The 532,049-nt window shown below is 37.5% G+C and overlaps 1 protein-coding gene across 4 annotated transcripts; it reads left to right on the top strand.

Annotated features, from left to right (window-relative positions):
- Nucleotides 1-125,854: 125,854 nt before the first annotated feature.
- Nucleotides 125,855-487,597, top strand: LOC134527243 (ribosome quality control complex subunit TCF25). 4 transcript variants are annotated; one of them, XM_063359741.1, is made up of 10 exons: nt 125,855-126,184; nt 139,116-139,304; nt 209,691-209,863; nt 214,055-214,137; nt 260,376-260,509; nt 302,638-302,831; nt 304,837-305,247; nt 329,792-330,035; nt 449,023-449,237; nt 482,559-487,597. In XM_063359741.1, the coding sequence occupies exons 1-10, from the start codon at nt 126,038-126,040 to the stop codon at nt 482,785-482,787; spliced, it is 2,019 nt and encodes a 672-aa protein (XP_063215811.1). In that variant the 5' UTR covers nt 125,855-126,037; the 3' UTR covers nt 482,788-487,597. The 4 variants fall into 4 exon arrangements, 3 of the variants coding, with proteins under 3 accessions (XP_063215811.1, XP_063215813.1, XP_063215812.1); XR_010074132.1 differs by lacking the exons at nt 449,023-449,237; nt 482,559-487,597 and adding exons at nt 371,846-372,093; nt 380,756-380,835 and having other exon boundaries at nt 125,889-126,184; XM_063359743.1 differs by lacking the exons at nt 449,023-449,237; nt 482,559-487,597 and adding an exon at nt 380,756-383,497 and having other exon boundaries at nt 125,889-126,184.
- Nucleotides 487,598-532,049: the final 44,452 nt, after the last annotated feature.

The raw sequence follows: 532,049 nt of genomic DNA, 5'->3' as shown, positions 1-532,049 counted from the left end.
TTATATTTATTTTTTCTTCCGCATCCAGAATCGTACCAAGGACCTAAGTCGATCTAATTAATCATTTTATTGGTTGCAAAATTTATTTAATGAATTTTGAACTTTTTCCTGAATTTCTAGCATTGAAATTATGAATTTCCAAGATGGCGGACATGATGGCTTATAGGATGATGGTAGTAGAGGATTTTAAGCCTCATAAGAATTTTTGAACATGGTTTATTGAAATTATTATTTTTTACATAAAATTAAACATTATTGCATCGATCGAGTATCGAACCAAGGACAGGAACTGATCGAATCAATATGTAAATTAATGAGTGATTTATTTAATGAATTATGGATTTTTTCCCGAATTTCTAGCTAAATAATTACACGATTCCAAGATAGCTGCCATAACGAAAAATGCAACAGTAATAGGATTAGGTTAGGTTATGTTAGGTTAGGTTAGCATAGATTTGCATATGGATTAGGTTAGGTTAGGTTAGGTTAGGTTAGGTTAGGTTAGTTTAGGTAAGGTTAGGTTATGATAGGTTAGGTTAGCATAGATTAGCATATGGATTAGGTTAGGTTAGGTTAGGTTAGGTTAGGTTAGCATAGATTAGCATATGGATTAGGTTAGGTTAGGTTAGGTTAAGTTATGTTAGCATAGATTAGCATATGGATTAGGTTAGGTTAGGTTAGGTTAGGTTAGGTTAGCATAGATTAGCATATGGATTAGGTTAGGTTAGGTTAGGTTAGGTTAGGTTAGCATAGATTAGCATATGGATTAGGTTAGGTTAGGTTAGGTTAGGTTAGCATAGATTAGCATATGGATTAGGTTAGGTTAGGTTAGGTTAGGTTAGCATAGATTAGCATATGGATTAGGTTAGGTTAGGCTAGGTTAGGTTAGGTTAGCATAGATTAGCATATGGATTAGGTTAGGTTAGGTTAGGTAAGGTTAGCATATATTAGCATATGGATTAGGTTAGGTTAGGTTAGCATAGATTAGCATATGGATTAGGTTAGGTTAGGTTAGGTTAGGCTAGGTTAGGTTAGGTTAGGTTAGCATAGATTGGCATATGGATTAGGTTAGGTTAGGTTAGGTTAGCATAGATTAGCATATGGATTAGGTTAGGTTAGGTTAGGTTAGGTTAGCATATGGATTAGCATATGGATTAGATGACGTCATCAGGTTGGCAACATCGAGGGTCGCAAGGCTAAAGGTCAGGGTCGAATTTCAATGTCAGGGTCAAATTTCAAGGTCAAGGTCAAATTTCAAGGTCAAGGTCAAAGTTAAAGGTCAAGGTCAAGGTCAAAGGTCAAGGACTCGGTTCAAGGTCTAGGTCAAAGTTCAGGGTTCAAGGTCAAAGTCAAAGGTCAAGGTCGGATCCTGGATCCTGCGCCTGTCCCAGAAACGGCTATATCCTACTACTGTAACGGGACATTTTTTCGTGCGTACATGGCTAATGAACGTAACGGGACACTTTTTCGTGTGTGCATGGTCGAAGGAAGTGACATAATCCCCGAAATCCCCCTCCCTCCTCCCCTGTCCCAGGATGAACTATATTCATTTACTACCGTGAAAAGTGAGAATACATTCAAGCCTATATTCAGTAGATCCTCCATTCTTTGTAAAAACGATAGACTCCTAAAAAGGAAGCATGAAGACGATAAAGACGCTTCGACATCATTGATAGCGAATTCATACGGTAATCTGGGTGAAGAGGATGTCTTCTACAGTGATTGTTACAGTGACTCTGAGGCTGTTGACAAAGGCATAGACTGTGATGAAGCACCTAAAGCTGACAAGATCGAAGAATGTGGAGGTGTCCTGAGACCGAAACGATGGAAACGACGTGTTATAATAAATAAATCTGATAATGCTTATTATGATCACTGGGACGAATGTGATATTAAAAGTATGTATAATAAACAAGCAAGAAGATGATGGTAGAAGAGATTGATTACACATCATGGAAAGATCCAAACATATTGGTTGACCGGCTAAGACTTCTACATGGCTCGCTTTGTGCAGGAAAAAATTCGTGCATCAATGAAATATCCGTCATACTCAAAGAACTGAGGAAAGCTGGCTACATACAGTAATGGCTTCTTTTACTTGTATTTGTGTAATGTTGAGAAATAAATTAAATATTAAAAGTAAAAAAATTTAATGTTTTTATTTCTTGTATTCTGATTTCCAACTAAGCCTGTGTTTCCGCTACTGTATGTGTGTACATTCCGTTTCCTGTGTGTACTGTGTGTACGTTCAGTTTCCTGTGTGTGTATGCTGTGTGTACGTTCAGTTTCCTGTGTGTACTGTGTGTACGTTCCATTTCCTGTGTGTACTGTGTGTACGTTCAGTTTCCTGTGTGTACTGTATGTACATTGCGTGTTGGAGCCGAGTAGACTTGTATCCATGTAGCTTCATAGACATGTAGTTTCGTAGCCATGCGCTCGTTTAGTAATGCAGTCTCGCGGCCATGAATAACTCGTAACCAGCTAGATTTTTTAAGACTCGTAGCCTTGTGGCTTCATAGTCTCTTAGACTCGTAGAATTCTAGCCGAATATATTTTGAGTTGATGATACAAAAGACAGTTGGAGCCTATGACTGTAGGAGCCAATGGCTGATGGAGTCACTAGACTGATGGAATCAATAGACTGATGGAACCAATGAATATTGGAGCCAATGAATATTGGTGATAATGACAAATGTGCTGCCTTTTCGTTGTCGGTGCTTCCAAATGTGCTGTCTTTTCGTTGTCGGTGCTTCCAAATGTGCTGCCTTTTCGTTGTCGGTGCTTCCAAATGTGCTGCCTTTTCGTTGTCGGTGCTTCCAAATGTGCTGCCTTTTCGTTGTCGGTGCTTCCAAATGTGCTGCCTTTTCGTTGTCGGTGCTTCCAAATGTGCTGCCTTTTCGTTGTCGGTGCTCCCAAATGTGCTGCCTTTTCGTTGTCGGTGCTTCTATTTTTTTAATGATTTTTTGACTCTCGTATTTTGGTAAATTGTTCTTGATTTGACTAGCGTATTATTCCAACCGGTTCATGCATATAAACGAGTCCTAGACAGCAGGACGCTCAGTTTGTTACTGCCGTCGACGGTGTACGGATCACCTAGTTTGTTTAATCTGGTGCATAAGTCGTGTAATTGCCTGTTCTTTAGACTTCGATGGCATCGTTACCGACTTTAACGTCGAACTCGGAGGTTGTACCATCGTCTACGGGAACCTTTACGACAGCTACGACGGAGAAGGTGCAGATTCCGTTGGCAACGCCGATGACAACACTGGAGGAGACTTCGATATGTGCTGTTCCACCATCAGCTGAAGTTTCATCAGCATTGAATACTTCAATTAATGAAGAGCGTACTTCGCATCAGTGCAAATACTGTGGCGCATCATTTACTATCACCTCAAATGCTCGCAGACATGAAAGAAGCGGATGTTCTAATAATGTTCAAAGAATACAATTTAAGTGTAATAAGTGCAATAAACTAATTGCACGTCTCGATAGCTTACATCGTCATAATAAAAAATGCTCCGAGAAGTATAATGAACATGGTTATTGATTTGACTCATGTGTTGTACCGGCTAATGAGACTATATAAGTGATATGAACTTCAGTCCGTCTCTGGCTGCGGTGATGAACGGATCGGATAGACATTTAAAGTCATGTAAAAGGCTTAGTCCGTACAATAAGAAGACTGTTTGAATCGAGGAATCCAAAAGGCTTTAGTAATTTGTCAGTGTTTTTTTGTACTTGTAGTAGTGTAGTATGTATGTAATAAAATGTTTTTTTTAAAAGAATTTGTAGTGTTTTTATTTTCTCAAACCTAACACTTTAGTGGTACTTTTTTTAATTAAAGTTGTTTTTTTTATCGGCCAGGGATCTAACCAAGGACCTTAGTCGATCCAATCAATCATTATATGGATTACAGATTTATTTAATGAATTTTGAACGTTTTCCCGAATCTCTAGCATTAAAATTACGCATTTCCAATATGGTGGTCTTGACGTCTGATAGGATGATGGTAGTAGTGGATTTAGAGTCTCTTTACGAATGTTGAACATGGTTTATTGAAATTATTATTTTTTACATAAAATTAAACATATTGCATCGTTCGGGTATCGAACCGAGGACAGGAATCCATCGAATCAATATGTAAATTAATGGGTGATTTATTTTATGAATTTTGGAACTTTTCCCGAATTTCTAGCTAAATAATTAGGGATTTTCAAGATGGCGTCCAAATTTCAAGATGGCGGATGTAACAGTAATAAATGATTACTGCACTCTAGCGGATACGAACTAAACTAACATGGCGTCGGCGCACTCTAGCCGACGATACAATGATGATGATGGCTTCCAGCATCGAAGACAAGATGGCGGTCATGACGTCATACTAGGTAACGATATATATGCTTTTGAAAAAAAGTGGTGGGAGTCAGTATGCCAGCAGCCACCGCGGGGGGAAGGATCGGTCATCATTTTTTTTTGCACTCGTCGGGTTCGAACCGAGGACTCCGAACTCCGTGTCGTAAAAGTACAATTTTTATAAATATTTTTATTAAAATTTTATTAAGTGAATTTTTTTATGAATTGTAAAATTTTTTTCATTAAAATCGGATAATAAAAAAGTTAAAGATGGCGACCGAAACGGAAACTGCAACGGTTTCGTCATCATTCAAAATGGCGGATAACACAATGCCGGAATGTTCGAGAAAACAAAATTACGTCATCCGAAATGGCGGATCCAAAATGGCCGCCGGGGTCAAGGTCAAGGTCAACGGTCAAGGTCAAGTCCTGATAGAGGCTTAACTGAGGCTTGAGTTAAGGATGCTTAAGCCTCTTTAAGGACATTTCTAGCCGCTGGGATTTTTACGGACTAAAACGGGAAATTTTTTCTTAAAACGGGAATTTTTGAGTCATTTTGAGTCATTTTTGAGGAATTTTGAGGAATTTTTGCCGCCGTGACGTCACAAATCCAAGATGGCGGTCGGCACCACAGGCACCGCCGCCTGGCGCCTGATCTAGTAGCCCCTATTATATACTACTCAACTCTGATTGCATTATTTCGTGATATTTCAGACCAAAGGCGTGAAAAACTGTTGAACCAAGTTTAAAAATAAATGTTTTTAGTTTTTAATTGTTACAATTCCAAATCAATTTGAACTAGAAGAAATATAATAAAAAACTTGCATTTAAATTTAGAAAGCTTATTTTAGATATTTTAAAATTCGTCTTTTAATGGGTTTCAAATGGGGCAGTTGATGCTTTAATTTTTTAAAAAATTAATCTATGAAACTACATAAATAAGATTTAAATTTATAGAAATAATAAACTAAAATTTTTTATTTCAGTTTATTTTAAGATTCACCCCTAAAGAATATTAGACCTAAGGTTTAGTGTAAAAATATGTATAATTTATAATCTTCTCTATTTAAGGAAAAAAGTTAAGAATGAAAACAAGCACTTAGAATTACAAATTTTATTTCATTTATTTTCTGGATCGTCTTTTAAGCGTAAAAAAAAAAAGTTTTTTTTTTTCATCATGAACGTAATGTCTCTATAGCAAATAATGTTAGATGTAAGTTTTTTAAAGGCAAGATTTTATTAATAGTCAGAAAATGCGCGAGCGAAGTCGCGGGTTATTAGATAGTTATTAATAGATGCGTCTATTATATTTATTTAAACACAGTTAAACTGTAACTTACTACTGAAAATCACCAACAACAAAAGAAAATAAATATTATATTACATTATAACAATAATTACTTAAATATTAAATTACTTCTAAGGACTTATTTTGAAGTGATCTCAATAAGCAATGTTTTCGGAACAAGTATTACACCACATAAAAGCTTCACGAGCACCATCTGTGTGTGACAAAACGAACAAGGCAACCAAACTTGATTGCCTTTGTTTCAATTCCAAGCACCCAACAGGAATTATATCGAACACTTGTAAAATATCTCGTTGGAAAAATGTCTTAACTCTGGCGACAAGCACTATACCGAAAGGCACTAGACCGAAAGGCACAAGACCGAAAAATAGAATATTTCTCTCGCTAAGAATATGTATTAACTCTGGCGTCAGGCACTACACCGAAAGGCACAAGACCGAAAGGCACAAGACCGAAAAATGTAATATTTCTCTCGCTAAGAATATGTCTTAAATCTGGCGTCAGGCACTAGACCAAAAGGCACTAGACCGAAAGGCACAGGACCGAAAGGCACAAGACCGAAAGGCACAAGACCGAAAGGCATAAGATCGAAATTTCGGTCTTATGACTTTCGGTCTTGTGCCTGGTACCCGCTACGCCTACTTCCAGTTCGCAACACGTGATTGCTAACACTGCGACCGGACAACCTGTAATAGTAGTAGATACATCATCTTTAAATCACCCTGCTAGGCATTGGTCAGATTAAATGCCTGTATTTTCCTCAAAATCGACGGAAAATCCACGTAAATTTATAAAATTATTTGAAGAGTACGCAGAGAGATTTAATCTTTCGGACGCAGAAAAATTGAGGTGGTTGAACAACTGTTTGAAAAGTATCGCGTATTATTGGTGGGAAGTTCACCAAACTTCTGTATCGTCATTTGGACAGTTTAAAGCAGCTTTCCTACAACAACACTGGAGCTTAAAAATTCAGGGGAATTTACGCGCTCAGTTACACGGCGAAAAATACGATCCGAAGAAAAACAAAACGCTTGAGGCCCATTTAAGCGACATGTTCGAGCGTACACGTTATCTAGACGTTGTCATGAGCGACGATGAATTAGTGGCAATGATTCTAGGCCAACTTCCAATGTGTTATCAATTAAATTTGACAGGTAGAATCTTTGACGGCATAGCATATTTCAGGGAACAGCTACTCGCATACGACAGGCTCGACCGTCAGAATAGAAATAGCCAGCGAGAGGAATCGGAAAAATCGCTGGTAAACAGACAACCACTGCTGTATCAGCCCTGGAATCAGCGGCGTAATGACAATTATGGGGACAACAACCAACGTAAACAGCCGCACGTGAACAGTCTAATTTGGGGCAAGAATAAGCCGGCTCATAGACGAAACACTTGGTATTCAGGCCGTAACAACAACGATGTTTACCATAGAGGTTCGAAGTCGCGCGAGTTTGAACACCCAAAACACATAGTCCATTGGAATGTTACATTTTGTAGGCCTTACCTTGCGTTTTTTAGAGGACGCAATTTTATTTTTTTGATGTGTAGGGGGGGTCAGTGTAAAGCTAAAACCAAGTTTGTGGGGTCGCCACCCTTGTCCCACGGCCGCCATCTTGAAAATAGGGGTTGAAATGGTTTTTACGATATATCTCTTAAACTATTTATTTGATAAAAAAATTTGTTAACATTTTTTATTGCAAATTAAATTCTCTACAACTTTAGTCCAGTAACTTTTTGTCGTTGAACTATAAATAAAAAAGTTATAAGCAAAAATCTTCAGAAATTCGAGAAAAAAATTTATATTTTTCGATATAACTTCTTTTTTTTATCATTTTACGAAAACATGATATCTGACCATTTTTGTAGATCGTTTTTTGAGGAACAACGTTTATTCGCATCATTTTTTTATTAAGTCAATAGCTAAGGTTTTACAGCGCTCCGAAGTGAGTACTATTTTTCAGTACTCTTAAATATACCTATATTATACGTGTGTACTAATAATATGTCATCAGATATTGTATCATTTTTTTTATTTTGTTATTATAACTTTTTTTAATTACAAATTTTGCAATATTATTAATAATTAATTATCGACTCTTTTCCCCACCACCCACGAGGTAGAGTCTAGAGGCGCGTTTTTTTTTTACGTGGTATCCCCAATAGGCATAATCCACGGTGATTTTCTAAATTAGAACTACTCCGTCCTCAGTCGTTTCGATGGACCAGGCTGCGGCTCAGCATCTGATCGGCTTTCTGAATCAAATACCAGTGGGAGAACTGGAAAAGGAAGGGGTGTTAATATCGGCGGTTCATCATCAAAGTCATTTTCATTTATTAATTCTGAGAGTTCCATTAAGTTGCTGCAAGTCTCTCCAGAACAATGGAAGCACACTGCAGAACATTTCAGCCCTGCTTTTCGACATCCACACATCGCTCCACAGTTTCCTTTGCATTTGCAAAAGATCAATTTTAGAAGCTCAGGGGGTGCTGGAGGTTTAGAGTTCTGCACTGGCATCAATAATTTTCCACATTTTTTACAGCCCCAGTCTTCAGGATCATTATAATTACCAAGCCTCGACTGGACCTGATAGTAGACTCGGAAAGTATGAAAGCGAGCTGTGTCTTGTGTTGGAGGAAGTGAAGATAAGTTAAATGTACTTTTTGTCACTGCCTTGGCGAATTGTTTGTATCTTAGCCTGTCAAGAGAATTATCATCTTTATTACCACCGTATAAAGAGATAAAAAAACGTTCACCAATTACAGTGAGCAAAGCAGGGTCAACTCTCTTGTTGAGAAACAAAGCCGTTCCACTTGCAAACTCTAAATGTTTTTCCAGGTTTTCACAAATTTCATTTTACCGATATTGTAAGGAGCTGAAGTTGTGTCACATCCGGAAAAAGCATGAAGAAACAGCAAGTTATCCGCAATGACATTTCCGTACATAAAACCTGACGCACAATATAATTGTTCTGCTGTTCGTCTTTTTGATGGTTAAAAAAAAATACATTTGCTTGTTCTCTGCCAAGTGATGTGAGCAATATCAGTATGTCAATATCTTCAGCTACAATAGTAACGGTATTAAATAATGGAGATGCAGCAAGAGCAGTGCGAACGATAAGAGCGTCTGCGTCTGATTCTGCTTGGTCAACAGTGAAACCCATTTCCGAGAATACAGTTTTAAGAAGTATAATAAAGTTAGATTTGTTCTTCTCATTACCCAGAAATTTCTCTTGTGATAATGTCGGTATGGTGTTCTTGTCAAATTTTACTTCTGTCGACTGGTGTTTTTTCGTGCGGCGCAAACGTTCCCAAGACTTTGTTCCTGCGACATCAGGGTCGTCTGAGTAACCGTCAAACAAAATGCTTGCAGAGAGCCCGAAGTGTTCTTGTACATATTTGACGTATTTTGTAGTTATATCCTTGGTCACTTGTGTATTTTCTACCTGAACAGTATTCTCGGTAACGGCCATCAGATTTAAAATTATTTTAAAAATCAATAATTGTTAAATCCTGTTATGGAGTGAAAAATAGTCAATAATTAATGATTAATAATATTGCAAAATTTGTAATTAAAAAAGTTGTAATAACAAAATAAAAAAATAATACAATAACTGATGACATATTATTAGTACACACGTATAATATAGGTATATTTAAGAGTACTGAAAAATAGTACTCACTTCGGAGTGCTGTAAAACCTTAGCTATTGACTTAATGAAAAAATGATGCGAATAAACGTTGTTCCTCAAAAAACGATCTACAAAAATGGTCAGATATCATTTTTTCGTAAAATGATAAAAAAAAAGTTATATCGAAAAATATAAATTTTTTTCTCGAATTTCTGAAGATTTTTGCTTATAACTTTTTTATTTATAGTTCAACGACAAAAAGTTACTGGACCAAAGTTGTAGAGAATTTAATTTGCAATAAAAAATGTTAACAAATTTTTTTATCAAATAAATAGTTTAAGAGATATATCGTAAAAACCATTTCAACCCCTATTTTCAAGATGGCGGCCGTGGGACAAGGGTGGCGACCCCACAAACTTGGTTTTAGCTTTACACTGACCCCCCCTACACATCAAAAAAATAAAATTGCGTCCTCTAAAAAACGCAAGGTAAGGCCTACAAAATGTAACATTCCAATGGACTATGTGTTTTGGGTGTTCAAACTCGCGCGACTTCGAACCTCTATGGTAAACATCGTTGTTGTTACGGCCTGAATACCAAGTGTTTCGTCTATGAGCCGGCTTATTCTTGCCCCAAATTAGACTGTTCACGTGCGGCTGTTTACGTTGGTTGTTGTCCCCATAATTGTCATTACGCCGCTGATTCCAGGGCTGATACAGCAGTGGTTGTCTGTTTACCAGCGATTTTTCCGATTCCTCTCGCTGGCTATTTCTATTCTGACGGTCGAGCCTGTCGTATGCGAGTAGCTGTTCCCTGAAATATGCTATGCCGTCAAAGATTCTACCTGTCAAATTTAATTGATAACGCATTGGAAGTTGGCCTAGAATCATTGCCACTAATTCATCGTCGCTCATGACAACGTCTAGATAACGTGTACGCTCGAACATGTCGCTTAAATGGGCCTCAAGCGTTTTGTTTTTCTTCGGATCGTATTTTTCGCCGTGTAACTGAGCGCGTAAATTCCCCTGAATTTTTAAGCTCCAGTGTTGTTGTAGGAAAGCTGCTTTAAACTGTCCAAATGACGATACAGAAGTTTGGTGAACTTCCCACCAATAATACGCGATACTTTTCAAACAGTTGTTCAACCACCTCAATTTTTCTGCGTCCGAAAGATTAAATCTCTCTGCGTACTCTTCAAATAATTTTATAAATTTACGTGGATTTTCCGTCGATTTTGAGGAAAATACAGGCATTTAATCTGACCAATGCCTAGCAGGGTGATTTAAAGATGATGTATCTACTACTATTACAGGTTGTCCGGTCGCAGTGTTAGCAATCACGTGTTGCGAACTGGAAGTAGGCGTAGCGGGTACCAGGCACAAGACCGAAAGTCATAAGACCGAAATTTCGATCTTATGCCTTTCGGTCTTGTGCCTTTCGGTCTTGTGCCTTTCGGTCCTGTGCCTTTCGGTCTAGTGCCTTTTGGTCTAGTGCCTGACGCCAGATTTAAGACATATTCTTAGCGAGAGAAATATTACATTTTTCGGTCTTGTGCCTTTCGGTCTTGTGCCTTTCGGTGTAGTGCCTGACGCCAGAGTTAATACATATTCTTAGCGAGAGAAATATTCTATTTTTCGGTCTTGTGCCTTTCGGTCTAGTGCCTTTCGGTATAGTGCTTGTCGCCAGAGTTAAGACATTTTTCCAACGAGATATTTTACAAGTGTTCGATATAATTCCTGTTGGGTGCTTGGAATTGAAACAAAGGCAATCAAGTTTGGTTGCCTTGTTCGTTTTGTCACACACAGATGGTGCTCGTGAAGCTTTTATGTGGTGTAATACTTGTTCCGAAAACATTGCTTATTGAGATCACTTCAAAATAAGTCCTTAGAAGTAATTTAATATTTAAGTAATTATTGTTATAATGTAATATAATATTTATTTTCTTTTGTTGTTGGTGATTTTCAGTAGTAAGTTACAGTTTAACTGTGTTTAAATAAATATAATAGACGCATCTATTTATAACTATCTAATAACCCGCGACTTCGCTCGCGCATTTTCTGACTATTAATAAAATCTTGCCTTTAAAAAACTTACATCTAACATTATTTGCTATAGAGACATTACGTTCATGATGAAAAAAAAAAAAACTTTTTTTTTTACGCTTAAAAGACGATCCAGAAAATAAATGAAATAAAATTTGTAATTCTAAGTGCTTGTTTTCATTCTTAACTTTTTTCCTTAAATAGAGAAGATTATAAATTATACATATTTTTACACTAAACCTTAGGTCTAATATTCTTTAGGGGTGAATCTTAAAATAAACTGAAATAAAAAATTTTAGTTTATTATTTCTATAAATTTAAATCTTATTTATGTAGTTTCATAGATTAATTTTTTAAAAAATTAAAGCATCAACTGCCCCATTTGAAACCCATTAAAAGACGAATTTTAAAATATCTAAAATAAGCTTTCTAAATTTAAATGCAAGTTTTTTATTATATTTCTTCTAGTTCAAATTGATTTGGAATTGTAACAATTAAAAACTAAAAACATTTATTTTTAAACTTGGTTCAACAGTTTTTCACGCCTTTGGTCTGAAATATCACGAAATAATGCAATCAGAGTTGAGTAGTATATAATAGGGGCTACTAGATCAGGCGCCAGGCGGCGGTGCCTGTGGTGCCGACCGCCATCTTGGATTTGTGACGTCACGGCGGCAAAAATTCCTCAAAATTCCTCAAAAATGACTCAAAATGACTCAAAAATTCCCGTTTTAAGAAAAAATTTCCCGTTTTAGTCCGTAAAAATCCCAGCGGCTAGAAATGTCCTTAAAGAGGCTTAAGCATCCTTAACTCAAGCCTCAGTTAAGCCTCTATCAGGACTTGACCTTGACCGTTGACCTTGACCTTGACCCCGGCGGCCATTTTGGATCCGCCATTTCGGATGACGTAATTTTGTTTTCTCGAACATTCCGGCATTGTGTTATCCGCCATTTTGAATGATGACGAAACCGTTGCAGTTTCCGTTTCGGTCGCCATCTTTAACTTTTTTATTATCCGATTTTAATGAAAAAAATTTTAAAATTCATAAAAAAATTCACTTAATAAAATTTTAATAAAAATATTTATAAAAATTGTACTTTTACGACACGGAGTTCGGAGTCCTCGGTTCGAACCCGACGAGTGCAAAAAAAAATGATGACCGATCCTTCCCCCCGCGGTGGCTGCTGGCATACTGACTCCCACCACTTTTTTTCAAAAGCATATATATCGTTACCTAGTATGACGTCATGACCGACATCTTGTCTTCGATGCTGGAAGCCATCATCATCATTGTATCGTCGGCTAGAGTGCGCCGACGCCATGTTAGTTTAGTTCGTATCCGCTAGAGTGCAGTAATCATTTATTACTGTTACATCCGCCATCTTGAAATTTGGACGCCATCTTGAAAATCCCTAATTATTTAGCTAGAAATTCGGGAAAAGTTCCAAAATTCATAAAATAAATCACCCATTAATTTACATATTGATTCGATGGATTCCTGTCCTCGGTTCGATACCCGAACGATGCAATATGTTTAATTTTATGTAAAAAATAATAATTTCAATAAACCATGTTCAACATTCGTAAAGAGACTCTAAATCCACTACTACCATCATCCTATCAGACGTCAAGACCACCATATTGGAAATGCGTAATTTTAATGCTAGAGATTCGGGAAAACGTTCAAAATTCATTAAATAAATCTGTAATCCATATAATGATTGATTGGATCGACTAAGGTCCTTGGTTAGATCCCTGGCCGATAAAAAAAACAACTTTAATTAAAAAAAGTACCACTAAAGTGTTAGGTTTGAGAAAATAAAAACACTACAAATTCTTTTAAAAAAAACATTTTATTACATACATACTACACTACTACAAGTACAAAAAAACACTGACAAATTACTAAAGCCTTTTGGATTCCTCGATTCAAACAGTCTTCTTATTGTACGGACTAAGCCTTTTACATGACTTTAAATGTCTATCCGATCCGTTCATCACCGCAGCCAGAGACGGACTGAAGTTCATATCACTTATATAGTCTCATTAGCCGGTACAACACATGAGTCAAATCAATAACCATGTTCATTATACTTCTCGGAGCATTTTTTATTATGACGATGTAAGCTATCGAGACGTGCATTATTAGAACATCCGCTTCTTTCATGTCTGCGAGCATTTGAGGTGATAGTAAATGATGCGCCACAGTATTTGCACTGATGCGAAGTACGCTCTTCATTAATTGAAGTATTCAATGCTGATGAAACTTCAGCTGATGGTGGAACAGCACATATCGAAGTCTCCTCCAGTGTTGTCATCGGCGTTGCCAACGGAATCTGCACCTTCTCCGTCGTAGCTGTCGTAAAGGTTCCCGTAGACGATGGTACAACCTCCGAGTTCGACGTTAAAGTCGGTAACGATGCCATCGAAGTCTAAAGAACAGGCAATTACACGACTTATGCACCAGATTAAACAAACTAGGTGATCCGTACACCGTCGACGGCAGTAACAAACTGAGCGTCCTGCTGTCTAGGACTCGTTTATATGCATGAACCGGTTGGAATAATACGCTAGTCAAATCAAGAACAATTTACCAAAATACGAGAGTCAAAAAATCATTAAAAAAATAGAAGCACCGACAACGAAAAGGCAGCACATTTGGGAGCACCGACAACGAAAAGGCAGCACATTTGGAAGCACCGACAACGAAAAGGCAGCACATTTGGAAGCACCGACAACGAAAAGGCAGCACATTTGGAAGCACCGACAACGAAAAGGCAGCACATTTGGAAGCACCGACAACGAAAAGGCAGCACATTTGGAAGCACCGACAACGAAAAGACAGCACATTTGGAAGCACCGACAACGAAAAGGCAGCACATTTGTCATTATCACCAATATTCATTGGCTCCAATATTCATTGGTTCCATCAGTCTATTGATTCCATCAGTCTAGTGACTCCATCAGCCATTGGCTCCTACAGTCATAGGCTCCAACTGTCTTTTGTATCATCAACTCAAAATATATTCGGCTAGAATTCTACGAGTCTAAGAGACTATGAAGCCACAAGGCTACGAGTCTTAAAAAATCTAGCTGGTTACGAGTTATTCATGGCCGCGAGACTGCATTACTAAACGAGCGCATGGCTACGAAACTACATGTCTATGAAGCTACATGGATACAAGTCTACTCGGCTCCAACACGCAATGTACATACAGTACACACAGGAAACTGAACGTACACACAGTACACACAGGAAATGGAACGTACACACAGTACACACAGGAAACTGAACGTACACACAGCATACACACACAGGAAACTGAACGTACACACAGTACACACAGGAAACGGAATGTACACACATACAGTAGCGGAAACACAGGCTTAGTTGGAAATCAGAATACAAGAAATAAAAACATTAAATTTTTTTACTTTTAATATTTAATTTATTTCTCAACATTACACAAATACAAGTAAAAGAAGCCATTACTGTATGTAGCCAGCTTTCCTCAGTTCTTTGAGTATGACGGATATTTCATTGATGCACGAATTTTTTCCTGCACAAAGCGAGCCATGTAGAAGTCTTAGCCGGTCAACCAATATGTTTGGATCTTTCCATGATGTGTAATCAATCTCTTCTACCATCATCTTCTTGCTTGTTTATTATACATACTTTTAATATCACATTCGTCCCAGTGATCATAATAAGCATTATCAGATTTATTTATTATAACACGTCGTTTCCATCGTTTCGGTCTCAGGACACCTCCACATTCTTCGATCTTGTCAGCTTTAGGTGCTTCATCACAGTCTATGCCTTTGTCAACAGCCTCAGAGTCACTGTAACAATCACTGTAGAAGACATCCTCTTCACCCAGATTACCGTATGAATTCGCTATCAATGATGTCGAAGCGTCTTTATCGTCTTCATGCTTCCTTTTTAGGAGTCTATCGTTTTTACAAAGAATGGAGGATCTACTGAATATAGGCTTGAATGTATTCTCACTTTTCACGGTAGTAAATGAATATAGTTCATCCTGGGACAGGGGAGGAGGGAGGGGGATTTCGGGGATTATGTCACTTCCTTCGACCATGCACACACGAAAAAGTGTCCCGTTACGTTCATTAGCCATGTACGCACGAAAAAATGTCCCGTTACAGTAGTAGGATATAGCCGTTTCTGGGACAGGCGCAGGATCCAGGATCCGACCTTGACCTTTGACTTTGACCTTGAACCCTGAACTTTGACCTAGACCTTGAACCGAGTCCTTGACCTTTGACCTTGACCTTGACCTTTAACTTTGACCTTGACCTTGAAATTTGACCCTGACATTGAAATTCGACCCTGACCTTTAGCCTTGCGACCCTCGATGTTGCCAACCTGATGACGTCATCTAATCCGTATGCTAATCCATATGCTAACCTAACCTAACCTAACCTAACCTAATCCATATGCTAATCTATGCTAACCTAACCTAACCTAACCTAATCCATATGCCAATCTATGCTAACCTAACCTAACCTAACCTAGCCTAACCTAACCTAACCTAACCTAATCCATATGCTAATCTATGCTAACCTAACCTAACCTAATCCATATGCTAATATATGCTAACCTAACCTAACCTAACCTAACCTAATCCATATGCTAATCTATGCTAACCTAACCTAACCTAACCTAGCCTAACCTAACCTAATCCATATGCTAATCTATGCTAACCTAACCTAACCTAACCTAACCTAATCCATATGCTAATCTATGCTAACCTAACCTAACCTAACCTAACCTAATCCATATGCTAATCTATGCTAACCTAACCTAACCTAACCTAACCTAACCTAATCCATATGCTAATCTATGCTAACCTAACCTAACCTAACCTAACCTAACCTAATCCATATGCTAATCTATGCTAACCTAACTTAACCTAACCTAACCTAACCTAATCCATATGCTAATCTATGCTAACCTAACCTAACCTAACCTAACCTAATCCATATGCTAATCTATGCTAACCTAACCTATCATAACCTAACCTTACCTAAACTAACCTAACCTAACCTAACCTAACCTAACCTAACCTAACCTAACCTAATCCATATGCAAATCTATGCTAACCTAACCTAACATAACCTAACCTAATCCTATTACTGTTGCATTTTTCGTTATGGCAGCTATCTTGGAATCGTGTAATTATTTAGCTAGAAATTCGGGAAAAAATCCATAATTCATTAAATAAATCACTCATTAATTTACATATTGATTCGATCAGTTCCTGTCCTTGGTTCGATACTCGATCGATGCAATAATGTTTAATTTTATGTAAAAAATAATAATTTGAATAAACCATGTTCAAAAATTCTTATGAGGCTTAAAATCCTCTACTACCATCATCCTATAAGCCATCATGTCCGCCATCTTGGAAATTCATAATTTCAATGCTAGAAATTCAGGAAAAAGTTCAAAATTCATTAAATAAATTTTGCAACCAATAAAATGATTAATTAGATCGACTTAGGTCCTTGGTACGATTCTGGATGCGGAAGAAAAAATAAATATAACAACAATTTAACATAATAGTGACAGGTTCGTAAATGAAACATCGCAAATTCTTTTACAAAATAAATTTTATTACAAAATCTATATTTTACTACAGGATCACTTGCGAAAGCCCTACATAGGCGTGAAATGACTAATTCTTAGCTCCAATCGGTTTATACTAGACAGAGACCAACCAGAATTTTTACAGACATAGTCCTCCTCTTCTTGACAGAGTTTCTGGATACCGTTTTTAACAGTTTGCTTCACATCGTCAGAACTGTAAATTACTGCAGCCGATGTCTTGAATGCACACTTCCTCACTTCGTCTTCGAATGGATACGGCTTTCCATATATACAGTCCAACCACAAGTTCTATTTTGATGGACCGTTTGTTGCTACATCATCAGTAAGCTGATTGATTATGTCCTCTCTGATATCAGCAAGAAAATTACAAATGTCTTTTGACTCACCTAACGTATTTAGATAATAGTAATCTTTCAATTTTCCACGAAATGCAGACTGCGCCAAGTAGAACCCATTATCATTCACTTGTAATGCACCGAGCACAGTATTAGGTTTATTTTCATGTCCAGACGTTGTAGCAATCGGTTGCTGCACATTGGTTTTCTTGCTTGTACGCTTACGAGTCTCCAATCTAAAGCGAGGAGTCGAAATTTCTACAGGTAGTTCTTCAGTAGACACACGGACTTTACCGTTGCATTTTTTCACATGCCGTCGCAAACTATCAATACGTGTAAACCATTCATGACACTCATCACAGCGGAACTTTATGCGAGATGGATTCTTCTTGCATTTACTCCTCTCATGTCTTCGTGCTACATGAGAAAAAGTGAACGACATATCGCAGTAGCTGCAAGGATACCTTGCTGATGAAGACAAGCCTTTCAGACCCGATCCAGATACTGACGTTGTCGCAGTTGCGCCATCTCCAGGCATACTCTTATGAACATCAATGCATCGTTGTTGAATAGAAACCTTTACTTTCTACCGAACAGCAGAACCTTTGCATGTCTTCATGTGCGTTTTCATATTATCTTTTCTGGCAAACTGCTTATGGCATTTCTCACAAACAATCATTTTACGATAAAGGTTCTTGACACATTCTCTCTTTTCGTGTCGTCGAGCATTGCTGTTGTTTGTGAAAATCTTGTCACAGTAACAACACCGATGTCCGTTAGTTGTTGAATCACCAGCCATTGAAGTGTCCATCGAGGCTGAAACGAAGTTCGTCGTGTTTTCCTGTGAAGCCAGCACCACCGGCATTAAATTCTCTTCTGCTGGTGGTACCACGACTGTTGAAGTCTCCTCCAGTGTTGTCAGAGGCGTTGCCGTCGGGATCTGCTCCAACATCGTCGGCGCTGACGTTAGAGTTCCTATAGACGATGGTACATCCTCCATCAAGTTCGACGTTAAAGTCGGTAAAGATGCCATCGAGTTCACAAGAACAGGTAATTACGCGACTTATGCACCAGAAGAAACAAACTAGGTGATCCTTACACCGATAATGTCAGTAACAAACTGAGCATCCTGCTGTCAAGGACTCGCTTATATACATGCACAGGATGGAATAATACGCTAGTCAAATCAAGAACCATCAACAATAATACTCGAGTCAAAACTACTTTAAAAATAGAAGCCCACTCAACGAAAAAGGCAGCATATTTGGAAGCAAATTCGACATATGAAATGGACACGCAATGCACGCACCTGCAGATTTCATCACAAAGTTAACATTTAAATTTCATTCAAGCGAAATAGCAAGCCAATGTCACATCATCATATTAACATCCTATTGGTCATACTATCCTCAAAATTTCACAGTATTATAAATCACACCAGTTATAGACGGACTTATGGTTTCTAACACACAACAAATCAGTAATTTTTCTTTAATAAATTCATATTTTAAAATGCAAAATATACATGGTAAACGAAGAACCAGGTACGTAAATATTTTATATACTTTATGCACACTGTAGACGCCAAGAGCTTGAAAGTACATATGTAAGAAAGATATTTAATAAAACTCATATTAAATTGTATATTTATTCCCATTAATACACATCAGATCAAAAAAAGTAGGTTTTATTATATAAACCTCGCATTTCTTAGTTCATGTTTCTTTGAGGACGTATAAATTTTCAGCATTTCGCGAACCAAGTAGAAGTTTTAGCCTGTTCTTCAATCATTTGGATTGTCTCTCGATGAACAATTGGTCTCATGTGCTACGGCTTCCATCTTCTTTACATATTTGTTATTATTAGTCTTAAAATCCACGCATCCGTGTCACTATCACAGACGCAAAGTTATGGGCTACAAGGCTTCATATAGAGGTTCCAAATATATAAAGGATTTCCTGAACTTTTCGGAGAGTGGCCATGGCAAGGTTGCCGCAGATGGTATTGGAGCTACGTGAAAGAGGACCGCAGATTCCATCGTTGCTGCAGGAGGTGACATTGACACATTCCTGCCCGAGCCTCTGGACGATGCGGACCTGTCCTGCATACACCAGAGCCATGCCTAGGCGCATCACTTACAATGAACGATACGAGCGCGGAATCGCCCTTGAGGTCAAGACCCCGTTTTTCGCAGCGGAGTTGCACTCTGTGAGGGCACTCCCTGCGGACCTAGGCGAGCGAATCGAGGCGGACCAATCGTTGTGCGGGGCGCACTTGCGGCCATGTCCGGAGGACCGGAACAGGGCCACAATTTACGTGTGGTCCGCGCAGCAGATGTGGGATCTGAAAGATTTCGCACAAGAGCAGCAGCCTCAGCTGCACCTAGAAGAGCAGGCTGTTCGCTTGCGCGCATCGTGCAGCGAATCGCCTGCAAAATACACCTCGTGGGCCATCTACGAAATGATGCTGCTGGTAGAGGAGGCAAATGAAAGTGGGCGAACAACATCAGAGCCCGCCCCAGCAGCACCAGCACCACCAGAGACACGGGACGTCTGGACGCAGTCTGCGCCCCCGCAGCCTGCCCCAGAGCTGCGCCACAGCAGCTGCCAGACTGTCCCAGCTGTGCGGAGTCGGCACAAGTGGAGCCAGACGCCCGCCCCAGCCAAGTGCCGGGAATCTGGCACCCAAGCAGCTGTTGTCACAGCTCAGAAGAGCACCACTGCAGCTCTTCATGTGGCACAAGGATTCTCTCCACTGCTGCCACCGCCGGTAGCCTCTACAGCCACACAGACCGCCCCCAAGGCGGCCTCGGCTGCGGAGAAAACGGCGCGGCAGCCAGCACAGGAGCAGCCCAGTCAGCGCACACAAGATCGCCGCGCGCCCTGGCACTTTGTCGTCCTCAGGGGCGGCAGGGTGGCCGGGGCACCTGCCGAAGAAATCGACGCAGCCTTGCGCTCGGCCGGCCACAAGCCGACCAGGTGCTGGCGCGTCTGCAGCAGGGCAACAGGGCGCCTCACTGGCCTCTACAGAGTGGCCTTCGCCACTGTTCAGGAGGCCACTCGCCTGCTAGAGGCCGGCCTCACCATCAGAGGCGCCCACTGCGCAGCTGAACCAGCCCACACCAGACAGCAGCTCCCCAGGGCCTGGGGTCCCACCGAGCTGCAGTCTACTCCGCGCGGCGCAGTGCTGCAGTTGGCAGAAATGCTAACTGCGGTGCTGAGCCGCGCTAGGTACACACCGAGCCAGCCGTGGGCAGAGGGGACTCATCCCCTCCGCCGGCCTAGCCCCTCTTCCCGTTAAAGGGAGGGGGTCAGCAGCCCACGGTCTAGGAACCTCGCCACACACACAACACACTAGCTAACACAGTAAATCAGTCCAGCCTTTGCCCACACGCAAATAAATAAATCAACACTTTTTCAAACTAAATAAAATCAAAACAAACTGAGCAGCCAAGGCCAACTGCTCAGCTTAAATTAATATTCACCCCCCTTCCCCCCCTTTGAATTTAAATTTTAAACTTAAAGGGAGGGCTGGACAACACACGAGTTTAAAGTAGAGTCACCACACGAAATTAAAGTAGATTATACCAGGCCATTTGCAACAAAACACAGCTTCGCAGCTTATTTAGAAAGTAATTTACAAAAGTCAAAACTGAACTCACATAGGTCAAAACAGGAGGTTAGGGGTGGCAGGACGCCACCTGGTACTCCTAAAGGGTCGCGGAGTTCGATGCCAAGTTGCGGCATTCGGGCCCCGCGGCCCTCACTGGCGATGATGTTATCCCTTTATCAGTCAGACGAGAGTCTGCTGGGGGGGTGCTTCATTAAGCACTGATACTGAGCCGAGGTGACATTGACAGTTTGGAATCTTTTATTGAATCTGTGCAACAAATATGTCCTGCAATTAGAATGTTTGCGATTGACGATGATGCAAATAATAATATGTCTAACTGTATTCAGAAATACGCTAATAATTGGAAAAATTTCAATGGTGCCCTCAAAATACATCAGATTTAAGGCTCTTTGGGATTACCGAAAGGTGCTGAGAAGCTTTTAATAAAAAGTCTAAGCTGCTCTTGTGAAGAAGTGTCACATTTTAATCTAGGGGTTATGAACTACCAAGTGACGAAACTTCACTTAACGACGTTTATACAGACTCACAATCCGAAAGCGAAACCAGGCTAGCCCATAACCCGCCGGATAGTAACATTATTACAGAAACTGAAATTTCACGACCCTGTGACAATATTAATACTGATTTTGAGAATAGTGCAGGGCCCAGTACAATCAACCAACAGCAGTGCAACAGTTGTGATTACGTTCTAGTCATGTTTAACGTTAGAAACACAGAATATTGTTGTGCTGCTGTTATCACTCAAGTTTATAATGAGGAAGGCGAACTTACATTATCTTTTATGAAAATTTGTGATAATAAAGGTCGCAAGTTAAGAATGGACAAAAATGATATTTCTGATGTCAGTTTTGACCAAATTTTTCAGAAGTTACCAGATCAAGATCTACGTCTGAAAGGGAGAACATTATTTTATTTTTTCCCTGTATCCGTACCGGTCTTAGAGAAAAATAAGTAGATTTAAATATTTTTCACGTAAGTACAACGTTAAGACTGATTTGTTTGTAAGGGGCTGTACAATGAATGTTAAGTATCTTAGTTAATTTAAAAGTACAAATGTTTCAAATTATTATGTCAACCTAAAATATCGGTTTTGATAATTAATTAGCAGTAGTAATTTTTTTTTCTGTTCGCAGGATACCATATTTTCATTATTATAAAGACTCACTTTAGTGTCATACAATTTAGTCTTAAAAATACTGTTAAAGTAAGAAATTGATTTTGTTAAGTTCAATGCAACTGTTATTAGGCATAAGAAAAGTCACTATTATAATAAGCTAAATTTGTTTTAATACTGTTGATTTGTTTCAAAAAATTAAATATTTTAAGAATGGTAAAGAAAATTAGATACTTAAAATACATTAAATATTTAAAATTAAATAATTAAAATTAAATACTTAAGTACTTAAAAGCACTAATTGTTTTTGTACATAAAACCTTCCCTTGGATGGCTACAACAGTCCCCTGTCACGGCTTTGCAAATAACTAACAGTTTAAAATAAATTAAAAACACGCTTTTTATAGAAATCCGAACTAAAAAATTTTTTATAAATTTAAATTCAGAGTAAGGTTTAAAATCATGATAAATATAAATTAATAATAGTGTAAATAAGAATATATATATTATTTTAAAAAAAGCGCGGGGTGCATGGTCTCAATAGTTACAAATACAATTCACACCTAGGACAGTAAAGTAAGAAATGTCTCAGATCACAGGTAATTGTTGGCCGAGGCGAAACCGATGTCAACAAGCATGTGATCTGTGGCTTTATTATTTACTGCCCATGGTGGTTATACTAATTTTCTCCTCGACGGAGACGGAAAGCGGCAACTTTGTTTAATTTATATTAATCAAAATTTGTAACACTATTCTTAATTTAAATTTATTGAAATTTACTTTCTATTTTTATTTCGGTTTTCTATAAAAAGCGTGTTTTTAAGTTTTTTAAACTATTATTTATTTTCTATTTTTTAGTTCGGCTAGCTACAAATGCGTCTTTTTATTTAATTTAAACTATTATTTATTATACTATCATTTATTTGTTAAAGGTTTCTTAGGCTCTCTCTCTCTGGACTATTGAGACCATGGAGTGTATAGTCTCTATACTCGGGACTAAACAAAGTCGATACATTCGTAATATATATTACCGATCTTCATGTTTTGGTATCCTGCCGATCCTGACCAGTATCTTGGCACGGATTTATGAAATTATTGCATTGTCATCGGTTCTTGATAAGTCTACAAAATTTCAAATTAATCCGACGTTTTACAGTGAATAAAAAGGATATGTAAGAAAATCATTAATTCTGACGATCCTAATTAAGATAATGAGATGATATTATCAAATTATTTGAATTGTCATCGGTCCTCCATAAGTCTAAAAAGTTAAAAAGAAATCTGACCGTTTAAAGTGGGTCAAAATCAAGTCCAAGTATCTGTGAGAAAATCATTAATCCGGACGATCCTTATTAGGATAATGAGATAATCTTATTGAAATATTGTATTGTCATCGGTCCTCGATAAGTCTACAAATTTTAAATGAAATCTAACTGTTTGGATTGGTTAAAATCAAGTCCAAGGATCTGTGAGAAAATCATTAATCCTGACGATCCTTATTAAGATAATGAGATGATCTTACAAAATTATTGTATTGTCATCGGTCCATGATAAGTCTGCAAAGTTTAAATATAATCCGACCATTTGAAGTGGGTCAAAATCAAGTCCAAGGATCTGTGAGGAAATCATTAATCCTGACGATTCTTATTAGGATGAGATGATCTTATCAAATTATTATATTGTCATCGGTCCTTGATAAGTCTACTAAGTTTAAATTAATTTTGACCGTTTGAAGTGGGTCAATATCTAGTCCAAGGATTTGTGAGAAAATCATTAATCCTGACGATCATAATTCGGAAAAAGAGATGATATGATCAAATTAGTGTATTTTCATCAGTCCTCGATAAATCTACAAAGTTTGAACAAAATCTGGCCGTTTAAAGTGGTTCAAAATCGCGCTCAAAGGAGTCGGTTACAAACATACAAACAAACAAACAAACAGGTGAAGCTAATAAAAAGCGTGTAAAAAAAGCAACCCACCCTTTTCTAATGAAATTATTATTTTTTATATTTACACTATTATTAATTTATATTTATTAAAAATTTTTACACAATTCTTAATTCAAATTTATTAATTTTTTCTATTTTTTAGTTTGGTTTTCTTTAAAAGCATTTTTTTTTTAATTTTTGCATGTTATGTTGAATTAAAATGCTCTTGGTATTGAAAAATTTGTTAATATAAGATAAATCAGGTTAAAGACAATGATTAGAAATTATTATTAGAATCGATTCCTGCCTTATCAACTATAGATGAAATTTATATAAAAAAATAAATTTCATTTCGAAAATTGAAAAATGGAATAATAAATCCACTACACACTTATCGCTGCCTAGCAGCCACGGTACGTCTTTTCTCTGCGAGAATCTGAACATGACTGCCACTTTGTCCGGTCTCAAGCGTGTAAAAAAACATACAGGTGAAGCTAATAATAATATAAAAAGCATGTATAAAATCATTATTCTTGACGATCCTTTTTAGGATAATGACTTTCTTCCCATCATTTTCAATTGATCATTCTCTAAAAGTTATAACTAAGACATGCAAAATTTAAACAAAAAATTGTAACTTAAAAGAGTAAGTATAAATATTTTTATCATAGTGACATAAATGCATAAACGTTTTCTAAAGAGATACCAATATTTTCAAATATGTTTTATAAAAATTGCGGTGTCAAACTGAACCTTGAGAAATCATTCATCACTTAGAACAAGAAATAAACTGCACAATGTTATTGACTTGGTTAAAGTAGATCGAGAAAACACGGCTGCCATCTCTCCTTAAATAAAATCAACAATTCTCAATATCGATTTTTCAGTCGACTGCCTGTTTCCAGAGTGAGGAGATATTCCATTCGAGATAATTTTTCGGTCTAGTGCCTTTCGGTCTTGTGCCTTTCGGTCTTGTGCCTTTCGGTCTAGTGCCTTTCGGTGTAGTGCCTGACGCCAGAGTTAAGATATATTCCTAGCTAGAGAAATATTCCATTTTTCGGTCTTGTGCCTTTCGGTCTTGTGCCTTACGGTCTTGTGCCTTTCGGTCTTGTGACTTTCGGTCTTGTGCCTTTCGGTCTAGTAATTTTCGGTCTACTGCCGCGTTCCCGGCGTAGCCTGGTGAGACGGCGCGGACGTGTCTCGCTGCGCTGACGTCATCGTTTCCGCTGTAGACGCGCTCGTTGTTTCAATGTTTATCGGTGTATGCGCTGCCGCTCCAGACAATGACAAGCGCTGCAAGCAGTTCTCGAGCTGGATTAATTTTCTGTTCACGGTCCGGAAATCGTCTGCACTATTCGCTTCATGTTGTTGTAGCACGGTATTTATGTTCGTGAATTGTGTCTCGCTAATCTGAACGTAATTGTTGACCTGCTCTTCTGCAGTACGTTTCGCAACCTCTATGCACGTAGTTTCTGTGTAAATGACGTGTTGTTGTAGCTCGGTTACTTGTGCATCAATCTCCTCAAATCTATTCATTACCGTTTCACGAATGTTATGAACTTCCTCCTGTGTGTCGCGAATTTGTGTAGCTAGTTGTCTGGTTACGTCACCAATTTTAGCTTCAAATCTGTCTACCAATTCAAGGTGTTGTTGCGCTAGCTCTTCAGACAAATTTTTAGACTGTGCCGCCGCTTCGGTACGTAACAAATCTGTAACTTCCATACGCTGATATTCTAACGCAGTATTAATTTGCCTAGTAACCACGTTCAAGGCTTGCATCAAATCCTCCATGGAAATATTTTTCGTGTTTTCTTTAGCTGCATGTACAACTGGTTCGGAAGCGTTGCTTTCCTCTATGTGCGCGGTTTCGGGAACAAAGCTAATTTCCTGACCTGCCTCAATGCTTAGTGCGGGTGTGTACTCTTTGTTTTCGTTTTCAACAACGCCTAGCATTTCTTTCTGGCCCTCACCGGCCGTTTTCTCCTTGTCAGAGCTGGTCTTTTTGTGCCTCAGGAAATACATACCTTCGTCGGCCATCTTGTTGTGCTTCCGACGTACTGATATGCTACGCTACAGCAAACTACACAAATTCACTTTAGGTAGACTGTCCAGTGCACCGAGTGCGCGTAGACCCTCGTCGAGGCCCCAGAGTTGGATCGCCACTCTGAGTTTTTTTATATATGTGTTCAATTGTAACTAATTGGTGTTATTGCGGGGTTTTGGCGCCTATTCTCTCCGCAGTAGATCTCAGGAACGCTGCTGCTGTGTTGATTACCCAGACTGCTAATTCAGCTAGCACGTCACTGCATTGTATTACTGTAAAGAGAGTAATTATTAAAAAGAAATTTGGTAGTGTTGTGTGACTAGTGGAAATTTGCATTACCTATGACCAGGTCTGTTTGACATAATTGACATTTACTGTAAATGAAATAGTAATAGCTGGAAAACATACGATTTTAATGGGTTCTTAGATATTGACGTGAAGTTACTGATAACATGCAATTCAGCGAGAGGAACAACCAAAATAATTTACTATGTATGTTAGCATTTGGTTCAGAACTATGTGTCAGTAAGTAGATGTAAATGACGTCACAGGAACACATCGACTACCATGCCGGGTCTAGCTATAAGCTGTCGGAGGCTTGAGGCTCTCTTCTTAGGACCTCCAGGTGGTCTGCTGCGACGCTGGAACACTGGACGCTGGAAGCTGTAATTGGCGAACTACTGAAGATCTGATGTAGCCGAGTGTCTGGCTGAAGAATCGACTTCTCTCTCGTCCTAAAAAGTCTGTTTTAATTTGGATCGGTCTCACCAAACGTCGTGGCCGATCGTAGCTGGCGCCGACATCAGTCGTCCGGAACCACTACGGGGACGAACGGGACCGACGCGGAAGTTGGTACTAGATGTCGCCGATACTCCCTATCTGAGACTTATTCAGTCTAGACTTATTCTCACAAATCGTAGTATGGAGAATTATGTATAGCACACGACCGCGGTTGACGCGAATCTTCAATTCCTCGGGCGGCAACCAAGGCTTTGGTTCGCCCCAGCCCGAGAAACGTCTTCCCGCTGCAAGATGGCGATGGCGTCTCCCCTTTTCTTCCTCCTTCTAACTATTTATTTTCCGTCCCTAGCAACCAAGGAGCTATAAGACCATCAGCAAACCAAATTAACTGCATAGTGAAATAAGGATATTAGCGTGTAAGAGTGCTGAACTAAGGCAAATGAATAAAGTTTCCAAAGAATAATGCTTAGATGACCCTGAAGTTAAAAAGTGTGTTGTCTCTGGCAATTAGATGTGTTATATAGGTTAACTTTGGTTGTCCTCTTTACAATAAAATAATTAAATATATAAGATCGGCTCATGAAATATACAATTAATGTTACAATAATAATCAAAATAATAATAATATAACTGTAAACAGTTGTACTGGTTACAGGACTTATTTTCCCTTATCTTTATTTCAAATAAAAACCTAATTTTTCAATTTGTTAATTGGAGTTAGTCTAATATTTGTAAGCTAACTTTTCATTATTTGTACATTTTATAGGAAAATACAAATGATGTAATGAGTATTGTGTGTTAAAACTTATTATTTTCCTCCTAACAATGTGCACTGAAACCATGTATATATTATAGAATGCAAGTATGAAAACTACGTATTACAAATTAACAATGAAAACCACTTATATAATTCTCGTGCAGTATGCAGATGAAGAAATAAAACCTTGTATGTCGTAATTAGCAGGAATGACATTACATTAACATGAAAACCCCTCTTCAGGCATCCAAAATATTTTATTAGTAATCACATAAAAGAATTGTACAACCATTAATTGAGGGGGTGAAAGAAATGGTTTTTTGTCTCTGCTGTAAAATTTGCATTTTTCTGAGATACAAGGTTTACATTCTAAGCCATTGATATATATAAAATCAGAAAATATTTTAATTTGCACAATATTAAAGAAATTGATCTTTTAAATTATTGTCATTGTTTCCTCAGGACACATTTTCATTATACGAAAATGTTTGTGTTCAGACAGGCCACGAGGTGAGGAACCCGCCTTCATGTAAAGTGGACTAGCCACAAAGCTTTTTAGTATCTCATGCACAGAGTTGCATACTGGCTAACAGTGTAAACCAATTTCATAATGCATTATTTATCTGGGATTTTTTTAGTGGGTCTTGTAGCGACTACAAGGGACACCGGGGACCTCTGCCCAGACTTCAATTATGAAATTATACTTCCTCATTGGCAAAATCGTGCCAAAAATTCAGCATTCTGCATTACTGTAAAAATGTACACTAAACCGAAACCACGGGAACTGTAACGTAAGATGTAACTTTGTAGAACCACGAACACCCCGCTAGAGCTCGTAGTTTGTGTCTTTAGCATCGCTTCTTAAACGATAAACTGTATTCTAACTGCAGACACTGGTTACCCAATGTCATATATTTAGTGTCTTGTTCTCTTTGTGTCACATCACAGTGTGGCTCCACTTCAAGAGATGTTTCACATTTGTCTGTTGTCTCATTATGCATGTAAGATGTCGGGCAGTGAGGCGAGTAGCCGCGCGGACAGCTAGGAATCGTTGTGCTGGGATAAGCCTAGAGCTAAAGGTCAGGACAACACCATGTAAAGGCATATTAATATTTAATAAATCGAACGGCATTCTAGTCCATATTTACTATGTTTAGAAAGCGTCCCAAGTGACCTACAAATTGGAGGACTTCAGCTGAAAAGAATCTGCTGTTTCCAGTCACGAGGGCAAAAAAAAACCTAGCCCTGAGATCCAGGCACAAATCAGCATCAAATAAACCAGGCAGAGAGCCTGATGCTGGTTCATGGAATCCCTCTATCATTACTGGTTTTAACAGATAATATATCCATTGACATACATACCTTTTTAAGGCTTGTTATGTTATTATATCTGGGACTATGTAAAGACCTCGTCATGAATTTTTTAGTAAGGGCTTCTTAATTTGCCCTCCCATCCTACAGTTAACCACCACAATTTTTCAGGCAACAACTTATGATACTGGCCAATTCATGTGTTTTTAAAAGGTAATATCCGGAACATTCGCATGCCGGCCACAGCATTTTGGAATGTTTGTAAGTCCTTGTAACTTATCTAATTTACCATTTTGTTGAGGAGTGTTTGTACAACTGAATGCATTTGGGTGCTATATTAAAACAGGATGTAACTGCTACAAGATATGTGAATTATACTTTAACCTTTCGTTATCATGTCCCAGTGAGTGTCCACATGAAAGTTTGCCCAGTATAAAGAGGAACATGTCCATAGACGCAGAACATATGGGCCAACTAGTTTAGGCTATCCTGAATACTACCTTTATTCTCCAGTGCTGGTAATGTTTACCAGTAAGTCACATGGGCTGAATGGTCTACGACTCACCTTCTCCTTTAAAAAATAAAGCTAACTTCGTTTTTAAGCCTATAAAAAATCGCAAAGGAGTTACGAAGGCCTTCTTACAAATGTGCATGGCAATAAAAATTAGCAGCCAAAATGACTAAACAAGTTTGGGCGAAATTTATGTGATAGATAATTAAAAGAAAACTAAAGCAATACTTAGTCTTGAATTATAAACATATTATAGACATGTAATAAACACATTATGTTTATAGGTACATTAAAACTAAAGTGAATAAACCAAAATGTACACTAAAAAGGTTATGTTTACATGACTCAAAAAATATTCTTAAAGTGGACGATAACTATCGGTACTCACAAGGTCTATTATGATCCATGTCTATTCCTCCAAGGTGTGTCCATGGAGGGTGGGCGCGAATAGGTCAAATCAGCAAAATGCAGCGAAGTGAATATGTCGCCAACATAAGGATGGCCTACGCATGCTGCTATCGATCATAATGTTTATGTATCCTCTAGTTAACTACTTATTCGTCAAATTAATAACAAGCTAATTATAAAACACTTTTAAATAATTGTTAAATGTATTTAAGTAAATGACTTGGGTTGAACGTGCAGGACTGCCAGCGTTGATGCTGGACACATCACATCGGGGCCTCTCACTGAGTCAATGGAGTGGTCTCTCAGCTAGCATTTGAACTGGATGCGCTCGCGCGCATGGTGTCCATCACCGCCTTTAACCACTAGCCATCATCTGTCACCCTTGTAAGAACATCAACCTCAACACCAGATCCATTGCCAAAACCTCTACCATTAAAATTCAGTTTTGTGTACCATGTATTTCTTTCCGTTCTTTGCGTGTCTGACCACAAGTTGTGGTTTAGTCGCTTAATCTAGGGCTTTGCGGCTGGTTGTATAACTATATAAAATATTGTGTTGTAACTTTTGTATGATTCTTCAAGCAACCATGCCCTGAGACTGGGCTCCATGCCAACAAACACATTCCATTCCATGCAACTATGTGGCGAACAGTCCGCGAATAGGCTCGTAGCATAAATCTGTGTGTATGAGTTCGTATGTGTAATTGTGCCAATCGCACCTGTGGCTACATAACTGAACAAGTGCTTATGCATAACATGACCAATCATTAGTGCAACCACTAGTTTCGAATCTTCATCTGCAAAACCTATGTCAGTGCATCAGGACGAGCCCCTCGGCTCCCGAACAAGGCAGGCTAGGTACACAGACAGCCCCATTTAAAGGGCAGTGTTACTATTACTAAACACAAGTCCAGAACCTCAATCTTTCATTTTAAATCTAACAGCATCCCGATGGGCCAACATTTTGGGAATCCCTGTTGAGAATTACATCTGCCACCTTCTGCCATGTGACCAGTAACCAACCACCGAGAACACATGTGTACTAGTGCACAGTTATCTGTGTGTTGGCTCTCCGGGCACAACAACGTTTCACAACGAAGGAGGCAGGCTAGATGATAAGTACAATACTCCACCCTCGTGAAAGGATTATAACTATACATATTAATTTATCTTGAATAAAAATGAATTGAGGGTCTTCCAAATTTAAGACTCGCTTGTTTAAATAGTTAAAAAAAATAGATGTTCCACAGCGAGAAGTAGCAAAATGTGAAAATTAATATTTATTAATAGTTTATATCTACCAATAAAATTAATATGCTTGTTACAATATAACAATTCGCCGAAGACACTCAATATTCTTCTAAAGCTATTCAATATAGACTTGCAGTGCTGTAAGTCAGCATAAAGTTAGACATCGTTGTAAGAATGAATGTGCACAATGGCCGCCGAAGACACCAAAACATATATAACTTTCTGGCATAAAATACTGCCGAAGTAATTGTTCGTTTTAGTTAGTTGTTGTGCTCTAGTCTGTCGTAAAGTTTGAATGCATACAAAGTTCGTGCAAATATTACCCACACATGTGTCTCTGTTTCTCCAGAGATGACACGAACTAGCACTTTCGAGCAGGGCTAAACCTAAAGTCGATGTGCCCTTAAGCGCCCCATACACTAGCGGATATACTCGCGAGCATATCCACTAGTGTATGGGCTGGCCCGGCCTCTGTCAGACCGAGCATGCTCGGCTCACTGTCGGATAGCAATTCCCTCCGAGACGAGCTCTGGACCGAGCATATCAGCCAGTGTGTGGCAGGTTCCAACATGCTCGCCCCGAGCCCACAATGAATGTGCTGTGTGTTATCGCATCATCATGTCTTGTAATTACAATACAGTTCTATGGAGGAGTTCATAAATTTATGTCGCACTCTTCGACCAGTGGGGGATATAAGGAGTATGAAATATGTCAATAGGCATATAAAACGAGAGTGCTACGAACAGCTTGTGAAAAAAGCCAGAGAAATGTTCCCAAATGCCGACGTCGTCTTTGTGAAGAAACAAATTGACAATTTACATGCAAGCTTTCGTCGTGAAATGCGAAAAATTAAAATATCTAAAACAACAGAAAGTGGAAGTGATGATCTTTACCAGCCGACATTGTGGTATTTTAATTTAATACATTTCAATGTTCACCAAGAATGTGTGCGCAAAGGAATTTCTTAATTCTAAATAAAGAGTGCTGAAGGCTATGTTGCAGAGACAGATGATGATGGAGAGCTTAGCTCCCGAAACCGCACACATAGAGGAAAGCAACGCTTCCGAACCAGTTGTACACATAGAGGTAATATGGGTAGAGAGAGCGTGACGTCACAAATGCGTGTTCAACATGGTTGGCTCGAAAAACACGTGACTTAAGGACGATTGCTGTTGTTGACATATCGCATCGGGGCGAAAATACGTGTTATGTGCTAATTTTTGAAAATGGTTCTGTATTGCTGTGCGTTTGGATGCAAGTCAATACACCATAAAGGAATCCCGCTAAGTTTTCACAGGTAAATATGCTTATTTACGTGAATATTAGCATTAAAAGTACGCTGGTGTTTGGTACTTGAGAGCTATAATTGGCTTTTTATCTCTCAATTTTAATCTTTTTCAGTTTTCCGAAGGACGAAACCCGTAGAAGGTTGTGGGAAATCAAAGTAAGACGACAAGATTTCAAAGTAACTTCGGCGACAAAAATATGTTCCAAACATTTCGAAGAGGAGTGCTTCGATAGAGTGAAGTTTGGTGGTACATGGCTAAAGAACACTGCAGTTCCCACAATTTTCGATTTCCCTCCGCATTTGCTTACCACTCCAAACCCGAGGAAACCAGTCAAACGGTTGTGTTGTAGAGGAATGTCACGACACTAATGGAAAGAGAAGTAAACAAGGTTATGTCCGAGATACGACAAAGGCGATATACTCGTCCGAAACGTATGTGTCAACAGAGGCAGAAGGTAAAGAAATACATCTCTTAAAAAAGTTATAATCATATTTCACCTAAATGTGCAACAAAGTATTGCATCCACTTGGTGTGTAATTCATTTCGGCTAGTGATCTCCGGATAGTTAATTGAATGCAGCATTGTTATACATTGATATAATAATGCAACACAATGTTGTAACCTAGCTATTCTATTTTAGTAAGTTCTAGGCCTACACAAAGCAATATTTTTTAATTTATTTTTATTAAATTCCTAAATAAATTTGGAGTACAAGTCTTATTGGATGTAAAATAAGTCAATTATAATAATAAAATTTTATATATATATAACATCAAATAGGTAAGACAGATAAGTAAGATACAACATACAAAACAATATAAGAGTATACCTAAAGATGTATAAGATAAATTAGTACAAATGTACAAAAAGAGTAATAATTATATAAATAAACAGACACGAACAGATCCTTTGAGAACTCCATGGTAAATGATCCCAGTATTAGAAGTTGAATTTGTTCCTGTCATGTTATCTTTTGAAATTACACTTTGTATTCTAGAATTAAGGTAAGATTTAAGTAAATTATTAAAATTATTTCTTATTCTATAGTATTCCAGTTTTTCAATAAGGATTTCATGATTTACACAATAAAGCCTTGGGTAGGTCATAAAAATGCTAATAACATGTTAATGATTATTTAGAGCTAAGATTTCCGTGGTTAGTTTAAATATTGCATTATCAGTAGATTTATTCTTTGAAAGCCTAATTAAGACACAGTTAAAGTATTATAATGCATTATATGTTTTAAAAGTCTGGTGGACTCAAGGAACAAAATATGTGTTACAATTTAAAAACAAAGAACATACATTTACAAGTTTTTGGAACATTAATTAAATTATCCTTAAAATAAAGAGCATCTTTCTTCTTAAGTAACTGTTTAACTACTTTGCAGATTTTTTCGATTAACAAGTTTTTTCCAGCCATGTTTGGTAATGTATTTTCTCTCAAATTCCAATACATCCACCAAACCAACGTTACTATAACTAGGTACCACAAATTAATTGGACTTACTGTTTTTGTTTAACTTCCTTATTGACATGTGACTCAAATTTCAGTTGGTGCTGATGTAGGATACCCACTACTACTACAACCTTAGTTTGAGTGAGTCTTGGAAGTTGCAGTTGTAAATTTCTGAGGGCATTTTAACTTTCATTATGACTTTACACCTAGAGTAAATAATATACTATGCTTATCAATTAGTATTACATCCACAATTGATACAGTGAAATTGTTTAACAAAACTGGTGCACTATTGATATTTTATTGATGACTTTCTTTATGAGTAGGCTTATGATAGTAGTGTTTTAATGCACACACGTTAGCCTATACTGATTTCATAGAGTGTGACTTGATATGTTTTGTAGAATTATGCATAAAAAACTATCTATCTGTGGCACGCAATTGGGTTGTGGACTGACTGGTTGCCATCCCCTCTTCTTCCACTCTATCCTCCTTCGCAGTACATTATCCTTTATTATGTCCACTAATGGCGTTCTAAACTTGTGTGCTAAATTCATGATTATCATTATATAATAAATTCTATTTTCTCACTGTCCTTGCTACAATGAATGAAAATTAGTCCATTTAACCTCTGTAATGTTTTACCAGATGGTGTCAACTATCATATAAAAAAAATTATTTAATTTATGTCACTTCTGTGTAGTGTCTGTTTTGTGTTATTTGATCGAGATGTGAGTTTTGTGTTCAAATTGTGTGTTGAATATTTTTTCATTAGTTTTTGTGCTCTCAACAGGTGGCACCAGTTATGTTTCTCCAAGATACCATTACATTGGTGACTTTAATGAACAGGATATTCAGTCTTCGAGGAAGGCCAAGAAGTTTCTTGCTAATGTGAAAAATGGACTAAAGAACCACAGAAATAAGTGTAATGCACTGAGGATGAGAAAAAAAGACTTGTGAAGAAGTTTACAACAAAACCACTACGAAATTGCAATGCATTAAGCACTAGCCTTTACATTAATCAGTAAGTTCGGTCTAAAGTCATAATATAACTTTTGCATCACAGTAATGCAACAGTTACACAAAGCAATATTATTTTAATTATTTGTATTACTTTCCATAAATATATTTGTAGTACAAGTCTCACTGGATGTAGAATAAATCAATTATAAAAATGTGCACAATTCATACAAAACTAATTCACAGATTCACACACACAATACAAGGCATAAATAAAACGTACACGTGGAAATGGTGAACTGCGCCATCACATCTATTCAAGGGCGCCCATAGGATAGAGGAGGGGGGGGGGGGGTTAGACCTTCAAAAAGTGCCAAAAATTACTAAAATTTGCCAAAAATCCTCAAAAACACATAAAATTTTTTTTTCCTGAAAGCTAGGGTGAGGGGGGCATGGCCCTTCCCTGACCATGGGTAAGGGCGCCCTTGTATTTATTACAGTGCATTTTAAAGGAGCACAATTATTCAATAATCTACCGCAGAACATTAAGGAAATAAATTTTTTTCAACAATTAAAAAAAAAATGTTTTTAACTTGCTACTTCAAGAATGCTAATACTCCACAGCAGACTATCTAAATAGAACAACCTTAACTTCCACTTTATACCTACTTTTATTTTTTATTATTTATAAATACAATTTCAATGTTTACGAGATACAGTACACTCCCGATTATCCGCGAAATTAAGTGGCAGGGCCACAGCGGATAGTGAAAATCGCGGATAATCCGCAAAAGAGCCGAAAAAGGGAAACAAAAAAGGAAATATTAATTTCAACTTAATATTCTAAAAATTTATTTACAGTAAAAGTTACAATTTACAGAAAAAAATATTAAATAATGCTAAAATTGTAGTATTTTACTGAATAATTCACATACAATACATTTCACTGATGTAAACATAAAAGTGCTCGGTACTTACTTTGTAACAAGGATACAGTACATACTGTACGTACTCAGACACTTCATTAGACATTAAAAAGCACAACTCTTAAAATTTACAACTTTTTGAAGAAAAAAAAAATCAGTCACTTGCTTTTGTTTCTTACTTTGGAAACATATTTTCTAAATTCTTGATTGAATTTCCGTAACATAAGTTTTTCAGCCAACTGCGCATCGTCGTCTTGTTCCTCTAAATAGTGAAGCAGTCCAACGATGTGTTGCAAAGCTGCTTCGTGAGTCATCTGCGCCTTCGCACTGGGCTCGCCTGTGGCGTTTTACTGTATACTGCACACAATACACTCGTCAGTAGAGTTCAAATTTGCTCACTTGTAATAAAATACAGATTTACATATGTACTGTATTTTTTTCGTAGCATGCGCGGATAATAGGGAGTTTACTGTAATTCGTAATTCATATCTTGTACAATATTTGTCTTTACTGTATTACTGCTTTAACTTTATGCATGTAGTTATGTTAATATATGTTTTAATTGTATTGTAAAATATATAATTGTAACTGTACTACTACTGTTTAAATTGTAGGGCCTAACTGTATACAATTGTATTATTGTATCAAGCCTATACTTCTACTTGTATTAATGTTTCTGCAACCATTTTGTGTTAAACTTGTGTCAACTGTCAAATTTAAAATTTTATCTTTAGAAGCTGTATATGTACCTGTAACACCAGTTTTATTATTTTTTTCCCATGTCTGGATTTTTGGTATATTTAACTTTTACTGTTTGTATGTTAAATTATATTTCTTGATGTGTCCTATACCATTTGTGCAAATGTCTGTATGTTCAGATGGACGAAAATAAATAAATAAATTAACAATTATTTTTATATATACACACACACATATGAGGTAAGACAGAGTTTCATTTGTATATGAAGTAGATTTTTTAAATCTTACTATATTCCACAAAGTCTTGATTTTATTTGAAGAGTTGTTAATGTTTTTAGTTTTTCATTTTAATTTATATATTTAATTTTTTAAATTTTTACTATATTTTTTATAATAAATTTTATCTTCAAGGAGACCCATATTTATAGATTTTAGATATGTCTCTTTTAACTTGACAAGATTTAATTATACCCTTTGTTAATCATGGACAGTGATGTAGCCGGGGGGGGGGGGTTACAGAACCCCCCCCCCCCCACTTTTGCCCTTCAGGGTTTTAAAACAGTAAGAACCAGTGAAATCAAAATAAGAAAATTATAAGCAATACATAAGGTTACATACACAGGGATTAATTTGAAAGTATTATTGTAATCCTCATAGTGGCCTACAACAATGCATCCCTCCCCCTCTTCCCACACAAATTCAAAATATAAAATGTTTAGCTGTCTTTTCTCTAGCAAAATCACTACTTTAATTTATGTGTGTAAGTAATGGACTTCTATACGTGAATTGTTTCCTAAGATGTTAGTGTGACAGAGTTTTATTTAACTAAATGAAAAATATGTAAACAAAACTTAACCCACCCACCCCCCTTTTCATGAAAAACTGGACCCTCCTCCCATTTCACAAAACGGAACCCCCCCCCCCCCCCCCCTTCACAAAATTCTGGCTACGGCCCTGCCATGTATTTTGATATATAGATTTTTTGGGAGTACTACAGTATTTTATGGGGCAACAAGCATTGAAATGAAATAATACAATCTTTTGAAAATTGTTATAAAGTGTGTAAGAATCAGATTCAAACATTAAAGGCTACCAAGATTTTGACTAAAGAAAATTATAGTAGTTTAAGAGAGCTGTCATATATTTGTTTATATCTAACTTTTGTTATAGACTTATTTACATTACTTAAATTATAATTTATGCTCAAAACCTGTGGATCATGTTCAGACTGACCATTTAAAATAAATGAATGATAATTTTTAGTTATTATTAAATATATTACCAATAGCTTTTGCTGTTGAGAATGTTATTATATTTGGAAAATTACCACATTGATCATACTGTACGTTAAGAAAAGAAAATTTAGCAATTTTTTGTGAGTACTTTCCACCATATAATTCACATTAAATCACCTCACAAAATAAAATAAAATTTAACTGGAAAAAAAAAATATATTACATCTATTTGCCAGTAACCCTGCTAGGTGCTCCCTGCTATCCATCACAGAGAGGTGGGTGACAGCACCTCTAACATTTTGATTAATTAAATTAAGATTAATATTATTTAACTTATCTTAGGAACTATTTATTTTACTCATAATTTCAAAATTATAATCAAAAGTGGTTTCTATTTGATTTTTTTTTGTAGAATCAACCCAGTTACTCACTAACCTATTTAAAAGTTATAATATTTTTGTATAGTAAGTATTACAATTTAAAAACAAAGATCACATGTACGTTTACAAGTTTTTTGGAACAATCATTAAATTATCATTAAAATAAAGAGGAACATCATCTTCCTTCTTAAGTAACTGTTTAACTACTTTGCTGAATTTTTCACTCAAGTCTTTTCCAGCCTTATTTAGATAAAATCCATGCTTGGTAAAATATTTTCTCTGAATAGCACATCTTACACTCCCAAAGGTATAAATACTCTCATTTGATGATCAGCGAACGCCTACAGAATCGTTACGTTCATGCTTTTGTAATTACGAATCTGAAACAAACTTTGAATTCCCGCTCAAATTATCCTTAATTCACGTGATATGTGTTGACCACACAGTTATACATGTCATGGCATAGCCAACGCTCCCTCTACCTATTATACCTCTATGGTTGTACATGCAGCTAAAGAAAACACGAAAAATATTTCCATGGAAGATTTGATGCAAGCTATAAATATACTATAAATATTGCGGAGCAGGTCTACGGAATAGTTCGTCCAAGCAACTGAGGGAAAACAGCACAGCTAAACTTAAAATCTCCGTAACTTCTGCCAGTAGCTAGGAAGCGCAGGGTAGCAATTAGATGTTCTTCTAGGCTTACTGATTCTCGTAGCTTAGGCTGGTATTAATAGTCGTGTCTTGAGCAATCTCTTGAGTCCATATTGGCGAAGACTGTCTTGTTTCTCGAGGCAGCGATTTCAATGCCCATGTTTGATAGTCCGTGAACAAGATAAGCTTCATGAAGTCTCCTTGCTCAAGCATCAGCTTGTTTGACGTACTTCCGGCTTGACGAAGCGATTGTTTAAGTTAGCCGAAAAGAAACGAGCATATACGAACCTTGCCTACTTGACTCGTTCGTTAAATATTATGCTACTTTTCACACAGAGCACTGAAACCCCAGAATTTGTGGCATGTTTGTACGTTGAGGTGAGGAAGATTTTTTATTATTTCAAAACTCTTGAATCACACATGGAAAAACAGGTGTTTTGCAACCACAAAGATGCACACCTTCTATTAAGAACTAGCTATACTTTTGTCTTTCCTGTGCAAGTTGAATGTTATAATGTATCTAACGATTTAATAATATACTATTTTCAAAATAATACGAAAAATAGGTTAAACTGTTTTTAAAATATCTCTGATACATTTCTAAAGTTATTTTTGCTAAAACGACATAAGAAACCATTTTACATATTTTACCATATCATTTACATTGCTAACCTAAATGTATCAATCATTTTCACTATAGTTTTAATGTAGCCATCCTAACTTAATTAACCATTAACTTGGTATTACCATTTTTCAAGCATAACTACCTTAAACTAGCATCTCCATAACTGTTATTACTGAATAACTACCATAGTACCTACCGGTACTTTCTTTAACTGCTACGAGCCTTAAAAAAATTATTTTAAAAAAACCATTTCAGATGATGAAAAACTGAAAAACTGCACTTTGTATTTTTTTTGTAGAAATGTCACTCTGCTTCAGCTTCAGGATAAGGTACCGTAAATATTAGTTTAATAAAAATATAATATTTAACTACACAGCAAAATAAATTTTAATATTAAATAAGAAAAATTTATGTTTAGAAATTTAAATATAAGTTTGAACGAATATAATTTTAAATTTTTAAAACCCCTTTTGTTATTACAACCTCCAACAGTAATATTTTGTCTTATCAAAAATTGTTCAGACAAATATTTTCAATTGTGTTTGAGTACTTTCGCACCCCTTGCGGTAATAATTACTTTTATCAAAATTTATCTTTAACAAAGTTCAACATAATATTAAAAGGTTAAAAATAAATAAGAATGTATTTGATAGTATACAGAGTACAGAAGTTATATTTTTTCATTTCGAACTTTTTTTCTTCTATTTTTTGCAGTAATGGTTCGTCTTATCAAACATTGTTTCAGAAGAAAATTTTAATTAGTAGGTGGGAGGGTGGGGCACAGTGAAACAGAAATTATGTTTTTCATTACATGAATTTTTATTGAAGACTGTAAGTAACATGTATATACAGATCATACCAGACTATAGGTACAAAAATTTAAAAATCAATTTTTATAGTCCAAAATTTAATTTAAATTATCTTTAACGTTTGTTTCATTGTGCCCCAGGTATGGCACACAGTGAAACACACTATGGGGCACTCTGAAACATACTCTCTTTGCAGCGACATTTTACCAGCTGATGCTTTAAACTATTTCGAAATGTTGTCCACAATTACTATGTTTTTGAAATAGGATAACAGACCAATATTAATAAAACAGTGTTTCACTAGTAATCAAAACAGACAAAATGATTAACATAAATCGTGAATAAATGTACTATCTTCATAATTGTCCACAACAATGGCTTATTACTAACTTAGCCCATATTAAGTGAAGTAAAATCAATTCCAAAAGTTATATAACCTTGCTGTCACTTCGTTTTACCACCACAAATTGGTGCAGGGAGAAGCATCTTTATTTGCCTGTGCTGCACTGTTGCCACATCTTCAACTTGTTGTTTCATGAATGTGTTTGCCTTCTTAGAACTTGCTCTAAAGAAACTCACTTTGTATTCATTATCAATATCCTGGGGCCCGTTTTTTGAACGTACTTTTCAGCTTTTTACTCCATACTTTACACTTTTCAGGTAATTTACTGTTTTATGAAATAGGAGTTGTGAAAAGTAAAAGTAAATACTTCAAAAGTGAAAAGTGCAAAGTGAAAAGTTGGCACCATTGCAAATTTTTTGAAAAGCTCTTCACTATTCACTTTTCAGTTTCACAGAAATAAGAAAAGTGAAAAGGTGGTTTTTTTTATGAAATTTTTGCAAGACTTTTCAATTTGTTCTGACATTTTGAAAAGTTAAGTACAGAAAGTTAGGTTACATAAGGGTTTTATTTGTTGTTGTATTTGTGTGTTTAGGTTATGGCAAATAAAGTTTAAATGCTTTCTCTAAAGAAACAAGAAACTGCTGCCATGAAAATGGCAGTTCTTGATGTAATAAGTGAAGAAAAGCACATTATGTTTGCGAAGTTGGATCCACTTATAACACAACAGATAAAAATTAAAATCGTGGCAAAGAATACTAAGCCGTGCTAAGTCTGTTGGGATGGTGAGTGACAACAGAGACTGGGAATTCATGAGAGATAAGAAGTTTGTAGTATGGAAGTCACGAACTCTGGTGCATAGCCATTTTTAAATTGCTAAGAAATGTCTTGGTCCAGTAATTTAATTGATTATTATTTTTTATATTTTTTGTTTGCAGAGTAAGAAGGACAATGCACACACCACAGGTTCTGCTGGAGGAAGAGGGAATGTGCTAGATGCAGTTGATCTGAAGATTCTTGAGATCATCGAAAAAGACAGCCCCATTGTAGATGAACTTGGGCTTCCAGAATGTGGTGGTGATGATGAGGCATCTGCAATGCCACATTCACTTGTTCAAGATGAGCTAAATATACCAATACGCCTAGTAAATGATACCGACATGAGTTTCCACAAAGATAGAAGTGAAAACGAAGATCAACCAAGCCATTCTGGTGGAGTGTATAAATACCCAAACATTCATCTTGGGAAGAAGTGTAGTGGCCGGATCAACAAACAAAAGTACCATCAGGGCACAGGTGGTAAAGTTTCAAAACAACACTTTCTGAGAAAGATATGTCGACAGTCGAGTTATTAAAAGTAGAAATTCATTTATGGAAGATGCAGGCTTTGAAACTTAAAAGGGAACTTGGGTTGTCTGCCTCAGCCATCACACAGAGTGTGGCAGAACAACTGGAAGTAAAAAATGACAATGTAGAAAAAAATCAAAATGTAAGTGGCACTGAACACTTACAGGACATTACTCCAGAATGTATGTCTGTTGACATTAGTGAAGCCACAGCTGTTTCGGGTGAGGGGGAAACATCCCGACAGTTAAACTGTGGGAATTATGTTTTCAATGTGGACAATGATGGTAACTTGTTTCAGTGCATTTATCAACCAGTATCGCAAGACGGAAAGGAGAAATAATTGCATTTTTGCGAATGTATAATGAAAATAAACGTAAAGATTGTTGAAGAAACATGTAAAAATCATTGTCAGGTAATTTATGATACTTTCTTTTTATTATGTTTTGAAATGTTTTCATTAATAAATCAAATATTTCCAAAATAAGTTTGCATATAAATTTTATTTGAGTTTATTGTTAATTCACTGGTTTATCAATATAACATAGAAACAAACATAATTACGTATAGGACTAATTTAAACAAGATATAAGCATAACATTTATTATTTTACAGTAAAGGTTTGATACAAAATGGTAAATTAAGTACATAATATGCCTCAAAGTGTAAAATAACAACTGATGCCGTCCCCGCTACCTCCTATGATTTTTACGTTATTTTTGCTTGGGTTCGAGATCTCGGGGAGGGTTCAGCCTTGTGGCTAGAGGTAGGGGTTAATGCAGTAGGGCCCCCCGAGCTGTTATGGCCACTCGGGACGCCTGAAGAATAACACAAAGATTCTGGAAGATATTTGATGAATTTATTACGGCACAGCCCTATACAGGGTGCTGCCCGTTCTGGCCTTAACGGTTTTCCCGACGCGACTTGTCACACGCGCAGCTCACTTCCTCAGTGGCGGCTCACGATTTTAATGCGCGTGAGGGGCGGACTTGTACACGTGATACGACAGTTACAAAAATACACTCTAACATGACGAGCGATATCTTGACGAACATCCCAGGAACTGATTCGTTAGTACGTTCGGTGTCACGTGTCGCCTTCTGGCTGCCCCGTGCGGGCCAAAACTAAGTAGCTGGTAAGCTAGGTTGGGGCGTGAAGCACCGACGTAAAGTCTCATAGACTCCCCACAGTACTTACGTATTATGTAGAACACTCATCTTGGAGCACTGATTTAATTAAGTGAAATACCTCATGGTAGATTGAGGCCGGCCGCGGAACTGTACGTAAACGATTATGAAAATACATACTATTGAAACTACATGTCGGTGAAAGCAAAGGTTGATGGTTCCGCGTTGCGCGCAGGCTGCCGGCCTGTCGGAGCTCCTGAAGGACACTGACTATGTCGCCACACGCGACCCCCCTCCTCCGCCAGCCCTCCCGCGGAACCGTGTGAATTTCGCGGGAAACTGAACCGGCCAGGTTCGGGACAAAACGCACAATGAGACATAATTTTGACAGGACTGAATATTAATTGATGAAAAATAATGTTTAATAAAAACCTTTGGAAAAATATACATAAATTAATTTGTTGTAGTGCGGCGGAGGGATATGCCACACCCGGCCGGATCCTTCCGCTGGCGTAGCACTCGTTGCATGGCGTTCGCCTCGTTGCACGAACTACACTTTGCTGCGCGCACGAGCGCGTTCGGTGCACACGCCTTTGCGAGACGTTGATGAGGCATAGCGGTCTATGCGACATAGAGGAGCATTGGTGGTCGGCATCACAACATTATGTGAATAAGAGGCTTAGCAATTTGTTTTTGAACTGTTGTACTTAAAAAAAATTTACACCCACCTCTAAATTATCAATTGTTAGCTTTAAAGTTTGCTTGTGCGATGAAAAATGCAAAAATGATATTCTACGATTAAAGGTGTATGTAACTTTATTTTTAGGAACATCCTGCATACTTTTATGTTGATGAGCTGAAATTTTTTAGTATAAGACCTACAATTTAGCTGTTTACAAAATACTTATTTCACCATAAACTACACAGAAAATAAAATGTGCAATTTTTAGTTGTAAAAAAACACTTTCAAACTTGTATTTGTTTATTGCTGGTAGTACTGAAGTACAAAATTCAGTCTGTTCATTGCACCAGCTGGTATCTTATTGTTGTCAATTGCTGGATGTAATTCTTCTGGAGCATTGTCATCTTCATTTACTACTTCCTCCAACTGCTGTTCGACCACTCTATTGACTCTACCCACTGTGCATGCAACATTATGAAGAACTGTGAATGCTAATACTATTTTGCCTGCATGTTCAGGATCAATTCTCATGTGATTCAGCACTGGAAACTTCTCCTTCATGATTCCAATGCTACACTCAATCATATGCCGAGTTCTCTTGTGTGCTGTGTTGAACCTTCTCTCTGTGAGATCATCAGGGTTGCGATGAATAGGTGGAATTAACCATTCTTTCAAACCATATGCAGAGTCACTTAGGGCGGTATTCCAAGACATTTGAGTAAGGTAGCAAATATGCACTGCCTTGTTGGGCAACTGCTGTACCCTAACTCTCGGGTCATATTCCAAAACGTGTCCTAACTGAACCCCTGTAGGGTATCAGATTGGCAGCCGTTTTAATAAACGAGGACTTTTGCGAGGCTATAAATAGTTGTACTTCGTGGAATCCATCTTAAATTTAGCTTATTTTTTAAAACTAGGGAATTATAATGTGAAATAAAATATTTAATTTCGGTTGTACAAGAATAAACGATGAATTTTTTGCCGTATTTATATTTGCTGTTTTTTAAGATATTATGGGGGGAAATTGTAATCGTAAAAGTTCCGTTAAAGTTCATTAAAAAGGAATATATATATACAGTTATGGATCAAATCGGCAACAGATAGGACATAAAAAATTAGTGCCCTAAAAATAAGCGACTGGCCGTGTCCTATCGTGCACTTGGAATATGGTTAGGGTACAGGTATTGCATATTCAACACCTAAACCCTTATTTTTGTGTCTTGGAATATGGCCCTTAGAATTACTGCTCCGGGAAATGGCCTCAATCCACTTTCAAAACGTCGATGAACAGCACTGTTGCATAAAACTCTTGCATCATGACAGATTCCCGGCCAGTTTGCATTTGCAGCATAAAAAGTGTAGTTAGGTCCACAAATTAAAGCAACATTTAATGAATGTTTCCCGTGTCTATCAACATAAGTATCTTCAAATTCACTTGGTCGATCAATATTTATTAATGTTCCATCAACACATCCTGCAACACATGGAAAACCACCAATTTCAAAAAAAATTTGGGCTATATCGGGTACATTTTCTGGCCACTTCACCACTATTCGAAACATTTCATCGACAACTACGTTAACTACCTCTTTTACAATGTTAGAGACTATTGATTTGACAACATTGTGGGCAGTGGCAATTCCATGCATTTGAGCCCCATTGCCCAGCCAATGTAGTGCTAGCATTAAATATTTGTTTTGGTGATAAAGGCATGCTCCTGCTGTCTCAGGCTGGTCGACTAGTCCCTGACAATGCTGCTGTTCTGCCGGCTACTCAGGGTTCGGTAGAGGGGGGTCCGGGCTGCGTACCGAGGGACTTAGTCTCCAGAGATGAAATGAGAACAACTCGAATAAAGTTTGATGGTCCTTTATACTCAAGACGCTGAACACTTTACATGGGGCTGCCGCGTTTCCGCCTGTGACTATTTCTATGTGGGTCGAAACCCGGTTCCGCGCACTAATATGGTAACGAAAGTACGGGACGTCCCGCCCGTAATGAGTATTACCACACTGTAAGGAATATAAGTCTTTGCGAATCGCGCGCAATAGGATGTCTTCCCGACTGTATACCACAATGACCGCGGAGAAAAGACCCGTCCTGTCCTCCCTGTCTTCGTCGTTAACCCGTCTCAGGTCGTCACGGTTTATTTTAGATGGCCGTCCACAAGGTGTCTTGATGTAGTAGGATGTCTCGCCTGCACGACGCAGCACCACACGAGGCCCGTCCCACTTCGGGGCCAGCCCCGCGCTGAACTTGTTGGCGCCCGATGACAGATGGTGCTGTCGTACGTACACTAGGTCGCCTGGCTCAAGAGGTTTGGGAGGGCGATTTGTCAGTGGAGTGTTATGTTGCAGGTACTGATCCTGCCGCTGACATGCCTGCTCTCTCATTTCAGAGAGTTCGACGCGGGGGTTCTCCCCCCATCCCCCCTCTGTTGCCGCCGCAGCCACACTGCACTCTCCCGGGAGGGCCAACTTTTGTCCCTGCACGAGCTCCGCGGGGGAGTAACCGGTGACGGCGCTCTTCCACCGCCGCAGGCATTACAACAGATTAGGAATGTGGACGTCCCATTTTGAATGGTCCTCTCCCAACCGGAGGCGGAGCTGAGCCTTGATCTCCTGGTTCCGCCTCTCGGTTGGGTTGGCCCATGGGTGGTAAGTGGGGGTCGTATGATGTTCGACACCCCACTTCCGGCAAGCCGTCTTCCACCTGGCTCCCTTGAACTGCCTGCCATTGTCACTCAGTAGCAATGCTGGGTAACCGAAGCGCGGGAACACCTCCCCTTCCAACAGTGCCACCACAGTTCCTAAACGTACGTTGGACACTCGGTATGCCTCAACCCACCTTGTGAACAGATCTGTTACCACGACCAAGAACCGCTTCCCTCTTTTGCTACGTGGATATGGCCCCATTATGTCTACTGCCACAGTGTGGAAAAGCTGCTGGGGCCGACGGGGCCGTTGCTATTCCTCTCCGTCTGATCTCCGCACCTTCCTATGCTGACAGGTTGGACAACGGCGGACATACTCCCGGACGTCCCTTGTGATGCCCGGCCAACAGAAAGTCTTCCTCGCGGCTCTCAGCGTTTGTTCCGCTCCCGGGTGTCCTGCAAGAGAGTGGTCATGGAAGAAGGACATGACTGCCGTCCGCGCCCCCTCCGACATGTAGATACTCCAGGACTCCATGTCCCCTGGGAATTGGACCTGCAGTACTCCCCCTCTGCCGCGCCTGAAAGGTAGGTCTCCCACGCAGCACTCCTCCATCTGCGCCACTGTCGCCGCATCTCCCAGTTGCTCCTGCTGCACAGCCTGTACCAAGTCTGAGAGTGTATTTACGTAGCTTGAGTGAGTGTCAGGGCCGGTCTGCGTTGTCAAGTACAGGGCCGCGGGTGACGGCCCCCCTATCGTGGACGAGACACCCCCTTGGGGTGGCACCAAGTCATCCCAGCTGCCCTCGTCCTCGATCACCATGGCTGGATCAGGATGCCTGGAAAACTCGTCTGCCAATTTATTTGTCTTCCCTGGAACATTTTCGACCTGGAAATCTAAGTTTTGAAGCGTCATGGCCCAGCAGGTGAATTTAGACTTCCTCCCTTGCATCGAGTTCAATCATTTCAGACATTGATAGTCTGTACGAAGCACAAACGACCTCCCCTCTAAGTGGTGACGGTACTTGCCTACCATCCACAACACTGCCAGACACTCCTGTTTGTTGACATCATACTTGCGAGCAGCAGGCCCGAACTTAGCGCTTGCATACTCCAGGACCCGCCGATCGCCCTCGGGCCCAAGCTGGTAGATCACGGCCCCCATGCCCACCTGGCTGGCATCCGTCTGGAAGTACAGGGGCTCCTCCAGCCTCAGCCTGGCCAGCGTATGACACTCACGAAACAGGGCCTTCACAGTAGTCAGCGCCTGGTCCGCAGCTTCTGTCCAACGGTACTTAGTTTTAGGGGACAAGAGATCAGTCAGAGGTGCAGTTACTGTTGCAAAATCTGGAATAAATGTCCTGAGCCAATTTAAGAGCCCCATCAATCGCTGAAGCTGCTTCCTCTTCCGGGGTACTGGCTTGGCCTCGATGAGATCTAGGTGTTCGGGGAGAGGGCGGCACCCATCTCCGTCAACGATGTGGCCGAGGAACTGAATTTCCTCCGCCCCGATGTGGCATTTATTTGGCGTGCAGGTCAGACCATGTCTGGCCAGTCGACCGAGAACCATGGTGAGGTGTTGCGCATGGTCCTCCCACGTGTCCGACCAGATGATGACATCGTCCAAGTAGGCAGTCACAAACTTTCCCACATACCCGTCAAGGACTCTGACCATCATCGTCTGGAACATCGCGGGGGCGTCCATAAGCCTGAATGGCATGGTGCAGAACTGAAATATGCGGCCATCGGGGGCAGTAAAGGCAGTCTTTGGTCGATCCTCCTGGCGCACCAGCACCTGCCAGTACCCGGACTTCAGATCTAAGGAGGAGAAAATTTTGGCCTTGCCCAGGCCTGCCAAAGCGTCCGTGATGTTTATCAAGGGCGGTGGGGCAGGAATTGTGACCGAATTCACCGGTTGAAAGTTCACACAAAACCTCAGGGTCCCGTCTTTTTTCATTGCCAACACCACCCGACTGTTGTAGGGTGAGTTACTGGGTTCAATTACCCCGTTCCTTTACATTTCACTGATCTGTTCCTCAATTACCTGCCGTGCCCCGTGCTCAGTGTCATGTGGCTTCACGGAGATGGGTGTGTAGGGCCTGGTGTGTATGGTGTGTTCGGCATAGATGGTGTGGCGCAGCATGTCCATTGCCGCAAACATCCGTGGTTGCTGCGCGAGCACGTCCTCAAACAGCGACACAAACTCCGGAGGCACGCTATTACGAATGTCCCCTAGACTAATGGGCGGGGAGGACTGGGGTGGAGCTCGTAGGCCGATCCGGTACAGAGTACGCCTTCCCTGCCGACCCACATGCACCTTACCTTCGCTGACGTCTATTGCCGCGTCTTCCTGTATCAACCAAGGTAGGCCGAGTATCAGGTCCTCTCTCAGTCCCGGAATCACCAAGGCTGTTGTCTGACTCAATTTATCATTAACGCCGATGATTACCTTGGCGCACCCAGACGTGGGTGCGCAAACTCCCTGCGTTGCCAGCTGGACGTTCCCCTCGTACGGCTCCACGTCCCCCTCAGGCACCAGGTGAGCGGCAACAAAGGTCTGGCTGGCCGCCATGTCCACCAGAGCTCGAACAGGGCGCCCGTTGAGGTGGACTGGCACCCGGAGAAGCTCGGCTGCATCGTCCCCCAGCTGTCCGAGACGCGGAGACGCGGCCCCACGTCTGCCAGGAACAGCAGGGACGTCCAGTTGACCGGGCCGCTCGTCGGCGACATCAGCTGTTCCAGCGTTGACGGCTGGTACCCTTGGTGTGCTGGTAGCTCCAGGTGTGATGATCGGCGTCGTCTCCTCGGAGAATCTCGTGGTGGTGTCCAGGTCCTCCCTCGGCGATTCCTCATGCTTAGGGGCCTGTTCTTTTCGCGATCGCGATTAAACGACGATAAACGCGAAATCACCGTTAAATACAGTTTTTACGCGAAATCGCCATAACACAGCGTTTTTACACGGAATTTTGTATTAAAACGCGAAATCGCAGTGTTTTTACGCGAAATTTAAATACTGGTTAAAGACTTGTCTCGTCAATGGTAAACAAACACCGCAACATGGCCGCCAAACATTAATCATAAATGAACTAAAGCAAACAAAAGCTTACACACGCTCACGTTATAATGTTAAACCCAAAAATATACTGTAAAAATACGCAAAACTACGGCGTTTATTTTCCTTTCCGGCATAATGTTTGGATAGATAAGACAAACAGGCGAAGTTTTAAAGCGTACACACACCGCTCGGGGCACTGAAATCAGCTTAGAACAGCGACACCGGATAAATACAAAAGCAAGCAGATGATTGGGCGAACGGTGTTTGGAACAGCCTTACGTGAGTGGCCATATCATGTCCGCCGGGGGCGCTGGCATATAGTTGGAACAGCGTCGTAGTATCAAGCTGATTATCGGGCGAACCAGGCACAAGCATTTTAAATCGCGGAAAAATGTAAACAAATATTAATTTTCGAATGGTGTGACGATGATGATTAGTTGGCCAACAGTTTTTATAGATTTTGTTGGGTCGTTACCACAACACGGAAATACTATAACGCCGAATGTCAAAATTGACCACAAAGCCGAAATACCATAACGCCGAATGTCAAAATTGACCACAATGCCTAAATAACAACTGAATGAATTTGTGTGCGTTTCTAATGTACCTTTACGCCGAAATACCACAATCAAACCTTACCTTATCTTACCTTACCTTACCTTACCCAACCCAACCCAACCCACCCCAACCCAACCCAACCCAACCTTTGTGGCAGCCCTGTAATGACATTTTTCGGCGTTGTGGTACACAGCAGTTTTCTAGCTGTCGTCGTTGTGATCAATTTGGCATTTCGGAGTTGTGATGCGTCCTCGATTTTGTTAAAGGAATTAATAGTTTTCCAGATTAGTTTATGGGAACAAACTAATAATCAGTGTCTAAATCAAAAGTATTGTCATATAAATATATGTAACCTATTTGTTTAGGGTATTCAGTAATGAGTAGGTTCAAGTAAAATTATTTAACTTAAATAATTTCAGATATATTTACGGTAACACACACTTTTTTTTTTAGTTTTTAGCACCGCTTTTGTGTTTTAAAAGTGAATTTTAACACCGCTTTTGGTAATTTTTAATGACGAAAACTGAAAATTTTATTTACCACTTTCAGGGGGCCCTACTCATGCTGATTGGTCCGCGTCAGCTTAGTCCTGTCCTGCTGCTTCCGCCTGCCCGGTTGTGCTGAGTTGTCCGGGCCCTCTGGTGTCGATGTGACAGCTGTCCGGGGCCTAAACGTCCGTGCGCCTCTTCCCCGCACTTCGGTACAGTCCTTCTGCCATTCGCATTCCCCGCACCGCCGTGCCGGTGTTTCCTGTGGCGACTCACGTGATTCAGTCAAGCTGAAACTCCAGGAACAGTGGTTGACTGTATCACTGTTCCCTACTAGTAGTTTCCGGGCTGGCGTCTCTCGTCTGCCATTTTCTTCCACACACGGTTTCTGGTCGGGCATTCTGCGTGCCAATGATACTCTTCTGCGGCACAGTACAGGCACCTAGGTGGTCGGCTGCCAGTTGTGCGCCTGTCTATGCGGCGCTCCTCCTGACGTGTCACCGGGTCGTGTCTAGCCACCGATCTTGCTTGTGATTGACACGGAGGGGGTGGGGCCACATAAGGGACAACTGCCCAGGTCTCTTCCCGATTCTCCTGTTCCGCGACACAAGATCTCTGCGCACTGTTCTTCGAAGCATTCCCGCACCTAATCACCTCTAAATCCCCTTCTACACTGCACTCGAGCTCCACAAACTTCCACAAGTCTTGTCCGATAGCACTGCGCAAAAACGGCCTCAAAGTCGGATGCAACTGTTCGCAGATCATTGGCAACACTGCACTCAATGGTCCATTGGTGCCTAAACATCGGTACAGGCACACTTTCCTATGAATAAATGCCTTCGCACTTTCCTCTTCCGCCTGCGGCGTACAGTAAAGCTGTCGTTCACAACTGGAGCGCGCCATTGGTCCGTCGTAACGTCTCAACAATGTACGTTCGAACTCATCCCATTCCGCGAGAAAATGCCCGACCTCCGCCCACCATGTCTGTGCGTGTCCCCTTAACTGTTCACTCACTATGGACACCCATCTGTCCCGCGATACACCCTTCAATCTGTCCTTGCAAGTTTGGAGAAATGTCCACGGATCCTCATATGCCTCCCCTGAAAAACTTGGTAACAGTTCCGGCACCTCCACTACACGCATGACTACCGGTAATTGTCCGTGCCCGCATTGCTCGCACTCAGTCACTTGTCCGCATGCTCCGCGCCGCACTTCCCCATGGATAGCCGCGTCTGACTCTGCCGGTTGCTGCCCGCGACTGTTTTCCGCACTGTCTGTGTACGTGTTTCCGTGATGCACTGTCATTTTTTCCGACTTTACCGTGCTACCCAAATGACACAAGCAAGTTACCGCGCCGATCAGTCCCATCTGCGGTAATCCGCACCACTCGCACTGCTCGTAGTTATCTGCCATTATCCGTTACACGTCTTCCCGACGTATTCGATCTCCGCCTTATCTCGTATCTTCCCGCGATGTTATCTCCCGCTGGTCAGCGATCTCTTCCCGTCGCGCGATACGTGATCCCGTGCGGCCAGCGATAAGCCGCGCTGCTCCGCCGCGCGAAATACGATGCCGGCGTGAGACACTCCGCGTTATCTCGCTCCCGCGCCGCTGTGTCGCCCCCCGTTTCCTGTGCAGCTGCTCCCATGTCTCACAACTGTCTCCGCATCTCAATTCGCCCCGCACGCAATGTCCGAAAAAAAAACTAAGTCCGCTGTCCCACGCACTATGCCTCTTGCCACGATTTAAGGTTAGACAAAGTTTGAAATCGTACTTTGGCTAGGCCCCACGTTGGGCGCCACATGTCGCAGGCTGGTCGACTAGTCCCTGACAATGCTGGTGTTCTGCCGGCTACTCAGGGTTCGGTAGAGGGGGTCCGGGCCGCTTGGCTGAGGGACTTAGTCTCCAGAGATGAAATGAGAACAACTCGAATAAAGTTTGATGGTCCTTTATACTCAAGACGCTGAACACTTTACATGGGGCTGCCGCGTTTCCGCCTGTGACGATTTCTATGTGGGTCGAAACCCGGTTCCGCGCACTAATATGGTAACGAAAATATGGGACGTCCCGCCCGTGACGAGTATTACCACACTGTAAGAAATATAAGTCTTTACGACTCGCGCGCAATAGGATGTCTGCCTGACTGTATACCACAATGACCGCGGAGAAAAGTAAAAAAGTACAAAACATACAACTGCGAATGACCAATTTGCAAAAATAAACCGCGACTCGCAAAAACTAGCAGAAGACAACACGTGAGACAAAAGACAGGATAAAAGCACGCGACTGAATGACAAAGTCACAAACTCGACTGCAAAGCTGAAATCGCTTCCGCACGGCAAAGCCTAGAGCTACTGCAATACCGCGCCCGTTCAATCTCACAGTCCCGGAGCGACGTCACGAACACATCCGCCGGGTCCACGACTGCCTCCCACTCCCCTCGCGTGCCTGAGCGTCCGCGTCTCCTCCCCTCCCCGCGAGCCCGCGGAACACGCTGATTGGTCACAGGCAGAAGCCACGGCCTTGGCGCCCGGTGATTAATTAAAACTTACACAAATACACAACCCTTCAATACAAAATTAATTATAATAAAAATATAAGCAAAATATATACAAAAAACATAAAACAAAATATATTTACAATAAAATAATATGTCAAATCCTGTAAAGAAACAAACATCGCACGTCACCGTCACTTGCGTCAAACAACACACGCAAGAGATGGCGCTGGCGAGGCATAACGGCCTGAAGGAGCCGGGGAGACACTTGGGTCGACGTCACTGCTAGTAGCTTTTTGCAGTCTGTGTTCAATAAAAGTGAGTACATAGTCTGCCTGAATACGAGTCAGCCTATATTTTTCTTTAAAACTGAAATCACTCCTATGTTCAAAATTAATTCTCTCCTTCACAATTCTTTCCCTTACAACCTCTTCTTGCTCATCTCCATCTTGCACTACATCGTTGTTCACTAAACCCAAAATGTTTCTACGTATCTTTTTGAATTAGGAAATAACCCCATACATGCAAAATAAAGAGTCAAATATTTAAACTAATGACTTGCAAATAGAAAATACACTTTGGCAAATATTATGCAGAGTTGAAGAGTAAACATTAACACTTTACAAAAGGTATTCTTTTAAAAAACGGGTTTGGCAAATTTTTTACGGAGTCCACCAACTTTTCACTTACTACTCCAATACTTTTCACTTTTCTAAAATTGTGTTCAAAAAACAGATGTTAATATTCCAGTGTGCAAAGTAAAAGTGAAAGGTAAAATTGTCAAAATGTAACATTTTTTCAAGAAACAGAACTACTCTTCACTTTACATATTTCGTAGAGTGAAAAGTGCAAAGTGAAAAGATGCAAAGTACATTCAAAAGACGGGACTGGTCTTTGGTAACGATTCCTATGCAGAACTTTTTTCTTCCTGAAGTGTCAAATTCCACTAAAACATAATCATCTGCTACTGCATCTCGCTCTAATTCTTCGAAAGCATCTGGCTTTAGTGATGATATAATTTTCTCTACAAATTCTTTTTCATTGTCTGAATCAACTAGCACCATAGCGTCAGTACCATCATCGCTAGATTCAGAATCCTCCTTTTTCTCCTTCGCAAATAATTTCCTCTTTACTATTTTAGGCTTGGCAATGATTTTTTTTCCCGTGCCTTAAGTTCTGGTGTGCTAGTAGCAATAATATTTTTTTTTCCTTTCTTGCGGCCCTTCTTCGCATTTTTCCTTTTACTAGCTTTAGGATAACCACGTATAAGCTCAGAGCTGAAGTTATATGTTGTCCTCGTGTCTTGGATAGGATGTGATTCAGTCGACACGTCTTCATGTGCATTGATAGAGCGTGGTTCAGACAGGTCTTCAACTGCTTCGATAGGATTTGATTCATTGGCATGCCTACTAGTCGACTGCCCTTGTTCAACTGCTTGGATAAGATGTGATTCTTTATCAGGCCTACTAGTCGACACTCCTTGTCCTTCGATTATTTGCTGTGGGTCTTGTTCCAGGTGTGCTTCATCAGGTCGGTCAGTATTAAAACTGCAAGCAAAGTGTTACAGGTTTAATCTCTGATTACCATTTTTGTTACAGCATTGTTCATTTATCAAAACAAAGCAGATAAAAGTTAATCACGCTAAATAATACCATTTCTGTTACTTTGTGGCAGTGTATTAAACCAGATTAAATACATAAATAATACCATTAACATTATACACTGCTGTAACGGTGGATCTTTTAGTTTCACAAGGACATGAGGAATGAACAGAAACAAGGTGTGATTCTGTCTGAATATAATTACTCCATATTTATTCAAGGAAACTTATAACATATATTAAAATGTGTTAAAATACAATTTCAATTACATAATTAAAGAGCTCTCGGATATGTTAAAAATAATATAGGCCGGCCCTAAATTAGGTTATTAAAGGTTTCCATTAAACATAAATAAACAAATAAAGAAATACGAGTCTCAAACAATCCCACTTTAAATTCTTGAAGTTCAGAATGCAAGTTTTATATAATTCTTATTTCTTAGAATGTAGTAATTTAAAGGTGATTCCAAAAAGTTCAAAAATACTGTAGGACCGAAGTTCGGTGGCTCGCTGCCCGGAGTTCAGTAGTTATCATGTTGCCAGGATGCCTGTTTGTTGAAGAGGAAGAGTGTGAAAATGCTAAGACTGCATCCGGCTCTTGGACCCTGTCTGTAAACAGTCCGAATCAAACATGATCAGAACTAGTACACAGACAGTTAGCAAACTGGGCATAAAATGCCTGCAAAAAGAAGAGGGGAGGTCGGGGAATAAAGCTGATAGTAACTCACCAGACAGGGAAGTGGCCATCTAGCTTCTGAAGCGTAGCATGTCCGGATCTGAAGATCGCTGATATGTGGCAGGCGCGGATGTTTCCATCATTTCAAAAAAATTATTTCAAATTAATAACTACCATACTGTGTACTGTACAGTCGGACTAAAATACTTAATGAAATAATAGGGATAGCATCCCTTGTCTAATCGACTATATTTTCGGTTACAGCCGGACAGAAGTCTAGTTGGGTGTCTCGCTGATCCGCCGATAATCTCAAACAGTCCGTCTGGAATCGAGACGCGAAGTGTCCGCAGAAGGGCCACATCTCGTAATTAAAAGGTAAAGCTCAAACAAAACTTGGCGGGGGAGCCTAGGGCATCCGGACCGAAAGGTTCCGAAGTTCTCCGAGTGGGAATCACAAAAAAAAAAACTCTGACTTCGATATCTCGGAGTTGGTAGCACTGGCCGATTTTAGCACTACCTGTTGAGGGGTGTCTGAAACAAATAGGGATCGATTCGCCCGAGACGTTTGCTCCAGCCTGGGACTAATGGCGCAGTCGGTGCTGCTCTCTGGCAGGCTACAGGGGAAAGAAAGAATAAAGTTGGAAATGTCGCCACCAGGTGTCACGGGCGTTAGCTCCACAAGCTGGTGACAAGAGAAGAGGTTACTATTTCTGCCGCTAGATGTCGTGTGTGGTCCATATTTGCACATATTTTTTTTTGTGGCAAATCGTCCTTGAAGTCTGCCACTGCCTGGCGGGGTTCACTTCAGGGCAATGATCCTGAGCTAAATTCTGAGAACTAAGGTGGCTGGAAGGGGTGAGGGTGGACAAGAAACGCAACGAGGCTGGGAACGAGCGTCCTAACGTGACTTTCTAAGAGTTAACCTAAGACGTATGCGTGCCGGTAAGGGCTGTTCTAAGCTCATCTCTGAGAGGGGGTAACAACTCGTCCAGAGCTGTTGCGCGCAAATGTGGTCATGCAGGGAAATAATGTTACAGGCCGGGAACGTGACTGCAAGCAGGAGAAATGTCAACCACCTGCTAACGACGTCTTAGACTTGCAAAAGATCAGATTCGCCCCTGAAAAAAGGTGCCTCGTGCTACTGGCGCAAAGTTTAACTACGTAGAGTACACCAGCCTAACAATGTGTAAATCTCCCAATTGTAACCGAATTATATAGAAAATAAAATTTCTAAAAATAATTTTTAATTATAATAAAAATTTTAAAAAAACGAGCCGAAATAGCTAATTTGCGGCACATACTCCCCCACTGAATGGCTGAGCCAGGCTAAGCAACCAACACTGAGCATGAAATGTTTGAAACCCTGCATACTTACCCGGTACCAGAAATGACTTAGTTGACTTACTTGATGAACTTACTAGTTAACATGGCCATACAAAACAACTTTAAAAACTAAGTGACATGATTATTCATTGTTTACACATAAGTTTATGAACTAGGTATCGTGATTCTCTTATGGACTAAGTGGCGCCACTTAAAAATAATATCTTACCCTAAAACATTCTTAATACTAAACATCTTAAATGTATGCACTCTTACAAACTAGTACCATGGATTTTTATTACTTATAATTAGAACCTAGGTTTTTTGTATATTACAACACTGCGTGTTGCAAATGGCATGCCGAAGATTTGTTTAAAACTCCTCGAATAGAAGTAGGGGGCTGCACCTAATTTAAGTTGGGCTGCGCCTTCTTGAGGTGCGAAATATGAGCGCGCGTTATGTACGCACCAGAACTTGGGTCGGCTAGGTCGACCGTTACTGGGGTTAAAAAGCGCTTGATTTGCCTTAGGCCATTCCAACGATAAGCAAGTTTGGCTGATCGCTTTACTTTGTGGGTGTGATCTGCACAACACCATATCACCTACCCTGTATGGGTTAGGCGAACGTTTCTTATTATATTTCTGCCTGCTTGCCGCATGGGCTAAGTTCAGGTTATGCTGAGCTCTTCTCCAGACCTCTTTTATCTTGCGAGGGTTATCTGGGAGAAGCTCATGTAGTGATCAGAGATTAGAAATTGGGTTGTTGGGTTTATACGTGATCATGATTTCAAATGGTGTGGTTTTGTGTCCCTCATGTCGGGCATAGTTGAAAGCCATTTGCAACCAGACCAAATTAGTGCCCCATTTATCCTGCGAGTTCGCATGATAAGCTATTAAAGCGGATCGGAGGTCCCTATTAAAACGCTCCGCATTTGAAGGCTGTGGATAATAGGGAGAAGTGGTTACATGCTGAATGCCATGAGAAAAGCACATATTCTTGAAACGTCTGGATGTAAATAGTGATGCGTTATCTGACACGATTATTGAAGGTAAGGCTGATATTTTAAAGATGTTATTTTGCAATGATTGTATTGTGGTTTCTACGGTGGCTCGCCGGAGGGGAATGAGCCATACAAATTTATAAAATGCATCAATAGCTACGAGAAGCATGGTGTGTCCAGTTTTAGAACGGGGGAAGGGTCCAACAAAATCTATAAATAATTTTTGCATAGGCCTTTCGGCCACATCTGATGTTAAAAATCCAAATTGTGTTTTCTGTGCTGGTTTACTCAGGGCGCATAATTTACATAATTTTACCTTCTCAGCAATGTCTTTGTGCATTCCATCCCAAATAAAATGGCGGCGTATGCCATCAATTGTTTTGTATGTGCTACAATGAGTGAGCTGGGATAATATTTAAATACCATGTCTCTTAAATTCCGAGGAAGGGTTATTCTGTAAGTTTCACATTGTGCTGTTCGTCGATACAGGAGACCTTTTGAAATCTTGCAATATTTTGGTGGTGTACCTGATTTTTTTTGCTGAATAATATCTTAAATGTAATGATCTGAATTTTGGTGACACTGTAAGTCTGAAAAAGCTAAAGGAAAATCTGTGAGTAGAGCATGGCATGAAACCGGGGGTTCCTCACAAGGGCGCCCATACCCGGGGACAGGGGGGCCATGCCCACCTGCCCCCCCCCCCCCTAGCTGTCAGGGAAGGAAAAAATATATAGTGTAGTCAGGTGTTTTACTTTAAAGAAAATTATTTAAATTCGGTATTATGTAGAAGTGGTTCAACACGAAGATATTATTGTTTATCGTTTTTTACATGTCTACTTCATTTTTTATGTTATATCAAGCATTAGTTTCTGCTGCTGCGATATAAGGTGTTGTGTACAGGGAGAAAACGCTGTTCAAGCGCAACGCCCGTAGCGAGTCATTCCCCTTCGTAATGCTACCCAAGCTCACGCGATAACACAACACAACAGATTTAGACCAGTCAGAGTTAGACGACGGACAGTTGACATGTGCTTGTAGACGGCGAAATGTTTTGCTACTTTTTCGTCATAATAATGTGTATGTTCACAAATAACATCTCAAAACAGAGATTTTTCAATAGTCTTTAGGTCTACAGTTTTATGCATCTGGTCTAGATTTAGTTTAGTGTATTCAGTCAGTATAAATAACTTAAGTGTAAATAAGTCTGTGAAAAGTGTAAAGATAAAAACCATTATTTCTTAGTTTTTCTCATTCGTTACATCCGCTCAGAATATTCACAATTTATTTTTAAGGTAAGCTTACACCTTTAAAGTTACTCAAATAAGAACTATTGCTCAGAAAATTCTATAACGTACAATTTATGTTGGAATTTTGAATTTAGAGGAAAACCACTTTTTCCCTTCAAAAGTGTTTAAAGGTATAAGAATTCCGCTACCTTCAGTAGACTCGGAAGCAATTTACACTGGAAACCCCATTTTACGTAAGTAGTATAGAAATGACGGAGCTGGCACAGGGTCCAGGGGGTGGATTGAAGATTGTTTACATTGTGACGTCAAGGCGGCCATCTTGTATGAGTGTAACGGGACACAGCGTAACGGGACAAGTAGGACATTGACCTTTGACCCTCAAAATTTGCCAAAATTGGGCAAAAATTGCCCAAAATTCCTCAAAAATCGCCAAAATTTACATTTCTGTGAAAAAAAATTCCGCCAAAAAATCTCAAAAAATTCCTCAATTCAAAAATTAGAATTTCGAAATCCTCAAAAGTCGTTTTGCCCTAGAAAGAACCCAAATTCCTAAAAACGGCTTAAGCATCCATGTCTACAGCCTCCAGGAAGCCATTTCTAGGAATAAGGATACCATGACCGCCATATTGGATTATGACATCACCGTTGCAATTTCCGTTACGGTCGCCATCTTTAAAATCTTTATTTATTATCCGATTTTAACGAAAAAATTTTTAAAAATTATAAAAAAATTCAAATAATAAAATTTAATAAAGTTTTTATAAAAAAACAAACATTTACGACACGGAGCTCGGAGTCCTCGGTTCGAACCCGGTGAGGGCAAAATAAATTAAAACTGACGACCGATCCTTCCCCCGCGGTGGCTGCTGGCATACTGACTCCCACCACTTTTTACCATTCATATATACCACCAGGTACTATGACGTCATGTCCGCCATCTTGTCTTTGTTTGCTGGTAGCCATCATTACGTTATCGTTGACTAGAGTGCGCTGACGCCATGTTAGTTTAATTCTTATCCGCTAGAGTGCAGTAATCATTTATTATTATTGTTGTGACACCCGCCATCTTTTCATTTGCCCGCCATCTTGAAAATCCGTTATTATTTAGCTAGAAATTCGGGAAAAGTTCCAAAATTCATTATATAAAACACTCATTAATTTACATATTGTTTCGATCGATTCCCGTCCTCGGTTCGATACCCGATCGATGCAATAACGTTTAATTGTATGTAAAAAATAATAATTTCAATAAACCATGTTCAACATTCGTAAAGAGACTTTAAATCATCTACTACCATCATCCTATCAGACATCAAGACCACCATCTTGAAATCATGTAATAATGTAGCTAGAAAAGAGGGAAAAAATCCAAAATTCATTAAATAAATTTGTAATCCATATAATGATTAATTAGATCGACTAAGGTCCTTGGTTCGATCCCTGGCCGATACAAAACAACTTTAATTTAAAAAAAATACTAAAAAAGTGTTAGGTTTGAGAAGATAAAAACACCACAAGTTCTTTTAAAAAATTTTATTACATAAATTCAATACACTACTACAAGTACAAAAAAAAACACTGACAAATTACCAAAGCCTTTTGGATTCCTCGATTCAAACAGTCTTCTTATTGTACGGACTAAGCCTTTTACATGACTTTAAATGTCTATCCGATCCGTTCATCACCACAGCCAGAGACGGACTGAAGTTCATAGCACTTATATAGTCTCATTAGCCGGTACAACACATGAGTCAAATCAATAACCATGTTCATTATACGTCTCGGAGCATTTTTTATAATGACGATGTAAGCTATCGAGACGTGAAATTAGTTTATTGCACTTATTGCACTGAAATGGTATTCTTTGAACATTAAAAGAACAACCGCTTCTTTCATGTCTGCGAGCATTTGAGGTGATAGTAAATGAAGCACCACAGTATTTGCACTGATGCGAAGTACGCTCTTCATTAATTGAAGTATTCAATGCTGATGAAACTTCAGCTGATGGTGGAACAGCACATATCGAAGTCTCCTCCAGTGTTGTCATCGGCGTTGCCAACGGGATCTGCACCTTCTCCGTCGTAGCTGTCGTAAAGGTTCCCGTAGACGATGGTACAACCTCCAAATTCGACGTTAAAGTCGGTAACGATGCCATCGAAGTCTAAAGAACAGGCAATTACACGACTTATGCACCAGATTAAACAAACTAGGTGATCCGTACACCGTCGACGGCAGTAACAAACTAAGCGTCCTGCTGTCTAGGACTCGTTTATATACATTAACCGGTTTGAATAATACGCTAGTCAAATCAAGAACAATTTACCAAAATACTAGAGTCAAAACAACATTAAAAAAATAGAAGCACCATCAACAAAAAAGGAAGCACATTTGGAAGCACCTTCAAAAAATGAAAAACAATAGGAAGTACCGACAACGAAAAGGCAGCACATATGGAAGCACCGACAACGAAGAGGCAGCACATTTGGCAGCACCGACAACGAAAAGGCAGCACATTTGGAAGCACCGACTACGAAAAGGCAGCACATTTGACACCACCAACAACGAAAAGGCAGCACATTTGGAAGCACCGACTACGAAAAGGCAGCACATTTGACAGCACCCACAACGAAAAGGCAGCACATTTGGAAGCACCGACAAAGAAATGTCAGCACATTTGGAAGCACCGACTACGAAAAGGCAGCACATTAGGAAGCACCGTCATCGAAAAGGCAGCACATTTGGAAGCACCGACTACGAAAAGGCAGCACATTTGACACCACCAACAACGAAAAGGCAGCACATTTGGAAGCACCGACAACGAAATGTCAGCACATTTGGAAGCACCGACTACGAAAAGGCAGCACATTAGGAAGCACCGTCATCGAATAGGCAGCACATTTGGAAGCACCGACTACGAAAAGGCAGCACATTTGGAAGCACCAACAACGAAAAGGCAGCACATTTGGAAGCACTGACAACGAAATGGCAGCACATTTGGAAGCACCGACAACGAAAAGGCAGCACATTTGGAAGCACCATCATCGAAAAGGCAGCACATTTGGAAGCACCGACTACGAAAAGGCAGCACATTTGGAAGCACCGACAACGAAAAGGCAGCACATTTGGCAGCACCGACAACGAAAAGGCAGCACATTTCGAAGCACCGACTACGAAAACACAGCACATTTGGCAGCACCGACAACGAAAAGGCAGCACATTTGGAAGCACCAACTACGAAAAGGCAGCACATTTGGAAGCACCGACAACGAAAAGGCAGCACATTTGGAAGCACCGACTACGAAAAGGCAGCACATTTGGAAGCACCGACAACGAAAAGGCAGCACATTTGGAAGCACCATCATCGAAAAGGCAGCACATTTGGAAGCTCCATCAACAAAAAAAAAAAAAAGCAAAAAGGAAGCACAAGTTACGAGATCTAAGTCTTAGTTAGAAATCAGAATACAAGAAATAAAAACATTAAATTCCCATAATTTAAATTATTTATTTTATAGCTTTACATTATACAAATGCAAGTTAAACAAGCCATTATTGTATGTAGCCAGCATTCCTCAGTTCCTTGAGTATGAAGGATATTTCTTTGATGCACGAATAGTTTCCTGCACAAAGCGAACCATGTAGAAGTCTTAGACGGTCAACCAATATGTTTGGATCTTTCCATGATGTGTAATCATTCTCTTCTACCACCATCTTCCTTGCACCTTTATAATAAATACTATGATATCTGGTTTCTTCCGTTTTACCACCAACTTCAGGGTAACTTTCATGTTTGAGACGGTGATCATCACAAGCTTAATCAGATTTATTTAATATATCACGTCGTTTCCACCGTTTCGGTCTCAGGACACCGCCACATTCTTCGATCTTGGCAGCTTTAGGTGCTTCATCATAGTCTATGTCTTTGTCAACAGCCTCAGAGTCACTGTAACAATCACCGTAGAAGGAATCGTCTTCACCCAATTTACCGTAATAATTCGATGTTGATGATGTTGAAGTGTCTTCATCGTCTTCATGCTTCCTTTTAAGGAGTCCATCATTTTTACAAAGTAGGAAAGATCTACTTGAATTCGGCTGAAATATGTTCTCACTTTTCACGTTAAGGATTCTTCCATTGTCTTCATTCTTCCGTAAATCATCAACCTCCTTCAATTTAAGTTCTTTGTCGAGATCGGAAGAGCCAAGAAAATTATTGACGTAATGCAGATCACTCTTCCTTAGGCTAGTAGATTCATCGTTGTCCTCTAGCTTATATGCAGGCTTGGCGCTACAAGTTCTGCCATGTCTTTTTAGGCTCTCTCTCCGCGTAAACGACTTGCTACATCGAACACAAGTAGTATATAATAGGGGCTCCGGCGGCAGGCTTCAGGCTGTGGATTGTGTGGATTGTTTTTGTCGGCCCGCCATCTTGGATTGTGACGTCACGGCGGCCATCTTGGATGACCTTGACCTTGACCTTTGACCTTGACCTTTGACCTTGACCTTGACCCCGGCGGCCATTTTGTATCCGCCATCTTGGATGATGTCATTTTGTTTTCTCGAACTTTCCTCCATTTTGTTTTCCGCCATTTTGAATTATGACGTCACCGTTGCAATTTCCGTTACGTCCGCCATCTTTAACTTTTTTATTTATTATCCGATTGTAATGAAATTTTTTTTTAAAATTATAAAAAAATTAAATAAATAAAATTTTAATATATATTTTTTAAAAAACGTACTTTTTAGACACGGAGTTCGGAGTCCTCGGTTCGAACCCGTCGAGTGCAAAAAAAATTAAAAATGGCTACCGATCCTTCCCTCACAGTGGACGCAGGCAGACTGACTTACCCCCACCACTTTTTTTCATAGCACATATATCTTCTAACCTCTACCGCCCCCCCTCCCCCCCAATCCAAACACCGCTCCCTCCCCCCCAATATTTTTAAAAATTTTTGTTTAAATCATAAAAAGTAGTAATAATCATCCCCACCCCGCAACCATATTGAATTTGTAACTCCCCCCCCCACCCCAATATGTTTTAAACACTATAAATACCACCTTCAGTGCCCAGGGTACCCTTCAGTTTGACGCAGCTCACCAACCAGTACCGACCCTGGGAGGAGAGTGACACGAGTTTGTATCTTACGAGTCGAAAAAAATAAATCATGTGCAAGTCTCCGGAAATCCTGGAAGCCACGGATCGGTTCGGGGAGACACCAGTTTTACAAATTAATCCTCAAGATGCAATCAACGAGATCGTGGTAGGATACGACGGCTTCGAAATGGACAGTGTTCGACATAGCGTGGCAGTAATCAACGCCGAGGTAAATGCATTGTTCCCGGACCCGATAGATGTACTTGTTTGCAACTTTATATCCGCAACAATAATTTCATTATGCGAGGAAAGAAGAGCGCTGTACTAGCATACAAAAAATTAAATCATCTCTGCTACTGCTGAAGGTGGACCGCCGGAACCGACTACGGTCGACCATCGAGTGCTGCAGACGACAGGGACGTCGCTGGTCGCGAGACGAGCCATGGGGTCGATCCCCCGATCGTGATGACTCACCAGTAGAGTCTGCCCGTCAAGTGTTTGGAGAGGCGGGCTCTCGTCAGTTCGTGAACCATGGACCATCACGTGAGGCGTCATTGTCCCACACAACCATTGCTGGTGCTGCCCGAGAGCCTGATACATCTCGTGACGGATCTCCATCTTTGTCATCTCCCACACCGTCGAGACCATTAACGCCACTATCGTCAATTGCATCACGCCGAATGTCAAGTTCTGCAATGTCTACACCGTCGTCATCGCTACCTCATCATCATCCCGTGTCGAAGTGTACGGATAGTCATCGCTCCATACCAGAGTCCACAGAAGAACAGTGATCTGCGTGACGACAAGTATAGCGTGAAATATTTACAGTGTTAAAGTTTTGTCACTCCTGTTGCGTCAGTTATTGTTCCGTAGCTATATCAAAACTATTATTTGAATCAAGTGTGAACTAACTAACCATAATCATCAGTGACTCAAAATTACGTGTTATATTTTTTATCGCCCATAAAAATTTATATGGGATGTGTAAGACTATAAAGAAAATATACAATCAGAACTATATGTAATGAACTACACTTCAACATTGTAATGCGTCCTCTGTAATCGTCTGGTACCGGACGGGGAATTTTTGGAAATAAAATAAATCCAATTTATGTGTGTATGTTATATTAATCCGCCATCACTATACTAAATTAAAGTTTTAAAAAATATTAAATATTCTTGTTTCACGTTAAATACTATTAGTTATAAAAAAAGTAGCAGGGAAAAAATTTACAATTTAAAAGTGATTTACATTTATAAAAAAAGCTGATACTTGAAATAACAATAATGTGTTACATTTATAAAAAAGTTGATAATTAAAATAATAATGCCTTACATGTATAAAAAGTGATATTTAAAATAAAAATTGTCTACATTTATAAAAAAAATTCAATATTTCAAGTTTAATGTAAAATCTTTCAGATTAGATACTGAATAATTTTTCAATAAGCCAGCACAGAGGCGGCGAGAGATCGCTCGACCGTGACGAGGTACCAGCACGAGGTGGGAGTGGAGCAGGGGAGGAGGGAAAAATTTGCAAGCGAGCATGTCCGCTCACCGGCGGAAGCGCTAGCCCCGCCTCCACCAGGGCCCCATGGAGGGGGAAATCTACCTTCATTCCTCCGCTGGACGCGGCAGAGAGCGGCGCGCAGAGGACAAACGGAATTTACACACAGTACACACAGGAAAATGGAATGTACACACAGGAAAACGAAATGTACACACAGGTAAACGGAATTTACACACAGGAAAACGAAAAGTACACACAGGAGACGGAACGTACACACAGGAAACGGAACGTACACACAGTACACACAGGAAACGGAACGTACACACAAGAAAACGGAACGTACACACAGTACACACAGGAAACGGGGCGTACACACAGGAAAACGAAATGTACACACAGGAAAACTAAATGTACACACAGGAAAACGAAATGTACAAACAGGAAAACGAAATGTACAAACAGGAAAACGAAATGTACAAACAGGAAAACGAAATGTACAAACAGGAGAACGAAATGTACACACAGGAAAACGAAATGTACACACAGGAAAACGAAATGTACAAACAGGAAAACGAAATGTACAAACATGAAAACGAAATGTACAAACAGGAAAACAAAATGTACACACAGGAAATCGGAACGTACACACAGTACACACAGGAAACGGAATGATCACACATACAGTAGCGGAAACACAGGCTTATTTGGAAATCAGGATACAAGAAATAAATCATACTTTATTAAAATATAAATAATACATTTTATTTTTCATTAGTACACACATGACAGTTAATCAAATGATTATTGTATGTAGCCAGCGTTCCGAAGTTCTTTAAGTATGGTCGATACTTCCACGATATGCGAGTAGTTCCCTCTACGAACAGATGCCACCATCAGTCTTAGCCGGTCAACCAATATTTTTGGATCTATCCATGATGTGGAATCAATCTCTTCTGCCACCATCTTCATTGCTTGTTTATTATAAATATTATGATCTCTGGTGTCTTCCGTTTTAACACCAACCTCAGGGTTACTTTCATCATCTAGCCAGCGATCATCACAAGCTTGATCAGATTTATTTATTATAACACGACGTTTCCATCGCTTCGGTCTCATGACACCACCACATTCTTCGATCTTGTCAGCTTTAGGTTCTGCATCACAGTCTTCGATCACGACGACAGTTTCAGAGTCACTGTAGCAATCACCGTAGAAGACAACGTCTTCACCCAGATTACTGCAAGAACTCGATATCGTTGATGTCGAAGTGTCTTCATCACCTGTATGCTTCCTTTTCGGGAGTCCACCATTTATACAAAGTATGGAGGATCTGCTAAATATAGGCTTGAATGTATTCTCACTTTTCACGGTGTTGATACCTTCATTAGTTTCAGTCTTCCCGAAACCATCAACATCCTTCAATATTTGTTTCTCGTCACGATCGGCGTGCTAAGGCTTCCATCTTTTCTATAATAATAATATTATTTGTCTTAAAATCTCCGCGTCCGTGTCACTATCACAGATGTAAATCATCATAGCTGTCACCAATATTGTCATGAGCTGCATCAATATCACTCATTTTATGATATCGTTTCCACATTTCAGTTGTCAGAGATTAACCACAATCTATGATCTTGTGAGCTCCATTCTCATTTTCTGTAAAAGCCTATGAGTCCCAGTTTTATTATTTAATCTGTCAACCCATCATCACAAACACAATTAAATCATCTTAGTATATAGAAAAAAAAAACATCACAGTTCCTTTCATTTAATCTTCGGAACCGCATCATCCTTTCCACCTATAATATAGTTTCTTGAGCCCAAGAGCCTTTCATTATATATACCATGCACAGTTCTTCAAGAGATCTGGTATACCACCATTTCTACATACAAATCCATCCTATCAATAATTTGTTTACACATAAAAAAACCTTCACGCTATTTTAACATGTTTTATTAAATTATCACTTCGACTAAAATAATTACCACACATAGTAATTTCTACAAAGGACACTTTGTCCAAGACATTTTAACCATCATCCGTCTGAAAACAACCATGTCCCATCTATATCTCAAAGTAAACGAGGGTTAGTGGAGATAGGTCAAACAAGTGCTAGTCACTCATAGGGTAAGAACCATGTTTTCGATACCTATCTCAGTCATTGTAGCATCTATGTATTTTTCTTACTTCAAATAGAAAAATATGTTCCAATGCATACGAATTTAAACTTATTCACGTGAGACTAGTCAAAAGTACATAAATTCAAGCACGTCAACCACAAAAAAAAAAAAATCTCAAGGATAGAGACAGAGACTACACGATCGAGACACACCTACCATCACCTGCAAATGAACATTGACCCCTCGCGCAGGAGTTGCAAGCTTGCAGAATGCTGCGACACTCATATGTTTTGTTCAAGACATGCATACATCACATCGCTAGCCTTCCAACTCAGTAGGCCTACACGTAAAACTCCAGTGAAATCGTAATCCAGCATACGTAAAGTACTTGCTGGAACCACTTCAAAGTATACATCACTGAACCAGAGCAGAAAATCAGCCTACGAATGTATATCTTGCTACCTACAAAAATAAATGTATAGTAAATATACGAGAGGAGTCGATTCCTACATACCATACTGTGAAAGTCGATACTCCGATAATTATAAGCAGCAAAATATTTTAAATCAAGACCCCGGCCAGTAAATATTATTTTTTTTCATGTTTTAAAAATTCCTGTTAGTAATCAGCAACGAAGGAGTGAGTAACTTGGACGAAGAACCGTTTACCAAGTATCCGGAATCTTACTGATACAGCCCATCCAATGCACCAGCATACCCCGAAGTGTGGTCAATTGATAAACATTCTTTAATTTTTTAATATCACCTCCGTAGTGTACACCAATATATGACAGGTTACGATTTAAGACCATAAATTTCCCACTAGTCTGTTAGTTTTATTTCGGGAAGTAATAAATTATTTCTCAGAAATAATAAATCAAGTTCCTATCAGATTTTCTCTCATGTTACGGCATTACATGTACCTGCACATTACCAAAACACCTCCCATAAAAATCTTAAGAATGCAGATGACATACTCAGACAAAAATAATTTTAACAAAAAAAAACAGTCCAGCATTATTGATAAAAAAATAATACACACAAACAAGCCAAAACGGACATTACAAATTCGACCTAAATTTCGTGTCAAATTTAGTTTATTACATTAAGATAAACGATGTAGGTTAGGGAAAAATATATAAAAAATTCTTTAATTCTATAATTTATTTAAAATTGTACATTTATACACATTAAAATCTGACACTGTATATATATTTTTTACATTTCTCAGTTCATGCGACATTTAATATTATTAAAATAAATTATTATAGTTCGTAGTAAGAGTGACAAAATAAAAATAATTCATACAGATCACGATACATCAGTTCAGGAGTATAACACCTTAGAGGGCCAGAAATTATGCTAGAAACCCGTCTTTACAAAATTTATGTTTTTTCAAGTAAAATCTTCGTGTAACCTGTATACCGCACTTCTCACACAGAAATTGTACACGGTCAAGATTTCTTCTGCAGCCATGCTTTTCATGGATGCGTGTACTTCGTAGTCGTTCAAATCGTTTACCACAGTAGCAGCACTGATACAGATATTCATCGAAATTACCATCGCTTCCCCGCTGTACAACCTGCAAATGAACTTTGCTTTTACAATGCCTAATCAAATTACTTTTGTTTGTGAAATGTACACCACACGGGTCACACGGAAATGTCACACGATCAGCGTTTCTTCTACAGACATGATTTTCATGTCTTCTTGCATGTTGTCGGTATTTAAAACTTTTGTCACAGTACGTACACAGATGTCTTGTCGTTAGACCTTGAGTCACCGACGGCTCGGAAAGTATCTTACTTTCAATGCACACTGCTGTTGTAGACGACGAAGTCCCGTATGTTGCATGAGCTGGAGATTTCCCAGTCGACATTGACAGATCATCTGTACTGGATGCCAAAGAATCTGAAGTATACACGACTGATGCAGAAGCTGGGAATTGCTCACAAAATGTTTTATTTATGAAATGCGGTGTATTTGCAGGTATCGGAGTCTCCTCTGCGTTCGATAATGAACACATTGAAGTCTCTTGGAGTGAAGAGACAGTAGATACAGCCATACATCGGGATCTCTGGAGATGGTAGCTTCGTTACCATCGGAATCTCTGGAGCTTCCCTCATCGTTGTCATAGGGATCTGCTTCGTCATCATCGCCTCCGTCGTCAGGGACCCCGGTGAAGACGTGAGACCCTCCGTCAAGATCTCTGCAGTCGTTGACCCCGCCACCATTGGGATTTGTACCGATTTCAACGTTTCTACCGTTGAGTTCGGATACACATCAATATTCATATACCAGACTTATATGCAGCCAAAGACTCGCTTAAAACTCCAAACAAAATTTAAATTACCAAATGTAAATTTTATTATGTACAGCTACACATAACCTCCAACTGACTACAAATTTCTACAACACATGACTAAATTATTTTATCCGATACCAGGCTAGGTCCAAAGTCAATTATTTTTTGTACCTCTCATCTACAGTTCAGGGGAGCTTCAGTGCTGATATAGCTACAGCCAAGACATGCTCAGTACCACACATCTTCAAAATCCTAACCCTTCAAAGTCGATCCTTGTTAAGCCTTACGACAAAAGTCTCCGAAACAAGAGACCTACTCTATAATTTTACTAGACATTTTTAAGCTTTTCATAGCACACATCGATAAATATCTTCGTAAATAACCTAATTATTACAAGACCACCAGCATTTGATTTATGCACATACTGTGGGTCACCAGCGTATTCATCAACACATGACCATTCTACATTAAGCTCCCCACTTACTTCCATCGGTCTACTAGGCTCCACGCAGCACACATAAACTAAAAGAAGTCAATTAACAACCTATTATTTATTTACATTCGAATATTTAACAGCATACCGTCGACTAGTAAAATAATCCTGTCAGTGAACATGTCAGCAAAGTCTACATTTATATAGAACCAGGAATCCATTGAACATTCAGAACCTAGCTACACATACTCAGTGCTGGATGCAAGTTAATTATACACTTATTTATCATCACTGTCACTCATATTACATCATAGGCACTTGAGTCAACACTCATTTTCCATCATTAACATGCACACAAATGCAAATTAACCACCATCGACACTCAATGCAAACATCCACTTTCCATAATATAATCTCAATTCGGCACTCATTTTCCAACATCGACATTCAATTCAACACTCACTTTCCATCATCAGCACTCAGTTTCCATCATCGACACTCAATTCAACACTCATTTTCCATAGTCGACACTCAATTCGACACTCATTTTCCATAATCGACACTCAATTCGACACTCATTTTCCTTAATCGACACTCAATTCAACACTCATTTTCCATAATCGACACTCAATTCGACACTCAATTTCCATCATCGTCACCCAATTCGACACTCATTTTCCATCATCGACACTCAATTCAACACTCATTTTCCATTAACTACACTCAATTCAACATTCATTTTCCATCATAGACACTCAATTCGACACTCAATTTCCATCATCGACACTAAATTTCCATCATCGACACTCAATTTCCATCATCGACACTCAATTTGACACTCAATTTCCATCATCGACACTCAATTCGACACTCATTTTCCATCGATGATACTCAATTCAACACTCATTTTCCGTCATCGATACTTAATTCTACATACTCCTTCCTTCTTCGACACTCATTTTCCATCATCTACATACAGTAAAATGGAAACTTTACACACACACACACACACACAGATATATATGTAAATATATTCATACTCAACTCAATTCTTTAAAGTAGCATACACATGAACTTTATTAGGGCATGAATAACGACACATTTTAATAACAATTTTTAAAATTATATTTATATCAAAAATACAAAAGCATAAAAATTCATCAGTCAATAAACATTACTAACTTATTATATATATATATATATCCTGAAATTCTAAGTTCATCAAGAATAGTCCATGTTTCTTTGATAACTGATACAATTTCGTCATCTTGCGAAACAAGTAAAAGTCGCAACCTGTTCACCAACACGTTCGGGTCTTTCAACGATATATAATCAATTTCACTTGATGACACCATCTTCTTCGAATGTTTGCTGAACATATTCTGAAAATCGTTGTAATAATGATTATGATAATTTGTATCATCATCATCATCATCGATGCTGTCCACATCTTTATCAAACACACTGACATCTTCATCTTGCATATCCCAGTATTTCGAATTTTTTGACATTGGAGTACCATCATTGGCAACAAGCTTACTTGCTAATTTTCCAAAAAAATATTCCAAAGTCCGTGGAAGTCTACTATAAGACGCCTTGTCACTTTTTCTGGAGATGTTACTTTCATTATCTTCTACCTTACTTATATCTCCAACACCTTTTAAGCTATACCCTTTCTCAAGACCTGGAGAGATTTTAACACAATCGCTTTTAAGACTAGGTCGATCAATTTCATTGTAAGACATACTGTCCCCGAGCATATCGTCTCCATCTTCGTACTTTATCTCCTGAACGAGCTTGGCTTTACAAGTTTTATAGTGTCTTTTTAAATTCTCTCTTCGTGTCATCCGCCTACCACACATGTCACAACTTAGTATTTGACGGAATGGACTTTTAACACAATCGGTCTTTTCATGTCTACGAGCATTATAGCTTTTATCAAAGTATTTGCTACAGTATGTACAATGTCCTTCAGATCGAGATCTATATTTGAGTATCGTACCTTCACTAGACTGTATGTACTCCATAATGGTTGAATAGCCACTAAAAGTATTATTTAGGTACTTCGTATTTTTATGTATGAACATTCATCAATTATTTACGAAAAAAGGTTTTTTTTTTCTCATTTTGACTAAAAAACTCATGTTCCACGTAGTTTTACTACCCACCTTCATATTTCCTCATATGTTATGTTGTAAAAGCATCCAAAGTTGGTTGTAGGTTACGGAATGCTCACTCACGATCTCTTGAAAAAGGTGTGCCTCCCTAGATCTCAAGAGGAAGAACATTGACCTTATTTAAAAATTATTGAATAATATCATGGCCTAGCAAGAATCACAAGATAATCTATTCACATATTAGCAACCATCATGTATCAGTTGTCTGTATATGCAGTCTCTGTTGTCTGTATAAGTAGTCAATGTTTTGTGTGGGATGCGGGATGCTCCCTAACGATCGCAACAGAAGGAGGTTTCGCTAGAACTCAAGGGGAAGGGAAATCTTCGTGTGTGATAGCTTTTTCCATTTGTTTCAAGGCATAGTAATCGTCTGATTAATGAACTTTGGTTTTTGTGTGATTTCCACCTGTTAAAATTATTTTTTAAGTGTTGATTTGATAATATGACTTCGGAAATTTATACGAAACTCTGAATAAAATTACCTGTCTTAGACACCAAGAACAATACAGTTTGTCTTTCATTTTAATGCTTCTCAGATGTCTCAAAACATATTATTTGTCTGAGTAAAGTTATTATTTTTTTAAATCCACCTGATGACAATATTGTAAGTGCTGATTTATTGACAGAATTTCACTGATTAAATGTAACTCTGAATAGAATTAACATGACTCAGTAAGTAAAAAAATTCTTCATGCAGAGATAGATCTCTAACAAATAATCAGGAGCACTCGGCGAAAACCATCAGATGTCTAGCCAGGAATAATCAGAAACACTTAGAGAAAGCCATCAATATAATATCAAGATTAATCAGAAGCACTCGGAGAAATCCATCTGATGTCTCGTTAGGTATAATCAGAAGCACACGGAGAAAACAACCATAATATTGTCAAGAATAATCGGAAGCTCACGGAGAAAACCACCAGGGAGGATGTGGTTTATAAACATCATAAATTACCAATTTTTTAAAAAAGTCCAAATTTAATCTTGCTTAAGCAAAGAGTTCACAAGTCTGCTTGTGAACTCTTTGCTTAAGCAACATGAGAGTTCTAGCACAAGCCCGCTTGTGAACTCTTTGCTTAAGCAACATGAGAGTTCTAGCACAAGTCTGCTTGTAAACTCTTTGCTTAAGCAACATGAGAGTTCTAGCACAAGCCCGCTTGTGAACTCTTCGCTTAAGCAACATGAGAGTTCTAGCACAAGTCTGCTTGTGAACTCTTTGCTTAAGCAACATGAGAGTTCTAGCACAAGTCTGCTTGTGAACTCTTTGCTTAAGCAAGATTAAATTTGGACTTTTTTAAAAAATTGGTAATTTATGATGTTTATAAACGACATCCTCCCTGGTGGTTTTCTCCGTGAGCTTCCGATTATTCTTGACAATATTATGGTTGTTTTCTCCGTGTGCTTCTGATTATACCTAACGAGACATCAGATGGATTTCTCCGAGTGCTTCTGATTAATCTTGATATTATATTGATGGCTTTCTCCAAGTGTTTCTGATTATTCCTGGCTAGACATCTGATGGTTTTCGCCGAGTGCTCCTGATTATTTGTGAGAGATCTATCTCTGCATGAAGAATTTTTTTACTTACTGAGTCATGTTAATTCTATTCAGAGTTACATTTAATCAGTGAAATTCTGTCAATAAATCAGCACTTACAATATTGTTATCAGGTGGATTTAAAAAAATAATAACTTTACTCAGACAAATAATATGCTTTGAGACATCTGAGAAGCATTAACATGAAAGACAAACTGTATTGTTCTTGGTGTCTAAGACAGGTAATTTTATTCAGAGTTTCGTATAAATTTCCGAAGTCATATTATCAAATCAACACTTAAAAAATAATTTTAACAGGTGGAAATCACACAAAAACCAAAGTTCATTAATCAGACGATTACTATGCCTTGAAACAAATGGAAAAAGCTATCACACACGAAGATTTCCCTTCCCCTTGAGTTCTAGCGAAGCCCTCCTTCTGTTGCGATCGTTAGGGAGCATCCCGCATCCCACACAAAACATTGACTACTTCTACAGACAACAGAGACTGCATATACAGACAACTGATACATGATGGTTGCTAATATGTGAATAGATTATCTTGTGATTCTTGCTAGGCCATGATATTATTCACTAATTTTTAAATAAGGTCAATGTTCTTCCTCTTGAGATCTAGGGAGGCACACCTTTTTCAAGAGATCGTGAGTGAGCATTCCGTAACCTACAACCAACTTTGGATGCTTTTACAACATAACATATGAGGAAATATGAAGGTGGGTAGTAAAACTACGTGGAACATGAGTTTTTTAGTCAAAATGAGAAAAAAAAAATCTTTTTTCGTAAATAATTGATGAATGTTCATACATAAAAATACGAAGTACCTAAATAATACTTTTAGTGGCTATTCAACCATTATGGAGTACATACAGTCTAGTGAAGGTACGATACTCAAATATCGATCTCGATCTGAAGGACATTGTACATACTGTAGAAAATACTTTGATAAAAGTTATAATGCTCGTAGACATGAAAAGACCGATTGTGTTAAAAGTCCATTCCGTCAAATACTAAGTTGTGACATGTGTGGTAGGCGGATGACACGAAGAGAGAATTTAAAAAGACACTATAAAACTTGTAAAGCCAAGCTCGTTCAGGAGATAAAGTACGAAGATGGAGACGATATGCTCGGGGACAGTATGTCTTACAATGAAATTGATCGACCTAGTCTTAAAAGCGATTGTGTTAAAATCTCTCCAGGTCTTGAGAAAGGATATAGCTTAAAAGGTGTTGGAGATATAAGTAAGGTAGAAGATAATGAAAGTAACATCTCCAGAAAAAGTGACAAGGCGACTTATAGTAGACTTCCACGGACTTTGGAAATTTTTTTTGGAAAATTAGCAAGTAAGCTTGTTGCCAATGATGATACTCCAATGTCAAAAAATTCGAAATACTGGGATATGCAAGATGAAGATGTCAGTGTGTTTGATAAAGATGTGGACAGCATCGATGATGATGATGATACAAATTATCATAATCATTATTACAACGATTTTCAGAATATGTTCAGCAAACATTCGAAGAAGATGGTGTCATCAAGTGAAATTGATTATATATCGTTGAAAGACCCGAACGTGTTGGTGAACAGGTTGCGACTTTTACTTGTTTCGCAAGATGAAGAAATTGTATCAGTTATCAAAGAAACGTGGACTATTCTTGATGAACTTAGAATTTCAGGATATATATATATAAGTTAGTAATGTTTATTGACTGATGAATTTTTATGCTTTTGTATTTTTGATATAAATATAATTTTAAAAATTGTTATTAAAATGTGTCGTTATTCATGCCCTAATAAAGTTCATGTGTATGCTACTTTAAAGAATTGAGTTGAGTATGAATATATTTACATATATATCTGTGTGTGTGTGTGTGTGTGTGTAAAGTTTCCATTTTACTGTATGTAGATGATGGAAAATGAGTGTCGAAGAAGGAAGGAGTATGTAGAATTAAGTATCGATGATGGAAAATGAGTGTTGAATTGAGTATCATCGATGGAAAATGAGTGTCGAATTGAGTGTCGATGATGGAAATTGAGTGTCAAATTGAGTGTCGATGATGGAAATTGAGTGTCGAATTGAGTGTCTATGATGGAAAATGAGTGTTGAATTGAGTGTAGTTGTTGGAAAATGAGTGTTGAATTGAGTGTCGATGATGGAAAATGAGTGTCGAATTGGTTGACGATGATGGAAATTGAGTGTCGAATTGAGTGTCGATTATGGAAAATGAGTGTCGAATTGAGTGTCGATTATGGAAAATGAGTGTCGAATTGAGTGTCGACTATGGAAAATGAGTGTTGAATTGAGTGTCGATGATGGAAACTGAGTGCTGATGATGGAAAGTGAGTGTTGAATTGAATGTCGATGTTGGAAAATGAGTGCCGAATTGAGATTATATTATGGAAAGTGGATGGTTGCATTGAGTGTCGATGGTGGTTAATTTGCATTTGTGTGCATGTTAATGATGGAAAATGAGTGTTGACTCAAGTGCCTATGATGTAATATGAGTGACAGTGATGATAAATAAGTGTATAATTAACTTGCATCCAGCACTGAGTATGTGTAGCTAGGTTCTGAATGTTCAATGGATTCCTGGTTCTATATAAATGTAGACTTTGCTGACATGTTCACTGACAGGATTATTTTACTAGTCGACGGTATGCTGTTAAATATTCGAATGTAAATAAATAATAGGTTGTTAATTGACTTCTTTTAGTTTATGTGTGCTGCGTGGAGCCTAGTAGACCGATGGAAGTAAGTGGGGAGCTTAATGTAGAATGGTCATGTGTTGATGAATACGCTGGTGACCCACAGTATGTGCATAAATCAAATGCTGGTGGTCTTGTAATAATTAGGTTATTTACGAAGATATTTATCGATGTGTGCTATGAAAAGCTTAAAAATGTCTAGTAAAATTATAGAGTAGGTCTCTTGTTTCGGAGACTTTTGTCGTAAGGCTTAACAAGGATCGACTTTGAAGGGTTAGGATTTTGAAGATGTGTGGTACTGAGCATGTCTTGGCTGTAGCTATATCAGCACTGAAGCTCCCCTGAACTGTAGATGAGAGGTACAAAAAATAATTGACTTTGGACCTAGCCTGGTATCGGATAAAATAATTTAGTCATGTGTTGTAGAAATTTGTAGTCAGTTGGAGGTTATGTGTAGCTGTACATAATAAAATTTACATTTGAGTAGTTTAAATTTTGTTTGGATTCTGAAAGTTCCATTGATTACAGACTCTTGCTCCTTTTGTAGGTCTAAATGACCCTTGTATGTATGATGTGTGATTAGTTGATTGAATATATAATTTAAATTCTTATTCCTTGAAATTCCTAATTTTTTTAAAGTAATAACAATGGATGATGTATTGCCTTGTGTATTATACAAGCGAACACTGTTATTTAAGCGAGTCTTTGGCTGCATATAAGTCTGGTATATGAATATTGATGTGTATCCGAACTCAATTGTAGAAACGTTGAAATCGGTACAAATCCCAATGGTGGCGGGGTCAACGACTGCAGAGATCTTGACGGAGGGTCTCACGTCTTCACCGGGGTCCCTGACGACGGAGGCGATGATGACGAGGCAGATCCCTATGACAACGATGAGGGAAGCTCCAGAGATTCCGATGGTAACGAAGCTACCATCTCCAGAGATCCCGATGTATGGCTGTATCTACTGTCTCTTCACTCCAAGAGACTTCAATGTGTTCATTATCGAACGCAGAGGAGACTCCGATACCTGCAAATACACCGCATTTCGTAAATAAAACATTTTGTGAGCAATTCCCAGCTTCTGCATCAGTCGTGTATACTTCAGATTCTTTGGCATCCAGTACAGATGATCTGTCAATGTGGACTGGGAAATCTCCAGCTCATGCAACAAACGGGACTTCGTCGTCTACAACAGCAGTGTGCATTGAAAGTAAGATACTTTCCGAGCCGTCGGTGACTCAAGGTCTAACGACAAGACATCTGTGTACGTACTGTGACAAAAGTTTTAAATACCGAAAACATGCAAGAAGACATGAAAATCATGTCTGTAGAAGAAACGCTGATCGTGTGACATTTCCGTGTGACCCGTGTGGTGTACATTTCACAAACAAAAGTAATTTGATTAGGCATTGTAAAAGCAAAGTTCATTTGCAGGTTGTACAGCGGGGAAGCGATGGTAATTGCGATGAATATCTGTATCAGTGCTGCTACTGTGGTAAACGATTTGAACGACTACGAAGTACACGCATTCATGAAAAGCATGGCTGCAGAATAAATCTTGACCGTGTACAATTTCTGTGTGAGAAGTGCGGTATACAGGTTACACGAAGATTTTACTTGAAAAAACATAAATTTTGTAAAGACGGGTTTCTAGTATAATTTCTGGCCCTCTAAGGTGTTACACTCCTGAACTGATGTATCGTGATCTGTATGAATTATTTTTATTTTGTCACTCTTACTACGAACTATAATAATTTATTTTAATAATATTGAATGTCGCATGAACTGAGAAATGTAAAAAATATATATACAGTGTCAGATTTTAATGTGTATAAATGTACAATTTTAAATAAATTATAGAATTAAAGAATTTTTTATATATTTTTCCCTAACCTACATCGTTTATCTTAATGTAATAAACTAAATTTGACACGAAATTTAGGTCGAATTTGTAATGTCCGTTTTGGCTTGTTTGTGAGTATTATTTTTTTATCAATAATGCTGAAGACTGTTTTTTTTTGTTAAAATTATTTTTGTCTGAGTATGTCATCTGCATTCTTAAGATTTTTATGGGAGATGTTTTGGTAATGTGCAGGTACATGTTATGCCGTAACATGAGAGAAAATCTGATAGGAACTTGATTTATTATTTCTGAGAAATAATTTATTACTTCCCGAAATAAAACTAACAGACTTGTGGGAAATTTATGGTCTTAAATCGTAACCTGTTATATATTGGTGTACACTACGGAGGTGATATTAAAAAATTAAAGAATGTTTATCAATTGACCACACTTCGGGGTATGCTGGTGCATTGGATGGGCTGTATCAGTAAGATTCCGGATACTTGGTAAACGGTTCTTCGTCCAAGTTACTCACTCCTTCGTTGCTGATTACTAACAGGAATTTTTAAAACATGAAAAAAAATAATATTTACTGGCCGGGGTCTTGATTTAAAATATTTTGCTGCTTATAATTATCGGAGTATCGACTTTCACAGTATGGTATGTAGGAATCGACTCCTCTCGTATATTTACTATACATTTATTTTTGTAGGTAGCAAGATATACATTCGTAGGCTGATTTTCTGCTCTGGTTCAGTGATGTATACTTTGAAGTGGTTCCAGCAAGTACTTTACGTATGCTGGATTACGATTTCACTGGAGTTTTACGTGTAGGCCTACTGAGTTGGAAGGCTAGCGATGTGATGTATGCATGTCTTGAACAAAACATATGAGTGTCGCAGCATTCTGCAAGCTTGCAACTCCTGCGCGAGGGGTCAATGTTCATTTGCAGGTGATGGTAGGTGTGTCTCGATCGTGTAGTCTCTGTCTCTATCCTTGAGATTTTATTTTTTTTTTGTGGTTGACGTGCTTGAATTTATGTACTTTTGACTAGTCTCGCGTGAATAAGTTTAAATTCGTATGCATTGGAACATATTTTTCTATTTGAAGTAAGAAAAATACATAGATGCTACAATGACTGAGATAGGTATCGAAAACATGGTTCTTACCCTATGAGTGACTAGCACTTGTTTGACCTATCTCCACTAACCCTCGTTTACTTTGAGATATAGATGGGACATGGTTGTTTTCAGACGGATGATGGTTAAAATGTCTTGGACAAAGTGTCCTTTGTAGAAATTACTATGTGTGGTAATTATTTTAGTCGAATTGATAATTTAATAAAACATGTAAAAATAGCGTGAAGGTTTTTTTTATGTGTGAACAAATTATTGATAGGATGGATTTGTATGTAGAAATGGTGGTATACCAGATCTCTTGAAGAACTGTGCATGGTATATATAATGAAAGGCTCTTGGGCTCAAGAAACTACATTATAGGTGGAAAGGATGATGCGGTTCCGAAGATTAAATGAAAGGAACTTTGATGATTTTTTTTTCTATATACTAAGATGATTTAATTGTGTTTGTGATGATGGGTTGACAGATTAAATAATAAAACTGGGACTCATAGGCTTTTACAGAAAATGAGAATGGAGCTCACAAGATCATAGATTGTGGTTAATCTCTGACAACTGAAATGTGGAAACGATATCATAAAATGAGTGATATTGATGCAGCTCATGACAATATTGATGACAGCTATGATGATTTACATCTGTGATAGTGACACGGACGCGGAGATTTTAAGACAAATAATATTATTATTATAGAAAAGATGGAAGCCTTAGCACGCCGATCGTGACGAGAAACAAATATTGAAGGATGTTGATGGTTTCGGGAAGACTGAAACTAATGAAGGTATCAACACCGTGAAAAGTGAGAATACATTCAAGCCTATATTTAGCAGATCCTCCATACTTTGTATAAATGGTGGACTCCCGAAAAGGAAGCATACAGGTGATGAAGACACTTCGACATCAACGATATCGAGTTCTTGCAGTAATCTGGGTGAAGACGTTGTCTTCTACGGTGATTGCTACAGTGACTCTGAAACTGTCGTCGTGATCGAAGACTGTGATGCAGAACCTAAAGCTGACAAGATCGAAGAATGTGGTGGTGTCCTGAGACCGAAGCGATGGAAACGTCGTGTTATAATAAATAAATCTGATCAAGCTTGTGATGATCGCTGGCTAGATGATGAAAGTAACCCTGAGGTTGGTGTTAAAACGGAAGACACCAGAGATCATAATATTTATAATAAACAAGCAATGAAGATGGTGGCAGAAGAGATTGATTCCACATCATTTAAAGATCCAAAAATAATGGTTGACCGGCTAAGACTGATGGTGGCATCTGTTCGTAGAGGGAACTACTTGCATATCGTGGAAGTATCGACCATACTTAAAGAACTTCGGAACGCTGGCTACCTACAATAATCATTTGATTAATTGTCATGTGTGTACTACTGAAAAATAAAATGAATTATTTATATTTTAAAAAAGTATGATTTATTTCTTGTATCCTGATTTCCAAATAAGCCTATGTTTCCGCTACTGTATGTGTGATCATTCCGTTTCCTGTGTGTACTGTGTGTACGTTCCGATTTCCTGTGTGTACATTTCGTTTTCCTGTTTGTACATTTCGTTTTCATGTTTGTACATTTCGTTTTCCTGTTTGTACATTTCGTTTTCCTGTGTGTACATTTCGTTTTCCTGTGTGTACATTTCGTTTTCCTGTTTGTACATTTTGTTTTCCTGTTTGTACATTTCGTTTTCCTGTTTGTACATTTCGTTTTCCTGTTTGTACATTTCGTTTTCCTGTGTGTACATTTAGTTTTCCTGTGTGTGCATTTCGTTTTCCTGTGTGTACGCCCCGTTTCCTGTGTGTACTGTGTGTACGTTCCGTTTTCCTTTGTGTACGTTCCGTTTCCTGTGTGTACTGTGTGTACGTTCCGTTTCCTGTGTGTACGTTCCGTCTCCTGTGTGTACTTTTCATTTTCCTGTGTGTAAATTCCGTTTTCCTGTGTGTACATTTCGTTTTCCTGTGTGTACATTCCATTTTCCTGTGTGTACTGTGTGTAAATTCCGTTTGTCCTCTGCGCGCCGCTCTCTGCCGCGTCCAGCGGAGGAATGAAGGTAGATTTCCCCCTCCATGCGGCCCTGGTGAAGGCGGGGCTAGCGCTTCCGCCGGTGAGCGGACATGCTCGCTTGCAAATTTTTCCCTCCTCCCCTGCTCCACTCCCACCTCGTGCTGGTACCTCGTCACGGTCGAGCGATCTCTCGCCGCCTCTGTGCTGGCTTTTTGAAAAATTATTCAGTATCTAATCTGAAAGATTTTACATTAAACTTGAAATATTGAATTTTTTTTTATAAATGTAGACAATTTTTATTTTAAATATCACTTTTTATACATGTAAGGCATTATTATTTTAATTATCAACTTTTTTATAAATGTAACACATTATTGTTATTTCAAGTATCAGCTTTTTTTATAAATGTAAATAACTTTTAAATTGTAAATTTTTTCCCTGCTACTTTTTTTATAACTAATAGTATTTAACGTGAAACAAGAATATTTAATATTTTTTAAAACTTTAATTTAGTATAGTGATGGCGGATTAATATAACATACACACATAAATTGGATTTATTTTATTTCCAAAAATTCCCCGTCCGGTACCAGACGATTACAGAGGACGCATTACAATGTTGAAGTGTAGTTCATTACATATAGTTCTGATTGTATATTTTCATTATAGTCTTACACATCCCATATAAATTTTTATGGGCGATAAAAAATATAACACGTAATTTTGAGTCACTGATGATTATGGTTAGTTAGTTCACACTTGATTCAAATAATAGTTTTGATATAGCTACGGAACAATAACTGACGCAACAGGAGTGACAAAACTTTAACACTGTAAATATTTCACGCTATACTTGTCGTCACGCAGATCACTGTTCTTCTGTGGACTCTGGTATGGAGCGATGACTATCCGTACACTTCGACACGGGATGATGATGAGGTAGCGATGACGACGGTGTAGACATTGCAGAACTTGACATTCGGCGTGATGCAATTGACGATAGTGGCGTTAATGGTCTCGACGGTGTGGGAGATGACAAAGATGGAGATCCGTCACGAGATGTATCAGGCTCTCGGGCAGCACCAGCAATGGTTGTGTGGGACAATGACGCCTCACGTGATGGTCCATGGTTCACGAACTGACGAGAGCCCGCCTCTCCAAACACTTGACGGGCAGACTCTACTGGTGAGTCATCACGATCGGGGGATCGACCCCATGGCTCGTCTCGCGACCAGCGACGTCCCTGTCGTCTGCAGCACTCGATGGTCGACCGTAGTCGGTTCCGGCGGTCCACCTTCAGCAGTAGCAGAGATGATTTAATTTTTTGTATGCTAGTACAGCGCTCTTCTTTCCTCGCATAATGAAATTATTGTTGCGGATATAAAGTTGCAAACAAGTACATCTATCGGGTCCGGGAACAATGCATTTACCTCGGCGTTGATTACTGCCACGCTATGTCGAACACTGTCCATTTCGAAGTCGTCGTATCCTACCACGATCTCGTTGATTGCATCTTGAGGATTAATTTGTAAAACTGGTGTCTCCCCGAACCGATCCGTGGCTTCCAGGATTTCCGGAGACTTGCACATGATTTATTTTTTTCGACTCGTAAGATACAAACTCGTGTCACTCTCCTCCCAGGGTCGGTACTGGTTGGTGAGCTGCGTCAAACTGAAGGGTATCCTGGGCACTGAAGGTGGTATTTATAGTGTTTATAACATATTGGGGAGGGGGGGGGGGGGGAGTTACAAATTCAATATGGCTGCGGGGTGGGGATGATTATTATTACTTTTTATGATTAAAAAAAAAATTAAAAAAAAATTGAGCGGTGGGGGGGCGGTGTTTGTATGGAGGGGGGCGGTAGAGGTTAGAAGATATATGTGCTATGAAAAAAAGTGGTGGGGGTAAGTCAGTCTGCCTGCGTCCACTGTGAGGGAAGGATCGGTAGCCATTTTTAATTTTTTTTGCACTCGACGGGTTCGAACCGAGGACTCCGAACTCCGTGTCTAAAAAGTACGTTTTTTAAAAAATATATATTAAAATTTTATTTATTTAATTTTTTTATAATTTTTAAAAAAAATTTCATTACAATCGGATAATAAATAAAAAAGTTAAAGTTATTTGGTGTTACATTTAATTCGATAATTTCTGCTACCAAATCAAAACTTGCAATATTTTTATCAGGTGGAATTAAAAAATATCATTTCTTAGTCAAATTAATATTACGCCATGAGACATCTGTGGAGCACCAACATGCAAGACGAACTTCCTTTTCCTTGGAGTCTAGCGAAGTCATCCTTCTTTTGCGATCGTTAGTGAGCATCCCGCATCCCGCATAAAAGAACTAAATATTATTTACCTGCAAGCAACATGTGGTGACATCTGTTGTTGAAAAGCAGAACTACATGCATAAAGTACTTTTGCATGAGATATATTAATTCTCGCTGATGAAATATGAAAAAATTTCTATTTAAGTATTGGATCTAATTTAAAACACTCAATTGGTATCTGGCATTAGTCTCAGTAACTAATATGCTTTCCGATTTGGGATCTGACGCTGTATCGAAAGAACATAGGTGTAAGTTTTGCAGTAAAGAGTTTATCTTGAGAAAGAATAAAAGACAACACGAGAAGAATGACTGTGTTAAAAATCCACTGCGCAATATGATAAGTTGTGTTCGATGTAGCAAGTCGTTTACGCGGAGAGAGAGCCTAAAAAGACATGGCAGAACTTGTAGCGCCAAGCCTGCATACAAGCTAGAGGACAACGATGAATCTACTAGCCTAAGGAAGAGTGATCTGCATTACGTCAATAATTTTCTTGGCTCTTCCGATCTCGACAAAGAACTTAAATTGAAGGAGGTTGATGATTTACGGAAGAATGAAGACAATGGAAGAATCCTTAACGTGAAAAGTGAGAACATATTCCAGCCGAATTCAAGTAGATCTTTCCTACTTTGTAAAAATGATGGACTCCTAAAAAGGAAGCATGAAGACGATGAAGACACTTCAACATCATCAACATCGAATTATTACGGTAAATTGGGTGAAGACGATTCCTTCTACGGTGATTGTTACAGTGACTCTGAGGCTGTTGACAAAGACATAGACTATGATGAAGCACCTAAAGCTGCCAAGAACTAAGAATGTGGCGGTGTCCTGAGACCGAAACGGTGGAAACGACGTGATATATTAAATAAATCTGATCAAGCTTGTGATGATCACCGTCTCAAACATGAAAGTTACCCTGAAGTTGGTGGTAAAACGGAAGACACCAGAGATCATAGTATTTATTATAAAGGTGCAAGGAAGATGGTGGTAGAAGAGAATGATTACACATCATGGAAAGATCCAAACATATTGGTTGACCGTCTAAGACTTCTACATGGTTCGCTTTGTGCAGGAAACTATTCGTGCATCAAAGAAATATCCTTCATACTCAAGGAACTGAGGAATGCTGGCTACATACAATAATGGCTTGTTTTACTTGAATTTGTGTAATGTAAAGCTATAAAATAAATAATTTAAATTATAAGAATTTAATGTTTTTATTTCTTGTATTCTGATTTCTAACTAAGACTTAGAACTCGTAACTTGTGCTTCCTTTTTGCCTTTTTTTTTTTTTGTTGATGGAGCTTCCAAATGTGCTGCCTTTTCGATGATGGTGCTTCCAAATGTGCTGCCTTTTCGTTGTCGGTGCTTCCAAATGTGCTGCCTTTTCGTAGTCGGTGCTTCCAAATGTGCTGCCTTTTCGTTGTCGGTGCTTCCAAATGTGCTGCCTTTTCGTAGTTGGTGCTTCCAAATGTGCTGCCTTTTCGTTGTCGGTGCTGCCAAATGTGCTGCCTTTTCGTAGTCGGTGCTTCCAAATGTGCTGCCTTTTCGTTGTCGGTGCTGCCAAATGTGCTGCCTTTTCGTAGTCGGTGCTTCCAAATGTGCTGCCATTTCGTTGTCAGTGCTTCCAAATGTGCTGCCTTTTCGTTGTCGGTGCTTCCTTATGTGCTGCATTTTCGTAGTCGGTGCTTCCAAATGTGCTGCCTTTTAGTTGTCGGTGCTGTCAAATGTGCTGCGTTTTCGTAGTCGGTGCTTCCAAATGTGCTGCCTTTTCGTTGACGGTGCTGCCAAATGTGCTGCCTTTTCGTTGTGGGTGCTGTCAAATGTGCTGCCTTTTCGTAGTCGGTGCTTCCAAATGTGCTGCCTTTTCGATGACGGTGCTTCCTAATGTGCTGCCTTTTCGTAGTCGGTGCTTCCAAATGTGCTGACATTTCTTTGTCGGTGCTTCCAAAAGTGCTGCCTTTTCGTTGTCTGTGCTGTCAAATGTGCTGCCTTTTCGTAGTCGGTGCTTCCAAATGTGCTGCCTTTTCGTAGTCGGTGCTGCCAAATGTGCTGCCATTTCGTTGTCGGTGCTTCCAAATGTGCTGCCTTTTCGTAGTCGGTGCTTCCTATTGTTTTTCATTTTTTGAAGGTGCTTCCAAATGTGCTTCCTTTTTTGTTGATGGTGCTTCTATTTTTTTAATGTTGTTTTGACTCTAGTATTTTGGTAAATTGTTCTTGATTTGACTAGCGTATTATTCAAACCGGTTAATGTATATAAACGAGTCCTAGACCGCAGGACGCTCAGTTTGTTACTGCCGTCGACGGTGTACGGATCACCTAGTTTGTTTAATCTGGTGCATAAGTCGTGTAATTGCCTGTTCTTAGACTTCGATGGCATCGTTACCGACTTTAACGTCGAATTTGGAGGTTGTACCATCGTCTACGGGAACCTTTACGACAGCTACGACGGAGAAGGTGCAGATCCCGTTGGCAACGCCGATGACAACACTGGAGGAGACTTCGATATGTGCTGTTCCACCATCAGCTGAAGTTTCATCAGCATTGAATACTTCAATTAATGAAGAGCGTACTTCGCATCAGTGCAAATACTGTGGTGCTTCATTTACTATCACCTCAAATGCTCGCAGACATGAAAGAAGCGGTTGTTCTTTTAATGTTCAAAGAATACAATTTCAGTGCAATAAGTGCAATAAACTAATTTCACGTCTCGATAGCTTACATCGTCATTATAAAACATGCTCCGAGACGTATAATGAACATGGTTATTGATTTGACTCATGTGTTGTACCGGCTAATGAGACTATATAAGTGCTATGAACTTCAGTCCGTCTCTGGCTGTGGTGATGAACGGATCGGATAGACATTTAAAGTCATGTAAAAGGCTTAGTCCGTACAATAAGAAGACTGTTTGAATCGAGGAATCCAAAAGGCTTTGGTAATTTGTCAGTGTTTTTTTTTTGTACTTGTAGTAGTGTATTGAATTTATGTAATAAAATTTTTTAAAAGATCTTGTGGTGTTTTTATCTTCTCAAACCTAACACTTTTTTAGTATTTTTTTTAAATTAAAGTTGTTTTGTATCGGCCAGGGATCGAACCAAGGACCTTAGTCGATCTAATTAATCATTATATGGATTACAAATTTATTTAATGAATTTTGGATTTTTTCCCTCTTTTCTAGCTACATTATTACATGATTTCAAGATGGTGGTCTTGATGTCTGATAGGATGATGGTAGTAGATGATTTAAAGTCTCTTTACGAATGTTGAACATGGTTTATTGAAATTATTATTTTTTACATACAATTAAACGTTATTGCATCGATCGGGTATCGAACCGAGGACGGGAATCGATCGAAACAATATGTAAATTAATGAGTGATTTATTTAATGAATTTTGGAACTTTTCCCGAATTTCTAGCTAAATAATAACGGATTTTCAAGATGGCGGCCAAATGACAAGATGGCGGGTGTCACAACAATAATAATAACTGATTATTGCACTCTAGCGGATAAGAATTAAACTAACATGGCGTTAGCGCACTCTAGCCAACGATAACGTAATGATGGCTACCAGCAAACAAAGACAAGATGGCGGACATGATGTCATACTACCTGATGGTATATATGAATGATAAAAAGTGGTGGGAGTCAGTATGCCAGCAGCCACCGCGGGGGAAGGATCGGTCGTCAGTTTTAATTTATTTTGCCCTCACCGGGTTCGAACCGAGGACTCCGAGCTCCGTGTCGTAAATGTTTGTTTTTTATTAAAACTTTATTAAATTTTATTATTTGAATTTTTTTATATTTTTAAAAAAAATTTCGTTAAAATCGGATAATAAATAAAGATTTTAAAGATGGCGACCGTAACGGAAATTACAACGGTGACGTCATAATCCAAGATGGCGTTCATGGTATCCTTATTCCTAGAAATGGCTTACCGGAGGCTGTAGACATGGATGCTTAAGGCGTTTTTAGGAATTTGGGTTCTTTCTAGGGCAAAACGACTTTTGAGGATTTCGAAATTCTAATTTTTGAATTGAGGAATTTTTTGAGATTTTTTGGCGGAATTTTTTTTCACAGAAATGTAAGTTTTGGCGATTTTTGAGGAATTTTGGGCAATTTTTGCCCAATTTTGGCAAATTTTGAGGGTCAAAGGTCAATGTCCTACTTGTCCCGTTACGCTGTGTCCCGTTACACTCATCCAAGATGGCCGCCGTGACGTCACAATGTAAACAATCTTCAATCCACCCCCTGGACCCTGTGCCAGCTCCGTCATTCCTATACTACTTACGTACGCTCACGGTCGCTTGGATTGCATTCGTAAAATCGTTATCTTCATTAAATTTTAAACACCCCACCCCCTGAAGATACATGTTATAATTTATTGAACGGAATATATATAATATTAAATAGTAAAAACAAGACTGCCGTCTGCCCTCTGCCCTCCCCTGCGTTCCCCTTATTTTTTTTAACATTCCACAACTTGCCTCATTGCACGAGTGATATAAAAATGACATCACAGCGACTAAACACAGTTGCACCACGCATTGCATTATGTTAACTTTTGTGTGGTGACAGTAGGTTGTCCGACATGCATTTCTTGGATATCTTTCCTTTTCGTAAGACGCGTGCTACTAAAATAAATTTATATTTGAGTTTGCAAACTTGTCCACTCCTTGCCAGAGACGACTGAACACAGACGAAACTTTCCAGGATCAGGTTGATGAGCTGGAAGAATTCCTTGTCTTGCATTTTTATAGACTTCACCTTATCATATTTATCAGTTAATCTTTAACAGATCGGCTTGAAAAATATTAGGAACGCACTTTTAGTAACATAATCGAGGAGAACAAGCACACAGTTCAGTGTACACCTGTACTGTTTCATAAAAGTGATCATAGCATCATAGGCTTATTTGGTGAAGAAAAACGCTGCTCTGTAACGACAGACATTCATTAAAAACACAGTACATTTTAGTGCGAGAAGCCCTTGAATTTGTGATAGCCATAGGGAATTATTTGTTTGTATAGTAAGTTAAAAATCCGCTCGTCACGTCTACTTGCTGCGTCACTTATACCATTTTTGAGCGTTGTTTACTGGGAAACCGATGCAGCGAAGGTAATGAATGCGACACATGTCAAGATAATGGCATGGGTTGCTGGAGATTAGCGGAAAGGAGAGGAAGTAGCTACTCAATATCGTTTCTTTCTCTCTCGCTTCACAAGGTTTCAAGCTCAGTTGCTATGCTCACGAGCTGGAAATGTTAGAATGGGTAAGGAATGTTGAGTATAGTTCATTTGCGGTAAAATAAATATTTGTACGGCCTTGACATAATTTTTCAATCGAAGAAATTTCGAACTTTGTGACAAATAAAGTGTACCTAGTCCATTTTTTCTTTTCGATTTTGTGTTTGATGCCGCAATAACTTATACAATATTTACTAACGGTAAATGGCTGTTGTATTAGCTTTAAAATATGAATACGCTGTGCATTAAAAATTAATATTTTTATATGTATTCATTGTGTTTTTTTTTTTTAATTTTTGATTAAATATATTTTGGTGTCAAATTTTCCGAATTTTAGATGGTTCCTGAAAAATGTATTCGTAAAATCGCGGCATCGTTGAGTCCGGGCTCCGTAAAATCGAAATTCTAGTGTACTATTTATTCTGAAGTTAAGTACTGAACATGTTATTTAAGGGTTTATCAGGGCCGTATTTACGCGCAGGCTATCTAGGCTGTAGCCTATGGGCCAGCACCACAAATGGGGGCCCGCACCACACGACACGAAAAAAAAAATTATGCTGCGATTTGGATCTTCTTATATTCTTAAAATACGCGTCGACATAGTGTCCAGTTGTTGTGGAAAGCTGATATATGAGTTGTGTCAGCATTTAGTAATTTTCGATTATTTTCATTGGTTTTGGTGTCACTTAATTCCTTAACATCTAAATACTGTTTGGTTAAATTGTCTAGTTTAATAATAAACTATTTTTTTCTGCGCCTTACTATCACTAAATAAACTTATAGTCCTGGACTACTGAATCCATCTGTGCTAATTCTAAATGATAAGCAATTATGATTTATATCGAAACATAGTAATATTCATTTAATTGTGAAACAATTTTTGACTATATTATAAGGGTAGTTCAGGTGTTACATTTAAAAACAACTCTTTTCTGACTGTGATAACATATTTAAATCGTTTCTCTCCCAAAGTTAAAACTTTTGACCAACACGTTTTAAACTTTGTAATTATTTTAATTTAATATGTACGCGCCATTTATTTAGGGGTAAAGAGAGCAATTAGTTGAAAGACTGTATTCTTGATATTCGTGTACCCGAGACGCTGCAAAAATATAAGGACTGTATTCCTGCATTTGTGTTGCTAAAAATTCATTTGTTTCAATAAAATAGTTAATATTTAATTAATAAAGTAGCCAATAAAGTTTTTTTTTTGGCGAATGATTACTGTGGTGAGTAGTATGTAAATGACGGTCCGGGCGCAGGGTCCAGGGTGAGGATTGAGGATTGTGCCGACGGCCATCTTGGATTGCGACGTCACGGCGGCCATCTTGGATGGTTGTGACCTTGACCTTTGACCTTGACCTTGACCCCGGCGGCCATTTTGGATCCTCTATCTTGAATCCGCCATATTGGATGACGTCATTGTGTTCTCAAAAATTCCGGCATTGTGTTTTCCGCTTTATTGGATGATGACGTCACCGTTGCAATTTTCGTTACGGTCGCCATCTTTAACTTTTTTATTTATTATCCGATTTTAATTAAATTTTTTTTAAAAACTATAAAAAAATTCAAATAATAAAATTTTAATAAATTATTTATAAAAAAATATACTTTTACGACACGGAGTTCGGAGTCCTCGGTTCGACCCTGGTGAGGGCAAGAAAAATAAAAAAATGGCGACCGATCCTTTCCCCGCGGTGGGTGCTGACATCCTGACCCCCACCACATTTACCAATGCACATACGAACTTAAAAACCCCCCGCCACACCCCCCTCCCCCGCCACCGCCCCCACCTACCTAAAAAAATTATTTTTTTCGCACACGACGATCCACCCCTCCCCCACCACCTCTTTTTTATTTTATTATTATTTTTCATCGTAATAACCACCCTCCACCACCACTACTCTAGTTTTTTCCCCCTCCCTCCCTCACTTTACCGTCATTCCCACCCCTACCCTCCTCCTCACCCCTATTCTACCTTTTAAAGTATAAATACCGGCTGCAGGACCCGGGAGCCTTCAGTTTTTGCCTCAGTTCCTCCTCCTCCGCTGACGCCGAGTACTTACTTCGTGCCGCGGAGACGGATTTTTTGTTTTTTTCACGTAATAAATATAATCATGGTTTCGCTTGCCGAAATGCATGAATTCATCGCTGAAATAATCACAGGATATGAAGGGATGTCGTTCGATCAAATTCGCCAATCGCTAACTGCAACCATCATAAGTACCCTCGAAGCATTTCCCGGATGCGAGGAATTCATCCCGTATCTACACCACCGCATCCTGTGTACGGTGGAGGCGACCATAGAGCTCCAGCAGCAGCAGCAGCAGCAAGATGCACAAGACTCCGGCATCGAAGAGTGAGGCACCATCGTCGCGGCATCCTCGTAACAATTCCAGCAATATTAACATGTCGACGACGGGTGACAGCGTCGACGAGGGTCATCGTCGAAGCCCATCGTTGTCGCCATCGTCCGACACGTTTTGGACATCTTTCGCAGAGGGGCCGTGGCAGCCGCACGTCCCAAACGAGGACGTCTCAGCCGTCGTGACGCGACAGCTGCCCCGGAGATCGTCAACGTGGTTCGCCCAGAGGACATCTTCTATCAGGTACCCAGACTTTGTCGACCACGTCGGCGACGTCGACGACGTCGTCGACGACGATGACGAAGATGTCATCACGTGGTGCTGGGACCTCTGTCCGGACCCACGCCCTCACGAGACTGAAAAGTGTGCCTTGTTCGACATCAGCCAAGAAAACTATTCTTTCGTACGATCAGGACAGCAGTGCGTTCAATATCAAATGTTTTATCACGGTACCACTACCGACGTGTTCGCCACGAACATTACGTATTTTGAATCGTGTCGTGAAGACACGCACTTTAGGCTTAAATGGGATTCCAAGGATCCCTTCGGTACCGTGAAACCTATAATTGCATATGACTGTACGAACCCAAATTGTGTAATCAAACTATGCCATCCGCAAGCGTATTTTCCGTGTTCGATTGATGAACTAGAGACATCGAAAATCGGTAATCGTAAATATCGCTACAGTGAACAGTGCGGTGGACTAAAACATTGTAGGTACATGTACCACGATGATTTAGGTTATTGTTCAAAGTTTGAGACACCTTGCTGTCGTGAACTGTGTCCCGTGGCCAGATCAAAACTATTGTGTGACGCTAACTTTAACGCGGCAATGCATATTCATAGGCAATGCAAAAATTAACCGTCATATACTTTATAAATATTATTATTTTGATGTTGTATATTTGATGCAGTGTAACTATTAATCAAAACGTGAACGAAAAAAAATAGCCATGTACTTACAATTATTTTGTTTTTTGTATCTTTGTAAAAACCATTTTAATCAAAACTAAATAAAAAAAACTTATAATGTTTTTGATGTTAAAGTATGTATTAAAAAAACTTGTTAAACAAATGAATGTAAAAAATAAAAAACAAATTTACGTTTACTCGACACGAAGAAGGTTTCCTTAAGGGGGGAGGGGGAATTGGGGCAAAAACTAATGTATGAGCGATGTATATATATATATATATATATATATATATATGTGTGTGTGTGTGTGTATGTATATATATATATATATATGTATGTATGAAACGCAGAGAAAATAAAATGGAAAAATATTTTTAATGTTTGTGTTTTATCATAATAATAAATCCCCAAGTCACTATACACACTTTGTTTTTAAAAACAAAAAAATATCTCTTCATGTTTATACTTGAAAAAAATATACTTAAAAAAAATTATGCATCGTTATACTTGGAAATTTATAACAGTACATCTTTAACTCTGAAAAAAAAATATTCATCTTTATACTTGGAAAAAAAAGTATACATCTTTATACTTGTAAAATAAAATTATACATCTTTATACTTGTAAAGAAAATTAATTCTTTATAACTTTATACCTCTAAAGAAAATTAAATGTAATTCTTTATAAAATAATTTTGTAATATATCGTTAGCACGTGGCGACCAGCACACGTGTCCTTGAAGAGGACATTAGGTCTCTGCCCTCAGCGCCGTGTCCCACGCTCCGGCGAGCCACATGGAGGGGGAAGATGCACCTGCATGGTCCAGGGGAGAGGAGGGAAATTTTTGCAAACTAAGATCTCCACCACCCCCACCCCGCTGCCACCGCCGCGGCCAGGGGGCGCCAGCCCCCCCCCCCCCCCCCCCCCACGCGGGTGCTGTGGAGGGGGTAAAAGCCACGACAGTCGTCCAACGTCTTTCGGCCGGAGCGGTCGCGCTTCTCGCACGCTCCCCGCATGACGCATATATACACGTACAGAAATTTAAAAAAAAAAATACAATTTATTACATATAAAGTTTTATTTACACACAAAATATGTTTTACACACACAAGTTTTCATTTAAAAAAAAAACTCATTGTTTTAAAATATCCTTTTCATCAATCCACGAGTCAAACTCTGGTCCATGATGCAACCATCGTATTAATGCCTTACCCTTCTTACGCCGCAACACTTTTTCAACGAGAAAAGTACCTGGAAATTTAGTTTTCATAATCTCTTCTCCATAAAACGCCCCTGTTATACGTTTTCCTTTCATATCCTCGAGAAAATAAGTACGCGGATACGTATTTTTTATTCTACATACACGAAAAAGTTCACCAGTCCAATTCCCCTTGTAAGGCCTGTGAAAAATTCCGCGATTTTTCGAAATCCGCACAATGTCGCCGATATTCCCTTTTTTCTTTCGCGGATCTAGTATATTCGTCTTGGAGTACACAGTTCGAAGCAGTCGATTGTCCTTTACGTCCTTCGGCCTGAGTTTCGTTGTAGAATGCACAGTAGAATTGTATTCTCGCACGAGTTTAGGAAGTAAACTCAGCCACTTGTAATTACCGTTCGCTATAAAATTCCTATACAGTTTATTCTTCATCGTACGAATCACACGTTCTGCGATTGACGCTTTGACACCGCTAAACGTAGAGTAGTGATTGATGTTGTACTTTTTCATCAATGCCTTGAATGATGCATTGTAGAATTCTTTCCCGTCGTCCGTCTGCAGTAACAAAGGTCTTCGTTTATGTTTCAAAATATTCGCCATGGCACTCGTAACTTCCTCAGCGGTTTTCCGTTTTAAGGGTCTAGCCCACAGGTACTTTGAATAAGTGTCTATGACTATGAGAATGTACCTGTAGCCCTTGTTCACACGCGAATATTCGCACATTTCGATCAGGTCAGACTGCCAATTGTCGTTCAATCCTTTGATTTTGATTTTTCGACGTGGATAATTACGTCTTGCGGGTTTATGCAACTCGCCCGCAATAGCAAACTTTGACATGATAACTATTCAATATATCCCGCTTCCCGTAATTCTTCAAGTATGGAAGCGATTTCGTTGGTGTGTGAATTATTTCCCACGCTCTGAGATGCCTGAAGCAGTCTAAGACGATCAACTATTTCATTGGGGTCGTCATAATATACATAGTCCAATTTTCTACCAGTGTCGAGTTTATAAAGTCCGGCCCCCTCGATGTCCAAGAAAAGACTAGCTATCAAAGGATATTTCTCATGTTCATAATCTTTGAATCGACCCGTTTTCGGGTCATTTTTCGCGTAAACGGCGTTGGAAGCATCTAGCAATCTTCTATATTTTCGCAAATCCACCTCTGAATATCGCCGCGGTTTTTTACGAAACAAAAGTTCGCATAATCCGCGAGTAAGTTTTATCACCTCTTTTCCACATTCAATATTATCGCCGGACTCAAAATGTACTTCCTTCGAACCAAGGACCCATTTAATACCTCGTTTATGCACGCCATACGTCGCGTCGCTGTTTCGAGGCACAGAGGAGGCCAGGTACTCGCTAGCGAGAGGACCGACTTCGAAACCTTTTTTATTTCGAGGTTTCTTCCTAAGAGTTCGACCGACACGAACTTCGTCTTCGCTAGTAGATACGTTGGTATCGTCTGTTAATTGTGGACTCCGCTTGCGTTTGCCCGTGGACGTAGTTTGCGGCTCTTCTTTTACTTCGATTTTAGTCGGTTTCTCGTTTTCGACGCCCCCTCGCCTGGCTATGAAACTATCCAGACGCGCACTCAAGGGCCTCAATTTTTCCTCTCTTCGAACCTCGTCGCTTAATCTATGTTGCTTGGCGAGCAAGTACTTTGTTCGTATGGCCTCGATGACATTGTGCAGTTGCTTAGCCAAATCGGTGTTAACATCCATAATTTTGTTTTTATCTCGAAGCACCTTTAGACACCAGACGTGAATTAAGTTTTGACAGAAGAGACTTTAGGTCGTCACGTCTTTGTGCATTCGATACTTCGATCATGTCGCGAATGCGAGAATCCGAGGCTTCCACGCGCTTGACAATGGCTACGAGGTACACTATTATTTCATCTTTTGCGCGTTTTATTTCTTGGCCAAGTAGCGAAATGTATTTACGTATTTCATCATCGTGTTTCACGGTGCATAGTTCGGTACGCGGAGCTCGACTGCTACGTCCAAATTTAGAAATGCTATGATTCATGTTTGACGATAAACTGATCGAAACCCTGTCTGTACCTGCCCTTATATAGAGGCCAGTCCTTTACGATGACTATAAATCCGTGTTCGTCTTTCCAACACAAGGAACACATGTCTTTAAATTCCTAAAACGACATGTCGGTGTTTACGTGATCGTCATAAGCGTGGCGTAAATTAAGTTCGTCCATGCGAAACAAAACTATGACATTCGCATTATCTCGCAGCAAATGTTTGGGTATTCTACCGTACGTCTGACACAGGTATACGCAGTCTACCTTGGCGTGTCTACCCATGGAAAAGTACTCTTGTATTACGCCTTGTTTCTCACAAGCCACATCATCGAACACAAACACGGAATTAGGCTTTGCTTCGTCGGTAGACACCACATCGGTATTATCGCTAAACGGAAAATACTCCAGACCATCCACCGAGCGAAGAACAGCGGCCAAGCGCTGGTACTTTGGCTGTTGCAACGACTTGGAATACAAGTAAACGTTCTCGAACCGAAGACCGTTTGGCTCCTCCAGTAAACTCAGTAAAACACACGTCTTGCCACAGTTTGACGGCCCCGCTATGATGCAACGTACGGTGGACGGTAATAATATACCATGTCGTGATTCACGACCGACAGTTTCATCGTCCTGCGTAATGCACACTGGCAAACAAACATCCTGCTTGACGACCTCCATCGTACTGCCGTGAATTCTATAAGAGCAATCGTATTTATTGATTTTAGGTCAGTTGCATGTAATGTCTCGAAGAGGCAGGAACAAACAACACATTGGCGCGGGACTCGTAAACTGTCTGATAAACAAACTACCATTCGAGCTACACATTCCCGGCTACAGATTTTGCGGCCCCGGCACGAAACTAGCTAAAAGGTTAGCTCGTGGTGACGTGGGCATTAATTCTCTCGACGAAAAGTGCAAGCAGCACTATATCGCATATTCATTAAGCAAGTATCTGGAATCCAGGCACAGAGCAGATCAGATATTGGCACAGGAAGCCGAGGTAATAAGCAAATCGCCGGACGCGGGACTAGGAGAGAAAATCGCAGCGTGGGGCGTATCTAAAATCATGAAGGCAAAGACGAAATTAGGAATGGGTGCTCGTCGCCGGACCAAGTCTCGCAAGACCAAGAAGCGCAAGACACAAAGATCCAATAAGAAAAAGGGTGGATTTTTACAGCTGCTGGTGCCTGCTATAGGTGCACTAGACGGGATCGCAGCAGCCGCGGCAAATATCGCTAGAGCAGTCAACACCAGCAAGAACCAGCGAAAGCAGTTAAAAGAAGCACGTAGACATAATTCAAGCATGGAAGCTATTGCCATCGGTAAAAAAAACGGCGCAGGACTGTACTTACGGCCTCACAAGGCAGGCCGAGGCATGAAAAAGAAACGTGTAAAGAGAAAATCCTAAGTTCCCTACCAAAACGACCGCTCACCAACGTAGATTTAATAAAGTACGCACGCAAACTGAAAATACCAAACTTCCGTGGCGTGTTTATGCGAGAAACTTTGCCCAGCAAGCCAAACACACGTGAGTGCGCCATAATTAATTTAGACACGTCGGCGGGTCGCGGCACGCACTGGGTGGCCTATGTAAAGACTGGGGAAAAAGCAACTTACTACGACAGTTTCGGTAATTTACGCCCTCCGCTCGAACTGCGACAGTACCTGGGCCGGACCACTACGTTGTTTTACAATTACGAAACGGAAAAGAGGCCTAATCAAACAAATTGCGGACACTTGTGCTTGAGATTTCTGACCAAATATGAAGTATGAAAAAACAAGTATATTTTTTTTCGTATATAAAATAAATGTACAGTAGCGAAAATCAATCAGTCATGTCCGTAACACTCATATTGACAGGTCGTAGCTCGCAGCTACGAGCCACATTCTACCCGCCTCTGGATTTAGTTGGAGAATGGTGTATCGGGCTCGTAGATTTTCAAACGTATAATGCCATACCTAATATCGACGAGGAAAACTGCAAAATGTGCTTCTTGAAAAGTGATGGAACAACAGCTCGGGAAGTTGCCATACCTACCGGCGCATACGAGTTGAGCGATATTACAAATTACATCAAGCAAGCCCTGTCTCCAAACACAATTTTCGAATTGCGAGATAATCCAAACACGCTACAGTGCGAACTTTACTGTAGTGAAAATGTCGACTTTACGAAACCTGGCACCATAGGTACCATGCTCGGATTCGAACCGAAAATATACGCAGCCAAGACCTTTCACGTCTCCACGCGACCTGTAAATATCATGTCGACAAATGTAATACGAATAAACTGTAATTTGGCAAGTGGAACGTACCTCGACGGAAAACTAAACAACATGGTACACGAGTTTTCGCCAACGGTTTCGCCCGGATATAAACTGGTCGAAGTACCGCAAAGTATCATTTACGCCCCTGTGCTCGCCAAAACAGTACACGAAGAGGTAGTTGACATTGTCGATCAAAACGATAAACTAGTAAATTTTAGAAACGAAGAAATTACACTACGTTTACACTTGAAGCGATGGGACTGATTTTCAAGACCTATAAATCAAATAAGCGACACGAACCCAGGACCAGTCTGTTGCGAGGTCGCGGCGCGTTAACACCTCTTAACGTTAAGTATCTCCGCAGTTTAGGCTACAAAGTGCACAAGCATGGAAGATTATTTAAGCGTGTCAGAAAAAGCTCAGTTTAGCAACGATGTAAATAAATTTGAATATCACTGCTACGCTCCCTACCTCCAAGGGCCGTGTATGCCCGGTAGGGAAATACGCATCCCGGTACAGAAACAAGACGTTTACACTCTACCCTGCCAATCGTTTATTCGTATAAGAGGCACGTTGACAAAGGCGGACGGAACACATCCCACAACTGCGTATTTCGGACGAAACGGAATATTGCATTTATTCGAACGAGTTATTTTCGAATTGAATAATATTGCGATCGATGAATCGTGGGACTTGGGCATTACCGCCACGATGAAAAATTACCTGTCTCTAACACCGAACGACCTGAGCGCGACCAAAATCGCGGGTTTTGGAATGGAACCCGATTTCAAAATTCCCATCTACGAATCTGGAAAATTCGAAGTTAGCATACCGCTTTCGATGCTTCTCGGCTTCGCGGAGGATTACAAGAAAATATTAATTCAAGCTGACGGTTATGTGCGGAACAAACCACTCGGTGCTCGTGACGGTGACTGCAACCGGCTGGGGGTCGTTTCCGGGTGCTCCCACGACAGCATTCAGGTGCGATGTCGCTAGAATTAACACGAGTTCTTGGCGGGCTTGAATTAATATTTTCTTGTAATCCTCCGCGAAGCCGAGAAGCATCGAAAGCGGTATGCTAACTTCGAATTTTCCAGATTCGTAGATGGGAATTTTGAAATCGGGTTCCATTCCAAAACCCGCGATTTTGGTCGCGCTCAGGTCGTTCGGTGTTAGAGACAGGTAATTTTTCATCGTGGCGGTAATGCCCAAGTCCCACGATTCATCAATCGCAATATTATTCAATTCGAAAATAACTCGTTCGAATAAATGCAATATTCCGTTTCGTCCGAAATACGCAGTTGTGGGATGTGTTCCGTCCGCCTTTGTCAACTTGCCTCTTATACGAATAAACGATTGGCAGGGTAGAGTGTAAACGTCTTGTTTCTGTACCGGGATGCGTATTTCCCTACCGGGCATACACGGCCCTTGGAGGTAGGGAGCGTAGCAGTGATATTCAAAATAATTTACATCGTCGCTAAACTGAGCTTTTTCTGACACGCTTAAATAATCTTCCATGCTTGTGCACTTTGTAGCCTAAACTGCGGAGATACTTAACGTTAAGAGGTGTTAACGCGCCGCGACCTCGCAACAGACTGGTCCTGGGTTCGTGTCGCTTATTTGATTTATAGGTCTTGAAAATCAGTCCCATCGCTTCAAGTGTAAATGTAGTGTAATTTCTTCGTTTCTAAAATTTACTAGTTTATCGTTTTGATCGACAATGTCAACTACCTCTTCGTGTACTGTTTTGGCGAGCACAGGGGCGTAAATGATACTTTGCGGTACTTCGACCAGTTTATATCCGGGCGAAACCGTTGGCGAAAACTCGTGTACCATGTTGTTTAGTTTTCCGTCGAGGTACGTTCCACTTGCCAAATTACAGTTTATTCGTATTACATTTGTCGACATGATATTTACAGGTCGCGTGGAGACGTGAAAGGTCTTGGCTGCGTATATTTTCGGTTCGAATCCGAGCATGGTACCTATGGTGCCAGGTTTCGTAAAGTCGACATTTTCACTACAGTAAAGTTCGCACTGTAGCGTGTTTGGATTATCTCGCAATTCGAAAATTGTGTTTGGAGACAGGGCTTGCTTGATGTAATTTGTAATATCGCTCAACTCGTATGCGCCGGTAGGTATGGCAACTTCCCGAGCTGTTGTTCCATCACTTTTCAAGAAGCACATTTTGCAGTTTTCCTCGTCGATATTAGGTATGGCATTATACGTTTGAAAATCTACGAGCCCGATACACCATTCTCCAACTAAATCCAGAGGCGGGTAGAATGTGGCTCGTAGCTGCGAGCTACGACCTGTCAATATGAGTGTTACGGACATGACTGATTGATTTTCGCTACTGTACATTTATTTTATATACGAAAAAAAATATACTTGTTTTTTCATACTTCATATTTGGTCAGAAATCTCAAGCACAAGTGTCCGCAATTTGTTTGATTAGGCCTCTTTTCCGTTTCGTAATTGTAAAACAACGTAGTGGTCCGGCCCAGGTACTGTCGCAGTTCGAGCGGAGGGCGTAAATTACCGAAACTGTCGTAGTAAGTTGCTTTTTCCCCAGTCTTTACATAGGCCACCCAGTGCGTGCCGCGACCCGCCGACGTGTCTAAATTAATTATGGCGCACTCACGTGTGTTTGGCTTGCTGGGCAAAGTTTCTCGCATAAACACGCCACGGAAGTTTGGTATTTTCAGTTTGCGTGCGTACTTTATTAAATCTACGTTGGTGAGCGGTCGTTTCGGTAGGGAACTTAGGATTTTCTCTTTACACGTTTCTTTTTCATGCCTCGGCCTGCCTTGTGAGGCCGTAAGTACAGTCCTGCGCCGTTTTTTTTACCGATGGCAATGGCTTCCATGCTTGAATTATGTCTACGTGCTTCTTTTAACTGCTTTCGCTGGTTCTTGCTGGTGTTGACTGCTCTAGCGATATTTGCCGTGGCTGCTGCGATCCCGCCTAGTGCACCTATAGCAGGCACCAGCAGCGGTAAAAATCCACCCTTTTTCTTATTGGATCTTTGTGTCTTGCGCTTCTTGGTCTTGCGAGACCTGGTCCGGCGACGAGCACCCATTCCTAATTTCGTCTTTGCCTTCATGATTTTAGATACGCCCCACGCTGCGATTTTCTCTCCTAGTCCCGCGTCCGGCGATTTGCTTATTACCTCGGCTTCCTGTGCCAATATCTGATCTGCTCTGTGCCTGGATTCCAGATACTTGCTTAATGAATATGCGATATAGTGCTGCTTGCACTTTTCGTCGAGAGAATTAATGCCCACGTCACCACGAGCTAACCTTTTAGCTAGTTTCGTGCCGGGGCCGCAAAATCTGTAGCCGGGAATGTGTAGCTCGAATGGTAGTTTGTTTATCAGACAGTTTACGAGTCCCGCGCCAATGTGTTGTTTGTTCCTGCCTCTTCGAGACATTACATGCAACTGACCTAAAATCAATAAATACGATTGCTCTTATAGAATTCACGGCAGTACGATGGAGGTCGTCAAGCAGGATGTTTGTTTGCCAGTGTGCATTACGCAGGACGATGAAACTGTCGGTCGTGAATCACGACATGGTATATTATTACCGTCCACCGTACGTTGCATCATAGCGGGGCCGTCAAACTGTGGCAAGACGTGTGTTTTACTGAGTTTACTGGAGGAGCCAAACGGTCTTCGGTTCGAGAACGTTTACTTGTATTCCAAGTCGTTGCAACAGCCAAAGTACCAGCGCTTGGCCGCTGTTCTTCGCTCGGTGGATGGTCTGGAGTATTTTCCGTTTAGCGATAATACCGATGTGGTGTCTACCGACGAAGCAAAGCCTAATTCCGTGTTTGTGTTCGATGATGTGGCTTGTGAGAAACAAGGCGTAATACAAGAGTACTTTTCCATGGGTAGACACGCCAAGGTAGACTGCGTATACCTGTGTCAGACGTACGGTAGAATACCCAAACATTTGCTGCGAGATAATGCGAATGTCATAGTTTTGTTTCGCATGGACGAACTTAATTTACGCCACGCTTATGACGATCACGTAAACACCGACATGTCGTTTTAGGAATTTAAAGACATGTGTTCCTTGTGTTGGAAAGACGAACACGGATTTATAGTCATCGTAAAGGACTGGCCTCTATATAAGGGCAGGTACAGACAGGGTTTCGATCAGTTTATCGTCAAACATGAATCATAGCATTTCTAAATTTGGACGTAGCAGTCGAGCTCCGCGTACCGAACTATGCACCGTGAAACACGATGATGAAATACGTAAATACATTTCGCTACTTGGCCAAGATATAAAACGCGCAAAAGATGAAATAATAGTGTACCTCGTAGCCATTGACCAGCGCGTGGAAGCCTCGGATTCTCGCATTCGCGACATGATCGAAGTATCGAATGCACAAAGACGTGACGACCTAAAGTCTCTTCTGTCAAAACTTAATTCACGTCTGGTGTCTAAAGGTGCTTCGAGATAAAAACAAAATTATGGATGTTAACACCGATTTGGCTAATCAACTGCACGATGTCATCGAGGCCATACGAACAAAGTACTTGCTCGCCAAGCAACATAGATTAAGCGACGAGGTTCGAAGAGAGGAAAAATTGAGGCCCTTGAGTGCGCGTCTGGATAGTTTCATAGCCAGGCGAGGGGGCGTCGAAAACGAGAAACCGACTAAAATCGAAGTAAAAGAAGAGCCGCAAACTACGTCCACGGGCAAACGCAAGCGGAGTCCACAATTAACAGACGATACCAACGTATCTACTAGCGAAGACGAAGTTCGTGTCGGTCGAACTCTTAGGAAGAAACCTCGAAATAAAAAAGGTTTCGAAGTCGGTCCTCTCGCTAGCGAGTACCTGGCCTCCTCTGTGCCTCGAAACAGCGACGCGACGTATGGCGTGCATAAACGAGGTATTAAATGGGTCCTTGGTTCGAAGGAAGTACTTCTTGAGTCCGGCGATAATATTGAATGTGGAAAAGAGGTGATAAAACTTACTCGCGGATTATGCGAACTTTTGTTTCGTAAAAAACCGCGGCGATATTCAGAGGTGGATTTGCGAAAATATAGAAGATTGCTAGATGCTTCCAACGCCGTTTACGCGAAAAATGACCCGAAAACGGGTCGATTCAAAGATTATGAACATGAGAAATATCCTTTGATAGCTAGTCTTTTCTTGGACATCGAGGGGGCCGGACTTTATAAACTCGACACTGGTAGAAAATTGGACTATGTATATTATGACGACCCCAATGAAATAGTTGATCGTCTTAGACTGCTTCAGGCATCTCAGAGCGTGGGAAATAATTCACACACCAACGAAATCGCTTCCATACTTGAAGAATTACGGGAAGCGGGATATATTGAATAGTTATCATGTCAAAGTTTGCTATTGCGGGCGAGTTGCATAAACCCGCAAGACGTAATTATCCACGTCGAAAAATCAAAATCAAAGGATTGGACGACAATTGGCAGTCTGACCTGATCGAAATGTGCGAATATTCGCGTGTGAACAAGGGCTACAGGTACATTCTCATAGTCATAGACACTTATTCAAAGTACCTGTGGGCTAGACCCTTAAAACGGAAAACCGCTGAGGAAGTTACGAGTGCCATGGCGAATATTTTGAAACATAAACGAAGACCTTTGTTACTGCAGACGGACGACGGGAAAGAATTCTACAATGCATCATTCAAGGCATTGATGAAAAAGTACAACATCAATCACTACTCTACGTTTAGTGGTGTCAAAGCGTCAATCGCAGAACGTGTGATTCGTACGATGAAGAATAAACTGTATAGGAATTTTACAGCGAACGGTAATTACAAGTGGCTGAGTTTACTTCCTAAACTCGTGCGAGAATACAATTATACTGTGCATTCTACAACGAAACTCAGGCCGAAGGACGTAAAGGACAATCGACTGCTTCGAACTGTGTACTCCAAGACGAATATACTAGATCCGCGAAAGAAAAAAGGGAATATCGGCGACATTGTGCGGATTTCGAAAAATCGCGGAATTTTTCACAGGCCTTACAAGGGGAATTGGACTGGTGAACTTTTTCGTGTATGTAGAATAAAAAATACGTATCCGCGTACTTATTTTCTCGAGGATATGAAAGGAAAACGTATAACAGGGGCGTTTTATGGAGAAGAGATTATGAAAACTAAATTTCCAGGTACTTTTCTCGTTGAAAAAGTGTTGCGGCATAAGAAGGGTAAGGCATTAATACGATGGTTGCATCATGGACCAGAGTTTGACTCGTGGATTGATGAAAAGGATATTTTAAAACAATTTTTTTTTTTTTTTTAATGAAAACTTGTGTGTGTAAAACATATTTTGTGTGTAAATAAATCTTTGTATGTAATAAATTGTATTTTTTTTAAATTTCTGTACGTGTATATATGCGTCATGCGGGGAGCGTGCGAGAAGCGCGACCGCTCCGGCCGAAAGACGTTGGACGACTGTCGTGGCTTTTACCCCCTCCACAGCGCACGCGGGGTGAGTGAGGGGGGGGGCCGGCGCCCCCTGGCCGCGGCGGTGGGGGCGGGGTGGGGGTGGTGGAGATCTTAGTTTGCAAAAATTTCCCTCCTCTCACCTGGACCATGCAGGTGCATCTTCCCCCTCCGTGTGGCTCGCCGGAGCGTGGGACACGGCGCTGAGGGCAGAGACCTAATGTCCTCTTCAAGGACACGTGTGCTGGTCGCCACGTGCTAAGATATATTACAAAATTATTTTATAAAGAATTACTTTTAATTTTCTTTAGAGGTATAAAGTTATAAAGAATTAATTTTCTTTACAAGTATAAAGATGTATAATTTTATTTTACAAGTATAAAGATGTATACTTTTTTTTCCAAGTATAAAGATGAATATTTTTTTTTCAGATTTAAAGATGTACTGTTATAAATTTCCAAGTATAAAGATGCATAATTTTTTTTAAGTATATTTTTTTCAAGTATAAACATGAAGAGATATTTTTTTGTTTTTAAAAACAAAGTGTGTATAGTGACTTGGGGATTTATTATTATGATAAAACACAAACATTAAAAATATTTTTCCATTTTATTTTCTCTGCGTTTCATACATACATATATATATATATATATATATATACATACACACACACACATATATATATATATATATATATATATATATATATATATATATATATACATCGCTCATACATTAGTTTTTGCCCCAATTCCCCCTCCCCCCTTAAGGAAACCTTCTTCGTGTCGAGTAAACGTAAATTTGTTTTTTATTTTTTACATTCATTTGTTTAACAAGTTTTTTTAATACATACTTTAACATCAAAAACATTATAAGTTTTTTTTATTTAGTTTTGATTAAAATGGTTTTTACAAAGATACAAAAAACAAAATAATTGTAAGTACATGGCTATTTTTTTTCGTTCACGTTTTGATTAATAGTTACACTGCATCAAATATACAACATCAAAATAATAATATTTATAAAGTATATGACGGTTAATTTTTGCATTGCCTATGAATATGCATTGCCGCGTTAAAGTTAGCGTCACACAATAGTTTTGATCTGGCCACGGGACACAGTTCACGACAGCAAGGTGTCTCAAACTTTGAACAATAACCTAAATCATCGTGGTACATGTACCTACAATGTTTTAGTCCACCGCACTGTTCACTGTAGCGATATTTACGATTACCGATTTTCGATGTCTCTAGTTCATCAATCGAACACGGAAAATACGCTTGCGGATGGCATAGTTTGATTACACAATTTGGGTTCGTACAGTCATATGCAATTATAGGTTTCACGGTACCGAAGGGATCCTTGGAATCCCATTTAAGCCTAAAGTGCGTGTCTTCACGACACGATTCAAAATACGTAATGTTCGTGGCGAACACGTCGGTAGTGGTACCGTGATAAAACATTTGATATTGAACGCACTGCTGTCCTGATCGTACGAAAGAATAGTTTTCTTGGCTGATGTCGAACAAGGCACACTTTTCAGTCTCGTGAGGGCGTGGGTCCGGACAGAGGTCCCAGCACCACGTGATGACATCTTCGTCATCGTCGTCGACGACGTCGTCGACGTCGCCGACGTGGTCGACAAAGTCTGGGTACCTGATAGAAGATGTCCTCTGGGCGAACCACGTTGACGATCTCCGGGGCAGCTGTCGCGTCACGACGGCTGAGACGTCCTCGTTTGGGACGTGCGGCTGCCACGGCCCCTCTGCAAAAGATGTCCAAAACGTGTCGGACGATGGCGACAACGATGGGCTTCGACGATGACCCTCGTCGACGCTGTCACTCGTCGTCGACATGTTAATATTGCTGTTATTGTTACGAGGATGCCGCGACGATGGTGCCTCACTCTTCGATGCCGGAGTCTTGTGCATCTTGCTGCTGCTGCTGCTGCTGGAGCTCTATGGTCGCCTCCACCGTACACAGGATGCGGTGGTGTAGATACAGGATGAATTCCTCGCATCCGGGAAATGCTTCGAGGGTACTTATGATGGTTGCAGTTAGCGATTGGCGAATTTGATCGAACGACATCCCTTCATATTCTGTGATTATTTCAGCGATGAATTCATGCATTTCGGCAAGCGAAACCATGATTATATTTATTACGTGAAAAAAACAAAAAATCCGTCTCCGCGGCACGAAGTAAGTACTCGGCGTCAGCGGAGGAGGAGGAACTGAGGCAAAAACTGAAGGCTCCCGGGTCCTGCAGCCGGTATTTATACTTTAAAAGGTATAATAGGGGTGAGGAGGAGGGTAGGGGTGGGAATGACGGTTAAGTGAGGGAGGGAGGGGGAAAAAACTAGAGTAGCGGTGGTGGAGGGTGGTTATTACGATGAAACATAATAATAAAATAAAAAAGAGGTGGTGGGGGAGGGGCGGATCGTCGTGTGCGAAAAAAATAATTTTTTAGGATGGTGGGGGCGGTGGAGGGGGAGGGGGGTGTGGCGGGTGGTTGGTAAGTTCGTATATGCATTGGTAAATGTTGTGGGGGTCAGTCTGTCAGCACCCACCGCGGGGGAAGGATCGGTCGCCATTTTTTTATTTTTCTTGCCCTCACCGGGGTCGAACCGAGGACTCCGAACTCCGTGTCGTAAAAGTATATTTTTTATAAAAAATTTATTAAAATTTTATTATTTGAATTTTTTTATAATTTTTAAAAAAATTTCATTAAAATCGGATAATAAATAAAAAAGTTAAAGATGGCGACCATAACGAAAATTGCAACGGTGACGTCATCATCCAATATGGCGGAAAACACAATGCCGGAATTTTCGAGAACACAATGACATCATCCAATATGGCGGATCCAAGATGGCGGATCCAAAATGGCCGCCGGGGTCAAGGTCAAGGTCAAAGGTAAAGGTCACAACCATACAAGATGGCCGCCGTGATGTCGCAATCCAAGATGGCCGTCGGCACAATCCTTTATCCTCACCCTGGACCCTGCGCCCGGACCGTCATTTACATACTACTGTGGTGTAGTATTTTAGTAACAGGACAAAAACTTTTAACAGGGTCAGAACTGGAACTATTTTATGGCTAGTAATCAGACGCAGTTAGTCTTCCAAAGTATTAAAAATACTTCAAACCCCTAAGTCTGCCCCCCCCCCCCCCCCCCCAAATTATCATATGGGCGCCCTTGGTTCCTCCTGAAAATTTGGTTTGGAGGGATTCTCGAACATTCGAGAAATAGCATCTGCTACGATATTCTGCGTACCTCTGATATGTTGAATAGTGAATTTAAGTGAGGAGATTTTTGCTATCCACCTGCCTAGTTTTCCTAGTTGCTTGGGGTGAGCCAAAAGCCAAGCAAGGGCCTGATTATCGGTCTCTAATAAAAATTCTCTGTGCTCAAGGTATTGCCGAAACTTGTCGATTCCGAATACAACTGCTAGGCACTCGAGTTCATAAACCGAGAACGATTTTTTCTCTTCATGAGTTAGAGTGCGAGAGGCGAAAGCTATTGGTTGCCTGTGGCCATCGAACTCTTGTAATAGAACTGCACCAATGGCGACTGTCGATGCATCTGTCTGTAGTATGAATGGTTTAGTGAAATCCGCCATTCGAAGAACAGGTGGGCTGGCTATAGCTTGTTTCAAATAACTAAAGGCTTTGTCTTGTTCAGGACCCGAATTGAATGATGTGTTTTTCTTCCGAAGAGCATTTAATGGGGCTGCATGTTCTGAAAAATTTGGGATAAATTTAGCATTGAAATTATTCATTCCAATAAATCTTGAAATTCCTTTTGGATCTTTTGGAGGTTGGAAATCTGCTATGACTTGAGTGTGACTTGGGTCAATCGTTACTCCTCTACTGGAAATTATGTGTGCCAGGAAAGAAATTTCGGAAACTGCAAATTTAAACTTCTTGGTGTTTACTGTCAGTCCTGCTTTACGCAGCTGGGTGAGAACTTCAGACAAATGAGCTATATGCTCTTCAAAAGATTCGGAATACACTACAACCTACAACGTCATCCAGGTAATTAAATACAAATTTAAATTTTAAATCACCAACAACTTGGTCTAGGAGGCGAGTCAGTACCTGTGCGCCTGTGGCTAGGCCAAAAGGAACTACTTTATATTGATACAAATTCCAGGGTACGCAAAAACCGGTGATGTGTTTTGACTTCGGTGTTAATGGTATTTGATGGTAGGCCGAATTGAGATCAAAAACGCTAAAATATTTGGCTTTGCTAAACCAATCGCAAGCTGAATTCAAATCAGGTAATGGTACCATTTCTATGTCTATCTGTTTGTTAATTTTTCTAAAATCCACAACTAAGTGGTGACCTTGACCTTTGGGGACCAAAAAGGCTGGAGAGGAAAAACTGGAAGTCGATGGTTCAATTACATCCTTGTCCAATAGGTATTGTATGTGTTCGCGCATGATTTCCATTTTGGGACCCAATAACTGATACGGGTGACAACTGACTGGGGATTTATCCAAAAGTTTTATTTCATATTGCACTAAGTGAGTGCGACCTAACTTTTTTGCTAAGACATCTGGGAAGTTATGACATAGATTTTCCACTGCTTTTCTTTGCGATGTGTCGAGGTGTGTCAGGGATAACTCGCATTCATCCTCAGCTTCGGTATGGGTTGCATTCACATTACTCTGATGCTGGATTTTAGGGGAAACAAATGGAATTAAATAGTTTCATTAAATTTGAATTTGAAATTTTTTGCCTGCAAATCATTTACTAAACCTGTTTTAGATATGAAATCCAATCCAAAAATTAGATCAGTAGCTAAATCCTGTGAAACTAAAAATGGAAACATCCAGGTTAATAACTCAATATTGACATTTTAACGGCCACTTGGTTAATCTTTAATGGTTGCTCTGATGCGGTGAAACATTGTATTTTTACTGGTTTTGTTTCCTGAACCAATTTCTCATTTTGTAAAACATGAAAAATATTTGCTGAAATAAAACTTCGGACTGAGCCTTTATCTATCAGTCCTGGAATTTCGTGTTTGCCAATTAAAGTGCTCGCATAAGGTAATACGGTTGGTAGACCTGCGAAGATATTATGGCATGTCCTCTTGCCTGAATTTTTAGGATTTATGCAATTTTCACAATGTGCCATAGGGTCGGTAGAATTTTTTACCTTATTTGAATTTGTGTACATTTTGCATTTTTGCCTTCTAGGAGACTTGTTTGACTTTTGCGACCTATTTAAATTTTTTGTGTATTTTTGTTGTTGTTGTATAGTGTGATTACCTCTTGGGTGGTAAATAATCTGTTATTGTATCTACTCGGTGTATGTGAAGTCGTGACTGTATTACATAAATTATCTGAATATGATTTGCGTTTAGGTGGCACAGAGAAATTACTTTCTGGCCACCTCGTTACTCGTTTTTTGGGTTGTTGTTATTGTTGTTGTTGTTGTTATAGTAATAATTTTTCTGTCTGTATTTTGTGCGGCATCGCTCAATCACATGCCCGGGTATTTTACAGAATTTACAAAATGGCATCTGTTGCTGGTGAAGATTATACACACTTTGATGGTGACTGTAATCATTTTGTTTTGGGAATAGTGTCCATGTTCTCTTTTCTCAGTTGGGGTTGTGACTCTGACAGAATGGGGAGTCTATCAAGGGAACTCGGGTACCGATTTATTTGGTAGTCGGCGAATTCTACATTAGTGGCATGTATACACAAATGGTCCAGCTCCGCAAAAGTATGTGGTCTGCTTTGAAAAACTACTCGTGATCGCTCTGCAGGACTTATTCCATCCAGGATATTAGAAACGACTTCACACTCTGAAGCGCCTAATCGAAGAACTCAAGTGGCCTCCTTAATGTCAGTAATGTATTTGCTTAATGGTTCGTCTTTCTGTTGATGCCTGTTATACCAATCAAGCCTCAGGTTTGTGAGCATGCGTGCCGGAATAAAAAAATCTAATATGCCAGCATGGTGCTGATCGAAGGTTAGGTTATTCTCTATGGCCAACGAGGTTCGTTCGCTTAGAGGTGGGTGTGTAAGAGGAAAAACTATCTCAAACAATAATTCTTTATCTGGTAAATTGCATTTTTGGTGTAGTTTGAGTAACTGTCGCAAAAACTCAATTAATTTGTTTTCTCGAATCCAGTCCATTGGTTTCCAGGAGATTGGTGAGTATCTTTTCTGCTGGGTGGGCGATTTTATTGTATAAATGTGTTGTTTGACCTTGGCCAGGTGGTGGTGGGGGTTGATTTGGTACAGGATTAGGGTTGTGTCGGGGAAGGGGTGCTGCAGGTGCCAGAGGGAGGTACGAGGTTGAAGGGCTGACTTGGGGTAAATTGTAGGTCTGGTTGGGGAATAGCTGTCATGACGGTGCTCTGTGCAAGTGAAGTCGCGGTGTTAGATGTGCTTGCCGGAGGTAGGGGTGAGATATGTGTGCCAACGGCCGCAGAGGGAGTGTGGAGTTCTGGGGTGGTCTGGAAGGATGAAAATGCTGACTGGAACTGGTAGTATGGGTTAAACATCCCTGCCATGGTTGGTGGAAGGTACATTGGTTGGGCGAGGTGGGAGGGGTGTGCAATGACTTCGGGAATAGGTCAAGTGTAGGTGACCTTGGTGAATGGCCTCGCGATAGAAGCGGAGGGAAACCATACGTGGGTGGATGGGTAACTGATAGGAGTGATTGCAGGATGACTTGGAAACGGGATTGATGTAAAGGAAACTGGTAACGGCGATGAAGGCAGAGGCGGGGGTGATACTGGTAATGGAGACACCAGAGTGACCTTGGGCTGTAGTCCCGGTATTTCTGTCAGCGCAGCTTCAGGTTGTGTACTTGTACCATGCATTTGTTCCTGAGGACTGGGAATTATGTCAGTAGTACTCTCGAAGGGTGGTTCCTGTATGGTAATGAGTTTTGCACTCAACTTGTGTGTGAGGTCACATAATTGTTGTCGGCATTTGTCAATTTCTTTGGTGTAGATACCATTCAATTTACCTCCTGATAATACGGACAGGTTGTGGAATCTAGTGGCGACGTGGTTAAGTCGCGTGATGATTCGTAATATGTTTGTTTTGTTTTTCTCGTTGTGAACATCATTAGCATAAGCAGTTATGTCTTGGAATTTACTACATACAATATTGAACTCCTCTAGTGGATCCAAATTTAAATTCCACGCAACTGGCATTACTTGTTTCTGGCAAATGGCTCTGAGTCGTTTCCTAAGCTCTTGGGCATCACCTGAGGTCGGTTGTCCTCAAAGTGTAAGCTCATATATTATCTCGTCTTTAAGGAGATACACCGGAGTGATTATGGTTAACTTATATTAAAAGCTCTAAAGAAACATATAACTCTTACTCTAGGCTGACATACAATGCACAAAACACTCTTAACTTTAACTAAAATTACAACATAAACTATTTGGTTGCACCCTGACTCTACTCAATCAGGGGGTGTGTACTTATAACACTTTACATTCCCGCCGACGAAGAGAGCAATGTCCTCTCAGGTGATGGACGGGGTGAAGAGGGGGCGTTGGCAGCCTCGTGCGAGCACGCATGAGTGATAAGGTTACAGCAGTCAACAGGGGGCGGTGCTCCAGCCGTACAGCGTGGGGAAAGGGGGGAGGGGTTTATTGTGTGGGATACATCTATGTCTGATAACGTGTCGCGTGGTATGGACAGCTGGTAACTGCTGGGCGATGTCTTGCGCGAAACTTAGATATATAGTATTTATAAGGATTTAAAATTAACCCTACAATGAATCATGTTGCATATCTGCAACAGTAATAATAAAATGTATTTATTGTTTTAAAAAAAATTTTTTCTCAATATGGCGTTGTCTGTCTAATGAGCAACCGATTGGTAGTGCAAATAAAGTACCAAACTCCCGCTAAATCGCACATGCTGGTTTTTTAGGGGTTTTTGAATTGTGAGTTTATGGCGCATAAGAAAATACATTGAATACAAAACTTTCGCATTTTTTATTTAAGCTTTTGCTTCATTAAAATAATTTAAAATTCTCTATGTTTATTTTGAACTTTCATAAATAATTGGGTGTATTAAATAATTCATATTTCATTCATTACATATTTATATTACCACATAAAACACATGTTGCATATATGCAACATCATGCAGTATAGCTTATTTTCCAGCTTTTGAGCGCCAAAACTAAATAAATAGGTTTCGAAGCAGTGAGGTGGTTGTGAAAAGTAGTATGATTTTATATTTTTGTAAATATGTCTAAATTTAAATACGATGATAATGGCGAGGTGCGGTATTTAAATAACGATGAAATGCTTTCAATTATTGAAAACTTTCCACTTGATAGTGAAGATAGTGAAGATGACAGCGACAGCAGTGATAATGAATGTTTGGTTGCAACATCATGTCATAAATAAACTGAGGCAACTCATATGGACATTGTTCAGTTTAGTGGAAAGAAATTCTTGGCATCCAAATCTGTTGATCATGTTGTAAATAATGCAAATCGTGAACAAAATGAAATTGTACAAGCACATTCCACTGATGATTTATACCTCAGAGATGTTTCTTACTTTTGCATACAAATTTGAAATATATACAGGATTGTAAAATGCAGCGCATGAGTTGTGAACCTGGCATAGGGGCAAGTGGCAATGTTGTTATTAGATTGTGTAGAGAAGTACCACGAGACTGCAACTATAAGATATTTTTTGATAATTATCACACTTCATTGCCTCTAGTTGCATATTTCGCAGGTCAAGGAATCCTGTCTTTGGGTACTGTCAGACGAAACAGGATAAAAAATTGTAAAATGCCTAGTGAAGACGAAATGAAAAAAGAACCAAGAGGGGCCATTGTGGAGTATGTAGCAAACTATGATGGTACTGATATAGCAAATGTTCTGTGGAAGGATAACAAATGTATCACACTTCTTTCAACATTTGTTGGCTCCCAGCCAGTGCATTCAGTGAAGAGATATGACAGAAAAGCAAAGACGACAGTAGAAGTTGAGTATCCAGACATTATTACACAGTATAACCTCCATATGGGTGGTGTAGACCTGTTAGACAGTATCGTGGGACGTTACAAGATTGTTCTCCGGTCAAAGAAATGGTACTTCAGATTGTTTTGCCACTTATTAGATCTGTCAGTGATCAATGCTTGGCTACTGTACAGGCGTGTTGCTGCCACGAATCACCTTCCTTGCAAGAAGACAATGAACCTAGCAGACTTCAAACTTGAAGTTGCAACTGTTCTGTGTATGACTGGAAAGCAGACTCTTGGCAAAAGAGGAAGACCCAGTGAAATAAATCAGAAGTTTGCTGAAAAAAAAGAAGAAAGGCCCAGCTACACAAATTCCATGTATTGATGTCAGACTTGATCAAATACAGCATTTACCAAAATGGAATGAAAAGAGGCAGTGGTGCAAAATTTCTGGCTGCAGTGGATATTCTTATTTTGCTTGTGGGAAATGTGGAGTCAGTATTTGTTTCAACAAAAACAAGAATTGTTTCAAGAAATTTCACACGGTGTAATAAAGTACAACATAATGTAAAAGTCTGACAAAAATTATCCTGAACTGATACTACTAGGATTGAAACTTTGTAAATTGTTAGTATTTGACTTGATTTGTTGAAGTGATTGTGAATGTCTTCAATGTTATCTAATCAGAAAAGGTGTATATAGTTTTAGTATAATGCATGTTTTTATGTCGAGTGGAAGTGAAAATATGAAGCCTATTAGTGCATTACATTTTCGACTCAGTATTTCATAAATATAAGATTACATTATTCATTTGCAACTATATTGTATTGAGTACTTTTGAAATGAATTTTAGTATATAATATGTTATACTTTTTTTTTTGTTTTGCATAATATAATAAAAGTAAAAATATGTAGTGGTGTATGAAAAAAAATTAGTCTAAAATTTTATAGAGGTTGCTTTTCACATTACAGGCAATATAATATTGAGAATTTGTAAATAAAATGTTTAGTATAACATATTATGTATCATATATATGTAAGTTTTGTAATTTTGTATGATAAAAAAAGTTTAATGTAGTTTTCTATACACATAACACTTATTATTATAAATAGGAAATTACATTGTACATTGCAAATAATATTGTACTGAGCACTTGTAAAATAGCTTTTAAGTAAAATAAAATGTTTATTTGTATGTGTGTATATATACATATATGTATAATCTTATACCAAATAGAAGAGAAGTGAAGAAATGTAGTTAGTAGTATATTATAGATTAGGCTTATTATTTCATAAATATATATTATATTACATTCTACATATGGCATTATTATATGGAGCATTTTAGAAAGCCTGTCGTCATATTTTACATGATGTTGCACATATGCAACATTTAGTATTTTTTTAATATTTTTTATGTTTAAATTGTAAAAATATTTTTAGTGTATTATTTTAGTCATTTGTATATTATATGCATCTCAAATACAATTAAAAAAATTATTTATAAAAAATCATGCACTGTAGGGTTAAAAGTTATTTATATTCGTGCTAAAATAAAAAATATAAAGTTGCCCGCTCAAATATTTATATAAACAAATCATCTATCTAAACATTTATTTTTCTTTATTTTATTTTTACTGTGTTTGTTTACAGACGAAATCACACACTACATAAAATTGAAACCATGCTCTGCTACCATTTTTGTTACAGCTTTGAGATCTGATTACCATTTTTGTTACAGCATTGTTCATTTATCAAAACAAAGCAGATAAAAGTTAATCACGCTAAATAATACCATTTCTGTTACTTTGTGGCAGTGTATGTAAACCAGATTAAATACATAAATAATACCATTAACATTATACACTGCTGTAACGGTGGATCTTTTAGTTTCACAAGGACATGAGGAATGAACAGAAACAATGTGTGATTCTGTCTGAATATAATTACTCCATATTTATTCAAGGAAACTTATAACATATTAAAATGTGTTAAAATACAATTTCAATTACATAATTATAGAGCTCTCGGATATGTTAAAAAATATGGGCCGGCCCTAAATTAGGTTATTAAAGGTTTCCATTAAACATAAATAAACAAATAAAGAAATACAAGTCTCAAACAATTCCACTTTAAATTCTTGAAGTTCAGAATGCAAGTTTTATATAATTCTTATTTCTTAGAATGTAGTAATTTAAAGGTGATTCCAAAAAGTTCAAAAATACTGTAGGACCGAAGTTCGGTGGCTCGCTGCCCGGAGTTCAGTAGTTATCATGTTGCCAGGATGCCTGTTTGTTGAAGAGGAAGAGTGTGAAAATGCTAAGACTGCATATGGCTCTTGGATCCTGTCTGTGAACAGTCCGAATCAAACATGATCAGAACTAGTACACAGACAGTTAGCAAACTGGGCATAAAATGCCTGCAAAAAGATAAGGGGAGGTCGGGGAATAAAGCTGATAGTAACTTACCAGACAGGGAAGTGGCCATCTAGCTTCTGAAGCGTAGCATGTCCGGATCTGAAGATCGCTGATACGTGGCAGGCGCGAATGTTTCCATCATTTCAAAAAAATTACTTAAAAATAAATAACTACCATACTGCGTACTGTACAGTCGGACTAAAATACTTAATGAAATAATAGGGATAGCATCCCTTGTCTAATCGACTATATTTTCGGTTACAGCCGGACAGAAGTCTAGTTGGGTGTCTCGCTGATCCGCCGATAATCTCAAACAGTCCATCTGGAATCGAGACGCGAAGTGTCCGCGGAAGGGCCGCGTCTCGTAATTAAAAGGTAAAGCTCAAACAAAACTTGGCGGGGGAGACTAGGGCATCCGGACCGAAAGGTTCCGAAGTTCTCCGAGTGGGAATCATAAAAAAAACTCTTACTTCGATATCTCGGAGTTGGTAGCACTGGCCGATTTTAGCGCTATCTGTTGAGGGGTGTCTGAAACAAATAGGGATCGACTCGCCCGAGACATTTACTCCAGCCTGGGACTAATGGCGCAGTCGGTGCTGCTCTCTGGCGGCCTACAGGGGAAAGAAAGAGAAAGGTTGGCAATGTCGCCACCAGGTGTCGCGGGTGTTAGTTCCATGAGCTGGCGACAAGAGAAGAAGTTATTATTTCTGCCGCTAGATGTCATGTGTGGTCCATATTTGCACATATTTTTTTCTGTGGCCATTCGTCCTTGAAGTCGGTCACTGCCTGGCGGGGTTCACGTCAGGGCAATGATCCTGGGCTAAATTCTGAGAACTAAGATGGCTGGGAGGGGTGAGGATGGACAAGAAACGCAATGAGGCTGGGAACGAGCATCCTAACGTGACTTTCTAAGGGCCGGTTTTATGACCCCCGGCTAAATCTTCAGGTTAGCTAGCCATCAGGTTAGGCTAGTCTCCGGTTAACGAACGAGAGGTGTGGTTGGCTAACCGGAACCTGACTAAGTGTATGGTGTAATAATGGCTGTGTTGGTAATGAAATAAACCAGAATTTGGTAACTTTTGTTGCAAGACAGTTTTTTTTTTCTGGTAGAATGTTAGTCAGCTGTTTGTTTGTTTTGTGAATCGTTATGTTTACAGCTGCAGAAAAGAAATATGCCACGAACTTTATCTTGTAACAGATATATAATAAAATTAAACTAAAACTACTTCGATGTTGAACTTGCTTTGAATTAAACCATAAAATTACAATTTAATATTCAAAACCGTGTGTTTTCATCTATACTCTTGAATTTAAACTCATGATTTTGTTAGGTTATATATTAAGCCAAAACTAACGATGTAATTCTATACAAACAAATCTATGGGAATAATCATTTTTGCTAGAGAACACTTATTTCTTTCATAAATTTATTTCATAATCAAATAATATAGACCCTGTTTCGATAAAATACTTGTCGATTTTCATTTCACTGGTGTAGGTTTCATTTTTGTACTAATAGTTTCGTATTACGTATCCAAATTAATCCGATCCTGATGGAATTAGTTTGTGGTATAGGATGCTTGCTGTTTTAATTTAGTAGGTTGAGAGATCCTAGACATATTCACTGGTGAAATAATTATGATTGTAAAATGTATACGAAAGAAAATACATTTTTACAAGACCTGACATAATTTGTTTGCGTCGTGATATGTTAGGTTGTTATGTACAGGATTTTTCAACATTCTAAATTAAAACAGCAAGTATAATGTAAAACAAGACCAACATATAAAGGGTCATGCCGATAGGATCAAGGAATAAACTTGGATACGGGAAACAGAATAATTCCAGTGCTGTTTTCGTTTTGCACTTGCGTGGCAGGTAGATAATAAGTACCTACAGGTTTGTAAGATAGGGAAGGGATAATTGGGTAACATTTATTTTCACATTCAATTGTATTCATTGAATTAGAACCACGTCTGAAGTCGTATGAAGTGCATTTCATTCCCGGCATATGTCCAGTGTATTACGAATAATAATTCACAGATACAACTTCCACAAAAACACACATTTTTTAGGTAATAATAACCCTCGTTTTGCAATTTTAAAATGCACTAATTTACACATATTCTTAAGCAGGAACATTTAAGTTTATATACATTGCATATGTTTATGTACTTCGAGATCAATTAAAGTCAAATAATAATATACGACTCGATGAGAATCGAAAAGCGTTGACGTCGTCCCAAGTGCTCCTCCGGCTCGCTGAGGCCATTATTGCCCGTTGCTGCTTCAGGCTTGCGTGTGCGCCGGCGCCCGTGCGCAAAAGTGTAACAAAGGTTTTGTTTATGTAATTATGTGAGGGTGTGAATATCTATTTGTCTTGTTGTGTTCCGGTAGATGTGTTTCCCGGGCGACTGAGTCGCGTCTCCCCGCCTGTGACCATGTGGCTCCACGCACTCGCACACGAAGGGAAGAGGGGAGATTCATGTGGTGCGCGGCAAGGGGGGAGGCCGCTGAGAAGTCGCGGAGCGTGGGTCGAGTCAGTCGCCGAAGTGGCATGAGAGAGCGCGGTCGCGAAGGTCACGTCACCGTCGTTCGCGTCGGCAGTTACGTCATAGTCTTTCGTGTCATCGTCATTCGCGTCACTGTCAGTCAAGTCACCATCAGTCACGTCACCGTCAGTCACGTCACCGTCAGTCACGTCACCGTCAGTCACGTCACCGTCAGTCACGTCACCATCAGTCACGTCACGGTCGTTCGCGTCGTCAGTTACGTCAGTCTTTCGTGTCATCATCATTCGCGTCACTGCCAGTCACGTCACCGTCATCCACGCCACTGTCAGTCGCGTCACTGTCGTGTCACCGCCAATCAGGTCACTGGTAGTGTCGTGTCGCGCTCAAGGTGTGTGGAGCCGGGCCTCGCCCTGATGGACTGTCACAGATGGGAGCCGTGACAGCCCATGTACAGTGTGTGATGTGTGCATTAAACACACCTTAACGTAAAAAACTCTTTTATTTCACCTAAGTTAGGGTAGTTCCCTTGCCACGTGGCACGTACCCTCTCTACCGGAGAAGCTGGGCAGCGACTCCGAACCACGGGAATGGCCCTAACGTCGTCAGCGTGAATACACTTTCATGTAATTTTTAATAAAACTTTGAGGTAAATATGTAGTTTACAGATTAGCGCCAAAAAACATCGTAAAAATCTGAAATAACTTTCATTATATGCTCTTTTACGTCCTCTTTTCATAACCGCCTGCGGAGATAAGAAATTCCAATTACTTTTGGAGATATCGAATTTTTAAATTTTAATTATTGTAAAAAAAATTATAAAAATCTGAAATAACTTTTATTATATGCTCTTTTACGTCCTCTTTTCATTACAGCCTGCGGAGATAAGAAATTCCAATTACTTTTGGAGATATCGAATTTTTAAATTTTAATCACTATACCTGCACATTCACACGGCTATCACCATTGTTTTTTGTTTACGAGTATCAATTGTTTTTTTTTTTTTTGGATAATGTTGTCACGTGATAGGCCAATATTCAAATGAACCAATAGGCCGCCTTCAACTTAGGTGAGTTTTTAACGTTTCAAATTTTTATGCTTTAAAAAATTACGTTCGTTCCTACTGTTATTCCTTTGTTCCGGTTTGTTAGGTTAGGTCAGCTACATTATAAATAATTTCAAACTAAACAACCATTAAGATTTATTTTATTATTTCTAATGTCCGTTCAGTTTCAAAGTATTTGTAATGTAGCTGACCTGACCTAATCTACCTTTGTCCCGTTTTGTTAGTTCAGGTCAGTTACATCATAAATACTTAAAACTATACAACAAGTAAAATAAATTGATATTATTTTTAATTTCCATTTAATTTGAAGTATTTATAATGTAACTAACCTTACCTAACGGAGAATTTCTGTTATTTAGGCATTCACGCGCATACCTATGCTAAAATATAAAATGGCGACGTTCGAATGATTACATACCTAGGTCTTGTATTGCAAAATAAGAACGGCGATATCTCCAAAAGTAATTGGAATTTCTTATCTCCGGAGGCGGTTATGAAAAGAGGACGTAAAAGAGCATATAATGAATGTTATTTCAGATTTGTACGATTTTTTTTGGCGCTAATCCGTACACTACATATTTACCAACTTTGACGAATACTGCGAAGCATTTTATATTTAGTAATAAATTATTCCATCGCATCCTGAAAATATTCAATAGAATTCATCAAATAGTCATCATCACTATCAACAACTAACCTCGCCTGATACATCGCCATTTTATTTTCTGTCGCTTAGCCTCCGGTTAAGCAGCTAGTGGCCGGTTCATCCACCCGCTAGGTTAGCCGAGACTTTAACTTGAAGGTAGACGTTAACTGGGAGTCATAAAACCGAAATAAGAGCTAGCCTGCGGTTAAATTTTAGCCAGATGTTTAGCCGGGGGTGATAAAACCGGCCCGAAAAATTTGAACCTAAGATGTATGCGTGCCAGTAAGCGCTGTTCTAAGCTCATCTCTGAGAAAGGCCACCGAGTTTAGTGAGCCACACTGGAGCCGACGACCTACACCAATCCTGAGGTTAGATGTCTGGACTAACATGGTGCCCTCCTGGACCAAGCTTATATTTCAATGATTGAAAATACTTCTGTATCACTAATTTCAACCCGGTTCTCAGTCAGGGGACTGACGGGTGGTTACATTATCACTGGTAAGCATAGATTTACCAACCAAGTTAATATTACCCCCCTAAGTCTGTGCACTAGCAAAATAAAATGAAAATTTAAAATAGTCACTGTAGTTGGGTTTAATTAATCTGGATAGAACTATAGCTTTAGCTTGCTGTTTGACTAGCATTCATAAAAAAAACATGTTGATGACACCTGTTGGTGCTCCCTCCGGTCACTTAGGCCATTACTGCCCATTGCTGTGGTGTCGACATGTCCAGTGCAGTGCGCCGAATGGCCCAAGCCTCAACGATATATCGATAGAAGCGAGACGATGCTATCGATGCAGGACGAGGTAAAGCTTCACCGATTTATGGATTTCGGTACCTAACAATTTACAGTAATACTTTTAAAAACCATGGAAGGCTTGTTTTGTCTGCTAAAAATTGTTCACTGTGCAATTATGCCAAAATAGTTGGCCTTTCCCATCTTTCGGTTTTGGCGCGCGGAATTCGCGCGGGATGGTCCGGGCAGCTGCGAGCAACCCGTGGCCTCATCAGTAGAACTCAACCCTCTGAGAGGGACGCACACGCCGGGACACGTGGAGCCTTCGCCAGCAACTCGACGCGCGCCAGACGAGCTTCTCTCACGCACCGGACAGGTCAGCTACTGGGCAGCACCATGTACGAGAGTGGGTTGTAGAATAAACCTCGCGAGTGTACTTCATAGTTTATTTCCGTACTCTCTGAACATTCCTGTAGTGACTAATTACTGTGTGTGTGACGCCTGAGACGGCCAGTAAGGGCACAAGAAGTCGACTCTGCCAATGTACCGCTGCCTCCCGCCACGTGGCCAACAACCCCCCCCCCCCCCCCTCTTTGAGATAGTCCCGTGTATCAGTGCACGAAATCACTGATTGGCGCCGTGCACAACCACAATCATTTAATACAGATCCGCGAGGCAGTGGGTTAGACGTCAATGTCTAGAACTGTATGTGCCAACAGGATGGACTGAAAGTACTTATAAACTACACCCTAAGTTTATAGCCAAATTTCAAATTACATGTATAGTACTGCCATAAAACACAGCAAAATGATGCTTGCAAAAAAAAAATGGAGTGACTACAGTTGCAAACATTTTTAAGTTCCTTTTGCAAGTAATGAAAACAAAAAGTTTACTAAAGGAGTGGTGCCTAAATACGTATTTATGACTTTACTAAAGTTGTTCGTGGATGAAGATATTATAGTTTGGCATCGATGTCTTTCTTGTGAATGCACATGCCTACAGGCAGGGTTATGTAGTTTGGATGTTTCGCTGATAGTCAAATCGCATGCCACGAACCAAGCTCAGTAACATATTTAGTGTTATGCTGCCACCCTTCCTTCGGCTACCTAGTCATGATGTCGCATAATTTTGCAGTCTTATCCATTGCCACATGCTGCTAGCGCCCTCTAGGCCTCTGTCCGGGCTCCGTGTGCCATACAAGCCATAATTCCAGTAAAAAAACAAGCATTTAATGGTACAGTTCCTTTACACAACCTTGAAAACTCTCGCACCCAACAATGAAAAAAGTTAATAAAAATAATATGGGTGCTTTTAAATAAATCATAAATCAGAAACAAAATAAGAACTGATATTATAAAACAGAGAAAGATATTAAAAATTTAAAAAAAATTACAAACTATAAATTTCAGTTTATAAATTACCAATGAGGCGTGCTAATGTCTCAAGGTTTCTCTTCCCGAGAGAGAGACCTGGTGCCAGACAACAACAGGGCCGCAACTAGAGTCTCTGGCACCCGGGGCATGAATGGATTCATGCGGCCCCCCCCCCCTCTTTTTTTGCACATACCACACCAATAAAGCGGATGTCCGGGGGCTTTCCCACGGAAAAATGGTGCTATTTAAGAATTTTCCATACCTGCATGTAACAGTTTCTGTGCTACTGTAACTTCCATGCAAAAACTTTTTACTAGTTACCAGTTGTAGTAGGAATTACAATGCAAGCGATTTCGGTGCCCCCCACAGCTTTGCCCCCGGGGCGTATGCCCCGCTTGCCCCCCCCCCCCCCCCACTAGTTAAGGCCCTGGGCAACAATACCTATGAATAACACTACTAGGAGACACCTGTCACATTTCCCTCCATCCCTGTGGAAACAGGCTTGCGCCATTTTAAATGATGTCGCTTTCGAAAAAAATGTTAAGCACAAATAAAATAAATGAAGTTAATTGACTTAGTAATATTATTGTTAGAGATGGGTCGCAGAGTATCAACCTGCTACTTTGTAACTGATACATGCCTGTATCAGGTACTGCAAACGAGTTTACTATTCAAGTATCAAATACTTTAGTATCAGTTTAGAATTCGCCTGAAGCAACACCACGGCCAATGTGCGCAGAACCCGATCGCAGATGACGGTCACTTGGGCGGAGCTTGTGAAAGGGAAGGGAGCGTCACGACGAATAAGGGATAAAGAAGGGAAAGAATGTAGGGGAGGAAGCGCAGGGGAAGGCGTTGAAGGAGAGGCGCAGAGTGAAATTGTTACGAGTCGTTTTGTTTATTGTCCCACATCAAAGTACGCTCAGTGCGCCATGCATGCTTCTTGCGAAGACTGAAGACTCTAGCTAGTACGCTAATAGCGATACAAGACCAAGGACACTGGTTCTAGATCAATCATCCTTAGGTGATAGATATGTGGATCTACGATCTAGGGAGCAAAGCTATAACACCGTCTCGTTCAATAATAAAACTAATGAAATTTTAATATTAAAAAGTACATTAATAAAATATATAATATTTATATTTGTGCACCGAACAGATATGAAAATGCAAATAAATTCTCAGTTGACCCTAATAACAGATGTAATCAAGATATGGACTTTCTTTTTTCGAAAACAATTAGTAACTAGTGTTTTCATACATTAAAAGATTACGATTTTATCAAAAATAAAAAATAAAAAAACACAGATAAGTAAATTAGTGAGCATACTATATCAACAGACATTTGAGTTACATCAGGCAGATAGCAGTGCCAATATCGATTAAAAAAACAAACACTTTGCAAGTTCAGTCACTATTTAAGAAATAAGTAATGCAATATTTTCTTAACTTACACGTTTGATGTTCGGGAAAATCGGTCAGACACAATAATTTGACGCCGTCCCCGTTGCCTGTCCTGGAAATTATGCTAATTAAATTACGTGAAAGGAAATTTGGTCTCAAGGGCGGGGTTCTTTGCCTCGTGGCTGCAGGCAGGGATGTGTCTCCAAAGGGCCCCCAGGCTGTTATGGCCATCCAGGATGCTGTACTATGAAAATAACACACATGAACTTAACTGATTTATTACTGAAGCACACGTTACAATACTGCACTTAGCAAAAGGCACTTTCACGTGACTGGCCATATCATCGTCGACCTCCACTCCACCCACACGGCCCTCGAATGGCGGTACTGGTTAACGTCTGACGGTATTCAGGGAGACTACCACATCGAGGGGTGCAGGCTATCTGGAGAGCTACAGCGACGATGATTCGAGCGTGTGGCAAGTTTAGTGCTTAGCACGTGGCAGTCCGGACGGTGCATAAAACAGAAGGTACACTAATAACTGAATGGGAAATTACACATAACACTGAGATGGACACATACATAAGGTTGAAGGCGAACACTAACACTATAGAAATTACGTAATACTCAAACAACTCGTAATAGAGTCACGAATGTTTAATTACAAACCGCGAGACATGTCGTCGGTTGGTTTAGGGCCGGCCGTGGAGCTGATGAAAGAAGATTTAGAAATATTACCTATGGACGTTATATGTGGAATCTGGCGCGAAAGTTGGATGCTCCCCGTGCACGGGGCTGCTGGCCCTGGTGAGTGCTGGAAGGCTATACTGACGACTCTTCCTGGCAACCCGGCCAGGGAGAGGAGGAAAACCCGCGGAAAAAAGACGGAGCGCGGGAAGATGATGCCGGCCTGTTTTGTGAACGGAATTAGTTTACAATATCATTAATTAATTAACAAGATTTATTAGGCTTATTAAAAGTTTTAGTTTGTGTTTATTAATTGAATTACATGTGCACTGGATTCCCTATGCACATTGCCACACCCGGCCGGGCGCTTTGTACACCTAGCCGGCCGTGACTGACGTCACGCCGTTCGGGGCACTGCACAATGCTACACGCACAGGCGTGTTCGTCGCACTGACACTGGTTCAGGTGTTGAGGACACATATCGGCCTGTGCTCTCAGAGGGAGCACCGACGGTCGGCATCAAAGTCAAGTTCAGTCACTATTTACAATATTTCTTATTGGCATTTAGAAAAACAAGTTTCTTGACTTTCTCGCTTGATGTTCGGGAATGTCGATCAGACACAATAATTCCAGTTTTTGAGAACAATCGTTCACAAGGAACAGAGGTAGCAACTGTAGCAAACTTCTCTAGGACTACTCTCTTGAGATGTGGGTAGTTGTACGAGTGTCGATCATCGCTCCTACTTCTGGACAGTGATAGTGATGTTAAACTATCTTGATTCTGATCAGGTAACTGTACAGTTGGATGTTTACATTTCAAATGTTTCTTCAGATTAGTCGATGATGATTTATAACTCAGTTTTTGTTTACACAAATTACACTTAGCAAACTCATTATTTTCCGTGAAAAAATTCCACACAAATTAAGTCTTTTTCCTGCACTTATCCATTCCTTATTTCACTATAAAGATACTAACTACAAAGCATGACAGCCCTCAACAATGTACGTGGTAATACATGGCCAGGACGAAATGCAGTGAATGTTTAACTGATTGAAACTGGCTGTATTAGGCGGGCATGAACGTAACAGAGGTAGAGAATTACCCGGCGTGATAAATAATGTATCAGATTCTCCTTACGGTTGCACGGTCTACGTACGCGGAACTTTTTTTTTACTTTTGGAGAGAAGTAAGAACAGGGAGGGGAGGTTGGAAGAGATTGAGAAATACTCCTTTAACTTCGGAAAGGGGGAAATGAAGTATGAAAAGGTGAAGGGGGGGATGGCTGCAGATTACGAAAGGCGTGGAAAGAGAACACCGATACCTCTTTACGCTGGTGATGACGGCACGGAGGATGTGTAACCTGTAACGAGAATGCTGATACCTTGTTGCTTCCTGGGATCGCTAATGCTCTAGCTGATAAAGAAGTATCAGCTACTTGTAACTAGTACATGACTGTATCAGTAACAGGTTGGAACAGATTCCGAAAATTGCTGTAACAACCCACCTCTAATTGTTGCCACTAAACCAGATATCATAAATATCATGGTTAATCTCATTTGCTTAGTAGAAATGAAATGTTACCTTATAAAGCATCATTATAAAATTGTAATAGTAGTTTCCATTCAAGGGAATTTAGGATAATAGGTTTTACGGTTTATTTATTTATAAAAATGTATTATTTATCCGTTTTATTCTTTACCGAAGGTCAATAAATAAATATACGTGAATTGAAAATGTGGCTTTTCTTAACCAGAGATCTCTGTTCTTCATAAGATCATGAGAACAAAAGAAAGAGAAAATTGTGGTTTTGAATCATATTGTTTTAATTGTGGAATATTTGTGATAGAAATGTATAGGATCAGAATAGATTAATATTTTAGGTGTACCTGCATGATCATAATGTCATCTAGATTTCTTAGAAAGTTTCGGCAGGAAAATGATTTTTCGACGAATATCAAAGATGAGAAAACCAGCGATTCAGATTTGGAAAGCACTGGCGTAAAGAAGAAACAGCCTAACGTTAATCGTTATAACCTGGTATTTATATTTTTGTTTATTGTAATGAGTGCTCTAAATCAACAGTCGTCATAATATTACTTTTTGTTAAGTATTTTTTTCCACAAGTCAAATTCTTATGACTAGTAGTGATTTTTCACTTGTAGTTACGTTTATTGCATGAACAATATCAAGGTAGTTAAAAATAAAGTACTACTATATGCATTTTTTTTGACGTGACGTCTAATAATGCGATGAACGCTGGAAATCAGTATATTTAAACAGTGTTGTATGAGTATTGTTTTAGCTGTGTAACTAAATATTTATTGCTGGTATGATACTTTTCACGCTTTAGTTTGAAATTGGTAATTATTTGTCATGAGTTATTATTTGATCAACTAAATCACACACCGTATTATAGTTATGAGCCCACGAGCGTGTAAATATTTAGAGTCCAACAGAGAATATGCTAGTTAAAAGAAATTCAAACAAATATTGTGCGTGGAACATTACTAATTTAGACCATCTGAAACAATTATTCTCAAAATAGACTCGTGGTCGTGTGGTTAGAATGACATCCGACCTAAAGGTTATCGGTTCGAATCTCGGCAGCTGCGATTTTTTTTTGTACTTGTAAAAATAAATACGTCGCACGCAAAATTTCAAAAGTAATAAATATATTTGAATTAATGAATGCAAATAAAAGTAAATTTATTAATTAAATTGTATATTTCATTTCACTCCTTTGTATCCATACAAAATAGTGATAATTCAATAAAATTGATTCAATTTTATTCATAAAAGTATGCAGAGGTAGATTTTATCATACAAAAAATAGAAAAATTAAAAAAAATTTCTTCCTCAAAGAATATAACATTTTAAATGCCTAAATGGTTTTGTTGCAAAAACCTATTACGGCTCAGTCTCAGGCCGAATATTATATTTTCTTTTCTTCTGGATCAATAATTTCATCAATGTTTTGTTATGACGCCACGTTAAACTATCACCCGTAAACCGACTTTACAGACAACCAATTTTTTCATATGAAACTCTTTTTGGCTATCTGTCAAATTTCAACAGTGTCATGTTTTATAATGGATTGGTAATTAATATTAAATACATTGCCAATGCTTCTTGTCGTAGGCGATTTCCATACTCAAGTACGTAGATTCTTACTTGCTTGCCACTTCACTTGCCTTTGTGTTTCATCTGGATGGTTTTAATGTTTGAAGTTGAATTTAATTGAACTGAACTGCTGGAGTTGGTATGAGTCGGGTGGCAATAGCATTAGGAAGCTGAACACATTAAAATGATTGTTTTAGCAAAAATAATTTTATTGTACCAACAATTTTGACTTGAAATAAGCAATTTTTACGAAAATTATCTAGTTGAAAGGCGCTACTAAAAAAAAAGGAAACAACTCAAAAATGGTTTATTCAGTTTATTATTTTATTTTTAATGATTCAGTTTAGGCACATTCAGATATTTTCATTAACTTCACATGTCATTAACCATGTTACGTTAACTTGTGTGGTATCTTGTATGAGGCAATGCTGGTATACAGGTAACATAATCATTTAATGGTATTTTTGGACTTAGAGATTAAGTAAAATTCTTTTAAATATTACCTGCAGTATAAATACAGTGACTTAAATTCTTTTTGTGCTTTCATAGCATTGCCGAGACTGTTTTCAGCGAGAGATATCCAGATCCTGTTGTCAGTCTACTGTTTTATTTGATACTAGCAGACCCGGCCACGCGTTGCTGTGGCTGATTAATAACACCAATCAACATTGATAATCATTTTTTTAAAATTATAAATTATTAAGACCATTAATCGAAATAAAAACTATCCTATCTCTCAAGTTGGAAAAAATTACACATAAATGCCAATTTTCATCGAAATCGGTTGACTTGGTGAAGAGTTCACTGGAAACAAACATCAGGACACTGGATTTATATACATTAAGATTAGGCTAGTTGCAACATGGTCTCCAGAGATCCTTGGTTATTGAGCTCGTACCTGAGGCTGTTTTCAAAAACGACAAGGATCTTAAATGTTGGTTCGTCACCACTGGGCCCAAGACTGTTTTTCATCCTAATTTGTTTTCTATTCGTAGTGAATATTGTTCAGTATCGTTTGATATTTTGTTCAAATGGAAAACATTCTTGGCTCTGGTCATATCATAATGACATTAAACATCCCTGGCTCTTTGAAAACAGCCTCATTATCCTTTATTCCTAAGGATTTTTGGAGAACCATAGAATGAAGTTGCATTTAGAATCAAGTATACACAATTTAAACTGTCTCAGTACATTACAGATAATATTAACAATAATTTTACACAAACCCTTAACCAGAAAATACCATTTTCGCATGTGACTGCAATAGAATTCACAGTGTTTACAGTGACTCGAGCATGGCGGCAGCTGAATGACCGCACAGGCTAATGTAATAAGGTTACTTCAAGATTCTATCTTTGTTTTGTATTTACAATTTGTATGTATGTGCATGTATTTGTTAAAACTGCCTCATATACATGTTTAAATATATATTTTTTTAAATCCAGTTTATCAGTGCCAGTTAAATATAAGTGAAAATTATATTTTTAAATTTTCAAACTACATAAATATAAATTTCAAATATTTTTTTTTTTAAATGAAAACATTTTTTTAACTTAATGTATGCAAGATGTACACACATTTCTTCAATTATCACATTCTTCACTTGTGCAGGACTATACTTTACGTAATATGAATGCATTGAATAACACTCAACTATTTATCTTTATATGCCTCCCATCACACTTTGTAAGACAAATACGACACTGCGTAATGGGATATATGTTGTTATGTACTTTATCGTCAGTGGCTGGCTGACTTGCCTGCCTAGGCGTGACCTTCAACTCACATCCCGACTTTTCCAAACCATCCTTTACTGACAGTGAAACAGATATTACTGTCGGGATAGTTATAAATTAATTTTTCTAAAATTAAAGTGCTTATTCGCGTATCACCACCTGGTTCACACCAATCCTGTCAAGCCAATTTTTTTTTCATTGCAACATTCATTTAACAACCTTTTCCACGTGAATCATCTTTTCATTTCTTGTCCGGTGGGTCATTCCATACCAAATAAACCAAAAAAAACTATTTTTGACACCCATTGTCTCAGATTTTGACGAAACTTGGCATGGTTGTTCAATTTATTGATGTAAGTAACCATACCAATTTGTTTTGCTCTATCTCTAGTGGTTTAGATTTTTCAGCCCCTTAAAGTTTATGGATTATTGGCATTTTAATCATCTGGCCTTTGATAATTTTTTTCACTTTAAAACACAAAAATGAGTTAATTATTTAATTTTGCTTAAAAAGCTGCTTTGCCCGCTATTTGCCTGCCTGTTTTTCTGAATTATATACAGATTATTAAAATACCATATTTTCCTTTTGGTATCCCACACACCTTTTTATAAAATTAATTACCTTACTTGCTGCTTCCTGTTTCCCATGCTGTCAAATCATGCATTCCTGCCATGACATTAACCTGTTGTCTTTACACTCACAAATACGAATAGAACTGGCCTCAGTAATGAGATTGCAGTTCAATTTAAATATAATTATTAATTTACACTACATAAAACATTAGTGTGTTTACTTACACATGCAATACTTTTATGTTCTTAAGGCTTACAGTTCTTGCGGTTGTAACACTTGTTAGGTCATTGTACTTCAAAATTCTTCTAGATTGTCAAATTTTGATTGGTTATTTGTCATACATTCTTGTGAAAAATGATAGGTTCTTCCAGTCATTGTTTTTGGCAGTTCCACCATAGCAATAATATGAGGAATGGGCACAGCACATGTATCTTCTTTCTTGGGCCAAAAAAAGGATGGTGATGGTCCGCGGGGATGAAGAAACTGTACCGTGACATCTTTTTGTTCAGCATTTATCTCATTCACCATGCCAAAGTACCAGAAGATGTCATAAACACAAGCAATAAAACATCCAGGGTACAAATCTTCTAATTTCACGAGATAGTTTTGCTGAATGCTAAATAAATTAAAAATAATAGCTGCTTTTTCATCCTTGCTAATTCTTCGAGCCTCAATTGTTTGTGAATCATTTTGTGGCTAAAAGTTGTGAAATGATCTTGTCCCTGGAAGAGTTTGAACATCTTTGAAGCAACTTTCAATAGCAAGACGAGTCAATTTAACTGCTTCTTTAGTAATAAAATGGAAACTGATATTTTCAATTCTGGTCTTGCGGAAGTCAAACAGTTCAGCCACTGTTATAATTTGTTTTTCCAGAGGTCGTTTAAGACTTTCCCTCCGAGCTATGCGTTTTACAGTACCACCTATTCCATCACATTCCGTTTTGCCATGGCTGGTCGCAAAAAATAACCACTGAGCTCTCAGTAAAAAATCTCTCTCATTTATTTTTTATTTATTTTATCTCTTCATTTATTTTTATATTGTGCTGCACACCCATCACTAAAGTAATGAATCTCTTTAATGTGTGGGTGGTTCTCTTTCAAAAAGGCAGTCATAGTTTTTTGGATTTCGTACACCATACATCATGTTTGAGGTCATCAGATATGATGCAAAAAGGTAGAACAAGCTTTTTGCCAGTTGCATCCTTGCAGTGAATGATTACAGGATGAATAGTGCATGAATCTGAGGTCCAGTGGTAACCTTGGGCTTCTTCTTGTATCGTGAAAGCATACGTTGAGGTAAAAATTCTGTACATTGGATGAAATTTTGAAAAATAAATAGGAAATGGCTAGTCAAATTATTAAGAATGCAAAAATATAGTTTAAAAAAATCTCAGCATCACTCGAAAACTACTTGATGGATTTTGATGAATTTTTTTTTTAAAAAGTAAGGTCTTTGGCTAACTTAAACACTAAGCTATATATAATTAAAGCATTCCACCCCTAAGGGTGTGAAAAAGGGATAAATATGGTTTTAATAGGCCTATAATTATGTCTCTGAAGCTAAAAAAGTTTTTTATAATCAACTATACTGGGTACCAATAATAAACATACAAATACTTTAAACCACAAGTTTACCTTTTGATTAAATTCAACTTCTAAAGGGGTTAAAAAAGGTTAAATATGGTTTTAGGATACTTAATTATATCTCTGCTCTGAATCAAATCACACAAAAGAATAGATTTTGGGTACCAATAATAGAAACACCAAAACAACTAACCACAATTTTACCATTTTGTAAAATTCTATTCTTAAGTAAATCCTAAAGTAAAAAATGGAATAAATATAGTTATAAGTAAACTATATTTACTGAAATTTAAAATTTGTGTAAACTCAGTCTTGTTTCTATTAGCAAACTAGAATTATTTCCTTCACTAGGAAAATTCAACCAAATAGGCATTATTATTCACTATATTTCACTCAAATCTCAGTATCCCTTAGTGTCAAAGATCTTGGTTACATCCTAGACTCCAAATTATGTTTTCATGTTCACGTCAATTCGCTTGTATCTATTTCCTATAGAACCCTAGCTTTAATTAATTTCATAACTTTCTTTGCTTCAAATATTGATTGTATTCTCACACTTTATACCTAAATTATTCAGAAGTAATTTAGAATACAATTCAGTAATTTCTAATAATATTGTTGCGAACGTGAGCAAGGCCGCGACATGTGCAGGTGCAGAGCTGGCTGGTGGCTGCCGCAACATGATATGCGCCACGCGCCTGGAAGATTACAAGGATTGTCGCTTTCCCCCCTCCTTCCCACCACTCCCTGCGCGGCGCCCTGCCTTTGACACGTAACTGACACCTGACAGCTGCGGAGTTACGTGAGCCACCGACACGTGTTTCAAGAGATTTCTGCCGTCGGGTCGGTGCGGAATGACGCGACAGGCCCCAGCTGCGTTCGTGAGTTCTACAAATGGCGGCTGATATATAAGAGCCTCAGAGTCAGTGAAGTTCAGAGTCAGAGTTCAGAGAGAGTTCAGGCGGGGGCTTTCCCGTGGCGGAGTTTCGGGAGCGATAATGCCGTGGGTGCGGCAGAGTGGCGAAGTCCTTGGACGAAGGTTCCAGGGTAGGAGTTCAGTGGAGTCGGGAGTTCTCCCGCGGCGGAGTTTCCGGGCGATAGAGCGGCGAAGTCCCTGGACGAAGGTCCCAGGGCGAAGAGTTCATTTCCAGGCGATAGTGTCGCGGGCGCGGCGGAGTTCCGAGCGAAGTTCCGAGTGAGGCGTCGTGTGGGATCTCGGTGAAGGGAGTGCGACGGCGACGGAGGTCCACGAGGGGTGCTGCGGCGAGAGTTGCGCGAGGGGAGCTGCGCGAGAGTTGCGCCAGAGGTGCGGCCCAGCGAGGTGTGCGGTGTGTAAGAACGAGTGACTGGAGGAAGCAACATTTCTAAGTACAATTGATTATTTGCCATTTTAGAAGATTATTTGTAAGTGACATAAGTGGTGGCCATCAATAAAACTGTGTGTAATAAAATATTTTATTGGGCTATCCTTTACGAACCCTGTAGATCGTAACAATATTATTAATTCTGATGGAGAAAATACATTGTCTGTTATATAAATTAATTTTTGTTCCTTATCGTAGAGCTTATTTAGATTCTCTTTTTGTATACAGTTATTATTGTTGAATTGTAAATATTTCCTCAACAATACTGGTACATATTAGAGTTCCCCAGTTTCACATTTGCCTACAATCTATGTTATGCACTCTACACAACATGAATAATTTATTTTATAGATTATTTTGTACTACAATAAATCTGATAAAAATATTGTATTTTAATTAAATCAGTTAAATTGTAATCCAAATAATTTTTTAATATAATTGGTTTTTAGTTGTTCTGTTTTGGTCATTTTAATGTTAAATCATATTTTGCTCATTCCATTTATTTGTTGTATGTTGTGCCTTATTTTATTTTCATGTCTATATTCGTGGTCACATGCTTTCTTTATTATTATTATTGTATGGTCACAGCTTGTGTGCGATGCCTGCTGGTTGTTGCTACTGCTTGGGTCTGGTGCATATCTGCTCGGACATATTCTCTGCAGGTTGTGTCCACTTACGCATAGGCCTAGTTGTTCTGGCTGCGGTACCTAACCACTTGTAGTACCTCCATTTATTTTTTGTGTTTTATTTTTGTTTTGTATTTTTTATTGATACCATCTGTACATGTTTACATGTATATGTTTGTCGTGCCCACCATCAAGGTTTCAAACTGTCTGTGAGCATGTCACAAACATAAGTAAATAGGTATAATTAAATTATGTCTATGAATCTAATCCAGCATAATAATAAGATATTGTATACCAATAATAAAATACAATAACAGCCAACCACTTTTTTATTATCTAGCAATGTGCAATTTCGTAAGGGGTGTTAAAGGGGTAAGTATTGTTTTAAAACAAAATATGAACCTTCTCAATCAATTAGAACTAGAGGTAAGAACCTAAAAAGGAACAACTAAGGGTCATGCATAAAGTTCGGTAGTGTATTATTTTAATAATTTTTTTAAAGGTATAAAAAAGGGTAAGTTTTGATTTCTTTTAAAAAATCCTAGCTCCGAAATAAATTAATTATAATGTATTTGGTAAGAGTATTAAAAATAATAAACCACAAATTATTAATTTACCACTTGGTGAGCTTACGCCCCTAAGGGGTGTAGTCATGGTATGTTTTCTTCTGAATATACTAAATCTAAGGGTTGTAAATAAATGAACAACAAGCATATAGAGTTCCAATTTGTTTTATTTTTTTAAAATTATTTTTCTGGAATTTGTAATTTAATGGGGTGAAAGGAAATAAGTTTTGCTTTATCATAAAAAAAAATAAAGCTGGATGTAAGGAACTGAGGATGAATAACTTCAATAATTAATCACGTAGGGTGATTTACGAAAGTTTCATGTGGAAATCCTATTAAAACCTGTGCCCGAAATTTGGTATTTCGACACTTTTTTTTTATTGTTTATATAATTTTAAATTATTTTTGGAAATTTTATTTTTCTTTATAATTTGGTTTCTTTGGGTGATTTACTCTTTGTTAGGCTGGTGTACCCCCCTTAGTTAAACTTTGTGCCAGTAGACTGAAGCACCTTTCCCAGAGACCTATCGGATCTTTTGCAAATCTAAGACTACGTTGGCAGCCCGTTTAACATTTCCCTCGCTTCCAGGCACGTCCCAGGTCTGTAATATTACTTCACTTCATGACTAAAACTGCATACAACAGCTCTGGACGAGTTGATACCATTTCTCAGAGACAAGCTGAGCATAGCCTTTACCGTCACGCATACGTCTTAGGTTCACTCCTCGAAAGTCACGACTTGGACGCTCGTTCCCAGCCTCGTTGAACCCCCACCCCTCCCAGCTCACTCCAGTTGTCAGAATTTTGTCTAAGATCATTGACTGGTCGTACACCTCGCCAGGCAGCCAGCGAATCCAAGGATGACTGGCATAAAAAATGTGTGTGCCAAGATGGACCACACACAACATCTAGCGGCAGACATAGCAACTTCTTCTCTTGTGGCGAGCCCGTGGAGCTGACCACCGCAACATCTGGTGATAAACTTACTAACCTCCCAGCTAACTTCCCCTGTAGGCCACCAGAGTGTAGCACCTGACTGCGCCATTAACCCCTGGTTTAAGCAGACTCCTTGGGTGAGTCGATTCTTTTTTATTTCAGACACCCCTCAACAGGTAGCGCTAAAGTCGGCCAGTGCTACCAACTTTGAGACATTGAAGTCAGAGTTTTTTATGATCCTCACTCGGGGAACTTCGGAACCTTTCGGTCCGGACGTCCCAATCCCCACCTCCACTTTTGATTGAACATTTACTTTTAATTACGAGACGCGGTTCTTCGCGAGACACTTCGCGTCGCGACTGCAGACGGACCGTTTGCGATTATCGGCGAGTCGACGAGACACCGCAAGACTTCCATCCGGCCGCAACCGACGATGTAGTCCATTAAATAAGGGATGCTATCCCTGTAATATTTTTTAAGTAGTTTAGTCCGTCTGCATAGTACAAAAAAGTAATAGTTAGTATTCTTTTAAATTATTTCTTTTGATATGGTGGAAACGTCCGCGTTCAGCCACGTATTCGCGGGATCCAGTTCCTGGCTGGCGACGCATCAGTAAATAGAAGTCAACTTCCCTGTCTGGTGAGCGACGATCTGCGACTTTCCCCAACCTCCCCTTAACTTTTGTGGGCATTTTCTGCCCCTTATACTGTCTGTGTACAAGTTCTGATCAGTTTTGATTCGGACTGTTCACAGACAGGGTCCGAGAGCCGGACGCCGAATTGGCATTTTCATCACCCTTCCTCAACAACACACAGGCGCCCTGGCATCATTTTCCTGATGGATCTCCGGGAAACGAAGCCCCGACCTCCGGTGCTACTGTTTATTTTAACCTTTTCTGAACTTTCTTAAACACGCTGTCAAACGAAGTTCATCAGATAAACATCATTTCTGGACTTTAAGTATTATACTGGGATGGTTTAAATATATTTGTAATTTTTTTTATTGATTTTTTTTTTTTAATGAAACCTTTTTATAATTGATTTTCGGGTCGACCCATATTTTTTCTTTCTGAATATACTTGAGATCTGTTTAAGTACGTAATTGATATTGTATGTTTATATTATTTTTAATACCTGTTATAAATTTTCCTTTATAATAAATTTGTCGTAATTATATTCAGACAGAATCACACCTTGTTTCTGTTCATTTCTAATATCATTGTGAAACCCTAAAGATCCCCAGCTCAAACCATACCATAATATGTACTTAAAAAAAATGTAATGGGACTAGTTCACTATGTTAAGTGATATGCTGTACAAGGTTTGTTGAAATAAAATTAATGAGGGCCATAACATTCTTAATTTTACATATTCACGACTTTTAACACTATCCCCTTCAATATACTCCCTCCACGATCCTTACACACCTGCACTGGTCAATCACTGTTTGAAGTTATCTTCTGAAAGCATGTTAATGGTCTCCAATGTGTTTTTCTTTCATAGTTTCAACTGTCTCAAATCTTGTTCCTTTCAGTGCAGATTTCACTTTCGAAAACAGATAAAAGTCACACGGAGAAAGTTCTGGTGAGTAGGGTGAATGTTCCAATACAGTGATCCCATGCTTACCCAAAAAACAACTTGACAACCAATGAAGCATGGGCCAGAGCATTGTTCTGATGAAGAATCCATGACTTGTTTTTTCATAACTCAGGTCGCTTTCTTATTACTCATTCGCAAACCATATTTAGGACTTCAAGATAATATTCCTTATTCACAGTTCGACCATCAAGCACCCAGTTCACTTACACAGTCCCACAGATGTAAAAAAATACAATCATTATTGCTTTGAATTTTGATTTTGAAATTCGAGCCTCCTTCAGTCTCTGTGAACTGGGGCTCTTCCAGTGAATTGATTAGCGCTTAGTTTCCAGATCATAAGTGAAAAACCATAATACATTACATGTGATTACTTTTTCAAGAGTCTTTTTGTTCTGGCGTACGGTTCTTGGGTACCATTTTTTGAACAAACTTTCCTCTTGTGAAAATGTTGTTACCACTCACCACTAGCTAAAAATTAGGTGATGAGTGAACATACAGTTTGGTAGCAGGTCATGAAAAAATTCATATGCAATGTTTCTTGCAATCTTTTGTTTTTTATTTACTTAAAATCAAAATATCAACAGAACAAACACAACAAAAATGTAAATGTACATCCAGTAAAGATAAAACACGGAGCCATCGCCCAACCACGGCCTGCTCGGCCCGGTGTTCGAACAACGACAGCTCGGCCTGGTGCTCAGACAATGACTAACCGTACAACCTTCCTTCCCTTTGTGTGGGCAGTGTCCTGGGCTCGCTGACGTAATTCTCAGCCAATGACGGCGCATGGCAACAGAAACTTCCACAAAATTCTTACTTCTGTTCCCACGACGCAGCAATTTTGTCTCTCTCACACTTCCCGTGACAGTGACTCTAACGCCTAGCTTGTGAAACAAAGCCTCGGTCGTGGAAATAACGAAGGAGAATTACGTCAGCATACCTCCCCACACAAAGAAACCAGCAAAAAAAAAAATTACTTGAAAAAATAAACTTATGCATTTTAAAATTAAAAACCATAAACCAGGTGAATGATGTTCACAATAACTTATAAAAGGAAATACCGTATTCACTCGCGTAATGTCCGCCCTCGCATAATGTCCGCACCCTTTATTTATATATCCTTAAAAGAAAAAATTAAAAATTCGCATAATGTCCGCACCAGTCGTCTACGGCGGGCAACACAACTTTGGCCACCCCTAAAGGACGCAGTACGAATGGAAAGTTGACGGCTCTGTAAACAAAGCCGTGACCTTGAGCTGTCCTTTCTCTCCTGTTCTGAAAGGGTGGGGAAATTCGTTGAACTGAACAAAGCACGGTAACGGTAAACACAGCTGACCAATGACCAACACGCACGCAAGTTCAAGGCATGAGTGCGTAAAGGCCCCGCCCGCGTATAAGCCCCCCTCCTTGTTTTGTAAACATTTTTGAGAAAAAATGTAAAAACGCATTTTTCTGGGTTTATCTGAGGGCAGGGCAGCTTGGCATGCATCAAACAACAAGCCATGTATTGTGAGCGGTGGGAGGTGATTTTGGAAGCGGCAGTGATACAGAGACTGGTATTATAGTTTGTCCGTTCTCAGTAGGACCGTCGTGAGGCATGCCAGACGTAAGCAGTTAGTCCTATCTCAAACGACATAAAGATAAAGAAAGCTGGTCTCGCGGTCTCGCCCTCGCTCGCTGCCGCTGTGTTGATGTGGAGTGTTGACGGAGAAGAAGAGGGGAAGTGAAGGAGGAAGGGAAGTGGGTCAAGGATTCTAACACTCCTTTGTCTGGTTGGCTGGCTAGCTGGCAGGAGGGAGGTTAAGCCACGCCTCTGCCTCTCTCCCCTCCTGTCACAGCGCTGCCTCTGCCTCTGCCTCTCTCCCCCCTGCGGAGTCGTTGCCTCTCTCACCCTCCTGCCGCGTTGCTGCCTCCCCCGCCGTCCTCATTCGAACAAAGACGCACGACTTGAATAGAACACAAAATTTTTTATTTTTGTATTTTTCCTCGCATAATGTCCGCACCCCATTTTTTTGGCCATAAATGTGGTCAAATTACTGCGGACATTACGCGAGTGATTACGGTACTTTACATCTAACCTGAAATATGACAAAAAAATTATAACAAATTATTATTGCATGGGGAAGGCTGTAATCTGGGTTTTTACAATGTTAACAGCCAAACTATTTCTTTGTTGATTCTAGCAATTTCAGCAACCCCACAAATACTCAACCGACTGTCTTTTCGGATTGAATCTCCAATTTTTTCAATGTTTTTGTCCGTTATTAAACTGCTTAAAGCAACAGACTTGAGTGCCTGACAGACATTTATCACCATACACTTGTTTTAACAAAGAATGGAACCCGGAACCTCTGTGGCAATTTTTCCAAGTTTCATTAAAATTTATATATTAATCCGTTTCTCTTTCAAATCGATAACCATTTTTTTTTGACTAATTAACAATACATGGTCTGACGCAAATGAAGGCCATAGCCTGACTGAAGGGTTGGCATGGGAGAGAGGGGATGTCTCTTGACCCAACAGTGTAGTGTTTGACCTTGAGGCTTGCGCTGTTTGTCAGTTATTTTGTCTGGTTATGTTTTAGTGAAACCTCGTATTGCATACATCATTGTGTAAGCTTATTCAAGTTGCACTGGGTCTCTATTTTTGTGTACAGTCATACAAAAACATTAATCATGTCACTTGCACTAAAAGTTAGTATTCTCTTGTGTTTCGTAATAGAATTATTTCTAGGGGGCAAGACAGCTGCTGTCAGGCATGGAATAATCTTTTTTAATGATATAGAAGCTATCACGACTAATACGTGGAACTTGCCCTGGTGGGTAGACGAGTGCTACAAGCTTATTCCTGCTTGTCTCGTTACAGCTCATTCAGCAGTCCCACTCGGACTCAGAGGCCAAGGAGGACGACAACGAGACGGAGAAGTCCGTCAGTGTCCCGGACGTGGATGATGATGCTGGCGACCCGAACCGTCGCAAGAAGAAAAAGAAGAAGCGGAGGAAGCCGGAGATGAGGAACAGAAGTAGCCGTCGAAGCAGTGATGATAACCTAGAGGTAGGGAAAATTTTCAAGCAGAAAAGCTGACAGCTATTTTCTGTTTTTATATATTTACTAGCAGAACTTGGCAGACATTGTCCTGCCAGTGTTTATTTATTTATCTCTATGTATCTAAAATGGAAGGTTTGTATGTAATCTAGACTCTATAAAGCTTTTCATTTGAAATGGTATTCCACTGACCAAATACTAATCACAAGTCACAATTACTACTTGTTATTGAATATAAAGGACAGTAAAAATCACAATATACCAATTTTCATGCCTATCAGATGAATGGGATAGAAGTTAATGCGATGCAGCACCATCTAATGGCTATTTATAGCAGAATTTATATCATGAAAATATTTTCTGTGTTCAAATCTATATCTATCTATACCAATTATTATGGCAATTGGTTGAATGGTGTTGAAGTTTATCCACTGCATCACCATCGAGTGGTGAGATATAGTTAAATGAATATCATGAAAATATTCTTAGTTTTCAAATATCTATGTATACCAATTTTTATGGCGATCGGTTGAACGGTGTAGAAGTTGATGGACTGCAGCACATCTAGCAGTGAGTTAAAGTAATATAAATAACATAAAAACCTTCTCCAAGAAAAAAAAAACTTCAATGTGCCAACTTTCATAGCGATCGTCAAACGGTTTTGGAATTATCAATTTATACATACCAACATCCATTTTTTATAAGACTTCCAAAGGTAGTTGTGCGTGAAATAAAAATATTTACTGTTTATTGACTGATAAGTAATGGTACGTTAAAATCGCAATTGCGATAAATGCGAAATAGATGCGAAATTTCCGTGTTTTTGCTAAATATATGCGACGATTTACAAAACTTGGAAGATCATTAAAAGAAGTGCCGATTGGCCCTACACAACAAATAACTACCTTCGAGAATATTCACTTCAGCACAAAATATTATGTTCAGAATAAGACTTAACAAATTAAATATACCATTAATGTTTTAACGGCAAATACATACGTTATTCAGGGTTCGGCAAACACAGTCGTATAATTTTGGTCGCGCATTCGCGTTTACTGTCGAATGTATAGTAAAAAAATCCCGTCCATGCCCGCTAACAGTGCGAACACAATATATCAATATTATTTTTTTGAAAACTATTTAGCTTGCAACATCATCTAATCATCTGTAATCAATACGAAACATCTTTCGATTATGCTATTTTTTGCTTCCGAGGGTTGTTTACTAACAAGAAATTACTTCACAATAAACACGGCACATCACAAACTCGCCGCTCGCCGCGAACAAAAGCTTTGATTCGACTAATTGACTTCCTACGTAGATGTAGTTCCAATATCGACAACAGATCGCAGCACATCTGAAGTGCTGCCGCGTTGATCTGGCGTTGGAAGTTCGAACTACATGTACGTGCGCGAGCCTCAGCTTACGGTCGGCACGCTCACACTGTCCGTTTCGAGGCGTTTATTATTGCATTATTTTTAATTTCGCTGAGCACGCACTGTTTTGGCTGCGTTCTGATCAGATCACCATAGTTTTGTATGTACAAATGTTGTGACATTTGTCCAGTTGTGTTCATTTTGTTGCATATTTTTTGTGCGTCGGCGGAAGTAGGTATAATTTTCTCTAGATATGGGGCGACTCAAAATAACTATTAAAGACAGTGCGAGAGACTACAAAGAAGAACAATTTTATGTAAGTGAATCGGGAATTTTAATTTGTGGGATATGTAATATAAGGTTGAAATGGGAGAAGAAAGATAACTTGGATAAGCACTGTCAGTCAGGTGGGCATAAAAGCAAAAAAAAATTTTTTTTTGAAAGTGACTCTCAGTCCAGCAAGCGGCAAACGGGCAAACCAGTTTGTTTGAAATAAATGAAAATGCTGAAAGGTTTTTCAGTAGCTACAATCTTGTGTTTACCGACAGGAGGAGGAAACTGACAGAAAATAACTTGGAGACTTATGCTATGTTAAAGTTCAACCAGTAGGATTAATAATATTAACATTGTGGGTGTAGTACTGTAATGAAAGTGAGTGGACATATAGGTATGGGTAAACTGTTGACTGACAGTACACAGGAAAAAATTTATATTTTAAAAACTATTTTTTTCAAGCTATAAATAGTATAACATGTTTATATCTTAAGTTTATAGATGCTGCAAAATGCAAATTATCTAAATTTTTTATGTTACAAAATGCTATTTTCCTAATTTTATAAATGCTACAAAATGCTATTTTTCTAATTTTATAAATGCTACAAAATGCTATTTTTCTAAATTTATAAATGCTACAAAATGCTATTTTTTTAATTTTATAAATGCTACAAAATGCTACAGACCACAAAATAAATGCTATGAAAGGTGTTTGTAAATGCTCTTTTAACGTACCTCTACCATAGCTGCCAACCATTACGGATTTTCCGTATTTATTACGGATTTAACACCGATTTACGGAATTACGGAACATCGCTAGTGTATTACGGAAACGAGGCTTTGTGCTGCACGGAGACGGAAAAAATTAAGTTTCTGCTGTGCTGTTTCGTGAACGCAGTTTGAATACATCGCGTGGTTGCGCAAATAACGGAACTAGTATGTGTGCGCATGTACTGTTGAAATAAGTAGATTAATTCTCGTGTTTTGAAATAGTAATGGGATGGTATTACGTCCGTTGTACGACACAACTAGTACATATTCTGGGACTTTTCGTTTTTTGGCTACTTACATCACGATATTTTTGTACAGTACTTTGGCTAACCTGTGTTGTTTTAATTTTTTTTGAAAGCCATTTTTTTCATCATAGTGTTTTTGTCTTTCTACAGACGTGAAATTTTTTTATGTTTTTCGATAGTGTTTTGTTCTTCAGTGCCGGTTGTAGAAATGAAGCGTGTGACAGAACAAAAGTGTTTCTGGGGAGAAAAAAAGAACGCAATTATTCAGAACTTTCGACTTAAACTATTAAAAAGAATGGCCATGCTTGTCGTCTTCAAATGTTTTGGAACACCACGCGTTTTGTAATGCATGCACGTGTGACTTTTCGATTGCACATGGTGTAAGGGATGACTGCAAACGGTATATTGAATCAAAGAAACATGCGGAACATTTTATAGCCATGACGAGCAATAAATCTATATCGTCGTTTTTTCGCTACATCTGAAGAAACGAAAGTAACGAACGCAGAGTTATTGTTTACAAGTTCTTTTGTGTGTCTTTTGTTGTTTGTTTACAAGGCAGTTCTAATCCAACCAGGATAAAAGAAGCAAATAAAAATACAGTTGTTCACAAGTTTAACTTTGAATACTTTGAATTGAAGGTTCAAAATTTCCAGTAAAATTATAGATATTTCTTACATATTCAGATGATTGTATTGTTCAAATAGTTTTTTTTTTTTGATTCATTAATTTGCATTGTATTCATATATACCTATAGGCCTATATTTTTATTTTTTTTGCATATTATTTTCCTTGTTTTATCTTGTGTGTGTCATAATTCCCCAGGAAAAATTTATCGTGCATTAGTTACGCATACTTTTTTTTCCATGTATTTGTCATTACTGATGGGTGTGATTTGAGGTTGGCAGCTCTGCTCTACTGATAAGCCTTCCAAAGGTAGTTAATTTGCGTGTGATAAAAATGTCATTTACCTACAAAGACAAGAATAATTGTTATTCATAGCTGCAATATACAGCTTTGCCAGGCTGTACACAGGGTGATAATTCTATAGGGGGAAAAGTTAAATCTGAACCGTCTCTCTTATCGCTGAGCGTCTCTGTTATCGCTGTGCGCATGGGCTGCCTTCCCCTTTACCGCCCCTTAGCACAACGACAGTGTCTGGAGGGGAAGGCATGGCGACCCCTCCAAATCAAGGCGATGGAGTGTCAGCCCGTCTTACACGAACGCGACACAAGGGTTATAACACATGAACTGCATGATGTAATCACAACTGGAAAATACACTACATCGTTAACCCATGTCCAAATCATTCAAACACATACATATTTACAAAAATAAATCAAGTTAACAGAACATCAGCATGCTAACATTCACGCTATTTGTTTGCAGTCATAAAAAACCTCTCTGTGAAAAAAACTATATTATCATAAACAAAAATGCTGCATGTGTTAAAATTACTCTTTCTTTGAAGGCTTGGTTATCAAATTATCATTTGGTTAAGGGTTCTGTAAAAATGGCATTTTCTTAAAGGTAAAATACAGAACATTTGCGTTTTGTCACTACTTTTTCCGTCACTAATGTTCGACGCAAAAACGCGTGTAGATTATAGATACATAATTTTAAGATGCCAATGTAATATTTTAATAGTTAGATAGTTATTATATTATGTTATTTACCTAATCTGAGTCTGATGTGATGCTGGCATTTTCCGTTTCACTAGAGGAATCTTCGTCTGTAGATTCTTCAAGATTAACAATAAACTTATCTATTTCAGTATCTAATAACCTATCACTGTTCCAGTATTCATTCTCGATTTTTTCCACATGTCGGCAGCATTCTTTCCATTGCTCTTTAGAGTAGCTACAAAACAGCTGTTCACATAATTTTTTCTTGTCTTCGAGTGAGGATGATATTTCTTCGCACACTTGTCCTTTAATATATCCCCACACTAACTCAATTGGATTGAGGTCAGGATGATAGGGTGGAAGCCTGATTACTTTGTGGGAGTTCATTTTAATGATTTTGTCAATTTTGGAAGTTTTGGAAGTCGCCACTTGTTTCGGAAGTAATAGTAGGTTGGCTTTTGTTAGGTCAGAGGCGAAAGTAAGTTACGTTGTTAATTTTTAGCCAGTCTTGAATCACTTGTTTGGTGTTAGCGGAAGTCGGCTTCTTATTTGTCTGTACATTGTGATAACTTGCATTGTCGTGAACAATGACAGAGTTTTCAGGCAAATTTGGAAGCAGTTGTGTAACCCATTTCGAAATTTTTCGTTATTCATGTCATTATGATAATCTCCCGTTGTTTGTTTTGACCGGAATATCAACAATGCATTCTGTACAAATCCCTCCTCTCCTCCTGCATTCACAATTATTAAATGCTGGCCTTTTCCGATTGGCTCTGTAACACCCAGCTCATTGTCCGATTGCCAACAAGAACTAACGCTGTGGGTAGCATGGATGTACGTTTCATCTACATAAACAATTGAACAACCATCGTTTCGAAACTTGCGCATTTCTTGTAGGAAATGCCCCCTCCATGCTGCTATATCAGGCTTCTCAATCAAAATCCTTCTCCTTGACTGACACTTCGTCCAATGGAATCCCAGTCTCTTTAACAGTTTTCTCAAAAATTCTTTACTTCAGTCCAAAACACCATCATCTTGCAAAGCCGTCTTTAATTTATTTAAAGTTGGAACAGTTTTCCTGACAGTGTAAAATTCATGCACTTTCCTCCTCACAGCACCACATGTAAAATCGTCGACTTCTAACTGCTTTTTGCGTTCTTTTTTTTTGTCAGTAGGTGTTGAAAAGTTGAGACCAATTTTACTTTTTACTTTCCCCTCAGCCAATATATTTTTTACCGTTGATTCAGACACACCCTTCGTAGCACTTGTCGCTTCAGTAACATTGTATTTTAAACCGTACAGCAACTTCTTTTCTTTCAGATGCGTCGCAACGTTGTATACAATTTCACGCGCCTGTCCTTGCAAGGGTCGTCCTGGAATAAGGTTCAACTTAATTCCCGAGGTTGATGGGATAGGCTCGCTTGTTGTACCGTGTAACCCAGGTCCCGGCATGACGTGCTGACGCAATCCTCACGCAGCAGATTGAAGTGCGTAACTGATCCCCTCCACTTTCCCTGGCGACTATCACGTGACGGTAGTGTGCGTCACTCCACGAATTGGGGTCTGCGCAGGTTCACAAGTATCTTGCTGGGCTATATATGATAGTGTGGTGGACATAGAGAAATGAAACACAATTACTGTTTGTGTGTCTATGACCTATGATTTTCTGTTTACCAATGGTGATCGGTTATAATTGAATAAAATATTTGAAACATTTAGTTTTAACGGTTTTGTAAACGTTAAATAAACATTGCGGTTATGTTAGTAAGAATGTATAAATACTTTGGAAATTACATTAGAAGCTGGTGAAAACCGAAGCTCTTGGAACCACCACGAGAAATAAAATACAGCCATGTAAATACCGTATTGGTCCGAATATAAGGCGACCATTTTTAAATAAACGAGAGATGAGAAAATCGGAAGTCGCCTTATTTTCGCACCCAAGATGTCAGCACCGCAAACATTAGTTCCAAGCTGAAAGCTACAGTAGAAACATTGTTAAACAAAATGTTCACGATTTTTTTTATTAACTAAAACTTTGTTAACTCACACGGGGAAAATGATAAATCCACCCAATATTGCAGTAATTCACAATTGTTTAAAGTTGAAAATTAAAATATTTGTTCTTGAGTAAAAATGTGAATGTTGAAGCATCTCAAAATGGCAACCTTTTATTACACAATTCATATTTGTACTTTATGTACAATCGCGTGTTAACATTTACTGTAATTTAATTTCAGATTTTTAACGGAAATATTTGTACTAAAATATCACAGCTATTTTCAGAACGATTGTTTACGTTTACAAACAGAAAATGTTAAGAACATTTAGGATGTAATCAAATATTGTAGAAGAACAATAAAGGAAACTCAGGCCATTTAAGGTGATTGGTGCATGGAAAATATTACGACAAAACTAATTTAACTGTACATATTTATTTTTGATGCTTCTTTTTAAGACATAATATACCTAGGATATTTTTAATAAACTTTTTTTTACTGAGTTATGTCATTTTAAATGCCTTTATTTTTATTCCAAGTCAGAATTATTTAGAAAACACATAATTATGTTAAACTTAAGTATAGTTCAAGAAACGAGTGTACGAATAGGTTTCTGCACATATAAAAGTAAGAAGAAAAAATTTTCATCGTCAAAATTACAGTTTAATATTGACAATTTCCATTGATCACTGCTGGACTACTTCAGGAGCGATTTAAAGAATAAATTTAAATGAAAATGAAAACATAATTGGCAGAACACTATTGAGTTATATATATATTTTCATATCCTTTTGTTTTTGATACGATCCGACTCAAAACATGCCCTCTGGAGTGACAGTTCTAGTGCTGCGTGTAAAACTCTCGCCGCCGGGAAGAATGTCCCCGCGACGTGGCGCTGAGCGCGGCGCTTGTCGCAACCAGGTAGTCCGGCAGAGCTCCGGCCGGCGGGCCGCAGCCTGCGGGTGGGGAGGGGGAAGAATGGGGTGTAGAGGGATGACGAGAGAGGAGACCGAAGAAACGGTCTGTCAAGGTCGCGCTCATGGAGCTAATATACAGTAATACATCTGGAGAGGACAAGGGAAGACCAGCAGAGGATGCGAGGTGAAGCCGGGTATCGGCTTCCTACGCTGGAAGAAAATGAAAAAGAGCCAAACACGCCTCGCGCGGCCGAAGAATCCTCCAAACTAAACTCGCAACATCTCCGTAACTATCAAAACAATCAAACTGAAAATTTTACTGGAGTATCTATAAACATTTTTCCCCACATCGCTTTAATATTTTTTTCGAAACATGAATGCTTTCATTTTTAAAAATTAAATACTTATTTACTGCCAAAATTTTTTGTGATTACGCAGAGTAAATTACAACATCGAGGAAAAATTTTTGTTTGCAATTGTAAGTGGGGGACACTAGCGTATGAAATAAGGAAGAAGCCTCAAATTTTATTTATATACCCCTTTTGACGCATTCAACCCCATACTTTTATTTTTACAGAGAGTTGAAGTGGGAATAATGTTTCAGTGGGTAACACTACCGACATATGTCTTCGGAACGCACTTCTTTTTGTTATTATACATCTCAAAATTTATAATTTCATACACAATGTTTATAAAAACGAATTCTTACTTACCTCATTTAATCTATTACAAACCTCTTGTAATATACGTGTATTAGTAGAAGAACCAACGTAACATGCAAACCTTAGGTAAACACTGGTAGAGAATTGTTTGGAATAACTGTAATGCTATGCATATACTGACAATGTAAGAAACTTCCATTTTTATTAATTGTTTGCATAAGAATTAATAATTTTAAAAAAATCATAGAATAGGCCTTTATAGACTGAAAACTAGGGCTGTACGGGATAGGTAATTTTGGTTCGGGAAAAATTTGGGCTGGAAGCTATGATTTCCCTCGGGAAGCGGGACGGGAACGGGAATTATTTAAAAGTGCAATATGTATCCAAGCAAATTTATTTATTTCAAAAATGGGCTATCAAAACCATATCATTTTAACTTTTAAAAGCCATAGTATTAAAATAAAAATTTTGAAAAATAAACAATACTATGAAATGCCTCCATTTTCGTGTATGAACACCAGTTCCTCTGTATGTTCTGAGGAATGGGACATACGCTTGGGGGATACAATGTTCCCAGCAGAAGAAAACACACGTTCACTTGCTGTTTCTGTTGCAGGGATGCCTAAATACTGCATTGCAACTTTACACACGTTAGGGAACGCATCTTTTCCTTTTTCTCTCCACCACTTTAGGGGATCATCACTTCTTTGTACAACAGGCATACTGAAATAGCAATCAGTTTCTGATGACATGATCTGGTTACTTGATTCGCTCTCAGCAAGTTCGTCAAAAACACTCCAGAGAGAAGTAGAACTCTGTGCCAACTCACTGGTACCTGCAGTTGTTACTGAAAGAAAAAGAAATACCACATTCTTACACAATGCTATAGTGGCTTTTGTATAAATAAAATAACTAGGCCTACAAATAAATTAAACAATACCTGGTTGTGCCGTTGCCTGTGTGATTTCTTTTACTTTTTTATCCAGGTGGTTACGTGCCAAAAGTTTTTCTTCCGTTGGAATTACAACAGCCTTAAACCTCGGGTCTAATAACATTGCAGTATAGTATGGCTCTTTTCGATCGTAGCATGGAAATCGTGCTTGGACAGCCAGAAGTACCTCATTTGCAAACTCCCATCCCTGTTTTGCATTGGTGTTGATGTAGGCCTTCAGACAATTTTTTAGAGAAAAAATGACCGGAATGACCATTGATGCTGATGGTGAACGTTCACCACAAAGTTGGGTTGTAGCATCATACAATGGTTGCAATATATTAATGTAAGAGTCAATAAGGTTCCATTCACTCAACTGCAGATTGTCCATGTTCAGTGTTGGTAAGTGACGAGAAAGAGGTATCTTGTTGTCAAACAATCTCTTCAGCATTAAAAACTCTGAATTCCATCTTGTCTGACAGTCTTGAATCAAGTTTAGTACCGGCAGATCTAGTCCTTCTTGAATTCGATGCAACTGTTCAGTTGCTCGCGCACTGTGTTTGTATCGTCCAACAATCGAACGTGACTTTTTCAGTACCTCTTTGATCTCACATGTTACTTTAACAGCATCTTGCAATACAAGCTGCAGTGTATGTGCAAAGCACTGCAGCTGCGTAAACTTAAGTTTGCATAGTGAAAGTCCCAACTTAAGGTTTCGTCCATTATCACTCACAATGTACATGTCCACTTTGTCCCCTGCATTTTCTAAGTCCCATTCATTGAAGCACTCTACTAGTTTCTCACTAATTGCTTCACCAGTGTGTCCACCAGGAAAGCTGTAACACCCTAAACAGTACTTCTTCATGTCGAAATCTTCAATAAAATGACATGTCAGCGACATGAATGCTTCGTTGCTAGCAGATGTCCACAAATCACAAGTGAATGATAAAGAAGCAATTTTGGATAAACTTATTGCATTGGCAATATGTTCAGACATTTTTGCCTTTGTTTTGTTGTACGGTTCAGGTATTACTCTTCTTGAAAAAGTGTTACGATATGGCACTGAATAAAGTGGTTTAGCTATTTTAAGGACTTTTTGAAATTTATGATTTTCCACTGTACTGTATGGCAACATAGCATCAGCTATCCATTCCCCAATACAGTTCGTCAGTGAAATGGCCCTTTCATGTGTTGAAGGCCATTTGTAAGCTTCGTCTAAGCGAAGTTGCTTCTTTGTTGGTTCTAAAGTTTTTTCCCCAATATTTCCGCCTTTCCGTGTTGCTTCTATCTGTTCAAGTTCTTTTTTCAAATTTGGATGTTGCATCAGATGTCGAAGCAACCCAGATGTGCTACCAAAATTGGTTTTTAAAACCTTTTTGCATTGTTTACACATTATCTGGCACTTTTTGGTAAAAAGACCAGATTGGAGTATTTAATTTGGTGTGGCGACTTTCCATGATGAAATTCACGTACGTAAACACACACACCTTCTGTAAACAACTTCACACTAAAATACTCGCCAACACAGATAATATCACAATGTGTTTAAAACCGGAGTAAAATACATTGAATATCTTGTTCTGTAGAGAAAGGAACCTGAATCTCAGGCGCTCGGCTTTGGGTTGGGAACAGCATCGGTGACAAACTTTACGATATGTAAATATTTAGAAATAACATTTCACCACAGTTTCTCTCAACGCCTATCTTTGCTTTCACCGTCGTTTGTCCTAAACACCAAATTTATGAACGTTCAAATACATTTCGATGTAATATACATCAGTGTCGCCAACGTCTTTCCGCAATATTTCTTATTCGTTAAAACGAACATCACCGAACATGCACGAAGACGCCATATTTACAAGACTTTGAACGTTCACATCACCAAACGTTTTACTCATGGCCGTATGGTACACCTTGGCAAGTGGCACAAAAAAAATGTTTACAATGGCAAACGAAGCTGAGAAATTGCCGTGGCCACAAACGCACGTAGTAAAGTAAACTAAATACAGTTTACACAATTCGCATTACTTTTATTGTTCCGTCTAAACTTGTGTCACGGTTAGCTATAAAATGGAGCGCTAATGCAACATTAATTGCGGGAAATGCTTTGCATTAAACGGGAAAATAATGCATTAAAACTATAGGGAAAATGACGGTGCCAGTAAAAAAAACGTTAATTACGCAAATTCGTATATCTCAGGTACGTAAAACTGAGGTTCTACTGTAATCACAGAAAACTTATGTTCCGTTACGAAGACACCTAAAGATAGGTTACGCAGTGATTTTATCAGAAAAATTATCAATATACATTTTCGGGAAATATTACTTTCCCGAATAATTTTGGGAAAAAATCATTCCCGAAATTTCCCGAAAAATCGGGATCCCGCCCAGCTCTACTGAAAACCTTTCACGTAGTTTCAAGTCGCGTACATAAAAGTTTTTTAATATATATAATTACCAAATATTGTTGAATATATTTAACATTTTTGTACATGTTACAACACACATATAATAACCAACCTATATAGTATATAAAAAGACAAACGCCAAATTTTAGCATTTTGTATTTCTTTTCTCTGTGTGAATAAAATAACAGTTCTTAATTTAGTTGCTAATACTGTACTATATTTCTAAAAAAAAATTACGAAAACCCCTGACATCGTCACCATAACAATGATAAATTTGCAAAATAATTAAGGCACATTTTTTAATGCTACGAAGCACACTCTTTAGAGAAATGTTTTAAACTAATGTTGGGATGTAAATAATATCTTAAAAGCATTCTGAAACCGTTACTTTGAGGGAAACCTTAATATACCGAACACCATACCATCCTTTAATCGAGTACGATTTTCGCTTCTTAAGACCCATTTGTCTTCAAAATGCACTGTACTGTGTAAGTAATAAATCAGTCTTAAAATCAGTTAATCATTTTATCTTCCTATTTCGTATTCTAATTGAAATAAATATCAGATAAGCATGTGTTACTTGTATCACGACATCAAGGTATTATTTATCAGTAATTAATATTTCATTTTATTTTTTTGTTAACTAATGTGCATAGGGCAGTGCACTAGACATCACTACCTGTGTGTAGTGTTGCGTTACACTTTTTAACGCATTAGAGTTTACATAAAATGATAAATTCAAAATTTTGTTTAAAAGTATAAATATCAGCGATCAATTTAATTAATGTCCAGTATAACTCAGTCAGTAAAACATTCGGAAATATGTATAGGACCTGTTAACCTAAATATTTGTTAACAGTTAAACTGAACTAAGATGTGTTAGAGTGGTTTTTTCTCTGTCCGTATATTAGAGGTATGGAACATCAATAAATATAGTTTAAAAAACTAAAGAAACATGCTTTTAAAGATTATCAAACTAAAAAGTTAAAATAATTTTAAAATTTAATTTATGACAATAGTATATAAGCAATACAAGTATAAATGAGAAAAAAAACTTGAGGCGCTTTGTGCCATATTTTTTGTATATTAAGCGCCCCATGCTTTTTTCTCATTTATACTAGTATTGCTTATATTATACTATTGTCATAAATTAAATTTTAAAATTATTTTTAACTTTTTAGTTTGATAATCTTTAAAAGCATGTTTCTTTAGTTTTTTAAACTAAATTTATTTTTAACTTTTTAGTTTGATATTCTTTAAAAGCATGTTTTTTTAGTTTTTTAAACTATATTTATGTATAATTATCATAGGGAAATGAGTTACCAACACTACCTATTACCATCTGAGATAACTATTTGGAGTTGAAACGTCACAAAGAAATGGTAAAGTCTCTCCGAATCATTTACAGTTAGATGTATGGATATAATCTTAGAATTTACCAGAAAAAAAAAAACATTTTTTTCCCGGCGTGGCCGGGAGTAGAAACCACGATCGCTGAATACGAAAGCTGACGTCTCAGAAGTCGCGCGCCTTAGACCGCTAGGCTAACGAACGTGATGAAATTGGTGGGACATTTTACAGTGATGAGCGACTCACTCTTAGTCGAAAGAGTTACAGACGGACAGACAAACAAACATACAGGTGAAGCTAATATAAAGCATGTAATAAAATACGCATATGTCGCCCATTTACTTTAAATACAGAATTATAAACTACATATTGTGAAAACATTCTGCAGCAGTTTTTGCTGAACGGAAAAACACGGATGAGAAGACAGACGAAATGTGTTTGGTAAGTGATTTTTCTTTAAATGAAATGGAACAGGACAGTGCTTATCAGAATGAAATTACAGAACTACTTTTGTGCAAGGAAATGTATTTTACAAAGACATTTCAAGAGAAATCACCTTTAAGTGAAATAGATCTTGCTGACATGGAAGAAATAGACTTAGATTTAGAGGCCAGGCCCCTTTCAAGTGACGAAATTTCTCTTGAAGGGCTGAAATATGTTTCTGGCTATATAGCTCACCGTTTCAGAAATAAATATCCTGACCTTGGCACTACAGATTTCAATTCGGAGGACGATAGCTGGATACATGTACAATCAAAGGGTAACTTAAAATGTCCCACTAATGAATTTTTTGATTTAATAAAGATCGCTGAAATGTGTTTTGATAATATTCATGGCAACAATTTGTGCAAAAAAAACGGATTTTTGAATCACTGACTAAAATTATTTGCGGAACTACTGAAAATAAATATCCAGAAGAAGTTATATACTGTTTTGTCAGGACAAGAACGTATATGCGTATCAAGTATTTGAACATGAAATATTTTAACGAACAAGACCAAAAATGCAAAGAAAGAAATAAGATGAGGAAAACTACCCTCTAAGATTTTTCAGTGTGATAGTGTCCACTTTCCTTCACCATAATATGTATGTTCATAATTTATTTACGATGTTTTTTAATTACTATATTTAAGAAAAGCATTTATTGTGAATATCGCAGCAATTATGTAGGGCTTAAGGTATTTATTGTATTCCAAATATTGAGTATGTCATTTTTATTGCCTTTATTAAAAATAATATATATATTAACAATGTAACAAAATTGCGATATTTTTGTATTGCTATTGCAATTTCGTTTCTTGTAAACATTATTGTAGACTTTTTCATATTGAAATTAAATTTGCTATAGGGTTGTTTGTATTTTAATTTTACAGTTATAAGATTTTTTATATGTTGTTTACTGTTTACAAACATTTGAAAAATATTTCATTAACCATATTTCCATTTCCATGGCAATAGTCTTGTTAGCTTTTCGGGTAACTCTTCTACATGGATGATAAGATGGTGCGACATCTAAAACATATCACACCACCTTTACATAACTATAAAACTAAGAGGTGTTTTCTTTACATAATATTAAAGCACAATGTTTCCTTGTGGCGTAGGTGATTTAGAATTTCCATTTATCTAGAAAAATGGGTTTTCAGAATGTTTTTTAACACACAGTGTTTGGGAAGGTTTTTGAAGAAAAAAATTGACTACGCGTTTTATTTTTTTGCAGCTGAATTCGGGCACTTGCATGAAATATAATTAATCCGTAGGAAGCGCAATGGTTTAAAGTATTGATGTTGAAGATTTGAAAAGATTTATTGAAATAGTGTGAGAGAATGAGCGAGTTGAGTGAGAAGAGTGCGGGAGTGGCCACATGACGTCTGCGCAGTTGCGGACAAAAAATAATCCATTCCGCCTCCCCATGGCGAAGGATGAGTGAAAGAGAAAACCTGCTAAACCTTCCCCTACTCTGGGCACGATAGAACCGTATCGGCTGTGTGTTAGAGGGAGAGGGAGATAAAACTTTCGAGGTTCTGTTAATTCCTCCTAGATGGCAGGCCGCAGAGCGACCGCCAGCAACACCCTTCCCGTATGAAGGCCATCTCGCCACTGACGAGCTGGAACTAAGCTCCTGACCTCCCTACATAGTAACGGTCACCCACATAGGCATCTAGACTCTTTAGTGGTCATATGATACAAAATTCATTGTTTTCGGGCCTGTGACCGTTTTTTACCGTGCACCAATCGCCTTAACATGGCGAGCGCTGGCGACACATGACTGCAGCGATTCTAGCGGCTCTGGCTGAAGAACGGCCGCGAAATTCAAATTTCTGTGTATTATAATGGGCGATTTCGGCACATTTTTTCTCTCGTCTTTTGAAAACTTGAGTGTTTCAAAACCAGAACACATTTTTACAATCTACAAAGATTTATTGACTATAAGATCTGAAAAATGATGTCATTTCCAACATAACAGACAAACTGTAGGACACAGATGAGACAGTATTTAACAATTAAATATACACTATATTGTTTACTTCGTAAATATTCCGCAAAAAAATTAAAAACCGGTAATTTCCTAAGGAAGAGTTCATCTGGAAAAAAAATTAACAATATTCAAAAAAATTACGAGATACTTGTTCCAAAAACAAAAGTGAGAATTCTCAATATCGCTAGTTTTATCTAACCATTTACAAAAATTAAAGTAACTTAAATGTAGCTAACACAATGTAAGAAACTGTTCAAAAAAAATTACAGTTTAATAAATGTAGCTAACCTAACCAACTATTTTAGTTTTTTTAATGTAGCAAACAAAATTTTCACAACTGTTGAAATAAGTAAATACTGATGAAATCTTGAAATATAGCAGTTACGTACAGTTAAGTCATTAAATAGAATGAGAGGAACTAAAAAATACCATTTTTAAATTTTTTTTCAATAAAGCATCTACTTAAAAAAACATAAAATATCTTAAAAATGCTTTTAAAATTGGTTTACATTGCAACAAAAATAATTTTAAGAGCATAATGTTGTAGATATGTAATCATAATATCTTTCTTTAAACTTTTTGGTTATCTCTTTTGTTTTAGTTTCCATAGTGATTCTGTATAGTTAAAACAATGGGAAGGGAATTGCTTAAAACAATAATTGTCAAATTATTTGACAAACCCTTACCTCTTACCATTTTTAACTCTCATGTTCCACTTGTAACTCTGTTTGACCTACAGGATTTGAGTTAGGTACCTATAGTAGCCTAGTCATAAGGGCTGAGTTTGAACTGAACGTCTCATGTGTAAAACCTAATATGGTATAAATAAATTATCGTAGACCATAGAGTAGTTTTAAAAGTAGCTATCTTGGCAGCACCCCTTATGGGCACATAAATTACCTTTGGAGTTTGCAGATTTAGCCAAGGTAAGAATGCAAGGAAGTAAAAAAGTTAAGCAATTTTTGAATTTCAGAATTAGCACAGAGGGATGCTATTTTTTGAAGGCTAAAACAATTAGGATCATTTATGAAAGCATATATTTTTATTTATTTAGTTTGCAGCTCCATAATATAAGATTTTATACAGGGGTGCCTCCAGGACCGGGCAACCGTCTAGGGCCCCGTGCCCCCGTCCGTCACATCCCTTCTACTACCACACAAATATTGTATCAAACTTTCTTAAAATAAATTAGCAAAACCTATTTGGCTTAGTTTTAAGTCCCAGGTTCTTTTAGACTTTTTTTTTTTAAATTTAATTTTTCTTAAAAAATTTTGGGGGACCTTCAAACCCACTTTTCTCTAGGGGATATTCCATAATCCCAACTTAACTCCCTGCAAGGCCCCTCTCCTAAATACTAGGGCCCTGCAATTTTTTTTTGTGCCTATTCAGTCTAGTACACAAATGCTGTAATCATATAATAGAAAATTTCTTAGTGTCTAGCTTTAAGACCACATTATACACTCTTAAGTCTATTTGTCTATTGCATCAAACTTTATACATTGTATAATGGTGTAATAATCAAATTACAAGACATTCAATACAAATATTATTTTAAATCTTATCAATAGCATATGATGATGCATAGAGACCCGGAAAATTTGCGGGTTCAATTACCTCCAGGATAGACTCCAATATCCTCTACACACTCGGGCAAATGCCAACTGTTCATTGGCTGCTGACTTGTGAGTCGTCTCGACTGGGTGGCCTGTGATTCGACACTTATTTCACATAAACCACTCAAAACAAAAATACCACAGGTGGATACAGGACTATTTTCTATTTGAAGAGAGTTTAGGGGGGGAAATGTAGTGTAGCAGACAAAAATAAATAATAGTTTAATAGAACCTGTTCTAAGCAAGGACTCTTTTTTCAGTTAATAAAAATTACTCCTATTCCTTTTATATAGTTCTGCCTCACCCCTTACCAGTTTAAACAAAAATAATATCTATAAATTTACAAATGCTAAAGTTGCTTCCGTAAATCTTAACTAATTGCTTAAGAAGCATGACAGTGCTGTTTTTTTTAAATTATAAGCTATTAAAACACATTATTAAATTAATTAGCATATAACACACACAATCACTTCCAACCACAGTTTCAACACTAAAAAATTCACACCAAAAATAATATATTCACTATAGCACGTATTCAACTGGCTGAGAACATTCGCAGCATGGGCTATGTCCGGTTCTGGTCTGCTGATAACAGCTAAATACATTAGACCCCTCATCAATGCTTACTAGGGTAGCTGCACATTATCATAACATTCACATAGCTTTCCTTTTTGAAGTTTCTTCCCTACGTTTACTGGATTTGAAACAATTTTAACTCATAATCTTAGTGACATTAGCTTCTATGAAATTCAATTTGCACAGTTTTAAACCAAACAAAATTCTAAGTACCCCAAACCACCTTGTCAAACATTTTGCGATATATGCTCTTTGTAAATTTTGCTAGAATTGATTGGCCATTTTTTATTTCTCAGATGTGCCAAACAACATGTTTTGACCATTAAACATAGTTCAGTCATTGCATTTCTGTCTTTCACAGTATTAACAGTAATATTTACATCAGGTTTAAAATACTTCCACAAATATTCATAAATTAAATATGTACATCTTCGTTAAAAATGTCCAACTGTTGCAGTTTTCCATAACCTCAATTTTTTTTTATCAATGAAAGTGTCAAACCGTTCACAAATTTTATCACCGGTACTTTTGCATTGTACACTTATACTTCAAAACAAAAGTACTTGCATTTATTAAATTAAATAGTCTGTAACACTTCCAACAGCTGTTTCTAAACCTAACAAATTAAACCAAAAATAAATTCAAAAGATTATTATTTAAAAGCTCTTGTTTATAACTAACAACTTTCTTTATCTTCCTCTCAGATCCCATGGTGCAAAAAAGTTTAATCAAAACACTGCATGAACATTGCATAATGTTGTATCTCTTAGCAGCAGCATTTAACAATGGTAAATCCACAAACAATTCATCATCTAACTAGTTAAGTGTTTAAATTGTTTAACACAAACCATCCAAAAAGATGGTAATTTAACAACATGAAAAACCCCAAAAATGTTTCATACATAAACTTACACCATGTTTGATGATACAAATAATTAAAACTGAAAAAAATATACAGGTACCAATGTCATTCTTGTCATTGGTACTGTAAAAAAAAAAAAAAAGAGCTTTAGACATTTTATAAATATAAAACAAGCAATATGACACTGGGATAAAACAGATAGTACTTTACTGTTTTGCAAATTTGCTCACTTAGTGGGGAGGCAGATGGCCAAAATGACAAATTTGGCTCACCCTGAAACCTAACTAGCAACCACTATGCTAGATGTTATAATACAGTAGTACAGATGATATTTTGACCGGTGGTCACTGTGTACGAGTGGGACCCTCTTTTCTGGACGCCATTTTGAAAAAAGACGAATGCAAATATTTGATTGTTCGTACTTTGGCAACCACTCAACTTAAAAACTTCATTTTGGTGTCAAATTATATGTTTTTGGGGTCATGGAATTTAAAAAAAGTCTTTATTTATTAATACAAAAAAATTCCAATTTTAAAAAATATGGACCAATATAGGGCATTAAATTAACTTTTATTTAATAATTTTTCAACTATTAAAATCTTCCTTTATTAAACATACACAATAGTATTTCTTCTTTTTAAAACATGAAAAACACAACTAAACATGATATATAATCTTTTTCTCAAACATAAGAACCACAATTCAAAATAAAAATAATTTTTATGCGGGACCTAACTTCCCTGTGTGATAGAATATAAATTCAAGTGCTACACAGTTTCATCATTCATCCTGGTTTGAATATAAGTTTTTACACTGCTTAAGAGAACACCCACACACTTAGAGACATGTAGCCTGTTTACTGTACACACACAATTAGATCGAGCACACATCCGCACTGCACGAGCTGCTTGTATGTGGGTGGAAAGGGATATTTTCCCATCAATTTAGGTTTTAATTCACCATTATCATCGTACCATCCGCTATCAAGTAAATCAGGCAACAATGGTTTAGCCTCCAGTGCGTTTTTCCAGAATGTTCTGAGATGTAGTTTGTGTAAATACACCAGATTCAGTCCAAATATCTGTGAGTCCACTATCTGAAAAAGGTTGTCCTATAGCAATTAGAAAGTTCATTGCAATGTGAAAAGACCCAAGATGCAGTACCAAACCTTGACTTTCTTCAGGCCGGTACCACATCAGTTCTTTCACTTTGCTGTACAGATATTCATCTAATGTAAGAAATGTATGTTTTAAGCCAATTCTTCTTGCAATTTTTTGACAACGGTTTATTACTGTCCATAAAGTGTCATAATCAGTAGCTAGTGCTGGTATGATAGGAAGGTATCCAACAGTAGTTACCTGAGTATTCGTTTCAGATACTACTTGGTTAAACCCTCTCCACGTTGGAACATGATGCTCATCTTCACTATTGGATGTACGGGACAGTAACCAAGCAATGTCCAAGGCATGTACTTTTTCTTCAACAATTTCATTAGTTTGTAGTAGAACATCTGCATTTTGTGTATTTGAAAATTTTGTAACAGTACGTCTGTATTTTGAAGGCAAAATTTTATTCAACTCGGAGGGAATGTCCTTAATAACTCGCTTTTTTCCAATTGTTTCTGGTAGATCGGGTGCATGATTCGGAGCAGGACCTCGCTGAACTGCAACCATTTGTGGTACATGAAATTTTCCTTTTCCATCTAACGTCTCTTCATTTATATCTAAATTATCAGCCACAAATTGTGCAAAGCGACAAACACAACATTTTCTGGAATAAATATGTTTCCATTTGTTGTAAACCTATGCAGCTGATTTTTATAAATGATAGCATGAATACGTTGCACTCGTTCATAACTGATGCTATGTCCACTAGCATTCAGGAGCTGTAGAAGTTGTTTTGACCGTGTTGCTTGATGCACAGATAATCCGATTCCAATTTGCTTCGGTGTTACTTTTCGCCCTTTAGATGCTAATGATACTATATCTTGAAGAATGCTTAGTAATTTTACTTCCTCTGTATCGTCTTCTTCGCTAGTTCTGTTGATTAACATCTTGAGAAGCATATACAAACTATCAGGAATGGTCTTTTTGGCATGATCAATGTTGAGATTACCATATGATGTATGTCCAGTTGAATTTAAATCTGTACGTATCTTGGTTGTTACAAGTTGCACAGCTTGAAGAAACACACCTTCTTCACTTGGACAGTCAGCAATTTGTTAGTTCATCTTCTACATCGATTTAATTAATTTTGTCGGTCTCAAATTTCAGTGCACGCATTGCTATGGAAACTGGAACACGAGGGAATATTATAATTGATTGAGATCACTGAAGTGGTTGCACAAAATCCATTCGGTCCCCATAGCATGACTGTAATCTTCCTTTCAGTTTCTGTGTACTCTAAGAGCAGTCGGATCCTTGAATTTCGGACACCAATTCACTTGATCCAAGGAATACACATGACCAGCCTTAAAACCCTTTTCTAATTCCTCTATGAGAATCTTCATCGTAATTTCAAAAGAACTGGTTTCTTGGCTGGATGTATTATTTGTATGAGCAGTTTTATTCTGAAATCGATTGGGGCGTAGCATGATTTGTGATATTTTGCTTCATATGCTATAAGATCTAATCCTGCAGTTCGACAACGTAGCTCTTCATCACTTGTGGCAATTTCGTGAATACTGTTCTCTCCATTCTTAGTTAATACTTGTGACATTTCGATAGAACCTTTGTTCTTCCTCAGTTAGCAAAACATACACAAAGACCAGTTGACAGTTGGTATTCGCCCCCTTGTTGAAGGGCAGATGTGCAGGGTTGTGTGTTATCGATATCACTGCTGGAACAAATATTTGTGATAGGAATTCCACAGCCTATTCAAACCGTATTTTAAGTCTGTCAATGTTGCTCTTACTGCAAAAACTGGCATAACAACTTGCTTTATGCCATTTTGGATCATTTAGCTATAGTGTTTCTATGTCTAGCTCGAGACGCTTCAGTACCTCCCAGTTATTTACATCACTATAAGATATACGTTTATAGTTGCATTCCTTAACACGATTTACTCCTTATTTGCCACCATTTATCATATTTCCACTGGATACAACTTGAAAAAATATGCATAAATGCCACTTCGTTATCTCCAAGTCTTTATGCTTCACTGGCAATCTGGCAACACGTATCAAGGCTTGATCCATTTCAGAGGTTTCACAGTTATAAAAAATTCAAAGTTCTGCCATCATTACTTCATAATCTGAAAAAAAGAAAAACAAATTGTAAGTATTATGATAATGGTTACGAATGCTAAATAGTGGTAAGGTGCATTGAGTAAAATGTGTAAAAATAAATGTAGCATGAAGCCATTTTGTAAAATTGGAAATTGATTTTTTGTATTAATAAATAAAGACTTTTTTTTTGAATTCCTTGACCCCAAAAACATATAATTTGACACCAACATCAAGTTTTTAGGTTGATTGGTTGCCAAAGTACGAACAATCAAATATTTGCATTCGTCTTTTTTCAAAATGGCGTCCAGAAAAGAGGGTCCCACTCGTACACAGTGACCACCGGTCAAAATATCATCTGTACTACTGTATTATAACATCTAGCATAGTGGTTGCTAGTTAGGTTTCAGGGTGAGCCAACTTTGTAATTTTACATGTTTTTATTAATGCGCCTCCTCACTAACTTAAATGAGGTTCAACATTCTAAATTTCTCTGGTGTGTCCATTGAAGCTAACTGCAAATATTGTAAGTCAACATTCACTTGTGCAAAAAATTTTTTGCTTTCTTGCTTTCTTTCCGTTGAACATTTCCAGCTGCACTGTCATTGATCTTTTTTTAAGAATCATTTAATAAGTACATTAAAAAATTTGCCTGATAATACTCTAACACAATCTGTGCAAACCGGAAAACCTAGAGGAATACGCAATTCTTGCATCAATTTAGATTTAACGCCTAAACGTGACTCTAGCAAAAATAATTCAAATTTACTACTAAATAAAGAATGAATATTGCGTGAAAGTAATGCAGCATGTTCATTTGGGTACAAGAAATTTGCATTTTCAAATTTTTTCATTGTTATATGAATGTCCTTTGCTGAAAATGTCTCATCTATTGATGATAAATGATGTTTGCATACATCATGACTAGGGACCCCAGAAAATGGTAAATAAAACTGGCTCATTTCGGTGTAAAAAAAATGACAAAAGCGGTGCAAAAAATTGGTGTAAAAATAAGCAAGCGGTGCAAAAAAATCGGTGTAAAAATAAGCAATCGGTAGAGACCCCAAAAAATGGTGAAAAAATTATGCCATTGGCGGTGTAAAAAAAACCTCATAGCGGTACATATAAATGAGGAAAGCAGTGTTTACGAATATGTTATATTGTACATAAAAATACAATTATAAATAGCTGTTAAATTTTGTCTGTGAAAATCTTCTTTACATAAACAGGAAATATGTAAAAACTTCGTTAAATGATTCATTCGATTAAACATTGTTATACTTTTTGATTACAATACTACACATATGATACCTAGGTACTACTCATCTCAAGAAAATACTTATTCTCACATGGTACTTTGGTACAGTTTTAAAACCTGTTTTGTAAGTCATTATTTTTTATACAGTATCAAAGTGATGTCTCATTTTGAAAAAAAAAATTGTTGTAAACTAAAGAACACGGGCTTTAGAAAGAAAAACATTCGAGATATTCCATTAAAAATCCTAAGTTACAATACACAGTATTTCAATATCCAAATTCAATTATAGAGTCTATCTCACTGTACATACTAGAAATTCTCCTCTGCAGGCAAGTTTGGTTGGTACACAAATGTGTAACACAACAGTTACCATAGTATCTTTCATAGGCACTACAAAATAGCAGACTCTGCCTTACATCGGCCCACTTTGTCTGTCGTTTCATCACACAAGAATACAATCTGCTTGTCTTCTACAGCGTGCCTTACTGTTTCCTTATTTGCCTGGCCAATTTTTGGGACATAAGTTTCTTTAAGGGGCCTCCCTAATAAAAATTTTTAGCGCGTTGGGCCACTGGCCACGTGCTACAGCCAGTGGTTGGGCGGGGCGATATACCTGAGCCTGTCGCCTGCACCGTGGTGGAGGGGGGAGAGGGCGTTTCAGCGAGGGGGGCGGAATAATGGGAGGGTTGGAGGGGAAGGCTCTTTTGTCATTGTGTGGAGTCGATTTGCTGCTCATACCTGCGTTATCTGCGAACAAGATCGTGGCAAGAAAGGTGACTGTTTTTCCCTTTCGCTACATTCAACCAAAACGATAATGTTCTCGCATTGCCTTGCTTGCTTCCTGACAGTGTTTATTAACTTCAAACATTAAATTAGTGTTGCGATCCAGTCCATATCCATGAAATGCAAACAATCGTCAATTCTAATTAAAACATATATTTTTATTTTTTATTTAACATTATACATAATTAAGATATTTACATACATTACAAAAAATGCTGTTACCAAAAATCGATGAGTTAGCTTGTGTTTTCAGAAAAAAATTTGTAAAAATTATATAATTAAAAAAAATTTCCAACATCATACTTTCAAACTGACATTTGTGTGATGAATGGTTTTGCACGAACAGTTACGCTTTCATTCATAAAAGTCTTTCGCACCGCGACGAGAAATCATGTCCTACTAATAGATTGAGTAATAAAATTGGGAATAAAATGATGAAAATAATATTAAATATTTTTACTCTTAGACACAAATCAACTTTTGAAATCGCAATAAAGACAAACAAATTTATAACTTACTTCCTGAAGAAAAAGTGCATGTCAAGCTCACTTTAAAATTGTGTAGAGAAAAAAATGTTAGGAACAAACAAGTGTTCCCACCAACAACACATCGTCAACTTTGTATTCTAGGGTTCACATCGTATTTAGTTACACTAAATATTACTGCATATTATTATTATTATTTTCTGGCACTTATTACATGTTTAGCATTTTATTTTTTTTTCCATATTTTTTTTAATGACTTTAACGTTGCACAATATGATGAATAATGAATAAATATACACAAATGAACTGGAATCCCGTTCCGAGTTACATACAGACTGTTTACGACCAGTGTAAATTTCTTAGCTGTTGCAACAGCGGCCTACAGGTGGATTCAGACTGCAGGCTTAGTCAGTCACGCTGAATCCACCTGAGTTCAGATTTTATCGAAGACAAGTGCGGGTGGTATGGAAGAACTCAGTGTGCACTGACTGTTGTGTTCAAGGTGTCAGTGAAGTGTATAGCTGGAATCACGGGCGAAAATCCGTAGAATAAATCGAAAAGTGCTATACCGAAAGTATAAAGTTGAAGTTCAATATTGCTTGTCAAGTAAGTTCAAGAACAAAGTAAAAAAGAAGAAAATTTGTTTTCTTGAATCTACTTTTTCAGAAAAGTATACATACATACAATATTATTTAAAATTAAAACAAAATTTTTTAGTCCTTGAGTATAAATTTACTGAAATATTTTTTTAGTTAATTAATTTTTTCATGCGAAGAAATATTTAATTGTTAAAATTACGAGAACATAATTTATTACATTTATGTTTTCCAAAAGCTTATGTTAAAGATAGACTAAGTATATGCTATTCAATTTGCCCAAGAATTTTACTGCAATAGGAGAGCATTACAAAAACACAATTTAACTAATGTAGGTATTATCACAATAAGTTATGTTTATAAACTATATTAATGGGAATAAAATATATTTATCATTTAATGAAACATAAAATAAAATAGTAAGGTTAACCATAAGGTGTGGAAGAAAGTAGAGATTGCTTCGTAAAAAGTGTTAAAAATTTCTCATGAAATATTGTGATTATTATGTTCGTACATAATGTAAAAAAAAAATTCAATACTTACATGAAATTCAACACACTTTGTATTGCAAATTATTAAACATATATTTTAAAAACACATGTCCGTATCCAAGTCGAATTGTTATGTATGTAATATAGGATGAACAATAACATTACCGATACAACTTCCCTTCCAAATAACTTTCACCCAAAGATAAGGCCGCGGACAAATTATACACACTGGTCGCACGAGGAGCTGAAATAAGTTTTATAAGAAAGCCGGCCGGAGTAATTCTTTTCAAGCCAAAGCTAAAAGTAATGGATGTTGTTTGTCTAAAGCAGGCAGTGAAATGGCATACAAGTTTGCAGAATAGCCATAAAGATCTTTGACGCTTCTTATCCCGTCAGTGGACTGTACGCGAAGAACCAACTGCATCATGGCCCGCAGCCAGTTTTATACTTACGTATGAATACACTTGTAAACGATGGTTTGTATACTTATGTATGTTGCCGACATCGATAGGTATTCTTTGGCAGCTTGGTGTGGATTCATTCGAACACGTTTGCCCTAAACACGACATATTTTTACATAAGAGTGACATCGCGCACTGAAAAAATTTGCAGGTCTGTAACGCAACAGTGATACAAATATTACATACAGTAGAATCTCGTTATAGCAAGCACGGTAATAGCGAGAACACGGCTATAACGAGGTATTTTTGAGGAATTTACGGCGTGATTGCTTGAAGCGCGCTTTTGTTATTTGTCTGCTTTATCTCCACCCCTCTCGCTCACCACTAGACATCTTGCCGTTGACGCCTGTCACATTCTTCAGCCGTGCAGTCGCCACCTAAGTGCGTGGCTTTAAAAATAGAATCCCGTCCTTTCTTTATTTTATCAAACTTCCGTTAGTTATCTGTGCCGTGTGTAGACAAAGTTTGATATTGGAACAGAAACAACGTAAGAAAGTATTTTTTACAAATTAGAAATATGTATGTTTTTGTTTTTATAATCGCGTATATTTCCATGTTTTTTTTTTTGTTATCTTAAAAGAGATAATATTAAAAAGCCGCTCTAATGAGATTTAATTGTTTCTTGGTTAACAAAAACTATTAATTGTTTATATTCTATTTATTATTATTTACGCGACATCATACTGCACGCGTACGCAATACGACTGGATTCGTTGCTGCAACATAACATAGCAAATTATGCGGTATCAGAAGTAACAAGTAACGTAACGATAGTAACGAGTACTAATTGTTATAGTAACGAATACATACGGGTACACATTTTTTCGTTACTTTTACACCTCTAGTAGGCAGTACCGTATTTATTTCCGAATCGCTAGGACAGTTTTCTTGTAACTTTTGTTTCGGTCAGTTGTTGGGGTATTTGTCCGGGAAAGGAGTGGTGATGGTTTGAGTTTAATCCCAAATTTATTTTCTAAAAAAGTTGACAGGTTTCTTTAAATGAAAAAGTATAGTTTTCCAGCGACTATTTAGTTTGAGGCGTATGTGCGTTGCCGCAGCCGCACTTCTGCTATTTTGTAAGGAATTAAATCGTCGCGCTACACTAGCACCACCTGTTAGCAACATCCCGAACCAACATGGCCGCCTGCAGACAGCCCGCGTCGGCAATAGATAGCAGGACAATGCTGCGTCGGCCGCGGGCTGAGATGCTATACTTACGTGGCGTGGCAGGGTATTCTGGTTATTTTGACGCAATCGGTGATCGCATCCGTACTTATGGGGTATCGTTTTAAAGAGAATTCACACATCTGCTCACAGAAATTAAGATTTCGTTAATATAACCTGTTATTTTCCAATTATACAGGTTTAAACACAATTTTTATGCTATTTTCGGTTAATTTTTATTTTTGGGGGGCCAAAATTTGTCCAATTCGGTTATAGCGAGGACACGGTTATAGTGTGGATCAAACCCGGAACCGTGACACCTCGCTATAACGGGACTCTAGTGTAGTTCGAACATTTTCTGGAGCACGACATTCACTTTGGGTAATGCTAAGCTACTTGATAGGTACACTTTACCCGCTTTAAAAGTGATAACTTAAAACAAAAGGGTACATGGAAGCAGACTCAGCTATATGTTTATTGCTGTTGTATTTGTCATAAACCTACTACGTTCAATACGGCCTGTAAGTAGAACCCATGTTTTTTACGACTTGTGTACAAGCTGTGGTTGTATAGCGAATTTATATTCTTAGTTAACTAACGTCTATCATAATATATTTGAAATAAGGCTACCTTAATTTTTTTTCTAGATTGCTATATTGTTATATATATAAGAATTACTACAACGGAAATATCTGGTAATAAAAATCAAGGGAAAAAAGCATGAAAGATTCAGGAATTTTTTTTTTCAACAACAAATAATGATGGTTTAACTGCTTTGTGTACTGTATAAAAAAAGAACAAGCTTTCAAAATTTTACAATTTTTTTGATTATCCGTTATAGTTATGTTTTGTTTTAACTCGTAAATATTTAAGTTGATTGGGAACGTCACGAGTGTACAATAATTTATTTCACACCGCTCCGTTTGCAGGTAAAGTAACAGGCGTGAAATTTGATCAGAAACGCGTTCTAATTATTCAGGCCCTTTAATTGTGCGTGACGGACCATGTGCCAAATATGTAATAATTATAAGTAGGTGAAGTATTAAAAAATAAAGAACTTGAATGCAAAATAATGCATCTAACAAAAATAATTTGCAAGGTTCTTTCGTCGATTTTGTAATGTATTGGCAATATTTACTTAATTTTGGTTTTTGAATAAATTAATTGTGGTTAGTAAAATTTTAATAATTTTGTATAATTGCTGTAAAAAATTTATTTCCTGCCCTTATTAATTATTAATCGAGTTGTAGAAATAAGTTAATCTGAAAATTTAGGTCATCTTTATTAAACATTGCCACTGTTTATACTTTTGAACTTCAAAATGGTTTTTGAATTTTGTAATTAATAACGTACCATCCATAACTACATATGTGAGCGATCGGTCACTGACCTCATCTTCAATCCTCCTCGTGACTCCTGCGCCAGGAGGAACATTTATATACTTCTGACTAGCTTATTTAATATAGAACTTTCCTAGTTTTTATTTTTTATTTATCATTTCATGAACATTTTAAAACAGTGCAGACCATCAGATATCTATCTAACCAAAAAGCATAGCAAAATGACATTTAGTTTTAAAAATATGATTTTTCTTTTAATTTAAGATACATTTTATATAAACCTACATTTTTAAGTATCAAAACTTTTGTAAATAGTTAACCATTTGGTTAATACCAGTATAAAATTTTACCCGGCGTTGTAAAATGTGTAAAATCATTTTGGAAAACTAAAATAATTTTAAAAAATATTGGGTAGTATAATAATTGTTTTTTGAATTTTTATTAAAAATAGAAGGGAAAACAATGAAGTGTATTTTCATGTTAAAAGTTAAATATAAATTTTGTCGAATTAGCTAGCGAGACTGTAAAGCCACCAACAAATAGTTTGTATGACAACTTTCAATGTTTTGTTTGATCAGTTTCAATAATTTATTTCATAATACATGATCTAGTATTGTAAGCTTTAGGATAGTTGTAGTTTAAACACAAGCAATGTTTTAGAGATACACGAATATAGTCACAGAGTAAGTCGAGCACATGGTACTGTGGCGAGGCACACTAAAAGCAATTCTGAGAATTTCTTTCGGTCACTGGATTATCTTTCACCGTTGCCGGTTGTGGGTTGTCTCCCTCTCCCGCACGCACGCACACACAGGTAGCCTGCCTCCCCTCCGGGCGCCACGCTACCTGAGCTGTGGGCTGCGAGCTGGCTTCGCCGAGCGGCAGCACAAGACGGTGGAAAACTTTCAGGATTTGCAGAAATGGCGTTAAAGAAATCTCGGAATTTAAAGCGATGACTATATGTTTTAAATATGTACATGAATTTCTTCAGAAAAAAATTATCTTTTTGCCTAGACTTGTACTTTTTTTCTGTCATTCTCCTAAGCAGTATAAAATGGCCCCAAAGTTGGACAAGTTGGTGATTTTTTATTTCATATTTTGATAGAAAAAAAAAATATGTAAACGTCTATGCACAATTCGTGTAGTATCTTCTCGTGGGTGAAAAATTTTCAGATTCGTAGTGTCGATTAATAAAGTCCCATCATTATTTAAAAAACATAGTGTTCCACTAACTTCTGATGCTACTAGGGAGGCCCCTTAAGAGTGTTGGCTGATGGCAAATCCCCTGCACCTAAAATGTATACATAACTTACAATATACTTATAAATAGGTAGAATTTATAAGGTTATCGCTGAAAATATTAATGGGCTAATTTACTCAAAACAATTCTTAGCCAAACCTAACCTAACCTTTTCAAGATTACTGCTGGATTACAGAGTCAAAATATCAATCAATCAGTCCAAAATATCTTGTGGTGTGCTCACCATTTCACGATGCAATCCATCCTATTTGTGTGTTTGTTAACCTGAGGTACTTGCATATTTATTTGAAGTAAAGGTAAGTTGGGCCTAAAGGTAAGTTAATAGATGATATTTTAGGCCTACATATGCTTATGAACTTTTATTAGAAGGGGAAAACATTTCTAAATAAATAAGGCTAACCTTCAACATGGGTGTTAAACCATTTCCTCATAGCTGGATGATCAGCTTTTTCCAAAGGGATGTTATCTTACAGCATCATATATTAACAAAATCAGAAACAAATTCTTGTTTTCTGCACTTTCAAGCTTGTTTGCTTTATTCACGCTGTCACCTAGCGAGATTTGTTTAGACACGGTAGAATTTGCTTGACAAAATAATTGTCTTTTTTGTTTTGTTTTGGGTGTGTCATTTGCCACATGCTTTTTGCACGTGTCGTTGTGTGTCTAATCAACCCGCACGTTGCAGAACTTGCACATCATAATTATGTCCCGCTGATCAAAAATATAAAATCCATCCGATTTCATCTCTCTTTCGCGATCAAACATTGGCGAAGTTTTCGGCATCTTAGTCATAAATTCAATTGTATCACAAAACTTACAAAATGTGGACGGTATTTGTAAACACTCATAGATATGTGCACGTAAAAATGACTGCCATCTTAGCTCCATGTGATTAAATTAGGTTAGAAAAATTGACTCCAGTGCGCCTTGCGGCAGAAATGACCATTATTCAAAACACGAAAACTGTGGACAGTCAATTTTGTTATGTTGGTAGTGTGCACATATCGATTGTTGAAATGTGTTAGGGTGCGGTTATATGGGACCCTGAACTACTTCAGGTGAACATGTTTAAGTAAACACGTTTACAAACGCGAAAGTGTACAGTTACACAGTAGTTGCTGAAAAGAGAAAACCGATTGTCTACTGTCAACGAATGACTGTGTTGTTGATCTTCTCTATTTTGTATCCAGAAAATGCGGGATTTTCTCATGTTTATACAGCATTATCAGCAGAGATGGAATGTGTTTTCATATTGCTCAATATTTTTTTACAAATCGGAAATTCAAACAACATGCATAGTAAAAATTTTTAAACTTATTTTCTATTATTTTTTGAGTGAGAGTACCTATCTCAGTTTTAAGAAAATTAAGGTCAGGATCAATTAAAAAAATATATATATAATTACCTGTTGATTGTTTTTGTTGCATGCTGCAAAGGACTGTTTATATTCTAAACAGCCAATCAGAAGCTAATGTAGAAGATATGTTGATCTGAACTACTTTGCCAACCTTTTTAAGTTAAATGGGAAATGGCCTCGAACGAAACATGTTCAGACTGTGTGTAACCCCACTCAACAGCTGAACATGTTCATCTGAAGTAGTTCAGACTCCCGTGTAACCGCGCCCTTAATTATGTTTTCATTTGCGATGGCAATATTTACTGCTTGTAAACAAGTAATAAAAATACGTGGATTTCAGTAACGTTTCAAAACGAAGATAATATCACGGCACTAGTCTTTCAGTCAATGTTTATTTTACGCCTATGTTTATGATGGCGTAAATAAATAGAACTTGCGACATAAGGACATTATTTTGTGCGGAAAAGCGCAAATTTCGCGTGAAAATTCGTGAACTATGTCGAAGTCAAAGGAAAGTCGCAAAATTTGTTTAAAGTATCAAATTTTCGTGTTATTTCGTAAATTTCGCGTTTCACCATTTTTCGGGGTCTCTAATCATGACTAAGTTTGCTGCATGCCCATCCGGCAACATAATTCACACTATTTTCTTGTACTATATCAATGTCTACATTAACTTCCTCATCATCACTGTTCACATGCTTAATCAAGGTTATACCAGCACAATGTTTCTGGAAATCAGATTTGAACAACAATACCTTTGAAAAATCCAGCTCACAATTGCTGTCAGGTGAGGGTATCAGCATTTGGTTACACATAATGCTCCGAATAGCAGATCGAAATTTGGAACAGTCAGGTGTAACATTATGGAATCCCTTGCTTCTGATAATAGAAAAACATTTTCTATGCAAACTTGAAATTGAAATTCTTGTGTAGGTCCGCCCATAGCTGCTTCAATGAAGAGATATTGAGAAGCCAGCCTTTATCACAAGGTGTAATAGTTCTCTTGGAATTAATAAACTTCAATGTATTTAATTTTTGTACCATTTCATCCAAAAATTTCAAATGTGGACAGTCATCCGAAATAGCCCTTCTGTATATTTTTGTACCTGACATCTGGGAAGAATTGAAAATATCAAATAATGAATCAAAGTCATTTATGAATGATGCCGTAAAAACAGAAGCACTTGGCATGTTGTTTAACGCAACGTGTGTCAAAATGCCACGACTAACAGAGTGACTGAGGAGTTCGGCAGCTGAACACACTCTCATAGGTGAAAAGGGTGGCAATGTTATGTGCTTCTGTGAAATCTTTGGAGCCATTCTTGGATTCATGTTTACATCTTTATGGTAAAATTCAACCACATGTTGAAAATATGCAACATTACCACTGTAAAACACATCAAATTTTTTAAAGTTATTTCTGACTGATTTAAGAAGGTGAGGTGTATAAAAAAAAAGGTTTTCTTTTCATTTGAAACAATGTATGGTTTGTCATGTGTGATATTAAAAAGTCTATGCATTTTCACATTGTTCGTTCCCTGATCGCTAACAACTGATTTAACAATGAGGCCAGTTTCTTCAATTTCTCGTAAAGCATTTAGTATTACCTCTTTCAGGGTTTCGGCAGTCATAGGTCCAGCTGTTAGAAAATAACCAATTATTTGTTTAAAATTATTTTTTATACCCCTAATCATTACGACAGTTGCTTGGTTTGCAAACTTTAAGGGCACATTCAAGGGATGTCCAGGACACTTCACTTCATCACCCAAATCTGGATATCCTTCAAAAACATCGGCACAAGCATTATATGTAATATTCTCTTTTAAAGACATTTCGTCCACAACAAGAGAAACCAAACGCTCCTCAAGAGGCAACTGGGTAACTTTCAGTTTTAGGAGCTTCATGATGTTACCATTAATCCCGGGAGCCACAGAAAGATTTTGAAGCCACAAACGCAAAGATCTCACTGTGGGCAAACCAAAATATTTTTGCAAAAATCTGTATGCTTTTAGTGAACAATAATAAATAGCAAAAGTAAATGTTTTATCGTTTTCTGTGTAGCGACGGCCTCTACATTTCTTATTTTGGTTCTTGAGTATAGACATTAAAATGCTGTTTTTCTGCAGACAGTTAGGTAGGTTCTTCACACTCAATGCTGAATTTTTCTTTTTTCAAAGATGAAAGGTCTCCTCGCAGCATGTTAATTATCTTGCGTTGCTTTGATATAGTATTTTGTTGTTGTCTTAGTTTTCTTTGCATGGATTTAATTTCAGACTAGATTTACTCTTCTTCGTTTTGGCAGTCTTGCATCAGGAAGCATGCCCTCTTAAACAAAACATACTTACTTAAAAATTCTCCTCAAATGTAAACATACTTTTAATCAAATAAGTTGGATGAAAAAAAATCAAATGTATAATTTTATCATTTTAATAACTGAATTCTTAGGATTCAACATTTTGGGTTCAAAGTTACAGTCAAGCCAAAACTCTCTGTAACCACTTTTTTAGAAACTTTGTGCTCATTACGTTTGAGTCGTATCAAGAGACGGCATAAAAAATTACAAGTTCATTTACCACAATTGCGACGTCTTAGCAAGCATGGTGGCAAAGGACACTGCTATGCCACGAGTGCTGTAGGGCCTAGGTATCCTTTAAGTACCAATAATTAGAATAGGTAATTAAATAAAATAAAATCTATTACTTCTTCTACACTTATAGTAGCATCAATATTTTTGACGTGATGTCTAATAAATTGATGAACGCCAGCTGCACGCACGAAAAAGTGTCCTGTAACGCACATTGTGCCGTTATGCTGTGTCCCACTACGCTCATTGTACGCTTTCGCCGCATCTATTTCTCTTCCACTAGTTTGGAACAACCATCGATTTGACGTTTTTGAGGCAAATGATTCAATTTTATTCATAAAAGTATGCAATCATTTCATCAATGTTTTGTTATGACGTCACGTTAAACTATCGTCCGTAAACCGACTTTACATGCAAACAATTTTTAAATTAAATTTTATAAATTATAACACAGAAGAAACTCAAACTAACTGGTTTTTGGGAGACACACCACATTAGCTATGCTGCAAAGGGATATTGGTTTAGTGATTTTTTTTCCAGATAGACGGACACAATTTGACCAGAGTTAAGGAGGGAGCCATAGTACATTGAAGGGTGTTGTAGGTCTTCTGCTGCACATTAAATAATATATATATATATATATATATATATATATATATATATATATATATATATATGAATATTTTTTCAACATTATACTAATGTTTTACACTAATTTAACACCTGCAAGACTACTTGACACATTGTGATACAGTAAAAAATTACATCCCCTCCTTGTTTATTGGTTTAACATATCCTTATTTTCACATCTCAGGAATTTATTTTTACATCATTTAAGAGAATCAGATTATGCAATAGAAGCAAGAAATAACATGGTTGTCATGATACATGATAATACATTTGCATTAATTACGTGAACCACCCTTAATCATTTTGTAGTTTAAACCAGTTGTTTTCAAAATACTAACACCATGGTCCACCTGGATCTTGCTCTGTTTGCTAAGGACCTTCAATGTAAATATCTTATTAAAAAGAAAAGATAAATAATGAAATGTAGAATGTAACATTAAATAATAAACTTGGGGAAAATATTACCAATATTACGAAAATTTTACGTCAGTAGGTACTTGCCGCCTAGTTTGAACAATTCCGTAGATTACTACACTCCTCATTGGTTGAGAAACAATGGTTTATTACAAACATTTTTCTTCCAGGTTAAGGGATAGAAATTGACTAAGTGGCTACACACGAAGGCATTCCATCAGGTTTTTGTATTGGTAAAACAAACAATTACAGTCAAACCTCTCTGAAACGACCCCACACGGTTCCCAGGAATAGGGTCGTAATAGAGGGGGGGGGGGGGGGGTCGTAATAGATGTTTTCCGAAATTTTCAGTTGATTTCAACCCCCCCCCCCCCCCCCCTCCCCCAACCAAACCGCTACTCGCTAACCAGCGGTACAATGGCAGGATGCTGTCACTCACAATGCTAAACGGCTTTGCTTTAACCCCACTTCAAACTTCATGACAAGTCCATCGCCCTACAGGCCACCTCTAAAGAAAATATGTGTTAGTTTACATGTACGTTTTCTGCTTTCCGTAGTTAAATACACTAGAACCTCGATGTCACGAACCCCGGATTTAACGAAGCAGTGATTTTACGAAGACATTCTCGGGAACCGTCAAAAAATTGGACATTTTGACCAAAATATGAAAATCAGAAAGAAAAAAAATAAAAAAAACGAAATGAAAGATCCTTAAAATCTGTTAATTTTAACACACAGCGTATTTTTGTGTCGGCTTTAATACTTCCAATAATAATTTTCATGTAAGAATAACAGAAAAATAATGGGACATTTCCTTTAATAATATGGCAGCTGTTGGTTCTGCAACGCGAGTGGGCGCGCACTAAGCTCGCCCGGCTGGCTGGCTGGCGGCATAAGATCATCCCTCCCTCCCCTCTGTAACAATCTTCAAGGCTAGCTCATCCCTCCCAGACACACAAACCATCTAGTGTCCTCCCTTATAACACCCCAACATCGCTCTCCTTTGAAAAACCTTCAGTGGGAAAATGCTCATTTCACCCTCCCTTCTCCCGTAAACTTTGGCTATTATGAATGGGGTACTAAAGCGGCGAGGGAGGGGTCAAAATATGTCACTTTTCACACCAAGTTCGAGTTCAGTCATCTCTGGCAAGGAATTTACAAGCTTTCAAACTTAAATATAAATGTATTTTAATAGCAAGGGTCCTATGAAAAAGGAATATACCGAATAAAATCAAGTTGCTGTCACCAAACAAAGCATAAAACGGCCCAATGCGTGGTCGCTTCGTTATTGCTCACGCGAGGTGAGACGTGGAATGTTAGAAGAAAGATAAATGCGAGGGAGACAGACGGCAGCCAGTGTGTTTCCTGCATGGGCAATAAGTGACGTAGCCTTTTTTTTTTATGCTGGGTGAAGCGACCTTTTTCTGTCAACCCACGGGAAAAGATAATTGCTTGAGCTGTCAAAATAAACATCGCTGCGGCAGTTAAAACAAGTCGAGGCGGGCGTGCATCCAGTCGTTCGCTGTGTATTGTCAACCGATAGTAATCAAAATCAAGAGAAATCCAGCAGGTAGCTTTCTTTGCCTTAACTGCGTACCACACTAGACACTCGCAAAAAGCTAAACGTAAACACGTTGCGCTGACAGCGGTCGACAGGAAGTGGTCTCTATTTTTAGATATGCGCTACGCAGTACAGCACTCGGCAAGAGAAACGCAGTAACACACTACTCACCACAAGAAACTTATTTTCTGTCCGATTTTCTTCGGATTTTCGGCAATTTTTCACGGTTCCTCGAAATCGGGTTGTAATAGAGAGGTGGTCGCAATAAATGGGGTCGCAACAAAAAGGTTTTACTGTAATATGTAACCAATAACTATTCAGTCATCACATACCTGAAGTTAAGTTAGTTGTATTTGTTCAACTCTCATCCATTTCTCTAACAGGGGACTTAATTTTCCTTTTCTTAGGACTTTTTCGCTGAACAGGGTTAACATCTGATGCTGGAAGTTTCAGTGTCGGAATAGTACCCCTAAGCAAACTGTGAATGCAACAAAAAAAAAAAAAAGACAATTAAGGTTTTTTTTTTACATGCAAGGTGTAATATATCATTATATAAAATTATCACAAATTTTAAAAATAATTATTTTCTAAAATACAAAAACCTCAAATTTAATTTCAAAGAAATAATATCTGTCAGGAACGTAAGCATAGTTTTATCTAGCAAGAACATAGTATTTTGGTGTGTGTGAATAGGCCTACAGAAAAAAAATTATGTTTACAATCTCTTTGTTTACTATAGTATTATAAATTTCAAGTCTTCAAACTAACTGCATTAAGCTTACAGTATGCAGGATTAAAATGTATGGGCAGTTAATTAGGTTAGTACAGCCAGTAGCGGTCCTGTACTTTGCCGGGCCCTAGGCCACTTTTTTGCGGGGCCCTGAGCCATTGTTTTATCCAGGGCTCTAATATTTTGGCGAGTGGCCTTACCGGAAAGCATAGAGGTTCTGGAATAGTACCCAGAGAACAGTGTGGCCCTTCCCTAGAATATCTGAAAAATGAACTCTTTAAAATAATTTGAAGCCAATCTTGAATGTAATTTTTCACATTTTTTATTTTATAATTTATCTAAAGAAATTAAGAAATTTGTATTAAAATAAATAAAGCAGCGAAACTGTGCAACAGCTGTGTCTACCTCTATGTACTTTTCACCACCCTTCCCCCAGATATAACAGAGAAAATTTAAGACTTAATGAGCCTTTTTGACAGTGGCAGATACAGGATATTTGTCTGGGAGGGGGGGCGGGGCACAAGAATGTTTCAGGAAGGGGGGCGGCACAAGGGTTGAAATGAACGTAATTTTAGCAGGACTGTATTAAACTCCTTGCAAATTTTTAAGGTTCTGGGGGGTGGGGATGGCACGTAACACCCCTCCCTAAATCTGCCTATGCTTGTTGATGCAGCATCGGTAATAGCTGTATCAATGGTGACTGCTGCATGAAAGCACAGGTATTTTAAACTGGAAGATATGAAACTATTAGAACTATTAAAACTACTAGAAATTTAAAAACACATTTTTAACCCTTTCACTGCTATTGATGAGGGTAGGAGCTCACTATGTTGTTGCTAAGCTGTGTTTGTAGGTGTTGCACCCTCTGTGCTGAACTAATTTTTTATGAAATCATAAAATTCAGATCCTTCTGTTTGATCGCACTGGCGAAGTTAACATTTTATATATATAATTTTTATTTTTGGAATTCTATTATTTTCAATTACAGTTTGTTTTAATTTTTAAATTTTAAATTTTTTTAAATTTTTTAATTTAAATAACTTTTTGTGTTCTTATGTTATCTTTTATATTGAGGCATATGTACATAAAATAAACCACAAATCTTCAAAAGTTTGCTTTTGTGTGGTAGGGTATATCTCAAAGCAAGGCACAATAGGTACATAGTGAAGCATCACAGGTCTTGCAGCAGTAGCGAGTTTCCTTACGTTTCTTGTTCTTTGTGCATACTATACATTTCCTTGTTGGATTTTTCTTAGACGTCATCTCTAATACTGATGGGAAATGTCTTCCAACTAGTCTGGTTGGATGTTCTTTGTTTGAACGCCTGCCACTTTGAACAGTTTTTCTCTCTTTTGAATGTTTTTCGAGTATTTATCTTATGAGAGCAACCTGAATTTGGGCTATTGTTACATTTTTCCCAGTCACCGTTTTGTACAGAATATAAGAATTCAGTACTGCAATGTCTAGGAGGTGAAAGAAAACCTTCTTGTACAATTTTACAAATTTTCGTACACTCTCGATACAGGTGATGATCATGTCAGAACTATCAACTGCTCCCATGTTTTCGTTATAGTTCACGATGCACTTTGGTTTCATTACCTTTTCTCCATTTTTGCGCGTAATCTCCATGATATCGGCACTATGGCATGTTGTCAACATGTGAACCTCTCGTCGATCACACCACTTAAGCGCTAATAATTTTTCAGACGACCTGAAAGTAGCTTCTCCTTTCTTCAGCTTTTCGTCCATTTTGGGCATTTGCTTTTTTTGTTTTTCTAACTGTGCCACATGCATTTGTACCATTGCTATGTAGCCATTCAAAAAGGGTAGGACTTGAGTACCAATTATCGAGATAAACAGTGTGTCCTTTTTGCAGGTATGGTTTCAGTAATGTTGTCACAACATTGCCAGATTTTCCTAGGTTCAATCCTGCCTCTTCAATGTCAGACACAGCACCAGTGTAGATTATAAAATCTAGCACAAAACCAGTGTCACAGTCACACAATACAAATATTTTAATACCAAAACGACTTCTTTATTGAGGGAATGTATTGCTTGAAAAATAATCTTCCCTTGAAGAGCAGGAGACTCTCGTCAATACACAAGTTGGCAAATGGATTCATTGCAGATCTGAATGTCTCCCTGAGACTGTCAACAAGTGTGCAAATTTTACCTAGCCTATCACCATTCGCAGGAACTTTGTTGTCTGAAAAATGCAACATTCTCAACAATAAAAGAAAACTGTCTCGGGACATGATTTCTGGGAAAGCTGGTGTTTTTAGAAGTGTGTCCCGGGACCAATACTCGTTTATGCTGATTTTTTTTGTTCTTGGCATAAGCATGCAGACAGCTAAAAATGTGTACATTTCCTCCCAGTTGGTCTTTGCTCATTTACTGAGGCGGGAATGCTCAGATGGAGAGGTGCTTTCAACAATGAAATCAAAGTACCTATTAGTTTCTGTAGCAATATGCTCCATAACTGACTTTGAAAAAAAAATGGTAAAAAAAAAAATTACTAACTTTTCAGCTTCAGTCAAACAAGTTTGATTACCAGAACTTTTTTCTTCAAAATAATGAATATGAGGCACATATTCACCCTGTGTCCAAGCTATTTCTTCTGGTCTTATTTTTTTTGCTGTTGGTTCGTATTCCTGCTCTTCATCGCTCGTTTCACTTTCTGACTGTGAACTAGGGAATCTTTGCTTCGCTGGTGATTGTGTCGTCAACGTGGAAGGTCCTAGTTGTGATTTATCAGATTCCCAACCATTGTCCCTGCTTGAAATGCTACTCACATCGTCGCCATCACTATCTGCAAGCATTGCTAGCAGCTCCTCATTTGTGTATTTTTTTCATGCCATGGGTAAATACTACAAAGAACTAAATCAAAATTTTACATACCGTTTATACAGAACCACTAAAAATACGATCCTCTTCAAAGAACCAAAAACATGATCAACTGGTAATAAACAACTATGAATAACAAGTAGGCCTTCAGTTTACTCGTAAAGAATTCAAGTTTCATCATTTCTTTGACCAAACAAGGCATACACAATAAGGTGTGAAAATATTTCCCGAGCTCGAAAAAACTAGTAATGTAAGTGCTATCTATGTGTGAACAAAAAAAAATAACTGTCCGAGTTGTAAAGTACAAACACGACACAATCGACTACTGTTCTCTCGAGCATGCACACACGATGCGACACGCACACACTCTGTTGGGAAAGAAAACAGTTACCGTATCTATACTCTCAAACCTCGAATGCAGGCCACGATCGATAAACACGACATAAGTTACAGAAACGGCCACTAGATAGTGTTGGTTTATAGACGTATTTATAGGTCTGTAGCAGTGAAAGCGAAAGTAGCGAGAAGAATATAGTCGTCCTTCGCACAGGCAATGCTATTTAGATAGGACGGATATATTCGTCCTTAGCACACACAGGACACAATTTACGTACGAATATATTCGTCTGTAGCAGTGAAAGGGTTAAGGGTAAACTCAGGGACGTATCTAGAATGCAAGGAACGTAGTTTCCTTTCCTTTTTTTTATTTCGTCAGGAGTCTCCCTATCCGAAAGTTACCAAATTGACAGGATTTGTGTTGTACCCAACCTAACATAACAAACCAATCAGATAAACTAAAGTATATACTGTAAATGTAGCAAACCTAACCAAATGTTCGAAGATTTAAAAATTAACATATATTTGTTCTTACCCTTGTGATGGCAGGTTAGGGTTATGCAAATCCTCTTTCTTGAAATGGTCAGAGCAAATGCGTCTGGATTTAAAATGACCAGGTCCATTCTTTTTGAACACAACATCCAAGTCACTTCGCTTGCATTTCAACACCCACTGTTTGCGCCTTGAGAAATATTAAGAAGATTATTCAGTTACTAATCCTATAGTATAACAATTTTTGGTGTACCTATCGATAAGTGAAAATTTTTAAACCATACAAAGGTTATCATGGTTATGAAGTAGTTGAGTGGGTTACTTACAGTGTTTTGTCCTTCGGAAATCTAAAAACGACTTCGAACAGTTAGCAACATCGTAATTGTTGCAACCAAACATTGAACAAATTCTTCCAGCCATAATAAATTACAACTACTGAAGAAAACTTTTAAAAATCGTGAAATAAAAATCGTTAAAATAATTTTGTCCCAAATGCGCTTACGCTGTAGGACCAGGCCATGCCAATGGAATACGCTGCACAACGTGTCGCCCGTTTTTTTGGCGATTTTCCTATATTGTTTTTCTCACAATAATTGATGTAATGTTTGGAAATTCACGGCTGCCAACTGTCTTCCGCAATATTTCTTTGTTGTAAAATGAGCATTACCGAACACGCACGAAGACGCCATATTTACAGGAATTTGGTACGTTGCTTCAAAAGCTATTTTAATAATTTCACAGTAATCCACTCTTATTTATGTAAAAACCTTTCAAACAACATAATTATCATAGATTATTCTTTAAAATTCATAGGACAGACTCTCTGTGTGAGAGTAGTATGGACAAATATTTGCGGTCACGTCACTGAAGTTATTCATGGCCGTATGTTTCACCATGGCAGCTAGCCACTTGTTTTGTTACGGCAAGCTGCATTCTTTGTTTTCTTTGTTACGTTTAACACACTACTAAATAGTAATACGTAGCTTAAGTGAAACGGAAAGTTAAATGCGGTTTGCATAAATGCAAAAAGGATTTATCAACACAAAATGTATGTCTAATGAATGTTCACATTAATTTCTACCAAAATTATTTTTAAATTTTTTTGGCCTCCTGAAACTGCAGGTCGCCTTATATTCGGGCCATTACGGTATTCACAATTTTAAATTTTGCTATTCTACTTAAGAATGCGAATAGTAACTGACGATCTAATGCGAATAGATCGTCAGTTACTATTCGCAACTATTCGTGTTTACGAATATTCGCACACCCCTAATATATACACACACACACACACACACACATATATATATACATACACACACACACACACTAATGTTATAAAGAGGAGAGATTTGTATTTTTGGGTGTACAGTAAAACCTTTTTGTTGCGACCCCATTTATTGCGACCACCTCTTTATTACAACCCGATTTCGAGGAACCGTGAAAAAATTGCCGAAAATCCTAAGAAAATCGGGCAGAAAATAAGTTTTTTGTGGTGAGTAGCGTGTTACTGCGTTTATCTTGCCGAGTGCTGCACTGCAGTAGGCAGCGCATATCTAAAAATAGATACCACTTCCTGTCGACCGCTGTCAGCGCTTGTCAACCCCCATTCCACGTCCCTTTGCTGGCAGGGTGCAGATAAATGTTTTTGTGGCAACATGTTTACGTTTAGCTTTTTGCGAGTGTCTAGTGTGGTACAAAGTTTAGACAAAGCTACCTGCTGGATTTCTCTTGATTTTGATTACTATCGGTTGACAATGTTTGCTTAGTTTTTGAAGTCCGATTTGGTATATTTTCTGGCTTGAATTTGTGAACTATTGTTGATGACTTATGCAGGTTTTTTCTTTCTTTTTTCCGATTTTGTGTATTATGACTTAATAAATAAAATATCATTAAATATTAATTACTATTAATACAATGCAGGAAAAACCCTCTGGCCGCAGCGTGTGAACATGGTAGTCGGCCGCTCGCTCGCCCTTGCTCACACTCTCCCCGTACCCTGCGCTGCGGCCGATCTCGGATGCTGCTTGTACTTGTTAAAAATCACGTTATCTGCTTCATTTTAACGAGAGTAAAAATATATTAAAACTGTCAGCAAATTGATAAAAGCTTTGTGTGTCCGCAAAACAGGGCACAACACTGGCCCGCCAGTTGTTTTCATTCAAAACGTGGCTATAGAACTTGCATGGATCAGGCTGAAAACATCCGGCAATGCGTGTAGGTTATAAGGAATCTTGTTATGATTTGAGATGTTATGTTTTTCGAGTAGATATACACAGCGACCGACTGGATGCACGCCCGCCTCGACTTGTTTTAACTGCCGCAGCTATGTTTATTTTGACAGCTCAAGCAATTATCTTTTCCCGTGGGTTGATAGAAAAAGGTCGCTTCTCCCAGCGCAAAAAAAATAAAGCTACGCCACTTATTCCTCACGCAGGAAAAACACTGGCTGCCGTCTGTCTCCCCCGCATTTATCTTTCTTCTAACATTCCACGTCTCGCCTCTCGCGCTTGCAATAACGCAGCGACCACGCATTGGGCTGTTTTATGCTTTGTTTGGTGACAGCAGCTTGATTTTATTCGGTACATTCCTTTTCATAGGACCCTTGCTATTAAAATACATTTATATTTAAGTTTGAAAGCTTGTAAATTCCTTGCCAGAGATGACTGAACTCGAACTTGGTGTGAAAAGTGACATATTTTGACATGCTTTTTTTTTGGGCGTGTTTTGGTGGGGAGGGAGGGGTCCGAAAATATTTACAACGATCTTACCCCTCCATCATAATAGCCCAATTTTACGGGAGAAGGGAGGGTGAAATGAATATTTTCTCACTGAAGGTTTTTCAAAGGAGAGCGAAGTTGGGGTGTTATAAGGGAGGACAATAAATGGTTTGTGTGTCTGGGAGGGATGAGCTAGCCTTGAAGAATGTGAACGAGGGGAGGGAGGGGTAAGCTTATGCGTCATGAAGCCGCTGCCGCCAGCCAGCCGGGCGAGCTCAGTGTGCGCCCACTCGCGTTGCAGAACCTACCGCTGCCAAATTTTTAAAGGAAATGTCCCAATATTTTTTTGTTATTCCTACATGAACATTATTGGAAGTATTAAACCTGACACAAAAATACGCTGTGTGTTAAAATTAACAGATTTTAATGATCTGTCATTTCGTTTCTTTTTTTAATTTTTTTCTTATTTTCACATTTTGGTCAAAATGTCAAATTTTTTGACGGTTCCCGAGAATGTATTTGTAAAATCACTGCTTCGTTAAATCCGGGGTTTGTGACATCGGGGTTCTAGTGTATTTAACTACGGAAAGCAGAAAACGTACATGTAAACTAACACATATTTTCTTTAGAGGTGGCCTGTAGGGCGATGGACTTGTCATGAAGTTTGAAGTGGGTTTAAAGCAGAGCCGTTTAGCATTGTGAGTGACAGCATCCTGCCATTGTACGGCTGGTTAGCGAGTAGCGGTTTGGTGGAGGAGGGGGGGGGGGGTGTTGAAATCAACTGAAAATTTCGGAAATCATCTATTACGACCCCCCCCCTCTATTACGACCCTATTCCTGGGAACCGTGAGGGGCTGTTTCAGAGAAGTTTGACTGTATGTTTGTAATGAATAAACTCAAAAACTACTGTGCCGATTTCGAAATTCTTTTCACCATTAGAAACTAGAAAGCCACATTCACCCTGAGTAACATAGGCTATATTTATTGCTAGAAAAGATAAGGAATCCTTACTAAAACTTCAGTAACGTAACCCAAGGTGTAAAAATAATGCCATAAAACATCTTACATCGGATGCGCTGTGGAAACTATTAATGATAGAACAAAAGTATGTCCTACAATATTAAAGAACATATCAATAACTACAAAAAACTTTGCGATACTATATGTCCAACTTTTATCGTTATGTCACAATAACCTCTTTTTAAATTTTTAAAGTTGATAGACCATGTTATTCATACTTCTGTTTAAAACACTTTAATTGTTTTGCCATGGAGGTGGGAAAGTTGCCTGGCACAGCCATGCTCACAACGCGCGCTATGGTTATCTATGGATGATAGGTTTGTTTACGTTTGTCGTGGCACGAGGCTCTTTCCTCTTTATAATGTACACTACTAGCGGCCCGTCCCGGCTTCGCACGGGTGGACATTTTTTTAAAAATATTTTTACCTTTTATTTATATTTTGTTGTTTTTTCATTTCTATATTTTTTTAGTACAGTATCACATTATCTATGTATACTTACAATCTGAATTTGTTCATCTTTTTTTTATTAAAGTAACTTATTTAATCTTAAGGGAGACATATTACTTAGTATTTTTTTATTTACATTTTTACATTTTACATTTTTATCTAATCCTACCTAATTAAATTTCCTAAGTTTTTTATGAAATTTTTTTTTAATTTTATTTTTTTGTGGTTTTAGGTGTGTGTATTTATTCTCTCTTCTTAGGTCGATGCCAACAATCGAAAAAGTTTGTCCCTGTGATTTATTTATCATAAGGGCAAACAATATCTTCACAGGAAACTGTAACCTTTTAACCCTTAATCAGTCGCGCTATGGTCAAAATGACCGGGTATGATCAATTTTCACTGCTACGAGACTGTACACTCTGTCTTATCATCCGCTCTTCTGAGTAGCTGCGTCATAGGGGTCTATAATTACAAATCTGGCATTGTCTGCCAGTTGCGTGCTCTCTTTCATTCAAAGTGGATGCATGAAATGTTTCAGCTGGTCATTATGACCGTGCGCGACCTTTAAAGTTTCATTTTATTTGTGTATCCCGGAAAATAACACTGTGCGTGACCTTCGATGGAACATTTTTATGTTGCCATAGATTGCAGTTCTCAGCACTTTTAGTGAACTTTTCATAATGTTTAGTAATTGGAGTGATGACACTGTAAGTAATAGAGAACAAGAAAGAATTAGACAACTTTTAACACATGTTTTCAACGAAAGTGACGAAGACGATGTCGGTGGAAATGCCTCTGAAGATGAAGACTGTCTAACCTACAGTGATCACAATACAGACACCGAAACTTCAGGCAGTGAAAGTGATAATGAATAATAAGTCCAACACGATACCATTTACCTAGGTAAAGACAATACTACAAAGTGGAATATACATCAACCAAGACAAAAAGTTCGGGTGAGGAAACAAAATATCATTACACATTTGCCAGGTGTGAAAGGATTAGCACGGAATACACAAACTGTTCTTGTGTGCTGGAGTCGGTTTTTTCCAGATTCTGTAATTGACGAAATAGTGAACTTTACTAACACTTGCATAGCAAAAACTATGAACGTAGATTCATTGGATACAAACATAAATGAAATGAAGGCTCTTTTCAGGCTGCTTTATTTGGCAGGTGTTCTAAGAGCTGCTCACTTGAATTTGTCTGACTTATGGGCAAGTGATGGTACAGGCGTAGATAAGTTTGGCGCAACATTATCTATAAAGAGAGTGTATTGTTTATTGCGTGCTATGCGTTTTGACGTTCTGAATGACAGGGCAGAACGAAAATTACGAGACAAATTGGCTCCTGTTAGAAAGCTATTTCATGAATTTGTAAGTCGATGTGCGCAACACTACACAATTGGCAAGTATGATACAGTGGATGAAATGTTGGAATCATTCTGAGGTCGTTGTAGTTTCCGGCAATATATAAAAAACAAGCCTGCAAAGTATGGGATTAAAATTTTTGCCCTTACAGATTCTAGAGTGCACTACACTCTCAACATGGAGATTTATGCGGGTACTCAGCCGGAGGGTCCATTCAAGGTAGAAAACAGTGCGCACAAGGTTGTGGAAATGATGGTAGCCCCAATTTCCGGAAGTGGGCGGAATATTACTACATACAATTGGTTCACTTCCGTTCCACTTGCTCTTGATCTCATCAAGAATCACAAGTTGTCTTTGGTTGGTACAATTTGTAAAAATAAAAGGGAGATACCACCCATATTCTTGCAAACTAAATTGCGATTGGCTCCTAGCAACATGTTTGCTTTTGGGAAAGACTGCACTTTACTTTCTCATATGCCGAAGAAGAACAAAGTTGTGCTTCTTCTGTCTACAATGAACCATTCCGACACAATTGACGATGAAACGGGTAACGCATGCAAGCCTGAGATTCTCACCTTCTACAATGCCACGAAAGGAGGCGTGGACACTGTTGACGAGCAGAAAGCCACCTACTCTGTTGCAAGGAGAAGTTGCCGTTGGCCGCTAACTATTTTTTTTCACTGTGTTGAACATTGCTGGCATCAACAGCTTCATCATATTCCAAGCCAACACCCATAACAACATGAGCCGCCGAGAATATTTGAAAAAACTATCAAATGAGCTCTGTGTTGACCACTTGAAAGTACGTGCTGCAATAAAAAGTCTTCCTTGACAGCTGCAGATGAAGGTAAGGCAACTGGCAGGAATACCTGAACCAACTGTGGCTGCTGCAAAAAATGCTCCCGGACGATGTGCTTTCTGTTCATGGAAGAAGAATTGGAAAACCAGCACATGTTGTGTGGAATGCAACAGCTGCATCTGTAGAGAACACACTGTTACAACCTGCACCAGCTGCTCAACAAAAGAGGTTCAGAGTGATGAGGACATGGACTTGTAGGCAGTCAAGTGTTATGTTACACTGTATATTTTGCTTATGTTTTTTGTAATTATATGTGGAAAAAAATTAGAATTTCTTATGTGTCAGATAAAATATAAAATAACGTGACAATAATATTATATTATCAGCCAATTGGGTGTTATGCACAGTGCATGGAGGTTAATAGATACTAAAGAAAACTAACATTTTGAATTTGATGTTATCCAGTGTGAGATGAAAAACAACATGTTGACACTATTTTAATGTATTTACAATCATGTCATATATTTTTTACATTACAATTATATAAGAAATAAACACTATTATTACATTAAAAGAATGTTAAAACTATTGTTTCTTGTATTAAAAGTCTCAGAACAAGCTAAGTAAAATGTTATAATTTTTTTCAGAATTTTTTTTATACCTGGTCATAATGACCGTGTGCGACTACACATGTCACAAAACATAGCGCGCCCTATTAAGGGTTAAAGGATATAGGCAAATCTGTGGGGATCAACGGGATTCGCGGAATGTGAGCGAGCAGTCTGGCCGTGGGCCCATGATGATTGTTGCTACAATCACATTGTCTCGTAATTTCTTTATCAAAAGTCTTGTGCCATTACACATACTGGGAGGGCTTAAATTTCTCAATAGCATAATGGGAGTACCTCCTTTTAATTTTAGTTTGTGGGGTGGCAAGCCGGCAGGATTAAGGGAATTTAAAAATTCTTGTGGGTAGTGCACTGTATCTTCGATGTTGCACACAGTGTTAATAGATTTGTAACATATAAAATCACCTGGTACTTTTTCCATAATCATTCTATTTATCTCATTTACTGAGTATGTTTCTCGGTGACACTATCGCCCTCGAACAGAGCCAATTGAAAATTCTTTTTGTGATATTTTCGATGTCTGGATAGATTGTGTCTATCAGAATTTCTAGACTGTTAACAGTTTGAGCTAATTCATTGTCCAACAATACTTGGGGGCTACGTAAAATGTTAAAAAAATGTACATAAAAAAATACTGAGTAATATGTCTCCCTTAAGATTAAATAAGTTACTTTAATAAAACAACGATGAACCAATTTGAATTGTAAGTATACATAGATAATGTGATACTGTGTTAAAAAAAATATAGAAATGAAACAACAAAAAATATAAATAAAAGGTAAAAATATAAAAAAAAATCATGTCCACCCGTGCAAAGCCAGGACGAGCCGCTAATATGTGTGTGTGTGTGTGTGTGTGTGTGTGTATATATATATATATATATATATATATATATATATATATATATATATATATATATATATCCCCCCTACTAATATTATAAACGCGAAAGTTTGTAAATATGTTTGTTACTCTTTCACGTAAAAACTACTGAATGGATTGGAACGAAATTTGGCCTACAGCTAGCTTATAACCTGGATTAACACATAGACCCCATATTAATATGAAGTTCCATCCCTAAGAGAGTGAAAATGTGATAATTTCATTTTATTACAGAAAAAATCATAGGTCATAGACATACAAATAGTGAGTGAGTGTCATTTCTCTATGTCTGACACACGATCATACACATAGTAAGGTCTGGCAAATTAATATTTTTCTCCTTGGTGAGACCAGTCCGCTTAGTGGAGCTCGCAGCGGCTAGCAAAATAAAGGCGCTAATAACAGTTTTGTTCTTAACTTCGTCAATAGATAGAGTTGCCTTGAATTTTAAACGCACCATCGTTTGATGCGTTTGTCATGTGTTTAATTTTCGTTTGTTTGTGCCGTATTCGTTCCTATACCATTCATCCGATTGCGATGAAATTTTGGTGATTTGTTATACGCATGCCCATGAAGGTTACTGAGACGGTATAACTATTTTTCACTAGTTGGAGCACGAATCGTGTCAAAAATGTGTTTATTTCATTTTATATAGCGGCACTAGTCTGTTTTTGTTGTATAAGTCCGCACGCATGACACAATTTATTTAAATATAAAAGAGAGACAGAGATAGAGTGACATATATATATAGTGAGATAGAGACGGGGAGATAAGTTGAGATAGAGCGAGGTATAGAGAATGAAATGGGTTAGATATACCTATAGATGTATAGAGCTATATAGAGACATATATAGAAGATATAGAGACAGTGGGAAGTATATAAGTAGATATAAAGAGATAAATAGAGTTAGAGAGATACATAGATATATATATAGATGTAGATAGAGATAAATATATATAGAGAGATGGATAGATGATTTGTATATGTGGAACTTCTTCAAACATATTACAAAACAAAACTGAATGAGGCCTTATAATGCAGGCCGAGCATTAGCTAGATAATGGAATCTTTTCAATATTAGTAATCTCTTATTTTTCAGATTTTTTCTATATTGCTTTATAAAGTTTAAATTACATACAGACCAGGTAAATAACTATAAACTGGCAGAACAACGTCTGTCGGGATCTGAAAGTGATATAAATTAATTTTCACACTTGACATTCAAATTGAGAAGACAATTACTTACTACATCTGATTTTGAAAAAGGTCCCCTTCACCCTGTGTTCAGCCCGGGCAACGCCGGGTATTGCAGCTAGTATATATATATAGTGTGTGTGTGTGTGTGCGTGTGTGCGTGCGTGCGTGTGTGCGTGCACGTGCACGTGTGTGCATGCGTGCGTGTGTGCGTGTGTGTGTGTGTGCGTGAGATAGAGAGAGAGCTTATTTGTACCCTGCAGAGACAGTTTCTTTGTTAAAACGTCTGAGAATAGTGAGCTGATCCTGAGGAGAACATTGGGAACTTCTGGACATGTGAGATAAGTTGGGGTGCAGCAAGGGTAGAGTGAATATTTGGCAAATGGAGAGCCCCAGTGAAATACCTGTATCATGGCATACCTGTCTTGCTGGTGGTAAGATTACATAGTTACATTAAATATGGTGATAATATTTCATATTGCCAATTTTTGAAAGTTTTTGATTTTTGTAGAGATAGCTATAACAATGAAGTTGAACAATGTTAGGTAACAGTTAAGAATTGCTCATAACTTTGAAACGTGTAAACAATTGTGAATGCTGCCATCAAGCCATACTTATAGGAAATAGTCTCAGGGTGTGTTCGTGTACCTTGAACTGGAATCACAATTATCCAGCTCATCCGTCTGTCACCCATCTGTCCGTCAATTATTTGACCTGCAGCCAATCAAATGCCCTGGAAAATTACATCCGTCCGTCCGTCCGTCAAAACTTTACCAAGATTTAAGGTGGTCTGTCAAAACTTTACCAAGCTTTAAGGTGGGACATCCGTACGGATTTTATATGGAGAAATCTTGCGACTTTCGTGACTTATAGCTCAAAGCTGGATCATCCTATTAAAACGGAATTTTTTCCTATCAAAGACAGCGATGGAGAAAATAAAGCTATTGTCGAATTTTTAATGTTACACAATTAGAGAATTAATAAAAATATATCAAACTTTTTTAATTTTCAAGTAGGGAAAATTTGATTTTCGATACCATAGCTTCATTGGAATTCAAATAACTTTTTAAAATATATGCATGATTGCATGTGTTTAAGTAACCGTTTTGATACAAACAGGCACGTAAAATTTAACTTTTAGTTCCAGGTTTTATCGGAAGAGAGCGTGTAACATTGCAGAACCCTGCCCTCCAATATAAATAATTTTCTTTTAAACTTCTTTTGTATGTGTAAGCAGTAATAAGTCAATAGTTTTTTGAGTGATGTATAAGTTAGGAAACAGTATATTCAGAAATTATGGATACTAGTATATGTTATTTTCACCTGCTATGTTTTTAAGAAGGTATTGATTATTTTATTAGACATTTTCTATCATTAGTAATTTTTATGTAATTATTCACAAATGAGCCGTTGTAATAGATTTTTACCTGTTTAGGCCTACTTATTCAGGTTTTTCTCAATAAGTTTAATTTTGTAAAGTAATTCATATTAAAATTATTGTTCTTAAATTTTATTAACGTGTTGTAATATAATTATAAATCACGGGACTGTGTCTGGGCTTGTGTGATGGTTAGAAAGAGAGGCATGAGAGGCCTGTAAGTGGGAGTGAGAAAGGAACAGTGCTTCCCCACCAACCGAGATAAAGACGGTAATTCCCCCCCTGTATGGGAACCGAGTGATAACTGCTCTCTCACGGTGTGGGAGAGAGAAGGAGAATGGGAGTCCCCGATTTCGAGGTGAAATTGAAAAGAGACTGATCAGGGGAAGCCCAGAGTTCTGTGTGTAAAAGATTTTTTCATGTATTGTAACTTGTTCTGTGATTGGCTTGTATCTGTAAGAGTGAATGAAGAGTGCGTGTGATTGGTCGGTGAGGTCAGGTGACTTCTCCTCCCTGCGTGGAGAAGAGAGTGGCCAGATTTCACCAGTCATCTGTCGAACGCTGGACGAGTAGGTCGCGTTCAATGACTTCTCGCTAAATTATCATGTTGGCTCGGGGCGAGATTCGTTTTCGCTGGGTGCGGTTCTCTTCGAGGTCGTCCCATTTTTTTGTACTTGCAGTAAAACATTACTGAAGGACTCAATCTACGCGATTATTTTCCGGTAATTTCTCGTCATGCGAGCTACCAGCAGTTTTTCGACGGGCAGATGTATGTGGACTGAATGAGTAACCTCTTTTGAAAGTGTTTGGAATCGTCTGTGCAACATTCTATTAAAATAAAATAAAAACATCAAAATTTGCAATCGGCGTTGAACTGTTTATTTTGTATATAACGAACCGTTACAATTGGCGCCCAACGTGGGGCTCGAATTTGGACACGACCCTGAGAGCAAGACGGACATTTTCGGCGGTAAACAAAGATGATCTCCCAGAACTTTCGGCGCAGCTGAGTGGTGAATGCAGTTTTTCTCCGCGGCGAGAGACAACGGGCTGTTTCAGCGAGTGAAGTGTTCCAGAGAAACGACGGAAAACGGTACTTCGAGGGACAGAGCGACCCAAGGCACCGTGGGACTTCAGGCCTGTCGCATCGCGGGACTTCGAGATCGTCACTTCGCGGGACACCGTGGGATGAGTCGCCGATAATAGCAAGTGGAAAATTTAAGAAAACTGTATTATTTGTATTGGTTTAGAGAATTTAACTTGTATTTGTGTAAAATTTGGTAATTTGTGTATGTCAACATGGATAATGCTAGTACGAACAGCAGCGAATCAGATTTCATGGGTTTTCAGGAAAATGTAGAAAATTCCGAACAGTCAAATCCAAATTTGGAAACAAGTTTAATAGAGCAAGATTTTTCATGTCGACAGGAAAAACCTGTAAACATGGAACATCCTGCCGAACTAGGTCAGGATATGGAATCCCACACAATTAGCAGCCCAGTTGAGGTTATGGGGGGGTCAGATCAAATGCTGCAGATCTTGTTGTCAATGAGACAGGAAATGAAACAAAACACACAGAAAATGGAACAGGGACAACAGGAAATGACACAAAAAATTGAACAGGGTTTTACATGTCAACAGGAGTTAAAACAGGATCTTACTAGTAAAATTGAACAGGGACAGAATGAAACCAACAAGAAAATAGATCAGGCAATTCACAAAATTGATGTAAATTCACAAGAGATTGCGAAGGTTAGGAGCGAAATAGCTTCACAATTGCGACAAGAAATTGATAGGGTTGAAAACCAAATGAATGACTTTAAAATTGAAATTAATGAACAGGTCGCCACATGTACAAACAAGGTAGATGAATGTGCAAATAATATTGCAAAAGTGCAAGCCGGAATGGGAACATGTGTGGAAGAAATAAGTATTTTGAAGGAAAATATTGCAATTCAGGGAAACGAGATTCAGGAAAATAGGGAAAAAATTTCTATTGTACAGGATAATCTCAACCACATTCAAAACAATTGGGGTAAAGATCATAACAAACTCATTGATGTACAGGTCAAGGTTAATGAGAATGCAAGGGGTATTTTATTAAATGAAAGGAAAATAGAGGAAGTGGAAAGCAATTTAGGGGTTAATGTTGAAAAAGTTTTGATGGAAAATAGGAGAATTGGTAACAAATTTGAAAAGTTTCGAGACGAGGTTGAACAAGAGTGTTTGAAAAAAGTAGAAGAAAAATTGGGAAAAATACGGGGAGATTCTAATGGAGGGATTAGGAGTACAGTGCTTACTGTGGATGAAGTTAACATTTTTGAAAAAAGTGTACCAAAATTCTACGGGGATGATCGAGGGGCAACCCCAATACAGTTCATCACAAAGTGTGAAAAGGTTTTTGGATATTTAAAGGGTTCAGATGAACAGCAAGTAGAACTGTTTGTATCAAAATTGGATGGGGCAGCATTGCAATGGGCAATGCATAAGGAAAGTGAGTGGAGAACTTTTGAAGAAGTTAAAACAGCCTTTTTAGACAAGTATTGGGGAATTTATGTCCAAGATGACTTCTTGCAGTACTTGTTTACAGGGAAATACCGGCATAGGGATGGTCACATGGCTCCATATGTACGAAGGCTGTACTTACAATCGAAATTTTTGAACAACCCTATCACCAATGAACGTTTTATCTCCCATATTGTTCATCATTTTTTCCAGCAAGTACAGAACTGCATTCTAGGGGCCAGGGCAAGAACTGTGGACGAGGTCATCGATTTGCTGGAGACATTGGACAGGAGGAATGAAAGAGAGGAAGGACTGAGGGGCAGAGATCCAGACAATCGGGACCAGCGAGGACCACCCAGAAATAGAGGTCACCATCCTGAGGGTCAACAGCAGGAGGTAAGACCACTGCAAGTACAGGAAAGGCGGGGGAACCATCAACTGCCCAGGTGGAGACCAGAGCCACGTCTGCAGGAGCAAAGGCAAGGTGAGGACAGGCAAGATAGACATGGGAATGGACCGAGGAGGCAGGAAAACAGTAATTTAAACAGGTAAGCGGGAAGGATCGAGCCCCAAATCCCTCCCAGGAGTGTGACCTAGGGGTCAAATCAAAATGTCACACAATACAGGTAAATGAACCTAGCATAACACACGAATTGGAAGAGCTATTAAAAGAAACAGAGGGACCTACAAACATTGTTCAAGGTAAAATAGGTATATGCCCATACATTAAAGGTAAAATTGTCTGTGCCAGTAAGGAAGCAAATATGTTAGTTGATTCAGGTAGTGAGGTGACTGCCATGTCAGAAGAATTTTTTATGTCTCTAGGTAATGAAATTTCAAAATCCGCAGCAGTATTTCCAGTCTCAAATGTAACCATAATTGGAGCCACAGGGATTAGGAATAAAAATGTCAAAAAACAGGTACTACTAGAGATAAAATTTGGAGAGGTAGCAATGTGGGTAGTGTTCCTAATTGTTAAAGGGCTTAGTATTGATATTGTTTTGGGGGCAGACTGGCTGCAGCGAAATAATGTTATAATAGACTACTCCATGCAGTGGATACATGTGGCAGGAACCCTCATTGATTTCGGAGCAGAAATAAAAGCAAAATCATTTAGTTTAAGGATAATAAAGGGAAAAATTTGAGAGAAACAGAGCTGAAATGTAATTTGTTAGAAAAGCAATACATTACAAAAAATGATGTAGATCAGATAACCTTGCATAGTGGTACTGTAGAACAACAGGAAAAATTAAGGGGAATTTTACATGTAGAAAACAGAGCTTTTGCAAATTTTCCAGGGTTAAATAATAAGTATGAATGTAAGTTAAATTTGAGAGAGCACCAACCATTCGTTCAAAAACCATATCCAGTAGCGTATCAGTTGAGACCTGCTGTGGAGCAAGAAATTCAGAATATGATAGATACAGATATTATCGAGAGACGCAGTTCAGAATACTTGAATCCCATGGTAGTGGTCAAAAAGAAAAATGGGGGGGTGAGATTGTGTTTGGATGCTAGGAAAGTCAATCAAACTATAATCCCAGACAGAGAAGCACCAGAACCAATGGACGAATTGTTACAATAATTTGAGGGGTGCGCGTATTTTTCGAAAATCGATTTGGTTGTATCGTATTGGCAAATTCCTTTAGCACTTGAATCTAGGCTTTGTACTGCATTTCCCTATCAAGGAAAAACTTATTGTTTTAAAAGGCTACCTTTTGGATTAAATGTTTCGGTTAGTCATTTCATTAGGGGGCTCGAGGCAGTTTTAGGACCGAAAATTCTAAATTTGGTAACAATTTATGTAGATGACATCATGATTGCCACCGCTACATTTGAAGAACACTGTGAGATTATTGAAAGGGTTTTGAGAAAACAGCAAATTTACAAAAATCTGAATTTCTGAAGGACGAGATAACGTTTCTCGGTAATGTAGTTAATGCAGAGGGCATCCATATTGACCCTGAGAAACTGAAAGCAGTAAGGGAATATCCCTCCCCAAAAAACCGTAAACAGTTGGAACGCTTCATTGGCTTTTTCAATTTTTTTAGGAAATATATACAAAATTTCAGTGGAATCTGTGGACCGTTGAGGAAGCTTATGCAGAAGGGGCAGAGTTGGGAGTGGGGACCTGAACAAGAGGAAGCAGTAGAAAGACTCAAACAGGAGTTAGAGAAGGAAGTGTTGTTGCATCATCCGAAGTTAGACGAGAAGTTCTACATTGCTTGCGATGCATCAAACGAGGCTGTAGGGGCCATGTTGTTTCAAGTGAGTGAGGAGGGGGAGCAGGTACCCATCAGTTTTGCAAGCAGGGCACTCAACACTGCAGAAATAAACTACACCACCACAGAAAAGGAATTACTCAGTATTGTGTTTTCATGTTCTAAATTTCGCACTTACATTTATGGCAGGGAAACAGTAGTGTTAACAGATCACAAGGCTTTGTGCCACATAAATTCATGTAAATTGTTACACGGTAGAATCACCAGGTGGATTTTGGCATTACAGGAATACACTTTAGACATACAACATGTTCCAGGGAAAATGCAGGTAGTAGCTGATGCTCTTTCCAGGGGAATTGCAGACGTGGAGGCCACTCAGGCACAGGAGTTTCAGATTAGGAGAATTTGTAAACAAATGCAGGAAGTTAATGAAGGACTGAAGGAATTTTCTGGGCAACTTGAGGAGGAAATTAATGAAGATCCTCGATTACAAATTGTAATTAAAGAGTTGGAATCTACAAATTGTAGAGGTATTATCAAGGAAAAATTTGTGGTTAAGGAAGGCTACTTGTTTCAGAATGTAAACAATGAATTGTCACAATGGGTTTTATGTATACCAAATAATTTAAGTACTGAAATTTGTAAACTTATGCATGCAGAGTGTGGACATTTTGGTGTAAGAAAAACTGTACAGTATGTAAAAGGATTTTGTATATTTAGAGACATGTACCGAACTGTGGCTAAGGTAGTCAGGCAGTGTTTACCATGTGCACAGACAAAAGTAATGAACAGTAAGTGCAAAGGAGTGATGCAACATGTATTGGCAACTAAGCCATTAGAGGTAGTATGTGTCGATTTGTTTGGTCCACTACCACAGGGAAGGGGAGGAGTAAAATACATTTTTGTTGTTCTTGATGTATTCACGAAATATGTTAAATTGTACCCGATCAAACGAGCAACAGCTCAAGTGGTAACAGAGAAAATTCTGGATGTGTATGTAAAGGAAGTAGGTGTACCACAAAAGATTATTTCAGATAATGGGCCTCAGTTTCGGGGAGAGGCATGGAAAACATTAACTGGTATTCTTGGTATTGAACTAGGCCATACAGCAGTGTACCATCCAGCTGCTAATCCAGTGGAGAGAGTGATGAGGGAACTGGGTAGGTTATTTCGATTGTACTGTAGTGAAAACCATAGCCAATGGGCTAATATTGTGAGTGAAGTGGAAGCTATTATAAACAATGTTTGGCATGAAAGCACAGGTTTTTCACCAATAGAATTAATGCAACAAATGTTACCTACTTCAAAACTGCAAGAACTAATTGGTTATCCAGACAATGATACGGTGAGGGTAAAAGACAAATTGGAAAAGGCAGGGAAAAGACTGTTGTATAAGGCAGAGGAAAGGAAAAGTAGATTTGACAAAGGAGTTAAACCTTGTGTTTTTAAAGTAGGGGACTAAGTACTGATAGCGTCCCATAAATTGTCTTCACTGTATGAACAAAAAATTCATAAGTTTTTTCACTTGTACGATGGACCTTTTGCAATAGAATCTATTGTAGGCCATAATTTTTATAAGGTAAATGGTGTAAATTGGCATGTATCACTACTTAAACCTTGGAAAATCCAGTGAAATGTTAAGGACAGAATATGTAAATTAATATAGATAAGTGATAAGGTTAAACCATTACTTTTTTTTTTGATGTATAGTCTTACGCAGTGTGGAAATTATTGTTGTAACAAGCTTAACAGATGTTTATGTTTTGTGTAATTTTTGGTATAACTTTGTGGGTATGTTATGTGTAATAGGTTAGCCGAGCTGACTAGCAGCTAAAAGGGTTGTAATTGAGCGCCCCTTACCTTTCGGCTAGCTCGGGAGTTAGGAAGGAAAGAAAAGAAAGTTGGTAGGACTTTGTGTATTTTTGTGTGTAATTTGGAAAAAGGTTAGCCGAGCTGACTAGCAGCTAAAAGGGTTGTAATGGAGCGCCCCTTACCTTTCGGCTAGCTCAGGAGCTAGGAATGAGGGAGTTAGGAATGATAGGGAAAGGAACTGTGGATAATTTTTTTTTTGGTGATGATAATGAGGTTTTTGTGTACTTTTTATATAATGGTTAATGATACTAAGAGATGTAAGTAAATAATGTCAACAAATGGAAATTCAGTGTGTTGATGCAGAATTAAGTTTGTGTGTATTTTGGTGTAAATATTATGAGGTTGTGTAACTTTTTAATAAGAAAATTTGAATATGATGAGTGATAAGGTAGTGTGTTATAAAAAAGTTTAAAGTTTTACATACTTAATTTAATGTTTTTTGGAGTTGTATTTGTTTTGGAAAGTTTACTAGGAGTTTGTGTCTTATGAAGTTGATGCATCTATATTAGAAATTATAGTTCATGGGTTATCAATGTTGAGCAGACTAGTTCTAATTTTGAAATAAGTGTTATCCAGAGGTTGAAGTTATGATAGTGGTATTGTGAAGATATTTAGAATTTTAGAAGTTTTTTTTTTGGATGGGATATAGGAAAATTTTGTGTCAACAGTTTTGAAGTGATAGTGTTGTCAAGTTTTGTTAGTGCAGATATGAAGAGTGGAGATATTGGTTAATTTGTGGGTTAAAGTGGTTGTTCCATGAGATTTGAGGAGTTTTTCCATGAGCAGCAGAGAATTATGGTAACAGCGGTTTTTAAGGGATTTTAAAGGAGAGAAGTTGTTTTGAGGTTATTTGTCGTCATTGAGGTTGGAAGTTTTTATCGTCGTCAAGGTGGTCATGGAGACGTAAATCCTGGAGTTGAAGATTTGTTGTCGTCGTCGAGGTGTAAGTTTTTGAAGATGTTGAAGTTTTTGTGTTTATTCGTCGTCATTGAGGTAGTCATGGAGACGTAATTCCTGGAGTTCATAGGCGTGCGCACGGTAGGTGCCACAGGTGCCTTGGCACCACCATTAGGGTTAACGTTATTTTGTTTTTTACAAGCAGAAATAATACATACTTACAAAAAACCGTATTATTTCCAAAAAAATATGTTTTCCAAACGTGTCGAGTTACAGATATGTGCTCATAACACTATCAGTATATCAATTATCAATCGAACCAACTATACACACGGAAACAAGCCAGGTGCAATTACTTGTGTTGTACACGCGGGCCGCGGCTATAAAACTTCTGAAATGTAAATACTTCTCCTAGTTCTCCTCGAATTACATAGAATGCGCGCTCGGTGTCCACTGTTCACTCCACTCGGCAGGCGCACGGAATAATAGCTGCCGTCCGCCAGAGTTTATTTTAAAATAAATATAGTTTAAAAAACTAAAAAACATGCTTTTAAAGAATATCAAACTAAAAAGTAAAAAATAATTTTAAAATTAAATTTATGACAATAGTATATAAGCAATACTAGTATAAATGAGAAAAAAGCTTGAGGCGCTTTGTGCCATATTTTTTGAATATTAAGCGCCCCATGCTTTTTTCTCATTTATACTAGTATTGCTTATATACTATTGTCATAAATTTAATTTTAAAATTATTTTTTACTTTTTAGTTTGATATTCTTTAAAAGCATGTTTTTTAGTTTTTTAAACTATATTTATTTTTAACTTTTTAGTTTGATATTCTTTAAAAGCATGTTTTTTTTAGTTTTTTAAACTATATTTATGTATAATTATCATAGGGAAATGAGTTACCGACACTACCTATTACCATCTGAGATAACTATTTGGAGTTGCAACATCACAAAGAAATGGTAAAGTCTCTACGAATCATTTGCAGTTAGATGTATGGATATAATATTAGAATTTACCGGGGAAAAAAAACATTTTTTTTTTCGGCGTGGCCGGGAGTAGAACCCACGATCGCTGAATCCGAAAGCTGACATCACAGAAGTCGCGCGCCTTAGACCGCTCGGCTAACGAACGTAATGAAATGGGTGGGACATTTTACAGTGATGAGTCACTCACTCTTAGTCAAAAGAGTTACAGACGGACAGACAGAGTTACAGACGGCGGACAAACATACAGGTGAAGCTAATATAAAGCATGTAAAAAAAAGAGAAAGAGTTTAGTTAGTTAAAAGGATAGGCTTACTCGATGACTTATATGCAGTCGCCGACAAAACATTTTTGTTGTATTCCAAAAGTTAAAATTTTTGCCCACGCTTATTTGTGTATTTTTATTATTTTAATATTTTACATATTTGAGGTATGTTACAAAAACTCCCTTGATTTTTTGATTGCATTTATTTGGCGTCTTCAGAAAACATGTAAGTACGGTTTTTAAAAGCCAAAAGCATGAATTACGTGCAAACAATTTGTGCAATTTACTTTATTGCTCAACAAAGCTTAAAACTGTAAATATTTTAGTAGTTTTCCTGGCGGTTATAACGTTCAAAGCCATAATTTGTCATTAAAAATGTTAAAATTTTTACATCTGATTATTTAATGTTTTTGTTCAGAAACACCTTAAATAGCACCATTTTGCGCTTTCAATCCAGATTTTTCCCCGCTTTAGGCTCGGGGTCCGTTAATGATAGGGCTGTTGTGTAATCTGGCACCACCAATACTGAAGTCCTGCGCACGCCTATGCTGGAGTTTAAGTAAGTTGTTCAGAGTTTTTTGTTGTTATTGAAGATTCTTCGTTGACCAGGGGGTGTCTGCTTGAAGCTTATAGAGAAACCAGTTTCAAAGTTATTTGTATTTTGCACTGATGAGAGGGAGATGACCATTTTGCGAAGAGTTGTTGACATTTTGTAGTAAGAGATATGTTTTCGAATTTTTGGCTTTTTGACAAAGAATTGAGGTTGTTGCAGTTTTTAAGTAACAACATTTTGTATTTCTATATAAACAAGGGTAGTAACGACTGGATACATTTATTTCTAAGGATGTTTTTGTATTTATTTTGTACAAGTTAGTTTTTCACTTTTGTAACTTTTCAATTAAATGTAGTGTTAATTTAATTGAAAAGTTGGGGGGGTTATGTAACATTGCAGAACCCTGCCCTCCAATATAAATAATTTTCTTTTAAACTTCTTTTGTATGTGTAAACAGTAATAAGTCAAATGTTTTTTGAGTGATGTATAAGTTAGGAAACAGTATATTCAGAAATTATGGATACTAGTATATGTTATTTTCACCTGCTATGTTTTTAAGAAGGTATTGATTATTTTATTAGACATTTTCTATCATTAGTAATTTTTATGTAATTATTCACAAATGAGCCGTTGTAATAGATTTTTACCTGTTTAGGCCTACTTATTCAGGTTTTTCTCAATAAGTTTAATTTTGTAAAGTAATTCATATTAAAATTATTGTTCTTAAATTTTATTAACGTGTTGTAATATCATTATAAATCACGGGACTGTGTCTGGGCTTGTGTGATGGTTAGAAAGAGAGGCATGAGAGGCCTGTAAGTGGGAGTGAGAAAGGAACAGTGCTTCCCCACCAACCGAGATAAAGACGGTAATTCCCCCCCTGTATGGGAACCGAGTGATAACTGCTCTCTCACGGTGTGGGAGAGAGAAGGAGAATGGGAGTCCCCGATTTCGAGGTGAAATTGAAAAGAGACTGATCAGGGGAAGCCCAGAGTTCTGTGTGTAAAAGATTTTTTCATGTATTGTAACTTGTTCTGTGATTGGCTTGTATCTGTAAGAGTGAATGAAGAGTGCGTGTGATTGGTCGGTGAGGTCAGGTGATTTCTCCTCCCTGCGTGGAGAAGAGAGTGGTCAGATTTCACCAGTCGTCTGTCGAACGCTGGACGAGTAGGTCGCGTTCGATGACTTCTCGCTAAATTATCATGTAATTTACGAAGAGATCATTTCACGTTGGTGGTCGGAGCCAGGCCTATATTTAAATCAACCTAATTTTCTTTTTTTTCGTTTTGGATATAATTTAATTAGAAATTGCGGCCACCTTCGTAGGCATGTTGGCTCGGGGCGAGATTCGTTTTCGCTGGGTGCGGTTCTCTTCGAGGTCGTCCCATTTTTTTGTACTTGCAGTAAAACATTACTGAAGGACTCAATCTACGCGATTATTTTCCGGTAATTTCTCGTCATGCGAGCTACCAGCAGTTTTTCGACGGGCAGATGTATGTGGACTGAATGAGTAACCTCTTTTGAAAGTGTTTGGAATCGTCTGTGCAACATTCTATTAAAATAAAATAAAAACATCAAAATTTGCAATCGGCGTTGAACTGTTTATTTTGTATATAACGAACCGTTACAAGCGCATTCTAAAGATGCTTCCCCCACCACCGGCGAGCTCATTCTCCTCCTGCACTCTGTGGGGATAATAAATTGGCCGGTATGTTAAGTTCGCGTTCCTTCCGTTCCTGGAACCGCTCGAAGGGAAACTATACCTTCACCTTGTCACACCTTTACCTAGATTCGTTATTCACAAAGCACCTGTTTCATTTTGATCATACAGAGATTTCGTCAGCTATCCTATTCTGTGCTTTGTTTTTTCACTACTGAGTGTGCGGGTAATGAGAATAGACCGAAAACAAAATGTCTGAATCTCTAAAAGGGAAGACCACACAGTTTATAGTCGTTGGTTGACTTAAGGTACGCGACAATTGAAACTGTCGACAAAACGGAAAAAACGTTGGCCAGTAAGAGTTTACTGGATTTTTGCAAGAGACGAAGGTAAGCTATAATACGGTTACGTAAAATAAATGTGCAAGCTATCAAGTTTTATAAGCGGCAAAAATGTAACGGCTATCCCAATTTTTAAGGTTGTCAGATGAAACAAACACAGCTCATGGCAGACCCAAATTTACAGCTGTCTTGAGTGGCTCCCAAAAATTCCAGTTGCTCGTCCACAAACAGACCACATCGACGAATAGATATTCCTAAAGAATTCTGCAAATCTTCTAGTGCTACTTTCTCGTTTTCTCGACCATGCATGATTGCTTCATTCCGTAGAGATGTTCCGTACAGAATACTTTACACCCAACTTTATACGTGTCTTGGTGCAGTTAACATCTTACTACACATAGGCTATTTCATTACTTCCTGTGTACCTCTCGTTCATTTACATGACATTAGCATTGCAGTATTTTATCGCTGACTGTATACAAATTGTTCAAATTAGGAACTGAAAGTTTACAACGTGCCATTATTTTATTTTTTTATTTAACTGTTTTCTGTACAAATATTATTGAAATGTTAATTTGCAACGTACAACTTTTTCTTTATATTTTTTTGTCGTTTGTTCATGTTATATTTATCGGCAACTATAACTTTTTTTTGTAGGGTGCTATTGTTGGATACTACACGAAGAAGGTGCTCTTCATTGGGGTGAAAAACAAGTACTGCACGATTTGCAATCGAGCAGAGAAAAAAGGTGCAACTGTTGCCTATCATGCTTGTAGTAAGAACTGGGGTGTTCACCAAACATCAACAAACATGGAATCGGTTATCATTCTTGAAGGTTTTCTTGCAAGTGAGGAAATGTATTCGGCGAGATACGCTAAAATTGTTGTAGATGGAGACAGCAGTGTATATAAAAATATTCTAGACGCAAGACCTTACAAATCATTGACTGTAGAAAAAATTGAGTGCTCGAACCACCTTTTAAGGAATTATTGTAATAAATTGAGAGTCATTGCAGCAACAAGTGATGGAGGCCGTTATCCTATTTGTCTTGGGAAGAAAATTGGAAATTCTATTTTGCAAATTGGAATGGCAGTGAATATGGCTGCAGAATACAGGAATAAGACCATGACAGATGATATTGAGCTAAGCATTTCCGAGCTAAGAAAGGATATTTTGAATGGGCTAAATCATGTATTTGGGATCCATAGTAACTGTGCAGAACGGGGTATTTCTGTGATGCTGCAAAAACAGAAGAAATCTCCATTATCAATGATTTGATAAGCACTGGACTGTTTGAAAAAGTAATGTTGGCAGCAAAACACCTTGCCAGGAATACTCGTAGTTTGCTATACTGTATGGACAACAATGCTGCTGAACAATACAATTCTTCCATTTCCAAATACACTGGAGGGAAAAGAATCAACTTTTGTAGAGGAAATAGTTACCAAACAAGATGTGCTGGAGCAGTAGTACAGCATAACACAGGAACAGCTCACTACACGATACACAAGCAAATGTATGGCAGAAGTCCTGGATTTTTCTGTAAAAACATTCAACTTAAAAGGAAAGGAAGGACAGATTTGAAGAGACATTCAAGAAACGTGCAGAAGAAATATCCAAAGCAGTCCAAGAAATTCTCAAAGAAGTTCTTTTCGGGTTTCTGTGACAAAGATAGTTTTTATGGACCAAATGCACAACGACCAGACATGGATGATCAAGAGTTTGAGAAAGAACGCTCTTTATTTCTTGATTCACTGAGAAGAAGTGATGAAGAAAGAAAAAACTTAGAAAAATTACAGTACTTCAAAGTGGGAGTGGAGTGTGGTTGCAAGAACGAAGAAAACTACTCACTGCTTCACATTTTGGGTCAGTTTGTAAACGCCGCAAAACGACGAAATGTGACTCGCTTGTGAAAAGTATTTTGTACGGAACATCTGTACGGAATGAAGCAATCATGCATGGTTGAGAAAACGAGAAAGTAGCACTAGAAGATTTGCAGAATTCTTTAGGAATATCTATTCGTCCATGTGGTCTGTTTGTGGACGAGCAACTGGAATTTTTGGGAGCCACTCCAGATGGTATCATAGATGATGATGGTATAGTAGAAGTTAAATGCCCATTTTCTTCAGCAGACTTACATCCAGAAGGAAAGATAAAATCATTTAAGTGCCAAGATGGAAAAATTGTACTCAACAAAAACCATGATCATTTCTTTCAAGTGCAGGGACAGCTACACATTACAAAAAGAAATTATTACTTTACATTGTCTGGACTAGGAAGGGTATGTATTATCAATGGATAAAAAGGGACGATAATTACTGGCAGGAAGAAATGAAGGATAAACTTGTTAAGTTTTACGTGGATTGTCTATTACCAGAGCTAATGACCTTAGATACACACGTTCTATGCCAATAAGAAATCCTGATTAGATACTGAATGCTGGGAAGCAGTGCCCAGCAATTTCAGCAGGATTTCAGGATCAGCAGTGAGTTCAGTAAAACAAAACAAAACAAAAAACTATATTTGTGATTAAGGTGAGATATTTATTTCATAGTGACAGGTTTTCATAAATAAAGGTAATAATTTAAAAGTTTTACTTTTAGGTGTGCATACTTTCTTACTGTTATATGTTTATATAGGTACACATACTTATTAATCAACTAGTTTGTTACTTTTTTTTTCAGAATTATTAAATTAAATTTACGAATGAAAACACTTTATAAACTTTCTCTAATGCTTACTCGCATTATATTTATATGGTTCTTAATATTTGTGGAATATAATGGAATGGAATGCACATGATGAAGTGCATTATACTTAAATCATGTTTTTGTTAATTGAATTATATGTTATAAATGTGTGTTCAAATGAATGCAATGTGCAAACTGAATTACTTTATACAGTACTTCAGTGTTTGCCACTTATGTATTATTTGCTGTAAATATGTATTGAAACGATGACTAAATATACAAATTGAATTTATAATCCAACAAATTACGGTTTATGTATATTATTTTTCTAATGTTTCAGAAAGGACGTGTAATATTTAGAAAAAATAATAGTATAAACGAAAAATCATTAATTATTTAAAATAACAGAATTTTGTAACTACGAGTTGCAATATTTTTTTAAGGCAATAATCTTCAAATATCACATTTTTTGGGGGGTATTTCATAGCAGATGGTATTGAAAATTTATTGGTGGTCATGTTGTTCCCAGTTAGTTTTACTAAATTGTCCTATTCTTTCATGAGATTAAACTGTGATTTTAACTGATTATTGAATGAAAAATGTATGCCGAATTCAAAATTTGTCAATTTACAAATTAGCCTATATCATTTAGGCCTAACCCTACATTGACATACATAGTTACAGTTATCGACATTTAAAAATTTGCTTCTATGGAAAATCCGATTTGAAAGAACACAGTAAAATTAAATTTACAATATAGATATAGGCTACTGTTTGCGTTTTAAAGTTTAAAGTTTACAAGTGTAATATCTTCGCCTTGAATGTATTTGTATTGAGTTTATTACAGTGTTCCTTTACTTTCTTTGAGAACTGAACACAATGAAGCGTTTCTGTCAAATTTTTTTAGGTTCATTGTCATTAAAAGTATAAGTTAAATTATTTTCGGTTTTAACACGACACCAACGAATCTTAAAATACAGAGTAGGAACTGAGATATGCTGTGAGAATTAATGTTAACAACGATATCGTTTGTGTCAACAAAATTGCAGGCAGGTGAGTTTTAATATGTACAATACCAAATAAAATATTTAGTTGCTACATTGAGATAGTTTTTTTGTTACTTTTACTTGTTTGTCTGAAAATTGTTTTATAGAGTTGTAAAGTTTTGCTAGACTGCAAACAATTACCATGATTAAATATTATAATTAGCTGAAACAAGCACTAATCATAACAATTAACAGTGTATAATTAAACTGTTATTGTTATGTAAAGTACTGTTTCATATTATGAATGAAACAGTATTTTACATATCTCAAACAGCTCGCCAAACCTCTGAAGAACTTGCCAAGCATCATAACTACGATCCTATGCTTGAGATACACTGCATTTGCAATCATGTTTACAATATGAGTGAACATTATTACTAACTTATTTATCGAATGGTTTGCAGTTCGTGATTCTTCAGATTCCATGTTTACGTCAAATGTTTTGCTACCTACTGTAACGACTTAATTTGATATGTTTTGTCATGAAATACAATGACGAACACTAAAATATTCTTACCGCACCAGAACTTAACTAACTTTTGAGAAGTAGATTCCTGTCAGGGTACACACAATAGCCTACACATTTCCAACCAAATTGATAGGATATCTGTGTGAGTTTATTGGGAAAATAAATATGAAAATAGGTAGTTTGGTTAAATACATTTAATTGTATCTAATGGTCAATCACGTCTTTAAATCTGTATTCAGTTTCAGGGCGAGTACAGATCAAAGCCTGCCTACAAACCTACCGCTTATAGTACAACAGACGCGGCCGACAAGTACTCTTACGATACAGTACAATAATGCCAGGTATTCACACGATTATTTCCTACAAGTTAAACATTACCTTCAGTTTACACTTTCATTTTATCAATTACATTTTATGTATATTAAGCGATAATATCGGAGCAACTAAATAGTTGGTTAGGATGAGAGAGTTTTACGACTCCTCAATAGTGAGGTCTCGACAGTCGATGAAGGCAGAGATTCGGTTATTAACTTACCTAATATTTTGCGCGTTGCATTGAAAATCATACTCTTTACTTATCACTCTAAACAAATAACTTTTGTCCGCACGAATATGAGCTGCAAAGCATGTTTTCAAAATAATTAATTAAATAAATAAAAAAAAAATATCGATGTTAATTAAACATTTATTTCAAAACTGGTACACATTTTGTGTACGATAAATGCTCACTGACAGTTTACCAGTAGTTTGCAATTAAACGCTCTACGGTCAGCTTATTGACGCAGCGCTTTCAAGGTCACTGGCGTATGAACAAGGGATGACTCCGCGTCTCCGTCTGTTCAAGGGACAGAGGAAGAGCGAGTCCACGCCAAATACCACATGGCCTCCTTCGCAAACCCCCTTCCCCCGCCCTAACTCCTAGAGAATAACCGGTTTGGGGTGGCAAACAGCGACTCCGTCCACCACCCACGGCGGCTAGTAGTGGAGGTAGCCAAGAGTTCGGGTTTTCCACTTCCCCTCGCACCACGTTCCTCAGAGACTGCGACAGCTTGCTAACGTGTGCCCGGATGTCCCTCCTTAACTTTCGACAGAAGGATGATATAACCTCCAAAATTTTAGCAAAATACTCTCTTTTATCGCAAGTGAAGTTCTTGTCAATGCTCAAGTAGCAAAAATAAGTGACATCAATGATGCGAAATTTGCAAATCTGAAATATTTCATTTATTTGTTTCCTTTCATACTGCCAGTCAGAGATGGTGAAGGCATGGATGGTGCAATGGATGAACTGCATAGGCAGTTTGCAGCATTGCAAGTTGAAGATCTCACTGTTGTAATAAATAAGAAAGAGAGAATTGATACTATATGGACTGAAGTAGGAAATATGCTCACTGTTGATGGAAAATTAAAATATGACAGAATTTCAGAAACTGTTTTGAAGATACTTTTGATTCCCCATAGCAATGCAGAGTGTGAGAGAATGTTCAGTATTACAAAAAAAAACTAACAGAATTTAGGTCATCAATGAGCAACAGAACAGTGCAGGATATAACCATTTTGAAGAGTGGAAGCTCACCAGTTTGCTACAAACAAGTTTTTAGTGATGATTTTTTAAAAAGAGCTAAACATGCTACAGTACAGTATCTGCAGAATTCCAGTGCACAGTCAAGTGGTCGTAGGGAATAAGTTACTGTTTTTTTTCTACACTGTGTTTTTTGTGTGGCAGTTTTGTATATTATTAACATTAACTCATAATTAGAAAATTGAACTACATTGGCAAGAAGGGATACTTTTTTTTCTGAACTGATAGTAATGACATGCTCTAAAGTGAACTTAATTTTATGATTTGTTCTCCAAAGGGAAGAAACTGAAGGACATGCCTATCTCGGTAAGAAAAAAAAGTATATATATACATTAACTTGTGTACATGTGTATCAAATCATTTATTTTGCATTCAAGCTGTTAAGTTTTAATAAATTACAGTAACGTTTTATTAAACTTTCGTATTTTGGGTAGAGACAAAGCAAAATAAACATGTGTTTTCCTGATCACTTATTTTAAACATTGCGCCTGATTTACGCTATAGATTTGTTAATTTGGAAATCTTACTGCTTGCACTCTAACAAGTTGGCAGGTATGCAAACGGTGGCCTAAATTATTTTTATGGGTGGTTATTTTATAGTTTCTATTGAACGGTGTTAAACATATAATTATTAAATTTGTTAAAGGATTAAGGATTTGTTTTGCTTCATTCCAATATTTTATAGAACTAATAGTAAATCATCCGCACCAAGAAAAAATATTTGCAATTCAATTTGACTTTGCAAATATTTTAAACATTCAATTTGATATTCACTTTGCATAAAAAAACTGGTGTCCGCACAGGCCTAAGATTTTCCTCATACTACCCTAACTATATTGCTTGAAAGTTGTAACTACGGAATGAAGAAGCCAGGAGCATGGACTTACAGTACACCGTTCTTGCAGACAGGTAAAATCTTGAAATCAGGGAAAACTCTAGGATTTGAAAAGGTGTCTTTAAATACCAGGAAGACACAGGGATTTTGACAATATCTGAGGTGCAAAACAGTATCACTAATTTTTCATGCTATTAATTATCTTAATGGTTCAAAATGGTATGTACAGTGGAACAATGATTATCTGTGACCCTATTAACCGGGCATTCAGTTAACTTGGTTCTCAATTAAAAATTAAACATATTTTTGGGTTGGGGGGGGGGGGGGGGTTATAACCAAACTCACTACGTGTAATTCATTAGGGATGGGACAAGAAAGGAGTAAAACTAAAAACTAAAAAACTATGTGTTAAAAGTAGAAATGAACGAACAAAGAAACATACATACGTATGTACATATTTCCAGAATTGTTTGTTGATTCAGGGAAAGTTAATCGTTGAATTGTACATACCTATGCAAATTGTAATGTGATGGTTAAAAATTAAATAAAACAAATTTAATAAATAAAATTAAATAGAAATTAATCAGAAATCAATTAAAATCTATTATGAAATTACTTTAACTTCTTAGAAAAGGGGGGGGGGGGGGGGAACTGTAACTCAGATGACATACTCACTTAGGCTAGCAAGAGGTTTATTCTTACAATACCACTTAACTTGATAAAATAGTTTTCATTCTCGGATCGAAACAAATAGGTCTGTCATCCTGTACGGGATGTATAAAGAGAGAGATAAATAAATGGAGATACTTAAAAATAAATTAACACTAAATTCAAAACCAACTTACATTTTTTATCAAATTTCTTAGGTTCAAAACCAGTATCTAGCAACAGGTAGTCATTATAGGTAATGATTAAAACTACATTAAAATTCACAACTATATTACGAACTAAGGTACTCATTACTGATGATGAGAGGCATAGCCTCCGCCAGAGTGAGCTTTGACCTCTCTCTAACCTATGCTTAAATTTCCCTCGCACCGCCGCGACTACCAGGACAATCGATGGTTATTGAAACCAAATTTACAAACAACTAACCAGGACAGCTGAGCAGGCTACCCCCTCCACCCAGACGTGCAGACACACAGTGTGTCCTGTAACCACGGCCAGTGGCGTGCGGCCAGACAAACAAACTACAAAACAATGTGCAATCTGCAAGCCAGCAGCGTGCCCCAATTACTTGGTCACGCCACTTGCGCCGGCAAGTGAACAGAGCAAGCCCAGAGTCCCATCAGTAAAGTCCCCAAATTCGATTTAAAAAAAACCCTGTAAAATTTTCAACTGCAACAATATCAAATTGTAAATATAATTCTTATTTTTCTTTAAAACTGTGTCTTTTAGGTCAAAAAATAATTTAATTCATACATATTTTTAAAAATTAATAATTATTGTCAGTAATCTTATACATTTGTTTTGTATAAATAATTTACGAAATTTTGCTGTATTGTACATTCTAATAAATTTTAATTCAATTATCCGTGATTTTCGCTTATCGGTGCTGACGTTCCCTCCCCCCCAAATCACTCCCGTTAATTTCAACCATAAATTTTTGTGCTCTCATATTATTTCTAGCATTAATTAAATATAAGGGTAACAAATAACTGTGTATTCATTTTAAGCACAGTCATATATTTATAGTATTTCCTGACAACCAGTGTTTTAAAGTTTAAGTAAAGAAATTTTAGTTTTCTATTTAATAAAATGTGTTTTTAATAAATGTTTTCTTATCAGACAGGCTCAATAGACAGGTAAAATATTTTTAGTTTGGCGAGGAAAACAAGGAAATCTCAAGGAAATTGAATGAAGTAGGAAGTTGAATTTCTGCAGTACATGTGTTGTCTTTACGAGTAGGTCCTCAACACTGTGCCACAGGCATGCCTGCAGGAGTCCCAGGAGAGCAGCGGGCCGACCGCGGCCGGCACCAGGCAGCAGCCAGCGGAGAGCTCCGCCCACTCAGAACTACTGCAGGCAGCCCGTCGACACCTCAATCCAAACAACGAGCTCAAGAAGAAGTTTGGGTCGAAGATTGTCGAGTCGGAGCAGAGGTGTGTAGGCCATGTTTTGTGCCACACTTGTTAAAATCCATCTTTACTGTATCATTACATTGTTTTTTATTTAAATAATTGAAACTTATTTATCAAAATAGTTTACAAACTTCCAGTGAGGTTAAATGTATTTTGTATACTAAAAGTCGGAAAGAAAACAGTCAAGCTGGTAAAACCTTTGGGTCACTAATTGAAATTAAATTTTTGGAAAAAGTTTGGTTATTCCTTGTAAAAACAACCATTCAGTCATCAAAAAAAATTATATTACTTTCCTCCAAAAATTTTGAGGGGTTATAATTATGTAAATAAGAATATATAATCTACATAGTTTTATAATTTTTTTGGCGATGTATTTTAATGTTATTAGTTTTTTAAATTTGGGTAAATTGTATGTTGAGGACTTGCATAATCTTGTAAAATATGGATTTACTCAATTTATATTAGGCCTAGTGAGTTGTGTAACCTTTCATTTTGAAGAGAATTTCAAAAGGTTTAGTTTTCAATGTCACTTGACTATGTTTGTAAATTAATGTTTTTCTTTAAGATAAAAATAATTATATATATTTATGGAATAGCTAGTTGTAGTAACTTTTATTCATTTTGAAGGAAAAATAATTTTTTTTAATACCAAAAACTTTAAATTCTGAAACTTTTCGAGTAGGATCTATAGTAACATAGGATGTAACGTTTTCTTAGGCAGCATTATTTATACTATTTTTTGCATTTACTATACCATTTTATTGCATATTTGTATCTGCAATAGTATTTCATGGCCCCTATGAGTTGAAAATAACTTAACTTTAACTTCTTCTTTGATAAGTTATGGAGTTGCGTGTATTTGCTTGTAAATTCTGAAAGAAATGTTCGTTTTAATATCATAAATTGAATAATTTTTTTAAAATAGTCAATTAAGGGGCTGCTTGGTCTGGGTGTATTTGTGTTGGTGAGGCGGGTTGATAAGTGTTAACATTCGCTGCTGCTTCTTGCGCTGTGTTGCCTCTAAGCACAATGCTGTGGATTGGCGTGCATAGGTCAAGCATGATATTTAAGTGATAACTATAACATTATATAGTGGAGAAATGAAGATTATGGTGTAATGAAATACCCTTGAGGGCTTTTCAGGAATTTGCTACAAATATATCATGCCTAAAAATTATTTTGAAAACATTTGTTTTAGCCATTTTCATTCTCATAAAAATACAGTTTATAAACAAAATATGAAAACATCTGTCATTAGCTTATTCTTTATTACTTTTTGTAAACAGACACCACTCTGATATCTTGAGCAGTTTTCAAATCGCAAGGTTTTTTCTGATGTTCTGCACACTGTGTGTGTGCGAGGTTGGCTAGAGAATCAAATATAAGTGTTGAACTTATTTTTTATGCAGCATATAAGTTTCATCTATATTAATATAATATATATTAAGATTATAAATAAATGAATAAATAAATGCATTTGTGAAACTGATCTCACCACCAGCAAAGAAGCCTTTGTTTACAGGTAGAGGCTTGTCGTGTAAATACAGTAAAATTTGCTTAAGACATTCCCGCATAATACGTTTTCCTGTTTATAATGTTTAAATAATTATTCCCTTGATCACTTCCATATATCTCTATGTAAATTTTTCCCATTCGAAACGTTTGCATTTATAAATGCTTCCCGCATATAACGTTCATCATTTCAGGAATAAAATAATGTAATAAAGTTTATCTTTACACTCTTAAACTTTATTTATAATTATATAATATTTATAAATCAAAACAATAACAAACATAACCGCCAAAATTTTTACCGCACGCAGCACGCTGTTACAATATATTTTTCGACCAATCATCTGCTTGCATTCGTATCCTTTGTGAGGCGGTTCTATCTGTACACCATTTCCCTCGTTCAAGGCATAACGTCGATGAATACACAACAAAAACAAACCACTAGCCATTCTTTGACCTGATTGCGTGACATGTGATGCAACTGTTACAGCTATAGGAGTAGCCAATTAAGTTTAATTGTTGAGAACTGTGGTAGAAATGTTTATATGGTGGATGTAATTAATATATTTTTTCGTTTTTGGCAGGACTTATACCGTATTTACCCGTAAATTGTGCTTATTTTTCGTAAAACGTATGTTAAAAAAATCATTATTCAAAACCAGACAACGCTGCATGGCTCGCTGCACAATGCACAGGTTTCTTCAAGCTGCAAGGTTGGTTAACCTTCTACTTCTTAAGGAACGGTGGACATCTTGCATGTTGATTGTGCTTTATGATTTTGATTTTCTGGAGACAATGCAATGAATGCCGAAGGTTTACGGTAGCTATCATCTACGCATACTGGAAAAAAATGTGAAATGTTTTAAAATAAAGCTCAGGATAAGAAAATGTGTCCATTGGGTAGAAAAAACGTTGCGGAAAATCGCGGGGAAATCAGTTTTGAGAGATGGTGTTTTTGCAATAAAATGTTTATTTATAAGCTGAGAATTTGCAGCATGTGGTTCCTGAGCAATTTTCAGAATATTTTGTTTAAATCTTTCTAACATGGCATTAATTTTGGTCGTTCTTGACCGAGATGTTTGTGGCGCTTTACTAATGTAAACAAAACAGTTACGATCGTAGCCATGACTGATAATTTTTTTTCCCGGCCCGTCACGGTAAACATGATATTATTCAGAGTTAATCTGTAAATAATATATTTATTACCTGGTATATTAAGATATATGTATTTACAACAAAGAATTGCCCTGAAACTATTTATAATTTTTGTAATACCCCTGAAGCAAAATTAACGAATGGTGGAAAACATAACGGTAGAAGTTATCACTAGTTTAGTACCATGAATGCTATCTGCTCTGAAGTTAGCTCTAACTTCTGGATTTATTTACCGCCCAGTGTGTCATTGTACAGAGAGCTTGGGACAACAGCCTATGCCATTCCATGCAACTATGGCAAATTCTGTAGCATTTTTTATTGTTTTATATCAAAATGTGCAATGATGCTGATAGAAGTAAGGACTTTCCTACAGGTATCTATTAGCATTAAAAAATAAAATTCAAGAGTCAACCACAAAACAGGTAGCATCATACTCTGAGAGCCTCCAATGTGTTGGTTTTCAAGGTATCTGTCACAAACATTAATTTTTCCCCACCCACTTTGGCCAGTGGTAATGATAGAGCTAATACATAAGGGCCTTCCTACAGTTGTCTACTACCAATAAAAAAATAAAATTAGAGAGGCAAACACAGTCTGGGTTGCGAAAGGGCCTTTGAGGATCTCCAATGTGTGGTTTTCATGGTTACTTAAAAGGTAATTCAATATTTTGAATAATTAATTAATTCAATAATAAACATTTTAAAGTAACAGATTTTAACCAACTACAAATATTTGTGGTAATGGAATCCCCACAAATGGCAGAATTTTAAAAATGAAAGCTGAACAAACAGCGCATAACCTAAGCATGTCACTTTAATTTTTTTTTATGTAGCAACTGATGTACTATTTCCCTTTTAAGAAGTTTTCCCTGTTAATAAGTTTTTATCATCCAGTCCCTTGGAAAACGTCTTAACAGGGTTTTACTGTATAGTGTGTTTCTTTTGTTGCATTGTCAGGGTTGCTACAGGGAAAATAGTGAAATGTCAGGGAACTTCAATTTGTAAAGGTATACTGGGAAAAGTCAGATAATGATAAAATATTTCTTTAATGTTTTTCTTGTGACAGCAAGATTAAACCAAAAATACCACTTACGACAACGTTTATGCACCTGAAAACATACTAAAATGTTTTATAATCATAAAAGTCAGTTGATTTTCCTTTTCGTGAAACCCTGGGCATTTAGTGTAAACACAAAGGGGAGAAAACTTATTTCAACCTGTTTACAGAAAGCCTACATTCAACAGTTTTACGTGAAACTATAGCAGTTGTGTTTAAATACAATTATATCTATTTAAAATGGCACTAATTTTACTTATGTAACCCATTTGAATGGCATATACAACCTCTTTTCCCCCCAGAAAGCATCACCAACTGTGCAGCAGGATAATTTGTGTCTGGATTGTCAGGGAAACTTGTTGATTCAGCTCTGGAAAAGCTGGAAAAGTCAGGGAATTTTGGAATTTCAAGCGTGTCACAACACTGATTGTTGATCTCTTGTTGAGGGTCACATAAACTTCCCTGCTCTAGTGTGTGTGTTTCCAATAGGAGGCGGAGCCGCGGCCACGGGTACAAAAGACTAACGTGGCTCGTCACTCCACGAGAAAACTGGCCAAACCCTGGGAAGACAGGTGGGTTTCTCCAGTGCTCTAATGCTAGTGTGTGGTTTTACCAACACTTGCCGACTTATCGCACCAAGCTGTTTTGCTGTGGAAAATGCTGGATGGTCAAAAATACTTTAAAACAAAATTTAATCACATTATCCAATCCATATGATGTGGCACAATTAAAATTATTGGTAGCATCATCAATGTTAAAAAAATTGATATTTTGTGCCTTGTTAAAATTATGTATTGACAGTTTAAAACTGGCACAATTAAATTTTTATTCTCACTGGTTCGATTATGGCAGCCATTTTGTTGCCATAACGCACGACACCTTTTACATTTACAAGGGTTTACCTACATTGCTATATTGCACTGTCAAAGTAATAGAGCCATACCTCAAAAAATGTGAAATTGAGTTAAGATCGCCAATGGAAACAACATCTGCCAATCTTACCAATGTAATAAGGCCATACCTGAATATTGAAAAATAACGGTCAAAACACGATGTTGCGATGGACGCAAGTCCGAAATTTAACCATGTTATTGCAATAATATAGCCTCTTGTTTAATTGTGTTAAAAGTTTCTACTTTTGACATGTGGCCGAATTACTTTGACAGTACGATTATCTTAGCTTTGGTAGGTCATAGCATGATGAAACAAAAACTGAGGTTTTAAGCACATTATATACTACAATACTAATCATAAACCATCTTTCTAAAATCACTCAAGCTTAGCAACTTTGAAAGTTGAACTTCTGCCTCACAATTGCACATATTTGCATTTTCATAATGTTTTTCAGAATGAAGGCAGTATGTGTTGGGCTTCAAAATATTTTTGGAAGTACTTATGTCATAGTAGTGAAAACACAAATTATTTGGAGTGTGAGACTTTGCTACTTTTTTTTTGCAAGCTTGTAAAAATGAGTTTTTTCATATTTTTGCCTACTTTATGGCTTAATATCTTGTGGGCAGTTATCTAAAAATCTGAAATTTGCACACAATTAAGTGCTCCATGGTACATAACTCTTGTTAAATTTTGACTTTGAGATTCAACTGGTTCATAAGTTACAGCCTGTTGCGAACTCGTAAAAAAAAATTCATTTAAGTATTTGCATAAATAAAAGCAATTTTGCCTTAAAAGAACAATACAGCTCATGCAAGTTGCATTGCAAAAGTCTTTTCTGTTTGTAAACATTTTTGGATATACGTACTAACTTTATCTTTCATTCCTGGCATTTCCCTGGAAAACTCATTATCTTGATAGAAATCTTGAATGACCTGCACAGTTTCTTCAGGTAACTTCTTCCTACCTGTGGGATGAACTAATGTGCAGATTCCTTTTTCCAGTGTAAGTTTTCTTGCTTGTCTTACCATGTACTCAGAAACACCAAATTCTTGTGCTGCCTTCTGTCTGGACCATGATTGAGGGATAAGGCTAAGAATTTGTAATTTTCTTTGTCTATTCATTGTGGGCAGCTTTTGCTTTATTAAAGTTACCAAACAGTCCAAATCGGCAGCCTTTTGTTCCACTTCATGCCTCTGTAATTCTGTACTTTCACTAGTTGATGTGGCTGAAAGCTGTACAGCTAATACTTTCGAGATTTTGTCTGTTACAGCTGATGATACCTCTTGTACTTTACGTTTCCCATATTTTTCTTTTGCATGTTGTGGTACCTCATGCAGTTTTATTGGTGACTGTTGCAAATATTCCAAACTTGTGTCAAGTAAGCTACGGGTTTCTTCTATTGATGCTTGAATCTCTAAACCCTCTGCAACGTCACTTTCAGATGATTCTGAAGATACTTGTGCACCTACATCTTGAATATTATACAACCTATTCCTACATGAGGAGCATAATTTTTTACCAGGAATTAAATTAAGTCCCTTGTCTGCTGCTTTTCTGTAGCACTGTAAAGAGATTGTGCGCAAAGAACGCTTAAGGCTAAGATCCTGAGTTTCTTGCGAGCGGGCAAAGACACGCGTAGTTATCTTTGTCCTCAACAGAGCGCACTAGCAGTACGGCTGAACGATGTAGCGACGCGCGGAAAAAAGAAGGGGGGTGGGAAAGAGGACGCTGTTCTCAGAATTCTTATCGCCCAGCGGGGTGTCATGTTTACGACCAGTCTTGATGAGGGGGTGGGGGAAGGGTGTACTCTGTCTCGGCGAGCATTTAGATTTCCAATCCCTTTGCCTCTCTGTCCGTTTCCCGCATACCCACTCAAGACTACTCGATCCTCAACAAAGCGCAAGAGAATAAATATTACTATTTTTTGTACATTTCAGTAGAAACCCGTACGTAACCGAGTGCAACCCAAGGTAATTTTAATAAATATTAATTTGGTGCACTACACATATACAATATACAACTTGTATGTTTTACTGCGGTGATTATGTGGCCAACACTATCAGATTTGGTCTCTTTTGCAAGAACGCTCGTTCACAGCTAACCACTACATTCAAATAAGTTGGCCAGTAATGTAGTTTTCATGCCCCTGTAAAAAAAAAAAAATAAGGTTTTGCGCTTCTACAAATTTTCTTTCTTTACACATTTTGTCACAGGTGTGTGCATATGTGTATTACACAAACAGTTGAATATGTGTATTACACAAACAGTTGAACGTTGACCATCTAATAGCATGACGTTATGTTGCAAAGCGGTATTATTTGCTATATTTGATATCTGATTAGGACTATTTTTCTGTGCAACTATATATATGCGAACTTTTTATACTATCGGAGAATTTTTTGTAGCTGAATATCTGTCTTCAAAATATTGCGGATTATTGCATTAATTTTAGTGTTTTAAATGTATTATGATTTGATGTATGTAAACATGAGGCTAGAGCTAGATAAAAGTTTTTGTTTGCTTTTTTAGCTGACCTGCAGCTTGTGGCTTTTGATTACACTTCCTTTTTTATATGTGATGTTTAAAAACGATGTTATTAGTAAATGTCCTGGCATTCGTACTTCTTGAAAAAAAAAACGTAATCATATTTTCGAAAATTAAGCTATCATTTAGTAATTTATTATTGCAATATATATACTTGTGTATGCTAGTCGCGTCTGGCGAAATGAGATGCTCCTTCACGCTATCCCTACTGGTGACGTCAAGCATCACTGGTAGTTCGTATTTTATGTATGAACTGTAAGTCAAAGAGGCTCGAAATAAACATCAGTTGTAACTAATAATTATTATTATTTCTGAAAGGTCCACATACTCGAAGAATCGCCTTCTCCACGCAATCAAACGTGTTTTAAAATATCAAAGGAGTAGGCTACACGTCATAGGTTGTATAAGAATATTTCGGAGGGAGCTAACCAATGATATTTTATCGTGCATACAGATAAAGTGATATTTTAAGAGTAGTAACCCCCCCCCCCCCCCCCCCCCAACCAACACCACCACCAACTAATGGATTTATTGACACATCCGTACATAAAATAAACACTGCTCGAGAATCTGCACCTGAATCGTCTTAGTGGAGTAAAGGTGTACATAAATTACATTCACATAGGTTATACAGAAGTTAATCAACCAGAGTAAGTGATTAGGAGCAAGGAATACTAATGCAATAAATATGCCATTGATATAATTTAATGATAATTTTTACTCACGTTTTAGAAGTTGATATTGCTGAATAGCAAATTTACATTTTAAAATATTGTAACAATGAAAAATTGTGAACCAATAAATATTTTTTGCCTAGTGTATCATTTGTTTATGTCTTAAAACAAATGGAAACTAGATATTATGAGTACGAAATATTTGTAAGTAATAAAAATTTGCATAATAAAATGCTTACATTCATACAAAATAAAAATATTTTTCTTAGATATACAAGCATAACTACAATTTCATTTTCGGCCAACGAACATATAGTTAAGCTTTGGGCCTTGATAATAATACATAATTACATTTTCACTTTTCACCAAAAGTACATGAGGCACAACAGTCAACAAATCTTAAAACACAATAAAAATATCCCCGGTGTACATTATATTTTAATACAAACACCAATACAATACTAATTTTAACTGAACATTTTTTGGAGATATGCAAAATTTTATTAAAATTAATCAGAAAGTAATGCAGTCACATGTTTGCAACCTTGCGTACTTACTTCACTTGCCTTTGACGAATCCGGATAGGTTCAATGTTTAGCCAGCCGAAAAGGATGTTTAGATTTTATTTTTAAACGCATGTGAAATTAGTCTTTTTTTTTTTTAACACTTCATCGCTGTCACGTGAATTTACGGCAACTTACATTATTATTGTACTTTTGTTTCGTAGTAACGATCGGTAGGCTAAATATGTACATGTGTTTGTTGAAACTTCGTTTTAAACATCCATAAATTAATTTTGTCAATTTATTTATTGATACCAGTAAAATACAAAATAAATGATATTTATTTTACGACTTCTTAAATTATTTAAATGATATATAAAATATGACCAATATTTTTCAAATGAAGACGTATTTTCAACTTGAAGAACGCGAGAATTACACAGATTCATTTACTTGCGTATTGCATAGCATACTTCACGTCCATTTCTGACAGTCTTGCGAAGTCACTTCCAAAGTATGTACAAGTATATTCTTTAGACGAATTCGGACATGGCATTATAATCTTCCATTATGTGTAGAAGACGTGTTCTTACATTTGCTTGGAGTTAAAAAATTATTATTTTTTTGAAATAATAAAGGCAATTTTAAAGTTTAACTCCATTGCAGAAACACTTACGCAATATATTTGGTGGTTCTCTGCAAGTGTATTTTGTGTTTTATTCTAGTTCGATAATGAAGTCAATCTGAATTTATTGCCTTTTTTCAGATTTGTTTATACAGTAGATGTATATAAATATAAAAAAATTATGTAACAGGATGAATCTTAAATGGTTTGAACAGTTGTTGGTTTGTTCATTAAAAGCCTTTCTTTTTTACTGTTCAAGTTGGATTTCTTTATAACTCAAAAAAATTATCACGTATCTAAAAAAATGAATAAAAGAGCAAACTTCTGTTCGTATGTAGGTGTTAATTTTGCTACCGTTTAAATCATGAAAATAATGTTATACAATTTGTTCGATAAGTAGATTTAGAAGTAAGGCTACATATTTCAGTCGTTACCATGGTACGACTTCCGGAAAAGTTTTACATATATATATTAATATTTTTTTACAGAAGGTACCGGAGCGCAGAAAGGAATTGTATTGTTTGTGAGAGTTCTCTGTTGGCAGTAACACCTATGCTATACGTTTTATGTTCTGTTTCCAACTCATCGTTAAAACTAAATTTTACAGACTGATTATTATCCTTTGATTTAAAATCTAAGTTATTTACTGTGTTTAAATATGCTTTCTTGCGTTTAAGAATATTTTGTTTTGGTTGTATGATGTTTGAGTCACCCGCAAAGATAATGAGATAGTTATTTTATACTGCCTCTTTCGCGTTTTTTTTTTTTTTTTTAATTTTAGTCTTTCTTAACAGTGGGGAATCAATTATACAGGCTGTGCTAAATAGATAGATTATGTTTATATCATTAAGATCAAACTCTTCTATTTTTGTGCATTTTATAGTACCGTATATACTCGTGTATAGCGCGCCCTTTTTTCCCCTCAAGTAAAGGAAAAAAATAAGGATGCGCGCTATACACGGAAAAAAAAAAAGTGAGTAGATGCGGCGGGGAGTGGAAGTCGTTAACTGCCGGTGACGGGTGACGTTTCTGGCCAGCCCCCCACACATACGCACAAGCAACAAGGCCTCTCTTTCACACACACACACGCACACAACCTGGTCTCTCTCACACACACACACACACACACACACACGTGCGCGCGCGCAAGCTCGCAGGTCTCTTGTTTATTTTTAGACCTCCCCCTCTACAGAAAGCCAACGCAGCTAGTAAAATAAAAAAGAGAGAGAGAGAGAGAGAATGTTGACACCAGTCCCCCCTTCCACTTCCTTCGCTTTGTCGCAGCTGCTACCGGTGAGTCATCTAGTCCTCCGTGTCACATTCCTGCCTGCCTCACTTCCCCCCGATCACGTACCAGTTGTGACGATACAGTGCTTCATTATATTCCGGCTACACAGCAGAGTTTAAGTATTTTCCTGACGCATCACCACACATCAATTTAAATTATCATTTGTTTCATACGTAATTACTTAACAGGTACCACAAAATGTTAGTACAATTTATTTACGGGAAAAACAAATTTTTTTTCTTTGGAATTTGTTGCAAAAATCGTGGTGCGCGCTATACACGAGGGCGCGCTATACACGAGTAAATACGGTATTCCTATTTTAGTTAATTTATCCAACAATATATTTATACAATCAAGGCCTTAGATGCTTTATAAAAAAAACTCAAGTGTTTCATAATCAGTTGCCGTGTATAGATTTATTTTGTAGAAAATAAGCAGTATGTGTTTTAGTGCTTAGAGTTTATGTAAAAGCATGTATTAAATTTGAAAGTATTTTGTACTTTTCATACTTAAAATTATCATACAATGTTCAAATATTTTTTGATATAAATAAGGACACCTGTATTTCGCGAATACATCTCGTGTCAGGCTATTTCACACATAACTGTAGCTTTTTTCTTAGATGTTTGGCGAATTGCGGGCGTGCAGTAGTACGGTAACTACGTCCTATTGGCCCCGTCAAGTGCGGGAATACTGCCTTCACCGACCACAGCCAATATTTACAAGAAAAATCCACAGTGTTTTGTAAAATACCTTGACACGAAATGTATTCGCGAAATCCAGGTGTCCCTAGATATAAGACGTAATTGCCCTCGGACGATAATTTTCTTTACTGGTATTATCACCTTTTTTATGCAGGAGAATAGTTTTTTTAGTCTTGTGATACTCATTCTGAAAGAATTCCAATAATGGAATATGTGTTTATTATAATAAATGGAGAAGTGTATATACTATTAGCAAATGGATCATTAAAAATATTAAAAGAAATTATAAAAAATTACAATTACTCTACTGCACATAAATCACAGATTTTAAAAATCCAAAATTACAATAACATTCAAAATATTACAGAGCGTGCAATGTAGAAAACACGGACGCATGTTGTTGTCTAAATGAAATAAATAAAATACAAGTATGCGGCTTTAAAAACCAAAGAAATAAAATGTTTCATAAATATTCAACGCTTATAATGGTACAACTATTACACTGATAGGACATAGTTTTTCTAGTAAGTAGCCTACATCATACAGGTTTCTAACCAGACACACACACACACACACACACACACACACACACACACACACACACACACAGACACACACAGACACACACACACACACACACACACACACACACATCATAAGTCCATAACCAACTCTACGTAAACGTACAAACACGTTTACAAAAGAATTTGTTGCTCAGAATCCATGTAGTAGTAAATTTGGCTCGGCGTTCTAGCTAATAAAATACATATGAATAATCAATGTATTGTTATATTTGCCAGACAAGAACGATCAATTACAACTGCAATGGAATATTTTAAAACAATAAGTTAAATGATTCATAACTTACGTCTGTGCCGCAGAAGAAGTACGCAAACCACAAGACCAGAAGTCATCGAGTACGAAGTTAATTACTACTGCGGACTATAACATACCTATACTCATTTATACCACGTTTGATTCCCGGTCTAAACTCCCTAGCATTTGTTTGTTTAATCACTCTCACGATTTTTTTTTAGATATTTAAAACATGGATTTTGTGTCTTAATCTTATTTATTACGTTAACATCCTTTATTAAAATTAAAATATTTATGCAAGGGAAGATAAAAAAAGAATTTACAATTAGTGTTGGGCCGATTCCTAAAATATACCGATTCCGATTCCATTTTCGATTCTTAAATTAAAGGGTCGATTCTTCGATCCGATTCCGATTCCTTAATTTTTAGCTGACAATGTTCAACAGAGTAATATACTCAGAAAAAAAAAGGTTGTTTATGATTTTAAAAATATAATTGCATAATTATATATAATATATATATTATTGATATAATTGTGTTTCATTTTCTGTGCAGAAATTAACATTATATACAGCTTATATAATGTTAAAAAGTATGTTCATTACCATCAAGTTATGCTACCTTGAATTTCTAGCACAATTTGGCCTTTTAACCTTGCATATAGTTAGACGAAACATGTGTTCAAACACTGCCAATAATCAAAGATGTCTTATGACGTATTTTGTAAATAATGTTATAACTTAACCAACTTTTGATACCTTACATTATCAACTCAATTAATTAATTGTAAAAAACGAGGTTTGTACGTTTAGGTTAAGAATTTTATTTTCAAGCGCAAGTAAATAATGATCTAAATAAAATGACAATATAACCTCGTTGATACATATTTCAAGGGACCATCTCACTTGGTGAAAAGAATAAATCCATCCAGTCTTGCAGTTCTTCACAACCGTAAAGAGAAAATAAATTTTCGGTTCTTGACTAAGAACATTCTGTGCATGTTTAGCATCTCAAAATGTCCACATTTTATGGTGAGATTTTCTTACACAAAATAATTAAACTCTTAAAAAAATCGCGTGTTAACATTTAATTCATTTCAAAAATTTATCGGAAACAATTCTGTTAAACACAACTACTTTCAAAAGGTTGTTTATGTCTGGTAATAAAAATTTACGAACGTTTCAGCAGCAATGTTTGGAAATCCAGATTAGCCAACTGCCTTTCCAAAATATATCTAATGTAAAAAGAGCATCGCTGAACACGCACAAGAACGCTGATTTACAGCAATTTGGTTATGTTGCTTTTAAACTTATTTTAATATGGTCGCAGTAATACACTGTCAATTTGGGTAAAATCTCGTTCAAAAATTATTTCATTTAATTCTGTAAAGTTTAAAGTGCAGAGATGTGAAACATCTTAATTTTCACGTTCACGTCACCAAAGATTTGGTTCATGGCCGTATGGTTTACCATGGCCGGTAGCACAAACAAAAAATTAGGTTGTTTACAATGGCAAATGTAGCTGCCATGATCAAGTTGTTAACGTTTACGTTATTTTACTTGCCGTTTTTATTTACATAATTTTCTTTAAACATTTATGGTTTTGTCTAGTTATTTTTGAAGGTTTACTATTAAATGCAGTGCTGCTGCAACGTAATTTCCGAAAAATGCTTTCGTTTAAAGCGGGAAAGTAGATACTGCATTTGTACTATAGGGAAAATGGCGGTGCAAGTAAATAAATACGTTAATTACCGTAATTCGTAAATCAGTTCCGTAAAAAAGATTGTATTATGTAGTTTAAAAATTATATTTGCATTCATTTTAGTATTTTCTTACGTTGCGTAGGAGATGTATTTTGTAAACTTAAAAACAATGCAGGAATCGGTCATGGTCGATTCCAAAACCATTGTATTCTGAATCCCACGATTATACTGGAATCGGTGGGACCGACCGATTCCGGAATCGGAATCGACCCATCACTATTTACAATATTTACAGATAATATTTACACTTAGTTATATACAGTCAAGTCATTTCAATGAAATAACGTTATTGATTATAACTCCAACACTATATGTACAAGAAAAAGAAATACCTATAGAGAGAGTATAAACAATCTACATCTAAAGATAATATCGCCGTTAGATATAAATCAATACATATATATTTAAAAAATTGAAAATATTAAACTGCTAAATTCTTCAAAAGCCTTCATGTTTGACAATAATTTATTAAAGGATCAGTATACTTTTACGGAGGGAACATTAATTAATACTATATAGAACAAGTAAAGAGAAAAGTACTTTCTTAACTTGGCGTCTATTAGCTTATTTCCATTTCTTCGTGATCTTCATCTTCAAAACACAATAACTTACCGTCTCACACACTAGTTTTGTCAGTGACTGCTTTGAAGCAATTTTAGTTCCCGCCAAAACTCCTCCGTGATAGTTGGGGCATCTAGCGGCCAACCTACAAACTCATTTGTAAAGTTTGGGCCTGACATCTAGCGGCGGAAAGCTGAACTCACACATCATACGTCGTTGGTTCAGCTACACGCGTCGGTTAAATCACAAGTTTTAAACTTAAGTAATTTAAATTCTGTGCGTTATGTAAACACGTTCGTTTGGATGATTTATTCAGTATACTTCATTTAAGTTGTGTGCAAAGCAAAAACCGCGTACCGTATTTATAAATACCTTATTTTGAGTTTTAAAACTTTCTTAGTTACAATTTAATAAGAAATAATGTTTTAAAAATATTTTTATCAATATATTTGCAAAATTCAAAGCTTCATTTACCATACACCTAGATGCTTTTTTTTTAAATACAATACTTTTCGTGGCAGAATTAATTTCCCTGGTGGCTGCAAAACTACGGATCTTAGCCTTAACATGAACACTATGCACTTTCATAGGATCACAACATGATGTCTGAAACATTTCATACTTCTTAATATAAAACAATTCGTGATGAAAACATATGGTGTGAAGATTATGTTTAGAAATACCTGTTCTCAGCACAAGAAGAGTTTGAATACAGTCAAACCTCATTAATACTAATCCGCTTAGTACGAAATTCCCGTTTATGCGAAGTACTTTCACAGTCCCAGAAAATAAAGTATGCTTTCCTATGTTATTCAGTACTTTTAATACGAAATACGGTTAATATGAATTACGAAGTTGTTTTGATCCCTCAAGTAGCTGTTAACGTGTATAAGTAAACGGTTAATACGAATTTCACCGCCGAAGTCTAAAGTAAAGCCCGCCCCACACAGTACAATATTCCTTACAATATTGTATGTTAGGAGTCGTACTGGCTCTACTACTTGTTTCTTCACTCGAATTCAAACTGGATACTAGTAGCTGTACTAGCTGGGCTACTGGTTTTGTGTAATAGACTGCGTCCTATTTTCGTTGCTTGCTGTGTTACAATATTTAAGGAGTGGCCAATCAGAACTCACGAAAACAGCACGAGGGGTTGTTTACACTTTTAAGCACGCATGTCGTGATAAACATGGACGGAAATAAGTGGAATAGTGACCAACTCCTCGTTTTAATAAATGCATACAAAGAAGAGCCTTGTTTGTATGCAGTAAAAAATGTGAATTATCATAATAAAAATTTGTTGTGGAGAATATTCTCTTAACAAAACTAGTAAGGCAGCTAGAATCGTGTACAGCAGAAACTTGTAGCGCACTTAGTGTTTCAGCTTGTAGCCTACACAGTACAGAAACCAGTAAGCATTCTAGTAAGCAAACTAGTGGAAAATATTGCACCGTGTGCGGTGGGCTTTAATAAAGTCTTCATAACTGTCATGTAAACAAACGTGTCTCCAAAGATAAGATGTTGTATCCTACAGCGCAAAATGGTCGAAAAACAAGATGAAAAGTTCAACTCTAGTGGCGATGTTAGTAACTAAACTAGAAAAGATACCATGTTGTAAATGGAAAACGAAAAGGAAAGTACTCTATACCTTTATAATATTAGTCGTCGGAAGTATACATACATAGAAGTTTAAACAATCTTTGGAAAAAAATTGTGATATTTTCCATTGTTCACGCATGTGTGTCTTAACCTCAATTTTGAGTGAGTTGTTTTGTAATATGACTGCGAAATGTAAACGCAACGACCTTACATTGCAAGTTAAAGTTAAAATTATCGAAGAAGTAGACAATGGAGAGAGAACGAAAACTGAAATTGCGAGAGTATTTAACATCCCGCAATCGTCGTCGTCGACAATACTAAAAAATCGTGAAGAGATTGAATCGGCTTTTGCGAGTTAGTGCAGATTATCAACAAGAAAAAGAATGCGAGGCCCAAAACATCAAGAAATGGAAGCTACCTTGTTGCAGTGGTTTGAAGAAATGTGTGCAGTAAATTTGCCAATTTCTGGACCTATGATTCAGAAGAAGGCAGACTACCTAGCATTGAGGTTAGGAATTTCAGACTTCAAATTCAGCAATGGTTGGCTACAACAGTTTAAGGATCGCACAATCTTGTTGGCAAAACTATGTGTAGGGAGTCGGTAGCAGTAGATACGACCAAAGTTAAATGTGGTAAACAATGCCTATAAAAAAATAGTGCAAACCAGAATTGATGCTTTTTTTATACCAAATGTTTGAATAGAAAATGTGTCGTGAATGCAAGATTATTGAAGTTTGTATTATGATTATTCTGTAAGTGTTGCATTGTGTTTGTTTTCTTCAGTGTTTACATATTGTCATGCATGTAGTGAAGCCAGCTTATACTACCAACAGTGTATATAATTTTCTTTATAATTGTAAATATAGGCATTTAAAGTTCAATCAATTTTTTTTTGTCATGATAACCCAATAGTTTGGTTAATACAAACCCTCGTTATTACAAAGTTTTAAATTATGGTCACTTCAGGTTTGTAATAATGAGGTTTGACTGTATCTTTGGAAAGTAATTCCAATCTTTTGATTCACTTTGTTTTAATATAACACTCTTTATGGCATCCTTCATGCATATCATTCCCAACAGAACAGAATTCTAGTTTAGTAGTACTGGTAGCCATGTAGTTCTCATCCAACTTATAATGAACTAAGACTTTCCACTAACATTATACACAGGCAGCGCAGTAAGACTGGCCTACACAGTGTAGTCTGCATGGTGGCAGACACACGCCTTATCTCTGACCCAGTTATCTTTATTGCTTTCCTCCCCTCTGCCCCTCTGTTCATGGGCCACTATACTGCATTTGCTGTGACAGCCCAGATATTAGGCCTATCTCTCAACTGTCTCTGAGGAAGCAGAAAAAAAAAACCAAATCCAAGGGGAACAGAGCAAGTATCAAAGAACCCCTCTCTTATAGCTAGCAGGCAGACTCCATGCAGAAATGACAATGTACAGTCACATGACATGGCTCTGCAGATAACACAGGGAAGGTATTTAGAGGCTTTGAAATTTGCACAAAATCCTTGTGTAATATGCGGAAAATATGGGACATACACAACCCCTAAATTCGATCCTCTTTGCTTCCATCTTCTGGCTGCCTTTTGTTAGGGGCCCCATTTACATCACCCAAGTCATTTTCATTTTGTTTTTCAACACTCCAGGAGAAAGCCACTATTTTTTTTTAATGTATCTTATAGAAAATTTCCTCTTTCACATAGTACCAAGCTCATTTTTTTTGTGAGGTCTGCCTTTTGAGATACAGTCTATTTTGTAATAAAGGATGCAGATGATACATGAAACAACAGTCATGTTAATAATTATGTTATAACTTAGAAACCATTCTAGATATGGCAATTTGGTGGCCAAATTTGAATTCTCTAGAGAATTTTACATAAGGAAAAGTGTTCTTATTCTGAAATATTGGTATTACAGTGAAATACAAAGCAAGGAAACACAGATACTGACCAATTTATGCTGTCATTACAACCTGTTTTAGGCCAAAAATGGTCACAAAGGAATCTTCGATTTCTCAGGAAGTATTTGAGATAAAAATCTAAAATTTGGGATTTTAAGTGGCCTTTTGTCACCTAACAATTGAACCAATTTTTATTAAAATCAAAAAACATGGGTTACATGCCCTGGATGAACTGACATGGATATTATTTTATAACTCAGAAATGTTGTAAGTGACTACATAGGCATGTTATTACCAAGCCTTATTATGTAAACAATGCAGTACGTGAATTATTAAATTTAATTTTAGGTGGTTAAATCTCAAAATACTATTTAATATTTATTTTAACCACTTAATATTCTAATAACAATATCAAAAACTGTTCGGAAAAAATCACTTTTTTTAATTACTAAATAGAAAATTACTTTAGAAATGTAACGAACAACAGTTGGCTTTTTTTTTTTTAAATTTGTTTGTTTATGAAATATGAAGGACGTTAATTTTGCCACAGTTTTATCCCCAGTTAACTCGGCCAACCATTATTTCGGCGTAAATATGTTTTTCTTGCAGCGGAAATGCAAATCATGTCATATTTTGTCATATTTTGTGAATCGATTTTATTTCGAGTAATTAATTACGTTTGCATTAAGTAATAACATATTAATTGTAGGAAAAAATCCTTACAAAATGTTGATGCAAAATGTTTACACAACATACACTAATGAAGAGTAAAAAAAATTTATGTGTATTCCAAAATTACATATGCCAGTAATAAATGGCGAAAATATTAAATAAGAACAATACAATTAATAATATACATGAAACAAAGTTTACATAAGTACACATTATCTGTCACCCACAGTCTGAAAAAAAAAAACCATGAAAATGTCCCAAATGTATAATACTATCTATAATATGAAATTAAAGTACATGAATAGAATTTTATATAATACACATTATATTTTATGCATACCCTTGCTACAGAAAACAACAAATAAATGTTATATTTTAAAATATTTTTGCTAGTATTGGATACACTTTATAATTAACACGATAAAAAACAATAAAAACAAAGCCAATAAAAATTACCTACATGCAAAACTTGTAGCATTGCATAATGAGTATGTTATATACATATATATTTTTTTGGTGTCATAAGAATATTAAGAATCACTTTGATATGAAAGATAGTAATTATTTAATATGTAGATAAGGATAGTTCAGAGTTGTTAAGAATTGTTATTAATTACTTTGGTTAAATTTCATGGAAAGCCTTAAAATACTTATTTCCTTGAGATACTTAATTATTAATTTGAGGGTTAACTCCAGTTCTTAATAATTAATGTTGACATTTGGTAATTAAAGCAGTATAGATTATGATTTTACAGGACATCATTTTTAAACAAAAGTTTTTATATGAATTTAAACTTTGTTTACTAAAATTTTAACATTGTATTTGAATTTTTTGGGTAATTTTATATTCTATTGGATATTGCTAGTGTAATATTTTGAGAATAGTCTGGAAGGTACAGAAGGAAGAGCGGACAGGCGCGACACTCTGGCGCCAGAAAGCTATTTTTCACTTTGTAAATGCGTGTTTGGGATTTACGCGTCACGTTGTACGCACAGCTGTAGCGACCGTCTGGAAGGGTCTCTGGAGGCTACCACTAGCCAGCCAATCAGGGCGAGCCCTGGCGTCAAGTGATGTGCCTGTACGAATTTCCTTATATGGTCATGTTTTGGAATTATGTACGCTGATTGGTCAGTTGGCCCACGGGGTTGCCTCCCTTGTTTTCACCTTTACAAGGGAAGGTAATCTCGTCGACCAAGTCACTTGTTGCTCGATCGTCGCCGAACTCGGTCGCGTCGTTGGCAAGTCGCAAGACAAATGTAAAACCACTAAGAGATAATTTAACGCCTAGGGGCTGGGGCCAGGCCGTAATTTTTCAACCTAAGTTCATTTTTTTCGGACAAATTAATTAGAAATTTAGGCCCTAGGCGTCGGCGTCGGCCCGACTTCGTGAGATTTCGGTCCGCGATCGACGGTACCTTGAGTTATGTAATTAACCAAGGGACATTACTAAGTTTTTTTTTTTTTTCTTTGGCGAGTGACAAGACTCCTCGACCATCAACGGCAAGATGTATGGTGCTGTGGTATGTATTTGGACCTCATCCTATCAAAATTCAAAGACATCGTTAAAATTCGTATAAGAAAAGACAAAAACTGTGCAAGTAACGAAGTTTTTCTAACTAAATTCATTTGTAAAATTGTGTATTGAGACCATGTAACAATGAGAAAAAACATTTTTTTTAAGAAATAAACGAAGATAATTTAACAAACTCTTTTATTTTCAAATAACACAGAACCATAGTAATGAAAAATTCCTCAGGAACATTGTTTGTTTTGTTTTGTTACGCTTCTATGTGTGCTTAGCCGGGCAAAAACGTACAACGTAACAAACTGTCTAAAGTGACATGTAAATTCTTACCCACATGCTATTGTTGTTTTAGGTAAAAGCTACTTGCTATAGCATTCTATTTAGTTGATGTAGTGTGGTACACTCTAAAACAAGGAGTCACGCACAGAGGCAAATTACAGTTTGGGCAGAAATATCTTGTTTCCCTTCGAATTCTTTTGCCCTTTCCATCACGCACTCTACTGCACATTCCACATTGTCGTGTTGAATTATCGTATTTAATCGCATAATGTCCGCCATCGCATAATGTCCGCACATTTCTTTTTAAATACTTGAAACGAAATTTTTTTAAATCCGCATCAAGTCCGCACCAGACAAAGCAAACTTGGCCACCCCTGAAAGGCACAGTAACGGGATGGAAATTTACCGACGCTGTCAACAATGCTTTGTCCTTGAGTTGTTTATTTCTCCGGAGCGGTCGCTGAGAGGGTTTGTAGCGTGGTGAAACTGTCCACACAAGCCAGTACACGTCCCACGCGCAGACGCGCGGACAAAGCAGCTCCTACATGTTTATCTAACATCGTGTTTGCCGAGAGGCTTTAATTTTGTTTTCATGTATGATACGCAACGTAAAGAAAACATCAGCTGTAACAGAATGGACATACATAAATTCTTACATGTCAGGAAGACAAGGCTCTGCTTTGTTTTTGTTAAAAATTCCTGCTCAGCCTTTTCCACGCTCTGCACTCCTTCCCCCGCTTCAGTCAAGCAGGGCAGGAGGGGACTCGCATGCACAGAGGTCTGCCGGTAACTTTTTTTATTCACACAGTGGGCAAGGGACAGGGAGGGAGGCTTGCCGGCGCCGGCTAATGCAGACATTAGACATCTGCCCCGTGTCGTTAGTGGCCATCTCAATGAAAGATTAAAAAAATATCTTTTCACGCAAAGCGTTTATTTTGTGCAGGCTGGCTGCGGCTTCTGAACGTAAGAGCGGACACGCGAGTGAGAGAAGAAAATTAAAGAGTGGCGTCTTCCACTAATCGCCGGCACCCAATTATCTCGACACCTGTCACATTTCTCACATCCGCTGCGGAGGGTCGCCAGTCACCAGCGCTCTGCAAAGTAGTGTGCCGCCGTTAATATTTTTCAACTGGGCCGAGGGAAGGGTGCAAATTTTACGAAGCAGCGATTTTACTAATGCAATCCGCGGAACTGTGAGCATACGTAAAATCAGGGTACTAAAAAACTAATTATGAGAGAACAATTTTTTTACGCTATTATTATAGGAATTATGTTATAAAAGTGAGGAAAAAAAAACACAGAGTACATTTACGATGAATCGTTTTATTCAATTTTTATGTAGTAAACTGTTTTTAAAGAAGTAAATATATAATTTTTAATATTTTAGAATACAGGCTACATTAAAATTTTGCATTGTTCTGATCGAAAATAAAACGATGAATCAGAAATAAAAAAATAAAAATTTGTTGCTAAAAAAATAATTTTTCATAATAAAATTTTTGAAACAGAATAAACCCATGCAGATATAAAACCAGAGGTCCTCTAGAGTGTTTCATTTACAAGTTCCAAGCAGAAATTGTTTATTGTTAATTTTATTGTATCAAAAACATTCATATAAGAAAAAAAAATGCATATCTCATTACATGTAACATAAATACACCCTCTCATATGAATTAGCTATGTTTTAATAATCCCTAAATAAGACCAAGTTGAATGAGTGTCGCAGTACGCAGTGTGTCACAATGCCGCGCCGGCGCGGCGGTGGCCGTGAGAGATCAGTACGGCCGCAGTACACCGCAAAGCTCGAGCCGCTTTAATGAGCAAACTAATTACGTTAGACTCTTTATAAATATACTGTCTTAAAGCTAAATGTATAACCAAAAACATTTATTTGGACATTTTTCGCATTGGGCTCTTCAAATTGGTGTAAATCGTATTTTTATCTGGGTGGCAAAGATAAAAAATAATATGTCATGAATTATTCGCTTAATATCATATCTTTAATATTAACAATTTATGCTTTTTACAACATTAATGGCTGTATTAGAGTCTCAAGATTATTTTGGTAATTTTATGGACAGTCTAAATTAAAAACTGTACATATGGGTAGCATTTTAATGGACTGATGTAAGTCGCTGTCACCTAGGACTTAAATGCAAATTTTCGGTGATACGCACAAGGTCTACAGCGGTAAACTTTCGGTATGTTATTAAACATAGTCAAATCTACCACTGTGCAAAAATTCAGCTTTGGACAAATTTTTCACAGGTTTGTGCCTTTTTAAGTCTTGGTTTCCTGGACTAATGAGTAGGTACACCCACAGTGTTCTCTACTGTTTCACAATCATTAGTTATGGCAGTCAAGTCCACTATGCTGATATCCAGGAATAATTGATGGTTTTGGGTCCACGCCTATGTTACCAGACTTCTGTTACTGTTTTATTAGAAACCGGTTTGAGAAGGGTAAAGTCCAGCGAGGATTAGGAGACTTTAATGGGAATGCCCCTCGTCTTCCAGGAACTGAATACCTGTGTTGTCATGGAAATATGTGTAAAAAAACAACTTTCTGGGTTGTATGAAGAATGCACTCATTCGTGGGATAGATCTACCATGTTTTCACTGGCAAAACTGTTGTTTTCCTAATAATGACAGAAAAAAAGTACAAAACAACACTTCCTGTTACAGGTTGAGCTATTACTGATATTTTGCTGTATCATCAGTTCTATTACTGTATCTGTCCAAAAAAAATATGCTTGGGATGTGTACAAATAACATTTATTAACCACTTAACATTCCATTAACATTTTCAAAAGCTGTTCCGAAAAAATCATTTTTTTTATTACAAAATAGAAAAGTACTTTAGAAATGTAACGAAAAACAGTTGGCCTTTTTTTTTAAATTTGTTTGTTTATGAAATATGAAGGACGATAATTTTACCACAGTTTTATCCCGAGTCTCGGGCAGTCATTATGTCGGCGTAAATATGTTTTTTTTTGCAGCGGAAATGCAAATTATATAATATTTTGTCATATTTTGTTAATCTTTTTTAATTTCGAGTAATTAATTACTTTTTCATTAAGTTATAACATTATTTGTAGGAAAAAATCCTTACAAAATGGTGATGCAGAAAGGTTAAACACAATATACACTAATGAGGAGTAATAAAATTTATATGTATTCCAAAATTACATATGCCTGTAATAAATGGCCAAAATATTAAATAAAACAATACAATTAATAATATTTATGAAACAAAGTTTACATAAGTACACATTATATGTCACACAGTCTGGAAAAAAAACCATAAAATGTTCCAAATGTATAATACTCAGGGCCGGCGCGTCCATATAGGCGAACTAGGCAACCGCCTAGGGCGCCAAGTAGCTGGGGCGGCGCAGTACGACACATAACAGCTGATATAATATGTTTAGGGTCATTCCATTGTTACGGACGGGACAGTTAGACCTTAAAAATAATGTTGCACACTGTCTAAAATATATTATTTAACTATTTTATCAATATCTGCAGTTAGTCACCCTTAGTACGTATTATACAACTTCCAATTGTTGATGTACGAGATAATTATTAATTTTGATCCTTGAATTATACATCTTTTTGGTATTGTTACGGACGGGACACAGTTTGGACAGGACTGCAAAGGTGAGTTTTTTCACCGAATATTTTCTGTGAATTATGAAGTGATTTACATCCAGTTATTACAATACATGGTGTAGTAGTAGTTAGTTCAAACATGCATAACCTCCTGAAATCAGAACTTAGTTTTAATAACCATCAATAAAATGTTTTTGAGAAAGTGACATGTTACGGATGGGACAAAAGTCAGAATGACAATAACATTCTTAATTTAGTACTTTGGCTTAAATAGTTTTCTTAATGAACAGAACATAATTACATTTTATAATATCAGCATATATGATCCTATTAATTGTCCATTTTAAAGTTATTTTTGGCCTCGGAATCAAAGAGGAATACTAAATATTTTCTGAAAATCATTAAGTGGTTTTTATCCAATTAATTTATTATTAAGTATCTAGATAACGAGAAATTAAAAGTATACTATATACTGAAATAAAAAATTAAGTTTTAAGCAACAGTTAAAATGTTTGTTAGTGAGTGACCTGTTTCGGACGGGACATGACCTGGGACAAAATATAATTTACAATACCACCTTACTGAACAAAACATTTTGGTTAATGAATGAATACAACAGCAAAAATTCTAACATTATCAGTCATTTCAGTATCGTAAATATTTTTTAAGTTCAGAAAACCAGATTCTACTAGGGTTGTGCGAATGTTCGGTATACCGATACCGAAATCGAAATTTTGCTACTTTCATTTTCGATTTCGGTAAGAATTTAATCTGTCGAAGTTCGTTTTTAGCGAAATATTTCGAGCCAAACGAAAGTTCAATAGCTTACCGAAGTTCGTTTGTTCTAGTTGAAAAAGAAATCGTAATTTAATAAAAATGTACAGTAGAATACCGGTACAATAACGTACCTTATTATAAAGTATATTTCACTTAACAAATTTTTTTTTAAGTGCCTGCCAAAAATCGTATCTTCGCCATGCAAAACGGTTTCAGTTTAAAGTATCATATTTTCACTATAACGTATAAATTCTACTAGTAGCGTGGCATTACTACACCAAAATTTACTTAAACTGGTAAATAAATTTCCAGCTAAATGATTAATGTAGTAGAACAAAGATACACAAATACCACCGCAACTTATTTTCTAACCTCTAAATTCTCAAAACAAAGTTAACAAACAGTTGCGCGCACAACCATAGATTATACCGTACGTAGTATGCGACGTGAGCAACACAACACCATTCGATACATCGAAAGACGGAGGTTTGAGAGAATTATTAATTATTTAGACAAAAGTGTTACGCTACGCTAAAAATACTGTTTGATGTCTGTGCCGGGATTGTTTATTGTTATTGTTGAGTTTATTTTCAGGTTACGTTATTTAGACACCGCATTATATTTGTGCTACAATATGAATGATCCTGGAGATAAAAAGAAACGAAAGCAATTCACGCTTAAGGAAAAAGTGGATATACTCGGAGAACTAGACAAGGGGAAAAAAGCAAGTCGCAGTTGCGAATACATATGGCATTGCGGCTCTCCTGTAGCTATTTTTTTTATATATTTTTTTCTCTTTGTAAAGATATGTATGCATGTTTCAGTACTAAGTACAAAAACTTGAGGTACCTGTAAGTACTTAGCACTGGGATTCTACTGTAATGTCTTTATATGATTTGCTTGTTATTACTAATAATGTAATAACATATGCAAATCATATAAAGACATTAATTAGAAAAAAGATTTCCATTAAGATTAATTTACGTGGTGATGAAAAAAACTCACGTTAATGAAAATACGGTAAAATCATAATTTGAACAAACATGGCAGATAAAGTAAACAAAATTCAACCGTGATTACAGTAGGCCTAGGTATCAAAACAAAATCATGCAATATTTGAAAAATTACCTGATTCATTTGCTTTCAAACAGTAGTGTAGGTACTATATTCGTAAAACATACATTCCAGAACTGTTAGTACACTATTTAGTATTTACCGTATACACATAAACAAAGAACGTACCTACTTTTATTCGCGCACATCCAAACAAAAACATTGTCGTCTGCTTTATTTAAAATTTACATACTCTGACTGGCATATAAAATCCTCAGAATATACAGCCAATTAGACAAAAAGGTCAACAAGTCACTTGGCAGCAACCATTTGTTATGTTTTGTTTTGACCATGTCCCTTGCCTGGTTTACAGCTTCCTGAGCTAGCCATGTGTGACAGTGGTGCAAGATGACGGCCGTTCCGCAGTAGTCACGTGTTTTTTCATCAGTACCATGCATGTGATAAATATATTATCATAGACTGCGACATTACGACTGTAAAGGAAATAGTCTGTGCGCTGAAAGATCTGGATTGATTCTTGAAATTTACGAGTGACATGGGGCTGTGTTGTGTGGTCTAGGGCGGATGTTGACTATATTAAATAGTAATATTTATATATACATCAAAAGGTACAAAAATGATTTATGTAATAGAATTTATTACTGAAGAGCAAATTTTGGGGCACTTTTTTTCTTTGTTAATTAAAAAATTTCGCTTAACTTTCGTTAAGAATATATTTATCTCATAGAAAAATTCATTTTCGTTTCACTTTCGTGAAACTTGATAAATTTTCTTTCACTTTCATTTCGTGTGGATAAAGTCACTTTCGCACATCCCTAGATTCTACATAATCGCAGGAATTATATTTTCAAATTTGTAAAAAATCCTATCTCCAAGCTGTTTTAACTCAGGTTCTGGAAGTAAACCTATAACTTCTCAAAAGTTCACAAAATATTTCTTCCTCGTATCAGTTTTAAAAAGAATGTCCTGGCATCCATCGCGTACAACCTGCTCCATGTAGAAAATCTCAATGCTGCCATCATCTTCTACTCCTCCCTGGCTCACCACTACATATTTATGTTTACCTACTCTGCCCTACTTGCTCAATGAGTAGGTACTGCCCTCCTTGAACATTGTTCTTGGTAAGCTTCTGCACAACACACTCTTCATCTGTCTCCGAATCAGTGTACACTTTATGGTAATATGGAATTCTGTTCCTTGGCTTTAACTCTCAAAGTAAAGATTTTTGTACATTACATGCTTCTAAATTTGTTAATATTATTATAGAAATTCTCATGTGAATGTTGGTTATTAGCACATGTTTAGGTAAATTCGCAATAATTTACAAAAAACAACAAAATGATTACATATTATAATAAATCCTAAAAACGTTACGGACAGGACAAATCTTAAAAAAGTGATTTATTAGTCCAGAAAATTAATAATCAAAATTAAACTTTGAGGTTCTGTTAACATCTAGTTGTAGTATCTAGTCATGTATGATAAACAATTACTTGATTAATATTTTATGCGTATAATAAACTTTCTTACTTTTTTGTTACGGACGGGACACCATCAAATAGTTCTTCAAAAAACACTAGCTGAAACCTCTGAAAAATAACTTTAAACCACAAAAACCATAGAGATGGAAGCCAAATGAACTGGTCTTTTCCTTCCAAAACACAGTTGTTAAAGAAAAACATATAGCCAATGTTAAAGGAGTGCCAACTTGACTTGTTTATATCATAATACATGGTAATTATTAGGTACCCATTTTAAAATGAAAAGTTATGTATGAAAAATTAAAAATAATTGAAAAATGTACACATTTCTGGTTAATTAAGGATATGTTGGGTAGTTATAGCCTTATAAAATCATTTTATGTTATGTTTTAGCTGTGCACAATTTGGTCCTTTTTGGCATGGAATGGCTGTTTAACGATTATTGAAACTAGATGAAAATTGATTTTTGTATCAGTTTGGAATGTTTATATTGATATAAGTAATTATTTAAAGTCCACGGTGACCTGTTTATGATTTGTAATAAGTAAAAAAGTAAAAAAAAAAGCCTGCTTACATTTGATTGTTGACAAAATCTTAGGCTTACGTGATGTATTTTGAGGCACGGAAAATTTTTTTTGGGGTGTCCGGCCCGCGGGGGGGGGGGGTGGGGAGGGGGGGGGGGGAGGTGATGCATCAAGGTTTTTCGCCTAGGACGCCAATTTACCTTGCACTGGCCCTGATAATACTTTCTATAATACAAATATAAGGTACATGTATAGAGTTTTATATAACACACATTATATTTTAGGCATACCCTAGCTACAGAAATCCACAAATAAATTATATATTTTAAAATATTTTTGCTAGTAATAGATACACTTTATTATGAACACGATAAAAAACAATAAAAACAAATCTAATAAAAATTACCTACATGCAAAACTGTCTAAAGCGAAATGTAAATTCTTACCCACACGTTATTATTGTTTTAGGTAGCATTCTATTTATTTGATGTAGTGTGGTACACTCTAAAACAAGGAGTAACGCACAGAGGCACATTACAGTCTGGGCAGAAATATCTTGTTTCCCTTGGAATTATTTTGCCCTTTCCATCACGCACTCTACTGCACATTCCACATTGTCGTGTTGGATTAGACTTTTTCTCTGTTGGAGGTAATGTTTCAGGAAAATGGCACCCTGTTAGCCTCATTGGTGGAGGTGTTTTCCCAGGACGACCATGTTTGGCTGCGTATTCAGGATGGTGGCATTTCTCCATGGTTAGTTTCACTAGCTCCATCCGATACTGCAGTGCTGACTTACTTCCTCCAGATTTCCTGTACAATACAAATGAATTCCACAGTGAAAGATCTAGAAGGTGGAAAAAAATTTTCCTGTAGTATTTCTTGCCTCTTTTCCTCGGAACGGTATAGTCTGACAGATATTGATCTACATGATCTACTCCTCCCATGGTATCATTGTAAGCAACTACTACTTTAGGTTTCAATTTATCTTCGCCTTTTTTTGTGACCTTCACCATTTCAGTGTTATGTACAGTTGAAATCAAGCAGATATCTTTTTTGTCTTTCCATTTCATTACACACACCTTTCCACGCTGGTACCCGGTTATTTCCCCTTTACGCAACTTTGTCTCTCGCAAGGCCTTGGGGACATCTTTTCTCGTTGGTCTCAATGTCCCATAGACGTCTGTTTTGTGCGAAATCAACAAGTCGGCTAACTGTGGCGAATTATAAAAATTGTCCATTGTTAGGCAATAGCCTTTGTTGAGTAGAGGCTTGATGAGATTCATCACAACTTGTGAGGATACTGGTAAATCAGTGAACTCATTCCCAAGCACAGTGCCTTTCCCTGTGTAAACTATGAAGTTCCAGACATTCCCTGACTTAGATTCATACAGAAGGTACGTTTTTATACCATACCTGGCTCTTTTCAAAGAAATGTATTGAACCCATCCCAAACGGCCTTTATAGAGAAGCAGGCTTTCATCTATTGTGATGTGCTGACAAGGCGTACACAGGTTACGAAACTTTTCAACCAGAATGTCGTAAACAGGCCAAATTTTATTCAGCTTAGGACTAGTGTGATTGTCTGGATTGTAGTCTTCATTGTTGGAAAAATGTAAATATTGTTTTATCTGTAAAAACCTTCTTGAAGACATACATTGTGGGAAAAATGGAGTCGAAATCAGTGGATTTTTTGACCAGTACAGTGTCAGGTCGGTTTTTTTTTACAATACTTTGCAAAATATTCAGAGCGAAAAAAACACGCATTTCATCACTATTGCACAGGTTGCCACACCCGATTTGAATTACCAGGTGTGTTCATGACACTGAGTAGCGTATCTACTTGTCTCGTCAGTAATAAGTTTCACAAGGTCATCGTCAAAAACTGGTGGAAAAACAAAAGTATGTCAGCATCCTCACTTACTATGAAATTCACTGCAGGAGTACCATGGAATGCATAGTTTGGGGGTGCCGGTGATGCAGGAAAAGTGTTGATTTTGTACCACTGATGTGCAGACTGAAGAACATTGTCACTTTCTGAATCTGAACTGTCAGAACCAGTGTCAGAACTTGTGTACACCGTATCACTTCCACTTTCTGCTACAGCATCTTCTAAATCCGATCCTTCAATATCCACTAACTGGTCTGTTTCCATTTCAAAACAAAATAAAAATCACTGAAAGAAATTCACAAATTACATTTTACATTCGTACCCGAATACAAAAGAAAACATCGCAAAACGTATGGCAATATCCATGGCAAAACTCACTCAAAATAAAAATAAATTTTCAGTTGATATATTCATACAATTATTTATGAAATACGAATACGAAAACGAAAGAAACTGTCTACTAGAGTGTCGCAAAACTCGCAAAAAAACAGTTTGTCTCTGATCACTGCACTGCGCACGGTAAGGTATTGAAATCTAAATAGATACTGCACCCTGTCAAGGAAATAATAAACTAAATATTTGTAAACAAACAGGTGTAAGTTACGAACATTTCATGAACACGCTTATCATCTGGCATGTCGGCAAGTGCACAGAGCTGCCATCTCTGTTACAAAGCTTGAAGTGTACACAGATAATCGATATGTGCCGCAATCTACACGGAAAAAAGTAAACTACAAGAGCGAAGAAACACAACGGAAATATTCGGGATACATAACGAAGGACAGCAAAGTGAATTGTGTCATGAGTATACTTGGGTTAGCATAAAATTACCACTTTATATAACCCGAGTAAATTCGGGTTAACATGTTAAGTGGTTAATGTACATATAATGTATTTGGACATATATATCAAAACTATATAATAGTTTTAACAGTAGTGGTGTCTTGATTAAAATTACAGATAGCAAGCCCATTTACCTACCTAATTGGAAAACGAATTATTTTGATTAAAATATTCTCTTATTGAAAAAAACGCATTTGACTAGCACTATTTTGATTAGTGCTCTGTTTTACTGGAACGAATTAGGGTGTTACTTTGAGGGATGGGTGTTAAAGTGTTAGTCTAGATAGACAGGATAAAAAAATTTGATCTTTTTTTTTGACAATGCTTTTTCGGTTATCCCTGGACCCCTTGCCAGTCATTACCCCAGATAACTGGAAGTCTACTCTACTATAGTAAAAATTTAAAAACTACAAACAACCTTCACATGAATAGTTAGACTTTCAATTTGGAGCTACTGAATGATAGAAGTTTTAAGAAAAATATTGTAGTTATTTATGATTAGGTTAGTATGTCAGCATGAGATCACGCACAAAAATGCCACAGGAAAAGTGCATGAATTAAAAGAATAGAAGGAAAGTAGGAACTACTTAACTAGCTAAGAGCAAAAACATTGTAATTTCATGTATAACAGCGTATAACAGTTGTCTCAACACTTGCTACAGTGTGCAAACAATGTTGACACCAACTTAATATTCACCTTGGTTTTATTTTTGCTAGTCTACCACTCTCTGTTTCCATAGTTAAAAGACATAAAGGTCAATCCATACTAAGTGGTCCAACACTGGTTGCTCGACAATTTTAAGAAAATTTGATATGTAGCCACAGGCGGGGATCACAACTGAAAACGGAGAAAAACAACAAGGGGTCTTTACAGTAAGACCCACGGCAATGGTGTGGTTTTTTTCTTCTTAGAAACAGGGTCTTCTTGTGAAGGTCGTTCTGAAGAGACATTATCAAACATAGTGTTTTTCCCCGACTTGACTTCTGACTGGCTGCTGGTACTGGCCTGACAACTACCAGCCGATACATCATCAGTTTGTTTTTCCAGTTTTTTTGATATCCTGTAGCTACTTAAAGAACCAGAACTAGATGCTACCTGAGTAGCAATTTCTTCCTTGTAGAATTTAACTAAAGGCTCCCATAAATCCACTAGCCGTTTCAAGCATACACCTAGTGAAAGCCAGCGCGTACATACACGTTTCAGCACCTTATTGACAACAGTGTCGTAAAGTTTTTGAAACTCTTTCAGTCTGTCTTTCCATTTGCTGCTTTTGTCTAAATAATTGTATATATCTACCAGAATCTCGTCCACATTCATGTTAAGACCCTTCGACCCCTTCTCTGCAGCCAAATGCAACAAATGACAGGCACAACCTAAGACTATGACATTTTTCTGATGTTTTAATACAGCTGCAACTCCATTTATTGAACCTGTCATGACTAGAGACCCTATTTTTTCGCGACGCGAAATTAACCCCGAAATTCACTTATTTCCAAGGAAAATGCGAAAAATTCATTAATTTCAAATTTTCGCGAAATTGACCGATTTTTACACGAAATCCTGTGGTAAACGCTTGTTAAACGTAATATTAACGTCGCACTAATAACACATATAACTCCGAAAAACAAAATTATTATGTGCTGGAGCTGGACGGTCGTCTGTGGCACGTCAACAATATTATTAAAGTTCCGTTCCTTAGATAAAGATGTAAAAAAAACGTAAGCAAACTTCTATTGTGTGTAGTTTCGTAAGCACCACTATATGGATCTGAATGTGGATTAAATAATGGTACAGCCAAACCCCTTATTTACGTTAATGTTATTTACGTTTTCCCGTTATTTGCACTATATTCTTCAGGTCCCGTTTAGTTCCCATTTAGTCCAATACTTTCATGCGAATTACGTCTCAAAAATCGAATCCATCCCGCTATTTACGTCTCGTAACAACCATTAACAACCAGAAAATACCGTGGGTACTTTAAGAGTAGATAAGATTAGCTAGTAGGCCTAAAAACAACGTGAAAAACGTAACGTTTATAGTCGGCAATAAACATTTTAAATAGCAAAATAAACATATTTTATAACATGAAAAGTTGCTTTTATTTCTAAACATGTTATAATTTAAGCCTAGGCGTGTAAAAGTCCGAGTAATTATAGCAGGAGACAATATAAAATGCACGAGGGGAAAAACGTAAACTCACGAATGTATAAACGTGGCTGATTGTTAAGTTCTGATACTGTATTTATATCACAACTTAGCCGAAATACTGGTACGAGACAAACTTCACAAGATAAAATGAGCGGAGTCTTGGTAACTGATTTATACGTATTTTATAATTTCGGAAGTATTGTACAGTTGACGCATATTTTTTAAACCAACAATTTTTTTCGGGGAATCGCAAATAATTAATTATTGGTATCAAGACATCAAGATGAACGTAAACTTGAACGTCACGGCAGTGAGAAAACTGGTGCGTATACCAATAAACTGGTATTAGAACAGGACAAACTGGTACACAGGAGGTGGAGCTTATATTTTTTTCTGCTAAGCTTGCATCTATTGGCTGGCTGCTGATGGAAGGACACGAGTCTGGGCGGAGCGTTGAGTGAGTTATACTGCGCATGCGCAACTAAGAGAACAGAGAGAGCCAGCCGGCGGCTACGCAGCGCCGTAACAATAGCTGATCGAGTACAATGACCTTTCTCCGAGCACGGCGCGCTATTGACGGTAAATTCTATCAATTTGCGGCCCTTTTTTAAAAATTTTTTTACTGTGGTGCAATGCGCATGTGTAATGTAGCCCGTATTTGTTCTGAACGCTGAAGAATGCGACTGTATTTTAATTAACTTTAACTTTTTCCTTCATTTACACTTTCCCGCTTTTTACACTTTTTTACTTTGTCCCCATGAATAGTACAAATTAGGGTTTTTTGCTGTAGTTCCATTTGCGCCACTAGATAGATCTGAAGGTAGATAGCTTAAGATGTGTAGACCATTGTGCTTCACCTTCGTTGATATTGTATCTATGGGCTACGTAAACGGAAATAATATATTGTAAAAACAACCAACATTGACCGTGTGGATACGGCAGACAATAAAGTAGAGTAATCGTAATCATGCCAAAAATTGTGTCCGTGTTTCAGCGTGCGCAAGAATTTGAAAGTGAAGGTTTTTATGTATTCGATAAAGCCAAACGTATCTTAATGTGCAAATACTGTAACCAAAGAATTGAATGGCAACGGAGAGACACCTGCGTGAAACACTGCACGAACAGTGTAACACACAAAGAAAAAAGGACGGCTGCTTTAAGTAGTGGGTCAGGAATTAAACGGCAGTTGTCTGTGCTCGAGTGTGCTTCTACTTCGGCAACTAAGACGGCAAAACTTCACAAGAAAGAATTTATTTGTGCAACGACGAAAGCTTTCATGAGTGCGAATGTTCCGCTAGAGAAATTGGATCATCCGTCTCTAAGGGAGTGGTTTACTACATACATTCAAGGATCAGGTGATTTACCCAAAGCAGAATCACTACGGCAGAATTATGTTCCACTTGTACAAGAGCAACAAGAATATCATATTAAAGAGTGCCTTCGAGGAAAGAAAATCGCAGTGTTCTGCGACGAAACGACTGACAGAAAAGGACAATGTGTATTCATAGTACTGTTAAAAACAATGGCAGATTCTTCAGAGCAAGACCTTTTCATTGGATCTGTTTCTGTCTTGAAATCATCTACAGCGACTGAATGCTCAAGGGCACTTCTAGACTGTTTCAGAAAATTTGAAGTGAAGTATGACGACATTGTCTGCATTGTGAGTGATAGTGCACGCTATATGACGAAGTGCATTAACTCAATGAAAGTTCTTATATCAGAAGAACTGTTACATGTGCAATGCTGGGACCACAAACTCAGTATTATTCAGTCTTTATGGCCACAAGCACTGCCGGAATTGAACGAATGCATTGTGAAGACTAAGCAGCTGTTTCAAAATACTCGCAAAAGGAAACACAACTATGTCACCTTTCTGAAAGAAAAGTATCCTGAGGGGGAGAAAGCCAGCAATCTGTTTCCATCCCCCATACTGACTAGATGGAATTCATGGTTTTTTGCAGTTAAGTACATTGTTGATTATCTTGTTGATGTAATGGAATATGTTGTATCCACATTAGATCTGTCAGTTCCAGCAGTTGATTACTTCAAGAGTTTGTCACAGTCTGCTATTAATGTTATCAGTTGCCAAGCCACTTTTGTAATTCAGCATTTTGAGCAACTCTCAAATTACATAGTAGAACTGGAATCTGGCAAGAAACCATTGGTGCATAAATTGTGTGGCAAACTTGGTGACCTCAAGAACAGTTTTGAGTTGCTGGCAGATGGCATCATGGGTGACAAGACCACAACAATCATCAAAACACTTCCGTCTGTTCGGTCAGGTGAGGTGAAAGCTCAGTTAAGGAGCCTAGGTGCAAAGTGTCTCACAAAATTGAATGAGTTAGTCTTGCAAGATCCAGCTCGTGAGTGTTTTAAGAGCTTGGGTATTTTGTTTGACTTGCGCAATATTATCAGTAATATTTTTGATGATAAACTTCATGCTTTGACACAAAAAGTACCTCTGCTCAAAGAAAACAGTAAATTATACTTCCTGAAAGGGTACAAAGCACTTCAAGAATCAATGAAGAAGCAAGACTCTGGAAGCATCCTTGATGTTGTCTTAGGACTGAAGGAGGAGCATCCAGTTTTTGCAACATTGGCAGCAAATGTTTTGTGGATGCCAGTGACCAATGTTGACTGTGAACGTGCTTTTTCAGCTTATGGAAATGTATTAACAGACAAAAGATGCAACTTGACACCATCCAACATGGAAGTCATGTTAACGTCATATTTTAATTAGCGTTATGTTGTTGTTGTACTTTTCATATTTTTTTGCCCTTTGTGATTTGTACTCTGGTGAGTAACTTTTAGAAGTTCTTATATAATATAGCCCACTTTTACTCTTGTGCATTTTTGTTTGTGTAAAATATGGTTTTGTTTACAAGACTGCTACATACAGCCACTTTTTTTAACCAAAAATTTTTCAATAAATAATATATAGGCCAATTTTTTTTTCACCGCTTTGAAACGAAATATAATAAAATTCACCGCCTTAATATACCGAAACAGTAAAATTTTTATACCGAAATCTGTCATTTTTATTTACCACAAAATATTTTCTCTAGTCATGACTGCTGCATTGTCAGATCCTAGAGCAATACAATTTTCCATTGGTATGTTACCATCTGTAAGTGTAGCAATAATCATCTCCCCTATGTTCTTACCTGTGGAAGAACCCTTCAATGACTTGACTGATAGCAAAACACAATCCACAATTGAAAGTTCAGTGCTGTAATAGGTCACAACTATTGGGTACAGCTTCGATTCATCATTGCTGCCATCTGTTGCCACCGAAAAAGGAACAGTTTTTAACAAATCTGTTACACTCGTTTCATGTTGTTTTGCCATTTCGCCTATAATTGCTGTTGTCTTTGTGCGTCCACAACCATACCGTCTTGCAACTTCACATTTTGTAAACATTTTCCGAAACAGATGTCCGGCATGATCCGCAACAGAAACAGGTAAATTATGCTCAATAATGAATGCAGTGAAGTAGCATTCTGCCCAAATTACACTAAAATCTTCATTCGGAACACTGAAAAATTTTTTTATATTACATGAGTTGGCTTGAGCTTCAGCTAATTCATTGTTTTTGTTCTTCAATGACTTTGCGTGCAATTTTAAATTACTCCTTCCACCATGCCCAATATTTAAGTCGCACTTGCACACTACACATTTCGCAAAATTCTCACCTTTTTGCGAATGTACTGACCAAGGGAAGTCTGCACAGTACGACTGCAGAAACAATTGTTTGTCTTATTCTTGTCACCGCATCCCGCCATATTATAAATACTAAGGTTAACCGGTGCCGTAGCACAACTTCATTCAAAAATATCAAAATGCTAATAGCAAGCAGTATTAATTTTACCACAAATACAAAATTACTTTTGTTCACAATGCCACGTAACAATCCATCGTGCGGTACCGATGGTAATATATTATCATATATACTCGTGTATAGCGCGCCCTTTTTTCCCCTCAAGTAAAGGAAAAAAATAAGGATGCGCGCTATACACGGAAAAAAAAAAGTTTGGGGAGGCGGGGAGGAGTGGAAGTCGTTAACTGCCGGGTGACGTTTCTGGCCAGCCCCCACACATACGCACAAGCAACAAGGCCTCTGTTTCACACACACACACACACACACACACACACACACACACTCACACTCACACACACACACACACTGACAACCTGGTCTCTCGCACACACACACAGCACACACACACACAGCACACACACACTCACACACACGTGCGCGCGCAAGCTCGCACATCATGGTCTCTTATTTATTTTTAGACCTCCCCCCTTTACAGAAAGTCAGCTCAGAAGCTAGTAAAAAGAGAGAGAGAGAGAGAGAGAGAATGTTGTCACCAGTTCCCCCCCCCCCCCCTCCCCCAGTCCACTTTCTTCGCTTCCTCCATTCCTCCAGCGACCGGTGAGTCATCTAGTTCTCCGCGCCAGCTTAGCAACGTAGCGCGGCACGCCTCCCTCCCTTCCTTCCACATACCAGTTGTGACGATACAGCGCTTCATTATCTTCCGTTTACACAGCAGAGTTTAAATATTTTCCTGATGCATCACCACACATCAATTTAAATAATCAGGTACCACAAAATGTTAGTAAAATTTATTTATGGAAAAAAAAATTCAATTTTTTTTTCTTTGGAATTTGTTGCAAAAATCGTGGTGCGCACTATACACGAGGGCACGCTATACACGAGTAAATACGGTATATACTCTTTTTTCTATGGGTAATATCACAGAATATTATGTGGTAATACGATGGAAACACAAAATTCTTTAGTAGGCCTACCAAAGCAGGCCTATTTTAAGATAAGTGTTTCAATTTTCGCTATTAAAAACATTTGTTCATTAAACTTTCTTCGTATAAACCATTCTTCTGTTTCCCGTTTAACCATAAGCAAGACTTGTTAAATTGCCAGCTCTCATAAATATAACATGAAATATCAATAGCTTCAGTAATCCATTAATTCCAAACTTTGTAAATAATGACCGCACATTTGACGGCACAAAAACCAAGAACACAAAATGGTTTCGTTTGCCGAATGCCGCCGAAGTTCTTCGATTTGTGCCAAAAAAACTGTTATTGAAGCGATCGTCCGTGAACCTACACGCACACAAGTGAGGTAGCATGCCACAAAAACATGCAAAAATTTTGAAGAAAAAAAAATCATAAGAAAAATTATATAATTTGTAAAATCGTACAAACAACAAATATTCTTACAAAATACGAAAAAACTGTACGAGGGCAGCTGTGTATGACGAACAGTGGTGGCTAGGATTCATTGAGGAAGTTAATTTTGTGAACAATGACATTTACATAAAATTTTACAACCCAGCTGTACCTAGAACATCATTTAAGATGTCATGTCCAGACAGAGTGTAGGTGCCTCTTGAGAAAGCTCAGACCATCAGTACTATCCACAGCAACTGGACGTTCACACACAATATCCCAGCATCATTATGTGATGAAATTTTAATGCTGTTTAACAAACATAGAAAATAAGATTGGGTGAACAAATAAAAATCGTAAATTATTTGTAATATCAAACAAACATATTGTCTATTTAGAAATGTGGTATAAATGGACTAATGTACAGTAGAGCTTCATTATAAAGAAAATGAAGGGACCAAAATTATGGCAGTTTGTTATAATGAAGTTCTTTATACCGAAATCACAATGATTGCCTGATTTGGGGTTTTTAACATAACTCGATCTTGTTAAAAAACAAAGTAGAAAATCTAATACCAATATGAGTGGTGCAAGCTTCAATTACTTTAACAGCTTTTGGGATCAAGATACATACTATATACATACATACTAGTATGTATATGTACAGTCAAACCTCTCTGAAACGACCCCTCACGGTTCCCAGGAATAGGGTCGTAATAGATGTTTTCCGAAATTTTCAGTTCATTACAACCCCCCCCCCCCCCCTCTCCTTTCCCGAACCGCTACTCGCTAACCAGCCTTACAATGGCAGGATGCTGTCACTCCATTGCCAGACGGCTTTGCTTTAAACCCACTTCAACCTTCATGACAAGTCCGTCGCCCTACAGGCCACCTCTAAAGAAAATATGTTAGTTTACATGTACGTTTTCTGCTTTCCGTAGTTAATACACTAGAACCCCGATGTCACAAACCCCGGATTTAAAGAAGCAGTGATTTTACGAATACATTCTCGGGAACCGTCAAAAAATTTGACACTTTGACCAAAATGTGAAAATCAGATGAAAAAATAAAAAAAAAAACCAAATGAAAGATCATTAAAATCTGTTAATTTTAACACACAGCATATTTTTGTGTCGGCTTTAATACTTCCAATAATGATCATGTAAGAATAACAGAAAAATAATGGGACATTTCCTTTAAAAATAATATTGCAGCTGTAGGTTCTGCAATGCTAGTGGGCGCACACGAAGCTCGCCCGGCTGACTGGCGGCAGCGGCTTCATGACGCATAAGCTCAACCCTCCCTCCCCTCGTTCACATTCTTCAAGGCTAGCTCACCCCTCCCAGACACACAAACCATCTAGTGTCCTCCCTTATAACACCCCAACTTCGCTCTGCTTTGAAAAACCTTCAGTGAGAAAATGCTCATTTCACCCTCCCTTTTCCCGTAAAATTGGGCTATTATGAATGGGGTACTAAAGCGGCGAGGGAGGGGTCAAAATATGTCACTTTTCACACCAAGTTCGAGTTCAGTCATCTCTGGCAAGGAATTTACAAGCTTTCAAACTTAAATATAAATGTATTTTAATAGCAAGGGTCCTATGAAAAGGAATATACCGAATTAAATCAAGCTGCTGTCACCAAACAAAGCATAAAACGGCCCAATGCGTGGTCGCTTCGTTATTGCTGGCGTGAGAGGTGAGACGGGGAATGTTAGAAGAAAGATAAATGCGAGGGAGACAGACGGCAGCCAGTGTGTTTCCTGCGTGGGCAATAAGTGGCATAGCCTTTTTTTTTTTATGCTGGGTGAAGCGACCTTTTTCTATCAACCCACGGGAAAAGATAATTGCTTGAGCTGTCAAAATAAACAACGCTGCGGCAGTTAAAACAAGTCGAGGCGGGCGTGCATCCAGTCGGTCGCTGTGTATTGTCAACCGATAGTAATCAAAATCAAGAGAAATCCAGCAGTTAGCTTTCTTTGCCTTAACTGCGTACCAAACTAGACACTCGCAAAAAGCTAAACGTAAACACGTTCCCACAAAAACCTTCATCTGCACCCTGCTGGCAAAGGGACATGGAATGGGGGTTGTTAAGCGTGGAATGGGGGTTGTTAAGCGCTGACAGCGGTCGTAAACCTTTATCTGCACCCTGCCGGCAAGTGGAATGGGGGTTGTTAAGCGCTGACAGCCGTCAACAGGAAGTTGTATCTATTTTTAGATATGCGGTGCATACTGCAGTACAGCACTCGGCAAGAGAAACGCAGTAGCAGACTACTCACCACAAGAAACTTATTTTCTGTCCGATTTTCTTCGGATTTTCGGCAATTTTTCACGGTTCCTCGAAATCGGGTTGTAATAGAGAGGTGGTCGCAATAAATGGGGTCCAACAAAAAGGTTTTACTGTACTATACAGAAATACGTAGGTATGTTGTTTGCCAAAACAGTAAGCCTACCTTTGGAATCAATTCAAGCTGTTTGCAAAAATGCTGTAATAAATCAAAAATATAAAATTTAAAAGTAAGGAAAAATTTTTTACGTTTTATTGTCTTCCAAACTGGATCGCTGGGTGAGAATTGTCGATAATGTTGATTTGGAGATATCAAACTTTTTAGCCACATCAGTCAGTTTATTGCCTTCATCTACTGCTTTTAACATTTCAAGTTTCATTTTCACATCAATCGCCTTTCGTTTCCTAGAAAACATGTTCAGTAGTACTGTTTTTTAAACTATATAAACAAATGGACCCGACACGTGTAAAAATTATTTATACTCGTAGTATAGCCACGTTTCTCAAACAATAAACAAGGAAACGACCAGAGATGTGTGTGTAGCAATACTGTATGATGTAGAACTTTGCATCGGTTAAACACGTCGTGCGAGCATAGAACAAAGAGTAATGTCAGCGAACACCACAATGCAGCACTTTAGTCGCTACACCAGTTTTGTGCATTAATTTCAACACTAGTCCATTGCAGTCATCTATGGCGTGTATCAAAATAAATAAGATGGCAGTTTGTGAGTGAATGGCGACGATTTTCTCCGTTTGTCGTTTACCGTGCCGGGCAGAAAAGTGTTCGTTCAAATGAATATTTATAGAATATTATAAAAATTTGAGCGAGAAAATTTGTACTAGTGAAATTTGTTTACGTTATGTTATATGGACGTCTGACGGGACCAAAGGCATAGTTAGTAGTAATGAATTGTTTACTCTAATGAAGTTCTTTAGAACAGTGTTTTACTGTAATATGTAGGCATACTTTTTATGACTTAGTACAGTACTTACAGCATTTTATTTAATTTAATTAAAATATATACAGTTATTAGAATTGCTTTTATTTATGCAAATAAATGAAATTTTTTTTACAAACAGAAATGACTTTTGCAATGCAACTTGCATGAGCTGTATTGTTCTTTTAAGGCAAAATATCCATTTCTCAAGGTAGGGTTTTCAAAGTTTTGTACGTTGCGTCCTAAATGGTGCGTTTTAGCTGGAAGTTCTGGAACCCATTCCGTCTGTGTGTGCACTATACACCAAAATGTTGAATTACTTCTTCACTGTCTTGGTGTAGGTGATAAGTAGAGCCAAGATTATATGGTTTTATGCGAAATCGCGAATTTTCACGCGAAATTCATCCCAAACCGCGAAAAATGCTAAATGTTTACTAACCACAAATAAACACCTCAATATTGATTTAAATCGTTAACTACCGACTATTGGTTGATTGACAAAAATTCCGTATCTGTTTGTAGAAGAAATGGTCGTCATCCAACTGCAGTGTGGTGGTTATTTAATGCGTTAATTATTCATCTTAAAAAATTACAAGATATCACAAAAATTGACGATTTCACGAACAAAAAAAAGATCGTTATCGGAGTTAGGTTAGGGTTTTTAAACGCATCTAGCCACTAGAGATCACGCAGTATTAACAACTGACGATCGTAAACTAAAATTAACAAGTTAACAAACACAACAACGTGAAAAATCTCAGCGCCTTGTTTGCTGTATCCTTTGAAAAATACACGTGAACAAAAACTGCATTCATTAAATAAATACGTATGAAAATAAAATAAAAGCGAACATTGATATTTAATGATCACTTGATGTTTAATGTAATTTCACTGTAACGAAATTTTGTGTGCTTGTTGAATAAGCAGTTTACAGTGAAGCCTTCATTTTCATTTCACACTTCACAAGCGAGAGAGCCAAAATCGTAACATAATATAAGTTTTCCGATCGCTAATGAAAAAGCACCATATTGCAAGGATTTATTTATTTTACGATCATTAAATATTTTAAATAACGCTTACCTACCCAACCCTCCCGGAAAATAAATAAAAACATTTATTTCACTGACCTGACATAACCTAACCTTTTACTTCGGGTTGAGTATATGGCTCTCTCGCCTGTAGAAAGTAGGCTTCCCGCGGTTTATTTTTTCGCTACAACTTCAGTAAATACTAGTTTTTGGTACCTCCGGGCTTTGTTTACAAATGACGTGCATAAATGAAAGCTAAATTTCTTAATCATGCCGAAAAATAAAGCTACTGCGGCATCACGTGCTGACGAGTTTAAGAATGAGGGATTATATGTCAGTGACGGAAAAATACTTTTCTGTAAATATTGTAATTGCCGTTTGGAGCATAAACGTATGGACACGGTAAACAAGCACATAATTAGCGACAAACATGTAAAAGCTAAACGATCCCCATGCACTTTGAAACGACAGCTTTCAATCCCTGAAGCAGGAGTGGCGCAAATATGCGCAAAAAAACAAAAGGAAGATTTTGTTCTCGAAACTGTTGAAGCCTTTGTAGCTGCAGGTATTCCTCTTGAGAAACTTGACAACAGCAAGCTGACTGCATGGATGCAGAAGCATGTAAGTGGTGCTGGTGATCTTCCAACAGCGGATTGGATGAGGAAAAAGTACATTCCCCTACTTAGAGAGAAAAAAGAAGTGGAAATCAAGCAGCAGCTCTTGGGGCAAGATGTGGTCATACTCGCAGATGAAACCACTGACAAGAGTAATAATTGTGTTTTCAACATCTTGTTTAAAATTCTGAAACCAGGTGCTGAACAAGATGTTATCTTAGGGGCTTCTTGTGTCCTTGATGCAGCAAATGCTGTTTGTTGTTCTCGGGCAGTGATTGATGTATGCTCCAAATATGAAGTCAAGGAAGAAAACATAATTGCGTATGTTACAGATAGTGCCAGGTACATGACAAAATCTGCTGGCACCCTTGAAGGTGTATTTGGTGACCACATGTACCACATACAATGTTGGGCCCATAAAGTAAACATTGTTGGGCAGATCTGGCAAAACAACTTGGAAGAACTGAACCTCTTCGTTTGTAAGGTAAAGATGGCCTTTCTTAACACCAGAAAGAGGAGGCATGCATACCTTCAATTTCTTCTCCAGAAACATGGAGAAAACAAGGCTCTGGTCAAGTTATTCCCCATGCCAGTTGTTACGCGTTGGAACACATGGTTTGAATCTGTATCATACCTCGCACTCCATCTGCACGACATTGTGGAATTCTTTGAGCAGCTTAGCGAAGATAACTCTGGTGTTAAATATATCAAGGGACTCCAGAAGGAAGAGTTACAATGTCTTGAGGCCACTCTTACATTTGTGGCTCAAAACTGTAACACCTTTGTAGAGCTAATTAATTTTCTTGAAGGAACAAAGTATCCTACTGCTCATCAGTTGTGCACAAAATTGAGTAAACTGCAAACTACTCTTGATGTCTTGGCTAAGGGAATATTTCCTGAAAATGTTGAAGACATTTTGGCTGAAATGAAAACTGTCAACTCTGCAGCCCTTAAAGAGCAGTTCAAGAACACAGCTAAACTCAGTCTTATAAAACTGATTGATCTGGTGAACACTGATCCATCTCGTCAACTATTTCTGGGAATCAGCGCTCTAATGAATCCTCAAAATGTAGGAAACATTCGTGTGGAGGAAAAAGAATTCCAGAAACATATTGGGAACCTACCTTTCCTTTGCAAGGTGCAGAAGACCTCTGTAGCGACAGGCTACATAACACTCCAAAACCTGGTTTCCCAAGAGCATGTGAACTACATAGACATGGTGGACATACTATGTAAAATGAAAGCAGATTATCCTGAATTTGCAGCTGCTGCTTTAAAGTTAATATGGATACCTGCAAGGAATGTGGACTCAGAAAGATCTTTTTCTAAGTATTCTGTAGTTGTAAGTGACAGAAGAAGATCTCTAAAACCAGAGAATGCTGAACTGCTGACAATGGTGGCTTTTTCCTGAGCTTAATTATATTGCATTTATAGAACAAAAGTTTAACTGTAGTTTCTATTTTAATTAATATAGACTCTCTCCTGAACTCAGGAACAGTACTTACCTGCATAAGAATACTGAATATTTTAGTTGTTAATTTTTTATGTACTCTCAACATAGTATTGTTTAATGTGCATATTTTAAGTCTCTAACCACAAATTATTGAAGCATTTGATCAAGGCAGCTCTGCTAGGTGTGTACATGTTATTACATGTGTTTTAATTTTTTATGACGATAAAGACGAAATCCGCAATTCTTAATGACGAAAAGTCCTTTTTCATAACACCATAAAATCTTGGCTCTAGTGATAAGTATAGTTCACTTATTTTGTATCTTGTATGTGACATTTTAAATCCTGCCTGTATGCTAAGACAATGTGAGCAATGTCCTTCTCCAGATACTCTAAAGCAGCATCTATATCACACTTTAGACTGTGATCCAGATGATGTGTATGTATATATATACACAGTGGGTTAGTACAGACCGAACACAATTACAAACCCTTACCTCAAGTGTAGAAGACTTTATGGATATTTTAGTACAAAAAATGGAACTCCTCATACCCCATTCCTATACCACAAAGAAACAATCGGACTACCTCAAGCAGCTGAAAGAGAAAATAAGTGAAAGAGAAGTTATAGCTTTATTAGATTTCAGTGAAAATTTTTCCTTTGCTATCCAAAATGAAGCACAAGGATACCATTGGACAATAGTAAATGTACAGTTCATCCAGTAGTCATTTACTACAAAAATTCAGACAATGCTAATTTGAAAACAAGCAGTCGTTGTTTTTTGTCAAATGATTTGGATCATGATGTTTCCATGGTGTATAAAACACAGCCAGAAATAGTCACATATGTTAAAAGACACCTGCCTCATGTAAAACACATACATTATTTCAGTGATGGTTGTGCTGCTCAGTACAGGAACTGCAAGAATATCCTTAATTTGTGCCACCACACACCAGATTTCAGCTCACAGCTTCTTGGTCATTCTTTGCCACAAGCCATGGCAAATCATCTTGCGATGGAATTGGGGGAACTGTAAAGCGACTGACATCAAAAGCTAGTCTTCAACGACCATTCCAAGACCAAATTACATCAGTGTCTAAGATGTTTACCTACTGCAATGAACACATAACAGGTATTATCTTTCATTACATTGAGAAGAATGACGTGGATGACGTTCGTTCGACTCTACAACAACGATATACTATGGCAAAAACAATCCCAGGCACAAGAGGGTTTCACAATGCTTCACCAATATCCCAGTATGAAATAGGAATGAAGAAAACAAGTCAGGATAATGCATATTCCTTAAGTTTTCAATTTCGCTACAGCAGCTAGCAAAGACCCTGGTGGTACAATATCAAAACTGTATACTGGTTGCTATGTGTCATGTGTCTATGACAAAAAATGGTTCGTTAGTGTTGTAAACAACATTGATAGTTCAGAAGAAGATGCTCAAGTAACCTTCATGCACCCTGCCGGTCAAGTGCTTCCTTTTACTGGCCTTCAACTTGAGATGATATGTGCTGGATTCCTTTTGCACACATACTCAGCATCTTGCAGGCACCATCAACAAGCAGCTCTGGCAGAACTTACAGTTTTTTGAAAGAAGACTTGTGCAAGTGTGATATAGAATGGCAGTTTTATCAGAAAAGCAATGCAGTTTGCTAATTGCAAAAATTGGAGGATTTTGTCTGTAGATTCTAATTCATTGGCAATAGATTTGTGTAAGTAGGGAATTTTTTTATGTGTACATATAGCATTAGTAAGCGATTATCGAGTACATTACATGTTGCCAGCAGAAAGCCACTATTTTTTTTAATGTATCTTATAGGAAATTTCCTTCTCTTTCACATAGTACCAAGCTCATTTTTTTGTGAGGTCTGCCTTTTGAGAAACAGTCTGTTTTGTAATAAAGGATGCAGATGATACATGAAACATCAGTCATGTTATTAATTATGTTATAACTTACAAACCATTCTAGATATAGCAATTTGGTGGCCAAATTTGAATTCTCTAGAGAATTTTACATAAGGAAAAGTGTTCTTATTCTGAAATATTGGTATTACAGTGAAATACAAAGCAAGGAAACACAGATACTGACCAATTTATGCTGTCATTACAACCTGTTTTAGGCCAAAAATGGTCACAAAGGAACCTTCGATTTCAGGAAGTATTCGAGATAAAAATCTGAAATTTTGGTTTTTAACCCTCTGACTGGGTATCCCGCGATTTTCGCGTGCAGCAATTACTGGTTATAATTTACGCATCCCGCGATTTCTGCGGGCACGAACATTTTTGTGCTGTATACATTGCTATCCCGCGATTTTCCCGTCCAAGCTATCTGTGCTGCTTCCTTGACTTAGTTGAATATTTTCCCGCTAGATGTCGCACAGTTCTTCGCCTATAGTTGTTCATTTCCTTGCTAGATGGGACTGTGTATTCAGGTTTTATAGACGACTCGGGAAGAAATAAACGCGCCAAATTGTTTGTCTATTATTTCATGTGTACAGGTGCTTTATTTTCAAGTGAACCGTGAATTCTTTTCAATCATTTTCATCGTATTGAATCCTATTTGTGTTATGAAATACTAACAAAATTCACAAATTTTTGTTTTGAGGTAAGTTTTATGCTTTTTAGTTATTTACAACTGCTGTAATAATGGTTCAGTAAAATGTGTATGTTTTGTCATCAATATAAATTGTACATGAAGAATATGTATGATTTTATATATAAAACTACTTATAAAATTTTCATCTTTTCTTTTTGAAGTGTAAATTTCTCAGTTTTGATTGCAAAATTGAGTATGTGTTTTCATATATTACATTAGGATTTTTGTAATTTTGCTTCGAATCTTGTACTTGCAAATTACAAACTTCGGTCACTATTACCGTAGTAAAAAAAAATATTCGCTCAGATTGGAAATTACAAATAGCAAATTCCTAATTCAATTGGAACATGACCAGTGCATTTGAAGTATGAATTTTCATATAAATCTTCTAATAATATTTATTGATGCGTCTGGTGCTACATGAATCTGTGGCATATTCAAATTAGCACTTTGTCACGTGACTCAGTTTTGTTTTCAATCTCAATGACGTAATTTCGTATATTGTTTTTGTCAGCTTCGAAAAATACAAATTACAAATTCTGGGAATAAACAAATAACAAACAAATGGTTCAGATTGTAAGTGTGTGTTTTATTTATACTCTTTCCGTGTAGTATGAAATTTTTGACATGTGCTGAAACAAACATAATAGATACTTGTACATAGGAAAATTCTTACGAAACATCATTGTTTTATTATTTTTTATCCATTACTTCATGATATTCACCTTCAATATTGTAAATGTTTGTTGCAGAAATTGTGCAAAATGTGCTTCATTATCTGAAATAGACTATATTATATCACAATAATCAGCTATCAAAGGCAAGATGTTCTTTGAAGCATATATCAAAAAAAACTTTTCCCCTGTGTGAAACAAATTGCATGTTAATGTTTTTCTTTAGTAAATTTTCATTTATAGAGTACTATGTCTGGATTTATTTCCAGAAATCATGCCGTGAGATGGCTTCGAGTAGCAGAAAAAATTTGAAGGACAGAAATGAAACTGATGGTGAATCTGATGACGATAGTGATTATGTGCCTTGCTCCAATGAAAATGATTCAGATGCGGATTCTGTCGACTTGGGTAGTGGTAGTGATAGTAGTGACGATTCATCTAACATTTCGGTTTCAAGTGCAGATTTACTACTTCAAGAGAGTAGAGTGTGGTGTGATGTGGACATGCAGAACATCCCTCCAGCACCACCAAGATTTCTTTTTACAGGTAATCCAGGTGTAGTTGTAGACATAGATTCCACATGTAAACCACTGGAATGTTTCGAACTATACTTTGATCAGGTAATGATTGACATTGTTGTTAGGGAAACAAATATATATGCAGAACAATTCATTATCAAAAATCCCCCGAAAGAGAGATCAGTTTATAAAACATGGACCCCAACTACTGAAAATGAAATTAGGCTGTTTTTAGGAATCCTTATTCTTCAAGGAATTGTGAAGTTGCCACGGCAAGAATGGTACTGGTCCAAAAGAAAGGTCATTCAGTCTTCAATATTTCCTGAACTCATGTCCAGAAACAGGTTTCTTCTCCTGATGAAATTTTTGCACTTTGCAAACAATGATAGCACTGACCTTCGCAACCATCCCAATCGAAAGTTGTGGAAATTTTTTTATATAATGGAACACTTGCGTAAAAGATTTAGTGAAGTCTATCTTCCAGCAGACTCTCTCAGCTTGGATGAAAGTCTAATGCTATACAAAGGTCGTCTTGGATGGAAAATGTTCAATGCAAAAAAACGAGCTCGTTTTGGACTGAAATTTTTTGTGTTGTGCGAGACTGACTCAGGATACATTTGCGACTTTCTTTTATACACTGGAAAGAGCACAGTCTATAACGAGAAGTATGACACATATCCAATTTCTACCAAAGTAGTCCTGCATCTGATGGATCAGTTCTTGAATATGGGCTACTGTGTAACTGTAGACAATTGGTACATGTCTCCAGAACTTGCGGATGTGCTTATAAAACAGAGAATGGACGTATATGGGACTGTAAATAGCAGAAGAAAGGATCTGCCTCAAGGTTTCTCAAAGGGAAAACTACAAAAGGGTGAGATACAAGCTTTCCAGCGTGGTAAGGTCATGGCCCTCAAGTGGCAGGATAAGAAAACTGTTTGCCTCTTGAGTACAGTGCACAATGCTACCACAAAAGTAGTAAATTACAGAAGTGGGACAGAAGTTGTGAAGCCGAAAGTAGTGTGCGACTATAATGACACTATGGGTGGAGTAGACCGTTCTGATCAAGAAATGTCATATTACCCTTCATCTAGGAAACAACAACACAAGTACTACAAGAAGATTTTTCGGCATTTCTTAGACCAAGCTGTTTGGAACTCATACATCATATTCACCAAAATTTCTTCTGGAAAGAAGATTGATTTTGTAGAATACCGTCTCCAACATGTTGAGAACCACATTGAAAAATATTCAGCTCCAAACAACCAATCTCCAAAAGGGAGACCAAGTGCTACACCTAACCCACTGAGGCTAACAGCCCGCCATTTTGCTAGTCATATTCCACCGAATACTATCAAATAAGAGCCACGACGACAGTGTGCAATTTGCTGTGCTAAGAAGAACGAGAATGGCAAACGTATCAGAAAAGAAACCTGAATCTGGTGTAAGGACTGTAGCGTTGGACTTTGTTTAGAGCCATGTTTTCAGATTTATCATACTAAAAAGAACTTTTAAATATAATTATGATATTTTTTAATGTAAAATTATTTAATCATTCTTTTAAGAAATTTTTTTTATATATTTTATAAATTTTGAAGAAAAAAATTGGCTTTAAAAACTGTGGTGTTGGACTATGTTTAGAGCCTTTTTTTAATTTATCATACTAAAATAAATTTAAAAAATTATTATTATTATATTTTTTGATGTAAATTTATATAATCATTCTTTTAAGGAAAAAAAATAAATGCATTATTTTTTTAAATTTTGAAAAAAAAAATTACGTGGTCAGAGGGTTAAGTGGCCTTATGTCACCAAACAAATGAACCAATTTTTATCAAAATTAAAAAACAATGGTTACATTTTCAATTTTTGTTGGATGAACTGACATTGAATGACCCATTATTGATGCAGGAGATAGATTTTAGTTCTAATAAGAATTTAAAAAGCATAAACTTAACATTTTGTATTTTTAGAAAGATTATTTAACGTAATTCCGGATTCTGTTCTTTACTAAATGTGTGTCGCAATGATTTGCTACTAGTGCATCCTAGTGACGTAAGGTAAACAAGCCCTAAAAGCTTCTGGCTTTTCTCTACATGTAATGCTGTTGACATGCAGGATGGCGGAATTTAAATGTTTGCTGAACACTGGTGTCGTCGGAAATAATTATGCAATGAAGGAAGCGAATAGCTATTGAGGAAAAGCATTATATTGTTTGTTGATTCATCACATAATTAATTTGTTGCATTACTGATTTATTGCATTGTATTTAATGCTACACAAGTGCTGTTGCCATTGTGTGCAAACGGAAATAAAAAGTCAAAAATTATTTTTGTTCTTAAGGTTTATGATAGTGAAATATCGCCCGGATAACCCGCACCTAGATAATCAGGAGTCTACTCTATCTGTAATTTCTGCAAACTAAAGCTATTTTTTTCTTAAATGCTTGCCAATGTTTTCGCATAAAATTTCATTTGTCTCGGCTTAATTAAGTATAAAGTATAATTTTATTAAGTCTCAGACTTTACTCTGCTTACTAAAATACGTTACATTTTTGAACTGAAGAATGCACTTTATAATGCTATCCAATACATCTCTCGATACATTCATTAGCTTCTTTAATATTGGCTATCTAGCCAAAAAAAAAAAAAAAATTTAGTATTTTCTTCTTCCCAAATCTTAGTTTTGGCTGCTTGGGTTATTGTATTGATTTATATCTGTTACGTTAATTGAATGCATTCATTGAAGTTTTATTACTCAACACTGTTGTACATTAAATTCTTCCTTGTTTCAGGTTTGAGCATGAAGTGCACGTCAGTATCACCCAGTGGCATAATGAACTTTGACTATGAGCACAGTGCTTTCTACCAGAAGATACAGCTCAAGTTCTTTGAAGCTGTTGACAGTTACCATCCCGAGAATGTCGTGGTGAGTTTGCTACTGGTACAGTGGTTCACTTTTTTGTATCACCATCATGTAAAGGGAGGCCTTTGTTCTTGTCCTTGAAGGAAGGCAGCATTCCTCATCTTAAATTACGTTCCGAAGATGAGAAATGATCTGTTTCTGTCCTTTCAGAAGAAAATGTTGCTTATCTTGTCCTCTTGTCGAGGGGGGCTAAACATTGCGAACGCCAGGGGAAAAATAATCCAAAAGATGCAATGCTAACATCCAAATAAAAACTAAAACCCTAGGTGGGCAAGTGACAAAAGCTAAATATTTAAAAAAAAAGTACATTGTAGTGACAGAATATTGGCTAGAAATGTATTAAGGTTAGAAATTGAAAAAAAGTAAATTCAAACATTTACTTGAAAATCTTAACTCCAAATAACAATAAATAACACACATTAAAGAGTAGAATGAGTTTTGCTCATGGAATGATGCTTTACAACAAGGCATACTCTGTAAATAATAAAAAAAAATTAAATTATTTCATGAAACATACACACATTTATAAAATTTTATATCTCTAATACCCATAAACAATTTCATAAATCAGCTTAGATTATTAAAAAAATGTTATCTAAAAGAATTTGTCAATCCTGCAAGATTAGTAAACAAATGATTAAAATACTCTGTAAATACCTGAGTGTGCTGAAATCCAATTGCCGTAAACTACCAACACACCATATGAAGATAAAGACTGAATTAAAAAAAAATACTAAAAATTTATTAATAGTACATACAGTAACTCTTGGAGCAAATTTATAAAGTCTAAAATTACGGTCTAGATTCTTACACATTTATCAAAAGGTTAGAGTATATATAAGCATAGAATACGTGCTTCAAAAAGTTACCTTATACATATTACTACTACAAAAATTATACATGATCTAATAACTTCATCTCTAAGCAAAATGATTGTCAAAATTTCCAGGGTTGAACAAAAAATGCAACACAACAAAGTATGTTAAAATTTACTGGAAACATGGATCTACAATTTTATGATATAGACAAAAACATTTGAAAAATGTTCCAGAAAACATCTGCTTTTTTCATCCTACTAACAAAAATACGACAAATTGGTAGTAAGTAGTGGTGTGCGGAATCCCGACTTTCGAGAAAAACTTCGGGAGGGCATTACTTTTTTTCCCATTGGGAGGGAATAATATTTTTCCCAATACTTTCTGGAAAAACCAAAAATTGCTCACCTTCAAAAAAATTTGACCTTCTATTACAACGAAAGAACAGACAACAAATGTTTATGAAAAATGGCACGTTTAATACCGAAACTATTTAAAAAATTCTACTTCTTCCGATAAAAATAATTACCAGAAAATGATGTATATTATGATTATTGTCAAAATTAAAAATAAACGGGCAATGAAAAATGGCCTTAAACACAGCGCTTAACAAGAAATTATTTTAATCATTATTATTTCCTGTGTATAATTACACACATTTGAATTATATATCTTTATTAATTATTGTGTTTACTTGAATTAAATCGAAATATCTAACATCTTGTTTGATTGAAAAATCAAGAAAAGAAAAAAACTAAACTCATCAGGGACTGCTGTGATTGGCCTGTGCCTCACTAAGGGATGGGGTTATGCTACGGCAGACAAAAGATGGCAGCACTATAGTTACACACGTAGTGAAAATATGATTAGATTTTATTGTTACTGTTTCTGAGGGTAATTTGAGGTCTACAAAATTAGGGGAGTTTTACACAAGTAGGTATTATTACTCACAATAAAGATGTAAAATTTTACGTACGACAGTAGATCACATTCCATGTTGTGGTTTTATTCATTTAGTTAATGTTTAACATGACTGACGAAAAGACACGTATCTGGGACTACTTTGCAAGAAGCAACGATAAACTAAGTGCCAAATGTAAGACATGAAGTAAAAGTCTTCAAACAAGCTATGGTAGCACATCAGGTCTCATAAGGCAACTTCCAACTGAGAAGAAACAATATGAGACATAGCAAGAACTGTTACGGCCACTGCCCGTAAATACTGATGCTTCACCACCAAGCCCATCAAAACAAAGACGTATTGAAGATACCTACCACTGGTCTTCTCATCATCCAAAGGAAAAACTCATGACAAGAAACATTGCTGAATGGTTGGCTGATTCTGTGCTGCCGTACAGTGTAGTAGAAAATAAACATTTACAGAAACTTGACGTCGTCCGGGCCTGCGGCCCCCTTTGAGCTTGATATGCCACCGCCCAAACACCACCTCGCGCTTGTGCGTGCGTGTGTGCGTGTGTTGCTAGCCCGGCAAGTATGATATATACATAATTCTATATTGTTTGGTTTGAATTTTTGAAACACTTCCGTGCTTCACCACATGTAGCACGTACATGGCATTTCAATTTCTCCCCTCACGATAACAGCAACAGTCAATCTTTTTATAATTGAGTGTGTGTGTGTGTATATATACACACATAGTAATTTATTGATTGGAAGTCGGAAGTGACCAGCAGCTATATTTAAGATGTGTGATGAATGGGGCAAACATGGAATACTTGAACGAAAGGGAGAAAAAAATTGTGGTCCTTGCGAAAACCAGCCGACCAACAACTTTGTTAGGACAATTGAAAAAAAAATTTGTTTACCCGACCCGGAATCAAACCGCAATTCTACAGGAAATGTTGTGCTTAAAATATAAAAATTAGTAATAAAATGTTTTCCATGACTTAAAAGGAAAGTAATCACACTAATATACTACTGGCTTCAGTTTATAAAATTAGTCTTAAACTACCACTTGCTAAGCGTCCGATTTTCGGATGAGACATAACGTGACGTTCAGTGTCGGGGATGTAAACCTCTTTTAACATGAAATCCCCACTTTTATAAATGGATTTCTGTCATATTTCCTGTAGCATTTACGATATTACACACTTGATTAGTAGCAGACTGTGCATAAATTTTTTTGATCTCTACTGATATTTGTGAAATACTTGTTATTTCAGTCGTAATAAATTACAGTGATACCTTTGACACTGACTCATTACTGTCAAGATAATGGACATTTGACCATTTAAAATATAACAGTGTTTAAAGCATTTTTCATGCAGAACTGTTTCGTTTTACTTTTTATACCGATAATTAATGTTACCTTTCATATTTTCAGAATTCAAAGTTAAAAATTACGGCCTATGAAGTGAAATGCACTATCTGCCTACAATAGAAAAAGCCACCAAAGTAATTAACCTTAATTGTTATTTGTTTCTGCAACACTGAAACGTTTGTTATTTTGTAATTTATTTATTAGCCTTTATTTCAAGCAGTTAAAATAAACTCATTTCTTAAAACACACAAAAAAATACTGCATGAGCGAATGGCGCTAGTATTCGTACAACAAAGGTTGTCGCACAGTATCGCAGTAGCCTAACATGTGTCCCATTCGCGTTTTATGCAGAATACATGCGCGGATGTACCACTTCGGACATACGTATCCCTCAATAATTTATAGCTGCAATACACAGAGTAAGGTCATAGTAGCCGAGGACTGTGACCCTCCGAGCCAAGTCCAGTGAACACGCAAGGCATCTAGACTGTTCGTTCAACGAGAACGTTTGGAACCATAATGTGGGTCCGCAAACATGGCCAGTGACAACTACTATGTATTTGGAGGGTCAGTAGCACCAGCTGTAGCATGATCTTCAGGGCCGGATTTAGGGGAGGGCAACCGGGGCGAAAGCCCCGGGGCCTCCACAAACGGAGGGCCTCCACAAACGGAGGGCCTCCACAAACGGAAGGCCCCCACAATAGAGACTTCGGAAAAAAAAAATATTTTAAATTCCGACAAGTAAACACTAGTATTTATGTATGTTTTTTTTTAATACTAAGAAAATCTACTTGATTTCAAAATAAATTATTTATTGGAAAACTCGACTGAAAAAAATGTTTAATTTTATTTGGAAAATAATTTAGGGCCAGGGGGCCTCCGCTCCTCTGTTGCCCCGAGGCCTCCAGACCTCTAAATCCGGCCCTGATGATCTTATTCAGGCGAATATCCGACTTCTGTATGCTTCCATGTGAGCTTGTAACACCATCTGTCTCCATGTTACTGGCTGGCCCATGCCTACTAAGACATTGCATCTTACAAATGTTGGTCCCCTGCAAAACATGATTTGTGTATTACAATAATTTGAAGTGCTGTGTATACATTTTTCCAATGTCTGTTCCGCATGCGTGCTATGGTACTTTTAGAGAAAACAATTTTTTTTGTTGCAAATGTGAGTATTTTGATGTGGTTTGTTTTTGTAGATTAATTCATATGTTTCTAATTATTAGCAATTATTGTTCCGAAATTTGTAAATTAATATAGGGTAACTTGGTAACTACTACTAATTTCATCGGGCCAATGATTTGCGTCTATGCCTGGACATTAATTACTGCCTTGTATTATTGCCACCTCCATTCTCATGTCGATTTTAGCTCATATTACGTATTGAATTCCTGCACAATATTTACACAACAAGGCACTCTGGATTTTAAATGGATTGAATGTTTAAATATTGCGGTATTGCATTGAAAGTTAATGTGACCAACCAATTACATTAAACAGTGTGGGATTGGGATAATCAGGAAACTAAAACTAGATGTGTTATTTCTCAAAATTTATTTCTTGATATGTAATAAAATAAATGATAGAATAATGTTATATCTTGCTTATCCATTGTAATTTCTCTATTCCTGTGAATACTATTAACGTGGTTTAAATATAAAATATATTATTTGCGTACTGCCACTGAAGATGACAATGTGGGAAAAACGTTGTACTTAAATAAAATGTAAATTAAAAAAAAAAACGCTAATAACAGCCAGCAAAATCTAAATATTTTACAGTTATTAAACAAACTCTATGTACTGTATTTCTTTAATTATTTTTGTACTGCTTAACATTGTAATAAAATGCTTGTAACTTACATTCTTTTTACTAATAATTTTAATTATAACTGCTGTATTACTAGTGTTTTATATTTTAGTATGTAGTCACACTCAAGTTTTTGTATAATTAATTAGTGATATGTCATGTACTGCGAAGAGTTTTGTCACACCACCAAAATGTTACTTTGCAAAAATTGCAACTTTGATATGTTTGAATTGGGTTGGCATAAAATGAGACTTTTTAACAATGGTAACAGTTTCAATTTATATTCTTCTATAATTAATACTAAGTATGTTTTATACAGTAATTTTATCCCATCAAAATCGCCCTTCTTTTCACAGTGATCATTTCATGAATCATGTATTATAGTGTAAATATTATATATATGTGTGTGTATGTATATTAGGGTGATGCTTAAAAATGAAGGTTAAAAAATTTAATGGTTCACCCTCTCATTTTATTCTCCCACATGTAAAATGGTCTAGAATTTTTTTTTTGTTGTATTTAAAGCGAATTTAGGGGTCGCTACCAGCATTTAAAGTTTATAAAATTACCAATATTGCAGCACATAAATTTTTAATATAAGGAAATAAGTAATTTTAAAATACTTGAGCAACCAACCACCACTTTACACGTTAAAGGGAACATTGTCGTGCTGAGACTCCCCTCCAAGCAACCTCACCTCTCCCCAAAATCCCCCCTTTACTCCCCTCCAACCAACCTACAGCGGAGGTCATGTGTGAGTTGCCTGTCAATACCTGTCTGGGCAGTGTGCCTGTCTGATCTGTGCAGTTGTTCATGTAGATTATCCAGAGTGTTTTTAAAAGTAATTATGATTGTGAGTGTGTGGTTAAAGTTGGTTATTAAAAGTGATTTTGGTTTGTGAATTCATAGTAAGTGCATACCTGCCAACTTTTACGGATTGTCCGTAAAATTTACGGATAGAGGCGCTGTTTTACGGTTTTACGGAGCCCTGATTTTTTTTACGGATTTCGAAACGTTTTTAATAAATTTAAAAATTCGATGAACGGGTAATTTCAAGTTTTTAACGACGAGGCTATGTATGAGAGTTGAGAGAAACAAGCGTTGACGTAGATGCCAAACAAAGAAGTATCTTTGTTCTTGACATCGTCGTTCTCATTGGCTCTTTCTAACGAATCAAAAATTAAGTTACTGGTCCGTTTGGAAAACAAACGCCACCCAGGCTCTAGTTTCCAAACATGGTGGAACGTAGCAAGCAGTAAATAATGGTGTAGAAGTATTGCGAAAAGTTTTAATTGTTCTGTTCTTTTATATTTCCTATATACCTTACACCAATACGAAAATGGACGAGTAATTAAATATATTTTACTAGTTTCGCTGTGTTTTCCATCGTATACATTTTTATGTTAATAAGTAGCCTGTGTTTCTTTGAAGACTTTTCTTAATTTTTGTATGTCTTTTTATGAGTGTTTTTAACGTGTTTTAAAAATGAGCAAACTGAAGAAGAAGTACTTCCAAACATACAAGGATTCTTACAGTGAGGAATTTCCGTGTATACAAAGATCACAGAAGGGCGAAAAATTTGTGTTCTGTTTATTGTGTAGGTGTGATTTTAATATAGCGCACGGTGGTAAACATGACGTAAGCACACACGTTAACTGTCCCAAACACTTTGGGAATGTGAAGAGTCAGGAAAAGAACAAGAAAATTAGCAGTTTTTTCAACACTAAAAACACCAATTTGGACGTTACGAAAGCGGAATGCCTTTTTGTTTCCTTTTTAATGGAGCATAACATCCCACTCAGTGCAGCAGATCATGCTGGTGGATTGTTCAAAAATATGTTCACAGACTCAAATACTGCAAAGCAATTCACGTGTGCCCGCACGAAAACAACTTGCATTTTGAATGAATGGCAAGTAATACATTGTCTGAAGTTGTGCATCTACAGACAGGGCCTTTCTCTGTTGCAACAGACGGGAGTAACGACACAAACGAAAAATTGTACCCTATTGTTGTCACATTTTATGACAGCAAACAGGGTAAAATTGTGAGTACAGTTCTCTCCATACCTAACCTGGAAGGCGATTATACAGGGCGGAATATAGGTCAGTTAATTTTGTCGCAGCTAGAATCGAATGGAGTACCACTGAATCATTGTGTAGTATTTTGTGCCGATAATGTACCTGTGATGGTTGGGAAGAAGAATGGTGTTGCTGCATTTTTAAAAGAAAGGCATGAGGAAATAGTTGTTATTGGCTGTGCATGTCATTTATTAAACTTGGCAGCAGAAAAGGCAGCTTCAAGTTTGCCAGTGAATGTGGATGAAATATTAGTAGACATTTTTTATTATATGGAAAAAAGTGCTAAACAAAAAGAACGACTTGCTAGATTTCAAGATCTTCACTGCAAGGAATCGAAAAAGGTACTGAAGCATGTTGTAACACGGTGGTTATCTCTCGCAAGAAGTTTGACAAGACTTGTTAGTCAGTGGGAACCATTACTCAGTTTTTTCAAAGAAGAAGTGTTGATAACACAGAAACCATCCCAGTCTGTGAGTATGACATCATACAAAATCCCATTAAGTGTAAAGAAACAAAGTAGTTCTAGCACAGAAAAAGGAAACCAGATACAAAGGAAAAGAGAATTAGTTCCTGAATCTGCTTCTAGCAGCAAGAAAATTGCACTGACTGATAAGAAGTTTGACAAGCCAGTTCTTAAAAACCAGAATTCTTGTGCAAGTAGGGAAGAAAAATTGTTTCTGTTTCTGTCTTCGAATTTGAACAAAGCTCTTTGTGCCTTTCTACTTCATGTTATGCCATATTTTGAGAAAGTAAATGTAATTCTTCAAGCAGCATCGCCACAGATACATATTTTAAGAGAACTGTTAATGAATTTGCTGAGAGACATTCTTGTACATTTTGTTAAACCTAGTGTACTGAAGGGCAGTCCATTACTTGAGGTACAGTACCATTTATGTCATAACCAAAAAGATGATGGTGAGTTAATGATAGGAAGTCGCACAACAATTTTAATAAATGTGCTTGAAACCAAAGAGAAACATGTGTTCTATAGCTCAGTAAGGAAATATTTCATTACTGCATGTGATTACATGATTAATAAGTTTCCTTTTAAGAGTGAAGTTATAAAACATGCGGAAGTGGCACGATTGAAGGGAATTGAAATTGCACAATTTTCTTAAGTGCGTTACTTTGTGAAATTGTTCCCCATTATCTTGCCTGTGAAAAAAGAGGAAACTATTGATTTGGCAATAGATGAACTCCATAAACAATTTGCAAATGTGCAGATTGATGACATTTCGGCTGTTGTGGATAAATATGTGTCGATTGATGTGAAATGGGCAGAGTTATCACATACACAAGGAGTTGAAGGGGTTTGTAAATATGACAGAATATCAAGGGTAATGCTGTCCATTTTAAGTATACCACACAGCAATGCCGAATGCGAACGTATCTTTAGCTTGGTAAAAAAAAAAAAAAAAAAAAAAAAAAAAAAAAAAAAAAAAAAAAAAAAAAAAAAAAAAAAAAAAACAGAACAGAATTCAGATCATCTATGTCAAGGGAAACACTCCAGTCAATCTCTGTTCTCAAATGCAAGAGGTCTGGACCATGTTATCAACAAAACTTCAGCAGTGTTTTCCTGCAAGCAGCAAAGATGGCCACTTCATCATTACAAATGAAGCAGAACACTACAGATTAATGTTTTTTCACATAAAATTCATAAATCATTCATCCATCAGTCCAACATTTTTTTTAAAGGTAAGACCACCTTCATGTTTGGTTTATTGTTCTCAGTGTAAGTTTTGGTGTAGTTGTTAACATTGTTGTGCTAATTTCTAAAAAAAAATATATTGCTTACAGCAGCACTAGAAATATATTTTTAGAGTAGTTCTTGTACCGATACACGGCCCACATATAAATATATATTGTCAATATGGCTTATTTAATTAAATATAAACTGTGTTTGAAGGGACCTAGTCAACAATGGTCCGCGGCAATGGTAAATATTCGACTTTTGAAGTGCTATTGTGACGGCGCATGCGCGCCAGCGCCAGGAGAATTAGCGGCAATCGGCAACCGACTGAACTTAAAAACGAGCCAATAGGAGAGGCCGCTGGGGACGCTCGGCGGAAGTATAAAAGAGCCTCCTGGCGATTTCTCGGGGAGTAGGTCCGCTGCACTGAGTCGGAGCACGTATCGCTCCGCTTAAGAAATTTTCGCTACCCGCGATTCCGGGCTGCGGAATCGCGATTTGAAGTTGAACGTTCGGTATTATCAACATTTGGGACGGTAATTATCGAATTCATCAACGCGTCCGCGGTCCGGGAAACGACTTCGCGCGCGCCGGAACTTCGCCTGTGTGAGTGCTCTGGTGACTAAAAGTGTGTGGTGCCTACTGGTGCATCTCAACGCACTTCCTGGGACAGCCTTCACGCAGTCTGGAGACCGTGGAGCCAGCGCAGCATTCTCAAGGTAAGGCGCGATCGCTTTGAGTCGGCGCCAGCCCATTGTTGAACTGCAAACTCCCCTCACCTTGCGCGGTGATTCCAGCTACGAGATGTTATCGCAGAGACTGTGCCTCCTAATAGTAAATGTACGCGGTCCCCCCAGAGGTCCTGGGGGTAGAAATAGCCTACCGACAGAGTTTAGCCCGGAGCAAACCCCACCCTTATTGAATGTGTAGGCGGCATCTACGTGTTGTGTCGGATGTCAACAATAGAGACTGAACTTGAATTGGACTTTTGTTGAGCCGGGTGCCCTCCGTCACGTCCTGCAGTTTCAATAACATTATTATTTTTGCTAGTCACATTGTGCCTCAGAGAACTTTAGCCATTGTCAAATATTTTATGTTATTGTTTTGCCTCAAATTCATCAATATTATTAAAATTTATTTGAAAATCATATATTGTTTATTTGTATTACAGGTTAGTCTCCTTGATAATATTTTAAAGTTATGGCAAACAGGGCCAAGTAATGTTAGGCACTCGTGTATTGACAAATATCATCTACCATTCAGTCAGTCCTGTGTTTGTAAACAAACGAGGTGTTTGTTTACGTTTGGGTCACTCCAATCCAGCATAACAGTTGTCTGTCGTCATATTATTATTAGTGTGTTACAGCACACATTCTGTCGCGCCAAGTGGGGCTCGAGTAGAGGTGACCAGGACACATATTATTTTAGTAGTGACAGTTTCTTGCCAGAACTATGTCTCGTCATCAACCGTTGCGTGAGGTCCGCAAGCTATCTGGGCAGGAGCAGGATCAACAGGAGCAGGGTGACAACTTGTGTCACGACAGTGAAACGGACACGGCTCCCTCTGTAGATGAGTGTTCACCGACTAGGGTAATGAGTACGGCGGAAGCCGGTGCTGGAGTTCACACGGCGGACGTGGCTGTAGGCAGGTCTACGCCGGGTTCGAGTCCCGAGGCCGAGAACTCCACCATTCTGTTGGGTGTGCAACCATTTTATGTACCCACCGGTGCGTACCATGACGGGGTAGTACACAATGTATTGGCGGCCGCTTACGCGTCTAGAGACGAGCCGAGCAGCGGTCCAGAGCCGACGTCTACGGGGACGGACAGGATCGAACAGCTACTTTTGAGGCTGGCGATCGACATAGGTGCTGTCCGTACCGATTTGAACTGATGTTTGGACAGTGTTGTGGCTGATTTCGATGTTAGTGTTAGTACTCGCCTTGACAGGGCCATGACTGACATGAGTGCAAGGCTGGACACTGCCACGACTGGCATGGGTACATGTCTAGACACAGCTACCATGGACATTAATCAAAATGTCAGCGAGCGTCTGAACACTGCCATGACGGATGTTAGTACGCGGTTGGACACAGCTACCACGGACATTAATCAAAATGTCAGCGCACGTCTGAACACTGCCATGACTGACATGGGTGTACGTCCCGAAGCCGTTCACGTCAGTGTCACGGACAGTATCAACCAAATTAGGACGGACGTCGCCGACATCACTACGCGGGTGGACACGGCCATGACGGACATGGGCGTCCGTCTGGACGGACTTACTACCTGTGTTAGTCACGTCGAGAATGAGGTCGTTGTCGTCACGTTGCGCCTGGATGACGTCACTAAGGAACTAGGCATTGTTGAGAGCCGCATTGAGTCTGCAGCGCAGGAGCGGCAGGATTTACAGCATCGCTGCCTGGCAAACTATGCAGTTCTCCGAGAGGAGACAACAATGATCGCGTCGCGCCTGGAAGTAATTGAAGGATCGGCTGCGACATTGCACAGTAGAGTCGATGCGTTGGCCAGCAGCGCAGTGCAAATACAAGATCGACCAGCTGTATCGCGGGACTCGGCAACAATCATTGCATCTGACCGTCCATTCCAGGAATTGGAGCAACGCTTGGCTAACCTGGGTTCCAATCCCGTGTGTAGCAGCGCGCCCCATCATAGTGTCACCTACAGCAGCGGTAACTCAGAGCCAGCTGCGGGAATTACCGCAATGACCAAGCCTATTGTACCGGATTCTGTGTCAGCGCAGGCAAGCGCGCCACTCAGCACACCATTGTTGGACTCGGCTGCGCTACTGCACCACCCGGCTAGGCACTGGTCGGAGTCGATGCCCAGTTTCTCCGGCAAAGTTGGGGAGAACCCAATACGTTTCCTTAATAAATTGGACGAATATTCACGGACATTTGGACTGACTGACTCGGACAAGTTAAAATGTCTCAGCACTGCACTGAAGTCCCATGCTTATTATTGGTGGGAGGTTATTATCCCTGCCACGACATCCTTCGTGCAGTTCCGTGAGTTGTTTATTCAACAATTTTGGAGTCTGCGGATACAAGGCACCTTAAGGGCGCAACTGCACTCGGAGCGCTACGATCCCAAGCGAGGCTCGTCACTGGAATCTCACATATCCCAGATATATGAGAAGACGAGATACCTGACCCTCACTATGAGCGACGAAGAATTCTACGCCACTGTCACGGAACAGCTGCCATTACATTACCAGAAACAGCTGGTTGGACGGACGTATCGTGACGTCGCCGATTTCCGGGAGCAACTGCTGTTGCTAGATAGGCTGGAAAAGCTGACCAAGACCCAGCCATCACAGGACAGCACGGACAAGGCGCCATTCGTGCCGAAGCCGCAGCCGGTCAATAATTATTGGCAGCAGCGTGATCGGCAAAGAGACAGCCGCCAGGTACCCGTCAACATGTTGCGCTGTGAGCGTGACGCAGGCTACGGACAACACGGGCCGAACGACGGGGAGCAACACGGTGGACGTCAGCGCCGCAGTAGAGGCGGCAAACGGAAAACCAGCTGGTGGTCATCACCGTCAAAGTATAACAGCGATGGAGAGGACAGCCGCAGCGCGCGACGACAACAGCGAGACGACCGGTGTAGGTCAAGGTCACGCGAGCGAGGGCGCCGGTATCACTCTGAAAATGAGTACGATAACTCCGGGCTGCAACGCCAGACAGCCGACACCCACGGCCCGGCGGAAACGAGAAACGCACAGACGCAGGGGAAGACTAGACTGCAAAATGACACCGCTCGTAGTGTCCCGCTGCAGCGCGTCTCAAGTGACGGCAGCGCGCAACAATACGTCACGGCGCAGCAGGGAGAAGCGTCATCACAGCAGGGCTATTTTGCCCGCAACGAGCCACTCAACCCAGCTGCTGAAGTCTTTCGGACCCAGACCTACAACGCGGGTCAAGGCCAAGGCTGGTTGGCAACAATGGACGCAGGACATCCTGCGCAGCAGAGCCTGCCTAGGCAGGATAACCTGCTAAACTAGAAAGGGTTGAGGTCAATGTGCCCCGGACCGCGACCCACATTACCGGCGGAGGGGTAAAGTTAAGGCCTGTAGGGGAGGATGATTGCAACTATTTCTGCATGAGTTATAGGAAGTTTTTGTGTACTGTCATTTTATGTGACAGTGAACGTGAATTTTTGTATAATGAGTTAGAAGTAAGTGACGTATCTTACCAACAGGTTGTTTGTCCGGAAATGACAATGCAGATTAATGAACAGGATGTGCAGGTGCTAATCGACTCAGGAGCCGAGGTTTCGTGCATGAGCGAAGAAATGCTAACATACCTAGAGCAACATAGTGCACCTCTTCCCAAGATTCCTGTACCGGCCTTGAAAATAATAGGTGTTACAGCTAGACCAAGTCCTACAGTCAACAGGCAGGTGTTGATTATGCTGGAGGGGCTAGGAAAGCCGAAGGAGTTTACAGTGTTGGTAGTACGTGGGTTAGCTAAGCCCTTGATACTAGGCGCCGATTTTTTGACTAGGTATGGTATTGTAATCGATTTTCAGCAATGGTCGATAACTGCGCGTGACGATCCACGACCGGCGGAGCTTGCGAAACACTGGATGGCTTGCGGAAAATTTGTCGGATTGTTGCATGACGGGACCGTGGCTAGACCTATTAGCATCGGCCCTTCTTCTGACGTCATGCAGGCTACCCTGGACGATTTGAAACAGTCGTTGAGTGGTATCACGACAGTGAGTGCAGACCAGCGGCAGCCGATTTTGCGGCTGTTAGAGCATCACCGAGCTGTGTTTTCAGACCGGCCCGACCTCAACAGGTTCTACGAAGCCAAGATCCGCATCCGAGGAGGCGAGCCGTATCATCGGAAGTCGTACAACATCCCGGAAAAATTCCGCCAGCAAGCCACAGAGTATCTTCAGCTAATGTTGGACTGGGGAGTGATAAGGCGTGAGGCCAGTCCCTATGCCAACCCCATTGTTTGCGTGGCTAAGAAGGACGGCACTGTGAGACTCTGCCTCGATGCGCGGGAACTGAACCGCCTGACTGTGAAGGATCGCGAGAGCCCGACGGAAACATCGGAGATACTGCGCCTATATCAGGGCGTAAGGTTCATGTCAACGCTAGATTTGTCATCAGGGTACTGGCAGATTCCGCTGGAAGACAGCTCCTGCCAGTATACCGCCTTCCTGTTTCACCATCAACAATATGTGTTTCGCGTCATGCCGTTCGGGTTGTGCAATGCGGTAGCTGAATTTACTCGGTGTTTATCAGCGACTTTGGGCCCCGAGTGCGAAGGCTTTGCAAGAGCTTACGTCGACGACATTCTCATCGCATCGTCCAGTTTTGAAGAACATCTACAACAACTTCACATCGTCCTGAGCAAGCTACAAGGTGCTGGGATGACAGTTAAAATCCGGAAGTCAGCGTTTTGCCGGGAGGAGCTTCCGTTTCTCGGCCACATCCTGACGCCGGAGGGCATCAAGACGTCAGCGGAGAAACTTCAGGCGATCCGGGAGTTCCCCATGCCCCGAAACGTCCGCCAGTTGCGCGCGTTTTTAGGAGTGGTTGGATTTTACCGGAACTATTCCGACCGAGTAGCGGGCCTGGCAGTACCACTTTTTCAACTGCTCAAGAAAAACCAAGTCTGGGCATGGACGCCGGAGTGCGAGACCGCATTCGAGGGATTGAAGCGGCTGTTCATGGAAGAGCGAGTCCTTCACCACCCCGTGCTGAACAGAGAGTTCCGGTTGTACACGGATGCGTCGGAATCTGCCCTGGGCTGCAAGCTGGCGCAGTGTGACGAGGACGGCTGCGAGAAGACCGTTGCGATGGCCAGCCGGACTCTGAGTGCCGCGGAGCGGAACTATACGGTAACGGAACGCGAAGCACTTGCCATCGTGTGGGCCCTCCAAAAATTCCGTGACCTGTTGCTCGGCGAAAGAATAAAACTACTCACCGATCACCAGGCCCTCACCTGCCTTAAAGCCAGCAAGATTTTCGGCAGTCGCTTGACGAGATGGTACCTGGTTCTCCAGGAATTTGACATTGAGTACCAGTATATTAAGGGTTCAGACAACGATGCCGCTGACTACCTGAGCCGGCGCGAAGAAATTCATGTGTCAGACGCCACGTGTGCGAAGCGCGCACGCCAGTTCCTTGTGGCGCCTGCCGGCGCGCAGCGGATGCATAACAATCCACGCCTAAAGGAGCTACTGCGAGATCTGGGTAACCTGCAACGCGAGGACGAGTATTGTGACAAGATACGTGGTCTCCTGTTGGAGCGGCCGTCTGAGCATCCGATTCATCATCGCTTCTGTACGTCCGCTACTGACATTTTATTCTACCACTCGCAAAAACCAGGTAATTTTGACGCGGAATGGAAACCCGTTATTCCCGTCAAGATCCGGTCGGAAGTAGTCTGGGAGGTTCATCGGTCCCTAGGCCACGTCGGTAGCAACAAGCTGTACCACGCCCTATCCCATCAGCTCTACTGGCCGGGGATGCCGCGCCAGGTGGCGCGGGTGATGTCATCATGCGATCTCTGCCAGAAGGCCAAACACCCGCAAGTGAAGTTACACGGGGTGTTGCAAGCCATCATTCCAGAAGGAGCTCTCCAGTGCGTCTCAGCGGACTTGTTTGGTCCCTTGCCCGTGTCCACGGGAGGCGCCAAACACGTTTTCGTTTTAATCGACGTTTTCAGCAAACATACCAAACTGTATGCTATACGGAACGCCAGTGCGAAGACGGTACTACGACACTTTAAAAGTTACGTCAAGGAGATGGGCAAGGCAGAGCGTGTGCTCACCGATCGCGCTACGATGTTTGTCAGCCCGATCTGGCAACAGGTTGTCAGCCCGATCTGGCAACAGGGCGTTCGAGATTTGGGTGTTACCCCTACAACGATATCCGTCCGCCACCCGCAGAGCAATCCGGTTGAGAGAAAGATGCGCTCGCTGGGTAACCTTCTGCGCACCTACTGTCACAACAAGCAACAATCATGGTGCAATATGCTACCATACGCCGAGTGCATTTTGAACCATACAGTGCACTCATCGACAGGCCTAACCCCCTACGAAATCCTCTGCCGGGCACAGTCCGAAGTAATTGACCCTAACTACCTCCCGAACGTCGACAGTTTACCGAAGCAGAACGATTTACCGAGCTGCGAGGAAGTGCATGAATTTGTACGAGCGAAGCTGACGTCTGAAGCGGCCGCGAGACAGCGCCGGAAGCCGGCATCACAACCCGCAGGCTTCCAGGTAGGCGACCTTGTACTACGGAAAACAGCACCAGTGAGTAAGAAGTGGGAATTTATTACCAAGAAGCTCTGCCTTCTTTACGCTGGACCGTTTCGTGTCACGAATGTGACCAACGAGAATTGCTACACTCTATCTAGCATTGACACCGGAGAAGTCATCGGGAGATACAACTTAACACAACTGAGAGCTTACAAGAAGCCAGTTGTTGACCATTTGTGAATGGTGTTCATGGTGTTAGTGCATTTCCTTAGTGTGTGTATGTGTGCATTAAGTGCGAAGGCTATGTGTTCCCGCCTTTTCGTATCGTGTTGATGGGTTATTGACACGTTGAACGACTGAGGCGTGTGTGCCCGTCGTGCTGTAGCGAGTTGAGTGACGTGTAATTCCACTCCCGCTGCGTGTCTACTTACAGCGCAGGAGCTGATTAGCCGCCTGTGAGTAGTGTGTTAGTGTCTAACCTGCAAATCACGAGTGCATCGATGCGTGAGAAAGGAGAAGAAAGAAATAAAAAGGCGATAAAATGGCTGCGTGAGTTTTTTTTTGTAATAAAAGTGAGGAAAAAGAATGCATTTTCAGCGCCAGCAAGTTTTAACACAGTGTGTCATAAGTGTTGTGTTTACCTGATTTTAGTCTCTGTATAAGTGCTACGTGTAGTTAGCGTGTGTTACCCCTTCTAATGTTGTTTGTTGTCTACTTCGTCTGTAGTGCTGTACGTTTGGTTGTGTGCCTACGTTTGTTTTTTTTGTGTTCCAGCCCAGCTTCGTTTGTGTTTGCTTTTTCCTTGTGTTTCTCTCTGTGTAGCGTGAGGTACGCTCCGGGAGATTTGTTTTCTGTGGCCCGTGAGTGGTCATTTCTGTTGTAGCTCAGAGTTGTGTCGTAGTGTAGTGAACTCCGTTTTTCCCGTTGGAGGATTACGTGCTGAGCTGTGGCCGGCATGTCTGGGAGGCGATTAGCCTCAGCTGTTCGCCGCGCGAGGGGAAGTGGGACGTGTTTTCTCCCCCCCTTCCGCGCGCTCATTGGCTTTCGCCTGGGAGGAGCAGGACGGAGGAGTTTTCTCCTCTCCTGCCCGTTCCCCTCTTTTGTTTACGTTCGCGGGAGAGCGAATTTTGCGTCGTGACCACGTGACTCCCCATGAAATTTCATTCACTTGAAGTCAATACACGAGGATTTTTGTGTTTGTATTTAATGTCTAGGGTAGCAGTCAGTTGTTTTGTGGATTGTATTATGTGTAAACATAGGTATTTTATGTTTAATGTTGGGTAAATGTTAAATGTTAATTTGTTTCGCCAGTCAGGCCATGTAAATATTTTGTATTTATTACCCAAATATTATTTGTTATTTTATATTGTAAACTTTTGTATAAGGTTTAAATTAGTGATGACAGCTTAGTACAGTAAAGTTATGATTTGAGATGGAGACTATAGGCAGGTAAATTCATACCTAGCAAAGTTTTCTTGTAATAGCTGTAGGTTCTGTACTCAATTTCATTAATAATTTTTATGATTGTGGTTAATCGTTATGTATGTTCAGAGGAAGGCAATTTATTTATTTTTTCTTATTACTGGCAAATTAGAAAAGGCTTAATGTGACTAGAACATTAAGAACAGAAGAGTGAGCAAGAGAATAATGGCACCTTCGTCATAAACTTTGAGTGAATTTATCCATGAGTTTGATGAACGTTGGTCAACATATCCTGCTACTGGACTGGTAGTGTGTCAAGGAGCAGTTTGCGGCAGAAAGGGGCAGTCCTTCCCCGGCTTCGGTGTCCAGCGGGAGCTGTCGCTGCCACGAGACACAGAACGCCCTGGATCCTGTACCGGGCGTAGCAGCTGTCATCTGGAGGCCCCGACACCAGCTGTTGGCGGGCTGTTCTTACCGTCACTCCAAACCCTGATGGAGGTTGCTGCCATCCCTTACTCTGGTTCGTCGTGTGCTATTGGGTTTCGGCGATTTCACCACCTTCTCTCAGATAAGTGTTGTGTGGAACTGTGTATGATACTGTTGACACTTAAAACTTCCTTGGTGCGATAGTGGACCGTAAGTTTAAATGGCAACAGGAAGCGGCAAATGTGTACCGATACACGGCCCACATATAAATATATATTGTCAATATGGCTTATTTAATTAAATATAAACTGTGTTTGAAGGGACCTAGTCAACAATGGTCCACGGCAATGGTAAATATTCGACTTTTGAAGTGCTATTGTGACGGCGCATGCGCGCCAGCGCCAGGAGAATTAGCGGCAATCGGCAACCGACTGAACTTAAAAACGAGCCAATAGGAGAGGCCGCTGGGGACGCTCGGCGGAAGTATAAAAGAGCCTCCTGGCGATTTCTCGGGGAGTAGGTCCGCTGCACTGAGTCGGAGCACGTATCGCTCCGCTTAAGAAATTTTCGCTATCCGCGATTCCGGGCTGCGGAATCGCGATTTGAAGTTGAACGTTCGGTATTATCAACATTTGGGACGGTAATTATCGAATTCATCAACGCGTCCGCGGTCCGGGAAACGACTTCGCGCGCGCCGGAACTTCGCCTGTGTGAGTGCTCTGGTGACTAAAAGTGTGTGGTGCCTACTGGTGCATCTCAACGCACTTCCTGGGACAGCCTTCACGCAGTCTGGAGACCGTGGAGCCAGCGCAGCATTCTCAAGGTAAGGCGCGATCGCTTTGAGTCGGCGCCAGCCCATTGTTGAACTGCAAACTCCCCTCACCTTGCGCGGTGATTCCAGCTACGAGATGTTATCGCAGAGACTGTGCCTCCTAATAGTAAATGTACGCGGTCCCCCCAGAGGTCCTGGGGGTAGAAATAGCCTACCGACAGAGTTTAGCCCGGAGCAAACCCCACCCTTATTGAATGTGTAGGCGGCATCTACGTGTTGTGTCGGATGTCAACAATAGAGACTGAACTTGAATTGGACTTTTGTTGAGCCGGGTGCCCTCCGTCACGTCCTGCAGTTTCAATAACATTATTATTTTTGCTAGTCACATTGTGCCTCAGAGAACTTTAGCCATTGTCAAATATTTTATGTTATTGTTTTGCCTCAAATTCATCAATATTATTAAAATTTATTTGAAAATCATATATTGTTTATTTGTATTACAGGTTAGTCTCCTTGATAATATTTTAAAGTTATGGCAAACAGGGCCAAGTAATGTTAGGCACTCGTGTATTGACAAATATCATCTACCATTCAGTCAGTCCTGTGTTTGTAAACAAACGAGGTGTTTGTTTACGTTTGGGTCACTCTAATCCAGCATAACAGTTGTCTGTCGTCATATTATTATTAGTGTGTTACAGCACACTCTGCATAAGATTTTGTGGGTCGAATATAAGGTTATGGGAAAGTCGAGAAATTGATATTGGTTACCAGTACTTAGAAATTACCGCATGTGATTTACGCCAAATTTTATAAATTCTAATAGTTTTACTGATGGGAGTTTCAAAAAGTTGGCAGGTATGTAAGTGTTTTTGTATTCATTGTTTAAATAGTAAACCAAATAATTACACAACAAACTAAAAAATATTATTTACTTGAAAAGTTTTTATCTATGTAGGCTGCAAATTTATGAACTTAAACTAAAAAGTCATATAATTTATTGTTACTAATTTTATAACTATTAGTATTTACCATGGAACATAGTAAAAACTCTGCGATTTCTACAAGGAAAAAGACAGAAATATGGTTGGTCGGACAGATGTCTGAAACGTTCATTCATACCAAACTTCCATCTAAACGGGAAGTACTGTCCGTATTTTTTTATTATAAAGAACAAGTAAAGCAAAAGATTCGTGAAGCTGCTTATACGACCTCTAAAGATTTGCTAGCCGTTTGGAATAAGGCTAGGATACCTATCAGACAGCAAATACATGTTGTTGATAAAGTAGAAAAGTTATTCAAAGAGTGGCAGAATCTGAAGAAAAATAAAGAGAACAAATCTAAAAGATCAGCAGTATTAAGACTAAAAGAAGAAACATGGAATTACAATTTAGATTACTTATTTGATGTAGCGCATGCAAAGGCACTGGAAATGATTCAAATTCAAGAAGATAGAGACTTTTTAGTGTTGCAGCATGAAAAAGGACGTCCAGGGAAAATAGGTGGCATTGACAAGAAACTATCCAAGAAGGAAGAAGAGCAAGAGCGTAAAAAGGCTCGAATGGAGGTGCTTAAGGCAAAAGAAAGTGATAGTATTAAGGCAATCACATGAATATCAGAAATTCCTAGCATTTTTTCCGATGATGAATCCTCACATGATTACGACGGTGACTTTGAGGGGCCTTCAACATCTAAATCTGGGGAAATACAAAACATAGGACTAAAAAGAGGAAGAAATAAGCTGCTTAACAGAGAATTGACTACAAGCTTGGATGTTGCAAAAATAAGTGATCGCAAAGCAGCTCTTGTCCTTACATCCACTTTAAATCGGCTGGGATGTGATCCTGCAAAATATAATTTAAATTTTTCTTCTATACGCGGCCAGCGAGTTGAATGCAGACAGAGCATAGCAGAATATATATATATAAAAAAAAGAGTTTTCAGCTGCTGTACCTTTAACTGTGCACTGGGATGGGAAAATGTTAGAACAGGAAGTAGTCGATCGTCTTCCAGTTTTAGTTTCAGGGAAAGGAGTGGATCAGCTCCTTTGCATACCAAAACTTGAATCTGGAGAGGGTGAAAAAATAGCATCAGCAGTTTATGACTCTCTCGTTTCCTGGGTTATAATTGATAAAGTGAAGAGTATGTGTTTTGATAAACTGCATCTAATACTGGATCACTCAAAGGGGCTTGTATTTTACTTGAACAGAAAATGGATAAAGAAATGCTTTGGCTACCATGTAGGCACCATATTATGGAAATAATGCTCGAATCCATCATACAAAACCAATTAGGACCTTCTTCAGGGCCAGATAATTTGTTATTCAAGAGATTCCAGAAATGTTGGTCATCGCTCAATAAAGAAGAATATCTAACAATTGAAAATGATGTAGAATCTATGGGCAAGATAAAGAATCTTAAAGATGAAATAATTGCCTTTTCTCAAAAACAACTAAGTGAATATCAGCCAAGAGATGACTACAAGTAACTGTTGCAGCTAAGCATAATATTTCTAGGAGGAGTTCCAGAAAAAGGTATATCATTTAAGAAGCCTGCAGGTCTTCACAGTGCTCGATGGATGGCCAAATCAATTTATACTCTGAAAATATTGTTATTTAGAGAACAATTTAAATTGACGAAGCTCGAAGAAAAAGTATTGCTTGAGATCTGTATGTTCTCAGTCATTATTTACATAAAGTTTTGGTTTCAAGTTCCATCAGCATGTTCGGCACCAAGGAACGATTTAGAGCTCCTTAAAGAGCTGAAGAAATATGAGGAAGTCAACAGTGTTTTAGCAAAAAAGGCATTGAACAAAATTTGTGGCCATTTATGGTACATTTATGAAGAACTGATTGCTCTATCTTTTTTTGATGATAACGTTGCAAATGCAACAAAGAAAAAAATGGTGGAAGCACTGAATAAAGAAGGAGCTGAATTCTCTCCAAAGCGCATCACTGTTGACCTGGACACTATTAATAAGGAAGGGCTGGAGGATTTTGTCAGCATTAATACAAAACGATTCTTTTCCATCGCCGGAATCGATTCAAAGTTTATTTGAAAAAAAAGTTGAATATTGGAATAAAGACGAAGAATATGTCAATATGAAAGAAATAGTGAAGTCATTCAAGGTAGTAAATGATACTGCAGAGAGAGGAGTGTCCCTTATACAAGAATGTAATAAAATTCTTACTCTTAATGAAGACCAGAAACAGTACATTTTATTACTTATAAAATCATTCAGGCAGAAATATCCAGACTACAAAAAATCCACATTGTTGTCTGCCTAGTGGACTATAGCAGTTGGTTAGGTTTGATTTGAATAGTTTTTAAAATACTCTGTGTCTACGTATTTTTATTGCATCATTACGTTAAAACAAAAATTTATACTGTTCGTTAAGAATCTAAAAAATATATATATAATTTCAGACACTTTATCACAGTATTACAAGACCATGTTTGATATCTATTTGTAAGGAAATGAAAATAAACAGAATTATTTGCCAAATTGTGTTTTTTTTTACCATTTACCAGTTATTTTATTATGTAATTAAAAACCAAATAGAGATAAATTTACCATTTAAATTAGGTTTTGATAACATTTTTATACTGAACAACCACAAACAACTGGGTTGTAATAAAAAATATTAATTCCCTACAAAAAAAATTTATTTTGAAAAATTTTAATTTTGCAATATTTTTTATAACTTCAAAGCTTGGTAGCAACCCCTAAAAATTGTCCAAAAAAATTGAAAAAATTATATTTTGTTTCTCTCATCAGGTAGAACAAAATGGTGGGGTGAACTACAGCAAAAATAAAAATAATTTTTTTTGGGTCTTTTAAGCATCACCCTAATGTATATATATATTTTATATACATACTGTATATTGGATCTTGACATACTGTTCTTGCGAAATTCTCATATGTGGCATACTACCTATTGAATGTGTACTTGCATTAGACTCAAGAGGCATTTCAAGTTAAAACATGTCTAATAGAATATTTATGTAGCCGCTAACTGTATCAGAAGGTATGTTTATGAGGCTGTTTAATTCGCTGTTTAGTTTCTACTCATTTTTATACTGTTTCATGACGTGACACTAAATATAATGTGCCGCCAAATATATGTAAAATTTTTGTAGGATAATTAAAGTAATTGTAACTTAACAACCTTCGTGAAGTTTATTTTTAAAGGTTATTTACCAACAGAATTACTAGCAGTGACAGCGGCAGGGAAATAATGGATGTCGCAACGAATATTTGGCTATGAAATAATGTCTACCGTCACTTGCAAATCAACATAAAAGGATAGTGAGAATATAATCGTAGTGTAAGATAATGTGTCTTTCATATAATGCTTTTGATATATTGTTTGTCCCATCCACTCCCCTAACCAAACGCTGCTGCATCCTCGCCACACCATACGGATCGCGTTCTGCCGGCAGCCGAACGCCCGGGTCAGACAGCCGCACGCCCTGTGAGGGGAGGGAGCAGTCTGGCAACGCTGCGCGGAGGCGGTAGGCACTCGTGGATGAGGGGAGAAGGGAGGTTTCCCAGAGCTCGCTAACTCCAGTTTCAAGGCCAAACAAAGGAACGACACAACCTCCCCGCTAGATGACTCTCTCGCGACTGAACCGTGCTGGGACCGGCCCTAGCCTAAATACAAGCGCGCGGAGTAGTGGGGTACATCGCTTTGAGACCCCTAATGACATCACGACCGCAAAATAATGTTTCGGAACAGTGACGATTTTTTCGACTTGAACCGCGCCTTAAACAAACCCAACTACTTTAACAATGCAATGTTTCCCTCCAATAAAATGCGTAGCTTTTGAGCACTTTTCTCAGACACTTAGGTTTTTTGTAATCCTGTGTGCCGAACGTGAGTGCATATTCTTCTGACACCTGTCCAGTCAATCTTTCAAGGGCGTTGTTTTGTTTGGATAATACAGGCCAACAGTAGTTTTGGTCCCGGGGTATTTGGAGCTGATTTCATATGAATTTGGTGCCCTGAATTCAAATATGGCATTAGTTTTTGCCTATGAGGTCAATATTCTAAGATATAACATTTAAGTGTAATGTATGTTGTACATTATTTTTGGTTAAATACATGAATCAAATCTAAAAATTAAACATGAAATTGTTTTTATTAAATTAAATAAATATTATATTATACAAATATTAGTAGTTTATACTAATATTATTTATTATATCTACAAATATAGTACTAAGTTAGCTTTGGAACTAACTAATCACTCAACACTTCGGAAGTTTCTTTTTTGTGAACTTCTTGAATATCTTGAAACAGCCCCTTTTTAAACTCTAGCAATAATCTGCCATCATGTGCGTGTCCCATTTTATTTTATAGCAGTCCTCCATAATTTTAATATCTTAGTGAAATCTTTCACCTTTCTCAACACTGCTGTCTCCTAAATTTTTGGGAAAACGGTCCAGTTGGCTGTGTAAATAGTTCACATTAATACTCATGTTACACCCAAAGGATTTGAAATTTTTAAGCATATTGTTTATCAGTTCAACATGATTTTTGGCTTTTCGTTGGCCCAGAAAATTTCTGAGAACTGCAACAAATGAAGTTCAGGATTTTCGCTCCGCCTCATTCATGAAATCAATAAAGGCTTGGTTCTTAATGAATTTATTTTATTTATTTCTGGGCTGTTTAATATTCCTGCTATAATTTTTTCCTTACTCAAGTCATTTTTCCCCCTATAAATGCAAAGCATGATTCATCTTTATCAAGAGCCTTTACAAACTGATTCATATGGCCCAGCTGGATATGCAGTGGATGAAAGATGTTTTTTTTCTCGTTAAACTAAGGGTTCGTTAATAACGTTTTTTTCCCGAACGACCATATCTTCTCTCTTAGGCCACTCTTGTCTATCCCAGTGGTGTATTTTGTCTCTACTGTCCCAAAGGCACAAAAAACAAGGATATTTGGTGTGGCCACTTTGCTGTCCGAGGAGAAAGTTTACAATTTTTTAGTCCACACTAATCTTCCATTGATGTTCACGATACCTTCTTCTTGAAGACCAAAGATATGGTGCTATATGTTTCTTTCATTGTCGTTGAGTGAGCAATTGGTATTGTACCATATTTGTTCCCATTGTGTAGAAGAACACATTTCAAGCTTTGCTTACCTCGAAAAGTATAACTGATAGAAAAAAACTAATTTCATATTTAGATTCAGCTACAATCAGTTCTGAACTCCTAGCACCAAATTTTATTTACTTGTTGGCCTGTGTTATACATATAATATAAATACGCTCATCACTGACTCACTGACTGACTCTGTAACGCTGTATGAATTCTGTTGGTTATAGCATTTTTCAGTGATAAACTAGTGAGCCGTGGCTTAGTTTTCCACGTTTTTGCAGCGGACGACTCTCAGTGTTAAATTTAGTATATTTGTTGTATCAAAAGATGGATAACTAAGCCAATATAAAGTTTAACTTCAATGACTACATCTTGGTGTTGGGCAAGCCATTTCCCAGCACATCATCGGTGAGAAGTATCTTAAATATAAATACGCTTATTAGTGACTGACTGGGTTGACTGAATCAGTTTATTTGTATGATTCTGTGTTGTAGTTAATTTGTATGATACTGTGTGTTGGTTGATATGTGCCTGATTTATTGTGTGTTTGATTAGTATGTAAGGGAGAGTGGGGGAATATGGCGTGGCGGGCAAAATGACGCATAGCAGTTTTTTTGTGAACGAGTCTCTACAAGTGTGCGTGAATAATGCTGCGCTCTAGCACTAATCCCTTAGACTGCTTGCTCAAAACGAGATATCGATAGTCGTGCTCATGGTGAAGCTGTGAAGGGTTTTAGTTTTTGTGAAGCTTTCATGTAATTTTTTCGTTGCAAATACATACAGTAGTTAAAAAGTATATCTTTTTGCCAATTATTTTATATATTAGAATAACAGTATACTTAAAAATACTATTAAAAATGTGCATTCTTAGTAAACTCTACATGATGGGGTAATATGGCGCACAAGTTTCGAGTGCGTCATATTACCCCACACATGCGCTACATATCCCAACTTCAAAGCTTATATTATATAGGTTTACATTATGGAAATATTTTTTCCTTCAGATGACTAGAAATTATATAAGGCATTCTAATAGAGCCTTGTGGTTAGAAGAAGCGAAGTGAGGATGGCAAACCTTTTAAGACAAACTTAGGCAGGAGACCAGCATTTTCGCAAAGTCAAGAAAATGAATTTCGCTGCTCATGTGTTAAAACTAAGTTATACTATGGATTGGCACCTTATGAGCTTAGAAAATTGGCGTTCCAGTATGCTGAAGTTAACAATATTCCCAATAACTTCAACAAGGAGAAAAAGTTTGCAGGAAAGGATTGGTATTACCTTTTCATGAAATGACATCCTGAAATAAGTCTAAGAAAACCAGAAGGCACAAGTCTCAACAGAATCACAGCTTTTAATGAAGCATCGTTGAAAACTTATTTTGACAACTTAGAAAATGTATTAGAGAAATATAAGTGCACAGAAAATAAGAGTGTTTAACGTTGATCAGATAGGGATAACCACAGTCCAGAAACTTTCAAAACAGTTCGGGCTAAAAGGAGTGAAACAGTTTGGATCACGAATTTCGTGGGAGTGGGGGAACAATGTAACTACTATATTTGCATGCAGTGGTTATGGCACATATGTGCCTCCTCTATTTTCCCTCGAAAACGAATGGATCAAAATCTATATAGTAATGGACCAATCGGTTCCATTTACAAATGCTCAAAAAATGGTTGGAGTAATGAAGAGATTTTTCCTTGACTGGCTTGATCACTTTTAGAGCTTTGTGAAACCAACGACTGAAGATCCTGTTCTAATAATTATTCTTCATGACCACGGTACATAGTAATATTTCTCTTCCTATTTATTAATTACAAACAAAATGGAATTGTTCTCTTCACAATACCTCCTCACACTTTGCACAATCTTCAGACACTTGATCTGATTTTTTTCAGCCCATTGAAAAATTAACTCAACAGGGAAAGTGACTTGTTTTTGAAAACTTCAAAAGAAAATGTGAGAATTACACCATTCAAACTGGCTGAACTTTTTAACCGTGCAGACGGTAAGTGGCAACAATAGAAAAAGCCCAGTCAGGATTCAGAGCAGTAGGAATATTTACTTTAAACAGGGAAAAATTTACTGTGAACGATTTTGATGCTTCAGAGCATTGTTCCAGCTCTCCTCCTGAAATGCAGATATGTGACAAGCAAGAAAATGAGAGTTCAAATCCGCCAGTATTTCCCAATACATTTCTGGTGACAAATGCAGAAACACCCAACTTTTCTCATATCCCATCCACATCAAATGTCCATAGAAATGTAGAAGAAATTTCACCAATACCATAACCTGCATTCATGACTGCAAACTGTTTAAAAGGAAGAAAACCACATTCTCAAATTCTGACAGCAACACCAAACAAAGTGATGCTGAACGCAAAAGAAGAAAAGAATAAAATCATCCTAGGTCAGAGACTCCAAATATTAAATATAGAAAAATTGTCAAAAAAACCAAAAACACCATATCAAAGTTAAAAACTCTTCAAAGATCATTGCCTAATAGGCGGCTTGCTTTTGACTTAAAATCAACTTCAAAATCTCAAGCAAATGAAGCTAATGTGCGAACTGATAAATGCAAGAGAAAAGGGAAGAACTGTTTGGGAATAGACGTTTTTTGGTTTATGGTGAATTCGGGAAGGAAGATGAGATTTGGTATCGTCGTCTTGTGTGTTCTCTGTGGTGTCATGGCCAGTGGAGTGGATGGGATTGTGCAGTGAGCTTTAAGTGCAACCACTGTAGGCTATAAAAAGTAAAGGACAGAACAACAATTTTAAACTGTGAGTTAAAATAAAGATGCCTGTATTGTTGCTTAGTAATTAATTTAATGCTTTGCACTAGAAGGTATGTTATATGTAGTCACGTGATTAACAATTTTGCTTTCATGATATCCTTTGTTATGCACCAATACAACAGCTTATTTAAAAATTGTACTTACTGTATTTACTCACGTAAAGGCCCCCCCTTTTTCCCCCAAATTTTCGACTCCAAAAAAGGGGTGGGGGCCTATACGTGAATTTGGAGGAAAAAATATATTTTTCTTTTCAAGTCGTGCATCTTTGTTCGAATGAGGCAGGGCGGGGGAGGCAGCGACGCAGCAGGAGGGAGAGAGAGGCAACGACTCCGAAGGGGGGGGGGGGGGAAGTGAGGCAGAGGCAGAGGCAGCGCTTTGGCAGGAGGAGAGAGAGGCAGAGGCGTGGCTTAACCTCCCTCCTGCCAGCTAGCCAGCCAACCAGACAAAGGAGTGTTAGAATCCTTGACCCACTTCCCTTCCTCCTTCACTTCCCCTCTTCTGCTCCGACAACACTCCACATCAACACAGCGGCAGCGCGCGAGACCAGCTTTCTTTATCTTTATGTCGTTTGAGATAGGACTAACTGTTTACGTCTGGCATGCCTCACGACGGTCCTACTGAGAACGGACAAACTATAATACCAGTCTCTGTATCATTGCCGCTTACAAAATCACCTCCCGCCGCTCACAATACATGGCTTGTTGTTTGATGCATGCCAAGTTGCCCTGCCCTCAGATAAACCCAGAAAAACACGTTTTTAAATTTGTTCTCAAAAATGTTTACAAAACAAGGAGGGGGGCTTATATGCGGGTGGGGCCTTAATGCAAGTAAATACTGTAATTCCTAAATAACATTTTATTTTGATAATTTCAGTTTTTTTACAAGAACATGAGTTTTCATGACTCATTCTTGAAACCCACCTTCTGATCAAATAGAAAGGGGGGTCCCGTCCTCGACTCACCCTGGGTAACTATCAAAACTAAAAAAAAAGAAAAGCTGAAATTTGCATAAAGCTCTAGAAAATCCACCCAAGTCGTCAAGCAATCAAAAGGATTGTATTCACAAAAGTACACGGCAAGACTTTGGCTTATTAAAATGAAAAAGCAAAGTACTACTAAGCAAAGTTTTAATATCGGCTACATCATTTGCAGGCCTCATAAAAAAATTAAAGAATCGTACATGGCATTTACCTAATTCTACTTTAACATTAATATAACGAAAATATAACGCTAATAAATAATCAGAAAATACTGATACCATAGGAATAAATATGACAAAATGCAGTATAAAAAACTATTATTATGAAAGTTCAATTGTCCTACTGGGAGCCGGATTTATATTTTTGCACGTCGATAATTACTTTCACGTCTTGCTGCTTAAAGACGATCAGCTGATAGCCGTGACCTTCACAAAATATATACAGTTCAGTCAAAGGTGCTGTGTTTTGTCACTCTTCACGCCGGGGCGGGGAGCCCTCACTGAAAATGTTTAGTTCTGTGGGCAAAAAAGGGAATCCAAATTTAAATGACAAATATCTTGACGTAATGACGTAAATTCATACAAATTTGTGGTGCACAGAAAATTAATCAAAGTCATGCTAAGTAGCTTTCATTAGTTATGTTTTCAGAAAATCTAATGGGTAAGTCTAATCAGTAACAGCCCACTGTAAAACGTGCTTCGTAGATGAGCGCCCATTGCAAAACTATGCTTCTTACGGATATTCTTTTCTTGTTCCACAACCGCTAGATCAAATACTACGTGTCGCCTCTTTACCTTAGCGTCGTTCTTGAAGGTATCGCAGCTCAATGTCTCCGGGCAAGGCAAGGTCCCATCGCTGCTGATCCCGGCATGGGCTGGCCGGTGCAGAGTCGAAGCGGTTAAGCTTGTCTCTTGTCTCGCGGCGTGGTCCCTCCACACGTCCAGTCGCGACGACTCCCAGTCCAACAATCCCGCGGCCCACAGTTCACATCGCCACCGCCGGCACTCAGGCGCTGATGACGTCATAGGTGAAGCGAAGTATCGCTCCCAGTAGCCGGCCATTGAAACACAATCGATATATTGAATAATTACAAAACTAGAACGAAACCAAACAAAGAATAACCAAAAAAAGAAATAATCACAATAATTAAATAATTAAACAAAAATACAGCAACTGAGTTTTACAAAATTAAAAGGGTACTTTAAAATGGAAATAAATCCGTAAAATCAATAAAGGCAAGAATATAAAAATACAGTAGAGTCTCGCTAATTCGGACCCCGCTAGTCCGGACATCCGTTTAATCCGGACGGATATAAAAAATACGTAAATGATGAATTAGAATATTGTGACAAAGGAAAATAAGAAAATATATTTGTAAGAGAGGGTCCTCTGGCCCTCAGTAGCCGGGAGTATTACTGCTAGTTTTCCGCTCATCGTCTTTTCCAAGAAGTGACTCACTCTATCTATACCTGCGAGTTGTTTTGTTTTGTTCCCTTCAGTCGATGGTTACTCGTGCTGGTGACAAGTGTTTGTGACAGTTTAATTTTATTCAGTGCGAGCATTGTATTGTGTACACTTATTAAGAGCAACGTAATGGCTACTAAACGTAAGAAAGTGACTAACTATGGAGCAAAAACTCCAAGCCTTATTTCGTATTGATGCGGGTGAATCATTAACTAGAATCGCGCAAGATCTAGGAGTGGAAAACAAACTGTTTCTGATTGGAAAAAAAATCGGAAAGAAATTGAAGATTTTTGTGCTAAAATGGTGAGTAAGGACAGTCTGGGTAACAGAAGCACGTTAAAAAATCCAAAAAATGAAACTTTAGACGAGGCTTTGTACATTTGGTTTTGCCAACAACGTGAACAAGGCGTTCCGCTGTCGGGCGTAACATTACAAGCGTTCGCGCTCAAACTCGGTGAAAAATTAAAAGGTGACTGCTTTTACTGCCAGTGTGGGATGGTTATCTCGTTGGAAAGATCGACACGGTGTTCGTGAACTTAGTGTAAGTGGTGAAATGTTGTCAGGTGACAATAGTGCAAGTGAAGACTTTAAAGTAAAATTTGAAAAGTTTGTTAAAGATGAAAACTTAGAGCCTTGCCAAGTGTTTAACGCTGATGAAACGGTATTAAATTACAAAATGCTTCCAAAAAAAACATTAGCATCAAAATTGGATTCTGTAGCCAAAGGTCATAAGTAGGGCCCCCTGAAAGTGGTAAATAAAATTTTCAGATTTCGTCATTAAAAATTACCTAAAGCGGTGTTAAAATTCACTTTAAAACACAAAAGCAGTGCTAAAATTCACTTAAAAACACAAAAGCGGTGCTTAAAAAAAAAAAAAAAAAAAAAAAAAATGTTTCCGTTAGTATATCTAAAATTATTTAAGTTAAATAATTTTACTTGAACCTACTCATTATTGAATACCCTAAACAAATAGGTTACATATATTTATATAACAATACATTTGATTTAGACACTGATTATTAGTTCGTTCCCATAAACTAATCTGGAAAACTATTAATCCCTTTAACAAAATCGAGGACGCACCACAACGCCGAAATGAGAAATTGATCACAACGACCACAGCTAGAAAACTGCTGTGTACCACAACGCCAAAATATGTCATTACAGGGCTGCCACAAAGGTTGGGTTAGGTTAGACTAGGTTAGGCTAGGCTAGGCTAGGTTAGGTTAGGTTAGGTAAGGTAAGGTAAGTAAGGTAAGTAAGGTAAGGTAAGTAAGGTAAGGTTAGGTTTGATTGTGGTATTTCGGCGTTAAGGTACATTTAAGAAACACACACAAATTCATTCAGTTGTTATTTCGGCTTTGTGGTCAATTTTGACATTCAGCGTTATGGTATTTCCTCGTTGTTGTAAGGACCCAACAAAATCTATAAAAACTTTTGGCCAACTAATCATCACCGTCACACCATTCGAAAATTAATGTTTGTTTACATTTTTCCGCTTTTTGGCGCGATTTAATCTGCTTGATACTACGACGCTGTTCCAACTATATGGCAGCGCCCCCGGCTGACGTGATATGGCCACTCACGTAAGGCTGTTACAAACACCGTTCGCCCAATCATCTGCTTGCTTTTGTATTTATCCGGTGTCGCTGTTCCAAGCTGACGTCAGTGCCCCGAGCGGTGTGCGTACGCTTTAAAACTTCGCCTGTTTGTCTTATCTATCCAAACATTATGCCGGAAAGAAAAATAAACGCTGTAGTTTTGCGTATTTTTACAGTATATTTTTGGGTTTAACATTATAACGTGAGCGTGTGTAAGCTTTTGTTTGCTTTAGTGCATTTATGATTGTTTGGCGGCCATGTTGCGGTGTTTGTTTACCATTGACGAAACAAGTCTTTTAACCAGTATTTAAATTTCGCGTAAAAACACTGCGATTTCACGTTTTAATACAAAATTTCGTGTAAAAACGCAGTGTTATGGCGATTTCGCGTAAAAACTGTATTTAACGGTGATTTTGCGTTTATCGTCGTTTAATCGCGATCGCGAAAAGAACAGGCCCCTAGTCATAAGGTAAAAAAGAAAGAGTAACTTTGCTTCCTTGTAGTAATGCTTCTGGCAACTTGAAAATTCCACTATTGGTTATAGGCAAATCGGCTAAGCCTAGGGCCCTTAAAAATCTTAATAGAAATGCTCTTCCAGCCCAGTACACTTCACAAAAATCAGCATGGATGGACAGCAAAATTTTTAAAGCTTGGTTTTTTAAAACATTTCTTCCTAAAACAAAAAAGTTTTTGAGAGACGAAAACCGCCCAGAAAAAGCTGTGTTGTTAATTGATAATGCACCATGCCACTCGAGTGAAGAAGAATTGCGAGACGGTGAAATTTTCAAAAAATTTCTGCCACCAAACATGACTGCTTTGATACAACCAATGGATCAAGGGGTGATTGAAGCAATAAAATGGCGATATAGGAAAAAAATTATCATGTTTCTTTTAGAGCAACAAGAAGCAGACCCGTCAGCTAACTTAATGGATCATATTAAGAAAGTGACAATGAAGACTGTCATTTACTTGGTCGCAGAAGCATGGGAAGAAATTAAGCCGTTAACTCTTCAAAAAAGCTGGAAAAATTTGTAGCCAAGCATTTCACAGGAAAAACAGGGACAAGACGAAACTCAACCAACTTCAACTAGCTTTGATTTTGTACATGTTTTTCAACAGTTGGAGGGTTGTGCCAACATAGAGGAGAATGACATATCAGAATGGATTAACGATGACAACGGTATTGGTCATCAAATGTTAAGTGAAGATGAAATCGTGGAGGCATGCATTGCAAACACAGCAACTGAAATAGACAGTTCGGAAGATGACTGATGGAGGTACGGAGGAATCAGCTGGCCCAACTCATGGCGAAGCGACTACAATGCTGGAGGGGTTGCCGAGTTACTTTGAGAAGCAAAGCGACACAACGTCTGCTGAGCTACTGACGTTGAGGCGCCTACGAGATCGCACGGCAAAACGACGGCAATCTTCTTTAAAACAAAAGAATATTACAGACTTTTTCAAGTAAATTAATTCTTTTTAAACTTTAATTGTTTTATACTTTTTAATTACATGTAGGTATGTACAATACATATTATTGTTTTATATATGTTACATACATATGTATATAGTTTCTTAAGTACCTTATAATAAAACGCAGTTGATTTTTAAGCATAAAGATTTTTTATTTAGCCTATAAAACTTGTTTTTGATACATTTTAAAGTTGATTACGGATGATCCGGACTTTCGGTGATCCGGACACGGTCCGGTCCGGACAAGTCCGGATTAGTGAGACTCTACTGTAGTATAAATGTGGCCCGGAGGCCACATTCTTTTACAAAATAATAGACTTGTATTTATTTTATCTGTGCAAGTTTAAGTATTATTTATGGGACTGAAAAGCTTTGCTAGAAACTTAAGTACTTTTTATTTACTAAAATAATCAAAATAGCTTAAATATTTTTGTCTGTCTATAGTATTACTTAAGTGTATTTCATATCACTAAGCCAACCTTAAAATAATGTTTTCTTTTATTCCACCCAATTTTCTGCTGTGCTTCACATTGCCCGAACGAATGTGTCATTTTACCCGAAACTCTGGGTAAAATGATGCAGTGTGATGGATCCATTTTTTTTTATTTCCACTCCAGTACTTATGGTGAAATGGGAACAAGTTTTATGTAACTGTTGTATATATATATTGGAGAAAGCACATGAGCAATTACAGCTCAAAATGTCATTATTTAAATAAAATGTAGACTTTTTTCCTATTCCCCCACATTCCCCTATATTTGTTAATTTTTTTTCTTTTTAGGTTAAGATTCTTCTGATCTTCACTTATTTATGCCCATTATCTTCCCTATACACATTATCTTTTCATGTGAATGCCCACTATGTTCCCTTACGTCGTTCTTTGTTAAAATGATCTATCTTGATGTGATTATGTGTTTGAATGGTCTTTCCTTTTTGGATGATATGACCTTTATATTCAATGAAGTATGAAATCTATTTTTTATTGTGCAATATATTATCAACATATTTTTATTTTTACAGTTACGCCTCGGACTCGCATCCCGCGAACAATTGGTTCCGAGAAATACTCGCGCTAAGTGAATTCGCGTTACGCGAGTTCGGCTATCCCCGTTAATAACAATTTTATTTTACATGGTACGGTTTAGTGAACACACAAAAAAATCCTTTTAAGTTCGAGGGGAAGGCAATAAAACTGTGACACGTAGTGGTAGAGAGCATCAGTCGTATTAACTTTGAGGAAAAAACATCTAAGAACAATAATGAAACATGGCACAATTGTTTGGGTGCACACACACCAAGTTACCTTTGAGTTTTCCCCTAAATTCTTACGTGTGTCTGTTTAAAAAAAAAACCTAAAACAAAAAAATGAACTCTTAAACACACATGACATTAGTTGCAGATTGCTTTACATAAATGGAAATATTAACGTAGATTGTCCGGAGAAAAAGCAGATGTGGATGTAGTCGCTTCTTCCTCCACGAGTTAAAATGTAAACAAGCTGTCTTTGTGTTCGAGTACAGCAGGGGGTGAATCAACTTCCTGTCCTGAAGTGGGAGGGGTAGCTGGCGTATCACAACCTTCATCTTCTCTTTCCCAAGCCGGTGCCGTCGCCTCCTTCACAAGGTCTGCTCTTTTGGAAGTCGATGCAGGCGCAAAAAAACTTTCTAGCCGTTTTTGTGTTTTACTTTTTTTTTGTGTTCGTACAAGTCTTTGTACACCTGACGTACCTTATCAATTTCTTTTTTGAAGTTGTCACTTCTTTCTTCGTTAGGATCATTCTCCTCTACAACAAGCGTCATTTATTTTGCAAAAAAATATAGCCAGATCTGTTGATGTGAGGACTCGTTCAGCTGTAGGTGACATGTCTTCTGTTGCTTCCTGCTCTGCACGTCTCACCTCATCCTGTTCAATAAGTTCTTGTGCGGTCAGTTTTACATCATGGGAGTTAATGTGTTCATTCACATCTGTTGTGTCAATTTCTTCAAATCCAAGTTTTTTGCCCATATCCACTACATCCTCTGCTATTTCCTCTAGCCGACTCTCATCTGGCTCAAAGCCAGGGAATTCCTCTCTAAAGAATGGACACAGCTTCTTCCAAACACCACTTAGACAAGATTGTTTCATGTCATCCCAGCTTGCAGAGATGTTATCAATGGCATTTTTTATGGAATACGACTTCCGAAATTCCTTCAGTGATGGTTTCCCTTCCCCATCTGTGGCTTTGATTGCCTGCAGAAAAGTGCGTCGTAAATAATATGCTTTGAATGTTGCAATCGCCCCTTGGTCGATAGGCTGCATCAAAGAGGTTGTGTTTTTAGGCAAAAATACCACCTTAAAATTTTCGTTCAGGTCTGTCAGGTGAGTTGGGTGGCCAGGAGCATTGTCTTGAACATCTGGTTTTGTAAACTAATCTATGAAGACAGCCTGTGTAATCCATACTTTACGATTTGCCTTCCAGATTACTGGCAAATGGGGTTTTGAGCAGCCTTTGAGTGCCCTAGGATTTTCGGAGTGGTACACTAATAAAATAAGGGTTTTAATTTATTATCTCTCGTTGCATTAGTGCCAAGCAGAAGTGCAAGCCTATCCTTGGAAGCCTTAAATACGGGGACAGTCTTCTCCTCTCTTGAAATGTAAGTCCTGTCAGGCATTTTCTTCCAATATAGACCTGTCTCGTCTGCATTATACACTTGTTGAGGACTGAAGCCTCCCTCGGCGATGATGTCTTTTAGAATGCTAGGATATGATGCAGCTGCAACTGAATCAGCACTAGCTGCTTCTCCTTTCTTTTTAATACAGTGCATATTGTACCTGTCTATGAACCTTGAAAACCATCCTTTACTTGCTGTAAACACTTCACTACTATCGGGGTACTTAGGTTTTAAAGCAGTAAAAATGTCTAATGCTTTTTCTTTTATCATGCCCGAATTAACACCATACTTATCTTTACCGTGATTTTTTTCAAACACCCATTCACTGAGCAGTCTTTCAGTGTGAATCATGATGGGTGTTCGGTTCCGCACTCTCACCTCCGTGAATGTTAATGCATCAGATGACAACAGTTTCTCCAGTTCACTTTTATTTTTGATAATGGTCCGTACCGTAGATTCACTTAGGCCTAATGCGCGACCAATTGCACTGTTGCCTTCATGGTTTTTAGAACACCGTACAACTTCCAACTTCGTTTCTAAAGAAATAATTTTTCTTTTTGCTACCACTTTATCAGACTGTACTTCTTTTGCACATTTCATAATTATTACATAATGTACTGCGAACTTTACCACGCACAACAACAAAATGACTAGCTGATTATAAAGTGTTCAACAAAACAACAAAACAAAGCTTGACGATAACTAGAATATCTACAGTCGCCTGGGAAGCGCTTTGAGTCATGAAAACGACACACACACGTGGCGGGCGGGTAAGATAACATGATAGCTGAGATGGCTTTTTCCTGCGATAGTTGATGCGTCAATACGGCTAGACACTGCCCGAGCGGCATTCACACGATGCATCCGACGATGCGGCGACACCCTGCAGCATTAAATTTATACCAAAAAATTAATTCTTACCTCGCGTTATGGGGGGTTGTTATTTCACACTATCTGAAACCATTCCACAAAAAATGTTCTCGCGTTATGCACATTCGCATTAATTGAACTCGTGCTATGCGAGTCGGAGGTGTATAATGAATGAGGATGAATATCCTGCTTCTAGAAAGAATTGCTTGGCTTTTGAAAGACAGAAGAGGGGGCAGGCAAATCAAAGTTAGGAATCGTGTACGACCTTTCGTACGTTAGATGCTGCCTCTCATCAATAACACATCAATCAAATGACACCCGAAAAATTAGACGCACATCATGTTGCTCATGCTGCATCTCAGGATCAATATATTGAACAAATAACCACCGAAAAATCAGCAGCTATCATGTTACCCATAGCGCATCACGGCGGCGACTTATTGGTGGACTTACGCCTCAACAATTGGAAGCTCTTCGTGCTGCCAACACTGCCTCAAAACAGCAACGCGTCGAGAGAATGCCACCGAAAGAATTAGTTGTTCATCATATTGCTCTTTCCGATACAACATTACCTTTCATATTAAAAGGCTGACAATATATAATAATTCCTACATACGCTATTACAATTAACAAGGCGCAAAGCCATTCGTTTTATCATGTTGGCATCCATTGGGAGACCCCAGCATTTTAACCTGGCCAACTGTGTATGGCTTTGTCACGATCAAGAGTTCCAAGTCAAGTGAAGGTGTATATTGAATCAAATCCACATCAAGGAAGATTATTGAATGACCAGAGACAGTTAACAAGCATTTTAGTTTTTCAAGAGGTTCTCTAATAAAAATTATTTTTTTCTAATATATTTTTTTATCATTACAAATATAGCTCAGAAATTATTTTCATTGGCACAATATTAAAAGAAAATGTATTTTTTTGAATATATTTTGTATATTAAATTATTGTGTTTTCGTATTCATCTTTTTTCGATGGGCACCTTATTCGCTTTAAAAATAACTAGTAATATATATATTTTTTTCTAAATTTCCAATGGCTTAATAATACAGCAGTAGAGCGTTCGCTTGTTAACCTCAAGGAATGAGGTTCTGATATTGTCACTGCAGGTTTTTTTTTTTTTAACTTTTTTAATAACATCATAATATTATAATAATGTTGAATCAGTTGAATGAGTTTAAGGTTTGTTTGTAGGAAGTATTTACAGACTATTTTTATTCGTTTATCAAAAACAAATGTACAAACATATACTTAGTGTTATAATAATGTGTTTAAAACGTTTCAAGTTAATATTTTAGTACTCCAATAGAAGTAAAACTTCAAAAGGTAATCGGAAACTTCAGAGTATTAACGGTTAAGTGGATTTTAACAAGATGGGTAGTATTTTAAAACAACTCCTTGTCGAAATTTATGTCCAAAGCCGGGGTTTTATTGCTGCAGTTTCTAATGGTTTAAATATTCCATTTGTTTCGTGTTGCTATAAGAAACAAGCAGTATTTACGGTAACCAATATAAACAGGTTATGAAACAATAACCGTATCGTTAAGCTTCTGAATCTCTGATAACCAGTTAAGAAAAAGAATCGAATTCTCAACTGTGTGGTAACGCATATCGGCCGGTCTAGCAAGCAAATCAAATACCATTACTTCAACTCTTGTGTTGCCTCTAGGTATCGCGGTATGTGCATGTCATCAGAAAGGACCAGTTCTGCTATCGATAGTATCTATTTTCAAACAGCAACAACTATTTTCTGAAAGAAACTTATCCATACCATGCTTTCCCTTGACACTTTTGTCGGTTATAAACTAATCTTTAAGCAGTTGACATTTTTAAGTTCTTCAAGTAATTAAACAGTTTTTAAGTTCATCAAGTAATAGCAAATCTTTAAAGTAACGTTTCATACCAGAGTTCTCCGATCGCGATCAATGTAAAGAGTTCTTCGCTTGCAAGCAACAGAAACAGTTCTGTGCTCTGGATCAACAGAAACAGTTCTGTGCTCTGGATCAACAGAAACAGTTCTGTGCTCTGGATTGACAGAAACAGTTCTGTGTTCTTGATCGACAGAAACATTCCTGTGCTTTTGATCGACAGAAAAAGTCTCTGCTTGCAATCGACATTTGAACCAATTCTCAGTTTTTTTGACAACTGTCAGGAAGTTAAAGCTATTCGCTATTTCATAATTGCTTGGTTTTAACAGATAAAACAGTTTAAGGTTGTTTCACGTGTGCGTGATTAGGCTATAGCGTCTGCACATCAAAATTTAAGCGGAATACGAGCTAAATTATTTTTAATGTTCCATTCATTCAGTCTGTGTAAATTAGAAATTTCTTCTTAATTATACAAATAAATAAGGTGCTTGGATAAAATTATTTGTAATTACATTCTGCAACCGTGACAAAATATTATTTTCTTTTGAATGGGTATAAAAAAGAAACTTACAATGCAGTTGTTAAAATTAAGCCATAGTTAAGATGGCTGTAATGATATTGTAGACTCTTTTTGCAATTGGAATAGTGAATGAATGAAAACTGACCTTCATGCCCAATAACTCATAACGTTAACGATCTAAATAACCAGTTATTCAATCGGAACCATAACTCTCATAACTGGCATTTTAAAATAACCATTACGCTCATCACTAGCTGCTATCTGCATTTGATGGTGGCAAGCAACGTTTACGATTCAGTCAGCGAATTCCAGAGGTGGGTGCTGAAAGTATGTGTGTGATACGCATCTAGAAATTTTGGTAATTGAAAAGCGAATATTTTGTTTATCAGTTTATTTATCACACTCAACTATTTTAAAGAATTCTACATTAAATTCTGTGTCCGAGTTTCGTATTAAAAGTTTATTTGCAAAATTAACAAAATAACACATTTATTTGCTCGTGACCGAGGTTAGATGGTTACACATCACTGGCAAGTATTGCAAGACTCGCCCACAATTGTTTTCACTGGGGAAACCTCTTTGTGACCCAGTAGTGCTCGTCTCTTTCACCCCTCCCTCTCTCCCGACCTCTTTCCAATTAGTCTTGACGCCTTCCTGTCTTGTCTGATATGTTCAGCGCGTTGAATGATGAAAAAATTACTAACTCCCTTAATAATTATACAATCAGATCCGTTCAAATTGTTTGTAAGCCTTAACAATGTCTTCTAAAACCTTTGTAAGAAACATTTTTGGTACAACCAATAATTGCTGCTAAGGGTGAAATAAACAGGGGTTAAAAATAAAACAAAGTTCTAAAACTTCCATATTAGGTAAACAATAAACTCGATAACAATAAATGTAAATATTCTAAAAATTATCTAAAACTTTTGTCTGAAACTATTGTTGATAAGACAAACCATTTATTGCAGAGAGTTGAAAAAACCAGAGATTAGAATAAAAATAATAAAATTTAAATTCCGTACCGTGTACAGAGAGACAAAAATATCATATTCTTTTTAGTAGGTGTATTATCAAAGCCATTACAATTTATTACAAAAATTATAGACATTATATCTAAATACTTTAGCCAAAATAATTTTTTATGAAACTAACTATTGCCGTAAAACAGGGGTTGAAATAAAAAAAATCCAAAATTTCCATACTATCATATTTGTTCTAATTTATTTATCTTAAACCTTGGTCGAAAGCAAATTTTTATGCAACCACGTATTAGTGAAAGGGTTGAAAAATAGCGTTTGAAGGTCAAAAAGTTAATAACTACTTTAGTAGGTGTAATTTGAAATTCGTTATACTGTGAGCTATTCAATGCTGAATGAATGCATTGAGTTAAAAATACTCGAAATACGTTCATTGTATAGAATATGATAAAATGTTCAGCGAACATTTTGGAATATTGGAGAACATATAATACGTTATGAACATTAAGTTCGTAAAATGGTAAATTTGTTACCAGAATATTTCCAGAAGAAAAAGGTACTTTGAAATCTACTTACGCCTGTAGGCTGTGCCAAAGGGGATTTTTCAACTTGAAGCATTAAAATTGTATACAAAATATAACTTAAAAATATCAAATATATTTTCGGATTGAAGAAAACTGACATTAAACTTTAGGCTTGACACATCTTATTTAAGTTGATGCAATAAATATTTACATGCTAATGTACAAGATGCAATACATGCAGGTCCCACTTATAAGGAGTTTTTTTGTCTTGTTTCTTACAAATGATAAAGAATTTATGTGTAAGAGTAAAAGAATATGTTGCATTTATTTATTATTCCACAAAAACTATTATTGACCTTCTTACTTGCAAATAGCATGCAATAGCTACGAAAAATTGTACTATAAATCGGTTTCAGTTGTTTATTTCTTTATGCTACGGGTTAACCTTTACCGTCACAACTTTGTGATTGTTTAGTTTCGCGCCACATTCATATTGTTTTTGCTTTTCACTCTATTGTCGTATCAGCATTGTGAATTGTATTGAAATACTGTATAGTAAAGGTAGAAAAATTCACCATATTATTACTGGTATCTACTCTTACATAGTTAACACAGCATGGATACCTATCAAATGTGACACGGTAAACATAATTTGTTATCTTGGCTTATTGAACTTCCTGTATTACGAAAATTTGTTAACTGGAGAGTGGCTTATATTATTTACTAAAACTGAACGTATTATAACATCTATTTTAACTGATTCTAACCTACAGCCTATTGCTCCCGCACAGCAACCGACTACGCTACTGGAGGCCGCATGTAAACACAAATTATTCATGATTAATTTAAGTTCAAAAAAAATCATAACAGTAATAATGTAAAGTATAGTAGTAATAATGTAAAGTGTTACCTCGTGCCGTCGAAATATCTAACTTTCCCTTTATTCTAGAATCGTTTCTTACGAGTTGCTTGTAATCTTAACCTTGTTTTCTTTCCTTTTCGTTTTTTGACTTTGAGAGTTTTCCTTTTGAAGAAAAAAAAAATTCAAAGGAAACAGCTGAACATTATGATGTAAGACAGAACAAAAACAATCCGGCCACTTCCAGCAATTCCTCCGCACAAGTGTGGTAGCTTATTGCACACCCTGTGTCGGGGGTGGAAGGTGGGACAGGCACACCTCCCTGACTCATCTTCCCCTCACCCCGCGCAAACACGGTGAGGGCGGGTCTACGGCAGAGAGCGCGCCACGTAACGGACAACCAAGTGCAAAACAGGCCGCAGTAATACTCGTGCCTCTTGGAAATTAATGTGGCGACCCTATAATTTTATTGTTGTAAAGTGTGTAGAAAGGTCCAGCGCGGGACCCTATAAAGGTGCCACATAAATCCCGTGAATAGTTTGTGAGATATGACACCATGAAAACCTCGTTTTTGGCTGTATTGAGGGTTAATAAAATATTGTTTTCGATTTGCGAATCATTTTGAAAATATATTTAGGTCATTGCCTGATGTGTGTGTTCTTTTTGTACGAAAAAAGAAATTGAAAATTATTCATAGTTTTATGTAAAAATGTGTATTTAAAACATTCTGCAACACTGTTCACAAGCTAGGTAGGCGGGTGCCTTAAGGCATTCTCTATAAGTTGTTATAGGAAATAAATTTTCTCTGTGTAACATCATGTGTATGAAGAATGCCTACTGGTCAGGGAGAGAATCTAGACAGGGCTGTAGGTGTGAGAGCTGCAAGTGCGTGGTTGCAGGCGGTGAGCCACAAGCACCCCTACCACGTGGACACGCTGATACAGCTATCGGACCTGTGCAAGCTGAGCGAAGACCTGCAGATGGCCGCAGAGCTGAACGAGCGGGCGCTCTACTGCCTGGAGAGTGCCTTCCATGCCAACTTCAACCCCACCACTGGCAGGTGCCGCCTCGACTACCGTCGCCAGGAGAACAGGCGAGTCCCGCCATATATGCTGTCTTGGAGACTTGGGGAAGTGCAGAACATAATGCAGATTGTAAATTGCTATGGGACAGATCAATTATCTTCAGATAAATGATATTTGAAAACAAGTTTACTTGCTATGTTAGTAACACAGTAATAATATTTTATTGTTGTTCTTCACACTGCACTGCTAGATGTCACCACTGTAACTTGTATCTCATACTTTAATGCTATTGATAAAAAGCTTTCCAGTATTCTCTTACACACTCTGGTGTTTCCTTTTAGTAGCAGCATCAGCCTATGCAAGGATGATGGCAGACACTTTCCCTTCTTCCCTCCCCCCTTTTATTTGCCTTTTTCCACTCCACTTGCCTCCTTTTCTTGATCTTGCATGGCGATCGTGATTATCAGTGCTGCGTCTCAGAGCTCAGTCATGAGTCACACCATTTAATTTCAGATCAAAAAGTGTTGCAGGTACAAAAAAATTTATATAAATTTTTTTTTGTCATTTAATTTTCTACAACTTTTAATAAATAGGTTTTTGTCACTAAAGCATACCATTTTGTAGATACGGTACATTTATCGAGGAAGGCTATAGGCTATATTATCAATAACATTAGGGATCCTTACTAAAAGTCCAATTTAGAATCAAATGCGTTGGAGGGGGTTCGATACAACATGCAGTACACGTACGAAGTGTGTGTTGACAATGCCGCAGGCGCTAGAAGTTTATTTCCTATTGCCTATTAACATTGTTGCCACGCACTAGATGCCTTATCATTATTAATTTTCCCATACAAGTAAAACACACCCGTGTGATATTAACAACGAAGCAATCAGTACCCTCATAAGAGTTCAATTAGTATTTAAATACTTTTTATCACTTTAAATCGCAAACCTAAACTATTGTTTTTTTTTTCCTCTGTGTTTAATTTGTTTTTTTTATTGCCCTTTTTTTTAAGTATATATATTTTACAGACTTGAAACTTCACAGTAATGTTCCTTATGTTACGCTGAATGACATTTTCGAAAATTAGATCCCATGGGTGGTTAATGCCTTCTGCGTCTCCAAGGCAACAGGCATCGCGCAGCAGTGGCGTACCCACAAGGAGGGGCATGTATAATGATCGGCGCAAGAGTGATCTGCCTGTAGACTGCAGTAGCAAAGTATGGGTACATCAGTTGTACGTTGCGTGCACGAGTCGGGAAACCTTCGGTGCTATTCATTTTCTCTCCGGTACATTATACAGCATTGTAATAAATTTTCACTGATTTTTTTTATTTACCATTACTGTAAATGGGAGATGTGGCTTAATTTTTTTCCATTAGTATAGCCGTGCGAAGCCGGGTCGGGCAGCTAGTTATGAATACTCGTAGTTACGAGGATTTATTTTGCCATTGTCAGCTCACAGTATATCCGTTAGAGATTTTGCTTATACAAGATTGCAGCAGTCTACCCTAACTGTGTTAATCAAGACACTACTGTATTTTTAAAGTAAGAGATTCAGGAAGCACACCTAGTTTTATTAGAATTTCAGGCTTTTTGAATGTGGTAATAATTATTTCAAGCCCATAAAGAAATAATAATTGTAAATAATTAAATTTCTTTAGTAATGAAATAACATTCTTCCCCCTACTTGCCGTACCCTGGTGATCCAGCCACATGCTCGTAGGGACCTATGCCACTCCTCTGCTTTTAGGCCTAAACACAATCCATTCTTTGTCTTTTTTGCTTCCTTATTTTAACACCTCTGGTTATCCTTAGAGAAAATTAATTACCTATTAAATATGTACAGTACCGTTATTCATCACATAAACTACTTTAAAGCAAGATTTAATTTTTGTGTCATAATTTACTGCTGATATACATTTAAAAAAAAAATTTCTTCTGCTGCACTAAGGTGTTTGAAGTAACTATGCAGGAACCTAGTAAAATACTTTATTGTGGCTAGTTGTTTGTAGAATGGCAGTGTGTTGAAGTGTGAAGCCGTGGTTGTGAGCGCATGTGGTGCTGCAGGGCGCTGTACGTGGCCCTGTTCAAACACGTGATGTTCGTGGCCCAGCGCGGCTGCCTCCGCACGGCCCTCGAACTGAGCAAGCTCCTGCTGTCGCTGGACCCAGAGGGAGATCCCATGGGTGTACTGCTATGCATCGACCTGTTCGCACTGCGCTCGCATGCCCACCAGTGGCTGGTCGACTTGTACCGCCTGTGGGAGCCGTCCCGCAACCTGTCCCAGCTGCCCAACCATGCCTTCTCTGTGGCCATGGCGCAGTTCCGTCTGGGAGCGCACTCCCACGCTGATGCCCTGCTGCAGAACGCACTGCTCATGTTCCCCGGGGTGCTGCCCCTGCTTCTGGACAAGTGCTCCGTGGAGGCGGCAGGGAGGATCGCCAAGCATCGCTTCTTCCGGCCCGATGCCTCGGACAGGTGCGTGCATGTCGCTAGTTCCTCTGTCCTCGTGCAGATGGACAAAGCTCGGGAAGAAATTGAACCTGCAGGAGTTTTTTCACTAGACTGAACGTCTTGACTAATTCCACTTTTCTGATTCTCGTGTCTAATGACTGTATTGTTATCTGTTCATATTTTACTGATTAAAATTCTGAAGTGTCCAGTACCATAGCTACCCAATTACAATGTGCCCTTAAATAAAAAAGTTGTAAACTCATATCTATATCCTTTTTCATCCTTAGATTGCAGTACAGAGTAAATGGTGAACACTTGCCAGATTTAGACTAACCGGGTTGTTAAAATTAAAAGTCTTATTTTATATACCATTTGTTAGCCATGATAATTTTAAATACGTATACATTTTTTTTAATTATCTATTTCTTGATTTTTCTAAGACCGTAAAATAGTGTTTACTGACAGTACCTATTATTACACTGTTAGTCTTTCTGACAGAAAAAATAAAAATTAAATGTTAAAACACCAATTATCATTTCACAGGAGAAATTATTTGTAACATTTGTTCACTATTAATAACAAGGAATTCCATGAAAGTATGTGCAATGGTGAAAAGAGCCAAACTTATTAAAGTTAAATTATATAAACAAAATGTTAACAAAATTGGTTAATCCAAGTTAGCATTTATCAATTACATCTTCTTTGAAATAAACAATTGGAAAATATCACATGTAACTCTTGATAAAATACACCAGGGAAATGTATTTCTACAATTTAATTCCAAATTTTACTTTACAAAATACAATTTTTCAGATACATTGTAACAACCCAGATTACAGCCTTCCCCATGACAATCCAGTAATAATTTGTATAAATTATTTCAGGTTAGGTTATCAAGTGATGTAAAATTTTTCCTTTTAGAAGTAATTTTGAACTGACCATGTCAATATTGTGAACGTAATTCACCTGGTTCAAAGCTTTTGTTTTGATAATTCATAATTGATAATTCATAAGTTTATTTTTCAAGTATTTTTTTTTGCTGGCTTCTTTGTGTGGGAAGTAGGGGTGTGCGAATATTTGTAAACACGAATAGTTGCGAATAGTAACTGACGAATTATTCACATTCGTAAGTCGAATAGCAAAATTTAAAATTGTGAATACCGTATCGGCCCGAATATAAGGCGACCTGCAGTTTCAGGAGCCAAACAAATGTAAAAATAATTTTGGTAGAAATTAATGTGAAAATTCATTAGACATACATTTTGTGTTGATAAATCCTTTTTGCATTTATGTATACCGCATTTAACTTTCCGTTTCACTTAAGCTACGTATTAATATATTTAGTAGTGTGTTAAACGTAACAAAGCAAACAAAAAATGCAGCTTGCCGGAACAAAACAAGTGGCTAGCTTCCATGGTGAAGCATACGGCCATGAATAACTTTGGTGACGTGACCGCGAATATTTGTCCATATTACTCTCTGACAGAGTCTGTCCTATGAATTTTAAAGAATAATCTATGATAATTATGTTGTTTGAAAGGTTTTTACATAAATAAAGAGTGGATTACTGTGAAATTATTAAAATATCTTTTGAAGCAATGTACCAAATTCCTGTAAATATGGCGTCTTCGTGCATGTTCGGCAATGTTCATTTTACAACAAATAAATATTGTGGAAAGACAGTTGGCAGCCGTGAATTTCCAAACATTACATCCAAAATTTTCTTAACATTTTCTGTTTGTAAACGTAAACAATCGTTCTGAAAATAGCTGTGATATTTTAGTACAAATATTTCCGTTAAAAATCTGAAATTAAATTACCGTAAATGTTAACACGTGATTGTACACAAAGTACAAATATGAATTGTGTAATAAAAGGTTGTCATTTTGAGATGCTTCAACATTTACATTTTTACTCAAGAACAAATATTTTAATTTTCAACTTTAAACAATTGTGAATTACTGCAATATTGGGTGGATTTATCGTTTTCCCCGTGTGAGGTAACGAAGTTTTAGGTAATATAAAAAATCGTGAACATTTTGTTTAACAATGTTTCTACTGTAGCTTTCAGCTTGGAACTAATGTTAGCGGTGCTGACGTTTTGGGTGCGAAAATAGGCGACTTCCAATTTTCTCATCTCTCGTTTATGTAAAAATGGTCGCCTTATATTTGGACCAATACGGTATTTACATGGCTGTGTTTTATTTCTTGCGGTGGTTCCAAGAGCTTCGGTTTTCACCAGCTTCTAATGTGATTTCCAAAGTATTTATACATTTTACTAACATAACCGCAATGTATTTTTAAAAGGTTCATTTCAAGGAAAAAACCAAACCAAAATCATCCTACATTAAACCAACTTGTTTCACAAGCCAGACGGTAAACGTTAACACGAAACACGACTCCATTTCCAAACGAATTTAGTTAGCAGTAATGCCAACGACTACTGTATTTTTGATGAATGGTTTAATCGTTTAAAACACCGTTAAAATTAACTGTTTCAAATATTTTATTCAATGATAACCTTTTTATATACTGGTTTTGAGTATTGAAGTTAATCACGGAGTTTTTCCGGTCATATATGTTTGAAGTACAATGAAATTAATTTCCCATGTTACACATTTTTTTTATCCAAATTTTTCCATTGTGGTAACCGAAAGGAAAAACCATAGATAACAATTATTAAATATTATTATATATGAAATAAAAATTCATGTCCTTAATACAGTAGAATCTCGTTATAAAGTACATCAATAAAGCCTCAACTTTCATACTTAGTAATGAGAGTACTTTATTCTGAAAGTCTATCTATTTACCTTTAAAAAGTATTATTTTTGAATTTTTAAAAATAAAGTAGTAGGGGATCCAATGTTACATTAGCTTGGAAGCAAATACACTAGAGTCCCGTTATAACGAGGTGTCACGGTTCCGGGTTTGATTCTCGCTATAACTGTGTCCTCGCTATAACCGAATTGGACAAATTTTGGCCCCCAAAAAATAAAACTTAATCGAAAATAGCATAAAAATTGTGTTTAAACCTGTATAACAGGTTATATTAACGAAATGTTAATTTCTGTGAGCAGATGTGTGAATTCTCTTTAAAACTATACCCCACAAGTACGGATGCGATCACTGATTGCGTCATAATAACCAGAATACCCTACCACGCCACGTAAGTATAGCATCTCAGCCCGCAATCGATTACTCGACTTGGCCCGCGGCCGTTGCAGCGTTGTCCTGCTATCTATTGTAGATGCAGGCTGTCTGCTGGCTGCCATGTTGGTTCGGGATGTTGCTAACAGGTGGTGCTAGTGTAGCGTGATGATTTAATTCCTTACAAAAAAGCAGGAGTGCGGCAACACACGTACGCCTCAAACGAAATAGTCGCTTGAAAGCTATACTTTTTTCATTTAAAGAAACCTGTCAACTTTTTTAGAAAATAAATTTGGGATTAAACTCAAACCATCACCACCACTTTCCCGGACAGATACCCCAACAACTGACCGAAACAAAAGTTACAAGAAAACTGTCCTAGCGATTCGGAAATAAAAACGGCAGTGCCTACTATTTGTATGATAGTAAAATAAATAATGTGACGTGTTTGTAAACGTGTCACGACTAAAATAATTCCAAACAAGTTTATATATATTTGTGTATTATTAACGCGATCAATTAGCAACAAGTATAAAGACGGCTCTGACTTTTTTGGCCTAACATAATTATAAACAATGTTATTATTCGTTAATGAAAATGTCGCAACAAATTATTTAAGAGCATTTATATTTAAAAAAAGTTCACATTGTTATGTTTAATGGCGGGAAAAAATATATTTTGTCTATTTTCTAAATAATAAGAAATGCGTACAAGTATATGTATATTCAAATGCTTGGTTTATTCGAGTCGAGCATACCTTGGCCTTGAAGCCAAGCGGAAGTTTGATAAAGGAAAGAAAGGACGGGATTCTATTTTTAAAGCCACGCACTTAGGTGGCGACTGCAAGGCCAGGGTGGCCAGCCAACTGGGAAATCGGGAAATACGGGAAATAGCCAGTATTTCTTAAAAAAACCAGGAATACCTGGAATCAACCAGGAATTTTTATTAGAACCGGGAATTTTTTTTATGAAGTAACAATCGCAAAAATATACGGCTGTTAAATGAGCACGTTCACCACCCGTCGAAGCACGACAGTATGCTCGTGAGCTATATTTTGAGAAAGTTAATTTGTTCATATTGCATTTAAAAACTTTTGTAGTACGTAAGAAACCGTTAACAATTCAGACTTCCATACTTATTATGTTTCTGTATTCAAAAGCAACAGCATTTTGGCTGAAAATGTTGTTGTAGGGTGGTAGTAATTTCTCGCACGGCATGTTGGTAGCACTAGTTTTGTATGTATATTTGTTTTTACTTTGCGCTCATGTTGTTGCGTCACGGTATCACGGATACTTTTCTCGAGTTTTTTTAAAAGTTTAGTTGTGCGGTACGTTGTTTTGAATTTTTTAATCTAACATGTAATTGGCGCAGACTATCAAAATGTCAACGAGTTCGGTCACCACATACAATGACAAATATACGGAAGAGTTTGAATGGGTGGAGAAAGATCCAAAGTGCAGGACAAACGCTATTTGCAATTTGTATAATGTTAAACTCAATATCGGTAGCATGGATGGGAAGAACAGCATTAGCCAGCCACGCAAGAGGGGCAAAACACGTGCGTTTGGTGTCAAGTAATTTTTGTGATGTGAGATTATAAATTTTTTTGTTGGTGGTAGGTTTTGTTTTAAGCAAGTTCATTGATTTAATTTTTAAGCCTATAGTTAAGTTGTCTATTGTTTAACGCCAATAAAACATCATATTGTGTGTGCTTTGTGTAACAAAAATACAAATTGTATGCAAATATTGATAAAAACAACCCTTGAAAAAACCAGGAATTTTATTATCCCAGAAGAGTGGCCACCCTGAAGGCTGAAGAATGTGACAGGCGTCAACGGCAAGATGTCTAGTGCCGAACGAGAGCGGTGAAGATAAAGCAGGCAAATAACCAAAGCGCGCTTCACGCGATCACCCCGTTAATTCCTCAAAAATACCTCGTTATAGCCGTGCTCTCGCTATTACCGTGCTCGCTATAACGAGATTCTACTGTATTTGTAAAACAACAAGAATTAAAAATAAATTACTGAACTTAATACAGTAGCCTAAATTCTAGGCCTACATGTACAAAATTTATATCTGTCGAACACAACATGACAAATGGGTTAAACTATTTTTGCAGATACAGTAAACTCTCGATTGTCCATGTTAATTGGGACCTTCCGATGCCCGAATAATTGAATGCCCATAAAAAAAACCCGGATAATCCGTTTCACCACTTAAAAATGGTGTATTTACTGGCAAAAGAGTGTCTCTTCAGTAGAATTCTATGAGTACAAGCAAAGGCTTTGTATACCGTGTCCCAGCTTATTGGACCGTAAACAATACTGGCACTGAGTTGCCGCCATCCTTCTCCTGTCCCCTTTATTGCTACGGGAGGGAGAGGCGGCAGTCCCAACTCAGTATCTCCTTCCACCCTTTTAACGACCTATTATCCGGGGTCACTACAAAATAAGTGTCTGAACTACAGCACAATATTATACACCTTTTTTTTCCCCCTTCCAGCTATTGCATTTTATTTTTCTACCTCGCGCGGCAAGATATTGTTTCTTGTTAATTCCGTCTATTAAAGTTAGGATGCACTTTATAGTCATAACTACGAGTATGGGATACTACGAGACCTTCGAAGTTACGAAAGTTTTGAAATGCACCGTCAGTTTGACTACGTAAATAGTAATCCTAAACTAATCTGGTTATTACTAGTGCTTCCTTGTTGGCTCTTTCCTAAGAAAGAGTGATTTAAATGGCATCTTCAAACAAGGAAAAATACTGTTAGTTGGAAGGAAAAAAAGGTTCACGCAGTAAACAAAGGCTGCAATGCGAGAGAGGGCCGTGGCTATGCTGGCGCCGGGGCTGTGGACCATAACTCGCAGCTATCTGTCGAGAAAGAATGAATGGGTGTCTGGTGGTGAACAACATGCTCCCTTTCTCTCTCTGTCTCTCTCTCTCGCTCGGCTGTTTCAAGAAGAAGAACCCGGCCATTGTGTTACTGGCTGCTTCGGCCGGTAGAGGGGAAATTCCTAAACCACCCCCCTCTCCGCCTCCCCCCCCCCTCATGTGTGTACGTGTGTACGAGAGCCCTGTTCCTTTTTGGCGTGTGTGAGACCTCGTTGCGTGCGTGTGCGTGGCAAAAAAAAAAAAAAAACAAGCACTCTTCTTGTGTAGCTTTACAGGTTTTAATGATGCAATATTCCAATAGCGTCTGAGCTTTCTCACAAAATTTCCTTTGTCTAATTGTGTGGAGGAACCAGGGATACCGCCGCTATGTTGAGTGCGCCACACAAAGAATTCACTTTTATTAATATAATATCATTAAAGTTGTGAACATTACTGTGATAATGTAAAACACATTTGTGTGTCAAATTTACGTATGCATTGGGGGGGGGGGGGGGGGAGTAGAGCCGGAAGCAGCAGTCAAGGCATTCCTTTTTTGGTTTAAAGTGTGACAAATTGGCGGGGGAACAAGGGTCTGAAGGGTCAGGTAAATAGCTTTCTGACACAGCAGTAAAAAAAAAAAGCGCAGCGCAGTCGCGGCCTAGCTACACCTTGTCATTTTTTTTTTACAACTTCATAAAAAAATCAAGCACGGATAACCCAAAAACCGGATAATCCAGGCCCGGATAATCGAAAGTTTACTGTATATACATTTATGGAGATAGAATTCCCTTGTTATCTCCTAGGCGAAGTCTCTTGCGACCAGCAGATAAAGATGACTGTTCGTACAGTTTAATAATTTTTTCGCAATCTTTTATTACTGTTTTCTGTGTAGTGGGCACCAAACCAAATGACCGTGCCACATCTAAATTTTTCCTGCCTTTGTCAACTTCTCTCAAAATTTCCACATTTTCTTTCAAACCAAACTGCTTGCGTTTATTTTTATCTTTTTGGCCATCCATCCTGATAAAAATATTCAATCAACAATATTGTTTGCCTCGCGCCACGTCAAACGTAAACAAACCTAGCATCCATAGATAACCATAGCGCCACACTAGTAGCGTGTGTCGCAAGCATGGCTGTGCCAGGTGACATTCCGACCTTAATGGCAACACAAAGCGTGTCGGCCATGTTGTGACACCAAACAGTTCAAATTTAACCTGCATAAATTAATATTATTGGATTTTCTATTTCGTATATAAGTTAAAATATAATTTTTATTTAATGTTTGTATCTGCGTTAATTAAAACTTTTAAAACGTGCTCTACAAATAACCAAAAGATGGCGCAGCTAAAAACAATTGTCTTGAAGAAGCGAACAGCAATCGATTGCTTAGATCGTCACGTGCACTAAAGTGTGTGATCCATGGAGGAGGAAGAATGGCGCGTTATACTGTACTATGATTCTATGAATCGTTGAGACAGTATTTTTTTACATTTTATACTTGTTAACTATTCTTGAAAGTAATAAAAATTAATCATAATGTACATTTATATTAAAGAACCCCTGCGCAAACACAGTAACAATTATGTATGTAAAATTTTCCTGATACGGTCAAACCTCTCTGAAACGACCCCTCACGGTTCCCAGGAATAGGGTTGTAATAGAGGAGGAGTCGTAATAGATGTTTTCCGAAATTTTGAGTTCATTTAAACACACACACCCCCCCCCCCTCCCTCCCCAAACCGCTACTCTCTAAGAAACCAGCCGTACAATGGCAGGATGCTGACACTCACAATGCTAGACGGCTTTGCTTTAAACCCACTTAAACCTTCATGACAAGTCCGTCGCCCTACAGGCCACCTCTAAAGAAAATATGTCAAAAGACTGTTTATTTTTACTGGTTAGTTTACATGTACGTTTTCTGCTTGCCGTAGTTAAATACACTAGAACCCCGATGTCACGAACCCCGGATTTAACGAAGCAGTGATTTTACGAATACATTCTCTGGAACCATCAAAAAATTGGACTTTTGACCAAAATGTGAAAAGCAGAAGAAGAAGAAAAAATGAAATGAAAGATCATTAAAATTTGTTAATTTTAACACACAGCTTATTTTTGTGTCGGCTTTAATACTTCCAATAATGTTCATGTAAGAATAACAAAAAAATAATGGGACAATTCCCTTAAAATTATGGCAGCTGTAGGTTCTGCAACGCGAGTGGGCGCACACTAAGCTTGCCCGGCTGACTGGCGGCAACGGCTTCAAGACGCATGAGCTCACCCCTCCCTCCCCTCTGTAACATTCTTCAAGGCTAGCTCATCCCTCCCAGACACACAAACCATCTAGTGTCCTCCCTTATAACACCCCAACTTCGCTCTGCTTTGAAAAACCTTCAGTGAGAAAATGCTCATTTCACCCTCCCTTCTCCCGTAAAATTGGGCTATTATGAATGGGGTACTAAAGCGGCGAGGGAGGGGTCAAAATATGTCACTTTTCACACCAAGTTCGAGTTCAGTCGTCTCTGGCAAGGAATTTACAAGCTTTCAAACTTAAATATAAATGTATTTTAATAGCAAGGGTCCTATGAAAAGGAATATACCGAATTAAATCAAGCTGCTGTCACCAAACAAAGCATAAAACGGCCCAATGCGTGGTCGCTTCGTTATTGCTGGCGTGAGAGGTGAGACATGGAATGTTAGAAGAAAGATAAATGCGGGGGAGACAGACGGCAGCCAGTGTGTTTCCTGCGTGGGGAATAAGTGGCGTAGCCTTTTTTTTTATGCTGGGTGAAGCGACCTTTTTCTGTCAACCCACGGGAAAAGATAATTGCTTGAGCTGTCAAAATAAAAATCGCTGCGGCAGTTAAAACAAGTCGAGGCGGGCGTGCATCCAGTCGTTCGCTGTGTATTGTCAACCGATAGTAATCAAAATCAAGAGAAATCCAGCAGGTAGCTTTGCCTTAACTGCGTACCACACTAGACAACACTCGCAAAAAGCTAAACGTAAACGGACCAAACCAGTGTTACGTGTGTGACTTTTGGAGGACAATTTTTGTGTTTGATTTTAACTTTTTACATTTAAGATTGTTGCTTTCTTGTTCAAAACTTGATGCTTGGAACAGATTAAATAAATTTCTAAGTATTTTTTAAAGGATTTTACTTTTTGTTACGTGTGTGACTCCGAGATTTTGAAATATCTTACACTCTTATGAAAGTTACATTTTTACTCTGAATCTTATTGCATAAAATAAAAATAAAAATTATAGTGATGTAGTCCACTATATGGACTAATATAGACTGTAACATGAAACACATTGCTTTCTTAGTACTTTCACAATAAACTCATGTATTGATGTTACGTGTGTGACAAACATCTGTTACGTATGTGACCAAAGTTATCAGCAAAATTTAATTCCCTTATTAAAACCAAATACTCAGATGAATCATACATTCATTTAGAAGGTTTATGAAATGTTTTAACTAGTGATGGGTCGAGACTCGAAAAATCGAGCGAGTCGAGTCGAGCCGGCGAAACTAAACTCGACTCGAAAACCGAGTTGATTAAGATCGTGTCCTCGAGTCTCGTCAAAGTTTAGTTTTTGGCTCGACTATAATGTTGCACAATTTCCAATAGTGAAGGTAGGTACTTATCCGAAACCATGCACTTTAAAATAAAATATAATGTATTATTTAGGCCTACCTAGTGGAAAACCTCTGATCCAACACTGAAAACCTTGAAAACGAAGTCGGACGATTATTTATTTTTGATCGTGTGTAACCGCAAACAGTGTATCCCATCCTTCAATATGCACTTAATATTTATAACTACAACAAAATACCTTTATTTAACTATAACGGAATTTAAAAAATGTTCTCTAGATTCAGTCATGAACAAGACCACGTTAATATTTGGGCAGCTTTGGAAGTAAATAATATTTACTGCTAAACACTAGATAGCCGCCATTTTAACTCCGGGCCAATGGCCTACGTAAGTCATCATACAGCCAGGGAATGTTGCCACTTTGGCAAATTGATATCAACAATAATTGAAATCTCCAACCAGTTTTCCATGGCCGAACGGAAAATTGAGGCTGCTGAAGTTTATTTTTACACTTGAGTTTGCTTCGCCGGCGTCGTATTAATCATAAACGGTTTAGTATTAGTGGAATAGATATGTTTGTACGGCCTGGGACGTCAAAAAGTGACGAATAGAAATCAAAAGCAGAGATTTGGGAATTTTTTGAAAAATCAGACAGCTAAATGCAAGTGCTGCAAAAAATACAAGACTCAGTCATCATCAAATTCACGTCTGATTCGTCACTTGGATGTGCATTTTCACTTAAAGCGTCAGTATGAAGATTAAAAAAAAAAATACAAAAATCAAAATGTGTAGGGAAACCAATAATTCAAAGTTTTCATATTTAACTACATATATTATATTGAGAAATATTTAACTTATATTTATTTCGCTCATCATTCTGCCACTTGAACCTCGCTAAGTTTGACTCATCTCAACAAATTTCCATGAGTTCGGCTCGAGTTCGACTCGAAGACAAATTTCTATGAGTTCGACTCGAGCTCGACTCGAAGATAAATTTCTTTGTTTAACTCGAACTCGACTCGATGCTGAAATAGGGTGACTCGACCCATCACTAGTTTTAACATTTGATAGTAAACATATGCAGGCTGTCTCATACTTATTTACCTGAAACAGTTCCTAGAACAATTTATTTATTAAAAATACTAAACATATATATGTATACTACTTCACAAACAGCAAACATACAAATAACCTATCATAAGCATTTCACAATATTAATAAATATGGTACAGTACTTCAAAAATCAATAAATTTAAATTATCCTCGTGATCCAGTTACTTCTGGTGGAGCCAGACTCTTCTTCACATTGGCCATTTTATAAAACAAAATGTCTGGTTTCGAAGGCCACTTCCAGTAGTTTCCTGAAGGAATCATTACACTTACTTGAATCTCAGAATGAGAGATGTTGAGCACTTCGTCTGGGAAAAAATTGTTATCATAAATTACTTTACACCAATCTCCTTTATTTAAGCTTAACATTTCATCATTCACATCATGAATGTCATTATTTACAACAAAACTAGGATGCTTATCTGAGTTTGAATGGAAAAAGGAAACTTTACCATCAACATCACTTTTAACAACATGAATCTTCTGGATACCGTGACTGCACTGACTGCTGACCATGGTGTGACGGTTTTGATTAAACTGTCTATCTCACTTTGGCTAATACGAAGCACTGTTTTTGAAGGCATGAGTTGAGAAGCAGCGCTGGCAAATTCTGAAGAACTCTGTATTACAAAATTTTCAGCTTTACTCATGGATTTTTGCCTTACTAGCGATTTAGCTCTTCCTCCGACTCCATCCACAACTCCTTTTCCATGGCTAGTACCAAAATATTTCCATGTAAAGTTTTTGGCAAACTTATGTGTTAAATCTGTTAGTAACTTTACCATAAATTTATTTTTGAACTCAGATGATGGCCCATCACTAAATATAATCTGTTCATATTCATTAATTGTGTTTGGAGTTGCAAAAATTAAGTCGTACAACTCATTTATGAAGCAATACACAGTATCTTTTCCTTTGTCTTTGGTGTCAGAGCAGATAAGGAAAGTTTTTGTACATTTGTTTCCCTGAAATAAAGCAGCAGTGAACAGCTACACACTTTCACGCGACCATAAAGCAGACTGAATCTCATTTTGGTACTCACACGAATATGCCATTGCAAAATCAACTTGTAGAACTCTACAAGTTTTCTTATCATTTTCAAACGCTTCACTTTGTATGCGCTTGATTTTGACATGTTCTCGAAACCTAGGCAGAACTTCCAAAATTTCCTTTATTAGTTCACCTGCACAACCCACTTTCACTGCCTTTACTATGTGGCCATTATCATTTTTTTCCCAATATCTCCATGAAACCTGGACTGATTTATCAATGTCTTCAAACATAATTGACAGCTTCTTACCATCACAACAATCACTACATAATCCATTCCAACATGGAGCTGTTAAAGTGTCAGAGTTGCAAATTATTTTATCCCAAAAGGAACCATCATATTCAATTTTTAACCCTTTAAGTTGTAGCCTGAAGTTTTCATGATGCTTGCATTTGCACTGGTCAGCTGGAGTGTCCTTCAAAAGAAATACATTTTTTGGCCTTAGTGAACCAAATGTTGAAAATGATATTGTCTCGTCTTCTACATGTTCCTTTCTGAAAATAGCATAAGCTCCCCTAAGATACATAGTTAAATACAATTTTCTGAAACGTTCTTTCTTGCCATTTTCCCAAATTACAATTTCATCTTTCATTCCCGGCATAGTATACACAATGTCAGGTCTTCTGAAGAAATCAGTCACTTGTTTCTTCACAAAAGAATTAGTATGATCAGGTGTAAGAGTACATTCCATTTTAGTTTGTAACTTTAAACCCAAACGGTTGGCAAGTCCAGACACAACTGCTACTTTTTTTGATGGAGAATGTGGTAATGTTCGCAAACATCTCCTCACAGCTTTCCCTAATGACTGGGGAGTTTTGAAAGGCTTACTTTTGAGTAGAGGTGTTTCACAGTTGCCACGGCGACTATTCTCTGAACTTCCGGGCAATATATTTTTACGTTGTCTTTATCTGCTCAAACGTTTTCTTTCTGCAGATGCAGCCCGGTAACGCTTCTTCTCAGCTGATGACATGCTTGCAATTCTTGATTTTCTTATGGTTTCCACTCTTTTACTCTCACTTGCTTTGTAGGTTATGTCATCTTTCCTCTTTTTTCTGAACTTTCTGATTCTTTCTGCACTAGTCATAGGCACTTTATGTGATTCTTCTGATACTTCAGGATTCATATTAACAACAGTTACAACTTCTATATAAAATTATAACATTGTCACAGTCTTGAGCCTAAAGATACTCTCTCTGCCCCACTCATAACACAATAAATAAAAACAATTGGTTGTTTCCCTCCAAAATGAATAATTGTGTGTTTAAGGAAGTAACCATTATATTTCTTATCATTATAATTTAATGTTAACAAATTGTGAATGACTGGTTGAAAACATAATTAGAACCACCTGTAATTTAAATAATAGGAGTATTATTGTTAAGGCTATTAATTATAAATGTGTAAAAATTGTATATACTGTTTTATTTTTTTAATACTCTACATCTCAACTGCCAACTTGACATTTAAAAGTACATCAAAGTGTTATGAAAATAACATAAAATAAATTGTTCTCGTTTCACACACGTAACAATATTTGTTACGTGTGTGACAGTTTAATTTATATCATAAAAAAAAGTTTCGCCTTATAATAACTGTATTTTTAGATTATCATCTTTATGTGTATCTAGCTATAAATATAGGATTACAAATTGTTTTTTCATATATTTCTATTGTTATAGATATTTTTATACTTTTTTGTTACGTGTGTGACACAGTATTTACACTAACTTTGGTTTCTACTTCACAATTATCATTTTTTCAGTACACAAATTTTGCAAACCATATTATCATGATCAAGCATAGGATAATGTTTGTGTCTAACAAGTGAAAAGTTCATATTTAATTGTATTAAGCCAATGTTTGAAGGATTTTAAAGTCAGGAAATGTGGAATACAATGTTACACGCATATGAAATCACTCTTTAATTTGGTAAAAACACAACTATACTCATGGTATTCTCAAAATGCATTGCTAATGCTAAAAAGTATCAGCCTTTAGCTACAATTTGACTATGGAATGATTAAAATTAGATACTTTTTCATTCTTACGTACTTAGGACCACTTTTTCTGGAATCGCCCAAACACGTTGCCACAAAAACCTTCATCTGCACCCTGCTGGCAAAGGGACGTGGAATGGGGGTTGTTAAGCGCTGACAGCGGTCGACAGGAAGTGGTATCTATTTTTATATATGCGCTGCCTACGGCAGTACAGCACTCGGCAAGATAAACGCAGTAACACGCTACTCACCACAAGAAACTTATTTTCTGTCCGATTTTGTTCGGATTTTCGGCAATTTTTTCACGGTTCCTCGAAATCAGGTTGTAATAGAGAGGTGGTCGCAATAAATGGGGTCGCAACAATAAAGGTTTTACTGTAACTGGAAAAGAATGGTCGTTGTATTGAAAGGTAGGATACGTTTTTAATGTTAAAGTGAAATATTTTTATATTGTTTACATTGGTGTTTTGAGCGGGAATTTAAAATCATACGTTGACCTGAAATATACGTTATTCTGAAGTACGTTGTAACGGAATTTCACTGTTACTCTTAAAAATACTAAGTGAACTTTTTTTTTTGTGGTTTCATTCCCAGAATATATCTTGTATAAACTAAATATATGAAAACCTGCCATTGTTCAGCGTGGTAACATATAATACACACACACACACACAGAGAGAGAGAGAGAGAGAGAGTGAGTGAGTGAGTGAGTGAGAGAGAGAGTGAGAGAGAGTGAGTGAGAGAGTGAGTGAGTGAGTGAGTGAGTGAGTGAGTGAGTGAGTGAGTGAGAGAGAGAGAGAGATATGCACCAGTACAACGAACTTCAGTTAAACGAACACTTTACTTAACCGAACTCATTGTTTGGTCCCGCCAAAAACGTATATAAAACCTGGAATTTTATTTCATCTTCACGAATTTTACGACTGTCTGTTTCTTCCTGAAACAAAAATATTCACTTGAATGAACAAACTTGAGGCAAATTTTGAAAAAAATTACCATCCAAAAACTTGGACTTTATTTTTAATTTTCTTATTCAAACGTAACAGCGTGTACGTAAACAAAAACATAACCTACTACAGAGCTGCCAACCATTTCGGATTTTCTGTAATTATTACGGATTTAACACGGTATTACGGAACATCGCTGGTTTATTACGGAAACAAGGCTTTGTGCTGCACTGTAACGGAAAAAATTCCGTTTCTGCTGCCCTGTTTCATGAACGCAGTTCGAATACATCACGTGTTTGCGCAAATAACGGAACTAGTATGTGTCCGCATGTGGCATGTACTGTCGAAATAAGTAGATTAATTCTCGTGTTTTGAAATAATAATGGGATGGTATTACGTCCGTTGTACGATACAACTAGTACATATTCTTGGACTTTTCGTTTGTTGGCTACTTACATCACGATAATTTTTGTACGGTACTTTTGCTAACCTGTGTTGTTTTAATTTATTTTTTGAAAGTCATTTTTTTTTTCATCATAGTGTTTTTGTCGTGTCTACAAACGTGAAATTTTTTACGTTTTTCAATAGTGTTGTGTTCTTCAGGGCTGGTTGTAGAAATGAAGCGTGTGACAGAACAAAAGTGTATCTGGGAGAGAAAAAAAAGAACGCAATTCTTCAAAACTTTCGACCTAAGATCTAACTATTCAAAAGAATGGCCATGCTTGTCTTCAAATGTTTTGGAACACCAATCTATTTTAATGTATGCACGTGTGACTTTTCGATTGCACATGGTGGAAGGGATGACTGTAGACGGCATATTGAATCAAAGAAACATGCGGATCTTTTTATAGTCATGAAGTGCAATAAATCCATTTAGTTTTTTCGCTACATCTGAAGAAACGAAAGTAACGAACGCAGAGTTATTGTTTACAAGTTCTTATGTTTGTTTATAAGACGGTTCTTATCCAACCAGGATAAAAGAAGCAAATAAAAAGACAGTTGTTCAAAAGTATAACTTTGAATACTTTGAATTGCAAGGTTGAAAATTTCCTGTAAAATTATTGACAATCTTACATATTCAGATGATTGTATTGTTTAAATAGTTTTTTTTTATTCATTAATTTTCATTCTATTCATATACATAAGCCTATATTTTTAATTTTTTTTTGCATATTCTTGTCCTTGTTTTATCTTGTGTGTGTCATAATTCCTCAGGAAAAATTTATCGTGCATGATTTACGCATACTTTTTTCATATAATTGTCATTACCGATGGGTGTGATTTGAGGTTGGCAGCTCTGCCTACAACGTGTCTCCTGACCATAAATAAAGCATCAGCAGAGAGTATGTGAACAGGTTCTTCAAGCGGCCATAGACTAATGACAGATACTGAACCTTAGTACACTTAAGGTGTTTCATGTGTTTATCGGTATACATATTTATAACAATGCTTATGTTTCAGTATAAAGAACTTCAGTATAACAAACTCAACTATTTTTCGGTCCCTTTTTGTTCTTTATAGTGAAGCTTTCCTGTATATATATATATATATATTACAACTATTCGACTTTGAAACTATTCGCATTCTATTCAAAAATTTTACTATTCGATTCGAAAATATTCGACCATCAAAATCCACTATTCGCTCACCCTTAGTGGGAAGACGTGCTGACGTAATTCTCCTTCGCTTTGTCCACGACCAAGGCTTTGTTTTACATGCTAGTCGTTTGAGTCATGGTCATGGGAGTGTGAGAGAGACAAAATTGCTGGGTCTTGGGAACAGATTTCAGAATTTTGTGGAAGTTTCTGTTGCCATGCGCCGTCATTGGCTGAGAATTACGTCAGCGAGCCCAGGACACTGCCCACACAAAGGGAAGGAAGGTTGTACGGTTAGTCATTGTCTGAGCACCAGGCCGAGCGGTCGTTGTTCGAACACCGGGCCGAGCAGGCCGTGTTCGGGCGATGGCTCCGTGATTTATCTTTACTGGATGTACATTTACATTTTTGTTGTGTTGTGCAGAATATATTGTGATTTTTACATGAATAAGAAAAACAGGTAATACATCAAACATTGCATATGAATTACTTCGTAACCTGATACCAACCTGTATGTTCACTCTATCACCTAATTTTGAGCTAGCCGGACATTAAACAAATTTTTGTTACTTTACAAATTTGTGTCTGAAACATTTGCACTGTATGGCATGCATCTGTCATCAGAGCACAACCAAAAAACAAGGACAGTGCTAATAGAAGAAATTAGTGATGGGTCCATTCCAATTCCGGAATCGGTCGGTTCCACCGATTCCACTATAATCGCGGGATTCAGAATACAATGGTTTTGGAATCTACCATGACAGATTCCTGCTTTGTTTTTGTAAGTTTGCAAACTACATCTCCTACGCAACGTAAGAAAATATTTAAATGTATGCAATTATAATTTTTAAACTACATAATTAAATATTTTTTACGGAACTGAGATTTACGAATTTTGGTAATTAACGTATTTATTTACTTGCACCGCCATTTTCCCTACAGTAAAATCGGTATCTACTTTCCCACTTTAAGCGAAAGCATTTTTCGGAAATTGCGTTGCAGCAGCACTGCATTTAATAGTAAACCTTCAAAAATAATTAGACAAAACCATCAATGTTTAAATAAAATAATGTAAATTTTATTTTCTAAACGTTAACTATTTGATCATGGCAGCTACGTTTGCCATTGTAAACAAACTAATTTTTTGTTTGTGCTACCTCCCATGGTAAACAATACGGCCATGAACCAAATCTTTGGTGACGTGAACGTGAAATTTAGATGTTTCACATCTCTGCACTTTAAACTTTAAATAATTATAAATAAAATAATTTTTAAAGAGATTTTACCAAAATTCACAGAGGATTACTGCGACCATATTAAAATAAGTTTAAAAGCAACATAACCATATTGCTGTAAATCGGCGTTCTTGTGCGTGTTTAGCGATGCTCGTTTTACATTAGAAATGTTTTGGAAAGGCAGTTGGCAAATCTGAATTTCCAAACATTGCTGCTGAAACGTTCGTAAATTTTTATTACTAAACAAAAACAATCTTTTGAAAGTAGTTGTGTTAGTTTAACAGAATTATTTCCGATATATTTCTGGAATGAATTAAATGGTAACACGCAATTATTTGAAGAGTTTAAATGTTTGGTGTAAGAAAATCTCACAGTAAAATGTAGAAATTTTGAGATGTTTAAACATGCACAGATCTTTCTTACTCAAGAACAAAAAAATTATTTTCTCTTTACGGTTGTGAAGAACTGCAAGACTGGATGGATTTATTCTTTTCATCAAGTGAGATAATTAAGTTATAGTTAATATATTAAAAAGTAAGCATCTCTGACATTTTATTTTAGTGTGGTGCATATTTGTTTCCATCATAATGAGATAATAAAGTTTTATTTTTACATTTTCTCTTTTTATTTTTTTTCGCCCATGTCCCTTGAAATAAGTAAAAACGAGGTTATATTGTCATTTTATTTGGATCATTATTTAGTTGTGCTTGAAAATAAAATTCTTAACCTAACCGTACAAACCCTCTTTTTTTACAATAAATTAATTGAGTTGATAATGTTAGGTATCTAAAGTTGGTTAAGTTATAACATTATTTACAATTTACGTCATTAGACATCTTTGATTATTGGCAGTGTTTGAACACGTGTTTCGTCTAACTATATGAAAGGTTAAAAGGCCAAATTGTCCTAGAAATTCAAGGTACCATAACTTGATGGTAATGAACATGCTTTTTAACATTATATAAGCTGTATATAATTTTAATTTCTGCACAGAAACTGAAACACAACGCAATTACATTTTTAAAATCATAATCAACCTTTTTTTTTTTTTGAGTATATTACTCTGTTGAACAATGTCAGATAAAAATTAAGGAATCGGAATCTGAATCGAATAATCGACCCTTTAATTTAAGAACCGAAAATGGAATCGGAATCGGTATATTTTAGGAATCGGCCCAACACTAGAAGAAATTGTGTGGTATAAAGAAAACGTAAAAGCCCATTTTAATGCACACTGCAATCTAAGAATGAGATGTGCTATAATTTAGGATCATCAGTAATATTAGGTGTCCTTGAATGTGAAATAACCTTGAGAATGATATACCATGTTTTCTCGCATAATCGTCGCACATTTTATTCTAAAATCAAGTTTGAAAAGTATGGGTGCGACTATAAAGGCAATATTTACTCTTTATAGAAAGTAAATAATTAATTTCATGTAATATTTATTTAGTTTTTTTATATTTCATTTCTTATGTTTATTTGGACTCTGTGATCAACCCAGACTGTAAATTTATTTCGTTATTGTTTGTCTATGTATTACTCTATGTTTATTTTATTTTTAAATATTGTCAAAGTTCGTATAGCAGTAGTATTTTGAATTAACGATTAATTTAAAGATACACACGTCAGAAATGATCAGTAATTTTATTATCTTTTGTTTTAAAACAAGCGAAAGAAAATTGTTTATTAGTGAGGAAAAAATATTCTTCTAGAACGAATGGAGACTTGATCGAGACAGCAGTTAAAACGCAACACATTTTTAAATTGATATATAATTTAATACTTAATATAATAGTATAAATAATATATATATAATAGTTAATTTTTATTTGAATATTGGAAACAATCATTACTACAAATACAGTACACTCCCTATTTAACGTGGTTGTCGGGGGACATAACTTTTACCCGCATTGTTGCATAACCGCGATGTTTCGATGTGACCAAGGTCAAAAGGCATAAAACACCGCCTGTGTTCTAATAGGTCGGCAAGCACGCACAGTATAGACGGCCCGCCTTTGTGCGGACTTTGCATCCGCAGTTTTCACTAAACATGGGTGAAAAAATAAAAAAATAATAAATTTTAAAGATAAATATTAAATGTTGAATTGTTTTTATTTTTCCGCGTGCCGCGCAGTTTGTCGCACGGCCTACGAGCGCGCCACACGCCGCCATACACACGTGCGGCACACAAGCTGCTGCTGCCAGTCTCGTGGTGTTAGCCACAGTATCTGCTTCGTCAGTGTCTGTAACAAAGTAAGTGCAGTGTGTGCGGTTACACACGATTCTGTGGTCAAAGTCTTCTAAAAAGAAAGGCCGTAGTGATACTTCAAACCGAATATGAATCGCAAAGTACCGAGTTTGATTGACAAAATAAAAATTCTAGATTTACTTACAGATAGCTTGTCTTTTGTAGAAGCAGGCCGCAGATCCAGGAAAAAAACGATTCTAGCATTTGTACAATAAAAAATAAAGAATCGTCTATCGTGTCAAGTGGTTAAACTTTATTATCCATGCTTGCAGTAAATTATAAATGGTCACATGTGGGAAACAAAAATTGCGCCAATTTAATTTTAGCGCAATCAGTGACGCCGTATTAAAAACCGTGTTAAACTTTGTCTTTACTTATTTCACCAAACGCTGTGTCGAGTTGCTGAGTGTGTGTGGCTCGGATCGGCAAGTGTTATATTCCCCAGCCTCTGTTTAAAGGTCGGGAGACCGCTACACATAAACATTTCCAGGACTTGTTTACTACCTCACGGCAAAAGTGGTACAGTATGGTTCACGTAAATATTGGACCACTGGGAATTCCAGGGCAAAGATTAAAAATACGCTAGCCGATTTACTTTACTATTTAATGTTAAAACATTATACCAAAGTAAAAAGATGAACTTGTATAATACAATGAATTACCCAATAATATTACGTCTGTAGGTTTAAGTTGTAACAAAACATTTATATACAGATGTCCAGTAAAGTACCAATTAAGATTCTGGAGTGGAATTTTAAACACCGGACTACCTGATTTTGCCTTGTACGCAGCGACGCTGCTCAGTCAAGTGACTCATGCTCTACCTGTGTTCTGCGTGAACACATTCCCTCCCCCCACTCACCCTCGTGTTTCTGCCCGCTCTAATCTCTACCTCTCTCCATATTCTCGGCTTGCCTCTCCCTACCCCGCGCTTGCCGACAACCAAGCCTATCCAACATCAATCCCCAGCCGAGTCACGCTGGATGTCGCTGGAAGGTGGGCTTTATCAGGTCCCCTGTCCAATGCTTCATTTGTGAGATAAAGCGACGTTAAGAACTAGTGTTTCAGAAAATATCACTGGGCTGGATTGGACCATAATTTGAAAACCCTACAAGATAGAGGAATAATGTACGGAGATATCTTGTTTAGAATTTTACTGCGGACATTTTCTACGCCTAGGCTTTTTTCTGCCCGATGCTTAGTTTGTTAGTTACAACGCAAAATTATCCTAATCGGCTGTCAACCATTTATTCCATTATTATTATTCATTTCTGACTGGGGGACATGGTTTGACCCGCGATATACCCGATTCCGCGATCAATCGAGGCGCGATATACCGGGAGTTTACTGTAGTAGTTGAGTTTGTAAGAGAATAACGATATTCAATCTACGGGTGATTGTACTCAAATACCAAGATTTTAAATAATTATTTCTAAGAAGAGAAATTGTAGGAAATCCGTCTTCAAGAGATTGCCAAATTCATTTGATATTCTATGACTACTACGAAGATTGAATACCGTTTGTAATACGAAGAAAAAAGAATCCTGTCAAAATGAGAAGTCACAGTTCGAGCCCAGGAAGGATGAACGTCGCGCAGTCCAGTCCTGTCGCAGCCCATATCCGGAAGGACGGAGGTGTTACGGCCGCACACTAGAGGACTGAGGAGCTGCACAACTACCACAGTCCTTGACGTGTTGAACCAAGGAGTCTCTGAGAGCCTACACGTCTTGTGGTTATCCTACATCAAGGTTTGGTCCCTTACCCCATCAACCGAAGACTCACCGTATAGAAGTCCCTGAACTAATTTCAGTTTAAGAGCAACGAATATTGTTTTGACCGATCTAAACTCTTTAGTATTATAATGGATATCCTCTGTAAAGATAACATTCTTAACTTGTTCATCTTTAGATTTAGAATCAAATACCGGAATCGCGATCCCGATCATGATAGTATGACCCAGTACAGATGGAATTTGGTAGTATAATAATTAGTGATGGGTCGAGACTCGAAAAATCGAGCGAGTCGAGTCGAGCCGGCGAAACTAAACTCGACTCGAAAACCGAGTTGATTAAGATCGTGTCCTCGAGTCTCGTCAAAGTTTAGTTTTTGGCTCGACCATAATGTTGCACAATTTCCAGTCGTGAAGGTACTTATCCAAAATCATGCACAATAAAATAAAATATAACGTGTTATTTCGGCCTACCTAGTGGAAAACCTCTGATACAACACTGAAAACCTTGAAAACGAAGTCGGGCGATTATTTATTTTTGATCGTGTGTAACCGCAAACAGTGTATCCCATCCTTCAATATGCACTTAATATTTATAACTGCAACAAAATACCTTTATTTAACTATAACGGAATTTAAAAAATGTTCTCTAGATTCAGTGATGAACAAGACCACGTTAATATTTGGGCAGCTTTGGAAGTAAATAATATTTACTACTAAACACTAGATAGCCGCCATTTTAACTCTGGGCCAATGGCCTACGTAAGTCATCATACAGCCAGGGAATGTTGCCACTTTGACAAATCGATATCAACAATAATTGAACCAACCAGTTTTCCATGGCCGAACGGAAAATTGAGGCTGTTGAAGTTTATGTTTACACTTGAAAGTAATGTTTGCGTCGCCGGCGTCGTATTAATCATAAACGGTCACAAAGTGACGAACAGAAATAAAGAGCAGAGATTTGGGAATTTTTTTAAAAAATTGATGCAAATGCTGCAAAAAATTTACAAGACTCCGTCATCATCAACTTCAAGTCTGATTCGTCACTTGGATGTGCATTTTCACTTAGTGTCAGTATGAAGATAAAAAAAAAGACAAAAAATAAAAATGTGTAGGGCAACCTTCAATAATAATTATATTATATTGAGAAATATTTAACTTATATTTATTTCGCTCATCATTCTGCAACTTGTACTTCGCTAAGTTTGACTCATCTCGACAAATTTCCATGAGTTCGGCTCGAGTTCGACTCAAAGACAAATTTCTATGAGTTCGACTCGAGCTCGACTCGAAGATAAATTTCTTTGTTTAACTCGAACTCGACTCGATGCTGAAATAGGGTGACTCGACCCATCACTAATAATAATGTGTTATTATCTTTTGCTGACAAGTACTGCTTGAAAGTACCCAGTGGTCCACGCTCTACAGGACTGATTTTAGTTAAGAATTGATAACTTACTAATTTTACCTTTCATTTTAATGTGTGACTTTAATTGTACGAAATTCTTTAAATTACACTTAAATATTTAACATTTGATAGTGAAAACAACTCACTCAAGTGTTAATAGAATTGTTGGATGCTTGAAGTTGATAGTCATATCAAATTCCATCTGTAGCTTAGAATTAGGTAGTTTAAGGTAATCTTCATGTTACGTGTTGTTTTATATATGTCAAAGTGTAGTGTCACCGTCATAACACGCACTACACATGAATATAAACAGTACATTTGGATTTTGATTACACTTTATTCCAAGGTCTAAAAATACAATATTATTATTTAACGTACCTTTGAATCACCTTACCTTGACTTTTACACTCAAGTATCATAACACAATTCTTGATACTGGGTGGGTTCGGCTAGAATTGAGGAAATTATAAAATAAATTAGATAATTTCATTTTAGACACTAGCTGGCTCCACATGACAATTATGCGGAAAAAAATATTGTTAGGTAAAGTTATTCATAAAAAAAATCCGTTCATGGCAAGTACGTTTACTTAAAAAAAAAAAAGGTGGAGTATACAATAGCACGCCAAACAATTTATATTAATAATTCATTAAACAAAAACCTTTCTTCAACTTTAAATAGAAAACCAAAACTGTAACATGAACGCAAGCCACTTGAATCTGTGACGTAAACTAACGCGTAACTATTGCTGTAGTACACATTTACCATGAAAGAATGCAGGCCATCAAATGTAGTTAACTCGGCACTCGACAGAGAGCACGCGCTGCATGCAATCAGCTAGATATATCTATATTCGACTACGTGATCGCGCTCTATACGGGAAGCAACATAACCAAACATGCATGATGCCTACTAGCGCTGGCTACATGTTCATAAGCGGTACACCGCGGCGACGCAGACGATCAGATAAAAGAAATAACATTGAAAACCGTCTTTAAAATAAAATTTACACGTCAGACAACTTCGTATTTCCGTTAATTAAATAAGTAAGTGGTAATTTCCGAATAAATATTAGTTTTCTACTTTAAAATACATAGTTTTATACGGAAAAGATACCTACACAAAGCACTTAGCATTTAATAGCGGGACCAAAAACATCATTCGACGTTTAAGCGAGAAGTTTTTTTATCCCAATTTTGACTGCCAAAAATATAGGTGCGACGATTACGCGCGTGCAACGATTATGCGATAAAAGAGGGTAACTCACAAGAATTACAATAAGACAGTGTGAAATGCAACTAACCACCTGCATCACAAGATAACTTTACATATTTATTGTTGTTCTTATTTTTATTTGAAGTAACAAATGTTCTTCGGATTTCATTTACACTTAATTTCAGAGTCCCAGCAGTTGGTAATATTTACCTAGCTTCAGAATGTTTTTCAATTATGGTTAATGTTAAATCTGTCCTAATTATAATTTTTCACTAAAGCATTATCTAAGGTAATCACTGATCAGTTTGTGTATAGGTGATATAGACATGTTCTCTATTTTGTGACAATCATGTGTAGTGGAGGGCTGGTTGAGCAGCTGGCAGGTGTTGTGTTCTGCAGCCAGTCGTTGATGCAGTTGATGCAGCTGTTTGTGCATCGCAACCATCTGCTGTGGAAGGAGCGCGCCGTGCTGGATTGGCTGATGGAGTGTGCGTCGCGGGTTGTGGAGCGTGTGGATGCAGACGACCCCCTTGCTGCCGAGTGCTGTGCCAAAAGAGAGCTGCGCTACGTGGGCACGCCCCGCAATGTGTTGCGGCACATCTTGCTGTCCGACATCAAGGAAGTTCATCTCGTGCTGCCAGAGGTTTGGATATAAAGTAACAAGCATGATAAGGACTGCTCTGGGCCCGGAGAACATACCTACCCTCTTTTACCGCATAATCGTCTCACTCGCATAAGTGTAGCACCTATATTTTAGGGCGTCAAAACTTGGATAAAAATACTTCTCGTGTAAACGTCGCATGATGTTTTTGGTCCCGCTATTAGATTCCGAGCGCTTTGTTTAGTTATCTTTTCCGTATACAGGATGGCCACTCACCGGGAAAACCGGGAAAACCGGGAAAACCGGGATTTATCAGGGAAATCACGTTGATCGGGAATTGTCAGGGAAATGTCAGGGAATTTTTTGTGTCGTGTATATTTCCGCAGAGCTGCCAACCATTATGGATTTTCCGTAATTATTACGGATTTAACACCGAATTACGGAATTACGGAACATCGCTGGTTTATTTCGGAAACAAGGCTTTGTGCTGCTGGGTAACGGAAAAAAATTCCGTTTCTGGTGTGCGTGTTTCGTGAACGCAGTTTGAATACATCACGTGGTTGCGCAGATAACAGAACTAATAAATGTGCGCATGTACTGCCGAAATAAATAGATTAATTCTTGAGTTTTGTAATAGAAATGGTACGGTATTATGTCCGTTGTACGATACAACTAGTACATATTCTCTGACTTTTCGTTTGTTAGCTACTTACATCACGATAATTTTTGTGCGGTACTTTGGCTAACCTGTGTTGTGTTAATTACTTTCTTGGAAGCTACTTTTTTCATCAAAGTGTTTTTGTTGTGTCTACAGACGTGAAACCATTTTATGTTGTTCGATGGTGTTGTGTTCTTCAGTGCCGGTTGTAGAAATGAAGCGTGTGACAGAACAATGTGTATCTGGGGCAAAAAAAAAAGAACGTTATTCTTCAGAACTTTCGACCAAACTATTCAAAAGAATGGCCATGCTTTCATCTTCAAATGTTTTGGAATGCCGCGCGTTTTGTAATGTATGCACGTGTAACTTTTCGATTGCACATGGTGAAAGGGATGACTGTAGACGGCATATTGAATCAAAGAAAAATGCAGAACATTTTCAAGCCGTGACGAGCAATAAATCTATATCATTTTTTTTCGCTCCATCTGAAGAAACGAAAGTAGCAAACGCAGAGTTATTGTTTACAAGTTTTTTGGTAGAACACAATTTACCGATAGCATTAGCCGATCATTCGGGTAATTTGTATAGAGCTATGTTTCCGGACTCAAAAATTTCACAGAAATACAGCTGTGCGAGAACAAAAACAGCTGCCTTAGTGGAGTATATGGCTGGTAAAACTAAATTGAAACTGTTGAATCTTTAGTAAGTGGACCATTTGCTTTAGCTACATATGGGAGTACTGATTGTAATGCAGTGAATATTTATCCATTAGTTGTTTCATTTTTAAATCAAACACAAGGTAAAATTTGCACTGTACTGTTATCCCTTTTTGAGAGTACTAAGACTGCAATTACCGTTGTAGATGCTGGACTGGTAGAATATATCAGCGATCTATGGGAGCCTGTAAAGTCTGTATAATTGAACACTTCTCACCAAGGTAATGAAGTCTGGTATCTGAAATAAGAAATGCGTCATCAACCGAAGCACCGAAACATTGACCTGGTATCTCATACACGGTCGTGAACTCCATAATTCTGAAGAGAAATGTTCAGAAAATATATCGAGAGTAATTATTGAGGAATAGGCCAACTAATTAATGTGGTAGCCTCTAATCTTCTTGTCTTCCATGTGGATACCAAGGGATTGGCAGAACACCGTAAAAAGACAACAACATACTTGAATGGCGACGGCTAGACCATAAAATAAAGAAAGTTAGACTCACAAACCTTCTATTCCGAAGCTTCCTTGTACTGGTTGTAGCAACTACAAGGAAGTGTGTGCTAAGAGAAACTAAAATAATGTTAAACAGTAGGGAAATTAAACTGAAATATCTTTCTCTTGTATTTAATTAGTGTAAAAAGAAATAAAACCCAAATAATAATTATAAGAAGGCCCTTATATAATCCATAGTAAAGAATAATCAGGTTGAATATGAAAGTATGTGCGATGGTTGCTTCTGCTACCTTGCCTATTTGCACATCTTTCTCCTTACATACCTAGGGATGGTGAATTTTCGTTTTCGCGAAATAGATGCGAAAATATTCTAAATTATATTTTTTCCGCTATAAAATGCGAAATCTAGACTATTCCGAGATAAATGCGAAATCAAGGTAAAAAAATGTAGATTTGTAAGGTAAAAAACGTAGATTTGTCTTCACTCTACACAATTTATTTACCGATTGTATTTCGTTTCAGTTCATTATCAAAAGAAACCATCATTTTATGGCGTATTGCACAAGTATCATATTGTCAAGTCATTCACAACACTATTGTTCGTAAATATTGAATGAAGAAAGGCCATCCGTGCCTCGCGATTGTAAACAAAGCAAATAACAACTAGCTGGAAGATTGTCTGTCATCTTGCAGAGTACAAATTTTTGGGCCACCATATTGCGACATCTCTGCTTTGCTGCGCTAACAATTGTAAGTCCCATTTTCTGGCTGTGTTTCACGTGAAAGCCGCGTTCTTGTGTAGTCTGTGGAAGGTGGTGTGTTTACGAATACGTGCATACTCATGAATGTGTTGCATACTGTTATTTCTCGTGGTAAAAATGGGACCAAACCTAATTTCCATTCGCAATCGCATAAATGAATACAAAAGTGAACAGTTCTATGAAAGTGATACAAATATTTTATGTGCAATTTAAGTAATTGTCGTCTGGAGTGAAGAAAAAAAAAGATGTACTTGAAAAGCACATTAAATCTGAGGGACATCAGGCTGCAAAAAAAGATTCAACGAGAAATCGGATGAAGAAAAAAAGTTGGTAAAACGGTAAGCAACGGTTTCTGGCATGATCGAAAACCAAAATTAGGCGAAAATTGGAAAAAAAAAAAAAAAAAAAATGAAAAAACTAGTTTCAATAACATTATTTGTTCACTCTACATCAACTATGGCCATGAACACGGCTAAACATATTTATTGTAATTTTAAGTACTGTATTTACTCGTATATAGGTCGCCATCGCAGATAGGTTGCACCCATAATTTGAGGTCTTGAATTTGGTATTTAAGATTCCCCCCATATAGACCGCACCGGTAATTCATTACCGCGCCGTGCGCCGTGTGCGGAGAAAGGTCATCGTACTCGATCAGCTGCTGATACGGCGCGCCGGCTGGCTCTCTTTGTTCACTGAGCTGCGCATGCGCAGTATAACTCACTCAACGCTCCGCCCAGACTCGTGACCTTCCATCAGCAGCCAGCCAATAGATGCGAGCTTAGCGGAAAAAAATACAAGCTCCAACTCCCGTGCACCAGTTTTGTCCAGTTCTAATACTAGTTTTTATTGGTATATGCACTAGTTTTATCGCTGCCATGACATGTTCAAGTTTACGTTCATCTTGATGTCTTGATACCAATAATTAATTATTTACGATTCCCAGAAATAAATTGTTGGTTTAAAAAATATGCGTCAACTGTACAATACTTCCGAAATTATAAAATACGTATAAAACAGTTACCAAGACTCGGCTCATTTTATCTTGTGAAGTTTGTCTCGTACCAGTATTTCGGCTAAGTTGTGACATAAATACAGTATCAGAAATTAACAATCAGCCACGTTCATACATTCGTGAGTTTACGTTTTTCCCTCGTGCATTTTAGATTTTCTCCTGCTATAATTACTCGGACTTTTACACACCTAGGCTTAAATTATTACATGTTTAGAAATAAAAGCAACTTTTCATGTTATAAAATATGTATATTTTGCGATTTAAAATGTTCATTGCCGACTATAAACGTTACGTTTTTCACGATGTTTTTAGGCCAACTAGCTAATCTTATCGGGTACACGTCGTTTGTCCTAAAATCGTTTGTCCTAAAGCGTTTATCCTAATTTTGTTTGTCCTAAAAATTAGGACAAACGACTTTAGGACAAACTACGTTAGGACAAACGACTTTAGGACAAACGACTTTAGGACAAACGACTTTAGGACAAACGAATTTTAGGACAAACGACGGAACAGTTTCAAAATATTTTTACTCTGAGTTTTAGGACAAACGATTTAGGACAAACGACATTAGGCCAAACGACATTAGGACAACGACTTTAGGAAAACCGCTTTAGGACAAACGACTTTTAGGACAAACGACGGTTCCAATATCGATAAATCCTTACTCTGAGTTTTAGGAAAAATGACTTTAGGACAAACGACATTAGGACAAATGACTTTAGGACAAACGACATTAGGATAAACGACTTTAGGACAAACGACATTAGGACAAACGACTTTAGGACAAACGAAATTAGGACAAACGACTTTAGGACAAACGACTTTAGGACAAACGACTTTAGGACAAACGACTTTAGGACAAACGACTTTTAAGACAAATGATTTTAGGACAAATGACATTATGAAAAACCAAGTTAGGACAAATGACTTTAGGACAAAAAACTTTGAGTCAAACTATTTTATTTAAAAACCACAGAGCATGTGAGAACTTACAGTAAAAGAAAACATTTGAAAAGATAATGTTATATACTGGGGAATACTTTACATTCTATGTAAAAAAAATTCAGTATTTACGTTCGTTACAATTTTTAGACATCTAGGAATGGACGACTAGGGTTTCAACGACCTAAGTCTGTTTTTTTTTTGCCATCTTGGATCCGCCATATTTAAATAGAGCGCCCCACTCATTATGATGAAATTTTCGTCATGACCGCCATATTGAATTTTTCTGTTCCACTGGAGGCCGCCATCTTGGATGCCGTCGACTTTGTTTCTGTTCTTTGTTCCTAGATAGCGCCAGCAATGCTCTTGATTTTTTTTTGTTCTTCTGGATGCCGCCATCTTGGATACCGTTGACTTTGTTTCCGCTGTTTGTTTCTAGAGAGCGCCAGCCTAGCTCTTTATTTTATTTTTTTTGTTCTTCTGGCGGCCACTATCTTGGATACCATTGACTTTAATTCTGCTGTTTGTTCATAGAGAGCGCCAGCGTCGCTCTGAATCATCACAAAAGGTCAATGTTCAATTACCTACCATAGCTATTATGGTCCTTATCGACATATTAAATTTAAATTTTTTAACAAAATACATTGGAAGCGCTGTGATTCGAACCATTGCAGCTCTGATTTCTAGGTTGGAAAACATACGCCTTTAAACGCACGGCCATCGAGACATTTACCAAACTGAGAATAAAATAAGGTATATATAAAAATAACATGCATATTCGAACTTGTAATTTTTTTGATTTGCAGTAATAATAGCACCACCTGTTCGAGACAGAAACACCATCATGTATTAAGACGTAACTGTAACAATTATCGTTACGGTCACAATCTTGAATATCCGTATTTGTTTTGTTAGAAAGTCGGGAAAAAATTTAAAAATCATTAAAAAATTAATCAATTGAATTTAATAATAAATTTCTTAAAAAACACTGTTGCACTTTACGTTACGGTCGCCATCTTGAAAATACATAAGTTTAATGCTAGAGATTCGAGAAAAATTCCAAAATTCATCAAAAAAATTACTTATTAGAATACTGATTAATTAGTTCGATTCCTGTCCTTGCTTCGAAACTATTAGAGCAAAAAAAAAACAGATCCTTCCTCCACAGAAGCCACCTACACTTGATCTACCGCCACCAATAGCAAGGTATATATATATATCGTCAGCTGGTATGACGACATGTCCGCCATCTTGTCTTCATCCGCTGGAGACCACATCTTGTTTTCGTCTGCTAGAGTTTGCTGATACCATGTTAGTATAATATTCTGTTCAACATAACTTTGTCCTCAACTGTTGGCATTGAACTTTGACCTTGAAATTTGACCTTGAACTTTGAACCTGACCTTGAAATTTGACATTGACCTTGAAATTTGACATTGACCTTGAAATTTGACTTTTACCTTGACGACCATCATGGATCCGTCATTTTGCGTTCAGTAGCTTACATGCTACCAGGAGCTACCACCTGCTAGAGGTCATTGCCACCATCTTGTTTTCGTCTGCTAGAGGACACCATCTTGTGCGTGTACACGTCTTATAGAGTACATTACCATCATACTTGTCTAAGTTTTACCCGCTAGAGTGCAGTAATCATTTGTTATGACTGGAGTGCCTGCAATCTTGAAATTTGGGTGCCATCTTGGAATCGTGTAATTATTTGGCTAGAAATTCTGGAAAAAATTACAAAATTCATCAAAAAATTCACTCATTAAAGTAATGATTGATTATATCAATTCCTGTTCTTGGTTCGATCCTTGGATGATGCAAAAAAATAATTTTATGGAAAAAAGAATTAATATAATAAATTATTATCAAAGTCCTAAAAGAGACATAAAATCATCTATTACCATCATCCTTTAAACCAATACGACCGCCATTTTAGATATTTGTATTTATTGACTTATTAGTTCGGGAAAAATTCCAAAATTCACCAAAAAAATCACACATTATTTTACATATTGAATCGAAACTTTCTTCGATCTATGAACGAAGCTGAAAATAAATTTAATTTAAATACCAGAAAAATGTCAGGTTCGAGAAATAAAACACTGCAAGTTCTTTTACAAACATAATATTTATTACATAATTTCTATCCTACTTAAGGATCACTTGCGAAAGCCAGCAATCTTATAAACATTTAGCCCTGCATAGACGTGAAACGACTAATACTTAGCTCCAACTGTTCCAAATGATCCAAATGCTCTAACAGCTCCAACAGCTCCAGAGGCACCAAATGCTCCAACAGCTCCAAATGCTCCAAATGCTCCAAATGCTCCAACAGCTCCAAATGCTCCAAATTCTCCAAATGCTCCAAAAGCTACAAATGCTGCAACAGCTCCAAATGCTCCAAATGCTCCAAGAGCTTCAAATGCTCCAAATGCTCCAACAGCTCCAAATGCACCAAATGCTCCAACATCTCCAACATCTCCAAATGCTCCAATTGCTCCAAATGCTCCAACAGATCCAAATTATTCAAATGCTCCAAATTATCCAAATACTCCAACAGCTCCAAATGCTCCAACAGCTCCAAATGCTCCAAATGCTCCAACAGCTTCAAATGCTACAAAGGCTCCAAATGCTCCAAATGCTCCAAATGCTCCAACAGCTCCAAATGCTCAAAATGCTCCAACTGATTTCAATTACATTTTTTATCGAACTTGACAAGATTACATGCATGACTTTATTAGTATACATTTTGGATGTCAGTGGTGACTTTTTTACACCTTTAAGTTATAAATTTATTTAGATATGAGCTTTCGAGAAATGATAAAATACATTTTTTAAAAATCTTAATTTTTCTTCAAGTTTATACACATGCAATTAATGGAGACCATTATTTTATGTAGCCAGCTTCCCTCAGATATTTAAGTATGGAGGATATTTCTTTGATGCTCGAATAGTTTCCTGCACAAAGCGAACCATGTAGAATTCTTAGCCAGTCAACCAATATGTTAGGATCTTCTCATGAGGTATAATTAGAGACCTGAAATTGGCGGTGTTATTTTTGGCCAAAAGCGGTATTATTTTTGCCAAAAAGCGGTGTAAAAAAGCGGTGTTATTTTTTTATCTGTATAATCAAATTAAATAGTTTTAACTGTATAGGCTTAATATTTGTTACGTAATTAATTTTCTTTGGCATAGCTTATAATTATCCTAATTTAAACACACTCTTTACATTTGCTTAAACCAAAAATAAATAACAATGAAAACATTAAATTTCCAGTTGTACATAAAAATTGCTCACCACTGACTGTGAAACTTCCATACAGAAATTTTTTTAGTCACTTGGTTGCTTAATGCATTGTTCAGTACATAACATAATAAATTAAAGAACTGTTCATCATATGTAGAACCACAAAAACATTTCATTTCACTATTGAACACTATGTGTTAATAATTTCCTTGTAAAAATTTTACACACACATTAGCTTAACATAACTGTTGCATAAAATTCTTTAAAAAAAATATATATATATCAATCATCAAAGGAGAGCATTGTAAACACTTCAATATTCTCTTCTTTTAAGTTCTGCCGTCTATCTGAAACAACAATATTGTAGTGACTCAACAACCTCTCACTCTCAACATTATTTGTAGGCATCCATATTGATTTAAGTACAGCTGAAGCAAACTGTTGACAGTCAGTTGTCAGTGCAGTGAGAATTTTCACTACATCAACAACTTCACCAGCTCTGCACAGTGACTCTGCTGCATCCTTTAGAGACTGGTACCCTTTAAAAAGGTCAACACTGTCTATCATCTTCAGGTCAGCAATGGATTTTAGTTGTGTAACTATGTTTTCAGTTTTGTTAAGCAGAATGTTCTTAGGGTTGAAAAGCTGGTTCAATGACCTGTAAACATGTGCACAAGGATCACTGTTCATGAGTGTCTGCAGTTTGTTCATGCACAGTGTTGTGGCTTTTTGGCAGTTGTGCTTCACATGTGCAATGTCAGTGGTGTTCAAATTTTTGAGGACACTACTGTTTTCGAACGTATTGGAAAATATACCCTTTGCTGCACAGTCCAAACCTTTTTGTATATTTTCCAGATCCCCATACAGAGTATGTGATGTAGGGTACTTAGACCCTTCAAGTTTCGTTAGCAGATCCATTATTTCAGAAGCATGCTGCTGTACAAAAATACACTGTGCTAAAATTACGGATACTTCTTTGTCTGAAAGCATGATCAGATACTTAATTCCTGCATTGTTAGTTTCCTGAAAGTCACTATTTCTGAAAAAGTTGATGATTTCCAAAAAATATTCAGCCAGGTAGAACACTGCACAAAACCATGAATTCCAACGAGTATTGACTGGCATTGGAAACAATTTATCTGGTTTCACAGTTTCTTCTCGCAAATATTGCAAATATTGGTGTTTCCTCTTGCGAGTGTTTAAAAAGGCAGACTTTACCTTCACTACGACATTGTTTACCTCAACAAGTTCACATGACAACACATTTCCTACTAGGGCAACTTTGTGGGCCCAGCACTGAATATGGAGTACGTGATCTCCATACAGAACTTGCAAGCTGTTGACACACTTTGTCATGTAGCGAGCTGAGTCTGTAACCAAACCTCTGATGTTCTTGTATGAAATTGCATACTTATTTACACATTCTGAAATAACTTGTGCACATGTGGTCGCATCCGCTTTTGCAAGAAAATTAACTGAAGCTACTACTACCTGAGGTTCGCCTACTGGTTCTTGGAGCACTAGAAAGAGTACCACAAAAACACATCTTCCCTGACTATCTGTAGTCTCATCCGAATAGATAAAAATTAGTTTATCTTTAACAATTTCCATCACGTTTTCAAAGTGGTATTCAGCAAGTTTAGGAACATACTTTTCCCTCAGTGTTTTGACACAAGGCATGTCTCCAGAACCTGCCACAAATTCATTTAACCATGCCCTTATGTTAGGATCATCCAATTTTTGAAGAGCTATGTTAGCTTTAGCGAAGGCCTCTGTTGTCCTCAGTGCCAAATGTTCGACGTCTGCTTTTTTACGTTTAGCACTACCAAAGCACTCTGCAACAGAGCTCTGAATTTTTTTATCAGCACACCCATCATCATATTTTTTTCTTTTAGTTATGTGTTTTTCGCTCTTAGTGTGCTTTATCACGGTGTCTTTTCTCTCAAATGCGACTTTACAATTACAAAATTTGCACATTAACGTCGCCGTATCGGGTGCATATAGCCCGTCGCTTTTGAAATCGTCGGCACGTTGCCGCGCACTTGCAGCATTTTTCGGCATATTGTTACACAAACTCAAGTTATTTTATTTTAATGTTCCCATGCAGCAATAAAATACGATACATTAAACGAAAGAAGTGGCAATGTATGGTTGTACGGTGTTTATCTTATACTTCAGCTGGAATCGCGTTACAAACACATAGCATTGATCCTTACGGCAGACGTGCGCGTGACTGCCAGTGCCGGTTGTTTGTGAAATAAAAGCTGATTCTTCCCAGCATGCAATCTTTTGTGGCGTCACAAATAGTTTATTCCATAACTGCGTTGTGTGAGAACAAGATTTTAATTCGTTTATTTCGTAATTCTATTTCATGGCAAAATTAAATCACGAAGTCATTATTGTGCAATAGTTTTATTAATATAATCGTAAAAAAAAAATTCATGTACGGACCTGGATCGGGAAATACGGTCCAAATGACATTTTCGTACGGACATTTCTTGCTGAAGGGTTGGCCAAGCTGGTTCCGCTTGCTCACAACTTGCCGCCTCCTTCCAGCCATTACATCAACAGTATCGCTCATTTATGACGTGGAGTTGTGGTTGCGTACATTATGTTTAATTTGTGTTGTGGTCACATCTTAGCAGCAATATATTTCGTTCTTCCATACATACATGTAAAGTATGTGATTTTCGAAACGTAAACAGTGGCAGGCTACCGCTAAGGTTGGTTAGTTTTAGTTCTGACAATGGCGATGCCGGCGAACTCAAGATGAAACCAAGTTTGTTACCGTACATTTCTTAAAATTTCGCGTGTATACAGAAAACTAGACGAAATCGTATTATTTCGCGAAAATCAATGAAATTCGCGTTATTTTTTTCGTTATCGCGATCGCGAAAATTTCAGGTCTCTAGGTATAATCAATCTCTCTGCTACGTTCATCTTCCTTGTATGTTAATAATAAATATCATTATGCCTGGTGTCTTCTGTTTCAACACCAACCACAAGGTCACTTTCGTCATCGAACCAGTGATTATCACAAGCTTGATTAGGATAATATATTTTGTGCCGGAAATAAGGTAATTCGTCACCTTTTTTTTAATTTTTCTATAATTTAAATATATTTTTTTTTGGAAATCTAATTTTTTTAATTTATCTGGTTGTTAAGGGGGTGATTTACTCTTTGTTAGGCCAGTGTACGCCACGTGTTTAAACTTTGTGCCAGTGGACCGAAGACCCCTTTCCCAGGGGTATTTGATATTTTGCTGTCAAATGTGGACGTGGGCAGCACCGGTTGTAATTTCTCTCGCCAGCAGTCACGTCCCGAGTTTGTAATTTTATTTCTCTTCATGACCAAAATTGCATAGAGCAGCTTCTGGGCTGCAAGCTGCTACTTCTTAGAGGCCTGCTGAGAATAGCAAGTCTCGTCACGAATGGGTCTCCAGAGTACCTGTGTTCCCACCTTAGTGGCTATTTCTGTCCCCCACATCCTCATACTCCACCTCACCTTAGTTCTGAGAAATCAAGTCGGGAGCAGTGACCTGACGTGAACTTAGCCAAGACGATGGGCTAATTCAAGGACTTTCTCTCTCCCTGGTCTTACAGAAACGTCCACGACATCTAGCGGCAGAAAAAGTAACCGCGGGCCTGGTCGCCAGCGTGTAGAGCACACCCTCGTGACACCTGGTGGCAAGTCAGCTCACCGCCTCAGTTAGTTCCCCTTTACGCCGTTAGAAAGCAGCGCCGCGGCGCCATAAGGCACTATGTTTCTTCTTGCGGCCTGTAGAAGTCGATTGTTTGTTGCCTTCTGTACTTGCCGGTAGAGAGTGCGCATGTCGTGTCTTGTCACGACCGCCTCGGACTCCTTCGCATGTTTTCGGCCATGAGCCGAACGTTCCCCCTCTTTTTTCCTAGGGCTGACCACCCGATTTAATTAGTAGCTTTTACCGTCATCACCGGGACTCAGTGCTCTGACCTCGGCTGCTGACCACGTCTTCTAGGCGTCCTCTGCGCTAAGAGGCTTTTCGCGGGAACGGCGAAATTCGGTTGCATAAAAGATTTAGCCAGTTGCTTAAGGGATGTGATCCCATTTGTACAGTAGCCAAGCAGATGTAGTTTTTAGAAAAAGTAATGTGTAGTTAAAATTTTTATATTTTTTTATTCTTTAAAAAAAATTTTTCCTAATGTGCAGACGCGATTTCTCGGTGCGCGTCATCCTGATGTCGGCACGAGACACCTCTGAGGCCCTGTTTCCACACCCTGTTTGGTGATTAATCCGTTTTTTTTCCTCCCCATATTCCCGTTTGTTGGCCTTTCGCGCCGACTGTGTATGACTGTCTGGAAGCAGGTCTAATTCGTTTTGAATTTGACTTGTGTTTCAGACAGGGTCCAAGTTTTTTGGGGAGAGAAATTGCTCCCCGCATAATCTTCGGGACCTCCAGCTGATTTCCCCCTTTAGAAGAGTTTTCCTCTCTGTCCGACGTCATCCTGGGAAGACCCGGGTGATGTGAGATATATATATTTTCCGCTTGCATAGAAGGAACTAAATTCATTAAAAAGATACCAGCGAGCAGTGCTTTAAGAATGTAATACTCAAGAACATGTAAAATCAATGAAACTTATATATATGTAATCGTTGGGAGAATCAAATTTTTTGTGCTATACTTGAAATTTTGTTAATGTAATCGTTTGTTTGTTAAAGTGTAATATGTATTGTTTTAAATAATGTAGGGGCTTCCCCTTAACTTTGTTAATTACTAAGATTTTTGTTATCATGTCGAAATAATGCTAAAACAAAACCTCTTAATAATAAACCAGGAAAACCTAGAGACCAAATTATTTATATAGTGTATTTATTTATCATATACCTTCTTCTACATAACGATCCACGAACTCCCAAGTTACTAGTGTGCAGGGAGTGAAAATTTTGTCTTGTTCACCGCCTCGTGTTCCCTCTGGAAATTAACTTTAATTTTCTTAATATTTTGCCCAGCAGTTTCCAAGGTGTTTTTAATTAATTTAAAATAATATAGTTTTTGGGCACGAGGGGCGTTACAATTTTATTACGTCAATTCCATCGTTTTGATCTCAAGCCACCATCACTGTCTTCGCTCTTGACCGCTTTAGGTGCTTCAGCACAGTACTCAATTATGTCAGCATCACAAGCTTGATCAGGAAATTAATTTTATTACATTGTTTCCATCGTTTTAGTCTCAGGCCGCCATCACAGTCTTCGATCTTGACCGCTTTAGGTACTTCAGCACAGTACTCAATCATGTCAGCCTTAGATTTGTTAGCACAGTCATCGATCATGTCAGCCTCAGATGTGTCACCACAATTTTCAATCATGTCAGTTTCAGATGTTTCATCACAGTCTTCGGTCTTGTCAGCTTCAGGTGGTTCTCCATCTTTCACATTTTCATGGAGACGACTAGATATTGATGTAAATATCTTATCATTTCTAATGAGGTTGCTACTTTCATCTTTTTTTTTTTGAAATTATTGTCTTGATCTATATCAGTATTTTTAGCATTAGCTTTTTTCATTCTTCATAATCATTATTGTCGTCTAATATTCTGCCTTCGTTCCTGTTCCACGATTTTGGAGCACAGTCTTCGTTATCTTTATTCATCTTAGTTGTACAGTTCTTGCAATGTCTATCCAAGTCATATCTTCAACCAAAGGATTTATGACACTGACTGCAATTATATGGTTTTTGACAAGGACCCAAATTATACTCCTTCTCTCATGTCGTTTAGCATTCTTTCTCAAGGTAGACACCTTGCTGCAGTATCTACAGTGATGTCGTTTCGATACAGCTACAGGCAACGAACCAGGGTACATGTTAGATTCTGGGACTAATGGCAGATGCAAACTAAGAGTTTTAAATTAAAACCATTTCTTAAATAGAATTTTTTAAATATTTCGTCAGCTAGAGTTAAATTATCTCATGCAAAAGTACTGGTTGTAAGTAGTTATGCTTTTTAACAACAGATGATGCCAAGTGTTGCTGCAGGTAAATAATATTTATTTCTTTTATGCGGGATGCGGATGTTCACTAACGATCGCAAAAGAAGGATGGCTTTGCTAGACTCCAAGGAGAAGGAAGTTTGTTCATCCAGTTAGTGTTTCTCAGATTTCTCAGGGCATATTATTATTTGACTGAATAATGATTTTTTTAAATTCCACCTGATAAAAATATTGCAAGTAGTGATTTAGTAGCAGAAATTCAATCATTTAATTTAACCTTGATTAAAATGACATGTCTTATTAAGAGTAAAACTCCTTCATGGAGAGATCGGTTTCTCATAAATAACCAGAAACACTTGGAGAAACCACAATAACGATCGCAAGCACACGGAAAAAACCATCAAAATATTGACAAGAATAATTAGGATCACACGCCAAGTGTTGCTGCAGGTAAATTATATTTATTTCTTTTATGCGGGAAGCGGATGTTCACTAACGATCGCAAAAGAAGGATGGCTTTGCTAGACTCCAAGGGCATCATCTGTTGTTGAAAAGCATAACTACTTACAACCAGTACTTTTGCATTAGATAATTAACTCTCGCTGACGAAATATTTAAAAAATTCTATTTAATTAATGGTTTTAATTTAAAACTCATAGTTAGCATCTGCCATTAGTTGCAGAATCTAACATGTACCCTGGTTCGTTGCCTGTAGCTGTATCAAAACGACATCACTGTAGATACTGCAGCAAGGTGTTTACCTTGAGAAAGAATGCTAAACGACATGAGAGAAGGAGTATAATTTGGGTCCTTGTCAAAAACCATATAATTGCAGTCAGTGTCATAAATCCTTTAGTTGAAGATATGACTTGGATAGATATTGCAAGAACTGTACAACTAAGATGAATAAAGATAACGAAGACTGTGCTCCAACATCGTGGAAGAGGAACGAAGGCAGAATATTAGACGACAATAATGATTATGAAGAATGTAAAAAAGTTAATGCTAAAAATACTGATATAGTTCAAGACAATAATTTCAACAAAAAAAAAAACGATGAAAGTAGCAACCTCATTAGAAATGAAAATATATTTACATCAATATCTAGTCGTCTCCATGAAAATGTGAAAGATGAAGAACCACCTGAAGCTGACAAGACCGAAGACTGTGATGAAACATCTGAAACTGACATGATTGAAAATTGTGGTGACACATCTGAGGCTGACATGATCGATGACTGTGCTGACAAATCTAAAGCTGACATGATTGAGTACTGTGCTGAAGCACCTAAAGCGGTCAAGATCGAAGACTGTGATGGCGGCCTGAGACCAAAACGATGGAAACGTCGTAATAAAATAAATTATCCTGATCAAGATTGTGATGCTGACATGAATGAGTACTATGCTGAAGCACCTAAATCATGCAAGAGCGAAGACTGTAATGGTGGCTTGAGACCAAAACGATGGAAACGATGTAATAAAATTAATTTCCTGATCAAGCTCGTGATGCTGACATAATTGAGTACTGTGCTGAAGCACCTAAAGCGGTCAAGAGCGAAGACAGTGATAGTGGCTTGAGATAAAAAGGATGGTAATGACATAATAAAATTGTAAAGCCCCTCGTGCTCAAAAACTATATTATTTTAAAATAATAAAAAACATCTTGGAAACTGCTGGGCAAAATATTAAGAAAATTAAAGTTAATTACCAGAGGGGACACGAGGTGGTGAACAAGACAAAATTTACACTTCCTGCACTATAGTACCTTGGGAGTTCGTGGATTGTTATGTAGAAGAAGGTATATGATAAATAAATACACTATATAAATAATTTGGTCTCTAGGTTTCCCTGGTTTATTATTAAGAGGTTTTGTTTTAGCATTAATTCGACATGATAATAAAGATCTTAGTAATTAACAAAGTTAAGGGGTAGCCCCTACATTATTTTAAACAATACATATTACACCTTAACAAAGAAATGATTACATTAACAAAATTTCAAATATAGCACCAAAATATAATTCTCCCAACGATTACATATATATTAGTTTTCTTGATTTTACATGTTCTTGAGGATAACGTTCTTAAAGCACTACTCGCTGGTATCTTTTTAATGAATTTAGTTCCTTCTATGCAAGCGGAAAATATATTTAGCTCTTATCACCCGGGTCTTCCCAGGATGACATCGGACCGTAGAAAAACTCTTCTAAAGGGGGAAATCAGCTGGAGGTCCCGAAGATCATGCGGAGAGCAATTTTTCGCTCCAAAAACTTGGACCCTGTCTGAAACACAAGTCAAATTCAAAATGAATTAGACCTGCTTCCAGACAGTCATACACAGTCGGCGCGATGGGCTAACAAACGGGAATATGGGGAGGAAAAAACAATGGATTACTCCCCAAAAAGGGTGTGGAAACAGGGCCTCCCAGTTATCTCGCGCCGTCATCAGGATGACGCGCACCGAGAAATCGTGGATGCGCGTTAGGAAAACCAATTTTTAAAGAATAAAAAAAAAAATTAACTACACATTACTTTTTCTAAAAACTACATCTGCCTGGCTACTGTACAAATGGGATCACATCCCTTAAGCACCTGACTACATCTTTTATGCAACCGAAAATCGCCGTTCCCGCGAAAAGCCTCTTAGCGCAAAGGACGCCGAGAAGACGTGGTCAACAGCCGAGGTCAGAGTACTGAGTCCCGGCGATGACGGTCAAAGCTACTAATTAAATCGGGTGGTCGGCCCTAGAAAAAAAGAGTTGGAAGGTTCGGCTCATGGCCGAAAACATGCGAAGGAGTCCGAGGCGGTCGGGACAAGACACGACATGCGCACTCTCTACCGGCAAGTACGGAAGGCAACAAACAATCGACTTCTACAGGCCGCGAGAAGAAACATAGTGCCTTATGGCGCCGCGGCGCTGCTTTCTAACGGCGTAAAGGGGAACTAACTGAGGCGGTGAGCTGACTTGCCACCAGGTGTCACGAGGGTGTGCTCTACACGCTGGCGACCAGGCCCGTTGTTACTTTTTCTGCCGCTATATGTCGTGGACGTCTCTGTAAGACCAGGGAGAAAGTCCTTGAATTAGCCCAACGTCTTGGCTAAGTTCACGTCAGGTCACTGCTCCCGACTTGATTTCTCAGAACTAAGGTGAGGTGGAGTATGAGGATGTGGGGGACAGAAATAGCCACTAAGGTGGGAACACAGGTACTCTGGAGACCCATTCGTGATGAGACTTGCTATTCTCAGCAGGCCTCTAAGAAGTAGCAGCTTGCAGCCCAGAAGCTGCTCTATGCAATTTTGGTCATGAAGAGAAATAAAATTACAAACTCGGGACGTGACTGCAGGCGAGAGAAATTTCAACCGGTATACCCACGTCCACATATGAAAGCAAAATATCAGTTAGGCCCCCTGGGAAAGGGGTCTTCGGTCCACTGGCACAAAGTTTAAACACGTGGCGTACACCGGCCTAACAAAGAGTAAATCACCCCCTTAACAACCAGATAAATTAAAAAAATAAGATTTTCAACAAAAAGAATTAAATTATAGCAAAATTTAAAAAAGGTGACGAAATGCCTAATTTCCGGCACAAAATAAATTATCCTAATCAAGCTTGTGATAATCACTGGTTCGATGACGAAAGTGACCTTGTGGTTGGTGTTGAAACAGAAGACACCAGGGATAATGATATTTATTATAAACATACAAGGAAGATGAACGTAGCAGAGAGATTGATTATGCCTCATGGAAAGATTCTAACATATTGGTTGACAGGCTAAGACTTCTACATGGTTCGCTTTGTGCAGGAAACTATTCGAGCATCAAAGAAAAATCCTTCATACTTAAAGAACTGAGGGAAGCTGGCTACATAAATTAATGGTTTCCATTAATTGCATGTGTATAAACTCGAAGAAAAATTAAGATTTTTAAAAATGTATTTTATCATTTTTCGAAAGCTCATTTCTAAATAAATTTATAACTTAAAGGTGTAAAAAGTCACCACTGACATCCAAAATGTATACTAATAAAGACATGCATGTAATCATGTAAAGTTCGATAAAAAAAGTAATATAAATCAGTTGGAGCATTTGGAGCTGTTGGAGCATTTGGAGCATTTGGAGCATTTTGAGCTGTTTTAGCATTTGGAGCTGTTGGAGCATTTGGTGCATTTGAGCCTTTGCAGCATTTGAAGCTGTTGACACATTTGGAGAATTTGGAGCTGTTGGAGCATTTGGAGCTGTTGGAGCATTTGTAGCCTTTGTAGCATTTGGAGCTGTTGGAGGATTTGGAGCCTCTGGAGCTGTTGTAGCTGTTGGAGCTAAGAATTAGTCGTTTCATGTCTATGCAGGGCTAAATGTTTATAAGATTGCTGGCTTTCGCAAGTGATCCTTAAGTAGAATAGGAATTTTGTAATAAATATTATGTTTGTAAAAGAACTTGCGGTGTTTTATTTCTCGAACCTGACATTTTTCTGGTATTTAAATTAAATTTATTTTCAGCTTCGTTCATAGATCGAAGAAAGTTTCGATTCAAAATGTAAAATAATGTGTGATTTTTTTGGTGAATTTTGGAATTTTTCCCGAACTAATAAGTCAATAAATACAAATATCTAAAATGGCGGTCGTATTGGTTTAAAGGATGATGGTAATAGATGATTTTAAGTCTCTTTTAGGACTTTGATAATAATTTATTATAATAATTCTTTTTTCCATAAAATTATTTTTTTGCATCATCCAAGGATCTAACCAAGAACAGGAATTGATATAATCAATCATTACTTTAATGAGTGAATTTTTTGATGAATTTTGGAATTTTTTCCAGAATTTCTAGCTAAATAATTACACGATTCCAAGATAGCGCCCAAATTTCAAGATGGCAGGCACTCCAGTAATAATAAATGATTACTGCACTCTAGCAAGTAAAACCTAGACAAGTATGATGGAAATGTACTCTATAAGACGAGTACACGCACAAGATGGTGTCCTCCAGCAGACGAAAACAAGATGGTGGCAATGACCTCTAGCAGGTGGTAGCTCCTGGTAGCATGTAGGCTACTGAACGCAAAATGACGAATCCATGATGGTCGTCTAGGTAAAAGTCAAATTTCAAGGTCAAGGTCCAATTTCAAGGTCAAGTTCAAAGTTCAAGGTCAAATTTCAAGGTAAAGGTTCAAGGTCAAGGTAAAATTTCAAGGTCAAGATCAAAGTTCAATGTTAACAGTTGAGTACAAAGTTATGGTGAACAGAATATTATACTAACATGGTATCAGCAAACTCTAGCAGACGAAAACAAGATGGTGGTCTCCAGTGGATGAAGACAAGCTGACGATATATATATACCTTGCTATTGGTGGCGGTAGATCAGTCTGTAGGTGGCTTCTGTGGAGGAAGGATCTGTTTTTTTTGCTCTAATAGTTTCGAAGCAAGGACAGGAATCGAACTAATTAATCAGTATTCTAATAAGTAATTTGTTTGATGAATTTTGGATTTTTTCTCGAATCTCTAGCATTAAACTTATGTATGTTCAAGATGGCGATTGTAACGAAAAGTGCAACGGTGTTTTTTAAAAAATTTATTATTTAATTCGATTGATTAAGTTTTTAATGATTTTTAAATTTTGTCCCGATCTTCTAACAAAACAATTACGGATATTCAAGATTGTGACCGTAACGATAATTGTTACAGTTACGTCTTAATACATGATGGTGTTTCTGTCTCGAACAGGTGGTGCTATTATTACTTCAAATCGAAAAAATTACAAGTCCGAATATGCATGTTATTTTTATATATACCTTATTTTTTTATAAGTTTGGTAAATGTCTCGATGGCCGTGTGGTTGAAGGCGTATGTTTTCCAACCTAGAGATCAGAGCTTCAATGGTTTGAATCACAGCGCTTCCAATGTATTTTGTTAAAAAAATTAAATTTAATATGGTAGGTAATGGAACATTGACCTTATGTGATGATTCAGAGCGACGCTGGCGCTCTCTATGAACAAACAGCAGAAATAAAGTCAATGGTATCCAAGATGGTTGCCTCCAGAAGAACAAAAATAAAATAAAATAAAGAGCTAGGCTGGCGCTCTCTAGGAACAAACAGCAAGCAGAAACAAAGTCAACAGTATTCAAGATGGCGGCCTCCAGTAGAACAAAAAAAAAAAAGTGTGTTGCTGGCGCTATCTAGGAACAAAGAACAGAAACAAAGTCGACGGCATCTAAGATGGCGGCCTCCAGTGGAACAGAAAAATTTAATATGGCGGATCCAAGATAGCAAAAAAAAAAACAGATTTAGGTCGTTGAAACCGTAGTTGTCCAATCCTAGATGTCTAAAAATTGTAACGAATGTAAACGCTGAATTTTTTTTACATAGAATGTAAAGTATTTCCCCAGTAGGGCAAGTGTACCGAATATGAGACCCCTTTTTAAAAATATTTATATTTTGTTATTAAAAACAACTATTGGTAGATTTATTTATCTTAGATGATATATTATGTAATGCACTTTTACTTCAAAACAGGATTGAGCACTTGTATTAAAACAGAAAGTAATTAAACTAAGAAATTAAAAAAATGCTAAATTTTATGAAAACAAAAACGTGTTCCTAATATGAGACACCCCCTACATTATGTTCCAAATTCCATATTTGATATAATTTAGTCACTTTTTGCACTTTTGTTTGTTACACATAGGACACACGAAACATGGATCAGCTCTGCAATCTTCATGAGCCCACCCATAACACTTGAGGCACTGCCGCCATTTCTCGCCATGTTTGTCCTCTGAGAAAAGGCAGCAGCATAACAAACACTCTGCATCATCATCACTTTCAGATCCATCACTTTGATTTGTACTGTCATGCAGCGAAATATTTTCGTCACTGGAGTCCTCAGAATCTACAGCGATGAATGATTTGGTAGTTATCGTAATTTGTCCGTGTTGCGAGATCTGGTTTGTGTAGGTCTAGCTTCGTTTCCTTTGTGTTTTGCAAGAACCAATTTTTTACGAGCTTCAGCCTTTTTCTTTCTTGCGACATTTTCATCCAAGCTTGTTTTGTATGGCGATGATGTGATAACATTAGCACTGCCACATCTACTGGATGTTTTTTTTTGAAGGAAAATTTGGTAGTGGTGAAATATCTACAGGTCTGATAAAGGGCCTAACTGCACTGCTGCAACATGGCTGATCTGTCTGCATGGAAGTTTCACTTGGGTGGCTCTGGTCTTCTCTACAAATGGCTGTATCTGAATTCTCTAGAGCTCCATTTTCTTCTTTAGTCTTGGCCATTTAATGATTCAGAGAAAGCATCAAATTCATAAATACAAAATATGTTTCGGTTAAATGGAAACAGGCCTGTTTTATTAAAAGAATTAACAGATATTTCCTTTGTTGCTGCTCTTTGGTATGCAGCACTGAAATGTTTAGCCACTGTAAAGTTTCTAACAACATGATTTGGGTTTTGGCACAGCCAGTCTTCTACTTCTTGAGCATACTATGTCTTGAGAGGGAACATAAAACCTACGTCCAACGGCTGCATATTATGAGATGAATGTGGAGGTAAGCAGATGATCGAAACGTGGCTTTCCCTGGCCTTCTCAGCAGGGCCTACATATCTAACAATGTTATATTACAAAATTTTAAGATATTTTATATAAAATTAAACTTATTAGTTACTGTTCTTACAGCGGCCGTATTATTTTAAATCTAAATCACCTAATATGAGAACCTTACTCCTAATATGAGACCCTATCTCAAATTAGGACATGTTAGTGGTCTGATATTAAAACACAACAGCAAGGCTGAAATTTTAAACTGTCATAGTTCCTTATTCATACACATGGAAGCTTATTTCACTGCTCATAAGAGAGTATGAATGGATAATTAATATAAACGTACTTCTATGTTGATAATAAAGCTGCAAGATGCCACTCACGAAAATTCAAAATGAAGAATATAGTATAAACTGTTATTCTGGATCTCGCGCGCGTCAGATAAAAGTCTCACTCTATCCGTAGTCGGGAAATGGAGGCTGCTGGTAGTTCCAAGAGAAGCTGATGGGTAGCAGCTCTTACTTGTCAAGATAACCAAGGGTCTCATATTAAGGCCGGGTCTCACATTTGGGTCACCTACCCTATATAACATTATTTTTTCAAACGTTTTCTTTTACTGTAAGTTCTCACGTGCTCTGTGGTTTTTAAATAAAATAGTTTGACTCAAAGTTTTTGTCCTAAAGTCATTTGTCCTAACTTGGCTTTTCATAATGTCGTTTGTCCTAAAATCATTTGTCCTAAAAGTCGTTTGTCCTAAAGTCGTTTGTCTTAATGTCGTTTGTCCTAAAGTCGTTTGTCCTAATGTCGTTTGTCCTAAAGTCGTTTATCCTAATTTCGTTTGTCCTAAAGTCGTTTGTCCTAATGTCATTTGTCCTAATGTATTTTGTCCTAAAGTTGTTTGTCCTAAAACTCAGGTTAAGGATTTATCGATACTGGAACCGTCGTTTGTCCTAAAATTCGGTTGTCCTAAAGTCGTTTGTCCTAATGTTGTTTGTCCTAAAGTCGTTTGTCCTAAAACTCAGAGTAAAAATATTTTGAAGCTGTTCCGTCGTTTGTCCTAAAATTCGTTTGTCCTAAAGTCGTTTGTCCTAACGTTGTTTGTCCTAAAGTCGTTTGTCCTAATTTTTAGGACAAACAAAATTAGGATAAACGCTTTAGGACAAACAATTTTAGGACAAACGCCGCACCCCCATCTTATCTACTCTTAAAGTACCCACGGTATTTTCTGGTTGTTTAAGGTTGTTACGTGACGTAAATAGCGGGATGGATTCAATTTTTGAGTCGTAATTTGCGTGAAAGTATTGTATTGGACTAAATGGAAACTAAACTGGACCTGAAGAATATAGTGCAAATAACGGGAAAATGTAAATAACGGGTTTCGCTGTATGTGTACATTGTAAATAAATTTGCCTATACCTATATAAACTTCTTTTTCGCATTTTAAAGCAAAATATTGCAAAAAAAAATTCCTCAAAAATTAAAAAAAATAAAAATAAAAATTTCTTCACATATAGATCGCACTTCATTTTTTCCCCATCAAATCTGGTAAAATTGCCGCGACCTATATGTAGGGATAGGAATTTTTCGGTGTTTTCAAGTAGCACAAAGCGGTGATTTCAGATTGCTAATTCGGTGGTTTCATGAAGCGGAAATCGGTGACTTCATAACATAGAAATCGGTGTTTTCAAACAAGGTACAAAAAAAATTGTTTTTACTTAAGTCAAAAAAAGCATTTTTAAAGTAGCCAAAATTATTTTCTATTTAATAACATTATACAGATAAGTTTGGAAACCATTTAAATGCTTTGTAATTAACATATTGAAGAGAAAACATCACAAAGTTTATCAACTAAACACTAGTGTTTAGCTATCAAAGTATATCTCACTGAGCAACTCCACATTATCTTGCTTCAAGCGATGACGTTGATCGCTAAGAATGTTGTTGTAGTTTGAGAAGAACCGTTCACAGTCTACATTAGCATATGGCAGCCATACCGACTGTAAAGCAGCTTGTGCAAATTTGGAATTTTTAACAGATACTGCCATGAGAAGCACAATAATGTCAACCTTTTTTCCTTCACTCAACTTTTGTTTAACTAAAAATTGAAGTTCTTTGTACCCGCACAATAAATCACTTTCACTTAGCTTGGAAAACAAAAACAGTTTTTGCAACTCTTTGGCAATTTGGGGTGCTATTGTTGCGAGGACAATTTGTGGTGGGTCAAAAATGCTGAGTTGTTGGTAAAAATCCCGAGCAGGATCGCCTCTCTTCAGTGCCAGAAGCTTGGTCACGCCATGCGAAGCTGCTGTTGTCAAGGTCGAAGTGACTTTTCCTTTAGCGACAGCCTTTACACATGCACTCAGGGTCTCTGCTGTTTTCTCGGCAAAGCTTCCCGTTGCAGCAAGCTGAAGAATATGCTCGACTTTACGGAGTTCACTTACAAGCGTGTTACTGCAAGGATACGCTGAACCCTCTAGCTTTTTGATCAGTTCAACAGCATCCTTGCAGGTTTCTTTGACAAATACTGCCTGGATTTTCACATTTTGGATGTCGTCTCCTGATGCACCAACGAAGTACTCAACTCCGGTGTTGCTAACACATGCAATCTCATCGCTCGTCAAAAATTCCACAACAGCTATGAGGTTGTCTGCAAGGTAGGATACAGATGTATACCAAGAAGACCACCTTGTTAGCACAGGCATGGGAAAAAGTGGAATGTCTTCCCCTGGATATTTTTCATTAAGGAATTGCCTGAACAGGTGTTTCCTCTTGCGAGTATTCAGAAACGCAGACTTCACCTTCCCAACTGCTTTCTGAAGTTCTGGCAGGTACTTGCCAAGCTCATTAATTACTAAATTTAGCTTATGAGCCCAGCACTGCACTACTAGTACATGGTCAGCCATGATGTTCTTTAGAGTGTCGAAACACTTGACCATGTATTTGGCTGAGTCAGAGACAAGTGCTAAGACACTATCAAAGTCTATATTGTACTTTGATAATGAATCTAAGATAGCCCTAGAACAATTCTTTGCATTCGCTGCTTCCAGTGTATGGACATCTCCAACTACAATGACAGTTTTGTCGCTGCTTTCAATGATTTTGAACAACACAACAAATACGCAACTGCCTCGAGAATCTGTTGTTTCATCACAGAGAATTACTATTTGTTTGCCTTTAACTGTCTCTCTCACTGCAGCCTCCCTCTCGAGCTTCATTGATGGTAAGAACTTTTCTCTCAAAGTCTTAACACATGGAATGTCACCAGCACCTGGAATAAATTATTACTATTATCGTAACCACAGTATTTTATTTATATGGGTTTCACTAGGAAAATAGAAGAACATGGTACATGATTTAATAAAATAATTGAACAAATATTTTTTTTTGTTGTGAAAACTAATAAAATACACACATTATGCTACTGCTAGGAATTAATAAAGCAAGTAGGTGCTATTTTTTTGCAGGTCAATGAGTTATTTAACTTCAGTTGATTATTATTATGAAATTGCAAGAAACAAGCTGATTAAAATATTTTACACATGTAGCAAGGCAATCAAACTCTTAAGAAAAAAAATAGTAATTTCATACAATTACAGCTATAATTTGGAAAGTAGGTTAAATGTGATGCAAGGCCATAACCAGGGAAAGAAGCTTAGTATGTAACACTCCCTTCTCCTTCTTTATAATTTGAAGTTTAAGATACTGTTTCATTACCTTTCCTACCACCCCTTATTTACACTTCCTACTTTAATGACTAAAAACATTTACAGGAAAATGATAAATCTACGACAAAGCGCATCTTACCTTCAACAAATTCATTCAAGAATTCTTTAAAATGGTCATTTTCCAGTTTGTAGAGAGGTATATTCGCTTTCATAAATGTTTCTGTCACTCGTTTCCCCAGATATTCTGCAGTTTTCTTTTTCCTTTCGCCACTGCTGAAGCACGTAGCGATTGACGTCTGAAGCCTTCCATCAGGACAGCCCTCTTTTTTGGCAGCCACGTGTTTGGCAGATTTTAAATGTTTTTCTAGGGAGTCTTTGCGTTCCCACGCAACCTGGCAATTACAATGTTTACACATAACGGTCCGGTTATCAGTACAATAGAAACCATTCTTCTGAAATTGAAATGCTCAGTCTCTTGCGCTTAATTTATTATTCGGCATCTTAAAAATGAAAACTCTCGCTATACGAATTCAGCAGAATACTACCATAACGTTGCAAGTCAATAGAGTGATAAAGCGAGCACTGTATCGATAGGCAACATCGAAAATTTCGATTATTAACAAGTGACACGTGGGTAATATTTTGGTTTCATTTTTTTTTTTTGGAATAAAACTTAGGCAATATTGCAGGTTTTTTTTTAGTATGAAGTATGCCATATTGTGTCTCCCGATTTTCTTTTTTATTTTCAGATTCTTTATTCGCGTGATAATTTGTACACGTCTGAACGTTAGAGCATATTTTTCCGGCCAGGTGCTGCTACTGCTGGCCATTAAATATTTTGTGACGGCGGCCATGATGGAATTAATGTGTTTATTTTGACATGACCATTCTCTAGGACGTAGAAAATTGGTAACATAGTTTAATCAGTAATTTTTAAAGTTGAGTGAACAATTATGACAATGCTTGCATTATTCCCGTTAGTTTACGAATGTAAAATAACGAAGTTATTGTATATATGCTCGCAGTGTGAAACATGGCTTACCCAAAATGTGTGCTACGAGCTGGACGCAATAAATAAACTACCTGGCACTTAACGTGAAATGTACACTGTAAAAAGTAAGCATTTCCATACCTGCCAACTTTTACGGATTGTCCGTAAGTTTTACGGATTTTAATACTATTTTACGGTTTTACGGACGTCTTTAATATCTTACGGATTTATTTTTGCGTGGTGGTTTATTACCGTTCACTGTAACGGCCATGTTACCGACGCACCGACGGAAGGCGGAATGAAAACAAAACAAGATATAGTTATTTATTTTGTATATGGTTTGGACTGAACGGTCTGCGATTGTTTTCCACTTACCGCAACGAAAAAGTGCTTCCTTAAACGGAGGAACGGACCACAATAATTGTGACGTCAGCCCTACCTCCTTGGTCTGTTCCTTGTTCCTTATATTATAATCAAAATGGCTGACTATTGTTCGTAGTTCCAATTTAGTGCTGCGCAACCGTTTTTTTCGTGTGTAGTTACGTGGTGGGAACCATGAGTAAGCTAGCCAACAAGAAATATGTTCAGACTTACCGTGCTGCGTATAACAAGGAATTCCCGTGTATTCTGAAATCGCAAAAAGGAGAAACGTTTGTGTTTTGCACAGTGTGCCGGTGTGATTTTAGTATTGCTCATGGAAGTAGGTCCGACATAACTACACACGTTAAGTGTCCTAAGCATAGGAAAAACGTGCTTTCTGAGGAAGAAAATAAGAAGATTGATAGCTTTTTCACCAGTACTGCACACACGGGGTTGGAAGTGACAAAAGCAGAATGTCTCTTTGTTTCGTTTTTGAATGAACATAATATTGCATTAAACGCAGCAGACCACGCTGGTGCATTATTTAGAAAGATGTTCCCGGACTCTGAAATAGCAAAGAAATTTTCTTGCGGTCGCACTAAAGCAACGTGTATCTTAAATGAAATGGCGTGTGATGTAACTTCTGAAGTTGTGAAATGTTTGCAGGTTAGTGCATTTTCCATTGCCACAGATGGAAGTAATGATACAGATGAAAAGCTGTACCCGATTGTGGTTACGTTTTTTGATAATGATGAGAGTAGAATAGTTAGTAAGGTTCTCTCAGTGCCTAAGTTAATTGGTGATTCGACTGGCAATAACATAGGCAATATGTTGCTTTCACAGCTGAAAATGAAAAATGTACCTCTAAAAAATTGTGTCTCGTTTTGTTCTGACAATGCACCGAATATGGTCGGTTCTAAGAATGGTGTTGCAGCTTTGCTGAAGGAAAATCATGAAGAAATAATAGTTATTGGGTGTTCATGTCACCTAATAAACTTGGCAGCAGAGAAGGCTGTAGCAAGTTTGCCACTAAAAGTAGAGGACATCCTGATAGACATATTTTACTTTTTAGAGAAAAGTGCGAAACGAAAAGAGAGCCTGCAGAAATTTCAACAGTTGCACAATAAAGAAACAAAAAAAATTTTGAAGCATGGCTGTACGAGATGGCTATCACTTGGCAGAAGTTTGAAAAGATTGATGGATCAGTGGGAACCATTACTTAGTTTTTTTAAACAAGAGGTGTCACTAGGCTCAAGTTGGATTTATTCCAGATTTATTTTCCTTCCCCTCATTTCCCCCACCCGAAGATGTGGGCGGAGCCAAGCGGTACAGCACTGAAGATATAAAATACAACACGTTCTAGTGTACAGCACTACACATACAAAATGCAACACGGAAATAAAATAAATTGTGCAACGGTACAGTACTGCACATCCAAAATGCAACACTTTTTTGTACAGCACAACACATAAAATGTGCAACAAGTGCTTGACTACCCATACAAAATGCAACATAAAGTACAACACTACACATACAAAATGCAACACGAAAGGAAATGTGAATACCTCTCAGAACATATAAAGTGCAACACTGCAATTGAGTTAACTCTATTGTAGTTGTAAAGAAGTACAGCCAAACCCAAACAAAATGCAACATGAAAGGAAAAAAACGAATGTACAGCATAAACATCTCTGTACAGTACATGTAAAACTATTATAGATATCCAATAAAGTACAGCACTAACCATACTAAATGCAACACAGGACAAGAGCACAGCACTACACACATGAAATAAAAATCTTATACACCACTACACATATAAAGTGCAACACTTGGCTGAAGTCAGCTCTATTCAAGATTTAACAGAGTACAGCACTACCCATACAAAATGCGTGGTACCTGCCGTACAGCTCTGAAACATCAAAAAAATTATAAATATGTGGTTTGCAGCGTACAGCACATACCAAAGGCATCTAAACCAAAAATATAACACCAACATGCAGTACTACAACATTCAAATATTTTTTTAACTTTAACTAAACACTGTAAGGATAGAGCTGATATGTCATTCTTTGTGCGTATTGTGTGCTTCACCAAGAAATTACAAAATGCTTGGTACCTACCGTACAGCACGTACCAAAGGCATCTGAATCAAAAAAATTACACCAATATGCATTACTACAACATTCAAATATTTTTTTAACTTTAACTAAACGCTGTAAGGATAGAGCTGATATGTCATTCTTTTGTGCGTATTGTGTGCTTCACCAAGAAGTTACAAAATGCTTGGTACCATCCGTACAGCTCTATCAAAGTTGTCTAAACCAAAATGATAACACAACTTTCCGCCGGGAAACAATTTGTTGTATTTTTTTTCCGTTATAAATAAAGGTTGCAACAATAGAGCTGTTAGGCTCTCGTGTTGTGCGCATGGTCTACTACATCAAAAAAATTATAAATATGTGGTTCCACCGTACAGCACGTACCAATGGCATCTGAATCAAAAAAATAACACCATTATGCAGTACTACAACATTCAAATATTTTTTAACTTTAACTAAACGCTGTAAGGATAGAGCTGATAATGTCATTCTTTTGTGTGTATTGTGTGCTTCACCAAGAAATTACAAAGACTTGGTACCTACCGTACAGCTCTATTAAAGTCGTCTAAACCAAAATGATAACACAACTTTCAGCCGGGAAACAATTTGTTGTATTTTTTTTCCGTTATAAATAAAGGTTGCAACAATAGAGCTGTTAGGCTCTCGTGTTGTGCGCATGGTCTACTACATCAAAAAAATTATAAATATGTGGTTCCACCGTACAGCATGTACCAAAGGCATCTGAATCAAAAAAATAACACCATATGCAGTACTACAACATTCAAATATTTTTTTAACATTTACTAAACGCTGTAAGGATAGAGCTGATATGTCATTCTTTTGTGCGTATTGTGTGCTACACCAAGAAATTACAAAATGCATGGTACCCACTGTACAGCTCTATCAAAATCGTCAAAAACAAAATTATAACACAACTTTGAGCCGGGAAACAATTGGTTTTATTTTTTTTCCGTTATAAATCAAGGTTGCAACAATAGAGCTGTTAGGCTCTTCTGTAGTGCGCATGGTCTGCTAATTCAAAAAAATTATAAATATGTGGTTCCACTGTACAGCACGTACCAAAGGCATTTGAATCAAAAAAATTACACCAATATGCAGTACTACAACATTCAAATATTTTTTTAACTTTAACTAAACACTGTAAGGATAGAGCTGATATGTCTTTCTTTGTGCGTGTTGTGTGCTTCACCAAGAAATTACAAAATGCTTGGTACCTACCATACAGCTCTTTCAAAGTCGTCTAAATCAAAATGATAACACAACTTTCAGCCGGGAAACAATTTGTTTTATATATTTTCCGTTATAAATCAAGGTTGCAACAATAGAGCTGTTAGACTCTTCTGTTGTGCGCATGGTCTGCTAAATCAAAAAAATTATAAATATGTGGTTCCACCGTACAGCACGTACCAAAGGCATCTGAATCAAAAAAATTTACACAAATATGCAGTACTACAACATTCAAATATTTTTTTAACTTTAACTAAACGCTGTAAGGATAGAGCTGATATGTCATTCTTTTGTGCGTATTGTGTGCTTCACCAAGAAATTACAAAATGCTTGGTACCTACCGTACAGCTCTATCAAAGTTGTCTAAACCAAAATGATAACACAACTTTCCGCCGGGAAACAATTTGTTGTATTTTTTTTCCGTTATAAATAAAGGTTGCAACAATAGAGCTGTTAGGCTCTCGTGTTGTGCGCATGGTCTACTACATCAAAAAAATTATAAATATGTGGTTCCACCGTACAGCACGTACCAAAGGCATCTGAATCAAAAAAATAACACCATATGCAGTACTACAACATTCAAATATTTTTTTAACATTTACTAAACGCTGTAAGGATAGAGCTGATATGTCATTCTTTTGTGCGTATTGTGTGCTACACCAAGAAATTACAAAATGCATGGTACCCACTGTACAGCTCTATCAAAATCGTCAAAAACAAAATTATAACACAACTTTGAGCCGGGAAACAATTGGTTTTATTTTTTTTCCGTTATAAATCAAGGTTGCAACAATAGAGCTGTTAGGCTCTTCTGTAGTGCGCATGGTCTGCTAATTCAAAAAAATTATAAATATGTGGTTCCACTGTACAGCACGTACCAAAGGCATTTGAATCAAAAAAATTACACCAATATGCAGTACTACAACATTCAAATATTTTTTTAACTTTAACTAAACACTGTAAGGATAGAGCTGATATGTCTTTCTTTGTGCGTGTTGTGTGCTTCACCAAGAAATTACAAAATGCTTGGTACCTACCATACAGCTCTTTCAAAGTCGTCTAAATCAAAATGATAACACAACTTTCAGCCGGGAAACAATTTGTTTTATATATTTTCCGTTATAAATCAAGGTTGCAACAATAGAGCTGTTAGACTCTTCTGTTGTGCGCATGGTCTGCTAAATCAAAAAAATTATAAATATGTGGTTCCACCGTACAGCACGTACCAAAGGCATCTGAATCAAAAAAATTTACACCAATATGCAGTACTACAACATTCAAATATTTTTTTAACTTTAACTAAACGCTGTAAGGATAGAGCTTATATGTCTTTCTTTGTGCGTGTTGTGTGCTTCACCAAGAAATTACAAAATGCTTGGTACCTACCATACAGCTCTTTCAAAGTCGTCTAAATCAAAATGATAACACAACTTTCAGCCGGGAAACAATTTGTTTTATATATTTTCCGTTATAAATCAAGGTTGCAACAATAGAGCTGTTAGACTCTTCTGTTGTGCGCATGGTCTGCTAAATCAAAAAAATTATAAATATGTGGTTCCACCGTACAGCACGTACCAAAGGCATCTGAATCAAAAAAATAACACCATTATGCAGTACTACAAAATTCAAATATTTTTTTAACTTTAACTATACGCTGTAAGGATAGAGCTGATAGGTCATTCTTTTGTGCGTATTGTGTGCTTCACCAAGAAATTACAAAATGCTTGGTACCCACCGTACAGCTCTATCAAAGTCGTCTAAACCAAAATGATAACACATCTTTGAGCCGGGAAACCATTGGTTTTATTTTTTTTCCGTTATAAATCAATGTTGCAACAATAGAGCTGTTAGGCTCTTCTGTTGTGCGCATGGTATGCTAATTCAAAAAATTTTAAATATGTGGTTCCACCGTACAGCACGTACCAAAGGCATCTGAATCAAAAAAATTTACACCAATATGCAGTACTACAACATTCAAATATTTTTTTAACTTTAACTAAACGCTGTAAGGATAGAGCTGATATGTCTTTCTTTGTGCGTGTTGTGTGCTTCACCAAGAAATTACAAAATGCTTGGTACCTACCATACAGCTCTTTCAAAGTCGTCTAAATCAAAATGATAACACAACTTTCAGCCGGGAAACAATTTGTTTTATATATTTTCCGTTATAAATCAAGGTTGCAACAATAGAGCTGTTAGACTCTTCTGTTGTGCGCATGGTCTGCTAAATCAAAAAAATTATAAATATGTGGTTCCACCGTACAGCACGTACCAAAGGCATCTGAATCAAAAAAATAACACCATATGCAGTACTACAACATTCAAATATTTTTTTAACATTTACTAAACGCTGTAAGGATAGAGCTGATATGTCATTCTTTTGTGCGTATTGTGTGCTACACCAAGAAATTACAAAATGCATGGTACCCACTGTACAGCTCTATCAAAATCGTCAAAAACAAAATTATAACACAACTTTGAGCCGGGAAACAATTGGTTTTATTTTTTTTCCGTTATAAATCAAGGTTGCAACAATAGAGCTGTTAGGCTCTTCTGTAGTGCGCATGGTCTGCTAATTCAAAAAAATTATAAATATGTGGTTCCACTGTACAGCACGTACCAAAGGCATTTGAATCAAAAAAATTACACCAATATGCAGTACTACAACATTCAAATATTTTTTTAACTTTAACTAAACACTGTAAGGATAGAGCTGATATGTCTTTCTTTGTGCGTGTTGTGTGCTTCACCAAGAAATTACAAAATGCTTGGTACCTACCATACAGCTCTTTCAAAGTCGTCTAAATCAAAATGATAACACAACTTTCAGCCGGGAAACAATTTGTTTTATATATTTTCCGTTATAAATCAAGGTTGCAACAATAGAGCTGTTAGACTCTTCTGTTGTGCGCATGGTCTGCTAAATCAAAAAAATTATAAATATGTGGTTCCACCGTACAGCACGTACCAAAGGCATCTGAATCAAAAAAATTTACACCAATATGCAGTACTACAACATTCAAATATTTTTTTAACTTTAACTAAACGCTGTAAGGATAGAGCTTATATGTCTTTCTTTGTGCGTGTTGTGTACTTCACCAAGAAATTACAAAATGCTTGGTACCTACCATACAGCTCTTTCAAAGTCGTCTAAATCAAAATGATAACACAACTTTCAGCCGGGAAACAATTTGTTTTATATATTTTCCGTTATAAATCAAGGTTGCAACAATAGAGCTGTTAGACTCTTCTGTTGTGCGCATGGTCTGCTAAATCAAAAAAATTATAAATATGTGGTTCCACCGTACAGCACGTACCAAAGGCATCTGAATCAAAAAAATAACACCATTATGCAGTACTACAAAATTCAAATATTTTTTTAACTTTAACTATACGCTGTAAGGATAGAGCTGATAGGTCATTCTTTTGTGCGTATTGTGTGCTTCACCAAGAAATTACAAAATGCTTGGTACCCACCGTACAGCTCTATCAAAGTCGTCTAAACCAAAATGATAACACATCTTTGAGCCGGGAAACCATTGGTTTTATTTTTTTTCCGTTATAAATCAATGTTGCAACAATAGAGCTGTTAGGCTCTTCTGTTGTGCGCATGGTATGCTAATTCAAAAAAATTTTAAATATGTGGTTCCACCGTACAGCACGTACCAAAGGCATCTGAATCAAAAAAATTTACACCAATATGCAGTACTACAACATTCAAATATTTTTTTAACTTTAACTAAACGCTGTAAGGATACAGCTGATATGTCATTCTTTTGTGTGTATTGTGTGCTTCACCAAGAAATTACAAAATGCTTGGTACCTACCGTACAGCTCTATCAAAGTTGTCTAAACCAAAATGATAACACAACTTTCCGCCGGGAAACAATTTTTTATATTTTTTTTCCGTTATAAATAAGGTTGCAACAATAGAGCTGTTAGGCTCTCGTGTTGTGCGCATGGTCTGCTACATCAAAAAAATTAAAAAATGTGTATGTCTGCGTGCAGTTCTAACCAAAGGCATTTTAATTGCAATAAGAACACCTATTTACAATGGTGGATATTATTATTTTTTAGGCAAATACTGTAATTTTCTGTATTAAGAACTTACTTTGTATTGAAATATGATATGCTCTTCTATGCGGGTTGCATAAAGTTGAATAGTAGAATAATGTACCTATTTGCTGATATTTTGTTTCTGATTTTTTTTTTTATTATGTTATGTTTAATTAAAGATGTTTTGCCTGAAGTTCTTTCATTGTTTATAATTTTAAACATGTGTTTTTCAAAATGTTCTTCTAATGTCTATTTTTCTCCTCTTTTACTGTATTGTTTTATTAACACTTTGTCCAATAACTTAACGAGTTATAATTAATGAAACAATTGTTTTACTAATAACGGGCTACCTTACTTCATAGGCCCGTATAAAAGATATTAATTTTGATAATTAATATTTAAGCACGTAGATAACTGTATATTTATTAAGAAGTTCAAGGGCTTGCAGTAAGCATAACTTTAATGGATGATCTGAGACACCTACAAAAATAACTTTTTTAAAATAGAGGAAAGGTTTCCAAAATCCACATCCCAAAGTTTGTACATAACACTTACTTACAATATATTCCACAGAACATTAAATAATGTTATAATTTTTTTTTTTGAGAAAAGTTTTCTTTAAATGATCTAAAAAGCAAGAAATTTAATTTTGAGGAACACAAGAAACTAATTTTTTTTACATTATTCTTTTCCACATGATATGAAAGATTTTCATCAGATTTTCTTGTGCAAAGGTTATCTTGTTTTAAAGCTGTCGTGTTTTGCTTTCTGATTCTTATATTAAATTACAAAATATTCTTTAGAATTCTATGAACTAATTACGTGTTTGTTACTTTTGTCATTTTTCAAGCGTTTTGATCACGAATATAGTGGGAAGTTTCTGGAATGGCCAGCAGGGTCATTTTTTTACCTATTTACTATTCTTAGAAAATACTTCGACAAATTCTTTGTGTAACCCTGTAAAAAACAAAATTGTCCCACAATTTATATTTCTTTCCGTTGGTTGAAAAATAAAATATTCTTTCTTAATATTTCTTTCTATACATAGCATAACAGCGGTTACCATAACAGCTGTTAACCATGGCAACGGGTGCTAAGCGATGGGGCAGGGGTGCGAAAACATGCAAATGTGATTTCGATAGGTTTTCAATAAAATCCATTCTTAGTGAGCATCTACATTGCAAAATGGGTAACTATGCCAAAATTAAAGTCAATCCGACCTACAGTTTCAGAGATCTCTTTGATGAGTCAGTTGTATTTTGCCAAAACTCCAGGAACTTTATTACATGCTGGTTGCCACTCTAGACAAACTCGGTACCATAAAGTTGACGTGTACAATTGAAATAAATATAATTAGTTTTGAAAACCTTTTTATTTTTGGCCCCAAGTGTTGTGTGTTTCAGCAGACCCCATTGTTGATATAAGTAATGTCCAGTTAATTAACATATAAATGTATACAGACCTGGCTCGGGCGCACCCAAGCGGACCCAATTCGGCTAAAGTCAGGTCTTATTTAAATTCTTAAATTTTTATAACCTAATTATGTCAATGTTTAGAAGCTTGGAAAGATGTTTCATAAATTGTCTGAGTGTTTGTGTACTTCCTAACTTAACCCTGTACATGGAATCGCACAGTCATAATCAGTTTTGGGTCGGCAGGAGGATGCTTGTTGCTGCGCGGTAGTGATGGGTAGAACAAATTTTTTTCACCGAAACAATTCATTTCAATCAGTTCCTTGCAAAGATTCGTCCCAATGATTCATTCTTTCGATTATTTCAATTATTTTGATTCTTTTTGTTTGTTCTTCTCATTCTTCTCGTTTTTTTGTACGTATGTGGCTCTTAGGCCCGTTCTGCAATTTCACGGAAACGGAGACAAATCACGAAAACGGAGGTCCTGGAACAATTCAATAGGTACAGAGTCCATTACTTCCTCAATGTACGGAAACGTAACTAATGTAAAACAATGATATTGCATTTCTAGGTTACGAAATATTAACTTTATTTAAAAAAAAAAATTGATTATAAAACATAGACACAGGTATAATTAAAAAAATAATAAAAAATAAACGACAAAGCAGTAATAGAACACTATATGTCCTTGTATTTTAAACAATTGTTAACGTATTTAGAACATTTACAAACATGGCTACCATCGCAGCTTGATTCTCAGCTTCTATTGGTCACACGGAGCAACGTAAACAAAGACCTCAGCACTGATGAGCTAATCTGGCGGTGCTGTCTCCATCTGTGTTCTATTGCAGAAGCTCTGCTCAGTGAGATTCGTCTCCATTTCCGTGATCCGTCTCAGTTTCCGTGCCATTGTAGAACAGTCCTTATCAAGAATCATGTAACTATTTCCTCTTTGGAGTATGAGTTACGTCTTTGCGCCTTGCTGGTTATCGTAATTTACTCGGCTCGGATTTTAAAGTTAAAAAAATATTTGAATACAGTCAAACCTCTATCTATCGAACTCGCATGTATCGATTGTCCGTGTTTATCGTATACTTTCTACGGTCCCGGCAAAATTGTCATACAACTAAGGTTAAAAAAGTCTGCTTGTACCGATGTTCGAATTATCATTTTGTCCGCATTGATCGTACAAAATATGTGGTCCCGTCACTATAAATTATAATAGATGATCGTTTAACAATAAGGATTTTGCAGAAATAACCATTTATTAGAACGAAACCGTTATAAAAACAGTAAGTAGTAAAAATTTTGAGCTTCAACAGCAGCATGTTATTTGGCTGGAAAGCAATGTGACGGTGTTTTACTATTTACGGAAAAAAATACAGTAAAACTCGCTTACGAGGTCCCCGCATGGTAGGTTTTTCCGTATAAAGCGTTTAAATTGTCCGGGGTCTCATCATTTACGTGTGATATAAAGTCCCGTTTAAAATTTTTCTGTAAGTTCCTGTCTAAATAGTAATGGCGCACGTAAAATGAATAAAAGACAAATGAACAACAACTTACGAAGAAATATGGATGATGTACCATAATTACAGTACAAACCCAATTGTTATCTTAAGATAATTACCATAAAGAGAACTAAAGATTCTTTGTAGATACCATAATTACTACAGAAGCATAATAGCTACCACATTTGCACTATAGTTACCGTAACAACCGAGATGTATATTTACAGTGATGGTAATGTATTTATTTATGACATATTCAAATTAAAGAACATTATTGAAGAAAAAAAAAGGATGTTAAATTTTGATATGTACGGTTGGCACATGTTGCGAAGAAATAATGCGATCTGAAAGAATGCAGTACTAGTACTACGAAAAGAGAAAAGGGTAATGTACTTGTGGATTTTAAGGTTATGGCAGTCTCTTTCGTTTTTCAGTAATATTGTCCGAAAGTTAACAAGCGTATCGGAAGTCGGCAGAAATGCTGATTCAACTAAATATTGGAAAAATCGGCTTCTTCAGTACAGCTCTACATTTGATGACATGAGTAAACATATTTCAGACTTCAGGATATTGAAAAAGACTTTAATTTTGATGTAGGTTTATTGTGCGTATGTTTTTATTTGCAAGTGTAAATTTAATTAAGTAAAATGCTTCCATTTTTATTTTTTTTTTTCAATTGATTAAACTTTAATGACAAGTAACTGATATATTTCTGACACTAATTTTGAGATTGAAATATTTTTTTTTCAAAATCTAAGAGTGAAGTCCACATCTATTGAATGTCAGCATCTACTGAATTTTTTTTTTTTGGTCCCCTGAAAAACGATAGATAGAGGTTTGACTGTATTGTAGTACTGCATAATCGTGTTATTTTTTTGATTCAGATGCCTTTGGTACGTGCTGTACGGTGGAACCACATATTTATAATTTTTATGATGTAGCAGACCATGCGCACAACACGAGAGCCTAACAGCTCTACTGTTGCAACCTTTATTTATAAAGGAAAAAAAAATAAAACAAATTGTTTCCCCGCTGAAAGTTGTGTTATCATTTTGGTTTAGACGACTTTGATAGAGCTGTACGGTAGGTACCAAGCATTTTGTAATTTCTTGGTGAAGCACACAATACGCACAAAAGAATGACATATCAGCTCTATCCTTACAGCGTTTAGTTAAAGTTAAAAAAATATTTGAATGTTGTAGTACTGCATATTGGTGTAATTTTTTTGATTCAGATGCCTTTGGTACGTGCTGTACGGTGGAACCACATATTTATAATTTTTTTGATGTAGCAGACCATGCGCATAACACGAGAGCGTAACAGCTCTATTGTTGCAACCTTGATTTATAACGGGGAAAAAATAAAATCAATTGTTTTCCGGCTCAAAGTTGTGTTATCATTTCGGTTTAGACGATTTTGATAGAGCTGTACGGCAGGTACCACGCATTTTGTAATTTCTTGGAGAAGCACACAATACGCACAAAAGAATGACATATCAGCTCTATCCTTACAACGTTTAGTTACAGTTAAAAAAATATTTGAATATTGTAGTACTGCATAATGGTGTTATATTTTTGGTTTAGATGCCTTTGGTATGTGCTGTACGCTGCAAACCACATATTTATAATTTTTTTGATGTTTCAGAGCTGTACGGCAGGTACCACACATTTTGTATGGGTAGTGCTGTACTCTGTTAAATCTTGAATAGAGCTAACTGTACCGTTGCACAATTTCTTTTATTTCCGTGTTGCATTTTGTATGTGTAGTGCTGTACACAAGAACGTGTTGTATTTAGATCTTCAGTGCTGTACCGCTTGGCTCCGCCCACATCTTTGGGTTTGGGAAATGAGGGGAAGGAAAATAAATCTGGAATAAATCCAACTTCAGCCTAGTGAGGTGTCTGCAGCAAAGAAATCAAGTAATGCCATTTCTCTGTCGTCATACAAGATCCCTAAAATTCAGAAACCTGCAGATGATCCTGTTCCATGAAAGGGAAGTCAAAAACATGGGAAGAGAGTATCCGACGTGGTTGCAGACACTGAGGCAAGTAGCAGTAAACGAATTGCATTGGATGATAGATATAGCAGTGCTCCAGTTTTGAAAAATCAGAATCTGTCTTTGAGCCGTGAGGAAAAATTATTTCTGTTTCTTTCCTCTAAACTGAATTGTACATTATGTACGTTCCTTCTAAACACTATACCTATGTTTGACAAAGTAAATGTTTTACTTCAGTCTGCTTCACCACAAATACAAATTCTTCAAGAAATTCTCACCACATTACTGAGAGATCTATTGTCAAAATTTGTAAAGCCAAAAGTTGGGAAAAGTGGTAATATTCTTCTGCGTAAGTACCATTTGATTGAAAATCAAAGAGAAGATGATGAAGTAGTTGTTGGGAGTGAAACTTCAGCTTTAGTGTCTGAACTAGAAAAAAAAGAAAAAGTATTGTTTTTTGCATCAGTGCGGAAATATTTTGTTACTGCATGCAACTATATAGTAAACAAGTTTCCCCTCAAGAGTGAAGTTCTGAAACATGCAGAAGTGGCTCGACTAAATGAGTTTGAAATTGCAAAGTTCTCCTCTGTTAAGTTTTTTTGTGGAAAAGTTTCCATTTATCCTTCCTTTGAAGGACAATAAAACAATAGATTCAGCCATGGATGAAGTCCAGCAACAATTTGTGGCACTTCAAGTTGATGACATTTCATCTCTTCTAGAAAAAGAAGGCACTGTTGATGTCAAGTGGGCTGAATTATCAAGAGTTCGTGGAGTAGATGGCTTCCTGAAGTATAACAGACTGTCAAAGATAATGCTATCAATTCTGTCAATCCCCCACAGTAATTCAGAATGTGAGCGCATTTTCAGCATGGTAAAAAAAAACAGAACCCAATTTAGGTCCTCCATGTCATCTGAAACTTTGCAGTCTATTTCTGTGTTGAAATCAAGAAATTGTGTTTGTTATGAACAAAGGTTTACCTCAGATTTGTTAGGTAAAGCAAAGAAGGCAACTGCTGCACATTTAAAGTCTTAAAATTGCATCAAGGATGATAATCAGGAGATGACTGAAATATGTAACAAACATGTGATACAGCAAGGTATGTCTTTATGTAATCTTGTTTAGTGAATACTATTGCTTTTGTTTTGTACTTGATCATTTTGCTTTTCATATACATGCTGTGTAAATTGGCACATTCTGGATAGGTTTAGTTGCCCAGTACATTTACAATATTGACTGTATTAGATTTTCATTCTAGGCCATCATTATGTCCTTCATGTCATTAGCAAATTAGCAGAAACCAAATGGAATAGAAAAATAGAAAATAATTGCACATAAAGCATGTAAAAAATTGCCGAATTTGATTTACGATACATTTTCCGAATTTAAAAGTTTTCTTGATGACCAAACTAAAAAGTTGGCAGGTATGCATTTCTACTATATTTAAGCACGACGTAGGTTCAACTATGAAATGTGGAAACTGAATGCCTTGCACAGATAAAATTTGTTTTACCATCATAGGTTATGTTAAGTGCAATATTCGGATATTTGTTTAATCCCTTCCCATTTTGTTTCCAAGTTTTAGGATCCCATTCACATTTAACGTACGTAAAGTTCTGTAGACATACGTAAATATATATTTTTGTTAGATACAATATTTCACTATTTGATCTGTATATTCGCGATAAAACTCTGTGATTTTGTGGTAATTTCACAAATTTGTCGTGAGCACACGCAAAATTCGTTTTCTACAGTGGATTTCGCGCGAATTCGCGAATAATTGGCGATCGTGAAAATTTCCTATCCCTACCTATATGCGAGTAAATACGGTATTAAATTTATTGCACTCATAAGTGATAAAAAGTTGTTTGGAAACCTGCCAAGATAGGCTATCTTTGTAGTTGTGCTAGATCTTTATTTCTGTGGTTGTTAATATTTAATATGTGTATTATTTAATGCTTTATAAAAATATACTTTTCTTCAGAAATGTAAAATGAGAGAATTGGCTAAATCTTGTTTTTAAAAGTGCTACAAAATGCTAAATTTCAAATTCAAAATGCTAAATGTTATTATTTTAAATGCTATAAATCACCATCTCTATACATACCCATAACTATAAATAATTAAAAATATTAATAAAATAATTAAAACTGTAAACTGGCCGACTGGTTACAGTAAATTTTAGCTACAAACTGTACATTGTAAAATAATAAGTTACACATTAAAGCTTCCAAATCATAAACCTTGTTACTGCCTACAACACAAAATTTATTATTTGCTTGAATTTGGCTAAGAATTTAAAATTATGTTTCACCTTCATTATGTTTATAGAGAAATAGGTTTAATTTTAATGTATTTTATATTTTTTTAAAGTGTCCTGTGGTTGGTCAGCCCTTGCAGTACGTTTTGGTCTTATCAAAAATAGTTTCAAGTAAAAGTTTTAGATAATTATTAGAAGGTTTACAATAACTGTGAACGGATTTGATACTGTACTTACTAAGGGAGTTATGAATATTTCTGCCTTCAACTCCTATTTTGATCACCCCTCGCAATAATGGTTGGTCGTATCAAAAACTGTTCCAGACAAAATTTTGCATAATTATATATCTGTAAGTAAATGATACAAACTTACGATGGTTATTGTGTCCACACAACTATATAATATATAGGATACACACACACACATATGTTCGATTGATGGTGCGGAATTTTAACACAAAAAAATAAATGTTTTAAGATGTTAAAAAAATGTAAATGTTGTGTCATACCATCTTTGTGGATTTTGATTAAGATAATTACCATTTGCAATAATTTAAGTATTAATTAGTGTAAAATTTCTGCGATGATTTTTAATAGTAACGCCTCTAATTAGACAATTTTCTATTGCAATAATTGGATTGAAGTTACTCAGAGAAGATTTTATTTTACTTTTGTGCTAATCACTATTTATAAATTGGTTCTGCCATATTATTCCTATTTACTTGACTCTAAGTATCAGGTATAAATAACATCTCATAACTTCAAGTCTTTATAAATTGAGTAACCGTGAGAAAATTTTAAATTATGAAATTATGATTTGTGTTTACAATGTTAGTGAAAAAAATATATATATTTTTTAAATGTGTATTATAGTTTTATCTTGAACCATAGTTAACATAGAATATTATGTACAGCACAGTAATGTGTTAATATCTAAAGTGCGCGCGAAGGTATTTCCTGGCGGGCCGTCAAACTTCGCTCGCCTGCGCGGCGGACTGTCAGCCTGGATCAGCCACGGAGGTCATGACTCATGGCCCTGGTCGGGTGGAGTGGAACTGGCAACACTGCGGCTCTCAGCCCACACATTCCTCAGGGCCCAACTGTCTTCGCGTGTCTAAAGTCGGCCAGGAGAGAGGAGAAACACACCCTTCCTGTCTGAAGAGCCTGACTCGAATGACCGTTGCTCCCAGCTACGCAGGTACTTATACTGACCGGGCGGAGTGGTCGGATAGTTGATTTTGAAGGCTTTAATCACATTTTACCAAAATTAAAATGATTTGGATGTGTAGCGATTTTTAGTCTGTGAACCGCCCCCTTAAGTCAGTTATGTAAGTTTAGAAGATCGTGATGTATATCATTTTCCGGGATTTTGTTTTCCCATGGATATACGTTGACATTAAAAAATAATTTCATTAATAAACGTGTTATCTATATTAAATCGTAAAGCAATCTCTTTATTTTTCCTATTATTGTAGGCCAAACGGGCCGTTGTCACAAATATAATTTTTTTTCTCAAAAATACCGGGAAAAATATTATTCCCTCCCGGCGGGAAAAAAAGCAATGCCCTCCCGAAACTTTTCCCGAAATTCGGGATCCCGCACACCACTAGTTTTCTGCTGATAATGCCCCTGCAATGTTGGGACACAAAAATGGTGTTGCAGCAGTTTTAAAAGAGAGTCAGGCAGAACTTGTTGTTGTAGGTTGTCCATGCCACCTTATCAATCTCGCTGCAGAGAAAGCAGCAGCAACTCTCCCGTGTCAAATTGAAGATTTTCTTCTGGTTGATATCTATTATTTTCGGGGAAAAAGTGTGAAAAGAAAAGAAAAATTTGCAGAAGTTCCAAGTATTCCACGGCAAAGAAGCAAGCAAGATATTGAAACACATATGTACAAGATGGTTGTCACTTGACAAAAGCTTAGTTCGCTTACTTGAGCAATGGGAGCCATTGTTTAGTTTTTTTAATGATGAAGTATCTGTCCAGAAACAGCAGTCATCACTGATGACTTACAAAATTCCAAGTTGTGATTCAGGAAAGAGTACTTCTATATCGACACAAATTGTTCCAGTGAAATATAAGTGTGCAACTTCTAGTGATTCATCTGAGAGTAGAAAATCTGTATCAGGTATTCAGCTGTTTTTAAAAAAAGTGAAGTGAAGCATGCATGCTTTAGTAGCTCACAAGCTGCTGCAAAGAAGCAGAATCGGGATGGGACTGTACAAAAAAGGTGTACTAACTTCAATAATAGTGTTTCATCAGCAAAATCAACATTAAAAAACAAATGCAGCAGTCTTTCACGTGAGGAAAATTGTTCATGTTTTTGTCTACACCATCAAATAAAGCATTCTGTTTGTTTTTAGTTCATGTTACACCTACTTTCGACAAAGTTAATGTATTGTTGGTCAGCATCACCACAAATACATATTTTGAGAACGTTTCTTTGCGGCCTGTTGCAGGAACTGTATTCAAAATTTTTAAAACCGGTGGCAATCAAGAATAAGCCACTACTTGACGTCAGGTATCATAAACTTGAAAATCAGAGACAAGATTCAGAGTTAGTTATTGGTTGCCCTACTTCCAGATTTGTTGACTCACTGGCTGATACTGAGAAGCTTGAATTTTACACTGCAGTAAGGAAGGAAGTATTTCACAACTGCCTGTGATTACATCCATCACAAATTTCCATGGAAGAATGAAGTTGTTGAAAAAGCAGAAATTGCAAATATTGATGATATTGAAAATGCTGCCTTTGCTAATGTTAGGTATTTCATAGATATGTTTCCTTTTATATTGCCAGTGAAAGGGAATGAGACGGTTGACGCTGCAATGGATGAGCTGCACAAACAGTTTACTGCTCTCCAGCTAGAAGACATCTCTTCTCTTGTGAGTACAGATGAGCGTGTTGATGTGATGTGAAATGGGCCACAATAGCTACACAATGGATACACTCCCAAAGTTTGACAGAGTAGCCAAAATAATGCTTTCAATACTGACTATCCCGCACAGCAATGCGGAGTGTGAGCGCGTGTTTAGTCTTGTGACAAAAAATAAGACAAAATTCAGGTCACAGCTTTCAGTCCAGTCCTTGAAAAGCATGCTTGTAATTAAGTGCAGCCAAACAGGAATCCGTTATGAACAGCAGTTTTCTGAATAATTCTCAAGAAAGGCCAAAAAAGCAACTGCAGCATCTTTAAAAAAAAGAATAATCTAGGCAATTGTGTGTGTGCAGACTTTTTGTTTTTTCATTTTTTGTGTGCTTTTTTAATACTTTTGTTTATTTGTGCTTACTTATACTTACTCAGTCATATCTGAAGAAAACATTCCTGACTCAATTGGTGAGTGTATTTATACATATCAGTTATATCCTATATTTAATTCATTGCAAATTAGGAATTTTGTTTACTGTATTAAAAAAAGTTAATATTTTTCTGGCAAGTACAGTAAAGCATTGCGTTAACGAACTTCAGGATAATGTACATTTCACTATAACGAACATCTCCTACGGTCCCGCCAAAACAAAATGCAATCATATGTTAATTATTTTCAACTATACGAATTTTCCAGCAATATTTTGCGAGAGGTTTACAAAATATTCTCGATAACGAACACAATATATACGCTGGACAATCATCATAAATACTTCCGTCTCAAAATTTCGTTATGAAATGATAACGAAACGTAAGAAGCAAAACAATACGGCACACAATAACAGCAGAACACATCAATTAGGTAACAGCGCTATTAATATCTAACGTCTTTTGTTGACGCACCTACAGCGCTCCCACTTCTAGCATCTGCCGCCACCTTGCACTGGCCAAAGGCCATTTTCCGTTGCAGATGTTTTGTATACACCATTACGTCCTATCCGTGTTGTGTGTTTTTTATTTCGCGCCCGCAATACGAAACGTGTTACGTAAATTGTAAAGTATCGTGTGAGTTTTAAGTTTGTGATTTTTTTGTTGACGTTTTCAAATTGTTTTGGCATAATGTTGCCGAGAAAGCGGAAATCAATTGATATGAAAACGAAACTAGCTATAATTAAAGTAGTAGACGACGGGAAGAAGAAAACCGACATTGCGACAGAATTTGGAATCGCGAAATCTACTGTGTTCACGATTTTAAATCAGCGGTCGGAAATTATGAAAATGATTTTTTATCCCACAGCCGAAAACGTATTTCAGCTGCACCATATGAAGTCCTGGAGAAGTGATTGTTTGACTGGTTGATGCAGTCAAGAGCATCAAACATATCAGTAGCTGGGAATGTCTTGCAGGAGAAGGCACTCGAAGAAACCCTAAAATTGGGATTTGACAACTCTCAAGCTTCAGGTGGGTGGCTACACAGATTTAAGGCAAGGTACAACTTGAGTACCCTGAAAGTGTCTGGTAAAGCTGCTGCTGTTGATGTCACAGTACAGGAGAAATGGCAAGCCGAACTGGATTCTCTGATTTCCGGTTATGAGAAGAAAGACATTTTTAATGCTGATGAGGCGGGAATATTTTTTAATCTCCTTCCTGATAGAACTTTGGAGGTTAGGGGTCAAACATGCCATGGAGGCAAAAGAAGCAAAGAACGTTTCACAGTGCTTTTTTGTAGGGCTGTTCCGATACCTCAATTTCTGATACCGATTCCAATACTCCGATAACACCACTGCCGATACCAAAACCGATACTCTCAATTTTTATTTGTTTTCTTACAAAGAGTTAAAATTTTAAGTAAAATGTATGTTAAATTGTAATATGCTAGACATTTTTTTTAATCAATTGTGTTTATTTTATTTACATATTAACAAATTCTGATTTTGCTCCTGAAAAGTAACTGTATTTAGGAGTGCTCGAGATTACACTTCAAAAAAATCAACTGATTCACATGATCTGGCAGCAGAGATGACCTGTGGTCAGTTACAATCAACCCTGCTTGAGAAAATATTTGCTCTGAATAAACTGATCCTGCAGGAACTCCAGTACTCTGCACATGAATGCTTGAGTGAGCAGAGTGGTGTGCTCAGGTAACGATCAATCTCTTTTTCTGACGACAGTGGTGCATCATAATATGAGTTTCCGGCTCCTTTGCTGATAAGCTGCTTCGTATTCTTTAAAAAAAAAAAAAAAAATGCAGTAAAATAACTGGCACAAACATAACACAGACAAAACAAAAACGAAATTTAACATCTTTTTTTTATTTTTTTTCAATAATGTTCTTGAATTTTAATATGTCATAAATAAATACATTACCATCACGGTAAATATACATCTCGGTTGTTACGGTAACTATAGTGCAAATGTGGTAGCTGTCATGCTTCTGTATTAATTATTTTATCTACAAAGAATCTTTAGTTCTTTTTATGGTTATTATCTTAAATAACTATTGGGTTTGTACTGTAATTATGGTACATCATTCATATCTCTTGGTAAGTTGTTTATTTGTCTTTTCTTCATATTTACGTGCACCATTAGAAATGGCGACACTACCACAACAGTGATGGAATACGTATTTTCTTGTCCCTGAAAAAAAAAATTTTTCTCTTTTAATAAGTGCGTAGATAGCCGAATCATAAGTTTTCCGTTGAAAATTAGGAGGGAAAAAAAGGCGGCTGTACACGATAAAATACGGTATGTTGTGTATTTACAGAATCGTGATTGAGGTTATGTGTCGGTCTTGGTAAATAAAGATAATGTACCTTTTCGTTCATTTCCATGCACTGGACCAATATATTACTGTTGGTTTCAGTTCTCTCAATTACTGTAACTTGAAATATCTGGATTTGTTTACTTTAGGTAAGCAATGCCCTAACCTGAAAAAAAAATTCCTATCTTGTTTGTATGTTGTTTATTGTTTAATTATAGGTATTTGTTTCTGAAACATGAGAAATTCTTTGTAAGGTAAGTGGTAACAGTATTTATGGCTTGGACGTGAAATTGCAAATAAAATATCTTTACCAATATCTGCACCGATACTACTACAGATTCTTGTGAATCGACTATGACCTTAATATCGGCCGATAACCGATACATGTATCGGTATCGGAACAGCCCTACTTTTTTGTGTAAACAGCGATGGTTCTGAAAAAATGGAACCAACAGTAGTTGGTAAATTTGCTAAACCACGTTTTTTCAAAAATATTAAACACTTCCATGCAAGTATAGGAACAACAAGAACTCTTGGATGAACTCATCATTGTTTCAAGAGTGGCTCAACAGTTTTGACTCAAGGATGGGTGTGCAAAACCGGAAGGTAATGTTGTTTATTGACCACTGTGCTGCCCATAATGCTAATTTTGCTGGTCTAAGGAAAATCAAAGTGGTTTTCCTTCCACCAAATTGCACCAGTACATTACAACCACTTGATCAGGGCATCATAGCACAGGTGAAACGAGATTATAAAAGACAACTGGTGGAGTTTCTTCTGCGACAGATGGATTGTGGTAAAGAAGCAAGTGCTTTAAAGTGGAACATTTTGCAAGCTATCCACAGACTTTGTTCGGCATGGAGCCGAATCAAGCCTAGCACTGTTGTGAATTTTTTTCAAGGCAGGATTCCCTGAAAGCTCAAGTGGAGATGACTGTATCATACCTGCCAACCCTAGTCTCCCGCTTTTGTGTGTAGCCTCCCGCTCTCCTGCTTTTGTGTGTAGCCTCCCGCCCTCCCGCTTTTGCCTTTGAAGCTCCCGCTTTTGCTTCCTTTCGCTTAGTGGCACTAGAAATGGCCGGTATCAGGTTTCAAGGTTATGTTTCTCCATGTGCTCGGCGCTGCGCTGTGGCGCTCGCACAGCTGTCTCACAGCTCGGCAATCGGTAACGTTCGTCTCACTTCGGCTAGAACACGAAGGGCGTAGCCAACCTGTAATCAGCGCTGAAAATAATTCGCCAATAGAAATCTTGCATTCTTGACCTTCTTACATGCTTTGTGCAGCTTGGATTTTTTTTTAGTTGGTCATCTATGGTAGTTCGTGTCGTGATAAATATCAATATGTTTACAAAATTAATTGCAAGGCGAATGTGTTTATGAAATGAATTACGCGGTTAAAGCAGCTAGTAAGGTTCCATACCTCAAGTAACATGGCAGAAAAGAAAGTGATTAAATACTTGACTGTATACAAGAAAGCTTACAGTGCATTGTATTTTAACTTCCATAAAAGGAGATCATTTTGCTTTTTGTTCGCTGTGTCGTTGTGACTTTGCTGTATCGCATGGGGGAAGGTGGGACGTCGTGAAACACATCCAAACCAAGAAACATCAAGATAATGTACGCTGTGTTGATGCAAACAAGAAGTTAAGCTTTTGTGGCAGTGCAAGCCGGCAAGAAGAAAGTGTTACGAATGCTGAGTGCTTGTTTACGTGTGTTGTTTTAGAACACAATCTCCCTGTTAGTTGTTCAGATCATGCTGGGTTGTTGTTTCGCAAAATGTTCCCTGATAGTGCTATAGCTGTGCATGTACAAAAACGTCAGCAATTATATCTGAAATGGCAAAAACGGAAGAAGAAAAACTTGTGCAGACGTTAAAAAACGGTGCATTCTCTGTGGCGACAGATGGGAGTAACGATAGCGATTCAAAATTATACCCCGTTGTTGTAAGTTATTACAGCAGTGAAGCAGGTAAGGTGGAAAGTTCAGTGCTTTGTGTACCTGTACTGTCTGGAGACTCTACTGTAGTTAATATTGCAGCATTGGTCATACAGTCTTTGAGGTCACGGAATATTAAACTTCAAAATTGCATATCATTCAGCACTGATAATGCTATTGTAATGATAGGCTTGAAAAACGGGGCAGCAGCACACTTAAAAAAAGAAATGCCCAATTTGTTTGTTGTGGGTTGTGCTTGTCATTTAATCAATTTGGCTGCAGAAAAGGCAGCAGCAACTCTTCCTTGCAAAGTTGATGAGATATTAGTAGATATTTATTTTTATCTTGAAAAAAGTGCAAAAAGGAAAGATAAGTTAAAAGAATTTCAAGTATTGCATCACACAGATGTAAAAAAAAATGTTAAAACATCTTTGCACTCGCTGGCTCTCGCTAGGGAAATGTTTGTCAAGAATGCTGCAACAGCTAGTTATTTCAATTTTGAGGTTAAGTCTTCACGTCCACATGAGAAGTCGGGACAATTAGATTTGTACAGGATACCAAAAATGTCCAAAGCTGCCTCTTCTGATAGCCAAACTTCAGTTAAATGTTCTAGCTTGAAACGAAGTTCTGAATCACCAGTTCCAGAGTCAAAAGTAACAAAATTCCACCCTGCACAAAAAAGTGGAAATAGTTCATGTAATCTTTCAAGAGAAGAGAGATTATTGATGTTCCTTACACGGCAACTAAATAAATTGTTTTATCTGTTCCTTCAGAATACATTGCCAGTATTTGAAAAACCAAATGTGGTTTTGCAATCGCAGAAACCACAAATTCACTTGTTACGCTGTATTCTAATAGAATTGTTCAAAGATGTCATTACAAGATTTGTGAAACCTACTGTTGTTAAAAACTCTTCATCATTGTTGGAGGTTGACTATCACAAGAGAATGAACCAAAAAGAAGATAATGACATTACAATTGGAAATTCTACTTCTAGGGCAGTGTGTGACCTTAAACCTGAAGAAAAGTCAATTTTTTACTCATCTGTTAGGGCGTATTTTGTACGTGCATGTGATTACATGCTTACCAAATTTCCCTTCAATGATAAAGTTTTAATCAATGCTGAGGCAGCCCAGATTAATAATGTTTGTAATGCATCATTCTCCAGTTTGACATTTTTTGTAAATAAATTTCCATTCATGTTATGTTATGAAGACCAGGTTTTAGATTCTGCCATTGATGATTTGCAGTCAGAGTTTTGTCAGTTTCAACTTGAAGATCTTGATGAAGCCATCAAGAAAGAAGAAAGGATTGATATTCAGTGGAGTTTGGTGGGAAAAATTAAAAATGCATCTGGAAGTTTGAAGTATGAAAAACTTTCTAAGGTTATTCTGGCAATTTTGACAATTCCCCACAGCAATGCTGAATCTGAGAGAATATTCAGCCAGGTACGAAAGTCAAGGACACAGTTTAGGTCATCCATGTCTAATGAGACATTAGACAGATTGATGGTGGTAAAATCAAGGCAACAGGGATGCTGCTATGAACAACAATTTGACCCTACTTTCCTGAAGAAAGCTAAATCTGCAACCAGAGAAAGCTTGAAGAAGTAATTTATCAGCCAAGTTAAAACTACCTGTAAGTAACTAAGAGTTCTATGTCTAAATTAATTTTTGCCATTGATTGTTATTTGGTATCCTGTGTGTTTTTCTTTGAGTTTGGTGTTAAAACAAACTTGCCTCTAGAAATGCCAAACTGTATTCTGTGGTGGTTACTTGCGACAATAATGAGATACAAAAGATTGAGAGTTCTGTGTTGTGAATTTCTATATTGAATAGTGATTTCATTGCTTTAAATATTGCCAAACTTGTATTGGATTAATTTAGATCATGGAGCATTACTTTCCACAATGCTCCAGTGGGTGTAAAGAGTGGGTGTAAAAAAAAATAGTTCTTAAAAATAGCAACTAGCCCCATAAAAATATAAAAATTTCCACCATCTAATTTTCAATTTTTACTTCGAAAAATGGTTAAATAGCACCATTTTGCACCTTCTAATCAAAATTTTCCCGGGGGAGGGCCCCCGGACCCCCACTTTATTTGGGGAACCAAGTATTTACTCCATTAAAAACCTCCCTCTTTTTGACTAGCCAAGGTTGGCAGGTATGCTGTATTGATGATGCAGATGAATGTGAAGTTGAACGGGTGGAAGTACAAAAAAAAAATTTATAGCTGCTAGTAATCATTCATTGATTTTTCTACCATTGATAATCAGCTGACAACATGTCCTCTTGTATCAGATGAGACAACTTCAGAGTGTGACGAGGAGACTGCCCAGGCAAACGAAGATGAGGATGATACGGAAGAGGTTGAGCTCAAGCGGCCTCGGAGAGAAGAAATTCGTGCTGCACTAGATGTGTTGGAGAGGCTGTTCTTAACATCCACAAATTTATCTCACCACATGGGAGTTCTCCAAAGTATTGAGAAGGATGTAACTCAGGAACTAGGGGCAATGAAAAAGCAGTCATTAATTAAAGACTTTTTTTTTTCAAAATCAAAGTGAATTGTGTGTTTGTTGTTGAAGTCAGTTCAGTTTACTTCATATAATTACATAGTCTTACTTTTATATTTTAGAACAGTGTTTTTTAATGTGTTCCCATGAAATTGAGTCTGCACCATCTGTTTTTAAAAAGATCAGTTTAACTAGAATTTATAAATATTACATATTTTTATTCTTAATGTGTTTACAGTTATTTACAAGTTTTCATAATTTTTTATAGTGATAAATTGAGAAATAAGTAACGTACTTTTTATGTTGTTAATAGTCACAACCAAAAATAATGCAATTTTTATGATTTCAGTATAAAGAACTTCACTACAACAAACCACTGGCAATCTTGGGCCCTTGAAGTTTGTTGTAGTGAAGTTTTACTGTAGTTCTAATTAAATCCTTTGTGTATATGGAGCATGGAAGTTAACTGATATCAGTGTATATTGTAACAAAGGTACACTCAGTTGATTTGTAGGGTACCACAAGGAACAAAGTTGTTTTTTTGATGTGATACTGAGCAAAAATCTTTCCATTATGGTAAATAATGAGCATGATTGTTGGTCTGCAATGTTAATGTATATTAAAATGATTACATAATTTCGATTACTAAAAAAAAAATGTGATATCATGAAAGTTTTTTAATTTACCAATTGCCACGAGCAGTTTACGCATGTTATATTATTTTTTATGTATTTTACTATTTTAGGGTTTCAAAAGTTGGCAAGTCTGTAAGTTGATGAAGATCCAGCAGATCTACTGTCTTTAATCAGCCCAAAAATATTTCAGTATGTTTTTCAATTTACGTTACATATAGCTGAGGAAGGATAAGGACTCTACATTTAATGAATTATATGTAGGTATGTTGGTTTCAATTTTACCTTGAACTTAAGGTTTCCATGTGAGTTAAAGAGAAGCATATGTATTATATGTGTGTGTCTATGTATGTACATACAGTAAAACCTTTTTTTGCGACCCCATTTATTGCGACCACCTCTCTATTATAGTCCGATTTCGAGGAACCATGAAAAAATTGCGGAAAATCCTAAGAAAATCGGACAGAAAATAAGTTTCTTGTGGTGAGTAGAGTGTTACTGCGTTTCTCTTGCCCAGTGCTGTACTGCTGTAGGCAGCGCATATCTAAAAATAGATACCACTTACTGTCGACCACTGTCAGCGCTTGACAACCCCCATTCCACATCCCTTTGCCGGCAGGGTGCAGATAAAGGTTTTTGTGGCAACATGTTTACGTTTAGCTTTTTGCGAGTGTCTAGTGTAGTACGCAGTTAAGGCAAAGCTACCTGCTGGATTTCTCTTGATTTTGATTACTATCGGTTGACAATGTTTGCTTAGTTTTTGAAGTCCGATTTGGTATATTTTCTGGCTTGAATTTGTGAACTATTGTTGATGACTTATGCAGGGTTTTTTTTTTTTTTTTTTTTTCCGATTTTGTGTATTATGACTTAATAAATAAAATACCATTAAATATTAATTACTATTAATACAATGCAGGAAAAACCCTCTGGCCGCAGCGTGTGAACATGATAGTCGGCCGCTCCTCGCCCTTGCTCATCCTCTCCCCGTACCCTGCGCTGCGGCCGATCTCGGATGCTGCTTGTACTTGTTAAAAATCACGTTATCTGCTTCATTTTAACAGAGTAAAAATATATTAAAACTGTTAGCAAATTGATAAAAGCTTTATGTGTCCCCAAAACAGGGTACAACACTGGCCCGCCAGTTGTTTCATTCAAAACGTGGCTAAAGAACTTGCATGGATAAGGCTGAAAACATCCGGCAATACGTGTAGGTTATAAGGAATCTTGTTTTGGATTGAGATGTTATGTTTTTAGAGTAGATATACACAGCGACCGACTGGATGCACTGCCGCAGCGATGTTTATTTTGACAGCTCAAGCAATAATTTTTTCCGTGGGTTGATAGAAAAAGGTTGCTTCACCCAGCATAAAAAAAAAGGCTACGCCACTTATTCCCCACGCAGGAAACACACTGGCTAGGAAACACAGTGGCTGCCGTCTGTCTCCCCCGCATTATCTTTCTTCAAACATTCCACGTCTCGCCTCTCGCGCGAGCAAAAACAAGGCGACCACGCATTGGGCCGTTTTATGCTTTGTTTGGTGACAGCAGTTTGATTTTATTCGGTATATTCCTTTTCATAGGACACTTGCTATTAAAATACATTTATATTTAAGTTTGAAAGCTTGTAAATTCCTTGCCAGAGATGACTGAAATCTAACTTGGTGTGAAAAGTGACATATTTTGACATACTTTTTTTTGGGCGTGTTTGTTGGGGAGGGAGGGGTCCGAAAATATTTACAACGATCTTACCCCTCCTACACCGCTTTAGTACCCCATTCATAATAGCCCAATTTTACGGGAGAAGGGAGGGTGAAATGAGCATTTTCTCACTGAAGGTTTTTCAAAGCAGAGCGAAGTTGGGGTGTTATAAGGGAGGACACTAGATGGTTTGTGTGTCTGGGAGGGATGAGCTAACCTTGAAGAATGTGATCGTGGGGAGGGAGGGGTAAGCTTATGCGTCATGAAGCCGCTGCCGCCAGCCAGTCGGGCGAGCTTAGTGTGCGCCAACTCGCATTGCAGAACCTACCGCTGCCATATTTTTAAAGGAATTGTCCCATTATTTTTTTGTTATTCTTACATGAACATTATTGGAAGTATTAAAGCCGACACAAAAATAAGCTGTGTGTTAAAATTAACAAATTTTAATGATCTTTCATTTCATTTTTTTTCTTCTTCTGCTTTTCACATTTTGGTCAAAAGTCCAATTTTTTGATGGTTCCAGAGAATGTATTTGTAAAATCACTGCTTCGTTAAATCCGGGGTTCGTGACATCGGGGTTCTAGTGTATTTAACAACGGCAAGCAGAAAATGGACATGTAAATTAACCAGTAAAAATAAACTGTCTTTTGACATATTTTCTTTAGAGGTGGCCTGTAGCTGTAGGGCGACGGACCTGTCATGAAGGTTGAAGTGGGTTTAAAGCAAAGCCGTCTCGCATTGTGAGTGACAGCATCCTGCCTTTGTACGGCTGGTTTCTTAGCGAGTATCGGTTTGTTGGGGGGGGGGGGGGGGGGGGGTGTTTGAAATCAACTGAAAATTTCGGAAAAACATCTATTACGACCCCCCCCCCCCCCCCCCCCCCCCCCCCCTATTACGACCCTATTCCTGGGAACCGTGAGGGGTTGTTTCAGAGAAGTTTGACTGTATTATGTTAACGTTGTAATGTATACACAGACTCTCCTTTTGTAATTCCCAAGGTTTACCCAATTTACTAATTACATCTCAAAACCAACAAAACATATTTGTTAATAGAGTGTGCAGTCCTAAAAAATGTAATAAAATTACATTTTCAAAAAATTCTAGAATCTATTACAGGTAAAAACATACTATTCAACAAAATGCATGATATTAACAAAGGTTAGCACTACAAGCTGACAAATTTTCAGATTTTTAAGAAATGGGGTTGTTGCACTCCAAAGACCACCGGACTAGCTCAGATATTTTACGTTTTGGGCTTCGAAGGGTAACTCACAAGGTACACTTGCATATTCGGATGCTAAAAAAGTGAGGTTATGTTTCCCTTAGAATATTAGTTATGGGCGATGTTTAATTTCAATGATGTCTCTCGTACACAAAATGTTTTTCACTGATTATGTATTTATACCTTACGAATCCACGAGACATTTGCCGCCATCTTGCGACCACACCATTTACAAGTTGAAAACAGTATTTTACTTTCTCACAACAAACAAGCTTCATTAATTTGGGTCACACGCTGACTGGCCGAAAATTGAATATTAAAACAGTTCGAAGTTAAGTCCTGCAGTTGCACCCAACTTTCGGTACAATGCCGAAGGACAATGTCCCCGGAAACAGTGACAAATTTTAGTAAGTCCTGTTTTGGGCGATTACCGACAACTATAGTCACTAAATTCTAATTGTGACCAAAAAACGAAAGTAAGGTTGATTATAAATCGGTGACACCCGGATCACAGCCACGAAATTTACTCTTTAAATCTTCATAATTAAGTTTTGAGCCACCTACTCAACTAACCACCTCAGTCGCTGTTCAGTAGATGACTGAAGAACCAAAACGACATACTGGTCTCAGGAGAGACCAAGGATTGCACCATGACATAACTTTCGGCCAATCACAGCACAGTATCAAACACTCCCTCCAACACCAGCCAATCACAGAACAAATTACAATACATGAAAAAACTCGGTACACACATAACTCGGGGCTTCCCTTGATCTGTCTCTTTTCAGCTTGACATCAAAATCGGGGACTCCCAGAATATTTTCTCACGCTAGTTGCTCTCTCTCTTACACCGGATGCATCATTATCGTTTTATCGCCTCGGCGTCACTGTGTCGACGCACGCCTTTCTTTTTCACTCTAACTGCCACGCAACTGGCATACATGATTTCATCATCCCACGGACAAAATTATAAAAGAAAAATACTTTTCAGTGCATTTGCGCATATAAACAAAATATTTAAAGCATAAAAAACCGTTACATGGCTGTTTCATAATAAAGCAAATAGGCTTAAACAATACACAAATATTAGAAACAGTAATTAATTGAGAGAGTACATTAATAAAACATAAGCAAACATAAATATTAACATGGAAAACAATTATAAACGGTAAAATATTATCATGAAAGTTATTTGAAAAGATTCATTGTAAGTTTCAATGATTTACCACATGTACTACAGTTAGGTTATGACTGAAAATTATTTAAACAACTTATACTGTATTACTGTTAAAACATATTATTCATAAATACTTAAAGAAAAAAGGGGGAAGGCACTGTCCTGCAATGCTACATTACCCCACCAACTTTTCAATTAAATGTACAGAATACAGTTACTTGAAAAGTTCCACAAAAAAAAATTGTATCCTTATAAAAATATACAACCATCATATCACATTAATTAAACAATATACTTTTAGCATCAATTCATAAGATAGCATTTATATAATATTCCTTAAGTTGAAGCAAAAAAAAAATATTATCATAACATTTTTATTTACTTTTACAGTACTATTATCATAAACAATTCAGTTTTTTTCAATTAATTTTGTCGTGTAACCAATACACAAATGTTTTTACTATCAGAAAGACATTCTTCTACCATGTGTGGGTGTTTATCAATTTCCTTTATTTAATTTAGTAATTCTACATTACTGCTTCTGAATTAAAATTATTTTTTCTCCATAACTTTGTGTTGGACCATTCTTAAATTGTTGGTTGCCATCCATACCTTGTATTGTATGTAACATGCTCAATTATAATCTTTCCCATGTGTACTTCTTGGTGTATTCAGAATTCACATCATAAACTGTTTTATCAACAACAAATTATCAGTGTCATACTCATGAGGGGTAGGAGCAGCAAAGGAGCAAGGGACTTTAGCAGTATCCTTGAAAAAACCATCGGACTCTTATGCGGACCGGAAACATTAAAATTTAACCTCCTTGCCTCCCAACTAGCCTCGACAAAATACAACATAACCTCTGCTACCTTGGCAGGAACCAAACATTGTGAAACTTTAATCCCTGCTGCACAACATTAGAAAACAAAACTCTTGAACTAAATCGTACAAATACATTACAGTACTTTACAACGCTACAATCCTCAAAATGGTTCCCACTTAGTTGAATTCCAAAAAAAAAATTTAATTTAATTTCAAAAGAAATCTTCATGATAATATCTGAAAAAACAATTTCATGGTCTGAGCTCTCAATCTCTTTGAAAGTTATCACAATATCCAAAAAACAAAATGCTGTCAAAACTTAAATGAACACTTACGATAGATGCGTGTAAATCATGATATTACCACTTATACAAAATACATATCACTTTTCTACATACTACAGTTGTACATTTATCCTTTTCATTTTAATTTTTCATAAAAATTTTCCATGGTTTGAGTAATGACACATGCCAATTGGCACCATTAACTTTATATACATTATGCCCTGCAATTGCTTCTACAACATATGGTCCATTGTACCTTGTGGCCGACCCTGGTACTCGATCTCCCGACCTCTCAGCCCTTCCTCTCGCTCATCCCTGCGATCCCAAGTCTCGAGCAAAGCTACCACTTCCTCAACGGTTTTAGCTCTGAGACCCAAAATACAGTTTTGTACATGGCGATCAAAATGGTGTACATGTGATATGAACCTCTCATTTGAAATAGGGTTGCTCAAGTACTTGGCTTGGACGTACAACCTTTGCACATAATGGGCCATGGGGCCATCTCTACCTCTGTGTTTTCTTGAGAACAAGTATTGCAAAAATTCATCCTGAATATATACCCCCCAATATTTGTCCAAAATTGCCTGCTTTGCCTCTGCAAAATTTTGCCACTCACCCTCTTTTTGCATTCCCCATTGTAGTGCGGTACCCTCTAATCTGTTTACTAAAAACTCGCTAATTTCTCCTCAACGTTCTTTAGACATTAGATTCTTACTTCATCCCGAAATTTTTCACATTGGTTACAGATTTTTCGGTTTTCAATCAATACTCTTTCTACATTAACTTCAAAATTGCTTTCAACTTTTTCGATTTTCTTTTCATTAAGAAAAATACCCCTCGCATTGTCATGAACTTTACCTTGCACCTCAATGAGTTCATTGTTGTCCCTCTCACAATTATTTCTCATTTTTTCCAGACTTTCCTCTACTTTCGAAATTTTCTCTTTGTTTACTTGAACCTTATTTCCAACAAATGTTATATCTTCTTTCAGAATACTTATCTCTTCATTACATGATCCCAACCCAGTCTGTATTTCTGTAATCCCAACTTCACATTCATTTACTTTGTTGGTACATGTAGCTACCTGTTCATTAATGTTAATTTTGAAATCTTCAATTTCACTTTTAACTTAAGTTATTTCCTCGTGTAACTGATTGACTATTTCATGCCTAAATTGTGAAATTTCTTTCCTGATCTGGTCCTGTCCTTGTTCAATTTTTTGTTCTAACCCCAGTGTATTTCGTGCAATTTTTAATTTCCCAAATTTTTTGTCATTTCCATTAATCTTTCCAACATAGAATGGCTCACCACGTCTGACCCCCCCATTACATTATTTAGAACTTGTTCTGCAGGAAGTTCCAAATTTCCAGGAACTCCCGGGAGACATGAAAAATCCATATTTTCTTGAGGGTTTGACAAATTTTCTCCCTCTAACATTTCCACATTTAAGATAGGCAATGCTTCCCGATTTTCTGCATTTTCAAAAAAAACAGAAATTCGCTACTACTTGCCGTGCTACTCATTTTCTTACAATTTTTTCCTTCAAAACAAAAAACATGTACCTAACCTCAAAAAATACAAAAAAGTATACAAACATTACTTAGAAATTTTCTCAATTTAAAAAACCTTGCTGAATTAACTGTGAATCGGTGCCATTCGGATATTAATTACACCTGTTTGTAATGGGCTGTCTGGAGGGGAGGATCGAAAGGGGCAAACGCCCAGGCATCCAGTTATATGAGCGGTCCAGCCAAGATATGGAGATAAATAAATGGATTTATTAGTTACTTCGGTAATATAATAACATCCAAAATGACATGAATTAGTTATACTACAAGTGTAAGGCATTCAATACAAGGTATACTAAGCAGTTTAATTATAGTGACGCACTGTGAAAGGACCTTTTTCTTTTGTAGATTTTCAACTGACTCGAGTCATTCTATGCACCATTTTCAAAGTGAGATACAATCTTAAATATCTTAATGCAAAAAATATTTACAGGAAATTTTTATCTTTGGCAATGCATGAAATAAGATTGTTCTTTATTCAATACATTGCGCTTAAGGTTTGTTTATGAAAAACATTTAATACGGCGATGGGAGAGGGAGGAATTCGGGACGTAAAGGAAGTCAATGTAACGTATTTGTGTAAAAAGAAAATTATTAATGACTTTCATTCGAATGAATATTAAAATATGTAGTACTAAATTAATAGGACAAAGATATAAGAAAGTTCTTGGCTTATGCCATTAACGTATTACGTCACACGCCACCGAAACATTGTCGCTTAATTTTAGAGGAATATTACCAACTGGGTGAGCGGAAAAAAATATAACTCAAAAACGCTTAGGCATAGGGTTTGGTGCAAGGTGTGTTAAAACGTATGACAAGTTGTATGTAGTAATATACTAATGATAATAATGAAAACAAGTCAAAAATTGTTTCCGTTAACGAGTTGAACTTGGGTAACATTAATGTAAAATTTTAAAAATGCCTTTGTTTAAAAAAATATTAAAGAGAAATTAAAATATATATAAATAACTACTTGAATCGGCCTATCATTAAATTGAAAACATGTTTTGAATTGTACTCAATAACATTTACTGCAAACTTTTGGTTGAAACCATTGAAAAGTACCAGATCGAAAGGAATTCTCTAGGAACACTCGTGCAAAACACAAAAATAACTGGTTATAACTGAACTAATATTTTTATAGTTACATATTTTATATTAACATAATTATATTAAACAGCCCTCATGTGTGCACACAGCTACACTATTGAGAAATTACTTCCTTACCTATTGTCAGGAAAGCAGAAATCGGACAGTAACATTTAGGAATGAAGAAAATATTTGCAATGTTGCTGACATAAACCATCATAGCAATAAACGAATAGCATGAGAAATACTGTATGTTTTCACATTTGTATTGCCATGAAAATAAGTTTTGAATGTTGGTTTAAAATGATGCAGCAAAGCAATAGCGAAAAAATGAAATAACCTAGCATAAAATTTTATATTCTCCACGGAAAAGTTATTTATTGGAGGTATGACCCAAGCAACACACAGGCTAATTATTACAAGGGAATTTCACAATTTAATTTGAAATTATTACATGCTAGTTTGGATAAAACATTAATAATTTAGCAGCATGATTGTAATTTTAACACTTGAATGCATATAAACGATTCATCATAATTGCTATACTACCAGAAATAATACCGTAATCGCTCGCGTAATTTCTGCAGTAATTTGACCACATTTTTTGCCCAAAAAATGGGGTGCGGACATTATGCGAGGAAAAATACAAAAATACAAAATTTTGTGTTCTATTCAAGTCGTGCGTCTTTGTTCTAATGAGGAAGGCGGAGGAGGCAGCGACGCGGCAAGAGGAAGAGAGAGGCAACGACTCCGCAGGGGGGAGAGGCAGTGCTATGACGGGGGGGAGAGAGGCAGTGGCAGCGCTGTGGCAGGAGGGGAGAGAGGCAGAGGCGTGGCTTAACCTCCCTCCTGCCAGCTAGCCAGCCAACCAGACATAGGAGTGTTAGAATCCTTGACCCACTTCCCTTCCTCCTTCACTTCCCCTCTACTTCTCCGACAACACTCCACATCAACACAGCGGCAGCGCGCTAGACCAGCTTTCTTTATCTTTATGTCGTTTGAGATAGGACTAACTGCTTACGTCTGGCATGCCTCACGACTGTCCTACTGAGAACGGACACTTACAAAATCACCTCCCACCGCTCACAATACATGGCTTGTTGTTTGATGCATGCCAAGCTGCCCTACCCTCAGATAAACCCAGAAAAACACGTTTTTAAATTTTCTCAAAAATGTTTACAAAACGAGGGGGGCTTATACGCGGGCGGGGCCTTTGACCGTGCTTTGTTCAGTTCAACGAATTTCCCCACCCTTTCAGAACAGGAGAGAAAGGACAGCTCAAGGTCACGGCTTTGTTTACAGAGCCGTCAACTTTCCATTCGTACTGCGTCCTTTAGGGGTGGCCAAAGTTGTGTTGCCCGCCGTAGACGACTGGTGCGGACATTATGCGAATTTTTAATTTTTTCTTTTAAGGATATATAAATAAAGGGTGCGGACATTACGCAAGTGAATACGGTATATGTATTGAAGTGGCACAAACGAAATTTCAAAACACTAAACTCGAAGAGCGACACTTTTTTTATATAATTTCTTAATACTGTAACAAAAACTACAGTACTATACAAACATAACTTGTAGAACATTAAACACAAAATTCATTAGCCCTACATTTATCTTAATATGATAATACATCCACACACACTTTACAAATTTTCTATTATCTTATTACTTATTTTGTTACTCTGTAACACAATACCACTCACTGGTTGTGGTGTCTAGTGCACTGCACTATGCACATTAATTGCAAAAAGATAAAATATCAATTAGTGAAAAATATAAATATTTGTCATAATATACACAACCCATGAATAGCTGACATTTACTTTTGGCAGAATCATAAATAGGAATACAAAATAATACAATTATTTTGAAACTAATATATTAATTAAACACAAATAAATAAATACTATGTATTCCTAAATTCAGTATTTATGTTTAACCGAAATAACATTCAGGTTTTTCCTATATATCGTGGCGAGATACGATGATCCATAGGCGTACCCAAGAGGGGGTGTTTTGGGGGTTCAACCCCCCCCCCCCCCCCCCCCCCCCCCCTACCGCGAAATATGGCAAGAAAATTATGAACACTCATGTCATTCGAGCTCAATTTCTAAACACAGAGCAACGAGAGAAATAACGTCACCAAGCAGCCCAATTGGTAAGTGAACGTAAACAAATTTGAATTGCAGTGGTTGGTTCATGATAGGTCAGTCTAAATTCTCAAATTGCGGTGATTGGTCTATGGAATAATCAGTTCAATTCTACTTTGATTATGTTTTAGATTTGCTTGGTAGAATTGGGCATTGAGTAACAGTAGTGATTGCGACCTAATTTAATACAAAAAACTATAAAACTATTAAAACGTTGGAGGGGGGGGGGGGGGGGGGGACGTTTTTTGGTCGTTGGTTTTGTCAAGTCCGGTACTTTCATTTAAATACTGTACATCTGTACGTATAACATGGTGTGTAATTTTAAACGACTGTTTCAAACATTGAAAAGCTGAAATGTAAATTTCTCGCCTCAGATGAAAGGGACCTCGTTGAGTGCAACGTGGTGTGAAGTTGTGTTTGAGTCAGTAGCTTAATGGCCTCAACTTAATGTGTAGGTGTTTTTAGCGAATATTGTAAAAGAACAATATAATTTAATATATATTATACTAGCTGCCCGACCCAGCTTCGCACGGCTATACTAATGGGGGGAAAATGAGACTAAATATCCCATTTACAGTAATAATAAATGAAATAAAATGCAATTAATTTCGACAAAAATTTATTACAATGCTTTGGAATGTACCGGAGAGAAAACGAGTAGCACCGATGATTTCCCGATTCTCGAGCACGCAAAGTACAACTGATGTACCCGTACTTCGCTACGGCAGTCTACAGGCAGAACACTTGCGCCGCTCATTATACATGTCCCTCCTTGTGGGTACGCCACTGTCGCACCTCGAATGGAAAAAAAATCAAAGCAATGCTCGTTGCCATGGAGATGCAGAAGGCATAAACAATGCAAAATCCCGCTGTCCCACTGTTGCCCGGTCTTAACCACCCTTAGGAGTTGATTTTCAGAAAACGTCATTCTGCATAACATCAGGAACATTACTGTCAAGTTCAAGTCTGTAGGATATAAAATTGAAAAAAAGGGCAATTTTTGATATTTAAAGTCTCCGTAAAATTGCAACGGTGATGAGGACTGCACTAACAGTGAATTAGTTGTTGCCATAGAAACGAATGAAGCACCAACAAAGCAACAGCCGTTGGCATGGTGATTTTCTACCAAAAACGGGAATTTTGATATTTTACCCCAAAACTCCCTTCGGAAAATCATATTTTAGTGAGCGTCTACATACATCACAAAATGAGTAACCATGCTAAGTTTCAATCGGTTGAAAGATTTCAAGTCAATCGTAATGAGTCAGTCAGTGATACAGGGTGTCTACAGGTCACGGAAGTCACCAAAAAGTAACTAAAATGAAGCGCTGGTCACGGAAGTACCGAAAAAGTGGCGCAATTGTTGTGGAAGTCACGGATTAATGTTTATTTACCCGTCGTACGTAACGTTTCGATACAAATCGATAGTTTGCGGGTGTAGAAATCGACATATGCGCATCAATAGTCTCGCGGAAGCAGACGTTGATATCTTCTAATCGATAGTGCTTTCCTGTTTGCTGTTTCCTTTGTCTTCGAAACACGGATGTTTGGATTTGTACGTAGATTTGTAATGGCTGCCGACTTGTGTTGTGTAAAGTGGCGTGGATTTTACTAATTATAACGTCATGTAATTCTTGTGAATATAAAACCGGAAAGAAAACGTTTTCGTTTGTGTGCCAGTTAACTGAGTTTATAGTAAAAACGTTCCGTGCATTATTTACCAGTAAATCGATGTGTGCTTTTCTAATTAATCGCCACTGCAACGTTTTAGCACGTGGTACTAAATATAGATCGGCCAAAAGGGGTTTTCTGTAATAGGTGCAAAATATTTCTTGACTTTTATGTATCATGTGCTATTTAGGAACATGGAAGAGTTTGTTGTAACAAAAAGTCACAGTTAATTATTTACTTAAGTTCTGGAAATTCTGATTGACACGTCTTCACGTGTTTATGTATTTATATGTGTGAAATATAAAAGAAATGCCTGGAAAGTGCAGTTTCCAAGATCAGTGGTTCAAAATGCCTTGCGCAATAGAAGGAAATTGGACGTCTTGGCTTAGGCCTGTAGAAAAGTCACAATACAAAGCTTATTACACTATTTGTAGAAGCGACTTTGGTATTTCCCATGGTGGTGTATACTGTGTTAAAGTTCATGAAAAGGGGAAAAAACATGTTCAGAAACTCCTGGAAATCTCTAAAGGTAAGCAAACATTACTGCAATTTTCTAAGAAAAATGATGCTCCACATCTATGTTGGCAACAGGCACTTCACCAATGAACACTGAAACACAGAATGACTGTTCTAGCGGAACAACTAATAGTGATACTAAAAGAACTGAATGTGCAGGTACTTCTGGCATAGGCCTAGGCAATTTCATTTTGAAGGATGACGTAGCAAAGGCAGAAATTGTTTGGGCTTTAAATAAAGTAGTTACTCATGGGTCTTCACGTGGCTCAGAATCAAGTTCTGAACTGTTTCCGTACATGTTCCCCGATAGTTTGATTGCAAAAAATTTCATGATGCAAAAGGACAAATTGTCCTATGTTATTACTAATGGTCTTGGACCTTATTTTCAAAGTAAACTTGTAGATGAAGTAAAAAATGCAAATTTTTTTGCTATTTCCCTCGATGAAAGTTTAAATAAAATTAGTCAGAAAGGTCAAATGGATCTGATTGTACGTTTCTGGGATGAAGATTGCAATGCAGTTGTGACCAAGTACCTGACATCAACATTTCTTCAACGAGCAACAGCAAAAGATTTGTTGGAAACTTTCACAACTACTATGGCCAATCTAGGTTTGCCCCTAAATCACATTTTGCAAGTATCTGTTGATGGGCCTAACGTTAACTTAAAGTTTTTACGTGACTTGCAAGACAGTATTGGTAACGAGCTGGATGGAAATGGAAAGCCTTTTGATACTGGAACATGCCCTTTACATGTTGTGCAAGGGGCTTATAAAACAGCACACACTACAGTAGGATGGAAAATACATGAATTTTTGCGATCTGTGTACTATCTGTTCAGGGATTTTCCGGTTAGAAGAGCTGAATACACTCTGAAGACTGCTTCTGAAGTTTTCCCACTCAAGTTCTGCCAAGTTAGATGGGTTGAAAATTCAAGAGTACTTCAAAGAGCCATTGAGATGTTTCCATCACTTGTGAAATATGTCAGTGCAGTAGAGAAAAATCCCCCGAATTCTCAGTGTTATGTAAGAGTGAAAGAAGCCTTGAAAGATAAGCTATTGTTTGCAAAGTTGGAATTTCTTCTATCAGTTTCATTGCAGCTAGAGCCTTTTCTAACGAAATTCCAGTCCAATGATGCTTTATTTCCGCTGCTCTATCAAGATACGTTGTCTCTCTTGATAGGCATTGGCACTCGCATCTTGAAGAAAAATGTGGTAGAAGACATCAAATCGGGTGTTCAGCTGACAAATGTTGATGTATACAATTCAGATGTCTTGAAAGCTGTGAGCAATATAGATATAGGATTTGGTGCCAAAGCAGCATGCAAAGACCTTAAAGAGGTTGTAGTGTTGTTGTTTAGAAATGAATGCAGGTGTTACTTACAACATATATTTTCAAAGTTTACTGTGAAGGCTCCACTCAAAAGTAAAATTGTTAAAGGAGCATCCTGTTTATCGCCTGAAGTCATCAGAAGTAGTCTATGTTAAAGTTGGAACGAAGAAATAAAAGGCTTTCTACAAACTTCTGACGACTGATTTATTTCAGACATCGTAACCACGTTGTAAAACATGCCGCCATCTTTTCACACACCCTCAAGACATAAAAAAATGCTAGAACAATATTGCCAACTGTCAACACAATTTCCAGACTTACATTAATAAAACAAAATTGCTCTATCTAACACTCTCCCTCAATTTTGCAATACCTAGCCCCTCAATGCATTTGAATAATTTACTGTGAGGTAGAGCTTTGGTCAAACAATCTGCATATTGCTGAGAGGTTTCAACATAGCATAATCTCAAAATTTTCTTCTCCATCACCAGATCTTTTACAAAATGGAACTTTACAGAAATGTGCTTTGATCTCTTGGTCTCAAAGGTGTTGCACATCTTGATACAGGACTGATTGTCTTCATAAATCACAATACCCATTTCTGGGAGGTGAAGAATATCACTCATGACATTTCGAACATACAAACATTCACTGGCTGAGTTTGCAAGGGCAACATATTCAGCTTCAGTGCTAGAGAGGCTCACACAATTTTGCTTCTTGCTCCTCCAAGAAACATTATTACCAAAAACCTTAACAAAAAAACCAGATATACTCTTACGGTCACAAGTGTCATTAGCAAAATCTGCATCAACATAGGATTCTATAATATCATTATCATCACATCTGTAATAACAAAGACAGTAATCTTTAGTTTTGTTAATGTATCTCAGTACATTCTTTAGATGCCTAAAGTGAGTCTCATTATAACAATTTTGAAACTTACCAAAATAAGTGATGACAAAACATATGTCTGGTCGACTTCCTAACATAACGTACATGAGGGAGCCTAGTAACTCTTTATATGGTAGTTCTACTTTACATTCATCTGCTGGATTTAAATTCAACTTGTGTTCCATGGGGATGTTTGAGGTTTTACTATTGTGCATATCAAATCTGTGTAAAATTTTGTCAATTAGTTACTTTGGACTTATTTGGATCAGACCCCTTTCAACAATTATTTCCAAACCCAAAAAATTAAAAAACCCTATGTTGTTATGCATCTCCCTCATTTCAAATTCTTTCTTTAAATCCTCTTTGAGATGGCTTATTTTTACTTTACTGTCAGAAAGAATCAACAGATCATCCACATATACAATGACAAACAAATCATCTTGCATAAAGATGCATGGATCTACAACATTCCTTTTAAAACCCAAATATATTAGTACATCTTTCAACCTATTGTACCAACATTGTGAGGACTCTTTGAGACCATACAGAGATTTCAACAACTTACATACAAGGTTCCCATCTTGGTCCTCCATCTTCACAGTAACACCCTCTGGAATCTTCATATAAACTGGTTGTTTTAACTCACCATATAAAAATGCACACTTAACATCCAGTTGATCGATGCACCATTCTTTCTGGACCGCCGTGGAGAGTAGACACCTCAGAGATGTCAGGCGAGCAACTGGTGTATAAACTTCTTCTTCAGGCTTTGATTGTTGGAAACATCCTCTTGCAACAAGTCTTGCCTTCTTTATCTTCTCACCTAAAATCTCCTTTTCCGTAAAAACCCATTTCGAGTCAATGATGTTGTCTCCTGATGGTTCCGGAACCAATTCCCACACATTATTTTTCTTTAGGGTGTTGAGTTCCTCATCTATGGCTGCTTGCCATCCGGATTCCAATGCGTCTTGAAATGTGTTAGGTAGTTCTGATGGTAGGAGTCCTGTTGACAATGCAGTTATCAAACTTGTGTCAAAATCTTGCAACCTTTCTGGAGGTCTTACTTTTCGATGGCTCTTTCTTGGTACATTGACGTGAATCAAATTTTCATCTTCTTCAGGAAATCCAAAAAAATCATCCTCAGGTTCTTCTTCAAAAGTTGGGTTGTCCTCATCATCGTTTTGTCCAGAATAGTCAAGAATGGGTACTCTTGACGACTGGGGTTGACTCATCACATGGTTAGGTTCCTGAACTTCCCTAAATTTAACACTACATGCTGTAATGATTCTACCCTTACTCTCATCCCACAATCTATAACCATTACTTGTGTAACCCATCATTATTAATGGCCTTGATCGTGGGTCAAGTTTACCCTTGACTTCTTCCTTTGGAACATGGGCATAGGCTACTGACCCAAATACTCTTATCCTGCTCAGATCATTGTAGCCGTACCAAATATCTGCAGGACATCCCTTTTTTAAAGTTGACGTGGGTATTCTGTTCAGTGTGTATATTGCTGCATAAATGGATTCTCCCCAAAATTTCTTTTCAACCTTGGAATCCAATAACATGCATCTGGCAGAATCTAATAATGTTCTGTTAAAACGTTCACTCACACCATTCAGCTTAGGATTTCTAGGCACTATATATTCTACTTGGATACCCTTCAATTTGCAAAAGTCAGTAAACTGCCCAGAGCTATATTCACCTCCATTGTCACAACGAAGCCTTGATATTCTGGTCTCAAATCTAGCTGACACCATTGCCTCATACTCCCTGAATTTTTCAAGAACTTCTGACTTATGAGAGAGCAGATAAACCATGGAAAAATGGGAAAAATGATCTATGAATGTCACAATGTATCTTTTAGAGTCATAAGTTGGGGGACAGATTGGTCCAATAACATCTGAAGAAACAACTTCAAGAATTCTGCTGGGTTTCTTCTCTGGAGGTAGGCTTTTGAAGCTTTTCCTAGTTTGTTTGCCCTTAACATAAATCTCACAAAAAATTTTTGAGGGAAAGTACAATGAATGAGACATTCTTCTGTGCACAAGATCTGCATTATTGGTCAACAATACAACGTTCTCATCGATTTTGAATTTGATCACATAGAGATTGTTAATCAAACTTCCAGACACCAAAACATCACAGCCCTTATTCAATATTTTTACTTCTGCATTTTCGAATAGTACTCTAAATCCATTTTCTTCAATTCTTTTAACTGACAGCAAGTTATATTCTAAGTTATCACATACCAGAACGTCCTTTATAGTGACAGGCTTACCTTTATGAGTAGCCAGTTGTAGGGTCCCACTTTTCAGTGCTTTGAGATGAGTACCGCTTTTAGCCACTGCTATGTTTAAATTCACTTCCTGTGTATCCTTTAAAAGCTCTTCGTGTTTCTTGTTTATTAAATGATTAGTAGCACCAGAGTCCACAATAAAAGAGATCGCTGAACTGTCCGACATGAGACACTGACTCTGTACATTTTGCTCATGTTCATTAGCCGTCACAAAAGTCACTTCACCATTATTCTCACGCACCTTATGGTTACTCTTATAGTTACCGCTTTGTTTTCCTCCAGTAAATCTACACTCACTTTTCTTATGACCTTTGCGTCCACAATTGTAGCAATTAAATTTGAATGGCACTTTACCTTGGTTTCTGAAACCATCACCATTTGTGTCCATATCCTTCCGCGTGTTCCTACCGAATGTTTTCTTCGAGTTAAATGCCACCACTTTTTCTTCACTGTTTACCTTTTCCTTTTTACGTAATTCTTCCTGGAGTAGAGCATTCTTCACATAATTTAAGTTAACATCTTCCGGATTCTTACTAAAAACAATATCAATGGCACGAGTCACAGCGTCGTAGGTTTCCGGCATAGAAGAGAGTAGGAGAGTCATGACTTCAGCATCCGACACATTACCACCCGAGCTTTTAATCTCGTTTACCGTATTTTCAAATGTATTGATAAAGTCTTTCAAGCTTCCTGACTTAAACTGAAATGTTCTTAGTTTTCTCTGTAGATCGACTTGTCGGCTTATTCCTTTCTTGATGTAGGTGGAATCCAACGTATCCATTATTTCCTTGGCTGTGGATTTATCCATAACTGACTCCAACACATTGTCCGCCAAACACTGTGTAATGATATTCCTTGCCTTCACATCGTTCAACTTAAAGACGTCCAAATCTTTACCTTCTGCAGGTGGTTTCTGTGTGAGAACTTCTACTACACGGGATTGCTCCAGTACCAGCTTGATCCTGTGTTTCCAGAAGGTGTAGCCTGTCCCTTCAAACGGCTTTATGTTTCCAGTCTGTTGTAACGGCGTCTCCATTGTGCCGATAACTTCTTGCAAGCCTCTTAGACACCGCGTTCCGTTTCTGATAGTTGTAGCTATTGTTTCTTAAGCCAATACTGGGCCCATAACCTGTTAAAGTTGGAACGAAGAAATAAAAGGCTTTCTACAAACTTGTGACGACTGATTTATTTCAGACATCGTAACCACGTTGTAAAACATGCTGCCATCTTTTCACACACCCTCAAGACATAAAAAAATGCTAGAACAATATTGCCAACTGTCAACACACAATTTCCAGACTTACATTAATAAAACAAAATTGCTCTATCTAACAGTCTATTAAGAAACTCTTTAGACATTTTTGTGTCAAATGGACACATGGCTCCACATGTAGCAGACTGTATCAAACGAGATTACTTGATTGTTTGTGACAATGCAGCTGTTAAAGATGCTATAGAGACATATGATTGGAGGTCTCAAAAATTGGATGCCCTTGTTTTGGAATTAATTTCTATGGCGAAGGTGGACAATGCTGCCCTGATTCAGTTTTGCAAGAAGATTTTAGTTATGTTTCATGGCAATGCTGCAGTTGAGAGGGGGTTTTCAGTGAACAGAGAATGTCTGGTAGAAAACTTGTCGGAAGCCTCTTTGATAGCACAGAGATGTGTGTATGATTCTGTTCATTCAGAAGGTGGAGTTAAAAATGTCCAAATCACTAAAAAAATGATCCATTCTGTAAGGAATGCATCTGCCAGGAGACAGGAAGCACTCAGGATGAAAAACATGAAGAAAGATGAGGAAGTAGAAGCAAAGAGGAAAGCCAAGTCAGAACTGAAGGAACTGCAAGCTACAAAACGCAGGATGTTAGAAATGCATAAGGAGGAAATGACCAGCATGGAGGATAGGATAACATTTTTGAAAAAGCAGGCTTAAAATTATGAATTATGTTTCTATCCATATCCACAGTGCAGAAACACATAGGCCTACAAATTTAAATATTAACTGTCAGTGTTTTTTGGCCAGTGTTGAAATTGTGGTCTTGTATAACAACTGCTAACACCCGGGACTATTAAAAGGTAAGCACATAAAACTGTGTAATATTTTTTAGTATATTTTGTTGCTTTTTCGTTATTTTCAATAGTGTATGTTATTACATAGTCAATAAGTTGCATTAAAAATATTCCTTTTTTCTGTGTGGTATAATGTGAAACGTTTCTGAAAACTTTTTACCTAAAAATGAAATGTGTAATTTGAAGTATCAACTTTTCTTGAAAAGGTCACCAAAAGGTCACCAAAAAGTCACCAAATTAATTTTTCTGTTGCCTGTAGACACCCTGTGATATTTCACAAAAATATATTTTTAAATTTAAATAATTTTACATAAAATAATAATTATATCTATACAGAAATATGCCTCAAATTGAAAAAAAAATCGATCCAAGCGATGCCCGTTGCCATGAAGACGCAGAAGGCATAAACAATGCAAAATCACGTTGTCATGGAGATGGAGTACCCACTGTTGCCAGTGCTAAACCACCCTTGGCAGCTGATTTTCGGAAAACACTGTCATTAATCGAAATAAAATGTAGCCTATATATAAAGTTGAACAAAGTTACAAATATTTGTGCGAAATTTCATTAAAATCATTGCAGTAGTTTCGGAAATTAGCCCGGACAAACATCGTGACACGAGATTTTTATATATAAAGATTTAATTCTGTTCTGCTACACTTGAATTGTAAAGCCTGAATTACAACAGCCCGTCGCATCCGAGTGTCATCCGTTCGTCCGTCAGCCGCCAAGCGATATACAACTTCACTTGACTTCACTCCACTGCTTGGATTTTGGCCTTGAGCGGTATCCGTCTAGCCAGAAATATCAATTTCATTATTCTTTTTCATCATCTTTTATCGCAAGTGTAAATTTTGAATAAGTCTCAATTTTACTCCCATGTCTTACCCGGGACTCGAACCCAGAACCTCTCCCACCATAAGCCGGTGTGCATCCGACTACGCTACGGAGGTCGGCTGGCGATTTACAACACTCCGCTCGTCCGTCATAATATTTCTCCATGTCAATGCTGACAACTGTTGAGAAAACTTAACAATTTGGGGAAAAAAAATTATCATATGTAATTATATTACTTAAACAATCATGTAAAGTAAGTACTTGAAACTCATTAAACTCAGAGTGTTTTTTTTGGTATGTATTTTCACATTTCCAGAGTTACCATACATAATTATAATACTTCCGTGACTTAGACCATTTTTGTTTCAAAAAAGAGCTTTCAAAATGTGTCTAAACGTAGGCTAAGAAATGATTTTGGAATCAGCTAAACAATTAAACAAACTTTAATATAATATTTTATATGCAAACACCTAGAAGACATTAGGAGGTTATAGTTTCATCCGTTCACCCGTCAAAAGTATAAAGTTACCAAGCTTTGGACGGACGAGTGGATGGCATTTTTCAGTACATCTTATTGGGTGCAGGTCACGTAATTGACAAGACGGATGACGGATGGACGGGCTATTGTAATTCTGTCCTTAGTTGCTAACACCCTTACAATCAAATTATACAGCAATTATTCTATTGTAATGCCGTCAACTTATTAGGAATAAGTTTGTAAAGTGCGTACGTAAATTCGTTAACTAATTATATATATATATGTGTGTGTGTGTGTGTATGTGTGTAAGTGTGTGTATATATATATATATATATATATATATATATATATATATATATATATATATATATATATATATATATATATATATACACACACACACACATATATACATACACACATCTTTTTGGTTTTTTTTTTGTAGGTATTTTAATATTGTAATGTGAACTTACTTAAGTTAATTTAAAGAAAAATTACGTACACATTACATATCAACAATTGCCCAGGTTAAAAAATGAAATTTGAGACTATTCTATTTATTTACTCAAGAAATAATTAATTTTTGGTGTTTATGCAGTTTTTCTTAAAAATCTGGAAGAACACCCCCCGAAAAAAATTCCTGGTTACGCCTATGCGATGAGCACACCGTTACAAATGTACAAATAAATTTACGTTTCGAATGTTTGCTAGCTCATAAATTTAATCAATTGTCCGGTAGAACTTGAGATCTATTATAGTCTTAATATCTGTAAGTCAGTTGTGTATTTGAATGTTCGTATGATTGTGCCATTTAACATTTCAAAGAGGCTAATGAAATTATTCAATATAATATTTAAGAGTGGCGGGTTAAAGTTTATTAACGTAATGTCAATGCAATCAAAATATCGCTCGCATATGTTTATATGTTGCGTGGCGTCGGTATATGCTAGCGTTAGTGACAAAGCATTAACAAAATGGCCATACCTGGACGGACGATTTATTCTTACGTTAATAACGTAAAAATTTTGAATGCTGGTTCGTAACTTATTATATCATCAGCCTTATGATGATATCAGGTATCTTTTTTAAATATAAAATAAGCAATCATTAATTATATTTTAATAGTGCAGAAATAATAAGTTTATCTTCATCACTTCCTTATTAATAAGAGCATGCATTTTCTGCGAAAAGATTTCGAGACTAGCTGACAGTTAAAACATTAGTATTGTCTATGTTTCGTGACTGGTTCAGTTTTGTTCAAGCACATGCTTACTATTACATGGTGGCCACTCACAGTCACCAAAAACTTTCCCTGATTTCCCTGATTAAAAATTCAAAATTTCCCTGATATTTACAATTACAAAAAAATGAAATAATATAATATTATAGAAAGAGATTACTCACATTTTAACACCCTGATGTATTTTCTTCATTATATACATACGGAAGTTCGTTAAATAACATAATACATTTTAAATGTCACTTTACATAATAGCGTCCCTTCGATGACTTGCAGTCTGTGTTTTGTTTTATGTCTAGAGACCGGAAAAATTCCTGAATTCACTTCGCGATAGGCTAAAATACAAATAGTTATACCTGAGCTGCCTCTGCTATTGGCTCACAACTCACCTGGATGACTCTGGGCCAATGAGAAACACCCGACCAAAGCTTGATCGAATCTCAGGCTGCTACGTTGGGACGTCTCTGAAGACAGCAACCAATGAGTGGGTGGAATTTGACCGAGAGTACGCAGAACTATGGAGTTCATCCTACAGGTCATTGAACCCGCAAATTTTTCCTGTCCCTAGTAATGGGGTATTTCAGTGGCGAGCGCTCAAACATTTTTTCACACAACTTTTGATAACTGTTCTTACATTCATTTTTGAAGTGTAAGAGCTCTTTTACACGTTCCGGTTTCTACCCGGCAGGTATTGGCTGGTATCGGCCGGATGAGCAGTGAAACACTAGACAGCATGTGCAATTTTACATGGTCCGGTTTTAAGATCGGCCAGGAAATAACCGGCCGGTAGCCGGGCAGCGCCCGGATCTAGCCTCAGCTTCATCCGGTCGCCGGCCGAGCGCTGGGGAGCAGTGGTGTGTTGTTATGATAGGCGGTATTTACACGCACCGGTTATAACTCTTCCGGTTGCCTACAAGTGCGGAACATGAGTGACGAATTTGATACAGAACTCCTGATCTCGCTCGTTGAGGCCAGGCCCGTGCTCTGGGACAAGACGCTAGACGAGTACAAAGACAGAAACAAAACCATAAACGCTTGGACAGAAGTTTGTACGCAGATGAGAGAAGATTTTGAATCTTTAAGTGATGCTGAGAACAATGCATTTGGTGAGTAATGTTATGATTATGCGTATTTTCGGAACACAAATGTTAAGTTTGAAAGTAGAAAATAAATTAACATATGTGATTTCCGTGTATATTTTATATAGACATATAATCATAAACGCAAATGAGGATGTAAATACATATTGTTTGTCGTACCGATAACAATGACTCTTAAATAATGTCTGTGGACCTCCTCCACTTCCAATCCTGTGGTAACCAGCTTTCGCAACCTCAGCTGCATTGTTGGAGTAAAAACTGGGCAGGAACTCTCAATTTTCATATATATTCTCTGTTACACACACACACACACACACACACACACACACAGAGAGAGAGAGAGAGAGAGAGAGAGAGAGAGAGAGAGAGAGAGAGAGAGAGAGAGAGAGAGAGAGAGAAAGATGGTATGAGGGGGGGAGGGGTTTCAAAAGAGTAATTTATAGCAAGTGAAATATTTGGAAGTGTTTAACCGACAGCAAAGTCCTCGGCACAAAAGAGCGATGTAGTTATATTTAAATGGGAGTTTCCCGAGGAAAACCACCAACCGATCGCGATGTCTGGCAAGTTTGAACTATCAATATTGTTGGTAGGGACATACAAGTTTTCAAAAATAGAAATATATTGTTATTCTGAACAGTGTGCATACATAACTGCAACACATAATTTATAAATGTAATTATATAAAAATAAAAAAACCTATGATAGACAACTTAAAAATACAGTAAGCATCAAAATTCATACATGTTTTTTTTAAATATCCAACGTTAATTTTTACAATTATTAAGGTCTGAAACTATATAACAATAGTAACATGTTAAGATGCTTCAATGTAAATGAACATTTTTATGCATTGTCATTATGTAATAATCTTAATGTGTCCTTGTTCTTGTGATATTCAACAAATCAACTAAAATACTTGAAGACCTAAACATTGCCACCAAAATCCATAATGTACACACACTTTTACAACAGTTTATATTCTAGACATTTACCAAGATACAGCACCTACGTTTGTCATGAAATAATCAGCTACAATATTCCTCACATTGTTTGCTGTAAGCCCCCCGCGTACAGATGGTCCATGTGGCAGATCTTCCAAGCCCGTAACAGTCATGGTGTCCTCAACGCTATAGCTATCCCTGTCACGAACAAAATTGCGGAGAACGACACAAGCTTAACTATGTCAACAGCAAAGTCTGTATTTATATTGAGTGGTCGAAAGAAAATTCTCCACCTATTGCTTAGTATGCCAAATGTACATTCTACGTATCTTCTGGCTCTGCATAGTCGGTAGTTGTATACTCTTTTTGACACTGAGATGTGACCCAAAAAAGGGCCGTAATAAATGTTTGTGGAGAGCAAACCCTTCATCTCCTAAAAAGAAGTATGGGACATCTGGCCCATCTGTACCTGGTAATGGTTTTGGTGTCGGCAATTCAAGCCTACCGCCTTCCAAAGACTCCCACAATACAGAGCGTTTCAAAACTGTGGAATCACAATCTTTACCGTAGGTGCCAATATCTACATAAACAAAACGGTAGTTAGCATCTGCCATTGCCATCAAAACTAGCGAAAAATATTCTTTGTATGTAGTTGTAGAACATTGAACCGCTATGAAGAGGCTTGATGATGCGTATATGTTTCCCGTCAACAGCCGAGAGACAGTGTGGAAAATTGGCTCTTCTTTCAAACTGCAAAGCAATTGACTCCCATTGTTCTTGTGTAGGTGTAGGAATGCACTCTTGAAGCATTACTCGCCAAATGGTAGTGCAGACGCGTCGCACTATATTACTGGCTGTACATATCCCGATTCGATAACTATAGTGCAGATCAGTAAAGGTGCATCCACTTGCTAGGTACCTGGGAAAAATTAATCGCATATAATAATTAATTTAGTGTTATAACCTTATGAAGAGATGTCACAGTGTAAATTAATGTAATACATTACATACATTTTTAGTGGAATTCTGGGATTCTCTATTTTATGAAAACATTACATTGTACAACCCATTTATTTCTTCACCAAATGAGAAAATGCAGACAGGGGTTAATGAACTTTATAGTGAATATACTCATTATTACAAAGTTATTTAGTAATTTCATTGAAGCTCGTGTACTATGCTTACAAGTAATATTATATTATTACATTTTCAGAAAAAGAAATGATCAGAAAATGGGGAAATATCCGAGACTGCTGGATGAAATCCATGAAGAAGCTAAAAGAAGAGAAAATTTCAGGAGCAGGGGCTTCTAAACACAAGAAATATATCTACCACGACCTATTAAAATTCTTAGCAAAACTAAACACACAAAGGCCAACTGCAAACAGTTTAGATCACAATGCTTCAGGACAGTCGCAAGAAACACAAGAAACCATATGTGAGAGAGAAATTGAAGACAATGACGCGGGCGATTATTCTCAGGCACTTGCAGCAGAGACAAGTAAACAAGACCAACAGCGACAAAGAACATCCCGTAAACGTAAGCCAGATGACTTGGAGTTGAGAATGATCAAGGCTCTGGAAGCAGGAATAGAACAAAATCGACACCTTTCCTTCTTCAAAGGTGTCATTCCATCACTAAATACTTTAACTGATGACCAAACCATTGAATTTCAAATGGGTGTCCTACAATTAATTAAGAATACTAAACGACGCGCACGTACAGCAAACTTCTCCGGCAATTATCTTTCACAAACCAACTTTCCATGAGTCACAGTACCACAGATTGCCAACCTTAACTCCCCACCGTACCCTCACCAACAGCACGTCTCGGATGTGCCAGTTTCGCCATTTGTCACTGAAGGACAAGCACCAATTCCGTACACCCCTACTCAACAAACAGCATCTAGCCAATATGGAACACAACACTACTACAATAAACAGCAGCAGACAGCTAGAGCATATGTTCCATCAGAAGGACAGTCACCAGCACTCTCTTCAAATTCGATATGTTCGGCATTTAGTGACAAAACTGACATCGATTTTAGCAGAATATAATAGTTTCATAAATTGAGACATATTACAATTTGTGTTTATTCCATCTGATGATGAACAAAATATATCAATAATATGTAATAGGCTGTACAGCATATATTTAATGAACAATTCAGCAATATTAAATTAATGTAATGATAATGTAACAGTAAATAGCGACCAGTTATTGCAAAATTGTAATCCATGTTCTTATTTTCTGTAATTACGAATTATACAGTTTGTTTTACTATTCTTTATTAATATTATGTAGCTACCAACACATTTTGTAATTAAAATATTTCATGTATATAATAACAATTTAGGCTGTGTAAACACAGCACGTTTTGCTTAGTTATTTCAACTCATGCATTTCCTGTATGTTAATTAATGTATTTCACGTGTTCTCCTACCTTATGGAAATAGCCAACATTTCTACTGGTTGGATGCAGTTCCTCATTTTGGTGTTCCGGCGCTGCAGGCTTTGTTTCAATTTGCCATGCAAATAATCAAAGGATGAAACAGACATACGGAAATAATTAAAAAAACTTATTTTCATCCTCTCTTAGTTCTTCAAACAGAATATAAAATGTGCCAAGTTCTTCTCTTTTTTGCAGTATTGGGTGAATCCAATGCAATCGTTGATGTTTGTTTCTGCGACGGCGAAGAAAGTACAGCATTGCTATGATACCATTGCGATCCATGGTCACACTCTAGACTCGCCCTTCATCTTTTGCCCGTCCGGAACTTCATCTTTGGCCCGTCCAGTGCAAATCGGAATGCAACCGGACCTGTGAATAGTTGCTTGCTCCCGGACGGTAATCTACCGGCCGGGTAGAAACCGGAACGTGTAAAAGATGCCTAACATTTCTAGTTGTGAAATATTCTTAGTCTTAGTACTCTCAACAAGGAATAACAGTACAGTGCAAATTTCACCTTGTGTTTGATTTAAAAATGAAACAACTAATGGATAAATATTCACTGCATTACAATCAGTACTCCCATATGTAGCTAAAGCAAATGGTCCACTTACTAAAGATTCAACAGTTTCAATTTAGTTTTACCAGCCATATACTCCACTAAGGCAGCTGTTTTTGTTCTCGCACAGCTGTATTTCTGTGAAATATTTGAGTCCGGAAACATAGCTCTATACAAATTACCCGAATGATCGGCTACTGCTATCGGTAAATTGTGTTCTACCAAAAAACTTGTAAACAATAACTCTGCGTTTGTTACTTTCGTTTCTTCAGATATAGTGAAAAACGACGATATAGATTTATTGCTCGTCACGGCTTTAAAATGTTCTGTATGTTTCTTTGATTCAATATGCCGTCTACAGTCATCCCTTCCACCATGTGCATTCGACAAGTCACACGTGCATACATTACAAAACGTGTGGCGTTCCGAAACATTTGAAGATGACAAGCATGGCCATTCTTTAAAATAGTTTGGTCGAAAGTTCTGAAGAATAACGTTCTTTTTTTTTTTTTGCCCCAGATACACATTGTTCTGTCACACGCTTAATTTCTACAACCGGCACTGAAGAACACAACACCATCGAACAACATGAAAAGGTTTCACATCTGTAGACACGACAAAAACACTTTGATGAAAAAAATGGCTTTCAAGAAAGTAATTAACACAACACAGGTTAGCCAAAGTACCATACAAAAATTATCGTGATGTAAGTAGCTAACAAACGAAAAGTCAGAGAATATGTACTAGTTGTATCGTACAACGGACGTACAGTAGAACCCCGATTTTGCGAACACGGATCTAACGAAAACAGCGATTTAACGTAAAGGTTTTCAGGAACCATCAAAAAAACACCAATTTATTAAAATAATAATATAGATTTCCAAAACATGAAAGTAAATAGTAATGGAATCTTATTAAAAATTACACTCTGTGGTGTCAGTAATAGAATGGAGGTACTATATATTAATATGTGTCTTTGCATCATCTGTCCAAATACGAAAAAATTAAAAAAATGGTTCAAATTGATTAAAAACTCCGGGCGCTGTAACTGAATTGCGTAGGTGCGTGCCATTGCGCGCGCCTGGATAGATAGACTGTCCGCGACATTTGACGTCATGAAGGGTTTCTTTGTCCGCATCCCCCTCCTCCATCAATATCCCTGGCTCGACTCACCACGTTATCTTCCAAACACGCCCGCATAGTAACAGTGCTAGCCAATAATCACAAGTTTCCAAATATTCCCTTTCCCATCCTCCAGGGTTTTTCAACTTGTGACCACGTCACACCAATACGCCATTATTATTATTCTCTAGAGGTGTAAAAGTAACGAAAAAAAGCATCCCCGTATGTATTCGTTACTATAACAATTAGTACTCATTACTATCGTATCACGTTACATTACTCGTTACTTCTGATACCGCATAAGATGCTATGTTATGTTGCAGCAACGAATCGAGTCGTATTGCGTACGCGTACAGTATGACGTCGCGTAAATAATAATAAATAGAATATAAACAATATTTGATAATTAACAGTTTTTGTTAACCAAGAAACAATTAAATCTCATTAGAGCGGCTTTTTTATACTATCTCTTTTAAGATAAGAACAAAAAAAAACGTGAAAATACGCGATAATAAAAAACAAAAACATACATATTTCTAATTTGTAAACAATACTTTCTTACGGTGTTTCTGTTCCAATCTCAAACTTTGTCTACACACACAATACCTTTAATAAACAGTAAAAAACTTTGACGACGAATTTCCAAATTATACTTTACTTAATAAACAAACATCGTTCTTTGTAACGCAAATTCATCGAATATGCGCGCGCATGCGTAAAACATACGAAAAATGTGAGTAACGAGAACGAGATGCAGTCGTGTGTAACGTTTCGTTACTCGTACTAGATGGCGCACCTGTTTCTCAGTACCGAATACATACGGTTTGCTACAGCTCTATTATTCTCAGTAAGAGCTTTGTGCGCGGTGTTTAGTTTTTGGAATACGTTTTTTATAAGTGCTGCGCAGATCAGCGAACAAAGAGAGTCAGCCGGCGGCTACGCCGCGCCGTAACACCAGCTGACCGAGTACAATGACCTTTCTCCGCGTACGGCGCGCTATTGACGGAAATTTCCCATCAATTTGCGACCATTTTTTTTTTCATTTTTAATTTTTTACTGTGACGCAATGTGTATGTAGCTCGTATTTGTTATAAACGCTGCAGGTTGCGACTGTATTTTAATAAACTTTAACGTATTTCTTACACTTTACATATTTTTAAACTTTTTTCTAATTTTATGCCTCATTTTTCACGGTTTCTGAAAATCTGTATGTACGACCGAGGTGTACGTACGAACCGGGGGCCGTACGAGCGAGATTAAAAGACGTTGAAGATGTAAAGTTGACGAAGTCTGAGATAGCACGGCAGCACAAGATATCAGCGTCGACCCTGTCTACGATATAGAAACGTAGGGACGCGATTATGAGTGCGGGGGGGGGGGGGGGGGGGGTCATTGAAAATCGGTAAATCGGATTTAACGAAACATCGATTTAGAGTAAACATTTTCGGTAACCATAGCACTTCGTTAAATAGTGGTTCTACTGTAATACCGTACCATTTCTATTACAAAACACAAGAATTAATCTACGTATTTCGACAGTACATGCGCACATTTATTAGTTCCGTTATCTGCGCAACCACGTGATGTATTCCAACTGCGTTCACGAAACACGCACTTCAGAAACGGCGTTTTTTTCCGTTACCATGCAGCACTAAGCCTCGTTTCCGTAATAAACCAGCAATATTCCGTATTTCTGTGTTAAATCCGTAATAATTACGGAAAATCCGTAATGTTTGGCAGCTCTGCGGAAATATACATGACAAAAAAATTCCCTGATATTTCCCTGATAATTCCCGATCAACGTGATTTCCCTGATAAATCCCGGTTTTCCCGGTGAGTGGCCACCCTGTATTAGTACATGAATCACAGCCATCCAGTGCGGGAGAAAAAGCGTTTGATCTGCACGGTGAAATAGGACTGTCTTCTCTTTCAGGCGGCCACCAGTCACAAGGAGGAAACCGTTGTCGTGGGCATACCTTTTTGCGGTCTAATGGGCATTCGAATTTTTTCGCGAATTTCATGGTCCTATTAGTCGAGAATGAATTAATTTTTGGATATGTGATTGTTCTACGGAAATGTGTCTTTCGTTAGGCATTAAGAAACATTTAATTACAATGTTCCTGAGACCTTTACTAATTTGTCTAACTGTTTTTAATAATAAGTGTTGCTTTAATTTGCCAACGATTTCTTACTTTTAACACCGTTATTCATTTTCTTGATAAAAAAAAGTTGGTTGTCTGTAAAGTCGGTTTACGGACGATAGTTTAACGTGACGTCATAAGAAAACATTGATGAAATGATTGCATATTGTTATGAATAAAATTGAATCATTGTTATTGAATGATCACTATTTTATATGGATACAAAGAAGGAGTGAAATGAAATCTACAATTTAATTGATAAATTTACTTTTATTTGCACTCATTAATTCAAATATGTTTATTACTTTAACGAAGAGATTATTTTAACTGTAACTTTTATAAATGTTTGCTATTTAACTTCTTCCAATCTGTGTTATTCTGTTAAGGATAGTAGTCCATTGAAATGTTACATTTTTTAGGCCTTACCTTGCGTTTTTTAGAGGACGCAATTTTATTTTTTTGATGTGTAGGGGGGGTCAGTGTAAAGCTAAAACCAAGTTTGTGGGGTCGCCACCCTTGTCCCACGGCCGCCATCTTAAAAATAGGGGTTGAAATGGTTTTTACGATATATCTCTTAAACTATTTATTTGATAAAAAAAATTGTTAACATTTTTTGTTGCAAATTAAATTCTCAACAACTTTGGTCCAGTAACTTTTTGTCGTAGAACTATAAATAAAAAAGTTATCAGCGAAAATCTTTAGAAATTCGAGACAAAAATTTATATTTTTCGATATAACTTTTTTTTTATCACTTTACGAAAAAATTTCTGACCATTTTTGTAGATAGTTTTTTTGAGGAACAAATTTTATTCGCAGGTTTTTTTTCATTAAGTCAATAGCTAAGGTTTTACAGTGCTCCGAAGTGAGTACTATTTTTCAGTACTCTTAAATATACCTATATTATACGTGTGTACTAATAATATGTCATCAGTTATTGTATTATTTTTTTTATTTTGTTATTATAACTTTTTTAATTACAAATTTTGCAATATTATTAATCATTAATTATTGACTATTTTTCACTCCATAACAGGATTTAACAATTATTGATTTTTAAAATAATTTTAAATCTGATGGCCGTTACCGAGAATACTGTTCAGGTAGAAAATACCCAAGTGACCAAGGATATAACTACAAAATACGTCAAATATGTACAAGAACACTTCGGGCTCTCTGCAAGCATTGTGTTTGACGGTTACTCAGACGACCCTGATGTCGCAGGAACAAAGTCTTGGGAACGTTTGCGCCGCACGAAAAAACACCAGTCGACAGAAGTAAAATTTGACAAGAACACCATACCGACATTATCACAAGAGAAATTTCTGGGTAATGAGAAGAACAAATCTAACTTTATTATACTTCTTAAAACTGTATTCTCGGAAATGGGTTTCACTGTTGACCAAGCAGAATCAGACGCAGACGCTCTTATCGTTCGCACTGCTCTTGCTGCATCTCCATTATTTAATACCGTTACTATTGTAGCTGAAGATATTGACATACTGATATTGCTCACATCACTTGGCAGAGAACAAGCAAATGTATTTTTTTTAAAACCATCAAAAAGACGAACAGCAGAACAATTATATTGTGCGTCAGGTTTTATGTACGTAAATGTCATTGCGGATAACTTGCTGTTTCTTCATGCGTTTTCCGGATGTGACACAACTTCAGCTCCTTACAATATCGGTAAAATGAAATTTGTGAAAAACCTGGAAAAACATTTAGAGTTTGCAAGTGGAAGGGCTTTGTTTCTCAACAAGAGAGTTGACCCTGCTTTGCTCACTGTAATTGGTGAACGTTTTTTTATCTCTTTATACGGTGGTAATAAAGATGATAATTCTCTTGACAGGCTAAGATACAAACAATTCGCCAAGGCAGTGACAAAAAGTACATTTAACTTATCTTCACTTCCTCCAACACAAGACACAGCTCGCTTTCATACTTTCCGAGTCTACCATCAGGTCCAGTCGTGGCTTGGTAATTATAATGATCCTGTAGACTGGGGCTGGAAAAAATGTGGAAAATTATTGATGCCAGTGCAGAACTTTAAACCTCCAGCACCCCCTGAGCTTCTAAAATTGATCTTTTGCAAATGCAAAGGAAACTGTGGAGCGATGTGTGGATGTCGAAAAGCAGGGCTGAAATGTTCTGCAGTGTGCTTCCATTGTTCTGGAGAGACTTGCAGCAACTTAATGAAACTCTCAGAATTAATAAATGAAAATGACTTTGATGATGAACCGCCGACATTAACACCCCTTCCTTCTCCAGTTCTCCCACTGGTATTTAATTCAGAAAGCCGATCAGATGCTGAGCCGCAGCCTGGTTCATCGAAACGACTGAGGACGGAGTAGTTCTAATTTAGAAAATCACAGTGGATTATGCCTATTGGGGATACCACGTAAAAAAAAAACGTGCCTCTAGACTCTACCTCGTGGGTGGTGGGGAAAAGAGTCAATAATTAATTATTAATAATATTGCAAAATTTGTAATTAAAAAAGTTATAATAACAAAATAAAAAAAATAATACAATAACTGATGACATATTATTAGTACACACGTATAATATAGGTATATTTAAGAGTACTGAAAAATAGTACTCACTTCGGAGCGCTGTAAAACCTTAGCTATTGACTTAATGAAAAAATGCTGCGAATAAAATTTGTTCCTCAAAAAACGATGTACAAAAATGGTCAAATATCATTTTTGCGTAAAATGATAAAAAAAAAAGTTATATAGAAAAATATAAATTTTTGTCTCGAATTTCTGAAGATTTTTGCTGATAACTTTTTTATTTGTAGTCCTACGACAAAATGTTACTGGACCAAAGTTGTAGAGAATTTAATTTGCAACAAAAAATGTTAGCAAATTTTGTTTATCAAATAAATAGTTTAAGAGATATATCGTAAAAACCATTTCAACCCCTATTTTCAAGATGGCGGCCGTGGGACAAGGGTGGCGACCCCACAAACTTGGTTTTAGCTTTACACTGACCCCCCCTACACATCAAAAAAATTAAATTGCGTCCTCTAAAAAACTCAACCCCAAATGTAACTTTTCAATGGACTATAGGACGATGATAGGAAAAGTAGGAAACGAATGGGAGTGTTTCAAGTTTAATGTGCTTCGAAAAGTCAAATCGATGGTTGTTCCGATCGAGTGGAAGAGAGATATATGCGGCGCAAGCGCACAATGAGCGTAACGGGACACAGCGTAATGGGACAATGTGTGTTACGGGACACTTTTTCGTGCGTGCAGCTGGCGTTCATTGATTTATTAGACGTCACGTCAATAAAGAGGGTTTGGAACGTTTTCGCCCTTTCGTAACACCTTTGCGCCACTTTGGCATTTTGACAGAACTGAAAATGCCGTAGACTGCACTCCAACTCTATCGCTCCGTCTGCAGTTTGGCAACAACGGAGAGGGCGACAACCAGGTAGGGGGCGAGCCCAGCGTCATTTCTGATAATCGGCTGTGAACACGAGAGAATGGTGTCAAAGAGAAAGATAAGAAACGGTGAGGGGGGGGGGAGAGAGGTGGGGAGGAGGAAAGGTTCGACGGAGGCAGCACTATCCTACAGGCAACAGTTGAACTTTTTTCTCATTCTTGCCCTATGTTTCTGAAAACGATCAACAGATGTGTTAGCATCGGAAATTTATCCTCGTAGCCGAGGGCCTAATAAGCCTTAACAATGCTGAATCAGTTCTGTCAAATACAGTTGATGATACATATTGCAGACATGCTAAATTAAATGTTCGTTGTACACTATTAAAAAAACACTGCTAAAAACTATTATTCACGACAAGGAAATATGATTATTTTAAACAAATATCCATTCTTCTTGGTTTTTCCGCCATTTTGTCCAAAATTGTGTCAACTGATGGTGTCAAGTTCCTGTATATATGCAGGAGAGATAAACCATTTAACCTTGTTTCAGAAGTAGAACTTCCTTTCATTTTCAGCAGTGGATACAGGTAGTACTGTTAATATATGCAACAAAATTCTAATGTTCGGTAGCATGTTTTCATCACAATGCTTCAGAGCACTTAATGCATCCTTTGGCCTGTCGTCATTGTTCAGCCTAGCAATAGCTCTGTACCAAAACCTCGGCTCTATTTTTAGTTCGTCAGTTGTACCATGAAAGTCATTTTTGTCGAACATCACCAATGACTGAAAGTCATTCAATGTTTCCTCAGAAAATTTGGTGGGATCTGTTGGCAACAATGTTTGGAATCCTGTCAATATTAACCTGTGTTTTGTAAATCTTTCCTCCAAATTATTCATGAATGCATCTAAAAACGGGATGTATATTGCGACTCGATTATAGTCCTCTGAAGTAGCAGTTTCCAAATTACATCTCAACGTTTGCTTGCCAACTGTCCTCGGTTTGTTCATTAAAATCAAAGTTTTCAGCCTTTGTTGCAACATTAGTAAATAACTTTGTGAACTCAGCATCTGCATTTTCTCTGATATTTCTTATCTCCTGTAATGTATCCTCTGCAAGGTCACATGCCTTTTTCAAATCAACATTACTTTGTTGTAGTAGCTTACATAAAATGCTGCTGTAGGAAAATACCTGATTTATAACATGTAGAGCGACAACAATATCAACATTTTTTACTGAACAATTTAACTGGTGTGCAGCATTAGCAGAATCTTTATCTGACCATTCAGAAATTATTCCTAAAGCCAAAACAATGCCATCATATAACTCGAGAATAATTACAACAGAGTTGTACCTTTCAACCCACCTAGTGGCACACATCTGTTTCAGTCTTTCATGGCTAGAACAAACTTCTGCTTTTTTCAAACATTCATCCAGTACAGCCTGTCTTTTAGGGCTGTGAAAAAAGTTGTGCAACTTACCAATAGTACCCAAACAATTTCTAATTGCTGCAATACCACAGGAATTCTATACAGCTAAGTTTAAAGGATTGTGCAGCACAATGAACATACAGTGCCTGTGGATACATAGACTGAAAATGGGCCTGTACGCCATTGAATTCTCCACTCATTGCAGCTGCTCCATCATATCCTTGACCACACACCTTGCTCAGATCTACTCCAAGAGCCTTCAGCTTATCAATCATTGCAAATACAATCCCTTTGCCTGTGACATCTTCAAGAGGTATGAACTGCAAAAAAAGTTCCTCAACATTAGATGTTGTAGAATCTAGGGACATTTGCTCAACACAAGAAATGTCTGTTGTTTCATCAAGCAGCACAGAAAAAAATGACAAATTAATCTTGGCTACCAATACATCAAGAATAATGCTGTTGTTTATTTCAATAATTTTGTTTTGAATTTTCCAACTAGTGTACAGTGCATTGTTTTTACTGTTAGATAATGACTTCTGGAGGCTGTCGTCGTATTTTGCCTGGTATCTTTACAGCTCTCTGAAATTTCCTTCATTTACCTTAGCATCATCATCATCATCATCATCTCCAACTCTTCAAGTATCCCGATGACCTCTTAAACTCAAACCTTGTCTTCCACAGAAGAACACTGATTCAATAATGGGTTTTAATTTACTTCTGTTCTGCATACAGTAAAACCTTTTTGTTGCGACCCCATTTATTGCGACCACCTCTCTATTACAATCCGATTTCGAGGAACCGTGAAAAAATTGCCAAAAATCCGAAGAAAATCGGACAGAAAATTAGTTTCTTGTGGTGAGTAGCGTGTTACTGCGTTTCTCTTGCCGAGTGCCGACTTGTTTTAACTGCCGCAGCAATGTTTATTTTGACAGCTCAAGCAATTATCTTTTCCCGTGGGTTGATAGAAAAAGGTCGCTTCACCCAGCATAAAAAAAAAGCTACGCCACTTATTCCCCACGCAGGAAACACACTGGCTGCCGTCTGTCTCCCCCGCATTTATCTTTCTTCTAACATTCCACGTCTCACCTCTCGCGCGAGCAATAACGAAGGGACCACGCATTGGGCCGTTTTATGCTTTGTTTGGTGACAGCAGCTTGATTTTATTCGGTATATTCCTTTTCATTGCTATTTAAATACATTTACAGTAGAATCCCGCCGATACGACCTCCCTCTGATGCGTCCATTCCGTTTATACGACTGATTTTTGAGGAACCGTAAAACATTTGAGCAGAAAAAGTCGAAAATTCGAGTAAAATCGGCTGAAAAACATGTCTGTTACACTTTGTTGGGCGCTGTGTGTTCACATTTATCTTGGCGAGCGCTGTACAGTAAGCAGGCAGGCATACAAAAGACTGCTAAAAATAGATACCACCTCTTTAGACTGTCCACGCTAGCCAATACCGGTAAACTGCGCGCATCACCTGATAGCATCTGCGCGCACGTCTATTGCCGTCCCTGTCCCGTGCCGAAGTATTAGGTGCTTCAAGTGTGCGTGAGAGATAAGATAAAGAAGGTGAAGAGAGAGCGAGCCCTGTCAGCAAGTGTGTTTGTGGGAGGGGGAGACAGAGATAAAAGAGAGCGAGCCCTGCAGCAAGCGGAAGTAGTGAAGGTCGACATTTACCGTCACTCTCTCGCTAGCTAACGATGCTGCTGGTCGCCAGCCCCCCCCCCCCCCCTTTTTTTCCAAACTCTCTTTCTTTCTCTCTTTCTCTCTCTCTCACACACGCGCACACACACACACACCCTACTTCTCGCATTCCTGCACGTCAGCCGGACGGACCAGAGCGATAAGCGCCGCCAGACCACCCGTTGTCACGGGACGCAACCTTTCAAACGCCACACTAATACAGCCCACAAGAGACAGAAAACGTACATGTAAACTAACCAGTAAAAATAAACTGTCATTTGACATATTTTCTTTAGAGGTGGCCTGTAGGGTGAGGGACTTGTCATGAAGGTTGAAGTGGGTTTAAAGCAAAGCTGTCTAGCATTGTGAGTAGACAGCATCCTGCCATTGTACGGCTGGTTTCTTAGCGAGTAGTGGTTTGGGAAGGGGGAGGGGGGGTTGAAATGAACTGAAAACATCTATTACGACCTTATTCCTGGGAACCGTGAGGGGTCGTTTCAGAGAGGTTTGACTGTAATTTGTTTCTTTTTTCCTTCAATTAGTTGCAAATCAACTGGATCTTGCTGTTTTGTCTCAATCATCATTATGATGCTGGCTGTCTCAACATTTTCCTGGTGATACGAACTTTGTTGGTGTTAACTGAAACGTTCTTTTGCTTTTTTCCAGTTACAAAATTTTTCATAACACAACTGCCCTAGGTTTTGGTGACTTCCTTTACCAACACATTTTTTGTTGAACAGAACACAAAACTTGCAAAATGCTCCATCAACTTTTTTTCAGTAAGTTAACCACTTCCATTCAACCAACCACTTGTGCTGGAACTTTAAATTCCTGTTACCTGATGATGGGTATGTAAAGGTTTCTGACGGTGACCACGGTTTAATCAAGATGTCCTTCTCACTATTTGTTAGTTTATTGTCTACAAAATTAGCTATGTCGTATGGGTCTGACTGTTGAACACTAACTACGACATCTTCATCTTCCACACTTCCCACAGTCTTCACTACAGTCTGTTCATTTACCTCAGCAATCAGTTTCTCTTCTTGAGAGTCAGAAATATAATTTCTCAATTAATAATTAACCAAAACATATCAAGAATGTGTGTCACATTGCTAGTACTACTGGTTTAGCTATTTATAGAAGTTTAACTTATCACTTCTGTCATGTGCTCCGGCCTCCGGACACACATATTTTTTTTATCAAAAGAGTGAAAGACTTAAAATAAACAGATATAATTTACAGAACAGATAACTCAACCACAAATAATAACTTATAACGTTATAACTCATTTCATAATAAAAGTTATTACTTCCAGGAGAAGTATTATTGCAATGGTTATCGTAACTTTTATTGGTTTCTCAATCTCAATCAATTTTTTGTCCCAGTAACACTTAACCATATGCCGTTGCCACTAAACTATAATGTAAGAGTCTGTATTACCACCTTCTCTGGGTAAAGTTATAGCATACACCAAACACGAATTATGTCTGCCAATTAATGTTAATGATCAAGTCGTGTTTCTCGGGACTGACCGTACATCATGGGCAACAATGGAATGACGAACTTGGTCATTAAGGGCATTTATGGTGAGGTGACAGTGAACAAAGCTGTCCACAGAGGCGATCATTTGGAATAATAACTTACCACGTTAAATAAGTAACTGTTTCTGTGATGAAATGCTAAATTTATTATCAATCATAATTTATTAATTTTGTAATCTTCCAGAAATAATGGATGGGCTTTTGAATAGAAACATCTTGTGGTCATACATATTGCTGTAAAAGCACTCATATTTAATTATTTTAAACATTTGAATATTTAAGAATGATAATCATTAACGATCGCACAATTATTTATACTGCGATATAGGGCGCTACAACAACAGTATGTAACGCCATTATTACTACAGTTATCTGGCACATCAACACATCCACTACCTATATGTACAACTTTGATAAGATTGTATGTCACAGATATCGCAGGTTTAATACAGGCCGTAGGAAGTACACTCACTCTATGACTGATGGGACACGATATCGGGCACGGGCAAGGGCCTTCGCCAAGGTGGGTGGGAGGGGCAGTTTCCCCTCTCTAGAGATTCAAAAAAATGTAGCGAAAGCCAAATGCAAAGAAATCAAAGGTTTAAGTCCAATCACTTGATTGGTTTGAACGATCAAGCAAGTCTCGTACGTCAAAACTAGAATGATTTCACTTATTTCATTCCAAGTATTCCGTGTCTGTGCTGCTATAATCTACTGTTAAAGCATGGCTCCATATATCAACTCGCTCTTGGGCACGGGTGAGTTGGGGACTGGGTTCTGTACTGACAGACCATTTCCCGGAAAATGTCCGCAGGGCAACAGTTGTTTACTCATCGCGAGATACTTGTGAAGAAATGCATGCAATCATTGGGTCGTGCCTGCACTGTGGTAGGAATTATTCGTCTAAAAATGTGAATTAATGTTTTTGTATTGCACAGTAATTTATGCTCTCTGGTGACTAGAGCCACGTGATATCACAAGTTTCTCTGTCCAACCTGCATTCCTGCCACGGATCTACCCATCATCATGAACTGAAGGTTTACTGTGTTTCATGTAAGTTGTCCGTGTTTTGACGATTCTCTTCCGAGAAAGACGTCCGCCCTCTCCATTGTAGTGGTAGTGGTGCTTAATCCTAATAATTCCCGGGTTCTTGAAATCAAAACAGGGTCTGTGCTCTCCTGTTTGTGTTCACAGGCACTTTTCTCGGAAGAGCAACATAAAAAATGGACAATTACTTGAAATACTGTTATGACGCGATAACTGAGTGGACTGTATACAAAAATAAATAGCGATGCCATTAAAACGAAACAAATTAACAGTGAGGCTACACCATTGTACTACTCACCGCCATGATGATAATATAACTGACTTCCAGCCGGAAGTCCAGGGCTGCCAACTATTGGCAGAGGAAGCTTGTGCATGGTTGCCACTACACAGCAGTGCGGGAAATACAAACTTGAAGTGTCTCTTATATGTTGAGGTCTAACCAATGTTGTTAGCACAAATTACCAGCACTAGCACGGTCTGAACATTAATGTTACTAACACAAATTATATACACTAATACACAGTCTGAACATTCCGCCCACCTTGAAACGTCATTTCAACACAATGGTAGAGGACAGAGCTTGACCACTGGGCATTTGAGAGATCCAGTGGTGGTGCGCACAGTAGCCACTCGTGTCACACTATCCTTTCCAGGGTGAAGGTCCTGGATACGCCCCAGGCGCCACTGTAGAGGTGGTGATCTCTCATCCTTGAGCAACACAAGCTGATGGGGTACAAGAGGCGTTGCGGGTTTGTGCCACTTATTTCGCTGTTGCAAAGTGTGCAAATAGTCTCTGTGCCAACGATGCCAGAAATCCTGCTGTAACCGCTCCACAAGCTGCCAACGATTTAGATGATTTAGTGGAACACTCTGGATATCAGGCTCTGGCAATGCTACCAATGGTTCCAATGTCAAGAAATGACCAGGAGTCAATGCGTTGACAACATTGGGGTCGCTGCTCAATGGACACAACGGCCGGGAATTCAAGGTGGCTTCCACTTGGACCAGTACACTGTACAACTCTTCATATGTCAACACCTGCTCACCAATCACTTTCTGAAGATGGGTTTTGAACGACTTGACTCCAGCCTCCCAGAGGCCTCCGAAGTGAGGAGCAGCAGGTGGGTTGAAGTGCCATGTAATACCGAGCTGAGACACGACATCTGAGATGGCTTGTTGATGAACAGGTGACGACACTAGCTGTTGAACTTCCTTGAGGTGGTTGTGTGCTCCAAAAAAGTTTGTGCCACAATCTGAGTAAATGTCTGAAGATCTCCCTCGTCTACCAATGAAGCGCTTGTAAGCAGCAAGAAATGCCTCGGTGGATAAATCAGAGGCAAGTTCAACGTGAACGGCTTTGGTAGCACAGCATACAAAAATGCAAAGGTAAGCCCTCAGGATGGGTGCCCTGCGCAATCTAGCAGGTTTGATGGGAAATGGTCCAGCATAGTCGACTCCTGACTTAGCGAAGGGCTTGATCTGCTGAACCCTCATGGCTGGAAGATCTCCCATCTTATGTTGAGCAAAGGAGGGCCTTTGCCTGAAGCAGCGCAAGCAAGTACGAAGTAAACGAGTAATGGCATCCTTGTCACCCAAGATCCAAAACTGTTCTCTCAGAATACCCCTGAGTGTCTGAACTCCTGGATGGTTATTTTTGTCGTGATAATGGCGTATGATGTGATCAGTCAGAGGATCGGATTTTGGCAGAAGCACCGGATGCTTGTGCTCAAATGGGATTGTAGCTTGAGGCAGTCTGCCGCCCACCCTAATCAATCCATGATCATCCAAAAGGGGTACTAACTTTCGAATCTGGGAAGAAGTGCAACGAGCTCTTCTGAGAGCATCAATGTCTTTCTGGAATGAGCTAGATTGTGTGTGAAGCAGCCAAAGCCTTAACGCATGATCCAATTCCAAGGGTGTGAGGCTCCCATATACGCGTGCTGAGTGGGAAGTACGCACGTTGTGAACAAAACGCAGCATAAATGCTGTGACCCTCAACAACTTGGTAAGACGGCTGAATCTGGTCACCAGCTGTTCTATGTCATGATTATGGGTCATGGCTTCCAACGTCACAACCTTGTGTTCCAGAAGGACTGGGTCCGCTTCAACAGCATGTTGGGATTTTAAAGGCCAATACTGAGTTTGCTCTTGTAACCATACTGGCCCTGTCCACCACAAGTGGTGGTTTAGCAACTGAGTAGGTAGGAGGCCACGGGAGGCACAGTCCGCCGGATTGTGCTCGGATGGTACATGTTGCCACCAGGATGAGGATGTCAGGTCTTGAAGCTCACTTACTCGGTTGGCCACGAAGGTTTTCAGCTGGTGTGGGGAGGAGTTGATCCAGGCCAAAATGACTTGAGAGTCTGTCCATGCTGTAACTGATGACAAACTAAACTCCTTTTGATAAGTTGCAACGACACGTTTGAGCAGGCGCGCCAGCAATAAGGCACCACACAACTCCAGGCGAGGCAAAGACTGGACCTTGACTGGTGCTATTTTCGACTTTCCGATTAGCAAATGGGTGTGGATTTTGTTGTTCGATTCTATGATACGTAAGTACACCACAGCAGCAAAGCCGGTCTCAGAACTATCCGAAAAACCATGGATTTCATAAACACACCCCTCAGACCCTTGTATGTGACGAGGAATAGCAAGAGCTGTGAGGCAAGGGAGCTCCTGTTTGAATTTCTGCCAACGGTCTGCCAGTTCAGATGGAAGATCAGCGTCCCAGTCAATAGTTTGCAGCCAGAGAATCTGCAGCAGATGTTTGGCGAACATTAACAGAGGGCAAAGCCAACCAAGTGGGTCAAATATTCTAGCAATCGTTGAAAGGATGGTTCTTTTTGTGGCATGGTTGGAACTTTCTTCAATCTTGTACGCAAATGTATCTGACCCTGGACTCCACTGCATTCCTAAGACTTTGATAATAGCCTGACAATCAGGATCAAAGCTCAACATCTGGGGTGTTTCAACATCTTCATGTGGAAGCCAGTCCAGAAGTGCGGGGTGATTGCTCATGAATTTCCATAGTTTAAAGCCACCTTTGGCAAGACAAGAAAGAAGTTCCTTTTGAACATCCAGTGCTGAATCAATGGAACTCGATCCTGTGACCACATCGTCCACATAAATGTCAGATAACAGGACTTTAGATGCGAGAGGAAAGGCTGCAGCCTCATCCCTAGCCAGCTGCTGTATTGTACGAAGAGCTAGGTAGGGGGCTGCAGATACTCCATAAGTAACTGTTCTCAAGCGAAAGTCTTCAACAGGATCAGTGTCACAGGACCGCCAGACAATGCGTTGGTAATCCTGGGGCATCTGATGGATAGAAATTTGTCGGTACATCTGTTTTATGTCCGCAGTGAATACTATCGCATGTGACCGAAAGCCAAGCAAAACATCAATTATTTCTCTCTGTAGTTTGGGACCAGTAAGCAGGCAGTCATTCAATGACCTTCCAGTAGAGCCCTTAGCGGAGGCATCAAACACCACACGTAACTTGGTGGTCGAACTGTCAGGTTTAACTACAGCGTGGTGAGGAATGTAGTATGCTGGAACTGAATGAATTTGTTCAGGAGGAACCTTCTCCATGTGTCCTGCAACCAGATAGTCCTTCATGAAATCCGAGTACATTGCTGATACATCTGGGTTCCCTTTAAGGCGCCTCTCCAAACCGAGCAGGCGATTTATGGCTTGAGCACGAGTGTCTCCCAACTCAGGGGATGTGTCGAATGGCAAACATACACTGTAGCGCCCATCCTCCATGCGCTTGTGAGATTCAACAAACATTCTCTCACAACGCATATCTTCAGGTGAATGATGCTTAATGGTGGGGTACTCCTCAACTTCCCAGAATTTCTTCATGACTTCTCCCAATGGAGGGGAGGAACAGAACAAAGAGACTGTGAAGGATTGTGAGTCCGCAGGAGCTGGTTTAGAGGGTACCCTTCCCATCAAGATCCAGCCAAACACTGAATCTAAAAAACAGGGGGGCCTTCCATACTGCCACCCGTAACCAATAGGGGAAACACATCTGCCCCGATAAGCAGGTCGATGGGGCCAGGCATATCAAATGAGGGATCCGACAACTTTAAGCTAGAGACTGCCTTGCGGACACTGGGCGACACCATTACGCTGGGTAAATTACCAGTTATACGTGGAAGAATAAAGACATCAATAGCAAACTGAGGACCAGTGCTACCAACTTGCATAACTACAACTGAAGCACGGGCCTTGGCAACGTTCACCTGAGTGCCTGATAACCCACTGACTGGCACTTGGGTTCTCTCATGATGTAGCCGCAACTTCTGCATGCAGTGCTCAGTAAGGAAACTAGCCTGACTTGCTGTGTCCAACAAGGCCCTAACAACACATGGATTACCTGCAGCATCTAAAATCTGCACCTGAGCTGTTGACAACAGAACAGTGTGATCAGCTCTCGCAACAGCTGACGTGACTGAGGAGACTGCGGATACAGTTTCTCCAGAAGACGTTTGGTCTGCATCCGTAACTTGTGCTACTTTGTCATGAACATGATCATTTACAAAATGCAATAAGGTGTGATGTCTATTACCACATTTATGACACGAGAAAGTAGACGAGCAATTTTTCGAAAGGTGTGTTTTACCAAGGCAGTTTAAACACAACTTCTCTTTCTTCACGACAGCAAAACGATCCTGAGGGTTCGGTTTATGAAAGTCGGGGCACTGGTGCAACATATTAGATGCACTGCACATACAGCAAGACTGCGTTGAAGTAAGGAGAGCATTTGTACGATACTGAGATTGAGTCGGGTATTTCTGCTTAAAGGGCTGTCTCCCCAAAGTGTTAGTACGAGATGTACCACTGACTACTTCCTGGGCCCTACAGTGTTTTTCCAGAAATGCACAAAAGGAATTAATGTTGGGAAACTCACGACCTAATGTCATCTCCCACTCTACTCGAAGCTTAGAGTCTAGGCGCTTGCTCAGTATAGGGAGCAGGATCATGTCCCAATGGTTTACCGGGGCCTGCAATGCCTTAAGTGCTGATATATTTTCAGAAATGACTGTCAACAGCCGCCGTAAAGAACTTGGTGAGTCTACTGAGGCTGCAGGTGCCTGTAGTAGGGCCTCAACATGTGCCGACACAATCAAACGTTTGTTCTCATAGTGTTCCGTGAGCAAGTTCCAAGCTACTTTAAAGTTTGCCTCTGACAAAGGTAGCGACTGAATCATCCCAAGCGGATCGCCCACAAGAGCACCCTTCAGGTATGCCAACTTTTCTACAGATGACAAAGCAGTGTTGTCCAAAACTAATGTGGAAAACAAATTGGAGAAATTCGACCACTGCTGCGGGGTTCCGTCAAAGCTGGGAAGTGTGATTTTCGGTAATGCAACATTTAACTTACGGAGTTCTGAAGCACTGCCTTCAGGCCCGGGTGATAACCCAGGCTTCGTGTTCACAGAGTCGACGACGGCCATGACTGTGTAATACTGCTCTTCAAAGTCTACCAAACGTCGCTGATGCTGTTCACTGTTGAAATTCTTCCTTTTGTCCGACGAAGCTTCCACCTCGATGAAATCCGCTTCATAGGAGCGCTTCACTTCCGGCAAGTCACGCACACTGGCAAGAAGCAACGGCACCTTGGTCGCGTCACTCGCTGCCGCTTTTGCTAAGTCACACGCACGTTTCACCCGTCCCTCGGCTAATTGCAGCCGCAAACCCAACGCTTTAAGTTCACTCATGCTGAAGCTATTTACGAGATTTCCTGCTATAACCTCAAACTTGCTTACGCGAACACGCGGTAATTAATGCACGAACAAAAAAAAGTTACTCCGTTCGTGCAGCAAGGTACAACACAATCCGACCAACGTACAAGGGCTAATAGTCATTTCACTGCCCGTAACGTATTTCACTGAACAAAGGCGGTCCCGGACACAATAAGCAATATTCACGCACGTGTCACGTATCACAAACAAATCTCGAAAACCGGCAATTTTAACACCAGAACTATCCGGCCTAGATGGACCAAAATGTTATGACGCGATAACTGAGTGGACTGTATACGAAAATAAATAGCGATGCCATTAAAACGAAACAAATTAACAGTGAGGCTACACCATTGTACTACTCACCGCCATGATGATAATATAACTGACTTCCAGCCGGAAGTCCAGAGCTGCCAACTATTGGCAGAGGAAGCTTGCGCATGGTTGCCACTACACAGCAGCGCGGGAAATACAAACTTGAAGTGTCTCTTATATGTTGAGGTCTAACCAATGTTGTTAGCACAAATTACCAGCACTAATACGGTCTGAACATTAATGTTACTAACACAAATTATATACACTAATACACAGTCTGAATAAATACAGTATAGTATCTGACACACAAATGAGAAATCTATCAATTCCCTGCAAGCCGCTTACCTTTATGTTCTGCATCATAACTAGTTCCTGGCTTTGGTCGTTTGGAGAAGTAGTTCAGTAAATTAAAACCATGCTTATGTTTAGACATTCTGATACCGCACTCACTATCAACATCAGTTCTAAAACTCGCGAAGAAGAACACTGCCCAGTCCCCACAATCTTCGGTAATGTTACACGGTAGCCGAAAACAGACTGAGTAAGAGAAAATGAAAACGCATCGACTAACAGAGCGAGGGATAACTATTAGGGGAGGGGGTGCCAGGTAGAGATTGCTAGGCGCTGCAGGGGTAAGCATATTCGTCTGGCGACACCATAATGTATATACTGACATGAAAACATCTCATAAAGTTTGGTAGATTGAGCGCTGCCCATAGACCATCGTACCTATTTTGCTGGGACTGGGAATGTTTTTACTTTTTCTATTCTAGATTTTTTTCTTCACATTTTCGGAGGGGGTTTAAACCCCCAACTATAAACTATAAACACTGCTGCGTGGCCACACACACGCATGCACGCGTATGTTTTTTCTCACTCTCTGGCTGGTTTATTTTTAGATTTTTCCTCTTGCAGAGCACAAGCCTGGCGGCAGACAGCCACGTCACTTATCACTGCCCGGCAGGCTGCAGAGACAGCCTGGCACAGTTCATGATGCTTTACACGCACTGTTGAGATATTTTCATTAAACTCATAAGGGGTTAGTGTCAATAGACTTGGGGCGCCATCTTGTCACTGTCTCCTACAACGTCCCTGTATGGTACATTCCTCCTCTGAAGATTTATTTCAGTTGACTTAGTCCACTTAGTACACATCACCATTACAAGTACAGTTCACCAATTCACATACTCTTGACAATCACAAGTACTTAAAATACAAGTATGATTTACAATTAATTACAAATTTAAACTCAAAACCTTTTTTACAGGTAAATATACACATTTCAACTACAGGAGATTAGGGATGGGACGAATCCACATTTTGGTCGAATCCGAATCTTTGTTCGAATCCTCTGTGTTTGTCATTGAATCTTGAATCCCAGACCCACTCTAAACTTCACCACTTGTTATTTAAAAAAATTACATAGGCCTATGTATTAAAAAAAATCAGTTGTGTATTTATAAAATTATAAAATAAGTGCATAGTGTATACACCTAATATAAAATAGAGACAAATAACCTCAAAAACCACACACGTAAGTTTGCATCTGTCTAATTCTCTGTTAAATTAATCCTTTCTATGTTTTCAATAAAATACGTTTGTATAGCAGACACCATTTAAAAAAAGTTAAGTTTTTTTCTGCAATGTTATATTATTGAAGGTTGGAAAAAATCGAGTAGTTGTGTTAATTGACAAAATGCAGCGTAGTTTATCTTATGTTTGTGCTATTTCCATTACCTTAATAATATAGTTTAGGTATACAATTTTCAATTACTACTGTATTTACTTGTGTATAGCGCGCCCTTGTGTATAGCTTGCACCACGATTTTTGCAACAAATTCCAAAGAAAAAATTTATAATTTTTTTTTCCATAAATAAATTTTACTAACATTTTGTGGTACCTGTTAAGTAATTACTTATGAAACAAATTATTATTTTCATTGATGTGTGATGATGTGTCAGGAAAATACTTAAATTAAATACTCTTCCACCTGAAAGCGAAACTTTTGTGGCATGCTGTACCATCTAAAACGACACAAGCAAGCTAAACTCTGCTGTGTAGACGGAAGATAATGAAGCGCTGTATCGTCACAACTGGTACGAGGCGGGAGGGAGGGAGGCAGGAACGGGACTATGACCATCAAGTAACCTTGACAGTTGACAGGACTAAACACCACCACTCCCGTCACCGTTGCTAAGCTGGCGCGGAGAACTAGATGACTCACAGGTAGCTGCTGGGACGAGGAAGCGAAGGAAGTGGGCGGGGGACTGGTGACAACATGCTCTCTGTCTCTCTCTCTCTCTCTCTCTCTCGCTGGAGGCGACAAGTGGCAAAGTGGCATTTCTTCACCCGGCACTGTTACTAGCTGCTGCGCTGGCTTTCTGTAGAGGGGGAGGTGTAAAAATAAACAAGAGACCATGATGTGCGAGCTTGTGCGCGCACGTGTGTGTGTGTGTGTGTGTGTGTGTGTGTGTGTGTGTGTGTGTGTGAGCAGAGTGATTTACAGCGGAGGGATTGGAGAAAGAAATAGAGAGAGAAAATGAAGAGGGTGATGGAAGAGTGAGCGCTGAGAAACGCACTCTCCTGCAATCTTTCCCTTTAAACGTCACCCATCACCCGGCAGTTAACGCCTCCCCGCCTCCCCCGCTCACCTTTTTTTCTCCGTGTATAGCGCGCATCCTTGATTTTTTTTCCTTTACTTGAGGGAAAAAAGGGCGCGCTATACACGAGTATATACGGTAAAACTCTTAAAAACCCATCTCGAATCCTACGAATTCTCGAATCCATATGATTCGGTATATTCGACGAATCTAAGATTTGAAAATCCCATCTCTACAGAAGATACATATTGTGAAATCATTCTTCAAACTTAGTGTGATTTCATGTAACATAATCATTTAGCTATGCAGGTGGCTTAACCAGCCATTTAGTTTTGCGTATCTTCGTTTCATGTGCTCTCCTCATTTTCTAACTTTAAGACTTCATTATCAGACCTTCTTGATGGAGCCTGTCCCTCTCAAATCCTGTGAACTCCTCCTCTTCCCCTTCTCTGCCCCCATATGTAGACATAGACTGCTCCCTTTCACACCCGTCTTTTCCTAAATAGCAGTCTTTTCCTTAATAGCAGTACCAGGAGACAATACTGTATCTGTTTTATTTGTAGCTGCCACTAAAAATCATCGTTTATGCTTATAGCTGTCCCTTGGAGTACTAACACCACAAGACCTAGGTTCAGTACTGACCTGCTGAATTTTACCATTCTCTCTAAAGGTCATGAATCCATTCTAACTCGTCCTTTTTTAAATCATCTAAGTGTTTCACCCTATGTCTTTAATTGTATCTGTTTCCGTGGTTAGTATTCTTTGTACATTCTTTTTACTGGAACCCCTTATGATTAACAGTTGGGACCAGTTTGGAAGGCAACATTGGGAGTGTTGATTTTAAACTTTGATTCATAAGTATGTTGGCTGACCTCAGCCCAACAAGAGTTCGGGAACAGGTGGGTATGTGAGTTTAACAGTCTGCAGTTTTACCATGCAATTTATTATTTTCCAATAATACTTTGACATTACAAGTACATATTGTACTACTGATAGGACAGTATGCAGATACTCGTAGATTCCTTCATTCTGACACTATCCTGGCAACAAACAGATAGTAGATTAATCGCCTGCAGTACAGAGCATCTGGCTAGTTACGACTGACGAGTTGTCACTACTGAAAGGCTGCAAACCGCTTGGCACTCATTGTGTTGTGGACACAGTGAGTACTACTTGCCCAGATGGGGACTTAATCTCAGACTTTTGCTGTCTGAGGCATGTGCGACTTGTTGTTGGACACATGGCTCCTCTCCTGGCGTACGTTACAGTTGGCCCACTGGTCTTTGGCTCACCTACACCTGCGCCATTCCTCGGGTACATGTCCCCTCTGTGACTTGCTGACTCGCTCAGCAGTCCCTGTCTGCGGGACTCCAGTCAGCGACCTCCTTGGAGAGACAGCACTGATGTCATGTGGAAACAGACCAGGATGACAGCTCATTGATGTAACGTAGTGCGTAAGCATTCAGCGGCCCCCGTGACTCTGGCCCTTCTTGTGCACCTTGTTGAAGCATAGATAGCATGGACTGTTCCATTCCTGGTTGAGTGTAGTAGAATGTTCTTTGCTAGCCTGGGCCCTGGGCACATCCATAGGCCCAGACTCAAGCTTATCCACGTCATTGCTTAAGCATACACTGAGCCTCAGTCAGCTTATATGCTAGGAGTGCAGTTGAGATATCTGCATTCTTTTTCATTAGTTGTGTTGCAATCTTTAGTGCAATTTCCACTCCACCATTTGACTGGTGGTAATGTGGGGAAGAAGTAATAACAAAAGAATATGTAGCTGCAAATTCTCTAAATTAACCAGACAAAACTCCTGATGCACTACGTACTCCTACTACCTCCGGGATGCCAAACCTAGCGATTCATCTTTTGAGGTGTTTGATTACAGTCTCATCACCTAATGAAGACATAGTTATGTCTTTAAAAAACCTTGAATAGTAATCAGTATCATGTACCACTCATCAACTTAGGAACTTCAAGGGGTAGTGGAGGTAGGATCAGACGGTACCTTTCAAATGATACTTATTCTCAACTGTGATCTTATGACTGAAATGATAATGTATACAAACTTCTTTTGGAAGTTTAGCCCTTTCTGGCCAACCTGTTTTCTCATACTGTTTCAGCTTGATGTAAACTGGATCCCTTTGTTCTTTCACAATAGTGGCTTGTAACTGGTGTGTGATAGGGTATGCAGATAGGACCTGCCTTACAAATACCTCTACTTCCTGTGTCAGTTCTTCGTCTTGCTTGTCTGCTGAAACTATGGGCTTGCATTACAGGGTATCTGCTACAACCAATCTTTTCCTGGCACACAATGAACAGAATGGTCATACCTTCATAACTAAACACAAAATTGTTGCAACCTAGGTATTACTGTATAAACCCACGTACCACCCGCACCTTTTTTAAAAAAAATCATGTTCGCAAAAGTAGGGTGCGGGTGTTACGTGGGTCTTGGGCCATTTTTGCACGGTGACGAAATAACGCCGGCGTGACTGGAGGTTGCTGCGATAGACAAGAGGGATAGGGGAAAAGGATGGGAAGGAAGCTGCAGACCAGGCCTGCCGTTTTTACGGTTTTTATCCGTTTTCACGGATATTTGAAGCTTAAAACAGACTAACGAATACCTGCGACATTCACGGATATTTACGACGCTTCGCCGATATTTTCATTTTTGAATTTCATTCGTGTAAATATTTACATTCAACTACCTATTTGAAGTTGTCAAACCATACAAGCATCCAACAGTAAAGCAAACACACACATTACGTGTAGCGCCATGGAACTTCCAATCGTTTAACCGCAAACCAAAAACATTTACTCCCAAATAGCGTTTCATGAAGTACAATATCTATGGTTTCGGGGGAAATGTTTTTTGTTTGTTGAGTTAAACGTTAAGAAGTGTCATGGCGTCAGTAAACGTTTTTTTTTTTTTTTCCGTTACAATTTTTTAGGTGCGGCATTTGTTTACAAACTTCTTACGTGATTTAAGTAGTAGTTTTGGTCTTAGCTGATTGTGATGGAGAAAAAACGTAAGGCTTCGCCGGTCAGGTCACTTTATAAACAGCGTTATCGTAAAGAATGGGAGCAAGAATTGAAATGGTTGAGGCGTGGCAAAACGGAATTTTCCACCCTTTGTTCGACTTGCAACTCGGAACTGAACGTGACAAAGGGCGGCTTGAAGACGCAAGTTCATGCGAAAAACCAACGAGCTGCTGATCAGAGTTTTTCTTTGACGAGTTTTGTAACCAAACCAAATAAAATAATTGATGCGGAACTGTTATGGGCGAACTTCGTTTGTGAAAACAATTTATCTGTGAAACTCGGTGATAATTTCACGAAACTTGTCCCTCAAATGTTTCCAGATAATGAAATTGCAAGAAACTTTCCTTGTTCTCGCACTAAAACTAGCCAGATAATTATTTAACTTTTGGGTACATCAGCTGCAGATTATGTTACCTATGCAATGAAAACACAATTTTTCACACTGATGATTGATGAATCAACTGATGTTACAGTCACTAGGCAGATTGTAGTGTTAGCAAGGTTCTTTCCATCTGAGATTGTTGAAACTCATCTGTACAAAGTAATGGCTTTGAGTGGTGCTGCAACTGGAGAAAATCTGCTGTGGAAAGGGTTTTTTCAGCAATCTCAAGATGGTTAAAACGGTTCACAGATTGTCAATGGAATCACCAATGTTAAATGCGCTGTTGCATTGCAGAATGAGAACTTCAAGCCCACTGACGAGATGCAGAAAAGAGCACAGAACATGAAAAAGTAGCTGGTTAATGATGTGAAATACATTTGTTTTTTTTTTAACTTATAAATAACTTCAGTTGTATGGATGTATTTATAGTTTGTAAATAAGAAAAGCACCAAAGCCTATACTTAAGAGAAATTTTTTAAATTTCTTTTCATTTTATTGTGATACCAACTATTAGTTTTTTAATGTAAGTGGCAAATCTTAAAAAATTTTTACATTCATTTGATTTTTTTTAAATTATGTTTTGGAATGCAATGTATATTTAAAATTACAGCGAAAAATTAATTATGTCAATTACGGCTATAAATTTTACAGGATTTTTAAATGCTGTAATGAGGATTTAGGAACCCAATTTGGTGGCAGGCCTGGTATAAAGTGTCACAGTATGAAAATAATGGGAAAACATGTTTTCCACTGCTTTGTAAACTTGCAAAGGCAATGCTTATTCTTCCACACAGCAATGCAGGGGTGGAAAGGATATTTAGTAAGCTCAACCTTATCAAGACAGCGCACAGGTCATGTCTTGAATCGCCAATGCTAAATGCTTTGTTGCATATCTCTTCTAGGAAGAATATGGCAGAATTCCAGCCAACAGTAGAAATGAGGAATAGGGCAAAACATCTGAAAAAGTGATATTTAAATACTGCCAGTGGTGAATTGTAGGCTTCGTGTGTGTGGTAAATACTGTATTTACTCGTGTATAGCGCACCCTCGTGTATAGCGCGCACCACGATTTTTGCAACAAATTCCAAAGAAAAAAAATTGAAATTTTTTTTCCCATAAGTAAATTTTACTAACATTTTGTGGTACCTGATTATTTAAATTGATGTGTGGTGATGCGTCAGGAAAATACTTAAACTCTGCTATGTAGACGGAAGGGACGAGGAATGGAGGAAGCGAAGAAATTGGACAAGGGGGGGGGGGGGGGGGGGGGGAACTTTTTTTTACTAGCTTCTGAGCTGGCTTTCTGTAAAGGGGGGAGGTCTAAAAATAAACAAGAGACCATGATGTGCGAGCTTGCGCGCGCGCGCGCGCACGTGTGTGTGTGTGTGTGTGTGCGCTGTGAGCATGTGTGCGTGTGCGAGAGACCAGGTTGTGAGTCTGTGTGTGAAAGAGAGGCCTTGTTGCTTGTGCGTATGTGTGGGGCCTGGCCAGAAACATCACCCGTAACCCAGCAGTTAACGACTTCCACTCCTCCTCCTCCCCCCCACACTTTTTTTTTCCCGTGTATAGAGCGCATCCTTATTTTTTTCCTTTACTTGAGGGGAAAAAAGGGTGCGCTATACACGAGTATATACGGTACTTGTATAAAGTGTTAAAAATTGAATTGTTTTGATTGAAGTATAGTTACTATAAAGGTAATTTCTACACTTTATAGAAATCGGTTTATTTATTTTATTCACGCTTAACATTTTCATCAGTTTAATTATGGTTCGCTTATTCTATGCAATTGTGTGTGATTTGAATAGTATTTTGCTTTGTCTATGATTATGATTTTATCTTTGGTCATAAACTTAAAATTATTTTTAATTCATTTTCTCTGCATTTGTAAAGAAAAGGTTTTTTTTTTTATTACTTAATTTCTGGACAAACAGTTCATGTTTTGTCAAAATTTAGAGAATAGCGTTGTTATTAACAAGACAAAAAAAAAGGTTCTTTTAGAATGTTCGGCAGTAAGCATGTTTTAAGTTAGATTCTACAAATAGCTACTACGAGAAATATGACGATATAAAATAATTCAAGCTGGATTGCTGAAAATTGGAGAAGATTTATAGATATTTGTAAGGAATTAAGTGGATTTAGATAAAATTATTTACGAAGAATTACCAGATACTTTCAACGAGACCTGAACCATTATCTGCTGATATCGACGTGTATAAAATAACTTACCATGAATATATAATTTTGAGGATAATATCAAATTGACCTGCTAAAGAATAATCGACAAATTCAATGAAGATTTGATGCCCGAGTCTACTTCTGTACTTCTGTCCTGCTCAACCACGACTGACTGAAGGAAGGTGTGGAAGAACGTTTCAACTCGACGATGAAGTATCCAGAGAAGGACGATCCGTGAGCCAGTTCGACGACCAGCCCCAGGAGACCGTTCGAGAGGAGTGCCTGGAGGACTGCTTCTACCAGTACCTATAGTGATGGATGTCGCTGTCCGTTGATCGCGCTGTGCAGTGGTCACCGAGGCTTGCCTATTTTCCCTGGTGTGGTTTGCTGAAACCGAGGTTGGTTTGTCCCAGTCCCGTCCCGTCGCTGTATAAACTTTCGTCGTTACGTTCAAGAGTTCTATCCACGTTAATAAACAATTATTCATTCAAAGAGACTTAAAGCATTGAAAGTTTAAACAAAAATTGTAACAACTATTCTTCATACATATTAACTTGGCTAATTTAATTATTGTATATTTTACCGGGATCCCAGTATTACATAGTTTTAGACGTAGTACATGATTGGAATTCATTTTGGAGTTAGAAACTATTGATTAAGATGTTTACTCTGGTGTAGTATGTTTTCACTGAAACCCAGAGGTTTGCTCACCGACTGATTACTAAACGGCACACACTCATAATACATACATAATTTATTTTAGCTTGTTGTAACTTTCAACTTGAACTAAACGTTAAAGTAGAGATAATATTAATTTATTTTAATCTGAAGTAATTGATTTACATCTTTGCATAAATATTAATTTTTGCAACTTGATTACAACTTTGCACTTGGATTGATGAGGAACTAAAACCCCTGTAAGAGTTCCAATCATCTGAGATTAGCAAATAATTTTAATTATACTATAGTGTGATTTATTAATTCTGTGGATCAAATATGTTATATGAATGTTATGTCAATGATACAGAAACACTTAGATAATACACTACCATTTGTCACAGATACTACATACTTTTATTTACCACAGATAAAATAGTTACACTAAGAAGTATTTTCAGTTTGGATTCGAGTAAGGTTAATTTACATTATTCAATTCATTCATTCTGGCAGGACACCACAGATGTTAGGAAATATACAATAAATAATTAATAATTTCCGTTTGACACAATCTGGGTTCCGCCCATTACGTACATTATGATCAAGTAATTTTCATAAAAATTGCATATTTTTTTGTATTTTTTAACGTACAGGATTTTACACGATATTTTATATTCAAAACAAGGATATTACAGGGTATTTCACATTTCAATCAAGGTTATTGTTTTCAAAGTGGTGGCAGCCCTGCGGCAGACATTCTAGGTCACATTCTTCACAGCTGTCACACTGCAGCTTCGCTGTTTACAAACGCGTGCTCCCACGCACTGTCCTATCCTCATTTGCAAAGTACCCAGTGGTTTTACACGTGTGTTGGCTGCAAGTATTGTAATGAATCGTAAAAAGTTGCTTTCTTTCACAATTGTGGAAAAATTAAAAATACGTAATCAGTGAAACGGAAAAAATCGGTAACCGTGCTGCTGGGCGAATATATGATTTTGACGAATCATGTGTGAGGGATTGGAGGAAAAGTAAATACAAACTGCTTTCGGCCAGTGGCGATAGACGTGCGTTCTGTGGTGCGGTAGCAAAGTTTCCGGAGATAGAGGAAAAACTCAACGACTACACACAGGACAGACGGCAATTCGGGTACGCTGTAAGCACGGAAATGTGGTCGCTAAAGGCGCTGCAAATTGCTCGTGAACTTGGCGTGGATGAAGGCTTTAAAGCAAGTAGGAACTGGATGTGCAGGTTCATGGTAAGAAAGGGTTTGTCCATGAGGCGGCGTACTACAATCTGCCAGCGTTTACCGACAAGCTACGATGAGAAATTAATAGCATTTCAGAGGCATGTGTTAAAGCTGCGGAAGCTGTAGAATATGCCACATTTAGGCACAAGGTTTTTTTATTATGCGTGGCTAGGACTCGCGTGCTTTATCATTTATTTGTTTGAACGAGGTCATTGCCCAGCGCACGATAATGGACGCGGAAGATTGTAACTGTAAACAGCTGGGAGCTGGGCAAGGTCACGCGCACACACGGCGTGTTGTTCTCGATCGCGCGCGGCGATGCCACGTTCTACTCGCGCGATGTTGCCACATTGCAGTTGCCTGCCTTCTGTACACTTTTAACACAAATGCCGAGGCTGTAATAAGTAGCATAGTACTTTTTTTGGTAATTCTTTACGATTTGTTACTGTTTGAAAGGAAATGAAATCACGGCTAAATTATTTTTTTTTCCATGCAGATTTGCAATAAAAACATTTTTTCCCTCCATGGCATTCTAAAAATAAATGTATATAATATATTGAAGGGTTTGTAGACAGACTTTTGTGCGGAGTTTTTTTGACACTTGAAATGTGTTCGGAGGTGTTTGGAGATAAATATACCAAAAGTCCTGGAATCTGTACAGGCTGTTCCAAAATGTGTGCATATATTTGGTTTTTCACGTATATCTCGGCAATGGTTTGTCCTAGCGAAAAATATCCAAGCACAAAATTAAATTAAACACAATTTTGCATAAAATAGTTCTTATACATGTTTTTGATTTTTCTAGCCGTTTTCTCGTTACGAGCCGCTGAAAATCATAATTTTTCCCAAAAATCATTTTTACTCCACGTTTTCGGACATATAATGTGTTACATCTTCTAAATTATTTTACTAAGGACAAAAGTGCTTAGGAACATAGTTCGAGAGAATTAAAATATCTTTAAAATTGAGTTTAAAAAACGAAATGTGCCCACTGCATCACAAGTTACAACTGTTTCAAAAAATTCCTTATAACATTGCATGCACATTATTATTTTTTTTTTCTGTTGCTAGTAAACAAATTGTAATACTGAAAACCCATAACATTATTTTCTTATTTACAGATTGATCGAAGAGTGAGAAACATGTCCCATTCCGAAGAGAAATATGTAGTTGGCTAAGTTGGAGTTGGCCTGGATAAACCTTCAGTGTTCTCACAGTATCCATTAAGAGGAAGTGTCCAACTGACATTATGTCTGAAAAGTGTGTTATATGTGATCAACAAATTGACGATTCTGGTGGCGATGTAACGCGAGTGTCTGAGAATGGACTTCTGTCACTTTCAAAAGCCAGCAAAGAAAGAAGTGACAGTAAGGAACATTGTTTTGTTGGTATTAAATCCAGGGCTAGATTTTAAGGAATATTTTAACCTGCCCAACGGACAGGTGTAATCGAAAATTTACCTGTCCGCCATCCAATTTGCCTGTCCACAGTTTTACCCAAATAAAAAAAATTTCAAAGTCGCTGAAAAAGTGAGAAAAAAGGATTTTTGCTATATTTTGCACATATTTTTATCACACACTTAACATCCTTATTTAATCATAATTTTCAGACAAGTCTCTGTCTGAGTCACTGCACGAATTACTTTGCTGATTCTGTCTTGAACATCTTCGATAAGGAGGCTGAAAGGGTAGACGTTTTTTCTGAACATTATGATACCAGAGATTTATTGCTGGTGCTGGATCAAACTCACTTTCAGAAGGTGACTGTATTTGAACACGCATGAGGGCAGACAGTGTATCATCATTTAGACAGTTTTGCCAGTCTGTCTTTATAGACTTCAGTCTTTACAGACTTGAGCAGCCCGTAACAAAAACTGGTCCAGATGATTTTGAATGCGTTTCGCAGACTTTGCAAAACATTTGTTTTGTTTCTGTGTCGTAACGAAGCCAAAGAAACTCGGAACACCAAGACGTTAAAAAGGTACGGGACCGGGCGATTTTGTCATGTTTAACATTATATTCTGACTTGTCCTCGTCCGTTTTTCTTATCTTTTCTGGTGGTTTTGAAGCACCAGTAATGAATTTCCACATTGTGTAACGCAGTTAATTAAATACTTAAACAATCGCCGTGACAAGATAAACTGTAAAAGATTACCATGTCCTCTGTAAACAAGTAATGTTTATTTTTTGATGCAACAGTTGACAGGCGAATTTTCAAGCAGTCGCAGTCACTGTGGCCACTGTCAGCTGCATCTGGAGTACGCCGTGAAATGTTAACCACGCGAAAACGCTTTTCTGTTAACAAACTATGTTAAAGTAGAGCAAGGAATTAGTAAAGTCGCGATTTATAAAGACAATAAATTTAAAAAAATTATATTTTGAAAGTATACAACGGTAAATTACATAATTGTTGGCTGCACTGCAACGAAATTAATATTAAAACATGGCAACAAAAACAACCATCATCGGTGTGAGACGTTTTTCATCTCTAGCATTCGAATACGACTATGTTACGTGAATCATGACGTGAACGTAAAATTTTAAGAATTATGATTCAGAAGATTTCAGTACGGTTTGTACATAACCTACTTTTTTTTTCCCGCGGTATACAATAGCCAGAGTCGTCCGTCACAAATGAGCAGCCATTATTGTTTATTTATAGATATTGTCAAAGACGTTTTATTTGCGGTCGTGCATAAATGTTATTAATCACCTCTGCTGCATTAGTGCGAGCGAACAACCTCGGCATCACAAGTTGCACCTGTCCACCGGACAGTTGCCTTTTTTATTTTGCCTGTCCGGACAATATTTTGCCTGTCCCGGGCAGGCGGACAGGCGCTAAAATCGAGCCCTGATTAAATCCCTTATCGTTCACACCTTGTGTAGGAGAAAATATACCAGGACCGATAGTATTAAAGCTGATTTGAAAAGGCAGGCATTAGTCTCAACATCACAATCTACGGAGGACAGAAATACAACTATAGGTTTAAGATCTTTGCATAATTTTGGTTTTAAGACCAAGTGCTTTCTATGTACATCAATTGACGATGACTTTAAGAAAAAAGAGGTGAAAAAACCATTGAGTAAACGCAGAAAATGGTGGCCAGTTCGAACTTTTAATATGCAGAAAGCATGTTTGGAAGCGGGTTTAGCAAGAAAAGATGAGTGGGGGAATGAAGTTGTTGGTCATATATCATCAATTACTGATGTAGTGGCAGAAGAAGCAGTTTATCATGACGACTGTCGTAAAAACTTTTGTAGGCTAGTAAAAACCTCAAAAGATGAGAGGACCGACCATGTAACCACTGCAATGGAGCAAATTTATTCTTTCATGGAAGACAACTATGACAGCCAATTCACCCTACCAGAAATACGAGCTGCAGTTACTGGCCAGTGCCTGATGATAAGACAATCAAGAAGAAACTCGTAGAAAAATTTAGAGTTTGTGTAACTATCACAGAAGGGTTTAATCGATACCACCTCAATTATCTGTTTCACTGACACTGCCCATAAAATACTGAGTGACTCTTGGTATGAAAAGAAAGCAAACAATATGCAAGCTGAGCGGCTCAGGATTGTTACAACTGCAGCAGAAATAATAAGGCAGGATATGCAGCGACATGTGTATAACTCCAATACGTACCCACCAGCTGACAACTTTCTTCAGGATAAAGAAACCTCGATACCTTCAACCTTGTTGACATTTTTGAGAGAAGTAATGATAAACAGAAGAAAGACAGTTGAACATATTGAAAATAAATGTCTTGCCATTTCACACGCTATCGTTGCAGTTGTTCGTCCTCGGAGCTTTATGTCCTCAATAATGACTAGCCTTGCTTTGCTGATCTACAGAAAATTTGCATCAAAAAGTTTGGTTAACCTAATTTCGAGTTTAGGATTTTGTTCCACTTACCATGATGCTCAAAATTTGGAAATTTCTGCAATGGTTCATTCTCAACCAAGTTTCAAAGCAGGGTCGTTCACTCAGTTCGTGTTTGATAATGCTGACTTTAATGTATGTACCCTCAATGGAATGAACACATTTCACTCTATGGGTGGCATTAAATGCATAACTCCAGCAAGTTCTGCCAACAAAGGATATGAAATACCCAAGTTAACAAAAATGCCAAGTTCCAAAGAAATTGGGCTCCAGGGAGTTGTCCCAGTTAAAACATTTCATGCAGAAGGAAAGGGGTTACAGAATATAACTGTCGGAGATCTGTCAGTGCCCGAAGAAGCATCACGTCCAACACCACACGATGCCTTGTGGTTGTACGCAAAATGGAAAGATAATCCCAATGTACCCGAGTGGAAGGGTTATATGCATTTAATAACAAAAGGCATGTACAGCAAGAAGACTAAAGTCGTCCCTTTACCTTTCATTAATGCACCGCCTTCTGACTATGACACAGTATACACAGCTTTAAATTATGCTGTTATGTTGTGTGACGAAATGAAGCAGGACTGTCCGATCATAACATTTGACCAACCCCTATATTTGAAAAGCAGAGAAATAGTTGCTGCTTCTTCAACTGATTCAACACTGTCTAAGTGTGTAGTGAGACTTGGTGGGTTCCACCTATTAATGTCATTTTTGGGTTGTATAGGCTACTTAATGGGTGGAAGTGGCCTGAAAGAGTTCCTAAGCACTGTTTATGCTCCTACATCAGTTGATCACATGTTACAAGGACATGCCTTTGCCTAAGCAGTCCGAGGCCACATACTTGTTCAAACTGCCTTGTCAAAAATCATATTTGGTAAAATGCCCTTTAATGACAGTGAACAGAAGTTTCTTGATGAAATGTTAATCAATTTCCTCGATGAATCGCCCTCACTGAAATCACTGGACGAAAATTCACATGTAACAGCTCTGGCTAACCTAATGGGAGAACAAATATCAAAGTTGGCCTTGCATGGACCAACAGCTACACTCTGGATTCAATATTTTAATATGGTGTGTTTAATGAAAGAGTATATTTACGCAGAACGCTCTGGGAATTGGGAATCTCACCTCGATTGTGTGAAAAAAATGACACCATATTTCCATGCTAGTGGCCATTTCCCATATGCTAAATCTTGTCACTTGTACGTGCAAGATATGTTGGATCTACCATCAAAACTAACACCAGAGGAATATTGCCTATTTACAACAGAAGGTTACTTTACAAAGCGAAGTTCCAATGTTTTTTGGACAGGCATTTGGTCAGATATTGTAATGTTGCAAGACCCCTGCCCTCCTAGCTAAATATTTTTCTTTTAAACTATTTTTATGCATGTAAATATTTCTGAAAAAGTCTTTCTAATGATATTTTTACCGTTTTTATGTATTTAAGGCTTGATATTGCACGTGCTATGTGTTTTAAGGATGTCCCTGGTATTTAAACAGACATTTTAAATCATTACTAATTTTTATGTAATTATTCACAAATAAGTCGCTGTACTAGACTTTTGCCTGTTTTGGCCTACTTTTTCAGGTTTTTCTAAATAAGTTGAATTTTGTAAAGTAATTTGTATTATGATTGCAGTTCTTAATTTTCATTAACGTGTTGCATAATAATTACAGGACACGGGACTGTGTCTGGGGTAATGTGTAGAAAGAGAGAGGCATAAGAGGCCTGTAAGTGTGAGTGAGAAAGAACCAGTGATTCCCCGCCAACAGAGATAAAAGCTGGGATTCCCCATTGGTGTGGGAACTGAGTGATAACTGCTGTATCACGGTGTGGAAGAGAGAACGAGAATGGGAAGTCCCTGTTTCTATGTACGAAAATCGTTTTCATTGTATCTTTGCTGTGTTCTTTTTGACTTGTATCTGTAAGTTTGAATGAAGCGTGCGTGTGATTGGTCGGTGAGGTCATGTGACTTCTCCTCCCTGCATGGAGGAGACGGTGACATGAGTTCACCAGTCGTCCGTCGAACGCTGCACAAGTAGGTCGCGTTCGGTGGCAATTATGTAGAAATTGTTGAAGAGAGAATTTAACGTCGGTAGCTAGAGCCATGCCGTTTAATAATCATTTATTTTGAAACTTTTTGGATATATTAAATTAGAAATTGCTGCTACCAACGTTGGCGTTTGGCTCGTGGCGAAGTTCATTTTCGCTGGGTGCGGCCACGTTTGAGGCCGCACTGACTTCGTGTACTTACAGTAAAATGTTACTGAAGGACATTATTTTTCATTAATTCTCATCGCGCAAGCTGCGAGCAGTTTTCGACAGGCGGATGTACGAGTGGAACGAGTGAGAAACATATTGAAAAGTGTTTGGATTTGTCAGTGCAGCATTCTACTGTGAAAAAATAAAAACAAAAACTAAATTTTGCGCAACATCTTTATTTTTGTATGTAATGAACCGTTATAATATGACCATTGAAACAACATTGATGCGAGGATTCAAAAGCAGGGGTGGATTAACACGAGGAAGGGGTATCACTGATAGTGTCCTTAGCAAGTTGATACTGGGAACTCCGGCAACCCACGACATTTGTACTTCATTGGAAGAATTCTCTGGTGTATTGTTTGCCACAATTGAACAACATAAAGAGTGTGGAACTTACCGCAAAACACAGGATGCAGCTGACATACAGAAATTATCACAATGGTTTGAAAATCATGACCCATTTTGTGTAACTGAAAACATAATGTCAATAGCAACCGGAGTTGTGGAAGATGATACCATCACTTGCTACAAAGCTGTTGCAGTGGGAAAAGCAGCAGTGGAGAAGATCGTAGGTACCCCTTTTTCAGAGGTTAAATTAACACGTAAAGATTGTGCGCTACCTCTCTCCACTGTGACAACATCTATTCAAATTCGAGGCAACCCAGTTCTCATTGATCCTTTGTTAATTTTTCAAAGAATATGTATAAGCAAACAAACCGATGAAGACCTGAAGCAATATTTACAGTATGAGTTGGCCCCATTTCCACTAGCCCTATTTGACGAAGCAGGAATGAGGAAAACCAAGAAGGCGGTACTGTATAGCATATTAAAACCCATCTTGAATAAAAGCCTTCAAGATTTTGATATTGTCATTGACGGAGGTTTTCTTCTTCACAGAGTTTTTTGGTCAAGGGGTTCCACGATTTCAACTATTTGCGAAGCTTATGTCAACTACATCTTCAGACACTATAAAGGAAAGAGTTGTACAGTTGTGTTCGATGAATATGACTCCTCTAAGACTACCATTAAAACAGCCGAACACAGGCGGCGGTATCGAATCAAGAAGTCAGTTGATATAAACTTCAGTGAAAAGACAGAAATCACTATCGAACAAGGACATTTCCTCTCAAACGATCACAACAAATCCCAACTCATTGCAATACTATCAGCGACATTACAAGCCAATGGGATAGGATTTCGTCAGGCTCCAGATGATGCGGACACATTGACACATTGATTATTTCTACAGCAATAGAAATATAGAAATATCAAAAACATCATTAAATGTTGTGGTTGTTGGCGAAGATGTTGACCTCCTTATACTCTTAATGGCTATAACACCAGAAACTCAAGAAATCATCTTCTTCAAGCCTGGACGGAGGAAAACTGAGGCAAGCACGTACTTATCTAGGGAGCTGCAACAGGTTGGTCTCCCGCACATTCTCTTCCTGCATGCGTTCACAGGATGTGACACATCAGCAGTATTCCAAAAGGGGAAGGTCAGTTTTGTGAAGTTTTACCAAAAAAATACTCACATTCAGAACTATGCTGAGGTGTTTACAAATCCCACGTCCTCTCCAAGCGATATTGAAGAAGCTGGCAGTATGTGTTTTCTAAAATGGTATGGTTCTCAACCAAATGAAACATCTCTCAACTCTTTTCGGTACCACTCTTTTGTAAAGTGTGTAACAAAAATGAAACCAGATATTTCGACCCTCCCGCCAACTGAAGGAGCAGCAAAGAAGCATAGTTTTCGAGTTTATCTCCAAGTTCAAGCCTGGTTGGGTAACAAGCTTCCCCCAACATTTGGGGTGGGGGGGGGGGGGGGACTTGAACTGCCCACAACAGACCTGAGCGCCCCGCCAGCGGTTTTGGCGCTAATATTTTGAAATGTACCAAAGGCTGTGGTGGTGCCAAGTGCAGTTGCAAGAAAGCTGGTATGAACTGCTCCCCCATATGTCACAACTGTCACGGCAGCTGCCTCAACAGTGTTCCGTTCTTTGAGGAAGAGCCTGACAAGTACGACACTTTCCCCAGTGACAGTGATGCAACAGAAGTATTTGAATTACAAGACAACCCAGTGTCTTGTGATGAACCTCTTCCAGGCCCATCCAGGCCCAAAAGATCAAGGATCAATTAGCAGGTTTTAATACACTTACGTTTGCACATAAATTATCATTAATATAATTCTTACTGTTTTATATTACTTTTATTTGTTTAATAACTTCAGCAAAATTTAGTGACTACCTCTTTTATTAGAGAGGAAACAGAACTCCAATACACCCGTAAATTTAAAACTACCTACATAGAATTTTTTTTTCTTTGTGTCAATAATTTAAATTTCTATACATCTGCAATAAATATATGTCGCCACAGGTTACAAACAAATTTTTGGCTAATGTAATCACATTTATAAGGAAAAAACTTTATTTCATTTTACACATATGCCTAATCGATATTTGTGTGAGTTTGAGAACATAGGTATAACTTGTGATGCAGTGGGCACATTTCGTTTTTTAAATTCAATTTTAAAGATATTTTAATTCTCTCGAACTATGTTCCTAAGCACTTTTGTCCTTAGTAAAATAATTTAGAAGATGTAACACATTATATGTCCGAAAACGTGGAGGAAAAATGATTTTTGGGAAAAATTATGATTTTCAGCGGCTTGTAACGAGAAAACAGCTAGAAAATTCAAAAACATGTATAGAAACTATTTTATGCAAAATTGTATTTGATTTAATTTTGTACTTGGATATTTTTCGCTAGGACAAACCATTGCCAAGATTTACGTGAAAAACCAAATATATGCACACATTTTGGAACAGCCTGTAGTTAGCTCCTCTTACAGATTCCAGGACTTTTGGTATATTTATCTCCAAACACCTCTGAACACATTCCCAGTGTCAAAAAAACTCCGCACGGAAGTCTGTCTACAAGCTATTTTTGAGCCTTCGTTGACTGGACTATACGATTTGTTACTGTTTGAAAGGAAAAGAAATCACGACTAAATTATTTAATTTTTTTTCCATGCAGATTTGCAATAAAAACATTTTTTCCCATGCAGATTTGCAATAAAAACATTTTTTCCCACCATGGCATTCTAAAAATAAGGGTGCGGGTCTTACCCGGGGGTGGGTGGTACGTGGGTTTATACGGTAGTTTAGTATGTAAGATTTGTAACAGAGGTTTATGTTGTATTTCTAGAATGATAGGTATACCCTGTTTAAACTTTTCTGCTCCCCATGCACGAGCTAAAGTCTCTCTTTCTATTTGTGAGTAACGTTTCTCAACCGCGGAAATTATACGGTGTAGGCTAGGCTATCGCTCGCCTTGAATTTCCAGACTGCTGCATGATGCAGCAGCCTAGCCCAATGGAACTTGCACCAACACTAAGAATTACTGGTTGACTTGGATTGAAAAATATTGGAGGAGGTGCTTTTGAAAGCAACATCTTTATTTTATCAAAAGCCATTCTATGTGCACTACCCCAGACAAACTGAGCATCTTTTTTGATAAGTAAAAACAGTAGCTCTCATATTTATGATTTTCCTGAAAGAAACTGCAATTAAAAGTTAACAGCCCCAGAAACTTCTTTAACCTCTTTTGTAGTGGCTGGTTGGGGGAAGAATTCAAGAACTTTCACTCTCTCTGGAATTATGGTAATACCCTCAGATGACAACAAAAACTTCAAATATTTTACCTTTGTCTCTTCAAAAATGCATTTGTCACTTTTGGAAGTATGTTTTCCCATTCTTTCATGGTAGGGGCAAAATGTAAAATATCATCAACAGGAAAAATGCAAGAAATACCCTCAAGGATCTGTGAAATTTTTTGGATAAATATTTAGTTACACACGTAATACCAAACACAGTAACTATTTGAACAAAAATCTTCTAAAGGGAGTAATGATTTCGATAAGAAGAGCTGTGCCAATACAGATTGGCAGAAGCTGATTTTGCTGATATTTAGTTGAATTAGCGTTTTTGCCGATTCACACTACGCTTTTTAATTTTCAGCCGATATTAATGAAAAATGAAAAATTCTGTCCTAACCAAAAAATCCACCATTACCCTTTTCACTTTTCTTACTACTACATACATTGAACTTCTTTTCTTAGCTAAGTGTGCCATACATATCAAACTTAAACATCCTGTGTTTTATTAATGTTCTTTAGTCACATATATTGTAAATAAATTTATCATCATCATTTATTTACAGCATGTCTGCCACTAAAACCAATGGAATATATCAATTACTCGAACTTCAAAGAAATGTTCTTAATATCGTGACGGAGACATTTTTTAACTAAATTAAGTAAAGTTTTTAAAATTGAATTAAATAAAAAAACACAATATTATAGGACTTCACATAACATAAATTACTTTAACAGTTTCCCGTTTAAAGTGACCACTTGAAACACATTTTCTTATAAACTTTTGGTACCGTGAATTTTCGTGGCTGCACATGTTTAGTTGGTATTGAAATTCCTATTCTTGAATTGTAAACATTAAGATAGTGTTTTTGATAAAAATCTAGGAGTTTTGTAATTGGTGCTAGTTTAGTTAAATGTTTTCCATAATGAGCCAATGTATGGCTATGTAAATTGTGTTGAATTGTTTATTGTAAAATGTTTAATGACAGCCAACTTTAGGCAAGCTCTCACTTGTTTTCGTATCTAGGTATATTACTGCTGGTTTAAAAAAAGAAATCCCATTCAGTTTTTCTTAGGTTATCTTTCGTTTTAATTAACTTTTATTTACGCATACTAAAATATTCGTGCATTTGAATTGCATCATTTTCTTGGAATGAGACTTTTGGGTAATTTAGTAAATTTATAAAAAAAATTTAACCAAAATGTGTTTTTTCCGTTTTGGTTCAGAATCTGTGAATCGACAACAGTGTATCATCATATCGGAAAAATTATTTGAATCGGTACAGCTCTAGTGGTAATTGAAACATTCAAATACACTTTGTTTTGTTTTTTTGTTTTTTTTTGGGGGGGGGGGGGGGGGGGGGTTGAAGTAATAGATGTTGCAAATGTCGTAAGTTTTGATTGAAATTGTGCCCAAAATCCCTTTGTGCGATTGCCCATGATAAACAGAAGAATGTCTATCTGCTCTTATTCTGACTTTTTACCATGTCCGGTAACATATACTAACGGTAAACCCTTTCCTTGTGTTGCACTGTGATTCGTTTCCATGATAATTGTCTCTTTAACTCCCGGTTGCTAAAAGATGAGAGAAACTTTTTTTTTAGAGCGTGAAGACTCGCCCAAAAGCGTTTCCAACATGTACTGTTAATTGAGTTGGGAAATAAAGTTAATAAACTTAACCATAGTTTAGTCAGTCAGGCACCATCTTGCTGCTGCCTCCCACAACGTCAATTTATGGTACTGATGCAGCTTATATTTTAATTTCTTTGACTATATTGTTCAAATTCAGGACAGCTTTGTTTTTGTTTATGTTCATAAAATACCTTATTAAAAATTTTAAATCTAGCTTACTGTGTGACATTATGTAAAAAAATACCTAAGTATTATTATTTTTAATGTGGGTAAAATCATTGTACCATAAAATGGCAGAAGAAAAGGTAAGAATCCTATGTAATGATAAGGATCAGATCACACTATAGAGCCAAAATACTTCAAATATATTGGTCAAAACATCTAGGATGTGTAATATATTTCATTAAAACGTAAAATTGTAAAATAAATTAAAATTGGTATTTATTATTGTGTTACTTACTGTCACGGTGCTTATGTATACGTAAGTTCTTGACAAAGCTGTGATTTCATAGACACAAGTTTGGTTAGTTCTGGGAATGATGAATTTTAATATGTTAATATGAAGATAATAATTATAATACAGTAAGTCCCTGATAAGAAGATTCTCAAGGATCATATAAATATAGACTTTAACAGGAAACATTTATTAAAAGGATAAAACTGTATGTATTAATGGCATCGGTCACATACTAAATTTTTCTTAGTAGGATTATCCAAATAGGGTTTTTCTGTAGATAGTGGAATTCGAATTGGTTATACAGTTTTTATCATTTTTAATTTTGTAGTTTTAATAAAATTTTTTAAGTTTTAGTTTTGTAGTCTGAAATTTTATCTAACCTTTTTTTTTTTAATTCTAAGTTTTGGAGTCTATAATCAAAACGTTTCAGTGGAAAATTGAATTTGATTGTCATAATGTTTTAATATTATTATTATTATTATTATTATTATTATTATTATTATTATTATTATTATTATTATTATTATTATTATTATAAGAAATGTTTTCTCTTTAGTTGATTCTGCCAGTTGCAAGCAGACTGATATTGGAGCTGTGTGTTTTGCAGGTAGTGCAGGGTGGGGTGCTGGGCTTCGACCCTCTGCCGCCACTCGACTCGAAGGACCTGTACAGTCGTGTGGAGCGTCCCCGGCCACAGGACAATGGCGGTGGTACCAACACCAGCACCGTGCTGGCCACCTTCTTCCGCTCTCTCATGCCCACTTTCACCGTGGAGCAGCACGGCCAACGCGAATACGACATGGTCATCCAGCCCGGCCACGGGTGAGTAAGCCACATTCACACCTAATGCAACTAGATGCTAGTTTGGAACATTCATTATTTTTTTTAGTAAATATGGAGTAATGTGATTGGTTTTAGCTGTATGAGGCTCAAAAATTGAGTTCGTTCTACTCATTGACAAGACTCAACAAATTTTGTTACAAAGCTTAATACATATTGGCATTTGCAATGAGCATAATATAACGTACCACTTTTTTGCAAACATTAAACCCGAGGCCACGCAGAAAGTTATGCTATGTTTGTGATGTTCGCTATGTTTGATACGCCAGGTGGCCAGACAGGATATTCTAGTTCGCGATGTCGGAGAGATGCATACCATGGGATTCAAGTGTAGTTTTCTTCAATGATAATATTCTGCTGGCTCTCACAGTATGTAAACATTAAAAAAAAAATGGCTTCATGAAGTTAATCTAAAAAGTAGAGGTGGGACGATACCACACTTTCGATACTCGATTCTGTATTGTTTTTTCAGTTCGATACTTTCGATACTCCAGGGAAAAATATTTTCCCATTAAGTAACAATTATTACAAATAACATAAACTAGTTTTAAACTATATAAATTCAATCTATCATACCAGCATTATGTCAGATTAAACTTAAATACATAATGTGTAAATAATTGCATTATATTAATGAAAGATATGAATTCATCATTATATATACATATAATAAAACCACCAGAAATGTAAAATACAGTCCATAATCAAGTAAAGCTGACATGAGAAACAGTGGCCTTACAAAATGTTTGAAGTCTTTTCTTGGAGGTGGGGAAAAGTCACCAAGCCTAAATTAGAAATAAAAAAATTAGGCTATTGTAAATAGAAAATCAGAAATTTTTGCTTGTTTGTTTCATTTTACAAACAACTTTATGCAACAGAACGATTTTCAATAAAATTTTAACTTGAGAAACGTAAAATACAAAACAATCCGATCGTAAGAAAACAATAACAAAAGGGTATATTCAGTTCAAAGATTAATGAATGCACCAAATATGAGATCTGTGCCTTGGTAAAGCGCATGCACCATTTTCATAATCATTGCAAGTTTGCGCCACTAGTCTTGCTTGGTGCTGGCCACAGATGCTACTAGCGAAGTGCACAGTCTTCTTGATACTATCCATATCTATGGTGCGATAAGTTATTTTCTTACGTTTGCAAAGGTAAACAATGAATGTTTTTCAAAATAAAAGCATTAATTTAAACATAATTTATCACGAGGAATATATCTAACAAAAATATTTGTGAATTTTAGGACTTTTCCGCTTCGTAAAAACGTATGAAACAGGAAATTAATGATTTTATAAGTGTATGGTCCGGGAAAGTAAACCATTGTAAATATAGTAGTACTTTCGGCAGGACCAAAATTAATCGGCGTATGACACAGGAAAATGTATGCAACGGGAACGTATCATCGAGGTTCTACTGTAGTTGTATTTTGTACGATGGCGACTCAAAACTTAATTCAATACAAATGAACAAGCATTCCGGTATCGAAAAAATGTATCGAACTTACAGTTTCGATACTCGATACTTTGCGATACCGTCAAATATCGAAGGTATCGAGGTATCGAAGTATCGAAAATCCCATCACTACTAAAAAGAAATGAATTTGGAGAATTTCATCATTAGATGAAGCAGTTGCATGAGGACGAAGCCAAATTTATGGATTATTTCAGAATAAATACAACTCAGTTTGATAGCATTCCCTTGAATCAAAACCCAGCCATTGTCCCTGAATATCATGCTTTCTATATTCTTCCATCATTTATTCCATAAACATGGATATTTTCGTACTTCTTCAATAAAATTTTCCATTGACATAACATTTTAAAGCAAAAACAGAATCACAGCACAATTCCACACAAAAATATATGTTTTTGTTTATCTGCACATGCGTGAAGCCAGCGACGTTTTAGAAAAAATAGCCATGAACAAAAAAACACTTGGTGATGTCGCCAACATAGGGAACATAGCAAACACTGCTTGGTGTGGCCATTGACATCAGAGATCCAGCTGGCTATATTTTACTCGCCTAGCAAAAACATAGAAAACATAGCAAGTGTAGCGACCTTTGTGGCTGTAGCTTTAGTTAGATTTGTTATTTACTTTCTAGCTATTTACGTTTTCATGCAATTTATGCAAATTTCTTAAAGCTGCATTGAAATATCCATTTTCTGTGTGTTGAAATGTAAATAGCTGGAAGTATATAATTTTGTAATGAAAGGCTTGCAGTTTTTCACAGATTTATAATAGATTAAACAAATTGGGTGGTGGAGGGGGAGATCTATTTAATTGCAAAAGTAATTTTTTTCTACCACAGCATTAATGTATTGTATGAATGTTCTGTAAAAATTTTATTTATTAGTAGTACAAGGTAGTACTAGTAATAATAATAAGAATAAGAAATAGTAGTACAGTGGAACCCGGCAATTATGTTCCTGCGAATAGCGTTTTCCCGTCAATTAAATCATTTTTTGCTTGTCCCGCCATTTGTCCTATGTTTACAATACTTTACATTCCCGCAAATCACACGGTAAAATCAAATGCCTTCCCGTGATATACACCGTTGTTACGTTGTTACGTGTTGCCAACCGCAACTGTAGTAAGAATACATAGGTATTCCATTTCGATTCTATCGATTCCTCGAACAGAGTATCGTTCCGTTACGTACATGCATATGTGCACTACGTCGCAAATGGCAATTCGAGTGCTTTTATTGTTGCAAAAAAAATTTCGTTCTTCAGATCGTTCCATGTAGTGAAAGGAACACGTCCGCGTAGCACATACATGTTCAGTTTCTTGCTCCTTGGCAAATGTTGGCAACACTACTGCGAACCGCTGTGTTCGTGTGTTGGTTTGGTACCAGTGATTTTGGGCTTTATTTTTGTTTACCTTGACATAAATTTTCGCGCTTTATTGACACATTCTACAGATAATTTATTCACGTTTGTGATTAAATTTTCACAATATTCGTGCAATGGCGAGTGGTCGTGAAAGAAACGCTTTAACAGTTGAGCAAAAATGTAATATTTTGAGGCAGTTTGACAACCTCGTTGGATCGCGTGTGGCCTTAGCCAAGGCATTGGATATTCCCGTGTCTACATTAAACACAATTGTTCGTAATCGAACATCCATCGAACATGCCGCAGAACAAAGTGACCAATGAAAAAAAAAATCAAAACTGTGAAGGTGTCCAAATACCAAGAACTGGACGGGTTATTTAAGGAGTGGTTTGATGCTACACAGGCAGCAAACATTCCAGTGGACGGCAGGTTGATTTGCGAGAAAGCAACACAGATTGCAGATCGCTTAGGCATTGAGTTTACCCCCTCAAATGGTTGGATTGATTGGTTCAAAAAGAGATATAATGTTGTGTACCATACTGTTTGCGGTGAAAGCAAAAGTGTTGATCTGGGAACAGTTGAACACCGGAAAAACACTTTGCCAGATGTGTTGAAGGATTATCACTAGGGACACCTGTTTGTGGTGAAAATTCTTGGTTGATTTCGTAAATTTTTTTTGCTTTTTTTGGTGTTTTTTTTGTCAATTTTTATCTCATTTCGTCACAAATTTCGCTAAATTTTAGGTTGAGGAAAAAATTGTTAGCGAGAGTACTAAAACATAACAAGGCTTTTTTAATATAATAATACACATGCTGTACAATTTTCTCATCGAAAAAACCATAAATGATGCAACAAAAAAATTAAACACCAGTTTCTTAGTCAGAAAATGCTAACGTCATCATTAATTCCATGTTACAGGGCTTTAGGTTTACTCTCTTGTCACTCATTATGTTCCCATACATTGAGAAACTCCTTTCAATATCTATGTTACTGATAGGAACCCACATTGATTTTAGTGCAGCATTAACAAAGTCAGGAAAATCACACTTGAGTGAAAGCAACATTTTAACTATATCAACATCTACATCATCTGTCTGGCGTGCATTTACAACAGAATCCCTAAACTGTAAGTACGGCAGTAAACACTCAGTTGGTGGAAGTTCACACAAGATGGGTATATTTTTCATGGCTTCGTGAATTTCATGAATTTTCAAAGCCAATTTCAAAATATTTCTGGGATCAAAAAGTTTACCAAGACATGAAACAAACTCCTTGGCACTATCGGACGCAATCAAATCATCCAATTTTTTAAGACACTTTTCTCCTACTAACTTTAACTGAGATGTCAGTTGAGACTCACTGTGTTTGGATAACTTTGTAAGTAAATCTGATGTTTTTAGGAAAAAGAACCCATCTTTCAGTAACTGAAACATTTTTCTTAGGTCACAATAATGAGAGGAAAGGGTTGGTGCCATCAGAACACTAGAACTCTTGAGATACTCACGTAACTTGCAACTTTTACGGCAATGTTCAACAAGACAATATATCTTTCCAACTTCACATGCAGTCAGATTTTTGAAGTACAGAACATTAGCACTTTCTTCTTCCAGTGATTGCAGAAACTACCAGATCATGCAGATAATCATTTAGATACTCCACACTCAGAAACCAGGAATTCCACCGCGTAATCACAGGGATAGGAAAAAGTTTGGCTTTCTGTGGCTGATCTTCATACTTATTTCTTAAAAACTCCAAGTAGGCATGCTTCCTTTTACGTGTGTTCAGAAAAACATGCTTTGCTTGACAGACACAGGTATTCAACTCAACCAGTACCACAGACCTAATATTCCCCACCAAATTCAGTTTATGTGCCCAGCACTGTGTGTGCACCAACTTCTCAGAAACGGGAATTCTGATTTCCCCAATACACTTGGTCATGTAGCGTGCCGAATCTGATGTTATTGAAACGATGTTGCAATACCTGATTTCCAGTTTCTGCACAACATCAACAATGGTTTGTAAACATTCAGTAGCATTAGCATTATCTAAAATTATCACTCTCCCCCCCCCCCCCCCCCCTACATAAAGTTTTTGAGCTGAAGCATCTCCACACAGTAACACTTTAATAATTACCATGAAAACACACTGCCCTTTATTGTCTGTGGTTTCATCACACAGAATGGAAACCCTCTGGTCTTTCACAGCTGCCTTGATTCGATCTTCTTCTTTTATTATTTTGGGGACATAGCCCTCTCAGTCGCTTTGCTGTTGGTAGATTTCCGGCACCTACATCTTATTTTAAAATATTGTACATATTATGCCACTTTTTTTTAGTGACTTGCATAAACGAAATAACTAGAAGCCCAACCACTATAGTACCTACACAATGTCGAAATGAGCAATACAATTGTAGGGCAAAATCTCAACTTTAAAAGGTTACACACTTTTTTTTAGAAGTAAATATCCCTACTACAAATAGCTACTGGTATAAATAGAGGCAATATTGTTACACAACATAATTTTCTTAACTCTTTGATCAGCTATTTACAGACGCTCCACAAGTTACTGCCAAACACAAAAAAGTTATTTAAAAATATCTTTAAAAATCACGTCGACCTACCTTCAATGCACTTATTCATCCACTCTCTGAGACTAGGATGATAAATTTTTTCGAGCGGAATATTAGCCTCCATGAATGCTCGCGTCGTAGATAAAACAAATTCACGTTTATCGTGTTTTGCCTTTTTAACACCAACTACCTGTGCTAATGAAACTTGTCGTTTGATGCCAGTAGATGACGATGCGGTTAACCTATCCTTATTTTTTTTGTGCGCGACACTATTCTTAATGTGTTTGAGACACGTGTCTTTTCTTTTCCACTCGATTCGTACATTACAGTATTTGCACATCAGTATTTTCTTTGCCTTATCAAAAATGTAAAAGCCGTCATCTGCAAATTCTCTTTCACGGTCACATATCGTTACAACCATTTTCAACGAACCTCAGCAAATATGTATCTGACTTCAGTACCTCGCCGTTTGTTGACTAACAATCCCGCGAAAAAAATAAGTCTTTTGTCGCTTTAGCCAACTTGACTAAATTAAAAAGTGCGTAATATCGCATGTGATAATTTTAAATTGTTGAGTTATTTGCGTTAACGTATCGGACTACACTGGGTATGCGCTCGGTACAGCGCCAAAAATTGTTTTACCGTCGAATTTCATGGTCGCGCAGCTGAGAGTGTAAGTGTAACCGAACAAAAGAGCACTCATTTTTCGTGAGAAAAAGTGAATTTCGTAATTATTTAGCAATTTCGCGCCGCGCGAAAAACAGGTGTCCCTAGTTATCACCCTAAGGACATATTTAATGCCAATGAGACCGGGTTGTTTTTTAATGTACTCCCGAACAAAACTTTAAATTTCAAAGGAGAGAAGTGTCATGGGGGGAAATTGAGCAAATTAAGACTGTTTTTTTGTTTGTGAATTCTGATGCCACAGAGAAGCTGACTCCCATAGTTGTTGGGAAATATTTAAAACCTAGGTGTTTTAAAGGCATCAAAACATTCCCAACAAAATATTTTGCCAACAAAAAGGTATGGATGACTGTAGCCTTTTTCAGTTCTCAGCTCCATGCATTATATGCCAGGATGGGGGTGCAAAACCGCAAAATTCTTTTGCTAGTTGACAATTACCCAGCCCACCCTAAAGAAATTACACTACGTAATGTAAAAATTAGAGGTCTTCGGGTAGTGGATTTTTAAGTCGGGTCGGGTCGGGTCGGATAATTGCACAAAAAATTCGGGGTCGGGTCGGGTCGGGTATTGTCTTTCTAACATACCTGATGAAACTGGAAATTGTTATTGCAAAATGTTTTTAGTGTATCTTAAATACACTTTAAAAAATTAATAAATATAAGTTAAAACATTACATCAAATTACAAAACAAGCATTGCTCAACATGAATTTTTTTTTTGCAATTCAAATAAAAAACAACCCTATCAAACAGTTTTTACTTAGCCTAATTTTTGATTTTGATGCAAAAAAACCCAGTTCTTCTACATGTTCTGCTGACAGCCGTTCCCGCCTGTGTGTCACAACATTGCTAGCACTTGAGAACACACGCTCACTGGATACTTCTGTGGCAGGTATTCCCAAATAATGATTTGCTGTTTTGGCGATGCTTGGAAAACGGCTTATTGTAGTTAAAATGTTGAAACATTATTTTAGAATTTAAAAACGTGTTCAAATCAGCATTACAGTAAAACCTCGCTCGTACGGCCCCCGGTTTGTACGTACACCTTGTGCCGGAAATTAGGCATTTCGTCACTTTTTTAATTTATTCTATAATTTTAAATTTTTTTTTGGGGTTTCCATTTTTTTAATTTGTCTGGTGGTTAATGGGGGTGATTTACTTTTTGTTAGGCCGGTGTACGCCACCGATTTAAACTTGGTGCCAGTGGACCGAAGCCCCTTCCCAGGGGGCCAATCTGATATTTTGCTGTCTAATGTGGACATGGTCAGCCCGGTTGAAATTTCTCTCGCCTGCAGTCACGCCCCGAGTTTGTAATTTTAATTCCCTGCATGACCAAAACTGCTTTGAGCAGCTCCTGGGCTGCAAGCTGCTACCTTGTAGAGGCCTGCTGAGAAAAGCATGTCTCGTCACGAAGCAGTCTCCAGTGGAGCTGCGTTCCCACCTTAGTGGCTATTTCTGCCCCCCCTTCCTCTCTCTCCTCCTCACTTTAGTTCTGAGAAATTAAGCTAAGAGCAGTGACCGGACGGGACGATGACCTGATGCAAAAACCTTCTCCCGGGTCCGACAGACACATCCCTGACATCTAGCGGCAAAAAAAGTAACCGCGGGCCTGGTCGCCAGCGTGCAGAGCTTACCCTCATGACACCTGGTGGCAAGTCTGCTCACCACCTCAAGTAGTTCCCCCTTACGCCGCTAGAAGGCAGCGTCGCGGTGCCATAAGGCACTATGCTTTCCTCTCGCGGCCCGGAGAAGTCGATTGTTCTTTGTTTTCGTTTCGGTCCGGTAGAGAGCGCGCATGTCGTGTTGTTGCCACGACCGCCTCGGACTCCTTCGGAAATTTTCGGCTTAGAACCGAACCTACCCCCTCCTTTGACCCGGGGCCTTACCGCCCGATTTAATTAGGGGTTTTGGCCGATTGCGGGGCACTCAGCCCTCTGACCTCGGCTACTGACCTCGTCTCACCTACGTCCTCTGCGCTAAGAGGCTTTTTGCGGGAACGGTGATTTTCGCGTGCACGAGAATGTAGTCAGTTTGCTTAAGGGATGTGATCCCGTTTGTACAGTAGCCAGGCAGAGGTAGTTTTTAGAAAAGTCATGCGTAGTTAAATTTTTATTTCTTCTTATTTAATTCTAAAAATTCCGGTTTCGTCCGCGCATCCTGATTTCTCGGTCCGCGGCATCCTGATGGCGCGAGACACCTAGTGAGCTCCGAACTCTACACCCTGGTTGGTGAGTAATTTTTTTTCTTTTCCCCCCCCCCCCTTTCCCGTTTGTTGGCCTTTTGCGCCGACGGTATAGGACTGTCTGGAAGCAAGTCTAATTCGTTTTGAATTTGATTTGGGTTTCAGACAGGGTCGAAGTGCTGGAGAGAGAAATCGCTCCCAGCTCGTGGTCCTGCACCTCCACTGCGGGTCACGTTAGAAGAGAGGTTTCCGCGACCCGACGTTATTTTTTGAAGACCCGGGTGGTAATGTGAAATCAACATCCCCCCCCCCCCCCCCCCCCCCCCCACTTTCTAGCTACGAACTACATAAATCAAATGAATAGCCTACCAGCGAACAGTGCTTTCCTCAAGAATATGTAGAATCAACAAAACTAATCAGCGATGTAATTGTTGGGACATTCAAATTTGGTGCAATTTTTAAATTTTAATTATGTAATAATTTTTGCTAAGGTGTAACATGTACTGTTTTAATTACTCCTGGGGCGCCCCCTTTAACTTTGTTATTTACTAAGATTTTTATTGTCAGGTTTGAATAATACGAACACAAAATTCCTTAATAATAAACCAGGGAACCTATAGACCAAGCTACTTGTGTAGTGTTAATTTATTAAGATATACCTTCTTCCCTTAAAAGATCCATACTCCTCCCAAGTTGCTTGTGTCAGGGAGATCCAAATTATCTTGTTCTCCACCTCGTGCCACCTCTGGTCAATTACTTAATTTTCTTATTTTTCTTACCCAGCAAGTTTCCAAGGCTCTTTTTAATTAATTTAAAATAATTCAACTTTGATGCACGAGGGGCGTAACAATTGGTAGCAGAGCATGGTTTGGTCTATAGGCATACCTAAATCGAGTAGGCATGCCAAAAAAAAAAATAATAATAATAAATATAAAAAAAAATTAATTAAATTTTGTTTTAGCAAATTTGTAATAATAACATTGTGAACTGATCGCTGATACACCCGGTAGTTATATTGCTTTTCTTTTTTAAAGTTATGTTTGAGTTTTAAAGTCCCGTGCGGACTTAGTTAGCGCGCAGCGCGAGACGTCGCCCAGCGGCCCACAGCTGTTACAGACAAAACAACCCCCCCCCCCCTAACCCTCTTCACCCCGCCCGACGGCCGGTGTTATCTAATCTAGTACGTGTCGGCACGTTCGTGCGGACTCTCCCCCCCCCCCCCCTCCCCCGCAAGCCCCGGAGGTCGCTTACCTCTGAGAGAGACGCCCACAGACGTACCAACTCATACGTCTGCCGGTAATAGTAATAATAAACAGAGCACGTTGTGTGTTCGACCAGTACTTTGTTTACTAATGAGGCCCCCCCCCCCCCCAAAAAAAAATAAATTACTATAATGTCCTTTCGGACTGTCGTGTTTGTTTTATTTTTGTCTCTCTGCGCTTGTGCGCGCGCCGCCATGTTATCTCGTCACCTCATGACAGGGCCGCCAACTGCGCGGAACCCACTCTCCTCTCCTGTGTGCTCCACCCACGTGCCACGTATTTTGTAAACAAACTACCCATGCTTGTATGTCCTAATAATATATTATTTTCATGTCACCAAACCAGGCACTATATTTAATCTATACTGCACTTAATCTAGCAGCGAAGGATTTTCTTAATCTAGGGGAACTTAAAATATAACTTAAATATTTTATATATGTAACTTATAACAATATTGACTATACAAATAATAATAATAATAATATAATCGGGCGTATAAAAAAAAAGTTTTTCACCGAAAGTAAGCACCTACGAGGTGACTAGCCTCATTTTATATTTATACTAATCACCGAGAGTGGTGAAATCCTTTTCAACCTCAAACGAGAGGTCCCCTAAATTAATTTGGGTATGTTTGAGCATCCCGTTTCTAGGCTAGCACATTCGAGGTAATATAAGATATTTTAATTTTTAATTTTTTTACTTACGTAAGTTCAGTCTTTAAGATGCTAATTGACGCAAAGAGTTGTAATTTTTTTACTCAGAAATACCTCTCTGATATTTTTTGAATCTTCATGAATCTTTTTCCACGATTTTATATTTAATTTCTGATTGCGTTTCTTTTTTTAATAACCATAATTCGTAAAGTAAGCAAGAATAATGTTTGTAGTGTTTTTTTTGTACTGATGTTGCGTTAATACTTTTACATGTTTATTTCTTTATTTCCCTTGCAAGTAAATGTGATGTACAGTGACGTACATAGAGTCTGAGCACTGAAGCTGTCACATCCAGCCATTTTTTTTTTCCTTTTTCTTTTGCATTCTACCCCAAAGTTATATTTCTTTTACATCGTTATCGATGAGATGCTTTATTTAAGTAAGAGCTACGTGACTTCCAGACGGCAAACTGGTTTCTTTTATGTGTTTTTCTAAAATAGGAGCTAGGTCAAGCTAGCCAACGAGCGGCGCAAAAGTTAGGGTCCTCTGAGCCAACGAGCCATGACCAAGATCCTCTGAGTGAAAAATCTCATGACCATTTTCGAGTGTGCTTTGGGTTACATTCCCACCACTCATCTTTGGACGGCCTATGTTCAAACCCCCTCTCAGGCAGTGCGAAGCCTATCAGCAGTCATGGAAGATCTAACTGCTCCATTATAATTTATCCCTTTTTGATTTATAATTGTTGGTTTATTGAATTTTACATTTCTTTAAATAATTTAAATTTGAGTGCGAAGAGTCCATCATTTATCGTTTTGTTTGCAAAATCTTTTAAATAATAAATATTAGTTAATAATAATAAACATCAGAGTGGTATGCACTGAAAGTTCTTAATTTATCGAATATTTAATATTTTTAAATTCATTAATCTCTACGGATCGTTGATCTTTTGGGGTTTTCATCCCCAAATATTTAAATTTCCGCCAAGGGAAATCCACCTTATGCCATGTGTTACTCTGGGACTGAGGCTCTGTTTCGCCTTCGAGCAAGCAGGAAATTCGACTGTCTTCTCCATCGCCTGACTGTGCAGGGCTGAGTCCCAATGCCTTCGGCTTCTTATGGAAAGACTATTGTACAGGGGTTTACATTCCCACTTTCATTATTTTCAGGGGTAAACAAATCCCCACCTTTCTTACCTGGCACCCGACGGACCAAGTTCCGGTTCCGGCCCAGTGTTTTAGGCCCGCCTCACAGCGCCCATGTTTAGAGTTTTTGTCACGTGACACCATTCCCAACATCTGAGATCAATTTTCCTCATGACATAATTCACCGTTAAGGGTAATTTAATTTATTATAATACACATTCGATGTGATCAACATATTTTTTTTAAGTAGTAGGATACAGGCGAACCTGGTTACTCGCCCAACCAAAGAATACCTTTGTTGCAGTTATTTTTTTCCTATATGCTCCGCATTCAAGCGGGGGAGTATGTGCCGGAAATTAGGCATTTCGTCACTTTTTTAATTTATTCTATAATTTTAAATTTTTTTTTGGGGTTTCCATTTTTTTAATTTGTCTGGTGGTTAATGGGGGTGATTTACTTTTTGTTAGGCCGGTGTACGCCACCGATTTAAACTTGGTGCCAGTGGACCGAAGCCCCTTCCCAGGGGGCCAATCTGATATTTTGCTGTCTAATGTGGACATGGTCAGCCCGGTTGAAATTTCTCTCGCCTGCAGTCACGCCCCGAGTTTGTAATTTTAATTCCCTGCATGACCAAAACTGCTTTGAGCAGCTCCTGGGCTGCAAGCTGCTACCTTGTAGAGGCCTGCTGAGAAAAGCATGTCTCGTCACGAAGCAGTCTCCAGTGGAGCTGCGTTCCCACCTTAGTGGCTATTTCTGCCCCCCCTTCCTCTCTCTCCTCCTCACTTTAGTTCTGAGAAATTAAGCTAAGAGCAGTGACCGGACGGGACGATGACCTGATGCAAAAACCTTCTCCCGGGTCCGACAGACACATCCCTGACATCTAGCGGCAAAAAAAGTAACCGCGGGCCTGGTCGCCAGCGTGCAGAGCTTACCCTCATGACACCTGGTGGCAAGTCTGCTCACCACCTCAAGTAGTTCCCCCTTACGCCGCTAGAAGGCAGCGTCGCGGTGCCATAAGGCACTATGCTTTCCTCTCGCGGCCCGGAGAAGTCGATTGTTCTTTGTTTTCGTTTCGGTCCGGTAGAGAGCGCGCATGTCGTGTTGTTGCCACGACCGCCTCGGACTCCTTCGGAAATTTTCGGCTTAGAACCGAACCTACCCCCTCCTTTGACCCGGGGCCTTACCGCCCGATTTAATTAGGGGTTTTGGCCGATTGCGGGGCACTCAGCCCTCTGACCTCGGCTACTGACCTCGTCTCACGTACGTCCTCTGCGCTAAGAGGCTTTTTGCGGGAACGGTGATTTTCGCGTGCACGAGAATGTAGTCAGTTTGCTTAAGGGATGTGATCCCGTTTGTACAGTAGCCAGGCAGAGGTAGTTTTTAGAAAAGTCATGCGTAGTTAATTTTTTATTTCTTCTTATTTAATTCTAAAAATTCCGGTTTCGTCCGCGCATCCTGATTTCTCGGTCCGCGGCATCCTGATGGCGCGAGACACCTAGTGAGCTCCGAACTCTACACCCTGGTTGGTGAGTAATTTTTTTTCTTTTCCCCCCCCCCTTTCCCGTTTGTTGGCCTTTTGCGCCGACGGTATAGGACTGTCTGGAAGCAAGTCTAATTCGTTTTGAATTTGATTTGGGTTTCAGACAGGGTCGAAGTGCTGGAGAGAGAAATCGCTCCCAGCTCGTGGTCCTGCACCTCCACTGCGGGTCACGTTAGAAGAGAGGTTTCCGCGACCCGACGTTATTTTTTGAAGACCCGGGTGGTAATGTGAAATCAACATCCCCCCCCCCCCCCCCACTTTCTAGCTACGAACTACATAAATCAAATGAATAGCCTACCAGCGAACAGTGCTTTCCTCAAGAATATGTAGAATCAACAAAACTAATCAGCGATGTAATTGTTGGGACATTCAAATTTGGTGCAATTTTTAAATTTTAATTATGTAATAATTTTTGCTAAGGTGTAACATGTACTGTTTTAATTACTCCTGGGGCGCCCCCTTTAACTTTGTTATTTACTAAGATTTTTATTGTCAGGTTTGAATAATACGAACACAAAATTCCTTAATAATAAACCAGGGAACCTATAGACCAAGCTACTTGTGTAGTGTTAATTTATTAAGATATACCTTCTTCCCTTAAAAGATCCATACTCCTCCCAAGTTGCTTGTGTCAGGGAGATCCAAATTATCTTGTTCTCCACCTCGTGCCACCTCTGGTCAATTACTTAATTTTCTTATTTTTCTTACCCAGCAAGTTTCCAAGGCTCTTTTTAATTAATTTAAAATAATTCAACTTTGATGCACGAGGGGCGTAACAACCTCGGTCGTAAGTACAGATTTTCGAGAGAAAAAAAAAATTGCATATGAAAAATTGTAAGAACGTTAAAGTTAGGAAATTAAAATACAGTCGCATCCTGTAGCGTTCAGAACAATACGGGCTACTTTAGACATACGCATTTCGCCACACTAAAAATATTAAAAATTAAAAAAAAGGGGGGCGGCAAATTGATGTAAATTACCGTCAATAGCGCGCCGTGCGCGGAGAAAGGTCATTGTACTCGATCAGCTGTTGCTACGGCGCGGCGTGGCCGCCGGCTGGCTCTCTCTGTTCTCTGAGCTGCGCATGCGCAGTACGCTCCGCCCAGACTCGTGACCTTCCATCAGCAGCCAGCCAATAGATGCGAGCTTAGCGGAAAAAAATATAAGCTCCACCTCCCGTGTACCAGTTATGTCCAGTTCTAATACCAGTTTATTGGTATACGCACCAGTTTTCTCGCTGCCGTGACGTGTTCAAGTTTACGTCCATCTTGATGTCTTGATACCAATAATTAATTATTTACGATCCCCAGAAATAAATGGTTAGTATAAAAAATATGCGTCAACTGTACAATACTTCCGAAATTATAAAATACGTATAAAACAGTTACCAAGACTCCGCTCATTTTATCTAGTGAAGTTTATGTCTCGTACCAGTATTTTTCGGCTAAGTTGTGACATAAAAACAGTATCAGACAAGCAGCCACGTAATATTTCCGACATTCCTGTTACGTTTATACATTCGTGAGTTTACGTTTTTCCCTCGTGCATTTTAGATTGTCTGCTGCTATAATTACTAGGACTTTTACACGCCTAGATTTAAATTATTACATGTTTAGAAATAAAAACAACTTTCCATGTTTTAAAATATGTATATTTTGCGATTTAAAATGTTCATTGCCGACTATAAACGTTACGTTTTTCACTATGTTTTTAGGCCTACTAGCTAATTTTATCTAGACTTAAAAGTACCCACGGTATTTTTTTTTTTATTTGAGCAAATATATTGTGTGTTCAGCATTATATATAGACACGGCAGGTCATTTCCCGTGGCAGCAGGACACGGCAACGGCAAGTTAACCAAGATTTTTTTTTTCTTTATTAGACATCCGACCCGAAAATTTTCGGGTATAAAAAGTGCCCGACCCGAGCCACGGGTAATTTAACTACCCGAAAAATACCCAGAAAGACGGGTACCCGCCGACCTCTAGTAAAAATAGCTTTCTTCCCTGCAAACTGCATAAGTGAACTTCAACCCCTTGTTTGTTGAAGTATAGGAAGCGACTTGTGCAGAAGGCCATTACAATGCTGGATTCAGGAGAGGATCCATCCACAATGCATATCAGTGTTCTAACTGCTCTGTATTATATAGCGTGGGAATGGTCAGAAGTCAAGTCTGACACGATCATAAACTGCTTCAAGAAGGCTGGATTTTTAACTGAAGGTGAAGTTGCTGCAACCCAGCCAGAGGCAGCCCAGCCAGAGGCAGCCAACACACTACAGGTTCAGCCTTCAGAGTGGGAGACACTCAGTCCTGGTGTCACTACTACTGCTGCTGCTGCTGCTGCTGCTGCTGTGGTCACTTCAGAAGTGCAAACACTGGATGACATTATTGACCAGCATTTGCAGGACAAAGAAGACGTGGAAGAGGAGGATGACGAGGATGAGCCAGTACCAGCGTGCAGCCACAGTAAGGCACTACAAGCTTTGGACACTGTGAGAAGCTATTTAGCCAGTGTCTCTGGAAGTGATGAGGTGTTTCATCACTTGAATAAAGTGCAAACTCACTTTGAGGGTGTCAGTATCAAGTCTAAATGTCAAAGTAAAATATCTGACTTTTTTAGGAGGCAGTGATTGATGTTTCTTTTTTAGTTTTTTAGTGTACTACTACAGTATACAGTACTAGATGGTGTGTTTACACTATACCTTTGTATTACATAATGATGCCATGGCTACGGTACGTACGTCTAACAGCTGAGAAGGGTATGTCGAAAATTGAAAATGTTTAAATTTAAAATATCAAGTTGTTAAATGTTAGGCCTATAACATATTTTTACTTAAGTTTTGAGATTGCCATTAACCACTCAAGTTAAATACAAACAAAAATAATACCTATAGTTATTGTTGTAAAACTTTATTACAGCAAGCGTTGACTTAAAGAATTATACATATCTTCATGAAGTTTTTAGTAAAATTTTACTTTCCCCTCAATTACACTTTCCCCCAAATAACACCATTTTCAGTTTTCCCTTTGAAAAGTGTAATTCAGGGGTTCCGCTGTAAATTGTGATAACCAAAAAATGCTGAAAAGTATGTCAATGAATCATATAACACCCAAATGCAATTTAATACATCATACTTCACCAAATAATTAGCATGAAATAAATCAGCATTTTAAAACTTAACTCAAATTACAAAATTACATTTTCTTAATATATTAAATTCAGTGAATGCATTTTATTCAGCATGATGTTTGAACCAAAATATATAATCAGAATGGATGTACAAGATTAAATTTTACTTTACTATATTTTAACTCATTTTTACATTCTGACATCCCTACATTTTTCAAACACACAAAAACTGGGTGATATATTTTTTATTCCAAAAAATGTGTGGCCTAGTCATGATAATAACAAATTATTTATTGTAAAATTGCATTATGTATTTGCAGCTTGGTTGAATGATAATCCGAGGAAGCTGCAATGTTGAGTGTCTAGAACGAAAACACAAGAGAATGAACCTGTAACATAAAATAGGTATTCCCTTCCAATAGGGAATGTAGAGAGCTGTGAGTGTATTCATTTGAGTTAGGGAAGTCCAGGTCTATGAAAAGATAATTTATTTTATAAATCTCATTAGGTAACATGCAATATTAATGCAGGTACAAAAATGCAGGTGCACAACACATGAATTAATACTTGGTACAATTTCTGTCACAAAAAGTTGAGCGTGTATATCAGGCTTACAACACCTTATGATTTCAAGCCAACGTGCTACAAATTCTAGCCTTATCATTAGGGCCTTTATTAAAAAACACACATGCTACCTCTGGGCGTTACACAAATGATATATATGCCCAATGGGGGTAATGCAAATACATTATTGATTAAACATGCTGCTGTTATATGAATTGTTTGTATCAAACATGCAAAGTATACTCATATGACATGACGCAGCCAACGTAACACGTAAGTCTTACACCTCGTGTAATGCTAACTTAAGGCATGCAGGAGCACACAAATTTAAATGCAAAATGCAACAAATGAAATGACAGAACTTACAAACAATTAAAAACATGAGACGACGCGTTGACTACAACTAGGGCGGCAGTAGAGAGGCAGTTAAACCTAGCCCTAACACAGTATAGGCCCGCACAGCAAGTGATGCATAAGGCATTACTGGGGGTAACAAACCAAACAACAAAACACACACTTAAGCCCACCATTAAGGGCCCACAATAAATTAGAGGTGGCCTATGCCGGTGTGGCTTCTCAGACGTTAACATTAATCACGCAAACCAGCCAAAAGTGATTACAGGGAACAAGTGGGCATGCAAACCACACAGGCTAACAGTACGCCGATCGGCGAGGCACTAGATGTTATAGCCCATATTCAAGTACAGTAAAACCTTTTTGTTGCGACCCCATTTATTGCGACCACCTCTCTATTACAACCCGATTTCGAGGAACCGTGAAAAAATTGCCGAAAATCGGAAGAAAATCGTACAGAAAATAGTTTTCTTGTGGTGAGTAGCGTGTTACTAGGTTTCTCTTGCCGAGTGCGGTACTGCTGTAGGTAGCGCAAATGTAAAAATAGATACCACTTCCTGTCGACCGCTGTCAGAGCTTGACAACCCCCATTCCACGTCCCTTCAATGCAGGAAAAACCCTCCGGCCGCAGCATGTGAATATGATAGTCGGCCGCTCGCTCGCCCTTGCTCACCCTCTCCCCATACCATGTGTTGCGGCCGATCTCGGATGCTGCTTGTACTTGTTAACAATCACGTTATCTGCTTCATTTTAATGAGGAGAGTAAAAATATATTAAAACTGTCAGCAAATTGATAAAAGCTTTGTGTGTCCGCAAAACAGGGCACAACGCTGGCCCGCCAGTTGTTTTCATTCAAAACGTGGCTAAAGAACTTGCATGGATCAGGCTGAAAAACATCCGAAAATACGTGTAGGTTATAAGGAATCTTGTTATGAATTGAGATGTTATGTTTTTCAAGTAGATATACACAGCGACCGACTGGGTGCACGCCCGCCTCGACTTGTTTAACTGCAGCAGCGATGTTTATTTTGACAGCTCAAGCAATTATCTTTTCCCGTGGGTTGACAGAAAAAGGTTGCTTCACCCGGCATAAAAAAAAATGCTACGCCACTTATTCCCACACAGGAAACACACTGGCTGCCGTCTGTCTCCCCCGCATTTATCTTTCTTCTAACATTCCACGTCTCGCCTCTCGCGCGAGCAATAACGAAGTGCCCACGCATTGGGCCGTTTTATGCTGTGTTTGGTGACAGCAGCTTGATTTTATTCGGTATATTCCTTTTCATAGGACCCTTGCTATTAAAATACATTTATATTTAAGTTTGAAAGCTTGTAAATTCCTTGCCAGAGATGACTGAAATCTAACTTGGTGTGAAAAGTGACATATTTTGACATACTTTTTTTTGGGCGTGTTTGTAGGGGAGGGAGGGGTCCGAAAATATTTACAACGATCCTACCCCTCCCTCACCACTTTAGTACCCCATTCATAATAGCCCAATTTTACGGGAGAAGGAAGGGTGAAATGAGCATTTTCTCACTGAAGGTTTTTGAAAGGAGAGCGAAGTTGGGGTGTTTGTTATAAGGGAGGACACTAGATGGTTTGTGTGTCTGGGAGGGATGAGCTAGCCTTGAAGAATGTGATCGAGGGGAGGGAGGGGTGAGCTTATGAGTCATGAAGCCGCTGCCGCCAGCCAGCCGGCCGAGCTTCGTGTGCGCCCACTCGCATGGCAGAACCTACAGCTGCCATATTTTTACAGGAAATGTCCCATTATTTTTTTGTTATTCTTACATGAACATTTTTGTAAGTATCAAAGCCGACACAAAAATACACTGTGTGTAAAAATTAACAGATTATTAATGATCTTTCATTTCATTTTGTTTTTAATTTTTTTCTGATTTTCATATTTTGGTCAAAATGTCCAATGTTTTGACGGTTCCCGAGAAAGTATTCGTAAAATCACTGCTTCGTTAAATCCGGGGTTCATGACATCGGGGTTCTAGTGTATTTAACTACGGCAAGTAGAAAACGTACATGTAAACTAACCAGTAAAAATAAGCTGTCTTTTGACATATTTTCTTTAGAGGTGGCCTGTAGGGCAACGGACTTGTCATGAAGGTTGAAGTGGGTTTAAAGCAAAGCCGTCTAGCATTGTGAGTGACAGCATCCTGCCATTGTATGGCTGGTATCTTAGCGTGTAGCGGTTTGGAAAAGGAAGGGGGGGGGGGGGGTGAAATCAACTGAAAATTTCGGAGAACATCTATTACAACCCCTCCTCTATTAAGACCCTATTCCTAGGAACCGTAAAGGGTCGTTTCAGAGAGGTTTGACTGTATATTCATATGGCTCTTTACTTTAGCAAACTAGGGGCTTAACAAACAATGTCAGGTAAGGCACAGCCATTTCGTGCAAGTACTTACTGTTTACTGTGTGCAATTTATTCGCCATTGCCGATACTGACCTGACCTGACCCGACCCACATGACTCTCTGACCGCCCCCGAAGGACCAGAGACCAGGCCCGACATGGACTTACATAACATCCAAAAAACACAGAGGGCGCTAGTGCAGTGGAGGGAGACCACAAAAGGGGTGGAAGGAGGAGGTGTAAAGGGAATCCTATCAAGACAAGCAACTGAGGGGAGGAAGAAAATTATTGAGGGGAGGAAATCGCTAGGTCGCGTGGGAGAGACAAGGGAAGTGCATGCTTCAGATCCGTCAAAATAAACATTATTTCATTTAAATAAACTTTACAATGTATATTAGTGTCATATTTATTCAATATTATACATGTTGTATAATAATAACAAATTTTTATATACCGTCATCCGGGGTGAGATTGGTCCATTTTATGGTGTTACGTATTTACGTTGCAGCTGTTGTAACAGACAAAGAATACAGGAAAAATATTTTAAAAATTAGTAAAATGTTAATTGTGTTATTCAGGAATATAGCATGATTAACATAAACAAGTATGTAACATATATTTTAAAATATATTTTTTTGAAAATGTGGAACAATCTCACCCAGGTTTGGGGTGACTTTGGTCCGTCTTGTGAATACTATTTTCATAGGTTGATATTCTGTTCTGGAGCAATGTCACCCCTTGCACTCGACAAGACTGGCTTTTATCAAAGAAAGGAATATCTCAGGAACTAATATTTAGATTTAAATACAGTAAACTCTCGATTATCCGTGTTAATTGGGACCTTCCGATGCCCGGATAATTGAATGCCCATAAAAAAAAAAAACGGATAATCTGTTTCACCACTTAAAAATGGTGTATTTACTGACAAAAGAGTGTCTCTTCAGTAGAATTCTATGAGTACGAGCAAAGGCTTTGTATACCGTGTACCAGCTTATTGGACCGTAAACAATACTGGCACTGTGTTGCCGCCATCCTTCTCCTGTCCCCTTTATTGCTACGGGAGGGAGAGCGGCGCGGCAGTCCCAACTCAGCATCTCCCTCCACCCTTTTAACGACCTATTATCCGGGGTCACTACAACATAAGTGTCTGAACCACAGCACAATATTAAACACCTTTTTTCCCCCCCTTCCAGCTATTGCATTTTATTTTTCTACCTCGCGCGGCAAGATATTGTTTCTTGTTAAATCCGCCTAATAAAATTAGGATGCACTTTACAGTCATAACTACGAGTATGGGATACTACGAGACCTTCGAAGTTACGAGAGTTTTGAAATGCACCGTCAGTTTGACTTAATAAATAGTAATCCTAAACTAATCTGGTTATTACGAGTGCTTCCTTGTTGGCTCTTTCGTAAGAAAGAGTGATTTAAATGGCATCTTCAAACAAGGAATAATACCGTTAGTTGGAAGGAAAAAAAGGTCCACGCAGTAAACAAAGGCTTCAAAGCGAGAGAGGGCCGTGGCTATGCTGGCGCCGGGGCTGTGGACCATGAAAGAATGAAGACTGTTGTTGGTTGCGGGTGTGGGGGGAAGAAGGGGTGTCTGGTGGTGAACAACATGCTCCCTTTCTCTTTCTGTCTCTCTCTCTCGCTCGGCGGTTTCAAGAAGCCCTCCCCCTCCAATTGTGTTACTGAAGCACTCTTCTTGTGTAGCTTTACAGGTTTTAATGATGCAATATTCCAATAGCGTCTGAGCTTTCTCACAAAATTTCCTTTGTCTAGTTGTGTGGAGGAACCAGGGATAGCGCCGCTATGTTGAGATGCGCCACACAAAGAATTCACTTTTATTAATATAATATCATTAAAGTTCTGAACATTACTGTGATAATGTAAAACACATTTGTCATGAGTGTGGGAAGGTAAAAGAGGTAGAGGGACCTTTTTTTTTAGCGTGGCGGGGCGCTGTGAAAAAAACGCTTGAAAAGAGAGGGGGGGGGGGGGAGGGAGTTGAGCCGGAAGCAGCAGTCAAGGCATTCCTTTTTGAGGGTCTGAAGGGTCAGGTAAATAGCTTTCTGACACAGCAGTAAAAAAAAAAAAAAAAAAAGCGCAGCGCAGTCGCGGCGTAGCTACACCCCCGTCATTTTTTTTACAACTTCATAAAAAAATCAAGCACGGATAACCCGAAAACCGGATAATCCAGGCCCAGATAATCGAGAGTTTACTGTATATGCGTTAAAAATGGCCACATGACAAAACATTATTTTAGAATAACAAACAGTTAATAAATATTCACAAATACAGTTACTGTCACCAACTTAACGTTTAAAACAAAAATTGAACATTTTAAATTGAGTTTTTTTCACTATCTACGGACAAGTTGTGGATCTATTAAAATCCTACATAGTAAGAATTTAATTCTGGCACACTGGAGAATTCCCTTTTACTTAGAAGTTTAGGAGGTGCAATTTTTCTTATTACATCCTCCCATTCACATTGTAGAGAATCTTCATTCTTCGGCCATTTCCAACTTTTCACAGACTTCTCCATGCAACTAACAGTTGGTCCTTTTTCGTCATCAGAAGGTAGTCTCTGGATAATCCCGGGATTCTCTTAACCATTGTAACGAACAGTTATGAAATCATATCAACTCTTTCTTCTGATGAAAAGTCAAATATGATGAAGTTTTTTGATATGAGTCTTCATTATCTTTTTCACTGAATGTCTCACTCAATTTATCGGATCCCAGATCCATTTCTTCGGTTTCACCTGAGGCATCACTTTCAGCCAAAACGACTGGTAGTTTAGGACGTCCAGGTTTTCTCTTTGAATTTTCAGGTTCAGGCTCATTTCTCAAATCTTCAATTGTAATGCTTTGTCCAGCAGGCACACTTAGAGTTTCTTCTTCCTTTGCTTTCCAGTTTTTACTCCTTCGATGTCCTTACGTTGCTCCAGGAAGTGTTTCAGAAATGCATTGCCTATGGTATTCATGTCCACCTCTTCAAGGCTTTGATATCTGGCCAATAGTTCTTGCTTGTTAATTAGATGGATGCTACATTTCCTGAATCATGAAATCAGATTTAGCTTCACATTAGGAGAGATATCTTTAATTAACTTCTTTAGAAGAGAAGGGAATATATATTTTGGGATTCCAAACATTCTGCTTACACTCTCGGTATCTCTCCATTCTGCTAGAATTTTTCGCCAGGCCAGTTTTACCGGTATAAATACCGCTACAGCTAATGGCTGTGTGACATTTGTAGAATTGGGTGGCAGACATATGAAACGAATATTAAAATCTGCACATGCTTGAAGAACTGTTTCACTAATGTGGGAAGCAAGATTGTCACCAACTATTACTTTCATAAACCAGTCCTCAAATGTGGAATTGTCGAACACCCACTGCTAGTTCTATTGTAATGACCATATTTGGGTCCATTTAGTGTCCAGGTGTCCCACAAATGTTCTCCCTTATACACGACATACGGTGGCATCAGTTCCCCACTGCCTGCAAACATTACTGATGTAGACGATTTTGTTGGGTTACATATATGCTCTTAATACTTGGTCCCTCTGCGGAAAATGACATTTTTTAGACCAGGATCATCTCGCAGGTTTTTTTAATCAAAATTCCATATATGTGTTGGTGGTACATTTTCAACTTCTTTCGCCAAATTGTCTAGGTATTCTTCAATCATTTCTTTGCTGACAGCAGCTCATATTCTTTATGTTTGAGTTGTGAGAATGGGATGTCGTTCTAAAAACAATTTAACCCAATCTGCTCCTGGCATATTATTTTTAAATTTCGGGACAACTCTGCCGGTCTTGACTAAATAATTGTTGACACAGAATCTTAAGTCCTTTTCAGTGACTGCAAGTTTCAACACATGGTTTGCAAAACCCTCCTCTTCCTGCTGAGTAAACACTGTTGGCCCACCAATTACAGAGCTTAGCTGACCTTTCAACTTGTTTATTATTGTACTGCGAGGAATACCATAATCCTTAGAAGCTTTGCGTTGAGAAATTCCATTACATCTGATGTCTTCTATGCATTTTTCCAGTGTTTCAGTCTTATAGCTTATATAGGGACGAGATTCAACCACAAGTTTGTCCTTTCTAGGCATTATACCCTGAAACAAAGAAAAAAATCCATTCCTATTTAGAAACTTTAGTAAAAAAAGACAAACTGGCTTGTTTTGAATTAATTATTAGTTACAATTTACATTTTAACTAGTTAACTGTAAAATGGGGTGACTTTGTTCCAGGACCAAAGTCACCCCTTTTTTACTTAAAAATTGACTTGTCATTAATTATTTTAATTATTGGCAAATATTGATTTTTAACTATTTAAATACTTCCCGATGCTTTATTAGCATACTAAATATGTACTTACCAGAATTTTTGCCACTTTCGTTGCTAGTCTCTAATGTGAAAGTTATCAGCTGTTGTTCCCGCCTAAAATATATCAACTCAAAACAAATTAGTGCTGCTCCTAGTGAAATCTTCCTGAAACTCAAAAAAGCTATGGCAGTGTAACCAACATATATGCTAGAACAAATTAAAGCCCCTACAACCCAAAATTTCCCACTGACTGTGTCCTGGTAAAAATATATAAGAAATTACCCTAAGTGGAACAATGTCACCCTGCAGGACCAATCTCACCCCGGATGACGTAGACAATAACACAAATATGTATCATGTGTTATAGGTAGGGGTATGCAAAATTCGCATTTGCGATAAAACAATTTTTTACGCGAATATTGACATTGTAAAGCCAATAATCAAGAATTTGAAATAAAATCATTTTTACGTGAATTATAACATTTTAAAATGAATAAACTCAATATCCACATTATAGGATACTATTTTTACACGAATCTTAACGTTTGAAAACAAATAAACCCGATATCCATAACTGTTTGATTAAACTATGCTAAAAATAAGTACTTCTGACAAAGTACGTAACGTAGGCCTAACCTGGTGCAGAATTAGTAAACACATCACGGCCAGCATAATTCAACTAGAGTACGATGCGCTGCTTCCTCTCACACGCGAACATGTGACGATGTTTTAGTATTTATGGTAAGAAAAACGGTGTAAACATGTATAGAGGCGAAATTGAATGTTTTGAATAAATTGAACGATGTAAACAAAGACGTGAGTAGAGTTTGATACACTTGTACACAAAACATCAAACAAATACGCAGTAGCTACACAACACGTAGTTACTCGCTGCGGGCGCTGTCATGCTCACGCACACTCACACGAAGTCGCAACAAAACAAAGCTGTTTACGGCCATGCCCGCGCGTGGTTGAATATGACAAACTTGTAAACGGTATGAATTGAACTTGCGTGGCGTGGTAGTTGTGCTCTAATACTTAACGTGGCGTAGGCCTACATACTTATCCGAAGTAATAAATATTTTTTTAAAACAATGTGTATATTTACCGTAATTACTTTTGTTGACAAAAATGCCGAAACCTGTAGTGACTGCCAAACAACGGGCCGGAGAGTTTTCACAACACAGTTTGAATGCAAGCGATGATAAAACCATTTTCTGTCGTTTTTGTAATGTGTCTGTGACATGGTACCGCAAAGACTCGTGTGTGAAGCATATTGGCAGTGAAAAACATAAGAAAAGTGCAACAGAAAGTGTTGCTGAGCAAAGTGTAAAACGGCAGTGTTCCATATCAGCATCTTTCAGTAACATCGCAAATAAGACAGATTTCAAGACTAACTTCATCAAGGACACCACAGAGGCTTTCATTAAAGCAAATATACCTTTACAAAAACTTGATAATCCCAACATTAAGAAATGGCTCCATAAGTACATAGAAGGAGCTGGTGATTTGCCAAATGCACGTACTTTGAGAGAAAAATGTGTGGAAGACTTGGCACACCAGCGAGTAGAAGACCTAAAGAGAGTCCTGAAAGAGAAACGAGTGGATGTGTTTTGTGTTGAAACGACAGATTGTATGGGAAGATGTGTGTTTGTTGTTTTATTTCATTTTTTTGTTGATGATTTTGATAAGAGTGACGACTGGTTGTTTATTAATTATTAGTTGATTTGCTGTTACTGCTACCAAATTATAATGAAATTAATATTGATATTATAAAATTATTTGTTTATGTAAGTAAAATGCTTTACTGGAAACGTGTCAGGATGAACCAGCCTCTCAACAGAATACACCTCATCAATTATAATAACGTAAGTCCAGAGGAACTTAGCTTAATAAATGACAACAACATACGTATCTTCATCTATTAGTGTTTAAGAGAGTTCAAGAGTTTACTGTACATTTAAAGCTAAACAAAAAAAATGACTCATCAGAAGGGGTAAACAAAAAAGTCATAAAATTCACATTAAAATTGAATATTGGTTATCAATAGTAAACCTAGGGTGCATCCAAATTACAGGATAATAATGTTAAAAATTACTTGATATTAGTTATTTAGTTTTTATAACAGATTTAAAAATAATGTTATATCCATAATTAAGATTTTACTAATTGAGTCTATAACTTTAAATGTAGATTTAAAACTTTTTCAGGAACAAAACAAAACATTATACAAAAATACTTAATTTAAGTAATTAAAATCTTTTGGAAACATTAGGTAATTAAAATCTTTTGCCCAACATTAGGCGACGAAAGTCTTTTTCATTTGTAAGCGTTAGGTGACGAAACGTTTGGACGACAAGTAATAATAAAAATTCATAAAAAAAGGAAGGACTTAGCTGAAGATGAGAAATATCCGTGACAGTTTCAAGACGAAAACTTGTACAGCAGCCGGCGCAGAACCATGCTTCCCGGGCCGACAAGGACGTAGATTCAATTCAATATATTTTAGAAGCCAGGTTAAAGAATAACCCAAAACGTGAAGAACGTAAAGGACTTGAAGAGGATCCAAAACGTTAACTTCCTGCAACATAAGGTTGCAGAAAAACAAATATTAAATCTAAAAAGGCAACAACAAAAAAAATACACTCACACTCTCTCATGCTTTCTCGTGACTTACCGAAATCGGAGGCTGAAGAAAATTCCACTGAACTTCACTTCATCGTAGAAAACCAAATAAAAACATCACTTCTATAATTCTACGTGAGATGTCTAAAAAAAACTATGGTGGAAATAAGTACATCAATCAACCACCATCACTGACTGGAGCCATCTTGGCGAATGCCGAGAACAACGGACGAAGCGGGTAAGTAATAATGAAACAAAGGAGCATCGGAAGCTTACCGAACTGCCACCAGGTTGCGTGGACGGTACTAAAAAATGCTCCAGGGAACAAAAAAGGTCAAGAGTACAGATTTTATATATGAAATGACGTGAAGAAGCGAGGGGAAACTGCAAGCAACTGCTGACAATCACGTGGGAAGCACGCCGGGACTCAGCGGACTGGCGGGCGCTACTCAGACTGGCGCAGGACATCCGGCGAGGAAATGGAAGGCTTTGACTGAAGCCAAACTAAAAATAGAATTGTGTCCTTAATGGAATATAATACAAAATTTAAAGTAAATATCATTAATAAAATTAAATGAAAAAAAATTAAATTAAGTTTAAAATGTAATCAAACACAAGCAAACATTATAAGACTCAATATAAAATAATTATTAGGTAAAGAAAAATATATTTTTACTATTTTACGAGTGCCGAAACATGAAACTGCACATAAGCCACAAATTTTTGTGGATGGTTTAAATTTTTTAGCTGCAGCTAATGCAACTACATGCACAAGAGCAATTGTTGATTCCTTGCATAAGTACGACATCAAATATGACAATGTGAGATCCTTAGTTACAGACTCTGCAAGGTACATGGTCAAGTGCAGCAAAGCTTTGGAAATCATTGTTGGCGATCATTTACAGTATGTGCAGTGCTGGCCATATAAACTCAATCTTGTTGGTGGATCAAAGAACTGTCCGAGCTGAATCTTACAGTTTTTAAGGTAAAGAACATTTTTTGAATACTAGGAAGAGGCGACACCTGTACGCAAGTTTCCTAGAAGAGAATTTGTGGATTTGATGCTAAAGTTGGAGGGTTCATCATATCCAACTTCACATTTGCTACATGGTGAACTGGAGCATCTCAAAGAATGCTACACAGCTGTTTCAAATGGTGTTTACTTTGATAACACCCAAAGTGTACTAGAGTCTCTTGCCCCAACTAAGGCAGCAGAAGCAAAACTGTCACTTCAAAGAATAGTTTCACAAGCCCAAGCAAAGTTAACTTCTTTAATGGCACAGGATCCCAGCAAAAAAATGTTTGAACACCTTTAAGTATTGGATCCAAAATATATCATCTTAGCAACAGTATACCCAAGCCTGGTTGAAAATATAATGAAATATTTTTGGATTTACTTGGATACTGAAGAAATAACTTCAGGTTTCTGTCAGTTGCAAGCGGCACTGAACCAGCAGTTTTCAGAAAGTAATCGCCCAGTCATTCTCACAGCTTTTGAGAGTTGTGAAATTAACGAGGCCAGATTTTGCGACCAAGTGTTTCGAAGTGATTTGGTTCCCTTGTTCCAATGTTGACTGTGAACGGTTCTTGTCTTCGTACAATACAGTGTTGACGGATAGAAGAACAACACTCACAGAATAAAAACTTGCAACAATGGCCATATTTTCTTTTGAAGATTTGAGTGTAGCCTACTTACTGTGTTATTTTTAATTGATATTCATTTATTTTAAGTTAACTTTCATTTTAAATAGTGTTTTCAGTGTTGATTAAGTGTTATAATAATTTTAAAGCAGTAAGATCCCAGTTTGCCAATGGTTTGAAGTGAACAATTCAGTGAGTACAGTAAGTATTTAAATAAGAATTGAGAAATGACTTCATACTTCTCCAAATACTGGACATTCAGTTTCAATTATACCTTTTTAATGTTGTCTTTTTTAATATTAAGTAGTTAGTATTTGGTGTGTATTAAGTGTTAAAACAATTTTCACGACACTTGAGATATGAAATTGGTATTACTCTTATCCATTTTGGTAGTCAAAATAACCTCCCTTTCAGAGAAAAATAACACCAATTTTCCAGAAAAATAATCTCGAATTCTGTGAACAAATAAACACGTAAAGTGCATACCCCTAGTTATAGGTAAACTAATTTAGCTTTGAAATAAAACCCAAAAATCTTGTCTCTATACTATTGCTTTTCACACTGTACATAGCAATGCTAAAGTATTTAATATTGTATCTTCTTGGCAGTATAATATTATCTTTTTACAGAATATGTAATAGAAGTTATATAATATTTTACACTTTTAAAATAAAATAAAATTCTTGGAGTATTGGAAAAGCATTAATTACTTTTGTCATTTTTGAAATGGGAGAAATCATTACCAGAAAATGGCGGAAGAAAATTACTACACAGTTAACCTTTCATGTAGTTGTGTACTTTTTGTTTATATATTTTTATTGGTTATGCATAGTCATTCAAATTGTCCTTCAATAGCATTATAATAAAAAATAATTAATACATTTTACCCCGACATGGTAATATTGTAACGCCCCTCGTGCCCTAAAATTATATCATTTTAATTTGATAATAAAAACCTAGGAAACAGCTGGGCAAAATTATAGAAAAAAAACACAAGTGTACCAGAGGGGGCACGAGGTGGTGAACAAGACAAATTTATACTCCCTGCACACAAGCAACTTGGGAGCTAATGGATCATTTAAATAGATTAAGGAATATGAAAAATAAATAAACACTACATAAGTAGCTTGGTCTATAGGTTCCCTATTTTATTTAAATAGGTTTTGTTTTGGCATTGCAATAAAAGATATTAACAAGTAACAAAAATAAGGGGCCGCCCCAAAATCATTTAAAACAATTTATATTAATTAAACATCATCACAGAACAAAAAAATTGAAATATTCCACCTTATTAGATTCTTGTGATGATTACCTAAATAACAGTCTCATTGAATTTACATATTCTCGTCGATTAAGTTCTTAAGGCACTGTTCGCTGGTATGCATTCAATTAATTTAGTTCATTATATGTAAGGGGAAAATATAGTTCTCATATCACCCGGGTCTTCAAAGGATGACGTCGGGCCGGGAGGAAAACTCTTCTTAGGGGGGAAAGCAGCTGGAGGTGCTGCACAACATGATGGGTGTAATTTTGGCACCCAACTGTTGGACCCTGTCTGAAACACAAGCCAAATTTCAAACGAATTAGACCTGCTTCCAGACAGTCAAACACAGTCGGCGCAAAGGCCAACAAACGGGAATTCGGGAAGGAAAAAGATCGAAGTCACTCACCAAACAGGGTGTAGCTCCAGGGCTCAGAAGATGTCTCGCGCCGACATCCAAATGGCACGGACCGAAAATAGCGCGGATGACGTGACAGAAATCATCGATAAATGAAATAAAAAAATTAATAAAATTTTAACTAAGACATGACTTGTCTAAATGTTCCTACTGACTAGCTACTGAAATTTTTAGCTGGGATCACATCCCTTAAGACAGATGACTACATTCTTGATTCGAACGAGTACGTTGTTGCTGAAGTAAAGTCGCTTAACATAGGACGCCGAGAGACGCGGTAAGTAGCCGAAGTCAGAGTACACAGTCGCGATGGCGGATAAAGCTCCTAATTAAAACTGGCGCTAGGGCCCTAGGGAAAAGGAGGGGGAATGTTCGGCTTTGGACCGAACATATCCGGAGGTGCCCGAAGTGGTCGTAAGCACGACTTAAGTTGTTTGCGCCAAAGGGCGACTGCTGCGGTCTCTACCGTCAGGTACAGAAAGCAACATACAATTGACTATTACAGGCCGCGAGGAGGAAGCATAGGGCCTTATGGTGTAGCTGGTGGTGCACTCTGGTGGCCTAAAGGGGACATAAGGGGGGAGTTAACAAGCTTGCCCACAGGTGTCGCAGGCGTCAGCTCCATGAGCTGGCGCCAAGATAAGACATTACAGTTTCTGCCACTAGATGTCGTGGGGGGGGCTCTTTAGGGCAAGGGAGAATGTCCTTGGAGTAGGCCACCGCCTTGGCGGGGTTCACCACAGGGCAATGATCTTGGATAAATTCTGCGAACCAGAGGGGTGGAGAGAGAGGGGAGGGTGGACAGGAAAGCGCAGAGATGGCTGGGTACGAGCGTCTACGGGAGACTCGTTCGTGCCGAGACTAGCTAGTCTCAGCAGGCCGCTAAGAAATAGAGCTTGCAGGCCAGAAGCTGCTCTATGCGATTTTAGTCATGCAGGGAATTAATATTACAAACCCGGGACGTGACTGCAGGCGAGAGAAATGTCATACGGGCTGCTAACGTCCACATTAGACTGGCAAAATATCAGATAGGTCCCTGAGAATATGTGCCTCAGTCCACTGCCGCAAAGTTTAACTACATGGCGTACACCAGCCTAACAAAGTGTAAATCACCCCTATCTCACTCTATATCTATCACTCTATCTCTATGTCTCTTTAATATTTAATTAAATTGTGTCATGCGTGCGCACTTATACAACGAAAACAGACAAAGTGCAGCCATATAATATGAAATAAACATTTTTGTTGAAATGACTCTCGGACTACCTATTGTTTATATCACACACAAACTGAAATGTCTCTGTTTGTATTTCATTCAGTTCAATTCTGTGAATTATCGCTGTTTCTGTTTAATTATTTCAATTCTGTAATGCGTATGCATTCATACACTTAAAACACTAACTGCTGCTAAACTATATGAAATACACACATTTGTTGAAACAATTTGTGCTCCAAATATTGTTGTACCCTCTCAGAGACCTTCGCGGGCATGTGAATAACTCATCAAAATTTCATCTCAATTGGAAGAATGGTATAGGAACGCATACGGCACAAACAAATGAAAATACAAGACATGACAAACGCATCAAACGATGGCACGTTTAAAATTCAAGGCAACTCTTATCTATTGACAAAGTTAAGAACTAAACTGTTATTAATGCCTTTATTTTGCTAGCCGCTGCGAGCTCCGCTAAGCGGACTGGTCTCACCATGGAGAATAATATGAAACCTTACTATATGTATGATGTGTGGCGGACATAGAGAAATGACACTCACTCACTATTTGTATAACTATGACCTAAAAATTTTTTTCTGTTTAAAATTAATCACTTTTTCACTCCCTTAGGGATGGAATTTCATATTAATATGTGGTCCATGTATTAATATAAGTTATGAGCTAGCTGTAGGCCAAATTTCATTTAAATCCGTTTAGCCATTTTTGCTTTTTTGAGTAACAAACATCCAAACATACAAACAAACTCTCATTTGCATTTATAATATTAGTATGGATAGTATATTCTACCACTATGCAAAAATTCAGCTTTGGACAAATTTTTTAGAGGTTAGAAATTTTGTTTCCTGGGCTATTTAGGAAGGGAGGGGCTGACAGCTTAATAATCAAAGTCCTACGCTATACAAAACACTTCAATATATTATATTGTTACGAATTATTAAATATGAAAAAAATATTTATTGTGGGAAAAACTACTGGGTTCGTAATTGGATAGCCCAATTAAAGATTTTACTACACAGTTTTATTGATTGCCAATATTTACATCACTAACAAATAATCTTCTAAAAATGCCTAATAATCAATTATACTTAATCTTTATTCCCCAGTCACTCGTTCTTACACACCGCACACCTCGCTGGGCCGCACCTCTGGCACAACTCTCGCCGCAGCACCCCTCGTGGGTCTCCGTTTAGGGACTCCGTCGCCGCCGTCGCACTTCCCTTCGCCGAGGATCCGCTCGACGCTTCGCTCGGGACTCGCCGCACCTGCGGCACTCTCACCACCCAACTATCGCCGAGAAACTCGCTCACCCAGGAACTCCGCCGACCCGCTGCACTATCGCCCGTAATTCGCCCCGGAACTGATTTCCCAGCTCAACTCCCAACTGCCTCGGAGGCCAGCGTCCTGGGCTTATATAGGCCCAGGCGCCACTTCTAGAAGTCGCAAGCGCGGCTGGGGCCAGTCGCGTCACTCCGCACCGACCTGACGCCAGAAATCTCGAGACACACATCGACAGCTTGTGGAACTGCACAGCTGCCAGGTGTCAGGTTAACACCGCCGAGACAGCGTGCCGTGGCCCTGCTCATGTTTCGTAACAATATTTATATTTTGTGGTTTTTATAAATATTAATTATTAGAAATATTTTATAGGTTCATTGAATGATTTTAGCAATGATGCAGATTGATTCAAGATGTTATTTTGAATATACGTCATTGCTGGTTACATTGTTTTCCATACGAAACTTCAATAATGGGCAAAAAATATGAAAATTACAAAAAAAAAAAAAAAAGAGCATCAGTCACACCAAAAATAACTAAAATTTGCTGATGTCAAAAATGATGAGACAGTATTTAGACAGAACTTTGTATAGTGTACACACATACTGAACTTTACAAGAGAAAAATAATATGTGTTTATTAATTTATTTATTTGAGAAATACAATAGGTAAAGATAAAATTAATGCTCTCAATGTGAAAATTTTTTATATAACTATGTAATTATTTATTGACTTAAAACTACAGTGAAAGGCAGTTTATTATTAGTAAAGTAGGTAGAGTAATGTAAAACACAGGCCCTGGAGGATCTAGTTTCTCAGGAACCCTGGTTTCAAATATGGTAGCTTCATATTTGTGTATATTTTTCTTACTGGTTTTACTGTAGTTTTCTTATTTGTGTAAATTTAAGAAGGGGGAAAGGAGATAATGTAAAATGGAGCAAATGGACTGTATAACAGATTGAGCCTATGGATAAAAAAAAAATCTTTGTGAGTGTTTCATCGATTCTCACAATTAACTGCTGCACCGATTAGGCTTGTTGCCGGTGAACCAAGCAAAATGATGCATTGATCAAATTTTGAAGTTGAATTTGGGAGGGCCGGGGTTCAAATTTTGTTCTGTCCATCTTGAATTTGATTTTTTGGGATCCCTCAAAATCTCTGGAGGCAAATGCTGAGATTATTTTTAGTTGGTTGATTTCCTAGGCTGGTGTGGTGTGCGCAGGGCGGAGGTGGTGGCGGAGGGAGGCGGAGGGGCAGCTGCCCTGGAGTTGCAGCAGAGCGTCACTTCACTGGTGGACGCCATGCGCGACCTGCTGTCCAACGTGCGCTTGCCGCAGACCTCGCCTCCCGCCACCCTCCATCAGCCCGCCGGCTCTGACTACGAGTCGGACGACTCGGGGGGTGAGGACTTCCGCTACTTCCACACCTTCGATGACGACGAGCAACACTGAGGCTTTCACTGTCACCATTTCTAGAAGGCACCAAGATGATTTCAGAATTATTATAGATCAGGAGTCATGTCTTTGCATCTTGCCATACATACATCATCCAAGTAAACTTATTATAAATATGTTCAATCAAAGTCCTATTCTTAAAATAATCGACTTTCTTTCGACCTCTACTGAAAAATCTTGACAAACAATCTGATTTATCCTGTTTTCTGTAACACCACAGAACTGTTGTTTTGAAATCCCTGGTGAAAGTTTTGGCTTGAAATTCATTCTTATGTTTATTTCAATGAAGCAAGTGCTCAGAAATATTTTGTCTGGTAATTCCTCTACTGAAAAAAAATTAGTGAGTGGGTTTATTTAGCTCACGTCAGCCACTGATCTGATTTAAGAAACTGAGCGTAAGAACGAAAAATTTTATTTTAGTTGTTGGGTCCCAAAAATATATGTCACTGCCAACTGCCTTCAGTCACCTCAATAAAATGTTTTGAATGGACTGTCAAAGTTTAAACAAATTTCAGAGTTTGTGAAAGTTTGTTTTCAATACAATGATGGTTAAAATGGATGGTTGAGTCTCTACTTGAGAGAGTCTCTACTTGAGAAGAAAAAAATAAATTCAAATTCCTAAAGTTACTTTAAGCACAAATTTATTTCAATAAATTATGTACTGAAATTGTTCATGATTAGAAGAGACTTAAATAAAAATCTCAGACTTAAGCTTCAAACAAGTTCGTAAAACTTTAATTATTGGCTGAAACACATGTTTTGTAAATTAAACATTTCTAAACATACAAAAAATAGTCAAAAAAAAATTTGAGTCTAAATTTAATTCAAAGTATACTATTAGAAGTAAAAAAATTTCAGGGATTAAAAATTATTAACATTTTTTAATAACTTTTTATTTTTATCCCTATTTTTGTAAAGATACTGGTACGTATATTGTTTTGTAATTACCAGTTGAAAGTGATGGTTACATGTTAACGCTTAGTCTGTTTCTTTCCAAGTCTGTGTCCCAGACCGATTGGGCATGAACGACAATTCCTATGGCACAATAAGAATGCTTACTCAAACCTTAAAATAGAGAATGAAATAATGCCACCTCTATGGGTTTCCATCTCTGTTAAATGTAGGCTTGGTCAATAGGAACACTGCTCGGATGAAGCAGTGTTCCAAAGCCATATTTATGGATGACTCTATTTTTGGCGTATTTATCAGGTTATACATCAAAGTTATGTATTCCAAAGAGAGAGCTCACAGAAATAATGAGTGTTTCTTGGGAAATTTTGACATAACTATTTTTACCCCTTTAATAATATCTTAAGAAGGGTTAACTGCATATGGATTAGTCATCTTTAAAATCCATTTTATAGAGAATGTCATACTTCCAAATATTTTTTTTTATAATTTTATTTGTGAGATACCCAGTGTGTTATCGCACTGTTTGAATATTACCTCAATCAATCACTGTGACATACTTCTGTTGGCGGCTGCACATAGCTGTCTAATTTTTACTCTCTCATTAGTCATTTTAGCTAAGCTCTTATTGTTAATTGTTCAACTGCCAGAACATGCATACTTGTTAGAACCTCAATATTCATTTTTTAAAAAGCTCACATTTTTCCATAAGCAGTAAAAGAGATGAGACCTGTTTCATGCACCAGGTGTGTGCTAGGCATAGTGAGACTCAGTTGGTCTCTGACGTGACCTAAAATCTTTCTGCATTGATTGTAGCAACTCACTCATACAACTTTACACTGCTACAAAATTTTATTCGGTTTTGATATTAAGTTTTCATTATGTTTGTAGAAATCAATAGTGGTATCAGAATTAGAGAAATTGTAAGTGTAAGTTGCTGTAAAGAAAGTCACATTGGTATAGATGACTAGTGTTTTTGAATGTGTAATTCAAATCTGAAATTTGCCCATTAAGTAAAAAATAAGTTATGATCCTGAAGTTTTATTTAATTCAAATTTTTGATTACTTTTATCCACTTTATATACAGTAAAACCCTGCTAAGAAGTTTTTCAAGGGACTGGATGCTTAAAAGGGAAAAGTAATTTCCAACGTAAAAATCTATTTTACTCAAATGCACTTACTATCATTGGCATGCTGGAATAACGGAATAACTAATGACATATTTTTTATCAGTAAATTGAATTATTAAAACTGTATTTAATTTAATAAGCACATTAAAATTAGTATTATCAAAACACTAGCAAAAAAAGCAATAACTAACATTTATTATTTTAAGAAATATACGCAAATAATTCAAAGAAAGTAATAGCTGGCGGTATATGGTTTACTTTGTTTTCGTCACGTGACTTCAATTGGAAAATTGGTGTACTGATGGAACAGCCTCTAGTCCCTGAGAATGCAAGCAGGTGATTGGTCGTGCGGCGTGCGGCACAGGTTTCGAAGATTGTTGGCGTTTCTCATTCGTCAGTTAAGCCACGAATGGGGAAAATGTTCTGCAAGTGGAACAGCCTCTCAGACCAAACAAACGCAGGCATATGATTCGTCGAAATATACACAAGTAACAGCGTGTGGCGTGCGGCGCAGGTTTCGACGATCGTGCACGTTTCTCATTTGTCACTCGAAATGGCTCACAGATAGAACAGCGTGTGGCGTCAGGCGCAGATTTTTCGACGGTCTTGTTCTGTTCAAATTAACTACCGTATTGGCCCGAATATAAGGCGACCTGCAGTTTCAGGAGGCCAAACAAAAGTAAAAATAATTTTGGTAGAATTTAATGTGAAAATTCATGAGACATACGTTTTGTGTTGATAAACCCTTTTTGCATTTATATATACCGCATTTAACTTTCCGTTTCACTTAAGCTACGTATTAATATATTTAGTAGTGTGTTAAACGTAACAAAGCAAACAAAGAATGCAACTTGCCGGAACAAAACAAGTGGCTAGCTGCCATGGTGAAGCATACGGCCATGAATAACTTTGGTGACGTGACCACGAATATTTGTTCATATTACTCTCTGACAGAGAGTCTCTGTCCTATGAATTTTAAAGAATAATCTATGATAATTATGTTGTTTGAAATGTTTTTACATAAATAAAGAGTGGATTACTGTGAAATTATTAAAATAGCTTTTGAAGCAACGTACCAAATTCCTGTAAATATGGTGTCTTCGTGCGTGTTCGGCAATGTTCATTTTACAACAAACAAATATTGTGGAAAGACAGTTGGCAGCCGTAAATTTCCAAACATTACATCCGAAATGTTCATAACATTTTCTGTTTGTAAACGTAAACAATTGTTCTGAAAATAGTTGTGATATTTTAGTACAAATATTTCCGTTAAAAATCTGAAATTAAATTACTGTAAATGTTAACACGCGATTGTACACAAAGTACAAATATGAATTTTGTAATAAAAGGTTGCCATTTTGAGATGCTTCAACATTCACATTTTTACTCAAGAACAAATATTTTAATTTTCAACTTTAAACAATTGTGAATTACTGCAATATTGGGTGGATTTATCGTTTTCCCCGTGTGAGGTAACGAAGTTTTAGTTAATATAAAAAATCGTGAACATTTTGTTTAACAATGTTTCTACTGTAGCTTTCAGCTTGGAACTAATGTTTGCGGTGCTGACGTCTTGGGTGCGAAAATAAGGCGTCTCGCAATTTTCGCATCTCGTTTATGTAAAAATGGCCGCCTTATATTCGGACCAATGCGGTATTAAAGGTTTGGAAATATGTAAATTTTTAAAATTAACGTTAAAAATTGTTCAAAAGCTTAAAGATAAACGATATTATTTTATTTTTTTCCCACAAACGCTGAACGTTATATGCGGGAAGCAAATATAAAGACAAACGTTATGAAAGGGAAATATTAACATAGGGATATATGGAAGTGATCAAGGGAATAATTTTTTGAACTTAATAAACGGGAAAACGTGTTACGCAGGAACGTCTTAAGTGAGTTTTACTGTATATAGAAGTGAGTCATTGTTATCGTAGGATAGTTTTTTTTAACAGCATATCTTTTGATCTTTTTTAAAACTTTTAAAATAATCATATTTATTTATTAAAATTAATCCTGCAACATCCATCTATCCATGCAAATTAAATTATTTTTCCTGTAATTTTATTTTTTTATTACATTTCAGAAATCACAACTAGTTATTCATTTAGTTGCAGGTTATGTGAAGTTAGTATTTTATATTTAATTCACTATTTATATTTTTACATAAAAGAGCCTTAAAATAAAAATTTGTTTGTAAGAAAAATCAGTCATTTTTGCAACACACACATAATTTAAGTAATTTAACCTATTTTAGAAGTTTTCCTTGTTAAGTTCATCAAACATTAATAATTTCAAAAGAGGATTTTGCTGTACCTTAACGGTAGTGTGCTGTATTTTGTACTCTGAACAGAAATTAAATTTGGACATTTAATTGAATGTGTCTATTGTGAGTGATTTGTGGGAAAATGTTATGACTTATCTTATCTATCATGTTTAAGTTAACAGTTTGTGTGCTTTGTGCAAAAATATTTTTTTTAATATAATTTTTTTTCTTATAACCAGTATGTTTAATTTTTTTAAATTTATTCTTCATATTTGTAGCAACTTTAGTGAAGTTTAAAACATTATTTAAATTAGTGTCTAAAAAGTTTTTAAATGTTGTAATATATTATTATTTTTATACAGAGGTTTTGTAAGGTAGTTGTACACATTACGAGTGCCTTTTAATTTTATGGTTGTCAGATTTAATAAGTTACTTTTTATTTTTAAGTGATTATTGTGTACTATAATGTTAAGAATAAAACAGAAAAATGTTGATATTTAAATGTAGATGTTTCATAATTATTCTTAGATATTATGACTAATTTTCAAAATTAAATAATACAAACAAAATTATTTAGATATCGACACTTGAACAAACATTTTTTAAAAGAGAGATGCCAAAACTCACACAATCTAAAAAATATTTTCTTATTTTCTTGTGCAGCTTGATGTGGATTAGATTTGCATAATGTATGTGATTTTTTTTATAAGTTTTCTGTAATATTTATTACTTTTTTGCACTAAATTTTTAAAAACTCAAAAGAAGTACAAAGCAACCCCATTCTTCGGGCTGAAATTATAGATTATGGTGTTTGTAGGTATACCACACTCAGCACTTCTACAAATATAATTGTTTCATTTTTCTACTGAATATACACACTGCCAAAAAATTCTTACTGCTAATTTTTAAACACACCAAATAGTGATTACAAAAGCAGGTTAATTGTAAAAAGTGGAATAGTTTTAATAATTTTGGTGTTATTTGGAGCAGTTTACATTCATGGGAACTTGTGCTCTGTTCCCTGGGTCTGGAAACCCACGAGGGGCAGCTCCAAAAGACTTCGAGTGGGCCTATCGTGCAAAGAAAGAATGCAGTTTCAAAACATGACAGAGATTGGCCTTGGAATCTCTACAAATGCATAGTCTCATATACTGAACCCTTATAGTTGTCTACAACTTTTGATGAAAGAAATGGATTTAATTGTTTAAGGGTGCCGTCTGGACGATGGAAGGAAGCCACTGTAGACATTTACCTCTATATCTCTCCTTTAGAAAGAACTTGAGATTTTCAATTTTTGTTTGGGCAGGAAAGGAATAAAAAGAACATTCGATGTCGGTCTGGTGGATTTAAGTTGTCTCATACCCACCTTAACACTTTTGCGACCCTGCCAATATCACGAAAATGGCTCTTTTCAACCTATTTTTTTTTTGTGCAGTAAAAATTGTCATAATTTAAGGAACTTACCAGTCAGACGCACCCTAGACCTTCTTGCATTGATTCCTGCATTTAAACAGGCATGTCACCACGGAAAATCTTCTGAGGCACTAATAAAGGTAAACGTATGCACAGGCGAAACTGCTAGCCACCTCGTGGCACCCTCTGTAGCTGTAGCGGCAGCAGGGTGCTATCTTTCCCGCCACCGGGGGGGGGGGGGGGGCGAGGCCTCTCCTGCTCAGGGCGATAGTAGCCCTTCTCCTCCTCTTCCCCCTGTCGGAGGAATAATTGAACAAGAATGTGTAAAGGAATTACGGAGTGATATTCACAATGGACCATTTCATGTATTCGGGGACCATTCAAAGTCCAGTGAACGAGAATACTATTGTGATGGTTCTTGAAGCACAGGAGAGAATATAGTTCCAAGTATGAAAAGTATGGGCATGTGGGATGAAATAATGTCAGCAAATAATCTGGTAGTTCATCATGCAGAAAGTCTCTTATAAACATGACAACAAATAGAGCTGAGTCTTTTAATAATACAGTTGCAAAGTTTGTTAGTGGTAAAAGAGTCAAATTTTCTCTCCGTGGTGGATACCTTACCAGAAGTGAACTTTCCGTGATTTCGTGCAATGCAGATGGTAACGAACAAGCCGAAATTCAAAAAAAAATTCACAAATCACAGTCCTGGTAATATTCAAAAAAATATTTAAAAGCAAAAAAAAATTCTGCTGAAAAAAGAAAAAAGAGGCACTTGGAAAACCCCACAAAGAAGACTAAAAAGAAAATTAACTTTTCAGAAGACTCACATTATGGCAATGTTTCTCAGATACCAGACATGAATCCTGAAGAATACGAAAAGAAAAAAGAATTTTTGAGAGGACTGCAGTGTGACAGCAAAAAAATTCAGGATATCCAGTCATCAACCACTGGACAAAGGCACTGTATCTTGTGGAAATGTGAAAGAGCAAAGCGTCTGATGGCTTCAAATTTCGGAAAAATATGTCGAATGTGAGAAACAACACCGTGCTCTAAAACAGTTCAATCTATTTTATATTCAACCTTCTCTGGAAACAAAGCAACTAAATATGGAATTGAGAACGAACCTCATGCAGTCACTCAGCTGGAACAGGAGCTGGGCTTAGTCATAATTCCTTCAGAACTTTTCATTGACGAAAATATACAATTTCTAGCAGCATCGCCTGATGGGCTCATTGGTAGTGATGGCATCATTGAAATCAAATGCCCTGCAACTGCCAAGACTATGCTTCCTGAAACGGCAATTCTGGAGAAAAAAAAATAATTTTTGTGAACTGAAGGATGGAAAAATGCATCTCAAGATCGATCATATGTACATGTACCAAATTCAGGGACAACTCCATATTACAGGTCGCCAATTCTGCCTTTTTGTCGTTTGGACTCCAAAAGGAATGCTTTTTCAGAAAATCACAAAAGATGACCATTTCTGGAAAAGTTTAATGGAAGAAAAACTTATACAGTTCTACATGAATTCATTACTGCCAGTGTTGGTGGACCCAAGATACACCCGCAATCTTCCCATAAGAGAGAACCTAAGTAAATAATAGGTAGCAATTTTGTTCAATATCGCCTGTGGACTATGTAAGAATAACAATATTAAAAATTATATTTATAAATAACATACATATATATTTAAGAAGGAAACAAAAACAATATGGAATTTCTTTCCATAACAGTGACAGTGAGTTTACACATTCATAAGTAGAGGTATTGTAATGGGTTGAAAGGATTTATGATATTTACAAACAAGTTTTTGAAGATGTTATCATTTACAAACAAGTTTTTGAAGATGTTATCAAGCTCGCTGCTCAAACTTACATTTTATTTGTCAGAACCACACTAACGTTTCATGATGTAGTCCTTCAATGAAGATATTTAGAAAACACGGCGGTTTAATTTCAACTTAAATATTGGGTTTTACAATGTACTTTTTATAGGACTAGTATTTATACAGCTAATATGCCAAGTGTCATTCTGATTTAGAAATGATGTTTAACAAGAAAACCAGTTTAAATGTGCTCGTGCATATGTGTGTGGTGAGTTTGAGAAAACTGAATGCAGAAGGTGATTTTAAACAGAACATATAAAAACGGTATCTGCATAAATAAGAAAGTAGAGGTGTGGACATTGTTGGAAAAAAAATGTTTATTTTTGGATTGTATGTAAATACATTCAAAAATTTAATTAATTGTTAACACAGTTCTATATTTAAAAACCATTTTATTTTGTGGGTTATCTCTATGCATTATTTTCTTCTATTTTGTTTGGTTTGTGGATTCTTAGGTATATTTCGAAGAAAGACTACCTATTTTTATTGAAGCCGTTTCCAAAGTGCGACTGCAGGAAAATTTTAAGATGATTTTTCGTTTAATATTCTACCGAAGCCATCATGAAATCAAACGTTTGTGTGTATATACATATACAATTTATGGACACGATACTGCCTTAATTAATTGTGCACAAATCATTTCCAAACTGATAAATAAAATATAGTAATAAAATTTTGGTCAAATTATTTAATTGGCATAATCCCATAATCCCACCAAAGGGGTAAAAAGGGGAAGGTTTTGATTAACTTAACAATTGCTTTAAATCCCATAGTATGACAAATATTGCATCGTTTGAACGTATTATAACTCGTAGGAGTAATACCAAAAACCTTTGAATACATTTTTTGATACGACCAACCATAAATGCAAGGGTCGGAAAAAAACATGAGTTTGAGGACAGAAAAGTTCGTAACTTCCTTAGTAGACACATCATCAAATCTGTTAGTATTGTTTGTAAATGTTTTAATTTTTTACACAATTTTTTGTCTGAAACTATTTTTGTTAAGCCAAACGATTGTTCAAGGGGTTGTAAATAGCAAGGGTAGAAATATAAAAAAAACTGAATTCCCATACGATGTACAATATTAAATACATTCTTATTTATGGTAAAACACTTAAAAAATGAGCTATATAACAATTAATGTTAAATGTATATTTTTATTTTTTATCTAAAACTTTGGTCCAAAACAATTTTTGATTAGACCGCAAGAAGTTGAAAAAAAAACTCACGTGGTGATAAAAAGAACTAAACAAAACTTCTGTACCATGTACCTTCACTATCAAAGTCATTCATATTTTTATTTAACTTTCTATATATTGTCAAGAACGTTATATGAAGTAAAATATTATGTAACCAGCCATTACTGCAAGCTGTGGTAATAAAAATGGTTAAAAGACAAACAAAATCATAACTTTTTAGTTTATATACACTAGAGTCCCGTTATAGCGAGGTGTCACGGTGCTGGGTTTGATCCTCGCTATAACCGTGTCCTCGCTATAACCAAATTGGACAGATTTTGGCCCCCAAAAAATAAAAATTAACAGGGGTCGAAAATGGTCACTTAACTCACTCACAGTCACTTATTTTGCATCAATCACTTTTTTGTCACTTTTTTTTTTAAACAGTCACTTGATTTACTTTTTTTTTTTCGATATTGGTGCCCAAAATTTGCATTTCCGTTTATGATAGTGACATTAATTAAATGCTTGATTTGTTTTTTTGACCGTAATCAAGGTATTTGCCGTTTACCATAACACGGATTGTGTCGAGATCGTTTTTTACATGCGTAAAAGCGTAAACAACAACTGAAGTCGAACTATCCATTAATCGATCGGCTGACGTGATGGCAGATAACCTATGTTCGCGCCAGTGTGTTCTGTAGTTAGTCTGATTACGGTCTTAAGTTAGTTTTGTCCTTAGGGGCCTTGGCTAGCGATATGACGTGTGTCATGCTATACTATTATTTGAGATAAACAAGTAACCGAGAAATAATATTGTAGTGTTTTGATGTTTTCTTGTGTGGTGAAGATGGGGAAGTGTCGTTTTCGTAGCGAGTGGCTAGAGAGCGATGATAATGGATATATCATTACGAGTGGGCAAAAAAACGTAACGATACTGATGTTTTTTGTGCAGTTTGCTGTGTCACAATCAAAATATCAACCAAAGGGTATCAAGCACTATCTCAGCATGCTACTTGCGAGCGACATAAGAGTGAATGTCAGAATAAGTTGGCTCCTAGTCAGCTAAAATTTACGGTCGTTCGACCTTCATGTTCAGCTTCCACATCAAGTGAAGTCCCTCAGAAAACCATGTTAAATGTCTTTACAGTGTACGAGATCGTGCAACAAGTGCAGAACTGAAATGGGTAATGAAATGTATTATTTCAAATTATTCAGCATCATCTTGTGGAGAAATAGCTGACGTTCTTAAAAGTATGTTTGGTGAGGGTGTGCCTGAGGACTTCAGCCTGAGCAGCACTAAATTTAGTTATCTACTAACAGATGCATGAAGCCCATATTTTCGCAATGTTATTTTGAAAGACTTGGATGGTGCATACTATTCAGTATGCTACGACGAAACAACAAACCACACAGGTAGAAAGTAACTGCAAATTGCTATCAGGTACTGGTCTGAAACGAAGCTACAGATTATCACTCACCATCTTGAAACCTTTTTTTATTGGATCAGCTACAGGCGAAATACTAGTTGAGAAAATTAATTCTGCACTAGACAATACTGAGTTACTTCGTCAGAAGGTATTAATGTTAGGGAGTGATGGCCCTAATGTCAACAAGAAAGTTGCTCGTATTATATGTGAAGAGTTGGTTTCTATTCGCAAGGCACCCCTTTTTAATATTGGCACATGCAGCATCCACACACTTCACAATGCATTTCTCAGTGGACTTGATAAACTTGGAGAAGATGTAGCTGATTTGGTAATGGCTGTCCATGATTTTTTTTATTGTTGGCCTTCAAGATGTGAGGACTACTTACAAATACAAGATGACCTATCTGTTCCAAAACATAGTTTTATCAAGCATGTTCCGTCAAGGTGGCTTACCTTAGAAGGAGCTGCATCACGACTGATCGAACAATGGGAAGCTCTCAAAAAATACTTCTTAAGTTATGTCCCCAAGAAGAGAAATAGCCTAGGCAAGAGCAACAACTACAAGAGAATAGTGAGTTTACTAAAGAAGCCTACTATAAAGGATGAACTTCTTTTCGTGTGCAGCAGTGCCAGACTATTCACACGCTTCACTGGTGCATTCCAGAAGGAAGAACCAATGATACATGTTATGCATGATGAACTAGACACTCTTGCTAAGAGTTTGCTTGGAAAGGTTTGCAAACCAGAACTTATACAAACTGTTGGTGTAAGTGAAGATTTACTAAAAACAGAGAACCTACTTCCTGCCCAGAAAATCCATGTTGAGAAAGAGATTTTGACAGATATTTCAAAGGTAAGTTCTAGATTTAGTTGTTTAAGATTTAATTCAAATTGTACTTTCAGGGTGGCCACTTGACCTGGAATTTTTTTTACCCCCTGTAAGGAACAGTAGGGAATTTTTTTTTAAGAACATGGAATCATTTTTGTTTTGCAATATATTTCTTATAGTAGCCTTTCATTTTTAACTTTGGTTCCAACGTGTAAACAATGTACTAAATTATGCACAGATCATCGCAGTAAGTGCAATAAACCATTTTGCAATTGTCTAGAATAGAGGCATTTTCAAAAATGTTTAAAAAATTAGTTTATTTATTAATTAAATAGTATTCACCTCCTTTAATAACACTGTAAAAGATTTTTTTGAATTTGAAATTTTTTTTACCCCTATTATCAACCTCCCCCCTCAAGGCTAGTTTAATACGTTTGTGCCTGCTGGTTTTTTTAAAATATATATAATTTATTTTTAAAAAGGAGATCCCTAAAAAAACAAAACTAGCAGGCAGGAGGTGTGATTAACTTACCTCGAAATGTTATTGATGATAGGGGTGAAAAAAATTCTAATTTGAAAATCATTTTAGGTTATTAATGAGAAAGGTTGTTACTATTGAGTGCACCCTATTTTCAAATTTTAATTTGACATTTTTTTTAAGTTTTTCCACACGAGACCCTATTCTAGACAATTACCAACAATTTTACACCTGGTAAATTTGTTGTAGGATTTGCTTTTGCAGTTAGGATATATAAGTATATATAGTGGGCACCCTAACTCTTGGTTCGAAACACATTTACAAATCATAAAGGGTATATGTTACAGGTGGATGAAAGGTTTCAGCTGGAGTTTTTGGCCGGAGTGAGAAACCATTATGTTGAAGGTGTTACTCATGTTATCAGAAAGTCACCCCTAATATTGAAACCACTTCTGAAGAATTGCCGTTGCCTCCAGCCAGAATAAAGGGTTTTACACCGCAGTTGTCGAGACATTGTTGCTCTAGCAAAGAGTCTGCCCATTGTAATTGATGAAAGTATTCTGTTAGATGAATGAAAACTGCTCCAGTGTGAAAAGGAAAGTGTGTGTGGTGGCCGTATAGATGACTACTGGGCTCAGTTTTTTGTTTTGAAGAACAGCATTGGTGATGATAAATACCCAAACGTTGCTAAAGTTGTAAAATCTGTTTTGGCTCTTTCACACGGAAATGCTGACTTAGAGCGAGGGTTTTCTTTGTCCTTCCACAGCTTAACTCAAGACAAAGCTTCCATGTCGGAAAGAACATTCAATGCAGCAATGACTGTCAAGAGTGCAATAATGAAGATGTACCACAGCAAGCCTTGCGAAATGAGAAGGCTTTAAAAGAAGAAGCAGCTCGGAAGAAGTTGGAAACGGATGAAAATAAATTAGTGGAAGCAGAGAGAATACAAAAACTGAAAGATGAGAGAAAGATAATAGCTGGTGCTGAGAACAAATTGAAGAGTTTGCAAAGTGAAGAGCAGCAAAAAGAAAGATATGCAGGAAATTGGATTGGCCCAGGCCATGTTGGAAGGTGTTAACAGAGTCAGAAAAGAAGCTGCAAAGAAGAAGCTTGAGGTTGATACTGTACAACACTCAGTGGAGAAAAGGAAATCTAAAATTATTTCTGGCTACTTTTCAAAATAATCAAAAAATTATATATTTTGTGTTGATGGAGTTTTCTGACATAAGTTTGCTGATGTTGAATTGTTCTTAAATTGGACTAGATACAGTTTTGTAGTAGGCCTATGGTGTCTTCTTAATTAATATAATTTTTAGTTCATTTTATAAGACATTATAAAAATGTTAATCTTGACAGAATTTTCATGGAAACCACTTTTAAGTCACAGTTTACACAGTTGACTTCTCTTTCACCATCTTAGGTATGTGAATAATTTGTTTCTTTTAATTTTGTTCTACTGGTGCGTAATTTGTAACTTTTGTGTTTTTAAATAGTTAATAGAATAACTGTCAGTATTTTATTAGATCCATATATAACCTAACATTTTATTTTACTACAATCAGAATTTTTGTAACATTTATTTCAGTTATTTCAGGTCACCTTTTTAGTCACTTATTTTCCTGGAGATCACTTTTTTCTCACTTTTTCTATCACAAAGGTCACTTTTCTCACTTTTTTCCAGGCAATAAAGTACTTTGAGGCCTGAATTAACCGAAAACAGCATAAAAATTGTGTTTGAACCTGTATAATTGGAAAATAACAAGTTTTATTAACGAAATCTTAATTTCTGTGAGCAGATGTGTGAATTCTCTTTAAAACGATACCCCACAAGTACGGATGCGATCACCGATTGCGTCAAAATAACCAGAATACCCTACCACGCCACTTAAGTATAGCATCTCGGCTTGGCCCACGGTCAACGCAGCATTGTCCTGCTATCTATTGTCGATGCGGGCTGTCTGCTGGCGGCCATGTTGGTTCGGGATGTTCCTAACAGGTAGCGCTAGTGTAGCGCGACAATTTAATTACTTACAAAAAAATCAGGAGTGCGGCAACGCACGTACGCCTCAAACGAAATAGTCGTTTGAAAACTATACTTTTTTCATTTAAAGAAACCTGTAAACTTTTTTTGAAAATAAATTTGGAACTAAACTCAACTATCACCACCCCCTTCCCGGACAGATATCCCAACAACTGACCAAAACAAAAGTTACAAGAAAACTGTCCTAGCGATTCGAAAATAAATACGGTAGTGCCTACTATTTGTCAGATAGTAAAATAAATAACGTGACGTGTCACGACAAATAATTCCAAACAAGTTTATAAATATTTGTGTATTATTAACGCGATCAATTAGCAACAAGTATAAAGACGGCTCTAACTTTTTTGCCCTAACATAGTTATAAACAATGTTATTATTCGTTAATGAAAATGTCCCAACAAATTAATTAAGAACATTTATATTTTAAAAAAAGTGCGCATTGTTATGTTTATTGGCGGGAAAAAGATATATTTTGTCTATTTTCTAAATAATAAGAAATGCGTACAAGTATATGTATATGTATTCAAACGCTCGGTTTATTCGAGTCAAGCATACCTTGGCCTTGAAGCACAGCGGAAGTTTGATAAAAGAAAGAAAGGACGGGGTTCTATTTTTAAAGCCACTCACTTAGGTGGCGACTGCAAGGCTGAAGAATGTAACAGGTGTCAACGGCAAGATGTCTAGTGGCGAGCGAGAGGAGTGAAGATATAGCAGACAAATAACCAAGGCACACTTCACGCGATCACGCCGTAAATTCCTCAAAAAGACCTCGTTATAGCCGTTTTCACGCTATTATCGTGCTCGCTATAACGGGATTCTACTGTACTATCAAAAATGAAATAATTTATTGCAAAATTCCTAAACATTATCCAAAACCTTTGGCGGAAACAATTGTCGATACGACGAACTATTTACAGTTATAATAGAGGTTGAAAAAAGTTTTATAGTTCCTATCAAATACATATGTTGAAATTTATTTATTACTATCTTCATATTATCATAAACAATGATCCAGAGCAAATTTTTTTTGTGACCACTTATTAGTGCAAGGTATGAAAAGTAGTGTTAGAAGGTAATAAATGCGTAGGCGTAATATGAAATACGTTCTATTTTATTTAGTCCTGGATGAGTTGAACTAAATCTTTTAAAATATTTTTGGGCCATGGAATAAGACAGTGTTCATTCGATCAATTTTGAATATTGTAGAACGAACAATATGCTTAAAAAGTTTCAGAAGTTTATAGAAGTTTTTTGAACATTTCATGAAGCGATAGGTACTTAGAAATCTACCTAAACCTGTAGTCTGTGCCGAGAGGGATGGATTTTGTTTACTCAATTTGTCATACTGGAAAAACTGTGTAGTGCAGTGCTTATGAAGAAAGTTGAATTACAAAAATTTATTTTGCAGCTGCCTTGAAGAAAATGTTTTTTGCTGTAAGGTATATTTTTATTTTGTTACTTGAAGATTTAATATTATTGAATAAATATTTTTCTTTGATGATTTAGATTCGTTTCATTTGTTATCAAACTTTTTTAAAACTTATCTACTTTTTATTTCATACCAAACATTCTTAAACTTAAAAAAAAAAATCCATTATCAAAACTCAAAATGTAACAGCCGTTAGTAAAAATGAGTGCCTTTAAATTATTTGTATTTAAAAAATCCCTACTACTGATTTTAGTCTGGAAATTTTCCTGTTTGCCTACGTATTTTTGACACCCTTGTGACTGAATAAAACTGCCCACGCCCTTGGTGCAGAAATGCTGTTAATTTAGTAACCGATCAAAATTTTAAAAATATATAGATAAAAATTAAGAAAAAGTTCAAAAGTTAAACATTTTTGGTAGGTATTAAATATATGTAAATTAAAATGCTCATTCACAGCGTGACTGTGCTGGTGGCACCATAGAGGTTTTGAAGTAGTTTTGCAAATAACCAGGTAAAACATCACATTGTAATCAACCATCATTGTAAAGTAGTGTCCAGACATGTATTTCTAAGTCAGTAATTCAGAGAGAACTATTTTTTACCTATGCAGTCACATTTGTCCATGTGACATATACACAATAACTTAGTGTTAACACGTTACTATCAACCACTAAAATAAGTATTTTGCTATATCGCTACACTAAACATATATGCAATTGGCACGCCGGCTACGGTAAACTAAAGGACGCAGAGTGATTCAGACACATGGCGAGGCGGCAGGGCAGCTCTTATCTCGCCAGCAGTGTCGGCGTGGGGAGGAGGGTGGGTACTAGTGGGGTGGGGCAGTGAGAAGGAGGAGATAAGAGTAGTTCCGAATGTCGCCACTCAGCTCCGAGCAAGAACGACATGCTATGTACGTGGTCACGCGTTTACTCTCTAGCCAGACGGCGCCCTTAAGTAAACATTAATATACCCTCCAAAATAAAAATAAAATTCGGGCTCGGGAGGGACTTGCATGTTCTGGTCATAGCCCTCTGTCTACCGCTCCAGTCATCACGTCAGCTACGCTCACCCCTCAACGGTATTGCAGCTTCTTGGAGCCAACAGTTGGCAGCATCTGTCCCTCCATGACCTGCAGATGTGGCCCAGGATTGGCTGGATTCAGAGTGACCATTTTACTTGTTTGAGGGAGTGAAACAACCTTCACACAACATAATGTGCATGTAGGATTATCTGCCATTATTTGTTACAATTTTATGGTAGATATTTGGCCAGAATGATAGTGATAGAATTTATTGTATTATTGGTTTAGTGAAATCATAATTTTGATAGCCTATCACTAGAGGCATGATTTTATGGTGAATCGCGATAAAACAAAATAACACCGAAATTTGGTTATATACACGAAATAAAACGAAATATGTCGAAGTCCGCGAAATAATGCGAAATATGCCGAAGTCCGCAACATAACCTTAATTTACGAGATGCGTACTGCCACAAGTTCAGAAGTTTTACCAAAGACTACATGGTTGACGCGTGATGGTGGTGAACACATTAAACAATTTTCGTATATTTGGACGTTGCGATACCAATCTGACGCATTAGCCCGCAACGAAGCGCTAGTGTAGCATGTTTTATTTGTGTTGAAATTATTTGTTTTAGTTACGTGAACATCTAAGACTATCCAAAACTAATGTTTTTTTTTTTTTTTTTTTGTTCACGAAACCAGCAAACGGTACTATTTTCAGTTTATATTGTATGATTTTAAACGGTTTGGAACGTAGGCTTGGTGAATTTTGCTACGGCAAATCAATGTAAATTATTCTGAAACACAAATATTTCATAATGCCGAAGAATAAAGTCTCGGCAAACGACCGGGTTAAGGAGTTTGTTGGTGAAGGTTTTTACATGTGTGAAAGTAATTTGATGTGTAAATTTTGCAACTGCCGGCTCGAACATGAAAGACGCGATACTTTGGTGAAACATGTGTCGAGTGAAAAACATAAAAGGTGTAAAAAGAGTGGGATACCCACAAAAAGGCAAGTTTCTATTTCCGAGTCGGTAGTTACAATGAAAAAGGCCAAAAATGATAAAGAAGACTTTATCATAAAAACAACTGAAGCCTTTGTTTCAGCAAATATCCCGGTGGAGAAATTGGACAATCCTACACTTAGAGCATGGTTTCAAGAGTGTGTGAAGGGTGGTGGTGACCTACCATCTGCAGATTGGCTACGAAAGAAGTACATCCCAATAGTGGCAGAAAACAAAAAAGAGACTATAAAATTATTAGTCAGTCACATTCCAATATGTGTTTTGGCTGACGAAACTACAGACACCAAATGGGCACTGTGTGTTCAATATTATTTTCAGGACCCTTCAGCCTGGTGCAACACAATCATCACATCTTGCTGCATCAGTTGTTTTGGATTCTGCAGATTCTGTATCCTGTACTCGTGCTGTTTTAGACACACTAACTAAATATGAAGTGGATCATTCACAAGTGTGTGCATTTGTATCAGACTCTGCTAGGTACATGATTAAATGTGCCAGTACACTTCAAGGTGTGTTGGGTGATCGTGTGCTACATGTGCAGTGCTGGGCGCACAAAATTCATTTAGTTGGAGTGGTTTGGCAGTCTAACCTTGAACAACTCAACGATGTTATAGTGAAGGTAAAAAATTCGTTTCAGAACACAAGGAAGCGCAAACATCAGTACTTGGAATTTCTGAACACCAAATACTCTCATGATCCTGCAATGTGCAAGCTCTTTCCACAACCTGTTCTTACCAGATGGAACACATGGTTTGAGTCTGTTGTCTATCTCCAGGGTGTCTACAGGCAACAGAAAAATTAATTTGGTGACTTTTTGGTGACCTTTTCAAGAAAAGTTGATACTTCAAATTACACATTTCATTTTTAGGTAAAAAGTTTTCAGAAACGTTTCACATTATACCACACAGAAAAAAGGAATATTTTTAATGCAACTTATTGACTATGTAATAACATACACTATTGAAAATAACGAAAAAGCAACAAAATATACTAAAAAATATTACACAGTTTTATGTGCTTACCTTTTAATAGTCCTGGGTGTTAGCAGTTGTTATACAAGACCACAATTTCAACACTGGCCAAAAAACACTGACAGTTAATATTTAAATTTGTAGGCCTATGTGTTTCTGCACTGTGGATATGGATAGAAACATAATTAATAATTTTAAGCCTGCTTTTTCAAAAATGTTATCCTATCCTCCATGCTGGTCATTTCCTCCTTATGCATTTCTAACATCCTGCGTTTTGTAGCTTGCAGTTCCTTCAGTTCTGACTTGGCTTTCCTCTTTGCTTCTACTTCCTCATCTTTCTTCATGTTTTTCATCCTGAGTGCTTCCTGTCTCCTGGCAGATGCATTCCTTACAGAATGGATCATTTTTTTAGCGATTTGGACATTTTTAACTCCACCTTCTGAATGAACAGAATCATACACACATCTCTGTGCTATCAAAGAGGCTTCCGACAAGTTTTCTACCAGACATTCTCTGTTCACTGAAAAACCCCTCTCAACTGCAGCATTGCCATGAAACATAACTAAAATCTTCTTGCAAAACTAAATCAGGGCAGCATTGTCCACCTTCGCCATAGAAATTAATTCCAAAACAAGGGCATCCAATTTTTGAGACCTCCAATCATATGTCTCTATAGCATCTTTAACAGCTGCATTGTCACAAACAATCAAGTAATCTCGTTTGATGCAGTCTGCTACATGTGGAGCCATGTGTCCATTTGACACAAAAATGTCTAAAGAGTTTCTTAATAGACTACTTCTGATGACTTCAGGCGATAAACAGGATGCTCCTTTAACAATTTTACTTTTGAGTGGAGACTTCACAGTAAACTTTGAAAATATATGTTGTAAGTAACACCTGCATTCATTTCTAAACAACAACACTACAACCTCTTTAAGGTCTTTGCATGCTGCTTTGGCACCAAATCCTATATCTATATTGCTCACAGCTTTCAAGACATCTGAATTGTATACATCAACATTTGTCAGCTGAACACCCGATTTGATGTCTTCTACCACATTTTTCTTCAAGATGCGAGTGCCAATGCCTATCAAGAGAGACAACGTATCTTGATAGAGCAGCGGAAATAAAGCATCATTGGACTGGAATTTCGTTAGAAAAGGCTCTAGCTGCAATGAAACTGATAGAAGAAATTCCAACTTTGCAAACAATAGCTTATCTTTCAAGGCTTCTTTCACTCTTACATAACACTGAGAATTCGGGGGATTTTTCTCTACTGCACTGACATATTTCACAAGTGATGGAAACATCTCAATGGCTCTTTGAAGTACTCTTGAATTTTCAACCCATCTAACTTGGCAGAACTTGAGTGGGAAAACTTCAGAAGCAGTCTTCAGAGTGTATTCAGCTCTTCTAACCGGAAAATCCCTGAACAGATAGTACACAGATCGCAAAAATTCATGTATTTTCCATCCTACTGTAGTGTGTGCTGTTTTATAAGCCCCTTGCACAACATGTAAAGGGCATGTTCCAGTATCAAAAGGCTTTCCATTTCCATCCAGCTCGTTACCAATACTGTCTTGCAAGTCACGTAAAAACTTTAAGTTAACGTTAGGCCCATCAACAGATACTTGCAAAATGTGATTTAGGGGCAAACCTAGATTGGCCATAGTAGTTGTGAAAGTTTCCAACAAATCTTTTGCTGTTGCTCGTTGAAGAAATGTTGATGTCAGGTACTTGGTCACAACTGCATTGCAATCTTCATCCCAGAAACGTACAATCAGATCCATTTGACCTTTCTGACTAATTTTATTTAAACTTTCATCGAGGGAAATAGCAAAAAAATTTGCATTTTTTACTTCATCTACAAGTTTACTTTGAAAATAAGGTCCAAGACCATTAGTAATAACATAGGACAATTTGTCCTTTTGCATCATGAAATTTTTTGCAATCAAACTATCGGGGAACATGTACGGAAACAGTTCAGAACTTGATTCTGAGCCACGTGAAGACCCATGAGTAACTACTTTATTTAAAGCCCAAACAATTTCTGCCTTTGCTACGTCATCCTTCAAAATGAAATTGCCTAGGCCTATGCCAGAAGTACCTGCACATTCAGTTATTTTAGTATCACTATTAGTTGTTCCGCTAGAACAGTCATTCTGTGTTTCAGTGTTCATTGGTGAAGTGCCTGTTGCCAACACAGATGGAGCATCATTTTTCTTAGAAAATTGCAGTAATGTTTGCTTACCTTTAGAGATTTCCAGGAGTTTCTGAACATGTTTTTTCCCCTTTTCATGAACTTTAACACAGTATACACCACCATGGGAAATACCAAAGTCGCTTCTACAAATAGTGCAATAAGCTTTGTATTGTGACTTATAACGGTTCGTTATATACAAAATAAACAGTTCAACGCCGATTGTAATTTTTGTTGTTTTTTTTATTTTTTTTAAACAGAATGCCCCGACGAATCCAAACACTTACAATGGTTCATTCACTCGTTCCACATGTATATCTGACTGTCGAAAATTGCTCGTAGTTCGCGTGATGAGAATTACCGGAAAAAATAGCGTCCTTCAGTAATGTTTTTACTAGTACACGAAGATGGTGCGACCTCAAACAGGGCCGCACCCAGCGAAAACGAATTTCGCTACGAGCCGAATGCCGACGAAGGTGGCCGCAATTTCTAATTATTGTCCGAAAGAAATTAAAACAAATTAGGTTGACTTAATATTCGGCCTGGCTCTGACCACCAACGTGAAATTATCCATTAGTAAATTACATTATAATTTGGCGAGAAGCCACCGAACGCGACCTACTGGTGCAGCAGTCGGCAGACAACTGGTGATCTCATGAACTCGTCTCCTCCACGCAGGGAGTAGACGTCACATGACCTCACCGACCAATCACACGCACGCTTCTTTCACGCTTACAGATACAAGCCAATCATAGAACAAGTTACACTACATGAAAAAACATTGTACATACAGAACTCTGGGCTTCCCCTGATCTATCTCTTTTCAATTTCACATCGAAATTGGGAACTTCCACTCTCGTTCTCTCTCCCACACCGTGAGACAGCAGTTATCACACAGTTCCCACGCAGTGGGGGAATTACCGTCTTTATCTCGGTTGGCGGGGAAGCACTGTTCCTTTCTCACTCACACTTACAGGCCTCTCATGCCTCTCTTTCTAACCATCACTCCAGCCCAGACACAGTCCCGTGATTTATAATTATATTACAACACGTTAATTAAAATTAAGAACAATAATCATAATACGAATTACTTTACAAAAATAATCATTTAGAAATAACCTGAAAAAGTAGGCCTAAACATGCAAAAATTTAGTACATCGGCTCATTTGTGAATAATTACATATATAATAGTAGTGATTAAAAATGTCTAATAAAATACAAAATATCTTCTTAAAAACATAGCAAGTAAAAAATGTCAACCCTAAAATATATAACAAACGGTAAAATATCATTAGAAAGACTTTTTAAGAAATATTTACATTCATGAAATTAGTTTAAAAGAAAAATTATTTAATTAGGAGGGCAGGGTTCTGCAACATTACAGACTTTTCTACAGGCCTAAGCCAAGACGTCCAATTTCCTTCTATTGCGCAAGGCATTTTGAACCACTGATCTTGGAAACTGCACTTTCCAGGCATTTCTTTTATATTTCACACATATAAATACATAAACACGTGAAGACGTGTCAATCAGAATTTCCAGAACTTAAGTAAATAATTAACTGTAACTTTTTGTTACAACAAACTCTTCCATGTTCCTAAATAGCACATGATACATAAAAGTCAAGAAATATTTTGCACCAATTACAGAAAACACCTTTTGGCCGATCTATATTTAGTACCACGTGCTAAAACGTTGCAGTGGCGATTAATTAGAAAAGCACACATCGATTTACTGGTAAATAACGCACGGAACGTTTTTACTATAAACTCAGTTAACTGGCACACAAACGAAAACGTTTTCTTTCCGGTTTTATATTCACAAGAATTACAACTACATGACGTTATAATTAGTAAAATCCACGCCACTTAACACAACACAAGTCGGCAGCCATTACAAATCTACGTACAAATCCAAACATCCGTGTTTCGAAGACAAAGGAAACAGCAAACAGGAAAGCACTATCGATTAGATGATATCAACGTCTGCTTCCGCAAACTATCGATTTGTATCGAAACGTTACGTACGACGAGTAAATAAACATTAATCCGTGACTTCCACAACAATTGCGCCACTTTTTCGGTACTTCCGTGACCAGCGCTTCATTTTAGTTACTTTTTGGTGACTTCCGTGACCTGTAGACACCCTGATCTCAGCATACATTTGCAGGATATCTTGGAATTCTTTGAAGAGTAGAGAGAACACAACAGTGGCATTAAATTCCTGAAAGAAATGTCTGCAGAGGAAGTGAATGTTGTGAAAGCTGAAGCTCTGTTTGTGGCACAAAACTGCTCTCCTCTAACAGAGTTGATAACTTCCCAATACGTACCCAACTGCACATTTGTTGACAACAAAATTGAAAGATCTGCAGAAAAAATTCAGTGTTTTGAGCAATGGTGTTGTTTCAGCTTCAGTAAATGACTTGATCTGTGAACTACGCACCGTGAAGCAGGCAGAATTGAAACAATGTTTGCATTTAACTGGCAAGAAATGTGAAACTAAACTTCTAGAACTGATGCAGAATGATCCTTGCAGGGAAACATTTCAGGCAATTGATCACTTCTTTAACCCGCAAAATGTAAGTAGGGTGTGCATGAAACCTGAAAACGTACAAAAAGTAATCCTAAACCTACCTGCGATTTCTCATATTCCCAGCGAAGTTTTTATTGAAGCATATGCCACCTTCAAGAATATTATTACAGAAGAACTTGCAAAACCAGAAACAAAGACTGTCGATGTTGTGCAAGTTCTGTAATCAATGAAAACCAACTACAGTGAATTTTCAACAGCTGGATTAAGAGCAATATGGTTTCCAACTGCAAATGTTGATTGTGAACGTAAATTTTCAAAGTACTCTCTAGTAGTTTCTGACAGGCGATCTACACTTTCTCCAGAAAATGCAGAGCGTTTAACCATGCTAACATTTTAGTGTTATTAGCCAATATTAGTGTAAATAAAAATGAATGTAATTTAACATACCCAGGAGATGTTTTTGACAAAATTAACTGTACCATGTTTTACAGTTCATTAGTTTTAAGATTCAAATTTCACCATTCTGTAAATGTAACACATGTCATTTATTATTTTATTAATATTTTACAATGTGTTTTAATGCATTAAAAATAATTAATCTCTCGCATGAATATTTTTTTTAATACATTAGATAAGTTATCGGATCGCTTATAAAAGTCATCCATAATAAAACCAATAACACCGAAATCTGTTTTTTAAAAAAATTGGTTGACTGTAAAGTCGGTTTACGGACGATAGTTTAACGTGACAACGTCATAACAAATCATTGATGAAAGATTGATCCAGAAGAAAAGGAAATATCATATTCGGCCTGAGACTGAGCCGTAATAGGTTTTTGCAACCAAACCATTTAGGCATTAAAAATATTATATTCTTTGAGGAAGAATTTTTTTTTAATTTTTCTATCTTTTGTATGATAAATCTACCTCTGCATACTTTTATGAATAAAATTGAATCAATTTTATTGAATTATCATTATTTTGTATGGATACAAAGGAGTGAAATGAAATGTACAATTTAATTATTAAATTTACTTTTATTTGCATTCATTATTCAAATATATTTATTACTTTTGAAATGTTACGTGCGCCGTATTTATTTTTACAAGTTCAACAAAAAATTTCGCACCTGCCGGGATTCGAACCGACAACCTTACGATTAGAAATTAGCGCTGCTAAGCCACGAGGCCATGCATGAACTATGATAGTTTATAATCATTTTAATTATAATCATTTTGTTCACGGTAGGGGAATAATATTATTTCATTTTAATAACTCGATTTTATAACAAATACGCATCCCAAATACACCAAACTTATTTATAAGGTGTTACAATATTAAAAGCTTGAAGCATCAAACTTGATTCAAGCTTGATTCAAGTGCTCTGTCATCCATTGCGACCTACACTTGTTTTCGGCAAGCTTGCCAAAGGCATGAATTAAACTTTCCATGCAAGCTTGACGCATCAAGGTTGATTCAAGCTTGATTTAAGTCATCTGTGAGCTATATCGATCTTCTTTTTTTCGGTATGCTTGCCGAAGGCTTGAATTTGACTTGCCGTGTTGCAGCCCTGTTGCATCCTGGGAGTTTATTATTTTTGTTTCCGTTTCCATGTTTCTTTATTTTTTTCTGGCCAGAGCTTAAATGCTCCATATTGCCAAGTTGAATAAGACTATCAAGGTAAGTTACTGTGTAAATTTATTACTTTCTTAGGCAAATAAATATATTGTTCTTTTTTAATAAGTAATTTTTTTTATAGATGTGCTGTGTTAATGCTTATTATGATCTACCATTCGTTAATTTAATTGAATACAATTCTTGTTGTACTTAACATGTGTTTATTCGAAAATAGGTCTGTTTTATAAATATTGTTTTTTTTTAGATTGGATGGTCGTTTCATTTGAATACTTTCATTTCATTTGTAAGAAAAAAAAAAAACAAATTTAATAATGAAATAATCTTTTAACTCGTTTACACTAAAAATGAGCAAACCATACGTTTTAGGCCTTCAATTTTTTTCTCTTTTAGAAACCTTTATGAATTAATTTTTTTCTTGAAACTAATTATTGATAGTTGTGTTTAAAAATAATGCAGGTTAAGGCAATAGAAGTTTTGTTAAAAATAATTTTGGGTACGGTTATAGAAGTTATGTTTAAAAATAATGCAGGTTACGGCTTTTTTGTGTTGAATGGCCCGGCTATGGGCATCTTAATTCGACACATGATAGTTAAATTAATATGATTTAGATTTATCCTTCCTTATGATAGCTATACCGATAAACAGTTACTTATCACGGCACTAACACATCGGCCTGGCCAAAGGTGTTACAAACTTAACCCCCATGAAAGGGTACCTATTACAATAGGCCTGCTTCAATTCGTTAACAATTAGTTTACTGTTTTAACATAAGTTTTTATACATTAGTAGTAACATTAAATTAAGAGAATGGTTAGATAACTTCATTAAATACTGAAATCATTAAAACTTTTTGTTAGGGAATCAAATGAAGTGATTTTATTAATAAAATTTTTATATAGATATGTATGTGGTTAATGAGAGTGGGTTATTGCAGATTTTTTAAAAAGTATTTAAGCATGAAGGCCTACTTAAATGATACTATGTAAAAAAAAGTTACCGTGACATGGGGTGAGATTGATATCAAGGGGTGAAATTGATCACTAATGCATTGGAGAAGTTTTAAATTTTAATTTTGTTGTATGTCTTTCTGGGAATCATTTCAATTTTTAAAATGGTTGAAGAATGTATATAGTAACCAAACATATAAATGCCCAAAACAAAAAAAAAAAAAGCCAAACAAGTCAAAAATATTTTTCAAATGTAGGTAATCAGCTATTCCATGTCAAATGAGCCTAAAGTGATAAAAATTATTTTTCAAAGAAATTTAACATTTTATACAGTAGAGTCAAATTTAATGTTTATATTCCATAATATTGATTTTTTCTTTATTTTTTTTTAAATTTCAATGTATTTGGTATAGAGATATAGTCTTCAATGTGACCAAGCTGTGTTAAAGGGAAATCAATGTCTTTTTAGTCAGATGTGCCATAATTACAGTATTCAACTGTTTCCCACCAAAATCAGTGATTGAGGTTAGAAGAAGTTTGCTTTTTGTGTCCGTGACAAAATCAACGTATTCAGGTAAATATATTGTCATATATAGCTTCTTGTAAGGTACCATGTGCTGTGTCACACCCGGAACCAGATTATACAATTAGTTTGTATAAATATTATTCATACATTGCAATTCATTTGCTGTTTTGTGAGTGTCATTTTAAAACTTTAGGCTATTGTGTAGTTCAAATTAAGAGCATAATAAAAAAATGTTTAATATAATAAACCAGAGTTCCGGGTGTGACAGATAAATATTCCGGGTGTGACACTTATTAAATGCCTGCAATTTTCCAAATTTTCGATAACTATTATAGAAACGAGAAAAAAATGGTGGTAGTATGCTCATCATAGTACCTGTTTGCATGATTTGCATAATGGTAATAGTGTAGTACTTGTGGATTTGCTAGTCTTTGTGAAAACCTGAGCCAAGGGTGTAAAAAAATTTGTAGATATGAGATTGTATTCCAAATCACTCAGTCTTACCATAGTTTCTAAGATTCAAGTAAGCTAAAGTGTCTAAATTAGTATTTGTGACTATTATTTGGCCTTAATGCTCTACATGATTTGTACATACAAATACCTGAGAGCAGACAATCCATTTTCTCGAAATCAATGTCACAACTAGGTCTAGTTAACCTAACCTGAAATAAATTTGTGCATATGCCTCAATTATAAAACTTGTAATTTAGGATGTTCAATTTAACCTACTTTAAATTATTTGATTTCAGAATTAATGGGGCCAAAGCTAAAAGCAAAATTGACAGCATTCAGACGAAGAATGAAAGAAGAGAATCCTGAAAAATGGAAAGTCTACCTCCATAAAGAACGTGATAGGGACAGAGAAAGAAGAAAGTCAATGAAGAAGCAAGTTCAAAGAGATAAAGATTTACTGTATGAAATGCGAAAAAATGCCAGACTACGCCAGCAGAAATGTCGCCAAAACAAGAAACTAAGGGTGTCAAACAGTCAGAGTGATCAAGATTCAGTCTCTCCCATTGGCTCATATCGGTGTGTGCAGTCTTTTGGTAAGGCAGTAAAAAGAGTCAAGCGGTTATTGCCAAATAGTCCCTCGAAAAAACTGGCTGTTGTGAAAAAGTTGTGTGATGATACATTTGGTCAATCTGTTTTGAACCCCACAAAGGTCTCCAGTGATGCTAAGAAGAAGGGGGATCCATTACCAGATTCAGTAAAACATCTTGTGATTGATTTCTACAACAGAGATGACATTAGTCGTCAAGCTCCAGGTAGACGTGATGTAAAAACTGTTAAAGATCCTGAAACTGGTAAAAAGGAGCATAAACAGGTTTGGTTTTTAATGTTGACTGTTCCCGAAATAATGGAACAATTTCATTCCGAATATCCAAATGTAAGCATAAAGAAGTCTAAATTGTAAGAGCTAAGGCCAATAAATATTCTCAGTATGTCTCGCATGCCTCATCATGTATGCATTTGCAAATACCATGCAAATTTTATGTACCTGTTGGAATCAATTTCTAAACAGATATTGCAATGTCCATGTAATCACAACCAGGTTTTTGACAAACTAGTATGTGACCCAACCAATGAAATGTGCATGTACAATGAGTGTCAAATGTGCAAGTACAGAGATATTGAAGATATACTAGGAGAATACGACCCACAAGAGACAATCAAATACTTAGAGTGGGTAAATATTGAACAACGTCCAAAAAAGATTGAAAAAGATACTACGCTAGCTGCAGCAACTCAGCAGCTGAATGATCAACTTCCTACTTTCAAAATACATTGCTATGTCAAAAATGTTCAGTCTAAACATTTTGAAACACTTAAAAATGACATCTGTCAAGGTAAAGTTTTAGTGCAAATAGACTTTGCAGAAAACTTCACGCTTTTAGAGCAGGATGAAATACAGTCTGCTCATTGGTCACATGAACAGGTCACAATTTTCACATGCTGTATCTGGACTGCAAAATCTCTACACTCTTACGCAGTAATCAGTGATGATATGGCGCACAGTAAATATTCTACTTGGACATTCGTAAAAGTTATAATTGAGGATTTCCGCACAATATATCCCAATTTGACCCATGTTGACTTCTTCTCAGACAATTGCGCTGCACAGTTCAAAAGCAAGTACAACTTATCGAATTTGTGTCATAGTGCTAACTATCTGGGTGTCACAGCAACTTGAAACTTTTTTGCCGCCTCGCATGGGAAAGGGGCAGTGGATGGAATAGGAGGAACCATCAAAAGAGTTTTATGGAATGCAGCACGTTCATACAAATGTAAAGTAGATTCAGCAAAAACATTTTATGAGTGTGCCTGCACTAAAGTTAAAAACATCACTTGCCTTTTTGTACCCAGAACTGATGTTCAAGAAAATGAAACATTCCTGAATGAACGCTGGAACAATGTTTTACCAATTGAAGGTATTAAATCGCTTCATCGCTTCCAAAGTTCAGATGATTTTTCTCTCCTTGCAGCAAAGACTGCTAAGTCTACATTGAAGAAAATTGTGTTGTTTCCAGAAACTATATATGTGGCAGTAAACTCCAAAAAAATGGTGGTTGAAGACATTTACACAGATTCAGAATTTGAGGAAAACTCTGAAATTCTATATACCTCTCACATTCCCACATTAGACTTTTCTCACTGTAATCTTTCACCTGGTGGTTTTGTTAAAGTACAGTTAGATAGTGCCAGTGGTAAATATAGGAAGGACTACTTGGGAATTTGCCAAACAAATGTTACTGTAGAAGGTGATGTACAAATACTGCTTTTAAAACAATATGGTGAAACAGGTAGACTGTACATAGCTGATGAATCAGATGTGTCTTATGTAGCATCGTCACAAGTATTTGGAATTGTACCTTATCCAAAAATAATTCTTCATGGTGATCGTATGCTGTATGAATTCAACCCAAGTGTCTGAAAACAGCCCTTAGGCAATTGGACATCATATAGCGTGTTTGATGTTTTGTACATATTTTTGTGTTGTAGTTAGTATATGCCTGTTACAGTTTATTTGACCACAGTCACAAGAATTATATCTCTTAAGTAGACTAGTTTAGTAATCATTTAGGTTTTTATAGTATTTAATAATTTTGCTGACTTTTTTGTTCTTCTGAATTATGATAATATTGTGTTATATTTTTGACTTAAATGAAGTTAAATTTTTTAAATTTTTTATAATATTATATGGTTTAGTAGATTTTCAAGTATAGGTTACTGTCATTGTATAAGACTCTAGAAAATACTGTAATACCTTTGGTGTGTTGCACTCTGTCACACCCGGAACTTTCAAATGTCACACCCGGAATTTTTTGTGAGATTTGTGAATTAAAAGAGTTAAGTTATTTCTAACTTTTGGATAGCCCATGTAAAAAGTCAATCTTTACACTGTAACACAGTGATTATTTCATATCACTAGCTCAATCCACTTCACATAATTTCTTGTTTGTGGTAGTATACATGGGAACAGAGGCTCATTTCATGTCACACCCGGAATTACATGTACCATTTTTTTCCCAATAAATTATTCCACATTTTATTCATAAAATTTGGCAGACATTTATAGAGGTTCGAGAGAAGTCACATACATTAACAGTTTAAAGTTATTCTTTTCACATATCTTATTTTATTTGGTACAATGATAACAAATGTCACACCCGGATCTCATGGAATGAGCCTAAATAAAAATTGCATTAATTTTAAGTCTTAAAACTTTACAACAGAGACTGTTAGCTTATTTTCATTTTGTAACAACTGATTAATAACACAAATGTCTGACATGTCTGCAATGTATACAAGTTTTCCCGCCTCTTTGTAACCTTTTAGGTTAGGAGATACAAACCATGTTTTACCATGGGGTGTGATTGATAGATGGTGTGGTGTTGAAATGATTTGTGTGTGTTGTATGAAATATTGTCAAAATTTTAATGTGTAACTCTCTCTGGCAGTTTATAATGGCAGTTTTCCATAAAACATAACTGCACTGCTAGCCACCAACATTTATTTATATAGTTATTTACAAGAGTGAACACATGTGGCAACAATGGACTGAAAATGGACCAAAGGGAAGCCCATGCTGTGCTGAACCATGCTGTTCATTGGGTGCACGATATAACCGTACAATTCATGGGTGGATAGATGCCCAGACATTTACTGAATGGTTTGTAACATGCTTTCTTCCACATGCTCGGCGACTTGAAGGTAGAAAGGTACTTGTTCGACATAACCTAGCCTCGCACTGTACAGACGATGTCATTCAACTGTGTCAGGAAAATGAAATTTCTTTTGTGTGCCTACCGCCTAACACTACCCATCTCACCCAGCCTCTTGATGTGTGTTTTTTTAGACCACTTAAGTCATCATGGTGTACTGAACTTACACTGTTCAAAATGAGAAGTTTGAGATCAACCGGAATTCCTAAGCAAGAACATCCTGAAATGCTTAATTCCACTTTTAAAAGAATGGATGGAACACAGAACTCCATTAGCAAAAATTTAGTTAGTGGCTTCAAAGCAACTGGTCTCTGCCCTTTAAACCCAGAACAAGTTCTGCGAAAGCTACCAGGGCAATCGGTAGGTGATGAAGCCATACGTGACTCTCTTGTGGAGTACCTCAGCACTCAGCGACACCACGGAGACGGCAGTGTACGCCAGCAAAAAAGAAAGAGGCTTAATATAACAGCAGGGGCAAGTGTAACAGCTGCTGCAAGAGTAGATTCCGACATAGATGATCCTCTTCCATCTACTTGTGTATCTCATGCAGAAAGTGTTGAAGATCTCAGTGCTAAAAATTACAATGAAGCATAGCCATTAGTGTACATTCAACCAAGTTCTGAAGTGCTGAAGACGGGAACTTTTGTTTTAGTTAAAGTTTTGTCTGGTAGGCGAAAATCAACAAATTTTCAGTATGCTGCTATAATTCAGCACCAAATCGACGAGACTGAGTTCAGAGTTATGGGACTTAAATCTATTGACACACAGAAAACAGTGTTTAAGAGTGTGGAGGAAGATGTGTTCTTGGTTACAACTTCTGACATTATAGCTGTTCTACCTTCTACCTGAGCCTATTGTAGAACGGTCAGGCAACAGGTTACGGTACAAATTCAGTGGACAAATAGAAGTTCATGAGTGTTAAATCAAGTGTCACTATGTTATCGAAATAATTTCTAGTGAAACTTTTTTTTTAAGTTATCTCCTAGAATTTTAGTGAAAAAAATTAATTTTTTGTAAACATGCCACGTTAAACTGTTAGACTTGATTACTTATTAGAAGCTATGATATTTTTTGCCCTTTTACTTCACTATCTTTTTAACTTTCAACAATGCTAAAGTAAACAAAAACTGTACACAGTTCATTCGCTAACATGCATGTGCTATACTAGGGGATCAATCTCACCCCAACCTATACAGAAATGTATATCTTGTAAACGGCTGAACCAATTTCCTTGTGGGTTCAGAATGATCCTTTGGATGTTACAGGCTTCAATTCTATGTAGTTTCAAGTGGGGTATCAAACTCACCCCAACCCATGGGGTGAGTTTGATCCACCATATATTATTTTTTTATGTAATATTAAAAAATAAAAAATACTTTTCAGAATATCTCATTATGTCACTGAAATATCTACGTAACCATGACATTTTTTTATTGGTTTTAAAATAATTATCAAAACAAATATGACCCCAAAAGCATAGCAAACATATCAAACTCACCCCACGTTACGGTACTTGCATTTTCTTACTTCTTACATGTTTAATGATAATTTTGTGAAAGTTCATTGCCATATATTAAGTATGTTTATACGTAGTTGTTTACCCTTGTAATAGTTGTTAGTTACATTCATAGCATTAAATTGTTTAAAAGTTGGCGAGGTTAGGAAAGCTATGGAAAAAAATTCTCAAAAGTAGTGTTGAAGGTTATGTTAGGTGTATTCATTTAAAATAGGTAATGCTTAACTTAAGTTCTCTAATAATTTAACAGTATTTCTATTAATGTATCTAACCTAACATCAGTTAGGCTAGGTTTATAAACTACACAGTGTTTGATGCAACTCCAACTAAAGCCCGCTGCACACGACACGATTTTTCTTATAATATTGTACAAGAGATGTTATCCTGGCTTGCTATAAGTTTTGTCACTTAAAAACTTGCTGGCTACGAGCAGCGCTGAGAGATCGGCTACCTACTGGTTTAGCCTAATCTCAGTGTCCTATTTTTCATACGAGTTTCACTACAATATTTAAGCAGCGGCCAATCAGAATGAATCAAAACAACATTAGAATTTGGCGCGCAAGATTGAGAAACATAAATATGGAAGGAAAGAAGTGGACGAAAGACCAATTAACAACAATAATACATTTTTACATGGAAGTTCTTTGTTTGTATGTGGTAAAAAGTAGTAATTACCACAATAAAAGTTTTCATATTGCAACTCATTGTTTTGAAAATGCTCAGACCACAACCATCAAAGTAGCCAGTATCATGTGCAGCGAAAACTTGTAGCATAGAAAGTATGTCAGCTTGGAAACTTGAAAATTGTAAACTATCCAATACTCAAGCTTGTAAAAAACATTTTGTCGTGTGCAGCGGCCTTAATGCAACAAAATTACGGTTGTTTATAATAGTCAAAATCCAAGGTGTTAGGCCTATGAATTTTACGACATGAAATTCTATATAAAGAACTCTCTATCGCTCGTTGGGGGCTAAATACATGCACAATTTCAGTAGCAACTTAAACATCATAGAAACATTTATGTTAGATTCGGTAGCAAAAAAAATACATCGATCAATGAAGAGAGCAAAGCTTGTCCAGTATTTGCGTGTTATTTTGTCTATGGCCATGGCTTGCAAATAAACATTGGCCCGATTCGTGTTGTCACGTGTAAAACAATGCTATTATGGCCTGGCATCGTAATTTTTCGGCAGTTTTTTTTTTTTTTTTTTTTTTTTTTAAATGAAAAATTTCAACTTTTCGGAATTTTCCTTATCGGTTGCGGGACGAGAGCTACCGCCTGTGAAATTTTTGTGTTTCTAGCACGGCTGGCAGTGGGTTAGAATTTGTATAGATCAGTCAGTCAAGCCTAGTCCACATACCTCGTCCTCGGACCGTAGTCCGCGGACAGCTAACTGCTGATTGGTGCACGTGACCCTCTGACGTCATGTCCCCGTGTCCCAATGTCCCAATGTCCCATGTCCCAAGATCATTCGCAATTTTTAACTTTTAGTCCGCGGACGAGTCAGAGATTTGTTTGACTCGCGGGAGTTGAAAGAGTTGGGAGCAATTTGAAAATAGTTGGTCGCGAAGAGAACGACTTGAGGTTAATGTTTGTTAACATTTTCTTTGTTTTACACTGTGGTTTTACATGCAGACGTCTTGAAAACTATATGAAGATTCGTCCGAAGTTAAAACTGCTTAGGCAATAATTCACCTAATATTGTGCCACGTATGATAAAAGCTCAATAATATTATGTTGTAATATTTATTTATTTATTTAACATATTGTCAAAATTAATGTACAAAATATAACCTACAAACTTAAATTTCAAAACAATTGAAACAAAATAAACTATATGCATATATAAATTTAGCAGACGACTATAAATGAAAACAACTCGATGTAGACAAAAGCAAATGCCTCGCACATTTACTGCACTCTGGTGTTACGACTGCTAAGCTTCACTTCGGACCTGCTTCGGACGGTTCGGACCAGCAGCATGTAGACAGCACAAATGTGTGCATTCGTCCGCGGACGTTGGTCGTCCGCGGACCATTGTCCGAGGACGAAGTATGTGGACTAGGCTTCAGTGAGTCGCACAAGGGGGTGTATATAATATTGGAAACAATCTACCGCATGCTTTTGATATTTTATATTTACCGAAAAAAATGCAATTTTCAATAATTGGTTTTGAAAGTGTTATTTTCTGTAACTACAAATTTTAAAAAGTAAAAAGGTACCTTTAAATAAAACCATTTTGGCACTCTATGCTCACAACTTTTGCATATTTGAGAAATTTTGGAATACTTTACTTCAAATACGAAAGACAGAAATGCAAGCAGAAATGGTAAATATTAGTTGGGCGGTATTTGCGAAAAAAAATGTTAAAAATCCGAAAATACCTTTATTGTATGCTCTTCAACTTCTTCTTTTCATTAAAAGCGGCAGAGGTAAGAAATTCCAAATACTTTAGGAGATATCGAATTTTAAAATTTTATCATATTTAGTTCAATTTCATCACAATACCAGTGCATTAATGTGGCGATTATCATTGTTTCTTGTTTACGTACGAGTATCTACTTTTTTTTATTGGATAATGATGTCACGTGATTGTTCGTGATAGGCCAGAATTCAAACGAACCAATACGTGATTATTTAGTTCATTTATTGTTTAAAACGGTGTTTAATTACCGCCTCCAACTTAGGTGAGTTTTTAACGTTTCTAATTTTAAAGTCTTATTTGTTATTTTGATATTGTTGCGCAATTAATAAGTAACAAAAAAAATTTACGTGAGTTGTTACTGTGCATCCCTTGTTACGGGTTTGTTAGGTAAGGTCAGTTGCATTATAAATAATTTAAAACTAAAGAATAATTAAAATTAATTCACATTATTTTTAATGTCGGCTTAGTTTGAAAGTATTAATAATGTAACTGACCTGACCTAACCAACCATTTTATTAATTACGCATTGACGATTCACGTATTCACGAACACACGGCAAAATAACAAAAATGGCGTCGCTCGAATGGTTCCACAGGTCTTGTATTGCAAAATTAAAAAATTCGATATCTCCTAAAGTATTTGGAATTTCTTATCTCCGCCGCTTTTAATGAAAAGAGGAAGTTGAAGAGCATATAATAAAGGTATTTTCGGATTTTTAACATTTTTTTTTTCGCAAATACCGCTCAACTACATATTATGAAATTTAAAAATTCTATATCTCCTAAATTATTTGGAATTTCTTACCGCCGCCACTTTTAATGAAAAGAGGACGTTGAAAAGCATAAAATAAAGGTATTTTCGGATTTTTAACATTTTTTTTCGCAAAAACCCCCAACTACATATTTAACCTATCATAACCTGACCTAACCGAAACTAACATTTAACATAATATTTTAAACGTTCAAAACTAACATAAATATATTGGAGTCGGGTACAAATCCTTCGCTGCCAGCAAAACCCCGGGATCAATCAAAAATTAAAATTAAAAAATGCGAAGGGTTAGGTTGGGTTAGGTCAGTCACTATATGCTTGTTTTTATTTTAGAACATGATCGTGTATGTAATATAAATGAACGTAAACAAAAATTATCATGGCAGCCGTTGCATCTACTGTAAGAGTCAATTGTGTAAAAAATCTAATATGTCCAAGGAACATCTGCCACATAGTTCTCTGGTACCCAGAGTCCAGACAGTTAGCCATATCAATATCAGAATTTACGAGGATTTAGATCGACGTATTCCCGTTAACGGCCGCAACATTTAATAGTGCAAATTGCCGTTCTAAATGCTGTAGGCCGTATTTAACAAAGAAATACAACAATGTTTGAATAGATTTTAAAATTTGCCTGCCACGTGAATACATTCTCCAAAAGAAAAAATACCCTTTGTAACGTCTAAAAACCACTCTCAAGGACATACAAACAATGACAACAAATGTCAGTTGGCGCGTTAAGGAACAGGTATTGTAAACTTTCATGCAAACTATTATTTCTCCGAAACAAAAAGGAATTTCGTAATGTGCCTTTTTGCTATAAAAATGGGAAATTTTTTTAATTTAGATTGACGTATTCCCTTTAACGGCTGCAACATAATAGCGCAAATTGCTGTTCTAAATGCTGTAGGCCGTCTTTTACAAAGAAATAAAACACGGTTTGAATTAGTGGTGGGCAGTGAAATCCATACCTGTTACTTTTTCACCGATATCAAAATTTCACGGGTATACCTGCGACCAGTTTCTACAAGTATCAGTGAAATTCGGTGAAATTGATTACCTACAGTAATACGACCACTAGCTTTTAGTGTCCACATAATCGTTGAATTGAGTTTCTGACGTTTTCAGTCTTAGTACAATCATTTTTTTATGTATATATTTTGAAGTAAAACTGTATGTGGAGTATACGAATTGCATACTTGTAATAATTACAGTAAAAAAAAAAATCACCGTTCACCGAATGAAAGCCTAGCAGAATATCACGGAAGATAATGAATTCTCATAAATGTTTTAAAATTAATATGTGTTCGTTATATTATTGAACTGAAAGGACAGGGATATAAATATGGAATCAATATTATTAAAAATATTTTTAAAATAATAATAATTATGCAGTATTTTTCAATTTTAACTCGAAATAAACTCAAAACAAAATTTAAGGTTTCTGTGAAAAACATTGCATGTATTTAATTTCATCATTCACCGAGAGGCAGTGATTTCACTTATCCCCTTTATTTCACCATTTCTCGGTGCGAAGGAAGCAGTTTACGATTACGAGCATTACTAAAGAGAGATTTCACCGTTCACAGTTTAATTTCACAGGAACCTAAATTTCACTGGAACTGATTTCACTGATACTCAAAAGTAACAGGTAAGCCCACCACTAGTTTGAATACATTTGAATACATTCTCCAAAAGAAAAACACCCCAATTGAATAGCGTAGTCTAGAGGTGTGTTGTTACAGCAATTTTCGGTATCTGTTCCAACCTGATACTGATACAGCATTGTACCATGTTACAAGTCTCTGATACTTCTGTATCAGACGGTCCCAGGAGGCAACAAAGCTCCGCGTACGCAGACCGTGCGACCGTAAGGAGAATCTGATACATTATTTATCACGCCCGGTAATTCTCTACCTCTGTTACTCTCATGCCCGCCTGATACAGCCAGTATCAATCAGTTCAACATTCACTGCAGTTCGTCCTGGCCGTGTATCACCATGTTGCGGGCTGTCATGCTTTGTAGTTAGTATCTTTATAGTGAAATAAGGAATGGATAAGTGCACAAAAAAGACTTCATTTGTGTGGAATTTTTTCACGGAAAATAATGAGTTTGCTAATTGTAATTTGTGTAAACAAAAACTGAGTTATAAATCATCGACTAATCTGAAGAAACATTTGAAAAAACATTGATATAGTATGCTCACTAATGTACCTATCTATTTTTTTATTTTTTATTTTTGATAAAATCGTGAATTTTTAATGTATAAAAACACTAGTTACTAATTGTTTTCGAAAAAAGAAAGTCCATATGTTGATTACATCTGTTATTAGTGTCAACTGAGAATTTATTTGCATTTTCATAGCTGTTAGGTGCACAAATATAAATATTATATCTTGTATTAATGTACTTTTTAATATTAAAATTTCATTAGTTTTATTATTGAACGAGACGGTGCACGCACTGCGCACTGAGCGTACTTTGAAGTAGGACAATAAACAAAACGACTTGTAACCAGGGCTGCCACTCTGATATTCATGAAAAACCTAGATAACCTACAAAAAAAACCCAGACACATGGGTAAAAAACCCAGATGCGTCTAAAATGCTATCGTTGAAAATGTTTGCGTACTAATTCAAAAATATAAACATAACTGGTTTTAATATAAAACAATTAATTACCTTACAAGACTGAAAACGGTTAAATACAACCAATACAAGAAAATTACACTGCAGCAAAATGGCTGTATAAGTAATTCTTGGACCAGCACATATCATAAAAAAACCTACAAATATATACATGACAAAACAAACACCATCACTGCATTCTTTAAACCGGTAATTGTTTTTATAAAACTACATCATGTACGTTAGTCTTTATTCAGAGTCTGATTCTACAAGATTGGTTTGAAGGTTAATTGTTGCATTGGTTTTGTGTTCTGCAAGCCTCTTTGAAGAATGTGTCTAATTTAGTATTCGACTTAACTTCTTGAAAACTAGTTTTGTGTTTATATGTATTTTTGTGTGTGAAACACATAGACTTGTTTGCATTTATCAAACAGATATTGCAACAGATACAGTAGCTACTACCTTTATTATTGTTTTAGGTATAAAAATAATTAAAATTATAAAAAACCTAGAATTGTTGGAATTCATTATTTAAAAACCCAGAAACCCAAACACCATTGGAAAAACCCAGATCTGGGTGGAAAAACCCATGAGTGGCAGCCCTGCTTGTAACAATATCGCTTTGCGCCTCTCCTTCAAGGCTTCAACGCCTTCCCCTGCGCTTCCTCCCCTACATTCTTTCCCTTCTTTATCCCTTATTCGTCGTTCCTTTTCCCTCCCCTTTCACAAGCTCCGCCCAAGTGACTGTCATCTGCGATCGGGTACTGCGCTAATTGGCCGTGGTGTTGTTCCAGGTGAATTCTGAACTGATACTAAAGTCTCTGATACTTTTCAAGTGTACTCGTTTGCCGTTCCTGATACAGGCGCGTATCAGTGACAAAGTATCAGGATGATACTTTTCGACCCACCTCTACTTCAAGGCTTCAACGCCTTCCCCTGCGCTTCCTCCCCTACATTCTTTCCCTTCTTTATCCCTTATTCGTCGTTCCTGCTCCCTCCCCTTTCACAAGCTCCGCCCAAGTGACCGTCATCTGCGATCGGGTACTGCGCTCATTGGCCGTGGTGTTGTTCCAGGTGAATTCTGAACTGATACTAAAGTCTCTGATACTTTTCAAGTGTACTCGTTTGCCGTTCCTGATACAGGCGCGTATCAGTGACAAAGTATCATGTTTATACTTTTCGACCCACCTCTAATTCTATATAATTCCAATCCTGTCTCCCTAAGTTTCCTTACGAGGAAAAGATACCATTATAATTATTAAATGAGGGCTAAGAGACATAACTTTAGAATTTCTTGGTCTTTTTTAATGATAATTTATTAATGCATCTTTTGGACGTTAGAAAAGAGGCATTGAAGTAATTAGCTTTACAACTTATAATTGACCAAAATTGTTGTGCACAGCTTAATTAAAAGTGCAGTATTCTTGGATCTGCTCTTGCTAGATATAATTTAAAATTTTGGGGATAAAGTGTCTGAATTAATCTTTATTGTGAATATAGCTGATATGTTATTTATTTATTGGTTTTTGCAGCTGCTGTCCTGAAACTTCATAAAGTTACCCATATTGAGGTGAAGGAAACAATCTGCCTGTGGCTGCAACAGAGCAAAACAAGAGTAATGAGGAGGTAAAACTTGTGTTATTCTAACAACTTTATTTTAACAACTTTTTTATTGTAACATTGAAAGTTGTCCATGATTGTATTTTTGGCTAGTTGCCTTTTATATACAAAAAAATTAATTTTGAATTTTATTTTACAATTTTCAATTCTGGTAGTGAGTGGAATTTGGATTTCCAGATTTTTGTCTCATAAAAAATTAAGAACTACAGACTTTCATTACATGATATTTCTCATCTGTGTATTTCTGCAACAAAAATTAAAATATATTTGGTTTTCGATTCAGTACTGCTTAATTTAAGGCTAAGATACTTAGTTTTGCAGCCTCCAAGAAAATTATTTTGCCCATGAATATCGTAGTAGATAAAAAATACATACTAGACAGAATTGTAAATAAAACTTTGAATTTTGTAAATATGACGATAAAATTTTTTTCAAAAAATTCTTTCTTATTTAATTTTAATTTTGAAATTTTCAAAACTAAATATTAGTTATATATTTTAATGGTACACGGCTGTTACTTTTCACACAACTTAAAGGAGGTACAATGAACAAATCTGTCTAGTAATTTTTTTAATACAACGTACAGAATTTAAATAGGCTAATCTGAGTATTAAATACTGTGATTTAACTGTCACTTGCCGCTGATGAAAGGTACGAGTTCAACAGTTTGCCGCTAGAGTTCCGATTAGTTCCGAGTTTACTCACTAGATGGCTCTAATATCGCAGGAGTTCAGGCGGGAATATTATTGCTTCGAAACTGTCAAAACACAACACTAGTATCAGCAATAGTAAGTGGAAGTGTATTTAAAATGAAGCACAGCAGGAAATGGAAAGAAGTCCATCGACGCCAACTTGAGTAAGTATTTTAATGTACTTGTTCTACATTGTAATCACATATTGTATTTTTTCTCCCGGAAAAAGTAATTCCAGTCTATTCATATATACGCATTAAAAATTATTAGCCGTTTTATTGGTTCAGAGTTTAAATAATTTATTAATTTATAACTAGCAGTATTTTTTTTTAAATTAATTACATTACCCTTTTCTTGTACATACTTTGTTAAAATCAATGGCATCATATATAAAAATCCCTTTCGACACAGCCTTCAGGTGTAGGTAGATTTTGTAGTATATATTTATTTGATAAAGGTTTGAGATATTATTTAGAATTTTTATAATAAATTAAGACGTATATATTATATAGCGTAATACTAAAACATAATGATTTTTTTTTTGTTATTTCACCCATTGCAGTGATGCTTGGTTACATAAAAATTTAAAAAATAAGAATATTCTTTTAATATGATACATGTTTCGTAGTAACTGCAACACCCCAAATTAAATAACAAATTGATATAACAATGAAAGTTATTGTGTTTATTCAATATTTCCCCATAATTTTTTGCTATAGCGAAAATTAAGGATAACTCTGCAATGATTGGGTGTATCTAAAAAAATTTCAGACAACATTTTTTGATAACATTTATAAGATTTACAAACAGTTAGAACGTATTCGATGGTGTACCTACTAAGGGAGCAATGTTTTTTTTTTGTCAATTCCTGTTTAACCCCAGCATAAATGGATCGTCTAATCAAAAATTGTTTCCGACAAATGTTTTAAAAAAAATTACAATGTTTTTGAAGAATTATAACGTATTTGATAGTATGCATAATAAGAGAGTTACGATTTTTTTTTTGTCCTAAACACTTTAATTTTTCCACCCCTTGCAGTTATGGTTGGTCGTATCAAAAACTTATTCAGACAAAAGTTCTTCGTATTTTTTCCTGCAAGCTTTATGTTCACACGAATGCGATATGTGTCATATTATGGAAGTTGTTGCGATTTTTCTGTTAAAAAAAACCTTACCCATTTCTACCCCTATGGTCTGATTTTGCCCATTGATGAAATCGATCGAGATTTCCATTACTTGATTTTATGTATCAGTTTGGAATTGATGTGCGAAAAATTACGGCAGTTATCGTGTTCATAAAATTGTGATATATATATACACACACACACACACACACATACATATACATATAACTTTGGAGCTGATGATGGTTATGGGTTCCTTGGACTATGAAACGTAAAACTACATAAAAACTTTCAGAAAGTCACACCGCTGGTACGTTGAAAATCCTATTTTTATTAAATGAATTTTCCTTACGTATTTGAAATTTTCTAAACAAAGTAATGTAAGGAATAAGAATTAGATACAAAATGCACGTTTTATATGCCATAAAAAACATTGGAGTGCAAAAACAAAATGAATGCAAACAAATATCCTAGCAGGACTGTATTTGATACGAGGGAGTTTTAAAATTTGTATAAAGGAGTGCATACGTATTAGTCTGCGGCAATTATTATCTAGTTATCGATGGTTTTCATGCATTCTACGCGGCACAAACATATTATGAATTTTTAAACTTAAGTACTTACTTAAAAATTCCATTTGAGTTGTAACTGTTCGTAATAACCTGGCAAATTCAACCGAAATGACAAGACAAATCATATTACATGTCGTACATCGTTCCAGTAACCGAGTCAAAGTTTATTGTATATTCATATACCAAATGCGTATATAAAATACAGTAGGTATATAATGCACTAAAAACAAGCTGGCCATTTAGAAAGATTTATTTTCTGTTGACAGTTTACGTGCACAAAAACATAACATTTAATCGTCTCTGGCACGTTATGAAATTAAGTTTATTTTAGATACTTCCTCTTACGAAAAAAAGAAGCGATTTTGGCACACACTGTTTTTTCTTCTGATTCCTGCAATCCTTCAACTCATTGTCTTACAGAATACCAACATTTCATTACAAATTTTTCGCTGAAATGGCCCATTATTAAAATTAATCTTGACTAATTTTATAAAAAAATATTCAACCATAATCACGATGATACTTATCCGTGTATGTAAACACTTACGTAACACTGCACATGTGAAAATGTACCCACAAACAATCGAAATTTCGTTTTGTAGCACAAAGATTAATAAATAGATAAATATTTTTTAAGTTTAGTTTTGTAATATTTACGTTTTCTTTCCGTAGGTACAACTACTGTTTGCAAAAATAATGAAAAATTAAATTAAGTACAATTAAAGAGCATCTACAGGTTTAAATTTGCCAAATGTAATACTATATGATTTCTGAGCAAAAAATTAAGTTATTGTCAACATCTTTGCAAGTTAACGTAAAATTCGGTTTAAGCATTTTTTTAAAATACAAATGAGTAATTAATCACATAAAAAAATGTTAGACATTTTACCATGCCACCTATTGGTGGAAACTTATGCTATAAATGTGTAGTAAATAAATCTAATTTTCCGCAAAAATTGCCATAAGTGCACCCAGAAAAAACCTTAAACAATTCAAGAGTAAAATTAACAAACAAAAACCAATTAATTCAGATATATTTTTAAAAAATATTACAGATGAAACTAGTCAACAGATATATAATGGACTAAATCTAGGCAAACAGCAGATAAATCACAAATAAAAGAAGGGTGACAGGCTATTTTTAATGAAATAGTTTTCTTTAAATAAATTTTTAAGAAATCTTAAACTAGCGAACTTAATGAATATTAAAGCAAAGGCAAATTAAAATTAGTTAACTACTCTAATTAATTATATTATTTCACATAGGCTTGCGAGAAAAAAGAAGCTGGGGTTGGCACAGAACCCTCTGCCTGCTGGTGATGGTCCTGCAACACCAACCTTGCCAGAGAGCCCAGGTGGTGAAAGTTCGGTCCCCACTGTGCCAGATGTAACCACCATGGCGTCTTCAGTGGCGGCATGTACATCACGCAACACTGATGATAGTACACATACTCTTTCCGATGACTATCAAGGGTAGGCTTTACATTTACATTATCTTATTTGTGATATGACAGGTAAATTTAGAATTCATGTGATAATACTCATATGAATAAAAATTATTGTATGGGCTATGTTTCTTAAAAGGGAATAACTCTTCTAGTAATGGTGACCTTCCTCCGCTGATAGTGGTTTACGAGCCTCCATTGCCACAGACAGATCCGGGACTCAGTATATTAGAGGGTCGAATGATGGTTGACGTTCGTCACTTCATGGTGCAATGCCGTCTTATGGAGAGACACAGGTAAAAATTGTTTTATGTAAAATTGAGTTATTTAGTTTTTTCCCCACTACTGTTTACCGCCTTCTGAACGTTTAACCAGCTGGAAGGTTGAAAATTCTTCTACAGACTTGGCTTCATTAGTTAGTAGGTAAACAGGATAAATACGTAACAATACCGATTTAAATTAATAAATGTTGGAAAAAAAAGGAAACTATATATTTGAGCCATATTGACGAGGCGAGATAAATAGCCAATGTAATCACAGCTAACGCATATATCGAGTGAACTGTGGTGGAGGTACTTACTAACGTAGTAAGCCTTTATCCGATAAGAGGTTAAACACGATAGCGGAAAAAAAAATTGCAAACCATATAAAATTTTAATCGGGGAAATATGGACTTTTGTTTGAACATACAAAAAAAAATTACTATGCTAAAAAATTACAGGGTTCCGTTTTTATCGTATTGTTTTGCACTAAGCAATGCAAAGTTGAATTGCAGTACGAACAATATTGTGTTTTTCTTTTAATTTCATACTTTTGGCAGCCGCGCAAAGGAACTCCATCGCGCGCCGAGCATACCAGCCGCCTATGGTAACTTCCTCCCGTAATGATTTAGTTATGTATATAACAATACAAAAATAAGAGCCAATCTCTCGATGCTGTGGTTCAACAATGGTTAACTAAAGGTTGTTTAAAATTACCTTTGGTTTTTAACAATGGATTTTTCACTACCCAAGCATTTATTGTATCACTAACATTGAGCAGTAACAAATTTTGGTTGGTTACACACGTTCGGCAGAAACACAATTACAAGGCAGTGGCGATGATTATTATTTTTATTTTTGCTTTTGGGGTCATGTAAAATTATGTTTGTAAACAAATATTGGCCAGAAAGAATAATATATTTTTAAATTTAACTTGCGCTACATTATTTGCAACTATAAATGATCATGGAAACATAAGTTCCTCGTGTGCGCACACACGCACGCATATGTATACATGTAAATACTTTTGAACAAGTGAAATGAGGAGTTTTAGCAAATAAACATTGAGGTAATTTTCCAAAATACAATTTTAAAGACCTTTATACTGTGTTCTTACATTTTCAGTTAGATTTATTTAAATTCTTTGGCAAAATTACAATTTAAAAACTTTTTTAAGTATGTCCAGTAATTTTTTTAGGTAATTTTATTTGTGTTACAGGAAACCGAAGACCTTGCTGAAGTAAAATTATTATGTATATAAAATGTGTTTAAATGGGTGTGTAATACTTAGATGAAATTGATACAGAATTATATAAAATAAAATTCTATTGTTTTACCAGCCTTTGAGCTTTATAGCTTATGTGAAATTGTTGTAATTAAACTTTAGGGCCTAAATTTTGAATTGCTCGACTATGCAAAAAGTCATTCACTCACTCGCACACTGGCCTATACAAATTCCAACCCACTGCCTAAAGGGCTGGAAACTTGAAATTTGGGTCGCAGCTGTCATATATGTGTCATGTAGTCTATGAGGGGAAGAGAGTGTGAGAGGCATGGTATGTAAAGACAACAGGTTGTTATTGAAAGTATTAAAAATCACAAACCATCGTACTCAATGTTGTTCTTATTTAATATAATTATAACAAATCATGACAGCAGCCTCAATGAGGAAATTCGGAAAAGTACCAATTTATGTTTTCTAACTACTAAAAAAAAATTAAGAAATAGGCACACACCTTTAAAATCGGTGTATACCTTCTTTCTGAAGAATGTTGTTGGAGAAAACTTTTAAGAACCATAGTTAAAGGAACAAGATAAAGATATTTTTTTAATAATTTAAAAACGTAATACTCTAATTGTGCATATTCTTGTTACTTATAGGAAGATAGCATCATGACATTTGCACGCTTACGACGGTTGGACGTGCCAACGTGTCTGCCGATATGGTGATAGTACCTATCTGTTCTACGAGTAACATTTTAATACCTCAACATAAATATCCATTTTATTTTTTATTATTTTTTTATTATTTATTTTTTGGGGGCGAAGACGATGACGAACGAAACAATGTTTTACTATACCATGATGTGTAAGAGGGCAAATGCGCGAATAATTGTGGCCATGGCCATATGACTTCTTGCAGCACAGTGCAATGCAAACGAAAATTTTATCCTTTTCTTGAACAACATTTCAGACTTACATTAAAATAGCATAATTTTGAAGCATGTAAAATGTATATCTGATCGAGCCATGTCACAATTAATTTTTTTATTTAATTGTGACATGCACATCAACAGTTTGGGAAAACTGTAGTGGTGTGCATGTTATTATATTGATAAGTACAAAGATAAAGAACCTTCTGTTCATATTAAAAAATTAGCGAACCTACTGGCATGATTGTTAATCTCTTTCATTTTATTCTGTTCACATGTTACTCGACAGAGCGCAGGAGCTGCTAAGATTATTGTGTATGGTGAAACGAGCTAATACTCGTACTGATAACTTGACCACCTTATTTCAGTGCACTTCAACGTACATTTACGTATATATAGAATAACCTTTTGTCACAAAGAGTCGGGCAGATCTTTCAGGATTCACTGCAAGCTATTTATGTTCGATTTTAACGACAGTAGTTTGGATGTATTGCCGTCCGCTGCTGTCTCGTGTTCGAGATCGGGCGCAGGTCCTAGCGGGGTGGCTGGCTTTCTTAGAGATTTCTGTTCCGGGAGGGCGCCAGGCTAGCTCGGTGTCTAACCGTGTGATGGTCGTGGGTTCGTTGCCCCAGCGTGGTCCGCTAGAACCGTCGGCGGTGATGGAATTTGTTTCCTGATTAGGTTGGGTTGTTTAGGTTAATTTACATACACTGTTCTGGTTGTTCTACGGGTCGCACGTCGCGCAGACGGGAGGTGCGGGTGGACTTTTTATTGTTCACGATTGACACTGGTTCATTACATTGGGCGCGAGGTTTACTCGGCGGTACATGACTGCCAATGAGGCGTCGGAACACGTAGAAGTTTTGATTACACTATTATTACAATTACACTTGATAAAACGGCACTCTGTGGTGCTTTTACGTACACGATTACACTGCACACGTTATCTGAGAGGGACACCTGCGTGCCTCTATGTGTGTTTACTTATTACGTCCTCACGCCAGTCGCAGTCGAGGGAGAGCGTTCGATTAGCATCGGCTAATCTCGTAATCTGTAACTTGCGACGCGCGGGCCCACCTGTGTGGACCGCGGCTCGCTACTAAATTAAAAACACGTTTAAGCTTGAGTGTAGCCTGTGCCTGTGCACTGGGCGGTTAACTAAAGTTCTGGGGTGGCGGGAGACGGCCCGTACCGTATACTGCACGGCCCCACATAATTCTTTGTGTGGGGCGTGTTAAATTGACGCGGCTGGGTTAGGCCCTAGACCGGAAAAGGACCGGGCGCATACGGGGAGTATTTAAAAAAAAGGTTTTGGTTGTGACTATAATTACCAGATGGACGTTCGGTGAAACAAAGAGATTTTGGCTCCCCGTGGGACGTGCGTCCGTCCCGGTCTGCGAGTCGCGCTGTACTCGCGTCTGGCCCTGGCGCGAGGAGAGGGGTGAGCTCCCTGTCGCGCCAGAGTTTCTAAAGTTCCATTATTCGTAAAAATCTATATAATTAACTAATTTTAAGTGGCTCTAAATTCACATAATAAAACTTAATGATTAACTTAATATCTATATATGTTTTAGAATTGACATTTAATAAGTTTGTCTAAAATAAGTTTGAATATTAGAGCCAAGCTGGAGACTGTCTGTTTCTTGATAACTACTCCAGTGGCGAATGATAATACTAATTTGGGGCGGTTTGCGTTACGTCACACGTTTCACTACTGAATTTAGGCTGAAGGCCGCAAGGGTTGCACTCACAGCTGTTTTAGTAGAAAACTAAACGTGAGTGACCCGGGCACTCCTATGTCGCACTTTATTAATTAGGGGCTTTTGTTTGTTTTTGATTACTTTATTATTGTGTGGGAAATTTTGTAGGCACGGGGCGTGCGTTGCATGCGTAATTAAAATGGTTCGCTATTCTCTACCTTGGGCTGCGGTCCGCTCACTTGACTCAGGTGGGCCATGGCTAGGGGTGCTTTCCGTTAGCGGAGCCGAGTACTGGCGGGTGCAGGTCGGGCTTTGGGGTGGCCTTCGGCCGTACGATGTCAGTATGCAATATTATGCTGTTAGAGCAGTTGTATGAAATTAATAAAATCACAACCTAACTGCTTGAGTACCAATGTATAGCAATAGTTATAGCTAAATTGCCAATGCTAGTAAAAAAATGTCTTGTTTATTGTGTGAAAGCCAAACGGGTAACAAATGTTTTTGGGAGATGTTACCAGAAATTATTATTTTGGTTTTACAGGTGTCCCATTTCATCTTCAGGAACATATTTTCTGGAAAGTGTCAACAGGTACGGTCTGCTGACAAATTTTAAATTTAAGTGCAGCAGCAGTTCAAATCTGAGCCTGTGGAATGCCTTCCAGTGGGAAGAAAAAGAAAATGCAAAATGGATATCAACTTATATATCAACGATAAGATTGTTTGGGGCGCAATTTCGGTTGGTCTAGGCTACGGACCATTGCATGAACTGTTGTCACTAATTGATATGCATCCTTTGAGCCCGGGTTGCTTTTCTTATCACGAGATCAGAATCGGAGAGCACTAGAAGGCAATGTTGCAGAAGGAAATGGAAGATGCTGCACTGGAAGAGTTCTCTATGGCGAAAGATGATGGAGTTATCTGTATGGTTGGAAATGAGGAATATGCTTGGACCATAGGAATTTTGGATGGAGGTTGGATCCAAAGATCCTATGGTCATAGGTATTCTGCTAAGTCTGGATGTGCTATAATAATTGGGTTCTACACTAAGAAATTGTTGTTCCTTGGTGTGAGAAACAAATATTTTACCGCATGCATTCGGAGCGAACGGATGGAAAAGGAACCCACGCCTCACCTGTGTTTCCGGAACTGGACTGATTCTTCCACTGCAATGGAGGCAGACATTATAGTGGAAGGTTTCTGGTTCTGTGAAGCCAAGTACAAACTTCCATTCAAGAAGTTTGTTGGTGATGGGGATTCCAGTGTGCATGCAGCCATAGTTGCAAATGTTTCGTACGGAAGAGATGTTGAAAAGATTGAATGTGCTAACCATGTCGTGAATAATCTCAAAAAGAATCTTTGTCATAGCCAAGGGCATCCATATGCGCCATCTCAGCCAGTCAAAAATCAAAGCCCTTTGTCGCTGTGCAAGAGGTTGTATCAGCAACTGTGGGGGTGATGCTATGCTACTTCAATCAACACTTCTAAATGTGCCCAACCATGTGTTTGGAGACCATAAGTTATGCAATTTAGATGTGTGTGAAAAAGCTGGTACAACAGCAAATCCCTCCAGTTATGACGCATTGCCTCGTGAATTGGTTGTGGGAATCAAACAAGCTTTTGACCGAGTGAGAGCAAAGTCACAAGCACTTGTAATGGATCTCACAACCAACCAAGCAGAAATGTACATGTCATTAGTTGCAAGGATGGCTGGCGGTAAGCAGATAAACCGTTCACAGCAGGGGTCTTACAGCCGGAGGGCCACTGCTGCAGGTTTGTCTTTCCAACTTCGCTACAAATGGCATGGACAAACTATGAAGGCGATCACAGGTCACAGCCCTGGAGTGACTGTGAAGCGATTAATGGCAAAAAGACAGAAACAGCAGGCGAACTGTAGACGAAGGTTGGATATGAAGCCGCATGTACCACGGACATCGGAATCATTTAAATCCCAGGGTGATAAGAGCTATGGTCCTCACGCAACTCAGCCTCCAGCTTCTGGTCTTGAACTAGAAATTCTGACTGAGTCTGTGATGAGAAGCATAGAGCTTACAGTGCAAGAAAGAAATGATCTGGAGGTGCAGACACGAGATCAAGGAAGCAGTCAGTTGTGGATGAAGGAGCGGAGAAAACGAGTCACTGCTTCCTTTTTCGGACGTGTCTGTAAAATGAGGGAAAATACTTCGTGTAAAGTGACAGTGGAAGCGATTGTGTACAGTCGTGTATTGGAGAATTCTGCCACAATACATGGTCTAGCAAACGAGTGCATAGCT

The sequence above is a fragment of the Bacillus rossius genome, chromosome 1, assembly GCF_032445375.1.
Source record: "Bacillus rossius redtenbacheri isolate Brsri chromosome 1, Brsri_v3, whole genome shotgun sequence".
NCBI classification, from domain to species: domain Eukaryota; kingdom Metazoa; phylum Arthropoda; class Insecta; order Phasmatodea; family Bacillidae; genus Bacillus; species Bacillus rossius.
Note: the sequence above shows the minus strand (reverse complement) of the source record. Positions and strands in the feature narration are given on the sequence as shown.

Coding starts and splice junctions, on each gene's coding strand:
- LOC134527243 (XM_063359741.1), top strand. CDS start 126,038: ATGATCATAATGTCATCTAGATTTCTTAGAAAGTTTCGGCAGGAAAAT. Junction 214,138..260,375: donor GCCAAACCCTGGGAAGACAG/GTGGGTTTCTCC, acceptor TCCTTGTTTCAG/GTTTGAGCATGAAGTGCACG. Junction 260,510..302,637: donor ACCATCCCGAGAATGTCGTG/GTGAGTTTGCTA, acceptor GCGTGGTTGCAG/GCGGTGAGCCACAAGCACCC.